The sequence below is a fragment of the Mercenaria mercenaria genome, chromosome 9, assembly GCF_021730395.1.
Source record: "Mercenaria mercenaria strain notata chromosome 9, MADL_Memer_1, whole genome shotgun sequence".
NCBI lineage: Eukaryota > Metazoa > Mollusca > Bivalvia > Venerida > Veneridae > Mercenaria > Mercenaria mercenaria.
Genome location: NC_069369.1, coordinates 62,818,550 through 63,304,558, shown reverse-complemented (window position 1 = coordinate 63,304,558; position 486,009 = coordinate 62,818,550). Strand labels below are relative to the sequence as shown.

Here is a 486,009-nt window from a genome sequence, read left to right as displayed (position 1 = left end):
ACGTCATATAACACGAAATACAAAAAAAATGCTGCGGTTCAACTAATTCGAATTTACCCTGGTAACAAGGTAACCTATCTCCTTAAGTCTATTTTATTTTGCAGACATAATTAAAATATTGTTGCTTTAAGGTCGTCAATCACGTTTAAGCTGCAGTTTATGACATTTTACATTTTTAGTGTATTCTGACTGAGGTTTTTAAAATGAACAAAAATACCCATTACATAAGAGCTTTACCCCTATCAGAAACATATATCTTTTTATCTTTTATGTAATTCTGTAATTATTTCCCATTAATATGAAAGTATTCAAAAATGGACTATTTCTTTTGATTTTGAAATAATTTCAAGTTATTTGCTTTTGGTGGATACTGGGATATTTCAACAGAATGAACCAAAAGGCAATGTTTCAAATAGTGTGTAGCTAGTTATTTCAAATCTATTCTGCCTAAGGGAGGTAATAATGACTTTCTGAATATATAAAGTTTTCAATTTTAGTGACCATTTGGCATTCATAATGCAATTGTTCTTATTTTCATATCATTCCTTGCAAGAAGTAAGTTAATTAAATTCATACATATATAAGGCTAAAATAACTGTAACTGTAAACCAATGAAACACTTGCATTTTTTACCTCATTTTGGCAGACATGTTTTAGCAAAACATCCTTAAAACTGGAATCTGTTACACTGCATAAAGTACCACTGGCATCAGTGTGCACAAAAACATTTTTACATTCTTCAGTTCTGTTTTATACACCTTTTTCACCATGTTTTGTTCAACAGACATCAGGGAAAAACATGTCTTGAATATACTTTGATGTTTTGAAACATGAAAAGAAATTTAAATTTAAAATAAAAAAGTTATATTTACAATTTGTTCATTCATTGTATCCTCTCACATGTTTTGTGCAAGTAAAACCAATGATTGTATGCAACATAAGAAAAGCTATTACAATTTTACTTTGACACCTGAACAACATCAAATGTAATTGTAACTCAAAGATCAGTTTTGAAAACCCAACTGAGACTATCTTGTATCGTTCACAGTGAATAAATGTTATCTTTTCGAAGAATGTAGTAAGCATTTAAATTCCTTGTGATCCCTTGTAGTAGGAGCATTTCATATTTTTATATTGTCTGTTGCCATAGCAACTATTTTTGTTGCAATATAAAGTAAAGAAAAAGCAGCACATATTTCCCATGCAGTAACATATTCATGTTCAAAGTTGCATAAAAAATGAATTCTCTAAGTAATATCCCAGGATTCCATCTTCCAAGATTCTTTACTATGTTTCCATAGTGACAGCTAGCTTTGTCTTAGCAACAAAATATAAGGACATTCATAGTCTTCATATATATATCCAACCATGTAGTAAGTATCTTGTACTTTTAAAGTGACTGCAGGATCCATGTGCAAACCGAGAGAGTGGGTAAACTGTAAGTACCACCGGTGAATCCCCAGTAGGAGACTAACAGCATGTGCATACCAGTAGGAACATCCCTAAAGCCTCTGATATCAGTTTGGCCAAAAATCTCATAGTACCCACAGAGCAACCAAGTTGTAAGGAGAAGGGGGTATACTGGTTTCTGTGTGTCCGTAGACACAATTTTGTGCACACCAACTCAAACAGCTGACTGAAACTTCCAACAATGTGAACAGTTACAACAGTAGTTGTGCATGGGGCATGTTAGGTTTTCAGAAAAAATATTTGCAGAGTTACGCGACTTTTTTTTTTTGTTACTATACTATACACAAAGAATCTGCATATGCAATCTTATGCATGCCTAATCTCCTGAACCCATGCACACAGTTAAATGAAACTTCCCACAACTGATCAGTAGTAACCCTAGTTTTGCATGGTGCACATACATGTGATAAGTTCAGAATCCCAAAACTGGAGGTTTGCCATTTTTAGCTGGAGTTGGGGTCTCAAAACTGGAGGTTTTTTCAAACACAGCAACCTCTTTATAAATCTCCCCAAACTTGTTCTGTTTATTTGTGTATCTATACTTTGAGAGTTATTGCTTATGAAATGTAAAATATCACTTGAGACACAGATCTAACCAATCATGTAAAATAAAGCCTAGGTTTCAAAACTTGATATTCTAGCATTAAACACAAATGTAACAGTTACACTAAAATCCCACTGTGAAGAAGTTCTAGAAGCTGAACCACAGAAATACAGCATGATCTATTGTCGAACATAGCTCTAGATGAGTTTTATTACACAGTGTGAAATGAGACATTTCTCACAAATGAGACGGACGTGTGTGGTGCCACAGGAAACAATGACAATAACTAACAGGTGCCACCTCTGAGTCTTGATTAATTGTTCAATATCCAGTAAAGCTTAAACTGTCTTGTCTGAAACTTGACAAGAGGTATCAAAGCAATACAAAACAAGAACAAATCTTGGTCTAAAAACATATTATATTTAAAACTAATCACACTAATTATATTTTAGTTCTATGTAATATATATAATAATGAAACTAAATAAAAAAAACTTCTGGTATATGCAAACTGCGTCTTTCTTAGTAAAACTCAAAATGTATCTGCAGGACACAGAATGTGCCCACTTAAAAATATTACTCCTGGCCGCTATAACACAGTAAATGACCATCAGACATTAAGCTGCTATCCAAACAGCTTTTCACATCAGAATAAATGGTGTACTGTATTCTAAGTTTACATACTTTAATGCATATTGTCTTGGGCAGTAAGTCTGGTCTTACTGACTGCAAATCTCAAACAAGAGGGCCATGATGGCCCTATATCCCTCACCTGTTATCATTGTACTTGAGGACAAGAAGGTCCTCAGAAAAAATATCTAAGTTCAAAGGATAGGAACAACAAAGGAAAGAAATCTAACCAAAAAGAAAAAAAAGTTCTTACAAGGTACAGATATGTCAAAATACACCTAAAAATTGGAGGTACCATCCATGTTGTACCATAGAAAAGTGGTCTCAATTTTTCCCTACGGCCAATAGTAAAAAAGTTACTAAAATAAGCTATTTATATTAACGTAAAAGGGAAGTAATTAAAAGAAAATTATTGAAAGTGATCAAAAATAGAAACTGCCAAATAAATCTGTTAACATAAATGAAATTTCAGATCAGTATCTTCATTAGTTACGGAGATATACCCATTTTAATTTTAAATAAAGGGAGGTAATTTGACATGAAATAAGTCCATAGTTATCTACTTTGATTGGCTCAGTCCAACTAATGACAACAATGAAATTTCAAATAAGTTCTATAAGTACTTACTGATATAAATCCATTTTGACTACAATCAGGGGAGGTAATCAGATATAAAATAACTCTGGAACCTACGATTGGATCTAATTTGTCATGAAATCCAAGATTTATTGTTGTTGCAGATATTTTAGAAGTTTGTATCAAATAAATCCATAAATGAAGACTCTATATGGCTACAAAAGCCAAAATAGCCAATTTTGGACCTTTAAGGGGCCATAACTCTGGAACCCATGATGGAATCTGGCCAGTTCAAGAACGAAACCAAGATCTTATGGTGATACAAGTTGTGTGCAAGTTTGGTTAAAATCAAATCATAAATGAAATTGCTATTGTGCAAACAAGGTCAAAATAGCTAATTTTGGCCCTTTCAGGGGCCATAACTCTGGAACCCATTATGGGATCTGGCCAGTTCAAGAAAGGAACCAAGATCATATGGAAGATCTTATGGTGATACAAGTTGTGTGCAAGTTTGGTAAAAATCAAATAATAAATAAAGCTGCTATTGTGCAGACAAGGTCAAAATAGCTGATTTTGGCCCTTTCAGGGGCCATAACTCTGGAACCCATAATGGGATCTGACCAGTTCAAGAAAGGAACCGAGATCTTATGGTGATACAAGTTGTGTGCAAGTTTGGTAAAAATCAAATCATAAATAAAGCTGCTATTGTGCAGACAAGGACATAATAGCTGATTTTGGCCCTTTCCGGGGCCATAACTCTGGAACCCATAATGGGGTCTGGCCAGTTCAAGAAAGGAACCAAGATCTTATGGTGATACAAGTTGTGTGCAATTTTGGTTAAAATATAATCATAAATGAAGCTGCTATTGTGCAGACAAGGTCAAAATAGCTAATTATGGCCCTTTCAGGGGCCATAACTCTGGAACCCATAATGGGATCTGGCCATTTCAAGAAACAAACCAAGATCTTATGGTGATACAAGATGTGTGCCAGTTTGGTAAAAATCAAATCATAAATAAAGCTACTATTGTGCAGACAAGGTCAAAATAGCTGATTTTGGACCTTTCAGGGGCCATAACTCTGGAACCCATAATGGGATCTGGCCAGTTCAAGAAAGGAACCGAGATCTTATGGTGATACAAGTTGTGTGCAAGTTTGGTTCAAATAAAATCATAAATGAAACCACTATCGTGCAGACAAGAAATTGTTGAGGGACGGACGCACGGACTGACGACGGATGACGGATGAAGGGTGATCACAAAAGCTCACCTTGTCACTATGTGACAGGTGAGCTTATAAAACCAAAGGTGCACAATTTCACATGCAAAATGTTGTTCCTTTAAAACTCTATGTTCAATACTTTTTCAATCACAAATTTTGTTATCTAGATAGACAGATGAATAAAAGCAAATTCACGTGTCCCATCGTCCCTCACAGTATGCACTAACATTTACTGGTTGCTTGTGTAAGTGCTTCTGGTAGCACTGTGTGACATCATTCCCTGAAGTAACATATACATCATATAAATGTAACTTTAAACTTTCAACCTTTTTGCTGCCAAATTCCTATAATGAACTCATCCATCTTTCAATTTGGACAGAACCATTAACTGTTAAAAGGAGTGCATGCCAAAAGAATACGGACTGAATGGCGAACAGTGCAGATCTTGATCACACTGCACGGATTATGATCTACACTCTTCGCAAAGGCTGTGTCAATCATGTCCAGCGTGATAAGGTTAAGTCACTATCTTGGTTAGAATATCTGTCAATACAGGATCCACGGACTGTCCATATGTTTCAAGGTTGAAGACTTCCATTCCATTTCCACTGACAAGCAGACAGTAGTGATCGCTGAAATGTGTAAATAAAAGTATCGTGAATGTAACAACCTATGTGTCTTATGTGTAACAAAATAAATATTTTGAAAAGAAACAAGAGATCACAGGGTGATCTTGGCCCCCACCAATGTGCCATTTTTGAGTGTTCCAAATTTCAAGACTTATTGACTAGCTCAAGGTCAAATTTTATTTCCGTACACAACACAAATCTATGCATGTGGTCCAAATTTGAAGCCTGTACATTCAAAAATGTGAAAGTAGGTCACTAGGTCAATGTCAAGGTCAAAGTTTGTTTCAGTACACAAAACTATGCATGTGGTCCTAAACTTGAAGCCTGTAGCTACAGAAATGTGAAAGTAGGTCACTAGGTCAATCTTAAGGTCAACGTTCATTTCGGTACATAAAACTATGCAAGTGGTCCAAATTTGAAGGCTGTAGTTTGAGAAATGTAAAAGTAGGTCACTAGGTCAAAATCCAGGTCAAATTTTTCTTCGGAATACAAAACTATGCATGTGGTCCAAATTTGAAGCCTGTACCTTCAAAAATGTGAAAGTAGGTCACTAGGTCAATGTAAAGGTCAAAGTTTCTTTCGGTACACAAAACTATGCATGTGGTCCAAATTTGAAGGCTGTAGCTTGAGAAATATAAAAGTAGGTCATTAGGTCAAAATCAAGGTCAAATTTTATTTCGAAATACAAAACTATGCATGTGGTCCAAATTTGAAGCCTGTACCTTAAAAATGTGAAAGTAGGTCACTAGGTCAATGTAAAGATCAAAGGTCATTTCAGTACACAAAACTATGCAAGTAGTCCAAATTTGAAGGCTGTAGCTTGAGAAATGTAAAAGTAGGTCACTAGGTCAAATTTTATTTCAGAATACAAAACTATGCATGTGGTCCAAATCTGAAGCCTGTATATTCAAAAAATGTGAAAGTAGGTCACTAGGTGAAAGTAGGTCACTAGGTCAATGTCAAGGTCAAAGTTTTTTCGGTACACAAAACTATGCATGTAGTCCAAATTTGAAGGCTGTAGCTTGAGAAATGTGAAAGTAGGTCACTAGGTCAAAATCAATGTCAAATTTCATTTTGAAACACGAAACTATGCATATTATGGTCAAAATTTGATGCCTGTACCTTCAAAAATGTTAAAGTAGGTCACTAGGTCAAAATAAAGGTGCACTGACAAGAACATTTTAAAAGCTTTTCCCTGTATAAGTCTATATGAACCATGTGACCCCCGGGGCGGGGCCATATTTAACCCTAGGAGGATAATTTGAACAAACTTGGTAGAGAACCACTAGATGATGCTACATTACAAGTATCAAAGCCCTAGGCTTTGTGGTTTGGACAAGAAGATTTTCAAAGTTTTTCCCTATATAAGCCTATGTAAACCATATGACCCCCAGGGTGGGGCCATAGTTGACCCTAGGGGTATAATTTGAATAATCTTAGTTGAAGACCACTAGATGATGTCACATACAAAATATCAAAGCCCTAGGCCCTGTGGTTTTGGACGAGAGGTTATTCAAAGTTTTTCCCTATATCAGTCTATATAAACCATGTGACCCCCAGGGCGGGGCCATATTTGACCCCAGAGAAATAATTTGAATCATCTTGGTAGAGGACCACTAGATGATGCTTCATACCAAATATCAAAGCCCTAGGCTCTGTGGTTTAAGACAAGAAGGTTTTCAAAGTTTTTCCCTATATAAATCTATATAAATTATAGAAAAAAACAAAGGGCCATAACTCACTCATAAATTGTTGAACCAGTCTGATTTTCAGGGGGACACAACTAGGGTACCAATACATCATTCTGACAGTTTGGTCAAAATCCCCCCAGTAGTTTCTGAGGAGATGCGATAACGAGAAATTGTTAACGGACGAACGGACGGAATGACTGACAGACGGACCACGGACGCAGAGTGATTTTAATAGCCCACCATCTGATGATGGTGGGCTAAAAACTGATTTCTTCAAGTCTTTTAATTAATTATGTTTCAAAAAAATTGTACATGAGCCCCAGATAAATGTATGTGAATTATTAAATATTGTCCCTACACTCTTATTGCTATTGCTCAAGCTGGCTTTAAACTCGATCTCAAAATTTAAACTTTTACAAAGTTACCAGAAAATGATGCAATATTTCAGTCACATTTTTGGATACATTTTAAAACAATATGCAACATTTTACTATTAACAAGAGCTGTCACTAATGGTGACAAATGCCCCTGCAGCGCCTTGACCTTTGGCCTGGTGACCTTGACCTTTGACCTGGTGACCCCAAAGTCAATAGGGGTCATGTACTCAATAAGTACTATTAGCATTCAAAGTTTGAAGGTCCTGGGTGCAGTGGTTCACGAGTAAGTGCCTTCATGCAAAAAGTTAACGTTGTGACGAACTAACGAACAAACCGATGGACAGTTGAAAACTAATATGCATCCATTCGGGGGCATAAAAACTATAATTTTAAATAATGCATGAAAACAGTACACAGTCTGCTTTCTGAACACTGCATTCTTTAAAATCTAAGCTACAGGTTTAAGAATATATTGGAGTGCATAGGTTAACATCTAAATGGTTACTCACATTATGTAATACTTTAAATTATCACAGATATGCGGAAAGTATAGCCAAACTAAGTTTTATATCACCATAAATATGCAAACCTTTCCTTCCATAAATCAATGTTGGCAACGTCAGAGACACTTGTAAATACACAACCAGTCATCATCAGCTGTCAAAAAATAAACAAGAGGGCCAAGATGGCCCTAGGTCGCTCACCTTAGAAACACACCATAACAGTGTAAAACATGTTTGACCTAGTGATTTCATGGAAACAAATATTCTGACCAATTTTCATTAAGATTGGACCAAAAAATTGGTCTCTTGCGATAAAACAAGCATTTTCTTAGATATGACATAGTTTTTGACCCTAGATGACCCATGTTCAAACTCGACCTAGATTTTATCAAGGCAATCATTCTGACCAAAATTCATGAAGATCAATTGAAAAACACAACCTGTATCACATACACAAGTTTTTTCTTTGATTTGACCAAGTGACCTAGTTTTTGAACTCAGATGACCCATATTCAAATTCGACCTAGATTTCATTAAAAGGCAATCATCCTGACCAAATTTCATAAAAATCAATTGAAAAAAACAGTCTCTATCGCATACACAAGATTTTTCTTTAATTTGACCTAGTGACCTAGTTTTTGACCTCAGATAACCAATATTCAAACCTGACCTAGATTTCATCAAGGCAATCACTCAGACCAAATTTCATGAAGATCAATTGAAAACTACATCCTCTATTGCATACACAATGTTTTTCTTCAATTTGACCTAGTGACCTAGTTTTTGACCCCAGATGACACATTTTCGAACTCGGCCTAGATTTTATCAAGGTAATCATTCTGGCTAAATTTCATGAAGATCAGTTGAAAAATACAGCCTCTAACGCATACACAAGGTTTTTCTTTGATTTGACCTAGTGACCTAGTTTTTGACCCGAGATGACCCATTTTCGAACTCGGCCTAGATTTCATCAAGGCAATCATTCTGACCAATATTCATGAAGATCAATTGAAAAATACAGCCTTTATCACATACACAAGGTTTTTCTTTGATTTGACCTAGTGACCTAGTTTTTGACCCAAGATGACCCATTTTCGAACTCGGCCTAGATTTCATCAAGGCAATCATTCTGACCAATATTCATGAAGATCAATTGAAAAATACAGCCTCTATCGCATACACAAGGTTTTTCTTTGATTTGACCTAGTGACCTAGTTTTTGACCCGAGATGACCCTTTTTCGAACTCGGCCTAGATTTCATCAAGGTTATCATTCTGACCAATACTCATGAAGATTGATTGAAAAATACAGCCTCTATCGCATACACAAGGTTTTTCTTTGATTTGACCTAGTGACCTAGTTTTTGACCCGAGATGACCCATTTTTGAACTCTGCCTAGATTTTATCAAGGTTATCATTCTGACCAATATTCATGAAGATTAATTGAAAAATACAGCCTCTATCGCATACACAAGCTAAATGTTGACAGACGACAGACGACAGACGACAGACGACGGACGACGGACGACGGACATCGAGCGATCAGAAAAACTCACCTGAGCATTGCTCAGGTGAGCTAAAAATACAATAAAACATCAAACTAAAACATGAAAACTCTTAGAAGCAGTGTGACTTGACAAAAGTAATATAAAACTTTTCCTCTTTCCAAAATAAAGAAGAGTCTAGGGAGACCTGAAGAACTGAAAAAAGACTTTGGCTGTTGTCAAACTGTGTCTGAGGTTATAAAGCCGAGTTTGGCTACTTGCCAAAAGAATGCCTCATTTCATCCTTGCTATTGGTCAATTTGAAGAACAGCCAATCACAAGCTGGAATTTACAGACTTGTCTCTAAACTCTCCACAAGTAGCTGACTTTCCTCTGATAAATCAGACGTGGTGGATGAATGACTACAGACACATTTTCTTGCTTACCTAGCAGAGAAAGACAAGGATAGAAGACCTCTTAGGGAGAGGACAAGCTACAAACATGCATTAGGATGTCATAAACTACATGCAGGATTTCATCATTCAAACTATCTATAAATATATTAAATGAGCAGGCAAACAAAAAATCTTATGTCTGCTTGTTTCAGGCATGCAATTTGTTGGATTTAATGTCACACCGACACATGATAGGTCATATGGCGTATGTTGGAGGAAGACCCCAGGTGCCCCTCCGTGCATTATTTCATCACGAGCGGACACCTGGGTAGAACCACTGACTTTCTGTAAGCCAGCTGGATGGCTTCCTCACATGAAGAATTCAACGCCCTGAGTGAGGCTCGAACCCACATCGATGAGGGGCAAGTGATTTGAAGTCAGTGACCTTAACCACTCTGCCACGGAGGCCCGTTTCAGGCAATGGGTTTTCCCAATCCGAAGGACAGTTTTGGAGAAATCCCATATTAAGTGCACGATTTCTCATTCCTTGCTGTCCCAAGGATTAGGAAAGCTCTGTTCAAGCAAGCAGGCATGTAAGATCCTAAATAGTCTTCTGTCACATGGAACAGTACCTCACTTTCTTCGATGAATCATACTTCAGACTTTTTCTGAACTAATGAAAACAGATTTTTCTCAGGAACACTGATCTACAAGAATTTTATAAAGGAAAAGTTCCATCCATTTTTAAAAAAATTTTTTTTTGCAATATCAGCCAACCATATGCTCTTCTGGCAGACTATCAATCATCAAGACATGTTGTTGATGTGAATATACCTGTATTTCTGTGTTTTCTACAGTCAACTTCCACACAGATATTCTCTGGTCTATTGAGGCTGTAACAACATAGTCTGGAGACACAAACCAGGCTCCTTCAAAGCAAATAGAAGTGTATTATTGACATTATACTGTATCAATTAACTTCACAATACTAACTTCATAAAATAATTATGTACTTTAATGGAACCCTTCAATGTTTAATACAAAAATGCAGTTAAAATTGTAATGAAATGTGATTAATTAAACAGTACTCTCTTATAAAAGTTGTTTTACATGCCTATAAGCAATGTAAACATGTGTATTTTAATTCATAGTACCAAAGATATTTTTTTCTCCAATCATTTAATGTTTTCTGAGATACTTTTGTTCCATACTATTTTTCTTTTTTTTTTCACTTTTAATGCAATTGGAGATCAATTCATCAATATCCCGAACGATGTGTTCACTGCAATATGCGTTCTCTCATAAGATGTCATCAAGTATCAGTGACACTACATCGTCACAAACAGATAACTGTCATTGTTAAACAGAACAAGAGCACCGCCTTGCGGGTGCTGACGCTCATCTGATTTTTTTTGTGTAATAGAAATATTGTCCTACCCATGATTTTCTAAGTCTAAAAAGGGCCATCATTCTTGCAAAAAGCAGGATAGAGTTATGTTTCTTGATGTACAGTGTCCACTTATGATGGTGAAAAACTGTTGCAAGTTTTAAAGCAATAGCTTTGATAGTTTATGAGAAAAGTTGACTTAAACATAATACTCAACCAAGAAAATGATTTTCTAAGTCCAAAAGGGGCAATTATTATTGCAAAAAGCAGGATGGAGTTATGTTGCTTGCTGTACAGGGTCAGCTTATGATGGTGAACAAGTGTTGCAAGTTTCAAAGCAATAGCTTTGATAGTTTAAGAGAAAAAGTTGACCTAAACATAAAACTTAACCAAGAAATCTGATATTTTCTAAGTCCAAAAGGGGCCATAAATCTTGCAAAAAGCAGGACGGAGTTATGTTTCTTGCTGTACAGGGTCAACTTATGATGGTGAACAAGTGTTGCAAGTTTTAAAGCAATAGCTTTGATAGTTTAGGATAAAAGCTGACCTAAACATAAAACTTAACCAAGAAAACTGATTTTCTAAGTCCAAAAGGGGCAATAAATCTTGCAAAAAGCAAGATGGAGTTATGTTTCTTGATGTACAGGGTCAGCTTATGATGGTGAACAAGTATTCCAAGTTTCTACGCAATAGCTTTGATAGTTTAGGAGAAAAGCTGACCTAAACATAAAACTTAACCAAGAAATCTGATATTTTCTAAGTACAAAAGGGGCCATAAATCTTGCAAAAAGCAGGACGGAGTTATGTTTCTTGCTGTACAGGGTCAACTTATGATGGTGAACAAGTGTTGCAAGTTTTAAAGCAATAGCTTTGATAGTTTAGGAGAAAAGTTGACCTAAACATAAAACTTAACCAAGAAATCTGATATTTTCTAAGTACAAAAGGGGCCATAAATCTTGCAAAAAGCAAGATGGAGTTATGTTTCTTGCTATACAGGGTCAGCTTATGATGGTGAACAAGTATTCCAAGTTTCAAAGCAATAGCTTTGATAGTTTAGGAGAAAAGCTGACCTAAACATAAAACTTAACCAGGCAACGCCGACGCCGACAACCGCTCAAGTGATGACAATAACTCATCAATTTTTTTTCAAAAAATCAGATGAGCTAAAAATATCCCACTAATTTGTTTCTGTATGCTGCAATAATGTTTTTTCCCTTTCACATTTCATACATTTTATCGGCGTAAAAATTGTTTACAAAGTGTCCAAATAACACCGAATGAATGGTCCTGTGAATTTTCAAATAAATAGCAACCTGTTTTGCAGTAATGTATAACCAGCCAGTTGTCTCACGTTAAAGTCTCGTACCCATTCTAGTAATAAGGAAAATGCGATACACAAGCAATACACAAGCAATTTTTTAAGAATTGGGTATTAGGAATTTTTTATTGCGGTTCAGTACGCACACTGTATGAATTCAATTGGGTTTTCTGCAATTTTAATTGCATAAATATGCAAATACGCAGCTTATCTGGAGCTCTGACTGTAACCACAAGATCACTGTACCCCTGGATTTTGGACTTATTTCATCCATATTCAGAGAAATTTTTCACATAGCATTTACTCGGTATGTATGTATTCCAATTTACTGTGGTGGCACTCAAAAATCAAAATTTCACTGTGTATCCTCTAAACTGCTTTGTAAATACCATACATGTAATCTCCTGTGTGGGAGGGTCAAAATCCCAATTTTTTCACCTTGTCTCCCGTCTCTGACATTATATAAAACTTTAACCCAAAAATATAAGTTAAAAAGTGGCATAACTCCCTCAAAATTCAAATCAAGAGTTATGACGATTGCTTCTTCTGGTGTAGACTTATGCGCTATTGTGTGGCCTAAAATGTTGGATTTTGTCTCTAAGTTTTGTGTCCGCATGCTTAATTTATGTCGATAAAAATCCTCCAGTTTTGAGACCCCACCTCCAGCTGAAAAACTGCAAACCTCCAGTTTTGGGATTCTGAACTTATCACATGTATGTAAATACCTGTTATCTGGGCAGAATGAGCACTTGTGTTTTTCCCCTTGGCAATGACCTTGACTTTCATACATGTATCATCTGATGCCATTGTGACAAGACTAACATGTACAGCATTATCATCACCTCCTGTGACCAGGATGTATGTATCACCTAAAGTAAGAACACAGAAAAGTGGTGTATGTATGGAATATATCTCCATTATCTATGATGATTTTATAGATATTTCTTTTAACAAATGCTTCAGCAAAAATTGCTTACAGTAAAATCTACAGCACTGACCTTGCCATGACCTTTATCTCAACAAATCTTTAAATATGCATTTCCAAAAGTAAATGTAAGCAATTGTTTTGTAATAAGTCAAATATTACCAAATACTTTACTACCATTATACTTGAAAAAGTTTGATAAATATCAATTATCAATTTACTCATAACATCAATATTATACCTGAATATTTCCCAAAATAAAGACTGTTTATGCCAGACTGGTGCAGTTCTAAAGCAAAAACTGGATCTATATTCCTCAACTTTTTCTCAGGTTTACTGCTTTCCTTTTCATTTACTGATGAACTTGTGGTTGTGGATGAGTTAGTAGATAAAAACTCTTTGCAAGTCTCTGTGATATCCCAGAATGCAACTTTTCCATCTGTTGCAGCAGACAAAATAACAATCCTCATTGGCCAATGGTTACTTCCTGTCACATGGTCTTTGTCACATAACTTTATCACATGATTGTTAGGTACTATCACATGACATGTCTTGAGTACACAATGATCATGATAAGAAGATGATGCTACTATGGTTATCTCCCTGGATACCTCATCAAATGCAAGTAATCTGCCAAGTAAATATGGTATTGTTAGTTTTCCACTGTACTGTGTTTTTTTTTTATTTACATGTTTACAACTAAGCCTTTTTCATAGAAGTCATATAAGACAGACTAGTTAAACAGTAACATGACACAAAGGGTATCACTATTTTATCAAAAGTCATTCTAAGAACATAACTGCAAGGACATCTTTATATTTAACCCTTATCATGCTAGCCACAACAGGTTCTGCCTTTGCGGCCAGTGTAGATCATGATCATCCTGCAAATCCGTGCAGTTATTATCTTTTTGGTAATTTTAGCACCCCTTTTAACAGGTAATGGCACTGTCCAAATTGATAGATGGACAAGTCCATTATAGAAATTTAGCAGGGTAAGGGTTAAACCATTGATGCCTTCTGTAAACATTAAATTCTTTTCATTATCTTTACATCTTTGTATGACAATAGGTTTACTTAACTCACCTTAAAAACCCATCAGAACATGCAGCAGACACAAAATACAGTGACCATGACTTTATGTGACCTAGATCTTTAGGGGTCACCACAGAAAGGTCAAGTATCCTGGTCTCAGGGTCGGAATTGTCCACAGGTTGTCTCCATGGTTTCCGACATTTTCGATTTATTTGGCTCAGTTGTAGACCAGCCAAGCACAAATAATTTAGAGTACATTTATCACATTTTGAATTTTCATATTTATCACAAGTAACTGATGGTTCATTATTTTCATTACCAGATGTTTTCTTACACTTAAAACTAGTCAATTGAGAATGTATATGACCTTGTGCAATGAGTGGTCCTGTATCTTGATGGGGAAGTTTTTCAATTATCCCTGGTACAATATTTTCAGCTGATAACTCTGAGGTGAGAGCCAAGTCATGATCACATGTTTCACTTTTAGTTTTTCCCCTTGTATCTGAAGTGTGATCTCTTACATTTTCTGTATTTGAAAATCTGGCTTCAATACCCCACACTTTTAACTGGGCTCTACCTCCACCGCTGAAGATCAACTTCCTGTGTACAATGGGGTTTTCCTTTTCAGCATCAAGGATCTGATTTGTAGACTGACTGGATGAGCAGACATATAGACATCGTACAGTGGATATATGACCTGTCAGACTGTGGCATACATCCAGTTGGGGAATACTATTTTCATCTTTGTGTGGTCAAGAAAAACTACATCAAAAACAAACTGCAACCTTAGAATGCATGTATTTTGTAGGAAAATGTGATCTTGAAGAAAAAAAAGTGACTAATTTAACTGAATCTATCATAATATGGTGAAACAGACATAATTAAACCTTAAGGAGGTAGGTTACCTTCATATTTGTATGTGCGCATGTCAAACCGGAAGCTAACGTGACGATTTACGACGACGTTTACGACAAACTAAATGTGTTTGTATATTCATTCTTCTGAAAACAAATCATGAACTTGTCTTCGATCTGATGCTTTATGGTTTAATAATGTAGAAATAATGAATAAATTGCCGCAGAAACGCTTCCAAACAATGTTGCCTTAAAATGACGTCATTGACGTCATGACGTTACGTGTCAGTTACCGCGCAAACTTAATAGCTTTTATCTTGAAAGTGCGTAATTCTGTACATTTTCTTTATTTTAACTATTTTCAAATAACCATTATTTGCTGAAATATTTTTTATGAGTCTTTTGCTCTGAATAATAATCAATATTTTGCTTCTTTTATGTAGTTATATTGAAATGTTATGCGGAATGTAAGAAAATGGATGATGGCAACCAATGTTATTTGGAATATAGTTGGGTGAAAGGTTACTTGTTACGGCCATTTTCAAATAAAAAGTCTAGCAGTTTGATTTGTAATACCTATTTTTCAGGTTCCATTGATAATTTGTTACTTACATACTAAAACTAAGATCTAAAATTGTTCAAATTTCAGTAGAAAATTGTGGTTTCTTGAATTGAATTGATGTTACCATGGAAACGAAGCCCGTGACCTATGTATCTAAATGTAAAATTCAAAAGCGTTGACACTGGTCTATTTAAGAAACACAGCTTCAGCTTTTTATTTTCATTTCAACAATATCCATGAGAATAATAGCAGCACGCTGAACGATTTTTCCATCAAAAATGGCAGACGAGGGGTACTGCTGTACGTATTCTAAGCTGTGAAATTTGTTTGAATAAATGCAAATAACACGAAAATGTAACCTACGTTAGAAATAATATGTTTTAAAGCTACATCAACTAAAAAGATAATCTTATTCAATATTTTTTTTAAGAAATCACGACAAACAGCAAGATATAAGCTATTTTAAACATCTCTGTTGCCATGGTTACTTTAAAATTTAAGGAAAATAGGGTACCATGTAAAGTGCTTGGTATTTTGCTAATAATATTACCCAAATATTTCATGTTGGTCATTAACAGAATGGCACTGAAGCCGTCGAAAACCCCTATTTTTATACATAGCTGTTTAAAAATGAGAGAAAATGCGTTACCATGGAAACACGAGCCCCGTGACATACACATTTTAAGCTTATATTAGAAAGATAACATGCATACCAGTAAAATGATCAATTATGCAGACTTCTACGGATATCAATGAAACTAAAATACACTGAAAAGTGTTAAATATCCGTATTTTCCTTCTTCTTTCAATATGAAATACCTTTGGAGGGTCATGTTCTTCAAACCTAGATAAAAATTGAACTTGAAGGGACAGAGACAAACGAAATTGAGACTGTAGCAGTTAAAACTTCATATTACACGAAATACAAAAACATGCTACGGTTCAACTAATTCGAATTTACCCTTGTAACAAGGTATCCTACCTCCTTAATAAGTAAACTTTCAAATGTTTACCTTGCTTCTATGTTTGCAACAGTCAACCCATATGACCCATATGTTTTACATATAATATGAGCTGCGCCATGAGAAAACCAACATAGTGGCTTTGCGACCAGCATGGATCCAGACCAGCCTGCGCATCTGCACAGTCTGGTCAGGATCCATGCTGTTCGCTAACAGTTTCTCTAATTGCAATAGGCTTTGAAGCGAACAGCATGGATCCTTACCAGACTATGCAGAGGCGCAGACTGGTCTGGATCCACGCTGCTCGCAAACACATTCTGTTGGTTTTCTCATGGCATGGCTCATATTATGAACTTGCAAAGCTATGATGTCTTAGAAAGGCGGAACATTCCAAAGGTCACAAAACTTGACTGACTAGGACTGTTTACATGTCATATAAGGTACATACATTTTACATGATATTACCCATGGAATATATGAACTCTGTCACAAAATAAGGACATTTGTTATATATAATTAAGAAGTCGCCTTTATTTGAAAATTTTCTCCTTTCAGAAATCTGTAACTTTTTTAAAGTACGCTACATTAAACTGATAAAAACAATGTGAAAGACTCAGAAAACAAAATTGTACATATCAGTACTAGCAATAGATAAAAATTTCCATTAAAATTTGAAATACATGGTTGAGTTTAAAGTATGCATGCAGGCCTTTGACCTCCAAATACCTTAAACATGTAATATATATATATATACTTCTAAACTTAAATGTAAACTACTAAATACTAAATTTAAAATTTATTTGTTTGTTCCGTGCTTAACGCTGTTTTTAAAGTGTAACTCCAATTATGTAATGGTGGGCAGAGAACCTAACCAATGCTCTGGATTCTGTACCAGTACTAACCTGTTCTCCACAAGTAACAGACAATTTTTCAACATGAATCAAAGGCGGAGGATGAAATGGCTTCAGACACAGTGTCTTTCATCAAGTCATCACAGGGAACATATGCCTTGCCTGGGGATTGAACGCGTGACCCCATGATCTGCAGAACTGGCTATTAATATGCAAGAATTAACATGCAAGTTTTTTTAATAGATCTAATATGATTCCCTGAAGCAATTTCGGGTACAAAGTGCTAACACACTAACTTGTACAGAGCAAGGATACAGTGGAGTACAGACAGACAAACTGAGGTATCCTCACTACAAGTTACCATCACATTCACAGGTCTGCCTGAAAAATAATGGTTCTGTTATCAATATGATAGTCTGATAAGCATTATCTATGAACTGCATTTACGAAGTAATTAATCTATGCTAATGACTTTTTAACAGTATTTCATTACGTTAAGTCATGTGAGAAAACACAACACTTTGCTCTAAGATATTAGGTTTTAGCTCATGCTTTTTAATATTTTTTGTAACATATACATTGCAGGTCAAAGCTTCATTGACATTGCAGGTCCAAGCTTCATTGACATTGCAGGTCCAAGCTTCATTGACATTGCAGGTCCAAGCTTCAACTGTAGAGGAAGACCCTAGATGCCCCTCCCAGCATTATCTAAGCTATAAACAGGCACAGAACTAATAACCTTCAGCAAGCCACCTGAATGACTTTTGGACATAACAACTGGTGCAGGGCTTGGATTGTGCCAGTGATCCAAAGTCAATGACCGTAACCATTCGACATCAATTGCCACCTTATTCCAACCCCACTTAGATATTATGAAAACAATGGTTACCACTTCAAGGTCTAGATTTGAATTTTAAACTTTATATTTTGAAACTTAACAGTGTTTTACCAAAACTGTCAAAATATGCAAATCTAACAGCCTTACCTGAACTGTCAATTCCTGAGCAGATATGTTTGGCATCACATAACTCTCTTCCATGTAAACATTTCTAAAAATAGAAATAGATGCTATACTGTTCCAAAGCCTTACTATCATACTTATTACAGTGTTTACTACTTAAAAAGTGTATAGAGAGCCTGGCTCAGTTACCTTTGTTGATATATTGAATTGAAACATTGTGCAATATTATGTGAAAGGCTTATACCCTGCTACATTTCTAAATTCAATTCGGGCAAAGGGTGTTCACTTAAAATTTACTGACTGAATAGTGCACAGACTGTCAGTGCAGAACATGATCAGACTGTATGGATGTGCAGGCTGATCGTGATCTACACTAGTCGCAAAGGCAGAATCAGTTGTGTCCAGAAAACAAATGAATTCACACTTGAAGTTCCTTAATACTAGAAAACTTTCCGCATTTTACCTTAACAACAACCTGATTTGACCTCATCTCTATATTAGTGACCTTGACCTCTCTAGTTTTGACATACACAAAGGTAGCATTGTTTCCATGGCAACAGTAGTCCCATGCTCTGTGTCCTCCACCACACTGTATTTCCAGCAACTTTTGGTTCTGTCTCATACTCCAAATCATAAACATGTTCTGAAATTTTATGAAGAAACAAAATAACTTTATACGGTCTAGTTTCAGCTATTCCTATTAAAATAATTCTGACAACAAAAATAGATTTATGCAAGAACAAGAGCTGTCACTATTGGTGACAAATGCCGGCCCTGAAACGTGCCCAAGAATGCTACAGTTGTCTGCAAAAAATATGCCAGAATAGTTTAGGAAGAAATCATTTGGGACCTTGACCTTGACCTGAGGGACCCGGGTCATACGCGCGACACACCTCAGTATGGTTAAAATTTGTGTCAAATCATTTTCAAATCTCTTGATACATGGCAGTTATAGTCCAGTCAAGAAAAAGACCATGTTAACCTTTGACTTCTGTGACCTCGACCTTGGAGCTATGGGTCTTGGACTTAGGCATGACATATCATTGCATTATAGGGAACATTTATGCCAAGTAAATTTAACATTCCTTCATCAATGACAGAGTTATAGACGGGACAAGAAACCTTTAATCTCTAAGTGTGACCTTGACCTTAGAGCTAGGGGTCTGGATCTTGCGCATGACTGTCGTCTCATTATGGGGGACATTTGTGCCAAGTAATTTCAAAATCCTTTGCTGAATGGCAATTATGAACAGGACACAAAACAGACCCTGTTAACCTTTGACTTCTAAGTGTGACCTTAACCTTTGAGCTAAGGGTCTGGTTCTTGTGCATCACATATCGTCTCATTATGGTGAACATTTTTGCAAAGGTATTTTAAAATCCCTTCATGGATGGTAGAGTTATAAACCAGACACAAAACAGACCCTGTTCGCCTTTGACCTCTAAGTGTAACCTTGACTTTGGAGACTGGGTCATGCTTACGACACATCGTCTCATTATGGTGAACATTTATGCCGAGTTATTCCAAAATCCTTTGATGGCAAAGTTCACACACACAAGGACAGACAGTGCGGTTTTAATATGCCCACCTTTGGGTGCATAAAAATCCTTCTAAGTCACCGGAGAACATTTAAATTTTTACATGAAATATACAAAAGGAAATGGGATTTAGTTCAATCACACCTTAACTAACTAACTTCAAGCCTAAAATATAAACCCACCGTGTAAAATCCATGTATCTGTATATCTTCCTCTTCTGTAAACTCCAACTTTTCCAACCACTCAAAGCTTTTACAAACCTGCAATGAGTTAGATATATAATAAGTGAATTATGTGTACCAAAGTTATTATTGGATATTACACTAAAATATGAATGATACAAAAACTATGGAAACCACAACATATTACCCTAATAATATGAAATTATTGACAATTCCAGAATAAATGTACAGTCTGTCTAAACTTTTTTTGACACAGTTTATGTTGGGATACAGTTTCTGTTTGGTGACAGTTTATGTTGCTACAAAATTAATATGTTGGGATGCAGTTTATGTTGCAACACAGTTTATGTTGGGCTCACTTTGGGACAAATATGTTGAGACACAGTTTATGTTGGGCTCATTTTGGGACAAATATGTTGAGACACAGTTTATGTTGGGCTCATTTTGGGACAAATATGTTGGGACACAACTCATCTTTTGGACACAGTTTATATTGGGATACAGTTTATGTTGTGACATTATAATCTCATTTTGGGACAAACATGTTGGGCCACAATTCAGCTTTTGAACACAGTTTATGTTGGGATACAGTTTATGTTCCGACATAGTTTATGTTGGGATATATTTTATGTTCCAACATAGTTTATGTTGGAATATAGTTTATCTTTGGACACAGTTTATCTTGGGACATAGTTTATCTTGAGACAAAGTTTATGATAGGACACAGTTGAAGTTGGGACACAATTTACATTGGAACAAAGTCTACATACATGTAGGTACAGAGTTTATGTTGGAACATTGCTTAAGTTGGGACACAATTTATGTTGGACCACAGCTTACAGAATGACTAAGTTTATGTTGGAACAAAGTATATCGTTTGATACAGTTTGTGTCGGAAACATAGTATCTGTTCATCTTTAAACACAGTTTATATTGGGGCATAATTTAAGTTTTGACACAGTGCAAGTTGGGACTTAGTATAAGTCATATGGAGACTTTCATGCATTATTTCAGGCATGGATTTTTACCTGTGGGTAGAACCATCCACTTTTCACAGGGTTTGTTCTGACTTTTGCTAGTGCATACCAGGATCAGTGAGTGACCAAATACTTTTTTATTTTTAAGGACATTTTGGCAAAACTCATGCAAGTTATTCTCTCAAAAGTTTCAGGTTTTAGTCATTTTCAAGGACATTTATAAAATTCATTGACTTTTCAAGTCTGTTTGAACCCTGTTCCACACTCAAGAAGGAGGCATATGGTTTGAAGACTGCACCCATAGGCACAAAAAAAAAATTACAAATACAGTTTTATGTAATGAACAATATGTGAATCTTGTTACTGTGTAAAGTACAATAGTCTAAAACTGACACAGCGTGAAGTACAATAGTCTAACAATGTTACTGTGTAAAGTAAAACTCACTAACTCTGTTAGTGTGTAATAAATCCAGCTGGTTGTCTTCATTCCATACAAACATCCTGTACATACCATCTCGTCCAGTAGAATATACTTGGTTGTCATGGCAACAGACATAGGTAACACCTGCTTTGCCATGAATCTTGGGAAATGTCTGGATTAATTCCCCTGTCTGAAATACAGTTAAGTTTTGTCATGCAAATTTAACATGCTATGTTTTGAACATTATAACTGAGGATTCTGATTAGAAACAATTAACAGTAAGAAGCTGGAAATGTTGTAACTGAGACCAGAACTCTGTTCATTTTACATCATAAATAAGAAACAGCTTTAAAGACTGCATCAGGGTTGAATTTGTCTCATAAGATATTAAATATAAATAGGCAGCTAAAAACAATACAAGCAAATAAAACAATTAAATTTAGTTGTAATGCTTATATAACATTGCTTTCACACAAAGGAAATGCAGATATAAATCACCTTGCTTTCATCTACCAACATGTACACGAACAAACTGCCCGTACGATCACCAACCACTATCCTAGAGCCTTCCTGAGCGAGTTTTGCCGTGGATACCCAGCGATGTTTACTCGGAGCCAACACAAAGGTGAAGGTCATTTTAATATCAATACTGTTGTCATGATGACTAATTTCCCATACATTCTGCAAACAAGTCATCAGAAAATAAAGTTCATAATATCAATATCTCACTGACTTTTTTTCTATTCTTAAAGGGTGTTGCCTATTATCTTGTGTACCAAACAAGAAGGCCATGATGGCCCTAGGTCGCTCACCAGAGTGACACACCATAACAAATATGTTTGACCTAGTGACCAAGTTTTTAACACCATATGACCCAGTTTCAAACTCGTCTTAGTTTTCAAGGAGATAAACATTCTGACCAAGTTTCATGAAGATTGGAGCATAAAAGTGGCCTCTAGACAACAAGTGTCTTTGTCTTCGAATTGGCCTAGTAACCTAGTTTTCACCCAACAAGAGCTAAATTTTAACCTGTCCGAAATTTCATGGAGACAAATATTCTGACCAATTTTTATCAAGACTGGACCAAAAAATGTGGCCTATTGAGTGTAAACAAGTATTTTTTTCCCTTTGACCTAGTGACCTAGTTTTTGACCCAACATGGCCCAGATTAAAACTTGTCCTTGATTTCATGAAATCAAACATTCTGACAATGTTTTGTGAAGAGCAAACAAGAGGGCCAAAATGGCCCTATATCGCTCACCTGTTATCACTGCACATAAGGACAAGAAGGTCAAAAAATCATAATCAAGATCAATCAAAAGAATTGTGAGAAAATATAGTTGAAATTGTCTCAAAGTTACTTCAAATAAAATTATTTTCAAATCAGGCCAGTAGTTTCATGCTTGAAGGATTACATCAGAGGAGGTTAGGAGCAAAGTTTTGACTAATGGAGCCTAAAGGACAGGAACAACAAAGGGAAGAAAGTAAAAATAAATCTAAGTCCTCAGAAAAAAAAATCTAAGTCCAAAGGACAGGACCAACAAAGGGAAGAATTTAACCAAAATTAAAAAGAATTCTTACAAGGTACAGATATGTCAAAATACACCTAAAACTTGGAGGTACCATCAATGTTGTACCACAGAAAAGTGGTCTCGGTTTTTCGCTACGGCCAATAATAAAAAAGTTTCTTCAATAAGCTATTTATAGTAACATAAAAGGGAAGTAATTAAAAAAATTATTGTAAGTGAACAAAAGGATCTGCCAATTAAAAACAAGAGCACTGCAATCGACAAAAATGCAGAGCAATATACACACAAAACAAAGTCGTGTGACCTTGACCTTGAAGTGAGCCATCCGAAACATGCGCTCTGCACATTGTTTCAATGAGTGAACATTTGTGTCAGGTTTCTTTGAAATCCTTCAAGGGGTTCAAGAGTTACAGAGCGGAAGGGAAACTGCTAACCAACAGACATACAGACAGACGGACACCGAGGCGATAACATAATATGTCCCTTCGGGCGAATAAAAATAACATAATATGTCCCTTCGGGCGAATAAAACGGAGTCGAGCTCTTATGGTGATACAAGTTGTGTGCAAGTTTGGTTAAAATCAAATCATAAATGAAGCTGCTATTGTGCAGACAAGGTCAAAATAGCTAATGTTGGCCCTTTCAGGGGCCATAACTCTGGAACCCATAATGGAATCTGATTCAAGAAAGGAACCAAGACCTTATGGTGACATAAGTTTTGTGCAAGTTTGATTAAATTCAAATCATAAATGAAGCTGCTATTGTGCACACAAGGTCAAAATAGCTAATTCTGGTCCTATCAGGGGCCATAACTCTGGAACCTATAATGGAATCTGGCCAGTTGAAGAAAGAAACCAAGATCTTGTGGTGATACAAGTTGTGTGCAAGTTTGGGTTAAAATCAAATCATAAATGAAGCTGCTATTGTGCAGACAAGGTCAAAATAGCTAATTTTGGCCCTTTCAGGGGCCATAACTCTGGAACCCATTATGGGATCTGGTTGGTTCAAAAAATGAACCAAGATCTTATGGTAACACAAGTTTTGTGCAAGACTGGTTAAATTCAAATCATAAATGAAGCTGCTATTGTGCAGACAAGGTCAAAATAGCTAATTCTGGCCTTTTCAGGGGCCATAACTCTGGAACCCGTATTGGAATCTGGCCAGTTCAAGAAAGAAACCAAGATCTTATGGTGATACAAGTTATATGCAGGTTTGGTAAAAATCAAATCATAAAAAAAACTGCTATTGTGCAGACAAGGTCAAAATAGCTCATTTTGGCTCTTCAGGGGCCATAACTCTGGGATCTGGCCAGTTCAAGAAAGAAACCAAGATCTTATGGTGATACAAGTTGTGTGCAAGTTTGGTTGAAATAAAATCATAAATGAAACCACTATCGTGCAGACAAGAAATTGTTGACGCACAAAAATAGCAAATTCTGGCCCTTTAAGGGGCAATAACTCTAGAACCCATGATGGACGAAGGGCGATCACAAAAGCTCACCCTAAAAAAAGTGGCCTCTATAGTATAAACAAGCTTTCCCTTGGATTTTACCAAGTGACCTTGTTTTTGACCCCACATGACCCAGTTTCAAAGTTGGCCTAGAGGTCATCAAGATAAACAACTGACTAATTTTCATGAGAATAGGGTCATAAGTGTGGCCTCTACAGCCTCTAGAGTGTTAACAAGAACTTCCTTTAATTTGACCGACCTAGTTTTTGACCCCACATAAACAAGATTCAACCTTGACCTAGAGACCATCAAGACAAGCATTCTGACCATTTCTCAAACTTAATTAAAGTGTTAACAAGATTTCTCTTTGATCTGGCCTAGTAAACTAGATTCTGTCATCCGACATGACCCAGATTCAACCTTGGCCTAAAGATCATCAAGATAAACATTCTGACCTAGTTTCAAGATGGTAGGATCATGAATGTGGCCTCTAGAGTGTTAACAAGCTTTTCCTTTAATTTGACTGGGTGACCTAGTTTTTGACCCCACATGACCCAGATTCAAACTTGGCATAGGAATCATCAAGATAACTATTCTGACCAAGTTTCATGATGATATGGTCATAAATGTGGCCTCTAGAGTGTTCACAAGCTTTTCCTTTAATCTGACTGTCCTTTAATTTGACTGGGTGATACTCGCTCATTTAGCTCAGTAGGAAAAGAGTTGGTCTACGGATTGCGGGTCGAGAGTTTGATCCCCAGGCGAGGCGTATGTTCTCCGTGATAATTTGATAAAAGACATTGTGTCTGAAATCATTCGTCTTCCACCTCTGATAATTCATGTGCAGAAGTTGGCAGTAATTTGTGGGGAACAGATTTCTACTGGTACAGAATCCAGGAACACTGGTTAGGTTAACTGCCCACCATTACATGACTGAAATACTGTTGAACAAGAGCTTGTAGAACATTCATTCAGTAATTGCACAAGAAACAAAAGTTATTTGCTCACTGTAAACAAAAGTTCTACCGTTCTGTTTCAATGTGACCTTGACCTTTGACCTACTGACCTAAAAATCAACAGGGGTCATCTGCTGGTCATGATCAAGTTTCGTGATCCTAGGCCCAAGCATTCTCAAGTTATTGTCCAGAAAGGGTTTAACCTTTCCGGGTCAATGTAACCTTGCCCTTTGGCCTACTGACCTTGAAATCTAAAGGGGCCATCTACTGGTCAATCACCAATCTCCATATCAAGTTTTGTGATCCTAGGCCCAAGCATTCTCAAGTAATCATTTGGAAACGGTTTAACTGTTCTGGGTCACTGTACCCTTGACCTACTGACCTCAAAATCAATAAGGGTCATCTGCCGGTCATGATTAACCTCTCTATCAGCTTTCATGATTCTTGGCCTAAGCGTTCTTGAGTTACTGTTCTGAAACCGTTCAACTGTTCCTGGCCAATGTGACCTTGAACTTTGACTTAATGATCTCAAAATCAATAGGGGTCATCTGCTTGTTATGACTAACCTCCGTATCAATTTTACTGATCCTAGGCCCAAGTGTTCTTGAAATATTGTCCTGAAACTGTTTTACTGTTCCTGGTCACTGTGACCTTGACCTTTGTCCTACTGACCTCAAAATCAATAGGGGTCATCTACTGGTGATGATCAATTTCCCTATCAACTTTCATGATCCTATGCCCAAGCATTCTTGAGTTATCATCCAGAAACCGTTTTACTGTTCCGGGTCAGTGTGACCTTGATCTTTGACCTACTGACCTCAAAATCAGTAGGGGTCATGACCAACCTCCCTAAAAACTTTCTAAATCCTAGGCCTAAGCGTTCTTGAGTTATCATCCGGAAACGGATTGGTCTACATACCCACCGACCATCCGACCAACTGAAGACAGACATCTGCAAAACAATTTACCCCTCTTTCTTCGAAGGGGGGCATAAAAATGGCGTTAAACCCAAAACAAACAAACTGACTGTGTGACCTAGATTTTGACCCAACATGACCCAGATTTGAACTTGCTCATACTAAAAGGTTAATTACTAGAGGTTATCAAGTCATTGACAAACATTCTGACTAATTCTCATGAGTTTCAAACTTAAAATGTGGTCTCTAGAGTGTTAACAAGCCTTTCCTTTAATTTGACAGAGTAAGCTAGTTTTTGACCTGGCATGACCCAGATTCAACCTTGGCCTAGGAATCATCAAGGTAAACATTCTGACCAAGTTTCATGAAGATAGGGTAAGGAGATGACATGACTTCAATATGAGATTTACTGAGTACCTTTATGTATACTTACAACAATTCCCTGAGATGCTGTAGTCAACAACTTGTCTTCTCCAAGCCACACAACACTAAACAACTTCCCCTTACACACCTTCACATCTGATATCAAATACTGTCCCGTTTCAAACTGGAAGCTTTCTAAACAAAACATAAAATATTAACTTATTTCTGGCATTTCAAACATCTATTTTATATTGCATTATAATTGAAATCCCTTAAATTCCACTGAATCAGATATGAAATTTTGCAGAAACAGACAAAACAACTACTAACAAATGACTGATGTCTTGCAATGCAACATAGCTTCCCCTACTAAAGTGACTAATTTCAACAGCAGCATAATGTAATGATCTGATATCTGTCAATGATGTATATTATACAACGTTTTGCAATATATATAATAAATATAATATCATTATGAACATGAAGTGTGGGATATTATTAAATAATTTGGCAATACTCAAATACCATGCATATGCTTTTGTTAAGCAAAAAGCAAATTTGTAAGTAGATGAAAATTAATATTTTTGCCTACACTATTTTTGTTCATGATACTTAATGATATACATATAGATCTAAGCTTCCGCTTTGACTAATAATGTAAATTGTGTGCACGAAGACCACATACTGAATTGTACAGGTTACTTTTCCTTCTGTTTTATGAATTGATAACATTTATTAAGCAGATTGGCAAAACTGCTTGTTTACTGTCACTTTTGAAAGCAGTGACAAAAGTCAGTGTATCTATGACGCTAAAGATTAAGGAATGATCACCTTTTTTCTGCAAGGCAAGATGTGGAATGGATAATAGTAAACCTTAAGAGACTAAGCAAAAACAATGATTATAATACTGAATTGTTGTATACGTGTAATATTTTTGAACAATTATTCTAACACGACCCGCATTTATTGCTATACAAAGATATAGCAAACCACCTGAGTGTATAATTATATGAATCTATGATAAAATATGATTGGCTGATATATTTTACTCCCTACGAGTGTAACATAAGAGATTCTACTTCTGTTCCATTACGTATATTTTATTCCATGGCCAAATGGTTGTAAACATGCAACATTTCTAAAACATAACTGTGATGAAAAGTCGCACTGACTTATGTGCAGGGCCGAAAAACACTATTATTTCTACGAGCGAAAAAGCTCAGTTATGATTCAGCAGTGATGTCATAAAAGTATGACATATAATATGACGTCATAATGATGTGACGTCATACAAAAATTAGGCTCATAACACTGGGTCAAATAACAAAAAAAAGATGATTCTGTTCATAAATTGTTTGCGAAAATGTTCGATTACTAGTTTATAAATACTTCTCAAATTTCTGATACGAATAAACAAATATCTAAAAGTTCCGTTAAACACCACTTTTAAACCATGGGTGTAAACTGTAAACAGCATATGACCCAAATGACATATTACGCTGAAAATGTAGTTCTGTAAAATGCTAATTATTTGCATTGTTGGAATCACACAACAGATCTATGCTTGACATGTAGGTAGCACTTTCATAATGAAATAACAACATGACAGAATTTTTCATGGAAACTTAGATCATACACCACCACTACAATTTGGGGTCTCATTTTTTAGCTGATTTTGCAGTTAGTGTGTTTGACTGTAAATATTTTTCTTGCATCAAACATGACCTCAACTTTTCTTCTGATTTTTATTCAGCACTGACAATATTCTTCAAGAAAATGTGAGTTACAGACCTTTAAAATGGGTCCTGGTATGTTCTGCGGTCATTGGAAATATGTCAGTTTTATATAGAATAAAGAGCAGCTATTTAGTGTGTTAAATTGTAACCATTGGAGGCGCACCAGTTTAATTTGTGAACTGCTTTATCATGTTTATTTTGTGGCAGCATTAAAACAAATAATTAAAAGGTCTGGGCAGCATAAAAAAACCAAGAGGGCTATGATGGCCCTATATATTGCTCACCAAAGTTGATCTGGCCTACTGACCTAGTTTCTTACCCCACATGAGCCAGTTTCAAATTTAACCTAAATATCATCAAGACAAACATTCTGACCAAGTTTCATAAAGATTGAGTAAGACACAACTGTAGCCTTTAGTGTTCACAAACTTTTCCTTTGATTTGATCATGTGACCTTGTTTTTGATCCTAAATGACCCAGATTAAAACCTGACCTAAAGATCATCAAGACAAACATTCTGACCAAATTTAATAAAGATTGGGTCACAAATGTGGCATCTAGAGCGTTCACAAGCTTTTTCTTTGATGGTCTACTGATTACACCGTTACTGCAACCACATCAGATTACAAAGAAGTAGCATTGGTTAAATCAACAATGAATATATTAAAACGAAATATATGTGTGTAAAGTGTAAAGTAAAAATATACATCATGGGTCTTTCATAACTTTTTATCTGGAAAAGAATAGCAAGTTTCAAAATAGACAGCAGTATAAGTTGGTTAGAAAATTGTGTCATCTTGCTATGATGGTTGTGGCACCTGTTTCAAATGGAAAGAAATGATACGGGTATGGGTTTCCGTAGACAGTCCGAACGTTTTCTGACCCCTGGCCCGAGCCTGTAAAGATGCGACTAAAAGGGTTTAAATGATTCACAACATTAATCTAATTTTAGAAATATATTCCAAGTATTTACAAAAACTACCAAATATTTAGAGTAATCCATATTATTGATTTCTAAGTGTCTCAAACAGTATTTTGGTGAAGTTTGACAATATTAATGTCCGTGATAAGTAACAGAAGAGGTCATTGAATACTTTCTTTTAACAAAAGAAGTTAAGATTGGACGATATTTGAGAGCGATCCAATGGAATCAAGTGTAACAAAATAACTGAATGTATACGAATCTTAAAAACCATTTTTATGAGATAGAAATAGATCAAATACACATCAATGTTTCATATCAATAAGAACAAATGCATAAAGGAAGAAGCTAGGCTTGAGTTTGACAGCTTATTTAACAAAAAAAATGTTAAGTCAGGTCGGATCTCGACAAGTGTTATCGGAATACAGTTTCCGATGCCCAACCGACTGAAATACCAGTCTGTATACACATTCTTTACACAATCTTAAAAAAATGTTTTATACCCTGAAATTCCCCCATCCGACCCTCAACACACACACACCCCTCATCGCCCACCCTAACTTAGCTATATTGAAATTCATCTTGATAGAGAACAAGGTATATTAACATTTTCGCGGATCATATACAGACACGGTATCGTGCTAGGCAACAATAACTGGAAATGTAACTTTTACTGGATATGTAGAGATGGAACATCGGGCTGACATCATATATGGGGTACTTCTACTTGGATGTATTTCGTTTTACATTCAACGGTTATCTAGATTGCTAAACGTTCTTCATATAAACTGTCCGCTAAATATATAGAACATCTATAACAGTCCGATACACTTCAAATACATACTAATACTAAAACATATTTCAAATATTTAAGCCCTGGTGGGGACTCGAACCCAGTACCTCTCACACTAAAGGCAGACACTCTGCCACTACGCCATAAAAGCAGGTTATAAAGCTAGGCCGTGTAAGTACACCATTATTCTATACCCAGCTACACTATGTGGACGTGAACAATTTTGTGCCAATATCTTGTTTAGAATACTCCGGATTAATGTTAGCTAACGGCCATTTTCGTGTTAACAAAAAGTATTATCTGTATTTTTCCAAAACTGCCCAAATTTCTCACACGTGTCTTAGAGTGTGTAAACGTAATAAATGCCAATGTCAGTGAAATATATCTTACAATATATCTTTTATATTTGCCCCTTTAGCAGCAGGACAAAGAATGATATCTAATGATTTTACAATTTTCAGTACCAACCAGAAACCTCCCTGTATCTCAATAATTCATCAGCATTCACTGTCAATTAGTATTGTAACTATGATGACTGTCATTCATTCATAATTCCTAGATATAAAAGACATTGTTTACATATTTACTAGTTTCCGGTGCAAGTGCTAAATATCACCCTATTACAAAAAGAAAAATCAAGGTACGCGAAGAGCTCCACGTACGGCCTCTAGGTGAGCGCGATGGCTTCACACTCCACAGTTCGAGAGACTGATCCCCGGCAGAGACCATTAAAACAGTTTTAGATTATTTGTATACGCACGTGAAACGGGACTCCAACGTTCACCAAATTTGGTTACAATATTGATAGGCGTACTGTATCGACCACGTTTCATAACCAACTGAACCATCAAAGTGTCCCTGGAGTTGTGGCCCTTTAGTTACTTAAAACTGTTTAAGTTGACAGTGTCCGCTCTCAAATTTAGCCATTTTAAATCTTACGTTCACCAAACCTGGAAATTAAATGTCAACAAAGTTCGATTATCATCAGACTGCCTCGGTTACTCAGGAATTATTGCCATTAGATTACCAAAAATTTCGCACATTGATAGTATTAGCTCTCTTACTTGAGGAGTTCTTTTCCAATAGTCACCAAACGTGATAACAATGTTCATAGGCATAAGATCTATAACCGGCCGGACAGCCTCTGTCACTCCTGCATTATGGCCCTTGATTTACTTAAAATCATAATAATTTGCAGCGTCCACTTCATAACTGAAGCATTTCCTATCCATGTCCACCAAACTTAGTCAGACTGTTTATTAGATAGTAATCTTAGCAAAGTTCGATGATAAACCGGATATAGTTTTTGCCACCTTTAAGTAATAGAAATCGAAACCGGATAGTTTTTGCCGCCTTTAAGTAATGTAAATCGAAATTAAATGACAACTAGTCCGGTCATTAAATAGAATATTAGTGGACATATAGTTTGACAATCTTTCTATTGTTTTTCTTTATTAATTGAATAAATCATGTAATAAAACTATAATAGAAATCATTGTAGCATATATCCAGTGTTTTGTTTTGACGTATCAAAGAGGCATCTATTGTCAGAATAATTTGTTTAGTTGATATATTCACGGAGAGGAAGTGTTACACGAAGTATGGAGTTCTTCTGATAACCTGTCATGTTTCCTTCTGATAACTGTTACGGAGTTCCTGGAAAACGTTGCAGGGTTCTTCTGATATCTGTATGACAAAACAAGGAATCGGTCGACGAAATGGTAATTATTAATCTTTAGAAAGAGAGAATAGGGTGTAAAACTAAAGTCTGATGATCTAAGTTGCCTAATGTTTTGTGCTATGCGTTAGAAAAAACTGTAAAGTCTAATAATCAGCGCCACTTCTTTGAATTCAAGGCATTTTGAGTAAAATATCGAAATCGTTTGCTTATTCATACATTATGATATTCATCCCTACAACACGCAATAGCCTAATGTTAGTGCAAAGCTGCAAACATAAACCATTATCTAACAATTTTATGCCCGATTTTTCAAATGTTACGGAGTTAATGTGATAACTCTGAAGATATCACAGAGTTCTTATGATAAATTTTGTTACTGCCAAGGTGTTTCTTGAGCTATATTAAGATACTTTTTTGCTAATTTTATTATTTAGAAAGGGTGTTAATCATGTTCTAATGTAAAATATTTATCCATTATTTTATTATTTTATTATATTTTACTCAAAATGCCTTGATTTCAAAGAAGTGGCGCTGATTGTTAGACTTTACAGTTTTTTTTCTGACGCATAGCACAAAACATTAAGCAACCTTGATCATCAAACTTTAGTTTTACACCCCATTCTCTCTTTTTAAAGATTGATAATTACCATTTTGCCGACCGATTCCTTGTTTTGTCATAAAGATATCAGAAGAACGTTTTCCAGGAACTCCGTAACAGTTATCAGAAGAAAACATGACAGGTTATCAGAAGAACTCCGTCCTTCGTGTAGCACTTCCTCCCCCGTGATATTGATAACGTAACATATGAGCACAGATAGTGCTTGACTCCCTTTTCATGCCATCATTGCTATAATTATTGTTGAATTGCTGTTAATGAAAGGATTTGGGTCATTTACGGCTAATTTGGGTTCATTATGTGGATCGCTGAATCCCAGCATCACACATTGTGTCATATACAAAAGTCAAAGGGAACCAGATATTTGATAGAGCAAGTACTCATTGTCAAACGCTATCTTTAAATTTTGACCAGAAACAAGTTCTATAAATAGCACGTCTGCTAGGGTATAAATAGGTCAGAGAGAGCATTCGGTCTCCGGCGATCGAAGAAGACACATCGAGGATCCAACTAATAATTTATCCCAGTACCTTGATAAGGAAGTTATTGCAACTACACTGTCAGGACGGATAAATTATCAAAAAGAAAAAGTTAAAGAAGAGTTGCAGAATTTCAACCAGGTTTCAAGCTATAGGACCAGCGCATAGGAGTTTTACCTTAAGGGTAATTGAATGCTATAGACGATAGCATATATAGGCTGAGCATCGAGAAGCTGAGACAGAGGCTCAGAGTTTGGTAATATATTGAGATAGTAGGAGAGTTCCAGCTTGTAGACGATTCAGCGTTATTGGCGAAGTACAGCCAAGGCATTGGGGATATACCTATACAGTAGCTGAATGCTACATGTGATAGCATAAAGGCGCTGAGCATCCAGTACTCAGGGCATTCATATACAGTTGTATCAATTAATAAGACAGAGTCCGATCATCTATGCGTTAGGATTCGTATGTTGTTGATTCAAAGGCATTGTCTGACGGGAACTTCAACAAAAAGACCAATCAAGTATAGAGTCTCTAGCTATACTATAGGAGTTTGAGCAAATTATTATTAATTGAAGATTGTTAGTTTGAAACATTTAGTGATTAACCCGATCCCTGAAATTATCGAGTTCACAATTGAAATCATTTAAGAATCAATGGTACGCGAATCATTTAGGCAAGGTAGTCAGAGGAAAATTTATGTATGAGACATTTGGTCTCACCAGCATTACGTTTTAACAAAGGACATTCAATATCGATTGTTAGCTAGTCTAAGACGTAGTCACCTTAGCGATTGGACCCATTTCATTGTTCAAGATACTAAAGGCGTAGGCACTTCCCTGGGTCATATAACTCGTATCCTGAAAGCTATATTAGCGTTGAATTATCAAGCATTATGATAAATAAATTATTGTAGTTTTTATAGATTGATATAAAGGTATGTATACTTTGTACTTTTCAGAAAGTCTGTACATCTAACTACTATTATATATAGGTACATTTGGCGTGGTTAATACTGCATTTTGGCAGCAGCTTCATTTTAATAGAATACTTTTATGCAACGAACAAACACAAAGCTCTGTCAATATAGTAGGAACCGTACGTATTTTGTAACCAATACTTAGACTTATGGAAATAGGACACTTCGAACACATTGTTATAATAGATTATAAATTAAAAGAAAAGCCGGCACAATGAACAACTCGTACCATTTTATTCAAAGAATGTACTCAATGACATAATTTTGGACTTTGAAAACACTATTCGTATGGTTTTAAAGACCATAAATTATACTACAAATAAAAATAATATTGAAATATTGATATAGAGGATAATTGTTGGTTTCGGTGTAATATCACGTTATAATTTCACCGAGTGGGCACCAAAAGTGATATTTTCACGAGTGGCGGAGCCACGAGTGAAAATAACAACTTTTGGTGTTCACGAGTGAAATTACCGTGATATTACATCGATACCAACAATTTTTCTGTTTATTTTATGTCTAAAACTCTACTTTTGTTGTGTTTATTTCAATAAAATGTCGAAATTTGCGGGAAATTTTATCAGGAAGCATCGCAAAGATGACGTCATTTTAACGACGTCATCGTCATATTGTTTCCGGCTTTCAGTACGCTCGGTAAACTTTTTGACGTTAATCCGGGTATCAGATTTGATAATTTTCACTGAGTGGCCAGTGAGTTTATCAGGATATAATTCACCGTTATATTTCGATAAACCACCGAAAAACATAAAATAAATAGAAAATATTTACAAAATGTAAAGTGATACCATGGTTAAAATAGCTTTAACATGATGTACATTAAGTGATGTCATATTCCCTGGCATAAGATTTGTATTTTGTTTATCATGGTCGCTAATGGCATTTCTCCCTTGATGCCATACGTAAAAAATTACTACACCTTATCCAGTATGCATTTTGAATTACATGCATTTAAAAGACATAAAAATAACTTTTAAATCTGGTGTCAATTTCCCTGATTGTTATAAGCTGTTGAAAATATTTTGACGACGATTTACATCGCAGGCAAGACCATATGTCAGAAACCCAGAAGGCACAAGAGCACAATTACTTTCCCTTGGTTGACCACAGTAAGAAGCTGCTTACTCGGAAAATAGCTTTAAGAGAAGAGATGCGAAACAATAGTTAGATATGAATTTTGATAGGATTAATTTGTCTGAATATGCAAAACCGGTCATTTTAACAGGAGAGAGTTTACCTTTTTGCAGCCGTTAAAAGATTATTTACCCTATGCGTATGATTTGGGCAAATTTGGTGGAATAAAGAGCCAGTCAACCTATAATTTCATGCGGCTAGAATTTTTCTCTTGGATAGTTCTATTCAGTGCAGGTATTTATTTTTGCTTGGAACGCATATTGTATAGTATATACATATTGTATAGTAGGAAGCTCCTATCAGAAATCGTAGACGAGTGCTTTTATTTCGAATTTATTAGAAAATCAGCGATTTTCAACAGAATTCGGTGAGAAATACCTTGTTATAACGTCACATATGCGACATAAAGGTACGAATAGCAAAAGTTAATTTGTTTTTGAAACCTCACACCATGATGTGTGGGTATGACGCTTTAAAATATTTATTTAAGAAATTTTGGTTTCTTTAATATCAGAAAGCTGCTTTTGGTATCATTTTCAGTAAAAGTTAATGCTATGACTTAATGCTATTAAATTTTATATATAAATAGTAAATAGTCCATAAAATAGAATGCCTGATGTAAAACAGGAAACACGTGCGCTCAATTCTTTTGGGAATAAGTAAAAGGGACCTTGTTGACAGGTAGTCTTTCAACGCAGGTAACATTACACTGTATCAATTGAAATGGGAAGGGAAAATGGTATACAGCGGTCTATGTAAGCAGGTTTTGTTGTATGGTGGTCATTAAGCACAGGATTGACGCTACTGTAGCACGATAGGGAAATTGTACTGAATCATTTGAAAATGTTAAATTTACAAATTACGTCACTCTTAATTAGAATAAGCTTAACATATCAGCTGATGTAATATTAATAAATGCATATTAAGATGAATATTTTTATTAATGATTTATGAGCTGATATTACGGTACTATTAGAATGATTTTTTTTATTCAATGTTTTATTTAAATCATGAAAGCTGGTGATATTTTCGATCAAAACAAAATATGCTTTATACCATTTCTCCTCTGAAAATTACTGCAACAAGCACAAAAGGTAACTATCGCTTTGTACTAAATCCAACAGAATGAGAATTTGCTTATAATACATGTAATTTGATTCGGAGTTGTCTATCAAAGTCCTAATTGTTTGGTTACATAATTTAGATACACACGAATGCCAGAAATGTATGAATAAACATGGCAAATATCCGCTGAATTGTTCTGCTGACTTTGTGTGGTACTAAATTTTGAAGTCCTTAGGTACGAAAATATTTAGCATTTAAAAACCATGATCTTTTACAGAGATCGTATCACATTCCCTATGTCAGAAAGTACACAAGCAATTATGGCTTTGGTATCCCGAAGCTCCTTATAAAACATTTTGTACAAATAAGATAGTTTAGTGAGTGTATGTGTAATTCTGGTACAAATTATAAGACTAAAGAAATTTGCACAGGTACATTATACAAACAAAAATGCTTACATCGCTTCTATCCGACGAATCTGGCGACATATTGCTAAAACATCATTCATCATACTGCTGTTTATAGGTACTTTTACTCGGTGAAATTTCCATCTTTTTTTACACACATGCAAGTTTAGTAAGTGGTTATTGATGTTAATCAGGGACAATAATGACACTCATTTATAGCAAGTTATTATACTAACATGTAACAAACGCTAATATCAACAACGCGTGCAAAATTAACATACAAGGAGCATGCGAATACCAATGAAATCTGAATTAAAGTACATAATTAATTTACATACAAGTTACCTACGCGAATATCAACAATTTCTACATATAATAAGTACATAATTTACTTACAAGTAACATATTCGAATGTAGGGATAATACACGTTTTTTTTATGTATTAACGTCTGCAGAAGCCCGCGGGATTGTTTGTGACCGAGACCGAAGGTCGAGGTCACAAACATATCCCAAGGGCTTCTGCAGGCGTTAATACACAAAACAAACGTGTATTGTCGCTATTCTTGCATAAAAAAACATTACACGACGACTAAATGCATTGTTTTCATATGTGATGACTTGACGATTCCGGTACATTTTTTATTTACCATTCTTGTTGTTCTTGGAAACGGTAAACATGTTTTAAATATCCATAACCGGGGCACACATAACAACAACACTACTGAAAGCGTGATTTGAAGGTTTTTGAGCATCTTATTTTTATTTTCAGTTATTACAAACGTAACATTACACATAATTTTGCATATAACTTAAAAATTTCATAAACAGGAACGCAATTATTTTAAGAATAACAACTTTACATTCGAATTATTTTGAGTACGAACAAACAGAGTACGGATGAGTACGAAGCTAGTGACTAGCTTTCGAGGTTTATCATATGAATTCTGCGAACAATCAGGTAAAAACAAACCGACTGATACTAACAAAAATCATTAATATAATACCTAAAAACGGGCAATAGCACAAATTACACGCGATACTTATTTATTCACAGTTATTTACAATAACTGAACAGACGCTTTGTAAAGGGAGTGAACTCTAAGAGAAGCTAGTGCGTACATTGATGGGGGCAGTACGTTTGGGGTTGGAAACTGATACAGCTAAACATACTATGGATTACATTGTATCTATAATGCTACAAGAAGAGGTTATTATGGAAGAAACAAGATGCAGATGCCAAATATCAGTCTGCGCAGAAATACATACATACATCCCTGGCAAAGCATTTCAAAAATAAAAATCATGTATTAACAGCACGTGAATTGCCTTGTTTGCACACGATTTTTCTCCCGTTTATACATGGGCGGATCCAGTGAAAAAAGTAGTTTTTATGCAAGAATATACATAACATCTGCATATTTACATCAGAGTATATTATTTAATTTACTTCCTAGCTACATGTGCGAATATCTACAAAATCTGCCTACAAATATGAATTAAACTGCATAATTTAATTTAAAAATACATGTAACATATATCATTACTGTTATGTATATTATAACACGTGTGCATTAAACTGATATTGACAAAAAAGTGCATTTCATTTTGCTATAAAAAGTGCATATATGACAATGAATTTATTATTATATAGAAATACCGTTTGTATATTCGAACAAAAAAACAGTTTGTTGGGACTGGAGAGTAAGTCTAGCTATCCATGTTACAGTGGTTCAAAATAAATTATATTAATTTTATGCTCTTCAGTGAAATATCGAAATTTATCAGTGAAGTATAGGTTAATAAATGGGAGAGCGGTGCCTCTGAGTGATAATGGCCCTGGCAAGGTGATAATAGCCCGAGGGCTATTATCTTCTGCCAGGGCCATTATCACTCAAAGGCACCGCGCTGCCACGTATTTACCTGTTTATTACATGTTTACCTATAATATAGTAAGAAAAGATTATTGTGTCATTTTTATGGGTACTGGCATCTTCTGACATACTAATTTACAGCTTTTCACTTTCTATATTATATGTATGAGAGACTATAGACTGTATAAAATCAAATGCCTGGATAGTTGTACTATGTAGCAATTAGCATAATTTAGGGTTGAAAATAATTCATGTCACAAAGAGTAAAGAACGTTACGCTTAAGATAATAAAACTAAAACTGAAACATTCGTTGTTTTACCTTCATGAAACGCAATGACGTCATTTCTGTTTACGGACGGCCCTAATTATGATAATGTGATAATGTTTCAGTTTCAGTTTTATTTTATTTATTCCATAAGGCTATTAGCCCATCATGGCATAACGAGCATACATACAGATATGACGAACAGTGAAAACATAATAATTACATACACTTCAATGTGGAGAAGGTCTGACAAATATTTTTTGCAACCTTTTCATTTAACATAAATGATTTAGATTACGTTAATACAATATTTCTTTTAATGTATCAACTACACTTGTATATAAAATATTAATATAGTAGACACATTCATTCTGATAAAAGGTAAGGAATTATACATCTATAAATTCTGCATTTCTTAGTGAAAATTGACAGTTATGCAGTTGCATAACATTTATATTGTCAAACGATAAACACATTAATATACATATGCACACACAAAAACCACTAACTGTGGCTAAGCGACCGATCTTACCGAAACGAAACGTAAGAAAGGCTACTTATTTTAACATCAATATACTATATCCACAAATTTATCAATCTTACAAAAACATACATGCAAGACAGATAACATGGATAAATTTCTTCAAAACACATAAAGTAAAGATAATGAAACAGCCTCAGAATGATTGACTTAAAGATAGTTATTTTCTTTTATACAAACACGTGATTGTAGTGAAATCTTATCCATGTCAAAATTTTTTATTCACGTGTACCATATAACATGTCGTTTCTTCTTTGAAATGCTTTATATACATAAATTCCTAGTTTTCTTATATATATGGTATTCTCTAGCGTTAACAACTAAATGGTATACAGCGGTCTATGTAAGCAGGTTTTGTTGTATGGTGGTCATTAAGCACAGGATTGACGCTACTGTAGCACGATAGGGAAATTGTACTGAATCATTTGAAAATGTTAAATTTACAAATTACGTCACTCTTAATTAGAATAAGCTTAACATATCAGCTGATGTAATATTAATAAATGCATATTAAGATGAATATTTTTATTAATGATTTATGAGCTGATATTACGGTACTATTAGAATGATTTTTTTTATTCAATGTTTTATTTAAATCATGAAAGCTGGTGATATTTTCGATCAAAACAAAATATGCTTTATACCATTTCTCCTCTGAAAATTACTGCAACAAGCACAAAAGGTAACTATCGCTTTGTACTAAATCCAACAGAATGAGAATTTGCTTATAATACATGTAATTTGATTCGGAGTTGTCTATCAAAGTCCTAATTGTTTGGTTACATAATTTAGATACACACGAATGCCAGAAATGTATGAATAAACATGGCAAATATCCGCTGAATTGTTCTGCTGACTTTGTGTGGTACTAAATTTTGAAGTCCTTAGGTACGAAAATATTTAGCATTTAAAAACCATGATCTTTTACAGAGATCGTATCACATTCTCTATGTCAGAAAGTACACTATATAAATATCATATGGCAGCGTGTGTGACATTGATATTGTCAACCCGAGGGCAGAATGTCACCCGAGGCGAAAGCCGAGTGGTGACATTCTGTTTCGAGGATTGACAATATCAATGTCACACACGCTGCCATATGATATTTATTTTATTATACCGAATAAAATTTAGTACATAAAATGTTTTTAATTCATTTAATTTAACAGTTTAATCTTTAGCGCGGTAATCGCCTGTGTACACATTAAATTGTGACGTCACTACTATATGTGTACAAGGGAGGCAATCATATGGCTAAAAAATTGAAGGAGTTAATTGCCCTTATATGACATTCAAAATATCAGCGCGGTCACATGACCTGACAGTTAATTTCGCTTGGTCACGTGTCAAAAAGGTTGAAAATGTTTTTGATAGTCAAAATATCTCTCTCTCGGGTAATGGAATTTTATCATTGTAGGCAAAAGAGAGGTATAATAAAAGCAATTATGGCTTTGGTATCCCGAAGCTCCTTATAAAACATTTTGTACAAATAAGATAGTTTAGTGAGTGTATGTGTAATTCTGGTACAAATTATAAGACTAAAGAAATTTGCACAGGTACATTATACAAACAAAAATGCTTACATCGCTTCTATCCGACGAATCTGGCGACATATTGCTAAAACATCATTCATCATACTGCTGTTTATAGGTACTTTTACTCGGTGACATTTCCATCTTTTTTTACACACATGCAAGTTTAGTAAGTGGTTATTGATGTTAATCAGGGACAATAATGACACTCATTTATAGCAAGTTATTATACTAACATGTAACAAACGCTAATATCAACAACGCGTGCAAAATTAACATACAAGGAGCATGCGAATACCAATGAAATCTGAATTAAAGTACATAATTAATTTACATACAAGTTACCTACGCGAATATCAACAATTTCTACATATAGTAAGTACATAATTTACTTACAAGTAACATATTCGAATATACATAACATCTGCATATTTACATCAGAGTATATTATTTAATTTACTTCCTAGCTACATGTGCGAATATCTACAAAATCTGCCTACAAATATGAATTAAACTGCATAATTTAATTTAAAAATACATGTAACATATATCATTACTGTTATATATATTATAACACGTGTGCATTAAACTGATATTGACAAAAAAGTGCATTTCATTTTGCTATAAAAAGTGCATATATGACAATGAATTTATTATTATATAGAAATACCGTTTGTATATTCGAACAAAAAAACATTCTCTAGCGTTAACAACTCAATAAATTTTAACATATTTGGATGTTTCTAATACCTTTTATGTATGTAAATTTTTCTTAAATCAGAGTACACTGAACATTCAAGTATGAAATGATATTCATCTTCTAGCTTATTACATATTACACATTTTCTATCATGCATGACGCAATGCGATAATGTGAGAATTTTTAGCACAAATTTGTTACTATTTATAAGTACTCATGTAATAAATAAAATTAATATTATTACTCTTTTAAACAGTGAAAATATCATTTTTATTTTTCACTGGTACGGAACAGCACTTGAATGCGAAAGAATATCAATTATAAATAATAGAAAATTCCATAAAAAATATACTTCAGTAAAAATACAGATGTAGAGAAAAACTAACAATATGATAAATATAAACATTCCCTCATAACAAAGTGTAACAGAAATCAGGAAAAGTAATAGAACTATTTACAGTTTTTCTATAAGGATATCCTGACGTCACGACATTATGACGTCATGATTCGATGCACGTGAAGTTGTGCGGACAAACTAGATAACATTTGGTTAAAACCATTAAAATAAAAAAAAACATAAATTATTATAGAAAATGTTTGTTTTAGTGTAAGATCAAAATATATTTCACTCGTGAACACAATAATATTAACATTTTCACTTGACAATGTGGCTGCGCCACTCGTGAAAATATTGCATTATAGTGTTCACCCGGTGAAATTTATTTGAAGCTTACACTAAAACAAATAAATATATTCTGTATATTAAAGAGTTTGCGAGTTCTAGCGAAAATATGTGTCCGAGCAATTCAAATTCCATTTGACTCTATGTCAGTAAATATTAATATATTAGGCTATTCAAACGTTTCATGAATAAACAAGACTGACAGATGTAAACGGAAACACCCACTTCGTGTGGAAAAATACCATTTAAGCAGGTAAATCAACTAGAAAAATACAATACCTCTATATTTTGGTGAATTCTGCTATTCCCAAATGATTCTGTTAGAGAAACCCCTAATTTGACCCTAAATATTGTTAAATCATTTCCAATACTCCTTCGTCTGCACTGCTTACAGTTAAAAGGTCAAGGTCGTCAATGATGCGCTTTAAGGCCAAGCGTATTTTTATTACTTGACTGTTGTTACCCATGTCCCTTAGGTTATTTCTTTGATTTTTTCTGTTCTTTTAGGCTGGGCTGGCATACGACCTTTGAAGCAGAGGAGTTGGTTAGGAAAGGGGTAGCTGAATTTGTTAAATGGGCTAAAAATGATGGGGTAGTGAATGGTAAACCTTGTAAATATTGTAGCAGTGTACGCTCTGTGAAGGGAGACGATAAGTTTTTCTTCCCACACTGTTTTCCTCCTTTAGGGGAATAACCTTTTGTCAAAAACACTGAACTGTTGAAATTGCTAGTTTACATTCACTCTTTTTTATGTCAGGAACCGGTAGTTTTATTGTGTTTAATATGCCTGGCCTTAAGTAGCAGGCGCTTTTTATGACGTCACGAAGTTTGGAATATCAAGATGGCGGACATTATGCAGCAGTTGTACATATGAAATGTGTTTATTGACTATTTGTGTCTTGTTGTGTGGAGGATTTCTCCATGAATAGGATTAAAATTAATTGGATTTTACATGTTAGTAGCAATTTTATATATTTATATCCTTGTGTATCTGTTATATTTAAATATTGCCTTAGTATCACAAAGTCTGGGGATCCGAGGATACCTATCTGAGAAAATGTAATAAGCCGGAAATGAAGAATTCCGCGCGGCGTCAAAATGAATTGAGCAGACGATGTTCTCGATCGAACGGTCGTGCCGGTAAATATCCTGTAGAAAGGTGAGTTTTTGATATATCTGAATATTATTTTCAGTTTCTTGTTGTTAAAAGTTTGTAATCTTCGCATGACAAATAATAGTAATTTTTGTGATGGGCCATTTTTTAATGTAAAACGTACCGAGTCCTTTAAAAAAGATAGGCAGATAATCTGATTTCTACCTTCCATCATTATTATTTTTGTCCTTACAACAATGGCTCAATATCATCAAAATTGTAAAGGTAGTTACTTAAAGTTCTTTCATATAAAATCTGTAACAAACGGAAAATAAATCACTTTGTGTTTCAAAATCAAGAGCAAGACCCTTGGAGATTTTGGGCGATCGTGCAAATTATCCTGGTGTCGGATTTTGGCAGCACTATACATCATCTGAAAGTCTCTTGGCGATTTCTCTCACGATCAGTTCTGTTTCCAATGTTTAATCCAGCATCGTTACTTTGGCTGTATATACACCGTTTTTCAAATTATCAACAAGAATCTGTTTGATTTCTCGTGACACAGATGTGCATCTGAACTACTCCGATTGCTATTTCATTCAAGTAGCTGGTATGCTCAGTGCTTCCATGGACATTTACTTTAAAATTTTATCTTATATGGAATTTCTTAAAATAGTGTATAATGTTTTGCCAAAGTGAAATGTAGCATTTGTTCCAAAGCAATAACCTACCTGAACTGTTATTTGAGAAAGCATATGTTTTGTTAAACTTGTTTATGTTACTGTGTAGTAGCTAAATGTTCAATGATCAAAATATCATTATGATAAAAGTTTGATTTGAGGTCCGTTTCCATTCTTAACCATTCTGCTACGCTTATAACAAAACCGCCAAGTTTTAGGTGGTGATCAGTCCAAAGATACTACTCTATGAAAGCTTAGTCCAAAAAAACCCAATGTTCGAATCAAAGTGAATGTAATTGTAAGAAAATGCAATAAAGAAGAAAACTATGCAATGCACAAATTTCAATTGGTGTAATTCTTTCGAGAACTGAGCTGGAAAAAATGGCTATTATGGAGTTCGAAACATAAAATATAGCAAGTTAGGGTAATTCAATTGCTGCATATATTCTACACACCAAATATGAGAAATTTCACACTGTATCAAACATTAAATTCTGTTTGTTATACATGAAAAATGCATGCTTAAGAATAGATATGCCTTTTTGTATGTTTACAGTTCTCAAGATAAAAGAAATTTCGAAATATTAAAAAATCATGCTTCTTGTGCTAGTAAAGCAGCCTTGCCAATTATTGTGCTTGTCTGAAATTTTCTCTGACCACTTACATTCTGTTTAAGCTTTATGTAGCTTACCTCTAATTATTAACCTGTTATTCCTTCTTATATACCCAAAGCATTAGCTCCTAATATAACGGCATTCTCTGGGGAGTTAGGACCGATAACTTGTAAATCTGGAAACTCTCTTCCCAAGCCATTCTGTAGAATAGGGGAGTTAGAAAAGCCCCCAATCATCACTAATGCGGTACAGCCCAACCCTGCTTTGTCTTGTAATATGGAGTGTATGTGAGAAGCGATGGTTGATATAGAACGCTGGAAAAACTGTATCCAGATGCTAGAATCAATTCCGAATCCTTCGCCTGACACTTTAATCTTTCCTTCTGTAGTTTGTTTGCATAATAGGTCTTTAACAGTTCCACCAGTATGTTCCTGTACAAAATCGAATAACTTGTATGCCCAGACATTCCTTATGTCAGGGTGATTCTTTTGAGTTTTAACCACTGAAACTCTTTCGTGGATGGAAGACATCATATCACGATAGTCTTCTGGGCATGTAGTCATAAATTTCTGCATAATATCATGTCCTATTTCAAAAGAAATATATGAAGATTTTAGTATATTTTCCATACTTTCAAAAAGAAATGCTAATACTAGCAGACAATAATATGAAATATTTTGTCATTTGATAACAAATATTTAATAAACCTTCAAATGATAACAAACTGTTATTATTCCACACAGCTTATCTTAACGCGGTTGAACAGAAAATCTTACGGAATGGTGGAACTAATGCTCGGCGTAAAAGCGATATAAATTGCATTCGGTTCAAATAACTAAATAATATTTTGGTCCTATTTGCTGTTACAAATATTTAATGGATCTTTCTAATAAAAAATTAATAACTCATTCTAAACCCTTTAGATGATGTACTTGTTACAAGCTGAGCACAGCGTGTTTAAGTCTTGATGTCTCTCCTGTAATGTAAAATCTGATTAGATACTTCGAAACAAAGATATCTTTTGTCATTTATAGTGCTTTTGAGTTTTAGTGAGTAGGTTATAGGAAAAAGATGTTTCCTTTTGTGAAGAAAGCATTAAACTTTGTATGTAACTATTTTGAAGTATGCTGAATAAAAAAAAAAAGGACACGCAGTTCGCTAACCTCAATAAGCTTAAAATGAGGCCCCAAAAAGGGACCTATATTTTTTATTTTAATCATATATTTTAATTTATAACCTAAATAATTAACTATTATTGACATAATGTTTATTTGGTTACATTTATACACATTTAATATATAGAACACTGACAAATGACTTAGATGAGGCCATAAAAGGGGGAAAATTGTCTGAAAATTTCATTTACACGGCTACTAAACGCTAGCGCCACCACCAAATTGTGGTGATAAGGAAAAGAGCTATTGACATTTCCGTGGTGCAGCTATCGCCCGTTTCTACTTGTAAACACGTGAGTAAAATTTATATTTTGTCTTATATTTTTATTGATAGAACTTGTTTCGAAAATCGGAGAATGTAGTTCCGTGTAACAACACTTTTACTAGAGGTTGGCTGTAATTTCATTAAAATAATATGCAAATTGTGGTGCCAGGAGCTTTTCTCCCGAATTTGACAGTGGCATATTTTCATATCGGCTAGTATTCGAACACCATTCCGATGATAAGACACACTGTAAAAACATACCTGCGTATGCGAATCGTGTAGAACTGAATAACACGTATTCCCATACACCAAAGAATTACGAAAAACACAGTAAAAAGTTAAAACACGACTATTTTTGAAAATGATGGCGCTATCACCCAAGTGGTGGCGCTATACAGTAGTGGTGGCGCTGTTGTATATGATTAGTGGCTGATATATTCAATTTTAAAATACGAAAATGTCTGACTGCAAGCCACGGAAATTTCTACAATAATTGATGTTATCAATCTATCCCACACTACACCCAAATTACGTTACTCAACAAAATACATGTAGTAACCTGTACATGGTCGCAAAATAGTCTACATGTATATGGATTCAGATTGTGCATCTAAGCTGTATTGATTAATCATATTTAATCGACTGGAATTGAAAATGTACTGTACTTTTCAGAAAGAATTGTGAAAGTAGGGTCTTTAGTTTACAATGCATGCAAACGACGTAACAATACAAAGGCAAGTAACTTTCAGAATCTTAATATAACAAATAAATTCTACACAATCTTTGTTTGAAAGAAAAGTATTGCTACTATTTTTCATGACCTGAATTCAAAGTACACTTACGTTTTTATTTAGGTAGAATATTTAAAGGTTAGAAAATAATTCTACATTAACATTTTAAACAAAGGAAATTTACTTTGACTACAAGAGTCCCAAGGGTCTGTGAGTATTTTTTTTTCTCGGATAGAGAATGTTTCATAAAGGTAAATAAACATGATCGTGTTTTTCTTTCTTTAATAACATGATTCCTTGCAGGAATATTATCAGTTAGAGAATGTTGGTGTTTGTTTTGTTTCGGATGCGTCAGCAGTACGTATTACTGAATGCCGTAACAGCGCCACCACTACTGTATAGCGCCATCACTATAGTTATAGCGCCACCACTTTTAAAAATCCTGGAATATTTATTCTAACCCGAGATTCTATTATTCATGGTGTGTGCCTATATAGTTATTTATCATTTCTACACCATTTGCATGCGCAGGTATGTTCTTACAGTGTGTCCATTAATCGGAATGGTGTTCGAATACTGGCCGATATGAAAATGTGCCACTGTCAGATTCGGGAGAAAAGCTCCTGACACCACAATTTGCATATTATTTTAATGAAATCACAGCCAACCGCTAGTAAAAGTGTTGTTACACGGAACTACATTCTTCGATTTTTGAAAAAAGTTCTATCAATAAAAATATAAGATAAAATATAAATTTCCCTCACGTGTTTACATTTTCAAACGGGCGATAGCTGCACCACGGAAATGTCGATAGCTCTTTTCCTTATCACCACAATTTGGTGGCGGCGCTAGCGTTTAGTAGCCGTGATTTACTGGATGACTTTATTGTTAAGTGTGAATATATATCACTCAGGTAAACAAAACTAATTTTAGAAAACTATTTAATTATATCAACTTATTATTTAAAATTCTTTACATTTTGAGGTTCATTAAGGGTATTTTATAAAACAAGTTCACATATACTTACATACTGTAATTCATATAATCGATTTTACAGTGCATATACCTACATGGGGTACCGATAGTTCGATTTCCCTATGACTATTATTATTAAGCATTCAACCAAAAAAAAAACACACATTCAAAAGAGCATTTAAAGAAGGGGTTATTTTGTGTTTTTCTTGCAATTCAATATCTAATTTAATATTATACAAAACATTATTTATATGTTTATCTAGACAATCGGTGACTTCAAGCTTAAAGCATACTATCATCCTAATTCTTTCTTTACAACAAAAGAAAATGGAATGTGAACTGAATGTATTATTGTATTTATCATTGCTAATTTATACTATATTCAATAATACTAATTTGTTTGAATTTGATTAAGATTTCAAGTTTTAGAATCAGTCTAAATTCCGCTATCATGAAAATAGTACCGGTATAGTATGATAGGTTAACCTTTGTGCAGTTTAAACCAACGACCTTCCTATTGATGTGACAACACCTTTACCACTAGACGGTCTTTCTCACTGAACCGCTCCACAGAGCTTATAACTATAAACAGTGATTTACTGCAGACACCCCGAGAACGCAAATAGTTACATATGAAAATTGTTTAGTATACGATGAAAATATGATACAGAAATAAAGAGAATCAAACCAAATAGAGTAGGAATGTAAATTTTTTAAGGTAAAGATTAATCGATTCGTTTACAAATGTGTCTCCTTAAAATATACTGAGGTGCAATTATTTTGCACATTAAGCCTTTTGACAAATAACTTAATATACAAAAGTTGAATGAAAAGTTATGATCAGGTTACCCTGAACAAACAACTTTTAACTTTAAGCGTAACGATACTTTCAATATCTAACAAAAATGTAACAGATTTGCCAATATTTCACTTTCTAGCACACATGTCTTCAAAAAGTCTAAGTACACAGATTGGCTTGATACATATATGTCTGCTTTCGTATGTATTCTTGAAGCATATTACATAATTAGAGCCAAGTTCTTTTGATCATTTCCAGTTAACAGGATTAGCAATGTCAATATATGCTATAAATGCCTGTCTACAACCTGCTTGATAGAATGTTGTTTGCTACAGACGTGAACATCTCTCAGGGGTTTGCTTTCAATACGTCTAAGTGCCTAAGAAAATATATTCTCTGGCTTCATTTAGATATTTCTTTGCATGATAGAATAACCCATCCTTCCAGTTGTCATGTGCGCTTCTTGAATCTTTTTAACACAGCATAACCGTAAGTAAAGATATCATATGCCTTGCAAACGTATTGAGACAGTATCACAACCAGATAATGCATTATAAAGAATGTTAGCTTTAAGTCTACGTTCTTTGATGTGTCTTCTCCTGTTGGATTTTTGTCTTTGCTTTAATGCCAAAAAAAAGGACGGCTTACTACGGAATTAGTCAGCATGTATCAGAACTGTTTGGAATGGACAAACGAAGCTACAGCTAACAACTAGCAAACCGTTTTACTATAGAAAATACCAGTGTGTATCAGTGTTGGTTGCTCGTAACATTATCCTTTTGTGATTTTGTTTTTCATCAGCGGCAAACAAATGTGTACCATGTCGCATACCAGTTTGTGCACCACATGTTGTGACTTCAAACTTTTGGAACAATACATGGTCATATTATAAACAAAGGTATCAAGCTGTAAGTCAGTAAATGGTGCCAGATAAAATTTTAGTTCCTAAAGGAAATAGACAGCATGAAAACATCTAAATTAGCTGGTGTTCACATTTCTAGTACTTATATATGAAGCCATGTTTTGGGAAAGACATTAAGGTATGAACATGGCTTTATGGCTCGGGTTCCATTCCCGCTACAGGCACTTGAGATTTTTCATCATTATCGTGTAAACAGTAGAGGTAAGACAGGTCTGGAAATTGTTATGGACCTCTTAAGTGGTCTGTAAGATGTTTATAGACCTCATCTGAATAAAGAAGCCGGTAGGTAATTTATTATTAATATGCATTTAATTCTTATAATACATAAATTTATATATTTTCCAATTACGTTCTCGGTATTTAAGTGTCATGTCCATATATATATATATATTCTGTGTGTGTATATATATATATATATATATATATATATATATATATATTCTGTATATATTAAAAAAAAGTCAGTAAAATCCTTGTGCAGGTATAAAATATATAAAAGTTCAATTTGTAAGGAATAAACAGCAGCAGACTTCTGTGTTTTACAATTATTTTAATTCTTCACTGCAAGCGCTTTCAATACACATATCTCCAGGCAGTTTACATTTTGAAATAATGTACAATGACGTTACGTCATAACAAAATTACGGGAAACGTCGTAAACAGACGTTGCGGCAAACTTCAAGAAAAATGTATTATACACTCAAGAATACCCTGTGTATGTATGCACACAAAACTTGAAACAGATATACTGTACCATTTAAAAGGGAGTTAATAACTGTACTTAAAACATATTTATGCTCAGTTAAGAAATAATATCAAGATGATTACTTAAAAAGTAATAATAGCTTAAAAATCAATTATGGAGACAATAAAGAGAAAGAATTGCTCAAATTACCCTCACGTTCTTTATGACACTAGTGGTATATAGCCAATTATAGAAATAGCATCAAAAATTAAAGGGAGGTAATAAAATTTAAAGCTTAAACTGTATTTCAGGAAAGAAAAGAGATAAAAATTTAAAAACAAAGTAATTTAGTACATTAAATGTACACAGTTGACGATATTAATTTCTAAACAATTATGACCAGTACTATTCCACGTGTAAAGATAGATGAGCAAGCATATATAAAGAGGAGATTCTAGTTATTAGTGGCATTTGGCACATATATGCCTTAAAACCCCGATGGCGTATTCTTCAAAGAACGTTTTTGATACAAACATTACTGGTTATCTAATTCCCCTTTCAGGGTTTAATAAAACAGCTGATTTTTGTCCTTTTATTCATTGCATTTTTTTTCTAATAAATAGAAAACATTAGTTTCAGTACGTTTTCTGATTATATTATGCCATACTTTGTCTTTTTTTATATTTAATCCGCCAATTTCTTAAAACAGTCAGTCCTAATAATGGGCTTAAAGTGTTTTAATTTCATTATTTTATATTCGTCCATTACAACTGTTTTCAAAGTAGAATTTAAACATAAGCAAGTTGTACTTCTTAGTATATGGTCAAACATGAGGTGCAGTATATATTAACCTAACTTGCACTTAAATATAAATATGATAAAAAATATTTAGATGATCACACATGAAAGAGATATAGATTTTGAAACTAAAATCAACACAGTTTTATTATTTAAAGTTCCATAATGTTTTAAATTTTATGTTTAAAACTGATAAAGTACCTGTCCAAATGAAAAATATGCATAATTTGATGATTAGAAAAGCACAACTTTCAATAATACACATTGAACTTATACAGTATTAACCGTAAAGGGGAGTAATAACTTTTGCAATCAATGTTAATAAAATATTCAAACTTATATGACAAAGATATGAGAAAACATTTATTCTAACACGATCTGCAGCAGTTGCTATATAAACATTATAGCGAAATCGCCTGTACATGAATCTACGATAAAATATAGCTCTTCCATTCCACCCTACGATTGTAACACGACTGAGATTCTACTCTGCTTCTGTTATATACCGACTAAATACTCGACTTTTTCAGTGCTACGTAGTAGTAATAAAAAGTACATCAAATTTTCTGAAACAAACAATTTCTAACTGATGAATTTATTTGTTTAGATTTTTACCGTAAGCAAATGTTTTAGCCCGGTAAGTTTCAACTTCAACACCAGGCCCCGTGTTCACAAAACATTTTTCGGTCTCAGCTGAGTTTGAGTTTGAAATTTTAATATCAATTTACTAAAATTTCAAGGTTATATTCAAACTGAGACTGAACATCAATACTGAATAACCACTTGAAAATAGTTAATATTAACTTAAAATTTAGTTTAAAACATGCTATTTAGATATAAATGACAAATAAAGTTTCATTATCAAACTCAGCTGAGACTAAAAATGTTTTGTGAACACGGGGCTAGTGCATCTATGTCTGGTCGTGTGTGTAGTTTACAATTTCTGCGTTGTAGGCACCACAAATATCAACTAGATTCTACTTTGACAGTAAATAAATTATAATTCATGTTCCAATCTTCCAGACTCAAGTGTTTACATGTTTATATGCCGCCGCAATGTTCTGGCGTGTATGTTTCAGTGCCATCATGTAGGTGACGTGCACTATTTTTAGAAATTGCATATATAAACTTTGAATGAAGTATTTACTTCTGATTTCTATATCCGACCTTAGATATTATTGAAAATAACATTTCTACAGCAGTAACTACTTCATACTTTAATTAAAATTTGCTGAATATCGGAAAATTCCGTTTTATGCAACGCTTTCCATTCGTGGGGAGGTTTTTATAATAGCATATGGCCAGCCAAATGACATATCGAGCTAAAATGTAGTGCTGTAAAATGCGAAGAATTTGCGTGGTTAGAATCGAAATAATAAATATGTTCCAATAATTTTTATCAGTTTCGTACATTTTGTAGTGTCATGCAGCAAAATTATATCACGCACTCGTGATTTAATTATTACGCATCCCAACTCCTGCCCATATTTTATTAACTGATAAAAAATATAAGATTCTTTCACTGGTTATATGTGCAGATGGGAATTTCCGGCCTCGAGGGTAACTGTTTAGGCGGTAACGAGGTTCCTACCGAGTTACCGCCTAAACAGTACCCGAGGGCCGGATATTCCCAGCTGCACCTATAACCAGTGACAGAATCTTTTTCTTGCATACCGATATCAAGATATAATAATAAAAATAAAATCAGTCGAACGGCTTTCTTTTTAGAACTATTTCTTATAGCAGCGTATGTAAACAAAGCGCGGGAAAGCAACGTACGTAAACAGGAAAGACGTCATGACGTTTCAAAGACAAATAACAATGTTTAGTTCCGGTTTTGTTTAATCAGTTGCAGCGTAACGTTATGAATTTTTGATAAAATAATGTGTTTTGAATCGAGAAATATACTATCAGGAACAAAGAGGAACTGTCAAGGTACTGGATTTTTATTCCGTTTTTCGAAATAAAATATAAATAACTACATAAATCTTCTACAACTATGTAGTTCGTAATACGCCATTTAAAGCCCCGGGGTGTAAGATGGATTTTTCCAGCACCGGTAAAATTACCGGAAATCCCCGTCTGGTAGGCAAGAATAGGCAAATATTTATTATTTCTTAATTAAAATATGATTTGCCAAGATCATAATCTACTTTATGTTCCAAACAAGGAATGTGGCAGCCATATTTTAAACAAAGGCATTGTGAGACTTAAAATTTTTGTAATTGGTTAAAAACGAACCTTACAAGTATTTTCTCGCGTCAAAAACATCAATATGTCTTTGAATATGGAGATCACCTAAATAGCCAATATCTTACCCTTTCAGGGGCCATAAACTCTGAAACCCATGGTGGAATATGGCTAGTTCAAGAAGGGAACCAAGATCTTATGATGATACAAGTTGTGTGCAATCCAGTTATCAATGAAACCGCCTTTTTGCAGACAAGACAAAAATACCCAATTTCTGGCCCTTTAGAGGCCCTAACGCTGGAACCCATCGTGGAACATAGTTGGTTCAAGAACGGAACAGAGGTCATATGGTGATACAACTTATGTGCAGGTTTGGTTAAAATCCAGTCATACATGGAACTGCTTTTGTGCAGACAATACCAAAATAGCCAATTTCTGGCCTTTCAGGAGTCGTAACTCTCGACCCCATAGTGGAATAAAGCTGGTTCAAAAATGGAAACGAGATCTTATGGTGATACAAGTTGTGCGCAAGTCTGGCTAAAATCAAATCACAAGTGAAACCACTATCGTGCAGACAAGACCAAAATAACCATTTTTACACTTTCATGGGGCCGAAACTCTGGAACCCATGGAGGGATATGGCCTGTCCAAGAAAGGAACGGAGGTCTTATTGTAATACAGGTTGTGTGCAAGTTTAGCTAAAATCAAGTTACAAATCGAGGGGTGAATGCGAAAGAAGTCTAAGTGACATTTTTTCAGAAAATCACTTCTTTTGTATAAAACAATTCAAAACATGTGTACACATCTTTTGTTAAAAGATCTTGCAAATATATTATTGATTTTTGAACTAATTGCAGAAATGCTCAAAAAGTCTAAGTGAATTAAGAAAACGTGTAAATGTGAAAAAGGTACAAAGCACTTGGACCTTTTTCGCATTTAGTTAAGAAAGTGGTGATAGTTTATAAAAAGTATTATTTTTTTTACTTACTAAACTAGTTTTTGAGTGTGATTATGTTAAAAATGATAACAGTCTTTACAGTAATGATGCTTATTTGCAAATAAACATGTATGTATTCACTTAGACCTTTTTCGCATTCACTACTTAAAAATTATACAAAGAAGAATGCGAAAAAAAAGGTCTATGTGCATAATAAATAATTAAATTATAATTGAAAACCGATAATTGTGTGAGCTTAATGGTTTGTCTAAAAAGTCAAAGGTTAATAATACAGTAGGTTGTATTTATTATGACAAGAACTTTTTACAGATTTACAAACATTTCCCACCTAAGGAAATTTTGCACGAAACATAATAGTATTATATTTTTCTTAAAACAATGAAAGGCATGAATCTTGAACACAACTTTCACGTTATAAGATGCTACTGATCATTTCAACTTTTCTCAAAAGTTTGCACAGGTCATTAATACCCATGTCACAACTACTTGATAATTATAGCACTCTGTTTATTCATTTTTGAAAACTATTACTTAGTAATATGAATTTTTTATATTAAGAATAAAATTAAAGTCAGTATAAGGTTATAATATTTATAATCCTTTTACACATGAACATTAATATGTGCTTGAATACACTTATTAATAATTAAGCAATACCTGTGTAACTGCTCAGTTTTTAACCCAATTGGCTCCCACCCTTCCCATACCCACTGAAAATGAAAAAAAAACAAATAAAGAAAACATGCTTCTTTGTTTTTTCCCAAATGGATCCCAGATATCCTCAGTCAGTTTCCCACTTTAACCAGCTAACATTTTGCACTCTGAAATCGGGAAAACTTACAAGAAAAGTTTCCAACCCACCCAAGCCTTTTTGTCAACATGATTTGAAGTTTAATATAATTTCTCAAATAAATTATGACCATAATATTTGTTTTATACGTGAGACAAATGACTTTACAAATATATCTTATTAGTCCAAACGGAGGAGGCTTTAGTAATGCCTTCTTCTGCCTGTCAGTTCATCTGTCTGTCTGTTGAAAAGTATTCAAATTTGGTATGTGTATAGGGGGCAATATGAAGATAATGTATGTACATGACTTATGCTTGTAGGTCAAAGGTCAGTGTCATAACTGAAGGTCAAGTAAAAATTGTTTCCCCTCCATAACTTTTATATGCATTAATGGATTATCTTAGTGGTTCATATAAACGTTCCCTACAATTAGACAATGTGTCAACACATGATCTATGCTTGTCGAATGTAGGTCAAGATCACTGTTAAAGATCAAGTGATTTTTTTTCTGCCCCGTAACTTTTAATTGCATTGTAGGCCTAACTACTCAGAAGAGTGTTCCCCATGATTAGACTATGTGCCGCACACATGATCCGTGGTTGTTGGTCAAAGGTAAAGGTCACTTTTGATTGTCAAGTAAAAATTTGTTTGCTCCATCACTTTTATGTTCAATAAGCGATTATTTCAATACTGCACTCAAATGTTCCCCAGGTTGAGATAAAGAGAAAATACATGATCTATGCTTGTAGGTCAAGGTCACTATTGAAATTTAAGAAAAAAAAAAGATTTTGTGTCTTAGCTCCTAAAAACCTTGAATCATTTTAGTTTTAACACTGTTGCCAACAACCACAAGGGACGAACACTAACAACCTTTTACTGGTAGGGGATTTCTGTATTGCCACTGTCATACTCAGTCACATCTTAATTTAAATTTTAATTCAAATAGGAATGAAATAACACTCCAGAGAATTAGAAACACAAAATCTGTTATGGCTGATATTTCAGTCTTGTTAGTTACATTGTATTCATTAATTATCATTCATTAAATCTGATTTTAATATGGTGTTGTTTTCTGTGCTACTTTAAGTCTGTGCATGTACAGCTTGTGTTGTATTCCATGTTGTACTAAATTTACAAATAAAATAATATCTATCTTATCATAAGTCAGTTACAAACTCGCACACTGACCTCCATGCCTTGAAAAGTGCCAGACTCTTCTAAACTTTAGCAAATGTTTATTAAAACGGTTACTGACTTTGATTCTTTTCAAAAGTAAGCTGATTTCGTTTTCTTGAAGCATTATTGCATCACATGATCAATGCCATCTTGTTTATTTCGGTATGGGTGAATTACTGAAAACATACCACACAGAAAGTGGTATAGGGGACACGTTGTTGACATCATCATGACAAAAGTTTTAGTTCTATGTCCCCAGCAAAAGTATTTATTTTCAGCTGATAATCTTGGTCAAGTTATTTATTCAAGGTAGTTTTGCATGTTCTTTTAACCCAGCTTCATTTAAATGGAAAGATTAGTATAATGCCTGGCGGCCATTACACAAGTAACAAAAATATGGCAAGAAATCTATTATATCCTGCGTATTAAAAGTCAGTTAATCCCAATCTGACTAAAATACATCTCCAATTAACTACGCACATTGGATCTGAAGATGTGCTATTGATAGCCTCGTTCTGACTACCCTTCCGCTAACCAATCAGAGCCTTACTTACATTTTGTATGTGAAAGTGGAAGTACAAAAGTCTGTATTTAGCCTGGGTTTTTCATATTTACAATTCTTATAACAACCACATCGCGACTTCGCCCTAGTGTTTTTACAGAAGTCATATGTCCTGGTATGGACTTGGTCACGTAAGGTGTCAGATAGCCGGTTAGCTCAGTCAGTAGGGCACTCGCCCTGTAAGTGAGGGGTTCTAGGTTCAAACCCTGGACTGACTGTACATTTCTCTCACCCTTTGACATTCGGCGCTATTTTGATGATTCAGCCAAATGCTTGTTGAAACAAGTTGTCTGGTTGCTTCAAATACTAGTATAAATAGATTTGCGAAAATAAAAATAGTAATATCGGAAATCCAAAATATACAGAAGGCTAATGTGAATGGGTCATTCTCAGACCTTTGTTTAGAAGATCAAGTACTTTAGTCAGATTGCAGTCAATCCTACAATCTTTCTTTAATAGATAGTTTTGCATTCTCAACCATAAGAGGTTCGTCAAAATCCCGAGACGAAACTCTGATTTATTTCTATCATTTATTTAGTGAGCATGCACACTCATAATAACTACCAGGAGTAGTTTCAGCCATTCAATTTTCACCACTATTCGGCACGCCGAATTGAAAGTTCAAACAATATGTAAACAAGGTACCTGCTAATGATGGATAAAGGCCATGTTTCTGTTATTCGATATTAAGAAAATTTAATGTACCTCAAGAAACAATTATATTCCTCGTTAAGTCGGCATCGACATGAAAGGACTCGGTCACACTTTTCACGGACTATTTTGATTGGTTCGCTACATTTAGTCAAGAAACGACACTGATTGGCTGAAACGTTTTACCTGTAATGTAACCAAACCACAAATATTGGTGAAATGTGCTAGAGGTTCATCCGGGGAACCACGGTAGACCTCTGGTATGCGAGAATGATCGATTTGATGTTAAATGATACAAAATCATATTACATAACATCAGTAGAAATGTAAGGACTCAAATTAATATGTGATATATTATTACTATTATTATTATTATTATTATTATACCAGATTTATATAGCGCCCTTTTCATGATCAATTTCACGTTCAAAGGCGCTTTACATAGTTCAAATGCAGCCACACAGGGCGCATAATTCATCCTCTACTAGTACAGACACAGAGCGATCTGACCAGAGGGACAGAGTGAGACAAAGTCCCTATGACAGAGAGATCAGAAATCAGATACAGGCTTGTCCGGCTAACTTAGCCTAGCTCATTTCGAATAGACAGCCTGGTTCTCTAACGTGCCCTGTGTATAGCACTGATACACGCAAGGATTGCCTGGGTTCCTGACCAGTACACCTTTAGTTGGGTGGGAAACACTGAAAAGCGTTTCTGAAAATTCCCGAGTAGCTGCCGGGGATCGAACCCCCGACCTCAGGATTGGAAGGCCAGTGTGCAAACCACTGAGCTATCCGTCCACCCTAATAATACACTGATACGGTGTGAAATATTAATCATATAAACCTTTAACATTTTATTTGGCCATGTAATTGGAAATAGGTATGTCTACATTGCTATGAAGAGTTTAATTAAAATCTACATTGTGGAGCTTTTTCTATAAATGAAATTCTTATCAAGTGTGACTTTCCTATAGAAATCCATTTAGATCATTGAATGGAGGGTCAAAATTTTCGAACTGGTCCAGTCTTACAAAGAAATCAAGCTCTCAACCCTCTCTCTGAATGTCATTTGTATACTATGAAGCTTTGAAATTACACAGTTTTCTAAAACTACATTGTAAACAATATTTGTTTAAAACATGCAGAACTACCTTATTGGTGTCAGGACTTTTAAAGATAGTCTATGTTCTTTTGTATAATCGAATATCTAAACGTGATTTTCGTGAGAATTTTTCAAGTAGCGCAAAAAGCATATAATTGATAACCTTGATTACTAGAAAAATATTTTTTCTTAGTTTATTCGTCTTCTTCACGTAAGAAACTACACTGTCAGACCAGTAGCCTCGATGAAACTTGTGGTTTGCCGCAGATCCTCAATGCCTCCTTACAATTGCTGGTGGATTGAGGTATATATCGGCCAAGTTGCAGCTTTTATCTCTGAAGTATATGCTCCGCAGTCTGATCTTCCTCGCCACATGGACAAGTTGGCGATGATGCCAGTCTGTATTTCTTGTACATGTGAGCATTGAGCTTGTTGTGCCCTGAGCGGAGCCTGACCATCATCACTTGTTAAGACCGATCAAGGAGGTGAAAAGCATCTTCCTTCATACTTGGTCTCGTTAGTGCCTTGATGATGGTGACTTTCTCCTTGTAACTCACAGGTTCTGTTGGTTGTTCTGACTGAGCTCCTAGCTTAGCCAGTTTGTCTGCCTCTTCATTGCCTGCAAGTCCACAATGGGATGGAAACCACTGAAGTGCTACTTTGCAGGTTATACACAGGCTCTGCATTCTTTTGGCTAGCTGCGGAGCTTTATTGTTGATCAGAGCTTCCATGACAGACAGTGCATCTGTGAGAAAGACGACTGAGGAGCTTTCTTTTGCCAAGTCATCAACCATTGAGACGGCCTTCATGAGTGCTTCAGTTTCTGCCTTGTAATTGCTGCAGTGTTTTCCTGTGGCTGCATGTAGTGTTTCTCTCTTGGCAGATGGGTGCTGAATGAAAACTCCTGCTCCTCCATCTTTGACGGCGCATGTGTATAGTCATAAGTCCATGATTCCGGAGGATAGTCTTCATTGATCATAGCAAGTGTGAGGCTCTTCCGAATGCCTTCATCCTCTTGCTTCCCGCAGTCAAGACGAGGAACAGCAAGTGTCACAGTCACTGAGGACAGATCATTCGCTAGTGGGTTTATAATGTCTTCACTACCTAGGGGAGTCGTTGGTATGTTCAGCTCAGTTTTGAACTCTCGGTTGAGTTTCTTTGCCTCATGAACGAAGCTGCTACGTTTTAGCCGATTTTTGGTGTAGCCGACTAAATTGGCTTACATGGGATGCTCTTGAAAAGACATGCACTTCTCTGCTTGAAGCAAGACCTTTGCATGTCTCCTGTCTTGTAACGGCTGTGTGCCTGTGTAGCCTTTGTAGCACCTGTCATGATCCGCAATGCTTGGTTCTGAACCTTTTCTAAAGCCTGTTGGTTAGTTTTGGCAGTAGTGGACTAGGCAGTTGAGCTATACTCTAAATGGGGTCTCACTGTTCCCTGATATACTGTCTTGAGTATTTGCTCATTTGCTCCCCACGTTGTTCCAGCAAGTTTGCACATCATGGCAAGCTTCCTACGGGCCTTCCCTTCTGCTTGACTAATGTAGGACTTCCAGGTTAGCCGTTTGTCAAAGGTCACTCCAAGGTATTTTGCCTCGTCGGCTTCAATCAGCGAAGTATTTCCCATCTTGATTTTACCCGCCCTCTGCTTTGACGACAGGGAGAATAGTGTGGTGGACGATTTCTCTGTATTGATCGATACACACCAATCTTCAGCCCAAGCTGAAAGCTTGTTGATGGCTTCTTGCATCCTGTATGTGGCATGTTCTTCCTTACACCATACACCAGCCCGTCAGCGTAGAGTGCAGCCTTAACTCCTTTCGGTAGTTCAGACACCAGATCACTGATGAAAAGCAAGAAGAGTGTAGGGGATAAGACTCCGCCTTGTGGGACACCATGACGCAGCAGTAACTTCCTACTGCTGGCATGTTCTAAACTGACTCTTGCTCTTCTGTTGTGGAGGTATGACTTAATCAACCTCAGCATGTGACCTCCTACTCCAGTCCTCATCAGTTTGACGAGGAGTCCATCAGTCCAGACTTTGTCGAACGCTCTCTGCAGATCACTCCATGCTGTAAGCACGACTTTCTGCTCTTGGAAGGCGTCCTCTGTCTCTTGCGATAGATAAGTGGTCTGGTCCTCCGTAGAGCGGAATTGTCTGAAGCCAGCTTGTTGCGTTGCGAATAGGTTGTTAGTATCAATGTACCACTTCAGGCATGCATTCACAATCCTCTCCATGGTCTTTCCAACACAGCTGGTTAGGCTGACTGGGCGATAGCTTTCAGCCTTCTTTGGATCCTTTCCTTTCTTGTGGATGGGAATCATGACTGCCTCTTTCCATATCTGTGGAAGCAGTCCTTGTGTCCAGTTGAAGTTGTAAATTTGCAGGAACTTGAAAACTGCTGCAGTGCCTAGATGGGTCAGCATTTCATTTGTGACTCCATCTGGTCCAGGAGACTTCTTTGTCTTCAACTGCCTAAGAGCTGTCTGTAGCTCATGCAGTTTAAGACTCTGCTTCATGCATTCTGGTGTCACTTGGCTTGTCTGTCGGGCTTCCCTTTGCCGTTCCCTGTTGATGGGGATGTTGGAAACATCTTTATAGTTAAGGGCAAAAGTGTTTGCCGCTTGTTTACCCGTCAACAGTTCACCATTCTCTTCCAAAGTTACTGAGCCTCTTCCTGTTTTTTCATCGTTCAGCTGTCTCTTTAATCTCCACAGCTTTTGACCATCTCGCTCTAGGTTAAGCGAGGCTGTTTTGTTTCTCCAGCTCTTCCTCTGTGCTTTCCGTTTGTACCTGAGGAATTTGGCCTTGGCTCGCTGTAGAGAGAGGTTACTTTCTTGTGAGGGATTGTTTTCTGCTTCCTCCCTGGCTTCTGATAACATTGCCTTTAGATTCTCCAACTCATCACTCCAGTAGGGCTTATAGTCCTTTCTTGCTTCCCTTGGAATGGCGCTGTAAGCAGCCTTAAGTATACTGGCGTTGAAGTCTTTGACAACCCGGTTGATGTCTCTACCTTCCACTCATATGTCGTTACAGAGCTCATCACTCATACTTTGGTAAAAGGTCCACCTGGCCTTCTTGTAGTTCCATCTGGGGATGTTAGGTGAAGTGGAGGGTATACGGTCCATAGCAAGTTGGATTGGGCGATGGTTGCTAACTCCTAGTTGTTCATCGACTTCCCGCTTGACATGCTCATGTATGTCATCAGTACATAAAGCAAGATCAGGGGTTGATGTTGTTCGCCAGCTTCTGGAGTAAAAAGTTGGGGGATCATCTGCCTTGATGAGGTTTAGCTTGTTATCATCTTGCCAGGTCTCCACTTCCTCTCCACGTTTATCCAGGTGGTCATATCCCCAGCTTTGTGAGTGACTGTTGAAGTCTCCTACAATGATGAACCTGGTTTCATCAGTTGTAACTTTGTCAAGGGACAGAGCTTTGTCACTTGGAGAGTGTATATTCACAAGTTTCAAGTTGAACTCGTTCTTTCTGAGGCTCAGAACTTGGAACTCGGAGTCATCCATATGCGTGTTGGTCTGGACAGCGCTGATGTTGCTCCTGACCAATGTCATGATGCCTCCTTTACGTCTGCCAATTCTGTCACAGCGAAAACACTGGTATCCTCTGACTTTGAAGGATTTCTCTGGCTGTAGATGAGTTTCCTGAATGCAACAGACATTGATGTCTTTCTCATGGAGGAAATGCTCAAGTTCAGCTTTCTTGTTGAAGACACCCTCCTGAAAGGCTGATGCGGATTGGTTCTTCTCCTTGGTATGTTCCTCCTTCTTCTCTTTGCATGTTGTGAATTGAAGGAGGGACCCCCAGTAGCTGTGGGTGGACTCTGTCGAGGCTCAGAGCCCGGCACTAAATCCCCCTGGAGGGACCTCAGAGATTTAGCACCACATTGTTGAATACCGGATGGCTGTGTAGTCATAGCGATATTGCATGGTGCTGTGGTTCGTTAAGAGAGTGCCAATGGCCCAGCACCTCTGTCTTCAACTCTCTAGGTTTCTTTCGGGGTTACTTCACCCTTAGTTGCGAGTTAAAACCTACCCTTGGAACACAGGAGCTATTTGTCCCATAGCTTGGGGTTTGTTCTAGGCATCAGGGCGTGGTCCACACACCGGTGAGCCTGGTTTTGCCACTGGTTGGGCGCAGACCTCCTCCGAGTCCCCTGCAGTTCTGCTGGGGCCCGGGTAAGGTCCCTTCAAGTTACTTGGCGCCAACTTGGGAGGCACTGGCAAAAGGGCTTTGTCTGCAGAGGAGGCTATTGTACTGGCAGGGAAGACTTACACCTGGCTCCTTGTTCATCAGAAGGCAAGCGGTGGAGGCTGAAAAGCGGAAGGTGAAAGCACCCCAACACACAGCCCCACATTTGATGCATCAGCAGCCAATTCCATTTTGTTTTATTTAGAAATATAATAAATTTAGTGGGAGATAATTTGCTTATTTGATTTCTTATTCAAACACTAATTCTTGTTTAGTTTTGTAGGTATGTGTCTATGAGGAGTTTGGTTGTTATTGTCACAAGGAGGATAAAGAACCAATAATTAGTTTCTTCCCCCTTCAAAACCTGTAATATAAGTATTTTGGTACACTGGAACAAGTAGGAAGGAATTGACCCAGTCTGTTTCTACCCCTCAATTTAATAGTATTTGTTATGTTAGACATGGTCATTTCTAACCCCCTTCACTTATCTATTATTCAGTCATGCACAGAATATGCATAATACGAAGAAAGGAAACCGCCTTAAGGGGTTTCTCTCCCCGCATCATTGTTTTATGTTCATTTATGTAGAAATGTTTATGAAATAGGGAGAAAGAACCAGCTAGTAGGTTTCTCCTCCTTCCCTGTCATACAAATAACACATGCAGTAAATCTAAGAAACAGTGAGGTCCAATATAGCAAAAACTCCTGTTTATTCCCCTAACTATACACTAGCTACCTTTTCATTTCATATAAAAGTCTTACTCTACTGCAAACTCAGTTAGAGCAAAATCTTACTTATATGGGGCACGTCTTTTAGTCCGAAAGCAGTAATTCATGCATAAAATAGCTATTTGATAACTAATAGAGGTATAACTGAATAACAGATGGCGAAAGGAGAAGAAACTGACTTGTTGGTTCATTTCCCAACTAGTATAATTATACAATTCAACATAACAGAATGCAGGGAGAAGAAACTGACTGTTTACATTCAAGTATTAAATTCTAAATGCAAATGGGTCTGGACCTCCCCATTAGAACTGGGACCCGCGGACAAGTCGCAGATTGCAGTTTATAAATGGTCTGCAGATTGTGTTTCAAACTGAAGATTTATGAATCATGAAGTCAATCAGTGTCAGAATATATTTGGGTATTGTAAGCCGCTTGGTAAGGGTTTCACTGTATATCGTGCAGTTTATGCACACTGTATTCTTATTTCTAATTCAATATGGAAGTGTTTGCTCTTCTATATTCAAATTGATGACTGCATTGGTTTGAAAATTGTAATTCGAACACGTACTACTGACCAATTTGCAGTTCATAATTTGATTCACAAAGTAAGACCTGCCAACAGTTACTGTGAACTGCATACCAGTCTGCATTTTGCAATTTAAACGTGAAAGTGCTGACCTGGTGAGACTACATTTTGAAATTCAAATAATCTAGTCTGATGTTACCATGTGGAAAATTAACCAGTTTTTTTCTAACTGGTTGATTTTTTCCATGGTGAAGAAACCAACTGGGGAAAAAACTGACAGTTACACTAGTATGAATAAGCCCAAAGTCCTGATATGTTTAGTTACCTTCTTCCAACCATGGCCAGATTTGTTTTCATGGTATCACTTACGTCTTTGGATGATTTGTTAGGGATTTACCACTCCTATCACGTTTATGACCTAATTTTTCTAGAAGTAATTTTACACCGCCCCCCTCCAACTGGCACCCTGACAACCAAACAACTAAACTTTACTTAACGAAACAGCTGTCAACATGTAACATAAGATCAGACAGGTCAGTTAACAATAAATAACACTTAAGTTCCAAATATTTTCATAAGTAAAATAAACTACACATTTTTAATCTAAACACATTCTTTTTCTTACAGACAACTGATTCGCTTTATTTTCCATTTTTGAAAATTTCCAAAAATCATAAATGATTTAAGAATAAATATTGTATTCAGACTTCATTTGAAACAATATTGACATAGGTTTTAAAAACCCTTGCTATGTTTGAGAACTTCAGTTTCAGCGATATTTTTGTCTTTTAAATCCCTCCTGCATTAAAGTTGCTTTTAATTTTATGTTAAAGCAGTGGACCAATAGAATATGCATGATTATATGGTTAGAAAAGCTCTTTTTTCAATTTTGCACAAAGTTTTATACAGTTAGAGCCTTAAAGGGAAATAATAGAAAGGAATGGACTCAATAATTTTCAAATATTCAGACCTATGACAAATATACCGGTATTAGATAAAAAATTACTAAAAATTAAACTTAAATTAGTATGTTTTATGTTCATAACTAGAAATGTGGCAGTTTTTTTCCCTTATAAATGGGGGCCATTAATAGGTCCCTTCCCCTTAGAAAATTTCTTTTAGATCATGCAGTTTTCCAAAAAAAAAAATAACTTACATCAGGTTTTTTTAGTCCCCAGTTTGCCCAAATACCGAGCTATTTTTCTCCGGCCCCTTCCCCTCCTGGTAAAAAAAAACCTGTCTGGCAATAAATAGGAAAATTTGCAAGTGTTTTACATATTAAATTTGATGACACCGATAAACATGTAACAAATCTGTTATTGTTTGGGAGACAATACAAATCAACAATAGGACAAAGTATTTTATAAGTATTGTTCTGTCATACTGTTTGCTAAAAATGTGAATATATTTAATTTTAAATCCATTACCATGAAACTAGAGATGCTTTTGAGAAAAGCGCATGTCTCCCACATCTGCCTAATCATCTAAATAGTTAGTCAGTCTTTATATACTGTTTACTTAATCCACATGTGCATGCGCTTTCTTGACACCAAAAGGACGCCTATACTACTATTTTTAATAGTAATTAATAGTAATTAGTATAGGCACCGGTTTGGGGGCAAAAATGCGCAAGAAATCTGGGTGTTTTTTGGTAATTCAAGGGCCATAATTCCGAAGTGCCTAGACCGATTTGGCTAGTTATCGAACTTGGTCAAGCACTTATTAACAGACACATTTTGTTGAAGTTTGGTGAAGATCAGATGAGAAATGTTCGACTTAGAGTGCGGACAAGCTTTGTGACAGACAGACAGACAGACAGACAGACACACAGACTGGAGTAAATCAATATGTCTCCCAAACCACTGTGTGGTGGGAGACATAATTAAGCTCAAAACTGCTGAACTTGATGCTGGATTTTTTCACTTAGCTGGTTTTCGCCTTTAAATAATTTGTAAAATTTTACAAATATTGAATGCGAAAAAAATCTAAGTGGATACATTTTACACATTATATCCATAAACCTGAAATTAAACTGCAAAATAACAAAAGGAAACCAAATGTTGCTTTCAATACTGTCAAAATATTGTACTTTATGCAGTATTTTGTCACTTGGCTGTTTTTCGCTTTCAAAATATTTGTGAATTTTTACAAATACCGAATGCGAAAAAGGTCTAAGTGCATTTTCACTAATATATTATTTTTCAATTATGTTTTTCCAAACATTTATTCTTGAGTGCAGAAAATGAGTACTTCTGAATTCCAAAACAAAAGCTCATGATTATAAATATTAACTAAATAACTAAATCAAATACGACAGTTTTTTTCTTTCTCCTGAAAAGTTTACTGAAATGCATTTAGACTTCTTTCGCATTCACCCCTCGAAATGAAACCACTATCGTGCAGACAAGACAAAAGTAGCCATTTTTGCTATTCCAGGGGCCGTAACTCTGGAACCCATGGAGGGATATGGCTTGTTCAAGAAAGGAACCAAGATCATATGGTGATAAAAGTTGTGTGCAAGTTTAGTTAAAATCAAATGACAAATAAAACCACTATCGTGCAGACAAGACCAAAATAGCCAATTTTTGCTCTTTCAGGGGCTGCAACGTTAGAACATATAGTGGGATATGCCTTGCTAAAAACTGAACCAAAATCTTATGATGATTTAAGTTGTGTGCAAGTTTAGTTAAAATCCAAAATAAATGAAACCACTATAATGCAGACACGAAATTGTTGACAGATCGCACGAGGCACGACGGACAACAAGCGGTCACAAAAGCTCAAATCAGCGATGTACTTATTTCCTCTTTTTGATACTTCAGACTGAGCACTGCTAATTTACAAGTATTGACATGCATTTTGTGTGATGTTCAGAAATTCCATTCTAAAGAAAGCTATGTTGTCTTTGAATATGAAGATCACTAAAACAACCAATTTTTTACCCTTTCAGGGTTCATTAACTCTGGAACCCATGGCGGAATATGGCTGGTTCAAGAAGGGAACCAAGATCTTATGGTGATACAAGTTGTGTGCAAGTTTGAGTAAAATCCAATTGTAAATGAAACCGCCTTTGTGCAGACAAGACAAAAATACCCGATTTCTGGCCATTTTAGAGGCCCTAACGCTGGAACTCATTGTGGAATATAGCTGGTTCAAGAAAGGAACCGAGATCATGTGGTGATACAACTTGTGTGCAGGTTTGGTTAAAATCCAGTCATACATAAGACTGCTTTTGTGCATTAAAGTTCAAAATAGTCAATTTCTGGCCCTTTCTGGAACTCTGGACCTCATGGTGGAATATAGCTGGTTCAAGAAAGGAACCGAGATCTTATGGTGATACAAGATGTGGTCAAGTTTGGTTAAAATCAAATCACTAATGAAACCACTATCGTGCAAACAAGACCAAAATAGCCATTTTTGCCCTTTTAGGGGCCGTAACTCTGGATCCCATGGAGGGATATGGCATTTCTAAGAAAGGAACCAAGATATTATGGTGATACAAGTTGTGTGCAAGTTTAGTTAAAATCAAATTATAAATGAAACCAATATCGTGCAGACAAGACAAAAATATCCATTTCTTGCCATTCAGGTGCCGTAACTCTGAAACCCACAAAGGGATATGGCTTGTCCAAGAAATGAACCAAGTTCTTATAGTGATACAAGTTGTGTGCGAATTTGGTTAAAATCCAATCATAAATGAAACTGCTTTTGTGCAGACTAGACCAAAATAGACTATTGCTGGTCCTTTCAGGGGCCGTAGCTCTAGAAACCATAAAGAAATAGAGCTGGTTCAAGAAAGGAACCAAGATCTAGTGATGATACAAGTTATGTGGCAGTTTGATTAAAATCAAATTATAAATGAAACCAGTATCGTGCAGATATAAACTAAAAACATTAAAATCTTATTAAAGTGAATATTTGCGATAAGCGTTCATTTCCTTTCAAGGTATTTTTACTGTCCATTTTGGGCAGAATTGAGATTTTAGTGTCTCATTAGGTATGTCTCTATGACCTTCGTATGATGGTGAATGTGTGTCCTTGTAGAACTAACATGAACAGGCTATTTTTCAACAAGCCTGTAATTAGTGTAAAGTTACTGAGACTCAAAACTTTAAACGTCGTTTCCCAAAACTATCCAAAACCTATTTATGGCATTGTGGAAATAAGGCGACAATTAGTTTCTCGCGTGACCATGGATCGCGCATTTTCACAAAAGTGACCTAACATCACGTGATCCTTAATTCGCTAACTCGGACTTACTTCGATATTTTAGCACGGGACGCATGGGATATTAATCATTGAAAGTTCTATTTTTGGACACGAAACTATTACAAATGTTTTCATTAAATCGTCTGTACTTTAGTCAACCGAACAAATCAAGACATCATTATCCGAAGCACGTCTGGTTTCGGTAATACAGCTTTATGGTAGTGTGTATCGTAGATGAAAGAACGACTAACTGTAAAGTATATACAATTCATTTTTTAATTGTAATTTACTTTTACCGTTACATCAAGTAATATATATAACTGCAATTGCTTTAAAGTATTGTAGTGCGACGTTATTAGAATTATTTAGAAGGAAAACTCATTTAAGGTTGATTAGATTAGAACGTAGTAAAAATTATATAACAATTTTTATACAACTGTTGGTTTAGTACAAATATAAAATAATGTTTTCGTTTTTGAATTCGGCAAAAACAATGTTTCTACGGAAAATACAAATACTATTGCCCCCTTTATCAACAGTGGATTTGTCACGTTTTGTCTCAGCTTTTGAAAATTCGACCAAAAAGTAATAGTATGTAGACAAATACTGCACAATGAAAATGATAACTGTGAACCTTGCATAAGCGCGTTTAACATTCCTTGATAAACTGCATTTACGTCGAGTATTGGTATACGCCACCACTCTTATTTAAAATGACAACAACGTTCGGCTGTTTAAACGCATTTTAACTAAAACGTTAAATGACTAAATACAATGACAAATATAAGTACAATAGGAATAACAATATTCTTTAAATCAGTATAATATGGTCGAAAATGTTCTTAAAATAAGTAGAACTTTATGCTCTTTTTATACTAAATGAGATAACAGATTTCAAACAAACATTTGACCAAACATTGTTTAGTCGAAAAAGGGCATAACTGTGTAAAAACATAATCATAGTTAAAGGACCTCAGATCAGCACAACGAATGCGTGTGTGACGTTCTAGTTCATTTCTTATAGAGGTTAATGAGATACCACCTTACATGCATACAAAAGCAAAATCCTATTATGATGGACCCTTGAATGAAAATAAAGTCTCTGAAAAGACCTTTAGGAAGCATGAAACGCAGCAAAGGAACACAATTTTAGACTCAGTTTCAGTTAGTCTGTTCAAGAGAGGTAATTAAATATGTAACTCTCCTCATGAAAGTCCTAACATTGACCTAGTGTGTTGAGTTTCAGTCCATTCCCACCAGTGATAACCGAGCTACCAGCATAAATAACTAAACTATCTCGGGACGCCGAGGCCGACGTAGACATCGGACCCGACGGACAGGTGAGCCCAATAATTTTATATATTCTAAAAGACGTTGAGCTTAAATGCTTATTTACATTGACATACTAGCGCCCCCAGCCTACAAGCATTTTTCACAAAACATATTGCCTGTAAATACAACACGGGGCAATATACTAAAATGTCTGTCAATCATACTTACATATATTATATAATTTTTGAAGAGGTATGTTATTTAAAAATGTCTGGAAATCTGTTATCGGTGAATGCTTACAAATGTTAATGTAATCTGGTGGAACAATGTGATTTATTTTAAACTGGTAAGAAGAAATTGTAGTAATTAGTAAACAAAATTAATGAGATGCATGACTTTGGGAAACAAAAGTTATACGGTGTTAATGAAACTTATTGTCTTGTAATTGTGAACATTCATCCATGCATAAAAACGTTACAGACCAGACTGAAACAAATTATCAAAAGTCGTTTATCACCAAGTGTGGCTTTAACCTTGAGCTAGAGGTTTGGGTTTAACATTGGACATTTCATTTTTATGTTGACTGTTTGATTGTGCCAAGGTACCTTAATATCCACCCATGTTTCATTGGCATATAAGTGTCACTTAGGACTCAGAGTTGTTATATATTCTGGTTCTTTATAATCAATGAGTACACACAATACCACTGTAAAAGAATACCACTTAAGCCGGTGCTAGGGGGCTAGAGGAGTTTACACATTTCATTACCTTTATGAACATACTCAATCAGTCTGCTAACATTTTGCCTGGTTACATTCTATGCTCCCAACAGATCTTACACATGTGGTCTTCCATCACCATCAAAGCTGGAAAGTCGACATTTGACCAATAATTACGTTAAACCTAACTAAAACAAAAATACAGATTTTATTGACTTTTCAGATAGGGGCCTGGGTCTTTCATGCAACACGTCGTCTCTTCATAGGAAATATTTGTACGAAGTGACTTTGAAATCCCTTGATGAATCGTAGAGTTATCTAACAGGCAGGAAAAAACTTCTTAACCTTTGACCTTCAAGTGTGACCGTGAACTCTGAGCTTTGGGTTTGGATCTTGTGTCTCATTATGGGATACATTTGTGACAAGTAATACCTTGATGAATGGCAAAGTTATGGACTGGACACTTGTGAAGAACAGACAAACGGATAGATGGACAGAATAACGCATCCCATTTCTATGTGCCCCTTTTTTCTTCGATGTAAAATAACTTCACAATGAAAATATAATAAATACCAAAATTAGTTGACATGAATTTCTCTATTTCCTCCCTAACGCTGTCGCCACCGCACGATTCAACTGCCTCATGATACAGCTGCGTTGATTTGTTCCCGCATACTTCATAAACTGTAGTTGTGAACAGTTTGGCTGAAAGACGTAAAAGGTTGACTTATATTTCTTAAGTTAATGATAAAATTTCATTAATCTTAAACACATTTCTGCCAAATTATTTTGAAAACAGGCCTGTTTTCCATACAGGGAAAATTGGACACCCTCAGCATCACAGGCTTTTTTGACAGATATGGACGACTTTAACAAATTTCGTAGTGGGTCACTTGTTTTAAAATTTAAACCAACGGTTTAGGAGGTTTTCTAGGTTTAGCTCTGACATTAATGTTTTTGTGACGAATCGATATAATTAGAACAAATGCCATGTAAACCATCGCCACCACCCGCCGAAGCAACCGATTTGTGTAAAAGGTGGCAAAAGGAGGAAATAGGAAAAAGAGTGTCATCAAGAAATGATGTGTTCAAAATGTTTGTAACGCTTACGAATTTTTAATAAATGATTTTCGAAATTTTAAAGTACATCTGTTAAAGATAACTTAAAAGACAGCAACGCAGTTATGATTTGTGTACAATGCACTCCCTCGCGAAATCTTCTGTCAGTAAGTGAAGTCTTAACAAAACCTTTTATTAAATTGTCTTGAAAGTATACTCCTGACTGTTAAGAGTAAATATATTTCAGGTATATAATTAAAAAGGTAATCAAGGCAGGGTTGTAGTTCCTTAACACAGCACTTTCACTTAATGCCCACCATCTTTGAATGTAGTTTGAATACATTCCTATTAGCATATAAATAGTTAGCGTTGAGAAGTACATTTTATAAATGTTAACAATTCTAAAATGAAGCAAGGTAAAGTTATGTTCCATATACAGTGCACATCCACTTAATATTGTCTGTAAATGTGTGAAGTTATGCAGAATCCCTTAAATAAAAGTGGTTTTCTACTCCAAACAAAAGTGTTATGACTATTTCAAGTAAGGGAAGATAATAATTAAAAAGTGAGCATATTTGAGATATATGTATTGTTTATTATACAGATCCTTCGTGTTATCCATCTTTGTGTGTTGTATGAATATTAAGGTATTGGATGAGAGATATGCCAATGACAAGTCAATTCAATAAAGGAAGATTTAAAATAGAAAGCATTGGTAAAGTTATTGTTCTTGCACATTGTTCATTTCCTTAATGCTCTCCATCTTTATATACAGTTTGAATAAATGCGCTTCTGCATTTAAAGTGTTATGTCACTGACAAAGAGATTTAGTAAAGGTAGATTATTGAAACACTTAGTAAGGCTGGGTTATCGTTCATGTACACTGTACTTTCGCCCAATATCTTCTGTCATTTTCTAAGTTTTAACACAAAATCAATTTATTAGTTTTCGAGTTATACTCCAGACCAAAGTGTTATGAGTAAATCAAAGAAGGTAGATGATTGAAAAGGTAAGCAAGGTGGAGTTATGGTTCATATACACTGAACTTTCATTCAATGTTCTCAGTCATTGTGTGAAGTTTTATCAAATTCGAATCATAGTTTTGGAGTTACAATGATAACAAAAATGTAACGAGTAAATTAAATGAAGGGAGATAATTAAAGAATAAGATAGTATTCTATTTCTTGTACTGTGTATTTTCGTTCAATTTCCTCTGCCATAATGTGAAGATGTAAATTAATCCCTTTAACAGTTTTCGTTTATATTCCGGATAAAAGTGCTATGAGTAAATTAGATATACAGAGAAAATTTTAAAAAAATAAGCAGGATAGAACTGTGGTTCTGGCATCTATCATTATGTGAAAAAACTTTTCAATTATTTTAGAGAAATGTTCCAAACAAAAGCATTAAGAGTAAATCAAAGAAGGGGAATAATTTAAAAAGTTAGCATTATTGGTCTTATACATTGTACTTTCTCTTAATGTTCCGTCATTGTATGAAATTTTACCTGAATCCGTTTAATAATTTTGGAGATGGACAAAAGTGTTACTGATGGACGCATGCTCAGATGGACATAGGCATAGACAGAAAAACATGACAACCATATCCCCTTTTCGTTTCGACGTGGGGGATAACTATCTAGGTATATGATCAACAAATGTACATTTGTGTGAAAATCTTGCTAGCAGTTATACTTAAAAATAGATTTTCTTGGTAAACGTTTTGGTTAAGTCTACATTCCATGAATATTATGAGCCATAGCTTTGAAACATTGTTCTCATTATATGAACTTAGATTAGTAAGTAGGTCAAGAACCATAACTCTTTCCTGCATTTTGTCAAATCACTGGCCCCTTTTAATCATGAAAACTGGTATGTCTTGATTATGATTTTGATATTTTTAGGTTTGCTTTTCTTGAATACTATAGCTTTGAAACTTTACACATTTTGTCATCAATATGTAAGTAAGACTGTCAAGAACCATAACGCGTTTCTTGCCTATTGCCTTCGTCAAGCACTTACAGAAGAGCGTCTGCGTGAATTATAATATCAATCTCTAAATAAAATATCAACTTGTGTACAAAATAATGATAAAATACCTCTAGCATCGAGTACGAGAAATCTGGTTCCTTTTCGAAACTGTTTAACTGGACTTACTCCAGATTTGTAATTACTATCATCTTGAATGTACATGAAAGCTGCTTCCGTTTCGAACGCAATGGTAAGCTCTCCAGAATCAATCCCAGCCTGTCAAACAAAAAGCAGTTAAACATTGTAATTTTTCTTTCCTGCAGAAATCTAATATATCCAACTTGCTTCTCCTGTTTCTTTTTCTTGAGCAAATTCTTCTTCCCACTGTTTGAAACACCTCCTTTGGATCTTTAAAACTAATAACAATAATTATAATAATTTCATTTTGCAAAGGTGACATATTAAGAGTTCATAGTATACATTAAACATACTTCCAAAATGGCCTTCTATGCAAATGTAAATGCAAAGTATCTACAAAAATAACAGTAGCACATTTAAACACATTCGACAAACACGTGAAAATACACAATTTGTAATACTCTAGACGTATTAATCAATGAAATTCATTTGACAAAAATGTAAAGTCACTAATCAATATAATAAAACTTGAAAGCTAACACCTGTAATAAAATATTTATCATAATCGGTGGCTTAAGAAATATCATCTGAACAGCGTGTATAAGTACGGTGGTATGTTTAGGACATGCAATTATTGTTTAAGGATTAAATTATCTTGAGCGATCAACATCTTATCTCGTACGCACGACATCTTATCTTGAGCGATCAACATCTTATCTCGAGCGATCAACATATTATCTTGAGCGATCAACATGTTATCTCGAGCGATCAACATCTAATCTCGATCGATCAACATATTATCTTGAGCGATTAACATCTTATCTTGAGCGATCAGCATCTTATCTCGAGCGATCAACATATTATCTTGAGCGATCAACATCTTATCTCGAGCGATCAACATCTTATTTCGTGCGCACGACATCTTATCTTGAGCGATCAACATCTTATCTCGAGTGATCAACATATTATCTTGAGCGATCAACATCTTATCTCGAGCGATCAACATATTATCTTGAGCGATCAACATCTTATCTCGAGCGATCAACATCTTATTTCGTGCGCACGACATCTTATCTTGAGCGATCAACATCTTATCTCGAGCGATCAACATATTATCTCGAGCGATCAACATATTATCTTGAGCGATCAACATCTTATCTCGAGCGATCAACATATTATCTCTAGCGATCAACATATTATCTTGAGCGATCAACATCTTATCTCGAGCGATCAACATATTATCTTGAGCGATCAACATCTTATCTCGGGCGATCAACATCTTATCTCGTGCGCACGACATCTTATCTTGAGCTAGCAACATCTTATCTTGAGCGATCAACATATTATCTTGAGCGATCAACATCTTATCTCGAGCGATCAACATCTTATCTCGTGCGCACGACATTTTATCTCGAGCGATCAACATATCATCTTGAGCGATCAACATATTATCTTGAGCGATCAACATCTTATCTCGAGCGATCAACATATTATCTTGAGCGATCAACATATTATCTTGAGCGATCAATATCTTATCTCGAGCGATCAACATCTTATTTCGTGCGCACGACATCTTATCTTGAGCGATCAACATATTATCTTGAGCGATCAACATCTTATCTCGTGCGCACGACATCTTATCTCGAGCGATCAACATATCATCTTGAGCGATCAACATATTATCTCGAGCGATCAACATCTTATCTCGAGCGATCAACACATTATCTTGAGCGATCAACATATTATCTTGAGCGATCAGCATCTTATCTCGAGCGATCAACATATTATCTTGAGCGATCAACATATTATCTTGAGCGATCAACATATTATCTTGAGCGATCAACATCTTTTCTCGAGCGATCAACATCTTATTTCGTGCGCACGACATCTTATCTTGAGCGATCAACATATTATCTTGAGCGATCAACATCTTTTCTCGGTAATCATATCAATATATATTAAGGACCTTTGTGTGAATTCAGATCATTAGTAAAAACATCGGCTGCTACCGTTTTTGTTTTTGTTTCGATTATACTTATAACCGTTTCACATGTTTGCAAGGTTGGAAATTTAAATACGCAAACTGATAAGAAAAGGCTGTAAAAAATCAGTGATGATGCAAAAAAAATTTAAGTCCTTTACAAAAAAATTAGTATGTAGGCTTCGCCCATATATTAAAGAATTTCCTTGTTTTCCCTTAATTCATGCATGCAACTTTTCTGCGCGAATTTATCAGTCGAACTGAAATTTGTTGCTTTTCTAACATGCAGTATGTATCATTGGTTATGTTCATTTGATTTTGAAGGAATGACGACCAATTATATGCATTGCTCTCTCAAATGATGTGATAAACTTGTACATGTACTTGTGGGAAGTTTAAATAACAGCGGAATAGGCGGGACCCTAATTAACAACTTGTCCGTATGTTTTACTGATGACCTAAATGCACACACAAAGGGCCTTAATATATATAAATAAGATGTCGTGCGCTCGAGATAAGATGTTGATCCCACAGGATAAGATGTTGATCGCTCAAGATAATATGTTGATCGCTCGAGATAAGATGTTGATCGCTCAAGATAAGATGTCGTGCGCACGAAATAAGATGTTGATCGCTCAAGATAATATGTTGATCGCTCAAGATAAGATGTTGATCGCTCGAGATAATATGTTGATCGCTAAAGATAATATGTTGATCGCTCGAGATAAGATGTTGATCGCTCAAGATAATATGTTGATCGCTCAAGATAATATGTTGATCGCTCAAGATAAGATGTCGTGTGCACGAAATAAGATGTTGATCGCTCGAGATAAGATGTTGATCGCTCAAGATAATATGTTGATCGCTCGAGATAAGATGTTGATCACTCAAGATAATATGTTGATCGCTCAAGATAATATGTTGATCGCTCGAAATAAGATGTTGATCGCTCAAGATAATATGTTGATCGCTCGAGATAATATGTTGATCGCTAAAGATAATATGTTGATCGCTCGAGCTAAGATGTTCATCGCTCGAGATAAGATGTTAATCGCTCAAGATAATATGTTGATCGCTCAAGATAATATGTTGATCGCTCAAGATGATATGTTGATCGCTCAAGATAAGATGTCGTGTGCACGAAATAAGATTTAGATCGCTCGAGATAAGATGTTGATCGCTCAAGATAATATGTTGATCGCTCGAGATAATATGTTGATCGCTCGAGATAATATGTTGATCGCTCGAGATAAGATGTTGATCGCTCAAGATAATATGTTGATCGCTCAAGATAATATGTTGATCGCTCGAGATAAGATGTTGAACGCTCAAGATAATATGTTGATCGCTCAAGATAATATGTTGATCGCTCGAAATAAGATGTTGATCGCTCAAGATAATATGTTGATCGCTCGAAATAAGATGTTGATCGCTCGAGATAATATGTTGATCGCTCGAAATGAGATGTTGATCGCTCAAGATAATATGTTGATCGCTCAAGATAAGATGTTGATCGCTCAAGATAATATGTTGATTGCTCGAAATAAGATGTTGATCGCTCGAGATAATATGTTGATCGCTCGAAATAAGATGTTGATCGCTCAAGATAATATGTTGATCGCTCAAGATAATATGTTGATCGCTCAAGATGATATGTTGATCTCTCGAGATAAAATGTTGATCGCTCGAGATAAGATGTTGATCGCTCGAGATAACATGTTGATCGCTCAAGATAATATGTTGTTCGCTCGAGATAAGATGTTGATCGCTCGAGATAAGATGTCGTGTGCACGAGATAAGATGTTGATCGCTCAAGATAATTTAATCCTAAAAAAATAATTGCATGTCCTGAACATACTACCGTATATAAGCATGGTCAGAATGTTTTTTTAAAATCTCAGTATCAGTAACGTTGTTCTTGAATTAATGTATCATTTTTTGCATTTTAATGAATTGAATTCCACAAATGTATGACTTTATATGTGAATGTTGGTTTCAAATAGTTTGTTGGCGACTTTAACAGAGAACGATCTTTACGTGCCCAAGATGGGAGATCCTTGTGAGCAAACGTTCATATCTTGGACATATATTTTGATACAGGGTAATGGCCACATTTAAAAGCCAGTACAGGCAAGTGATAACTGCATCTGTTTTCAAAAGTTAGAAGGCTTAGTGTTTTGAGGTTTTTAGGTTATTTTTGAGTGTCGGATTTATAAACAGTGGATTCATCAGTGGATTCATCAGCATACATGTAAATTATAACACGTCTGAAATAAGAGTCGTATCATTTATATATAGAAGACATAGCAAAGGTCCTGAACTCGAGCCTTATGGTACTCCAGAGTTTACAAGCATCATTTAGAATGTGAATTTCTGTTCTTAACTAGGTGAGTCTGTTCCCGCAGATATAATTAAAATAAATATAAAACAAATATTTCAAGGCCGACAAGGCAAAATGCTTTTAGAAGATCGATAAATACAGACCCTACATATTTACCGCTGTCAACATCTTTCTAACAACTTTGAAGATATATGTCGTTTATATATCTCAGATCTGGTAGGTAAAGTTTAATTGTTGCATCTTGCTTAATCTGCCTATTTCTAAATTGGAATAACGTAAGCATTTTTCTAATTATCGAGAAAATATCGCTATTCATGCACTTATTTCTTATAAATCTGATAGCAGGAGTTTTGTTATCTCCGCAGCCGTGTAGGATTTCGTGGCGTTGAATAATCATAAATAAATGGTCAATGACAGGTTTATCGACGAATGTTTTCATCCCTGAAAAATTACGAAACCCTAATAATATTCACAAAAAAGTCTTCTAAAAGTGTCGACCTTAACTATAGATGTACCGGTAATATAATATCTACCTAGTCATAATTTTGGGAATTTGTGACAATTCCTGGGCATGGTTTTTAAAATTACCAAACCTACTGTAATAATATCATTGTCAAAGTTCAAAAAGTAAAGCTTTTTCATCTTATTTTAGCAAAACCTGATACAAGATTAATAAACGATCACGCATTTTTGTACAGATTAATTCTGGATTTACTCACTGGCACCAGACCAGAAAGAAACTGCCACGGTACGTGTTATACCATACTCCTAGGTATACTATAAAAACATGGTTATGAACGGGAAAATGTTCTTTACCATTTCATTCGCGCATTTAAAACCTAAAAAACGCAGTTCGGGAAATTGGTTCTATGCGCATTGAACAAGTGGTATTTTGTCTTCCATCATGCACAGAGTCCATCCGCTTAGCTCAGTAGCGAGAGCGCCGATCTACGGATCGCGGGGTCGTGAGTTCGATCCCCGGGCGGGATATATGTTTTCCGTGATGATCTAAAATCGTTCGTCCTCCCCCTCTGATTCATGTGGGGAAGTTGGCAGTTACTTGCGGAGAATAGGTTAGTACTGGTATAGAGTCCAGGAACTCTGGTTAGGTTAACTGCCCGCCGTTACATAGCTGAAATAGTGTTGAGAAACGGCGTTAAATCTAAAACAAAAAGCTCCATCCTGTACCGGTCACATTGCCTTAATCTTAATATTTCTTATCGCATTTCTTATTGAAATGCGTGCCTTTTTATTTCTTTCTTTATAATAGTAAGTGTCAGTGGGAATATTGTCTCTAAATGCCATTCAACAAAGGAGGTAGGTTTGTCTGAAAAAAAGTAAGAAAACGGATTGGATAATCCTATAAAAATTTGCTTTTTCATGTATCTGAAATGCTGTCACATTTTAATGGTCATTCTCTTAAATTTTGGGTATGTGGCATGGTCATTCCTGATCATGAAAGTCTATGGAAAATACAGTAGCAGTGTCTGATCTGCAGGCTAGAATGTGTATATGCGACATAAATGTGAAATGTGAATTAAATAAACGATACAACCACTATATGATTTTAAATTCAAAGTCCTTTCTAAGGTCTCATTTATTCATCTTTCCTAGTTTTATTTATAACTGAATATTTTAAATTCTGTTTTTGTTTGTTTACATTTCGCCCAACTTGTACATACGACTGTGTCGTACAGACCGGAAATTCATTAGGGTAGTTCATCTCCACAAAATACATCATTTCTGGTGTAAATATAAGAATTAGTGCTAAAATTTCCTTTCCAAACACGCTCATATTTTGCGGTTACCTTTTTGGTGTTACTTATGCTTTAACTAAGCGATATTTTTATTTGATCTGATGGAGTATAAAAACTAATAGTGTATCTAAAACTGATTAGAATATTTTCATATATATGTTTTACAGTACTTTTTAACAGTTTAACATTTAGGGAATTTCAGGATTTTATGTAGATAAATAATGAAAAAAAAAGATATTTAATCCCAAATTTTCAGACGCTTACAATTTAGTAATATTAAAACCTATGTCGGAGACATTCACGTTTTTTCTGATACTTTTTAACTGCTTCCAGAATGTAGGTCGCTCCCCGATTTTCATTACTGGCACTTAAATCACAAAACTCACATAAAATTGCTAATGATAACTTACAGACATCATTAGTTTTTAGGTTAGGTTCTCTAAAAATGTAGTCACTGGGTAGCCTAAGATTGTGTTGTGTTGTTCAGAACGTGTTGGTTAATAATTTATGGCATGCGCCGGTTAATATCTTAGGACATGCTCCACAAGTTCACGGTACTTCCTTATACTAAGTTATATGTTATATCTTTTCTAAATACCTTTCAAGCAAATTTCAACCTATTTTGACACCAGTCCTACCAACAATAAAATATATCATTTTGCCTTTCTCACGCTAATAGATTTTATGTCATATTGTTTCTTAGTATCCATCATACACCCACTACAGTATATATCTTTTACTAATCTGCATATTTTTTGTACATGTATATGTTTATCATGTACACATTCATACAGACACTGATATGGTACTGCGCTTTTCGAACGTAGATTTGGGTATTGCTGATTTACATTTGTTTCGTTTTACCTAAATCCTTTCCCCTAAAACATTAGTAATTTTACATTTCTCATTACTAACTTCTGACTTTCATTTCGTATTATTTCTCTGTATCCCTCAAACACAAAAACACTCCCCGTCCAACGTTTAAACTCCACCCAATAAAATTCTGTCCCTTCCCGATTAATATTTACTTCAATTTCTTCTATTACCTGAAAATGATCATCCTCAAACAATTTTTTTCTTGACATTTACTTCCCTGCAGACCAGTCTGGCGTTTATAGTACTTTTACCTATACCTACATTATCAATGTGTCATCTCCATACCAGATGACTTTTGTGATGTTGATGACGACGTACATTCTTGCATTGATTAATATATATCTTTTATGTGAAATTTGGTAAATAATGATAAATATGATAAAAATCAAATATCTTGATAGCTGCTATTTTTCGTCACAGGATATTCTGAAAATAATATTTCACGGAAAGCCTTATCGTTACGCTACAAATTATAAAAATAGACCGGAACTTCACGACGTCATTTCTATTTATGGACGTTAATTCCATCGTTTAAATACGAATTTAAATTTAGGGTAAGGGATTGCGTAAGACGCGTTGTCTCATTATCGTGAACATTTGTGCCAAGTAATATTTAAAAAAATGTTTTGCATGACAAAGTCATGGAGCAGACATGGAAAAAAACCTACTGACTTTGGATTTCCATTTGTGACATTGACCTTTAAGCTAAGGTTCTGGGTGTTGCGCATGACACATTGTCTTATTATGGGGTACATTTGTGCCAAGTGATATCAAAACCTCTTTTAGCATTGTTGAGTAAGTTACAGACTGGACAAAAGCCCGGTTGGCGTTTGACCTCCAAGTGTGACCTTAATCTTTCAGCTAAGGGTCCAGAATTAGCGCATAACACGTTGTCTCGTCCAGGGGAATACCTGTACCAAGTGATATTTAAATCCTGTTTTGCATTAGTTATGGAACGAACAGGAAAAAAAGCCTAAAGTAATATCAAAAATCCCTTGATGAATGACAAGATTATGGACCAGACACGAAATTGCAGACTGACGGACGGAATGACGGACGGATTGACGGAAAAGTGGAAATTTCACAGTCCTTGAAACTGATTTTCACCCAGTAGGGGACTAATAATTACAAAACGAAAGTGGTATGCAAGAGAAATATTCTAGCCCCGTTACTGCCTAAACTGTTACCTGACATATTATTGTCCTCCGCCTTTTTCGAGGAAAAAAGGGGATATAGAAATAGGCTGCGTCCTTCCGTCCTTCCATCCGCCCGTCCTTCCTTTCCTCCGTCCGTTCGTCCTTCACATTTCGTGGCCGGTCTATAACTTTGTCATCCTTTAAGGGATTTTTAAATAACTTGGCATAAATGTTCCTCATAATGAGACGACGTGTCCTGCGCAAGACTCAGACCCCTAGCTTCAAAGTCAAGTTCACACTTAAAGGTCAAAGGTTAACGATATATTTCGTGTCCGATCCATAACTCTGTCATTCATTAAGGGATTTTGAAATTACTTGGCACAAATGTTTCCTATAATGAGACGACGTGTCATGCACAAGACTCAGACCCCTAGCTTCATGGTTAAGGTCACAATTAGAGGTCAAAGTTTAACAGGATCTGTTTGGCGTCCGGTCCATAACTCTGCCATCCATCAAGCGATTTTAAAATTACTTGGTACAAATGTTCCTCATAATGAGACGACGTGTCATGCGCAAGACCCAGACCCCTAGCTCTAAGGTCAAGGTCACAGTTAGAGGTAAAAGGTTAACATGGTCTGTTTCTTGTACGGTCAATAACTCTGTCATTCATCAAGGGGTTTTGAAATTACTTGGCAAAATATTCCCTATAATGAGTTGATTTGTCATGCGGAAGAACGAGGTCCCTAGGTCTTAGAGGTCAAATTTATGAATGACTTTGTCCGGAGCGCCTTTTCTGCATGCATGGAGGGATTTTGATGTAATTTGGCCCAAATGTTCACCACCATGAGGCACCCTTGTTTTTAGAACTAATTCCCTTTGTTGTTACTAAATATAGCTTATATTATAACCTTTTTTCTGGCTGTAGGGAAAAATAGAGACCACTTTTCTGTGGTTCAATATGCTTGTTACATCCAATTTTTAGATGTATTTTGACCTATCTCTACATGTTAAGGAGTTTCGTGTAGACTTATATTGTATAGACTTTGTTTTTCTAGGATTAACTTCCCTTTGTTGTTACTATAAATAACAAAAAATCCATATAAAAATACAGGTGCTAGTGTAGAGAAACATGTTTGCTATAACGGGCGTATTGTGGCATTCTTGTTTATTTTCCTTACAAATTCAAAAATTGAATCACATTAAATCTTTACAATACAGATATTAGCGTTTGAAAGCATTCATCAGGTATAGATTTCCAGACATTTTCAAACTCCATAATGTTTTCATGAATTATATGATATATAGTTATGACTTATGTACAATGTTAGTATGTTGCCTTATTACTTAGAATATTTTGTATTGGTCTGCAATGTTTTGTGAAAAATGTCCCTAGGTGGGGGACGTTGGTAACTCTGTTACAAATTCTTGTTATGGTATAATTAATGAAGAAATTTCTGTCTTCGTGGGCGTAATATTATATCTGAATACAGCATGATAATGGTCTTAAAGTCATCCGTAAAGTACAAAAGCAGCGTGAACCTGTTTTCTTTTTCGGTATAAGTGCCGTCCTTCAACCCAAAGCCTTAAAAGTCCAAACTGAACGTGATGGTGTTGTTCTGTTTGACAAGTATATACTATTCATATATACAGTCTCTGAAAATATGCATGAAACCGAAAAATTGTCGACATTATTTTTAACTCAAATTGAAATAGGCCATTTTGTATACGGAAGAAATATTGACCTCTCTTGATCTCTGTATATAATTCTTTACATCGACCACAGTTATCACTCATGAAACTCGTTTTCGGATTAGGTGTATTCGGATACCCCGTGAGTTGGTCATTGGAATATCAAATATCTGACAGAGTCTTTAAAAGATAAATACATAGACAAGTTTTTCCATTGATAATTAGTTTAACTGATGAGTTTCGTACGATTCAAAACTCAAAGATAGTTGATACTTATGTTATTCAAAACACATGTTGTTTTTAACATGGAACCCAAGATTGCAGCGTGTCCGATATAGGCGACTTTCCCATACCGCAATAAATGGATGATGTTTGATGTTGTCGCTTCATATCGTTTCAATAGAAGATTTTGAGAAAGATATATTTTGACAAGAATAAAAGTAAATAAGATTATTGGTTAATACATGTAAATATGTATAATATAGATTTAAAGCAATGGTTGTTCATTGGAATGTAATCGACTTAAAATTTACGAGCATTTACTTTTTGAATATGCTCGCTGTGTTAATGTTGTATGATAGAGTTTAAACACGAGCTCATTGCGCATAAGTGACAACGGTTTCATTAATGAAACCACAATATTGGATTAAATTTAATTACTAATGATAAATTAATACAAAATATTTTAAAATTAAAATTTTTTGCATACAGCTGCAAAAATACAATGACCGCCGTTTGTGGAAGAGGCGTTTTTTGAAGTTCTTTGACATATATGCCCTTTGAACACTACTCCTCTCTTTTCATTCGGCTTTATTAGTATGAAAATGTCTTTTGGGAGGGTATTTGAAGCAGAACGTCAACTACATCTCACTATTTGGTAAGTTGCTCGGCGGTGACTGTAATTGTGCTTGCTAAGCTCAGTGCTTTCACGGAAAATCCAACGTTACTATTATGCCTTGGAAAATCAAAACAGTTATACAATGAAGACATGATGTACCTGTAAGACTGCTTCTTCCATAGCATCTCTCGAAGTTTCAAATCTCTCTGGAACTGTGATTACAAAGTACACATCGTCTTCAAGAATATGAATACTTTTTCTGATCCAGCTAAATGCTTCATCTTTCAAAACCCTAATCAAGGTAGACAGTATTACTATACTCGGCAACTGTTTTCCTGACACGTCAAGGACAAATGTTCTCTTTTCGTCCTATAAAACAAGAATTGTTATAAGCATGTTTTATGACTTTTTATGATGTTGGTTTTGTTTCAGTTGAAAATTAGTCATAGGACAGACAAGTAGGTGCTGCCAAAGTGTCTTATTGCTGTTAGTTTTTACAAGAGTAAACGCAACGTTTGAACTATTGAACTAAGATAAGTTATCCTAGTTTTACATGACTTATATTTATTACTACAGAAGAACATCATCTAGCAAAAAACTGTTCCTATGTCCTAGCATTTTCAACAACAACCTGATAAATTATAAATTTGCCTTTATGCGTCAGACACCAACTCCTCCTAAACCTTGCGAATAACGCATCCTTAATCAACTGAACATAATCTGCATATAAGTCACGTTGGTATGGTAGATTTTACTGGCGACAGCACATTTAGTTGGTTGTTGTCTTAGTTTATTTTCATAAGACATCAACTCAACCTTACGTAATATGCCAGCATTTTCGTCGCATTTTTCCCACCCAGCCAGTTGTGTTCCAACTTCATTCCCTGCTCGTTATGCTATACAGCTCCTTCTATTGAATCCATGATAATATTTAATTCTGCAGCTTGACTTTCCAAGGACTTTCGGATATTCCCCAGTGTTTACGTTTTTCGTACTGTTTTTTACTCCGACCTTCAGCGTTTTGTAAACAAAGCAAGCTTCCGGTTATTCAACGAACTGACGGCATCGACCTAAAAACGTTTTAATATGCTTACTAACTACTGTCTGTTGGCCATCGATTGTGCATTTTTAAACACTTTTTTTAAAATGGAGTTTTTGTTTCTAAAAGCAAAATGGGGTCGTGAAGATTTCACGGACCTAATCACCAATATTCGATATCAATGTGCCTGATTGTCCATGGTAATTTAGCGGATGCATAATATGTAACCCGGTAGCCTAAATAAATCCGAATAATTTTTATTATCATCATAAAGTATTGGTCTTTTTTGAACATGTAAGCATGTAATAAACAGCTAATTCCTTGATCTTCACCAATTAGCATAAAATTAAAAGAAAATGTGTTTGTTTTCAGTGAGATATTGAAATATATCTTCACCGATACGGGAGACAATTCTGATATTTTCACCCAGGCTCTGCCTTCGAGAAAATATTCAATTGTCTACCTTATCGGTGAAATTATATTTCGATATCACACTGCAAACAAACAAATATCCTCTATGTCCAGTGCCATTTATGCTATTTCACTTTGTAGCATTTTCTTGAATTGAAGAACACATTTGTCAACTTACTTCTTCTGAAATATAGAGAGATGTCGAGTGTGTTCATACATTCAAAATTTGAACTTTATCTTGATTCAGACTGATCTGCTATTATTCAGTTTCTAAATCTCTCCTTAACTTGAATTTCGTCTACCAATATCTTGTTTCGTTCTATATTAAAGTCATATCACTTACGTAAACAACACAAAACTAATTTTATTGATTCAGAATTTCAAAAGTTCTCGATTTCAATTATTCAAGATTTCAATAATTCAGAACTTCACAAATTCAAGATTTCAATTATTCAATATTTCATAATTTCATGATGAATTCACGATTTCCATATTTCATGATTTCGAAAATTCAATATTTCAATTATTCAATAATTCAATATTCCAGTAATTCACAATTTCAATAAATTCTCGATTTCAATTATTCAAGATTTCAATATTTTCAGAATTTCACTAATTCAAGATTTCAATTATTCAGTATTTCACAACTTCATGAATTCACGATTTCCGTATTTCATGTCAAAAATTCAAGAATTCAATTATTCACAATTTCATGATTTCACAAATACCACTTCAAGAATTCTCGATTTTACTGTTTAAATACTTCATGATTTCTACTTCACGAATTCATACTTAGAAATCGTGAATTCTTGAAATTGAAATGTCACCACCGGTCTTTCGTATGTATGCCATCCTGTTTTGATTCAGCTTACTTCATTAAACGTCTTCTTTCTTTACTTAAACAATTTTAGCAATTACATGTAGTTGTAACGTTGAAACAAAGATACTTATATACAGGAAATATCAGCTAACTTCCTTTTTAGTACGTATTTTGAAAATTATGGTTATCGTCTGTTAAAATTTTAATATTTGTCACCACTTCTTAATATACAGTGTAGTTGTAGGTCGATGTCAATGATATGTTATCCAGATTTAGATCATATATAGGATTACTTTATTGATATACAGTAAATTTCCACCTAACGGGCACGCCAAAACAATGGGCACGCCGAAATTGCGGCCACGTTTTCAAAGTACAATTTTTTTTTCTTTATTCATTATAAATATTGACCGGTACAGCAGTTTAAAGTAAAAACAATTTTTTGTAAGAAGTCTTTACCGCCCTTTTAAAAATTGAGGTCCCAGGGCAGATAGAGCATGTCTCCTTCTCTTGTAGGTAAGTAATTTCATGTGAATTTCTAAAAAAAACGAGAATACTTTTGCCGTATTTTGTTCCATATTTTATGCACTATATTGCTTCGAGAGCTACCCTAAGCCATCTTTACACAAGGGGAACAATCTGTTAATAGCTGTATCTCCTCTGAACAAGGGAGACTAATCCTGCAGGCTTCGTTGAATGTCAAGGGAGTTAATAGGGACTCAGTGTGGAGGTTTAGAGTAATCTGTAAACATGTGAAGTTGATTGAATTATTACAGAAAAAGATAGAAAAGTGAAGCAAGATTAGTGGTAAGGGGTTTTGAGGAAAAGATCATACTATTAGACATACCAGGGGATAGTCCTACTGTAGGCAAAGGGCCATGCATATGTTGTTTTTTTTTCACTTGCGTCACACAGAAAATGGACAGTTAAGACAACAGATATTAAATCAACATTTCTTCAGGGAAAGGAACTTGAAAGGGAAATATTTGTCAGACCTCCAGCGGAGAGTATGACCCCTAAAGGAATCATTTGGAAATTGAATCATGGACTTTATGGGCTAAAAGATGGTGCTCGTCAGTTCTATTTGAGTGTCAGGGATGAATTAGTTCGCTTGGGCTTTATCCAATGTAAGTGTGATCCAGCAATGTTTTATGTTACGTTATGGACTACGTGGCATTATCTGTTGTTTTGTAGATGATTTTCTTCATGCAGATGATAAATACTTTGACCTATTTATAAAAATCTTAGAGATAGGCTTATGGCAGGAAAAATAGGAGAAAAGTAACTCAAACACATTGGGTGTGATCTTCAGCAAAATGAAAAAAAGATATCATTTTAGATCATACAAATTATGTTAAAAATATACAGCTGGAAAATATTAGTGTAGCCAGAGCCTCTGAAAAAGAATCGAACTCAGATTTGATGAACAAACTTTGTTCAGACAACTGATTGAAAAGTTGAATTGGGTTCTACAGAGCTCCAGACCAGATATGGCTTTTGAAATGATTGAACTGAGTACAAAACTGAAAAAGGGAACTGTGAAAGATTTAAGAAAGAGCTATTAGAGTAGTTAGTAGATTGAAAGAATTTGAATCGTTCATAAAACATCCTTGTCTTGATTCAGATATGTCTTTGCTAGTATTTACAGATGCTTCTTTGGGAAATCTTGACGATGGAAATGGCAGAACAAGTGCTTATATACTTTGGTTAATTGATGGTTAAGGGAAATGCTGCCCAGTATCATTGAAAGTAAATAAAATCAAACATGTTGTTAGGTCTTCAATAGCAGCAGAATCTCTCAGCCTTCAGGAAGGTCTAGAAGCAAGTATTTACTATAGAGGTAACAAATTTGTTGGGAGTTCCTGATAATTTAATCCGGATTTCAGCATATGTAGACAATAAAAGCTTCATTGAAGCAATCTTCTCAACTAGACTCGTAGATGACAAAATGCTCAGAATAGACTTTGCTGCTATTCATGAATCAGTAACAAACAATGACATTAAGTGTGTTAAATGGTGTCCAGGTCAATTTCAGTTAGCAAACAGTATGACAAGATTTGGGGCCTCCAGTTAGTTAAAGTACTACAAACAGGACAAATGTTGAAAGAATTGTTGTAATATGTATATTACTTCAAATTTTGAGAATTGACTGAATTAGAACATGAGCGAATTTCAAATGTTAAAGTTATTTTCCGTTGGTACATATTTTCTGTTGAAAGTTTGTGATCACACAGCTACATTATAATCTTTAATTATTTTTCAGTATTTGTTTACTGTAAAGTAACAGTTAGATTTCTAAATTATTTGTTCCATTTTGGGACAGCTTAATTTTACATTTTTGTCTTTAAAATTTAATAATATTTTAACTAACAAAAGAAGAAAGTATAATGAATGTTAATAGTTATACCTCCTCTGAATAAGGGAGACTAATCCTGCAGACTTAGTTAAATGTCAAGGGAGTTAATAAGGACTTTTCAGTGTGGAAGTTTAGAGTAATCAGTAAACATGTGTAGTTGATTGAATTGAATAAACTGATATTAACACAATTTGTTTATAGAGAGTGAAATTGTTGATACCTCTTTTTTCAGAAAATGAAATTTTTACTATTTTTTTTTCGGACTGTGTACTTTGATGCAGTTAACAACTAATAATATTTATTATACTTATGTATCTAAAATAGGTAGTGCCTACATGTACTTGAAGTTTGTATTTTAAGTTCGTTACCGAGAACAAATAAATCAAAAAATGTTGCAAAAACTTAAAATTTTTTCTTCGTTTATACCTGTTTAATAGTGTCATTTTTGAAGAATCTTAAATACAATCTAACTTTCAATTTCATGTGTCCTTATGATGCTGTCTTGTTTGTACAAAACTAAATACTGAAATATACTACGTTCTGTCTTTCTTTACATTTTGAAAAACTCTTTACTTCCATGTTTGTTTTTGTACTTTTTCTCAGTAATAGCCTCATTAGTGTGATATTGTATAAATCTGTTCTCAAAATGTTGTATTGCTATTTATTTTATGCTAACCAGTGAAATACTGTATTCTATCAGTTAAATATTTTCATTATTTCATCACTCACACTGTGAAAATATGAATTCTATATTTTCACACTGTGAGAGATATAGCTCCACCCTCTCATTACATTGTGTATGAATTTTAAATTATTTGCTTAAAACAGGATGAAAACTGTAATCGCACTTTGTTCTTTATAGTTTATTTCTCGATTCAAATTATTTTACTTAAAGAGAATTTCATAACGTTATGCAGCAAAAAATAAAATAAAATGGTACTTTATGTTGTGTGCGTCTTTATAACGTCACAGCACGTCTGACGTCATGTCTGTTTACGCGCGTCTGTTTCCCGCGCTGAGATTAAAAAGAGTTGCAAAATGCAAATCTCAACGTAATTGAGCATAAAATAAAAAGAAAATTTGTTTGTTCTGAGTGAATATGGAATTTATCTCACCTCGAAGTGAGAAAATTTTCACATTTTCACTCGCGCTACGCGCTCGTGAAAATATTTGAAATTTTCTCACTTCTCGGTGAGATTTATTCCATATTAACTCAAAACAAACAAATATCCTCTATGTATACAGACTGATTAAAAAACGACAAACTTTTATTGAAATTGGCCTAAATGGCTCAATATAAAATAACAACATACCATTTAAAAGTAAAATCTGTAAAATTGGCAAATAACTTTACCTCATCCATTTGGATATTTTTTGTTATTAGTAGAGTGCAATACAATTGTACTTCAAACAGAGTCTGATGAAGAGTGTTTCATGAGAATTAGTTGTTTAAAGTTATATCTATATTTTGCTCTTATGGTCCATAATAAGGGCCAAGTGTACGCATTCGAAAAATCTTGGGAGAGGGCCTTATAATGCTGCTTCATATCAAGTTTGAGGAAGATCCATCATGCTGTAAACAAGAAATCTTATTGTGACTTAAGTGTATTTCTATTTTTAGCTCTAGCAGCCCTCGAAGGGGCCAAGGGCCCTTATTTGAACAAATTTTATAGACTGAGTGAGAATATACTGATGTTACAGAAACATTCTGATGAACATCCTCCAAGCAGTTCATAAGTGGAAGTTGTTTAAAGGAATTTCTAATAATTAGCTCTAGCGGCCCCTAAAAGATAGAGGCAAAGTGCCCCAATTTGAACAAATTTGAGAAAAGACTTCACACTGATGCTACATACCAAGTGAATCCATAAAGTGGTTCATGAGAAAAAGCCGTTTAAAAGTACTTCTAATTTTTGGCTTAAGAAGCCCCTTATAGAAGTCAAGTGCCTCCATTTGGACAAAATTGAGAGATAACCTTGCATTAATGATACAGACGGAGTTTTATGAAGATCCATCAAGCTGTTCGTGAGAAGAAGTCGTTTAAGCATATTTCTTTTTCTAGCTCTAGCGGTCCCTAAAAGAAGCCAAATGCCCCAATCGGAACAAAACTCAGGGAGGATCTTACACTGATGCCACAAGCTGGCTGAAGATCCATCAAGTAGAAGCCGTTTAAAGGTATTTCTAGTTTTAGCTCTAGCGGCTTTTTAAAGGGTCTAAGTGACCCATTTGGCACAAACTTGGGTGAAGACATTTCAATGAAGCGAAAGTGAATACAAAATTTGATGAAGATTCATTTTATAGTTCACGAAAAGAAGTAGTTTAAAGGCTTTCTCTTTTTAGGTTTAGCTCAAGGTAATAAAATCGGGAAAGTAGAACCTTCGGAAGCACCGAGAAAAACGCAAACAGTGAAAATCGCAGACTCGGTTTGATTGAGTCTGTTCATGAGCAGTAATAGAAAATGCAACACTGCTAACGCCCTATTCTAACAAACCTGACAGCGGATCTTGCCAGGATGCTGCAGACAAAAGTGTGATGTACATCTGACTAGCAGTTTCACAGGAGAAGACGTTTAAGTAAAAAGGTTGCCGACGGAAACTAAAAATTTAATTCTTTATTTGTTGTATTTTAAACCTATATTTCCCTCATAGCTTAAAATGAAACAAAAAGTAATATAAGCTTACTAACCATGTCTCGGAACATACTCAAAATATAGTCCCCGCGGAAGTAGAAAAAATTTTCTTCTTCTGCATTCACAACAAGATCGTTGTATTTCTGGTCTGCCTCATACCCGAACGCACACACTGATTTTCCGTCAGGATTAATAAGCAAACTTGTAGGTACTGTAATAAATGTGTCATAGTATGTTGTGAAACGCATTAAAATGTTCTGATTCCTCAACGTGAGTAACAGATTTTAAAAGTTGTACTTATGTTGATAGTTATACTTACAAAATCTTACACCTTCTTTGCTTAGTTATTTTTCAGAGATTAACGTTTGTAACTATAAAAAGCAATTGCGATATACAAAACCTCATTACATTTTACGAAGTTATGGAAGATTTTCTACAGAATTTTAAATACTACACGTTTGTATCACACGTAGTAACTATGTTCTTTAGTAATAGCATTAGCATATACAGTGTTATTCTATGATCTGACCTAGTGACATATTTTTAACTTAGGTGAATGTACTACATTTTATCAAGATAAAAATTCTAACCAGATTTCAGATAAATAACTAGTAAACTATAAGGCCTCTAGAGTATTAACAGGGTTATTGTATGACTTGACTAAGTGATCCAGTTTTCGACCCAGTTTTAAACTTGTCCGACATACTTTCATAGACAAAAATTTTATAAGTCGCATTACGCTTTTGCTAGAGTGACTCTAAGAGAGACAAAAGTAAACTTGTTTATCACGGAGGACAACGATAAACGGCGAACAACAGATAACAGACACAGGGTGGTCACACAATCTCACCTTGCATTTTGTGACCGGTGTACAACTTCTTATGTTAAATAACATTCCAGGAACGGGTAATGGCAGTAAGGCAAATATTTTTGGAGTATGTAACACATTTTCTTCGATGGGTAGACGGACGGACAAACATACACACAATTGCAAACCCATATCACTACCAGCAAGGGAGGGAGTGGGGGGGGGGGGGGGCAACTTTGTCACCATTAAAGATTCGTTCTTCCTACCGTACATAATATAATTAAATTGTATTTAGATGGGCCCCTTGAAATAGAGGACGGCCACGCAGTTTACACTCCACTTCGTCTTTATTTGCAAATGTGTAATAGCAGCTTATCTTTCTATGCACTACAAATTCTACCTTTCTATGCACTACAAATTCTACCTTTTTTCCCTACGATATTGCCATTTAATCAAGACGTGTATAACAAGAGGGTCATGATGATTCTATATTGATCACCTGTTAAACTTCGCTTTGAAATAATCAAGATAAACATTTTGACCAAATTCATGAAGATAGGGTCATAAATAGGGCCTCTAAAGTGTTAACAAGCTTTACCTTTGATTTGAGTGGGTGACCTATTTTTTTACCCTACATGACCCAGTTTCAGAACTGGCCAAGGAATCATCAAGTTATAATTCATCAAAGAATAAACGAAACCTCTATATGGCTGAAAGGGCCAAAATAGAAAAATATAGAATCCAAGACGGAATCTAGCCGGTTTTCGAAAGGAAGCGAGATCTTATTGTGACTTAAGCTGTGTGTAAGTGTGATTGAATCAAATGTAAAATGTCACTCCTATCGTGTTCACAGGGTAAAAAGTAACTAATTTTTGCTCTTTCAGGGGTCAGTTAGGGGCCGTAACTCCGGAACATGTAGTTGGATTTGACGGATCTATCATGGGATCCAAGATCTATAATAATAGTTGTTGTTAAAGATATCTTGCGAGTTTGTATTAATTTCAAACCACAAATGAAGTCTCTATATGGCTATGACTCTGGAAACAATGATTGGATCTGGCCAGGTTTCGACAGGAACCGAGATATTATGCCAATACAAGTTGTATACAAATTTGATGAAAATCAATTACAAAATGTGGTATCTATCGCGTTCAAAAGCCAAAATAGCAAATTTTGGACCTTTAGGGGGGCATAACTCTGGAACTCATGATGGGATTTGACACGTTTTCGAAAGGAACCGAGATATTATGTCAAGACAAGTTATGTGCAAGTTTGATGAAAATCAATTGCAAAATAAGGTCTCTACTGTGTTCAAAAGAAATTGTGAACGGACGGACGGAAGACGGACTACAGACAAAGGGCGACCACAAAAGCTCACCCTGTCACTACGTCAAAAAGATAATATATTATGGTACCTACCTATAGTAGAATGATTTCAGCGGAATGTTCAACTCGGAATTTATCAACATGATAGCAGTGCACAAAGGTAAAAGGAAAACAAAATGGACCCTTTCCCTATAACTGATCAGGCAGCAAAAGTGTAACCTATTATTAGTTAGAATTCTTTATCACTTTACAGTGATTTTACCATTAGTCCTAAGGCCTTGCTAGAATGTTCAATAGTGCATGATAATATTCATTTATTTATTTTGTTGGGGTTTACGTCTCAATTATAGGTCAAATGGCGACTTTCCAGCTTTTTTTTATTCACTTAAAATAATTGTTACAGTAACTGCAAATGTTTAAGTTTTGATTTTTAGCTAAAGGTACTTGGGTTCAATGTAAATCGAAGGCTAACACAAAAGTTGATATAAAATGTAAAATATACATGTACACCAACAATGTTTCGTCAAAAGAAAGATAAAACTTGTATCACATATTTACGGGAGCGCAGAGGGGACATGTGATTTTTCATAAATTATCTCGTGGCCACTCGACATAAAAAAGAGAAAAAGATTTCTCGTGACCACGCGATAGAAAAGAAAAAGCTATCACGTGGCCACGCGACATAAAAACTCTAAACAAAAATCAAAAGGTTATCGTCACGAGATAATTTATAGAAAAAAGGAACAAAAACAGTACATTTACTACTACTACTACTTCTTTTACTACTACTAGTTTCACCAGTATCACCGTCAACACCACTACCACTACCACCACCACCACCACCACCACCACCACCACCATTACCATTACCACCACCAACACTACCACTACCACCACCACCACCACCACCACCACCACCATTACCATTACCACCACCAACACTACCACTACCACCACCAACACTACCACTACCACCACCAACACTACCACTACCACCACCACCACCACTACCTCTACTACAACTACTGGTGGTTGTGGTGGTAGTGGTGATCGTGGTGATGGTAGTTGTGGTCATGGTGGTAGCAGTGGTCCAATTCCAGATTATATTTCAATGAATAAAGTCCTAAACTATTGGGTAAAAGCCTGTACTAAATGAGCAAATTTTTGGGGAAGCAGCAGCAGTAGTGGTGGTGGTGATACTGGTAGTAGTAGTAGTAGTAGTAGTAGTACTAGATATACTGTTTTTTTTTCTTCTTTTTCTTTTTTATAAATTATCTCGTGGTCGCGCAATACTTTTTCTTTTGTTTTCTATCGCGTGGTCACGCGATAACTTTGAAGATTTTTTTTCTATCGCGTGGCCATGAGATAGCTTTTTTTTTTTTTTCCTCTTTTATATCTCATGGCCAAGTGATAGCTTCTCGTTTCTTGTTGTTATTTTTCTATCGCGTGGCCACGAGATAACATGACGTTTTTATTTATTTTTTTTTATCTCGTGGCTACGAGATAACGTTTTCGTTTATTTTTTCGGTTTTTTTTTCTATCGCGTGTCCAAAAATCAAATGTACCCTCTGTGCTTCCGTACATATACACTGCAACAAGTTTATTTCATTTTATTTTTATTACAAGTGTCCTAGATGTTTCACACGTTTTACATTTTCTAGCATTTCTCTGACTGTTCTGGGGTATTTCGTTGCAAATAATTAAGGTAACGGAAGGCTACTGTCATCAAATGCAATGTTAACAAGTTTAACCCATTAAAAGATGATTTTTGTCGCAAAATATGTAAGCAAGAAGCATTACAAATTCATACTAATTAACAACTTAAACTGTTGAATTACGACCATACAACCGTTTTTCATTTAAGGATTTTAAGACAAATATTGTCCAGTTTGCTTCAGATAGTTAAGATGGTCAGTTTTTGATGTTTTTTTTAACGGCGATGAAGAAAAACATTTACATATTTAGTAAATTAAGCTTTTAGTCGAAGTACTATACCTTTTATCGGTAATCACTTCTAAAATATCGATTTAAGACCAGCATCCTCTGGTTTACTATTTTATCATCTTCTTTCTTTAATACCATCTGCTTAATACAGGATTAGCAAGCAATTGCCCAGGTCGGGTTTACCAAAGCGGGAAAACTCCGGAATACCTGTACTGGGTAATACCTCTTGAAGTAGGAATTATACTAGGTTTTAATGGATAATAAACAATTGCGTGATACAATATCAATTTTACAATAAATCAGTTAAATGCAAACTTTTAATTAACGAGATCAAAATCATGGCCCTTACTTGATGTAAAATATGTGCAATGGTTGAAATTTTTGATGAAAAGAGGTTGTCATTACTATAATAAAATTCTAAAATGTAATTTAATGTAATTATGTGTGAGCTTATGGACAGCTGTTGTTCAGGATTGAAGAAAAAGGTTATTAGTGTTCTTTGTCTTCAATATTTGATACATTTATCATTACAGAATGTCTTCTGCATGACTTGGTGTAGTATTCTTGAAGGATTATAACTTCAACACAGAGACAGAGATTAATATTTTAGGCATGACGCAAATTCTCCAACCGTATTACCATTCCTGAGCTGGATGCCAGTCGACAGTTGTACCTGTATAATGAAATAGCGCCCCTTTGCAGCAACAACAATGTATGCTTAAAATTAGCAGTGCCAAAGCCATTAAAATTGAGAACTCAGTCATTTAAAACAAAATGAATGGAAAAAAGTGTTTAACATTTAAAGTAATACAGAGAAAGAGCTCAGCTCATTTGGTACTTTCTGAAATTTTAATTAATTTGAAAGTGTTTTTGATATATATGAACAAATGCTACATTATGGTGTCAGCAGTAGTATGCATTGGTTAAATATAGACACACTGTATGTATGTAAGGCTGAACACAGTATAAATGTGAAATTCATAAAAGACACTGGAAGATTTTTCAACAATCTACAGTCTAGTACTGCATGACATAAAATTATGAATGGAGCTCTACATACACATGATTTATACATTAAGGATGTTGGATACGTTTCAGGCCAATTTGTTCTACAATTAAGAATTTTTTCATACTTTGCATGTTTGAAGATCTTTAGTATCTATTTCATATGAAAGCAAAAAAACGGTAGGTCACCGAACTCCTTTTCATTATATCGGCCATTTTCTACACACACTGTCAAGACAAAAGTGAAATTTGAAAAACCTGGAGAAATTGGGGGTACATTTCAAAACACAAACTATATTTATCAGTTGTAAAATAATTGTATTTCTAACAATTCAGTTTGAATATGCTATGAAGTCGGTATGAAATTTTAATGATTTTCACATAATACTTTTACTCATTTTCACGAGGCAATATAATTACCCCACCCACTTTTTCCCAATGGGACCAGTACTTGTATCAGTCTAAAGATAGCATAACATTATTTCTACAATTAAGATTTTTGAAATACTTTTTGTATACATTGTGTCTCAAAATTGCTTCAAAATAAGGGTAAAAAAATTGGGGGTCACCGAACATATAAGAGAGATATTCTGTATTTTATCATAAAATTACCAAAATTTTAGAATATTGGGGTCTGCTGGCAAATAAGCTGTAACAACAAATATTTTCATGAAAAAAAAACGCCTAAACAATATGAACATGTGTGCAAAACATAATTTTAAATAACAAAATATTTCGAAACCATTTACATCGACATTTCATCATAAAAAAGCAGATAATATTACCCCACCCACTTTTTTAAAGTTAAGTATGAATTATATAGCATTGTGGCCTAACTAAACTAAAGGAACCAGCGTGGGAGCCATCTGGTCTAGTCGCGTAATGGCTGCCTGGTATTTGAACACTAATTTTTCACTTGGCATGGCAACAGAGGTCTAAATTGAGGCTAGTTTTTGTTTAAATTTCATTGTGGATGTATTGTTGACATTTTGCTAGGAAAAATGGTAGAGCTGGTTGTATTTGGTGAAGTCAAGCTCAATTTTAGTATGAGTAGTACTTCCAGGTCACAGCATTGTGATTTTGATGTCAGTTTACAGTAAGTAAATGTGATCAGAGAAATCTCTCTTAGAAGATACATGACCCCTACTTTTCTCTTCATTTTATATCAGTTTTATCATAACTCTTTAAAATGAGGTAAAGATTTGTTCTCTGAAATGGGTCTAGCTATGTTTGGTAGCTCTTTGAAAAAGGTCAGTTTTATATAGAATATATAGGGAAAACTATTTAGGCTATTGTGACCTATAAGAAAATGTGGGCAAAAATAGAGATTTGTCCAGATATTGATATAAATGAACTAGTTTGGTCAGATTTTAGTAAAAAATGAGCATTTCATTGAAATTTTGCTGCAAAAATTGATAAAAACCCAAAAAGTCACATTTTCACTGTTTTGGGGGTATTTTTTTAAAAAAAATGCAAATTTGCACTCTAAATTATGCCCATCTATACATTTCAGAGGGGACATTTGGTATATTTCAAAGTGTTAATGTGTAATTTGCTTGCAAATTATGGTGAAAATTTATGAAATAGGGCAAAAACCAGCTCTGGCTAGAAGAACTGGTTAAAAATTATGTCGCGACATCAGTTTTGAAGGAAAATTGGCGCAGGGACCCGCGTTACTGAAAATGCCATAAAAGCTGGAAAACTGGTTTAATCAAGCTGAAACTTGGTATTTTTTATGCAGATGTGTTACTGATACTATACAAATGAAATTAAGACTATTACAGAAAAACAGTTTTTCTTATAGGCCTAACTAAACTAAAGGAACCAGCGTGGGAGCCATCTGGTCTAGTCGCGTAATGGCTGCCTGGTATTTGAACACTAATTTTTCACTTGGCATGGCAACAGAGGTCTAAATTGAGGCTAGTTTTTGTTTAAATTTCATTGTGGATGTATTGTTGACATTTTGCTAGGAAAAATGGTAGAGCTGGTTGTATTTGGTGAAGTCAAGCTCAATTTTAGTATGAGTAGTACTTCCAGGTCACAAGCATTGTGATTTTGATGTCAGTTTACAGTAAGTAAATGTGATCAGAGAAATCTCTCTTAGAAGATACATGACCCCTACTTTTCTCTTCATTTTATATCAGTTTTATCATAACTCTTTAAAATGAGGTAAAGATTTGTTCTCTGAAATGGGTCTAGCTATGTTTGGTAGCTCTTTGAAAAAGGTCAGTTTTATATAGAATATATAGGGAAAACTATTTAGGCTATTGTGACCTTCTTAACACTCCAGCATGAATATTACTATAACAATCTTCACCAAAGTAAAAAAACAATATTCATGGCTACATAATCTGGAATGTGTTGCATTATGGGGATGATCAGACCAGTATATCAAGAGTAATGTGCCCCTGATATAATAAAAAATAGCAATATTTACCCATTTTTTACAACTGTATCATTTTTATTTAAAGAAATCTTGAATAAACTTAGAAAATTGTCTAAAATAGACAATTAGTACGGCCATAGGGTCTTGCAAGACCTAGATTTCAGGCATTTTCAGACTAGCAAGTCCAGAGTTATCTGTCCCTGTTATATAAAAAGTTGCAATATTTGACAATTTTAACGCTCTAGTTTGAACATTTTCATAACAATTTTGATCAGATTTAATGGCAATGTATACGAGCACAGGCTCTTGGAATAACTCGATTTTGGGTATGATCAGACCAGCTTGTCCGGAATTATGTGCTCCTGATATATCACAAAAGCTGTCTGTTAACAGCACACTTGAAGGGGTTTAGGAGATACAGAGCAGACACAAAATTGAAGGCTTTGAGTTGTGACCTTGACTTTGAACCGACATGGGTGACTCATGGGTTCTGCACATTGTCTTGATGAGGTGATCATTTGAACCAAGTTTCATGAAAATCCTTCAACATGTTCAAGGGGTTTAGGAGATACAGAGTGGACACAAAATGTTACGGAAGGACGGAAGATGGAAGGACGGAAGTAGGGAAGGATGGACAGAGACCATTCCTATAACCCCCACCACTTGTGGCGGGGGAGTTATAAACACCACGACAATACCTTCAATTCAGCACCTATAAAATTTCATGTTGTGATAATTGCCTACAAAAACAAGTCCCAGTACTGTACCGTATTATCATTTTCTAATCACCTTAAATATTTCTAACAGGTAGTGAACCACCCCAAGTAATCTAAAATATTTCTAATTGTCACTCAAAAATGTTCTGGTATGTAGGACTCTCAATGAAAATTATCTTATATCATATATGATAATAAATCACCTTAATGTCCAGAAGTTGTGTTGAGCTACCTTAAATAATTCTTCCTGTAGTAAGTTACTGAATTAAACCAACAAGCTACTTCTAATCAGGCCATAGAAATATATAAAGTGTGTAGTAGACCAAAAACCTATCAAAGTATCTTTCAAGTTCAGAACTGACTAGTACTGAAATAAATAAATTTCTTTTTAATTCACTGCACAAGATATTATATTTGAAAATTTCTATTAATTGACTATTTGAGAAAAGTACCTTGGACCTTTCATCAATGAAATTTACCAAAATTCTCTAATAGAAAGCAAAGAAAACCTGTAATTTGTTCAGGATAATATTAAACAGTAAAGTTCAAATCAAATAAAAGTACATGAATTTGTATACTGGGTATAAATACTCAAACAGATTTTCTGAAAATCTATTAATAGAACAGTTTTACTTTATGCTAAAATTAGTTAACCACTGGACCAATGAAAAATCAATACTACCTTGTAATGAGGATGTGGAAAATTGCTGGAATCCCAAAATGTGTACTGTAACTAATAAATGGGGATCCAGAAACTGAATAAAAAATATAGGACAAGTCTAAAAATAAATTCCACTGACTAAGATTAGTAACAAAGTATTGGCTTGTTGAATATACCTTTTAATTGTTAAATATATTGTTTTTAAAATAAATTTTTATTTTGATGGCAATTTCAATAGATTTCAATAGATTTAAAAGATAAAATTTAGTTTGAAAAGAGATAGATAGAAGATACATCCAAAGAACTATAAAATACATTATAGCTATTTGATACAACATGCAGAATCCTTCACCAATTATAGTTTAATTCTGTTAAAATCCCTTTTACCAAGTTAATGTGACTTGTGAATTTTCTTTCTATCTTTTACAATAGCACATCATCTTGGCTGAGCCTGATAGTGATTCTTTTTTTTTTTCGTTTGTACTTTATTGAAATCACTCAAAAATCCTAACTGATTACTGAAATACTAAACAGTTGTAAAGTTCAACATCCAATTTTTAAAAAATTTTGATTGATTTAAATACACATTAATTTTACATTCACTCTAAACCTGTATGATATAATGAACACAATTCTCTCAGATCACTAGCTGTTTACTGGAGGAATCACTGTGTAAAAGTCAAATCAAAATAAGTGTAGACCAGTCTGTAAATACTGTCTCTTCTGTCAATGATAAACCTGTTTCCAAACTTTTCCATACACTAAAAGTTTTCATTTTACTAGTATAATCTTTCTATGTATGTTGTTTCGTCAGAATCACCGAATTTTTTCTGTATCCTAAACTCACTGTTGTCGACCTCTGTAATTGACTTTGTACTTCTGTTCTGTCACCCACTAAGTAACATTATTCATAAAATTCATTCACTTGACAAATTAACCACCACATATGTATAAACATCAACATATGTTTGAAGTCTGGAGTACATCTGACATTGTACTTATAATATAAAATTAGTGAGTATCCTGCACAAAGCTCAGCAAAAATTTCTCTCAGAACTGATAATTTATAAATTAATGTTACTTCAAATACTTGTCAATCTGACTGCACATCATTTAACGACCACACATTTACAGTTGACACCTCATCACGAACTCTCACTGGGACTGCATTATTTTACTCGCCCTTACTTGGAACTTTACCAGTTATAAGAAGGAGAAATGTAGTCTTTTCTGCTCTTTATTATTTCCTTAGTATCTGTTCTACCAAGACATTTCTCAAACTGTACTCTACTCATATCTGGTTCTGAAAATAGACATAATCATATCTGGTTTCTGAAAATTGACAATCAATACAATTCGCATTTTTACAGAATACTAACTTGATTACTTATTATTAAATATTTTAAAATTATGTATACTAGGTCTTTATTAATTCATTCATAAATCATCATGATAAAACATATTTAAGCACAATGGTCCATTACTCCAGAAAAGATAAAAGAACCTTAAGGCATCAACAGACGTTAAGTTCTAGTTGTACAACACTAATTATCTCAAAGATGTACAATTTTTAAAATTGTACATCTTTCACATTTAGACAGTATTCCACTTCCATTTAAATAACAGAGCTTTACCTAGTAAACATAGTGCATTAGGTACTGAAAAGAATGTAACCATTCTTAATAAAAAATAATATCCCATGAATATGGTTATAAATGCATGACACAAATGAGTCACGCCATAAGAAAACCAACATAGTGGCTTTGCGACCAGCATGGATCAAGACCAGCCTGTGAATCCACGCAGTCTGATCAGCATCAATGATGTTTGCTTTCAAAGTCTATTGCAATTAGAGAAACCGTTTCATAGCGAACAGCATGGACAAGACTGCGCAGATGCTGGTCGGAAAGGCAATATGTTGGTTTTCTCAATACGCGGCTCAAATCATTTAACTTTTCACACAGTGACTTTGCGACCAGCATGGATCAAGACCAGCCTGTGCATCCACGCAGTCTGATCAGGATCAATGATGTTTGCTTTCAAAGTCTATTGCAATTAGAGAAACCGTTAGTGAACAGCATGGACAAGACTGCGCAGATGCTAGTCAGAAAGGTAATATGTTGGTTTTCTCATGACGCGGCTCAATCATTTAACTTTTCACATAGTGACTTTGCGACCAGCATGGATCAAGACCAGCCTGTGCATCCACGCAGTCTGATCAGGATCAAAGATGTTTGCTTTCAAAGTCTATTGCAATTAGAGAAACCATTTCATAGCGAACAGCATGGACAAGACTGTGCTGATGCTGGTCGGAAAGGCAATATGTTGGTTTTCTCATGACGCGGCTCAAATCTTACAAAATAGAACATGTCCTAATCTTTAGGTCAAGAAAGATTTACGAAATCAAGGAATAGCATCGAACACACGATAACATTTGGCTGTACATCTTAAATTTAATTGGTGTTGTACAACAAAAACCTACCGTCTGTTGAGGGCTTTAGAATGAACTAAAATAATTAATAAACAATTACAGTACAGTATGATCTACAATAAAATGACAATACAATATATTTTACATGACTCACCAGACTTTTGGAATCTGTAAACCATAAATGAACAGGAACAATGCCACACCACTCGTGACAACTTCCGCATTCATTCTGGTGCTGTGCTATTTTGTGTTGATGTCGTATGTATTTCCATGTTTTTTTTCCCAGTATTTATATTGGAAATCTTATGGAAAATGTAGACAAGCTTACTGTCGCCGAGTGGCTGCTTTTAAATTTCTGACTTTTGTAAGCTGCCTTGACAAGTGGTCCAATTCAATAAGTCCTTCCTTCCTGCCATTCTGGAAACTGGATAAAGTCCTCATGGATCGCTAGTGTAGGAATTCCGAATGCCAGACAAAGTGTCATTTTTTACGAACCATATTTAGATCTATAGAAATACTTCACAGTCTGTTCCGGTACTCTCGACAGCTAACAAGACGACACTTCCGCATTGCGCCAAAACAAACGACCGCTTTACGAAACCGGTGAATATCGTTAAAAATCCCGCGATGAACTTAGATTTAAAGCCTCAACGAATAGTTTCCTTCTACTTTTTCCATTAAGATGCCGATTATTGAAGATTCTCTTGGAAAGCAAGCAAGAAATAAGTAAAAATCAACAAACTTAAATTTTTCGACTTTACGTAAACCGAGAGCATTCGCGCATGCGCACAAAATGTATCGAACTACCTTAAGCAAAGTTAAATATATTTATTGATCATCTTGATGATTTTCTACATTTGAAGTAATTACCTAAATGTTCAGTGAAAAAATATTTTATGCAACTATATAAGTTGAAAAAAGCTACCATCCAGGAAGAATATTTTGAAATGATACTTTTACTTGAAAAGTTATGTGAAAAATGAATGAAATAGATGTTAAAATGAATTCTTTATTTTATAAAGAATGTTGTTGCCATGGAAACAGAACTGGAGTATTAAGTTTATCTGCTTTCATACCAGAGTAATATGACTTTTAATTATAATTATGTAAACAATTTAATGTTATATAATCATCACTGATACTTTTGATTTTCAATTTACAGTCATTGAGCAATGCATCTTAAGTATATTTGAAGTTAAATGACACATTACAAATATTAGATATTTATGGAATTGCTTTTAGATATTTTTGAGATGAATATAAATCAGAAAATTCACAAATTCTAGTTCTTCTAGAGAACTAATATACATTTTATAAATTTACATTTTTTGTATCAAATGTAGACTAAAATGTCTGTTAAATTGACATTTAAAGCAATTCTTGTATTTTGTTGCTATGGAAACATGAATTGTGACAATTAGCATATTTATAGCAAGAAGGCATTATCAACTGTGCTAATCATGTTAAATACTTTTGATATTGATGGCAAAATATGAAATTAAAATATATGATAAAAGTAAATGATTTTGTTATTTGTCATTATTATTAAACAAAAAATGCAAGTTTGCGATGGGGAGTTACTGTACAAAAAATGCTATAATTTTCAAATTGTTATTTTAAAAGATGCAGGTCTAAAATTTTGAATTTATGTTAAGGACACATGTACAGTTCAGAATATGTGAAAAACTCAGTTTCCATAAAAATGTCATTTGGGACCATTTTGTCATGGCTTGTCACATATACATGGAAGATATTGTATTTCAATGACCTTGACTCCTAGTGTCAACAAAGCGTATATTGTTTTGATTTAACCCTTACCCTGCTAAATTTCTATAACGAACATGTCCATCTTTCAATTTGGACAGTACCATTAACTGTTCAAAGGGGTGCTGACCAAAAAGATACTGACTGAGTGGCGAACAATGCAGATCATGATCAGACTGCACATATGTGCAGCTAATCATGATCTACACTGGTCGCAAAGGCAGCATCAGTTGTGCAGAGCATGATAAGGGTTAATGAAACATTCTGAACTGGGCGTTACAACTTTACAGACATTATTTTTTATCTTTAAATAAATGCGAATTGAGAATGAAGTGACCAATCTCAGAAATTCCTTCTTGATATTAATGAAAATTTCCAAGAAACTGATAATTCCTAAATTTTCATACTTATTACTTGAACATAAATTTAAAGAAGTAATACATCAACTATAGTTTTATTTTGATGCTGCAAGAAATTGTGTAAACGATATTCTAAGAAACTGAGGTGACAGAGATAAGAAATGATGTGTGAGTTGAAATTATTACAAGTTTCTGTAATACAATATTGCCACATTGCGAAAATTACAATGTTAATTACACATTTTTGCAAAGTTTTGGGTGAAACTGTATTATCTTATAAAGTCACTGAAATACCTATCATTGATTCATAAATATATATTACACTTATATTACACAACAAAATTTCTTGCACACCGGACTGGCGTTTCCGGTGATTTTACCCATGCCGGCAAAACCCATCTGGCACCCCCATGCCAGATGACTCTCGTGCTGTTAATGACAACTAGTGGTTCATGCACTTATAATCTATTGTTTATATAAAATACGAAAAAAGCAGGTACCTTGATAGTTTCTCTCCGTTCCTTATAGTATATTTCTCGATTCAAAATACGTTAGTTTACCTTAAGAACATAACGTTACGCTACAAACGATAAAACTAAAGTGGAACTTTTCATTCTGCGTAACGCAAAACATCATGACGTCACTTCTGCTCACGGACGTTAATTTCCCGCGCTTTGTGTTCATTCTCTACTATAAGAAAGAGTGCTACAAAGAAAGTATTTCTTCCTGTTTTTGTAAAATACGGTATGCAAGAAAAATAATCTGCCAGAATAAAATGCTAACATGTATACGATATGCAGGAAAAAATATCAGTCAAGTGTTTACGAATCGGACGGAAATATCCGTCCCTCGGCCACCTGCGCATGGGCGATAATTTGGCAAGCCTCATTACCGCCCAATGCGCAGGTGCCCTCGGGACGGATATTTCTTTCCGATTCGTAAACACATGACAGATATTATTAATACAACAATATTCACCAGTACATTTCTACTATTAGTAAGTACAAGTTTTGAAACATTATCAAGCCTAAGCTTATGAAGGTAGAAAAATGTTTTGAAAAAAAAAACAACATGCAAAACACTTCAAAGTATAATTATATGCGCATATTACAATACAAAGTGAAATGTTTTAAGCAGTTGAAGCAAAATGCATTTTGTTTCCATTTCAATGCATATGCAGATGCTAGATCTGATGATATCCTTGTTAAGGTTTGCTTCGCCATTTCTACACAGTATTGCACTGAGTGGTACATACATCTAGCAAATTATTTGTTCAAGTATTGGGACCTCTAATTAAAGACACAACGGGTTTTACCCGGGTTTTCACAGTAAGCCCTCAGTATCTCCCAGCCAGCGTCCTGTGTTTTACGTGACGTAAAACCCGGAATTTGGCTAAATCTGGAGTTAACATTAATATGTACCATATACCGTATATAAGAATATAAACATTTAAATTGTTTGTTTATTAAAAACATTATGAGTTTTAACCTGTTTCTCTAGGATCAAAATTACTAAAATATCTGTCTATAGAGTCGTAAAAGCCAACGGAATAACAAAGCATAACGGCTTTGCAAACAATTTCCAAACTGTCTTTTGGCAACTGAAATAGAAAAGATTTTGGGATATTCTATTTGTATACCTTTGTTTGACATGATTCCTCCAACACACCATGTCATCGAAAACATGCGCTGTGGATCTGACTGAACCGAAAATCCGAATGTCATATGGGATGAGCCAACATATAAAACCGTACAACACATCTTCTTATTCTAAAATAAATAAGGTTTTAAAACTGACTTTCTGTCACAGTATATTTGTTTATGCCTCAGTTATTTGTAAGAGAGAGAAAGAGAGAGAGAGAGAGAGAGAGGGTGAGGGAGAGAGGGGAAGAGAATGAGAGAGAGAGAGAGAGAGAGAGAGAGAGAGAGAGAGAGAGAGAGATATATATATATATATATATATATACACCAGAACTTCAAATGAAATATATTGTGCAGTAGCGTGCATTTAAAAATTTAAAAAATAGGAGGATATCAATTTAACTTGTAAATCAAGTCCATTACAAAACAACTCTCGTTTACTTTTATTAACATGGTTAAAAAGAGCGCATACTTTACTCCTGTTAATGATAGCATCTCTACATGTGTAACCGGTGTCTGAAATTATAAACAATGTTTAATGTAATGAATTAAGCTGGAATATTTGAATAATTGACAATCAGAATGATTTTGAACAAAATGCAAGAAATGTGCATAGTAATCAGAAGGCTATATACCAATAAAAGAAATTGATCTTTGTTTCATATAAAATTCAGCTACTTCAGACCAATTTTGTTATAGTTTTTAGATTTTCACTCCGTCGTAGACCTATTTTCCACAAGATATCCATACATTTGCTTCAAGAAAACGAAATGAAAAAGGGGTGTTGAATAGTATGCAGTGAAATGCAAGTCAACTGAAGTCAGGTACCCTCATATTGCCGCATTTCAGAAAGCGGTCCGCAGAATAAACACCCTACTTTCGTTTTCAAGTAAACAACTCGAAAACATGCGAGTATTAGCATGAAACGTGTCCTATTTTATGTAAAATTCATTCCACGAGTGAAATAATGCCCATTTGGCCCCCGATTTACGCGCAAATGCGCGAAAAATGGAAAAATTAGGATCTATTTATTAGGGACTTCTTTCGACTACATCACGGAAGCACATTTTGGACCGAATTACTGCATTATAACCAGAAGCAGATTTAACTATTATAAGCAACAAATCCAACACTAAAATCATAGAATGCATGACGACCTTTTTATTTTTATTTGGATTTTTTTTACCTTTAAGCGCTCCTAAACATAACGTCTTCTCTTGCAATGTCTCTATATCTACACTTCGTTCGAACTGAAACCGTGTTCTTGTATCGCTTAACATTTTTATAGATTCGTTTAGTTTCTCAGACTTCAAAGCATTTTTGGACCTCTTTATAGCTATATAAAGTTGTGCAAGATTACGCTCCTTTTTGCTGTCAAGCATTCCCTTCCGAAGTTGATCCATGTTGGATGACATTTTATCACACGTATCAATGACACTCTTCACTATTTGTTTATTTGTTGATCGTCTTGTTTCCACTTCGCTTTCAACTTTCTTTCGAAGTTTTACTATGTGTTCATGTAACTCTTGTTCAAACACACGGATGTCTTTTATGACAGTTTCTGTAGATGAGTCTAACTCTCCTTCTATTTTCTGTGCGGCTATTTTAATGTTATCTGATGTTTTCTGCGTTGTATCCAATTCTTGTAATGTTTCCCGAAGCTCTGCAGATTCTTCTATCGAAGAACATGTTTCAGGAATATAGTCAATCTCACAATTTCTGTGATTAAGAATCACACAGTCATTGCAGCACAGTGCTTCATGTTTTGAGCAGAAAAACTTTACAATTTCATTTATGTGTACTGAACATTTTTCTGTGCATATTTCAGAAGAAACCTGGGCTATTCTGACATTTGATAAGGCATCATTTCCTAGTAGCTTATGGTGCCTTGATGCTTTGTTTCTGCAATGTGCCCTGAAGCAAGTGACACAAAGGTACTCATGACAATCCGCACAAAATCCATGGGCTTCTACTTCATGCCCGTCTACAATGCATTGACCACAGCTGTGATCGAAATCATCCGCAGATCCTTTGTAGATTGAGGGCTGTAATGAGCTTATTCCGCGATCCGACTCTGCCATGATATTCACTGTTAAGATACAAAAATACTATGAAAAGTGCATTATTTGCTTGAAAGCATTGAAATACGGTTTATTTCATTCAGGCTGCTCTTTATAATTATGTGTTCCCCTAAGTCTGATTACTATTGCGGTAACTGATTATACTTACTAACATCGTGGCGGTTCAGAAAATAAGTACTTTTGTTAATCTTTTCTGTTGTCATTCTTTTAGATAATAGATGTACTATCATAAAAATGGAGTATTCTCTTAGCATTGCTCGACTTGAGACTCTGGAGGCATTTTTCCAAACTGTGTTTCATTGTGCATTGTTTTCAACAACAAACAATACAGTAAATTTGATAAGTAAATAAGTTAACACAAATTACTGCACATGTTTCAGTATATTTCGCTCCTTACCATTTCCTTCCCCTATCAATATTTAGCATAAATTGGTATGTACTTGATGGATGTTTGAAGCAACCCGTCTGAAATATTTTTCCATTACAGCTTCTTTTTGTTGTGGGCCTACTATGTAAATGCGTGGCTCTGGGGCTGTGCTTTTGGTGCTCTGTGCTTTCGAGAAATCTACCCTTACCTATTATCTTCAGTATGTCAAAGTATATATTAGCAGACATGTCTTTCCAAGCCTTTTATTTAAACTGCGGACTTGGTATATATTCACCGAAAATCTAGTTTAACATAGTTACCCAGCCTGAACGAGTTTAATATCAGCCTAATCGATTGATATAAGTACACATATAAACACATTTTAAATAAGTTCCGATTCTACACAAATTCTATACGAATAAATACTAATCAGTACAGCATTATAGTTTGTAACTGGTGCAGCATTTAATGTTGTACTCATTGACAATAGATACTTTTATGCATATGAAAAACAGTATAAAATTGGTATATCATTACATTTCAACTGTTAGAAAGCATCATATTGGTGCTGCATTGAAAACAGTTTTATATAGAAAGAACTTCTTTATAGGATCATGTTGAGTAGCACAGTCACAATTATTTTCGAATAATTCTGCTTTGTTGATAGCAGACACATATTACTTATTGTCTTCTGTAACCAAGGAGTTGCTAGAGTTCCGGAAATATGTACATGCATACTTTATTTCACTCTCACATAGATTGTGTAAGGAATATGATGTAATACATAAAAGTGTACAAGTAATGCTGTTGAAATGTATGAATAATTGTTTCCAAAGAACAGCAACAATATGTTAATCTGTAAATGTGCCTTGACTGGAAAAAAGTAGCCGAGTCAGTTTTACAAGGATTTCTTTTCCCTGAATATTCAGTCTAGAGTTATAGCAAACACTAGCTGAATTAACATTTTACCATGCAATTATGGTTTTCTATAAAAGGTACAGCATCACTTTTTCAATTGTTTTGATAAAGATTTAGTATTTTATTTAATAGTACAGAATTAGTACTTTATTTTCAGAAGTATAGCATTAGTATATATAAATAGAGAGAGAGAGAGAGAGAGAGAGAGGTCTCCTCTATATGAATATAGAGCTTATAGTTTGTTGTAGTATTGCATAAGCTCATTTGCATGATAATCTTTCCGCTAATCCTTTACCAAATAAAACCCTGTACAGAATTAATATCTAATTAAAGTTTTGTTTGCCTCTTTTTCATAAGGATTTGCCTTAGTTAACTGGCTAGGATAAATGGTTAATGGATAATTAGTATTAAGCATGTTACTAAACATTATTAATTAAATTTTGATTCAACACTTTGCCAAATTACAGGTACCTCACCTGACGCCATCTTGGATTTTCGTACTTCAATTTCAATGTTTTAATTTAACATGTTTATAAAAGTAGTATTTCAATCTCAACAAAAAACATAAACAATTGTAAAGGTATATTACTAATTATTTTGTAACAAAATATGACTTGCCTGTGCTGCTACAGGTAAAATGGAAATATTGACCGACTATTCCTATAAATTATAACACTACACCATAGTTACTATCGCACGTCTTAGGTAAACAAATGATCGCAATATTGGATTTATCAATATCTGTCCTTGTAGTTATAAATAGACGCTTTTGCATACCATAATAACGTGGTTAAAGGTAACAAAATTAAAGTGATTATAACATGCAAGACAGTATTACTGTGTCAAAAAATGTAATGTAAACTTTTGCAAAGTATGTTTTGATTTAAGACCTACAAGACGGACAAGTTCGACATGTCAAAATCATACAATGAACGTCTTAATCCAAACATGTCTTAACAAAATATAAGCCGTACAATGTATATTTTTCTAAGTATCATGGTATTGCCATGTCCTTCGTATTTTGAAAAGGGCTAAACCTTCGGATAATTCAAAACTTTAACATCTTATTTTTTGATGGATGTTTGAGTAGAAATCGACGTGCTACATTATGTATTGTATATGGCTGAAGAAATTATATACTTTGACTTTTTGAAAAAAAGATCTCTTACAAAATCTTCCAATTTATAATAGACACGTCAGGAAATTGATGCATTTACCGTCTAGTGATACAGTTACCGGACCATAAGCTAGACTCTGGGTCTGGAAGAAAATAAACAAATTTCTAGAAAATGTCGCATACATTCAATTCAACCTCTTCCCTAGCAGAACACCAAACTTACCATTTAAACTCAACAAATGCAGAACACTCTATTGCAAAAGAACAATTAAGTATATCATATACATATAACACTAAAAATGTGTCAGTGCGCAAGCCATAAACTAGTTATTGTAATTCGAAACTCCACAGGCCGATGAACGCGGTAAAAAATGAAAATGTTGCAGTCTCCATTAGATTGAGTCTGTTTTTAAACGTAGTGGTAATGCCTGTTACCGTCCACGCCCTCTAGCTCCGTGATGAATAGAACCGTTACAAGTATTAAAATACATTTAAGAGACATATGCATATGTATTCAAACGGCAGTATACATGGAGCATTTAATGATAATGGCGTATGGTCCTAAGGGTTTACCGTCTTGGATGGTCTGTAAGAAAACTCTAAACGGGGCTCAATTTAACGGTTACCTAACCTCACTGTTGCCATCCCACCCCCTTTCCACTACAGCTCAAGTTTAAGAACGTTTGTGTTCTAACTTGTTTTATATGTTAAGTTATCAAAAATACATAATCACAAAAATACAGTCAATATAACTTCAACCAAGTTTAACTTGGTTAGTTTTGTAATCATATTAAAACCATATCATTATTATGACATGTGACTAAGTCAGAATGGTTTAGGAAGATTGTTTATTTCGGTCAGGTTGACTGATTTCATTGTTTGATTCTTAAAGAAATATAAAAAGATGTCTAGAGGTTTTGTGTTACTGCCATAAAATTAATGTGTTATACGATATATCTATACAAGAATGAAATATTCGTTAATATGTTAATCTGATAAAACTTCAATTATGTTCAAATTTCTTAAGTTTTAAGTTGATTTAGCATCAAACTTAATAGCATTCAATAGTATATTGTAAACACTAATTACAGATGCGTTAATTTATTAATATACCCCAGTAATATTTCGAAAAAATTGCACACAATTGACATTTTCTAAGAGCAATAACTTCACATCGAGAAATACTTAATGTTAAGATATTATTTCTACAAAAGTTATACAACACATGAGTAGGCATAAAGATCAGACAAAACTATTTGGTTTTGAATACCGTAAATAAAGCGAACATGTTGACACACCTACGTTGTTTGACTGTACTGTCTATAATAAAACAAGAATAGTAAATTCAGATTAAAATTTACAGTCTGCTTATCGTAATGCTTTTATCTGAAATTTCGTTTCATACGTTCAAAGCAGTGAAGTTTTATATAAATTGATTTAAGCTCCTCGGACAAAGTTTCGTATCTTATTAAGTGCCGTTACGTCCCAAACATTCAAACTCGAAATCCATCTTATGGCTCCATCAAGCAATTTTAGTGCAAAATAGGGAAAACATGGACCTGCCATTCTTTTTGTTAAGAAAACCATGGACCCGCCTCTCTCTTTTTTAGGAATAAAATGGACATGCCTTTCTCTTTTTTATGAAAAAGTGGAACCGCCTTTCAGAGACTGCCTGTAGATAGATTTTCCATGCAGCTGAATTAAGTGATTTGAACACCATAGTATCTTATATATTTACGCATTATCTGTTTAGCCTACATTAGGCAAACGTAAGCAACTTTTTCAGTCAAAGACAGTACAAAATACCGCTTCCAGAAGCGAAATGGGTAAAGTACACGGGTTGTAAAATCAATCATCATAATAAGTAAATAGAAAATAGAACACATAATGTTAACATATCTCGTTTGTAGTTTATTTACAGAATAGCTCAACAGCACAAATGCATTAAATTGATTATTTATTTCATTCAAGGTCATAAAAACAAACATTTTTGCTCGTTATTAATACTAATTTCTATATTTACATCTTGTACTTTCATGCACACCTATAAACACATTTAGTGTTTACACCAGAATACGAGGAATCGTCAACTGAAATTAGCAGAGGTTTTTGTAAAAAGATCCTTTGGAAGCAAAGAATGCAACCAAGAAGAATAATAGCAGACTCGATTTGACTGAATCTGTTCATGGGAAGTCTGCAACACCTCTCAAGCTCCCTAGCACCGACTTACGCGGAACTCTTTTATACATATGTTGAATGAACTCCATGATCCCAAAGGACCAGTAAATATAACAACACTAAATCCAAGTACGGGGAAACTTTTACAAAGTTTAGATTCTGTTCATGTTATTATGGCAGATTTTTGCGCCGGGTTGCAGACTTATTGACATATAAACAATGTATTACGCAAGTAAAGAAGAAAGAGACACTTTTCTCACTAGTAAAATAGATGCTGTTTTGTTTACTTATTGATCACGCTGTATATATATATCAGGAAATCACAAGAAGTATAAGTAAAAAAGAGAAGGTAACACTTGCACATGGACTAAGAATACGACCATACAAAAAAAGGTTATACAGAGGTTCAAAAGATGTTAGAGGTAATCCTGGCTGGAGAACCACATGGAATATATTGAAAAACAAAGAACAAAAACATTATCTTCTCTAATAACAGCAGCCAAAGCAAAAAAAAAAAAAAATGATTAATGTGACAAATCTCGTCAAAATCAGTATGGATGAACTCAAACTAAATGCTCTCGGGCGTACATGAACGACTTGCATCATCATTCGGACGCATAATTTATCAAAAAGGAGATATGATTTCAACGACATTCACTACCTTGAATGTCATATCTAGAATATTTACAGTCACCGATTCCCGACCTGACTTCTGATATTTTAGCCCCTCAAAGACAGAGTCATATAACCAAGCAGGGAGGAAATATTGTGGTTGATACTGACGTAAATGACAAGGCACTTCTAGCCCTACGGATGGATCATTTAAAGTGGACCCATGTTTCTGTAGTAGTATTGTCCATTTTGGTGTGCGAGCTAGTTGCAATTAAGCTGTCGTTGTAAGCAACATTGATTGAAATTCGCGAGTGAAAATTAAAAACTAAAAGGAAAGCCTGTTTGATATTGGGATTTTTGAAATCAGCTGTAAAAACATATTGCCGCAATTACCGTAATTCATCAAGTATGGCAAGATCTTAACGATCGTTTAAGTTTTGACTCTAAATTTACATCCATTAATGGGAATGAGACATTTAGTAGACTTGCTCTCAAAGAAGCTTTGGAAGAAAGAAATGATACTGGATGATGAAAGGTCAACAAGTCAGACAGTTAATTATTTAGAGTGCTGCTCCCAAGTAACTGCACATAAAGTTGCGAAAAACCTGGAACATTTCAAAAAATTTTCAGCACGTTTTGATACTATACATCAAGAAATAAAATGTATAAGAAGATCGTTTTTAAGTACAAACTGCAACCAAACAAAAAAATAAAAGTCTTCACTTGATCGAGTCTATGAAAAGTGCTGAGTCCGTCACGCCCCCTAGTGCCGGCTAAAGCGAAATTCTATTGTACAGGTAATGCATATATTCCATAATTACAAAAGGAAATGACAATATAACGACTCTAAGTCTAAGCATGAGGAGACTTTTGCAGCCGCTTCCTGGCACTTAAAGACTGTACGGATAGATCATAAAGTCTATAAGAAGATATACTGAAAGCATAAAGTGTAACCAAGTATTAAAATAATAGCAGACTCGGTTTGACTTAGTCTTGTAATACACCTCACGCCCCCTTCCGTGGCCTGAATAGAAACAAAATTTGTTCTACAGTTTCAAATGGTTTGTCCTAAATGAAAAAAGGCAGGAAATATGATTCTTCAAAGATGGCACGTCCCCCCTTAAAAAGAAAATTTATAATTTTCTTAAATGAAAACAAAATGACATACTGAAAATAGCAAACACAACAAAAAAAACACACTGTCACTATCGGTACACCATATAATATAGCCACCTGTCTACCCCCCCCCCCCCCCCCCCTACCCCCCAAATTTTTCGGCGCCAACATTTTTTCCCCGGAAAATTCCCTCTAAAAATGCCCCTATTTGGTTTTAATCCCAATCCCCTTCCCAATCAGCCGGAGTTGCTAATTTCGCTTTTTAAAATTAAGTGAGCGGTGACGATCTGTTTTAAAAATTAAAGTCCTTACCGAACAAATCCGGTAAAAATTAGCTACTGCCCTTACTTCCCCTAAAACACCCCTTTTCTCTACACTGGATTTTGCCCCCTAGGGTACCCCAATTTCCAACTAGTTTCGCTACAGGAAAATTTTTTCCCATCATTTTCCTGAAGAAATTTCTGACCCCAAAACCCAAATTAAAGCATTTTCTCTCAATTAAAATTTCTGATTTTAAATTTGGCAATTTCCCAAATAGGCCCGGGCCCCTTAAGCTACCCTTTCAAAGTCTGGAAACCCTTTTTCTTGACTTTCCCCCCACCTTACAAGATTTGGCGGGCCCCTTTTTTTGGGTTAAAATCGGAGGGGAAAATGAAATGGGGGGAAAAAAATTTGGGAAATAAACTTTTGTAAAATTTCCAACACCCTAGAAAAAAGGGGTTGCCTTTTGGGTTTTTCGGTCTCCGGCACCTGTATAGCCGGTCCCTTATTTGGAATTGGGTTCAAGGGTCTGAACATTCCTATCATAGGCCCTAAACATTTAATTTCTGAAAACAAATAAACACTTAGTCGGGTTTTGGGGTTTTTAACTAGCCGGTTTTTGGTTGGTTAAAACCCCGAAAGTGCTACTTCTTTTTTCGGGCCCAAATGTGATTGTTTCCCCCCGGGAAATATAATAAAAATAAAGCTATCAGAGTCCCCTGATTTTTTAAAAACCCTTTTCCGTTTTCCAGTCTCCAAAAACGGGGCGGGGGGCGTTAAACTAATCCAAAGGGCATCTTACGGAACGGGAAATCAAACCTTTTTGGGGTTCAAAAAGGCAGTCAGGGGTTTTTAGCCTTTTCAGACAAAAGGAACCCTCCCAGAAACCTTTCCCTCATTTTTTAGTTTAGAAAGTTTTCTATATTTTAGTTAGCTTTGAAAAACATCTCCCCCAGTTTGGCAAGGGTTAGCCCCAAAAACCCCCCGCCCCCCAGTTTTGTTCCCCTGGCAAAAACCCTATACGAACCTTATTGTTATTTTTTTTCCCTTATGGGGACAATGGGGGAGGAAATGGAGCATTTGAGGGGTTTGATTACTCCCCAACCCCCAACTTTTTAAATCACTTCCTCTTTCACACGGGCTGGAATGAAAAGGAATGGATTAAACCCTTTATTTCTTTTGGATTTTTGTTGAAAACTGAAGGGCCATTTTAAAACCCCGGGAGTTTTCCGGAATACCCGGTCGTCATCGGAAAAAATTTTCAAAACAAGTTTTCCCATTTGTCCGGCTTACTTTTATTTGGGAAACTTCGGTTTTTTATTTTTACATCTTTGTACTTTTCTGTCCCCTGTTTTAAGGACAAAAAAACCTTACCCTTTTTCGCTCTATCGAAAAACTAAATCACTACTTTCAGGGGGGTTCAAATTTTTTTCAAAATTCCTCTGCCCTCCTTAAAAAATAGCTGCTCCCCCTTAAATTTAAAAATTACCTTTTTCGGGTATAGACTTACTATCATCCTTTTTTCCAGTACGTTTCGGCATGTTTGCGTGAAAATTTTTTTCAATTTTCCTTTAAATTCCCCCTGGTTTCTAGGCATTTACAAACCTTTAACTCCCGGAAGGGCCCCCTTTCCCAAATTGTAAACAAAAACTTTATTATTTTTTGGAAAGGTAAAATCCGGGTACCTTACTATCCCTTAAACTTCCTTTTCTCTAGCCTTCCTATTTTTAAATTTTCTTGTATTTTGAAATATTTTTTTGTTTAAACTGTTGTGGCTATCTTACACGTTTTCCTTTTTACTTTTCTTGCAAATCCATAACATATGGTAAGGGGTTTTTTAACTCATCATTCTCGTCTTACCCCCCAAAACTCTCTTAGCCCAGTTATGGGGGCCACGGTTTTGGATTCCCAAAAAGTAACTCAAGGGAAAAAATTTCCCAATTTTTTTGGCGGAATTTTACGGAAAGCAAACAACTTGCTTTAAAATTTACTACCCCCCTTTTTGGGTTCTCACTACACTTTACGCTTAACATTTCCCTTAAAAAACCCCCTTTAAAAACTTCCTCCCTAAAACCTTTAAAACACATAGGGGGGATACGGTTTTATTTTATTTAAAACTGTTAATGACAATAATTACTAACTTTGCCATAAGGTTGACGTAAACGGGCGTCCCAAAAATCGGTTAAGCATTTCCTCTGGAAACTCCAAATTACTAAAAATTATCTCTAAGGCCTCTGTCCCTCTCAGTTTCAAACTGGGTTTTGTGCTTTGGCTTCCGGTTTATTAGTAGCATAATTTTCCCAAAATAAAAAAATTTTCCCTTTGTTTTTACTATCAGTCATAGGTTCGATCGGCCCAACGATGTCGAAAGCAACCTCTTAAAGGGAATTTATCAAAAAAAGGCTTTTTTCCCTAAGGGAAAACTTTTTACTCTCCCCTTAGCTATAGTACTTTGGCCCAAATATTTAATGATTTGGACAGACCTTTTTAAACCTCTCCCCATTAACCGGGCCCAAATTTTAAAATTGCCTAATTTCCCCTATCACTAGTTTTCCTTACCCCTTTAAAGGGCCCCTGACGTAACAAACCCTGGGCAACTTTCATCAAAAGTTTCTAAAAGACATTTAGGTACAATAAATTTGTTACTTTTGTCTAAATTCTGGGCGGTAACTCTCATTTTCACAATCTATTCCTTATCTAAAACCCTAACTGAACCTTTCCCTTTCTACACGGCTTACCCCGTACCTTCCTCACCCCTTCTTTTTTTCAAAAATTAAAAACGTGCATCTTTCTGGGGCTTTTCTAAAAAATTCCTTCTAGTACTTTAAAAATTGAGCCGGAATTTTAGTTTTACTTGCTTTTTTAATTTTGGTGCCCCCAAATTTACTGCTGCGAAAAAACTATAAACTGGGGTTTTCCTACAGCCCCCTTTCATTACCAATTATAACTTTCATTGGTGGTTTTTCCCAAAAACCCCAAACCCCTTTAAAAACTCCCCCTTAAAATACGGCCCAAATCAATTTTCTATTTGGGAACATTTGCCATGTTCCTCCACCTTGGGGTATTTACATCTACGTGTTTTGTCAAAAAAAAACCGGATTTGCTTTACAAAAATTCCCGTTTCACTTTCCACAGGGAAAACGGGATCTGCATAGCGATTAATCCCTCCATTACAAGTCCCGGGTTTTGTGGGACTTTTTCTTACATAAGCATACAAAACCCCCCCAAACCTCACTGTTCCCTTTAATACAAATTTCCACCTCCCCCTTGGACCTATTTTGGATTATTCCTATCCCCCTTTTCTTTTTTTTCCCTCTCCCCTTTTACTCCTGATGGTCAGGGCCCTCCCCTTCTATTTTTTTTCCCAAACCCATTTTTATTCTCCCCTTTTTTTATTTCCTTTTCCCTGCTCTATTCAATCTGCTGTGCATTAGCATATTACCGCCTTTATTTCCCACCCCTAAAATTTAATAGGGCCCCTTTGCCCCTATTCGACCCACTTTTACACTTCCATACCCCAAAGGGGGGGAAAACCCTTTTACCTTATTAGAAAACATTGCCCTCCCTTTCTTTACTAGTCCCTCTTTTCGTCTTATTTTTACTGTCTAAGAGGTATTTCATATGGTTTTTGGCCCCCGGTCTTTTTGGGGTTCGATTCACGAATACTTGGGACCCCCAGAGGTCTATCCCAAAACAACCCCGATCTTTGTACATCCTAGCAAAATTTAATTTTTTACTACCCCAAATTCCCTGGTTTTTTTTCCTATTAAACATATAAAAAAGGTCCCTAAGTATAAAACTAATAACCCCGGGGGTACGTTTTCTTTACCTTCCCTTAAAATTAAGCCAAATCTTAAATATCTCCCCATATTTGGAAGAAACATCCCAAAGGTTCATTAAAACGGGCCTCCAGTTCAAAATTTTTCTTAAAAGCCTCGTCAGTGGTTGGGGAAACCTTTCGAAAGCAAAGCGGTTTTCAGTTTATCAAAATTTCCTTCCTATTTTCCCCAACGGAACTTTTCAAAACCCCTCCTTGCCCCCCTTTTCGGGAAGGCGGGATGTTTAGGGCCCTTAGCTTTTTCCCCAATCCTGCCCCCAACGGGGAGTTTCGTAAAATTTAAAAGGGGGGCACCCGGGGAATAAATTTTCCAAAAAGGGGACTTTCCCTTTCCCTTTTTCTTATTTAACTTTTTGGGGGTCTGCTTAAAACAGCATTTTTCATTTTACTTTCTGGCTTCCCCCTTGGGGGGGGCTAACCCCTAGCAAAAATTTTAAATTTTCCCTTTTTCCTTTCTAATTTTACCCCTGTTTTTTACGGCCCGGGGATTCAACTTACTTTCTAACTTGGGGCCTTCTTTTTTCTTCGGCAACTACTTCAAATTCTAATCTTTTTTTCCGGTCTTTACACGGGGGTCGTTCAATTCTATTTTTTCTTTCTGAAACCTAGCTTCTAACTTTTAATTTTTCCCTTTCCTTCAAATTTAACCTTTTTTGGGCCCCCTTTTAATCTCTCTCCCTTTTTAAAACCAAATTTTTTTTTTCTCTTCTGCTTTAATTTTAATTTTTCTGCCTTTACACCTTTTCGGCCCCCAATTTTCCTTTTTTTTTCCTCCCCTTTCCCCCCTACCCTTTGCTTTTCCCTTTAAACAAAGTTACAAAAATCCTCCCCCCTTAACCTAACCCCTTTGGCCTCCCTTCGTAACTTTTACTACACTAGTCTGTTTAATGTTTTCCCTTTTACGTTAAACACTATACAACACTACGTCCCAACGGCTACTATAAAAAACCCTGGACACTAAATAAAAAAAACGTGAGGGTTTTAAAACCCACCTGGGGTTTACATTTAAGGCCCTCTACGTTAAAATGAAGCCAAAACAAAAAAATTTATACACTACGTATATACTACAAAAAAAACGCCCTCATTTAAAAAAAATTACACTAACTTGCGCAACAGTACTAGGGGTCAATAAAGGGTTTGCATAGGCAAAAATCAACAAAGAAGGGGACGTAGGCTGAAAAAAATTTCCCCTGGGCCTTATAAAATATCAATCAACTTGTAACCTTTTTGTTAACACTTAGTGTAACAAAAAAAACAAAAATAAATCAAATTTGCTTTATCCTAAAAATAAAAGTATAGGTATAACCAACAGTGTTGCCTAAAATTTTAAACGTAGGGAAAAGTATATGCAAGTAAAAAGCTTGCTAACACACACCCAAAATTTAAAAAAAAAAATACTGTATCTGGTTGGTTTCAGTACACTAACATATTAGGATCCAAATGGGAGAAGTAGGGGGCGTCCCACAATTGAGTGAGTAGGGGGAAAAACCCTTGTCAAGGGGGTCACTTTTCAGCAAAAATTTTATGGTGGGTTAATCATAGGTGCAAAAAAAAAACCCCCAAAAAAAAAAATAAAAGGGAAAGAACTCACCCGAATCCCAAATGTCGTAAGCAAATTTTCTTTCGGGCTGTGACCACTAAACGGGTTTGGGTTTAAGGGTATGGATTTGTCTTGTCTTGTCTGAGGTAAGGGCGTAACCCCTGAAAAAAGAAAAAATATTTTTATTTTTTAACAATAGACCAAAACAAGAGGAATCCCTTTTCAAATTTTTTGGGTGCAGTTAAAGGGGTGTTAATAATGTTCGAATAGCTACTGGGGCTGGCGACCAAAAACCCCCTTCTGACAACCCTTGTGACAGAAAAGGGCCCTCCCGGGGACGTAAAACCCTCGAACCCAAAACAAAAACCCTTTACAATATTTACAAAATTTTTACAAAAGTGATTATTAACAATGAAAAATGATATGAAAAGAAAAAAAAAATGAAAATAAGAAAGAAAAAAAAAAGTTTAGTATCTTAGATACAAAAGTTTTATTGTTCCCCTTCCCAATCTGACGTGACAAAAGTTCTTTAATTTTAAATTTTGGGAACCCTTTTAAATAAACACAAAAAAATATATGACAACCCTATCTTCTAATCCCCGTCCTTTAAAACCCTGAAAACGTTTTTTCCCTATTTGGCCCCCCTATGGTTTGGGAGGGATTGATCCCGAGCTGGGCTTCGAGGGGAAAACCCAAAAAAAATCGTCCTTTAGGGTTTTTTCGGCAAACCCAAACCCTGGGGCGAAAGCCTGCGGGTGGGGGGAAAAACACAAACCCGGCGAGAGAAAACAAGTGAACCTCGGGCATGTACTTCCCGGGTTTAGACCCCCCCCCCCCCCCTCACCGGTAAAATGTTTTGGCGGAAGAAACTAAAATATATAACCAAAAAGGTAAGCCCCCATAGCAAAAAAGAAAAAGTCAGGGATAAAAATGCTCCCCTTTTGGGGGGACCTACCTCCCTGGTCCCCTAAATAATACGTGCTACTTATACAAAAAAAAAATTGCTTTCTAAGTCCTACTTACGGTTCAAATACGTCACTAATTACTTCCTTTTTACAAAAATCCCCCTTCTTAAAAGACTAAAGGTTTTAAGTATGGGGAAAAAGAAAAGAAACTTTTTTGGGTTTAAACCTTTAGAACCGGGGAAAAAATAAATGCAGCTTTTTTTTACAACAAAATTAACAAAATTTTAATTGGGAAATCAAAAAGTTATATCATAGTTGGGGATCCCTATAAAAATTTAATGATCACTAAAAAAGGACCCTTGTAGGGAAATTTCAATTGGGCTGGGCAACCTTTAAAAATTTCAATTTTAAAATTTCCTACATTTGGGACAGACTTGCCTTTTGATTTATACATAAAAAATTTCAATGCAGTAATTTGGGGGTTTTTTAAATTTAAAAAAATGTTTGACAAAAGGTTTTTTAAAAAAGTGCTTTACAATTTTTTACGTACAAATTGCGTATAAACCCAAAAATCTTATATAAAAAGAAACTTTTAGATTCCCCTTTCCGATTTAAATTTTCAAAAGTCTGAAAAAATTTTTTAAAATTTTTCTGCCTACCCAAAGAGCCAAATTACTTTCCGGAAAAATTTAAAAGTTAAGATTCTTTAGAATTTTCCCCCAAAAAATTTTCCAAAAAAAAATTTATTTAAAGGGAAAAACATTACCCAAAACCCTAAACCAATTAAATTTTTTTACCCCCGATCGAGCATAAAAAATTTGCAAGAAAAATTAATCAGAAAAGATTGTCTATAATGTCGGAAGGTGGTGTGCGCAAGGCCCTATCTGTCCGTCTATTTAAAGGGTAAGGGCCGCCAAATCCTAAATTTCCTTGGGTTTTACGGCTAAGCCGTGGAAATATTTTACTTTTGTCCTTTCCACCCGGGGTTTCCCCTTAAAAGCCGGGGAATCTAATACTTTGGGCGGATTTTAAATTTTACAATTTGGGAAAGGGCCCTTTAAGTGGGTTTTTTTTGGGTAAAAAATAAATTTCTGGAAAAGTTTTTAGAATATTAAAATTTCTTATTTCAAACCCAATTTTTAAAGAAATTTTCCTGGGAAAATTTAAATTATGAAATTTGAAAAACATGAGAGGGACTTTATGCGGGAAATCTGACTTTTCCTCAATAAATAAAAAATTTACAAAAAGATGTGCAATTCCCCGGGATTTTCACCACAGAAAATTAAGGGGCCCTATGTCCCCTTTTTTGACAATTTCAAAGGGGCCCTTTTTTCGGGATTCCTGTTTAATGGGGGAAAATTTATTTTAAAATAGGGTTTTTTCAACCCAAACCCAAAAAAACACATAGACTAACAATTTTTCAATCAATACTTAGGTATTTAAAAGGGCTAAATTTTGGCCCCGAACCCCCATCAATAAGTATAAGATTTTTCAGTTTTGTTTTGGCTAATGATTTTAACTGAATACATGAATTTAACCCCGGAATAGGAAAATTTTCCCGCCCGATTTTGGAAACTTTTTTTATTGGGGTTCAAACTTTAATTTTTTTCGGCCCTATTTTTTTTTTTCCCCGGCGGTAAACGATTTTTATCTAATGGGCCATTTTTGTGTATGGGAAATGGGGTCCGAAGATGTGGGTACCCCGAAAGGTTTTAAAAATTAAAGTCTTTTTCATCTACTCTGTCCAATTACTCGGGCTTTACAGCTGAAAATCTGGTGGAGGGGCATGGCATAACCCGTCTTTGGCCTTTTAAAACTGAAAAATAACGCGCCCATTATTTTTGTGGAATATTTTATTTTCACTTTTCCAAAAAAAATCAATCCGTTTCTGTCGGGGCACTTTTACGACAATTTCGTTTTTTTTAATACATAAAATGGTCGTATAGTAACACGGAAAAATTTTTTTGAAATATAACCCAAATTTAAAATCTATGATTTTATGTTTTCAAGAAGTTTCCCGTTAGCCCTTTTGGGATAACCCATTTTTTAAAGCACGGATTTCCGAGCCCGGGAAAAAAAAAAGGGATTGTGGGTCAATTTCCCCCCTTTTATTTTTAAATTTTCAAAAAAAAATATTCTTTTTTGGAGTTTAATTTAATTTCTTAGATAAAAAAATCAAAATAAATTTTTAAATATTTGTCATTTCTCTTATTGTTTTTTTAAATTTAAATTTTTTTAAATTTTTTTTAAGGAAAAAAATGAGTGTTTTCTACAGAAACCCGAAAAAGAAAAAGAACATGATCTTTCTTCCCCCCAAGTAAAATTTAAAAATATGGGAAATTTAAAAATAATGGCAATACATAAAAACATGTTTAAAGGGAAATTCGACAGGCAACTTTTTATTTTTTTGTTGGGGGGGAAAACTGAATGTATCCCGAAAAATTTTTTACTTCAAGTAGAAATTTGTATTTTTAAAAAAAATTTCAGAGGGGCTACAAATTTTTATTTATAGCAAGTAAAGTAGTTTTTTAAAAGAACGAATAAAAAATAAAAAATTGTTCGTCTGGTATCGTGCGGACGTTTTTTAAAATTTTTTTTTTGGGTTAAAGGGTCCCAAAGGGGGAGTCCTTACGGTCGTGATTTATTTAATAATAGCGGGGTACTCGCATATTTTTTTTCGTGCACTAATTTTTTTGTGTAGTGTGCGGTTTTAAAAATTACTCGGGCTTTTATTTATTCATAATGGAGTAAAATGGGTGGGGGGATTATTTAAAAAGGGGAAAGGTAGGTCAGTTATTTTACTTAGAACCCGAATTTTATTGCCTAAACTTTTGCAAGTTTCTGACAAAATTCATGGGAATTTGGTTAAGGGAAAAATTTCGAAAACAACCCCTTCTTTTCAGTAAAATCAAAAAATTTGCTAAGAAAAATTTTTCCAAAAGTTACATTTTTAGAAATAGTGGGCCCCTATTTTTCATTTTGGGAAAATGTTCGATCCCCGAAAAAAGTGTGCCATATACCTCCCCCGGGTTTTAACCCGGGAGTCGTGATTCATGGGCGGAATTTTTAAAAAGTAAGGTTAATCATTCTTTTAAGAATTCGGGAAATAATTTTTATACCCTAAGTTATTTTTAAAAAATTTGAATTTTCCCTTACCTTTTTTTTAGATGTTGCCTTTTATTCTTTTTGGGGAAATTTTTTTAATTTAAAAGTTTGTTTTAAAATTTTTTATGTAGAGTTTTGTGAAGAAGTAATTGGTATTAAAAAACCAAAAAATCAGGTCTTCCCAAAAGAAGTTAGAATTTTTTTTGATTTTTACTTATCCCTTTTTAAATCGAACTGGTTTCCCGAGTACCCTATATTTTTAAAAATAAAAAGACAATTTTGGGATCTTTGCCCTTTTAAACAAATTTAGCCAAAAAGTGATCATTTTTTTTTTTAATATTATAGATATTGAGTATCTACCCAATTCGCCCTAGGGTTATTCTTGGGGTACTTTTGGCCCCGCATTTGTTATCTTAGAGGGAAAATTTTTAGGAAATCTTTCAAAAAAAATAATATTTTCAAAAAAACCCAAAAATTTCCCATCCCCCCTGTCAGTATTTGGTTTAAAACTGTATGGTCAAAAAGTTTTTTTAAAAAGATCGAAGGGAGATCAGAATTTTTTGCCCTTGGAAAAATAAAAGGGTCTAGCTTTGGTTTTATTGTGGGGCTACATGTTTCCCGGCGTTCAAAAAAAAGAAACCCTTACTTGAAAAGGTTTAAAACCCCGATTTAAAGATTTTTTCGTAATTTTAACTTGTTGTGGTTTTGAGGTAAAATTAAAAAAATATTGGGTTTTTGCACCCAAGGGCAAAAAATTTTTTTATTTTTTTTTTTTTTTTTTTTTTTAAATTAAAATTTTTTTCCGTTATCACAGTATGTATTAAATTTTATCAAAGAGTTCTGGAAAATTTAGGGGCTTTGAAGAAACATAAAAGTGTCATCAGCCCTGATTTAAAAGTAAAAGTTTTAAGGGCTCATTTAGGGGGCTATATAACTCTATGCCCCCAAGCACCCCCCGAAAAAAATTGTAAATAATTAAGATACAGGGAAAAAATATTGGACTCAAAATTTTTTCCCTGTGTAAGCCCAGTTAGGGCTGGGAAAACTAACGGGTTTATTATTGTTGTGGGAAAAACAGGACCCTTTATAAATTTGATTTCTTTTTTAAATATTACTTTAAAAAAAACCCGTAATTTGATTCTATGACCGTTTAGGGCCGGGAAACCCCTAGAGGGCCGATTTTATTTAAAAACCCTGGGGAAAAAACAAGATGAACAGAAAAGTTTTTGCTTCTTTTTCTTTGGTTTCAATAAGGGCTGGTGTAAAAAAGGGAGCCCAAAAGTAGCCTTTTTTTTAAAACCCGCCCGAATTTTTTATTTAACAACTGAAAATTTGGGCATTATATTTTGTGGGGAGATTAAATTTAGAAATACGGTAAAAAGTTTGGGGCCCCGCTTTGTGTTGTGGGTTGGTTTAATTTTTAGGGGCCCCCGAGTTTCCGGGGATTTTTTTAAAAAAAGGGATAATTTGGGTTTCCCCCCCAAAAATAAGAAGGGCTTTCCCGGGAAAAAAAACACGCTATTAAATTTTAAACTGATTTATATTGCAATTTAAAAAACCCTTTGGGCCTTTAAGATACAAAAATGATTCTGTCCATTTTCCTCTTTTTTTTCCGTTGGGTTTAAATTGTTAATTCACGCCCAAATTTTTTCGATTTTCGTTAAACCCGTGAAAATTTTTAAATTTTATTCGATTTTTCCCGGGAAAAAATTTGGGTTTTTCCCAACGGAAACATTCCTTGATCGTCATGCAAATTGGTTTTTTTTATTTTAAAAATTTTTTTGAAATATTCCCTAAAAAATCTTGAATGAATGACGTTTTTGTCTTTTTTTGGTTTTTTGGGTTTTTTTCTTTTTGGAAACTCCAAATTTTTTTAGGATTTTTTGAACTAAAAGATTTTTAAATTTTTTAGCTTTTGAAATTTATAAAATTTCCAATATAAAAGTTCTATTTTTTTTTATTGCCTTACTTGCGTTTTAAAAATCTTAAATTTTTTATCTTGGGGTTGGCTTATTCTTTAAAGGGGACTGGTCATGGTAATTATTTTCTTTTCTCTTTGGGTTTTTTTGGGCCCAAACCAAAGGGTTTTTTTTTTATCATTTCTGAATATTGTTTTTCCCCTTTAATTAAAAGGGAAAAATTGGCCCGAATGTTCAAAAGTGCCTTTATTTTGTAAGTAATATTTTCTAATTTGACTTTCGGTTTGCGGTGTTTGGGGAAACCCTTTCTAGAAACGTTTTTCATGCTTTATATCAAAATTCTGTTAAATTTGTTACATTTATTTTTGTTCCACTTTGGACTGTTCTCCCGAAACACTTTGCTCTTTCATATGTATTTTTAGCGACCAAAACCAAGGGTTTTTGGGCCATCCGAAAAAATTGAATCAGTTTTAGTTATTTCAAATTCATGTTTGGGCTATTTTAAACCCCTTCCCCATTTTAATCAATAATCAATAATGGACTTATCCCTAAAAGTTTTTGACACCCCGGTTCGAATTTATTCCCAAAAATTTCCTTAACATAAATAGGCTATTTTTTGGGCCCTTTCAATCAACATAAGTCCAAAGGCATTTTTTTTATCTCGAGATTTAGTGACACTGGAAAATTCCTAACTCTTCCCAAGGCAGTATATTTTCAAAAAAAGAGTCTGCCCAAACTTGATCAATGGGGGAAAAAATTTAATTAAAGTAAAAATCGGTTAACTGTGATACTTTTGGGTTTAAAATTAAGAACACGAATTATTTTGGCTAAAAAAAAGTGGTTTTTTCATTTTAAAAGTGTTTAAATCAAAGTCATTTAAGAAACGTGGGTTTTCGGGGGGACATTTTGATGGGCGCCCAGAAAAGCATTGTCACTAGTCGTAACAATTTTTTTATCGAAAGGACAACCCAAAAACGTATTTTATTATTGGGTTTTGGGAAAATTTTTAAAAGGTTTCCCGAAATATTTTTGCGGCATATATATCATAAAACATCAAACCAACCCCAAAACAAAGTTATCAGATGGGGTTTTGAAAACACAAAAAAAAACCCTGCATTTTTATAAAGTAAAAATGTCCCGGGTAGTCTAAACGCTTTTTTAGACCTTTTTCGTTAAGGGAACATATTTTCAAAGGGATTTTTTAAAGTTGGTATAGTTCCCCCAAAATTTTTAGGTGGTTGGGCCCCTAAAAGGGTGAGCATTGCCCCGAAGTAAAAAGCTATAAAAATTTTAAATTGTCTGACTGAGCAAATTACAAATTTGTATTTTGTCCCAAATTAAAATTTAAATTTTTTGTATATTTGAAAAAAAAAAGCTTTCATTTTAATCAAAAAGGGCCCCCCGGAAAAAAAAACCAATTATTGTTAAGATCAATAAAATTATGTTCCCCTGACATGGATACATATCCGTCTACAGGGTTTTTTTGGCTTTATCAGACTGGACCAGACAAGTTCCTCTTTATTGGGCATTTACATGTCTGGCATTAAGTGGGGGGTCACTTATATAGGAGATTTTCTTTGCCTTTAATTAACTAATATGAAAGAAATACGCGCTATATTAGGAATTCTTAGTACAATCAGAATAACAAATACTTTTCAGCAAAACATTCAGCTTTGAAATAGCTTTCAAAATTAATGCAAGATTACTGACTTTTCATTGCTTATAATACATATTGATTCAGTATTTAATGGATAGCCATGGATGTCAGACGTTGTCTGTGTGGGCCACTACTTAAGGTAATATGCGCCACCTAACGAAAGTCAACGGACCGTTATGAAATTTTGCCGAATCAAAATGACAATATTTCCGATTGACTAGTATTTTTTTCATTTTTCTGTTATTCTCCATTTTGCTGCTGTAAATCTTCAAACATGGCAACTAACGTCATTTTTTCAGCAGAGCGCAAAATGACGTACTTGACTGGTTTTTTGAGTATCGTTTTTATATACAACTAAAAAACGGCAAAAATTCTTTATTCCAAGTTTATATTAAATTATCATTCCAGTGATATATAATTTGTTATGTTTATTTCAACGTCACATCAGAGGCAAACGATTTATGAACGCAAAATACGTAAAACTGACGTTGAGTTTCACCCGAAATTTCGTGTAAAAACGCTATATCTTAAAAACTGTGAGATAGATTTTTGAATAAATTTCAACAGAAGTACAAAATTTCAATTGCTATCGATTCCTTAAAAAGAAAAATAGGGTCACCGATTTAGATTTCGCTCTATTTACCGTTGCGCGTCCCCTACCCCATTAAAAATAACGACGTTTCATACTTATTTCGTAAATTTCCATTAATTCAAATTCAGTTTCTTCTTTGTTGGTGGATATAATGAAATAATATCATTTTGCTGTTTGGACATAATGAAATGATATCACAATGATGATAAAATGAAGACGTTTTTTTAGTTTATTAATTTTTTCAAACAGATGAATGTTTTCTAGAAAATGTTCTATACAATGCACAAACAGACAGGTTTATTACAGACAATTTTGCCTAAGTGCCTGTGCACTCTATACAGTATTTCGAAGAGTGCGCAGTTAATGATTCCATCTTTACATAGAAACAGTTAACAGAATTAGATTCGAATACGTACTCTAATGAGGAAGAAAGGGATTTGTCCAAAGTTATTTAGGGGTTAAGAAATTGCAATAGGCTTTGAAAGCGAACAGCATGGATTCTGACCAGACTGCGCGGATGTGCAGGCTGGTCTGGATCCATCCGCGCAGGCTGGTCTGAATCCATGCTGGTCGCAAACGCTCTATGTTGGTTTTCCCATGGCACGGCTCATATGATCTTACCTGAAGCAGAATCAAATGTAATTATAGCCTCGTCGTTGGCAATATCTAGATCAACATGTTTCACTCTCATTGCACGCTCATGGTGCTTCTTGCTTTCAAAATAAAGTTCTAAAGTATCCACGGAAACACCTCTTGGTAATTTTCTAACTACCATCTTTTTAGCATTATCTGAAAGGACAAAATATAGTATCTTTGAAGAGCGAAACTTGCTGGTCAGTGTCAAAACAAATACTATTTTAAGGTGGAAAATCACATTTAAGCAACATTTTATGACACTTGTCACTTTTCTTACATTCTATTAGAGATTTATCAACGGAACAAAAAGACCCATTATATATATAGTTAGAACCCTATTAGAAATGTATATCTTGTTTTTCTGTTATTACACCCCACCCCTTTAATATAGAAGTATTTGAAAAGTTTAGTATTTTTTACGATTTCAATATAACTTCTAGTTTTACATTAATAATAATAATTTTCCAGTTGATAGGTATCGGGATATTTCAACAATCTAAACCAGAAGTTTTCAAACTGTGTTTAGCTTTGAAATTCATTTATTTGCAATCTATTTTGGATATGCAACCAAGACAGGTAATGGGTAATCCCTTTATAGCTGCAAAAATCAAAATGGAAATGAACAAAATAGGACTTCTTGTTTAAGCTAAAAATACCACACGGATTGACCAATTAATATCTCACCATCAAGGTTAATTGAATCGTAAGGATTCTCCTCACTGCTAAATGAGGTTCTTCTATTTATTGGCACCTCGTATCCATCTGCAATGCATAAATGAGCCGCGCCATGAGAAAACCAACAAAGTGCATTTCCGACCAGCATGGATCCAGACCTGCCTGCGCATCCGCGCAGTCAGGTCAGGATCCATGCTGTTCGCTAACGGTATCTCTGATTGCAATAGGCTTTGAAAGCGAACAGCACGGATCCTGACCAGACTGCGCGGATCCATGCTGGTCGCAAATGCACTAGGTTTGTTTTCTCATGGTGCGGCTCAAATTAAGTATATATGGCTCGCAAAGAATCACAAACAGGGGCGTTAGGGAAAATTAAACAAGAGTAGTCGGAAGGACGCGCTTGACTTGAAGTATAGAAAACAGTTAAATAAGCAGAAAAAATGTAGGCAGATAGGGTAGGGTACTGTATATGTATTGAATATAAACGTGTGTGTTTCGAGGGGGTCTCAAACAAGAAACAGAAAGTGGAAAATGCATTACATCTTCTTAAGCCTTCAATATGGAAGGATAATAACAGGAAGAGAGGAGGAAGGTAAGAAGTAGAAGAAATATGTGTGTTTTGGGAGCATTAACTAATATTATGTAATAACAAGAGCTGTCCGTAAGACAGGGCGCTCCACTATCGGCGATTTGACAGTAAAATGAATTTATGTCTCAACTTAAAAACAAAATTAAGTACGAAAGGGGCATAATTTGGTCAAAAATACAAATCAGAGTTATGGGGACTGTTACCACATATGCAGATGATGATGATGATAACGATACATTTTTTAAGTTTCAAGTCATTATCTTATATTGTACTAAATATCCAGAAAGCGAAGATTGCCAAAAAACCTTAAGTATGAAAGGGGCATAATTCTGTCAAAAAATAAAATTAGAGTTATGGGGATTTTAACCACACATGCAGATGGTGATTATAAAGAAATACTTTTAATTTCAAGTCATTATCTTTTAAAGTACCAAAGATTATAAGATTCTTTCACTGGTTGTAGGTGCAGATGGGAATTTCCGGCCTTGAGGGTAACTGTTTAGGTGGTAACGAGGCTCCCTGCCGAGTTACCGCCTAAACAGTTACCCGAGAGCCGAATATTTCCATCTGCACCTATAACCAGTGACAGAATCTTTTTCTTGCATACCGATTTCAAGAAATAATAATAAAAATAAAATCAACCGAACGGCTTTCTTTTTAGAATTATTTCTTATAGCAGTGTATTTAAACAAAGCGCGGGAAACCAACGTCCGTAAACAGGAAGGACGTCATGACGTTTAAAAACAAACAATAATGTTTAGTTCCGGTTTTGTTTTATCAGTTGCAGCGTAACGTTAAGAATTTTTGATAAAATAACGTGATTTGAATCGAGAAATATACTATCAGGAACTAATAGGAATTCTCAAGGTATTGAATTTTTATTCCGTTTTTTAAATAAGATATAAATTACTACATAAATCTTCTACATATATGTAGTTCGTAATACGTCATTTACAGCACGAGAGTCATCTTACACCCCAGGGTGTAAGATGGAGTTTTCCAGCACCGGTAAAAATACCGGAAATCCCCGTCTGGTATGCAAGAAATGTCTATAAACGAAGCTTTCGAAAAAAATTAACATGAAAATAATTCCAAGTGTAACAACTTGCTGACCTTGACCTTGGGTATAATGGGCCTAGCCCCTGCACATATTTTGTTTGTATGCTGGACAATGTTTATGTGAACGGTTACAGTAAGATATAAGCAATAGTAACAAAGATATGACAGAAAAACAAAGGTTGCCGACAAACTTAAATCTTAAAAATAACCTAAGTATAACACCTAGGTGACCTTGACCTTAGATATAATGGGCCCAACCCCTGCATATACTTTGTTTGCATGCTGAACAATGTTAATGTGAAGTTACAGTAAGATATAAGCAATAGTAACAAAGAAAAACAAAGGTTGCCGGAAAACTTTAACCAAGAAAGCTCACGCCGACGCCGACGCCGGGGCGAGTAGAATAGCACCCCTACTCTCCAAATAGTGGAGCTAAAAACAGAAAGAAAAGGGTAACGAGGAGGAATAAAAGAAAGCGGTTGGGCTGAAATAGGAATGGAAGGGGCTGAAACTTGGGCAGGGATTCAAGTGGAAGTTAATGAGGGATACTAAAATAAGCAGCATACTAGTAAAAAAGTGGTAAGAGGAAACAAATACCCAAAACAATCAGGTTCAGTATGGAGAAAGGAGAAAGGGTAGAAGAAATGTGTGTATGGTGATACTTTGAAGCAATATGTAGTTATCAACAATATCATCAAGGAAACTTTCATGCGTTGGATTTGGAAATTATCCTAAGTGAACTAGAATTTCGAAGCCTCAGGCGCTATGAAAACACAAAGAAGATGAGAACATAGCAATAAAACCAACACAATGTCTCACCTCAGTGACTTTGATCCTTGGGGTACTTGACCCTTAGCTGAAGCATGCCAGTCATCCTCAAAGGAGGTGGCCTTGGTTAAATTTATATTGAAAAACACAGATTCTTGTCGTGAAATTTTAACTAGCACAACTATAGAATCTGACCCCATGACCTTGACCTTCAGGGTACATGAACGTTAAACAAATGATACCTGCCCCTTATCAAGAACAATCCTTAGGTCTATTTTGATGACAATAGGGTCAGAAATGAAAAATATGAAGTGAAATTGAGAAGCTTTCTATACGTCTTCAACCACGGCTGCGCCGACTACGGAACAAGTACTATAACTTTCACTTTTCTTCCGGTAGACGAGCTAAAGTTTGATCTTAAACAAAGGTATAACCAAAAGTATTTACTCCTTTGTAATGTTCAATCTGTTATTTTCCTGCAACCCGTCCCCGCACCCCCCCCCCCCCCCCCCCCCCACCCACGCCTTCTAATCTCCCCCATTTATACAACTCTACATTCATTTCAAATAACGTCTGTACATAACAATAACATAATTGTACTTTGGTACGCCCACACGAGACGTCAAGTGCGTATCGTACAAATTTAATTATCATTTTAGTGTTGTACCCTATTTTCCTATTTTTGAATAGTATTTTATGGCACTAAGTAGCCATTTTTTCGTGGACTGAAAAAAAAGTTAGTACAATAGATGTATCGAACAAGAAACTCATACCAGATATATAAATTATAAGCCTAAGAAAAGAACATTAATTTTTAGGAATCATTTTCAAAGAATAATTTAGTAACGTTTACGCCGGTAATTTATACTTATAGACTTTCGAAAAAGCCTCGTCTACGTATTTTGAAAATTTTATCCAAGAGACTGTCGTCGTCGGAAAAGGATATCTAATACCTGTACACGTCTTTAGAGCATTAAAAATAATAAATAAATTGATAAGTTTTGCCAGTGGTACTTTAAAGATTAAACTGATTTTCTTTTCAAGTAGAAAAACGCCAAGTAGGTGACGTTGACGTAATTTAAAACGTTCAACTGGTGGTGTCAAACGTGGAACCCAGGAGCCGCAACCTGTCCAGTATAACTTCTGTGACTGTTTCATACCGAAAATAACTGGATGGTGACTGTTTCATACCGAAAACAACTGGATGGTGACTGTTTCATACGAAAATAACTGGATGGTTTTTTAAAATTGTCGATTTAACGGGTTTCAATAAAAGATTTTGAAAAATGCCTACTTTTGGGAAGATAAAATCATTGCTGATTTTAATGAAAATGTCTTTCTTTTCATAAAAATCGGGAAATTTTGGGGAAAAACGATTACTTTTTAGTTTGTAATCAATTTTAACATGTAATATTTGCGATATATAGACAGAGACGTTTTTAACCTTTAGCCTGCTGGCAGCAAGTGATTTTGCCTTTGCGACCAGTGCAGACCAAGATCTGCAGGCTAATCATGGTCTGCACTGTTCGCTATTCAGTCAGTAAATTTATATAACCACCCCTTTGAATAATAAGCGGTACTGCCCAAATTGAAAGACGGACCGGTTCATTTTAGAAATTTAGCAGGGTAAGGGTTAAAGTCATTGAGAGTATTATCAGCCGAGTTTTAGCAAACGTTTGCTTGAGACCTATTTGAATTATTTCTAGCCATCATCCTGGAAAAGAACCAGTACTGTTGTCTACGTTTACCGCGTTCGAGATTCTTGTTGGGGATCGAACTCTCGTCCACCAGACTGGTTGGTCAGCCAACATTTCATTTACAAAATCAGCACCATCTTAAACTATCTATCTGCGGGTTCAAGCTGTTGTATCAACAGCAGTAAATCAAAGTTTTAAATTATATAAAAGCATCAAGACAAGATTTGAATATTTAGTAATAACTTGATTAATAAATACCGTTTTCGTTAGAATCTCTGGGTGTACGGGGCAATGGTCGCCCCGGTTTCTTCGACATCACGAAACTTTGTATCAGCCGTCCACGCTCCTGAATGGTGCTGTCAATATCAAATCTACAACAATAAGGAAATTAGCTCAATGATAGGAATACAAGATGAAACATAATTAGCAGTACACTGACAGGAAAATATTTTTTATTGCTCGTACTTAAATAACCACATCATTGCAGATCTGGAAAATCAGTTGTAGGAAAATAATTCTTATTCTTCCTTTATTGAATTATGTGAAACTTTTCACCGAACAAAAAAAATACGAATTTAAGTTTTCCTTCACTAAATCTTACAATGACCGCACGTATATGTGCTGCTTAAAAGGGACACACATTCGTATTTTTTGTAAGATTTTATGAATTAAGATATTTACGGTGATTACAGTAATTATTATTTGCAACATTTTATGTTTATAAAAAAGCACTTGTATTGTATATAAAATATGTAGAATTTAGAACGTTACGCTGTATAGTTTTGATGTAAAACTGAAGCGAAAACAGCTTTGTTTATTTCATACTATATATTAAAATATCAAATGAAATCTTAATATTTAAACTGCTATCTTTCACATTCAGATTCTACAGCCCCTAAAATCCTCTTCATCAAGCATAATTTGTATCGACCACAACCTTGCCACCATCGCATCCCTCCCCCAACCCTATTTCTGAATAAAAGATATAATTCTATTGGTCAACTCTGCAATAAGACATAGGGAATGAGTACAAACTGCAGAGAATTTAAAAAAAATTTGGAGGAGATTCTAAAATGAGTGATATCTAAAATTTAAAACTACTTGTACAAAGATGGGGTGAGACCTTCACACTGAAGTAACATTGGAGTAAATCACGCCTAATTTGGAAGTACTTCGTTTTTACATCGAAAGTGTAACCGTCTGTCTGGTTCGATATACAATGATGTGTATAAAATCCCTCATATACACAGTCACTTAATGTTTCTCAATGTGTATTCGAGCATAAAACTGATGTTATTACATTACGCCTTACACAAATCGCTGGTCCACTGTGCTATATGACAGGTCTATATTCAACACAAAATAATGTTTACGGGGCTAATAAGTCAAAACATATATAAAAAGAAAACTGAAAATAAATTTCTGATGTCATGTAATAGAATGACTTGCCCTTCGGACCTCAGGCAATAGTTCTGACTATTGACCTGCAAGCCATTCAGTATATAAGTGTATATAATTGTCATATTCAAGGAGTGTTTAAAGACCCACCACGAGTCCACAACCTAGTGACCTACTTTATCCTCCCATATGAGCTTCATGCAAATCATTCTGATAATACTGGTTTACTACAGCTATCCTACAAAGATGACAGTGGACAATTAAGGCCCTCCCTGAAATAATGTGTTTTCACAACTTCATATCTGCAAACTTATTCAGTCATTCGCTTTTCAGTATAGTTTTATAAACAGAATAATAACTACCTTACACTGTAGAACAAAGTGTGATCTGATCTAAACTCACCTTAATACATTAAGTATTGTGCATACTAGTACAACCTTAATTCAATACTATATTTAGACATTAAACACATTGTCTTGGCCTTGTATGTCACTGTCAATTTGTAACTACATACTTGTTGTTTCTCATTTTCTTCATGCAAAACATGTATAAATACCATCATCATGATCATGGAAATACAAAAGAATACATTTATTTTGTGGTGCTCTTTAAAGAAGAAAATGAGTTATAAACTGACAGTGACATGTGTTTATAATGTCTAAATATATCATTAAATTAATGTTACTTGGTGTATTAAGGTGATTTAAGAACACACTTTTATGTAGTTTTAGGAAGTCACGCTATAAAAATCAATACTTCTTACAACTTTACAAGCTTGTTTTCTCGGTCATGATATTATATTGAATTTTCCGACAATCTATAACATGTCAAGTTACTTAAGCAGATGTGTAGCAGGAACACATTTAAACATATTTAATATTAAAACAAAATATCAATCCTTCTTTTATTCCGTCAAAAGTTAGCCTTATTCGTTCGGCTTACCGGGATGGCTTATTTTATGATCTGATATTTGATAGTTTTAAACCATCCCTCTAAATCACACTGTCCCGAAACGTACTATTATTTAGACTAACTGATAAGTATTGATTTAGGAGCTTACATCCTAAAGTAGAATTGTATACAAAACACTTCTACAATACGCTCCATTTATGTTTCCTCACTTGCTTATAATACCAACAAGTAAAAAAAAAAACAACAATCGAGGATCTGAAATTTTAATATTTATAAAACGATACTGTTATGACAGTTTATCATTTTAAAACATTGTTTCTTCCACAGGTGTCTAGCACATATATGGTTTACTTCAATGTTTGAAAGTACAGTCAAACCTGGGATAAAGATCACTTCAGAATAAGGACCCATATACTATAAAACATGTTTACATAGGCCACTTTTTTCTGTTCTCGTTTAACCGTGATGTGATGAACTGTAACTTTACATGTGTTGAGAGACCAGTGTCATGTAAAAAAAAAGATCAACTTGTCTTGGGTGGCTTTTACGGACAGGTACCGGGAAACAGGAAGTAGCGAGGTTATAATATAGAAAACAATTAAAAAATGCTCGCATAAAATGACAAGTAAGAAGTGATATGCAAATGGGATCACAATATCAAACAGAAGATAACAAATGAAAACTTAGGTTTACAGCAATCAACTAAAACCGAAAGTAGGCCTAAACCTTTTTTTTGTTTCAGGAACTTAGTGTAGAACTCACGTTTGTAATTGTTACAATGTTGCAAGATACCAAGAAGCCTATATATAGTACACATTATATAAAGTCCATCACTTACATAATTCAAAACAAAAATCAGTGCGTAATTTTTATTCAATCCGTAATCATTACTTGTCCGAACTTCCTGCTGTAATTTAAAGACATATGCATATACGAAACCGAAAGTAGATTATGACTCAATTAACATGAAAACTAAATAACGTTTAACAGAAAAGAGATTTATCAAAATGGGTTTACACATAAGTTTAACTTCAGCAAAATGAAGTATTACATGTACTATTTGAACAAATGTTTAATTATTTTATAAATCGTACCTTTTCCCTTTGATCCGTTGGATCGGTTTAACCAGTTTCTATTAATAGATTTTCACGGAATACGTAGGCGTAGCGAGAGTGGTAGAGGGGTGGAATTTCAGTACAGGAAGGGGGAAGGATTAAAAGAACACATATCTTTTATAAAAAAAAAGTTTTGAGTAATCTTAACGGCTATATAAATATTTTAATTACTTTTAAAGGAAATATATAAGATAAATCTGCCATTCTAATCGTTTTATTTTGTGTGTAGGCTACTGAATGTTTGTTTGTTTTGGGGTTAACGCCGTTTTTCAACAGTATATCAGTTATGTAACGGCGGACAGTTAACCTAACCAGTATTCCTGGATTCTGTACCAGTACAAACCTGTTCTACGCAAATAACTGCCAACTTCCCTACATGAATCAGAGGACGAATCGTCACGGAGAACATACGCCCCGCCGGGGAATCGAACTCACGAACCCGCGATCCGTAGACCAACGCTCTCCCTATTGAGCTAAGCAGGCGGGCTTTGTGTACTGAATGTGTGTTAAAGGGCTTTATATAATGTGGTTCAAGCCATTTTTATTTGTGATGAACATATTGATTTCTTGTTAAACCTTTTTTATACCAAATTGATTGACATAGTAGAATTGTAAAAAATATTATCTCTTTGTACACATGACTCTTACTGCGTATGGGAAGTTGTCCTTATCTAAACGTGTCATTATGCATATTCTCTATTTAGATAACTGTCTCATTTGTTTTAAATGTAAAAGTAAAAGCCTTTTAGAACTTTAAGTTGTTTTTTTTTTCGAGTCGTCAATGCATCAGATGATACCCTTCCTTCCACGATAGCCGCAACTTTATAAACCCCAGTATTTCCGTCATGACAGACATGTATGGTTTCAGAGAATGTCTGTATCATTTAAAAGTAAAACGTGTTATTTGTATTATTATAAAATATAGAAAGAGGGACGGAGACCATTCTAAATATTTATTGCATAAAACTTCCTAAGTAAGACACAATCTAAATTATCGATGCAACGTAAAACAAAAGTCTAATGTGATTCAGATTGTTTTGGAATATGTGGCTATCAGCAGAGCCCCGTTACCCTCGTGTCGGATGTTTCGTTACACTCGAGTCGGATGTTTCGTTACCTTCCAGCCTAATGTTACACTCCATTCGGGTGTTTCGTTACCCTACAGACGGAGGTTTCATAACCATCCAGTCGGGTGTTTCGTTACACTCCAGTTGGATGTTTCGTTACACAGAAAAATATTCTTTGATTAACATGAAAGATAGATTGCTTTTGCGCAGTGCGTAACGCAGTCTATAGATACGTGTTTCTCGCTGCTGATATACTAAAATCTCCTTTAGAAGCATAGAACACAACTAGAACACAACTAAGCAACATAATAGCATACTCTGTTCATGTTTCCTACTCAAGAGTTATCTGACATTGTAAGTTCTATAAAAGTTATATTTTTATATTCATCATTTATAATATATTTTCTTTTTATCTGTTTAGTTATACATAATTTATATCTTAATACTGTCATTACATGTATTTGTTTTGTTTGGTTTTCTACAGTGACCTATACATTGTTTTCTCATTAAGTCTTATCACTAAGTGACATTGTTTTCGTAGTAGACATTTGTAGCCTATCGCATACCGATACACTCGTTTTTTCACTTAAGAATATAATACAAAGTTTGCCTGCAAGGAGCTGTATGATTGTAAGGAATAAATCATATGGATCTATAAATTTTACAACTAATGATTTAATAGTTCTGTTCCTCCACAACGTTACACTAATTTTGTATGTTTTAGAATACATATCGGAATTGTATGTATTAATGACTTTTATTTTTACCAGGTGTGTCTCCTTTTAAGTGTAGTAAATCGACTCATTTCTTTTAATTCCAACAAACATTTGCATTTGAATGTGATTATGCCGCTGAAATAATTCACATTCATAAACACGATCTTACTTCACAATTACGATTTATCATTTCTATTATTATAATAAAATGGACAAAAGGGAGGTTTTGAGAATTAAACCTAGCGTTTCTTTTTTGCATGTCTATTAGATATTAATTGTTATGTATAGGATAGACAACGAGTGCTGTTGTCTACGGGATATATACAACGAGCAAAGCGAGTTGTATATATCCCGTAGACAACGGCACGAGTTGTCTATCCGACTTAGACCACGTGACATAAAAACTGCAATTATTGAAAATTGCCCCACGCGTTCTATAGAAATTAGGATTAACGTGTTTTTATAAGAGTGATATTATCTTTGTACCGTTAGCGCTTTTTGTCGGTAGGGCATGTGAAAGAATGCAGGTTACTTTGTATAAATTCAGTTTTACGCAAATACCGGATTTACTAAAATTTGACGTTCATTAACACTTTGAGTCATTTGCATTCGCAAATGCTAAACAGTTAAATATGGATTTCTTAAAAATACTCAAAATTGAACTACTGAACAATTAGTTTTTGTGAGGAGTTTGCATGTTGGCGAAACACGATGACAGATACATTGATTCAAGAAGATAGCCAGGTTCCGAAACTACAAAAAAGGCTGACAGCAAATCGGAGGTAAACATGTTGGATAGAAAAAAATACTGTTGTTTGAAGTAGTCTGGTATTTTAATATTGACTAGTGCTTACTGGTAATATACTACATAATCACGTACAAATTATCAGATTCTATTAGAAATCACTTTTCAACAATCGGTATAAAGTCACAAAATAATTATGGTTATATTCATTTTTGTTCTTATAAAAACAGGAACCAGTGTCGGTGTTTATTTATTTATTTATTTATTTTGTTTATCAGGTTATAGTTAGTTCGTAGATGCTCGTAGGACTACGAACACTTTTAACAATATTATGACTTTCTTGTAAGAATGATGTAGTTGTTCTACTTTCTAACAGGGCCCAGTTGTTCGAAACTTTAACGGGTTGTAAGTTTAATTTAGTTTAGTTTATACTTATTTATTTAGCTCGATTGTGATGAAAGCTTCAAGCTAATTGTAACCACTCTCGAGTCCGTTGCCTGGGAAAACCAGTACTGGGGTCATATGAAAAGTCATGGTCGTGACCCCAATGATACTCGAACCCACGACCCCTGCATGAAGCTGATAAACTAACCGCCTGTTACATTTCTATTCAAGATACTAGTCTTGGTGGGTGGGAAACACTAGTATGATGTTTTAATTTTACTGTAAAGATGATTTAGTGTTTATAATACTTAACAAGTACATTTGTTTTTCTAAGTTTTCTAAACTGTCGAAATATAGAAATAAAGTTAATCGACCGTTAGCTCAGTCGCCTGTTAAAGTTTCGAACAACTGGCTCCGGTTGTTTGCAAATGTAAGGATCGTCCTGACATGTCTATTTTGTAACAAGTGATCATAAAAAGTTACAACTGTTGGAAACGTTTCAGTGAATGTGTAAATTACGTATTTACCAGTTGGTTCTACACTACAGACACGGAGTTTCTTGTAATTCAGTTTAATTTTTATATGTATAGTTATTCCAGTCTTGTATTTCAGTCATGTGAACCCTTTTATTGATATCCAATAACATGGGGTCATTTTTACGATATTAATATTTAGACCACGATAATCCGTAAATAGCCAATCACAAAGCAGACTTGTACCCGTCTATATTTCATATACAACAGTAGTGTTGTATATATATCGGGGGAAACTTGGGCAAAAAACGCGTGAATTTCGTGTCAGTTTACCACCTATCAATGCAGGCTAGCTAACGCCGGAGTTAAATGACCTTGCAATATTCTCACCAGTTATCAATGGGATAAAAAAAAAAGATTGACTTGGAGGTAAATTTAGTTGACAACGTCTAAATATTAATATCGTAAAAATGACCCCATGTTATTGGATATCAATAAAAGGGTTCACATGACTGAAATACAAGACTGAATAACTATACATATAAAAATCAAATTGAATTACAAGAAACTCCATATTTGTAGTGTAGAACCAACTGGGTAATTACGTGATTTACACATTCACTGAAACGTTTCCAACAGTTGTATTTTTTATGTTCCCTTGTTATAAAATAGGCATGTCAGCACGATCCTTACATTTGCAAACAACTAGATCCAGTTGTTCGAAACTTTTAACAAGCGATTGAGCTAACGGTCGATTAACTTTATTAGTATATTTCGACAGTTTAGAAAACTTAGAAAAATAAATGTACTTGTTAAGGACACTGGCACCAGATCAGAAAGAAAATGCCTCCGTACGTGTTATACCCTACCCCTAGGTATTCTATAAGAACCATGGTCATGAACGGGAAAGTGCACTAATCCGTTTCAATCGTACATTTCTCAACTTAAACGCGCAGTTCGGTGAATGGGTACCTAGTATATTGAACAAGCGATAATTTATCTTCCATCGTGCACCAGTCACATTGTCTCAATATTCCATATTGCTGAGATTATAAACATATTTTATGCTTTTGTCAACGTTACAGAAAAAACTTGCTTGAACTTCCCTAATGAACATCCGGTCTAGAGGTCACGGCAGTGCGCACATGTTTGGCGAAACGTAAACAAACACAAACAGATTTTTCAAAAATCACAATTTTACACTAAAACTCGAAATGATGAATGAAATTCATCTTGTATATGATCTTTAATTTGAAATCGTACATTGGTCTGCATCTGTTCAGTATATTTTATTCATTTTGCACATTTTGCTGCATTTTCACATTTTAGCGAACACGTGTAGTAAAATGACGATTGACATACATTTTTACAACAGCCAATCAGAATCGTTTTATAATCTAGAACGGAACTTCACCAGGGAAGTTCAAGCAGGTTTTTTGTGTAATGTTGAAATTACTATAAACTACGCGTTGTTTTTCTAAGATAAAATGTATTGAAAAAATGTGACCGGTACACAATGGAAGATAAATTACCACTTGTTTGATATCCATAGTACATATTTACCCCACTGCGTGTTTAAGGTATGAAATGCGCGATTGAAACGGGTTAGTATATTTTTCCGTTCACGACCATGGTTCTTATAGAATACCTAGGGGTAGGGTATAACACGTACGGAGGCATTTTCTTTCTGATCTGGTGCCAGTGGTTAAGGATTATAAACAATAAATCATCATTAAATACAGTAAAATTAAAACATTATACTAGTGTTTCCCACCCACCAAGACAAGTATCTTGAAAAGAATTTTAACCGGCGGTTAGTTTAACAGCTTAATGCAGGGGTCGTGGGTTCGAGCCCCATTGGGGTCACGACCATGACTTCTCACATGACCCTTGTACTGGTTTTCCCAGGAAGCGGACTCGGAAGTGGTTCCAATACGCTTGAAACTTTCATCACAATCGAGCTAAAACAAATTAATATAAACTAAACTAAGCTAAACTAACAGCCTGTTAAAGTTTCGAACAACTGGGCCATGTTAGAAAGTGGAACTACATCATTCTTACAAGAAAGGCACGATATAGTAAAACGTGTTCGTAGTCCTACGAGCTTCTACGCACTACTAATTAACACCGACACTGGTTCCTGTTTTTATAAGATGTATATTTCCAGTAAGCACTAGTCCATACTTAAAATACCAGATTTCTTAAACAACAGTATTTTTTTTATCCAACATGTTTACCTCCGATTTGCTATTAGCCTTTTTTGTAGTTTCGGAACCTGGCTATCTTCTTAAATCAACGTATCTGTCATCGTCTTTCGCCAACATGCAAACTCCTCACAAAAACGAATTGTTCAGCAGTTCAATTTTGAGTATTTTTAAGAAATCCATATTTAACTGTTTTGCATTTGCGATTGCAAATGACTCAAAATTATTAATGAACGTCAAATATTAATAAATCCGGTATTTGAGTAAAACTGAATTTATACAAAATAACCTGCATTCTTTCATATGCCCTACTGACAAATAAGCGCTAACGGTACAAAGATAATATCACTCTTATAAAAACACGTTAATCCTAATTTCTATAGAACGCGTGGGACAATTTTCAATAATTGCAGTTTTTATGTCACGTGGTCTAAGTCGGATAGACAACTCGTGCCGTTGTCTACGGGATATATACAACTCGCTTTGCTCGTTGTATATATCCCGTACACAACGGCACTCGTTGTCTATCCTATACTTAGACGTTGTCAACTGAATTTACCTCCAAGTCAATCTTATTTTTTTATCCCATTGATAACTGGTGAGAACATTGCAAGGTCAATTAACTCCGGCGTTAGCCTGTGTTAGATGGTAAATTGACACGAAATTCACGCGTTTTTTGTCCAAGTTTCCTCCGATATATATACAACGCTACTGTTGTATATGTAATATAAACGGGTACAAGTCTGCTTTGCGATTGGCTATTTATGGATTATCGTGGTCTAATCTTGGAAAGCGCGTTAGCTCAGAGCGGTATCATTTTTGAAGTCAATAACCCGAAAAATGGATAAACTTGACTTCGACTTACCTGCTCGAAAATTCGAGCAAGTACTTTGCGGAAGTTCTAGTTGTGTACATGGAAATGTAGAGACAGTAAGTCGGAAGTTCGACTTTCTAATTTGAAATTTCGACCTTCTTAATAATGTTCGAAGGATGTTAGATTAAATAACTTGAAAATTGACTCGAGTTACTCGAAATTTCGACTTACAAATTCGAAATTGCTACTTACGCAATTCGAACTTCAGCCAAGAATTTACTCGAAATATTGCCTTACTTTCTTGAAGTTATTTAGTTACCAACAATTAAACATGTAAATGATGAGAAAAGCGATGGAATCAAGGAATTAATAAATGTTTCGGTATGTGGAATCGCTTGCCTCTTCACAAATACAGGTATGTGAGAAAAGAAAATAGGTTCGAAAATTTCAAAGCGTTTAGGTGTGAAGAATACGAAAATGATGTAGACGCACCTTTTAGAGGTAGACGCGTGATTGTTTTTCACATCAAACACAAACAAATCTACAATCGAAGGAACTGCAGTATAGTTCTATATAGTATTGCTAATGTCCGTCAATCGGTCTGTAGTTTCACTTCCGAAATACAATACGGAATCTGCAAAGCTTAGGTAAAAGCCGAGTCAAGGTGCGTCATCAGAGAGTAAACAGAACATGATTCGCTCGGCAATGGAGGATTCGAACCCTGGACCTGAACAGTAAACTGATTCAGAAGGACATTCATTCATCAGTTGAACAGAAAGATGAGAGGTATACCGACCCTTCCTGGCAATATCCACGAGAATCGAATACAACAAAGCAGATCAAGGTACTGTTACAATAACCCTATTGATTTTGCATGAAGTTTAATGTAAATCCTTATCTGAAATAAATGTTGACTTGAAGACAGTGATAATTACACTGGCCATAGCTTTCGCAGATGTGGTGGTTCAAACGCCGCGGCGGTGGAGGATTCGTCGCAGAAGCGGTTGATAAATATGGCCGGGTGAATGTAATCGGTAAGTTTTTTTAACGAATTTTACCTTAATAATTTGTTCACCTTTAGCTGGAAACAACAAGTGAGACAGGAGCCGACATATGTACTTTTCAGGTCACAAACATTTGTTCAGTGCAAATCCTTGTCAAAAATGTAAACACTTCTGTACAGTTTGATGAGGGGCTGTCGTTTTCTGTAGAATTTCGATTAAAATTGAAGTATTCTGTATAAAACGACCCCTGATTACTTTTGCATTATAGCGTAAGTATGATCCTATCAAACAACAACTATTTCCTCGTAATCGCCGAATCGTCAATGCAGGAATATTAAAAAAATCTACCAAAAATAATTCCAACGCAGGGACGGTGGATACCGTTGCAACGCATTACGGTGTATCCGATTCCGTCAGTGACAATTTTGGACCTTTTACTTGCATAAATTGCACTATTTCCGGGATTTTGACTTGGGTTTTACCATTGCATCATTTTGACACTGACAGCAGTAAAAGCTCGATGTTTAGTTATAATTTTCAATTAATTTTCTTACTGTTGAAAACTATACCAAGAGTAACCTATACACCATGTTTTTATAATAAAAATGTTAAATATTGCTGAATACTGTATGTTTATATGAACGCATGTTCCAAAATATACACAAAATATCAATAGGTTGGCCTAATATCGAATGTTTAATCAATGTCTGACCCGATTCGATTTTTTCATCATATGCCTTACCATATTGACTAATGTATAATACATACGTAGACATATAACATTATTATACCTTACATAAATATCCAATGCAAATTTTCCATTAGGTTAACTTGAATAATATATCATATTCCCCAGTAATTTTATATCTCATGTGCAAAATCGTTATTTTCAGTTTCTGCGCATGTGATATATGATACATAATTTCATATCACCTGCGCAAAAGCGCTATTTTGTTTTTCTGCGCATGTGATATTATTTTTTTCATATCTCCCGTTGAGTGATTGATACTTTTGCACTGAGTAAAAGACTGAGACGTTAACTTTTCAGAAGATGTGCTTTTATAATTTAGGATTAAATTTCTTTCATTTGTGAACCCGGCCGATTTTTGGGTTTTTGGGTTTACCCGCTACCAAAGTTAAGTGTAATTCTGACAATATAGTATCTTTATTTGATTCCAAATCACATCCAAAAGGATGTTCATGTGCTACATAAAACAGTCCCATTCATGAACAATGCGGATTAGTTATCAATGATCAAGCAGCTCTGATTCAATCTGTATCCATTCATAGATTATTTAAGATTATAAAAGATCTATCAGTGATTAGGTTTTTCAGCCCATAGTTACATAAAAAGCTAGGTCAGACAGAGTTGATCACATATGTATTTGTTTTTCATTTATGTATATTTATAGATTGCTATTTAAATAGAAAATAAATCTAGCAAAACCCGCAACCACCAGACATCTCAAGGCTTTGATTCTTTTATTAATGATTTGTTCTACGTGCCAAACATTTCGAAAACAATTTTTTATCAAATATTGAATCGAAACTTTTTCCATGAGATTAGAAATGATATAACTAAGAAAATAACTGCTCACACATATATGTTTCATTTAGAAATAATATAGTTATCGCCGTTTTTCGAATGTTACTGCTAGCGATTTCAGCAGTGTGTCACAATGTTGTTGAAATAATTATGCGCATAAACATAGGATTCAGCGATATGCAAACGTCTCGACTAAATCTGTCAAAAATGTCTTATTACACAGAGGACTTGCCGCCCGAGTGCTAACAAGTAAGCACTCCTTAATTCAGTCTCCATTATTTGGTAATTCATTTTTAACGTTAGATAAATCATTTAAATAATTATGTTGATCTTACAGTAAATGTTTGACCTTTAATGTCATTTCGATATAATAAAATAAATATTGCATTCCTGAGAGGGTGATATGAAAAATGTTCACAACGAGATATATGAATATCGACCGAGGCGCCATATTTATATAATAGCATGTTATAAAAAGGTGGTATTGAGCTGCTGCGTTACATGAATTTAAGTGGGTGTTTTTATAATTTGATGAGTAACACACATTCACCTCTACAATATGTTTTTATTTTATGAACTTTATACTAGGATTTCAAACTGACGAGAAAGAAGTCAAGATTTCTTTTTTTGAATATTGCAAACTATACGAAGAAACAGATTACCAACATCTTACATATAGAAAACCATGATACGACAAGTAAAAGGCTAGAACTTCAATCTCCTCTCAAAGGGTCTCAATCAAATATAAGACACATTGATATATTTTTTTTTTTTTTTCTTCAGAACTCAAATTTACAGTAAATATGGAATATTACTCAATCAAAAAACAACCGAAAAAGTTACAATAAAATGGCATTATGTAACTCAACAGTAGTACTTAGTTCAAACGCTGTTTACTTCCTCCTCCAAATTACAGAAATATTGCGATTTGCAATGAAATATTTCACTTTGCCATTTACACAATATGCAGCTTTTGACAGCAAAATTTATTTTTGAACAGCTCTCGTATTGAGGAAAAAATTCACGAAGATTTAAAACAGAAAAGACCCGTGGTGACATTTCAACTTCATTATTTCACGATTTCTGCTTCCTGATTTCACGATTTCCACTTCATGAATTCACGATTTGACGATTTCCACTTCATGAATTCACGATTTCACGAAAAAACTTCACGATTTCTTGATTTCACGATTTCATGATTTCACGATTTCTTGATTTCACGATTTCCACTTCATGAATTCACGATTTCACGATTTCTGCTTCCTGAATTCACGATTCTCCTTTGGGGGCATAAAATTCCGACCTACCTACCCTGATTTTTTTTAATATGTTACTGCAAACAAAGAATTTTTTTTTTAGATCTAATTGACCTAGTATTAAAAAGAAAAAATAAGTTTAAAAGCTATATGCCTGAAGTAATAGCTATAATGTACCTGCATGCAAAAAAAACTTTAACAAAGATTTTCAAGTCCAAGAGGGGGCATAATTTGACCAAAATGCATGTCAGAGTTACCAGGCACTTGATTATAACCCCGAGTTTCTTTAGTTTTGAAGTAACTTGCATAACCAGGAATTGTTGTTTACATGCTTACATGGAGTTATTTTTAGCTTTCTAACTGAGGCAGCTTGCAGAGAGTTATTTTTAGCTTCTGTGGAAAACACCTAAGAATTTTCAGAAGAGCTAGCTAGGATTTATGCACTGCTGACAGAGTGGTAATTATACTGATTTGTTTCTGTGTCAACAAAGTTTATTTGAACACTTTTTTGTATCATTTACAGAAAAACCTCAATTTACCAAGAAACATGATCAACATGAAGAAATATATGCATAACTTTGAGACTGTCAAATATCTTTGTAATCTGGGTTTTTTTATCTGACCTACTTGCATAAATTTGCTGGAGGATTTTCTGAAAACAGAAATTATAGAAAAAAATGTTTTCTTTAGCGTAAAGTCCAATATATAGTCCAAATAATTGTACTCAAGAGTTGAATATTGTTATATTTTTTTAACTGGTCGATAGTATATTTGGTATAGACAACGTGTACGTAATATCAGAATATAAAATCTGTCTACCCGAGGTCTAATTATTTAGACTAAGTTAAGTCCGAGACCTGCAAATAATAATTTGCACAGGTAAAATAAAATAGTTTATAGTCATTTTAGGCTTACAAATTTAAACCACGCATGATAGATTTATCACAAATAAAAAATACATAAAGTTTCAATTTAATACTATCAATTGAGCATAAAGGTGGTTCACCTTATGTAAGGTAGTTTTCTTGACACTAGGATTTATGAAAACCTTGATTTTTATTAACTTCTGGATTATACTGTATAGTCTGTATTTAGATCATAGTCATACAAATTTCACAGGAGATAACTCCTTACTAATAAGTTACTCAAATTATGTAAAAGTGCTCTCCTTTACTTCTTGATCAGTCTTTTGTTGTTTTTTCGTTTGTTTCTTTTTCAACAGTTACACGTAAAGGTCAGCTGGATAGCTTCCTCATATGATGAATTCTATACCCCAAATAAGACTATAACCCACATCGATGAGGGGCAACTGGTTTTAAGTCACTGACCTAAACCACACTGCCACTGAGGCCCCCTTGACCAAAACATAGTAAAAGTGAAATCATTAATTAGGAACAAGGAGTTGCGTTCAGTAAACTCTTGATGCCCCCAGTGGCATCCTTGTCGAAAGATTTTGCACCTAGGTCAAGGTCAAATTGAGGTCAGGTGAAGTTTGAAGATAAGGAATGGTCACAGTTTACATCTGTATTAGTATCAATTCATTCTTGTAAGGGGTATTGATGCTAGACGAAACGGTCCCATTTGGTTAACCAAGAGATGGCCCATATAAAGCAACCCAAGTCCAGAATGAGGTCAAGGTCAAGGTCAAACTGAGGCCAGATGATGTCTGAAGATGAGGAATGGTCACGGGTTACATCTGCATAGTATCAAGTAATTCTAGTAAGGGGTATTGATGCTAGACAAAATGGTCCCATTTGGTTTACCTCGTACGGACAGACAGACAGACGGATGGACAGACAACCTGAAACCAGTATACCCTCCCCTCCTTACAACTTTGTTGTCAGGGGGGTACAATTAGCAAATTTTGGCCCTTTAAGGGGACATAACTCTTGAACCCATAATGGGATCTGGCCAGTTTTCGAAAGGAACCGAGATATTATGCCCATACAAGACTTCAGTGGTGTGCAAATTTGATAAAAATCAAATACAAAATGTGGTCTCTATTGTGTTCAAAAGGAAATTGTGAACGGACGGACGATGGAAGGACGAAGGGTGATCACAAAAGCTCACCCTGTCACTATGCGACAGGTAAGCTAACAAGAGGGCCATGATGGCCCTATATTGCTCACCTGAGTACCATTGCTCTTAATGATAAGATCAAGTTTTGAAATAGATCACATAGGCATACATATTAAATACCATCAGGATAAATATTTTCTTGCAACAGTCCCTTTTGACCTATGGGTCACGTACTAGTCAGGGCCAATCTCCATACCAAGTTTGAGGGTCCTAGGCTCAAATGCTGCATTTTTGTACTAGCATGACTATTCCTTACCCTGGCAGACTTAATAACATTTAAAACCAATCTCATTAGAAGCTGCTAACGTATATTCATTTACATAAAAAATAAAGGGAGGTAATTTGTCATAAATTCAGTCAATATGTATCTAAACTAATTGTCCAAGTCCATCTGATGGCACAAATGAAATTTCAGTTCAATATCTTCATTAGTTACGGAGATATACCCATTTTAATTTGAAATAAAGGGAGGTAATTTAACATAAAATCAGTCCATAGTTATCTACCCTGATTGTCTCAGTCCAACTAATGACAATAATGAATTTTCAAATGAATCCTATAAGTACTTACTGATATAAATCCATTTTGATTAAAATATGTAGAGGTAATCAGATATAAAATAATTCCAGAACCAGTATATATGACTGAATCTGACAGATTCATCATGGAATCCAAGATTTATTGTTGTTGAAGATATTTTGCAAGTTTGTATCAAATTAAACTATAAATGAAGTCTCTATATGGCTGCAAAAGCCAAAATAGCAAATTTTGAACCTTTAAGGGGCCATAACTCTGGATCCCATGATGGGATCTGACCAGTTTTCGAAAAGAATCGAGATATTATGCCAATACAAGTTGTGTGCAAGTTTGATTAAAGTTGATAGCCAAATGTTGTCTCTATTTTGTTCACTAGCAAAAAATGTCAAATTTTGGCCCTTTAAGGGGCCATAACTCTGAAACCCATGATGGGAACTGGCCAGTTTCGAAAGGAACTGAGATATTATGTCAATACAAGTTGTGTGCAAGTTTTATTAAAGTTGATTGCAAAATGTGGTCACAAGCCAAAAATGGAAAATTCTGGCCCTTTCTGGGGCCATAACTCTAGAACCCATGACAGGATCTGGCCAGGTTTCGAAAGGAACCAAGATATTATGCCAATACAACTCCTGTGCAAGTTTGATTAAGGCTGATTGCAAACTGTAGTCTCTATCGTGTTCACAAGAAATTGTGAACGGTCGACAGACAGACGACAGGCGAAGAGCGATCACAAAAGCTCACCTTGTAACTACATGACAGGTGAGCTAATAAAATGCAGGTTAGAATTATGGTTTTTGGCCTACTTTGTCACTTAAGAAAGATAAACAAGTATGCAAAGTTTCAAAGCTGTAGCTCATATAGATTTGAGAAAAGGTGGACCTAAACAAAAGTCTTTGCCAATGCCGACAATCAACAGACGACAATACCTCATAGATATTTTTCATAACTCAGACAAGCTAAAAATTGTTGTCAAAATTTTTGATTTTTGGAGTAAAAACATTTTATGCTGAAAAATATCATGCAGCTATCGAAGTTCTATTTCCATTTTTTTAAATTAATTTTATTTTAAGTGTTCATGATTGTGTAATCTCTTCTGAAATTATTTTATGGAAAAATTCACTAGCAGAAACAAAGGAAGCAACTCTAGTTAAACAAGAGGGCCATGACGGCCCTGTATTGCTCACCTGAGTACCATTGCTCAGAATGATATGATCAAGTTTTGACACAGAGCACATAGGCATACACATTTTAACAAGATTTGAACAAATTTTGTAGAGGTCCACTAGGCAATGCTACATGTCAACTATCTAAGATCTAGGCCTTCTGGTTTATTTTTTAGAAAATTTTGAAGATTTTTCTATCTACAATCAAGTAACCCCATGGGGCGGTGTCAATTTGAACCTGGGGATCATGATTTGAATAAATTTTGTAGAAGTCTACTAGGCAATGCTACATGTCAAATATCTAAGATCTAGGCCTTCTGGTTTATTTTTAGAAAATTTTTGAAGATTTTCCTATGTAAAATCAAGTGGCCCCTGGGGCGAGGTCAGTTTTGACCCCGGGGGTCACGATTGAACAAATTTTGTAGAAGTCCAATAGGCAATGCTAAGCTCTAGGCCTTCTGGTTTATTTTTAGAAATTTTTTGAAGATTTTCCTATGTAAAATCAAGTGACCCCTGGGGAGGGGTCAATTTTGATTCCGGGGGTCATGATTTGAACAAATGTTGTAGAGGTCTACCAGGCAATGCTACAATGTGAAATATCTAAGCTCTAGGCTTTCTGTTTTATTTTTAGAAAATTTTTGAAGATTTTCCTATGTAAAATCAAGTGACCCCTCATGATTTGAACAAATTTTGTAGATGTCCACTAGGCAATGCCACATGTGAAATATCTAAGCTCTAGGCTTTCTGGTTTATTTTTAGTAAATTTCTGAAGATTTTCCTATGTAAAATCAAGTGACCCCTGGGGCGAGGTCAGTTTTGACCCCGGGGGTCACGATTGAACAAATTTTGTAGAAGTCCAATAGGCAATGCTACATGTCAAATATCTAAGCTCTAGGCCTTCTGGTTTATTTTTAGAAATTTTTTGAAGATTTTCCTATGTAAAATCAAGTGACCCCTGGGGAGGGGTCAATTTTGATTCTGGGGGTCATGATTTGAACAAATGTTGTAGAGGTCTACCAGGCAATGCTGCAATGTGAAATATCTAAGCTCTAGGCTTTCTGGTTTATTTTTAGTAAATTTTTGAAGATTTTCCTATGTAAAATCAAGTGACCCCTGGGGCGAGGTCAATTTTGACCCCAGGGTCATGATTTGAACAACTTTAGTAGATGTCCACTAGGCAATGCTAAATGTCAAATATCTAAGCTCTAGGCTTCTGGTTTTTGAGAAGAAGATTTTTTAAGATTTTCCTATGTAAAATCAAGTGACCCCTGGGGCGGGGTCAATTTTGACCCCGGGGGTCATGATTTGAACAAATTTTGTAGATGTCCACTAGGCAATGCTACATGTGATATATCTAAGCTCTAGGCCTTCTGGTTTATTTTTAGAAAATTTTTGTAGATTTTCTTATGTAAAATCAAGTGACCCCTGGGGCGGGGTCAATCTTGACCCTGGGGGTCATGATTTAAATAAATTTTGTAGAGGTCTACTAGGCAATGCTACATGTCAAATATCTAAGATCTAGGCCTTCTGGTTTATTTTTAGAAAATTTTTGAAGATTTTCCTATGTAAAATCAATTGACCCCTGGGGCGGGGTCAATTTTGACCCCGGGGGTCATGATTTGAACAAATTTTGTAGAAGTCCAATAGGCAATGCTACAGGTCAAATATCTAAGCTCAAGGCCTTCTGGTTTATTTTTAGAATTTTTTTGAAGATTCCTATGTAAAATCAAGTGACCCCTGGGGATGGGTCAATTTTGACCCCAGGGGTCATGATTTGAATAAATTTTGTAGAGGTCACAGCAATGCTACAATGTGAAATATCTAAGCTCAGGCTTTCTGTTTATTTTTAGAATTTTTGAGTTTTCCTATGTAAAATCAAGTGACCCTGGGCGAGGTCAATTTGACCCGGGGTCATGATTTGAACAACTTTAGTAGATGTCCACTAGGCAATGCTACATGTCAAATATCTAAGCTCTAGGCCTCTGGTTTTTGAGAAGAAGATTTTTTAAGATTTTCCTATGTAAAATCAAGTGACCCCTCATGAGTTGAACAAATTTTGTAGATGTCCACTAGGCAATGCTACATGTGACATATCTAAGCTCTAGGCCTTCTGGTTTATTTTTAGAAAATTTTTGAAGATTTTCCTATGTAAAATCAAGTGACCCCTGGGGCGGGGTCAATCTTGACCCTGGGGGTCATGATTTAAATAAATTTTGTAGAGGTCCACTACGCAATGCTACACGTCAAATATCTAAGATCTAGGCCTTCTGGTTTATTTTTAGAAAATTTTTGAAGATTTTCCTATGTAAAATCAATTGACCCCTGGGGCGGGGTCATGATTTGAACAAATTTTGTAGAAGTCCAATAGGCAATGCTACATGTTAAATATCTAAGCTCTAGGCCTTCTGGTTTATTTTTAGAAATTTTTTGAAGATTCCTATGTAAAATCAAGTGACCCCTGGGGAGGGGTCAATTTTGACCCCAGGGGTCATGATTTGAATAAATGTTGTAGAGGTCTACCAGGCAATGCTACAATGTGAAATATCTAAGCTCTAGGCTTTCTGTTTTATTTTTAGAAAATTTTTGAAGATTTTCCTATGTAAAATCAAGTGACCCCTGGGGCGAGGTCAATTTTGACCCCGGGGTCATGATTTGAACAACTTTAGTAGATGTCCACTAGGCAATGCTACATGTCAAATATCTAAGCTCTAGGCTTCTGGTTTTTGAGAAGAAGATTTTTTAAGATTTTCCTATGTAAAATCAAGTGACCCCTCATGATTTGAACAAATTTTGTAGATGTCCACTAGGCAATGCTACATGTGACATATCTAAGCTCTAGGCCTTCTGGTTTATTTTTAGAAAATTTTTGAAGATTTTCCTATGTACAATCAAGTGACCCCTGGGGCGGGGTCAATTTTGACCCCAGGGTCATGATTTGAATAAACTTGGTAGAGGTCCACTAGGCAATGCTTCACACCATATATCTAAGCTCTAGGGCTTCTGGTTTTTGAGGTGAAGATTTTTAAAGTTTTTCCTTTCGGTTGCCACGGCAACCAGAGTTCTGCATGGAATTCAATTCTTTGAACAATTTTGAAAGGGGGCCACCCAAGGATCATTCCTTAGAAATTGTTGACGCACGACTGACGACTGACATCAAGCGGTCACAATAGCTCACCTTGTCATTTTGTGACAGGTGAGCTAAAAAGTCAAACAATGGATCTGGTTGGTGTGTGTGGAAAATATTAGGTTTTCAGGTGACCTAAGTTGACCAACTGCATACAGCCAGTAATTAGTATGAGGAAGTATACTGATAAAAAAGTTAAGAGCTTTTATGAAAACGCAAAGCCTTATTAAAGATAATTGCCCCAAGTGCTCTACTTACAGAAATGCAGCATTTCTCTTACATAATGATTTGCATGTATTTTAATGAAGTGATATATTAGAGCAAGCTTCTAGGATACTGCTATTATATTCTGTTCCATAATAGGATTTGTTTTTACTGCATCCTTTTCATTGGTTAATCATGCCCCCAGAAGTGGGGGAGCCTGTCTGTCTGTCCATCTGTCAGTCCATCCATCACACTTCTTGTCTGGAGCATAACTTTGAATTGAAGGTAGTCCGGAAACAAGTTGCAACTTCACAAAAAGATAGAGCTTATTGTGAGGAAGTGAAGTGATAAGGAACCATAACTCTAGGTGGTTTCATTTCTGAATTATCTCCCTTTATGTAAACAAGAGCTCGTCGAACACGAAATGCCCCCCTTGATGCATTTAGTAATTGCACAAGGAACAGAAATTATATGCTCAGTGTAAACAAAAGTTCTAAATCAAGGTCAAATTTCATTTCAGTACAAAATAATGTGTATGTGGTCCAAATTTGAAAGCTGTGGCTTGAGAAATGTGAAAGTAGGTCACTAGTAGCAGATCAATATCAAGGTCAAAGTTCATTTCGGTAGACAGAAATATGCATGTGCTTCAAATTTGGAGGTTGTAGCTTGAGAAATGTGAAAGTAGGTAGTAGGTAAAATTCAATGTCAAATTTCAATTCAGAACATAAAAGAACGCATGCGGTCCAAATCTGAAGTCTGTACAATCAGAAATGTGAAAGTAGGTCACTAGGTCAATCTCAAGATCAAAGTTCATTTCGGTACACAAAACTATGCATGTGGTCCAAATTTGAAGGCTGTAGCTACAGAAATGTGAAAGTAGGTCACTAGGTCAAGGTTAAGGTCAACTCATGTCAAGGTTCATCTTGCCACTCAAAACCATACATGTGATCAAAATTTAAATGTTGTAGGTTATTGACAAGAAGATTTTAAAAGCTTTTCCCTATATAAGTCTATATGAATCATGTGACCCCCAGGGCGGGGCCATATTTGACCCTAGGGGGATAATTTGAACAAACTTGGTAGAAAATCACTAGATGATGCTACATTACAAATATCAAATCCCTAGTCTTTGTGGTTTGAACAAGAAGATTTTCAAAGTTTTTCCCTATATAAGTCTATGTAAACCATGTGACCCCCGGGGCGGGGCCATATTTGACCCTAGGGGGATAATTTGAACAATCTTAGTAGAAGCCCACTAGATGATGTCACATACAAAATATCAAGGCCCTAGGCCCTGTGGTTTTGTACTAGAGGTTTTTCAATGTTTTTCCATATATAAGTCTATATAAACCATGTGACCCCCGGGGCGGGGCCATATTAGACCCCAGGGCAATAATTTGAATCATCTTGGTAGAGGACCACTAGATGATGCTTCATACTAAATATCAAAGCCCTAGGCTCTGTGGTTTTAGACAAGAAGATCAGAAACCGTTTTAACTGTTCCTGGCCAATATGACCTTGACCTTTGACCTACTGACCTCAAAATCAATAGGGGTCATCTGCTGATCATGACCAACCTAACTATCAATTTTCCTGACACTAGGCCCATGCGTTCTTGAGTTACTGCCCGGAAACCATTTTACTGTTCCTGGTCAATGTGACCTTGACCTTTCACATACTGACCTCAAAATCAATAGGGGTCATCTGCTGGTCATGACCAACCTCCCTATCAACTTTTGTGACCCTAGGCCTATGCGTTCTTGGGTTATCATCCGGAAACCGTTTAACTGTTCAGGGTCACTGTCACCTTGACCTTTAAAATATTGACCTCAAAATCAATAGGGGTCATCTGCTGGTCATGACCAACCTCCCTATCAACTTTTAAGATCCTAGGCCCAAGCATTCTTGAGTTATCATCCGGAAACCGTTTTACTATTCAGGGTCACTGTGACCTTGACCTTTGACATACAGACCTCAAAATCAATAGGGGTCATCTGCTGGTGATGACCAACCTCCCTATCAAATTTCATGATCCTAGGCCCAAGCATTCTTGAGTTATCATCCGGAAACGGATTGGTCTACATTCCGACCGACCGACCGACCGACATCTGCAAAACAATATACCCCACTTCTTCGAAGGGGGGCATAAAAAAGCTTGTCCTGAGCTGAAGTCCAAAACTATGAAAGGGACTGCTTGATACATATTTACATATTGATAGTAGTCAGTTATAGAAAGTGCAGTGTATAAGCTGACCCCATTTTTGAATTATCTCCTCTAATGTGAAAAAAGTTTGTCTGGAGCGTAATTTGAAAACTGTAAGAAGGCATGACTTGATACTTCAGACAGATATATAGAGGTCATTGGAAGAAAGTGCAGTAACTAGGACCTATAACTCTAGCTGACCCCATTTTTTAATTATTTCCCTCTATTTAAAAAGCTTGTCCTTAGCCTAAAGGGATTGACTTGATACTGTACAAATAGATATAAGTCAGTTAGAGGATGTGCAGAGTCAAAGAACCATAACTCAAGCTGATCTAAGCTTGACCAGAGCATAACTTGAAAGCTATACGAGGGATTAACTTAATACTTTATATATTTAAGGGAGTGTACTGTCAAAGAACAATAACTCTACCTTACCCTGTGTTTTTAATCATCTCCCTTTATGTATAAAAACTTTTCAGGTGTATTACTTGAAAAGTGTATAAATGATTGACTTAATACTTCACACATTTATAAAGGATATCAGGAATTGGTTTTTCTTTCTGTTTGTAGATTAACAATGGAAGTCTGCAAAATGAAGAAAAACCTTTTCGGTCCACGTATGATGACACAGAATAACAATGGGTCCAGTGGCAAGTAAGTTCCGCAGCCTTTACAGAAGATTGAGAGATAGGAACAAGCATTCCACAGACATAGACTGTAACGCTTTGAATATAAACAGCAGCTATGACGTAGAAATTGGCAAAATTATTTGCAAGAACTCTCTACACCCTTTAAATGGAAATAAAACAATCTTTGCAGGAAAATTTGAAAATGATAATGATGCGGCTATTACAATACTCAGAGTTGACTTTGCTGACTTGAAAAAAACGAAACGAGAATTGAAAAATATTGCAAAGAAATTAAACCATAAAACACTGCCACACAAACTGAAGCGTGTTATTTCCATCAACCAAAAATTTCTTGTCTGCAGTGAAAACATTGTAAAGTACTTCTGTTATGAAATAGACAATAATGCAAATCAGCCATGCATATATTTAGCTGCAGAACTTTGTGAAAAAAACTTAACAGACTATGTACAAATTTGCCAAAACAAAGGCAATTTCCCAAAATTATCAACGAGGGATGTCATTTCACAAATGGTCAAAGGGGTGGAGTATCTCCATGAAATGAAAGTATTACACAGAAATTTGAAGCCATCAAAGGTTTTAATCAAAGTACACCAGAACAAAACAGTAGTGAAAATTTCAGGTTTTGGAGTATCTAAATGTATCCCAGACAATATCTCAAGTATTTCTCAGAGTGGAGAGTATGGTGAGCCTGGCTATATTGCTCCAGAAATTTTCCAGGCACAGCAGACGTTAGTGAGTGGCAAAACACTGAAAGAATGCTACAAAAAAGGAAGTGATATATTTCCGCTAGGCGCTATAATCCATTATGTAGTAAGTGCTGGACACCATGTTTTCAGCTGTCAAACAGACATTCAGAACAACAAGCCTGACTTCACCAAATTTGATGGGGATTTTACCCTGCTTGTTCTGGTCAGAGACAAAATGCTTGCACCTAAATGCAAAGACAGGCCATCTGCCAAAGACGTTCTGAGACACCCTGCTTTATGGACTAGCACAGAAACTCTCGAATTTTTCCACGAATCAAGCAACCTCCTGAAGGATACAGCAAAACTTCAGCAATGCTCTATTGAAACCAATGCTGCCAATGTCCTACGGGGTAATTCTTGGAAACAACATGTGTCCTCCTATGTAGAAAAACATCTATTCCCACCCAACATTAGAAAAAACAAACCAGGAAGGTGGCACAGAAGTACCTATGATGAAACATCAGTCCTGTCTTTATTACGTGCAGTCAGAAACCTGAAAGAGCACTTTGGCGAACTCCCCGCCTCAGTAGCAAGCGAGTTTGGAAGGCATCAGGCCGGCTATTTACACTACTGGACAGACAAGTTTCCTCAGCTTCTCATACATACTCACGATGCCATGAAGGTTCATTCATCAGAAAGCAGAATGAAAAGATTTTACAAATAAAAGAGGTAAATCTCTTTTTTGTATGGCAATGTTTATAATATAATTTGACTTGAATAATGTTTGCTTCTTATTTTCAACAATATTTCAATGCGAAAGATCATGTTTTGTTTTTTTGCACTGGCATTTAACATTTAAAGCAGCATGCCTCCAGATTTGGCTAAAAAATAATCTTTCTTTCAAACTGAAGTTTGGTCATATTATGACCATTAGAATTTGAATTTTTGTTTCTAAAATATTTTAAAAGTTCCAAATCAAGAAAAAAATATGACCGCGCCAGGAATCGAACCCCGGACCACCACGGCAATAAAGACATTTTCCCGTCGTCGTAACCAATAGCGCTATAGCTGAAGTAGTGAATAATGACTTCAAAATATAGATATTTATAATCGAGACAGTTTACCTGGAGTAAAATCGTGACAAACACTTTTCGATTTTTATTGTAAAAAGTAGTAAAAACAGCAAATTCTCATGTGTTTCCGTAACATAAGTTTGTCAGTAATTAAGTTTTAAAGCCTTCTTAAGAAATATAGCATTTATTTCAAGATATCTAAAAAAATATTTTTTTGTTGTCAAACAATCTGGAGGCATGCTGCTTTAATCTTTTGGATTGCACTGGACTGAAAGAACATTAAGGTTGCATTAGTGTTGAATTGATATATTTCATGTAAATATTCAGCCCTATTTTGTATAGCTTCTGTTTACTCAAGGGGTCATTTTCCACGTAAGTTGTGAGTTATCCTCATTTATAACATTTTTGAAATATTGTTGTTTTTAAATTATTCAGAAATTGAGAAATGTCACAGGACTTATATTCAACATGACAATCATATATTTCAGTGGACTGAGAATATATCCCACCTGGCTATAAACACCTCGGGTTCAGCATACCACCTGGCAATCAATTATACAGATAAGGCAAGCTATATAATTTTGAAGAGCTGGGACTTCCATTTTGTAGCTAGCTCAGGAATCTCATATAATATCAAACTTGTACTAGTGAAAACTTCAGAATTAATACCATAACTTGCCTTGCAATGGCAATCATTTTCTCTTTTTATGCCCCCGAAGGGAGGCATATAGTTTTTGAACCGTCTGTCAGTCTGTCATTCTGTCAGTCTTTCGGTCTGTCCGCAATTTTCGTGTCCGGTCCATATCTTTGTCATCGATGGATGGATTTTCAAATAACTTGGCATGAATGTGTACCACAGTTAGACGACGTGTAGCGCGCAAGACCCAGGTCCGTAGCTCAAAGGTCAAGGTCACACTTAGACGTTAAAGGTCATTTTTCACGATAGTGCATTCGTGTCCGGTCCATATCTTTGTCATCGATGGATGGATTTTCAAATAACTTGGCATGAATGTGTACCACAGTAAGACAACGTGTTGTGCACAAGACCCAGGTCCGTAGCTCAAAGGTCAAGGTCACACTTAGACGTTTAAGGTCATTTTTCATGATAATGCATTCATGTCCGGTCCATATCTTTGTCATCCATGGATGGATTTTCAAATAACTCGGCATGAATGTGTACCACAGTAAGACGACGTGTCACGCGCAAGACCAGGTCCGTAGCTCAATGGTCAAGGTCACACTTTGACGTTAAAGGTCATATTTCATGATAGTGCATTGATGGGCGTGTCCGGTCCATATCTTTGTCATTCATGCATGGATTTTAAAATTATTGGGCATGAATGTGTACCACAGTAAGACGACGTGTCGCGCGCAAGACCCAGGTCCATAGGTCAAAGGTCCTAAACTCTAACATTGGCCATAACTATTCATTCAAAGTGCCATCGGGGACATGTGTCATCCTATGGAGACAGCTCTTGTTTATTGTAAATAACTTGCCTTGAAATGGCAATCATTTTCTCTTTTTTACTGACGTAAACAACTTGCCTTGAAATGGCAATCATTTTCTCTTTTTTACTGTAAACTACTTGCCTTGAAATGGCAATCATTTTCTCCTTTTTACTGACGTAAACAACTTGCCTTGAAATGGCGATCATTTTCTCTTTTTTACTGTAAACAACTTGCCTTGAAATGGCAATCATTTTCTCTCTTTTTTATACGCCCGTTTGAAAAACGGGACGTATTATGGGAACGCCCCTGGCGGGCGGATGGGGGGGCCGGGCGGCGTCCACAGACCTTGTCCGGAGCATATCTTCTACATGCATGAAGGGAATTTTGATGAAACTTGGCACAGTTGTTCACCATCATGAGATGTAGTGTCATGCGCAAGAACCAGGTCCCTAGGTCTAAGGTCAAGGTCACACTTAGAGGTCAAAGGTCAAATTCAAGAATGACTTTGTCCGGAGCATGTCTTCTTCATGCATGGAGGGATTTTGATGAAAGTTGGCACAATTGTTCATCATCATGAGACGGAGTGTCATGCGCAAAAACCAGGTCCCTAGGTCTAAGGTCAAGGTCACACTTAGAGGCCAAAGGATACAAGAATGAAAAATTCAAGAATGACTTTGTCCGGAGCATATCTTCTTCATGCATGGAAGGATTTTGATGTAGCTTGGCACAGTTGTTCACCATAATGAGAGGGAGTGTCATGCGCAAGAACCAGGTCCCTAGGTCTAAGGTCAAGGTCACACTTAGAGGTCAAAGGATACAAGAATGAAAACTTTGTCCGGAGTATATCTTCTTCATGCATGAAAGGACTTTGATGTAGCTTGGCACAATTGTTCACCATCATGAGATGGAGTGTCTTGCGCAAGAACCAGGTCCCTAGGGGTAAGGTCAAGGTCACACTTAGAGGTCAAGGATACAAGAATGAAAACTTTGTCCGGAGCATTTCTTCTTCATGCATTGAGGGATTTTGATACAACTTGGCACAAATGTTCACAAGCATGAGACAGAATGTCATGCGCAAGAACCAGGTCCCTAGGTCTAAGGTCAAGGTCACACTTAGAGGCCAAAGGTCAGATACAAGAATGACTTTGTCTGGAGCATTTCTACTTCATGCATGGAGGGATTTTGATGTAACTTGGCACAGTTGTACACCATCATGAGACGGAGTGTCATGCACTGGTCCCTTTTTTTGAATTACTTCCCTTTGCTGTTACTATAAATAGCTTATATTGTAACTTTTTCATTACAAGTCGTAGGGAAAAATTGAGACCACTTTTCTGTAGTACAACATGCAAGTTACATCCAATTCTGAGGTGTATTTTGAGCTATCTCTACCTGGTAAGGATTTTTGTGTGGACTCTTAATTGTTTTTTTTATTTATTTATTTTTTTTTTTTTTTTCTATTTAAAGATTAACTTCCCATAGTTGTTACTATAAATAACTTACATTGTAACTTTTTTATAACTGACCGTAGGGAAAAACCAAGACCACTTTTCTGTGGTACAACATTGATGTTACTTTCAAATTTTGGGTGTATTTTAAGGTATCTCTACCTGGTAAGGATTTTTTTTGTGGACTTAGATAAATAGAAGAATTACAATAATTTCTAAAAAAAAAAACATTGTAAACAACTAGAAAATTAAATTTCCATTTGCAAATACAGGTGCTAGTGTAAAGAAATTTGCTGTGACGGGCGCATATTGTGACATTCTGGCACCCTTGTTTTTACTGTAAATAACTTGCCTTGAAATGGCAACCATTTTCCTTTTTTTTACTGTAAATGTCACCATTCTTTTACTGTACTGTAAACTAATGGTGAAATGTCACTGTTCTAACATTACTGACAGTGAAATATCACTGTTCTGATACATTACTGTAAAAAGACAGTAAAAAGTCACTCTTGAATTAGACTGCCAAATGTTCTAGCATTACTGACAGTGAAATATCACTGTTCTGATACATTACTGTAAAAAGACAGTAAAAAGTCACTCTTGAATTAGACTGCCAAATGTCACAAATATTTATGTTACTGTTGAAAGACTGTCAAAATTTAATAATGATGTTTATTTACATGACAGTGAAATATTACTGTTTCATTACATTATCAAAAACTAACAGTGAAATGTTACTAATCCATTACATTATTGTAAACCGACAGTGAAATGTTATTAATCCATTACATTATTGTATGTTACTAATCCATTACATTATTGTAAACCAACAGTGAAATGTTACTAATCCATTACATTATTGTAAACCGACAGTGAAATGTTACTAATCCATTACATTATTGTATGTTACTAATCCATTACATTATTGTAAACCAACAGTGAAATGTTACTAATCCATTACATTATTGTAAGTTACTAATCCATTACATTATTGTAAGTTACTAATCCATTACATTATTGTAAACCAACAGTGAAATGTTACTAATCCATTACATTATTGTATGTTACTAATCCATTACATTATTGTAAGTTACTAATCCATTACATTATTGTAAAAAGACAGTGAAATGTTACTTATCCATTACATGACTGTAAAAAGACAGTGAAATGTTACTAATCCATTACATTATTGTAAAAAGACAGTGAAATGTTACTTATCCATTACATGACTGTAAAAAGACAGTGAAATGTTACTTATCCATTACATTATTGTAAAAAGACAGTGAAATGTTACTTATCCATTACATGACTGTAAAAAGACAGTGAAATGTTACTTATCCATTACATGACTGTAAAAAGACAGTGAAATGTTACTTATCCATTACATGACTGTAAACTGACAGTGAAATGTTACTAATCCATTACATTATTGTAAAAAGACAGTGAAATGTTACTTATCTATTACATGACTGTAAACTGACAGTGAAATGTTACTTATCTATTACATGACTGTAAACTGACAGTGAAATGTTACTAATCCATTACATTATTGTAAAAAGACAGTGAAATGTTACTTATCTATTACATGACTGTAAACTGACAGTGAAATGTTACTTATCTATTACATGACTGTAAACTGACAGTGAAATGTTACTTATCTATTACATGACTGTAAACTGACAGTGAACTGGCATTTACTTGTCACGACCTTTGTAAAAACATATAAAAAGACTACACCTAGAAGCCTTTTACCTTAAAGTATGGATTTTCGAAGAGAGGAAATTAGCAGCAGAGTGTGGAAAGAGTTCATTGCGATTTCCAAATAATTATATTAAGAAGATAAACCTCTCAGATATACATGAAAGATTTGCACTACCATTAGCAGGCATGATCAAGCAAGTAACAGATATGATTTTATTAACTTATAAAAGTATTTTTGAGTAAGACGTCTCATATCTTGAATACCTGAAACCAACATGAGCTCTACCTGACTACTTGAATCATGCACAGGAGGAAGTAACGTATCTGGAGGGATACAGTAGGAGTCCATGAGCCATATACACTTAATATTATTACAATGATAACGTTTTCTAAGAAAATAAAAATGCCAAAAAGTCATTTTGAAAGTTTTTGCCCCTGTATTTGCTCTTCATAGCCATCTTGACAGGTCTCTTCTGTCACTGTTGTCTAATTGTTTTATCTTGTCTCTGTATTTTCAAATACCTGTCATTTCCACACCCATACTTCTAACACTGTTGTCGGGTTGCGTGTCAGACAGGTTGGGTTCTTGGAATGTGTTTGTTCCTACTGGATTTATGTGTGTTTCAGAACAAAAAATTTAAAAGAAAACAAACACCAAGAGGCTAAGATCCTCAGTTACAGGAAGTCTGTTTTGGATAGACTACAGCTATGAATTACAGAAACTACAACTGTTACTGTTAGTTTTGCAGGAAATTGTCTTTTTACATAAAGTGCAACAAGTTTCTGACGATTAACACTATAGCTGTGATATCCTCCAAGAAAAGTCACAAATTTGCTCTAACATAGGTTATAGACCACAATTGTTCTCCCACAGATTTCCATTATAACATTATGGCCTGTATGGGCTTCCATAATGAGCTATCTTAGTTTCTCCAAAATAACAAATAAAAAATATGAATAGTGATATTTTACCTGAGTATTTTTCCCATGATTGACACAACTCCATTTATTTTGGTTTGTGTACACTACTGACCAATCAGAACAGACTCAATCTTGGCCTTATTCCAAGGTATAAGTTCCCTGTACTTTTCTGAATTGGTGGTCTGTGACCAAATATATCAAGGAGAGGTCATGTAGCAGCTATTTGAACATCATGTGATATCAAATTATGTCGCACTTTCCAGAAGTGTAGCTACTTTATATGTCCCTAAACATTAGCAAGCAAAGGGCATGACAAGTAAATGACACCCTTTTTTACAGAAAGATATACATGTAATATAGGCAGTTATTTTTTTTATTATTTTTTTTTTTAAATGCTTGACCACATTACAATTAAGAAAGACAGTCAAATTGGTTATACTGTTACATATGCCAAGTATCACTGTTTGCGTACATTACATTAAACTGACATATTATGTCTACAAGAGAAGTTGAAATTTCACACAATTTTGAGAAGATGAAATTTCATACAATTCTGTTTACAGTCATTATATTTAGTTATTGATAAAAGCAGGTTTACTACATATGTATGAAAAAGGACAGTATGTAACAGTAATCATGTACAATATGCGCTCAGATATAATAATGTGACAGTCACAATTTATATTATTTAAAAGGGCCAGCATACAATGTTGATGTCAAAATATTTCTATGTGTTCATGTAACATGCAGGGATCTCTTTTTATTTTAAGTAGTGTGAAATATCAAAATTCAGAACTGCCATATTAATTATCACTTACAGGAGCTGTCTAACGACAGTGCACTGGACTAGTTAAAACCCTTTGTCCTAATACTAGCTTAAGCAAAATTTTCTAAGCTGAAAAAGCGGCATAATTTTGCCAAAATATTAGTAGATTCTATAGTACATGTATATGGTAGTTAAAGAAATTTTAGTATATATAATACAGTAGAACAATAAAACATCAGACTCAAAATAAGAAGGTTGACAGGTTTTTAAACTTTATTATGGAATTGCTTGCAGATTTCTGTCAATATATCATAATTTACAAAACATGAAACGGTCTTCAGGGTATTAAGAATCATAAGTCAATTTTGCCTATGTTAAAATGATTTAAGATACAGCTGATTTCCCCAACATTACATCAGTTTTGTATTACACTTATTTTACATCAGTCTGCTCTTTATTGCCTTTATTTTACATCATTTTCTTAATACCCTTATTTTACATCACCTTTGTATTGACTCTATTTTACATTATATATTTAATTTAATTTTGCATTGCCCCTAGTTTACATCTGTTTTGTTTTACTCCTAAACTGCATCAGTTTGTATTGCTCATGTAATACATCAATTTGTACTGGCAAGATATAACCTCAGTTTGTTACCCCTATATTACATCAAATCTATAGTGCCCCTACATTTCTTCAATTTGTATTCCCCAAATATTACATTGATTATAATATCACCAATACTTTACCCCCCTACATTATATTGATCAATATTGCCCAAACATTGTTTCAGTTTGTGTTGCCCCTATATTACTTCAAATTGTATTCCCCCTATATTACATCAATTTGTATTGCCCATTACATCAGATCAGTTTGTATTGCCCCAACATTCATTCAATTTATACTCCCCCTATATAGGTAACACCAATTTGTATTGCTCCTACATCAGATCAGTCTGTATTGCCCCAACATTCATTCAATTTATACTCCCCCTATATAGGTAACATCAATTAGTATTGCTCCTACATCACATCAATTTGTATTGCCCCTACATTACTTCAATTTGTATTGCCCCTAAAATACTTCAGTCTGTAATCCCCTTCTCTTTTATGTGAAATACTTTAGTAGTGTTATTTCTAGAGCGACGCAGCGGGGCGCCCCGCCCTGCCCTTTTTTACTGCCGCCACGCTGCCCTTAAAATGTGCCCTCTTGCCTTTGGTCTTCTGCTAAATCCCGCCAATTTCTCTGTTGACATGCCTCGACGATTTTTTGATCAGCAAATTACGTCACGGCGAGTGCACACAGGTAATGAGAATCAATGAAGTGTAAAACTAATTGATAAAGAGTATGGATCCTGTGAAATGTCAAAAAGGCGTGCATAAGCGGCCAGCTGATTACCGAGCACGTGAAAGTGCCCTAGATTTCTTTGTGCAAAATTTAAATTAGACCGTTGTTTAGTATAATAACAAGTATAATATCAATGCAGTTTGATTCTACTGTAATTTAAACCAGAAAATGCACAAATTTTAATGAATATCGAAAGTAAAAGTAAGTTTAGAATGTCCGTTCACGAGTCTTATTACTCCCGATGTCGTATGCAATTTTTCCATATTTCCTTCAAAAAAGCTGACAGTCAGGGTATTTTTTATGATGAGAAACATCAAAATTTGAGGAACTATCTCTGGTTTACCCTAGTGGGTCATGCAAACTGAGTAAAAACTACTTTCAGACAACATTCCGAAAGTGTACCAGTATCCGGATAGTATATTTTGGATATGCGTTTTAGTAAACTTTAACCTGACTGTAATAGCACTTTTCTGTTAATGAAATATTGATGAAAGACCTGATCAATACAACATGACTTTTGATAATTATTAGTTTACAATGTGACCTGAAACAGGCCTTTAACTATGTTGTTTACAACATGATCTTGGTTTCAAGATTAAGCTTATATTAAGGCCCTCCACTATTTCATATTCATATGAATAAGTTGACATTCTTGGTGACATTTTTTAAGAGAAAGGCTTGAATAGTTTAACCTAAACTATAAAGTAAGTAAAAAGCCTTTGTAAACTTTGTTACTGGTTTTGGGAAGATTTACCACTTTATTCTGTGACATTTCTTTTTTTAAGTGTGCAATAAAGATAAATGGAATACATATTAACTATAGACATCTAGAAATGCAACTACTGCTATATATATATGGTAACTTTCACGTCTAAAAGAGCACCCTGCCCCTTTCGGACAGCACCCTGCCCCTTTTTGGCAGCACCCTGCCCTTTTTGAGCTCTAAAAATAACACTACTTTAGTCTAGACCAGTGCCTTTCATGTAAAACACTTCAGACCCACTCTTCTAAGCTATGAATGTATCTCCCTTTAACTATGAAATATTTTAGACTCATACCTCAACTATGAAATATTTCAAACTATCTCCCTTTAACTATGAAATCTGTTAGACTCACACCTCAACTATGAAATATTTCAAACTATCTCCCTTTAACTATGAAATTTGTTAGACCTGTGCCTTAACTGCGAAATATTAAAACTATCTCCCTTTAACTACGGAATATTTTATATTTTACACTCATACCTTAACTGTGAAATACTTTAAACTATTTCCTTTTAACTATGCAACCCTCTATACTCATACCTTAAATGTGAAATAATTTAAGCTATCTCCCTCTAACCATGGAACATTTTAGCCTTAACTGTGAAGTATTTCAAACTATCGGTCTTTAACTATGGAATATTTTAGACTCATATCTTATCTAGCTGTGAGATATTGTTTAACTTACTACTAGAGTTGTTCTGGTGCTAGTCTTCATCATAGTATCAATTTTATCATATCTGTAATATTATATTTGTTTGAATATCAGCATTTAGTTAGCATTAAAGACTCTATCCATAAACATTTAAGCAAATGTTTGTGGTGATACTTATAAATGTGTGTTGTTTTTTTTTAAGTTATTAGTATTTGTGAATAATATCACTTCTTCCAATTTATGTAAATATTTTTATGTATTTGAATTTATTCACCTGAATTAAGTGATTCTTATATATTTTTAAATTTGATAAACATTTAAGTTTATGTTTTGTTTCGACAAGTTTAAATTAAATAATACTCTTCTGGTGTCCCGCCTTATCGCTACCCACGGATCTACAGTTTATTTATAGGTCATTATCATTATCATTAAGTTTTGTGTGTGTTGTATTGTATATGACTGTTTAACAGTCTTTTAATATTTGTACATTTTCTTACTGTAGTCTAATTATGTACATAGCTGAGACGTACATGTATATAAATAAGTAAATACAGGTTGTTCTGCATGTATACAGGTTAGTGTAAGGTACATAGTGTGAAACACCCATAGGTTTGTGATACCTGTTAGTGGAGAGATACTCATTAATGTAGGCTATTGTTTTGTGTGGGAAACCCATATGTCTGTGATATCAGTAAGAGCAGTAAACCCACTCTGTGACACCCGTTAGTGTGGGATACCAATGGCAATAACTGTAAGATACTGTTTAGTGTGGGATGCAGGTAAGTATGAGACAGCAGTTAGTGTGGGACAGCTATAGGTGTGGAGCACAGGTTAGTGTGGGACATGGGTTAGTGTGGGATACAGATTTGTGTTGTGGGAGAGAAGTTAGTGTTTGGAAAGTTAATGTGGGAGAGTGGATAATGTGGGACAATGGTTACTGTTGGACACAGGTAAGTGTGGGACAGTAGTAAATGTGGTTAGTGTTGGACATAGATAAGAGTGGGACAATGGTTAGTGTGGGACAGCAGTTAGTGTAGGACTGTGGTGAGTATTGGACACAGATAAGTGTTGGACAGTGGTTAGTGTGGGACTGTGGTTAGTGTTGGACATAGATAAGTGTGGGACAATAGTTAGTGTGGGACAGCAGTTAGTGTAGGACTGTGGTGAGTATTGGACACAGATAAGTGTGGGACAGTGGTTAGTGTGGGACTGTGGTTAGTGTTGGACATAGATAAGTGTGGGACAATAGTTAGTGTGGGACAGCAGTTAGTGTAGGACTGTGGTGAGTATTGGACACAGATAAGTGTGGGACAGTGGTTAGTGTGGGACTGTGGTTAGTGTTGGACATAGATAAGTGTGGGACAATAGTTTGAGTGGGACAGCAGTTAGTGTAGGACTGTGGTGAGTATTGGACACAGATAAGTGTGGGACAGTGGTTAGTGTGGGACTGTGGTTAGTGTTGGACATAGATAAGTGTGGGACAATAGTTAGTGTGGGACAGCAGTTAGTGTAGGACTGTGGTGAGTATTGGACACAGATAAGTGTGTGACAGTGGTAAGTGTGGGGCTGTCTTTAGTTCTGGACATAAGCAAGTGTGGGACAGCGGTTAGTGAGGAACAGCAGTTAGTGTTGGACACATCGAGTCTGGGACAGTAGTTAGTATGGGACTGTGGTAAGTGTTGGACACAGGTAAAAGTGGGACAACGGTTATTGTGGGACTGTGGTTAGTGTCTGACACAGATAAATGTGGGATAGTGGTCAGTGTGACACTGTCGTTAGTGTTATAGACATATGTATGTGTGGGACAGTGGTTAGTGTGGGACAGCAGTTAGTGTTGGACACAGGTGAGTGTGGGACAGCAGTCAGTGTTGGACTACGGTTAATGTAGGACACAAGTGAGTGTGGGACACAGGTGAGTTCTTGATACAGATTAGTGCAAGATACAGGTAGCAGTGAGACACAGGTAAGTTTGGATAAAGATTAGTGTGGGATAATAGTTAGTGAGACAGCAGTTAGTTTTGGACAGTGCTTAGTCTGAGACACAGGTTAGTGAAGGATACAGGTTAGTGCAGAATTATCGCTTTTCTGATTTCTCCTATTGCAACTGTATCGTCCAATTTTAAAATTTTGTAGAAAATTACTTCCCAATGATTATGACTTCACAGTACCTAACCATGGGATATGTAGGTCTTGGTAAATGACAGATCTAATTTGACACTCCTTCTGGGTATAAAAAATTCAATGTTCTAAAATTAAGATTATATCATAGCCCTGTCTGTCACAAAAATGTTTGTTTTATAGCTTACATTGTATTGTTGCTACAACCCTGTAAATTAAATATAGGAGTGTTTCCCAACATTTCTGTAGCATTTTCTGAATATTTACTGTAATATAATGTAGAATTTGTTTAGTTTAATGTTGACTTAACTAAGTCCTCTTCTGCTGTTATTTTTCTTGTTTGGCAAAATGGTGCATAAATATATGAATCAGAACAAAGTAACCTATTTTGGATAAATTTGTTAAAGCAGTTACCATGGCAACAATTCCTAATGTACCAAATAAGGTTCTGGCTGATAAATGACTATATACACTGTTTAGTTATTGTGTATCAGTTTTCTGGAAGAATATTGTTGTTTGTATTTTTAATTAGATATATTTCTTAAATGTTTTTTTATGTTTTTGTAATTCAGCTATTGTAGTATTTACTTTATATTAGTTTGTAAATAATGCTGAACACTCTTTTTTATGCTTATATAGACAGGTAGCTACCTATGTTTTTATACACAAGAAATGGAAATAACAAAAACAGATATGTTGACTTTTTCTTTACAAACTTCAAATGTCCTGTAAAAAAGGCATCTTGCTGAAAATTTAATGTTTCCGGCAAACCCCATTTCAAGTAAGTCTTTGGTGTGGGGTATGAATCACCTACAGTGATAGCTACAAGGATTACAGTTTTAAGGCATTACTGCTGGCACAGATGAGACCCGGGGTAAAACCTCGGACCAGAAGACTCCTCACAAGAAAGGATCGGATCATGCTGGAACTGAAACATAAGTCTGAGGGGCAAGTGATTCAAAGTCAGTGACCTTCACCACTTTCCTAGGGAGGTATATGGCAGTTAAAGTTGAATATATGTCTTGACTCTTGCACATGTTTTTCACATCGTGATGAATAGCCATCTTCTCATTTTACAGAAACTATACTATTTAACCTTTAGCCTGCTGCCGGCAAGTAATTCTGCCTTTGTGACCAGTGCAGACAAAGATCATGGTCTGCACTGTTAACAATTCAGTCAGTAAATTTTCAGTTAACACCCCTTCGAATAATAAATGGTACTGCCCAAATTGAATGATAGACCAGTCCATAATAGAAATTTAGCAGGTAAAGGTTAAAATTTCCTATTCACAAACCTGTCGCATGCAGTATCCTCAATGTCCCATGTATGTTGCCTACAGCAATATATCTACTGTTTGGTGATACACTCATCACTGTGTATGACCCGAATAATTCATCAGACATCAGATTGGTGCAACGGTCTGTAGCCTGGTTATACAAAATCAGTTTCCTGTAATTAGAACAGAAAATGGCTCTCAGAAAGTAAAATAAGAAGGCTATGTAAAATCTGCGCCATTTCACAAGAACAGTAATAGTAGCCTTTCATACAATACAAAGTAAGCCTGCCTGCTTAGCTTGCTTAGAGATTGCAGATCTATGGATCATGGGTTCAGGCACTGGACCCATGGCTAAGCCGTGTTCCTTACATAAACTTCATATAAGACACTGTGTCTGAAATAAACTGGTCCCCACCTCTGATTAATGTGAAGAGGCTGGTAATTACAGAGGATAGGTTAGTACCACTACAGAATTCACAAACTTGTTAGGTTAACTTTCTGACAGTGTCATGACATGTCTGAATAACTACTCCCTAAAATACCAACAACTATGTCAGATGTTAAGTGAAGTGCAAAAAGCTGGTAACTACAAAATATCCGCTTCAGGATAGGACAGGTTCTATTTTTAGAAATGATTGTTTTTTTTTTCTACTTATTGTTTTTTTGTTTGTTTTTCCTTTGTCATTTTTGAAGAAATTTACTTACCCCATATTTGTTATTGTCAGTATCCTTTCTATATCTAGCAACATTGTATTCCTTGGGAAATCTTCTGGGACAAGCTGAAATCATAAACAAACAATAACATATATATTATACCACATTTATACAGTGCCCTTTCCCTGACAAAACACATTCAAAGGTTTTTTTACATAGTTTTCATGGTTAAAATTTTGAGTATTGACCAAGAAGTCATTCAATACAGAAACAACATAAGTTGGTCAATACGGGACAACAATGGTCTATAGCGGTCAAGTGAAAGTTTTGGTCAAACATGCATTTTTAGTGTACTTTGAATTACTTGCTGCTTAAAACTGTGGGCAGTTTTGACCACCAAACACTGCAGGTTTAAACATCACTGTGTACTTCACCTTTTGCATACTGATCCACAAAATATCCAAGGTAATCTATGGACTACGGGCAATCTTTGCACAAAGTCTGGCACCTGTATGTGCAAGTGTTCTCCAGCTTTTGATAAGCAACTAATCAGACTACCAATGCACACACAGATAAACATGAATTAAGCAATATACCCCTATTCCTCAAAGGGCGGCTTAATAAAAGTATATTCTTATGTCAATTTTGAAGATGGCAAAATGCTTCACCCGTAAATCTAACGATCTTGTGACAGATTCTTTATTTTCCATCGTTTGCTGCTGAAGTTTCCACATTCTTACAGAGTTGTCTCCCCCACCAGTAATCACATAATTCTCTCCCTTGTCTACACACATGCTCCATATACTCTTTCCTTTGTGACCTTTGAACTTTTTCAACACCCTACCTTCATATGACCATATACAGCAAGTGGAATCCTGGGAAAAATGTGTTGAATGTAACAGATCATTTAAAAAGTTCCAAATACTTCTAACTTTCAAACCTGTTCATCTTTTTTTCTTAAAAATTTGGACCTTCTGTGATAAAAATTGACTTATTCAACTTTTGGATTCCATCCCTTCAATAATGAATTTGAGTCATTTTCGAAAAAAATAACAAAATACTTCTTTACATTTATTTTGAAACATTTCCCAGAAAAAAAAATAATGTTTTACCTCACCAATGCTGACAAAGCTCGAAGAGAGTAATCTCACGTCCCAAACTCGTGCAGAATGTCCATATAACACGTGCAGTAAGGTGGTGTTCATTTTCTCCCAGTCTCTGAGAGAAGGTTTACCCGCCGTACCATCAAAAACTACACTGTACAGTCTGATGCTTCTATCATCAGACACAGAACAAATCAACCGAGATTTAGGATCATAATCAACAGAGAAAATAACACCCTGAAAAAAAGGAATGTATCCCACTTGAAGGCAATTATTTGGTTTAATTTTTCTTACTGTGATAACATCAAACAGGAGGAGGACAAGATTAGCCCTTACCCTGCTAAATTTCTATAAATTAAATGAACTTGTCCATCTTTCAATTTGGACAGTACCATTAGCTGTTAAAATGGATGTGCAGGCTGGTCAAGATATGCAGTGGTCGCAAAGGCAGAATCAGTCATGTCCAGCATGGTAAGGGTTAGAATACAAGATATACCCCACTAACCACTTCACAACAGGGATGCATACCTGACAAAAACATATTAACTGTTTCTGTGAAATTATTTTAGAAATAGTTGAAATTACCTAAGGTGTATAAGTTTCACTATAAGACTTATGCTCTTCCTACGAAGAAACTAAGTACAGTAATCAGGCACACTTCTCTATTAATTTGAAGCACAGCTGCAAATTTTACAGACAGACAAGCATCCATAGTTTCATTTCAAAGAATGTATGCATAAAACTGTCACGGCACTGTCTGTAAGCATGAGTTATAGTATGCTATCCCATACACACACATAAGGCTCTAGATGATCTCAAAATCTTAAAACTGCAGGATTTAAGGGCAAAAAGCCACTTGCAATAAAGCCCATAACACAACATAAGGAGTTGGCCATTTCATCAGTTCAAGCCTCACTGGGGTCATGAATACACCTTCTCATATGACAACAGTACTGTTCATGGATGCAGATTCAAAAGATGCAAACAAACTTTCATCATAATCAAGCTTAAACTAGAGCTATCACTAAAGGTGATGAATGTACCCCCCGCATGCACTGACACAGTCAGGGTTCATACAGCCAGACTGACAAAAAATTCAAGGTGTTTTCAAGGAGTTTTCAAGGACTTTTATTACGTTTTCAAGGATAAGCAAAAAATTGAACAAGCACTTATTGCACATGAAATGACTGGCTTACAATTGGTGAACACTTCGTACATCCAAAATGACTATCACGTGATATAAGTTTTTCTATAAAGTTCCAATCTGCAATTGATCAACACTTTATCACACACAAAATAACTGGCAAAAAATTGATCAACACTTCTTACATCAACAGCGACTTATCATGTCATATAAGTTCAAGTTTTAGGTGCCTCTTGCTGCTGGGGGCGAAGGTGGAATAGTAAACACATCAAGAGTGGCCGTGGGTGACTCGATCAGGTACATTTTTCTTGTGCTTCTCAGACTTGACGTGCGATTTCAGCGCCGATTCACCCATTGAACTAATGTCAATAACTTTGTTACAATATTTGCACATGGCTTTCCGTTTGTTTTCAAGCTCGAGCAGCCACGGATAGGATACAAGCCACTTTTTGTTGAAAATACACGACATTTTCTTCGATATCGGTAAGGCTGAACACCACTAAATCCAGCTGTTCTTTATTTCATATAAAATCCACTCACTTCATAACGGTTTTTCGACATTTTCTAGCATATCAGATTTTCAGAGACTTATATTCCCATAAAGAACTAGATCGCTACTTTAGAAAAACAAAAAGAAAAGGGGGGTGTTAACTTTTACATAAGAAAACTACAGTTCGTTAAATACAACCCGCTGAATTTACTACTTTTCGCTTCTTTCAATTTCTCTTTTCGTGACATTAAATTCTTACGCTGCCATTTTTATCTAGCATGCGATAGGAACATGCCGATTTCATTAGAATGCAAAGTGATACATACTGAAACGCGGTAGGGTAAAAGTAAGCACGTTGCTGCCGAGAAAATGCACTAGGAAAGGAAAAAAGATTAGTACTATTTATATTTGGACTACTTGTGACTAGACCTGCGGAGGCTTACATACTATTTGGTAGTGATCAGCCTATAAGAGAAAATTTTTGTTTGATTTTTCCATGAATTTGCATCCATTCTCAAGGTACACCTATTTCACAATGATTCTGCTTTGTTTTGGTGCAAAATATTGAGAAAATGTAGAGAAATGACAATTCATTACAGGTCACCCCCATCCCCAAAAATATGCAAAATTTAGCCCTGTGCAAGCAATATTTCAATTAATTTTACCTTATTCGTGGAATTTACATTTAACATCCATTTAATCGTTACGATGTTTGTCATTTTCATTCAGAAACATGCTAATTTCAATATTATTTAGACAACTGAAGTGCTAAAATGCGAGAAAAGACATTTACTAGGTCCTAAAACGAACCAAAATAGTGCCACCTGGTCGAAAATTCGATCTAAATTCCAAAAACACAAGAAATTTAAGCGTTTTCAGCCATTTGTTACCGTTTTACATCATAAAGAATAGATTAATGGCATTTCCATTCATTTTCGAGGGGTTTCAGAAAATAACATGTATTGCCCCTTATAGGCTGAACACCACTAAATCCAGCTGTTCTTTATTTCATATAAAATCCACTCACTTCATAACGGTTTTTCGACATTTTCTAGCATATCAGATTTTCAGAGACTTATATTTCCATAAAGAACTAGATAGCTACTTTAGAAAAAACAAAAAGAAAAGGGGGTGTTAACTTTTATATAAGAAAACTACAGTTCGTTAAATACAACCCGCTGAATTCACTACTTTTTGCTTCTTTCAATTTCTCTTTTCGTGACATTAAATTCTTACGCCGCCATTTTTATCTAGCATGCGATAGGAACATGCCAATTTCATTAGAATGCAAAGTGATACATACTGAAACGCGGTAGGGTCAAAGTAAGCACATTGCTGCCGAGAAAATGCACTAGGAAAGGAAAAAAGATTAGTACTATTTATATTTGGACTACTTGTGACTAGACCTGCGGAGGCTTACATTCTATTTGGTAGTGATCAGCCTAACGGAAATGGTGTCCGTAATTCTTACATGTCGTAATTTTCCTAGTCCCGGTCTGTTTAAAACCCGTATCGTACGGTACACATAGGTTATGCAGACATAAAACATGGCGATGCGTACATATAACAAAGCGTCTTTTACGATCCTTTTTTATTAAGCTGACCAAAATTTCTGAAGAAGGAAATTCAAGGACTTTTATCATAAAATCAAGCACTTTTCAAGGCAAGAAACGAATTCAAGGAGTTTTAAGGAGGTTTTTGCAAATTCAAGCACTTTTCATCTAGCAGCTTGAAATTCAAGGAGTTTTCAAGTCTGTGCGAACCCTGACAGTACATTGCAATTTGACGCACACAAGATTGCATAATTATGTGGACTGTATGTGTATAGACTGTATGTATACAGTATAGTAACAAAAAACAAAGTCCCATAACTATGCAGAATATTTATCTAAAAGAATGTAACATGCACCATGCACAACTAGGGTTGGTACTGATCACTTGTGTGAAGTTTCATTAAATTGTGTGTAAGGGTTTGGTAGATTAGGCACGCACAAGATTGCATATGCAGACTGTATGTACATAGTATGTTAACAAGAAACAAAGTCCCATAACTCTGCAATTTTTGTCGCTGAAAGAACCTAACATGCCCCATGCACAACTACTGTTGTTACTGATCACTTGTGTGAAGTTTCATTAAATTGTGTCAAGGGGATGAGGAGAGGTGGTGCACACAAGATTGTGTCTATGTATATAGTATAGTAACAAAAAAACAAAGTCCCATAACTCTGCAAAATTTTTTTCTGAAAGAACCTAACATGCCCCATGCACAACTACTGTCATTACTGATCACTTGTGTGAAGTTTCATTAAATTGTGTCAAGGGGATGAGGAGAGATGGTGCGCACAAGATTGTGTCTATGTATATAGTATAGTAACTAAAAAACAAAGTCCCATAACTCTGCAAATTTTTTTTCTAAAAGAACCTAACATGCCCCATGCACAACTACTGTTGTTACTGATCACTTGTGTGAAGTTTCATTAAATTGTGTCAAGGGGATGAGGAGAGATGGTGCGCACAAGATTTTGTCTATGTATATAGTATAGTAACAAAAAACAAAGTCCCATAACTCTGCAAATTTTTTTTCTAAAAAAACCTAACATGCCCCATGCACAACTACTGTTGGTACTGATCACTTGTGTGAAGTTTCATTAAATTGTGTCAAGGGGATGAGGAGAGATGGTGTGCACAAGATTGTGTCTATGTATTTATAGTATAGTAACAAAAAAACAAAGTCCCATAACTCTGCAAAATTTTTTTCTAAAAGAACCTAACATGCCCCATGCACAACTACTGTTGTTACTAATCACTTGTGTGAAGTTTCATTAAATTCTGTCAAGGGGATAAGTAGAGATGGTGCGCACAAGATTGCGTCTACGGACAGATGGCCAGACGGACAGACAGACAACCTGAAACCAGTATACCCCCCCTTACAACTTTGTTGTCGGGGGTACAATAAATCAGTAGTTTAAAAGTTATTCTACAAGATTCAAGAAGAAATACTCAGTACCTGATGACCTGTCAACCTATGGAATGGTTCCACTCTTCCTGTTGAGCTAAGTGTAGACTGTGCACTCCAGATTACCACTTGATTAAACACAGTACCAGCTGCTAAAATGACACAGTCTGGCTGGGAAGTCAGAAACTTAGCACAATATCTAACAACTGTTAAAGAAAACACACAAAAAGATACAAGTGACATTTTCAAATAACATCTCACAGAAGATTGATGTCTGCAACACCAAATGAATGTATTTAGTCGTTCAAAGAAATCTGCCACTCCAAACAAACATTTGCCAATCCAAAAATATTTTTCATTAAAATTAGGCTTTAAGTCTGGTGAATATGGAATTCTTTTAACAGCAGTATGGAGTTACAAAAGTTGCATACAGTGCAACATCTTTAACAAACACCACTGTGTAGACAGTGTTTGTTGTGTTTAGACTACTGCTCTGCAGATTTCTATCCTCTTCAGTGGGATTTATGACAGAGGTTATACTGTATTATGTTTTTTATTGTTGGGTTTAGAGTCATACTGACACAATTTAGGTCATATGGTAACATTTCCAGCTTTTGATGAAGGAGGAAGAACCCAGGTGCCCTAAAAGTGGAAGCAGTGGTCCAGTAGTAACACTGTCTACAAAACAGGGGTCGCGAGTTCAAGCCACTGCTCTTACTAACAAGAGCTGTCCGTAAGACAGCCAAGCTCGTCTATTCGAAATATTGTCCCAGAAGCAGGAAAATATTACCCAAAAAGGTTAAATATTAAAAGAGTTTTAAGTTCAAAAGGGGACATAATTTGACCAAAATGCACATCAGAGTTATAAGACTTGCTGCTATCAACTAGTTTCATAACCCCGAAGGCACATGTGAAGTTTCAATTCAATATCTGCATTAGTTTTGGACATAGTAACTTGCATGTAAAACATTAACCAGAATTTTTTCTAAGTCCAAAAGGGGGCATAATTTGCTCGAAATACATGTCAGAGTTATGGGACTTAACCCAGTGAGGTTGGTTACTGATCTAGAAAAAGAAAAAATAAGTTTCAAATGTATATGCCTTTTAGTAATTGCTGTATGTACTTGCACGCAAAACTTTAACCAGGATTTTCTAAGTCCAATTGGGTGAATAATTTGGCCAAAATGAAGGTCAGAGTTATGGGACTTGCTGCTATCAACTAGTTTATAACCCCGAAGACACATGTGAAGTTTCAACTCAATATCTGCATTAGTTTTGGAGATAGTAACTTGCATGTAAAACTTTGACCAGAATTTTCTAAGTCCAAAAGGGGGCATAATTTGCTCAAAATACATGTCAGAGTAATGGGATTTGACCTAGTGAGGTTGGTTATTGATCTAGAAAAAGAAAAAATAAGTTTCAAATCTATATGCTTTTTCGTTATAGCTGTATGTACTTGCACGCAAAACTTTAACCAGAATTTTCTAAGTCCAAAAGGGGGATAATTTGGCCAAAATGAAGGTCAGAGTTATGGGACTTGCTGCTATCAACTAGTTTTATAACCCCAAAGACACGTGAAGTTTCAATTCAATATCTGCATTAGTTTTGGAGATAGTAACTTGCATGTAAAACTTTAACCAGAAGTCCAAAAGGGGGCATAATTTTCTCAAAATACATGTCAGAGTTATGGAACTTGACCCAGTGAGGTTGGTAATTGACCTAGAAAAAGAAAAAATAAGTTTCAAAGCTATATGCCTTTAAATGAGAGCTGTATGTACTTGCATGCAAAAACTTAACCAAGGTGTGACGCCGACGCCAGGGTGAGTAGAATAGCTAGACTATTCTTCAAATAGTCGAGCTAAAAATTATTAAAACTGGAATAAGAGTCCTGTGTACAGGTGCTTTACACCCAGCATGTGAAACTAGAAATGTGTCCATGGGACACAGATGCCCCCACTACATGACAAAGGACACAAATTTTTTCCTAGGTCAGGGGCCATAACTCCTACAATACTGAATGAATCTGGACGTGAAACCCCAGGTGCACATCTGCACATGCTGACCAACATTCCTGTAAACTTTGGTGACTCTAGGTCAAATACTTTTGGAGCTAGGCGCTACACAACATTAAAATGACAAATTTTTAACTAAGTCAGGGGCCAGAACTTCTACATGACTGAATGAATCCGGACGCAAAACCCCAGGTGCACAACTGCACATAATGACCAACATTCCTGTAAACTTTGGTGACTCTAGGTCAATTACTTTTGGAGCTAGGTGCGACACAACATCAAAATGACCAATTTTTAACTAAGTCAGGGGCCATAACTCCTACATGACTGAATGAATCCGGATGCAAAACCCCAGGTGCACAACTGCACATGGTGACCAACATTCCTGTAAACTTTGGTGACTCTAGGTCAAATACTTTTAGTGCTACATGCGACACAACATTAAAATGACCAATATTTTACTCAGTCAGGGGCTATAACTCCTACACGACTGAATAAATCCGGACACGAAACCCCAGGTGCACAACTACACATGCTGACCAACATTCCTGTAAAGTTTTGTGACTCTACGTCAAATACTTTTGGAGCTAGGCACGACACAACACTAAAATGACCAATTTTTACAAAGTGAGGGGCCATAACTCCTAAATGACTGAATGAATCTGGACGCGAAACCCCAGGTGCACAACTACACATGCTGTCCAACATTCCTGTGAAGTTTTGTGACTCTAGATCAAATACTTTTGGAGCTAGGCGCAACACAACATTCTCGAAAGGACGGGCGGACAGAAGGAAGGACGGACAAATGCCCCCCCCCCCCCCCAAAAAAAGTGGGGACATAAAAAACCTGCAAAGTCTGAGTACCTTCTGTATCTTGCACTATCCTCCCACTAAAATTACTTACAGTCTTCTGGAACAGTCGCCCATAGGTTACCCCTACATGCATTATTTTTAGTACAGGTGGACACCTGGGTAGAACAATGGACCTTCCAAAAGCCCACTGGATGGCTATCTAACTGGAAGAATTTTACACCTAAAACTAGGTTCCCAACCCACCTTGGTTAGGGGCAAGTGATTTGAAGTCAGCAGCCTGAACCAACTACCTACTGACGTCCCTGATGTACTATGTATACAGCAGTTTTACAGATCTTGTAAACTTTGACATTTTTTTTTTAAATTGTATGATCTGAGTTAACTGCAACCCAGCAGATTTACTTTGAGTAAGCACTATCAAGACTTCCAATCACAAGGGCTGATAGTAAAACATTTTTTTTTTTTTTTTGGGGGGGGGGGGGGGGGGGGGGGGGGGTTGTAGCATCACACTGACACAATAATTGGTCATGTGGTGACATTCAAGCTTTTCATGGTGGAGGAAGACTCTAGGTGCCCCTACGAGTATTACATCAGGCACAGATGGGCACTTGGAAAAAAGGTAAAAATTTAAGAAAAATACTATTGAGATAAAGGATACAAAATACATTTTTCCTGGCAATGAACACTGCTTGTTATACACTGTTGGTCTATATCATATGTAATGATCACATTATGTCCAAGGGCAAGGCATAACATTCTCTTTGTTGAAGAATCCTGTAAAAAAGCAAAATTTATCATGTTATCATGGGATTTTAAGCTAATAATGATCAAAGCTATCAACTGCTTTTTCAGATTCTGGAGTACTAATCAATACTTAAGCTTTTCATTTTTCACGATTTTGTGTACTATGTATTACATTATTCACTGAAATGGCCCATTTCTTTACAATTCTGTGTGCTAAATATTACATTATTCTATGGAAGTATTTTGCTTTTTCAAAACTCTGTATGCTACGTATTATATTTTTCACTGTAAGAACCAACATTTTCACAATTTATTTGGGAATGTATGTAACCACCTTTATAAACAACAATTAAGAAATATTATCTCATTTTGTGATTTGTCGCTGAATAAAGTCATTGTTTTGAGTTCAGATGCACCCTTGTGATATAATAATATGCATCTGACTGACAGACAATGCTTTTATTTAAAAGCAAATCACTAAATGAGATAATATTATTTCAATTCTAACATGTTACCAAGGACTTTAAAGTACATCATTGACGGCATTCATTAAATATTTGACTGTTTTCTGTTGTGTTTTTTCCAGTACGCCGCTATGTTGTTTGACGCTATGACGTAATAATTCAAATTGTGACGTCAGAAAAATGAATTGTTGTATAATAACACACAATTTTCAGCCTTCTTTGTTTAATAGGAAAATGAATAGAATACCCAGTAACATTTACATTCCGAATAATGATTTAAAACTGAACTCAAAACAACAGGATCCAGTTGCTTTATATAAAGTAATATTAGTTGCATTTTCGGCAAGAAAATGATGTACACTCCTGCAACTTAAAACAGGAGGATTAAGTTTATACGGTGTGAAATACAGACTGAAGTCTAAGGTAAAATATCGCATTTTCCTTCTTTTTCCTATATCTATATCACATTAAATATTCAAACTTTTAAGGACGTATGCTAGAATGTGGTGCAAAAATTTTCCCAATAACAGAATTTCTTCAAACTTTGGATATTGAAGGACAATCATCTAAGAAACAAAAAAATGTTATAACAAGAGCACCGCCTTGCGGGTGCTGACGCTCATCTGATTTTTTTTGTGTAATAGAAATATTGTCCTACCCATGATTTTCTAAGTCTAAAAAGGGCCATCATTCTTGCAAAAAGCAGGATAGAGTTATGTTTCTTGATGTACAGCGTCCACTTATGATGGTGAAAAACTGTTGCAAGTTTTAAAGCAATAGCTTTGATAGTTTATGAGAAAAGTTGACTTAAACATATTACTCAACCAAGAAAATGATTTTCTAAGTCCAAAAGGGGCAATAATTATTGCAAAAATCAGGATGGAGTTACGCTGCTTGCTGTACAGGGTCAGCTTATGATGGTGAACAAGTGTTGCAAGTTTCAAAGCAATAGCTTTGATAGTTTAAGAGAAAAAGTTGACCTAAACATAAAACTTAACCAAGAAATCTGATATTTTCTAAGTCCAAAAGGGGCCATAAATCTTGCAAAAAGCAGGATGGAGTTATGTTTCTTGCTGTACAGGGTCAACTTATGATGGTGAACAAGTGTTGCAAGTTTTAAAGCAATAGCTTTGATAGTTTAGGATAAAAGCTGACCTAAACATAAAACTTAACCAAGAAAACTGATTTTCTAAGTCCAAAAGGGGCAATAAATCTTGCAAAAAGCAAGATGGAGTTATGTTTCTTGCTGTACAGGGTCAGCTTATGATGGTGAACAAGTATTCCAAGTTTCAAAGCAATAGCTTTGACAGTTTGGGAGAAAAGTTGACCTAAACATAAAACTTAACCAAGAAATCTGATATTTTCTAAGTACAAAAGGGGCCATAAATCTTGCAAAAAGCAAGATGGAGTTATGTTTCTTGCTATACAGGGTCAGCTTATGATGGTGAACAAGTATTCCAAGTTTCAAAGCAATAGCTTTGATAGTTTAGGAGAAAAGCTGACCTAAACATAAAACTTAACCAGGCAACGCCGACGCAGACGCCGACGCCGACGCCGACAACCGCTCAAGTGATGACAATAACTCATCATTTTTTTTCAAAAAATCAGATGAGCTAAAAATCATAGGTCACAGGTATCGAAAAAGAGTTATCTGCCCTTGAAAACGGAATTTCCCCTAAAAATAACGTTTTCAAGGGCAGATAGCTCTTTTTCGAATCCGGTGACCTATGATTTTTATTGCATTTTTTGTTTCTTAGATGATTGTCCTTCAATATTCAAAGTTTAAAGAAATTCTGTTATTGGGAAAACATTTAGCCCATCTCATATACAGGGAATTCTAGCGTACGCCTTTAACTGACAATGTTAGATCATAAGGTGACTTAATTCCCAGCCTTTACTGGCAGTGGAAAACCACAGGTGAACCTGTGAGTATTATTTCAGGCATGGCTGGATACCTGGGTAGAATCACGGTAAAACTACTGACCCTTATAATGCAAGCCATCTGGATGGCTTCCTCACATGAAAGAATTCTACCCCGTTACTAGACTTTAGTTGTTTTTATTTTTGTTGGGTTAAAAGTCACACCAACACAATGTAGATCATATGGTGACTTTTCAGTTTTAAATGGTGGCAGAAAACCCAAGATGCCTCTCCAGCATAGTTTAAGGCATGGATAGGCACCTGGATAGAACCAATGACCCTTCTGTAAGCCAGCTGGATGTTGCCCTCTCATGAAAAATTCTATACTATATGCAAGGTTTCAAACCCAAATTAGCAAGGGCCAAGTAATTCAAAGTCGACTACTCGAACCGCTCTAATGCCCTTGCAGGGTTTAGTAAACGCAGGGGTGAGAGGCAAGTGACCAGAAGTCAGCAACCATAACCACATCCACAGAACCCCCCTCCCCCATTTACAGAATCTATAAACCAATACTGATATTGCCTAATTTTACCTGAATCCATGTTACATCCCATATCCAATCAGAAAACTCTAAGACATCATCCAGAGGCTTGATCGTCATAGTGACAGAATCAAAATCTACCAGTCGTAAACATTTTTGTCCATACACACACAACTTCACTGACAGTCCATCTTCAAATACTGTAACAATGCGTTACAATAGATATGATATGCTGCTTTCTCCTTGATTCGAGCCTCTTAAATCTTTTAGAGGTGTGCAAATTTTTGTAAACCTGTTCAATTAAATAATTTTTGTTTTTTGTTGCAAAAATATTTGCATTTAACAATGGGCAATAAGAATTACAATGTTATCATCTTTTATATGTACTTTTTTGCATGAGACTGAAGGAGGTGAAACTCCACATCATTTTAAAACTTTCTCATCGATTCGAGCCCTCTGTTTGGAAGGTCATTAAATGTTTATGTTTGCATATTCTATTTCCATAAAGCAAATTTCTATCAAGTTTGACTTCTTGTTCACTCGTTACAACAGTCGAAATATGCTCGGGGTGCTTTAAATTTGAAATTTGGGCTCACAGTATTACCCACTATGTAATTTCCTTTTGAAATAAGTAATTTTAGATGCAAAAATTTAAAATAGGTATTTCATCAATTTTTCAGTGGTTTTATGACTAATATTTTCCAAGGCATTATAAAATGTAAATGACTCAAGTTTCTGATGGAAGAACATGCTACATGAGCATGAATTTTACTAAAACACAAGGGCTCGAATCGATGAGAAAGCTCGAATTGACGAGAAACAGGCATATATAATATACCAGATTTATATAGCGACCTTTTCATGACAGACACTTTACATAGCGCAATTGCAAAGAAATTTCCAGCGCCTGGACTGGGACTCGAATGCCAGACCTCTGGAATGACAGTCAAGCCTGTTATCACTAGATCAGCGGGCCACCTACAGATCACAATCTTTGTGTAATTGTTGTATTATACATGCATAATATAAGCTAGAGCTACTAAAAACATTGTTTCGTATGTCCTCAATATGGCTTGGAACAATCATATAATGTCACAAGTAAATAACACATGTAACTATGCAAATTAAGCCAAAGGGCACATTACTCTGCAAGGTCTTAATGGTCCCTGAATAAAGTAGAGATCTGCTTTTGGTACGATGGTAGTAATTTGCAAGATGTGGTCCACTCAAATGCAGTCCATATTAACATACAGTGCCATCTTCTTGCCTAGTAAAGCCATTTTCATTAAAAGCATAAGCTTTAAAAATGCTCGACTATAAACAGGAATGTCTGTAGATGTCTTTGAGCAAATTTTCATATTTCCAAATCTGTGTCTGAACTGCTGGGTAAAATGAAAACGGAAGTAGATATTTCCTGATGTCTACCTTGTATGCAATATTTGTGTTTTTAATCACAAGTCTCAGCCATATGATCTTGGTTTTCTTGCAGTATGTTCAACCCCATATTTTTTTGTATTTTTCAATTGCATATACTATATACAGACACTTTTGTTTATATATTAACTGAAAAAATGATACAAACTAACATACTCGACATGGGAAGTCTCACAAGGTAAGAAAGACTGGAAATGCTGATAGATAGATGTTAAAACTTTCAAACTGTTATTACATAAAAAGCAGTAGCAGAAACATTTAACACCTTCTAACCTTTTGAAAAATGAGCATATCTACCCGTACTGTTTTATCTAAATGCAGGATGAATGGACATAAGATATCTAGGTATAGCACAAGAACATGTGTTGGAAAAAAAACAAACATTAATGTTAAGCAGTCCAATTTGCTTTTAGTGAAAACAGAAAGGGATTTCTTTTAAGATAAATACAAAAGCAAAGAAGCAAACAAGAGGGTCACATTGCCCTTCAGGGCTTTTCATCCTTATATAACAGAGGCCGATATTCAGCCACTTCCCAACTGAAAATAAGGTTATTTTTTTCCAACTGTGGCAGAGGAACTTCCCAAAATGTAAAGAAAAATTGTAAAAAAAAGTTTTTATTGGCAATTATTCTAGGACTCAATTGATAAATACCAATAACACAACGACATGTGATAGTTCATATTTTTATTGACGATTATTGCATTGCCACATATAAATAATTCCATCAAGTTTACTTTTTAAAAGTATTTCCAAGAATATAATTGAAAATATGAATGGCGGATATGGTCATGACGGACGTGAAATAAACCTCATCAGACGACACTAATGAAGTTTGTTCGATCCATAGATTATAGCTATGGAAAGACATACGCATAGGAGCGACCAAGAGCGGACTTTACAAGAAACCCTGGGAAGCCCCCACCCCTGTTGCACCAATAACGCCGCTCGGCGTCATATAGATCTGTAATAAATCTGCACCGCATAGGCACCGCCAGATACAAAGCATTACTAATGCTACTCTCGCTGATATAACCCTGTTTATCCAACAACCAGTGCAATCATGCTGCTATACTGCTTTGCTACTCATTGACATGGCGCTAGATAGAACCGCAAAGCATTACTAATGCTACTTTCGCCGCCGCTCGGCGATTGATATAACCGCAAGGTACACCGCAGTAGGGCCAACCTATTAATCGAATCACCAGTGCAACATGAAACTATACTGCTTTGCTACAGAATGGCCTAACAAAATAGGAGCTATTAAAGACCGCTTTAGTCAAAGCTAATCTAGCAAGTACTTTACAGCTCATTTAACCCAAAGATAATTTTAGAACCCAGAAAATAATTTTTTGAACCCTATAAACTGTTATCCCCTACAGACGACACTCTAGGCAAATTAGATTTATAGGGGGTAAAACAAATGTATCTATTATGTGAAATCCTGGCCGCCCCTATGCGTAAGAATTTTCCGCCGTCATGACAGAAAATATTTTATATAATGTATATCTATGTTAATCGCACGTTGTTAAATATATAGACATCTGAATGAAACATGAATCATTAGCAATATACTCTTATAGTTAAAAGAAATAACGACATTGTATATAGTACGCGTTAAAATACAAAGTAACATTTATTTGTAAATATCCCAGCACTATTTAAACTTCTTTCATGCTTCGTTTATAGTCATCATCTCCTCATAATTGGAACTTTATGAATATAAAGTCACTCTGTTATCAAACACGTCACAAACTTAAATTATAAAATGTTTCCGCTTCAGTTCAGCAACTGTTAAACCTACTCTCCTAGAATAAGAATGGTATATTAGTGTCCCGTTGACTCGGTTCCTCCGAACGACTGTTAAGTATTTAAATATATTACAATTCCTTTTTCACTTGAACATTCGGCTATCTTAATTCCACGAGTCTTACTGCTCAACTATGGTCGGCTCGGCATGTAGGTTATGTTCTCAGTGAGGTCCAGCAAAATCAACTCATCCGTCTTTTTGTATACCAACGACAGTGCCAAGCGATGCCGGGTTTGCCATACATTGTGAAGAAACAAAACTGAAATATACAAAACTCAACGGCAGAAAAATTGAACTTCATTTCCCTTATACAGTTACAAACTAGTATGACTAATAAAATAAAAGATTTTGGGTGCGGTGGGTGGGCTTCGATTTACCGGTATTGAAAGAGGACAGAAGACGGTGTTGCTTACATTTATACCTATATGTCACGTGACTTGCATGCATCGTCAAGGTTTATGAACAGCAGACGACAAATTAGGACAAGCTTAATAATAAATAGTTGACCAGTTCAATTTAGCCATAATAAATGAGATTAATATGTAAAATTAATCCTTATTATTCTAGGACTCAATTGATAAATACCAATAACACAACGACATGTGATAGTTCATATTTTTATTGACGATTATTGCATTGCCACATATAAATAATTCCATCAAGTTTACTTTTTAAAAGTATTTCCAAGAATATAATTGAAAATATGAATGGCGGATATGGTCATGACGGACGTGAAATAAACCTCATCAGACGACACTAATGAAGTTTGTTCGATCCATAGATTATAGCTATGGAAAGACATACGCATAGGAGCGACCAAGAGCGGACTTTACAAGAAACCCTGGGAAGCCCCCACCCCTGTTGCACCAATAACGCCGCTCGGCGTCATATAGATCTGTAATAAATCTGCACCGCATAGGCACCGCCAGATACAAAGCATTACTAATGCTACTCTCGCTGATATAACCCTGTTTATCCAACAACCAGTGCAATCATGCTGCTATACTGCTTTGCTACTCATTGACATGGCGCTAGATAGAACCGCAAAGCATTACTAATGCTACTTCGCCGCCGCTCGGCGATTGATATAACCGCAAGGTACACCGCAGTAGGGCCAACCTATTAATCGAATCACCAGTGCAACATGAAACTATACTGCTTTGCTACAGAATGGCCTAACAAAATAGGAGCTATTAAAGACCGCTTTAGTCAAAGCTAATCTAGCAAGTACTTTACAGCTCATTTAACCCAAAGATAATTTTAGAACCCAGAAAATAATTTTTTGAACCCTATAAACTGTTATCCACCTACAGACGACACTCTAGGCAAATTAGATTTATAGGGGGTAAAACAAATGTATCTATTATGTGAAATCCTGGCCGCCCCTATGCGTAAGAATTTTCCGCCACAAAATATAAATTTTTAATGCACTTCTTTTCTTTAAAAATTTTTATTTCCCCAAAATTCTTATGATTTTAAGATATTCAAAAGCATATATCGCGAAGAGCATTCCAAGTTCTGCGTCAGATCTTCTCTACTTTTTCAAAATCACCGCTCTTTAATACTAAACATATGCGCCAATTTTCAATATTTATTATTATCTTCTGGTAGTTAGCAATCATACTCCATTACGCAGTTGCATAGGTAAAACAACTAGCGACATTTTAACCAAACACAGTTACTATTTGAATTACTACTGCTCAAAATGAAGCTATTAAAAGCAAATCTAAGATTATTGCTTGATAATTTTTTACGTTCTCGTCTCGCAACTTTTCAAATTTCCTTGTTCGCCATTTTCTAAAACTTCAAAGTTTAATAAAACAGCTTATTTCAATGTAATGTATTTTACGATAATATATTCAATGCCTGCCATTATTGTATGTAAATCATCTCTAAGAAGCGGAACTATTTTAGTTAATTCTATCTTTCCAATCCCTTTCCTTATGTGTGTAGTCTTGTCAGTAGTCATGCATAATGTGCATTATGAAATAAATATGTTGAAACTAAAGAGGTGTACACCATGCCATTAAAGAAACCACCGGGAATTTGAGCAACTTGTGTCTATGAAGTAAAGACTATAGATTTCAACCTGTCTATTTTCAAATAATCATGATATCCAAATCGGACCAACCATCATAGCTAACTGTCACGCAGCAAACTGTATTTTTTAAAAATGGATAAAGAAGCTGCCCACCGACGTTTTGGCGACAGCGGGGGTAACTCTGGACACATACGTGTTATTTTCACATGGCATTTTAATAATGATAGGGGTTGTTTTTATTTTATTCATTCTTATTTGATTACGTTACTATAATAATTGTGCCGTTAATCAATCGTAGTAGGTCCAGCGGAACGGGCCAGTGCATGGATATTTCCAAATCGTACAGTTCGATTACTAGGTCATACCTGTTTACACGTTTTCAAACCGAAATTTCTCTACTTGCAAAATGACCTTTCTACTTTTTTATTATGTTTTGTTTGAGTCCGAGTTCACGTTTTTCTTATACAAGACTCACTAAAATATGGAACTCTGAGTTAAGGTAACAAAACGCAATCTTTAATGTTTACGAAAACGAATTGTATGTGGTATACTATATATAAAAGAGAACCTTAAAGCCCTGCTCCGCAACTATTCGAATTCTATTGTATGCACGCAACCCAAGAGCACAACAGGTAACAGATAAAGACCAACCACGACCTGGTAACATACTTTTTTCCACCACAAAAACTTTATGAAAGTCATTCTTAGAATACAGGTAATACATGTATATAACTATACTACAAGTTTTCAGGTGGACAATTTAGGCCTTTCCTGAACAAATGTATATTGACAACTTCATCTGCAAACTTATTCGGTCAATCTCTTTTCGGCATAGTTTCAAAACTATAGATGAATTGCTATCTTACTTTGTAGAAACAAAATGTGATTGAAATTTAAATACACTGATTTCTGTACATATTGCTACAGTAATTCAATAAAATGTTAAGCCATCACACACATTGTCTTGGCCTTATATTATGTCACTGTCAATTTGTAACTAGAGACTTGTTATTTCTCATTTTGCTTCATGCAAAGCATGTATAATTACCATCATGGAAATACAAAATACAGTTATTTTGTGGTGCCTCTTTAACGGCCACGCGCCACACTTTAGCACGCAAAAACGCATGTATTTTATATAGAATTTTATATAAAACAGACTCTATTTGACAGGCTTCAATGTTCATACTTAGGATTTTTATGCTTTTTTCAGTGACAATTTAAGGTTAAAAGGTAGGACAGGAGCAGGTCTTTAATTCATTTTAATTTCAAAACCCGAAACTGGCGAAAGTTACATTTTAGAATATGTCTGGGTGGAGGCATATTATTATTTTGTTTTTGTTGCTTTCCTATCAAATTTGTCGAAAGTTCCGAAAGTTTAAATGAAGTAAATATTACAAAATGTTTGATGTAACAGTTGTTGACCGAAGTTATTTCTAACCAAAATCATCCAAAAAGTCAAGAACTGCCAGTGTACTGTACCTATCTTTGTTAATAAATTCAGTAACATATTAATAAAAATTTAGAACAAAGAATCCTTTAAAACTTACTAAAACATCGCAACAACATGTTTATTTTTAAAATCCGCATAAACCATGTACGTGCGTATGCCACGTGTAGTTTGATTTCCAATATATAGACTGGTCCACCGATTAGGGAAAACAGCATGATTTACCTTGCCCTTTTAATGTAAAAACCGCATTAAACTGAATAACACTTCTACCCAAATAACGGACCATTCCATTATCAATACACACATTCTATTTATAAACCAGACAGGTCACTAAGAATTTCCTGACAGTAATTTAACTCTATATTTTTAAATTGCTGCCGTCTTTTTATTAATATATATTTTTCTATTATGTTTTTTGTATTTTCCGGCCGAAAGTCTGAATTTTGTGCCTGTAGTGTTTTAAATGTATTTATGATAAAAACGAAATAGCTATTTATGATCGCGCTGTATAAAAATTTACAGGTAATTTATAAAACAAGCGGCTATTTTTGTATAATTTTGCTTAACATTCTTCCAGTATCTTACTAGGATTGGTATAGATATCAGGTTATATGTATTGTCTAGCGGTGCTGGAAGTTTGGGGTAATAATATTAAATAATAAATGCACTACGCCTCTTTTTTATGTGACGCCTAAACTTTGCGATGGCACGATAAACTAAAATTAGCCTTTGTTAAAGTCAATACAGACATTTTTTGGTTTTGACACGCTTGTAAATGTATTCATAACGCAAAGGCATGCAACGTAGCCACCAATCCTGATTGATTGCCGACCACGACGAGGGAATTAAGCTTGCTTTCACCTAAATTGTTGGTCATAATTTTTCCGAAATGTACCCCCGTGAATTACTGCATCCTTTCTAATAATAAAAAAGATAATTCCGTAGTTCGTGAAGTTCGACATATTATAAAAGCATTAGACCATTTTTCTGTAGAGCCTATATCATCTTTACACACTTCGACGGCACTCATTTTTACTGTTACTAAACAGGGACAAAAACACTACCGTTATCATAATCGGTCAGTTCCACCGCACCCTTTTTTCAACAAAACTGTACAAATCCGTTGCTTTAAAGAGAATGGTACATGCATGGTTATGTCATAACTTGTCTGCCTAAGCAGATTATCAATATATGGTAAAAATCAACTCGTTTTCGCTAAAATTATTGCTATTGCTAGTAGAATTAGCTACAGAAGTCGCCAGATTCAACCCGCCATCTACATTTTCGTTATTTGTGTCTATTATCCTAGACGCTATCTACACTTTCCATGTTTCCAGCACGACATATATTCGTGACCAACTACGTGAGCACTACGTGGCATTATATCGAACACCCGTAAAATTTCGTCAAAATCAATAATCGAAGCGTTCATACCTCTATCATCGGCCGAATTATATTTGTCAAATAACTATCTCTGGCCTTTGTTTCTCTCCTGCTGAGGGGTCGTCCCTTCTCCGCCTTCCTCTCCGTGATCCTCGACCATGTGCAGACATAACTAATACAATGTTTATCCACTTCGATTTACCGGTATTGAAAGAGGACAGAAGACGGTGTTGCTTACATTTATACCTATATGTCACGTGACTTGCATGCATCGTCAAGGTTTATGAACAGCAGACGACAAATTAGGACAAGCTTAATAATAAATAGTTGACCAGTTCAATTTAGCCATAATAAATGAGATTAATATGTAAAATTAATCCTTATTATATTTCAGAAATAGGAAGCAGTGAGCTCATTCATGATTAGGAAACCATCAAATTGTGTCCTCTGTTACATATCTCTTTTGCAGAAGGAAAAAAAGACCCTGTTTCAATAAAAGGCTCTTTTCCCAAAATGAGCAATTATCGCATATGAATTTCCCAATTTGAAAGGCCAGGGCCTGTTCCCAATTTCCTGATGAAAAGCTCTGCCCTTACCAAGTTTGGTATATGTAATACAAGAATTACCCTGCATTCAAAGGCTCATAATGCCTTTGTTCAAAATGTGGCTGCCACGCTTTGCGTTATGAACATAAAATACATAAACTTCTTGTTAAATCCTATTTCTGATAATTAGTTTCTTTAACATTTGTCAAAGGTCTGAATATTGCTGAATATACTAGAATGTCTTATTTAATCTATTGTGTTTTTATTACCTCCCTGTAAGGATCTAACTAACAGTTAATGTACAATATTAAAAGTAGTGCTTTTTTAACCATGTAAGTACACATAAAATCTATTTGGAAAACTGTTTTTCACCTGTTTTTAAGATAAAAATTTTAAGCATTATGGACCTTTAAATTGTTACAAGAAAATTATTACTGAACCAAGAGCACATCACTCAGCAATCAATTGCCTGATCTCACCAGTACCCTCAAGTATGCATACATTCCATGTAAATACAACAGAGAGTCACCTAAAAATGAAGGTGCTGCAGTGTAAACAGTGAAATGAGCCACACCATGAGAAAAACAACATAGTGCGTTTGTGACCAGCATGGATCCAGACCAGCCTGCGCATCCACGCAGTCTGGTCAGGATCCATGCTGTTCACTGATGGTTTCTCTAATTGCAATAGTATTAGAAAGCGAACAGCATGGATCCTGACCAGACTGCATGGATGCGCAGGCTGGTCTGGATCCATGCTGGTCGCAAATGCACTATGTTGGTTTTCTCATGGTGCAGCTCAAATAGGTCTTGAATGCAGTATATACCTTGTTTTATACCATGGATTACTCTGGCAGGAAGAATTTCTACAGACTGATGAAGCTCTGGGTGTGGAATACAATACACATGCACTTGACTACCGATACCTGAAAAGGACAAATTAAATAGATTACAAGAGGGCCGTAATTGTCCTGCATCACTCTACAGAGTTTCACAGCCCAAACAGATATAACATGAAATATTTCTGCCAAATTACCAGGCCTGCAGATTCCATGCAAAATATTTTCAAAAGTTGCATTTTTTAGCTCCGGCATCCAAGTGGAACTTTATGTACAGCTTTAGAAGAGGAACATCCAGGCCAAGCTTCATAAACTTGCACCTTATAGTTTCAAAGGTGGTGTTGCTTTAAGAAAATGTTGATTGAAGGATGAAGAATTTTCTAAGTCCAAAAGGGGGCATAATTTGGCCAAAATGAAGGTCAGAGTTATGGGACTTGGTGCTATCAACTAGTTTTATAACCCCGAAGACACATGTGAAGTTTTAATTCAATATCTGCATTAGTTTTGGAGATAGTAACTTGCATGTAAAACTTTAACCAGAATTTTCTAAGTCCAAAAGGGGGCATAATTTGCTCAAAATACATGTTAGAGTTATGGAACTTGACCCAGTGAGGTTGGTGACTGACCTAGAAAAAGAATAAATAAGTTTCAAAGCTATATGCCTTTAAAGGATAGCTGTATGTACTTGCATGCAAAAACTTAACCGAGGTGTGACGCTGACGCCGACGCCAGGGTGAGTAGAATAGCTAGACTATTCTTTGAATAGTCGAGCTAAAAATCCTTCCTTGAGAATTGTGCTAGTGCGTTTAATTATCATCAAGTATATGAATGAAGCCATATGCCAGTGAGCATGGCTTGCTAAAATTTTGTAACAGATGACTATAACTATAAACATGTTTGTTCTTATGAGAATATCATGTGTGTGTGTGTGTGTGTGTGTGTGTGTGTGTGAATGTGTGTTTGGGTTTAGTGTCTTTTTCAATAATTTTTCAGTTATATAAACAAATGTCTATCTGTAGCAGTGAGAGCACTGCCCAACTTTAACAGTGCTGCCTCAACAGAAGATCAGGCAATAGAAATGTGACAAGATACCCCACCCAGTCACATTATACTGACACCAGGCTGACCAGTCCTAGTACTATTCTTTTAAAGCTGCGCAACAAGCGAGAGAGCTACTGGTACCATTTTCACATCTATAGTACGACATGATGGCCAGGGAGCAAGCCCATGACCTCCTGCACTCAATGCAAGCACTCTACCACTAGGTTACCAAACCAGTGTAGCAACATATTACCCAGTACATATGTAATACAAACATACATAATTATTTCATTGCAACTGTTTGTATAGTCAAATATCATTCAGACGTTACTAACTTACTAGTATGCTATTATACTATATTTTAATATGTTTCTGATTGTAATAAAATTTGACTTTATGATGAAAGTATGAACCGGATATTTAGATTTTACTACTACAAGCTAATGAGCATTTTGTCCGTGGAATAGTTTGTCCTACATTCATTTACACATACCAGTAATTGCTAGCAAGAATGTAGGACACAGCATGTGAATTATCACAAAATACAGAAATTATATCAGTCAAAGTTAAACCTACCTGACAGAACACTGTTACCATGGCAATAAAGTGCAGTCACAGGTCCAGTATGGTAGACTGTTGATAAACTCATTTTCATACAGTACCTGAAACAAGATCACATCTAAACCATTAACTTGTTGAAAACATAGGTAATTTTCATATAATATATCAGCACCCAAGAATATAAATGATGCCACATGTATTAGGTGTAAAAAAAAATGTTTCCGGAATCCCGACCTACCCTAAATTTTTGGCCTGACCCTAAATGTTTTTATGGCCTTGGAGAATATTTTTTTCAACTTTTTAAGAAAAAGTTGCAAAATTGCATTTTTTATGCTTTAAACATGGCCAGTAATGTTAGAAATCAACTTACTGATGCTTTAAAGGCATAACCCTCTTATTTGTATTCATCTTTTGACACAAAAATAAAAAATTTCCGGAAAGCCTCCCTTAATAAAAAAAAATTCCGACCTAACTACCCTAACTTTTTTTAGCATGTTACCGGAAACAAAGAATTTTTTTTTTTTTTAGGCCTTAAGACCATTTTTTCTTAAAGATACATCTGACAGTTTCCTGTATGTAGGCAAAAAATTTTCTACAGACAATTTCTTTAAACTTTGTGTACTGGTTGAGAACCAAGTTTAAAACGGAAAAAAGTATTAATAATCAGAGGTTCCGGTGCTTGATCTTGAATTATCTGTCCTTGAAAATCAGAAAATACTAAAAAATCAAATTTTTAAGGGCAGATAATATAAGATTAAGGCAATTAAGGGACCTGTGCATTTTAATAATTATATATTTCTGTTTTAGTCATCAATTGCATTCAGTAAACAAAATTTAAAGAAATTCGGTATCGGTCCATGGAAAAGACCTGGCCGGGGACTTTGAGATATCATTTTGTCATGTTCATAGTCAATAAAATTTGTCAGTGTCAATATTGATTGACATGGAGCAAAATTTTCTTACGGACAGAATTTCCTCTTTAAACTATATTTATTGACAGAGTCAAATCAAAAACAGAAATATGAAATAAAGTTAATCATAGGTACCCAGCCTAGTCATGAATTGTCTGCCTTTAAAAGTCGGTAAATACTGAAATTTTCAAGGGCAGAAAATTCAAGATAAAGCACCGGTACTTATGATCTCTTATACATATTTCTGTTTTAAACTTGATTCTCAATCACTGCACAAAGTTTAGAAATTCTGCCCATAGGACTTTGAATTTTTTAACATATCAGATATTGAGCTTGTATAGGAGAGATCGTGTTTGTATACAAATCCGTTGTATTTTCTATTTTTAGAACTGATAAGACAAAGATTGGGTGGGCAGACGCTAAGTGTCCATGTTTTTTTGTAAACAGTGATGTTTTTCTAACGGCTTAAACTTTCTTAAAACACAAATGATATCAATAATTTTTTGATTAATAGAAAGGATATTAAGGTATTAGGCCCATTATAGGCATACAGACACTAAATAGAAAAATGGCGCGAAAAAAAATGGTAGTCGCATAATGGCGGACACAAATAGTCCTTAGTTTTCTTGCTCTGTAGAGCTATTTTCCTCATTTTCTTTGCATTTTTATTTGCTAAAATCACATGACAGATCCATGCTTGACATGTAGGTGGCATTTTCATAATGAAATAACATCATGACAAAATTTTTCATGGAAACTTAGATCATTCACCACCAGTGTAATTTGGGGTCTCATTTTTTAGCTGATTTTGCAGTTTGTGTGTTTGACTGAAATTATTTTTCTTGCATGTAACATGACCCCTACTTTTCTTTTGATTTTTAGTTAGCCTGACAATATTCTTAGCAAATGTAAGTTACAGAAATTTAAAATGGGTCCTGATGTGTGCTGCGGTCATTGGAAATAGGTCAGTTTTATATAGAATAAAGAACAACTATTTAGTGTGTTATAACCATAATAGAGTATCTCCTCTTTGAAGCGTATTCAATTTCTGCCATAAACCTACTTTGACTGCGATTTTCAGGGGTGGGTAGGTTCAAGCACCACTGGGACCAAAATGTTTTGCCCTTATTTTTCTTTTTTTCTAGTAAGTTTTTAATTCTTTCAAGACTTGTTATTGATTTATTGTACAAAAATGGAAAATATTCATTTGATAAGCAATTTCTTGCTGTTCAAAGTGAATTTACCTCTAAAATAGAAGGGGTAGAGTTAGCATCTTTAAAAATACTGAGTTCGTGCGGTTAAAAGTTCTCTATTTGCCTTCATTCTTAGATACATATTGGAAGAAATTTAGGTAAGTTTTACTTCTGCCCCACAGTTATTTTTGAATGAAGTGAGCAAAATTGAAAACAGACCCGCAGGATCGACTTTAATTTTCAATGTTGGAGATAGAATTCTGTCCATTAAATCGTTTACTTGAGGCACCCTAGAAAAAATGATACTGACACTTATATTTTTAGTTTTATAATGTTTACCAGTGTTTGATGATTCTTCATAAAAAATATGTATAACGAATCTCTGCAAACATTTGGATACAGGCGCCACCTGAAATATGTCTCTACTTGAGCTTGAGGAATACCAGAAATTACACAAAATTTATAAAAAACGGCATGGTAAAAGTTTTTAAAAATTTGCAACAAAGTGTGAAGCACGGTCAACTGTAAGAATATACCAAGCAAATGCCATTTTTTAAACATTACTATCAGGGGCCCAATAAATACCTTAATCATTATTTCGAAATAATATGGATTAATTATGAACGCTTAACTTATGGTGTTTTTTCGTAAAGTTTGGAGCATAGCCACGCCGCTATTAAAATCATATGTCATTTAGAATGGTTACTCATTTCAAAAAGATATTTAAATAAGAAAATGTGAAAATCGTAAGCATTTCAAAACTTTTTGAATTTTTTAAATCCATAAATGAGCAAAAAAGTTATAAAAAATTAAGAATTCCGATCCAATACACAAACAATGTAAATACATTTGTTTTGCCCACCACCAGATAAACAGGACAGTCTGGTGTTAACGCTTAACGTCACGGCAATCTCTCCTATTACGATAGCCACTATACAGTATAGTGACAAATTTAGCAGCCCATAATTATCTGAACTTATTCAGTTTGATCTATGTGGCTTTTAGTATGATCCAAAATAGCACACAAACATTCTAACTTAGGTCTTACAACAGACTATAGCTTTAAATGGAACATTGGAAGTTCTTCTGATGAATTATTTAGACCGTTAATTTAGTGGGCTAATTCGTTTCACTCAACCCGGGGCACGCTGGACACGTGAGCGGCAAGAAAAAAATTCTCGCCGGTTTAATAAATGAACGTTTCGGCATACGCCGGCCACGTGTCCTGCAAATACAAAAAAATAAACTTCCAATTTATTATGATTTTCTCTAGTCCTAAATATAAGACCTGACCACAGGAGCCTGAAATTCTATCTATAATGCTCCAAAATGACTAAATATAAAAATGACCCCTCCTATATATATAAAAGGGGTCATTTTTATATTTAGCCATTTTGGAGCATTATAGATAGAATTTCAGGCTCCTGTGACCTGACATAACTCATATCACTTTATAAGTTCATTTTAACTGATATTTTACATTTTTTATTTGCCATGTTTTGATAGTAAAAATGTAAAATGTCAGAATATTGACTGTTGAACGTCAAATGACAACTTTTTCACCTCTAATTATTTGGACTAGCCTTTCTCTTGTTGCCTGTTCCAAATAAGTTACCAAAAAGTTCTTGCAGTACGTTTCTACATTTACTTGTACTAACCCAAATTTCCAAATGTTTACCCAATTTTATATCGCGAAAATGTATGATTTGCCGCTTGGCCTATCACGCAAGAGCGGCGCACATCGGCGTATGCCGGACAGACCTGGGCAGTGCCGAGAAGCCAAACAAACGCCTAGCCGGTTGCATGGGGCAAAAAGGCATACGCCGCAAAAGTGAAACGAATTGGCCCAGTATTTAGAGTCAGACTACTAGTACTAAATTATTACTGATCATCTGATGTCAGTGATGACACATATCTTTTTAGAATGAAATACAATTTTCAAATAGTAACTTCTATCTAACCAAGCTCTGTGTCACTTATCTATTACCTGTAATCAAAAGATCAATCGACAGTCGATTCGACTGCAGGTAACCCAACCCACCACCATCACCTTTCCTTCACGTGTGATTTTCTACTTTCAGTTTGTCTAGCAGCTTAAAGCAATCAGGAAATGAATTATTATTAACTCAGCATTCCCATTTCTGATGATTTGGGCTAAAAACTAAATTCTGAAGTGTTTACTCAGGCGAGTGAAAGTTAAGAAATTTAAAATGTTGGAAATAATCATTTTGTCTTGCTTTATTTTTCACAGTGATATAAGTGATACGTTGCAACGCCACCTGTCGGATGCGACATTTCGACGAATTTTGTTTTCAACGAACGTGTGAAATCGAGCAATTTGTCGAAATTCAGTAGTAATCTTGCTGTTCAGCTATGGCCGATGCAGCAGCTAGATCACTGCAATATGAATATAAATCGGTGAGTACTTGACTATTAAGTTTTGCGTAATTAAATACTTTTATCACATATTTTCGCGACAGCCGGTATCTCATTTTTAGACGGCCAGTCAACTTTATACTGATTATCTCTAAGAACTGAAGTGAAAACAGATAGATCACTAGTAGTAAATAAGGCAAAACCTCAAAGTGAACTAGAAGAAATAAAAAAAAAATACAACTAGCTCGGCCTCGGGGGTTTTTTTTGGCAGTGGCTACGATTACGGTACCGTAATCCTAGCCTCTGGTTCTAGGATTACGGAAGTTCCTTTTTCCAAGACAACCCTATGAGAATAGGCTAGGATTACGGAAGTATTTAAGAGGTATCAAATATATGTTAGGACATGCATAATTTTATTAGTTCGTGCTATTGATCGGCCGTTTTGGGTTGGTATAATCTTAATGGCGGTGCGGGGAAATATTATAGAGTTATCTATGTTTTGTACATACCTGTATTTTTTTCATTAAGTCAACATAATGGTCTTTAATAGCTTACAATATGGTTATAAATCATAAATTCAAAAGTATAGATTTTTTTTTTAAATCGTTGATATTCATATTTCTGTGATATTTCCGCGGGTCGCCATTAATATAAATATACTAACCCAAAACGGCAGGCAGATAATACGAAATAATAGGCCTAAGACAGGCATGAAAAATCGCTATTTTAAAAGTGAAATAAGTACGTTTACAACATCATTTATGCATGTCCTAATATATATTTGATGCCTCTTAAATAGTTCCGTAATCCTAGCCTTTCCTCACAGGGTTGTCTAGGAATACGGAACTTCCGTAATCCTAGAACCGGAGGCTAGGATTACGGTACCGTAATAGTAGCCACTGCCTTTTTTTTTTTTTTTTTTTTGCCATTTAAGCAATGCAATACTGTATTACACACATTTAAGTTACGATTTTGCATTCTATTCTAGTTTGTCAAAAATATAGATAACACTGTCCCACGCCTTTTCAGGGGTAGTGAAACAATTGTAAGAAAATGATAACCAGCAGTCAAGGTGATTTCGGTCAAATGTGGTCAGCCCATGTTGTCTGATTTTGATGCTGTTCGGCAAACCTGTCAAGTCTGACGCTTGAATCATGATTCTTACGAATTCAAGTTTTGATCACGACTTAACGAATTTGGAACATTTTCTCACGCTTTCTAAAATGGTCAGACAAAAAAATTTGTGGACCACTTATTTTCTCTAATTTGCCAACCTGGCATCGTTATTTTAAGACAGGATGAGACAACAATAAACAGAAAACACAAGTGTCATTTTCAATGTACTGATTACGTAACAGACCTGCAGAAACTGGTTCTGGCCAGTTTTTGCTTTAACAGAAGCTTCCCGAGAGAGATTGTACCAATCAAATTGATGCGTTAATTATCATATGACTACGAGCCAATTACGTAAATCATCGATATTGACTGACTGGTTACTTCTATGCTATTCGTAGACGCTTCATTGTCCGAAAAATATTAGAATGCCTGCTGCACAGTAAATGGGCCAAATGTGTTAGCATCAAAGTCAAAAATTAAAGTTAAAGATTTCTTACCTGTTAAGCCTTTTTCTTGAAGTTGTATGTTTTAACTTCATGAAAAAGTAAAATAATAGATAACTTTTTGCTGATTTTTGTTTTTATACATCATTTTCTATCGGTGGTTGGGCAAGGGGACGGACGTTACATGGCAATGTAAAAAGCTTGTTGCTGAAGCTGTTTACTGTCATTTAGATGAGAAAAATTCACCAAATCAATTAACCGTACATCTTTAAAGAAACTTATAAAAAATTTGCCAAAAATTGAAAAAAAAAATTTTTTTTTTTTATTTTAACCTGTCGAAGCAGAAAAGGAAAAAAACAGCATACTCAATTTTTTCCTGTTACCATTTATAATATTACACTTAACTGGATAACAACCTTTTAAATAAAGACACAAAAACATAAGTTATTAAACAATTCAGTTTTTTGTATATTTTTTTTTATTTAGGCTTCAAAACTAGTAAACGAAACTGATGGTAAAGGGGGACGGACGTTACATTATGAGGGGACGGCGTTACACTAATTATATACATTGTTTTTCAAGCTTTAATGTTGCTTTACTGAATAAATACAGATTCTGTTAATGTTAAACCTATCTAGATGAATGAAAAATGATACAAAGTAATAAAATAAAAAGAAATCATTATGCTGAATTAGAGTTTTAAAAATATGGAGAGAAAAAGAAAACAGTATTTTTTAATCAGGAAATTGATAGTGTTCATCCTATGTATTCCCAGACTTAATGAAAGGTGTTTCTAAATTTTCATTATTTGCTATGTCATTTCAATAAAAGATATGTGTGTGGTAATGGTACATCTTACTGCTAGCCTAGAGTTAAGTAAATTAGATGGACATTACAAATTCACCATAATTCTAACATTTTTTTTTTGCAAAAACTATGCGAAGCATAACACAAAACGAAACAGAACAAATGGAGAAAACGTATTAAGTTATATTCTTTTCATGAACTGTAAATGATATGTATCATATAATATCATACACTTTTTAAGAAAGTGACAGTAATCATCATCTCAGCACAAGAAGGGGATAAGAGCCTGACATTCAAAACACTTTTTTAACTGAGGTGAGGAGGATCATTTTGTTTCATTTTGAATTTCACAGATACCGCTATAAAATCATATCATATACATAGATTAGAAAAATCCCTGAAGTATACATGTAATCTGAAAGTAATGCTGAAAATACATTTATAAACAGTGTTTTCTATTCCCCAGTTTTGGGGATTGAAGGAAAGGATCCATTAGGAGGGGGAAATACGCTGTAATGACTAAAATACTTTTTTAATACGAGTTTGAAAAAAAAAAAGTACCCTGGACCCGTACAACAGTTGGTACATTTACTTAAATATCTGTGATTCATTGCCATGACACATCAGATTTTGTTTATGAAATGATCATATTTAGAATTTTTGTATTAAATTTAAGGGTCTACACAAACCGTATGGCCATCATCACTGGGCATAGCCTGGATCATAAAATAATTCAACTTAAAAGAATTTCACACATTTAGTCCCACTCCAATCTGCTATGACAGCAAGCTCCTCCCCTTCTCAGTTTTTCAAAAGAAATCACTGTTGAATATACAAGGTTCATTAAGAGAGTCAGTGTTTACAAGACTAGGTATGGATCCAGAAATGTATATACAGGGTCCAGTTTTATGGCACCTTGTATAACGCTTAAGTTTTCCCAAAGTATGTGTTTATACAAGACTCGTTAAGAGGGTAAGTGTTGTTTTTAGAATCTTACAAGGATCCAGAGATATATACATGTATAAATTTGGCCCGGTTAAGTGGATCCATTTTATCAGTTTTGTTTATTTTTCTCATGTTGTTTTTCTAGCCAACTGTTGTTCCAGCAGGGGTCTCGTTACATGTGACATATTATTCTTTTGAATAATGTCCTCATATTTGTAAATAAATGTTTTATTGGGAATGATTTAACACACAGCATCTTTATTTATCAATATAAAAACTACAAAAAGTTGTTACTGGTGGATAACAAAATCAGAATATAAGAAATATTCAATTATCACAATTTTTGTAACATCCGTCCCTTTTCTGTAACGTCCGTCCCCCCTATTTTTCAGATGAAGATGATACAACATCATATAAATCTAAATGAATGTTTTTTATATATTTATTACTTATTGATGTATGTCCTATCAAACAGGAGTTAATTTCATTTACATTTCATCACATAGTATAAAAAACAAAGATTTTTGCTCCAATTTTCAGGTCTTTTTTCTAGTTTTCAATTTAAAATACTCAAAAGTATGGAAATTTTTTTTTTCAACATTGTTTTTGATAATTTCATACTTTTTACATACTCTTATGAAATAATAGATCAGATATTACCATCAAAACTATTAAAACACTGCAATTTTGTACAAATTAAGAAAAGCATATATAGGGGGACGGACGTTACAGGGACGGACGTTACACATACGTTTGACATTCATCATTTTTTGCCAGCAAGGCTGCAGATTCTATTTATTTTTCATTTTTTCATGATAGTTATGTCATTAAGCATATATGAAAGTAATTAATATCATATATTCATATTCAATTGCAAAATAAAGTGGGGGACGGACGTTACACTTTTTTTCACGCAAATGTTTTTTGGGTAGTAAAATGGACTTTTTAACTAAAATGTACATTGATACGCGCTGCAGGCATTTTTTTCATATTCTACAAATACATAGTAAGACAGTGAGCAGAAAATTATTTTGATATGTAAAATTAAGACATTTTGTGTTTCAATTCAAAATTTAGCATTTTGTTAAAAACGTGGTGTTACACGAGTCACTTTTTATTATCATATTCATAAAAATGTAACGACTTCAGTGATCACAATGTTATACATCATATTAAAGGTAATACAAATTATCTGTTTAAAGGTATTCAAATCAACATTATATTTTGTTATTTGAAAATACTGTACACTTTTTTGAAATGTGTAACATCCAATGCTAACGGCATACATGAAAAACGCCTATTTCTGCCATAAAATGGCTTTCAATTTTTTTGGGATTGATTATGTAAATTTTTTTTTACTGCAGCATTTGAATACTAATAAAACCATTAAAAACAGGTTTTAACAAAACTTGAAACAGATGTTCCTCTATAAATAAAATGCAGTTACATGTTTTTTGAAAAAATTGGCCCATTTACTGTGCAGCAGGCAAGAATCATTTGCGCACTTCACCTTGACCGACACTAAAAAAACATGAAGGCGCCAGAAAAAAAGAAGAATTATTCGTCAATATATAACAACGCGTGGGAACTGGAATTTCCTTGGCTTAGAAAAGCAAACAATGGACCTAGTTTTGCTTTCTGCAAGCTATGTAGGAAGTAAGTTGTATGCACAACCATTTTTCCAGTGCAGGTTCAAACCAAAAATACATTTCAAATCGAAAGTAGATTATGTAGATCAGTGAGACGTTTGTTTGTATTAAACATTTAGGTTCATAGATATCATGGCTGTAATAAAAACTGAAAACAGTTTTACTGACAAAATTAGTTATAAAATGTGCATTATTAACTTTATTTGTTTTTTAGAAAAACTAATTTTCTTGTAGATCTATCATGAAATAAAATTAAACAAAGAAATCATGTGTTTTCCATATAGACTGTGTTAAAGCAAGGCAAAAAAGAGTGGACCTGAAATTCATATTAATAGTTTCAGAAAGCATCAGAATGCATATTTACATAATTATATACTTTAAAAAAAATTCTTGGGGGGGGGATCCCCCCGCACCCACTCCTTAGTTCTATTCATTGCGTCGCAGAGCGACTTGCACAAATCTCACTCTTTCGTATTTTGGAAACTTGACAGGTATGCTGTTCGGCTGCTCTTTCATGTTTATTGACTGTGTCAAAGAGTTTAAAAAAAAAACAATGCTGTTAAGGTAAAAGCATCAGATAATTTTTAATGAATCAAAGTAAGCCCTCGAACATGTTGAAATAAAAAACTTGTGTATATTTAAAAAATCAAAACACATGAAGTAGATGTAATAACATGTTCATTTCATATTCTGAGCTTAAAAATTTCTGTTGCTCATAAGAAATTAAAATGCTGCAGTTTGGGGTTCTAAGATAATAATCAATACTGCTCCCCATAGAGCTACAGATTATCTTTGCTAGACTGCTTCAAAACAAATATTTATGTGTCGGCAAACATGTCAAGTCTCCCAGATCATCCGTGAGACTCACAGATTTTTGGTCCATATACCGGTCAGATGGAATTCTACAAAATTCCAAGCTTACAGTATCATGTATAAAACTAAATTGCTAATTACACACTGCTGTGGCTGACATAATTTATCACTCTGTTGGTAAAAGTTCACACACGGACCACCTTCTGCAAACATGTGTTTATTTGCCAGTAGCTATTTTGGATATTTGTTAATTGGCGAGCGGTAATGTTTACATAAAATAATATGATAATGACAGGAGTTTGTTAATGGATGGTTAAGGTGGGAAAAGATGTTTAGGGATGCAATTGAATAGATAAAAGAGCCAATCTTTATTAGAGTAATGGGGATCATTGCCGCTGATGGCAGACTTCAGAGATAGGTTCGAACATTCTTTCTAACAGCTATTATGTTTTTAGCTCACCTGTCACAAAGTGACAAGGTGAGCTTTTGTGATCGCGTGGCGTCCGTCGTCCGTGCATTCGTGCGTACGTAAACTTTTGCTTGTGACCACTCTAGAGGTCACATTTTTCATGGGATCTTTATGAAAGTTGGTCAGAATGTTCATCTTGATGATATCTAGGTCAAGTTCGAAACTGGGTCACGTGCGGTCAAAAACTAGGTCAGTAGGTTTAAAAATAGAAAAACCTTGTGACCTCTCTAGAGGCCATATTTTTCATTAGATCTTCATGAAAATTGGTCAGAATGTTCACCTTGATTATATCTAGGTCAAGTTCGAAACTGGGTCACGTGGGTCAAAAACTAGGTCAGTAGGTCTAAAAATAGAAAAACCTTGTGACCTCTCTAGAGGCCATATTTCTCAATGGATCTTCATGAAAATTAGTCAGAATGTTCACCTTGATGATATCTAGGTCAAGTTTGAAACTGGGTTACGTGCGGTCAAAAACTAGGTCAGTAGGTCTAAAAATAGAAAAACCTTGTGACCTCTCTAGAGGCCATATTTCTCAATGGATCTTCATGAAAATTGGTCAGAATGTTCACCTTGATGATATCTAGGTCAAGTTCGAAACTGGGTCATGTGGGGTCAAAAACTAGGTCAGTAGGTCTAAAAATAGAAAAACCTTGTGATCTCTTTAGAGGCCATATTTCTCAATGGATCTTCATGAAAATTGGTCAGAATGTTCACCTTGATGATATCTAGGTCAAGTTCGAAACTGGGTCACGTGCGGTCAAAAACTAGGTCAGTAGGTCTAAAAATAGAAAAACCTTGTGACCTCTCTAGAGGCCATATTTCTCAATGGATCTTCATGAAAATTGGTGAGAATGTTCACCTTGATGATATCTAGGTTAGGTTTGAAACTGGGTTACGTGCGGTCAAAAACTACGTCAGTAGGTTGAAAAATAGAAAAACCTTGTGACGTCTCTAGAGGCCATGTTTCTCAATGGATCTTCATGAAAATTGATCAGAATGTTCCTCTTGATGATATCTAGGCCAAGTTCGAAACTGGGTCAAGTGCGGTCAAAAACTAGGTCAGTAGGTCGAAAAATAGAAAAACCTTGTGACCTCTCTAGAGGCCATATTTTTCATGAGATCTTCATGAAAATTGGTGAGAATGTTCACCTTGATGATATCTAGGTCAGATTCAGAAGTGGGTCACATGCCTTCAAAAACTAGGTCATTAGGTCAGATAATAGAAAAACCTTGTGACCTCTCTAGAGGTCATATTTTTCAATGGATCTTCATGAAAATTGGTCAGAATTTTTTATCTTGATGATATCTAGGTCACATGTGCTCAAAAACTAGGTCACTATGTCAAATAATAGAAATAACGACGTCGTACTCAGTTCAACACTGGGTCATGTGGGGATAGGTGAGCGATTCAGGACCATCATGGTCCTCTTGTTAATTTATTTTTTTTAGCTATTTTGGATATTTGTTAATTGGCGAGCGGTAATGTTTACATAAAATAATATGATAATGAAAAGGAGTTTGTTAATGGATGGTTAAGGTGGGAAAAGATGTTTAGGGATGCAATTGAGTAGATAAAAGAGCCAATCTTTATTAGAGTAATGGGGATCATTACCGCTGATGGCAGACTTCAGTGATAGGTTCGAACATTCTTTTTAACAGCTATTATGTTTTTAATTTATTTTTTTTACGAGTATAAAGCACTTTTACTATATGAATCTAAAATGGTTTTAAAAATATGTTTATTTACAATCTATTTTTGCTACTGCTCATGTGCTAAATGTCTGAAGATTATCAATAGATAGTGATCACCAAATAAAAAGAAAAAATATGCCTGTAAATCAGAGCTCCAGATAAGCTTTTGGTGCAACTGGATATTTACCCATCACTTTTTATCTGAATTGGGTTTTGGAAATCTGAATTGGGTAAAAATAATATCATTACCCAGCCTTTTCAGAAGTAATTGGGTCTTTGCTAAAATCAGTTGGGCATTTCACCAATCTCGCACAAATAATTGAGTATCTTTTGCTTACAATGGTATATACATGGTATATATCATTAACTAGGATTGACTAACTACATAAAAGTACTTAAATGGCACTCTTCAATGTTTAATACAAAAATGTGTTTAAAATTGTAATGAAATATGATTAATTAAAACAGTACTGTCTGTATGCAGTCAGAGATCAATTCATCCACAATACCGAACGGTGTGTTCACCGCAATATGCGTTCTCCCATAAGATGTCGTCCTGTATCGGTGACACTACATCGTCACAAACAGATGACTATCATTGTTCAACAGCAAAATATCCCACTTATTTGCTTGTTAGTGCTGCAACAAAGTTTTTCAGCGACCTCTTACATTTTATCTGCCTAAAATTGTTTATAAAGCGTCTAGATAACACCGATCAGCCAATTAAATGGTCCTGTGATTTTTCCGATAAATTGCAACCTGTTCTGCGGTAACGTATACCCAGTCAGTTGTCCAGCGTTAAAGTCTCGTACCCGTTCTAGTAATAAGGAAAATGCAATACGCAAGCGATTTTTTATGAATTGGGTATTAGGAATTTTAATTGCCTTTCAGTACGCACACTGCGTGAATTCAACTGGGTTTTCTGTAATTTTAATTGTGTAAATATGCAAATACGCAGCTTATCTGGAGCTCAGGTAAATTCATTAAATCCTATGCTTATTAAATGACAATTAAATGATAATGATTAAATGAATTTATATCTGATTCAACACTTTTTCGTTTGAAATACAACTTAAAGCCCCTGAAATCATTTTCCAAGCCACTTAAACATTTAAGAATTGAATAATGTTCATTCATTTTCCACCAAGCAGTGTTCTAAAAAATGTCAATCTCCCTGATTTTTATCAAATCTCCTGGATTTTCAACAGAAATCTTTTGGAAAATTGTCCAGGGAACTTTGTATGTATGTATGTATGTATGTATGTATGTATCGGTATATTACATTTTGTTAAAGATATCATCAGGGGTCACACTATCAATTGCCACTTGAGTCATTTGCAACAAAAAATTAAATGTGGCACTGAAAATTTGTAATTTGCAGAAATGGCCCAGAGCTATGAAAGGTCACTTCCATAATATTGTCACTACGTTCATGTTTTTTCTCTTTTCAGAACTCTAATCTTGTACTTCAAGCTGACAGGTCTTTGATTGATAGAAGGGCTCGAGATGAGCCAACAAGTGAAGTACAATCCCTCACTGGGAAGCTCACTGGTATTAAAATGGGAGACAAGGCTAAGAGGACCAAACCACCACAAATGGAAGAAAGAAAAGCCAAGTAAGCAATACAGAATTATTCCATTTTCTTGTATTCTTCAGGGTTTTTCACATTTTCATCTTCTTTTTTTTTACCTTAAAGTTGTCAAATGATACAATGTTTGTTATTTTCTAGACAGGTATAGTACAAAATGACACACTGAAAATTTGAAGTAATTTGAATGTAAATGGGAAAAATTATTGGCATTTACTGGATTTTCAAATAAAAAATTCCTTGTTTTTATACGCCCGTCTCTGAAAGAGCGGGACGAATTATCTGAACACCCAGCTGTGGCACATCTCAGCCAAGTTCGATAACCACCCAAATCACCTCAGGCACTTCTGGATTATGGCCCTTGAATTAGGTCAAGTTCGATGACGGGCATATTTTGTGACTGTCTGGCACTCTTGTTTTCAGGTGGTGTAAGCGAAATTGCCAGAAATTATTCACAATGCTATTAATGGCAATTTTCACCATCATTGTCATGGTACTGGCTGAATATGTCACTTTTCCATATCATGTGTCCGATGTCATTCTTCACCTTCAGGTTTTCAGAAATTATTTTCCGAATACATTCCTTGAATTGCAATTCAAATACCAATACAGCCGCCATTTTGGATTTTTTTTTTTGATAATTCTTGTTCTGAAGCATGACGGACCTAATTTGAGATCAGTGTGGTCGTCACCTCAACACAACAAAGTTGTATCTTATTATTATAAATTTATAATAAGATACGACTTTGTTCCATTGAAGTGACGTGGTTTTAAGCGAAACACACATTATTTTCCCCCTAATTATTATTATAATACTGAAGAAAATTTGCTGGTACATTAATACATCTAAAATTAATGATACATTTCATTCAGGCGTCACAAGAGAGACGAGGCTCAGCGAGATATGTTAAAGATGAAAGGAACAACTTTGCTTACTGAAGGTATCTCAGACATGGTGGGGATAGTATACAGACCAAAGACACCAGAAACCAGACAGACTTATGAAGTGCTTCTCAGTTTTATACAGGCTGCTATCAGTGATCAGGTAACTTGGTCATTATTGACAATTTTGACCAAATATTTACTCAGATATTACAAGCCAGTTACCACTTCCATTGAAACGAAGCCGTAATGGGAGCATGCACATTTTCAAAAGTAAATTCTTATTCCCCAGTGGAAAGCATATTTAAATGTGTGAACTTGTTATTTCAGCCTCGTGATGTTTTATGTGGAGCTGCAGATGAGGTGCTTGCAGTGTTAAAGAACGACAAGATGAGAGAGAAAGAGAAGAAGAAAGAAGTGGAAGGGTTGCTTGGGTCAATGGCTGAAGAGAGATTTGCCCTACTTGTCAATCTTGGCAAGAAAATCACAGACTGGGTACAGGAAGAGAAGATGCAGCTAGGTATGTTTCTGTGTTGCTTCTAAAGTGTTGAGGAGGGGGAATGGTGTGCATCTTATACACCCATTTGAAAACAAGGACATAATTTTATGTGCATCCGTCCATCTGTCATATTTCGTGTCTAAAGAATAACTTAATACCCATTAAAGGTATTTACTTAAGGTTTAGGAGTGTATCACCAAAACACTATATATACGAATATTTTATATACGAAAAACATCGTTACCAATATTTTACCTAACAATTACATGTTCTGCCATACTGTCCCGTACTGAAAATATTCTGAAAAAGTTGTCCCTCTTTGAAAATGAATGCCATTTGTAAAGAAATAAAAATAAACAATTGCTGAAAACTATGTTCCACTTAGTTATGTGAAATTTCAACACTTGCATGCTATTGCAAATGCATCAAAACAAACATGTTTGTGTACCACCCCAAATATTTTCAAAGTCCATTGTGGCCCCTTTTCGACTTAGAATATGCTTATTGTAATGTTAGTTTTACTCATAGCTTATAGCTGACAGCTCTTGTTTAGTGATGTTCTGTTGTAAGAATTATTCCATATTTAGTTGTAATTCCCAGCTATTTATTGACTTTTTAGCTCGGCTATTCGAAGAATAGGGGAGCTATCCTACTCGCCCCGGGGTCGGCGTTAGCGTGGGCGTCACACAAATGTTAAAGTTTGCGTACCACCCCAAATATTTTCAAAGTCCATTGAGATACTGCTTTCATATTTTGCATACTTGTTAACCATCATGACCCCAGTCTGTAAAAAGGAGAAGGCAACTCTATCAAGCATTTTGACTGAATTATGGCCCCTTTTCAACTTAGAATAAATGTTAAAGTTTGCGTACCACCCCAAATATTTTCAAAGTCCATTGAGATATTGCTTTTATATTTTGCATACTTGCTTACCATCATGATCCCAGTCTGTAAAAAGGAGGAGGCAGCTCTATCAAGCATTTTGACTGAATTATGGCCCCTTTTTAGCTCGACTATTCAAAGAATAGTCTAGCTATTCTACTCACCCTGGCGTCGGCGTCACACCTTGGTTAAGTTTTTGCATGCAAGTACATACAGCTATCATTTAAAGGCATATAGCTTTGAAACTTATTTATTCTTTTTCTAGGTCAATTACCAACCTCATGTTCCATAACTCTAACATGTATTTTGAGTAAATTATGCCCCCTTTTGGACTTAGAAAATTCTGGTTAAAGTTTTACATGCAAGTTACTATCTCCAAAACTAATGCAGATATTGAATTGAAACTTCACATGTGTCTTCGGGGTTATAAAATTAGTTGACAGAATCAAGTCCCATAACTCTGACATGTATTTTGGGCAAATTATGCCCCCTTTTGGACTTAGAAAATTCTGGTTAAAGTTTTACATGCAAGTTACTATCTCCAAAACTAATGCAGATATGGAATTGAAACTTAACATGTTTCTTCGGGGTTATAAAACTAGTTGATAGCATCAAGTCCCATAACTCTGATATGCATTTTGGTCAAATTATGTCCCCTTTCGAACTTAAAACTCTTTTGATATTTAACATTTTGGGTAATAATTTCCTGCTTCTGTGACAATATTTCGAATAGTCGAGCTTGGCTGTCTTACGGACAGCTCTTGTTGACTTAGAATATGCTTATTGTAAATGTTAAAGTTTTACTCATTGCTTATATTATACTATCAATTGCTTAAATTATACTGTCAAGCACTGAGAAATTCTCAGTGGGAATAGTCGAGCACGCTGTCCACTGACAGCTCTTGTTCTATCAGTTGTCACCGTCAGATAGTCCTTGAGAAGTACTTGAAAATTTTGTCAACTTAGCTGTATGAACCCTGGGCAGTGGCAGCACTGTTTGCTATTCAGTCAGTTAATTTTCAGGGAACACCCCTATGAATAATAAATGGTATTGCCCAAGTTGAATGATGGACCAGTTGTAATTTGAAAGATGTGTTTTTGTCTTCTTACAGAGGAGAACATTGATGAGACGTATGGAGTGAATGTACAGATTGAAGAATCAGATGATGATGTAAGTATTTAACCCTTATCATGCTGGACATGATCGATTCTGCCACTGCGACCAGTGTAGATCATGACAGCCTTCACATTTATGCAGTCTGATTATGATTTGCTCTGTTTGCCATTCAGTCAGTATCTTTTTGGTATGCACCCCTGTTAACAGTTAATGGCACTGTCCAAATTGACAGATCGACAAGTGGCAGGGTAAGGGTTAATGCCATTTTGTTTGAGATAAAATAGGTAGGATACAAATGATTTTATGTTTTATGATGTTAGTTAAACAATCATATGCATATAAAACATTAGTGACAAAATGAAACTGGTATAAAATTTGTCAGTGACAGATTTTACACATTTTGAACAGTAAATTGTATGGACGCTGGATAGAAAATAAAGCAGGGACCTCTGTGGCCTAATGGTTTACATTGCTGAATTCAAATCTCTCGTCTGTCATCGATGTGGGTTCGAAACCTCACTTGGGGGTGTAGAATTCTTCATGTGAGGAAGTCATCAGGCTGACTTGCAATAGGTCTACCAAGGTGCTCCCCCATGAAACAATGCCTGGATGGGCACCAACAGCTTAAAAAGTGGCCATAAAACCTAAATGAATGTGTTGGTGTAACTCGAAACCAAAGGAAAGCAAAACAGAAAGAGTTATAAAAACATGCATTTTAACAAGATGGAGTAGATTCCAAATCATAAATTTATAGGAAGTCTGGTAAAATACCGGTAAGTGCACAATTTAGATCCAGTGTGCAAAATTTTAATCTAGAAGTTGAAAGTTTTTAGATGGATATCTGCTATTGTAGGATCTTTTAAGTTTCTGGTCATTAAATTCAAAAACAGAACACCTATCTCATTGAAATAAGATATGGTGAGACTGGATTTGTAGCTGAAAAATGTGGGAGAGAAATTTGGGATTTTTCAAATCCACTTTCATGTTCTTTTCACCGTTGCCAAAAAGGAAACTTGTGGGTTTTTTTAATCGGTATATTCTATGAATAAATTATTCGTACAGGATGACGCTGATGTGTACGGTGAGGTACGTGAAGATGAAGAAGAGGAAGAGGAGTCAGGTGGAGAGGAGGCGGATCTCAATGTTACCTTATCAGCCGGAAATGTAAGACAGTAATCATATCGATTAACAATTGAACACACAGGAAAATGATGTATACAAAATCAAACAAAGAGCTCAATAGTTAAGGGATGTTTTGCCTGCCATTCAATACAATTAAGATATTTGCATTATTAATATTGTTATATCTATTGTAAAGTATGTGATCAAAGATTGAGAACATTTACAATGATTAAAAAAGGCAAGCAAGATGCAACAATGAAGGTGATTGTTTAAAATTTTGGGAAGAATGTGTCAGTGCAATACTTGATTTTGTGAATTTTTCCCCAACAGCTTGGTGGTGGAGACCAGAGTTTGAGCGCAAAAGACAATGCCGGTCTTCACCCTCGGGATATTGATGCATTCTGGCTGCAGAGAAACCTCAGTAAATACTACCCCGATGATCCAACAATGGCTCAGTCAAAATCTAAAGAAGTTCTACAGATACTGCAGGTAAACACTCACTAGATATGGTAGATGTGGTTCTACATAATTATCAGCACTTTACCAGTGTTTCACTGGAGGAGGCTTGTAGTTTTCCTCTCTACCTCGCTTTATCAGTCTGTCCGTCAGTCAAACAATGAAGGATTCTGAGATATCTTTGAAAGTACATATCATTTTTAATGAAACTTGATAGTATTACATAGATAGAAGACAAAAAGGAGAATATGCAAGTTCTTTTCTTATTTGTACAACCATTCGTAAGTCTTTCTGCCCATCAGTCTCCAGTTGTGGATTCTGCCATATGTAAAATAATTTTTTTATGAAGTATAGGACAAAAAAAAGGCAATATGAAGAATATCCACACCATTTCATTTTTACTATCTGTATGTTAGTTTGTGAGTCACAAAAGATAGACTCTTCATTATCTTAAAATGTACGTTTTTTTTTCATGAAACCTTGTATGCCTGTTTCTTGCCGATTGGAGCTTTCTCATCAATTCAAGCCCTTGTGTTTTAGTAAAATTTATGCACATGTAGTATGTTCTTCCATCAGAAACTTGAGTCATTTACATTTTAAAATGCCTTGGAAAATATTAGTCATGAAACCACTGAAAAATTGAGTAAATACCTGTTTTAATATTTTGCATCAAAAATTGCTTATTTCAAAAGGAAATTACACAGTGGGTAATATTTTGAGCCCAGATTTCAAATTAAAAGCATCCTGAGCATATTTCGACGTTGTAACGAGTGAACAAGAATTCAATCTTGATAGAAATTTGCTTTATGGAAATAGACTGTGCAAACATTAACACTTATTGACCTATCAGACAAAGGGTTCAAATCGATGAGAAAGTTTTAAAACGATGTGGAGTTTGACCTCCTTCAGTCTTGTGCAAAAAAAGTACATATAAAAGATGATAACATTGTAATTCTTAATGTCCATTGTTAAATGCAAATATTTTTGTAACAACAAACAAAAATTATTAATTGAACAGGTTTACAAAAATATGCACACCCCTAAAACATTTAAGAGGCTCGAATCAAGGAGAAAGCAGCATATATAGATTCCGGGTTATTTTTAGAATATGGAAGTCCTTTCAGTTTTGTTTCAATATAAAAAATGTGGTTCTCTTGACAGCACATATGACAAATAATGCCCATTCTGGTGGGAGATATTTATATTTTGGTTAGGTAATATATCTTAAAAGCCAGAGTACTGGATTCTGTTCCAGTAGATCTGCTAACTTACATTCTGAAAGCAAGTGAAAACTTTAATTCAAAAATCCTTTCTGACATAATTGTTGACTCTTCTTGGGGAAGATTTGTTGACTCCTGGGATAGAAGTTTGACGTAGAATGAACTAACGTATACTTTCACACTGATTGTTTGGGACAGGGAAAGATAGTACCAGCTATTCGCATTACTCTGTTTGGATTATAGCCCAGACTTTTTGTTACTTGAATTTCATATTTCAGACATTGGTAATGACATTGAAGCAGAGAACCTGCTGCTCATGTAACTGTGCTTGGATTCTGGCTCTGACGGGTTGATATTTGAATTTTATATTACAGACATCTGGTGATGACAGAGAAGCAGAGAACCAGCTATTAATGTTACTGTATTTGGATTCTGGCTCCTATTGTTTAATGTTTGAATTTTATATTTCAGGCATCAGGTGATGACAGAGAAGCAGAGAACCAGCTAGTCATGTTGCTGGGTGTGGATGCCTTTGCTTTCATCAAAGTCCTCAGACAGTACAGACAAATGAGTAAGTAACCATGATCTAATTCTCTGGGTATTTCATTCATGACTGGGACTGCTTATTACTACATTTACAGTGCATGCAGGTCTTTGCCAGTCATGTAAGTACATGTATATTCCTGTCAAATGAATCGGCCTTTGCCAGTTGCAAGAAAAACGGGTAGATTGAAATGATGGACTGAGTTGACAAAAGAACTTGGGCATACAGGCATCCAACTTCTTAATTTTGCTATAGTAATGATAGTTAGTTCTCATTAGCATAAGTTCACATTGTCCTTTGGCTCAGAATGGTTTTCTGATTGAGATCAGGGATCATCCTACAAGGCCATTTGGGCGATACCGTCGCTGTAAGGTTGGCCACTTCGCCTAATTATCGCCTCCAGGCGAAATCCGAATCGCCGAGTTTTTCGGAGTGTTGTAATCTGTTTACTTAAAGTTGTAAAACTTGATGCATATTCTAGATTAAATTACCGATAAATCCATAGTCAACCCCGCCTACTCGGCTGTCAAACTTCAGCCAATCGTATCATTAATATCCCACAGTGTTAATCAATAATGTTGTAAGCCGCCGCCATTTTGAAAAATTTCAATCGGCGTGTAAAAAGCCGATAAACTTAGCGAGTGCATGCTCTTATGCATCAACAGTATATTATTTATTGATTTTATTAAAACTTACTTCAAAAAATATTTCAAATACGGCCAATTTCTATAAATTAATTACCCGGGCGCTGTGGATAAAAAAATACGATTCCGCGGACGTCTGAACTGCCGTACAAAATTATTGCAAAAGATCGCCAATATCTACGAGTTTGGTATTATTTTCGAAAAAATTGATAAATACATCAATTAAATGTATAAATCTGAACATTTTGATGCAAGAATCGGGCATTATTAAAGCACGAGAATCGAAACATGAATGAAAATTTCACGGCGTTTCGATCTCGCACCTGATAAACCTACGAGTTTCGGACGTGTAAATTTCGGATAAAAATTTTAAGGCGACTTTTTCATAGCTAAGTTAATACTTTATTTATACATTCATGAAAATTATAATGCAATAATCAATTTCCTTAAATAATTACTGTTTTATAAGTTATAGCAAGAACCACAGAAAGTGAAAATATATAATTATAGACTGGAAACTGAATAATATGCCGATTCTTCTCCTTAAATTCCTTGATTTCTCCCTAAATTCAGCGGATAAAGTCACTTCTCCCTAAAATTTTGACCTAGGATGATCCCTGTGAGATTAAAACCAATTCTTTTCCAGTCCTTTACTGCACATTACTGGCTCAGGCACAGAATGAGAAAGAGAAGGTAGATATAGAAGAGAAGATGGAGAGTGAACCAGAACTGTTGAAGATTCTACAAGCCCTTCAGGCTATAGATAAAGAAGATATCGTCTCCGAAGAGAGGTCGAGGAGAGATCAGGCGAGGAAAAGTCGAGTTGCGGCAGACATAGAGGCCATGGATACAGATGACACACAGGTTAGAGGTTATTGAAAGATCGATATATATATATATATGTTAGCAGAGCAGTGGCAAGAATTTAGAGCAAATATGTCTTAGTCAAATGAAATGGACAGATTCCTAGATTGATAACAGTATGTGATACAGTAAAGTGCAAGCTCTAAAGAAAACAATGCATACTGGTCATAGAAATCCAAGGTATTGTCTGATTTTGGGAAAATTGTATCTTTCTTGATACTTTGAACAATTCTATGAATTTTGAAATAGAACAGGGTTAAATGAAAGAAAACTCTATTTAAAGGATTTTATTCGAGTTCTAATGTATAGGTATGGTAGTCATTCACAATTAAGAAACAGACCATGTTTCTGACAAGATTTGTACATTGTATAAGAGTATATAGTAAATGCATACATCACCTGCTTTGATCAAAGTATATAAACTAAGATTAGAGAAATCATTTTCAAAATACATTTACATTGTATGAAGAGACCACGAAGAAGTCATCTCTTGGTAGAATGGTCTCTTAGTAGATTATAGTAAATTTTTTAATGACAAGTAAAATGTACAACTTCTGATATACCATGGGCTCAAAACTATAAATATTTTTCAGGCTGGGGCCGGTTTTATTTGGCTGCAGGTTGAGTAATGAAAAAGTCCTTTAATGGATGATTATCGTAGTAAAAACATTTAAGTGGTATTTTAAGAGGTTGTTTAATAGACAAGTTGCTTATTGCATGTAAGATGTTGACTATATATTTTACCTTTACACATGTAAATATTTTCAGGAGCTTGGGTTTGTGAGTAATCTTGACCTTGAGGACCTTTCGTTCACACATGGTAGTCACTTAATGGCAAACAAGAAGTGTCAGTTGCCAGATGGTTCATTTAGGAAACAGAGGAAAGGATACGAGGAAGTACATGTCCCTGCACTCAAACCACAACCCTTTGATTCTGATGAGGTATTGCAAAATGCTGTTATAAATTGTCTTGGTTTAGATTTATATAAATCAAATCTTAATTGTATAGACTTCTGAATCAATAAAAATAAAGAGTAAGAACATACTTTTACCTGTTCTCTTTTTGTGTGTGTTTTGTCCTCAAACTGTTTTACAGTGTCAAAGATTGTACATAAATTGTTATATTTTCCCAGTCTATTTGTAAAGGTTGTGTTTAGCAGCTGTTGTGCTATTAATAGGGTGTGCTTGTCGATTGTTCTGTTATGACATGATTCCTTGGTGTAGATTATTAAGTAACTTTTTTATTTGGATGGAAAAGTTAAAACATTTTCATTATTTCAGTCACTGGTTAATATAGACAGATTACCAAAGTATGCACAGCCAGCTTTTGAGGGTTTCAAGTCATTAAACAGAATTCAGAGTCGCTTGTTCAAAGCAGCTATGGAAACAGATCAAAACCTTCTTCTCTGTGCTCCTACGGTAAGTGCATCATAGACTTTTAGTGTAACTTTAGTAGAAATTCTTTCAAACTTGTCGGGACTGGAAAAATGTATCTGAGTTACTGGTAGTTCAAGTCATCAAACAACAAATATTAAAGAGGGATTTTACACTGACCTGATGATCAGTTTGAGTGAAGGATGGTTTTGGATAATCCGAGTTTAAGTGAACAAAGTTTAACTCAACTGAATATACATGCCGAAGAAAATGCCTCCGATGGCAGTAGTTATTTTGTATTTCATAGATCCATTAAAAAAGAATTGAAAGATATCAATAGTTCGTCTTAGCATAATTTACTGGTGTGCTTTCCAAATTGAAGTATTTTATTTTACGCTTTTCAGTGAAGTACTTGAATATATTAGTGAAATGAAATTATTAATTTCACTGTTCAAAAGCAGTGAAAATACACTTATCTTTAACTACAGCTTTTCACTGTTCAAAAGCAGTGAAAATACACTTATGTTTAACTACAGCGGAATGCAAAAGAATATGAATTATGAATAATCTATAATTCATTGCAAAATAATGAGAATGACTTTTGTATTTATATAGGGGGCGGGAAAGACTAACGTTGCCTTGTTGACGATGTTACGAGAGATTGGAAAACATGTAAACCCTGATGGAACTATAAACGGTGATGAGTTCAAGATTATTTATGTTGCACCAATGAAATCCCTGGTACAGGAAATGGTTGGAGGATTTGGAAATGTATGTATAAACTGAAATATTTGGATAACATGGCAGTACTTTTAATAAAGCATAATAAGGGAAAAATAATGGATGAAATTTTTGCTACAAACACTTTGAAATCACTTGAACTTTGTTGGAGTTTAGTGACATAAAAATTTTGCAGGAAAGATTTGAAATAAAGGTATAAAATTTCTATGAGCAAAAAAAAAAAAACTTTCATTTTTTCAATGTGAAAAATAGAAATTTCACAATAACTACATGAATTAATGCAACTCTGTCATCTACAAAAAGTAATTCCCCTTGAATGATGATGAATTTACAGTATTAGTCACTGAGTAAGGCATGCAATTCCTACTACTAGTGTCTTGTTATGTCTCCCACCACACAGTGGTGTGGGAGACATATTGATTTACTCCAGTCTGTGTGTGTGTGTCTGTCTGTCACAAAGCTTGTCCGCGCTCTAAATCGAACATTTCTTATCTGATCTACACCAAACTTCAACAAAATGTGTCTGCCAATAAGTGCTCGGCCAAGTTCGATAACTAGCCAAATCGGCCTAGGCTCTTCGGAATTATGGCCCTTGATTTACCAAAAACACTCGGATTTCTTGCGCAGTTTTACCCCCAAACCGGCGCCTATACTACTAGTAGTATAGGCATCCTTTTGGTGCCAAGAAAGCGCATGCACATGTGGATTAAGTAAACAGTATATAAAGACTGACACTATTTAGATGGTTAGGCATTTGTGGGAGAGATGCGCTTTTCTCAAAGGAATCTCTAGTTGGAATTTGATGACAGAAATACAGGAATTTTTCATCACTGAGTGAAAAGACTTTCATAGAGTTTTGAATACAATTTAGGAGATAGCTCATTCCATAACTAACATGATTAATGCCTGCATAGATAAAGTAATATTAAAATTTTCAGCTTTAAGATTTTCAGCATGATAAGAATTAATGTGCTTTTATAGAACTGTATGAAATTTCTCATTTTCAGAACCTTTTAGAGAAACTATGTTAACCCTAAGCCTGCTGGCGGCAGGTGATTCTGCCTTTGCAATCAGTGCAGACCAAGGTCAGCCTGCACGTCAGTGCAGTCTGATCATGGTCAACACTGTTCGCCATTGTGTCAGTGTCTTCCTTGTAAGCACCCCTTTTATCAGTTAATGGTTCTGTCCAAATTGAAAGACAGACAAGTTCACTATAGAAATTTAGCAGGATAAGGGTTAATATTCTCTCATAAAATTTTTTCACTCCATTACAAAGTTTGTCTAATACATGTACATATGATTTAAAATTTACATTATAGAGGCTGAAATCATATGGTATCAAGGTAGAGGAGTTGACAGGTGACTCTCAGGTGACTAAGGAACAGATAAATGCCACACAGATCATTGTGTGCACGCCGGAGAAGTGGGATATTATCACTAGGAAAGGAGGGGAGAGAACTTATACACAGCTTGTCAGGCTAATGATCTTTGTAAGTTTCCATGGTAACCAAATAATTCATATCATAAGTAAGTAAGTAATGACTTTATGTCTAGAAGCTACACTTTGGGTTTCTCCGTCTTTCATGTCGACCTCAGTTACAGTTGCCATAGCAACATAATCATTGAAGTGAATAGTTAGTTGAAATACAAGTAAGATTATTAAATCATCTCCATTACACATTTCTGTGTTGTTAAGGTGTTCAGACATGTAACCTGTTGGAATGCAAGAGGAAGCATTGTTGGAAAACAATGGCTTTCTTTGTTTTATATTGTAACACTAAAAGTCTTATGGATTTCCTGGTGTTTCCATAAATGAAATTAAATCTGATCAAAGAAAAAGTGATCAGATTGACTGTAAAATTTCAAATCTTTTTAACAATGTTTCAGAGATTATCTGTATTCGTCAGAACCAATGAAATTAATTTATTTGAACAGTACTTGATTTAATGACATTTGAATATATATATTTCAGGATGAGGTACATTTATTGCATGATGAAAGAGGACCAGTTTTAGAATCTCTCGTTGCCAGGTATTTACTCCAACTAACTGATAAAGCTGATTGTTTTATTACTGTAGGGACCAAGTAAAATAGGTGCTGCAAGTAGATATTGTTAAGTTAAACATGTCCAAGATTATGTAAATGCTTGCATGTGTTATAGATATGGTGGACTTCCAAACAGAAATCTGCATTTTGGTACAAAAGCTCAAAATATTCAGAAACGTAAAAAAGTATTCTCTTATGATAGTCATTCACACAATATTGACGCTTTGAAAGTATCTCTATGAATATGCTTAATTTAAACTTTTCAGAACCATACGAAACATTGAAACTACACAAGAAGATGTACGACTTGTTGGTCTCAGTGCCACACTACCAAACTACGAGGATGTAGCAACCTTCCTGCGCGTGGAACCGTCTGAAGGTCTGTTCTTTTTCGACAACAGTTTCCGACCAGTACCACTAGAACAACAGTTTATCGGTATAACAGAGAAGAAACCGGTGAAGAGGTTCCAGATAATGAACGAGATTGTGTACGAAAAGGTCATGGAGCATGCAGGCAAAAATCAGGTAATGATGAAGCGTTTTGGGACCATTTTAGGGGCCCAGATTTTGTCTCATTCCCTCTCCAAAAAATATGTTTTTTTCCCATTTAATCGTATTGTGATGGGAAAAAAATGATGAAGAATATTGGTTTTGGTGTGTACTGATAAGAAGTTTTGAGAATTAGTTAACTGAAAAAGTTGCTTCAGAATTTTGTTTTAGACTTGTACGTATATGCTATGTCCATTCACTTATTGTTTATGACTGTATAACATGTACTTCATGTTTTTATAACTTTTCAGGTGTTGGTATTTGTACACTCAAGGAAGGAGACAGGGAAGACAGCTAGAGCAATACGCGACATGTGTCTGGAGAAAGATACCTTAGGACTCTTCCTGAAGGAAGGCTCCGTGTCAACAGAAGTATTACGTAATGAGTCGGAACATGTGAAAAACTTGGAGCTGAAAGACCTTCTTCCTTACGGCTTTGCTATACATCATGCTGGCATGAATAAGTATGTATCTCAGTAACCATTTGTTGTCCATTGTTTATGTTTTCTTGCATCATTTCTGCAAAAGTTTTCGTACAAAAAATGTTGAAAATACATTTACTTTATAGGAGGATAGTTGAAACTATAAACTATCACAGTCTGTTTTATAGTAATTTAATTTTGTGGACATAAGATTCCTTGGTTTTGTCGAAATTGAAACTTTCCTTGGGGCATTAATTCATGAATATCAAATGCTTAGGATAGAGTTAAGTGGACTGTACTTTTTCCTTCAAGTTGGGATTTAAATTTGTGAAAAGATGCAACCACAAAAGCCACGAAAATTAGTGTGCCATGAGAAGTAATGATTTCACATTAATTACAATAAGTGATATTTTATTTGTTGATACTTGTGAAATCATCATTAAGTCCTGTGATGATATATCAGCTGAACTGGTGGTATAATTTCAGGTACTATTTGTCAAAATGGATTTATATGAACATTCAACAAAATACTCTAGATATATCTGTAAATTTCGAGGGTTCAACGCAATAAGGGCATATCTACATATGATTATTATATGTAGATACGCCCTAATTGCATTGAACCCTCGTAATGTGAAATTAACCCCATATACACTTTATGAAAAATATCAATTAACCATCAGACAAACTGGTCTTAAACAGTGGTATTGTTGTTTCAGAGTTGACCGTGCTCTTGTAGAGGACCTGTTTGCCGACAGACATATTCAGGTGTTGGTGTCAACATCAACACTCGCCTGGGGAGTCAATCTACCTGCCCACACTGTTATTATCAAAGGTACCCAGATATACAGCCCAGAGAAAGGAAGATGGGTGGAGCTTAGTGCCCTTGATGTCATGCAGGTAATATAGTATTCATTTGACGAGTTGCAATTGAAAATTGGTATTGCATATTATAGCTCTTTATAGATATCCTCATGGTATCCATGGCTGACAGATTTTATTGAATATGAAATATTGTGGCCACTTGAAATTGTTGAAAATCCTAAGCATTCCAGTCTACATACTAGTAATCTGGTTTCAACTTTGACGTTAAATTTTATGAGTCATGGTTTAAGTAAGGCAGGTTTTCTGCACCACAGTAGAGTTAATGTTACTTGTAAAAGAATGAAAGTAGTGTCTTGCAGAATAAGGCAGTGAGTAATAAAGATAACCCTTATTACACTGGATAATCCTGGATTTTAGTGAACAATCTAGAAGGTCGTCTATACAGTTCGGTTTTCTGTTGCAGAAAAGGTTGATTCCAGTTCTAAGCTTCGTATATTGGCCCTCAGCATCACATGACCTCCTTGAAAGCTATTGATTGGCTGTTGCCATTGTCTGTACTCTGAAGCCAGCGTAGTGGACCACTACAGTATCCTGTATGAATAATGTCATATAAGTTTGTTGTTTACTATGCATAGATAATTCACTACATGGTAGCCTAGACGCAGATGCAGAGAGAGGTATCAGAACAGGTAAGATAAATTGTTACCCAGTTTGAAGTGGTATATATTTGTGTTTGTAGATGTTGGGACGTGCTGGAAGACCTCAGTATGACACAAAGGGTGAGGGTATAATGTTGACCAATCACAGTGAGTTACAGTACTACCTGTCATTGATGAATCAACAGTTGCCAATTGAGAGCCAGTTTATTGGCAAGATGGCTGACAATCTGAATGCAGAAGTTGTTCTTGGAACAGTGCAGAATGTCAAGGAAGCTGTAGATTGGCTAGGTAAGTCGTGACTGCTCATACACTGTTTTACAGAGATCTGCTGATATTATTTAAGTGCCTTTGAAGTAGTAATATTGATGTAATTTCTAAGCTTTGTATCAGAGTGGTTGTGATTTCATGTATTAAGCATGATGGTATATAAGGGATTTTTTTTGCATTTTTAGCTCACCTGTCACATAGTGACAAGGTGAGCTTTTGTGATCACGCAGCGTCCGTCGTCCGTCTGTCCGTAAACTTTTGCTTGTGACCATTCTAGAGGTCACATTTTTCTCGGGATCTTTATGAAAATTGGTCAGAATGTTCATCTTGATGATATCTAGGTCAAGTTCGAAACTGGATCACGTGCCATCAAAAACTAGGTCAGTAGGTCTAAAAATAGAAAAACCTTGTGACCTCTCTAGAGGCCATATATTTCACAAGATCTTCATGAAAATTGGTCAGAATGTTCATCTTGATGATATCTAGGTCAGGTTCTAAACTGGGTCACGTGCCATCAAAAACTAGGTCAGTAGGTCTAAAAATAGAAAAACCTTTTGACCTCTCTGGAGGCCATATATTTCAAAGATCTTCATGAAAATTGGTCAGAACATTCACCTTGATGATATCTAGGTCAAGTTCGAAACTTCAAAAACTAGGTCAGTAGGTCAAATAATAGAAAAACCTTGTGACCTCTCTATAGGCCATATTTTTCATGGGATCTATATGAAAGCTGGTCTGAGTGTTCATCTTGATCATACCTAGGTCAAGTTCGAAACTGGGTCACGTGCGGTCAAAAACTAGGTCAGTAGGTCTAAAAATAGAAAAACCTTGTGACCTCTCTAGAGGCCATATATTTCATGAGATCTTCATGAAAATTGGTCAGAATGTTCACCTTGATGATATCTAGGTCAAGATCATAAGTGGGTCATGTGCCATCAGAAACTAGGTCAGTAGGTCAAAAAATAGAAAAACCTTGTGACCTCTCTAGAGGCCATATTTTTCATGGGATCTGTATGGAAGTTGGTCTGAATGTTCATCTTGATGATATCTAGATCAAGTTCGAAACAGGGTCATGTGCGGTCAAAAACTAGGTCTGTAGGTCTAAAAATAGAAAAATCTTGTGGCCTCTCTAGAGGCCATACTTGTGAATGGATCTCCATAAAAATTGGTCAGAATGTTCATCTTGATGATATCTGGGTCAAGTTCGAAAGTGGATCACATGCCATCAAAAAATAGGTCAATAGGTCAAATAATGAAAAAACGTTGTGACCTCTCTAGAGGCCATATTTTTCATTGGATCTGTATGAAAGTTGGTCTGAATGTTTATCTTGATGATATATAGGTCAGGTTTGAAACTGGGTCAACTGCGATCAAAAACTAGGTCAGTAGGTCTTGAAATAGAAAAACCTTGTGACCTCTCTAAAGGCCATACCCTTGAATGGATCTTCATGAAAATTGGTCAGAATGTTCACATTGATGATGTCTAGGTCAAGTTTGAAACTGGGTCACGTGCCATTAAAAACTCGGTCAGTAGGTCAAATAATAAAAAATCCTTGTGACCCCTCTAGAGGCCATACTTTTCATGGGATCTGTATGAAAGTTGGTCTGAATGTTCATCTTGATGATATCTAGGTCAAATTTGAAACTGGGGTCAACTGGGGTCAAAAACTAGGTCTGTATGTCTAAAATTAGAAAAATCTTTTGACCTCTCTAGAGGCCATATTTTTCAATGGATCTTCATGAAAATTAATCTGAATGTTCACCTTGATGATATCTAGGTCATTTTCGAAACTGGGTCATGTGCGGTAAAAAACTAGGCCAGTAGGTATAAAAACAGAAAAACCTTGTGACCTCTCTAGAGGCCATATTTTTCATGAGATCTTCATCAAAATTAGTGAGACTGTTCATCTTGATGATATCTAGGTAAAATTCAAAACAGGGTCACGTACCTTCGAAAACTAGGTCAACAGGTCAAATAATAGAAAAACCTTGTGACCTCTCTAGAGACCATATTTTTCAATGGATCTACATGAAAATTGGTCAGAATTTTTATCTTGATAATATCTAGGTCAAGTTCAAAACTGGGTCACATTAGCTCAAAAACTAGGTCACTATGTCAGATAATAGAAAAAACAATGTCATACTCAAAACTGGGTCATGTGGGAAGAGGTGAGCGATTCAGGACCATTATGGTCCTCTTGTTAAATTAATAAACAGGTCTGGAATATGAATTTCAAAACCGTTATATTGATACTTTAATAAGTATGGTCATGGAATTTGAAAGACATTCCAGGTATCCAGATACATACTTAAGTCTTGGCCTGTCCATTATAGTTTTCTTCTGTTCAAGGCTTAAACTATACCACAATATATTTTTGTCTTTCTATTATTTTAGGCTACACATATTTGTATATCCGTATGTTACGTCATCCGACACTGTACGGTGTAAGCCATGACCAGATCAAGGACGATCCGTTGTTACATCAGCGACGTAAAGATCTCGTTCACTCAGCAGCTTGTCTTCTAGACAAACATAACCTCGTCAAATATGACAAAAAGACTGGCAGTTTCCAGGTATAATATTATCATGCTATTCAATATTAATCTCCAAACAAAAGTTTAAAATTTGTAGAATTGTTCACTGGGTGAACGTGTGGTTGGGAATATCCTGCTCAAGGATAACTGTTAAGGAAGTATCAAGACTTCCCCAAGTTACTGTGGATGTTTCTCTCAGCATCTACAACCAGTGATAGATTCTTTTTCTTGCATACTGTATTCTACAAAAAAATAGAAGAAATAAAGCAAATGACTTTCTATAGGCACTATCTTACAATAGCTTGTTATAACATCATTTACAGTAAATAAGTCACCTGCACCAAAGGGTGTATGGTGCTTTAGGCCAGCAATGGTAAAAACACAAAAATCTCTTGTCTGCATGTAATATTAAGCAGAGATCCTTGCAATCCAAGCTTCCCCATAGTACTATGACAACAGCCACTTTTGTCCACCAGTGTCTGGTGTTAAAAGTGTAGTCGTTTTTATGTAGTTCATACTCCCAAAAGTCTTGAATATACTGCCATGTGGATTGTTGTTAATGTCAAATTTTGCGTAGCACATAATATTATGTATTATGAAAACAAAATTTTGCAGTGCATACTTTAATAGTTGATATGATGAAAATTTAACACATTATTTATGAATTTGGTGCAACAAAAATTTGGTTAAAAATGTGTTAACTAATGGCTCCTAGGGTCTACATTTGATCGTATTTATATTTTGTAGGTGACAGAATTGGGACGGATTGCTAGTCACTTCTACCTTACACATGAAACAATAGCAACATACAACCAGCTGTTGAAACCTACACTCAGTGAAATAGAACTGTTCCGAGTGTTTTCCCTCTCCTCAGAGTTTAAATACATCACTGTCAGAGAGGTTTGTAACTTTGTGTTAAATTGACATGCATTTATGTGAGGATTGTCAGTGCAAAAATGAAATTTTAACCATTGTGTCACTTTACAGAATAGGGAATCCTCTGTGGCTAAGATTTTAAGAGTGCTGTCTTAGAATCACTTGCTTCTCACCTCTGCTCAGGTCATTTTATGACGAGTCCTCTGGTCTTCATATTGAAGGCTGGTGATTCTACCCAAGTGACGGTCCATGCTAAAGGTTCACACAGGGTCTTCCTGTACAGTATAAAGCTGGAAAGTCACCATATGACCTGAATTGTGTTGATGTGAATTTAAAATCAAACAACCTATTGTAAGGTGTTGTCAAGATGTTTGGTATACAAGGTGAAGTGTTAGTGACAGAACATTAATGTCATAGATGTCGTTCATGCAAAAGGAGTTTTATATCAAAAGGAGTTTGGAGATGGGAGTTTATCCAACTTAACTGGGGTGGGTTATATACTAGATATTAATGTGCAAACACTATCAATTTTAATAATTTTGACTTCTGTTTTTGTTATACAGGAGGAGAAACTGGAGTTGCTTAAGTTGCTAGAGAGAGTTCCTATACCTATAAAGGAGAGCATAGAAGAACCAAGCGCTAAAGTTAATGTGCTCCTACAGGCATATATCTCACAGTTAAAGGTATGGTATAGATTTATAATGTACTACTACATGTATATATCTTGCAAATAAAGGTATGGTATAGATTTATATAGTGGAACTACATGCATACATCTCACTGATAGATGTATGGTATAGATTTAAAATAATTATGCTACTACATGCATATATCTCACAGATTTAGGTATGGTATAGCATTATAACCTGCTGCAACATGCTTACACACAGATATATATATGGTATAGATTTATAGTTACAAGTTAAGCAAATTTGTTCCAACCATTTTAAAACAACTGTTATGTGCTAGGTGCTCGAGTTTATATTTTTTGTGGTATTTGCTATTCAAATGACCTTTCTTTTAGACATTTCTGCTACAAATGTAGCTTTATGAAAATGTACGCCACTTCTTAATGCCTGTGACTAGCAAATCTTTAAAACATTCAAAAACTTTCAAATTATCATTTTGGACACAAACGGAGATCAACTGACTATGTATTCCATGTGAGGATACAGCAAAAATGGAACAATATTCATACAGAATAATTTAAAAACGTGCTATATATTAATTTGTCCCTTTCATTCTTTTTAGCTCACCTGTCACATAGTGACAAGGTGAGCTTTTGTGATCACCCGTCGTCAGTCCGTCCGTCCGTGCGTCCGTCAACAATTTCTTGTCTGCACAATGGCAGCTTTATTTAGGATTTTATTTTTACCAAACTTGCACACAACTTGTATCACCATAAGATCTCAGTTCCTTTCTTGAACTGGCCAGATCCCATTATGGGTTCCAGAGTTATGGCCCCTCAAAGGGCCAGAATTAGCTATTTTTTTAACTTGTCTGCACAATAGCAGATTCATTTATGATTTGATTTTAACCAAACTTGCACACAACTTGTATCACCATAAGATCTTGGTTCCTTTCTTGAACTGGCAGATTCCTTTATGGGTTCCAGAGTTATGGCCCCTGAAAGGGCCAGAATTAGCCATTTTGACCTTGTCTGCACAATAGCAGCTTCATTTATGATTTGAATTTAATCAAACTTGCACAAAACTTGTGTCACCATAAGATCTTGATTCCTTAGTTGAACCGGCCAGATCCCATATGGGTTCCAGAGTTATGGCCCCTGAAAGGGCCAAAATTAGCTATTTTGACCTTGTCTGCACAATAGCAGCTTCATTTATGATTCGATTTTAACCAAACTTGCACACAACTTGTATCACCACAAGATCTTGGTTCTTTTCTTGAACTGGCCAGATTTTGTCATGGGTTCCAGAGTTATGGCCCCTTAAAGGTCCAAAATTGGCTATTTTGGCTTTTGCAGCCATATAGAGACTTCATTTATGGTTTTATTTCAGATACAAAAGTCCAAAATAACTTCAACAACAATAATTCTTGGATTCCATGACAAATCAGATCCAAGCGTAGGTTCAGAGTTATTTTATATCTGATTACCTCCCCTGATTGTAATCAAAATGGATTTATATAAGTAAGTACTTAAAGGACTTATTTGAAATTTCATTATTGTCATTAGTTGGACTGAGCCAGTCAGGGTAGATAACTATGGACTGATTTATGTCAAATTACCTCCCTTTATTTCAAATTAAAATGGGTATATCTCCGTAACTAATGAAGATACTGATTTGAAATTTCATTTATGTCAACAGATTTATTTGGCAGATCCTTCTTTTGTTCACTTGCAATAATTTTTTTTTAAATTACTTCCCTTTTACGTTACTATAAATAGCTTATTTTTAGTAACTTTTTTATTATTGGCCGTAGGGAAAAACTGAGACCACTTTTCTGTTATACAACCTGGATGATACCTCCAATTTTTAGGTGTATTTTGACATATCTGTACCTTGTAAGAATTTTTTTTTTTTTTTTTTTTTGGTTGAATTTCTTCCCTTTGTTGTTACTGTCCTTTGGACTTAGATATTTTTTCTGAGGACCTCCTTGTCCTCAAGTGCAATGATAACAGGTGAGCGATATAGGGCCATCATGGCCCTCTTGTTTACATTAAGTGCTTGAAAATATAAGTAAATTTTTGTCTATAATTCTCTTTAAACTTACTTTTTTCATAGTTGGAAGGTTTTGCGTTGATGGCAGATATGGTATATGTGACACAGTCAGCTAGTCGACTGATGAGAGCCGTGTTTGAGATAGTGTTACATAGAGGCTGGGCACAGCTTACAGACAAGGCTCTGGCACTGTGTAAAATGGTCGATAAAAGAATGTAAGTATCTCCCTACAGATAATTGAAGATCACAAAAAAAGTCGTTTCAGTGATACGTTTCTATTAGTTTTATGTCTTGGTTTGATTCTAATATGAGTTTAAACCTGACAGATTTTAACTTGTTTTATCAGGTGAATTTTACATCCAGGTACCCTCACTCTCTGTAAAAATATGTAACAGATTCTCATAGACTTTAATTATTTTTGTTTAAAATATTTTAGACAGATCTATGTTAAAACAAATGCAGTGTATTTTTGTTAACATAGTCATTTACTGTGAAATCATTACTTTTTGTGGAGAATCAAATTTTGTCTATTTCGTGGTTGAGTCAGTCTGCAAAATTAAATCTCTGTGAACAAGCACATATCCTATTTACCTTGGTACTTTGTATTCAAAATTGGAATCTGTAAATTCATATACCCTTGAAATGATAGCAGTTTTTGCTCAAACCACACAATTTCAGGGAGCCTCTGTGGCCGAGTGGTTAAGGTTGCTGACTCTGAATCACTTGCCCCTCACCATGTATGTTCGAGCCTCACTGGGGGCGTTGAATTCTTCATGCGAGGAAGCCAACCAGCTGGCTTACAGAAGGTCAGTGGCTCTACCCAGGTGCCCGCTGTGATGAAATAATGCACAGAGGGGCACTTTGGGTCTTCCACCATGACCAGTAATTATGTTGGCGTGATGTTAAACCCAAGAAAGAAAGAAAAAATTCCATGCTCACAAAATTAAATGATTTCATAGTATTACAAAAGTTAACATCACAAATAATTTTCTTAATATAAATGTTGTCATAAGAGTTACTTGTATATCTGACAGGTGGCAGTCAATGACCCCACTACGACAGTTTAAGAAAGTACACGAACATGAGGAGGTAGTGAAGAGAATTGAGAAGAAGAATCTGCCGTTCGAGAGACTGTATGATCTCAACCATAACGAGATAGGAGAACTTATCAAGATGCCAAAGTTCGGCAAAAGCGTTCATAAATATATCCATCAGTTCCCTAAACTGGAGCTCTCAGTCCATATTCTACCTATTACAAGGTAAATTTAGAAAAGAATTGACAATGTCTAAAAATAACTTTAAACTACAAATGTAGCATCTTCTATATAATTTGAATTTTCTTGAGATATTTTGAAAACAGGGAAAAGTAGTGTACTGTTGAAACAATTTAGATAGAGGTTTTATTGGATTATAGGTGCAGGACAAATTTTCCAAACTCATTGCCTTCAGTAAAACCATCCCTGTAAACTGTTGCTTTGCCAGGTGGTTGAAATCCTGACATCTCTACTAATAATTGTGTGCTCTACCTGCTGAGTAAAACCAGTACATCAGAAATTACTTAAAACATTGATATTTGACTGGCAGTCAGACTGGAGATTATTTAAGGCAGTGGACTCGTATTGACACTTGGCAGTTTCAAAGTAATTGCGTATTCTTGTTTATATAATAGGAATATCAGCATTCTTCAGACTTAAACAGAGCTCATTTCACACATGGTTTTATATAAAAACCATAGAATGCCAAAATCACTTACAGACTTTTAGATAATATATAATTTGCTTATTGTCATCACTGGTACACTACATTAGTCAGTGTAAAGATATTGGAATTTAGCTGAATTTTCATTATGATTGCAGGTCTACATTGAGAGTAGAGTTGACTATCACCCCAGACTTTCAGTGGGATGAGAAGGTCCATGGTACGTCAGAAGCTTTCTGGATCCTGGTGGAGGACGTGGACAGTGAAGTTATACTGCATCATGAATACTTTCTTCTTAAGGAGTAAGTTGACTAAAGATATGATAAGAGGGTTTAAAATGGTGTCTTCTCAACCAAAAGTACAAAAATATACATACAATAGGCAGATATGTAATAGGGAATTGGTCCTACCGATTTTCGTGGCGAAGATTGGGATCGTATGGTAACATGCGATATACCGAATGAGATATATACTATCGAATTAAAAAATGTGTCCTTCTGGCACGTGCACAGAGCGTCTGACTTTGGATTTTTTTAGAAGAATACACTTTTTCCTTGTGCCTAATAAGCGTCCACATAACTTGTCCGAACTGCAACATCTTGCACATCAGTACAAATATGGGCAGTGTTGTTTTTGTTCCAAAACTTAAGGAAACCTTTAAAATGATACTGAATTGATGCTGTCATTAGACAGTTCTTTTCAAATCTTATGGGGTGAGTTGAAGTCGGATCGATTCCCGTTTGAGGCAGTGCCTTATTTCATATTATATTCACTGTTTTCCTGTAATTATGAATATATGTATGCATCATATTAAAAGGTATCATTGGATTTTTTCATAATTTTATATTTTTAAGAATGTTTAACCATTACTGGTACTGTTCTCTTTGATATAACTTCCAAACATGTAAAAGGCAGGTTTCACTAACTATTGGTGTCATGACAGGGCTTTACAATATCTGTAAAAAATATGGTCTACATTGATAATAAGATTTTATATGAAAAATATTTTTAATGTTTACAGTAAGTTTGCCCAGGATGAGCACTATGTGAAGTTCTTTGTACCCGTGTTTGAACCCCTGCCACCACAGTACTTTATCAGGGTGGTTTCTGACAGATGGATAGGTGAGTTAAACAGTTCTAATTTTAACAGTAATGACACACTATACAAAATAAGTCATTTGCAGTTCCTGAAATAAAAGTTAACTATGTCTCCAAATCTGAGACTGTTAGGCTTGAAAACCATTGTGAAGTAATTGAAAGGATCAGTTCCAAGAATACTGTTAATAGTTTTTGTAGATATTGAGTTATGAATACCATTATCAAGTCAGTGAAAGAACATTCTTAATCAAGGTCATTTTTGGTCAGGTGTTGTATTTTAGCAGATTATAATGAAATCTTCTGGCGTGTTAGCAGATGACATGAATTTCGATTTGAAAAAATGTCAGTTATATTTTCATTACAGGAGCGGAGACACTGTTGCCAGTTTCATTCCGTCACCTAATCCTGCCAGAGAAGTATCCGCCACCAACAGAGTTGCTAGATCTGCAACCACTGCCTGTATCAGCTTTGAGAAATCCCAACTTTGAATCCCTGTACAGTGAGAAATTTCCATTCTTCAACCCAATACAAACACAGGGTAAGTTGTAACAGTATATTTTTATGCCCCCGAAGGGAGGCATATTAGTTTTCAACTGTCTGTCCGTTAGTTCGTTCGTTCGTCACAACGTTAACTTTTTGCATGAAGGCACTTTACTCGCGAACCACTGCACCCAGGACCTTCAAACTTCACATGCTGATAGTACTTATTGAGTACACGATCCCTATTGACCTTGGGGTCACCAGGTCAAAGGCCAAGGCGCTGCGGGGGCATTTGTCATCATAAGTGACAGCTCTTGTTCTTAAGTAAGGAATGCTCATTTGATCTCAAAGCAGGGTAACATTCACCTTGTTATATACCTGGTACCTTTTAACTGGCTATTCATTGTATAAAAGATTAATGTTTAATTTACAAATTATAATGAATTTAATCTTGCACTTTGGTACATGTGCATTTATGACAGCATTACAGAAGTGTGACAAAATATGACCTGAATGTTGTCAGCATAACTCTAAACGGTGAGGAAGCCATCCAGCTGGCCTGCGGAAGGTTGGTGGTTCTAGATATATGTCCTTCCTTGCCTGAAATAGTGCTGGTATGGACATCTTGGATCTTCCCCCAACATGAAAAGCTGGAAAGTCTCCAAATGACCAATTATTATAATTGAGCCACGCAATGGGAAAACCAACATAGTGGGTTTGCGACCAGCATGGATCCAGACCAGCCTGCGCATCCGCGCAGTCTGGTCAGGATCCATGCCATTCACTAATGGTTTCTCTAATTGCAATAGGCTTTAAAAGCGAACAGCATGGATCCTGACCAGACTGCGCAGATGCGCAGGCTGGTCTGGATCCATGCTGGTCGCAAACCCACTATGTTGGTTTTATCATGGCACGGCTCATGTAGGTATAATGTTAAAAACCCAACAAAAACAAATAGTTTATTAAACAGATCTGGCATGGATGTTTTCATAAATGTGGATTGAAAAAAAAAGATAATGCATTTTGCCTGGTATAAATTTTCAGTAAAGAATTTGTAATTTTAATGAATTATTTGATATATTTCAGTTTTCAATGCTATATACAACAGTGATGACAATGTATTTGTTGGGGCTCCGACAGGAAGTGGTAAAACTATCTGTGCAGAGTTTGCTGTATTGAGAATGTTCTCACAGAACGCTGATGGCAGATGCGTGTTTGTTACTGCACTTGAACCTCTTGCACAACAGGTATTTAGAATTCAAAATTTTCCCACAGATTGTTGTTAAAAGCTTGATTTCAGTGATTGATTAGAAAATATTTGCAACTTTCAATACCAACATACTATTAGGGAAAGATTTTATACAAAATGTTTTGCCCAATGCAGTCTAATGCAGTAAATTAAGGACAGAATTTGATATTTCGAAAGTTTTTCATTGTCTAATAAGGAAGTCACTAGTTAAAATCTGAGAGAAACATTACTGTGAATCTAGCATTCAAGAGTTTAAAAGCTGCATGCTTCAAGACTTATGTCTGTTTGTTTTTTTCAACATCTGAAAATAAGTCAGTACTTACTGTAACAGTAGACTGAAACTTAAAGTGATTCCAAACATTTATAAATTCTTTTTATGCCTCCAGAGGGAGGCATATTAGTTTTCAACTGTCCGTCCGCTAGTTCGTTCGTTCGTTCATTAGTCACGTTAACTTTTTGCATGAAGGCACTTTACTCGCGAACCACTGCACCCAGGATCTTCAAACTTCACATGCTGATAGTACTTATTGAGTACACCACCCCTACTGACTTTGGGGTCACCAGGTCAAAGGTCAAGGTCACAGGGACCAACGTTAACTTTTTGCATGAAGGCACTTTACTCGCGAACCACTGCACCCAGGACCTTCAAACTTCACATGCTGATAGTACTTATTGAATACACCACCCCTACTGACTGGGGTCACCAGGTCAAAGGTCAAGGTCACAGGGGCCAACGTTAACTTTTTGCATGAAGGCACTTAACTCGCGAACCACTGCACCCAGGACCTTCAAACTTCACATGCTGATAGTACTTATTGAGTACACCACTCCTACTAAATTTTGGGTCACCAGGTCAAAGGTCAAGGTCACAGGGGCCAAAGTTAACTTTTTGCATGAAGGCATTTTACTCGCGAACCACTGCACCCAGGACCTTCAAGCTTTACATGCTGATAGTACTTTATGAATACACCACCCCTACTGACTTTGGGGTCACCAGGTAAAAGGTCAAGGTCACAGGGGCCAATGTTAACTTTTTGCATGAAGGCACTTTACATGCAAACCACTTCATTCAGGACCTTCAAACTTCACATGCTGATAGTACTTATTGAGTACACCACCCCTATTGACTTTGGGGTCACCAGGTCAAAGGTCAAGGTGCTGCGGGGGCATTTGTCACCATTAGTGACAGCTCTTGTTATCAAATTAAAATGAATAAAAACAGTCCTTTAATAAAATCTGTAGAAAACCCTGAATTGTTAGCGAGGAAAATGTAATAGAAGAAAATGTAATAATACTGGTAATGGTGACAAAAAGTTTTTTCGTTATGTTATAGACTGATTGTGTATGTTTCAGATGTACACAGATTGGTACAGTAAGTTTGGACTTCAGCTGGGTAAGAAGGTTGTGGTTCTCACTGGAGAAACTGGTACTGATCTCAAGCTGCTTGCAAAGGTTGGTACACTTTCTCAATTCTGTGTTCTTAAACTTGGGTAGGGATGGTGGGGAGAGGGGTAAGGAATTTGTGTCTCTGAATCTAGTGTTAATATAACATAATATTGTCAGCTTAGTGAAGAAAGTTGGTAATTATTCTTTTTATATCAAAGAAGTTAATTCCTTTTGCACTGAGGTAACATTTTCTAGCATAGAGTATATGGAGACAGAATAAATGTGAAGAAAAAATACAGTTAAAACCTTTGCCACGCTAATATTTGCTGTAAATTAGTATTCTTCCTCAGACTAGGACAATTCGGATATTTCAAAATGACGACAGTAAAGTATAATAATAATAATTATCATGTATCAGCATTTGATATTGAGAAATGAATTCTCAGTTCTTTTTATGTAATTGTCCTAAATTCAGGGTAACATAATTATCAGTACGCCAGAGAAATGGGATGTGTTGTCACGGCGATGGAAACAGAGAAAGAATGTACAGAATATCAACCTGTTTATTGTGGACGAGCTTCACCTGATTGGTGGAGATGTCGGGGTATGTTTTATATTTAGATTGATAAAAATCTCCTTTCTTTCATGGAAAATTCCAATATCTTCTCACTTCATCTACCCAGTATTATAGTATGAAGACTGTGAATGCCGATTTGATTTTGAATGGATAAATTAATAACACTCTCTCTATACAATGCGTCTGATTAGACAGCAAAAATGGAAAACCACAGGTCGCCTAACCCAACATAAATGTTGCAGGCTCGGTTTGATTGAGTCTGTTGAAAAACCATTTTGCTTATTGAGAAATAAAACAGTAAGGCACAGGCAGTCGGGCTTGAAAAAAATACAGTGATGAAAATAATCTGTACCATGGAAAATCTAGATCCATTAAAGTGACTAGAAAAGCCAGTCTAAGACTTTAAAAATAATATACAAATGTCAGGTTTAGAGTGAAATACTTTGAAATCTTTTTTGTTTTTTGTGAGCTGAAAATTATGTGGTTTGGACAAAAAATGACTATTTCATGCAGACGTGAATTTGCAGTTTTCAAATTTTAAAGGTAGAATTAATGAAAATTTTCTTTCCTTAGTATTATTTAATATGGTGGATTGACACCAATTCCACAAAGTTTTGTACCCAGCAAGTGTTTAAAATTATTTGAAAGTAATAACTAGATTGTAAGTTTTTAGCTCATCTGATTTTTTGAAAAAAAATGATGAGTTATTGTCATCACTTGAGCAGTTGTCGGCGTTGGCGTGCCTGGTTAAGTTTTATGTTTAGGTCAGCTTTTCTCCTAAACTATCAAAGCTATTGCTTTGAAACTTGGAATACTTGTTCACTATCATAAGCTAACCCTTTATAGCAAGAAACATAACTCCATCTTGCTTTTTGCAAGATATATGGCCCCTTTTGTACTTAGAAAATATCAGATTTCTTGGTTAAGTTTTATGTTTAGGTCAACTTTTCTCCTAAACTATCAAAGCTATTGCTTTGAAAATTGGAATACTTGTTCACCATCATAAGCAGACCCTGTACATCAAGAAACATAACTCCATCTTGCTTTTTGCAAGATTTATTGCCCCTTTTGGACTTAGAAAATCAGTTTTCTTTGTTAAGTTTTATGTTTAGGTCAGCTTTTATCCTAAACTATCAAAGCTATTGCTTTAAAACTTGCAACACTTGTTCACCATCAGAAGTTGACCTGTACAGCAAGAAACATAACTCCGTCCTGCTTTTTGCAAGATTTATGGCCCCTTTTGGACTTAGAAAATATCAGATTTCTTGGTTAAGTTTTATGTTTAGGTCAACTTTTTCTCTTAAACTATCAAAGCTATTGCTTTGAAACTTGCAACACTTGTTCTTCATCATAAGCTGTCCCTGTACAGCAAGCAACATAACTCCATCCTGCTTTTTGCAATAATTATTGCCCCTTTTGGACTTAGAAAATCATTTTCTTGGTTGAGTATTATGTTTAAGTCAACTTTTCTCATAAACTATCAAAGCTATTGATTTAAAACTTGCAACAGTTTTTCACCATCATAAGTGGACACTGTACATCAAGAAACATAACTCTATCCTGCTTTTTGCAAGAATGATGGCCCTTTTTAGACTTAGAAAATCATGGGTAGGACAATATTTCTATTACACAAAAAAAATTAGATGAGCGTCAGCACCCACAAGGCGGTGCTCTTGTTCAAATTTCTAGTTCATTTAGTTTTGAAAACAGTTTATCCATTTAGGTTATCTTGTCATTAGATTGTTGAAACAGTGTTAACACAGACACAATTGTATAGGGTCTTGTCTATATTTTCAGCCTGTATTGGAGGTGATCTGTTCACGTATGAGGTATATCTCATCCCAGCTGGAACGAAACATTCGTATTGTATCATTAAGCTCCTCCTTGTCAAATGCCAAGGATGTATCACAGTGGCTTGGTGTGTCAACTACAGGCTTCTTCAACTTTCATCCTAATGTCAGACCTGTACCCCTGGAACTTCACATACAGGTATGAGTCGTACGTTTTTAATTTGTTAAAAAAATAAACTACTTAACACAAGTATTTTAAAGGTTGTATAAATGGTAAGGGCCAGGTTTCCACATTTATGCCTATTTTTTTTTTTTTTTTTTAATTCAAATTCTTTCATTTGACATGTTAGTATTTAAAATTAAATTGTAGAACAAGGTGAGGCTCAGTTAGTGTTCATAAAAACACATTTGTAGTCAGTAAAATGTGTAGGAAATGTGTCAAAAATGTTAGTCACTGTAAAAATTTGATGTAATGTAGCAATTCAGTTTTATTTTATATCACACTTGTATAAAATATTTACATAATCAAATAATATCTAAAAAAAAAAATCATTTGCTTTGAAAGTTTTAATATTTTGATTATAACCTGGAGGCCAGATCCTTTATGACATTTTTGCACATTAATGGAATTACAGTAAGGAAATTACCTGACTGTATCTTATTATTTTGGTATGTCTACATTTTGTAGAAATACAAATTAATTCTTCAACATTACCTTTCAGGGTTTCAACATCAGTCACAACATGTCACGTATCATTGCAATGGCCAAACCCACATACCAGGCTATATTGAGACATGCCCCCAAAAAGCCTGTGATAGTGTTTGTCCCGTCACGGAAACAGACACGTCTCACAGCTATTGATATTCTCACGTTTAGTGCTGCGGAGATACAGACAGAGACAGAGACACCGAGGAGTCGATTCCTGCATGTTGCTGAAGAAGATATCTCTCCATTCCTTGATAAAATCTCAGACAAGGTTTGTTACACTTTGGAGAAATTCATTTTATAGCAATTTAAAAGCTGTTTGAGTAGATAATATCAAAAGTAGTTTTGTAAAAAAAACTTTCAACAATTACATGTTTTTTCATGCTGTAAACACTTAGCTCTGTAACTCATAATCTGATTTTTTTCTGAATCTTGTTTCCATAGAAATACCAGGAAGGAAAACCATTTTAATTTATGAAAATGTCTGTCTGGAATTTTAGCATGAAATACTTGTTCGGGAGATTAAAAGAAGTCTTACATGTTTGTAAAGGCTCTAAAAGCATAGTCATGTTGCCCTTTCTGTTTATTCAGTATTTTCATTTTCTAGTTTTGTTCACAAAAGTATAATTGATGAAAATATATTTCATTTTCAGACATTGAAAGAAACACTCAGTAATGGTGTAGCGTACCTTCATGAGGGTTTGAATGAATTAGAACGCAAGGTCGTGGAGCAGTTGTTCTCCACTGGAGCTGTGCAGGTGCTTGTTGCCTCTCGGAACCTTTCATGGGGAATGAATGTATCTGCACACCTAGTGATTATCATGGACACACAGTACTACGATGGTAAAACACACTCGTATGAAGATTATCCCGTACCTGATGTGCTTCAGATGATTGGGCGAGCTAACAGACCACTCACTGATAATGAAGGTAATTTTATAAGAATATGCTTCCTTAGTACTGTAATACAGTAATACATTTTAACAAAAGCATGTTGGGTTAGCTCTATATGTAAAACACAAGACCATCAGTGGAGAGGTCATAAATTCATTTTTGTGAGGATTTAACAGAAAACCTAGCAACTGAAACCGTGTTTGTCTTCCATGTCATGCTCATGTGGGGAGGTTGTCAGTCATTTGTAGAGTTACCTTAATATTGTTTAGAAAAATGTGTAAGATCCAAATATATTTTAACCTTGAGTATGTATTTTGAATACTGTGAAATCATTTAAATTCGCTGGCATGAAATTTCGCGCAATAGTGAAAAAGGACTGTTTCGCGCGGGCTTTAAATCGCACATTTTAATTTATAAATTAAAAAATAATAATAGTGCGGTCTTAAATTTGCGCATCGGTTCTAGCGCGAAATACGCGAAAATTTGTCCTACGCGAATAAAAATGATTTCACAGTATTTAAATCGAAAAGTGATAAACTGTAGATCTTGTAATTTTCATTTACATAGGCTTCAAGCATTCAGCAATTCTTAGTTGGCAGCCCCATTGATAGTGATAACAATTGACAGAATTTGACTGGGTTTGAGTACATGATGCAAATTAATATTCACAAATACTTTGAATGGCATTATTTGCAAATATTAGCAAAAACAAATCCATTATGAATATTTATGGTATTTGAAGGTAGACTACAATATTGTAATGTTACCGTAACTGTAATTTCAGGGAAAGCTGTGATTTTATGTCAGAGTTCAAAGAAAGAATTTTTCAAGAAGTTTTTGTATGAACCATTACCAATTGAGGTATGAAATACTTTTGTTACAGATAAATAATGTAGTGGGTTTTGTTTATGATGTTGGGCATACTGAAAATAAGTGATAGTACAGTCAGCACCTACATTGTTTATGCTACTTGTATCTCACTGTGATTGTTTTTAGCCAAGTAAGCGTCAGACTGACTGTGAGGAAGCCATACGGCTGGCTAAGGGAATTTGTTCTACCAAAGTGACTGCCCAAATATTACATTATTGCACTTAAGGGCACGCAAGAGTCTTTCCCCTATTGGTAAAGCAATGAAAAAATGATTGATTTAGAAGTTTAAGAACCATTATTTCATTATTTGCTTGTTGTGTTTTAATTGTAGAGTCACTTGGATCATTGTCTGCATGATCACTTTAGTGCGGAGATTGTTACAAAGACCATTGAAAACAAGCAGGACGCAGTGGACTACCTGACGTGGACCTTCTTGTATCGTCGTATGACACAGAACCCAAACTACTACAATTTACAGGGCATGTCTCACAGACATCTCTCAGACCACTTGTCAGAACTGGTGGAGAATACAATCTCAGATCTAGAACAGTCAAAGGCATGTCTAACTATTATCTTTTGGACTTTTTGTGTTTGAATAGAAATATAGTCTACTGTTTGATCCTCCAAATCCGTAATATGGTTTTTCATGACTTGTAGCTTTATTTTGATAGATCCAGATATGAATAATAATTGTTCTAAAAGTCTCAGTGGGTGGTAATACATGTAGGTTCTTTTTGAATTTTTAAGATACTTTTTAAAATGTTAATTTTATTGGCAAAACGATCTGTCTGTGAAACTTTCATGATTATTTATTGCAATATTAGCACTTTAGGAAGTACCAGTATTTATTTTCAGGAAAACGGACAATTGGCAAATATAGCAAAATCATATATGCCCTGCAAAACAGTATATATTGTGTATATATTTACAGTGTATTGGTGTAGAGGATGAGATGGATGTATCACCCCTCAATCTGGGAATGATTGCAGCCTACTACTACATTAACTATACCACTATAGGTAAGTGTTATACCACTATAGATAAGTTTTGTGCCACTATAGGTAAATTTTGTGCCTTTGTTTTCAACTATACTAAAAATAAATCTCCACCTGACTGGCTAAGAGGTAGGAATCTTTGGTCTGAAGCTATGAAAATAATTTTGGTGGAGACCAGTGTCAAAATGCCAGCTTCTCATTGGTTGATCTTGAGCTAAATCTTGAAATTAGTCAATGGAATGATTGCAGTCCGAGACTAGCCTCCAATCTTAGGTTTATAACCTTAGAGCCTGACAACATGATTTGGATTCAATTATTTGTTTGTCTGTCTTTGGCTCTCTAACAATATTGAACATAGCAGGTGAAACACATAACTAAAATGCAATGTGAAAAAAGACAAATCTTCAGTCCATACAAGTTATATTTATATAAAACTCCATATTGAATTTCGTACTTGAAATTATATTATTGCCTCCATGACCAAGTAGTTAAGGTCGATGACTGTGAGTCACTTGCATCTTATCGATAGTTCCAAAACTAGTTTTTGGTGTAGAATTCTTTGTGAGAGGAAGCTATCCAGCTAGCTTATGGTGCCTGCCTAAAACAATAAACAATGCACAGAGGAGCACCTGGGGTCTTCCTCTACCATCAAAAGCTGTAAAAGTTGCCGTATTACCTACATTCTGTCAGTGTGGCTTTCAACTCAACAAAGACAAAACAAAACAAAAGTCATAAATTAAATTATATCAATATTGTGTTGCTTTCTTCCAGAATTGTTCAGCATGTCATTAAATGCCAAGACGAAGGTAAAAGGTTTGATAGAAATTGTCTCTAACGCCGCAGAGTATGAGGAGATACCTATCAGACATCACGAGGACTCGGTACTGCGTCAGTTAGCCAGCCGACTGCCCAACAAATTGGCTAACCCAAAATATAATGATCCTCATGTAAAGACAAACTTGCTGCTACAAGCACATTTATCCAGAATGCAGTTGTCGGCAGAACTTCAATCCGATACTGAAGAAATTCTTAGCAAGGTAAGAAAAAAAACATTTTCAGTTGTAATGAGAGTTTAATATAAAAATGAAATATTTTCTGCGTGTGACTTTTAATGATAAATGTCATTGAATAACATTAATATATTCATTACCCTTTTAAAATGTCTTAGTAGATCAGTATTCTACCAAACTAGTATAAAGTAATCTTAAAAATTAACCTCAAAATATTATTAGAATAAAATATTGATGCACAGTTTTGCAAGGGGAAGAGCAAAGTGCTCCAGTTATTTGGGGTTTTGAGCGATCCATAGAAAATATAAGGATTTCACTGGGGACCAATGGATTGATCCAAGTAAGCCCAGGTGTTTGAGCCATTGATTTTAAGCAAGGTGTATTTCCCTGTGTAACATGTAGACCAGACATTACAAGAGAATCCATTCATTTTCTCCTCTCTAGGCTGTACGACTGATCCAAGCCTGTGTGGATGTGCTGAGCAGTAACGGTTGGTTGAGTCCAGCCTTGGCAGCCATGGAGCTGGCACAGATGGTTACACAAGCAATGTGGGGCAAAGATTCTTACTTGAAACAACTTCCTCACTTCTCAGCTGAAATCATCAAGAAATGCCAGGAAGCTGTAAGTTTTCATCAAACTGTCGTCATTGACTGTTTAAATGCCAAGCTCATTTAATGCTTTTACCGTCCATGTTTGTAAAGATTTTTTTAAACTAGATTTAGTGGTTGTCCACACATTTTTAATGATTTGGTTTAAGTTTTAGCATTTCACAAACAGTCCTTCTTCATTTTCATCAAAAGGAAGGTTTATAAAGATTAAGTTAATCATTTGTTATAAAACTGTAGTTAGTAATGCTGGGAACAAGTCAAAATTTCCAAGATGATTAATCAATGCCCACCTGCTTAGCTCAGTAGGGAGAGTGTTGGTTTAAGGATCGCGGGGTCGCGAATTTGATCCCAGGGGGGCGTATGTTCTCTGTGACGATTTGATAAAAGACATTGTGTCTGACATCATTTGTCCTCCACCTCTGATAATTCATGTGGGGAAGTTGGCAGTTACTTGCGGAGAACAGGTTTGTACTGGTACAGAATCCAGGAACACTGGTTAGGTTAACTGCCCGCCGTTACATGACTGAAATACTGTTGAAAAACGGCGTTAAACCCAAAACAAACAAGATGATTAATCAGTACAAAATGGCTTAATCATGGATTAATCGTGATTAAGATTATATTCAGCATGGATGGCAAAAACTTCTTGTTTGATTTAGCATTGCTGTATGTTTATTATAGACAATTGAAACAATATTTGACATCATGGAGATGGAGGATGAAGAGAGAAACAACCTTCTGCAGCTTACAGAGTCACAGATGGCTGATGTCGCCAAGTTCTGTAATAGATACCCCAACATTGAGATGACGTACGAGGTTGCAGAAAAAGACAGTATCACAAGGTATATAATAATTTGCTTTCTAAAACATGTCTTGAGCTCAAGGTCACAGTGACCCAGAACAGTAAAACAGTTTCCGGATGATAACTCAAGATTGCTTGGGCCTAGGGTCATAAACTTTGATAGGGAGGTTGATCATGACCAGCAGATGACCCCTATTGATTTTGAGATCAGTAGGTCAGAGGTCAAGGTCACAGTGACCCAGAACAGTTAAACAGTTTCTGGATGATAACTCAAGAATGCTTGGGCCTAGGATCATGAAAGTTGATAGGCAGGTTGATCATGACAAGCAGATGACCCCTATTGTTTTTGAGGTCAATAGGTCAAAGGCCAAGGTCACAGTGACCCAGAACAGTAAAGCGGTTTCCGGATGATAACTCAAGATCGCTTGGGCCTAGGGTCATAAAAGTTGATGGGGAGGTTGATCATGAGCAGCAGATGACCCCTATTGATTTTGTTTGGAATTGTATTGTTTTTGTCAAAATAAATAAATTTGTATGAAATTGTAAGTTGAGCTTTTTTGGTTAACAAATGATTTTAGAAAAAAGTATAAGAGAACGATTATATATGTTTTTATGTTTCAGTGGTTCCACAGTGAATGTTCATGTACAGTTAGAGAGAGAGGATGAAGTTGCTGGGCCTGTTATAGCTCCCCTATTTCCACAGGTAGGTCACTCTCACTTAGAAACATTTCTAACAAGGGGCCTCTGTGGCAGAGTGGTTAAGGTCGCTGACTTCAAGTCACTTGCCCCTCGCTGATGTTGGTTTAAGCCCTGCTTGGGGTACAGAATTCTTCATTTGAGCCGTGCCATGAGAAAACCAACATAGTGGGTGTGCGACCAGCATGGATCCAGACCAGCCTGCGCATCCGCGCAGTCTGGTCAGGATCCATGCTGTTCGCTAACAGTTTCTCCAATTCCAATAGGCTTTAAAAGCGAACAGCATGGATTCTGACCAGACTGCGCGGATGCGCAGGACCAGACTGCGCGGATGCGCAGGCTGGTCTGGATCCATGCTGGTCGCAAACCCACTATGTTGGTTTTCTCATGGCGCGGCTCATTTGAGAAAGCCATCCAGCAGTCTTACAGAAAACCGATGGTTCTTCTCAGGTACCTAATGCCCAGAGGGGCACTTGGTGTATTCCTCTACCATGAAAAGCTGGAAAGTTGCCTCCACCCTCCGACGCACACAACAAAAATTAAGAAAGAAGTCAACTTCTCACACAAAAAGATTTAACATTTTAAGGAATTGGTGTTTTATTAGTTTGACATGCAAGCCATTCAGTTAGTCTCCTCGTGTACACAATCGAAGCAACCAGACCTTTTCTTTATATTTAAGCCTAGCATTTTAAAACAGGTGATTTAACATTTATATTTTTGCATAGATAGAAAATGTTATACATTTTGTTTTTTATATGAATTAAAGTTTTCAATAAGCTAGCTCTTATTTTACGTAATAATTTTGAAACCTGCTTTAACCATCTTTAAAGTTGATTTTGTAGTACAGCTATGATACCTTTCTTTTTACAGAAACGTGAGGAAGGCTGGTGGGTAGTTATCGGCGACACAAAGAATAATTCCCTGTTATCCATCAAACGTCTGACCTTGCAACAGAAAGCCAAGGTCAAACTGGACTATGTTGCTCCTGCCCCGGGTAAATACAACTACACCCTGTTCTTCATGAGTGACGCATACATGGGCTGCGACCAGGAATACAAGTTCAGCATTGACGTCCGGGAAGGGGAGAGCAGCAGTGAAAGTGACAGTGATTAAGTTCTTGACATGTTTTCAATCATCTCCCCTGTATTAAAGGCAAAGGCTGGCGTCAGTGAACTGTGAAATCAGTGGATTTGTAAAAAAATTGCATTGAGAATGTCTTACCATAAAAAATACATGTATATTTAAATCATGAAGTCAACAATACATAAAAATTTTGTTAAAATTTATGAATATATGTATGTGAAATCACAACACATTGCATCATAGTGATTATATGGGGTAATACTTGTACATTTATGAAATAAAAAATTACATTGTATATACCGCCTTAAGATTGATTTAAGACTTCGCTAGTATAACAAACTGTACAGCTCTGACTAGCGACTGAGAAAAAATTCCTGAAACTTGCTTCTGGTGTTGCTGTATTAACACATTAAGTCTATGACATCATGCTTCAATACTTGAAATATATGAAATATCTGAAATTTATTTTTTCACAAATACAGTAAAATATTGCATATAAACATGCACATTGTCTTAAAAGGCTATATTTGTAGACTTTTGAAGAAAAAAGACGGAAAATACTGCATTATTTATTTCAATGTGTTTTTGTATATCATGTCGAAACTGTTGTTGTACAATTGCATATTTGTATGTATTTCTTAAGGAAACATTGTATTATATTCATTTTTACTGAGAATATTTTGAGAGATCTATGTTAATGGCTGTTTGAGATCAAAACCAGTAAAATGTTGCAGAGCAAAGATAGATATTTCACAGTTGCCCAACTATAAACTCAGTATACGGTAATTCACTAGATTTTGGTTTTTCAACATTCTTCCGTCATTTTTACCTTTGTAAATGTGGAATAAAAATTATTAAGAAAGAGCTGTTTTTTCTTATTGGACAGTCTATACTGTGTTGGTGCGCCGTAAAACCCAAATCAAATTAAGTTTCTGCTCCAATATGGCAGCATATGAGAGTACTCTATATTTCTTAAGACCGTCCAAATTACTTTGTTTCTGCCACAACTTATTTTATAATAACTGAAACTGAACCACGAGTGAGTAAGCCGGAGTGGTTAAATATCCAAGCATCAGAACGTTGAACTGTGATAATTTAGTTTATTAGCTCGACTTTTCGAAGAATAGGGGAGCTATCCTACTCACCCTGGCGTCGGCGTGAGCATTAGCATGAGCGTCACACACATATTAAAGTTTGCGTACCACCCCAAATATTGAGATTAAGTCCATTGAGATATTGCTTTCATATTTTGCATACTTGTTAACCATCATGACCCCAGTCTGTAAAAAGGAGGAGGCAACTCTATCAAGCACTTTGACTGAATTATGGCCCCTTTTCGACTTAGAATATGCTTATTGTAATGTTAAGGTGATGTCACGTTTTGAATTTCCGGTGAATAATAAACAACCAAAGAATATTTAGTTCTTTCCAAAAACAGTTATGTTATGATTCAACCAAATAGTTTCCTTTGTCTAACAGAAAGGAACAATTCTTATTTCTTAATATTGAGGTTTGGTACCTTTATAACAGACAATAAACTAAAACAATAAAAATTCAAACATGACTTCGGTGAGCTCAACAAAGCAATTTACAAGCACAAATATTAATGTGGAATGTGAAGTAAGTTACACACTACAATATCCAACCAAGATACGTACAAAAACAATGCATTTGCAGAATAGAGAGATAAAAATAACTTTGACAGCTCGTGAAAACTAATGACAAATTTTGACAGGAATATGATGACTCATGACCTTATTAATTTTTTTCTGTTATTTCTAACTTCCAGTTTGATTTTCTTAAAAATGGGTATTCTATATTGTAGCTTACGACTCGTGAATAAAAACAATATAAGAATATATTGTTACCTCACTGTCGTTTTGTCTATCCAAGTCACGTACGAATTCCTATTGTTTCAGTCTTTTGTCCCTAATTAGAGCAACTCACAGTGTTGCAATCATACAAACATCCCTTATTTTCACATAGATATTGAGGATTTATCTAATGAGCACATGTATTGGAAACAATTTTAATACCGATTGTGTATTGCAATAATGCTAAACTATCTCAGCTGTGACGTGTCCTTAAAGTTTTACTCGTTGCTTATATTATACTATCAAGCACTGAGAATAGTCGAGCGCGCTGTCCACTGACAGCTCTTGTACTAATCTGTTTTTGCTTGATTGTGATGAAAAGTTTAAGCTTATTTGAACCACTCTCATTCCGCTTCCTGGAGAAACCAGTAATGGTGTCGTGAAGGTGTGGTCATGATCCCAGAGACACCTTAACCACTAGAACACCTCTTCCCCCATCCATCAACCAGAAGACCTTGATTGTTTTCATTCTTAAATGCTCATTGAAATATTTTGATAAAAATTGTGCTGGAGTAGGAATGAAGCGGACATCGAGCGGCAATTTGACTTTATAATTGAAAATTTGTATTAAATGGTATCAAAATATGATGCATTGAATGTCAAATTCAGTGGACCGTGGATGGACACATGATGGAGTAAACTGTCTTTGTCCAGCCGGAGTTGAAATGCAGTGTGACAGTCCTGACTGACTATTGTATGGATGGACCACAGGGGTTCGGCTCGTGCCTAGGTCCAGTCCCTACCCTATAAATTTCGCTGTACTATATCTACTAATATACAAGAACAATAACGAGGTGTTTATTGAATGGACATCGCTATATTTCAATCTAAAAGCACTAACAATGAAGCACATTATACGCACCAGTTTTGGCATATAAATAAACAAATGATACATGTACTTTTTGCAATACTTTCAAATTGGCGGTCATAGTTATGCACAGCATAATGTATAATATACAAGTAAAGGTTAATCAATTGCTTATAATCCTTTACATGCCTACCGTTTCACCGAAACTGATAGTTATATTGTCTAGTAAATACTTCGCTTAATTGTTTTGCAATAGGTTACAGATGTTATAATTTTATATATATCTTTATCATATATCTATATAAATTCTGTAAAAAATCGGTTTGTTTTTCACAATTAAATATGAACAGGCAGAAAAAAAAATCGATTGTACCTTTTAAATTCCGTATTGTACCTATTTGTAATTATTATAAATCCCACACGATAACTCAAACAATAACATGTTTGATAATTATGATTTTTCTTCATTAAAACGTTTCAATACAGAAAAAAAATGTGTATAACATTACAGTATGCACTTGACTTCTATCATTGGCAACCTTTTCGAGTTCAACGATGCAAGAGAACCATAACAATCAAACAATAATATAAACATGCTGTCGTTTAAATTATTGTGCGGGAGTGCTTCTTAACAAAATAAATGCATGTCCTAAACATACCACCGTACAACTGCCACATTATCAAAGTATGACCGCCGTTCCATTACACGGATAGTATTCAAATGGCTACATCTTGTTCGTTTGTAATCCGATTTTCACGTTTTCGACATTCTTTATATATTACACTAAAGTCTTAATAAGAAAAAAAAATGTTTTCAGTTGTTTGATATCCCCCTTTAAGCAACTTTAAACACATGGTAACCTTGAGACAAAATACCTTCCCACGTAATAAAATTGTGAATTATCTGCCATCTTTTTACTAAATATGGTATTCCTAAATTATCTTCGTCAACAACAAACAAAAACAGTTTTCCAAATATAGTTAACTGATTGCACTTTAAGGTTTTGTATCCTGGGTTTTGTATAAACATCTTGTCAACAAGAAAAAACAACTGCATTAATTATTCAGCTATGCATGCAAAGCATTTAAAATTTAAAATTAATGAATTGCAATGAACGAAAATTATAAAGTCATACGCTCAAAAGGGTCCAAACCAATATATACGAATGTCTAATGTCTATGCAGATAGGCATTCGCCTTGATTTTTTGAATGCCTATACGAATGTCTAATGTCTATGCAGACAGGCATTCGCCTTGATCTTTAGCTCACCTGAGCACGAAGTGCTCAAGGTGAGCTTTTATGATCGCCCTGTGTCCGTCGTCAACAATTTGACTGTTAACACTCTAGAGGTCACAATTTTGGCCTAATCATAATGAGACTTGGTCAGAATGTTACCCTCATAAAAATCTTGGACGAGTTCGATATTGGGGTCAAAAACTAGGTCACCAGGTCAAATTAAAGGAAAAGCTTGTTAACACTCTAACACTTGGTCAGAATGTTACCCTCAATAAAATCTTGGACACGCCGTCGGGAACATTTGCTGAACTTTGCCATTTTGGGCTTAAAATATTAGCCGCAAAATAAGGAAAAAGTGCTTATAAAATATTTATTTCGGGTAAATAACTGCAAATAAAAACTTGTTTTGATAGAAAACGACAAAATCTGAATGTTTGTGACAAAAAAAACCCAACAACATCTGTTTGTCCGTCTGTACGTAATTTAGAAAAATACGGAAAATGTCTGTTTTTCATTAATTTCAAATAATTGTAGAATGTTCCGAACACAAGATATTTTCATGAAATAACTTTTATAAATTAAATCTAAACATTGTCTAAACAGATCTAAATTTGTATGTTTGTTACCGTCAACGGTTTCGTCGGGGGACCGTCTCAAAATGTACCATTTTTCGTGAAAATATGCATACTTCTTCATATATTAAATAGAGGGATGGGCCTTGTCAGAGGAGTCATATCTTCATAACCTGATGTCCGATTTTAATGAACGATACCTTGTTGCAAAGGACAAGCCAGTAGCTAAAGAAAACAGGCCAACTCGGATTCGAACCCGGTCGGCTAGGGGTCAAGATCGTAGATCAAAGTCCGGTGATATTCTCAAAATATAAAATTTTCAGAACAGTCAAGGCAGTCCTGCAAACTCAAGCACTCTCTATCTTCACTGAGTCCAACGACACCATTGGTGCAGTTCTCATGGCTCCCCGGGTCGGGCCAGCTTAGTCTTGGCCAGCATCCTACCGCATAAAACAAGTTTGGTCATTTTTCGATGCCTGTCCTGAGCTCTGATGGCATCATACGGATTTGTAATAGCTTAAATGTAAAGCTGAGACATCTACAAACATATTCATATATAGTGTAGGTAGGTATCTGGGGTGTAAAGACTCAAACAAGGGTCAAAATCTAACATAGTGTCATTATCAACTGATATTCAGTTTAAATTACAAAAACGTACCTTTATGTATTACCTTCCCTGACACCTATAGCTCACCCGGTTGTTCGAAAATGGTCTTAATCTGTAGCCAGGACCCGTACCTAGTCGACCATGTATAAAAGTGGAACAAGTTTAGGTCAAAAGGGCTCCAACTAGGTGAAAACCTTCCAGACATGGTCAAAAAGGCCGTTTCTAACCCTACTATATGGCTATATATCATACATGGTTGTGTAGGTGTAGGTCCTGGCTAAAACTTGAGACCCTGTTCAGGTACCTAGTATAGCCCGAGAAGTCGTAGGTCACTAGGTAGTGTTCGAACTTTGAAAATATGCTTATTTTGACCACGTCGGAAAGGTTTACGATAAAGTTCGAGCCTTTATCACCAAAACATATATCCGTATTATACTTGGATGTGTAGGTAGGGTCCTGGCTATCGATTGATGCCATGTTCGAGTACCTCGGATAGCCGTAGGGGTCGAGACGGGTTGTGTAAGGACATCTTTTGGTCTTCTAACTTTGTATTTTTACCATGTCTAAGAGGTTTTCGACCGGGTTCGAGCCCCTATGCAAAAGAAATATATCTATATTATACATGGTCATATAAGTGTGAGTCCTGGCTATTAATTGAGACCAAGTTCGAATACCTGACACACCAGTAAGGGTCAAGGCAGGTCATATAAGGTCACCACGTAGTGATCAAACTTAGGAAATATATGTATAACAATTTTGACCATGTCTGAAAGGCTCTAGACCCGGTCTGAACCCCTATGACTATGATATATACCAGTATTATACACAGTTGTGTAGGTATGGGGCCTGGCTATAGATTGAGACCCAGTTTGGGTACCTAGGATAGCCTGAGGGGTCAGGACAGGTCGTACAAGGTCACCGTGTAGTGTTCGAACTTAGATAAAATGACTATTTTGACTTTGTCTGAGAGGTTTTCGATAAAGTTCGAGCCTCTATGACCAAAATATATACCCGTATCATACATGGTCGTGTAGGTATGAGTCTTGGCTATCCAATGAGACCATGTTCGAGTACCTTGCATTGCCTTAGGGGTTGGGGCGTAAGGTCACCATTTGGTCTTCTAAGTTCCTATTTTGACCATATCTAAGAGGTTTTTGACCGGGTTCGATCCCCTATACAAAAAGTAATATACCTATATCATACGTTTTCATGTAGGCGGGTGTCTTGGCTATTGATTGAGACCATGTTAAAGTACCTGGGGTAGCCCTAGAGGTCAGGGCAGGTCATATAGGGCTACAAGGTAGGGTTCGAAAGGGCTTTTTTACCATGTCTGGAAGGTTTTTAACCTAGTTGGATCCCTTTTGACCTAAACCTGTACCACTTGTATACATGGTCGACTAGGTACGGGTCCTGACTACAGATTAAGACCATATTCGAACAACCGGGTGAGCCATAGGTGTCAGGGGAGGTAAAACATAGAGGTACGTTATTGTAATTTAAACTGAATTTCAGTTGATAATGACACTATGTTAGATTTTGACCCTTGTTTGAGTCTTTAAACTCCAGGTACCCACCTATACCATATATGAATATGTTTGTAGATGTCTTAGTTTTACATTTAAGCTATTACAACTCCATATGATGCCATCAGAGCAGAAAATGACCAAACTTGTTTTATGCGGTAGGGTGCTGGCCAAGACTAAGCTGGCCCGACCCGGGGAGCCGTGAGAATTGCACCAAGAAAGTGCTTGAGTTTGCAGGACTGCCTTGACTGCTTGAAAAGTTCATATTTTAGAATATCACCGGACTTTGACCTATGACCTTGACCCCTAGCTGACATGGTTCGAACCCGATATGACTCCTCTGACAAGGCCCACCCCTCTATTTAATATATGAAGAAGTATGCATATTTTCACGAAAAATTTTAGGGGCGTACCTGGGCATACGCTAGTATGTGCGTACAATTAAATTCGACACCGGGGAAATGAAAAAGCTTAAAAGTGTGAAAAAATGCAATAAAATGTAAAGCCTAAAGGGAGTTAGGCGGCTGTTTAACAACATCATCTGCATGAGATTTATCAAATTCGTTTTCAAAATAGATTTATTTGTTCCTGTAATTATCTTGGAAAAGGTAAGGGTAGATTCCTTGCAAGCATAAGGCACGGCAAATACAGCCAGAGCCACACATCGCCAAATAGGCCCGCCTTAAAAAGAAACACAGACGCACACATGCACACACGCACACATACAGACAGCGATGACAAAAAGAACACTGTTGGCTCCGCCCAGGAACGGGCAATGGTAACACCTGCGATATTTTTCTTCATTCTAAATTATATATTATTTACAAAGAAACAATTTTATTGATAAAAGCTGGTCCTATTGACAGTATTCCATTTAGATTTTTCCCCCATGTGCTCCTTCCATTGTTTTATCACGGGCGGGCACCCGGGTAGAACCAAGACCTTCCGTAAACCAGCTGGATGGTTTCCGAAACCATATGAAGAAATCAACGCCTCGAGTGAGGCTCGAACCCACATCGGTGAGGTGCAAGTGATTCAAAGTTAGCGACCTTAACCACTCGGCCATAGAGGCCCCAAGTAAAACATTGGTATTCAAGCATGCAAAGGGAGAACAAAAATGCTTGAGTCATCCAAGGTCTCAAGTAAAAAAAGCTTGCGCTTAATATAAAATTTATCGTCCATATCAATGTGCAATTCAATCTGTCAATCTACATCCAGATCAGGATACCGAAATACCAAAGCAATTTACGCAGTTTGAATTTTCGTTTGCAAAAAATAGATGTTGTTTACGTTTTCTAGAAAATGTTTACTTTCGTGTGGGAAAGATATGTCAATGATTATTTCATAAAACCTGACACATTCGCAATGTAAGGGTAGATGCATTTATGAAAAACCTGTCAAAATGCGGATGTAGAAGTCATGCATGATATTTAAACATTACGATGATTTCAAAAACGATAACACCACAAATAAAATATCCTTACAAAATCCAATCGAGACTCTCTCTCTCTCACCTACCCATACTCGCAGCATCGCTGTTTGGCTCATAGTTATGCTGCTCGTCTATCTGGCGTACAGTTCAAAATCATCTAGGTACGCCCCTGAATGGTACATTTTGAGACGGCCCCCAGACGAAACCGTTGGCGGTAAAAATATCTGTTTAGACAATGTTTATATTTAATTTATAAAAGTTATTTCATAAAAATATATTGTGTTTGGAACATTCTACAATTATTTGAAGTTGATGAAAAACACAGACTTTTTCCGTACGGAAATACAGCTTTTATCCTAAATTACGTACATACTATTACACACGAACAGATGGTTTTTTTTTTTTTTTGGGGGGGGGGGGGGGGGGGGGGGGGGGGGGGTTGTTGTTGTTGTTGTTTGTTTTTTTCTATCAAAACAAGTTTTTATTTGCAGTAATTTACCCAAAATGAATATTTTATAAGCCCTTTTTCCTTATTTTACGGCTAATATTTTAAGCCCAAAATGGTAAAGTTCAGCAAATGTTCCCGACGGCGTGTCCGTCGGGGACGAAAATCGTTTTTCATTTTCATTTAGACAATATTTCCAACTACTTATTAAAAGAAATTTCAGTTTGATATCTTATTCCTAACGCTTTTTATAATAAAATGAAATGGATGGATATTTCGAAAAAATGCGAAATATCGCTACGCAGTCGCGTGTCGTGTCGCATTGTCGCGCGTCGCGAGCAGCAAAAAAAGTCAGACCGAGACGCACGACAATGCGACACGACATCGCGAAAATGCGACACGACATCGCGACAATGCGACACGACACACGACAATGCGACGCAACAATGCGAAATATCGCGCTTTAGAAAGGCGACAATGTGACACGACACTGCGATAGTATTGTCGTATGTCGTGTCGCATTGTCGCGATGTCGCGTCGCATTGTCGTGGACTCTGTAGTAAGTGTGGGTACCTCAGAGTAGCATATTAGTCCCTCTTCTTATGTTTTGGTTTACGTTAATGATATGAATATCAGCATCTATCCAAAGTGTTAAGTTATTTTATATGCGGATATTAGTGTAGGTCTGCAAATGGTCTTTGACACTGTTATTTATGATACTTTTATATGTTAACATATTAGGCCCTCTTCTTATGTTTTGTTTTAAGTTAGGGCAATGAATATCAGCATCCATCCAAGTTTTATGTACTTATTTTCAACGAAGTCGTAAATTCGCGCACTTCAGAGCCCCGCAAATGTTAAAAGTACACATAAATTAAACTTAACTATATTCGTCATTCTTGCATAAAAACTAATTTTTTCACTGGTTCCGCCCATGTATAAACGGTTGAAAAATCGTGTGCAAACAAGGCAATTCACGTGCTGTTAATATATGAATTTTATTTTTGAAATGCTTTGCCAGGGACGTATGTATGTATTTCTGCGCAGATTGATATTTGGCATCTGCATCTTGTTTCTTCCATAATAACCTCTTCTTGTAGCATTATAGATACAATGTAATCCATAGTATGTTTAGCTGTATCAGTTTCCAACCCCAAAGGTATTGCCCCCATCAATGTACGCTCTAGCTTCTCTTAGAGTTTACTCCCTTTACAAAGCGTCTGTTCAGTTATTGTAAATAACTGTGAATAAATAAGTATCGCGTGTAACTTGTGCTATTGCCCGTTTTTAGGTGTTATATTAATGATTTTTGTTAGTATCAGTCGGTTTGTTTTTACCTGATTGTTCGCAGAATTCATATAATAAACCTCGAAATCTAGTCACTAGCTTCGTACTCATCCGTACTCTGTTTGTTCGTACTCAAAATAATTCGAATGTAAAGTTGTGACACTGTGGTGTTCGCAGAATCTGAGCAAGATTTTCAGATTGCTTTAGATGCTATGCACTCGTATTGTGAGTTATGGAAACTACAAGTAAACACTGCTAAAACAAAAGTTGTTATATTCTCAAGGGGTAAACGTAAACATGTTCCTGCTTTCTATTTCAACAACAGTCAATTAGAAGTTGTAGAGGACTTTAGTTATCTTGGTGTGAAATTCAATTATAATGGTTCATTTAATAAAACTACAAAGTACTTGTGTGATCAGGCAAGGAAAGCAATGTTTGCAGTGCTAAAGAAATCAAGAGTATTATTTCTTGATATAGACTTACAATTACAATTGTTTGATACAATGGTGAGCCCAATACTATTGTATGGTGTGGAAACATGGGGTGTTGGTAATGTTGAAATTATAAAACAATTTCAGTTGAAATACGTAAAAATGTTACTGAGTGTTAAAAAGTGTACACCTAATGTTATGGTTTTTGGTGAACTTGGCACTTTGCCTATAGATTTAATGATAAAAGGTAGAATTCTTAACTTTTGGTGCAAAATAATTAATGCTAAAAAAGATAAAATTTGTAGCATTATGTATAGACTTATGTATGAGTTGGATAAGAAAAATATTTACCATTCGCTTTGGATAAATTATGTTAAAAACTCTTTGCAAGAGTTGGGTTTTGCTGATTATTGGTTAAGCCAATCTGTTGTATCTCCACTGTATTTTAAACATATTGTTAAGAATAGAATTAAGGACCAATATATCCAATCTTGGAATGAGCAGTTAAATAGATCTAGTAAATGTTGTACCTATAGAATATTTAAGTCTGTTTTTGAACTGGAAAACTACCTTAAACTTTTACCAAAAAACCTGGCTCAGTCTCTTTGTCGTTTTAGATGCAGCAGTCACAAACTACCGATTGAGGAAGGTCGTTTTATTAACCTAGCTCATAACTTAAGAACTTGCCATTTGTGTAATAACCACTCCTTAGGTGATGAATTTCATTATATTTTTGAATGTTCCCATTTTAATGTTCTTCGTAGAAAATATTTATCAGTGCATTTTAGAAGACCAAACATGTATAATTTTGAACAACTGTTTGCAAATAGAGATAGGACAATTTTACTTAAATTAGCTATTCTTGTGCAAAAGATTATGTCTGCATTTGATTAATGGTATACCACCTTCCGGGTCAACAAACTTCACATACTTAAATGCTCAATTTTTATACCACCCCATATTAATTCAAAGAATTTTTGTATCTGAGTAAGAAAGTTTTTGTATGGGCTCTGTTACTTTTGGGCCGTCTCAGGGATTCGTTGTTTGGTTGGGTCTTGGCCGGTCTGTGTATCTGTGGGGTTTTGGTGGAGCTTAATCTGTCAGTTAAGACGTCTTTAAATTTCTGCAGTGAGTGCGGGTGTTTTCTGGGCTCTACTGGATCTGCGCGGATGCATGGCCTGGTTTTGATTCGCCATGTTTGTGGGGTCGTTGGGTCGGTTTTCTTGTGACAGGGCTCATGCATGCTACTTTGAGTTTATGTTGATTACATTCCTGTTGTTAGTAAATGTTACTAATGTTTAGATGGTTCATGATATTTGTTTGCTGAACTGTTTTGGCTGTTAATTTGTATATGTATATGCATTTATCTGTAATGCTGATGCCCTTAAAGGGCCAAGATTTGAAATAAAACTTGAAACTTGAAACTTGTTATTCTTAAAATGATTGTGTTCCTGTTTATCAAATTTTTTAGTTATATGCAAAATTATGTGTAATGTAACGTTTGTAATAACTAAAAATAAAAAGAAGATGCTCAAAAACCTTCAAATCACGCTTTTAGTAGTGTTGTTGTTAGGCAGTGGCTAGTGCACCGTCACCGGTGCAGCAGACCTGAGGTCTAGTGCACCGTCATTTTTGTTATGTATAAAATATAGCCTTTATGTAAAGTTTAATCAAAAGATATTTTCACCAGTAAAATGCAAGAACATAACTAAAAGAATGAAGTAAGATAAACCTCGACTTACCTGTTAATTTACCCTTTTACATTAAAGCGCTGATCTCCGTTCTTCGGTGGTATCCATCATTTACTAAGCTATTTCCGAATGACATAATGAATTTCATTGATCCTTTTTTCATTTTTTTATTTTTTTTGATTTTATGAATACCGTATATCGTTATTTTTGTCAATTAATTTCATTCAAGTTGAATAAATAAGATTAATTATTGTCTGCATTTGGATATATATGTATGTATATCAAAACTGAAATTCGATCTTTATTTCAGATTTATTATGTCAGTGACAATTGACAATTAACTCTTCATGAAACCTGAAACTCGGAAATGTTGACATCTTGCAAGCACATATTTTATAATGTACATTTACGGTGAAAACTGTTATGATTTCAATATTTGTTTTTTTTTTTTGTTTTTGTTTTGGGTTTAACGCCGTTTTTCAACAGTATTTCAGTCATGTAACGGCGGGCAGTTAACCTAACCAGTGTTCCTGGATTCTGTACCAGTACAAACCTGTTCTCCGCAAGTAACTGCCAACTTCCCCACATGAATCAGAGGTGGAGGACTAATGATTTCAGACACAATGTCGTTTATCAAATAGTCACGGAGAACATATGCCCCGCCCGAGGATCGAACTCACGACCCCGCGATCCGTAGAGCGACGCTCTACCTACTGAGCTAAGCGGGCGGGCTTCAATATTTGTTATATTCATTTCATTTCATTTATATTATTAATGAAAAAAGCTACATCTTACGAAATCTATGATAAAAACTGTGAAAAACAATAAAGATTAAATTAAAACAATAAATGGAGGTCTACAAATGTAGGCTTTGTTGGTAGCTTGTTAAAGTTATTTAATAATTAGCTTGGGCGTGTTTGTCTTTTGTATCGGCAGCTATGATCACGAGATAGTGAATCTAAAATTAAGTTCGGATTTCAATTTTGATGTATCCAGATACAGACAATAACTAATCTTAAATGGACATAAATATACTAGTATGCTATTTATGAAAATTAAAAAATAATTATTTCTTTCAATGAAACTCATTCTGTCATAACTGAATGTTTTTCTTAAGAATCATTCCGCCATAATAAACTTTCTATTAATAGACCATATCTGATAGCGGCACAATGTTTTTAATCGGTATATCGGTAAATTAAAAGGTAATGTCAAGGTTTATTTAAATTAGAATCATCTTACTTCATTCTTTTAATAATGATCATACATATAACTGGTGACAGTAAGTTATAATTCAAAGAAAAGCTATATTTTATATATAACAAAAATAGCTATATTTTATATACATGTATAACAAAAATGACGGTGCACTAGACCTCAGGTCTGCTGCACCGGTGACGGTGCACTAGACCTTGGGTCTGCTGCACCGGTGACGGTTCACTAGCCACTGCCTTGTTGTTATGTGTGCCCCGGTTATGGATATTTAAAACATGTTTACCGTTTCCAAGAACAACAAGAATGGTAAATAAAAAATGTACCGGAATCGTCAAGTCATCACATATGAAAACAATGCATTTAGTCGTCGTGTAATGTTTTTTTATGCAAGAATAGCGACAATACACGTTTGTTTTGTGTATTAACGCCTGCAGAAGCCCTTGGGATATGTTTGTGACCTCGACCTTCGGTCTCGGTCACAAACAATCCCGCGGGCTTCTGCAGACGTTAATTCACAAAAAAAAAACGTGTATTATCCCTACACTATCACACCTGACTGAAACCTGGCCGAGATAGACAGGTCAGTAACAATGCTATAAATATTGGGTCTAAATCAAACGTTCACTAGCCAATTATGTAATAATCCTGGTCGGTATTTCCATATATCTTGGGAAGAACATGAACCGAAGAACCAACACCAAGTTCAGCTGCCAACGTTGAATACAAGTTTAAAATTGTGTTTGCTTTGGCTCAGTTCTTCCATTGGACACTTATTAAATCTATAAAAATTGAAAGATATAAATATTGCTTTTGTAATAAATTTTAAAAGTACATGTATATGTGTTCGTTAATTCAGACATGAATGAAGCTAACCCATGTTGAGGACGGTTACATTTTTCTCACAGACAGCACGTGCAAGTCTGTTAAAACAATTAATATCTGCCCAGCTGTAGGATAAAGGGCGATAAAAGGCGGCGCAGTCCTGTCCGGTAGGATGCGTTAGTGCATTCTCTGGCTCAATCCCTTTCCAGTCTGTGAACGGAATTATGGTATCTGTACCGGTCATTTTCCATACACCTTCTGTCTCCGAATCTGTCATGCCAATCCAGTAAAGTAGGCCCTCTGAAATATACACATAACTACATATCAACGACCAGCTACCTTATATTTTGGCAAATGCGTGATGGAACGTGAATCTGATTTGTATATACTAGTACAACGGATATAAAATGCATTGTTTATTTTTTTTATCTGTTCTGTATCCTTAAGGTCTGTGAAAAACTTGTAAATGGTAACTTGACTACCAGAGCATACCTGAGTTTTTGAAAGAACAAGTCAAATTGTTAGTAAATACCAGACAATGATAATTTCACACTTAGCGACAGCACTTGTACAACTTTGTGCTTTAGACTAAGTATATGTAATACTAACAGCTGAAGTGTTAATATGAGCCGCGCCATGAGAAAACCAACATAGTGCGTTTGCGACCAACATGGATCCAGACCAGCCTGCGCATCCGCGCAGTCTGGTCAGGATCCATGCTGTTCACTTCCAAAGCCTAATGCAATTAGAGAAACCGTCAGCGAACACCATGAATCCTGACCAGACTGCGCGGATGGTCTGGATCCATGCTGGTCGCAAAACCACTATGTTGGTTTTCTCATGGCGCGGCTCGTGTATTTTATGTTTTGAGCATATGTAAACTTTTTAAAGACAGAAAAAAATGTTTTTGTGTTTCCTTTTTAACATGAGAATAGTTCTACACTAAATGCATATCCATAAAACAAGCAAACTTTAAAACAGAGAATGACTTACCACTAAAATGTTTCTCAAGAAGACTTTTTAGAAATGCATTTTCCTCTCGTGTTTCCAGATGAACCAAATGGGCGTGCTGTTGGCTACACATGTTCTGTAACATCAAACAAAAGGAATGTAATAGCCAAAAAATCAGTCACAAGAGAAAGGTTCATGTAACGTTGATGTTTTCGGCAACAAGTGGTTTATGGAATTTTTTAGTCAATGAACCAGACATGAGAAACAAAATTGAAGCGAAATAGCAGCACATACTGTAATATATTATGCAAAACGATTTAACAAGCTCAACAACCCTTCCTATTTTCTACAAATGTTTCCTTATCCCCTGTAGTGGCCCAAGTTTGACCATATTGACTCATTCTTTCTTACACGATTTTCTATTAAGAAAGAAGACCGAACATGTGCGCTATTTTGCAAGATAGTCACAGTTTGTACGTCAAAGCAATCACGCCATAGTGTTAAAATAGAAAAAGAAAGCCATACAAAGCAGGAAAATATTTGATGTATGGCGTCAAGGATGTACATAGGTAGAAATTCTAGACATCGTACTATACTCGAAAATGTATATCTAAAACTGATTTTCTCATGGAAAAATCATTGTTGTCGTTCATTTGCACCTCTTCGCATCTGAACTCCAAACAATGATTTTATTCAATAACAAATCACTGTTTGGGTGTATCTGTTAAGAACAAACCTTGGCCGTTTGAAAATTAACATCTTTAGAGTCAATGAAGTAACAGGAATCGTTGTACGTTGACCAGCTGTCAGGACATTTTGATACCGTTTGTGTTGTTGCTGTTGTTTTTGCTGTTGTTGCGGTTGTTATTTCTGTCGCTTTCGCTGAAATATAGTAACATACTTGTAAACATGAATCTTCCAAACAACAGGTCATACTAAATAACCAATATCCTCGGTAGAGTCAGTAGCAGAAATATTTACAAAGTGGATGCAGGTATTATCATCCAAAAGGTTTTCCATATAGCCCAGAGACCATGGTCGATCCTGGCAGTGGAATTTTTCTGAGATGCTCTTGAGTGTCTCCTGCCCAATTAAGAGACTGGTTAGAGGGCTTTGCGTGTATCGGTGGTATACACCGGGTACGTTACAAAACCAGACTGTATCTTTAAACGTTTCTCTTTAACTGCTCATGGGGTGAGGGGGGGTCAAATTACTTTGTGTCTTTATTAGTAGAGATCATGCTGGCGACCTGAGTTGCCGCCTTTGTATGTAAAGCAACTTTGGACATATTTACCATGGAAAGGCTACTGGCAAAATCTGGTATAATATATTCCGAAATGCGAGAATGTTTGTCGCCTTTGGCCGATTTGGCAGTTGTATATTTGATATATATATCGGTTATTGGTTGATAATGAAACGGAAAAGTACACATATCTTGGAGCAGGTTTTCCAGCATTCTGTCTTGTTATTTTCTTCTTTACAGTATACTCTGTTGTTTTTTTTTTTTTTTTTGTTTTGTTTTTTAAATAAAAGGTGGAAAGAACACGACAAAGTGAAAATATTGCAGGCTCTAGCCTACTAGTAGGGGGTTAAGCAGAACTCAACATTTTCAATGTTACAAGTGTACGGCAAGAAACTATTCGGACAAAATACCGTGTGTGGAAACACTATTAGCTTATAAAAAGCTAATATTAAAACACAGCGTTGACTTCTGCAGCTGAGGGTGTTACTAATCCCACGCGAGTCGACTACGGAACACGATATGGAATATATCGTGTTTCTTGTTCATTATAGATGCAAGAATGAGTATAAAATGCCTCTTCAGCAAGTGCTAAGGGGCGTTAGGATGTTGCACTACTTGTCAGGAAAAGAATAATATAAAAAACCTAATCTGTTATCACTTTCAGTTCGCTTTTTCGCGTTTTATGCTTCGAAAAATGTTCTAAAATATCTTAATACCGATCAACTCAGTTGTCTATAAGTTTAGCGGCCATAAATTGTATTCCTGTACCTTATCCCACTGTTGTTGCATTTTCTGGTCCTTCAAGATCATGGAAATCAATAAGCTAGCTGGTGTTAGGGGACCTTACGCACGTTTCATGTTTCAGCATCTCTCATAAGCAGATTTGATTAAATAAAATATGTTAAAAAAAAAGAAATACAAGCCCAATATTTGTTTTGGCTGAGCAAACAATTTTTAATTAAATATTTTACCTCCAGCAGACTCCAAACTGTTCACTCGTTCGATCAATGCATTTACTTGTGAGCTGATAATAATCAGCTGCGCCCTTACGTCCAAAATCTCACTTTCTAAGTCCTGTTTCGGCGATGCGTGTTTCCCGTCTGTATTATATATTATGATATGTCCGTCCGCAATTTCACAAGCACCAAAGAGAAACACTAAAATGAATTTCACATTCATGTCTTTTCTTTACTTTTGATTTGAAAATCTGTTGAAAGCAATTGAACTACTGCTCTAATCAGTATGCTCGCTGTATATATTATGGTTTTGTACAACTCGGCTTTATTTATCTTAAGATAAAGATCTTTTTAAAAGTTTTTATTTTGTATCTTTTGTCACATTCTACCAAATGGCGTGATAGTTTTGAAGACGCCCAACATATTTTCTTCCTCTCTCTACATATCCTTACATTTCTGTCTAGACTGAATGATAACATTGAAGTATTTCATCAATACGGCATTATCATCTATACGGCGTGTTAAACACAGGCCCGTTGTTTAATGAGATGTTGTGAATGATGGCTTGTAAGAAATATATTATGTCATTATTTTTACACAAGTTTTGTTTTAAGGAACAAAACGTCACGTTACACAGAGCTAGTGATTTATGTAAGAAAAAGTATTTTTTTATACTGTTTTATTAACATTTGCACACATTCCTTTAAGATATAATGAATTCAAATGAAATTCCTTACTACTTGATAGCATTTTAGGATAATAATTTCAACAATCTGACCTAATAGGCAATATTTAGATGTTATATGTGAATAATGGCACAGTCATTGCCCGAAGGCTGTACCCTGAGGGCCATTATGAAACTAGTTGTGCCATTAGAGTAGAAGGCACACGCCAGCCGTCTATTGTTCTTTTTGTTATATATAAGTGTTCATTTTATCTTGCCATGGTATTTTATTTTTCATATTTTCCACAAACATGTAAGTATCATTTTTATTGATGTTTTAAATCATAATTTGAGAACCGAACTGAAAACGATCAGCATCCCATTAGGCCTACTCGCTATATAATGACGTTGCTGCATGACGTCAACATCAGAACGCGCGGGCGCTCCCGTCACCCGGGCTCATTATGATAATATAAGGCAAAAGGCACACAGCGCCATAATGAGTCCGTCAACGGCTTTTTTGTTACTGTTTATGATAACCTCTAATTATGCTGAGTGTAGTTTACCTAATATGGAATATACACAGCAAGTAAAATTCATATTGGGCGAGAACGAAACTCGTGTCCCAATACGGCCTACTGACAGTATATATGCCATATAACTACATACTATATCACGAATGTTTCTTGCAAACTGGACTGGCGTTTCCTGTGATTTTATCCATGCCGACTAAAACGATCGTGCATCTCCATGCCAGATGAATTTCGCTAATTATCAAATACCCCGATAGTTTTTTTTTTTTTTGTTTCTTATGGTAGATTTCTCGATTCAAAAAGATATCTTATGGAGAAAAGAAAACATGACGTTACGCTTCAAATGATAAAACTAAACAAGAACTTTGTTGTTGTGCGTCTCTGAAACGTCATATCTGTTTTCGGATGATAATTTCCCTTTTGGGTTTAAATATGCTCCTGTAAGAAAAAAGTGCTACAGAACAGAACATTCCTTTATTAACTCGAAACTTGTACATAACAGTTGGTTGAGTATACAATGCAAGAGATTATGCAGTTCAACATGAATACAGATGACTTTTGTGAAAACCTACACTAACTGTGAAAGCCAATATTCGACCGAGCAATATATGTTAGAAGGTCTTAAATACCTCCGCTACTATTTCCTATTCAAACATAGGTATATGTAACATGTTTTTATGAACCTTTCTAACTTTCACTTCTTGTGCGACTGTCTTCGTCATGAAGATCTGCCTTAAGACAAAAAAAAATCTGGGGTTGATTGTAATGCAAAGAAACCATGAGCACGTGACTGAGATACGTGATGAAAACGCTACTATTGCGTAGGTAGACATCGGGAATTACTACACTTAATCCAGCAGTTGAAGCATATAACGAAGCTTAAAATCAGCCTTTTACAATCAAGCACCAATAAAGCTTATATCTGGCTATGAAAATGGCCATCACTGGGCGGGAAAATGCCACTATATACTGGTATGGACTACATCTGAGTAGACCATGGAAGCATATCCGGCGGATAACGATCTTCGTACCTATACGGTATTATATGACATCATATAACATAATCAATATTGTTTTAGCTTTAGAATCCGTATTAGGTGCGCAGAATATTTTTGAGCCGCATTTCACGAATATACCTAAATTAGATTACTACCATAATCTTACCGAAACGAAAAGTAAAATTGATGGAGAAAACGGAATACCATAAATAGTTCAGTCAATATAGATAAATTCACAGATGATTTGAACAATCTTTAACCGTTGGATATCAACCTTACCGAAACGCATTGTAAGATTGTAAGATTCTCTAGCGTTAATATATTTTTTAAAATAAACATTCACATTCTGCAACTAGAAAACATTATATCAAGCTTATAAGTGACATGATGATAATGTAAAATTATACAGAAATGGGAAATCATTCACTAAATACATATAGATAATTAAATGTTATTTGTACCATAAACTATTTCATTTCTTAAAACAAAAGCATAGTATGTATACCAGGATTTCTAATCTGACTTACATTTTTACATTCAAATGATTGTACCAATTTAATCATACTAGGATGTCTCCAATACTTTTATGTATGTACTTCTTTCTAATATCTCTATACAATGAACATTCAAGAATAAGATGAAACTCATCTTCTAAAACATTACATGATGAACATTTTCTATCGTTTATATGAGTACTTACTGGCCTTGTCCATCGACCAGATTCAATTTTTATTCTATGTGAAGAAACTCTTAATCTTGACAAAGCTTTTGAACATTTATCAATACTTATGACATTTAAATAGTCTTGAAACTCAAATATACATATCGTTCTATAACAAAGTGCCCTTGATGAATCTTCTAATCGACTATGTCAATTTTGAATAAAATTATCTTTTATTAATTATGTTTAATTCTTTTCTTTAGAACAAATAGAAACAATTTACATCACCGACATTTTGTTGTAACCATACGTCATAAAAACCTAGTGAACATAGTAACACTTTAACAGAATAACACCAATTTACTTTATTGGGTGCATTTTCAAAATCACTTTTCAACAGTTGATAAACTTTATAAACATATTTTCTACCATTACTATGTAACAACTTTATCCAATACTTTGATTTATTACATTTACGATTGCAATGTCAATGTCTTCCTAACTCTCCGTATATAAAATTTTTGTGTGTTGTTTTCCTTACTCCTAATAACTATTATTGAGAATCCCGTTAAGCCTGCGGTTCATTTTTGACGAGGAATAAATAAATAAATGTTTATGTTTGAAAATAACTAACAACTTACGTCATTTTTTTTATGTATATAAATACATATGTAAATGTGTATATATGTTTGTACATATTTGTGTTCACGTGTTTATAATTATCGTAACAGGCTGTTATATCTCCGTGACTTTCTTTAAATAGTTGATATTAACACGTTGTGTAAATCAAAGTCAAAATATAACTTTTGATCATTTTTCAAACCAGTTACACTAGTAGAAGTTCTTCAAGCTTTTACTCAACCATTCCTCTTCACTAGAATATGTTTTTTACGTTTTTGTTTCTAGTATTAGTTATTTTTGTTTTCTGTTTTCCTGCTTGTTTGTATTTTTGTTTTTGCCCAGCTTATACAATTGTCTTGTCTACGGTGAATACTATTATGTCTGCTTGTACTGTTACCCTTCATCTTTGGTCGCATATCTCAAGTGATCAGCTGTACATATTACCCAATGGGTAATGATTTAAACCTCTATAGAGCGGCCATAGGGTTATTTTACGGTAAAGTTCAAAAGCTTTTCAAGAAAGAAAAAATGTACATGCACTTTTTTTGCTCTGACTTGCTAATTATTTTCTTTACATCTTGCATTACTTCGCTTAAGAAATTATGTCACATTTTAACATATTGTTTTCTAAACATAGAATTTGCATTTATGTTATTTACTCTAGTACTAATGTCTAGAGATGTTGAACAAAATCCAGGCCCTCAAAATAATGAAAACAAAAATCCCAGTATATCTATTCTTCACTTAAATATAAGATCTTTAAGAAATAAAATTGAATTTATACAAGATAATCTCCTTGATTTCGACATACTCTGCTTCACAGAGACACATCTTACTGACATTGTTGAAAATGAAAAATTGTTTATTCAAGGTTAAATCAACTGTTTGTATCGTCGAGATTCTACTGCACACTCAAATGGAATTTTGATATACGTTTCTGAAAAAATAGTATCTTGCCGAAAACTAGAATTTGAAAATCCTTCAGTAGATGCTATTTGGTTAGAAGTTAAATTAGGTATTATGTCTTTTTTACTGTGCTGCGTTTACCGACGGCCAAATAAGCCTGTAGCATTTTGGAACGATTTAGCGGTAATGCTAGACAATGCTTTAGATATGAATGAAAACTTAATTGTCGTTGGAGATATAAATGAAGATCAATTTAAACATAATTGCCACTTAAAACAGATCATGCTTTTATATAATCTAGATAATGTAGTCACAAATCCGACACGGGTCACGGCGACCTCATCTACACTTATAGATCCAGTTCTAGTTTCTGATGGTTTATCGTGTCTACACAGTGACGTTTTTACAGTTCCTGGCAATATCAGTGATCATAAAGCGACTTGTGCATTTTTCAAAGCCCCGTTTTCTTGTCAAATGTCCAATAAAAGGAAAGTATGGTTATACAATAGAGCCGACTTTCAGTCCCTAAATAACTATATTGCAAATGCTGATTGGTCGTTTCTTAACTCTATTAACGTTAATGATGGTGCAGTTTTATTTACTGAAAAACTATTAGATTATATGAAAAAGTGTATACCATATAAAGAAGTCACTATCAGACCATACGACAAACCATGGTATGATTCAACCATAAGACTGTATTCTCGCAAACGTGATAGACAAAAATCCATTGCAATTTCTACTCGTAATACAAACCATTGGAATACTTATAAAAAATTAAGAAACAAAGTAAACAATTTAAAAAAACATGCCAGAGAAAAATTTTATGTTAATCTGGAGGACAGCCTTGTCGATTTGAATACAAACAATCAAAAACAATATTGGAAGCTTCTGCGTAGTTTTCTTAAAACTAAAAATTTTTCAGAAGTTATCCCCCCTTTGAAAACTTGTAATTCTGACGGCACAGAAACGTACCATTTCTCTGACTCTGAAAAAGCTAATTGTCTAAATGAATACTTTGCATCAATATCACACCTTGATGACGTTGATGAAGTGCCATCGCATATGCCCGACTATACACATGCTAGTTTATCTACTATAGAAATACAAGAATCAGAAATTCAGGACATAATTAAAATCTTAGATAATAATAAAGCGGTCGGTGAAGACCTAATTAGTCATAAAGTATTGAAAAATATTTGCAAAACAATTTCCAAACCTCTTTATACATTATTCGATAGGTCTTTGTCAGAATGTGTTTTTCCTGAAATTTGGAAATCAGCAATTGTAATGCCACTTTTTAAGAAAGGAGATAATAAATTGACTTCTAATTATCGTCCTATTTCACTTTTAAGTTGTCTAGGAAAACTTATGGAAAGAATTCTACAGAAACACATGTATAACCATTTGGTAGCTAATCAACTTATTTACTCTAAACAATCCGGCTTTTTGAAAGGACATTCTACGGTTTATCAATTATTAGATATGTACCATCAAATTGTTCAATCTCTAGATACCAAAACTTATACTTGTATTGTATTTTGTGACATCTCTAAGGCCTTTGATAGAGTTTGGCACAAAGGTCTCCTTTATAAACTACAACTAAATGGTATCAAAGGAAATTTGTTAAAATGGACCAAGAGTTATCTTGAAAACAGAAACCAGAAAGTTTTTGTTGGCTCTTCTTTATCTGAACCTCTCAGCGTCAATGCCGGGGTGCCCCAAGGCTCAGTCCTTGGGCCCCTTTTCTTTCTAGTATATGTTAATGACATCATTGAGAATTTGTTATGTATTGCACGTCTTTTTGCGGATGACACTTCTTTAGCATGTACTACATCTTCTTTGACTGATCTTGAAGGACTTGTTAACCATGATCTTGCCATGATAAATGCATGGTCTAAAAAATGGCTTGTAGATTTTATTCCGAATAAAACAGAAGCAATGTTTTTTACTTTACAACAAAATATCAACAAACCATTTTGACATTTGATAACGTACCTGTAAGATTTGTTGAACGACATAAACACTTAGGTTTAACACTAAGTTCAAATGGAAAATGGCATGACCACATTGACCAAATAACTACATCAGCTTCAAAATTGTTAGGTATGATGAGAAAATTAAAGTATACTCTTAATAGACAGACTCTTTATCAAATATATATATCTTTCTTAAGACCTGTTTTAGAATATGCTTCTGTAGTGTGGGACGGCTGTACTCAGTACGAAAAAGAAACACTAGAAAAAATTCAACATGAAGCAGCCCGTATTGTAACTGGACTTACCCGGTCTGTCTCAATTCAAAATTTATATCAGGAAATTAACTGGCTCTCACTATCTGACAGACGATTATATCAAAAACTTTTAATCACATTTAGAATTCGCAATGGTGATGCGCCCGAGTATTTGAATAATATTTTTCCAAACATTGTCAACAATTCTACACATTACAACTTAAGAAACGCTGAAAATTTTATAATCCTCAGTCGAAGAACTCAGATATTTTCTAATTCCTTTGTGCCTTCTGCTATTGATATTTGGAACAATTTGAGTCCTGAAATAAGAGCCACAAACACCTTATCAAGTTTTAAAAGATTGTTAAAAAATACCGTTTTTCCAACTACAGAAACTCCAAAATGGTATCTTGTAGGAGAAAGAAAATTTTCTATAATTCATGCAAGGCTTAGAAACGCGTGCAGTAATTTGAATTTTCATTTATTTTGCAACCATCTGTCTCAGGACTCAATCTGTTCTTGTGGAGAAGATATTGAAGACGGTAAACATTTTTCACTTGTACGATATATACAAATCAAAGGATTAAACTTTTCCACGATCTAAGGCAATTTCATCCTTTAAATACCCAACTTCTTTTAGTTGGTAATTCCGAATTGTCATATGAAGACAACTGCAAAATATTCTGCTCAGTCCAACATTACATAAAATCAACCAAACGCTTTTGAGACTCACCATATTTAGCAGGCAATATTCAATTTATTCATATATAATTATATAAGTTTATTATTGACAAGACCCCAGTTGTTTCTTTTTTATGTTCTTTTCCCCCGAATGTAGTACATGTTAATGCAATTGAATTGTATCTTTATTTTTTTGTACTCTTACATCTTTTTGTACACTGACTAGTCACAAATATGTTTGTCTATATAAGTCACATGTACTCGTTTCTCCTTTTTAAAGTTTTTTTCCCTAATGTAGTACATGTTAAGGAAAATTAATTGCATCATTTTTACTCTTACATCTATCTATACATTGCCACTAGTCACAAATGTGATTGCTTTTATAAGTACACATGTACTTGTACCTCATACTTATTTCAACTCTTTTTTTTTTCTTTCCATTTTTTTGTAGCTATTATATTGTAAATTTATTATTTACCACACATGTACCTGATTAGTTGTCATTGTTGTAAATTAAATATGTAAATATTTGCATTAGGGAAGACCCGTTACTAATGTTGTGAGAACTTGTGGGTCGACCCTTTTGCCTATTATATGTACAATTGACGTAGTTATCTGTTTATATATGTATATATTGGCAATAAAATATGTTTAAACTAACAACTTACGTACAAAAAAAGATAATCACAAGCAATCTTTCAGACATTAATGTTAAATCTCTACAAGTAATATGACCAAAGAGAGTGACGTTTTCAAGGAGAGTATAAAGTGTGTAAAAAGAGGCGATCTCACACCTTTTTATACCCCAGTCACACATACGGCGCGGATAGCTACGTCTAGCTACGGATAGAAACGTAGTAACCCGTATCGATCCGTACCTGAGCCGTACCTTAAAGTAATAATCCGTATCAATTCGTACGACTCAGGTACGGATCGATACGGATCAATACGGATTACTACGTTGATATCCGTGGTTAGACGTAGCTATCCACGCCGTATGTGTGGTATTACATATGCGCGTTCCGTGGCAAAGCGTAAACGTATTACATCATTCAAAAAGAAACGACTTCATCGTGACCAAACAACGCTGACGTTTCCGCGCGTTTGTGAACATTTAATTAAGGCGATGGACAATATTTTCATTTGTAGCATCTTACACGTGTTATGCCGGAATAGCTCGAGCGCACAAACCAATCATTTGGGATTCTGTAGATGTTATGACACGAAAAAAATGTGCGTTATCCCTACAAAATGATATGCATACTAAATTACATGAACAATTGTAACGGAATGCCGTATGTTTTTTTTTATTCACAATTGTGAAGTCTTCAGTTGAAAAATTTTTCAAGTTTCAGCAACAGAAGAATTATAGTTATTTTGGGTTACATTCATTTTATACTACAATAAAAGCCATTCAGACACAAGTCATTCTGTTTTCTATGCAGATCGAAAACTTTGAGAACTGCGCGCACGCCAACGCGAACAACTGTTTCGTTTTGTCGCGTTCAATATTTCCTCATGTCGCGCTCAATGTTTCTTTATGTCGCGTTGTTAGTTTTGTTTTGTCGTATTGGCTCGCATGCCACATAAGACTTAAAATTTCGGTATGGTTCTTCGGCGCGAGCGCCGGGATGACACAACGAAATGTGCGGATGACACAACGAAATGTGCCATGAGCACGCCAAACGCGACATAACGAAATGTCCGATATTAATCAGCCACCGTTGTTTTCTGATTTTAAACATTAAAATAAATGAAAAACTAACAACAAATTAAGCCTTTTTTATTTTTATATTCGTGGTTTTTCCCATTAATTAATATCAGACTAAATATATAAAAAAACAACACTGTACAACAATTTCGATTAAAAAAAATAGTATTGATTTTAATAATTGTTTTCCGTATTCTTTGAACAATGTATATACCTACCTTTGATAACGGTAGATAACGCTGCCTTTGTTGAATTTAGATAAAACAAAACAATGAAGTAAATGAAAAATAACAATTTTTTCGGTTCACTCCAATGATCACTTACGCTTTATGTTTTTACTACTTTATCAGTAAGCAATGTAAGACAAAGAGTTAAGTATCAAATTGCAATTTTAAATACTCAATGTCTATTGTATACCTTGATTAAAGATATTAGTTAGTGTGGTAAATGGATAGTGTGCACAAGTTTTTTTTAAACTTTTAAACACATTTTGAGATAAATTTTCTGATTCGCTAGAAATCGTAAAAAAGCTCAAACAAGCGTTAATTTTTATGTCATGAAAATGTCGCGAAATATAATGTCAGCATCGTCGTCATCGTCGGCATATTTAATGGGATCTAGATCTACCGACAATCATGCAGAGGTAAGGGTTTTTTTTTTCTACTGAAAATGTCAGTTACAAATAATTATTTTCACCATTATTTTGATTATACTTTTTAACAAATTTAAGGAAAACACCGTAAAATTAAAGTAATAATAACAATAATAATAAGAAGAAGATTCTTATGTAATAATAATAATAATGATGATCATGATACTACTACTACTACTACTACTACTAATAATAATAATAGTTATGATAACAATAATAGTAATTAAAGAAAAAGCTTAACAAAATGTAGATTGATCAACGAAAAAAAAACGAGAGAAAAAAAAAACCTGCAAGCAATATCTTGCAAGTTTTATTGTACTGTCCAAAAATCATTCTCTTCAACGAAAAATTCTATCTAATTAAATACGTATTATATGTTAAAATAATTTTATTTTGCTTCATCATTTATAATTTAGTTTAATATCTGGAATCTTATAAACCGAAAAACATTGGAGAACGCATTTTGTATGACATCCAAGTTCCGTGTACGCGCAAAGATACATCGAATCAAGACTACCAAGATCCATCGCCAACGTAGGTCAATGGAGGACGTGAAAGCCGTGCAGGAGGAAGACACGTCGTCATCGTCCTCGGATATCAGTCAAGACTGGAATGACTTTGATGATGATGAAGACGGTTTGTTTTATGTTTTTGTATATTTACTTAATAAATGATATATCCTAAAATGTGATTTGTTGTTGAATAAAATTACTATCTAGAGTTCAGATGCGAAGGAGTTATATCACAAGTGATATAATAATAAGCTCAATGATTTTATTCAGAGCAAATCACTGTTTGAGATATATTATTTTGACTTTAACACGTTATCTACATGTTTTATGTGTTTTTTTTTCCAGCGTGTTGCTATTACGTTGAACGTTATGAGGTTATAATTATTGTGATGTACACACAGCCCATATGTTGCATAATGACACTGAGTTTCAGCCGTCTTTTTAAATAGGCAAATAAATCCATAAATATACGGTGTCCCGTTATTGCCATCGTGCTATCGCTGTCGCCTCGTGTACGAGCGAAGCCACGACAATACGATGACACGATGGTGATGACACGGCAGTACGATAACACGATGGTGATGGAGGGAAAAAAACTCTAAATTATTTACTGATTAAAGTTGTATGATTCATTAGAAAGTAATACATTGTACAAAAGTGATTTCATTATTTTCTGGCTATAAGTTCGGTCTTGTGCACTCGGAACTTATATCGTAGACATGGTTCAGCGCGAAAGGGCGCTATTCTGTCATACTTTTTGATAATTAAGTTCTTTAATTGCGACTGATAATATATTTTTGTCACGGTTTGAATTACAAAGTATATGCAATATATTTGGTAAGCAGGCTTAGACTAAATATCAATGATAATACATAAAAGAGATTTTGTGTCGCCTCGGTCAATCTTTTTTGAATATTAAAATTACTGTTCTCAAATAAAAGATTCAGTTTATTGTTGTTTGTTACAGATTTGATAGATCTATACAGCATGCTGTCATCAAAACCCACTTTGTCGGCGGCGGCGGGAAGCATTGTAACCATGTCTAAATCTTACAGTATCAGCAGACCTTTCTCCGGAGGTAAGTCACGAACATTCACTGTGTGATTTATAAGCGCAAGTAAACTTTACGAAGCAAGCGTATATTTGATAAAAATGTGTAAATAAAGTGTTTTTTGTTTTGTTCGTTCACTATTAAAAACTAGTTACTGATGGAGCGCCAATTTTGTTGTAGGGACCCAGCTACGGTCTTGTTAGGATTTAATACACTAGGTGTAGTTTTAACTCTTTTGGGGTCTCAATTCTGCACACAAAAAAGAACAGTTTGTGAATGAGAAGCAGTAATCAAGCTCTGCAAAACATGAATAAAAATAATTTAGGTAATAGCTGCTACAATACTGGAGTAGTAGTAAAACAATGGCAGCTTACAATAGTCTTTTTCGTTGTTTTTAACCAAAGTTCATATCGTAATACAGACCTGTCGAGACGGGCCGGAATAAAGTTTCACAACGATTTATTGTGCTTGAAGCTTGAATATACTTATATCAAATGTTGTGTGCAACACCATGAATGCATATTCAATTATCCCACAGTCAAATCGTATTAACTCATTAATTTTCCAGTCTTTTCGGCATGTTCAGTTATTTTGTGTGATATATCAGTTTTCATATTTATTTGATATTCCAGCATAAACCTGCTGCTTTTGTCGGTTTCGGATAGTGTTGTAATAGGAAAATAAACGTGTGTTAATAGAGAGATTCTGGCGCTGATGCGCTGTTAACATACCTTTTATATATGCTTGTTCAGTGACAAAGAGTACTACTCTTACGGCCCTATAATGGGCAACGCTGACATTCCTGTGCATTTTATCAACATTTTTATGACGTTGACGGATAACATATTAATTTTCAGATTTTCTTACACGCTTGATGCTAGAATAGCGTTAACACATGTTCGTTTCGTGTTTATAACATTTGTTGGATCCCTTTGGATACGTTGGTTCCCTTGCCCTTCCGGGCCGGGCACCAACGAATTCCTCGAGATTCTGCAGATATTATAACATAAAAAACACGATTTCAAAATTAAGCATTGAAATTGAATGTAATAGGTTTAAAACTATTTTCCAAACAAACTTTTCATTTAGAATATTCCTAACAAGTCTTTGAAAACCTTTGCGTTTCCAAGGCCGTTCTCTGTAATTAATTCCGTAACAGCTGAAGCAGATGTAGTGTCAGTGATCGCAGAATCTGGTACCAGAGCGCAGAAGCTATACTTGAAACGATGTGCAGACTTCTTGATAACACCATCAAAGATTTTCTTAAAGGCACTACCGTCGGTAGTTGTTGATATTGCGCATCAGAACATTGGGCCAAAAGGCGCCGAGGCTTGTGCCATTGCTCTCTCGGTAAGTGTATAGCGCATCGGAACAATTGACTTAAAGGTGCCGAGACTTGCGCTGTTGCTCTCTCAGTAAGTGTATAGCGCATCGGAACAATTGACCTAAAGGCGCCGAGGCTTGTGCCATTGCTCTCTCGGTAAGTGTATAGTGCATCGGAACAATTGACTTAAAGGTGCCGAGGCTTGCGCTGTTGCTCTGTCGGTAAGCGTATAGCGCATCGGAACAATTGACTTAAAGGTGCCGAGGCTTGCGCTGTTGCTCTGTCGGCAAGTGTATAGCACATTAGAACGTTGGACCTAAAGGCGCCGAGGCTTGTGCCATTGCTCTCTCGGTAAGTGTATAGCGCATCGGAACAATTGACCTAAAGGCGCCGAGGCTTGTGCCATTGCTCTCTCGGTAAGTGTATAGCGCATCGGAACAATTGACTTAAAGGTGCCGAGGCTTGCGCTGTTGCTCTGTCGGTAAGCGTATAGCGCATCGGAACAATTGACTTAAAGGTATCGAGGCTTGTGCTGTTGCTCTGTCGGCAAGTGTATAGCACATTAGAACGTTGGACCTAAAGGCGCCGAGGCTTGTGCCATTGCTCTCTCGGTAAGTGTATAGCGCATCGGAACAATTGACCTAAAGGCGCCGAGGCTTGTGCCATTGCTCTCTCGATAAGTGTATAGCGCATCGGAACAATTGACTTAAAGGTGCCGAGGCTTGCGCTGTTGCTCTGTCGGTAAGCGTATAGCGCATCGGAACAATTGACTTAAAGGTATCGAGGCTTGTGCTGTTGCTCTGTCTGCAAGTGTATAGCACATTAGAACGTTGGACCTAAAGGCGCTGAGGCTTGTGCCATTGCTCTCTCGGTAAGTGTATAGCGCATCGGAACAATTGACCTAAAGGCGCCGAGGCTTGTGCCATTGCTCTCTCGGTAAGTGAATAGCGCATCGGAACAATTGACTTAAAGGTGCCGAGGCTTGCGCTGTTGCTCTGTCGGTAAGCGTAAAGCGCATCGGAATAATTGACTTAAATGTGCCGAGGCTTGTGCTGTTGCTCTCTAGGCAAGTGTATAGCGCATTAGAACGTTGGACCTAAAGGCGCCGAGGCTTGTGCCTTTGCTGTCTCGGTAGTGTATAGCACATCAGAACATTTAACCTAAAGGTGCCGAGGATGGTGCCACTGCCCTCTCGGTAAGCGTATAACGCATCAGAACATTAGACCTAGTGGCGCCGAGTCATATGCCATTGCTTTCTTGGTAAGTGTAAAGCTCATCAGAACATTTGACCTAAAGGCTCAGAGGCGTGTTCCACTGCTCTCTTTGTAAGGTTATAACGCATCAGAACATTGGATCTGAAGGCGCCAAGGCTCATTAAGTATATAGCGCATCAGAACATTTGACCTGAAAGATACCGAGGCTTGTGCCACTGCCTTTCTATTAGTTTATAGCGCATCGGAACATTGGGCCTAAAGTTGCCGAGGCTTGTCCTTTCGTAAGTTTGTAGCAAATTAAATTTGTCCCCCTTTATTTCATTGATCTTTGAATGCAAATTTCATTCTCACGGAAGCTATTCTTCAACAGAAGCTTCTAATCTGCTTCATATTTCGAAGACGTGTACGCAGGATCGGCATTGTTTTACAACGTAATAACTTTTTGTAATATATATAAACTGATGTATAAAATTCATTTATTTCATGTGATCGTTATGGCAATATGAAAAACTGTAAATAACTGTTTGTATTGCAGCAAACCAGATCAGTTCGTGTTGTTAACTTGAATGATAATGCAATCGGTCACAGAGGAGCCAAATTCATCGCCCTTTTGTTGAAGGAGAATAAACATATCACAGAACTGGTGGGTACCAAAATTTTGTCTGTCACTTTTATATAACATTTCTAACTTTTGATGTAAATTAACAAGAACAGATTCCAACAGGGAAAGCCACATGTAAAGAACGCAGCCACCAAAACAGCACATGAAGGCAGCTTTATTATAAACTAATTTCATTGTCCCTTAAACGCAAAACAGCATTTGGATTAAGTAAAATATAAAGGATATACAAACACTGACATCGTACATTTCAGAATTTGTCGGACAATAATCTTGGCTCTCGTGGAGCAAAGTATCTTGTTAACGTAATGATGGAACTAGATATCATACAGCGCCTTGACCTTTCTAGTAAGTTTCATTTCTTTGAGTCTGTTTTATTTCATTGTCTGTGAAAAACCTAGAAAATGCCTTGAATAACATTAAGAAACTGACAATTGGTAAAGCATTGTGTTTCATAACTTGGATTTGGAGAAATAAACTTGTCTACATAATTATGTACATGTACGGAGGTCGTTCACAAAATACATAGACTGGTGCCGTATCATTTTCACGTAAAACAACATTTAATTGAAGCATATAGATATTAGATCTTTTAGTCATTTATTTCTTTGGTTATTATAAAACATACATTTTTAGGTGTAATATGCCTAACCAAGTTATAAAATAGTTCTTAATTGATGACTGAGCAATATTTCAAGATAGGTCACTAAAAGTCTTGTTTTCTAAAGTAGTTTAGAAGCTCTTGAGTTCTTGCACTATTTGCTCAGATCTCTAGATGTTCTAGTGATGTTATTTTTTACACCACGTGACTACCAAAGACAACACGTTGTTTATTACCGACTCGAATGACTAATTGCAGTCAAGTTTTAAGGAGACTTCATTGAAATATGATACAATAAATTTAGGGCGTTAGAATAATTTTCTATAGTAGAACTGTGTGTTATCTTATTTGCAGTTGTTAATGATTTGACATTTAAAACGTCAAAACGTCGAATTCGTTACTATGGTTATCAAATAACCTCTTATTATGTGTAGGTAGCAGAAATGTAACTGGTTATAACAGACAGTACCAGTTATACTAAATTTCAAGTACCGGGAACAAAGTAATACCGCCTGTTTACGTATTCATTGTATACCCCTCGTACTATGGATTTCGGAACAAGTCATGTCATTAAAGGCAAAGAAAATCTCCTATATAAGTGACCCCCCCCCCCCCCCCCCCCAAATACCAGACTTTTTAATCCCCAATATACAAGATCCTGTCTGGTCCAGTCTGATAAGGGTCCATAAAACCCCTGTAGACTTGACATGTAGCCTAATTATAGTCAAAGAATCATAAATTTTATTGCCTTCAGGTAAATTAGTTATTTCCTGTGTTTTGCATTTTATTAATTGAAATGCTGTTGTTTTTTTTTAGTCTTTTTTCAGCATGTACACAAAATTATTTTAATTGATAAGATACTAATTTTGATTGCTCAGTCATGTTGAGTAATGTCCTGGCCAATTAAATTATAACTCTTATAACAAAGCATTTCTCACTATAAAATAATTATTCAAAACTTAATAAGAGAAATTACAAGTTTGTTTATTCAATGATAATGATCTTTTTATCAAAAGTAACAAAAGAAAAAAGAAAAAAAAAAGATTGCTGGATTTTATTAGAAATTAAAGAAGCGTTCAGTTGCATTTTTAATAGATAAAGAAGGTATATTGACAGAAGGATGTTATATATTAAAAATGCTTAATTCCTCTTGTGTTGTCTAAATAATGTTAACTTTCTTTTATGTATAATAAAATCCAGCAATAAAGATATATCATTGTTCAAAATAAACAATAATTTATTACTTCTAAAAGCTATGTGCCTGAATGCATTTTTTATATTTTTGATAATACAAAACAGCAATAATGAGATGTAATTGTTAAAAAACTTATACTTAATCAAAAATATGATAAAACACTGTTGTATCTTATCACTTTGTTTATTTAGCCCTAATTCAATCAAGCTTTCAAAACTCGTTATAAAGGTAAGAACTGATTTGCTATAAAGGTGAGAAATATCACCTGCAATTTATTTACTGCACAGTAGCTATACAGTAGCTTATTATGATAAACAGAAGCAAGTCTACCAATGGTCCCGACTTGTGTATTGGCACTTATCGCCAATACGCAGACCTTATCATCTCCATAGGCCACATACCAGGCATACCAGAATCAGTGTCTTTAAGAGAATAAGCTTGTTTGTTTATGTTCAGCTTTTCAAGGTAGAGGAAGACACCAGATGCCCTCCAGGCATTGTTTCAGGTCTGGACGGGTACCTATGTAAAATCACCGTCCTTCCATAAGCTAGTTCGATGGCTTCCTCACATGAAGAATTCTAAGCGAAGGTAGAATCCGCACCGGTGAGGGGCTAGTGATTCAAAGTGAGCGACCTTAACCACTCAGCCACGGTGGCTCCTAAGATAATATGGGATGCATGGAAACTCTTATTTAAAACCAGTTATTTCTATTGCAAAATTAAACTGTTAATGCTGTTCAGTTCATTTGGACCGGGTTTTGTCTTTGACTAAATTTTTATATGGGCCGGAAAAATAAAAATATCATGCAATGTATTTAGTTATCAATATCTATCGGTTATCCGACCATTTATGTAGCTGTTTATATTATTATGTAGCTGTTTTTATTTTACAGATAATGGCTTCAAAGAAAAAGATGCTATCCTGTTTAAGCAGCTACTAGAGGTATCAAGTTTTTAATATTTGAAACGTCGCGTGCAAGAATCATGTACTTCAACCCCATGTTACTACAATTTCGAGATTGAATTCAAGAAGAGATTGACCATCAATACTGAATAGTCACATGAAAATAGTTAAACATGCAATTTTAGTATGACTGACAAATACAGTTTCATGATCAAACAGGTTTGACTGAAAATGTTTTGTGAACATTGGACTTGTGCCAAGCTTCACCCTACCTTTTACTATCAATATGAACTAGTTAAATGTCTGCCCTCACATATTTAACAAGCATGATTTGATATTAACATTTCAGCATAGTGTCTCAGTTATACGCCATTTTCACATTGCAAAGTTCATGTGCTAAACGAAGAATATTACTATGATGAGTGTAGCGACAACACAACAGTTAACTAAAATCTAAATAGCAAAACAGCAAACTGTCTTATTACATTATATCATGCAATTTATCATTACATTTATGACTTTTGTTATTTCATTATTTATCCTTTCAAATTTAAAATTCGTTTTCATATTTCTAGACAACATGAAACGATGCGGGGACAAATTACGGTTTAACATTCATTTGACAGTCAGTATAATATAAAAAAATATATTCCAGTCGTTTTGTGGTGTCTTACTGAGTGTATTCTTACAGGAAACAAGAAACCTGCAGTACCTTAATCTTAGCTATAACGCATTCCGGGAAGAGGGAGGTCAGCTTCTAGGTGAAGCTCTCAGTTACAATGATGGCTTGGAGGAACTGGACTTGACCTGGAATCATCTCAGACGCCAGGGGGCTACAGGTCTGGGTGAGGGATTAATGGTGAGTGATGATAAAGAAAAGCTGTAGCAAATTGTTTGTTAAGATGGGATGCATATGTAGTTTTTTGTAACACTGGTTGACAGTCCAGATGATGGATCATACTCAATCGCCGGTAATATACAAGATAGGTTAACAAGGAGTCATCAACAAGGTTTCACCACCGGATTGTTGAAATATTGATATATATTCGTATATTGTTATTGCTAATGATACTGAAAATAAAATATTAAGAAAGTCAGTAGGTCACATTCATGGTCAATGCAAGTCAAATGGTTTATCGCGGCCAGAAATTTGTACAAACCGGACAGAAGTTGCGAAATTGTCATTTGTGCAGGAAAGCAGCGTTTACCATAATGTCCAGTACTGGACAGGTATAGTGACATACGTTTAAGATATCATGCTTTCTGTTTATGCAGGTAAACTTGTGTTTGGTTAAATTTCAACAGAGCACAATTGTCTGAACAGTGTACAAACTCATTACTGTTTTTTCAGGCAAGGGTGGAAAAAAAAGTGGTAGACAATGAAAGCAGTAACATTTGTATTATAAAAACATTTCCAACATCTTTGGACGGTTCAAAAATCCCATGTTAAACATACGATAAAGCCCGAAACGCGTGAAAATGTTCCGAATGTAAATTGGGTGAAGTAGGCGCTCTATGTATAGAGTTAGATTATGCGTCTTGATACTGTACCAGAGGGGTCGGTCAATTGTGGGTTATTGATTACACTGGGCGAGTCTACTTACTTATTACTTGAGGATGAAAAAAACGTGTTTTTTTAAATGTTGCTCTTAAACAAGGGTGGCGGTTGAACTACAAAAAGTACAACAACAGTTAATTCACAACAAATCGTACGGTATGTTTTATAATCAGTAGAAGCTAGTCGTATTTACGCTTATGAGACCTGTTTCACCCATAAGTAAAGAATTCACAGGTCCATCATGAAATATTTTCCCCAGCGCGCATATACTTCACCTATTCCATATGATCGCGATCAACAACTCAACTTTACTGGTTCTCTAGTTGTTAAGCTCCCGCTTTGTGTGCAAGATGTTGTTGATTCGCACGCGGGCTTCATCATGCCAAAGTAGCGAAAACGGGGACTAGTAGCTCCTGTACATGACGCTCAACACTAGTTTTCTTCTTTCATACACTTGTGGCGTTAGATACTGCCAGGAGGTCAGGAGCTGTCAGGAGGTATCGACAGCTATTAAGCTGTAGACCTTGCTTCGCAATCGAAATGAAATAAGTTAGTATAAACTAGTCTAAACAACAACGCCAGAAACAAAGCAAATACTTTATTATGTCTCATTTAGTCTTTTTTATCTTTAGTTTTGTATGGATAGAGTGAAAAAATGACATGTTTGCATTTCGTCCTGAAATTATTTTCTAATTGTGTGAGAGTTCAGTAGATTTGAATAAAAATGGTAATATTTGTAATATGAATGCATTTCATGAAAGAGAAATTGTTCATTAAAATATGATATGATTTCATGGACTAACGTAGCAACTAAATCCACGAAATTAGTCACAAGGTCCCGTGTTCACAAAACATTTTTCGGTCTCAGCTGAGTTTGAGTTTGAAATTTTGATATCAATTTTACTAAAATTTCACTGTTACATTTCAACTTAGACTGACAATTAAAACCGAAAATGACAAATAAAGTTTCATTATCAAACTCAGCTGAGACTGAAAATGTTTTGTGAACACGGGGTCAGTACTCATATGGCAGTATATTAGAAATATTCTGTTTTAGATTAGATATGTTTGAATACGATTACTTTGAAACTGTACTTATTTCAGGATAATACCTCACTAAAGAAGCTGACTGTGGCATGGAATGGCTTCTATTTGGAGGGATGTATAGCCTTACAGAAAACGTTGTTTTATAATACGACTCTGGAAGTCCTTGACCTCACTAGTAACAGAATTAACAGGGAATGTATAGAACAGTTGACCTACGGTCTCGCCAAGAATGCAACAGTTCATACACTCATTGTAAGCATTGATAACGGTCTTGCCAAGAATACAATATTTTATACTATAATTGTTAGCTTAGATAAAGTAACGACCTACGGTCTTGCAAAGAATTCAACATTGCATACCTTAACCCTTGCCCTGCTAAATTTCTAAAATGGACTGGTCCAATACCCAATTTGGGCAGGACCACTTATTATTCAAAGGGGTGTTCACTGAAAATTTACTGACTGAATAGCGAACAGTGCAGACCATGATCAGACAGCACGGATGTGCAGGCTGATCTTGGTCTGCACTGGTCGCAAAGGTAGAATCACTTGCCACCAGCAGGCTAAGTGTTAACCTGGGGTCTCACCAGATCATATCTTAATAGAATATTGGTTTAAGGTCTAGCAAAGAATGCAAATGCAACAAGTCACTCAATCATTGTAATCTTTGATAGAACATTGACGGCCTCGCAAAGAAATGCAACAGGTCATACAGTCATTGTAATCTAAAATAGAATAATGATAAACGGTCTCGTAAGGAATGCAACAGGTCTTTACTTCATTGTAATCTAAAATAGAATAAATTAATTATAAACGGTCTCGTAAAGAATGCAACAGGTCATTACTTCATTGTAATCGCAGATAGAATAATGATTTATGGTCTCGTTAAGAATGCAGAAAGTCAGTCCTTCATTGTAAGCGCAGTAAGAATAATGGCATACGATCTAGCCAAGAATGCAACAGGACATTCTCTCATCAAAGCTTAGCTGTAACATTGATGTATGATATTTCCAAGAATGCAAAACTTCATACATTCATCGTGAGATTAGATCGAATATTGGCCGACAAGAATGCAACAGTTCATAACCTCAGTGTATTACTAGATAGAATATTGACCTACCTAGGAATGCAACAGTTTATAACCTCAGTGTATTACTAGATAGAATATTGACCTACCTGGGAATGCAACAGTTCGTTCCCTCATTGGAAGCTTACATTTAATGTTGACAAAGAATGCAAAAAAACATAAAAAGTTCATAATCACATGTTAGTCTATGAAATATTTAGCTATGGTATTGCGGGAAAATTGGCGGGGCAATTAGTCAAACTTCTTACTGGCATTTAATGGTATTAAGAACTATCTTTAATGGATTTGTTTTAATGGTATTAATAGTAACCGGCACATTCTTTCACATATAATGCAGTGGTTTGTATTAGAATTTGACAGTGTTATTAAAGCTATTAGTAAGTTATATGTTTAAAGTTTATTTTATTATTGATCATTCATTTATTTTATAGTGTGTATAATATACGGGACAGAGTATTTTAATCTTCATCATGCAATATCAGTAATTGATTTAGGTTAGTAAACATTTGTATTTCACTATCTAATTTAAGCTGAAGTTCAATCCAGTGACAAGTGATGGTGCCAATGATATACTGCAGTTCCTTGTAGACAATCCCATATCGCGCATTAAACTTCTGGATCTAGGGGTAAGCTTCGTTCCAATATACTGATATATTTGTCAACTGCGAATATGCTTTGGATAGTTTTTATCCCTGTAGCTATATCATTTCTGATGCATTATCTTTCTTTCATAATTACGGTGTTCCAAAAAAACATAAATATAATTTTAAGGTAGTTAATGTTATACCCTGGCTATTTGTTGGACGATATGTATGACATAAATAGATTGATATGAATTGCCAGAAACGATATATTAAATTACAGAACACTTGTCTGGTTTGTTTTTATTTTAGTCTCGTTAAATTTGTAAATTCACATACATGTATACAGTACTGAAGCCATTTTCACAGATACAACAAGTAGACCAAAATTGCCTAGCCCTTATCAACGAGGTTCATCTGCAAGGTCGAGAACTAAAGGTCATTCACGGTCACGTGATTGGTCAACTGAAGTCAAAGAGCCCGGAAATAGAGAAAACACTTATAGAAGAACACCCAGCCCTGGTTCTAATAGAGTTTGGTAAAATGATGGGATTTCGTCTAGTAGATCTCTTCTCATCGCTGGACAAAGATGGCAGTCGAACACTCGACAAAGACGAAATACGTAAAGGTCTCAAGGTGCGTTCGTTTCAGGTTTTTAATTGATGAATTCAAAATGCGATGTTTTAGCTAGCACACAAGATGAAAAGGAAGAAATATATGTGCGCTTTATTCTTCTTACATATGAATGCAGCAAATAGAAGGTAGTTTGTTTCAGTTTGAAAATATATTGTGTAGGATTGTATGGGTATTCTGATTTTATACATTAATATATTGAAGCAATCAAATTCATGTGTTACTACTGAACGACTCGACATTTTGTCTTTCAGCTTGCGAACGTGCCATTCAGCGATGACTCTATAGATATTTTGATCAAGAAACTCGACATTAACGGTGACGGAGAGATCGATTTCAGGTATCTGAACATTGCCCGTACTGTTTCGTCGTTTAGAGTTTAGTTGAACCAAATTTCATACATCAATTTGATAAATTTGAGTTTTCAATTTGATAAATTTGAGTTTTGATAATCCGCAGAGAAACATCGAAACATTTTGTAGTGTACTTTGGATATCATATTAATATGATTAGGCAGAATCAATATTTAAGGAGCACAATCTTTCCAATTTGTTACGCCAGGCTTCCTTTAACATTGTTTTTGTAGTATTAGAAATGTTTATAGATCAGTGCATTCATTTGTTGTTTGTAGTTACTTTTATGCCATCAAAGTTCCATACATTCCCATGTATCGTCAAAAATCGACTCACTATCTTTCACGTTGGTTTGGAAAATAACATATCTAGTCAATTGTTTACCATTTAAAGGGCAAGTTATTACTTCCTATATGGGTATTGATTGTCTTATCGTTTTATCTAATTTTCCACCTGTGTGAGTTTGTAAAATTGATTGTTATAATTTATTTTCTACAGTGAGCTTCTCGTCGCACAGCAACAACACCGAGAGGCGGTATCAAAAATGATAGAGGCGGAGCAAAGCGAAGGGAGGATTCAATTGGAAGACACGCCTATGTGGCGGATACGGACACGCCTGATGAAACTGATGGCAGAGAAAATGGCAGATTATGCATCTTTCAAACGTAAACATTTCTTTGTATTTGACAAAGAAAATGCAACTTTTTTCTCATGTGTGACTATAAGGATACTTTTTTCCATTTTCATATGTTAAAGGCACTGACCTCTGACACAGGTAGCGAATCGAACCCGGGCCGCCGCGGCAATAAATATTTTTCCGCTGTCGTTACCAATACCGTTTTTGTGTTTGGTGCTTGTTAAAAACAGATATTTATAATTAAGGCAGTTTACCTGGTGTAAAGCGTTTCAAACGCTTTTCGATTTTCATTGTAAAAATTAGTAAAATCAACTAATTTTCATGTGTTTACATAACAAAAAGTTTTCAAAGCATTCTTAAGAAATATAGCATTAATTTCCAGATATTTATTTTCTTTACTTTTTTTTATTGTCGTACGATCTTTAAAGCCCTTTTAATTTTATGGTACCCTAGTTATAATGTAACATGCTACCTATCTATTTCGTAATCAGTCATAAGGAGTGTCAATTTTTGTAAAGATAAATTCTGAAAATGAACTTTGGTTGTGATGAAAATCTTAACTGTAAAAGCGGACCCAAGGGTTTGTTAAACACATTTTATTAATAAGCACTATATGGGGCTTTTTGTATAAACAGGTATATCAGAAAGTATTGCAAAACAAGTTCAGAGGAAGAACGATGAATTAGAAGCGAGAAGAGAAGCTATCACAAAAGAAAGAGCCCGCCGGCCACGTAAGGTTAAATCAAGACCATCGTCGTCAACACAGCCAATTCCAATTATTGATAACCCATATTTCACAAAAGATCTGAATTTAGAAGACTTTGATTCTGAAACTGAAGAAATTGTAGAAGGTAACGGACTGGATATAGAATTAGACAAAGATAATAAACTTGAAGCAGAATCTGTTGAAGGCATAAATACTGAAGATGTACCACACAAAGAAAAGCGAAATGTAAAGGGTATTACTGGACAAAGGACAGCGAAGGACGCTCAGAATCGTTTTAGAAAAAGGTCTATACAACTACCAGTAAGAAGTTCCGATTTTATTGGCATAGAAGGCGCGAAAACGTGTACAGTCGGCTCGGAAGTTAGTATACCGGAAGATTCAGAGAATCATAAAGATAATGTGTCCGAGGACTGAACGAAGAACCTAAATTGCAGCTAAAACTTTCTTGATATCTAAGCGTCCTATGTGTTTTAGTTGACCGTATGGGCGGTTGCATTCTTTAAATGTTACTTTTTCTGTCGGGCATTTGAAGTGGGTAATTGCCATTATTTGTGTTTTAAGAGACCACCTAAAGAGAGGACAAAATATGATCTCTTAACACAACTGGTAGACTTACAAAGTCTGTTGAGATAAATAATCTGTAATAATGTTAAAGCGAGAAGGACACTGATTATTTTCTAAACAAACGAAACATTGTCTTTCTAGGCTCATCTCAATAGAGTCAGAGATAAGAGAGATATTGTATTTTTTTCAAGAAAGTGGTATTAAAGAGGATTTTATGGTAGAGGTGTTTGTTTTGTAGGACTCTAACGACTGATGCCAGTCTACACATTGTCAACTGGTATCGTCTCTTAATACAACATAATTTATTTCTTTAACGGCACACACAAAAGCTGAAATGCAAATGTGCTCTTTATAGGCATTGTTTCTCGGGCAAGTTTGACTGTTTATTATATACATACTAATGAAATACTAAAAAATATTGATGAAATATAATTAATATTTTCATTGTATTCATTTTTCACTGCAGTGAAACACATTTTTCTATATTTTCATTGCAGTGAGACATATTTTCTATATTTTCATTGGTTTTCCGGAACTACTTTAAATTAGTATTCTTGGGCAGTGACTTTCAAATTGGTAGATCTACTATTTGGTCAGAGACCACCAATTCAAAAAAGTACAGGGAACTTACTGGGAATGAGGTAAGTGTATACCTGGGAATAAGGTAACGTCTGTGCGTTCTGATTGGTCAGTCATGTAAACAAACCCAGGAAGTGATTATTTTTACAAAATTGATATTTTTTCACTGCATTTACAGTATTTTGTTATACATTTTGACAAAATTTGCTACATTTTATGTGTATTGAAAAAAAGTTTTATCAAACTAATTTCTCCCGCCATGTCAATGATGTAAACAGGGGGTCATCTCATTCACACGAAAATTACTTAAATAAAGTATCACTATTCATATGTTTTTCGTCCGATATTTTGGTAGAACTAAGATAGTTATTGAAAAACTTGTCATTAGATATACATGTTTCGATGTATGGAAGGCCGTACACGCCATAATGTTACAATGTAAGTCTATGGGAAAACAATTGGTGGTCTCTAACCATTTGAAGTGAAAAGGAATGTATATGGATAATGAAGCAAGCTATTTTAAGTCAAAATATAGAATTAACCGAATGATCGCAGCCCGCCTATGGTACATTCTAACCGGTATTTGTACGAGTACACGACGTTTAACCTTCCGCGAAGGGACATAACTCGGGAGAACGTTTGAAACGCCAGAAAAGACAACCACAACAAAATGTCGAATTTATTGGGTACTGCGTATTGTACGCAGTTCGTTAACTACACTTTCATATTTAATGTCTTTGCAGATGTTGTAAAGGCAACGTTTTTTCGTTCATTTCTAAAATAAGACTAAATTTCGCCTGTACGGAAAATGCATTGTTGTTGTCGCTCGTTCTAAATGTAAAAAAACGACGTTTTAAATCATTTGTGTATACAATAAACAGAAAATTCAAGTTTTTTGCATGAATGTGAATTTTATTTTCATCTCGAGATATGAAAACTTCATATTTAATACCACTCGATGAAAATAAAAACAATATTCATGCAAAAAGCTTGACTATCCTGTTATATATATTAGACATTTTCTAGACTGTAATAAATATGTCATTAAAACAATCTCACGCTAGTTATAACGTTATTTGATAGATAACCCTGTAAAATAAAAGTCGATTGAGCCAGGAGGATTGTTTTCCCCTTAAAGTTCCATAAGGCTTTTAATTTTATGTTAAAAACAAATAATGCTGCTCTCCAAATAGAGACTATACATAATTGAATAGTTAGAAAAACGCTACTTTCAATATTACATAGGAAATTATGAAGTAAGAGCCATAAAGGGAGATACTCAAAACAGTTCATGTTATAGTACTTTCTATTCTGTTAATCATATAGTCAAACCTACGACAAATACATGATAAAACAATTATTAGGAGTGAAAACATCTCTCAAATCAATAAAAAGCTTCGTTCCTACGAAATAATCATTTGCTTTTCAAAGGACGTCACTGACGTCAAAGACAGGTATGTTGAAGTCATTTAGTAATTATACATAATCTCTTTATATCTAATGCCGTAATGCACAACACGGCAACATTCTTTGGCGTACAGTTTATCATGAATGAACAAAACAGAGTACGAGTACATATAGCTATCCAAACATATCAATTATTGTATTGATCTTATAGAATATTGATCATTCTATTTAAACAAAATTTGCCTTGCTGTAAATGTGTCCCCTTTGCCCTGACAGACTTGTTCAATGAAAGTAAGTTGTGCTAACGCTTTTAAATAGTCATAAGTTACGTACAAATTGTTACTTCCTACTGTAGATTTATGAAACCACACATTATATGAGCCGTGCCATGGGAAAACCAACATAGTGGGTGTGCGACCAGCATGGATCCAGACCAGCCTGCGCATCCGCGCAGTCTGGTCAGGCTCCATGCTGTTCGCTTTTAAAGCCTATTGAAGTTGGAGAAACTGTTAGCGAACAGCATGGAGTCTGACCAGACTGCGCGGATGCGCAGGCTGGTCTGGATCCATGCTGGTCTTACACCCACTATGTTGGTTTTCCCATGGCGCGGCTCATATTTCGTGTGTTACGGTTTAAACTCTCAAATTAAGCTACACAAAAAGAAATAATTAGATTCACAGAAAACATACACAAATACAGTGCAAGCTAAAGTACATGTATCTGCTGTAAATACACTATGCCGGTTACAGAATCGGTTTTGAGTTCTTTTTGAGATTTATTACAGCTTGGGTAGAATATCCATGTACGCCGGAAGAATTCCAGAAAATAAACATATTTAGAAATTAAAGATTTGGAATCACAGAAAACAGCTAAGCTCGGTTTCTGTTGATTAGAGAACAAATCTCAAGCCTTCATCCCTTAAATCAACAACTAAAGACAATCAGAAGCAATATTGCCTAGACATAAACACATATCTTTAGTCTTAAATTTCATTAAACCGTTACGAAAAATAACTATTATACGGATAGATTACATCAGTGTGATGCTACATAGTACTATCTGTACAGTTATTGATTTGTAAATTTGAATAACAAATGACCAGTATAAAATCCGAAGCTAGCTTATTAATCTGTTAGATTACAGAAAACCATCACGCACATATGTCGTTAAACGAACTCATTAAACTCCAACGTACTTAATTGAGTTTGCGTGTAAACGCTTCTTTGACATTTTTTGTTTTTATATATAGAGTCTAATATAAAAGGTTATTGCCAATTTAATTCAAATGCACTGAATGTCTTGTGCTTAAGACAAGATTGTACTGGATATTGAGAGTTACACTGCAATTACAAGGACGCTCACTAATGTATTGCATCCAGTACTAAACACGTGAATGGGACCTTGAGAACACTTGTAACACGTGACCGGTTTGTCCGCCTTTACGTAAGCGAATCAGACATGCATATTAAGTGGAATGTTCATAAACTTTGTTAAGATATACTGTAACAGCTATCTAGTCTGAATGTTATAAGCACAGTGGAATGCTTCAAACACTTTCGTGGTTGATCGAGTACAGGTATGAAATTCTGGTCTTTCTCCATTCCTTCTAATATCTTGAGAAATCATATAGTGTTCTTGCATTCAATACTTGACATATGACTGGTAGAGGCAGTTTTCTTGTAATATATTTCGGTCCCTGGTACATATCACTAGGTTTTATTACAATACTGAAGACTAATGGCAGAATACATTAATGGAGAATGTACAGTTTTATCTAAAAAGTAACTATTTCATTAAGTTGATCTTAATATGTTTTGCAAATGCCATGTATAAAATTTAATTCTTTAATTCGCATGATATTTTTAACAAAGTGTAATTTGCGCCATCCGTCGTGCCTAATAATAATACAACGCTAGGTTAAAGCTTTTAGGCAAAGCCGTTCAAATAAAACCTGTCAGGAAAAATGTTGGCAAGCAAGGTATCCGTACAGTCCTATCGACGTTTGTGACCACTACAAGTATGGCATCTTATTGATAGTTCATGGTTACCTAACGTGTTAACTTACATGCAAAAATCTTTCGAATATATTGATCCAAGGGTGTATGTATTTAAGGTTAAAAAGGTAGATGATGGAACGTGTCTGTATTCTGTAAGTGTACATTGCTTCGTGTAGTCACATTCAGTATGTTTTCGATCTTTTTTTTTAATTCAGAGAACCATATTTCAGAGTCGAAAGGTTTGTGAGGAAGAAAATCACCCACCGTCTGGTCCATTTGTGTTCGGTTTCAAATCAAAATTTTTATAATACATGTAGTGTGACTTTCCACATTGAAATATGGAGGAAGCCTTTACATCATTTACAGTAAGCGCAAACTGAATTGTCAAAAGACATCTTTTATGCGTGTTTTGGACGTTGTGAAATGATAAACCGCGGATGATAAGCAAGATGTTTTAGATCCGTATATTTATGTTTTGAATCATAACGATTACGTTTCATGTTCGTTCCAGTAAGGTTGTTTAACAACAATGAAAAGTGAATGCAATACCTACGTAATCTTTAATCACGTTTTATTATTTTAGCAAAGTGAATGTGATACCAGAGGTCAGTTATTATCCCGTATTTCTAAGTTTGCGAACATGAATTTAATTCAGTAACAAGGAAGTGATGGAAAAATAATCAGGGTTTGGTGTTTTGTTGACTACATACTATGAATGTTACTATGCGTAATGCAATAAAAATGAATTGCATTTTTGTGTCCTTGCCACGTTCCAAAATTCACTATATTTTTGTGAACACTTTTTTGCGGACACTTTTTATTTAAAAGTCTAAATATTTTCTTAATTGGTCATTGTACACATTTTCCTTGACTTCTTTTCGGTTTAAAACAATCACAATTAATGAAAAAACAGGAGATTTTTTTTTATCTTACGTTCTCACGCAAAATGTTTATTGTATTTAGCAAACGACAAACAACAACAAAAAAGGTTTAGTTTCAGACTGCTGTTGTAATCCCCCTTTTTAGCAATATGTATGTTACAAGAACTTTTTATTTTTATACATTTTGCAGGATGTTGCAAGATTAAGATTAAATCGATCATTATTATATTCTATTTCTCTTGCTAATATACAATAAAATCTGTCAGAAGATCCTTTAGAAGCATAGAATGCAACCTAGCATATTAATAGCAGACTTGGTTTGACTGAGTTTCATGAGAGGCAATGAAATGTCCGACATCCCTCATGCCCCCTTCCACTGGCCTAAACGGTATTCTTTTAAAGTAGATAAAATGGAATGTTCTCCACGATTCGACTCCAAAGGGTCAAATATATAACACTAAGTCCATGTACGAGGAGTACTGCTCTTGCGATAATTCATAAAAGCTGTAAAAACATAATGGCCGCACCATGAGAAAACCAACATAGTGCAACTGCGACCAGCATGGATCCAGACCAGCCTGCGCATCCGCGCAGTCTGGTCAGTATCCTTGCTGTTCGATCACGGTTTCTCAAATTGCAATAGGCTTTAAAAGCGAACAGCATGGATCCTGGCCAGGCTGCGCGGATGCGCAGGCTGGTCTGGATCCATGCTGATCACAATTGCACTATGTTGATTTTCTCAAGGCGCGTTTCAATTATTTTCGAAACATAGAATGTAACCTTGCAAAATAATAGCAGTCTCGGTTTTATTGAGTCTGTTCAGGAGAGGCTATGAAATATAATAGCTTGGGTGGAATTTCATTATAGTTAAATGGAACAGTATCGGTCGCTTTCACAATATTGAAGACAAATCAAACGCTTCAGTCTAAGATTTTGTAACATATTTTAGTGTAACATATATTTCATATATTTTTCAGTGATTTTCTTGCTGTTGTTGTCTTTGTTTTTTTTTTTTAAATTTCATTAGATTTATTGTTCTCTTTTCTTATTCTGTTCAGTGATTGCCAATGATTATTTCCCAATGGCACATCACAGGTGTTCCTGATCCTATTTAAGTCGATCCTCTATTACTAATACTCTTCTAACTACGAGAGTCCAACGGCAAGCAAGTCTGAAACTTCATCACTTGTTGAACTAACCCTTATCCTGCTAAATTTCTATAATAAACTTGTCCATCTTTCAATTTGGACAGTACCATTAACTGATAAAAAGGCGTGCTTACCAAAAAGATACTGGCTAAATAACAAACAGCGCAGATCATAATCAGACTGCACGGATGTGCAGGCTGATAATGATCTACCCTGGTCGCAAAGGCAGAATCAATCGTGCCCAGCATGGTAAAGGTTAACATACATTGCATATTACTGCCTTTTTCATCCCTACCACATACAAACTGCCTCTAACTCTACAAAACGACAATAGATAAACAACTCACGCTCATGTCTCGTTTTAAACATTTGAGCCGCGCCATGAGAAAACCAACATAGTGGCTTTGCGACCAGCAAGGATCCAGACCAGCCTGCGCATCCGCGCAGTCTGGTCAGGATCCATGCTGTTCGCTTATGGCTTCTCTAATTACAATAGTCTTTGAAAGCGAACAGCATGGATCCTGACCAGACTGCGCGGATGCGCAGGCTGGTCTGGATCCATGCTGGTCGCAAAGTCACTATGTTGATTTTCTCATGGCGTGGCTCATTTATTACTTGGAGCAGTTGCTGTTAAATACGACATGAAAAAGCAATGTTCAATTGGCTTCAATTGAAAACACTTGTTACGGAAGCAAATGTGCGTAATATATCAATCTGATTCTGCTTTATAGCATTGTTTTCCATTATTTGTCTCCCACGTACTGTTGTTTAATCAAATAACAGTCACACATTAAAATGTGTGGTGCCTTTTGGAATTAAACAGCTTTTTTTCTGTCATTACGTAGGTGCGTTAACTTGCTTTTTGGTTTTGAAATTATGTTATATCTTGTTTCAAAGTACCTAAAGCTCTCTATCTGCGGAGATAAGCTTTTGTTTCCAAAAAGAGCATTTGTCTCAATGTATTTACAATTTGTGTTATTTACTTAGAGGCAAATAAACATAACCTTTGCTTGTTTATTTTGTCATCAGATTCGTTCTGCGTCATTCACACATTTTATGTTGTTAAGATAGAAATGTTAATTACTAAGAAAAAAAGTAATTGTCATTCGTTTTAAAAGTCGGTTTCAAACTTTGCATGTAATTTCATGAAAAGAAAATGTAGAAAGGCTGGTATACGGTGCCAATGGAGCTATAAACCTTGAACCAAGCTGTCTCCAAATTGATCATGTAATGGCTGAATAATTTAACCAGTAAATTTATATATGTTGAAAATGATAGTGGAAATGCATTCATGACATGTAGAGAAAACAACAACAAATTGGTAATATCAATTAAATGGCACTAGTGAAAATGAAATTTAGCATTGAAGGTCTGTTATTAAGTTTTCCTCTGGGCCGTTTATTCAGACTCAGACGCTTTACTGCTACAAAACGTGTCAGATAGTTTTTTCCCACTAAATTCTTAAAGAGAACAAAATTGTATTTTCTCAATCTTGAGAGACTTTCACAGTGTAAGGGCCTGTCTTTATAAAATTATTTTCATTCGCAAGAACTTTGTTACCACTTTCAATCATTATTTCTACCAAGAAACTTAAAGACGTTGTTTAATATATCCTGCATAAGAAATGTATCATGTCGTTATTTATGTATATCCTAGTAGCGAATACAAGTGTTTAATGTTTTATCTATTTAGAATATAATTGTAACTAAAAAAATCTTATTGTGTTCTTATTTACAATATAGTTTGAACCATTATTTGATATAGATTGAAGTATTCGAATCTGATCCGAACTGTCAACCAGAAGGTGCACCAGACTAGGTATACTAAACCAAAATTTCAAATTTGAAAAGATGAAAAATTAATACATATAGTTTATGCAAACATAAAATTAACGTCGTATGTTTTTACAGTTCTGTGCGTTAGGTTTAGATATAGTACACATTTAATACATGTGTAGATAAACACAGTATAAATGTTTACAAAGACAAAACACTTACCAAGCTGGGAGCGACTGTTACTGAATGCCATTTAATTAGGAATATAGCTCTACATACACATTTACATTGTATATTAAGTAAAGTTAAATCCACTTGATGGCACTGGACTTCTTTATTATGTGCATGTATGATTCATGGCAAGTTTAATTATATAGTGCCGTCTCCTACGGAGTACAGTTTCATTATATATGGGAGGAGCAATAAACTGATTAAGAGGGTTCCGTGGCCGTACTTCGAATCATTCGCCCATCACCGCTGTGGGCTCGAAATTCTGCTTGGGGCGCAGAAGTCGTTCACACGAAGCAGTCATTCACCCAGCTGGCGGAAGATCGGTTGTTCTACCGAAGTGTTCGCCGTTGTCTGAAATAATGATTTGAGCGGCATCTGGTGTCTTCCTCCACAATGAAATGTTGGCAAGTTTCTTTATGATCTATAACCGTGTCGGTGTGACGTTGAACCGAACAAAAATGTATTTGTTTATACAATGTTTAAGCCTTAGATACTACCAGTGTATTACTGCAAACAGGAAATTCTTATCATTATAATTGCCAAGCACATACATCGTTTAAACGTTAAGATAAAAATGTGAATGTCCGTGAAGTTCAATATGAGCTGCTGTATCACTGTATTTATCTTAAATTAGCGATCTTCATTTTTAAGAATTAAATCCCTATCGAATTAAAAATATTCGAATATGACTAGCAATACTTAAATCATCACAACGATATTATGTTGACGTCAAATCGACGTGATATTTAGCGCCGTGTACGCAAAAATGTCGAGAAATAGTGCTTTCAAATTTGAACAAATAATTTACTTAAAAACATGTTTAAAACGAAATGTCACTTAGCAAAACTGTCTTGATTAATTCACACACACACGGAATTGGTTATTAGCTGTGCAGAATGATTCGCCATCATTTGCAACCTAATTGAACTACTCCGTAAGACGTATTACCATTTCCGGGCCTGGCGTGCATAAACAAAGGAACGTTATGACCTACCATTTTACAATAAAAGACATATTAAGAATCGAAATAATTTATAGCAAAACATTGTTTGAACACTATTTATACACTCTGGCTGTTATACGTCGTACGAAATTATTGCACTTATTACACCCGACGTATCACCGCCTATCGTGTATAAATAGCATTAAAACACGGTTTTACTATAAATCATTTCTTAAATAACGTTACACATTTCTTTAGTCATGTCATCAAGTACGATGTCCGAAATAATGTAATGATGGCGTCTTGACGTTCTACAGTTCAAAAATGTACCTTTCCTGACAATTGTTGAGCCTATTTGCAAAATAGGCCTAACAACGAAAGAAAATTAATGTTAAATAATGAAAGTGTCATAAGAGGCCTGTACTGGTTCTTCCCAGGAAAGGCGGCTTCGCGTGTACCGATTGGTGCTATACACCGGGCACGTTAAAGAACCATACTGTCTTTTCGCAAAGAGCTAGGCTAAGTTAGCCGGACAGGCATGTATCTAAACAGAATTTCTCTCTATCTGTTCTGGGGGCTTTATCTCACTCTGTCCCTCTGGTCAGATCGCTGTGTGGCTGCGTTTGCTATATGTAAAGCGCCTTTAATAGTAATGATAATAATGATAATAATAATAATAATTTACGGTACATAGATCTGCATTGATGCATCCTGCTCTCGCGGATGTTGCAAACCGAATCAGGTCCAGGCAGAATACAGCATTGCATGTTAAGGTACTGAATAAATTGATATGATAATCCTATATTCACAGGTAATGACCGTGACCTGTCTTAAAGTTATACAAATTTACAATAGTCGATCGTTAAGAGGAAGTGCCCCTGCTATTCATTATGCCCAGCCGAAGGCGGAGGGATATAGTTTTGGCGTTGTCCCTCCGTCCGTCCTTCCGTCCGTCTTTCCGTCCATCCGTCCGGAGTCATGTCTAGGAAGAGGTTGGGAAAATTTAAATAAACTTCATATACATCTTCAACACAAGATGAAAATGCGGTCTGTCAAGTTTCAGTCAGATTGCCCAAGTAACACCAGAGTTATGGCCCTTAGAAGTTTCTAGTGTTAACTATATCAGGTACTATAAATATGGCAATTTCTGCTTCATAACTTGTGACATATTTCAACTAGAACTATGAAACTTAAATTTAATTTAGATCACCATGATTTCGTCAGGATCTCTTTTTGTAACTACAGAGTTATTGCCCTTAAATTGTTTAAAAATCCACATACAAATGTATTTGTACATAACAAACTAGCAAATTGGTAGAATTTCATTAAACTTCTTTTATTTTTTCCCATGAACATTTATTATCAACATGTGAAGTTGTGTACCCACACCCGTCACCCCCACCGCCCTGGTCACACCCTCTCCCACCCACCCCATTTTTTATTCCTCTTTTAAATTTCTTTCAAACCTTCCATGAATATTTATCAACGTTGTACCTTCACCAAACCTTGCTCCTCCACCCAGTCATCCCCACCACCCCGATCATGCATCCCTCCCCCACCCCCGAACATTTATTTTTCGTTTTTTATTTTCCGTCAATATTTATTATCAAGATGTGATGTTTTGTACCCTCGCCCGGTCACCCCCACCCACCCCACTCCCATTAATTCTTTCTCAAACCTTCCATGAATATTTATCTACATATGAAGTTGTAACCACATCCACCCCCACCCTCCACCACCCATGTACCAGATTTCTTACTTGATTGAGCTCTCTTAAGGATATATGTTCTTTTAAGTTCAAATGTACATGTTAAACAGCGACACTTGGTGCCAAACTACACAATATGTCGTTAGAGTTACACTTCAAGCTCACATTTCAATTAACTCCATAATATTTTAATTATAAAAGCTAAGCTTATTACACATTAGCCAAGGTCAACATAATATACATTTTTATGTACACTTGTGACTTTAAACATTCGTTTTCTGTTAAATTGATCTTGACTTATGAAATTATTTGCTTCTTAGTAACATCCTTAAGTTTTTGCCGGAATATTTGTTTGCCATTCCTCACCACAACCCCTTTCAGCGGGGGATACCAATTCACCGAATTTGTTTGTTTATTTTGATTTATGTATAGTCGCACAAGGAAACAGAAAATTTTTCTATTTTAAGTCAATACTTATTTCTTTAAAAAGCTTGAAAATATCAGGACATCTGTCATATAAATGCAAGAATATGTAATGTCATGATGCATGAATTAAAAAAGTACAGAACGCGGGTTATAAGACAAGCAGGCTTTAAATTATTTATTACAGTGCCGTGTGGCGCTGCAAAAAATCACCCCGTGCTATCATATATTTCTGTTCCTTTGGGAGTACAGAGTGTATTGAATTTTACATTAAAAGGGTTCGGCTTTATCTGGTGCTAGCGGGCATGAAGGGTGTTGCACACTTCATAACTTCTCATGAACAGAATCAAACCGAGTCGGTTATGATGTTGCTTGGTTGATTTCAGTGCTTCCGAAGTATGTCTCCACATCTTTTATTATGTAGAGATAGTACCTAAGTTTTTCAAATCATAGGTTTGAAGTTAAAAAGCTTTGAAATGAAGACAAATGTCCATATATTTCTCAAAAACAGAAATATAGACAATATTTTAACCAGAAGTGCGGAGTTATGAGCATTTAATATTTTCATGATAACGAAAAGTTTGTGATCAAGGACATGTAACTCTTCTTGAACATGGAGAGCATAAACATCAAAGGGACATAATACAGTCAATATTTTCTAATTGGGTGCATTTGATTTAACATTCAACTTTGATCTGGATTGCTAAATACTGATCCATGATACTGTATGCTAAAAATTTAGAACATCTGGAACAGTCTATTAACAGAAAAACTATGCTTTAGCAGAATCTAAATAGTTAAGCTCTAACTGGGACTCGAACCCAGGACCTCTCACACCTAAGGCAGGCACTCTACCACTTCCTATACAGCAGTAGCTAATAGCTATGCAGTTTAATTGCTGGATTACATTGCGAGAACTGGAACAATAATCGGTGAACTCCGGATTATCGGCGTATTCGCTTTGTTACCTAACGGCATTTTTTTGTGTAAAGAAAAAATATAATCTAATGCTGCCAACGTCATAATTGGTCAAATCTGCCCAAATTTCTCTGACGTGTTGTTCAGAGTATGAACTTACTAACTGGCAGTACCAGTGAAATATTACTTACACTGAATATTTTATATTTGCCCTTTTTGCAGCTGCCGAACGGCAAAGACGATAAGATTTGTCCAAATATAAGTAATTATTTTACCAGTTTTGAGAGAATTTCAATTAATGGGAAATTACAGTTACAAACTAAATACCTTTCTGCAACACATGGAGTCATTAGCATTCATTGTCAATCAGTATTATGACTAAGATCGACTGTCATTCATTCATTTCAAAGTTTCATAGACAGAGTCCGTTGTTTATATTTTTATCGTAACCGGTGTACTTGTAAAAATCACTTTAGTTTGAAAAATCAAAGTATGCGAAGAGCTATGGTACGGTCTCTATATTATGCATGTAGTTTGTCCTGGCTGTTAACTACAATATGTCTGTCATGTTTACAAATTTTTCATGCCGTCCTCCAAGTTGTCAATACTGGCTATTTTGTTGACTGAGTAGCAACGTCCCAATCGTTTAATGCAATAAATACACAAATTGTAGGAAACGAAGCTTTAAAGCGAGCCAGTATTTCTACTTGGTGGCGGCGCTTTTTGTTTAATGCTCATGATCAATTCTACCATCCCTAATCGTGACCGATAAGTTTCTTATCTTTGATTATTTAATGTTGATATCATTATGATTTATGAGAAAATGAACATTCTTATCTTATGTACAGGTTTTGTTTAAACATATTTTATTGCTTATAATACATGTATTTATATCATTACAGCAACAGATGGATATTAACAATGTGAACTATGTACAGCGCCTTTGAACGTGAAATTGATCATGAAAAGGGCGCTATATAAATCTGGTATAATAATAATAATAATTGAATTATAGCAATAGGGTCGGGCCACAAGTTCTGCCAACATTAGTAAACGGTCCTTCCCTTGAAAATTAACTATAACATAGAATTAATTAATGTACTCTGAAGTGGAAATGATAAAATCGATGCCATTCCAGAGCCTACATTTCCAGACAAATCGCGATATCATAGGACAGTGTGGAAATAGTATTTACCGTAAGCACCAAATAGCTTAGACATACACCAGCAAGTAGGGATAAGTAGGGGGTCAGTGGCGCAGTGGTAGGCAGGTTGGACTATAAATATTTGGTTAATGTTATGTTTATGTTTAGTAAAGTCTGTTCACTTTCTGTGCCAGATATGTTTATTCAGTTTCTCTGCCCGTTATGTTTATATTTTGGTTTAGTGAAGTGTTTATATTTATTTTATAGTAAATATGGTACTCTCAACTGGAATATAAATATATTATCAATACCTGATAAATGCATGCGAGAGGCAAATGTTGCAGTGTGCTATTACAGGTACATATTTCCCCTGAAGCGTAAAACACACCGAGACTCAAATTTAGTAAATCTTTAGACACAAGATATTAATATGATATGATAAATGTATAAAAAAGGTTTATTATTTTATTTTTTCGGAGTTCATGCGACTTAAATGATTTACAAACTAACTAAGAATCGCTAACGCAATTTAATTTGCATGCAATCAAGAAAACTGAATAAACTAAAATGAAATATAATAAAAAAAAATTAAAATGAAATATGATAAAACTTTGTTATAAATTGTCATCTAGTATTTAATGAAAACAAGACATCCACCTCGGGGTTTACTGTTAATTGTAACCAGGCTCTGCCGCAGTCCCCCGCTTTTGTTATATGTTAATATAAGAAAAATCCGGCTCTCGGGTAACTGTTGACTTTGCGCCCGTAAACAGGAAGTACACCATGATGTTACACAGTCAAAAATGCTGTAATAGCTCCTGTTTTGTTATAATTTTATCATCTGCAGTGAAACATTATCTTTTCTTCTTTTTTTAAATAGAGAAATATAAAGAACAGAGAGGGACTATCAAGATATTTGAATTTGGTTTGGTTTTACTTACATAAAACCACTACCACTAGTTACGTATTCGTCATTAAAAGCTAAAGGGCCATCTTACACCCACTCCAGCACCAATGAAATAACAGGCAGTCCGTTATGCAATAATGCCTTTCCTTCGTGTATTACTGTGTTTCAGTGCACCTTGCTCCATTTAAGCAGGCATGCAAAATACAAATACCAATTTATAAAAACCTAACATGCCGGGCTAAATCACTTTAACTAATGTGTCTAAATGACAATGCAAAAAATTAGCATACTTATTATTATTATTGACTGGTACGATTTTAAATCAATCGTTGCATAAATAAGTGTGAAAAGTTTAGTGCAATGGTAATGTGCCGGTAGTTATAGCTAAGCAAATCACTTGCCATGATTAAAATCTTAAGTCAAAGAGAAAATTGAAATGACCACAGGTGAGAAACATTGTGGACCTAGGAAGGCTACATTGACGCAATTCATTATGATTCATACAAATGATCATGTTCATCAACTTATCGATAAGACTAGTGAATCCATGGATATTATTTGACAGGCAGCATCTGTTTCAAACGTGGTACAGTCGAATATCAAATTCATCTTATTTTCATTAAAAAAGTTTTCTTGTGTCATGTCATTTTCAAATTTCTTCAGACATCAGAGTTACTTTCAGCTGAAAATTATTTAGTTGTCTGAAGAAGCAATCTATGCAACATGAAATCTCTAGAGGAAATGAACGAATAGCTTTTATTAATTCCAAAAGGATAAGAAAGGTTCGCCGATTGAATTGCATTCAAACCTTCTTGAGGCTTTTTAACTAATTTGATAATGGAACGACAATTTACAAAACTTTAGATGAAAACTTATTCCGTGCTACAATGTCAATATATAATTAAATTTCACGCGATTAATTTCGATAACGAAAAACAGTGTAATTGTAATTTTCTCTTTCAGATTGTTTAATATAGCTCTGCACGTTTGATTAACCTTTAATGACGATGGCATTTGTCAGAAAAACCCAGAAATGATGCCTTTTAGCAATTATACGGGTAGTATAAATATTGCTGGAATTCTATTACAAACTGTGAATTATTTAATTGTCAGAGCTACTGTCTTTCTTACGGTACATTTTGAAAATAAATAGATTTTGATGTAGAATAATTATTCAAGATAATAATATAAATTGAACAGCAACGCAAGGAGGACTCCAACTGATGTTTAGCGCGAATTGAGAAAACATTAAGCATAGTCACGTATCTTTACATTTATTTGGCCATATGAATGAAAACAGTCAAATTAGTTTTATTATAAATATGAAACATTTCAAAACAAGAAGAAAACGAGAAAAACCAAACCAAAAGAAAACAACAACAAAATAAAATCTTTTTTAAAATAATTAAAAAAGGGGCATTTATATATTTCCATATATAATGGTTATGGCGGTCAGTCAGATTTATGTTTAGTAATAAATTTGGTCGAACTGAACATTTAAGCTTACATGACATGTATGCATTGAGGGCTTAATGTAATGTCAGATGTTCAAATAGGAATGTTTGTAAAAATCTTTTTATTTTTCCTCTCCTGTTTGCCCAGCCAATTGAAATAAGAAGCTAATAGCTCTTTTAAAGATTTCTTTTGGTTTAGATTGTTAAAATATCTCATTATCTACCAAAAGAAAAAGTAAACAATGAAATTTTTCTTTAAAACAAAATAATTGTTCCTTCTTTAAGGTATTGGACCCATAATAGAGTACCTCCTTTTTTAAGAGTATTCAATTCTACCAATTTTCAGTGGGGCGTAGGTTCAAGCCCCACTGGGACCAAAATTTTTTTCTCCATACTTTCCTTTTTTTCTAGTACGTTTTTACTTCTTTCAAGACTTATTATGGATGTATTGTACAACAGCGGAAAATTTTCATTTTATAAGCGATTTCTTGCTGCTTAAAGTGAATTTACGTCTGAATCAGGAGGGGCAGAGTTAGACATCTTTAAAAATATTGAGTTACATGCGGTAAACGTTCTCTATTTTGCCTTCATTCTTTAGATTACATATTGTGGAAGAAACGCAAGTAGGTTTTACTTCTGCCCCAAGGTTATTTTTGAATGAGGTGAGCAAAATTCAAAACAGACCCACAGGATTCGACCTTAATTTTTCAATGTTTGAGTTAGAATTCTGTCTCACTAAATCTGTTTATTTGAGGCATCCTAGAAAAAAATGATATTTACAGTTTTATTTTGTGTTTTATAATTGTTTAACAATAGTTTGATGTTTCTTTTATCAAAATTAATACTGTAATGAATTCTCTGCAAACTTTTTAGATAGTGGCCATTGAAATTTGTCTCTACTTGAGCTTGAGGAAATACCATAAATTATACAAAATTTACAAAAAATGGCACGGTAAAAGTTGTTTAAAATTTATTTGCAACACGGTGCGATACATGGTCAACCTTAAGAATATACCAAGCAAATGCCATTTTTTAAACATTACTATTAGGGGTCCAATACCTTAATACGTTCATGATAAAAAGGAATAGGAACACAATTTCGTTTTAATTACAGAAAATGCATTTCTTATAGGTAGCGACTTACCATAAACTCACTTTACTCAAGGAAAACAATCTATTTGTAGAGTAAAATAGTTCAGTGAACACCGTGTGTTAATCCTAATCATGTCCATGTTATATCAATAAAATGAACAGAAATCTATCTGTGTTACCTTCTATGCAGGATAACACAGTAATGAAATTGTTTTTTCTTTGAATTGAAACTATTTCTAGCTATTGATTTAATACTTTGACGGATATATTTAGGTAGCAGAGATTGTTCTCGTTTCAGCAGTAGATTTCTCAACATGTGAAATTCTGTGGGTTTAATATTTTTTAAATCTTCTGTTTGTTGACAAATTATAGTATAAAAATGTAACACTTTCTCCAGGAACTTTCGTGGTTTAATTTTTACATAAGTTCTTTTCAAACCACTGACGACTGTAGTCAATGCGTCACGCCTAGTGTGCATTGTTTGCAGGAGATGATTGATACTTAGTCCCTTTGCCTACTTGAAGTTTGTATTGTTAGTTCCACTGCCTATAACAGGGATTTACGGTAAATTAGTAAATTACCTATATATAATGTGTCCTTTTGTTCCTTAAATAGAACTCTAACAGAAAGTACGAATATTTAGAATTGTTTCCTAAATGCTATTGAATTCCTTTAAGCTGTTTATCAAACGTGAAAATCAAAAACGTACGTATGAAACATCTGGGTATTTTATCATGTCGCACAAACTAACTATACAGTATAAATTATCTCTGTATTGTAAGTTTGTGAACATGAACCATCCCACAACTTTAACCTCTTATTTTGTTAGAGTGACGTGATCAAACAATTCGTTTCAAGTTTTTCTGGGAAATAATCAGGTTGTGGTGTGAAAATTGATTATTGTGCTGATTGCATACTAAGAATTTTACAACGCTTTTCGCAATAAATTTAAATTGCTAGCATCGAACTTATACACTGAGCTGAGTGAGACATGTCTAGCTCTAAGAGTATTTTTATGTTTTTGCCACGTTCTCCATTTCACAATCCTCATTTTTGATAACCATAAACTCTAAAACTGTCTTTTATCTTCAGTTTAATTGAACATTTACATATATAGACTGTGACAATTTTACACTTTCAGTAGATTGATGCTTACAGTTGTAAACATCATTGTTTTTCTAGTTTTCAAGCAGAACTGTCCAATAAAGGATCTGTCCTGTCTGTTTAATATGTATTATATGGTCGGTCATATCCACTATAAAATGTTAAGTTTGATAAGTGGCTTTGTTGAATGAAATCGTTGTTTAAGTTCAGATGCGAAGGAAATATATATAAAAAATCTGTAAAAAGATCCAAGAATGTAACAAAGAAGAATAATAGCAGAGTCGGTTTGACTGAGTCTGTTCATGAGAGGTTATGAAATGTGCAACACCTTTGACCTGTCATTCAAGCCTCAGCTGGAGTAATATGATAATTAGTATCTGATGAAAATGGCATGATTTAGTTTAAAATCATCAAAGTTGAGCAATATTATTTCGATTCTTGTATGGCATCAGTTCTAACTTTTTACATTCTTAAAGGCAAACCCGGACGTATTAGAATCTACATTTGAAAATACGTGTGACATTCTGTATGGAAGTGTCTGTTGCTTGTAATATTTATATACACGACCTTCGTTACCCCAGGTATTGTAATATTCAAAAGTATATTGTGTACAGGGCAATACATATGCTTAACAGTAAATGTACTGTATTGTTATTACTAGTGCCTTTACTCTTTTTCTTGACTTGAACGATAATTTAAATTTAATTAAAGATGATTTAAAAAGTTTCTAAAGGAATTGTTCATTTTGTTACTGTCAATACATAAACATGTACATTGTGAATCTAAATGGGCTTTGTTACATATTTTGACAAGAATCGCTTCTGTTTTTAAAAGAATGAAAACAAACGTCCCGAACTTTGCAGTTCAGCTTGATGTATTGACCATTCTTTGCAAATGTACAACATTGAGTGTTTCTGTTTGATTGAAGGGAAAATACACTGCACGTGAATTTGTTATATATCTTATTAGGATAATATCTAGATAATATCTATACGAACAGGCAGAAAACAAATTTCGTATTATACTATGTTAAAATCCAATCCCGTATCAGGCGTGTGTCTTCCATTAATATTCATAACCCGGTTCTATATGGCGGGGGGAGATCCAACTTGCGTTAACAAAATTGCCATCATGACGTTTTCTAAGGTGCACTAAATGAAAGAGTTACAATTTAATTTAAAATTATGATCTGTAATATTATGATGTGTGTATATTGTTTTGTTATTCTTGCAAAATACTTTATAGTACATGTAGTTTTATAACTGAAGAGATATTACAGCTTTAGCTTGATCTAATATAATAAATTCAGCTCCTCCAAATTTTACCAGGATCACTTTCAGGTGATTCAAGTGATGCAATATCTGCAACATACCAGGTCAAATACTTGTTATAATAACACTGTTATATACAAGTATGAAATATATGCAAAGTGTCATCCAAAAAACTTGAAAATAACACATTTTAGACAAGTGGTAATCGTTTACGCACATATATCGTTGAACAATCTCATAAACAAACGTTAGATTAAAACTAACGAATGACAGTGTTCATGTTCGTGAAGTATGAAATAAAATCCACGTTTGCAAAATCAGTTTCATCTGAATTTTATTCAGTCGTACAGAATAATTTGTGAGACGTTCATTTGCTTTTAATAGCATATATTTAGCATGTTTACATCTTACAGTGAACAAATGGATTCTCTTTGAAATAAAAATTTCAACTGAACTATTTACGTATTTTGTATCTTATTCGTATTTTGATTTCACGTACCTTCACGGTGAGACATTGTTAAATCTATATTTAAAAAGTAGATTTCAATGCAATATCAATTAGGCTTTAATCTAGCCTACTCGTGATGCTACATCGACTTTAATCGCCAATGAAAAACTCATTATAGATGAAGTACCCATCCTTATATAAAACTGATAACCGGACATGAGTGCTTTGTCATTAGTTAATGATGATGTAATAAGCCGATCTGAGAAATAAACAAGAATAACGTCAACGTCAGTCCACTCCACATATCAAAATATTTCGAGAATGATTAATTGTCAGTGAGCTGAACAATTCTCTTATATTAAAGCGCAAAATTATTTTTACGCTCCAGTGTTTTTTTTCCAGATTTAATTGTGAAGATATTTACCGACACTTGTAATGAGAATGTCTTAGGAAGTTATGCCCCTTCATCAGGTCGTGTAAGCAACTTTGAATTACAGGACCGTATTTTTCATGTAATAAAAAACGACTTGAAATCTTTAAAGCGCAGAATGGACATAAAAGCTGTTATTTAGTTAAGATTTATTTTTAAAAAAGTGCATAATAAAAGTGTGGCTTCAGAACTTCAGCAACAAAGGGGTATCGAATCATGTCCGTGCCTTGTGCGATTGTTTCTCCAGAAATAATTGGTTCAAGGCAAATGGGTTTCACTGTGGTATTTATCAGATACTTAAAGTGAATTCAGTAACTTGCTTACTGTTCATGTAGATTTCAGAAAATAATGTGTGTGCGTGCGTGCGTGCGCGCGTGCGTGTGTGTTTTCGGGTTTACCGACGTCTTTTTCAACAATTTTTCAGTCAACGAATGTGTCTACTTGTAGCAGTAATCACAATGTCCAGCTTTATAGTGCTGCCTCACTGGAATATCACGTCGTAGACACGTGACATGATACCCCACCAAGTCACATTATACTGACACCGGGCTGACCAGTCCTAGCACTATCCTCTTAATACTGAGCGCCAAACGAGAAAGCTACTAGCACCATCTTTTAAGTCTTTCATACGACGCGGCCAGTATACAATATTTAGCTTGTTACGATACTGTTATTGCAGTCGTATGTACTAGCAGTTCTTGTGCTGTTATCGTATTTATATATACTACACTTGTATGAGGGCAAATCAGTTATGCATAGAACGCAAACACACAAAATAAAAGCAGACTCGGTATGAATATGTCTTTTATTGAGAGATTATGAAATGTGCAATAATTATTATCAGAACTATTCTGGAACTCATGCTATGCAATACTGCTGAATGGACGAATGGACTCGGCTTAAAAGTCATAACTCCGAGTCCAAGTAACGACTGACGGTTTAAGATCACAAAACGGCACTTAAGCATCATACGTCTTGTTTATGTTAACTTTGAGAGATGTATAATTATTTGAAATCTACAATAAATAAACTACAAGACTCAATTGAATGTTAATGTTCTCAAGAGCAGACATCATTTTCAAATTTATTAGTTCTAACTACATAAATTGAAAGCGCTTCTCTAGAACCCAAATGTGTAAAATTTATCAAACTAATTCCCGTTTGTTTTCCAGATATTTTCTCAAAATTATTTTGTTTTCTTTATCAAAATATCAAAGACAATTTCACTAATGTGCTTGACTCCTGTTGAAACGTATTTTTATTACCACAGTATGCTTTTCTGGTTTTGTTTTCCCGCATCTCTGTGTACTTTATATGTACAATAATGTATCTGTGTCAATCAATCCACTTATCTGCCTTAATGGCGTGAATTTGAAAATTAGCGTCGTTTCTCATACTTCCAAATCAGTGGGCGTTTCATTTCTTTATAAAGCTAGCCTATGTAATGTGAAATAAAACACGGAACTGAATACTTGCTTTTAAATACTCTTTATTTAGAACAGTGACCAATTAAATGTGAAAAAAATCTATAAGAAATGCCCTTAGAAGCATAGAACAAAACCAAGCAAACATTCAATTAAAATCTTTTATGTGATTAAAGGACAAGGAAAGTCTGACGTCAAGTTAATTTCATATGAAAGCCATCCTCAAGCATTTCATAACGCTGAAATAATTTTTAAAATCGGACCACTATTGAAAAAGATATGGCAGTTTGAAATTTAAGAAAATTGCTGATCATGGAGGCAGCCATTATATGTGTTTATGACGTCATTTACACACTGCTGAATTCTTTATTTAGCAATAACCTTTAAAAAGATTGATTTTATATGTTTCTTGAGTGTAAGACGTAAAACATGGTAATTTCTTTCATTAAAGAGGGAAAAAATCCATTTTATCAAGTATTCAAATGCTCATAACTTTCTCATTTTTAAGTCGATTCTGAAAATTCTTTCACTTCTTTAATTGATTAAAGAAATTCCAGCAGATGGGATTAACATCAAAACAACCTTCCTTTCCATTTAGGGCCTCCGGCCCATACACCATCAGTCAAACATGTACAATATAAAATATGTAAACAACAACAATATAAGAGATGATGAAGTAAATGTTAACTATTTGTATCATTCATGTGAATTAAAAGCATTTGTTTTCGAGAAAATAGGTTATTATATAATTTCTCACTTTTTTAATACATACTTGTCCATGTATCTTGCCGGAACGAAATAAAGACACGACATGGACAGAATATATAATTATCTGTAATTTACTAATTTTGTGACTATGCCTCGCTATGAGCCTTGTCAAGGCAGAGAGCTATAATGATAATAATGCTTCTTTTGGAACTTATGCAATAATAAATACAACAGTTATGGCATATGTAAAACTTAAAATACACAATTTAAACTGTCTTCATCTCAGGCAAACGTAACTTTAAAGCATTATATATATAAACTCCAATACTTTTAATAATATATTCGTTTCTGGAAGCCAACAAAATATTAAATTTTCATAGAATTTTTAGGTATGTATACATAACTAAATGAAATGACATTCATTCTCAGCAACATTGTTTGCAATGAAAACAAAGTCTCCAGTCTCTGTCTTTACCAAAATAACGACCCTACTCAATCATTAGTGGGCTTGAAGATATTCTCAAAGTACTGAAAGCATATCTATATTTTTTTGATATCTAAGATAACTTTCAAACATTAAATTTTTAAAATGTCCATAGGAAATAAATTTAGCATTACTACTACATTCATCTTGTAAATATTGATCTTTTAATCGCTGCACATATACAAAATTGTCAGGGTTCTGACAATTCTGATTTTCCCAAACATACCCAAATCCATTTTTGTACATATTTGATCTTACGTCCGACACCCAATATTTTGGCTACCAATACTATCATAATAAAATACTATCTGATAATATTTCTTAACATATCTTTAATCTGACATATTTAATCCGAATTCAGAAAACATGTTTCTAGCACTTCGATTCGGTTTTATCGCAATGTTACCTCGGACGACATTACGTTTTCTGAGTGCTCATTATGTTTAAACGGAAAGGTGCCCACATTATTTAAATTTCAGAACACACACATTCAAGAGGAGATTTGAAACTTGAAGCAAGCTGTATTGTTGATATCACATTGCAGAAAATTTCACTGTTTGCCTTGTTCTCGGTGCTTCCGAGGGATCTACTTTTCAGAATTTACTTACTTCACAACAGCGGGTTTTACGTGCTGTGTGGCGGCCATAAAGAGTCGCCCCGACTTCATCTCAGTGTTGTTATATTTTCTGGTCCTTCGGGATAATTGATTTCAATTCATTTAGATTTGAAGATTGAATACTGCTTAAGCTGGTGCTACATTTCTCCGGTGGGTTTTTTGTCACGGAAAACATCGTGTCTCACCTTGCGTCTTTACTTGTTTCGTTCTTTCATCATTACCTTCTTTCCTCTAGCTTTTCTTTGTTTCCATATTAATTTGTTTGTTTATTTGTGTTGGGTTTAACGCCGTTTTTCAACAGTATTTCAGTCATGTAACGGCGGGCAGTTAACCTAACCAGTGTTACTGGATTCTGTACTAGTACAAACCTGTTCTCCGCAAGTAACTGTCAACTTCCCATAATGAATCAGAGATGGAGGACAAATGATTTCAGACAAAATGTCGTTTATCAAATCGTCACGGAAAACATACGCCCCGCCCGGGGATCGATCTCACGACCCCGCGATCCGTAGAGCAACGCTCTACCTACTGAGCTAAGCGGGCGAGCTAGCTTAAATCGTTATGTTTATGGAAGTTTTTCTTAAGAGGTTTAATAAACGACTAAGTTGTGCCTTCTTGCCATTATTGCTAGAAGGCAATCACCAGCTGTATATTGACTGTTTATTATACACATGTACCTTCGTTTTTTATTGCTTTTTCATCAACAGTGCCATTATTATTTAAGAATCGATCTGAAAATGATTCAGCACCCTTTCGTCCGCAATAATGACGTTTATTCATGACGCCAACGTCAGAATGCTGGGCCATTATGATTATGGTACGTGGAGCACACTATGCCATTATGGAGCCGCTAATGGCGGTCGTAATGATCTATTGATATATTTGTCGTAGGCCAAACTGGAATTCTTATTTCGTCTTGACCGATTCCGGATCTGCCTAGACCAAACTAGAATTCCAGTTTGGCCTACGACATATTCATCAGTAACAGGCGGGCGAGATGTTGTCGGCGTTAGCATAGTTGCAATGATTATGAAACTGAAAGTAACTATGTTAACATAGTAAAACGACGTAATTTGGACTTACTTTACAAACTAAACTTGTATCTTGGGTCTACTGGGTAATATCTTCTCCTTTTTGTGTATTCTTTTCAAGAGTATTCAGTTCCAACCATAAACCTACTATGACTGAAATTTTTCAGGGGAGCGTAGGTTCAAGCCCCACTGGGACCAAAACTTTTCCCTTATTTTCCTTTTTCTAGTAAGGTTTTACTTTTGTCAAGACTTATTATTGAATTATTGTACATTAGTGGATTTTTTTTATAAAAATAAGCGATTTCTTGCTGCTCAAAGTGAATTTACCACTGAACAAGAAGGATGCAGAGTTAGACATCTTTAAAAAAACTGAGTTACATGCGGTAAAAGTTCTCTACTCCGCCTTTACTCTTTAGATTACATATTGTGAAAGAAATGTAGGTAGGATTTACTTCTGCACCAAGATTTTTTTAATACAGTGAGCAAAATTTAAAACAGTCGCACAGGACTAAATGTTAATTTTTCGATGTCGGGGTTAGAATTCTGTCTCATTAAATCCGTTTATTCGATGCACTCTAAAAAAATGATATTGACAGTTTTGTTTTGTGTTTTATAATTATTTACCAATAGATGGATGTTTCTGTTATTAAAATTACATGTAATTGTATATTAATAAATTCTCTGCTAACGTTTTAGACAGTGGCCATCACTTTGAAATTTTCTCTACTTGAGCTTGAGGAAATACCATAAATTACAACAAAATTAATAAAAAAACGGCACGGTAAAAGTCGTTAAAATTGCAACACAGTGTTAATCACGGTCAACTTTAAGAATATACCAAGCAAATGTGATTTTTAAACATTACTATTAGGGTCCAATACCTTAAGTATTAAATTATTCGATCTGCAAATGAACAAAAAATGTATCATAAAATGAAAATGTGTTTTGTTTTGCTAGTAGATTTAATTCTCATGACAAAGCGCCATTTTAAGTCACAGACTGTCCAGTAGTGAAAAAAACGTTGCTGTATAATGAACAATGGAACAGAACAACCGTATTAGTTGATGTTAATTAGTTTAAAAATCCCATTTCGTGACCAATATTATACATTTAAAACTATATTTAACTTCATATTGAATTGTTAGTCCGTCTACAGGTAATTGAATCTATAAGAAGAGTTCAGTTATACATGCATATACGTTGAGTACATTTATATTCATTAGACAGACTGTATTTTCATTACAGAACCATCCAACTCGCCAGGGCGTTGGTGCTGGCATCCGCAGCTTGGTTACAGTTTTGATGAACTTTCACGCTTTGTCGATTTAAATATAATACTAACTTTTAAAATTGCTACTTTAAAATGTAATGCACTTCCATACTATTATAATTGTAAATAAATGGATTTGATTCAAACGTAAAATAGTAATTTCACATCATCAACTCCATCATTTGACAAGAGGTCCATAACTCTAGCAGAAATGTTACATGAATGTTGTCCTTTCCGTACTTGAAAATTCAAGTACTTTCTTGAATTAGTTGATATTATGTCCCTCATGATAAAGCACAGGGTCCACAACTCTCGCAAAACTATTCCATGAAGTATATTCCTTTTATATTAATGTGTTGATACATTCATTCTCTCACTAAGTGGATATGACTATTGTCAAACGCCATCATCCACTTAGGGTAAAAGCTCAGATTTGTCCTAATTTACTATCAAGCTTCGAAAGATTCGAGAGCGCAGTCCCCTCTGGCAGCTCTTTCTTCGTTTTAATTGCAGCTGTAAATGCGTTCCTTAGAGGCATGACTTAAGTGAACTCTGTATATACAGTATGTGGTACTTACGAAATATATTCAATTATCCAGGAAGTATATTCGCAAGGCACAAGTCTCAACATTTATATTGTCACATTTCAGAGCTAAGAAAATTTGAGTTTGTATGCTTTGGTCATGGTTTGCTATGGATATGTCATGCATGTACATAATATTAATACAATGTACAATGAATCTGCCAAGTATTTTTCCACTTTTTATTTGTCCCTAATTTGATATTTCATTCGGTATGGTAAAATATAATACACTTCGTATGTTCATTACTTGTTGCTGAAAATGTGCCTCAAGGTATCTTGACCTAGGAATGCCAAATGTTAAATAATCTTTAAATAGGGTTATATTCTAAATGAATTTATTTCAGATCAGCTATAGCCTGGCTCCCTGGCTGTATGGTAACTTTAATTTATATAAATACTGGAAACATTTTATAAGAAACTTTTAAGCCTCTAAAATAGCACAATTTTATCTGATGGCTGAACCATACACCTATGTTTGGAGCCAGGGGCAATAAAATGTCAATGTAGAAACAACCTTCTGGAGTTACTTCCCTCTTAATGAAGAAAACTGAAATATGTAAATAAGAAAAAACATAGGGATGGGAGCCAGTCTAGATCGGCTATTGCTGCTCGCTAACGTTTACAAGCGAAATGAAGTGTCTTGAAACATTAACGCTATAACTCACATTTAGTAATTTTATATTACTGTCATTTTACGTATTTTTGATTTTACGCTGACAAAGATTTTCCTATTTGTTAAAAAAACTTTGGAATGTACTGATTAAATGCACCATCGGGATTTAGACAGAGTAAAAGAAGGCTTTGGTTTCAAGTACAGTTAGCTTCAACAATTGCATGTTATTATTAGTTTCAAATGCCCGTGTTGCAAAAGACATAAAATCAATGAATTTAATGTGTATTCCTATGTATAATTTTAACAAGAAAGTAGGTCACATTCATGGCCACTGAAAGTCAGTTTTAAGATCGATGTGCAAAACTGTACATGTCATCCAAATTTCAAGGCTGTATCTTAAAAAACAAGAAAGTAGGTCAGTAGGTCAAGGTCACAGTCGGGTGACCCCTTATCACTTGGGGTCATCAGGTAAATATGATTAAACAATCTAGGAAATATGGTCTGATAATATTTGAAGTATTTTTTCCTATATAACTGATATATGAAGTGACCCCTGGGGCGGGGCCTCTTTTCATCCCAGGGGCATAATTCGAACAATCTTGTTAGAGATCAACTAGGCAATGATACCAACAAAATATCAAAGGCATAGGCCTTGAATTTTCAGACAAGAAGATCATATATATGTGACCCCCGGGACGGGGCCTCTTTTCACCCCAGGAAAATAATTTGAACAATCTTAGTAGAGGACCACAAAGCAATGCTACAAACCAAATATCAAAAGCCTAGGTCTTGTGGTTTTAGACAAGAAGATTTTTAAAGTTTTTTTCCTATACAAGTCTATATAAACCACGTGACCCTCCCTGGGCGGGGCCATATTTCATCCTAGGGGGATCATTTGAACAATCTAGGTAGAGGCCCACTATATGATGCTACATACCAAATATCAAAGCCCTAGGCCCTTTTGTTTATGACAAGAAGATTTTCAAAGTTTTTCCCTATATAAGTCTATAGAAACAATGTGACACCCCAGGGCGGGGCCGTATTATATCCTAGGAGGATAATTTGAACAATCTTTGTAGAGGCCCACTAGTTGATGCTACATACTAAATATCAAAGCCCTTATGGTTTAAGACAAGAAGATTTTCAAAGTTTTTCCCTATATAAGTCTATAAAAACCATGTGACCCCCGGTGTGGGGCCATATTTGATCCTAGGGAGATAATTTGAACAATCTTGGTAGAGACCCACTAGATGATGCTACATACCAAATATCAAAGCCCTAGGTCTTGTTGTTTTGGACAGTCAAGAAGATTTTTAAAGTTTTTCCTTTCGGTTCCCATGGCAACCAGAGTGCTGTACGAAATTCAATTCTTTGAAATTTTTTTAAGGAAGACCGTCCAAGGATCATCCCTGTGAAGTTTCATCAAAATTGGCTTGGTGGTTTAGGAGATGTTGTTTAAAGGAAAGTGTGGACGGACGGACGACGGGCGGAAGAACGGACGGACGGACGGACGCCGGACAGTGAGCGATCACAATAGCTCACTTTGAGCCTTTGGCAAGAACAACAACAAAAAAAAAAAAACACGCGTAAGCATTCAAAGATATAGTAAAATAATTGACCATCGGAACTGCTGCCTTTTCTAGACTAACGTACACAAATATTCATGCAGAGACAATTAAGTTAGAAAGAATGAAAATGATACTGAAATACTGAAATATGTTCTTGTGTAAATTTTTTCCTGTAAAAGTATATATGACATTGTATGGGTTCTAGCGGGGGGGGGGGGGGTATGGGGGGTGGGGGGTGAGTAGTGGGGCGTATGTTTGGAGGGCGGCTGTGACAACACTTTAAATAGTAAGTCTATTAAGGTTACGTAAAACCTTAATGTCTCCAAAAAATACTTTTCTATGTGATATCCTAATCCTAATATCACATGCTGATATTTGGAAATACTGTTTTGAATTAGTGAACCAATATTATCATATGTCAATTTCCGTATGATTACATGATTTTAAACAAATAATTACCAATCAGACAATTATCTGAGTTAGTCTTACATGGTTGCATGTAAACAGGCACTTCAAATTGAAATACGATGTCCCTTCCGTGTTTATATCAACCATTGCATCAGATATGATCGTTACTAAAGGACCAATGAAACTCATCTTGGCAGATTGATTCCTACATACCAGAAATAATCTTACAATTTTGCCTACAATTTTCAAGCCATGAAGATAATCAAATTCCCGGTACATGCTGATAAATGATAAACATAATAACCGACGGTCTGACTTTAAATTGATCTGCTTCATTCCAAAATCAATTCAACGCTAATGAAATAACGTATATTTTTGCCTTTAAACAAACAACTGCACGTTGCTATAGCAATGTGCACTTAAATAAGTAACCAGGCACACTATGTACACAGCCGTTAAATTATGAAGATATAGCTGATTTCAATTTCATATTGCCATAAAATGTCAGTTTTGGAAAAGAGATTAACATTAAACTATGATCTAATATTACATAATCTGAAACAAAACATCTGTTGATATTTTCTCCTTCGCAGTAATGTGTATTTCTCGGGGAAATTATAATCCTGATAAAGCAGTATTGTTGTACATGTCTTCTGAGATAACAGAAAAATAGAAAGAACCCGAATGTTTGATATAGTCTGCTGAAATATGTAAGTTTGTTTGTTTGTATTGGGTTTAAAGCTGTTTTTCAACAGTATTTCAGTCATGTAACGGCGGACAGTTAATCTAACCAGTGTTCCTGGATTCTGTACCAGTAAAAGCCTGTTTTTCCTCACATGAATCAGAGGTTGAGGACTAATGATTCCAGACACAATGTCGTTTATCAAATAGTCACGGAGGACATACGCCCCGCCCGAGGATCGAACTCACGACCCCGCGATCCGTAGACCAAAGCTCTCCCTACTGAGCTAAGCGGGCGTGCCGTAATATGTAAATGTCTATCCTGATTGGTCATATATTACTTTCAAAGAAATTAAGAATTTACAGCCGGGCAGCGTAACTGGGGTAACAAAATGAAAGTTAAAATAATAAAAAGGTATATACCTATATAAATTCTGACAAAATTTGGATTGTATTTCACGAGGAAATATAACTGGGCAGAAAAATAATCCGTATTGTACCTTTAGTATCGTCTGTTGCTGGACTACTTTCATTGAATATGCATGAGCTGATACAGTTATATAAATAGCGCACTAATTTCATTTTAACATCAACAAACATTTAAGATTTCGTTCGATTTTAAAGAAACAAACAAAAAGGTTTGTACCAAGTTTTATGATAAATTTTTTTGTTTCCAGCTTATCAATTAAATTTGTCATAGCCAAGCTCATCCGCCACTCATTTATACATTAATACGAAAGGTTATTAAAGTATTAATCAATAAAAACAATGAGCTTCCTAACCTGCAAGCTTTATTTTTTTAAACCTACAGCTTAGGAATTTTATGATTAAAATACATGAATCTGTAAAATACTTTAAACAAATGCTATGACAATATTTCTAGATCCGTTAGATCCGTGCATGCCTCTCAGAAGTGTTCGATTAGTCCGAAAATGATACAACGTTTCTAAAGACAATATCTGCAACGAGTCAGATCTAATTCAAAATCATAACAAACATCAATGACAAACACGGTATTTCGAGCCTCTTTTCTCTCACCACAATGAAGATGTAACTTCACTAGGGAGTTAGTAGTTGCTCGTGTGAGAAAGATTAACAGATCGCTATGTTGTTTGTACAGGGGTTCGGCCGAAATAATCCTTTTAATCCGCCATTTAAGGTGTATGGTCGATACACGATAAATGTCCTACATTGTTTCATTATGACTGGCAAACGAAAAATTCGTAATTAATCTCGATGTAAATACGGAACAACGTCTAATTTGAGGCGATTAATTTCTGAAAATGAAGTTTTGCAATGTAGCTTTTTAAAAAAAGTATCTGCATAAAAGATGTATAAAAAGAAGTACATGTACACACATATATACTGATTCGTAAATTCGGCCACTTTTTGTGGTTTTCATAGATATTTCTTTCTTTCTACAATTGATTTGTACAAAATTTCTACCTTTTGTGCTTTAATACAAGCAACATTGATTGTTATCATTAATGGCCGTTTACAGTATGGTAAACAATAAAACCGCGCTTAAAATAACGGACAGGTTTAGCATCCACATTTTACCTTCTAGAGGTTGTAAATATTCGGCCACTTTTTAAACATAAAGTTGGTTATGTTTTCACAATTGCATTGGAAATAAATCGATGCTACAGCCAAAATCATTCTTTTTCAACAAACTACATTCAATTTTCAATAGCATACCTAGTGGGAAATATTTGCCAACAGAGATTTAAAAAGCGCCTGTCATCCTTCTCAAATAACTATTTCGTTCAAACGAAATAAAAAAAGTCTCACATTACTTAAGTGGAAAAAAGTGTGTAACATGTCACTTTAGGGGCACCGTAATTTTCCGACAGAAAGCATCAACAAAAAACAAAACGATAAATGAGTCAAAAAATCAACAAAAGAAAAGAATAAGCAACAAGGGAAAGTCACTTCTGCAGCAAACTGCACTGCATACGTATCTATGCGACATTTCTAAAATATTTAGCAAGTAACAGTGTCAAGGATGATGACTCAGATACTCCAGCATTCAGGGTAAAGAAAATTCCCCAACTTTGTTCATAAACCTTAATTGCTCCATATAATATATGGGCAAGTACATATTTCTTAGAATATGAACTTACAAACTGAAATTACCAGGGGAAAATATATAAAACAACAACAAAACAAAACAAAAAGAGAAAAGCATGTATATTTTCGGTTCCACATTTAGATATAGACTTCCTTTGTATACAAGATGAACCCGAACACAATATTGCGATTCAAAAGTTTCCGTTTACATATTATTTCTTAATTTATTTTAACACTGACATTGTTACCCTAACTAAAAGCTTTGTGCATTCATTTTGCAATATCAAATCAATTAAAAAGTAGCAAGAAGACCTGAATGCATTTCAAACTGCTGCCCTTGTCTGATCTGTCTGTATTTAAACCTGAAAATATCCCTCCATTACCTCTAGAGATTATTGTCATCTATAAGCAGACAATTAAATATTTCCGAGCTGTAAGTAACACTGAAGACTTATTCAGTGTATTCTTGAAGAAGTTCGGAGGTGAGTTAATCCACGTAAATTTTATTTTTAATGAAAACAGTATCGGAATGCGCCTATAACTCTTTTTGACGCGGAAGCTGACGAATGTTATACGTGTATTCACTGGAAGATTATTATCACGTTTTGTATGAAAAAGTTATTTAGCTTAAGTAAACAGTGAGTAAGCTAGTCGATTCAATTTTCTATTCCATTAAAGGTTTTAATGAGTGGTGTCCTTTTTATCTTGTTTTCAATTATGGATTAGTTGTTTGCTTAATTGTAAATACTGGTACTTTCCCGTATCGCTGACAAAACCATATGGAATTTAGGTCAATCATTTTATACTGATTTCAGTCATTCAAGTCAATAACGATTACAAACAAGCTAATTTAAAGCATCTTCGTTGAAGTTATTAAGCCCGGTATATGGCTTCTAGAGAATGTAATTGTAGTTTTTGTCTGTTTTTTAGTGTTAATGTAAAGGTATTCGATCAAAAAATGCAGGAAAAGCATTATCGGCTAAATGTCTTAATAAATACAATGGGGCTATTATATTTAATGACTTTAATATCATACGGAATTGAAATCCTATATATAATTGTTCCAGACTGACAAGAACTCTGCCGAATTATCACCAAAACAGATACCAGAGAGCAAGACATTCCAATTTGCGTCTTAAGGTATTAGACCCCTAATAGTAATGTTTAAAAAATGGCATTTGCTTTGTATATTTTTACGTTGACCGTGCTTCGCACTGTGTTGCAATTTTTTAAAAACTTTTACCGTGCCGTTTTTTTTATAAATTTTGTGTAATTTATGGTATTTCCTTAAGCTCAATTAGAGACAAATTTCAAAGTGATGGCCTTTATCTAAAACGTTTGCAGAGAATTCATTATACCATTATTTTTTATGAAACAAACATCAAACTATTGGTAAACAATTATAAAACTTAAAATAAAACTGTCATTATCATTGTTTTCTAGGGTGCCTCAAGTAAACGGATTTAATGAGACAGAATTCTAACTCCAACATTTAAAAATCAAGGTCGAATCTTGCAGGTCTGTTTTGAATCTTACTAGATAAAAGGAAAATAAAGAAAAAAAAATTGGCCCCAGTGGGGCTTGAACCTACACCCCCCTGAGAATTGTAGTCAAAGTAGGTTTATGGTAGGAATTGAATACTCTTCAAGAAGGAGGTACTCTAATATGGGCCTAATACCTTAAACCAGTGGTAGACTTTTCTTGCACACCGTATTAACAACTAAATTATATAATAAAGAAAACATCACGGAATACTTTCTTTGTAGCACTTTTTCTTACATTAGCGTATTTCAACAAACCGCGGGAAATTAACAATAGTAAGCAGTAGTGACTTCATCACGTTTAAATGACGCACAACAAGTAAAATCCAGTATAGTTCTAAAACTTGCAGTGTAACTTTCTGTTTTTGTCAGTAAAATAACTTAAATTGAATTGAAATGTATTCTATGAGGACCGGGCTCAGCAACGATGATGGTATGTGATTTTTATCGGATCTATGTGTTACATGAAGAATATATTATTAGTGCACGAATCTTTTATTGTCTTTAACAATAGGAGAGTCATCTTGTAAGGGTTTGTAGGGAGTCGATAGGTACCAGACTGGTTTTGCAGGCATGTCGGCAAGGGCAGAATCATTGGAAACGCCCGTCCGGTTTGGTAGAAAATATCTTCTAAAATTTGACAACTTTTGAACAATCTGATTATTTAACCGTATAGGCATCGGTGTTTGAGTTGATGGCGTCATTTACAGACTGCTGCATTATTTATTCATCAGAAACCATTCTAAATATCTTTATTCGCTATTGTTTTGTTATTTTAAGATATAAAGCGTTGTAACGTATTTCGTTCTGGTTGGAAAGAGTTATGTAATCTTTCTTTTGGACTACAGAAAATTTTAATATTTATATATTTGCTCATTTTCTTCACATTGTTTTTTATTCTAAGATGCACTTAATACTTTATCAAGGAGAAATAATAGCGTTAAAAAGTATTACAATAACAGTAAACCTTAATTTTCATTAAGCTTTCAAAAGTCATCAATTATATGTTCTATTAGCATAGAACGTGATTACACTAATGCTCTCATACTGCATACAACTGCAAGACGGATGATAAGTAATATATCCTTATTTGTGATATGCCGCATCAATAGAGTGAGTTTGTTTGCTTAATCACTAAATGTAAGCACCAAGCAGTGTGTGTACTTAAAAGTATAAAAGGTAAAGAAAAGTGTTATGTCTAGACAATGAAGTCATATGTCAAATCATCGATACGTTTGTAATTAAAGATTAAACATTAAAAATTAAATTGCCTACTTAAATTTATTGTGCGTTACAAACGACCTTTCTAATGTAAGAGAACTTGGTATATCTGTTATAGTTTTCGATTATTATGAGAAATAAAAGTAAAACGGCAGACGAACCATATTATACAAGTGGCATGCATGGTGGTCAATGATATCTTACTATCAAATCCGTATCTCTGAGGGTATTGAATGCTCCGCCATAATGATGTAACGTACCGCTTGACCTGTATAGAAATGATGAAGATGTCATTGCCAGACCACCCGAAATTGTCAAACATTTCTGGACAAGAATGTAAAGGTTATTGGTCGCACTGGTCTTGTCAAAACAATATCTAGCTGCATAAAAGCATTAAATTTTACTAAATAGCAAACAAAAACCATACGTTCTTTTTTCTGAAATATTTGCTTGATTTAAAACATTATAAACCAATATATGTGTCTTTTCTAAGGTTATTCAAAAGTGATTCCCTTATATCATATAACATTTGTATTACAAAAGATGAAAACAAAGTCAGAACCTACAGGAGCACAGAAAAAAGAAAAACGAAAAAAAAAAACAAACAAAAAAAAAAAACACAAAAACTAGATGGCCTTCTTCTACATGTTTTAGCAAGCAGTTGATATTTCAAGTGCACAATACTAGTAAATAAATTCCATATATCTTCAAATATAATTAGTGATATTACGTTTCAGAGCATTCCGCATACAAAACGGGTCACATATCATTTCCAAACAATTGCTGTCAGTTTAAATTCATTGCGTAAAGCAGTATAAATTTCTCAGAACGCGATTAATGGAATAATAAATATTCACTTCCAAACCATTTCTTTTTTGGAAAACAGTAATGAGTGTAGTTTTTTTTTCTCACACAAAGGAATGTTGGAATTACGAGATTGTTCGTGTTTAAAGGTTAATGATGACAATAATTTTATTAAGTGCTATGCTTCGCCTACGCATTTTTTAGCTGCTTTTGTTTTATTTAAGGTCAACGTCTCGAAATTTTATGAAACTGTTGTAATCTGGTAAGCAAGTAAAATACATATAAAATAAACAAATTTTTGTTTTAGTGGGATCAATGTTACGAATGAGTATATATTTTGCACTTTAATAATGGATAAAAAATGGGTGAAATCGAAAAAGTGTTCATATAAATGTGGTCAATTTTGCTTAATTAGTCACAGAACTTCGCAATTTTGATAGTTGTACGAGCTCTTTAAGTTGAAACATTTTGCGATTATAAATGAAATGTACACGGTTGACATCAGTTGATCAGTGGCCTGTTTAAGGAAACACAATTTTTAAAAGTACAACCATGTAGAATGATATAAGAAACTATTCGCTTGGATTTGAACTATACTGTGTTAATGATGTGTTTGATTTCAATGACAATTAATTGTGTAAATTATTCACGGCATATTTGATACGATGTGGAGTGAAATGACGTTGCCATCGCTCACGCAATCAGGGTGTACAGATTTAGTTGTAATACTGTTACGACCAAAAAGGTCAACTCAGAAAATAATCGGACAGACAATATGCATAGGAGGAGACTGCTACTAACTTAACTGTAACTGTGAAGGACGGAGACGGACTGACAGTTGAAATATGTGCATGCTTTTCGAGTATTCGACACTGGGGGTATTACAATTACACGGTATCAAAGTGGTTTAATCTTAAACACAGCAGTAAATGAACAAAACACAACTAAGTTTAGTTGGTCGAATTATTCATTTTTTTTCAATAAAATAAAAATAGCATTTATTTTAGCTAGGTGAAATATTGTTACTGCAGCCAAATATTTTCTACTGAGGCATTATTGCTTACTTATTCTTCAGCATTTATGAAATACTTTAACATATGCAAAATTGTGACTAGGGATATGGTTATAATCTATATTGTCTATATCGATAAATTGTATATGAATGAGAAAGAAATAAACCGACAGAACGTAATTTCAAAATGGAATAGAGGACGACATCTTTGAGAAAATTTGATTAAAACCACAGAAAGTTATGAAAAATGTTCTTGAAATGAATGAGGCTGGCGGAAATACTAAGTATTAAGTTCTGATAATAAACGTACACTACTACAAGTATGAAGGGAACTATCTAATATATTCCATATTTCTATCTACGATCAAGATCAAAGGTTTATTTAGGTATAACGTATAATCTAATGAATTTCTTACCGAGTGACCTAAGGTGTACAAGACACAATGTCCATTAAGGATTAGCTTTAACATCGAGCTGAACATACTTAAAATATCAAACGTCACGAACATTTTTATTCTATCTGATTTACTTAATGGGCGATTAATTTGTTTGTTCAACGATATACTGGTATTTGCGTGACAATTACCAGTTATCTAGAGAACAAGTGCATTATCAGACTTCACTTTTTTCTGCTGTTCTACGATATTTACAAATTTACAATACTGCGTTGAATGCTCTGTTGTCAATTTCTCAGTTTTGCAGAATAGATACTGCGATGAAATTTGCCATAAATGTAAATGATAAATATTCATTTTACTGGTTAAATACGGCATTTCAGTACCATTACTTTTGAGTTCATGTGAAAAATAAGTATTCAAGATAAGCACCATTTTCCTGGTAGTATGTTGAGTATTGCTGCTTTTATACCAAAACTTTTATTTTAACACTAATAGGTGTCTACCATGCATCTCGCTTAGACAATGTTCAAAGGTACCAAATTGTTTTGCAGGATCAACGGTTTCAAAATAAAACTGTTCACATAAAATAAAACACTTTCCTGAATCATAATGATATGACTTCACTGTTACCATGACAACCGTTAACGTTTAGATTGGACAACCATATACATTAAAATACATCATGTTTTTGTCATTGTTAGTGATAAAACAATAAAGAATGGTATCACATTGGCGTATACTAAAAGTTTACTCTTGCTAGTAAACTTATTTGCATTTTCATGAATACAAAAGTTATAAAACAACAAAGTGTTAATAAAAGTAAGATTTTCTAAGTTTTAAATCAATTTAAATGTACCAAATCGTGTTAATTTAGTCTTAAAGTCCCTCAGTATTAACTTAAAGTTTAGCTGATTTGAACAGTCAAAATGAACAGGTGGCATAACAATGTTTTTGTCATTGTTAGTGATAAAACAATAAAGAATGGTATCACATTGGCGTATACTAAAAGTTTACTCTTGCTAGTAAACTTATTTGCATTTTCATGAATACAAAAGTTATAAAACAACAAAGTGTTAATAAAAGTAAGATTTTCTAAGTTTTAAATCAATTTAAATGTACCAAATCGTGTTAATTTAGTCTTAAAGTCCCTCAGTATTAACTTAAAGTTTAGCTGATTTGAACAGTCAAAATGAACAGGTGGCATAACCACGTCTCAAACAAGAAATTATTAAAACTGAGTAAGATGATACACAGTTTGTACATAACATCATTACACCATTGTGTAGACATTTTCTGTTAGTTGGTCATATTCTGAACACTAAGACAAACGATAGCATTTAGTGTTTTGAATGCTGCGTTAGGACAAAGAAACAATTTTCAGAAGAAAACGTATTCATCATCAGTTGTATGTGAGGTTTTCAAGCGGCCACGAAAGGTATCGCATACGACATCTTTCACTAGTATACTGTGTTTATATGTGAAATTGGTAGAAAATAAAAAAAAATATCCCATTTCTCCCCTTTGCAACACAGTCACAAATTTCTTGAAATGAATTTTAACCACTACAATATTAGTTGGGAGAAAAGTTTATTATACGTTTTATATCTGGTTGCGTTGGGCTCAATCATTTCTATTTCTCTTTCTACAAATTCATAAAACTACATGCTATGTGTAAAACGAACTTTAAAAAATGAACAATAGTGAAAATTAATCCTGTTTGTCCTATCTTCATGCGAAATGTGTGGCAAAATCTAAGGTATATAAATTTATGTTTATTAGAATAGTGACTAAAAGAATTCTTTTTTTTTTTTACTTTTTTTGAATGACTCTATCCCGGCTTTGAGAACATCTCCTTAAAACTAATTTATTCAATAAATTTTATAGAAAAACATGTATTAGGCATGTGAAATTGCAACAGAGAGGTATTTAAAACTACCAAACATTATAAAAATGACTCAACAGGATCTTAAATATTTGCCATTTAATCAAGGCACGTTGCGAATATTATTGAATAAAACCGTCGAGGAAACGGGTATCTATTTTTATCATGCGGCGTGCCATTGTAACCAAAGCCTAACGTCGGTATGCAACTGAACTTCGGATCAATCTCACTTGGCCGCAGTTTATAAATATTTGATCATCATTAACAGTACGCCGAAATCAGGTACAAAACATAAGGTCAGTCTTAGGTTTTCCTTTTGAATTTATAATGTTAGGGATTTTTAAAGACCTACATTGTGTTTCAGTTCTAATTACTAAACAGATGTAAGTCTGTGTATATTGTCCACATATATTAGTGACGTAGTCATTTAAAACTATAATTGTTTAAAGCAAAATCAGAGACCTTATCTAGATCATTGGTTATTTCAATAACACATGATTATGATTGAGAGGTTAGGATAAATAGAACATTAATTTATTGTCTTTTTGAATTTAAGTAAGTTATTTTACGAAAAAATGACTTTTACATTTTCTTCGACTTATCTATCAAATTAAAAATTTTCTAAGACAGTTACCTCATATTTTCAATAAATACAGAAAACATTCAACGTCTGTATGACGCTGAATAAACCTGTTTTCAATGTCACGAGTTTTGTACATACAATAATAGTATAGCCATAGAAGCAATTGTAGAAACAAAAGCTTTTATTTCAAATTCTAGAATGAAATCCGTATTTATGTTCATAAAACAAACATCAAATACATTAAAAATGTTGCTGACAGACAGCAAGATAATGCATTTGTGAAATAACATAAAGACTTGCTAAATTCAAAGAAGCATCACGCGTTTGACGTAAGATTGTTCAAGATATTTGATTAACTTATGGTACGTGGGAGACGAAGCTAGAGAACAATGTCATAAAATGGGATCAGTTTGATATATTACACACATTTGGTTCCATAACAAGAGATTCCAATTGAAATCAATTTGGATGTTTCCACATTGGGCATTTAGATGGGCGAATGTTAAAGTTTAGTATTTTAAAGCATTTTATTGTTTCTATATTGTATCGGTAACGGAAGAAGTTGGCATGCAAAATTCAACAAAAATTTCCTTAATCTGCACGTGAATTCCATGCCCTTATGAAAATACTTTGGCTGGAAAAAACGTTACAGATTCTTATTAACAAAGAAACGAACATTGGCATTCACACATTTGAAACATAATTGGAACGCAGAACATCAAATGATAAAAGATTGAGAAGAAAGATAATAGGTAATGGTAGATTTCTCGGAAGCACTATTTTTATTATATGGCTCTTGAAATAAATCGCCGGTTCAGTTTGTGCAATATGACTGGTCTATATTAAAAACAGGTATCTTGGCTATTATGTAAGGTAAAACATTGTATTAGAATAAATCTACGAAAATCAATTTTTGATGTCGCGTAATAAAACACTTATTAAATGGCTTGCCTGTCAAACATCAACAATGTTGATTCTAGGTCCTTCGGGCACCGGGCTGTAGTTTTAACTTTTGACGGGCATGGTATTCAATATTTATAAGCTCAGCGTAATGTACTGAATGTGTTCATAATAGATGTCATTTCTAGTCAACATATAGTGACCTTTCCCTTGCTAGTATGTAAATTACATTTCGCAGACTAGCTGATCCAATATAATGAAACTATATATTTGTATTAGGCGTGAGGAAGTTCTTCGTAAATTGTAAGTGTAACAATAAAATTGTCAAAAAAACATAAAAGCTGTCCAAAATGACTGGAAAAGAAAACAACTTTTAGAGTTATTCTGACATCTAAAAATGTAATGTGATATTGAGAAAGTGGCAAAAACATAAAAACAAAACTCATGGAGCCTGACATGTCAGCTCATTGTACAAATTATTTGCCAGCAATTTAACTTTATTGCACTAAGCATTGTGAAAACAAGAATCAAGTATCACTGTCTATAGAACCATTTCAAACATATACTTCCAATGGCGAACGGAAAGTCTGATTTTTGAAATAAAAGGAGATTAGATCTGACGCTCACATTGCAAGCAATGGTGAGAAAACATCCTCGGCAGAATTCTTTAGTACATTTTAATACTATGGTTGATCAATAGGTTCTTGGACACCGGCGTTATCTCAATTATAGATATTGATAGGTACAGCTATGGACTTTCACCATTTTGTAGAACAATATAAGGCAAACAAGCGTGCAATCTTCTATCTGAACTTTACTTGGTATATGACAGTTATGAATCACCATGGCAACCCCGTGCAGCTAGACCACCGCAGCTGATAATTATATATACTTATCAATAATGTAGGCGTAGAATTTAGACGTATTATGGCGCGTTTCCGCATCTAGCGAAAAGACGACGACGTCGTCATATAGCCTCTTCGTAACAGGAAGGAACAGGCGCTTGGATTTATAATCTTCTTTTGTGACCGGTGTCAAAGGAGACAGGGAATGTGTGCCAGAATGTCGCACGATGTCTCTAGACTCTAGAGCAAAGAGCAGTGATAAAGTTTTGTGTTAACTACGGTATGAAGCTACAACAGTCAATGCCAAGTAATACTCAAAGGTATGAATAATTACTGCTACTGATATTAAAATACTACTGATGCTAATACTTAATAATGAAATAATAATGTCAGGTCGTCCGTCGAAATCTACCTACGGCGAAAAGGCGGCAGTGCTCAGACGTCTACGCTGACATGGAAAACGTAATTCTACACCATGGTAATAATCCCAGTCACTTAGAAGTTGAAACACAGACAACCATCACCATTTAGCTAGGGGCCGAGATCTTATTACACCCACCATACTCACCCGACTTCGCCGCTTGTAATTTCGCCTTGGTCCTATAGTAAAAGACCTAGACCTAAGGGGCATCAAGATATACAGAGCAGGCCGTAAGCGGTGTTGAGTTCATTTGACAAGTTATTCTGTACAAACATCTTTAGTCAGTTGGTGCGTAGATATGAAGGTTGTGTTGAATTTAATGGCTGTCACTGTGAGAAAACGTAACGTGGACGTCGTTTTGAAGTTAGACTTCGCTTTAGCTGCGGTGTCTGCTTTTGTATGGCTGTTGTGAATTCTTGTTTCTTTGTAAATCTGATGGAATTTTTATGCGAAATGTACTCACTATACACATGAACGATCACAGATATCTCCTACACATCTCCATTGTTGTTTTTCATCCGAAGCAAACCTAAGCCGAAGGTGTCTACGAATTCACTGATCAACCCTCGTACATGGACAGGCTCAGTATGGACTTTAATGTTTCTGAACAAAACATTTACTGTCACATTTCGTTTGTGTCAAGAAATGCACATTATATTGACTTATAAGACATATCACGTAATTTGACTCTTCAAATACAATCAAGTGTTTAAAATATCACCAAACTTCGTCGATATGTTTGAAACTGATATCCAGCAATATAAGATCAGTAATTGCGAATAATGACTTGACTTCCTGTGTTGTAATGGAAACATCGTTTATCAATTAAATAGAAAGAAAATCTCTGATTTGATGCGCAAATATTACAAATATTTAGTCAGCCTTGTGCTTATACAAGCTTGTCTGAGAAACATACAATATATAGAGGATATTTGTTTGTTTTAGCGTAAGATCGAAATGTATTTCACCGAGTGAATACTATAATGCATCATTTTCACGTGTGTCGTAGCCACGAGTGAAAATGTAAATTATGGTGTTCACGAGTGAAATATAGTTCGATCTGACACTGAAACAAACAAATTTTCTATTTATTTGTATTTTAATGGTTTTAACAAAATTATATCCAGTTTGTCCGCGCAACGTCACATGCATCGCATCATGACGTAATAATGTGGTGACGTCAGGATATCTGTAAATAGTTCTATTTCGTTTCCTGATTTCTTTTACATTCTATTATGATAGAACATACATATTTAGGATCTTGTTAGTATTTCTATACATCTATATCTTTACTGAAGTATATTTTGCAAGGAATTTTCTTTTATTTATAATTCATATTCTTTCACATTCAAATGCAGTTCCGTACCAGTGAAAAATAAAAATGATACTTTCACTGTTTGAAACAGTGAAAATATCAATTTTATTTCACTGATAAATTTCAATATTTCACTGAAGAGCATAAAATAAATAGCTCCACTTATTGTACATACACTTAACATGTTCAACTGTAGAACACGCCTGTAAATTTTGTCTTTATTCTTTTTTGATGTGAAAATATACATATGAAAACTATAATATAGATACCTCGATAAACAACGTATAATTGTAAGGCTACAATGGATGAATTAGTGGTTTTTAAATACCTGTTGCAATGTAAAGAGTTTTTGCATGAAAATTAATTTTGAAAGTGTCTGAAAAACTCTTAACGAATCTAATTTAATTGTAACCTAAGTAATCGGTTTCTAAACGCCGTATTTTTTAAAAGGGTATTTAGAAAGGTGTTTATTAATTTGCGAGAAATAGTGTTTAATACTGCGTCCAACTGATAGCTCGTCTAATGATTCAAAAGTCATTTTTACATATTAGATCAATCAAATATATCAATAAAGCTTGTTGAAAGTCAAGAATAAAATCTGCCTTATTAAAATAATTGCGTTCTATGCTTCAATAAAATCTTTGACAGATTACATTAACTATTACATCAGCAGTCTGTTTTTGCGCCATGTGGCCATCGTCAATATCTGCCTGTACTTGGACGCGGTATGGTTATATTTTCCGATCCTAGGATTATTCAAAGCAAATAAACAACATGTAACTCCTGATTCAAGAAAATTAATGTGTCTGTTCCATTAGTTTTTACAAAACCTCAGTTACGAGTCAGTCTCGATTAAATCAACGCAAATTGCTCATATATTTCTCAGCATTTTTAAACTTTGTGATGGCACAGTGTCAAATAAACTGTATCTTTCATACTTTAAATGCATATTATAATATTGCTTCCGAAACTTAAACGAGTTTGTTCATTACCAACGAAACTGTACAGACGATTTATTTTATGACCAGCTCATAATTCATATATATTTCTAAAATTCTTTCACAAGGTTATTGCCTCCCAAACAAAAATGGGAGACACAATTACATAAACCTTAGATTTTCGTAGTAATTGTGTATTCAAATAATTGACACCTGTTACTGCCATTTTGCGTTCACAGCAATGTAAAATGACATTAAACTGTACTTTTCTTAATCGCAGAGTACCAAGTCAATTAACTTTATCTTCTAAATGTTGAAAGCTTTTTGATATTCAATATATTTATTGGCTGAATAGACTGCTGCAACAGTCATAATTGCTAATTGCTTTTATGCCACAATAAATACCGTCATAAATGTTAACATCTTGAAGGGATAACGCCAAAGAAGTCTAGCTGCTTATATATCCATATGCATTTAAACTTCTTTCACATTTACTATATGCACTTAGACTTCATTCACATTTACTCCTCAAAGAAAAGAACAGTAACTTTTCTCCAAAAACCAGCTTTCGATGTGATATCCCAAAATCACATGCTGATATTTGGAAGTACATCCTTCTGTTTTGACGTTGTGGACCAGTAATGCCTTTCGTCAATTTCCGTATGATTACATAATTTTAAACAAATAATTACCAAGCAGACAATTATCTGAGTTAGTCATACATGTTTGCATGTTATCAGGCACTCCAAATTCGAGGTCCCTCCCGTGTTTATATCAACCATTGCATCAGATATAAACGTTACTAAAGGACCAATGAAACATATCTTGACAGATTGATTCCTACATACCAGCAATAATCTCACAATTTTTCCTACAATTTTCAAGCCATGAAAATAATCAATTCCCGGTACGTGCTGATAATTGATAAACATAATAACTGACGGTTTGACTTTAAACTGATCTGCATCATTCCAAAAGCAATTCGACGCTAATGAAATAACGTATACTTTTGCCTTTAATCAAACGACTGCATGTTGCTATAACAATGTGCACTTAAATTAGTAACCAATCACAATGTGCACACTACTGTTATATCATGAAGATATAGCTGATTTCAATTTTAAACCGCCATAAAATTTCAGTTTTTGAAACGAGATTAGTTTAACATTAAACTATGATCTAATATAATATAATCTAAAACAAATACATCTTTCGATATAATCTCCTTCGTTGTATTTTGTATTTCTCGGGGGAATTATTCCCATAATCTTGATACACTTAGCTCAATAGGGAGAGCGCAGATCTACAGATCTCGGGGTCGTGAGTTCGATTTCCGGGCGGGGCTTGTTTTCTCCGTGACGATTTGATAAAATACATTATGTCTAATTCGTCCGCCACCTTTAATTCATGTGGGAAAGTTGGTAATTACTTGCGGAGAACAGGTTTTGTACTTGTACATAATCCAGGAACACTGGTTAAGTTAACTGCCCGCCGTTACTTAACTGAAATACTGTTGATAAGCGGCGTTAACACCGCCCCCTCTCCGGCACCCCACCCCCTCCCACACAAACCTAAAAACAGTATTGTTGTACATGTCTTCTGAGATAACAGAAAAGTAGAACCCGATTTTTAGTATAGTCTGCTATAATATGTAAGTGTCTATCAAAGAATCCTGATAGGTCAAATATTACTTTCAATGAAATTAAGTGATTACCACTGGGGAGCGTAACTGAGGTAGCAAAATGAGAGTAATGATAATAAATATAATGATAGTACCCGTGTTTAAACATTTGACGGCATTGCATTTGTTTATATGTAGGTTAAAAGTCAGAATGCAATTGATCAAATATGAGAATGAGTTGAGCCTTCTTATGATATGACTTTAAATACATTTTCTGTTAACATATTTTTCAATTCAACTCTACATGTTAATGTAATGTAGTACAAAATAGCGTTTAATCGCAAATTTTGTGAACTATCTCTGTCACTAAAACGTAGGGGAAATACAGATTTTGGCTAAAATAGATCGTTCTTTAATTGATGTTTGGCCATATTATGAATATTAAAGTGAGGTTTTGATTCTAAACTACTTAAAACTTGCTAGATCAAGAAAAAACATGTCTGAGTCGGGAATTGAACCCGGGTTGCCTCGGCAATAAATTTCTACCATCTTGACCAATACACCACGGAGGAATTCGTACATAACGACTATTTATATAAAGCTATATAATTAAGGCAGTTTACCTTCGGTACCCAGTGACAAACGCTTTTCAAGTTAGAATGATAAATTAGTAACTAATTCTCATGTGTTTCCAGAACATATAATTTGATATAGTAGCAACGTTTCAATGCCTTCTCAAGAAAAATACTCCTGATATCTTAAACTTTTCTTTTTCTGTGTTGTCGTACGATCTAGAGGTCCTTTTAAGTTATATACAAAATAAATTGAAAATATTAAAATTTTGATTGCAACTTTATTGCTGAAACGTAAGGAAGTAAAACTACTATCAGTTTAAGAATAATCATGTGCATATACTTATTTTCAACATAAAAGGTACTGAAACAATTATTTTGAAATAAAATCAAAACCATCTTCGCTTGTCCGCAAATGTTACTTTCACTACATACCGTTCTGTCTTCCTAATTATTCATGTTTCTTCTCCGTTTGTGTCGCGTACAATCTGTTTCCCAACACGCGTTTTAGCCATTCAATAACGTCTTTTGCAAACATTTTGTTTTCTTATCATGAGTTGATCCAAATAGGGAGCTGGAAATATAATCATTATTAAATTGGTTCTGAATATGATTTTTTTTACATATTTGGTTGCGCAAAGCTATATTCAATGTTTGTAGTATAGGAAACTTCTATGTATTCTTCCCCCGTTTTAAGTAGGTTACAGTTTGGTACAAGTTTCAGTACATTTACAGATATACACCGAACCTTGATTGTCTATCGTTTGCTGGCAATAAAAAAGGGTTATCTTTATTGATAGATCAGTCAGACCCTATGCATACGTTAACATAAAACACAAGTTCCCAGTTTCAGAAAAAAAAGAAACGCTTGTAAAATTACCTGATAACTTTGTTTACAACATATCTGCTTGAACGGTTTGATACCAAGAAAGCTCACGATTTTACCTTATCAATAAGCAAACATTCATATCAAAATACATTTTGTTTACTTAGTAATGCGCTTAATCGTAAAAATGCAAGTGTTGATATAAAGTGAGTCGACAAAAATGTCATAAAACGCAAAGGAGCTAAAAATGGTTATAATAAGGTAATCTTATGTTGTGTATCGTTTCTAAACTGACAATAACGCAGACGTCTATTGAACAAATATTTTATTCGATATCATCATCCTAACCGTATTAAAACACCACAAATATTATACGTTATACCATGTGTAAATGATCGTCTTCGGCTTTGACTTTTGAAAAAGAAATCACAGTCTACTCTAACGGTATTTCCATTCTTGTAAGTGTCACAGGGCGAAACAAAAATGACACTCGACAGAGACCCAAACTTGGGACTCGAAATACCGACTCTGCAACCTGGCAGCTTACACATGTTCCCAGTTATTATTATTATTAATATTATTATAATACCAGATTTATATAGCGCCCCTTTTCATGATAAACACGTTCAAAGGCGCTTTACATATAGTAAACGCAGCCACACAGGGCGCGAAATTCATCCTCTACTAGCACAGACACAGAGCGATCTGACCAGAGGGACAGAGTGAGATCAAGCCCCCAGAACAGACAGAGAGAACGTTTTAGATACAGATTTGTCTGGCTAACTTAGCCTAGCTCTTTGCGAATAGACATTCTGGTTCTTTTACGTGCCCGGTGTATAGCACCGATACACGCGAAGCAGTCTTTCCTGGGAAGAACCAGTACAGGCCTCTAAGTTAGGTGGGAGACACTCAAGAGTTCTTGTAAGTCAACCAGTAAACTAAAATTCTTTAACAGTGTTTGCGTATACAAGTGTCCTACTTGTAGCCATGGGTTTCCACAGGATACCACATGTCAAAGGGTGCGAAAAACTGTGCAGAAAGATTTCGTTATACATAAAGTCAATAAAAAGACCCTTTGGAAGCATAAATATAACAAAAGACTCAGTCTTATCCGTACTATATTTATATGATGACTACAAATTTTGTTATGTACAAGAGCATTCCTGGTGCATTGCAATGTTCTAAGTAATTCAACAAAGGTGTGGCTTTTGAACGAGTCATAAATCAGTCATTCCCATTTAACTACATTTTTTGCGATGGACTTTGAACGCAGCAAAGAGTTAATTTTTCTCATCATATGTACGGTTGTTTAATTCGGTATTAGTACACATAGATTAATGTGTCTGAATCTATGAAAGGTTTCAAGTATATGCTGACATTTATATTCAAATTGATATATTGCATATATTCAAGGGAAATCTGAAAAACGAAATACTTACTGGTAAATATTACGAAAATTGAAAAAAGCCAGCTGATCATACATTTTCATTCTACGATTTAACAGTATGCTACTTTCAAAGATTCTAAGAAAGAAGATATATTGCAAGTATATATTGCATTTTTATTGACGGTAAATTATTGTTTCCTATTATATGCAGAAATTTACAGTGCATAAATGTCTGCATTACACCTGCAGACATATGAATATTCATTTACTTAGACCTAATGTTTGATAATAACAAGACGGTTAGAAAGACAATATAGTATATTAGGTGAATATAATGATTAGAGACCTTAAAACAAGAAAATTAGTCACTCACATATCTATTTGTAGCATTTAACCCCAAAAACTTAAAATGATAAACTCTGAACTCCATTATGTCGATGTCGGCAGATTTACCTTTAAAGTGTTCCGTTGTAGATCTTTTATGGAACGTTTACTGAATTCCGCCAATACTTTAATTGTATATTATATGAGAGACAAACAGTGTTTTAACTATAGTCTTTTTATATGTAACGTATGAACTCATTGGGATACAGCTGTTAACTACTCAATATATGGTTTAAAATTATTATTATAATATGCTGCTGTAGCAATTTAGCTACGCCTTAAAGGTGTGGTTTCATGCGTCTATTATACATGATATATAACATATTTCTCCCCTTTTTAAGTTGAAAGTCACAACATTCAAATTTAAATGAAAATATTACAAAACTTGTTTTGCGCACTTGTACCAAGTTTTATTATCCATTCTTTGTTTCCAGCTTATTAATTAAAAATGTTATAACCAAGCTCATTCTCCACTCTTTTTATACATTAATACAGTATTAAACGATACATGTCCTACATTGTCAGTATGACTGGCAAACAAAAACTTCGGTTTATTGTAGCTTAAAATTAATCTCGATATAAATACGAAACGAGGCCTAATTTGAAGCGATAAATTTCAGGAAATGAAGTTTTGCAATGTATCTTTTTAAAGAAGTATCTGCAAAAATTGGTATTTAGAGTACATGTACACATATATATAACAAATGCATGTTCTGGAAAGTCAAATGTATTGCTTTTGAATTATGATCATAAACAAAAAACTGTTTATAAATTAATATGTTATTGAAAACACAATCTGTAATTGCTAAATTTGTATTTTGTATTACACATACAATTGGGTATTAAAATTTGTTCTTGATAAAATATTGGCGTTAGTAATACAAAAGCAGATTTTCCGAGAGAAAGTATCAACAAAGATAAAACAAAAACAAAAACAACAAAAACGAGTCAAAAATACAAAAAAAACAGAAAAGAAAAGAATAAACAACAAAGTAAAGTCACTTCTGCAGCAAACTGCATTGCATACTTATCTATGCGACATTTCTAAAAATTGTATACATCACATCTAATACAAGCATTAAATCAAATACATACAAATGGGTTGGACCAAAAGTTATTCCAACATTATCTAAGGCCCTCCTAAAATTTTTAGCAAGGAATAGTGTCAAAGATGATGACTCAGAAACTCCAGCATTCAGGCTAAAGGAAATTTCCCAACTTTGTTCATAAACCAGAATTGCTCCAAATTATATATGAGCAAGTAACATATTTCTTAGAATATGGACTTAAAAACTGAAATTACCAGGGAAATTAAAATATATATAAATCAACAACAACATCAACAAAACTAAAAGAAAAGCATGTATATTTTCGGATCCACATTTTATTAAACGGAGCCCAAGTATGAAGACGAGAAGCATATTTACATTTATGATGTAGTTTATTAGGAAATAAAATTGCGATTCTTCTGTTTCCGTTTACATATTATCCCGTATTTTTTTAACACTGACATTGTTACACTAACCAAAAGTGTTGTGCATTGATTTTGCAATATCAAATTGATTAAAAAGTAGCAAGAAGATCTAAATGAAACTCAAACTGCCGCACTTGTCTGATCTGTCTGTATCTAAATGAAACTCAAACTGCCGCACTTGTCTGATCTGTCTGTATCTAAATGAAAATATCCCTCCATTACCTCTAGAAATTATTGTCATCTACAAGCAGACAATTAGATATTTCCGAGCTGAAAGTAACAGTGTAGGCTTATTTAATGTATTCTTGAAGAAGTTCGGAAGTAAAGTGATCCGCGTAAATTTTGTTTTAATGAAACAAATCACAGTATGTGAATGCGCCTATAACTCTTTTGAAACAAATGCTGAAGAATGTTATACGTGTATTCATTGGATGATCGTTATCATATTTTGTATGAAAAATTGATTGAATGGAGTCAATATAGCCTTCTTCAGGCCGCAATTTAGCTTCAGTAAACAGTGAGTAAGCTAGTCGATTCAATTTTCTATTTCATTTAAGGTTTTAATGAATGATGACCTTTCTTCTTGTTTTCAGTTATAGTTGTCATTGACATCTTACTATCAAATCCGTATCTCTAAGGGTATTGAATGCTACGCCATAATGATAGTCTAACATGATGTAACGTACCGCTTGACCTGTATAAAAATGATGAAGATGACATTGTCAGCCCACTCGAAACTGTCAAACATTTCTGGACAAGAATGTTAAGGTAATTGGTCGTACCGGTCTTGTCAATACAATATCTAGCTGCATAAAATAATTTAATAAGTAGCAAACAAAGACCATACGTTCTTTTGTCTGAAATATTTGCTTAATTTACAACACTATAAACCTATATATGTGTCTTTTCTAAGAACATTCTCTCCTAAAATGACAATAACGTAGAAGTATATTGAACAATATTATTCGATACTATTGTCCTAACTATATTGAAACATTTAGAACATTATATGTCGTATCATACAAGTGACCGTCTTCGGTTTTGAATTCTAAAAAAGTAACCCCTGACTACTGTAACGATTTTTTCATTCTTGCACGTGTCAAAAGGCGAGACAAATGTTTAGAAAGAATGATACTGGACCAAGACTCAGTCTAAGGACTCGATATACCAACATTACAACCTGGCAGCTTACTCGTAAGTTAGCCAGTAAACTAAAAATTCACCATCTGTGTTCGAGCGCACAAATGTTCTACTTGTAGTCATGGGTTTCCACAGGATACCATATGTCAATGGGTGAAAAAACTGTGCAGAAAATTAATAAGAAGATCCTTTGGAAGAGTAGATACAACAGACTCAGTCTTATCCATACTATATTTATACATTTATACGATAACTGCAGAGTTTGTGATGTACAAGTGCAAAGAAACAGAACAAAAAAAAAAAAGGAAAAAAAAAAAAGAAAAAAAAAAACAACACAAAAAACAACAACAGAAGTACAGCGTTTCCAGGTGCATTGCAATGTCCTTCTGACGAATCGGTTACTTTAACCAAGGTGTGTCTTTTGAACGAGTCATAAATCAGTCATTCCCATTTAACTACATTTTTGCGATGGATTTTGAACTCAGCAAAGAGTAATTTTTTCTTATCATTTGTACGTTTATTTAATTCGGTATTAGTACACATAGATTAATTTGTCTGAATCTATGAAAGCTTTCAAGTATATGCTGACATTTATATTCAAATTGATTTATTGCATATATTCAAAGGAAATCTGAAAACGAAATACTTATTGGTAAATATTATGAAAATTGAAAAAAGCTGATCATAGCGTTTTAATTCCACAATTTAATAGTATGCTACTTTCAAACTATTCTAAGAAGGAAAAATATTTTAAGTACATATTGCATTTTATTGACCGTAAATTATTGTTTGCTATTATATGCAGAAATATACAATGCATAAATGTCTGCATTACACCTGCAGACAATTGAGTATTCATTTAATACTTAAACCTAGTGTTTGATAATAACAAGATCGTTTGAAAGACAATATAGGATATGATGAGAGACCGTAGAAAAAGAAAATGAGAAACTCACATATCCATTTGTAGCATTTAACAACAAAACCTTAAAATGATAAACTCTGAACTCCATTCTGTTGATGTCGGCAGATTGACTTTTAAAGTGTTCCATTGTAGATATTTTCTGGAACGTTTACTGAATTCCGGCAATAATTTTGTTGTATATTATATGAGAAACAAACACTACATTGTTTTACTTATAAACTTTAATATATGTAACGTATGAATTCAATGGGATTGAACTACTCACTATATGGTTTAAAGTTAGTATCATAATATGCTGCTGTAGCACTTAGGCTACACCTTAAAGGTGTGGGTCCATGTGTCTATTATACATGATATAAAACATATTTCATCATTTTTTAAATTGAAAGTCACAACATTCAAATATGAATGAAAATATTACATAAATATTTTTGCTGCATTTGTTCCCAGTTTAATGATTAGTTCTTTATTTTCAGATTATTAATTTAATATGTTATAACCAAGCTCATTCGCCACTCTTTTTTTACTGGAATATGAAAGATAAGTACAGTTACTGTATTCATCAATACAAGCAATGTGCTTTCTAACCTGTCATATTGTTTTCGCACCTACAGCTTAGGAATTTTAGAATTAAAATACATGAATCTGTAAGATACTTTAAATAAAGCAAACAATGCTATGACAACATTTCTAGATTCGTGCATGCCTCTCAGAAGTTCACGTTTCAAAGTGTTCGATTATAGGCTACTGACACCAAAAGTTTTGTGCACTGATTTTGCAATATCAATTTAATAAAAAAATAGCAAGAAGATCAGACTGCAACTCAAACTGCCGCACTTGTCTGATCTGTCTGTATTTAAATGAAAATATCCCTCCATTACCTCTGGAGATTATTGTCATCTACAAGCAGACAATTAAATAATTCCGAAATGAAAGTAACACTGAAAACTTATTTAGTGTATTCTTGAAGATTTTCGAAGTAAAGTTTGTTTTAATGATAACACAGTTATGGGAATGCGCCTGTAACGCTTTTGAAACAGATGATGAATATACGTGTATTCATTGGATGATCGTTATCATTTTTCGTATGAAAAGTTAATTGAATGGAGTCAATATAACCTTCTTCAGGCCGTAGTTTAGCTTAAGTAAACAGTGAGTAATTTTCTATTCCATTAAAGGTTTTAATGAATGATGTCCTTTTTTCTTGTTTTCAATTATGGATCAGTTATTTGCTTAATTATACATACTGGCATTTTCCGGTCGCACTGACGAAACCGTATGAAATTTAGGTCAATCATTTTTATACTGATTTCAGTCATACACGTCAATAACAATTACAAACAAGCTAATTTAAAGCATCTTCATTGAAGTTATTAGGCCCGGCATATTGCTTCTAGAGAGTGTGTTTGTATTTTTTGTCTGTTTTAAATTACTGTTAATATAAGGGTATTCGATCAAAATGATGCAGGAAAAGCATAATCAGCTAAATGTCTATAAACTAAATACAGTGCTGCTGTTATACACAATGGTTCCAGACTGACAAGAACTCTGCCGAATTATCACCAAAAACAGATACCAGAGAGCAAGACATTCCAATCTGCGTCTTAAACCAGTGGTAGACTATTTTACTTGCATACCTTATCTAATACCAAATTATAGAATAAATAAAGCAAAACGTAATACTTTCTTTGTAGCACGTTTCTTACAGTAGCGTATTTAAACAAACCGCGGGAAATTAAAAACCGTAAGCAGTAGTGACTTCATCACGTTTCAATGACACACAACAAGTAAAATCCTGTATAGTTTTAGAACTTCTAGTAAAACGTCCTGTTTTTGTCCGTAGAATAACTTAGATTTAATTGAAATATATACTATGAGGAACGGGGAGTAATTATGATGGTATGTGATTTTTATCGCGTTTATGTATTACACAACCTTTAGTTGTCTTTAACAGGAGAGTCATCTTGCATGGGGTTGGGGGAATAAAATCTGGAAAGTAGATCCCTCGGAAGCACCGAGAACAATGCAAACAGTGAAAATTGCAGACTCGGTTTGATTGAGTCTGTTCATGAGCAGTAATGGAAAATGCAACACTGCCCACGCCCCCTAGCACCGGCGTAAGCAGTATACAGTCTTCAAATCTAAATGAATTGAAATCAATGATCCCGAAGGACCAGAAAATATAACAACACTGAGATGAAGTCGGGGCGACTTTTTACGGCCGCCACACAGCATTTAACACCCGTTTGAAGTCGAGGGGTGCCAGATGGGTTTTGCCGGCATAGGTAAAATCGTTAGAAACGCCCGTCCAGTTTGCAAGAAAATATCTTCTAAAATTGGACAATTTTTGAACAATATGATTATTTATGTCAGTTTCAAAGATAAGAAAATGGTTAACCGTAGAGGCAACAGTTTTAGAGTTGATGGCGTCATTTACAGACTGCTGAGCTATTTATTTATCAACAAGGCAGTCTGAAAGACAGCTATATCCCCCGCCACTGCTATAGATAGTGAAAGGGTAAACCTTTGATTTTAGCTGTGACCTTGACCTTGAACTGACATGGCTGACTCATGAATTCTGCACAACATCTTGATGAGGTGATCATTTGACCAAAGTTTCATGAAAATCCTTCAAGGGGTTTAGGAGATACAGAGCTGAAACCTTTGACCTTCAGTTGTGACCTTGACCTTGAGTTGACATGGCTGACTCATGAGTTCTTGATGAGGTGATCATTTGACCCAAGTTTGATGAAAATCCTTCAAGGGGTTAAGGAGATACAGAGTGGACACCAAATGGAAGGCTCAAACCTTCGACCCTTAGTTGTGACCTTGACCTTGAGCTGGCATGGTTGACTCATAATTTCTGCACATCGTTCTGATGAGGTAATCATTTGACCCAAGTTTTATAAAATTCCTTCAAGGGGTTTAGGAGATATAGAGCGGACACGAAATGGAAGGCTCAAACCTTTGACCTTCAGTTGTGACCTTGACCTTGAGCCGACATGGCTGACTCATAAGTTCTGCACATCGCCTTTATGAGGTTATCGTTTGACCCAAGTTTGATGAAAATCCTTCAAGGGGTTTAGGAGATATAGAGCAGACACAAAATGGAAGGCTCAAACCTTTGACCCTAAGTTGTGACCTTGACCTTGAGCCGGCATGACTGACTCATGGGTTCTGCACATCATCTTGATGAGGTGATCATTTGACCCAAGTTTTATAAAATTCCTTCAAGGAGTTTAAGAGATATAGAGCGGACACAAAATGGAAGGCTCAAACCTTTGACCTTGAGTTGTGACCTTGACCTTGAGCCGGCATGGCTGACTCATGGGTTCTGCACATCGTCTTGATGAGGTGATCATTTGACCTAAGTTTTATAAAATTCCTTCAAGGGGTTTAGGAGATATAGAGCGGACACAAAATGGCAGGCTCAAACCTTTGACCTTGAGTTGTGACCTTGACCTTGAACCGACAAGGCTGACTCATGGGTTCTGCACATCGTCTTGATGAGGTGATCATTTGACCCAAGTTTCATGAAAATCCTTCAAGGGGTTTAGGAGATATGGACCGGACACGATTTTGTTACGGACGGAAGGACGGACGGAAGGACGGACGGACGGAAGGACGGACGGAAAGACGGACGGAAGGACGGAAGGACGGACGCAGACCATTCCTATAATCCCTCCGCCACGGCGGGGGATTAAAAACCGTTTTAATAGATTTATTCGCTATTATTTCGTCATTTTAAGGTGTAAAACGTTGTAACGTATTTCGTTCTGGTTGGAAAGATTAATAGAATCTTTCTTTCAGACTAAAGAAATATTTTATATTCATTTGTTCATTTCTTACATATTTTAAAAATACTAGCGTTCTCTTTAACATTGCTGATGGAGCATGCTCTAAGATGAACTTAATAATTCATCAAGGAGATATAAAAGCGTTTAAAAGTGTTACAATAGCAGTAAACCTTATTTTTCCTAAAGTTTTCAAAAGTCTAGAACTATTTGTTCAATTAGCATAGAATTTGAATACACTAATGCTCTCATATTGCAGGGATATTTTCATAATTAAAGTCATCTTAAGTTTATTTAACTTTAAAACATTTAATTTGTATCTACAGTGGCTTGAATGACAATTTAACGTTTATTGTGCGACTATCCTTATGAACTAGGTCTATCTGTTAAAGATTTCCGATTATTATGAGAAAAAAAGTAAAACGGCAGATGAACCATATTATACAAGTGGCATATATGGTTGTCAATAACATCCTGCCGTCAAAGGTATTGAAGGCTACGCCATTATGATAGTCAAACATGATGTAACTTACCTCTTGACCTGTATCGAAATGATGAAGATGACATTGCCAGCCCACTCGAAATTGTCAAACATTTCTGGACAAGAATGTAAAGGTAATTGGTCGTAATGGTCTTATCAAAACAATATCTAGCTGCATAAAAGCATTTACTAAGTAGCAAACAAAAACCATACGTTCTTTTGTCTGAAATATTTGCTTGATTTAAAACACTATAAACCAATATATGTGTCTTTTCTAAGCACATTCAAAAGTAATTCCCTTATATCATATAACATTTGTATTACAAAAGATAAAAACAAAGTCAGTACCTACAGGAGTACAGAAAAAAAACTGGACGGCCTTCTTCTAAATGATTTAGCAAGCAGTTGATACTTCAAGTGCACAATACAACATACAATTCTATATATCTTCAAATATAACTAGTGATATTAAGTTTCAGAGGGTACCGCATACAAAGCGGGTCACATGTCATTTCTAAACAACTGCTGTCAATATAAATTCATTGCGTAAAGCGGTATAAATTTCTCAGAACGCAATTAATGGAATAATAAATATTCACTTCCAAACTATTTCTTTCTGGGAAAACAGTAATGAGCGTAGTTTTTTCTCACACAAAGGAATGTTGGAATTACGGGATAGTTCGTGTTTAAAGGTTAATGATGACAACAATGTTATTAAGTGATCTGCTTCGCCTACGCATTTTTATGGCTGCTTTTGTTTTATTCAATGTTAAAGACTCGCCGTAAATTTTTATGAAACTGTTGTAATCTGGTAAGCAAGTAAAATACATATCAAATGCACAAATTAGTGGGATCAATGTTACGAATGAGTATATATTTTGCACTTTAATACTGGTTATAACTAAAGGGTGAATTCGATAAAGATTTCATATACATGAGGTTAATTACAGAATAATGAGTGGGTCAGGGAATGTTTTAAGTTACCTCCCTCAAGTGAATACTCATTTTGGAAGTTCATACTTCGAAGACGGTTAGTGTTCAAGATATATAAAGCATTTTGTTCAAATCATAGAATATTTTATTATTATAAGATCGTGGTCTCGCAAACAATTCAAACTGTTTTTTTTTTACAAAGTTTATTACCATACATGAGGAAGTAGTTGATGTACAGGAAAATTATTAAAATATTTCCTAAGTAAAGAAGCACCTCGCAATTTTGATAGTTTTACTGGCTCTTTAAGTTGAAACATTTTGCGATTATAAATGAAATGTACACGGTAGACATCAGATGATCCGTGGCCTATTTTAGGAAACACAATTTTTAAAAGTACAGCCATGTAGAATGATATAATAAACTATTCGCTTGGATTCGAACAATATTGTGTTAATGATATGTTTGAATTCAATAACAGTTAATTATGTAAATTATTCACGGCATCTTTGATACGATGTGGAGTGCACTGACGTTGGCATTGTTCAGGCAAGCAGGCTGTACAGATTTAGTTGTAATATTGTTACGACCAAAAAGGTCAATAACTCAGAAAATAATCGGACAGACAATATACACAGGAGGAGACTACTAATAAATTACTGTGACGGACGAATGGATGGAATGCCAAACGTACTGACAGTTCAAATATTTGCATGCTTTTCGAGTATTCCACACTGGGGGCATTACAATTACAATTGGTTTAATCTTAAATATGGCAGTAAATGAATTATTCTTTTTATCAATAATAAAAAATAGCATTTATTTTAGTTGGGAAAAATGTTGTTACTGCAGTCAAATATTTTCTACTGAGGCATTATTGCTTGCTTATTCTTCGGAATTTAAGAAATATTTTTACATAGTAAAATTGTGGCTAAGGATATGGTTCGAGCCTATATTGTCTATATCGTTAAATTGTTTGGGGATGAGAAAGAAATACACTGACAAAACGTAATATTAAAATGAAATAGAGGAGAAAATTTGATTAACACCACAGAAAGTAATGTAAAATGTTCTTGAAATGAATGATGCTAGCGGAAATACTAAGCATTAAGTACTGATAATACACGTACACTACTACAAGTATGAAGGAAAATATCTAATAAATCTATTCCCTATTTTTCTGTCTTTCTAAAATATCAGGATCAAGATCAAAGGTAAAATTAAAGGGAAAAGCAATGTTGTTCTGATGTTAATTCCATCTGCTAGGAGTTTTTAAATCATTTAAACAAGTGAAAGAATGTTCAAAATCGGCTTTAAAATGAGATAGTTATGAGCATTTAAATATTTGATCAAAATGGCGGCCATTTTGTTTCCATGGCAACAAAAAACAAAATGGCGGATTTATTAAATTTCTAGATAATATTTGAACTGTATGAACTTATTTCTGTAAAAGAATTTCTGTTCTTTCATCAGCTATAATGGAAGAAAGTACCATGTTTTACATCTTACACTCGAGAAACATATGAAATTAATCTATTTAAAAGGTAATTTGCTGAATAAAGAATTCAGCAGTGTGAAAATGACGTCATAACAACACTAAAATGGCTGCCCTTTTCTTAAATTTAAAACTTCCATATCTTTTACAATAGTGTCATAATTTTAAAAATGCTTTCAGCGTTGTGAAAGGCTTGAGGATGACTTTCATAAAAAAATAACTTTTTGTCAGGCATTCCTTGCCCTTCAAGTATAACGTATATTCAAATGAATCTCACCAAGTGACCTAAGGTGTACAATACACGATGTCCATTAAGAATTAGCTTTAACTTTGAGCTGAAAATACTGAAAATATCAAACGTCACGAACATTATCCTTTTTATTCTATCTGATTTACTTAATGGGCGATTAATTTGTTTGTTCAACGATATATTTGCGTGACAATTACCAATCATCTAGAAAACAAGTGCATTATCAGACTTCACTTTTTTCTGCTGTTCTACGATATTTACAATTTACAATACTTGTTCAGAATAGATATTGCGATGAAATATGCCATAAATGTAAATGATAAATATTTATTTTACTGTTTAAATACTGCATTTCAGTAACATTACTTTTGAATTCATGAGCAAAAAAAGTATTCAAGATAAGCACCATTTTGCAGGTAGTATTTTGAGTATTGCTGCCTTTACATCCAACTTTTATTTAAACACTAATAAGTCAGGGACCAATAATGTCTACCATGCATCCCGCTTAGACAATGTTTCAAAGGTACCAAATCAACGTTCTTAAAATAAAACTATTTACATGAAAAAACTTTTATGAATCATAATTATATGATTTCACTGTTCTGTTACCATGGCAACCGTTAATGTTTAGACATGAAAACCATATACATGATAATACATCATGTTTTGGTCACTGTTGGTGATAAAACGATAAAAATGGTATCAAAATGGAACTAAGACCTTGGCGTATTACCACATATCTTGCTAGTAAACTTATTTGCATATTCATGAATATTAATACAAAAGTTAAAAAATGACAAAATATTGATGAAGGTAAGATTTCCTAAGTTTTAAATCAATTTAAATGTACCAAACCGTTTTAATTTAATCTAAAAGTCTCTCAGTATTTACTTGAAGTCGAGTAGTATTTTGTTACTCTTAAGGTAACATATTTAATCCACAATAAGTATGTTTAGCTGATTTGAATAAAATGAACAGGTGGCATAACCAACGTCTCAGAAAACAAGATATTACTAAAACTGAATAAAATGATATACATTATTTTATATTACACCATTACACATTTGGGTAGACATTTTCTGTTGGTCATATTCTAAAAAACTAACATAAACGATAGCATTTTGTGTTTTGAATGCTGTGTAAGGACAGAGGAACAACTGTCAAAAGAAAACACATTCATTATCAGTTATATGTGAGGTTTACAAGCGGCCACGAAAAGTATCGCATACGACATATTTCACTATATTGTGTTCATATGTGAAGTTGGTAGAAAATAAAAAAAAATCCATTTTTCCCCTTTGCAACACAGTATCAAATTTCTTGATATAAGTTTTAACCATTACAATATCAGTTGGGAGAACAGTTTAATATACGTTTTGTATCTGGTTGCGTTGGGCTCAATCGATTCTATTTCTCTTTCTACAAATTTATAAAACTACATGCCATGTGTAAAACGAACTTTAAAAAATTAGTTTATAGCTTTGTGAAAAATAATTCTGTTTGCCCTATCTTCATGCGAAATGTGTGGCAACATCTAGGGTATATAAATTAAGGTTTATTAGAATAGTGACAAAATAAAATTGACGGACGTTTATTACTTTTTTTTGATGAAGCTATCTCGGTTTTGAGAACAACTTCTTAAGACTAATTTATACAATATGTTTTATAGAAAAACATTTATTAGGTACGTGAAATTGCCACGAAATGTATTTACAATTACCAAACAAAGTTTTTATTATTATAATAATGACTCAGCAGGATGTTAAATTTTTGCACTTAAATCAAGGAACGTTTATCACGCGGCGTACCAATGTAACCAAAGCCTAACGTCGGGTTTGTGGGATATGGTATGCAACTGAACTTCGGATCAAACCTCACTTGGCAGCAAATCATAAATATTTAATCATCTTTAATAGTACCCCGAAATCGGGCAGAAAACATAAGGTTTTCATCTATGAATTTATAATGTTAGGGATTTTTAAAGAACTATTTCAGTTCTAATTACTAAATAGATGTAAGACTGTGTATATTGTCCACATACATAAGTGACGTAGTCATTTTAAACTATTGTTTAAAGCAAAAACTGAGACCTTATCTAGATGGTGGGTTATTTCAATAAAACATGATTATGATTGAGAAGTTAGGATAAATAACATTAAGCTACTGTCTTTTTAAATTTAAGTAAATTATTTTACGAAAGCATTGACTTTTACATTTTCGTCGACTGATCTATCAAATTTAAATTTTTTTCTAAGACTGTTACCTGATATTTTCAATAAATATAGAAAACATTCAACGTCTGTATGACGCTGAATAAACCTGTTTTTAATGTCATGAGTTTTGTACATACCATAATGGTGTAGTCATAGAAGTTATTGTAGAAACCAGAGCTTATATTTCAAAATCTATTATGAAAGCCGTATTTATGTTCATAAAACAAACATCAAATACATTCAAAAAATGTTGTTGACAGACAGCAAGATAATGCTTTTGTGAAATAACATAAAGAGTCGCTAAATTCAAAGAAGCATTACGCGTTTTACGTAAGATTGTTCAAGATATTTGATTAACTTATATTACGTGGGAGACAAAGCTAGTAAACAATGCCATACAATGGGATCAGTTTGATGTATTACACACATTTGGTTCCATAACAAGAGTTTTCCATTGAAGTCAATTTGGATGTTTCTATATTGGACAATTAGATGTTCGAATGTTTAGTATTTGAAAGCATTTTATTGTTTCTATATTGTATCGGTAACGGCAGAAATTGGCATGCAAAATTCAACAAAAATTTCCGTGCTCTTCACGTAGGTGTCATGCACCTACGAAAAGACTTTGGTTACATATTCTTATCAACAAAGAAACGAACATCGGCATTCACACATTTGAAACATAATTGGAAAGCAGACCATTAAATGATAAAAGATTGAGAACAAAACAAGTTTTATTACATGGCTCTTGAAATAAATCGCCGGTTCAGTTTGTGCAATATGACCGGTCTGTATTCAAAACAGGTATCTTGGCTATTATGTAAGGAAATACACTGAATCAATTTTTGATGTCGTGTAATAAAACACGTATTAAATGGCTTGCCCGTCAAAAGTCAACAATGCTGATTCTAGGTCCTTTAACTTTTGACGGGCATGGTATTCAATATAAGCTCAGCGTAATGTACTGAATGTATTCATAATAGATGTCATTTCTAGTCAACATATGATGATCTTTCCCTTGCTAGTATGTAAATTACATTTCGCAGACTAGCTGATCCAATATAACGGAACTATATCTTTGTGTTAGGCGTGAGGAAGTTCCTCATAAATTGTAAATGTGTAACAATAAAATTGTCAAAAACATACAAGCTGTCTAAATGACTGGAGAAGAAAAACACCTTTTAGAGTTATTCTGTCATCAAAAAATGCAATGTGATATTGAGAACGTGGCAAAGACATAAAAAAACTCATAGAGCCTGACATGTCCTCTCATTGTACAAATTCTTTGCCAGCAATTTATCTTTATTGCGCTAAGCGTTGTGAAAACAAGAATCAAGTATCGCTGTCTATAGACCCATTTCAAACCCAAGTATATACTTTCAGTGGGGAACGGAAAGCCGGATTTTTTAAATAAAAGCAGATTTAATCTGTCGCTCACATTGCAAGCAAAATGCTTGTTCTTAAAGCACTATGGAGATACAACATCCTTGAGTTCTTTAGTACATTTTAATACGTGGGTTGATCAACAGATTCGTGGACACCGGCGATATCTCTATTACAGATAATGGCACTGCAATGGAAATATCACCATTTAGTAGAACAATATAAGGCAAACATGAATGCAATTTTCTAACTGAAGTTTACTTGGTATATGACAATTATGAATCACCATGGCAACCCCGTGCAGCTAGACTACTACAGCTCATAATTATATATACTTATCGATAATGTAGACATATAATTTAGACTTACTTTGGAGCTTATCCGCATCTTGAGAAATGACGTCGATGTCATCATATAACGTCTTCGTAACAGGAAGAAACAAGTGCTTGGATTTTATCTTGCTTTGTTACCGATGTCAATGGAGATTTGGGGGATTTGCGCCAGAAGGCCTAAGACCACAGTTATTTTTACTATATGTTCTGTATAGACACTGGACACTTGCAATTGTGCATGCATTTTAGACCTCCTAAAATACCAACACTCAACAGAAATATTCAAGAGAAAAAAACCCAGCCACAATAAACATGGGGTTAACCGGCTCCTTTTCCCACCATTTTGAACTAAATCACATGCGTATAAAGAATACTCTCTAGATGGCCGCAAACAGGCAAAACTGGCCCTATCAAAAAGTCATTTTATGCATATTCTGGCATTCTCATTTTGTCACATTGTACATGTACCAACCATTTCATATCTCCTCTATTCAATTATGCTATTTATTGCAGGTCTTTCACTCAAAAATTCACCAATATTCACCATCAAACAGAGGAACTATTTTCCACGAAACCACTTCCTTAGTGTGACCAAGGGCAAATAACTGTGATCTTGTGCCTATTCAAAAAAGAATATCGTACGACGTATCTAGAGCAAATAGCAGTCATAACGTTTTGTATATATAACAGTTAATTCCAAGTACTACTCGAAGGTATGAACAATTACTGCTAACTATATAAAATACTACTGATACTAAAACTTAATAATAACAATAATAATAATAATAATAGCAATAATAATAATAATGATAATAATGCAGTATTTTAACAGTTCAGATTATGGCGATTTCAGGACATCCGTCGGAACCTACGGAGAAAATGTGGAAGCGCTCAGACGTCTACGATGACTTGGAAAATGTTATACTACACCATGATAATGCTCCAAGCCACAAAGCAGTTGAAACACAGAAAACCATCGCCATTTAGCTAGTGCCGAGATCTTGGAACAACCCTTGTGATTTCGCCTTGTTCCCCAGGCTAAAGGCGGAGTTAAAAGGGCATCTATGGAGTATCACGGTCTACAGAGCAGGCAGTTTGCGGTGTTGAGATCATTCGATATGTCATTCTATACAAACATTTTAAGTCACTTGGTGTATAGAGATGAACGCTTTGTGGAAGTTAGTGGCTGTTACTTTGATAACATGTAACGTTGACGCCGTTTTGATGTTAGTCTTTGCTTTAGCTGCGGTGTCTGCTTTTGTATGGCTGTAGTAAATTCTTGTTTCTTTGTAAAGTTGATGGAATATTTATGTGAAATATACTCACTATACTCATGAAAGATCAGAGATATCTCCTACACTCTACACTCTCCGGTATTGTTTTTTACACGAAACAAACCATTAGCCGAAGGTGTCCACGAGTTTACCTCGTACATGGACATGCTCAGTATCGATTATAATCTTCCTGATAGGAAAGAGTAAACGAAACATTTACTGTCACATTTCGTTTCTGTCTAGAAATGCACATTATATTGATAAATAAGACATCTCACGTAATCAAATATTACATATTTGATTCTTCAAATACAACCACATTTTTAAAATTTCACCAAACCCCAAATGATATCCACCTCTATAAGATCAGTAATTGCGAATAATGACTTTACTTCCTGTGGTGTAATGGAAACATCGTTTAGTAATTAAGTAGAAAGAAATTCTCTTATTTTGATGCGCAAATATTACAAATAGTTTCCGATTTTGTAAAACAACACTAATTAGTCAGCCTTCTGCTTACAGAAACTTGATCCACCCGGTATATAACTCCACTGATTGTACTAAAACTTTACATGTTCAGCCCAGGAACACGTCTGTCTGTGTTTATATAAAAAAAGGAAAACTATAATAAATATACTACGATAAACAACATATAAAAGTAAGGCTACTTAGTCGGATGAATGAATTAGTGTTTTTCTTTAAAAATATCTGTAGTAATGTAAGAAAGGGCCTTTAGTACATGAAAATTAATTTTGAAAGTGTTTGAAAAAGGATCTGATTAAATTGTAATCTAAATTTAACTGATCAATATTTGATTTCTAAACGCTTTGTGAAAGGGAATTTAGAAAGGTGCTTAATATATTCTGCGAGAAATAGTGCTTAATATTTTGTTCAAATGATAGTCTTTTTTACATATTAGAACAATTAAGTATATCATTAAAGGTTGTTGAAAAGCAAGAATAAAATCTTCCTAAATCAAATGGTTGCGTTCTATTCTTCAAAAAGTCTTTGATAGATTACATTTAACTATTACATCAGCAACATTTTTGCGCCATGTGGCAGTCATGAAATATCTTCTCGTTCTTGGACGCAAGAGACCTCCGTGGCCGAGTGGTTAAGATCGCTGACTTCAAATCACTTGCCCCTCATCGATGTGGGTTCGAGCTCCACTCGGGGCATTGAATTCTTCATGTGAGGAAGCCATCCAGCTGGCTTACGGAAGGTCGGTGGCTCTATCCAGGTGCCCGCTCGTGACGAAATAATACACGGAGGGGCACCTGGGGTCTTCCTCCACCATCAAAGCTGGAAAGTCACCATATGTCCTATAATTGTTGACTTTAAACCCAACAAACTAAATAAATATCGTTACTGGACGCGGTATGGTAGTCCTAGGATTATAGAACCCATCTGAGGCAAAGAAACCACATGTAACTCCGGAATCAAGAACATTAATGCATCTATTTTATTAGATTTTACGAATCCTCAGTTACGAGTGGTTTCTCCCATACGATTTCGTATTGACTTTCGTACGCAGTACGCATTGACTAAAGGGAACATACTTTGACCTATTATACATGTAAACTTTAATCAGCATACCTTAATTATTAAATCGAACAATATTTAAACATAATAAAACAAAGTGCTCACCGACCTTAAGGTATCTTCACTGATCCAGAAAATAAAACAATCGATCCTCTGCTAGCACAGAACGCAACCAAGCCAAATATATAATAATGATGCATGACCCTACTGTCCTTTGCAATGGCTTAAGGATGTAGGATCAAAGTTTTTAAAATTAAGATTTTCTTTCATACTCTGTGAGCTTGAAGAACATCAGTTTCTAAAACAAATAAGGGCAGAAAAAGCACAGATCACTACATTCATTTTTATTTTATAGAGCATTTTCTTCACCCATTTCTGAAATGAAGTGAAATGGAAAAACTAGCAGAAATTTATAAAACATGTAATATTCCACTTAACGCTATAGGAATTTCAGGTCTTACAGGTTAGTATGAATACAAGGTGATATCAGTATTATATAAGCATAAATTTCACTAACAAATCTCTTTCATTTTTGCATGTTGGTGTAATTAACCCATCCACTATTTTTCAATGGAGAAAACGTATTTAAATATACAAAAAATTCTGTTGTTAAGAATATAAAAATACTTTGCTGCTTTAATGACACGCAAAAATGCTTCGGAATGGCGGATATCCTGACATAAACGCTCGTATGTCCTAAAGAGAAACTGTTTTGTAAATGGACATTGAATATACTCTGAGATCTAAAAGTACTAGAAATAACCATAACGCGGAGTCCAAGTACAGTGCAACATTCTCCGTGTCTAAAGTTAAATGTATGAGTGTTTCTTTGTTCGCGATCATAGACTTTTACGAACATCAAGAACAAAATGAAATTATTTAAAGACACGTAGTGATTTAAGGCAGCTGTCTGAAATGCTTGACTATAATGTGTATCCTTTCAGAATAACGACAGAGATTTACACGTGTATAATTTTACGATTATAGTGACAGAGATTTAACCCGCTGTCCCATTTGCAAATACGCATAATAGCTGGCTTTGGAAAATATATGTGCAAGTTTCCAGTGAATGTCAGAGATTGAGATCATAAATTATTCTGAGAGTATTATGGATATCGTAGAATGCTCTTTCTAAACTTTTGACCTTAAATATTTAAAAAAATATATGCGCTGAATTTGAACATTTTTACTGATCTCTTAAAATATCTTTTCAACGAGAATTATAAAAATTTCTAAGGCAAGTGATATTAAATGATGCATTCATCTCGATTAAATCAACGAATATTGCTCAAATATTTCTCAGCATTCTGAATCTTTGTGGTGGCACAGTATTAAATAAACTGTATCTTTCATGTTTTAAATTACATTGCTTCCGATACTTTGTTTTTATTCATTACCGACGAAACTGAACAGCCGATATGCTTTATGACCACCTCACAATTTAAGTTCATACATCTTTCTAAAACTTTTTACAAGGTAATTGCCCCACAAACCAAACAAAAAAGATGGAGAGAAACCCAGTTCAATTGATTAAGGTATTAGGTCACTAATAGTAATGTTTACAAAATGGCCTTTGCTTGGTATATTCTGAAAGGTAACCGTGTTTTGCACTATTTTGCAAATTTTAAACAACTTTTACCGTGTCGTTTTTTATAAATTTTGAATAACTTATGGTATCTCCTCAAGCTCAAGTAGAGAAAATTTCAAAGTGATAGCCACTATCCAAAACGTTTGCAGAGAACTCATTTTACCATTAATTTCAATAGAAGAAACATCAAACTATTGGTAAATAATTATAAAACACAAAATAAAAATGTCAATATCATTTTTTCTATGGTGCCTCAAATAAACGGATTTAATGAGACAGAATTCATACTTCAACATTGAAAAAATAAGGTCGAATGATGTGTTTCTGTTTTGAATTTTGCTTACTCCATTTAAAAATAACCTTAGGGAAGACGTAAAACCTACCTAAATTTCTTCCACAATATATAATCTAAGAGTGAAAGCAAAATAGAGAACTTTCACCGTGCGTAACTCAATATTTTTAAAGATGTGTAACTCTACCCCTTCTGTTTAAGTAGTAAATTCTCTTTGAACACCAAAAAATCGCTTATAAGATTCATCTTTTTCCATTTTTGTACAAAACATCAATAATAAGTCTTGAAAGAAGTAAAAACTAACTAGTAAAAAAGGAAAATAAAGAAAAAAAATTTTGGTCCCAGTAGGGCTTGAACCTACGCACCCCTAAGAATTGCAGTAAAAATAGGTTTATAGTAGGAATTAAATACTCTTCAAAAAGGAGGTTCTCTATTAGTGACCTAATACCTTAAATAGACCTCAGATTTTAGTAAATATATATTCAAATAACTGACACCTTTTACTGCCATTTTGCGTTCGCAAACATGTAAAATGACATTAAACTGTACTTTTCTTTATCACAGAGTACCAAGTCAATTAACTTTATCTTCTGAATGTTGAAAGCTTTTTGATATTTAATATGTTTATTGACTGAATAGGTTGCGAAATAGTCAGTCTTAATTGCTTTAATGGCACAATTATTGCCGTCATAAATGTTAACATGTTAGAGGTTGAATGCGAAAGAAGTCTAGCTGCTTATTTATCTGTATGAACTTAGACTTCTTTCGCATTTACTCCTCGACGTAAAGAACTGTAACTTTTCTCCGCACTCTGACCCTTACGTCTATTTTAATGTAAATGTACCATTTCAAAAAAAAAAAAGAAAAAAAAAAGAGTGGCAGTCTAAAAACTTCATCTCCCGTATTACATTCTTTTACTTCTTGTCTTCATCGGCGATCATATTCTTTTATATTTCATAATACGTAGCTGCGTTTATCTAATGTACAATTCTATAAAAGGAGTTTAGTTTATACATGATAATTTATTTCAGGTCGATTGTGAAGGAAGTTCTACAACTTATATTAATCACTCTCGACACCTCATTCCTGATGGAATCCATCGCCGCGAGGGTATGAGAGAAGAGGCCAGTTTCCCTTTTAATGCTGAGCGCCAAGCAAGGGAACTACTGGTACCGTTTTTCACGTCTTTGGTATGACGCGGCCGGGGATCGAACCCACGACCTCCCGCACTCGAAGTTTGAGAAGTCCTTTCTTATTTCCCTGTTCTGGCATTTATTTAATAATTTAACAATAGTCATGAGTCAAACAACGCCTAGAATTGACAATATGAAACCGCACAATTTTACATATTGCACTTGTGTCACAACTTTCAAAGGGATGATTGTTTCAATGCACCATGCAAAAGTTGAGTAAATAGTATTTATAGCACAGATTACAATGCATATAAAGAAAATAATTTGGAAGTTGTGGACGTAACCAAGTAAGCTGTCGATATTTTGTATTTTAACAGTGTTTCACAGCAACAGTAACAATAAATTAAAATTTTAGGAACTATTTTTTTCCCTTTTTTTTTGTTTTGGTTACCCTTTTATTCACTTTCTCGATATACAAAGATTTTAAAAACTCAAATGTATGCATTAACATCTAGTGCAATTTATATTCAAGAATCTTTGAAATAATTTCAATAAGGTTTCATATAATAAGATGTCATACAATACGTTTACAATGTTACTATGTGAAAGCTAGCATATAAAAATTGTGATGTGCAATGATATTTAGCACATAAAGCAAAAAAAAAAACAAACAAAAAAAAAAAAAACAACAACAACAAAAAAAACAAATACAATTATATAAAATATCATGCAAAAGCAAATGATTTTGTGCCGTATAGAAATAGGTATAGATTATAACCCTTTTATTTGTATTGCTTACTTCTACTGAATTAACTGCATATTTTAGGAAATATTAAGTAAGTTTATGTTCTCTTATGAAATAAATTGTTTTAATTTTGATGGGTATCGTTTTGCCTAACATAACGCCTCACTGCTAATCCGCACCTGTATTGGTATTTATAGTCGTATCAGTTCAAATACTAGTCTGACAAGTTTTAATCCCACGGGATTTTCTTGGGCAAATTTAGTGCAGTGACAAGTACATTCTTTATCAGAAATCCGTAGAGGACAGATCGTTTACAAAAAATTATAGAAGAAGGCGACGGAAAACTGCAGTGCTACTGTTTTGAGAATTCACAATTGAGATGAGTATACATTATATATTTTCTTTAGGTGTCTGCGCTTATAACTTTGATTGCTGAACTTTCTGTTTATACGGCATTTGAATATGTCCTCTGGAAAGTAATGGAGACACGTGTTTATCATACAATCAGCAAGATATTGGTTATTCGGTTTTATTCAATCACTGACTGAATCAGTCTGAAGTGAATTTTAGTTATAAAAAAATATGAATAAAATAAACAGACATAGTGAGCTGGCATACACTCACAGGTAAAACATGGGTGTGGTCGAGCGTTTTTTTGTTTTATTTGCATGTACATGGGCAAAAAGCAGTACGTTAGTTCCTGTACATTATTTTCGGTCATTATTTATTTATTATTCTAAGTCGTAGAAATATTTCTTAAAGCACGAAAGCGTCATGTTTAAATCAAATAATTCACGGATTTATAGATATATTATTAATTCATTGTAATGAAATTACAAAGCTCTTTTAGAACTGTAAAACAATATAATGCGGACATGTTCGAAGTAAGGTAAGATGTGCTTGTCATACTTAAGTCGGGTTACTGTTTCTGAGAGTATTTTACATAAGAATAAAATCCAGTAAAACAACGAAACTTATGGAGAACGGTGCTATAGAAATAAAAACACAAACATTCTGAGCTAAATGGAATAAGCCACACTATACTTGGGAGTGCGACGAGTGATTTCCCATGAACCAAGTTAATCGAACCGAATCTGCTAATATTTTGCATGGTTCCGTTCTGCAAAAGATTATCATATACAAGGACTTGTATAAATTAATACAGATTATTGTTATATTTTGAACAATATTCAGCTATAAATGTATTTCTTAATGACTAATGAAATGTATACACATTAATTTTAGACGCAGTTCTAGCCTGTACGCTTTGATGCGGATAATCCATTACGTCAGCAACTGTAACACCAGCATTAACAGGGTCAATCTCTGGTATAAAGTGCAGCAGAAAACTAATGTCGTCAACCGGCTATCCTCCTAATGACTTTAAACAGTTTAGCTATAGGAGCGGCGTGGCATGGTTGGGATCGGCAGCTATTGGGACACCTTGTGTTGAAAGGTAACTGCTGTACCTGGTTAATCTTATTAGGTCCGATTTATCTAGGTCCGTAGCATGCATTATAGTCTGTGTTCAGACCTAATGTTTTGTTCATAGGAGAGAACTCTTGAGACTATTCAAATTCTGTATAATTATGTGCCTTTTCTTCTCAAAACATTAGATAATCAGAGCCAGGACTGATGAGGTCAGAATTATATACAGAATTTTTTTCTAAAAAAAAAAAAAGATTATCTAGTCGGTAGCCAGACTACATGCATTCCTTAACTGCCTCTTTGTAAAAGAATAAGTTATAAAAATGCATTGATATGGAAAACGAAATAATCAAGAAATATCGAAAATAGGTGTAAAACAGAATTAAATCAATTTTGAGAATAATGTTAATAATAATAATAATTATAATAACAATAATGATATGAATAATAATTTCGATAATATGAATGCAAAGAAGACGTCACAGGAAACTGTTCAAGCATATTCTGTTTATGACGTAACAAGTCAGTGGCAGTAAGACTCTTCTAATTGGGAGTCTTAAGGCTATTGGTTTCCTATTCGTACGTCCGTTCGTTCGTCTGATGTTCGTTCAAAATAAATAGATAATACATTTTGACTGAAACCTCAGCAAAAGGTTTCATGATGACCCTGGCTTATAATAATCGAACTATTGGATGATATGTACATGTACCTGAATGACACTGTAACTTTTAAAGATATACAATATGTAAAATATGCAGCGAGTTTCATAGTTTTTGATACATCTTAAAAATTAAGGTACATAGCAAAAAGTAATTTCTAGCTCTAGACTTTTAACTGTTTGTCAATGACCTGCTGTACCTAGTGAGTAAACGTGTATTTACCGCATACCTCGTTTTGGCGAATTTTATTTTCATAAAATGTTGAGTGGCCCTCAATACACGTAATGTGCATTTCGGTATGGCATATTGTAAATCTTATTAGTATTAAAATCTAAAATGCATTACATTCGTAAAATCTATAGTTATCATCTTACATCATAGAGATCGGTGAGAGGATCTTTGCCTCGTTTCTCATTAGTGCGATATACTAGAACCTACAATTTCCTATTAGGTCTTTGGTCTGTTCTGCGCTTATTTTCATAGTTTTCTGCACCTTCGCGCTGCTATGTTGCTTCCAGGCATTTTAGCTGGAGCTTTGTCTTTCATATTTTCTCATCATTTTCATATATACCATGCTATATATTTACAATATGCCATAATTTTCATTTGAAAATTTACAATAAAGTCACGGCCTTATCCCACATAATTTTGTTTTGTTTTTGCTATATTACTTGGTACATTCACCTTTGCCTTAGAACCGATGAACTCCTTTATGCAGTCAGACCCGTACTGTAGACAGCCTCCAAAAAATATAACCTGCTTACTATGGTCACACGTCATCTGTCTTGAAATAATATATGTTTTCACAAATACCGGCATTTTCAGTCCCCAAGGGAGGTTCTGCAGCCGGGTTTGCCTGTATATTTATATAAATACCCTAGCACCCACCAATAAATTAAAGACGAATTATTAATCGTATATTTCAGTAATAAAATGAAATTTTTAATCTTTCCAAACTAAAACAAAACAATTGTGGAAAAAATATAATTATTTTCGGGCCCGTACTTTTGAAACAATTTTATAGCATAACATAAACATGTTTTGTAGTATTCGCAAATATGTATATTAAAATGTATGTGAGTGTTTCGTGTTTTCCAGATGGAAAGCAGTTACAATTAATTGAGTGCAAGCTTTTGCAAACCTTATGGGTAGCTTATTAATAAGGAACTTTTTGAAACACACACACGACCGCACGCACGCACGCACACTCACACATAATAGTAAGTAAATGACAGTGTCAAAGCTGAAATCGTCTCTTCGTAACAAACAACAAAGAGAATACGTGCTCGAGTGTTTAACATTATCAAAACCCATGCTGTTTCCTGTTATCAACGTATGGGAAACGTTGTTTCATAAACTGACTGACGCTCTCTGTCCTATTTATATCAGCGTTACGTATTTATAATAAAATATGTGCAAATACCCTTTGGAAGCACAGAACAACCAAGCAACATAATAGTAGGCTTGGTTTGACTGAGTCAATGATACAATGTAAAAGCTATTTTAATCAGCATTTTGTTGTTTAGAGGTTCATAATAGCTGTTACATGTAAACCGCTAATAACAATAATACGAGAAATAGAATTTTCAAGATTCTAATCTGCACTGAATTTTTATCTCATTGTTTTAAAATGTCAGTCTCATGTCTAAAATGTCACGGTATCTTAATCAAAAATCAAGATTACTCTCTTCTCGTCAATCCGATGTTATGTAAATAGCAAGTTCAGCTTGGCACTAGCTTACAGAAATTTTGTATGTCAAAATAATGTGTTTACATTTATGTGGGTTTCCTAATAGCTGATCGTTTTTATATACAACGTGGTGAACAACTCTGAGGCAAGAACACATGTCTAATACAGGAAGCAATTATTCATAGATTTCATTTCCAAATGAACTGCGTGACTATCAAACAATAACTATTCATCAGTGGTCATTTTGATAGTATATATACTCGTATGTATTCAAATAATTCTTAGAAGAAAATGAAATATAACAACAAATATTTGATTACTGTTTCTTACATAGACAAAATTATTCATTTTTAACAATACGTGTAATGATCTTTCGTGTTACTGTAGATTTTCTTTTGCAATAAGATATAATGATACTTGTAGATTGAGTTTGTTTGTGCTTTATTTCATTTTTATTTCATTTCATATATGCGTGTTTCTGTTCATGCAATGCACTATTACAATTCATAATCATATCAAGTACTTTTAGTGCTGGCAAATGTTACCTTTTCGCAGTTAGCTTTTAAATATTCTTAACTTCATTACCTGTGTCTCCTTTTGACATTATCACTTTTCAGTCAGAAATATTTTTTTCTTGACTCATTTATTTACAATAAGATAAAAACCTCCAACAGGGCCATTGTTCTACTTCTTTGCCGTCAAAAGACTCAATATTTAAGAAGGCGTTTGCACACAAACATCCCTAGTACTTTTGATTTCTATAATGAAACATCGTTCTTGGAATATTTCAATAGATATGGTGCTTTTCAAACAAAATGCTTACTTCATTCCGGACAAGAAATACGAATTACAAGATGTTTTAATTAATGTTTAATTTCCTTTTGTTATTGACATTTCTAATCAAGTCAATGTTTCATATAACAAAATAATCTTATGGATAAAGATTAATATTTCACATAGACGTGCGATTTTCTAATTTCTTTATTTTATCTCTGCAATGTCTCAAATGAAAATAATGTACATAACGTCATGTTTTATTTCCTGGATTAATTATTTAACGGTTAAAATTATGTTTTAAGATACAATTGAATGGCGGCAAACACATGATTTTTGTCCACGTTTGAAAGCTAAGAAAATGGAAATCAAATGTATCGCAACATCATTTGGAAGCGAAGGGTTGAATTAAACTGCGGGTAACCAGGTCTGTTCATAAGAGGAAATGAAACGAAATGTGCAACACCCCACATGCTTCTAACACCGTACCACTATTGAACAGCGTCATTTTATGGACTCCATTGAAATGCATTTTTCTGATAACAGTCCTTCAATACAAAATATAAACAGTCTGTTATTCTTGTTAGGAAATAACGTATTATACTAAAGACAAAGAAACGTAACGAAACAAAACAAAAAACAAACTGAAGCTATATTACGTATTAAAGATGCGGTGAAGCTTGCCGAATTAAATGTTTTTCAAACTTCAACCACTGAAATAAAATAAAGTCCAAATATTTATTTTCTCATTGTCCCACTGTTTTGATTAATCCAATATGTTTAATATACACATAATTCATTCATTAATGTAGGGTGTGATATGGGTAAACATGTAAGTTGAAAACGATATGGCGGCATGGCAGAAGTTCCTAAAAATATTTGTTATAGTATTTAAAAAATAAATAAGTATGTATACATTTCATTGGATATAACCTATTTGATATTAGGTATTTTTGCACGTCTATGTAATAACAATGGCGGGCAACATTTGCGATTTTTTATTAAAAAACCTGTCTTAAATAGTGTACAAAATCAAGCTTCTTTCTACATCTCTCATACTTCAGAAAGATTTTCAACAGTACTAGATTATGTTTTCAAAATGTTTACGGTTTCCGGGAAGAATAAGCTTCTTAAAAGTAGATAATATCAACAGATGTTATTGTTTATAATTGATTACTTTTTCAGCATTATAGATTAATGCTTCAAGAGTCATTCCTAAAAAAAATGGCATTTTATAGCCGTATAACATTGCAATCAGCTATATCTTCATGTTTTAACAGAAGTATGCGTAATCTAATTACTTAGTAGATTTTATATGATATTGCACACCGCTATGCATGCATTCGTTTACGTAAAGGCAAACACACGCGTTCTCGTTCTTTTATTAGTGCCGAATTTATTTCGGAATGAAAGCAGATCAACTTAAGCTCAAACCATTAATAATTATGATAAGAATTTGTAAGTTTATCCCTCACGTACCCGGAACGGATTATTTCATGATTATGAAATTGTGTACAAATCTTTTTAATCATGTCTAGTATGAAGAAAGCTACCTGACTTAAACAATGAATTTCATGAGTGTGTCAGTACCATTTATTTCACTGTTCTTTTTTTGTCCAATGTTTATAATGCACGGAGGGGAACCTGGGGTCTTCCTCCACCATCAAAGCTGAAAGCCGCCATATGACTATAATTGTGTCGGTGCGACGTTAAACCCAACAAAATAAATTAATTAAACACACCCACACAAATCAGCGGTTTTATGATAACCGTTATACTCAAATGTATTTGGTTTTCTTTGAAAATCTTTCAATAATTTACTTTCATTTTATCTTGTAAACCATTCGATGAAAAAAGGAGCTGAAAGCACTATACCAGCAATTTATCAAAAAAAAAAACATAGGAAAATGATCCGGTATGGAAAGCCACATTAAAAAAATGCATTCTCCTGAAACGAAGCCGTATGCAAGCAAAATTACAAAAAGATAGTAAAACATACTGACGAGAATACAACTCACAAATAAAGGGATGCAGTCAAGTCATTTAACGACTATTCCGGCTAAAAATGCAACTCAAATTCCTGAACATATTTTGCTAATAAAGGAAAATGAACTATGCACGTCTGAAAACTTCTAAGCTTGATTCTTGTTTTGAAGTAACGATGTCCTTAATTTCTTTTTATTTAATGCGGAAATAAATTACGCATTAAACCATAATACCTCGATCTTCAAAACAAGCATTTATTTATGAATATGAATATTCTCTTAAATGCATTAAGACAGCGATAGTGTATTGTGTATGGGTATTCCAAACATCTTTGCTATAATGTTTGTTGTCAGAGTTTGTGAGGTAACTTATTTGTTTTAATACGCAGCCTAAAGTTGCTAAATCCCTGTAGAGCATTCAGTCAGTGTTACGCTAATGCATAAATGGACGATATGGAAGAAGGATGAATAACTTTGTCAAATACAATGTTAATTCATAGATATATAACATGGGAATAAAATATAATATAGCTAAGTAGTCGTGTCTAATTAAGAACGACTGATGACAGCTCGAACGTGTCAAATACTTCTTTTGCAAGTATTTGCAATCTATTATGCTTGTTATCCTTGTCCCATGTTTCAATTAGCGATTCATGAATGTTGTACTGTGTCAGGATACGAGTTATATGACCCAGGGAAGTGCCTACGCCTCTAGTATCTTGAACAATGGTTTGGGTCCAATCGCTAAGGTGACTATGTCTTAGACTAGCTGACAAACGATGTAGAATGTCCTTTGTTAAAACGTAGAGCTGGTGAGACCAAATATCTCATATACAGAATTTTCCTCTGGCTACCTTGCCTAAATGATTCGTGTACCAATGATTCGAAAATGATTTCTATTAGGAGCTTAATAATTTCAGGGATCAGGCAAATCACTAAATATTTCAAACCAACAATCTTCAATTAATAATAAAAAGCTCAAACTCCTATAGGCTGGAGACTCTATACTTGAGGTCTTTTTGTTGAAATTCCCGTCAGAATCTTTGAATCAACAACACACGAGTCCTATTCAATAGATGCTCGGCCTCTGTCCTCTAGCTGAAGTTTATAACTCTATATGAATGCCCTGACACCTAGAATGCTCAGCGCCTATATGCTATCATATGTAGCATTCAACTACCATATAGGTATATCCCCGATGCCTTGGCTGTACTTCGCCAGTAACGCTGAACCGTCTATAAGCTGGAACTCTCCTACTCTCAGTAGATACCAAACTCTGGGTCTCTGTCTCAGCTTTCCGATGCTCAGCCTATATTTGCTATAGTCTATAGCATTCTATGGCCCTATAGCTCGAAACCTAGTTGAAATTCTGCAATACAAACAAAAACAAATATCAAACAGGGAATGCCACGTACCAAAATCGCAGCCTCCCCAAAACGAAACCTATAGCACGCCACAAACACACACACATACACGCGCACACACACAAAGCCAACACACGAGGACAAAACGAACAAACAAAGCCTACACAAGAGGACAAAACGAACAAACAAAGGAACACAGTGGGGAACCGCCTTGGAACGGTCAGTGGCAAAAACACCACTGGGGAGCTTAAACCGGTTTATGGTGTGCACCCAACCTCACTCTTATCCCCACCATGTTCCAAAGACACGGGACAGTGTAAATAAAAGTAATCCCCTCCAGGTGAATCTCTAACACACGTAATGGAAACAAAAAGGCGTGGCATGTAAAACACAAAAATGCTCGTGTATAAAAATATAAAAAGCAAACCTTTAGAACCAAAAACGTATGTACTCAATGCCTTTTCAGAAGACAGAGCAACAAGAGAAACACCCTTAAGGGCCCGACGAAACAGGCCAGAAGACAGATATCAAAACAGTTCAGTCCTGGTAGGATTTAAAAACTGCTTATCATAGAGTCCCCCCCCCCCTCTTCCGTCAAACACAATCAAAGAGGGAAGCGTAGTGCCCAACTGTTCACGGGTTGAACACTAAACATGCGGTATGTCTCAAAACAGTTGGGTCGTAACCTCTTTTAATAAAACGTTTTATAATTTTACCAAATACATTTGGAAAATTACCATGAACCAAGATCTTTCGAAGTTTGTAAACCACATCCCCATAAAAAACGGGTTTAGAAATACCTTCTCGCAGAAGTGTCTTTAAATTACTATTGAATTTTAAAACTAAATCAGAATTACGATAGTAAAATTTAGCAAAATATTTACGCAATTTGTAATAACGGTAGCCTTGCTGAAGAAGTTTACTTGTGATACATAGATTACGTTCATTGAAATACTCGACATGACTACATGCTCTGGCAAACCGAATTAATTGAGAAATGTATACCCCATAAGATGTATCCTGAGGTACATCCCCATCCAAATGAGAAAAATGTACAATACTAAAGTTAAAATCATCCCTCTTGTCATAAATTCATAAATTTTGGTATGTATAATATTGTCATAAATATAGAGATGTAAATCTAAAAACGAAGCATCCGTATCCGAATTGTTAGTTTTAATTAACTGAAGCTCCCTAGGATAAATAGAACCCACCAATTGACCAAAAAACGGATTATCCATATTAAGAATATCATCCAGATAGCGTGATGTATTATTAAATGCAGTTACAATATCTGCCTGCGTATCTGGAGAAAGGTTCAACATAAAGTCCTTTTCATAACAATATAACTCTTCTTTAGTCTATGAACTTCAAACGTCTTCTTTTGTAATACTGTATCCGCTCTGACAGAGTAGTTGCAATAACCTCTTTCTCAATGTACTGGGATAAATGATTAGTTGAATCCTCGATGTGTCTTCTTCGATCGCTGGATACCGAATGCCCTCTCTGTCATCCATCTACCTTTTTATACCTCAGCAGGCGTGCTATTTATAGAACTTGTTTCTGATTGGTCCAAATTTATACATAGTATTTTACAACGAGTACTTGCTCTATCAAATATCTGGTTCCCTTTAACTATTGTATATGACATATTGTGTGATGTTGGGATCCAGCTATCAACATAATGAACCCAAATCAGCCATAAATGACCCAACTCCTATTATTAACAGCAATTCAACAATAATTATAGCAATGATAGCATGAAAAGGGAGTCAAGCACTATCTGTGCTTCTGAGTTAAATTATCAATACATCAAATATACAAATTATTCTGACGTACTGAAATAAATGTCTTTTGGATATGAGCCTGTATATGTCCACCATTACAAAATGGTGTCGATGTGACTCTTGCCACAACACAATCCTTTTTATAAACTATGGCCAAGGGATACAGGATAACATTTTTACGATAAATGTTTCAGTTAGCGACTCGTGAATGTTGCACTGATATAAATTTCTGTTTATATACAGCATATCTACCATTACACATTTTGACAAAATTGTGACTACAACACACTTTTTGATAAACTATGGCCAAGGGATTCAGGATGACATTTTAACGATTAATAGGGGAGATAATATGGGATCAGCAGAAGTATCACATACGCGAAAAGTAACAAAAATATATACTTAAATGTGTCTTTTTATGTCGATAATGCATTTCTTAATAATGAAAAACGGCCAACTTCCTGTTACATTCCAGTCACACTAAAATATTCTCTTCCATATGAAATAATAATGTTAGTTTTAATTTGACGTCTGAAAATAACAACTCCCTGATGAGACAACTAATTGAGCCTGGCGAATTTACTTCCTGTACAATTTTACATAATTAAAAAGACACATGCTCTGTAGTCACGAAAGTCACGTCTCTAAATGACTGCGTTTTCAGACATAACAAAATTAACTGATTGCAAATGTTGTACATCTAAAATAAATAAAAATAGATGTTCTCAATTTATATGCACAGATAATTAGACATTTACCAAATAATGTAAACTGTGGAGAAATTAAATACCAAGAAAACACATATAAAGACTTAGTACGTATTACATTCAGAATTTACTTCTTTAAAGTCGCAATTATGGCGGCAAGTTTTGGTCGTTTCGCAGCAATTCAGCTTGTGATGATTCACAATTCGTACTTTTAATATATAGGTACGTGTATAACACTACAGTGACAGCAAAAGCTTTTGTGATTGGTTGAATATAAGCAGATTGTCTAAGTTAACATTTAGAAACAACAACAACAGCAAAATGTCGGATGGTAGGAATACAATCCTGTTATCCATAAATATTTTATCAAGTACCAAGTTTAAAGTCTGACATTTTACATGTACATTAATGTATTTATTTGAAGTCCGTGAATTCTAATTTATAAGATAACAGCCCAATCACCCTTGAATATTTGCTCACAAGTGAATATCATCTATCAGCAGGTAATAGCTTTCGTTTAGATTAGAGATATCATTTTGTTCGATTTGTTTTATCTGAATCGTTCTGTCTGCGTTGGTTTCTTTCGCACCCATGCTAACCCTCCTGTAGTTTGTGACCTAGACAGGCTGCGTCTTTTGGAACGTAGATTTATCCATTGATGATTGAATATTCATCCTTGTTGTTTTTCCCCTGTCCCCAGTACCCTCACTTCTTTCTCTATCTCATCTTTATTTGGATATCTTGCAGATAATACAATGTACCTGTTGGATTTTTAAAAGCAACCCGTCTGCTATGTCTTTCCACTACAGTTTTTATTTTTGATGTGCCTGCTTAATGATGTATGACTCTATCTGTGTACGTTTTAAAATCTTACCTATAATTAAAATGAAGTTGTTAGATTTTAGAAATAACCTGTTTGCGATAATTTCCGCCTACTGCTTTTATTTGTGAAAGGCCTAAAATGCGATGTATGGCTCTAGGTGTGATTGCTGCGCTTCCTGGAAATCCATCTTCACCTTTGCATTTTAATAGGCGTTATTTAGGAATCTATATTTGGTCAAACTGTTAAGAGTGTCAAACGAAGCAGTAAAGTATATTTCATTACGAACAGTACATCAACAAGTCAACATTGAATAGTCTGTCCTGGAACTGAATATGCAAAACGAACCTCAAGAGGGAATAGATGCATTGCCTTGATTAAATCTTGACAGGTCTCTGCAGATTAAATTGTGTTCTAGTCTTCCTGAGGCTTTGATATTAATGAGATAATGGATAGGCAATGCATAACACTGTAGATAAGAAGTTGATATAATGTCTAGAATACACTATATAAAATCAATTTTGGTTTTCGTATCATTTCCTCTAAGTGTAGTCAGAAAAAATGTTTTTAGTTTTGAAGCTTGTGTTCCGGAAAAAAACAACTACCTTCGTAACAAAGTAATGTCAAGTTCATCAGATTTCATTCGACAGTTTCAGGATTGATATCATCTTGAAAAGCAAGGAATGCATTTTTGTACACAAAAACGAAAACACATCAATGTAATTTACTGGGCGCTGACAAAGTTATGACCTCACATTTTGATTTGGTTTCTTTTTCAACTAATGTGAAATTAACAGTCATTATCCTAATCATGAACATAACACATTACCCACAATATGTAATTGCACAATAAATACTTACTATTCAAAATTGCACAGTATGATCTGAAAGGGATGCTACGCCCAAATGTAATATTCACAATAATGCAAAATTATTACACAGCAACTTTGTAAACATGGAGTAAAAATGTATGTTTGTATAAAAGATATTTTGTGCTAAAAAGAGTACACACATATAGATAATTAAAATATGAATTTGTGCTACCGTTAGAGGCTAACAGGTGATTTAACAAGTGAATGTTACTACACGATATTTAGCCGTCACGGTAGTTCTGCACACATGGTTACTATTTTTATTATCGGCCAAGTTCTTTTTTACTTTTAACGAGGATCATCAACCTTTAGAGTTAATATCTAACAATAGAATGTTTTAGTGAAATATACACCTAGTATATCTATAATACATCACTTAATTTTCGACATTAAATATCAAAAACTCCAGTTTCTGTGTCTATCTACACGGGTGGTAAACGCGCATTCCAATTCCCGCTGAGAATACGCTTAACATGGGTTGCGCGGCGTCCGGTGCTGGTGTTGCGCGTAAAAAAGACGAAATTGGGGTATGTGAAGTTATGATTTTGTTCAGTATGAGACAAGAATAAATTTTCTCGAAAAAAGCAAAATACTATTCGACGTTTGACACAAATATGATAATACATCATATATGTAAAATATCTGGTTTGTAATTTATGATTCGGCTCTATTATCACAAAAACCCTGGCGACACGAAGCGAGAAAAAAGTATGAAATCAACAAAAATGGTAGTTTCTGACCTCATATGCACAATCTGAGGACATCCTACGCTTCTAAAGATAAACTTATTGTAATAAAGTAGCAAATATTACATTTATTTACTTCTAATCCAGCTTACGGGGACATAATTAACGGGAAGGGGGTTGCGCCACGGGAATAGAGTTGCTCGTATACATCATGTCAAACTTTTCTGTCACGTATTTGAGTGCACAACAAGTTTGCGCATACACAATGCATGTACTTATAATTGTATCGTTTAATAGAAATAATTGTCTGAATTATTTCAAGAAAAATTTGACCATGATTTGGAGTTCATTACAGATAAGGAAACACACGCATTGTATCATTGTACGTACCAATGGTACAGTGGACCTTAGAAATGTTAGTGTAATTATAACAGAAATATAGTCATGAGGAAAACATATAATTCCATGGTTAAGGAATACTGCTAGTGAAGTTTCTTTGCATTTCTGGACATTCTTCTGTCGGAGTATTGTTGTTGCAAAAACTAAGATGTCTTCCTGCTGAAATGTTGCTACACAGGTCTCACGTATAGAAAACAGCAATTATATATAATCACAGAGAGAGCAGATCTACGTATCGCAGGGTTATGAGTTCGATCCTCGTGTGAGACTTATGGTCTCTGCCATGATAAAAGACATTGACTCTGAAATCATTTGTCCTCCAACTCTGATTCATGTGCAGAAGTTGGCACATACGGAAAACAGGTTACTACGGATACCGATTCTCTGGCTAGGTTAACTGCCCACCAAAACTTAACTGAAACACAGTTTAAAACGCCACTAAACCCAGAAAGCCAACATCAGATTTCCTGCTCTAATGTCGATTAAGACCATTTGAAGTCAAATTCCTTGAGGCAAATGTTACATTTGTTTTAACCTCAATATTAACAGCAAATACTGTGTGTCTGCGTTGATTGTATATGTTTGCAAACATTCAAATGGATCACCTTCATGTGTAGTTGACCGTAAACTGCTATTATAAGGACACTGGTACACAGGAGTAATTTGCCAAAAAACTAAATAAAAAAAATATTATAAGAAGAAAACCAGGACATTTGGAATAACAATAGGGGTGTAAAAAATATTTTTTGATTATATTATAATGTATACAAGCAACTCCATTCCCGGGGCGCAACCCTATTCCCGATTATTTTTTGCCAATCTTTCCCCCCAAAACCAACGTTTTATTCAAGTACATGTAATATTCATGACTGTTTTACACGTGTTTCTTTTCACTAGAAGCGTCACATTTCAAGAAAAAAGGCGCAAGAGTTGGAAAATTTGCATTTTTCATGATTCCATACTTCTTTGACAGTTCGAGCCAGCAGAGTTTTCGTGATAACAGGGCAGATTCTGAAATAAATAAGCTGGTAATTCACACAAATGATATTTATTTATTTTTGTGTCGAATAGCATTCTGAGTTTTTCGAAAACACTCTTAAATGTGTCATTATTTACAAAAACAAAAAACCACCTCGATATTGCATATACTTTGATGCGCAACACCAGCACAGGACGCCGCGCAACCCATTTTAAGCGTATTCCCAGCGGGAATTGGATTGTGCGTTAACCACCCGTGATCTAATAAAATAAATAAAAAAACAATAAGAAGAAAAAAAGAAAAGAAAAGAAAACATATTTATTACCTACCAGAATTTAACATAAATACATACACAGCTGTAAGTCTTCATTTTGGGACGTTGTATTACTAGAATGCGGCTATTCTTTTGTTTTGATCATTGTTCTTGTTTTCCTATTGTAATGGACGACCTATTTCATGTAGATACATTAACTGTCATAGTGTCATTCGTTCACCACAAATGTACGTCAGGCGCGATTTCTAAAAGAGAGAAAGAAATAAAACCAATAGGAATAACATATGCAACAATAACTGGAAAAGGAAATAGTTTTCTAGTTCAGATCTTGGCACATCAAAAGTATTTCCGCAGACTGAAGTACGTTTACGCCTTTTTGTTTTTAAATATCACATTGACTTTCAGCATATCAGGTCTTTCAGCATAAAACTTTTCTTATTTAAGTTGATGTTTAAAGATGTGCCAAACACAAGTTGATTAAGAAATACAGAATTTACCATCAATTAAAACTGCTATGACTGTGCTTAGTTGCATTCTATGTTTTCAAAGAGTCTGCTAAAATGAAAAACTTATTTAATAAGGAAGTACATTTTGTTACCAGTCAGAAACCAGACATCAGTTGATGTCAAAGGCTATATCTTTGAATGTGATACCGGCAGTGGGTAATATTCCTAGTCTTCGTGATGTCAGTATTAACAGAACCGCGTAAAACTTTACGATAGAATAGCATGCATCATGTTTGCTAGAAGAAAATAATCAGAGTCTGTTTTAGTTGTTATAATTGTTGCCTAAAATGTTGGTAACGGCAAAGGAACGGCATAGGAAGACACAACATTAACTGAACGTCAGATATCTACAGCACGTAATATATCATCTGCTTTGCCTTACAACGTAAAGTTATGGTCAACATCCTTGTTACCGTTTGATAAAGCTGATGCAAGCTTATATTGCAATGTCTATAAAAACACGACTTAAAGTTGAAAATTAGACTGCTCGGGAATGTAAATTAGACGGAAAATTCAAAGGATCATATCAAGTGACATAGTATCAATATTATCCCTCATAAATGTTTACGAAAAGTTAAGAAAAGTATCCAAGACGACATTGAGCTGTTGAAAAAATGGAATATTTATGATCATCACTCGAATTGTTAAATATTGAATATGATCTCTTTAACAGGAACCAGCAAACTTTGCCAGCTGCATTTGTGTTCCGTCTAGAAATGTATTAATAACATTAGAAGCACCACGTACTAAAATGTCTTTGATTCAAAGAATTTAAATACAATAAATTTCAAAACTCTTTTATATTATATATATCCCCTGTAGCAAGGCCTTAATTACGCATCATGACCTTATACCGTGTAAATAAGGAGTATTATCAAAAGATATGTGTTTTGCAGCTTTTTCAGTCTTTGTGCGAAGATATAAGGAAAATGGAAGCTGTGTATCAAAACGAACTGTGTAAGTATCATAATTAATCTGACTTTGGCATTATTTGTATTTGATCTCTTTTGGGAAAGTAAACACTGGACATGAAAGTAGACCTTGACAATAATTCGATTATTTGTAACAACAACATATCATTGACACTTCCGTTTTCTAAAATTACTTTGATGAAAGGACATATAGGCTTTTAGAGGGGTGTTTATAAGACAGCCCGTCTAATACGAAACTAATCTCATATCATTTTACAATAATTAGATAATTTATTTAATTGTGCATAGGATACGTTACATGTTTGGTTAGTTACGTGAATGTAGTTTTTTCCAGCTAGTCTTTTGTACTTCTTATTTTAGCATTCGTTTTACTTTCATGATCGTTCCTTATAAATGCAAGATTTCGTGCAGGTGCCTTCATCGTACAATGATACCAAAAACAACAATAAAGAAACAAAAACGCAATAACAATATCCACAATAAGGTTTCAATAATGTTGAATGTACGTCTATTACAGTTCATTGTATAACTAACGCTTCCAAAAATCATATTATAATTAGGCAATGGCATCGTTTATTTGCGCATTACTCACCAATATTATTTTCACAGTTGGCTTGTTTTTCCGTTGGGTTTAACGTCTCATCGGCACATGTATACTACCAACTTTTGATGATAGACGAAACACCTTGTGTGCCTCTGATCATATCTTCAGCAATGATCGGGCACCTGGGTAGAACATCCGTAATCTAGCTGGAAAATTTCTCCACATTGAAGAGGTGTATACCCCGATTGAGGTTTCGATCCAACAGCAGTGAGATACAAGTGATTCGAAGTTAGCGGAACTAGCCACTCAACATACTATACAGTTCAGTTCAGTTCATTTGAACCATGTTCTAACCTGTTTACATCATGAACCCATAAGCACATGCTTTGATTCGTCCATATCGGTTTGAAATTCGTATAATACATGCAGAGGTTTTACAAGTGTCTCTGAAATGCAAAAAGTACTATTGAAATTATTATCGAATTATTACAATGCAGCCATAGAAATATCATTGACATAAGGTTTCTGCTTTTAACTCGTTGTTATTCATATCTTAACATTTAAAGGAGGAAACCGATCTACTTGCGTAATCCTCTTAATAAATGATGATACGAGTTTTATGAGCGGTTCCTTATCTCTAAAACCCTATTAATAACATTTTGATTCATATTCGTTTTTTATACTTACAACAAGGAAACCACCTACCTGTAATTAATGTTGAAAATGCATAAAAGAATTCACTACAAATCAGTCAATTTTGTGAGCCAAAATTAATAATTTCCTCTTATTATATCTGTGTCATTTTACAAAGTTTAACGATTACCAGTAATACCTGATAATTAATTTATTTGAATGTTTATTTTCTTTTCTTTTTTTCTTGGAACCGCGTTTAAGGCCGGTTTATTTTTGAACACATGTACATTTATACAACATTTTAATATCAAGTATATTACAGCTAATTACCTGACTAAATGTAAACGAATAAATATATGAAATGAGCCGTGCCATGGGAAAACCAACATAGTGGGTATGCGACCAGCATGGATCCAGACCAGCCTGCGCATCCGCGCAGTCTGGTCAGGCTCCATGCTGTTCGCTAACAGTTTCTCCAGTTCCAATAGGCTTTAAAAGCGAACAGCATGGAGCCTGACCAGACTGCGCGGATGCGCAGGCTGGTCTGGATCCATGCTGGTCGCAAACCCACTATGTTGGTTTTCTCATGGCACGGCTCATATATGAAATGGTTTCATTATTGTATACAATGTCCAGTTCCAATTAAGAATAGGCTTTTTATGTGGATTTAAATGGAGAAAAAAACTAGATGAAAAGAGTAGGAAGAAGTAGAGTAGGACAAAAGACAATATAAAGAGACCTTTTACGTAAAGTGTAAGGGAAAATATTCTTATTAGACGAAATAATTTAATCAATTTAATATTACTCAGTATGCTTCAAAGTTCATGCCACGAAATAAATCAAAATCAACCTAGTAACATTACTAGAGAATGTTCATTTTGAATTTAACTAAAATAAATTATATGTTTTTTGACTAAGGGCCATACGCCGCTTTGCATTGAACTGCACTTTTTGCATCTTTCAAGAGGTAATGTACACAACGGGTGTCTGGTACTAGTAACATGTGTAAATGTTGAGTTCTGCTCAACTCTGTGCTAGAGGGTGTGGACAGAAGCATGCATTTCCACTACCGTCAATGAAACCCAGCCTGCAACAGTTTCATTTATGTTGTGTTTAGAGATCTGTTGAGTTTCTACTTTTTATATTTTATTTTCTTATTACGTAATTCTAAATCGTGTCTTATTTTTTCCCTATAACATAACAGGAGTCGTGAAATTTTTTCCAGAAGAAACTCATTGACAAAGAGTATATTTTACCGTTATGTTTCTTAAAAAATAATAAATACTTGCATTTCACATGATATCGTATACTCAGCATTAAATTGTTCAATAATTCAATAGACTATAAGGAACACTTTTTCTATGTTGAGATATAAAAATAAGAAAAGTGGTGTTTTCAGTTATATGTAAGCGTATTAATGTGTGCCTAGCCGACACTACGGTTGCGTGTCTACGCTACACTTGTGAAGTTTCTAGCCATAATCACTATGCATATGTCATGTATATACAGTGTGTTATGAGATTTGGTATGTTTACGAGCGGATGAATGGTCGGGAAGACGAGTAGAGTTGACTTATTTTACGTACTATTTTATGTGATATGATTCCAATATTATAAGTTACACTTCGAAAGATACTTTGTTCTTGCTGGTAATGAAGAACTTGAACAACCAGCGATACTTATTTATACACCGACCTAAAAAAGAATCGCAAAGCCTGGAAAATTGTCATGAAATTTGTTCAGTGAAGCTTTTCATTTCTGCTCGTATTTTTGCTGACTCACTGTATCACTCAAGAACTACGGAAAAAAGATAAAAGGAATCAGGTGTCAAAATATTAATTTCAGATATGCAAAGTTTGTACCTCTCATTTCTAGGTTCAAGTTTCTATATCTGATTATTCTAACCACGTAATCAGCAGATAATTCATTTCAGAGATATATTTTACTCTCAATGTAAATATCATTTAATTACATGGACAAAATGTATTGAATAAGAATTAAAAATAATGGCGTAATTGAACATTGACTAATTACTGGTCATAAGAAAGGGTTAACACTGTATTTATTAACTCATTCTGCCCGCGCGACGCATTAATGCGTCGACCAATTTTTATCTGAATACCGCGTGCCGCTTCTATGCGGTGTTGTTATCTACATCTGAAAACCGAGCGCCGCGTACATGCGTCTTTACAGTAATAGCTCTGAATTCCGCATGACGCATTCAGTCGTCACATTTCATTGGTCTTAAATAAAATCTTTTAGTTCTTTCTAACAAGTTGGACCAATCAATTTTTTTGTTGCGTAACATTTTTAAAACATAGATAAAACCGGATGTTGTGTAAAAATAAACGCTTTGGTTGAAGAAAGCTGTAAAAGCGAGCGTCGTTCGAGTTATAATTTGTGATCTCTCGAAGTCTGAAAAATACGGATGATTCTTTATATGATCGAAACATAAAAAAATATAAATAAATAAATAAATAGATACCAACAAGTATTCATTGAGAAATGACAGTTGAAATAATGCAACCCAAAAGTATATAATTTTTCGCTCGTCGCTATGCGGCAAATAATGCCATCTGCGGGATCAAACAATTTTACGGCTAAATCAGTTTATTCTCTTTATTATAATTCTTACGTTTTATTACTATAAAATTATCATTAAACATTGTGTAAGAATTTCATTTAAATCTGTCAAAACTTAGCAGAGATAAATATAAAAACATAGCTATGGAGCTAGAAAAGGCGTTGAGTATATTCTTTACAAGTACGGTTCGGTTCTAAACATCTGAATGCGGAAAAACGTTGAATTATAAATGCTCGGGTATTGTTATAAAAAATACACTTCAGTAAAGACAGACGTTCATAATTACCGCACAAAAATAACGTGTAAGTATCATACCGAAATGCAAAACAAAAAGCACACAACACTGCCTGAACAAAACTGGTAGAATTGTGGATAATATCATTGAAAAGAAACGCACTAAAATATTTTCTTTTACATGTAAGATTAAACTTCAACTCATTTCACACCAGATCTTTAATTTTTACCTATGCGATATAACAATACTCATGTGTGTATGAAAAAGTAAAAACATCTTGGTTGGTATCTATCTATTTGTTTATTTTCTTATTTATTCATCTATTTATTTTGTTGTTAAACTTCGAGACTGTCTCTTGATCTATAGAATAAAGTGTTAATAATAACTCAATTATTTCGACAGCTTGTTTGTGATACTTTAGAAACTCCACAAAGTTGTATCAAAATTCAAATTTTCATAAACTACATGTACATGTTTTCTGAAAATTAGCCCAAAATAATCTCATTTTCAACACAATAGTTTCTGTCTAAATAGCTAAAATATTCATTTTATTACATCTTCATATTAAACACTTACGCTATTTTTATGAGAAATAACTTTATTTTGATGCGTTTTGATTGCCTGGATGCGTATAAATGATTAAAATCAGTGTTAGAAAATGACAATAATATGTATTTAAAATCATTTTTAAGAATTGTTCATATTTGTTGTTTAAATTGTGCGTGATAAAATTTAGCATTTTATAAATGTTGTTTAGCCAAAACAAAATCTGATGAGAGAATACGGTCATTTGTTTTGCGTCTTTGATTCAACAGTCTGTTGAAATGACTGTACTACAAAGCTTTATGAAATTAACTTTGTTGCGTAGCTACTTCAATTTTCTTACAAAGAGTGCAAATTCCATACCTATTAGCACATATTTGATGTCATATGTCACTAATTAACAACAATATCCCAAGCAAAAAAACTACAAAATCAATGTTATCTCTCAAAACATCTCTCGGTATTCAGGGTAGATTGGCTTCTCAGCCTCCTAGGTGGCTGAAAGATAAATATCAGCAGAGTAGAAGTGGAGATACCGCTTTAGGGCAGAATGAGTTAATGCAGGAAACACTGAAAGCGTTATAAGCATATTCAAGTATTAGAAGTACCAATATACGGTGTCAAAAAGCCTGCACATATTGACTCCTATCCTTTTCTCCTGTAAATAAGGACATATGACGTCTTTGCATTTTTGGCAGCCATCCTGGCGGCCATCTTGAATATGCTCATTGATGACAAAGTTGCATCATTCAGTTTCTATTAAGGTAAATGTTGTAGAACTTACTATAATTTGAGGCTCGGTAGCATTTGGCATACTGATTAGAATGCAAGACCCCCGCAGCTCAACAATATTTAAGTTATATGTTGGGCGACTCTCTACCTCGATTTGGCTCTTATAGAGAACGGTGTGGCCGACCTAAAGGACGATTAACAAAGGCGTAACTACCCCAGTAACGTCAAACAGCTCTGGGTTACATTGCAGCAGGAGGGCTTGTACGTACATTCTCCAAGCTAAGATTAGTAGTACCATTACATTAATGAAGCGGAGATATCTCGTGAAGTACCGAGCGGTTTATTTGTTGTGACTTATAACTTTATTACGAAATGACCACTTAAGATTATCCCATTTTCGGTAAATCTTCAACGATTATGTGATATATACATGTATTTTAAATCAAATCAACAGTAACGTTTACTTATATTTTAAATACGTTGCGTGACGGGATAAAATGTTATGACCGGTTTTCTAACCTATTTCTGCGTTTATTTTGTCTTTCAGTTTTATTAAAATGTCATTTTCCAACTTTCAAAGACCTAAAACTGTGACTCATAGCAAGTGCGTGATCAAAGCGTATGATTTGATCTCAATAATGAGATATTTTAATGGAGATATTACCAAACGATTCCTTTGATTTCGATTGAATCAATCTACTATTATCCAGCATTTTACCATTTTATCTCGGCATAATATTGCAATAATTCTTATTCAAGTGCAACTGGAATTGTATCAATATCGATATTATAGTTACGAGGGTCCTGCTCCCGTAGTGTTATCCAGGTATTTTTTAAAACCTTTCAATGCACTTGAATGCTGTGTCCAATAGCTAACTATACCCGTTTACTTCGTGCAGATTGCTTTTCAAACGATCGAGTTATTTCAAATTGAAATACATGCAGTCATATACACTGACAAATTTACTTGTCATGTTGTAAAATGAACGAAAAGACTGAAATTCGTAGCTATATTAAATGCTGCATTAGGCTTGATATAGATTCAAAGCAGATATTTGATGAATCGTGTGGTATATATATATTCCTCAGGCCATTTCAATGCGCACAGTTACTATGTAGGTCAAAGCTTTTAAAGCTGGGAAATTATCTGTCGAAGATGATACCCGTTCTGGAAGGCCTAAAACCTTTGTTACCAAGGCAAACACCGCTGCTGTGAAAGCTGTGGTCGAACAGGATGCGCGATTGTCGGTGAAAGATAAAGCCAGTTGTACTGGCATATCGGAAGGCTGTGTGCAAACAATTCTGAAAAAGCGTTTGGACCTGAAAAAGGTGTGGGCTAGGTGGGTACCTCATTTTGTTCACTGAGGAGGAAAAGAAACAACGCCTTAAATGTGCTCTGGAACTTTTGAAAACATCCAAAGACTGTGATAGTCGGGCTATTTCTAACTTGCTAACACTTGACGAAACCTGGGTGCACATGTGTGAGCCACAGAGAAGGGCTGATAATAAGCATTGGAAGCGAAAAGATAAAAAAGCGATCCTGTATTACCAAAAGAACCATATGTTCGAAAAAGATTTTGTACGCAATTTTCTTCAATGCTTTTGGGGCCAGTCGTTCAAGTGCCTTGTCCATCTGATCATACAGTAACTGGACGATTCTACAAGAACTCTGTACTGAAGAAAGTGAAAAAGTTTTACAATATGAAACGTCCAAGCAAAGGATGGCCAGGAGTCCATCTTATACCCGACATCGCCTACTTTCACAAGTGCAAGTTTGTTAAGTCTTTTTTTGGCTTCTGAAAAGGTTGAAGTTGTCAACCATCCGCCTTATTCACCTGACCTGAGTCCCTGTGACTTTTCTTTATTTCCAAGGCTTAAGAAAATGCTATCTGGAAAGAAATACAAGTCCAGAAGTTCTCTTGGCAGTGCCATTTATCAGTGTCTCAAACAAATACCAGAAGAAGACTATTTATTGGGTACAAAGGTTACAAAATGTGTTTCGGTAAAGGGGAATACTCTGGTCCTCGTTCGGGCAGGAAAATTTGTACAACGGGCATCAGACGTAGTTGTGTAAACTTTTCGAATACCCCTTTTTTTGCCAGAAATTTACTTATAAAAGTACATCTTAATTTTGAGAGGCAGATATATAATACTTTTATGGAGAGCATGAATATTCCTTCTTACACTAAACAGGTTTTCCTTGCATTGCAGCGATCGTGTGTGTTGATTGTAACTGCATTAGTAGTCGCTGTAAAACATTTGTCTGCAAAGAAAACTAAAGAAAGGCCATAAAGTATATTATACTGTAAATGTTTTATTTGAAGAGTGTGATATTATTATGTCGTATAGCCTTCAGAAGGGAATTCATTGTGCTTCAATATATATAGAAGTGTTCGCAAAACTTTTGTCGATCATTTTATTATTTTAATTGTCACAAATATTTATTGCTATTAGTTGTGTGCAAAAGCAGCATAGTCGAGGCCTTGTAAGGCATTTGGATTTTATAAAATGAAGAAATGACACTTGTCGAAAGCTATCGATACGAATACGGAGAGTTATAAAGTCTGCCAAAAGCTTTATTTTTCATGTTGTGAAAATATACCTCTAGCTCAGTAAGAATTAATTACACATTAAGATCACTTCAAAATGTTGATTTCCTTATAATATGTCAGATGTCATTTTTGAAAGAAAAAAACTATGGCCAGTGATCATAACAACTGAGTTGAATGATATTTTTAAAATCAAATATGAAGTGTCTTTGAGATCATTAGTTAAGCACTATAACAAAGATATAAATATTCATTTTGTATGTCTAAAACCAAAAACGTAGTATGAGACTGAAGTGATCGATTATCCAATCAATAAATGTTTTGTCTGTTTCCATTAATAAGGGCAATTTTCAAATAATCAACAAATCGTTTGGCATGTCTGACCAATTTTGACCAGCACTACTTGTCATTGACCGCCCCCTTGCGTTCCTTTGTTCTCTTGTTTTGTCCTCGTTGCCAATTTGAGTTTTATATACCGGCCCATACATACACTGTAACGTTTATCGGTCTGTGTTCTGTCAACGTTGATGATCCTGTTGGATGATCCTGGTGAATATTTGGTCTTGCTTTTGTCCAATAGCTGAAATTAATTACCTCTTAAAGACAGACTATGGGAACAAATATAAAACTTATGTGTCTAGGAGTTACGTTATCTTCTGTCACAAAAGTAAAATAACTTTAGTGCATAGTCACTGCATATAACGTTATGTGACTAACTTTAAGAAACAAGGACAGATATCCAATAGGAAAAGTTTTGTGATAAAGGTTTCTTTCAAAGCATAATTTTTTGTCGACACAAATATATGTTCAAGATATTTGTAACATTTTTATGTAATGGTTTAAGAATCAAACCGACATAGATATATGGCAGATACTTGTCCCCCTTAAAAGAGACATATATTGTAAAAGAACATTAACCATTTTGTTAACTAAAATACGAACACTAATTGCGCCTAATCAATGTACATGTACATCCTGCGACTACAAATAGACACATCATCAAGCGGTATATGTGTGGTTATCACAAAAGTCTTGTCATTACTAGACAACATTTGTTAATGATCAAACAAAGTTTAAATAACTGAAATCATGTAAAACAAAAAGGCAAAAACAGAATCAGGCCTCTGTCAGTACATATAGAAATGTGATGTTACAAAAGCCAGTTGCACTCCGTATCTGACAAATAAAGAAAACTCCGAAATGAATTGGAAATTTGCAAAAGTACTTCTTTGCAAACTCAGTAATTAACTATTGTATCTTATCCTAATGTTTTTGTTTTGTTTTATATTGGTATAATTATGTCTTCTCCGTTTAGGTATGTATGTATCTGTATTTTGACATTCATGTTTGGTTATCTTAAAAAACTTTTTTGTGTTCCAGGAATGTGTTTTGTAAAGGACTTTCGAACGATATATGTGCACGAGAAATGTTGTTTATTTATGTTGTATATTACCATTAATTCAGATCTTGCGATTTTTGAAATCCCCGTCATTTACGCCAGAAATATTGCTTTAAACGTTACAAATATGAGTTCTGTCAGGTGTTTATAGTTTATTCCAGTTACTTAGGATAAAGAACAACATTTTGACTTATTCCTGCTCCTAACGTATTTTATCATTCTTTTACCATGAGAGAAATGATCAGTGTTAATGATGCAACAATATGTCTAATAAATTAGAGAAAACTTTTCTTTTTTTATACAGGATCATATTCCTTGTAAATGTTTAGACATTTAATATGGTAACTATATGTAGCATGCATGTGTAACTCGAATAAACATGCGTTTGCAAGAACATTCGTCTGCTAACAGTTAATGAATCGAAACTAATAAAATCTGTGATGTTACGTATTGGTTTTATACAAAATTAATATGACACATACATATGTACAAAAATGTATTTGAAACTGTATATGTCATTCTTCAAAAATGTACCGGATGAATATATAGGTCACGAAGGTAACAATGTCATTTATCAGCAGACAGCATTTCTTGCTCTGAATTAAAATAACATCTGCTTTATGGAGTAGTTACTTCATCAGACAGTTAGGACGTCAAATGGAACAGTGAAGTATATTCCATTAAGAACGGAACACCAAAGTGATTTCACCAAGACATCGCTGAAACGTCTGTCAGGAGCTGACTGTGTAAAATGATTGTCGAGAGGAAATGAGCGGACTTTCGTGATTAAATCTTTACAAGTCAATAATATATCCACAGACTGAAGATTGAAGAGAGTTCAAGCCTTTCTGAAGTTGGGAAGATTATTTGGTTTTGGAAAAATAATGCACAGAACTTTAGACAATAAGTTTGATTTGATTTCTATTTAAAAACTAAGCAATAACAATTTTCAATGCTGGTTGTTTCGAGTTAGGAAGTATATAGTAATTCAGTTATAAAATCTAGGAAATCTTCCATGATAGCAAACTCATGTCAAGTTCGTTTGAATAAAGCTTTTTATAATTTAATATAAAAGGAATTTGTACAAGGGGCATATTGATATTTAAATCCAATTTATAAACTTCCGTTGGGGTACCGGGAGCATTTTATTTGTGTATAATATTCTCAAACTGTGGTGTATCAATGGCTGAGACAAGGAAATAAACTAATTCCAGCATAAAGTTTTATTGATGATTCGTAATCTTTAGTAACTTATGCGATACAGTAAAAAGTCTTAAAATGAAATCCAAACCAAACTTTGAAAATAAGGCATTATTTAAGTAAAGCTACCTTTTGCAAATTTATCTAAACTAAAATCATTTAAACGAAATATTTGTATCATTTCTTTATTCACATGCATGCAATACGCAATAAAGCAGTCCAAGAAGCATTTTATAAACAATCGCCGTAACTGTAATGAATTTCGAGCAAATGTTGAGGTTAGCACGTACCCCACCCATCTGCAGTGACATTGTCAAAATTCAATAAAGTTTTATTTCACGCAATTCCTTTACCTTTTTCTTGTTTCTGACTTTGAGATACATATATGCTTCATGTCCAGCCGCTTTTAACTCCAATGCCGACGAATTCGTTTTAGAAATATATATGTATACATTTGGTTAGAAATTCTCTGTTCTGAATTTTGACATTTATGTTTCTGAATTTAAACACACTCTAAGACTTTTTGACGAATATGGTAAAATGCTTAAGCCTAGCCTACCAGTACTTGCTAGAAACCTCAAAATATCTTTATGTCTGATATTCAAAATAAGCCTAATATTACAATGTCATCATCAGTGAATAAAAACGCGACATTATAGTCTGTACGCTCATTGCTTTGTATGTAAATGATGAGGAAGTATAAAGTCATGTACATACGATACATTTTGGATAAATGTGAATATTAAAGGTTCATAATGCTTTAAATGCTTATCTTAAAAACGGACGAAACAGTTTTCTAAATTATTATTATGTTGTGCGTACTTACATTGTTAGAAAAGCGCTACTTTTAATATATTGTACATGAATTGTTATAGTACAGCATTAAAGGGAGGTAATAAATAATAGATTCAATAAAACATTCTAGTATATATTCGGCAATATTCGAACCTTTGACAAATGTTAAAGAAAGTAATTATCAGAAATAGGGTTTACAAGAAATTAACGTATTTTATGATCCAGACGGAAAATGAGGCACCCACATTTTAAACAAAGGCATTATGAGCCTTTAAAAGTCAATAGTATCACCGTATATAATTTGACTAATTGCGCATATTGACTACATTCTGCACAAAAACAGACTCATCACTTTAAGCCGAGTCTCTTCGAAACCTCGGCTGTGGCGCAGATATTCTGTCTTGTGAGAAAACTATGCAGTTGAATAACAGAGTCAGTGGTCCTTTTTTCATTATTATGTGCACATATAAAGAAAATGGAAAGTGTGTACCTGGTTCACAAACGTGTTGAAGTAGACTAAATTATCGAACTGGCGCTGAATGTTATATCAAAATCTTTGGTAATGTAAACCGATAAGATAATAGACCTTGTAAATGTGTCTGAAAGTCTCCTATCTTAGTGAAATAACTGGATTTTGGGTAACAAAATCAATGAAACATCATATTTCATTGAAAATTCACTCAGACTTGCAATAAAATATTGAAATATGTTTTCACACTATAGCTCATCTAATACAAAAAAAGATTTGCCAATAACTGTTTCAAGCAGGTAGAACTGGAATCAAATGTATTGGTTATAAAACAAAATATAAACCTAACTTAAACTGAGGACGTAGAATGAAACAACTGACCGTTAATGAACAGCATTTGCAAATTCCGTCCTTCGTATGCCATTATCAATACTACTGGGTACATGTAAATAATAAAATCGAAATAAAATTAATAAAATTTCGTACCGTTGGAAAGAAAGTAAAATAGGTTGATGAAACCTAATAAAATTTGTAAAAATATCCTGCGGAAGCATGGAACGCAACCCAGTAACATAGCAGACTCGGTGTCTATTCAAAACGGGTTATGAATAAAGCAACACCCCTCACGCCCACTAGCAACGACTTAAGCGGAGTTATTTTATAATACAATTGACTGTTCTTCATGATCCAAAAGGATTGTATGGTCGTTACTGACTAATTGAAACGACAGTTTGTAACTTACGGGCGGCTCACCATTATTTTCAAACTATATAGCATTGTTATCTAAGCTAGAGGATTTTAGCATTTCAGGCATTTATTAAGATCTCCAAGGAAGAATATTATAGAGTATTATATCAATATTTATATTAATATTTTGACATTTATTACGAATAAAAATTGAGATAATTAAGTGCTACGCGGCTCTTCAATCAAGTCGTATAACTGAGTCTTTATTAAAACTATAACTCCGCGAAAAAACGGAATTAACTTATCTAATGTTAATCGCCGTCCTAGGATGGCACATTAACGTCATTCCATTAAATGTTCGCGTAAATGATTAAATTGATCTATTTGAGGAAATGTCAACTGAATATATGCTGGTCATCTATATGTCTTAGTGTCTGCCTCAGAGGATTGGGTGGAAAAGGGGAGCGGTTGTCTAGTTGTGAAGGTGCCAGCCGCTCAACCCTGGGGTCATGGCTTCAAGTCCCACGGGGTCACGACTAGATCTTTTCATATGACTATGTCACCAGTATTGGCTTTTCTTGAAAGTGGACGCAAAAGTGGTTCAAATAAGCTTGAGACTTTCATCACACTGTCAGTCAAGATAAAATATTGGCACAGAACATGTGCGCAGATCTATATAATGTTTTCAGTACACGGAAGTGCTTGTGTGTCAGTATTCTTACGGTTTTCTTCTGGAAGATCATCAGATTTAATTTCGGCAGGATAGAATCCTCTTGTCTGTTCTGTAAAGCAAACGTCTTTTGAAACCCATTGTCCATCCATGAGGGAGTGGTCGAGCTTTGTTCACACCAATCACACCAATTTAGCGTCTTAATAAAACAAGTACATTACACACTTCTTTGACAATACTTCATCTACAATATTGTACTAGTTAAAATTTGTTTTCACACGTCTTAGTGGCAAAGATGGCTTGCAGTAAGGAAGTGACTGAAGCAATGGACAGCAACGCTTACGATCAAAGTTGGATTCTCTGTAATAGATTATGCCAAGTGTTCAGTGCTGGACTGTATACTTATACTGATACTATTCCAAGCAGCATAGACAGGATTCTTTATTGACTGTAGTTGTATTATCTGTTTCAGATTGGGATTTTCGCTGACTATCTACGTTAATTTAGACACATCTACCTTTTACATTTTTGGATAAATTTGCGATTTAATCGTTTTCAATCTCTTTTGTACTACTTGACGTTCACATATACAATGTATAACTGAACTGAAAATAAACTCTTAATAACGAAGTCAGTCAATGTTATCGACGCGTCCAACCAATTGAAATATTAGTAGGTAAACGTCATTCCATCAGTTGACCTGGATGAAAGAAAAATGTTTGAGCACGGTTACCTTTGCTATATTACGTTTATTTAATTGCTTTTAATTTACATTTTCTTACTTTAATTTCGCTCCACGGCAGAAATCGCTTAAAATTCTAAGGTAGTGGACTTGTACCTATTAGACCTCTTTCAAATTAGTAGAACTGGATGATGATATATAATAGAAGAATTTTGACAAATTTCAGGTTTCTGTCTATATTTCTGATATCTCATAAAATGTAAGCAACACTGGTGCATATAGATTATGTTTCTGATATTAACTTTTAAAAGCCCCAGGAAATAAAATGAAATACTATGAAGACGATAATATCAAAAGATTTATTTGTTTGTGATTCTTTTATAATAATAAATAATTCAATATTATACAAATCTCTTCTAAAAAATTGATATTGAATGTCAGTATCCCATTGCGATCAGCTGTATCTTCACGTCTTAACAGCAGTGTACATATCATTGCTATGCATGCATTCGTTTGCTTAAAGTGATTACTATCAGATTTTGTCTTTGAAAGTCTCGATTTTTTTTTTCAGATGATAGCAGATCAATTTAAACTCAAACTGTCAATTATAATGATAATCATTTATGAGTTTTTTCTTCACGTAACGGAGACTGATTAATTTCTTGGCTTTGAAACTGAACGTAAAGAATTTTAGCCGGTGGAAAACAGTCTGGTCTACATTTTCATAAGTCCAGCAATAACACTCATTTCTTGTTTATATTTAAGCCAACGATTAGTCACAAATGTTGAAAAGGGTAAATTTGAAACATGGGCATATTGTTTTAAACGCCAGTTTCAAGGGTTTGTGTACATATAGCCTTATAATAACTCCGCGTGGCATTTTAGGTAGATACCCATTACTACATATTGAAATTTCTGTACAAACCCATACGGATTCAAAACCTACACACTTTCTTCTGACGTACATCTTGTCAGAGAAATATGTTGCTTTCTGCAGCAAGAAGTTTTCGGTTGGCAGACCTGTGGAACTTTTTCCTTTTTTTGTGTTTGTTGGGTTTAACGTCACAAATAGAGGTCATATGGCGACTTTCAATTTTTTCATGGTGCAGGAAGACACCAGATGCCCAAATAGTCAATATGCCATCACGGGCGAGCACTTTTGTGGAACCATCGATCTTTCTTGAGCAGCTGGATCGTTTCCTCACATGGAGAATTCTTCTCAGGGGCATGCGATTTGAAGTCAGCACGAATGTCCATTAAAAGAAGTTGCAGTGGTTTAGTGTTTGTACCAAGATCTCAGTAATGTCAGACATCTGAAGATATCTGAAGATAATGCTTACCATTGTCACATTTCTTTTTTCATGAAATACTAGTAACCGAAACGTTTTTTATCCATACGATATCGACAGGTACTTACTATGTTCGTGATTGTCAAATGGCTGTTGACAATTTGTAAGTTCTAGACTGATTCGTTCAACGGGAATGTAAAGTGTTTGCTATAAACACTTGCTTAGATAAGCAAAAGTTTAAACACTACATAATATTTTAGAGAAACTGTTGATGTAGAAAAATCCATCCACTCTGAGAACAAATCTGGAATGTTTTAAAGAGTAAACGAAATATGTATGGTTTTAGTTTTAGTTTGCAGATATTACGAAAAGCCGAATACAATACAATTATATTGAACACTCTCGATAAAAGGGCTTCTTAAAAACTGAAACGCAGTAGTGATTATTTACCGAGACATTATCCGTTATTATAGAAGAAATTGTTCTGAAATAATTCCTTAACACAGCTCGTATCCATTCGTACTGTAATATCTGACGTGGAAAGAAATAAACAAAATATTCATAAATATTCATAAGTTACTTCATTGGCGAAACCATTAATAAACCGTCGAATTATAATCATATCTATAAAACCGAATTCCACGTTTACACCTCATAAGGCCATATTACAATACTCTTGTAGGTTTCAGCTCGATTACCCCTTTTCCCTAGATAGTGCCACTGATACCTACAAATTGTATATGTAACGCTTGATTGAAGACACACTGTGAGATTATGCAGCTGTCATAACACTTCTTGTGTTATGTACACTCAAACTAAAATAATTTTTTTAAGTTCTCATAGAGTCAGTTTTGTTGGAGAAACGCAGACCGCTTTGAACGAAAGCCTACAAGGCAAGAAACACCATGAAATGCCTAAAGAAACAGGACAGCATTATTACACTGTCTGTACCCATCTCGTATAAAAAGTAAATACCTTTATGTGTTTGGCTTTAGCAACATACGTAGGCCCCAACAGGTCAAAACGTTATAGGACATAGTAAATAAACTATCTCGCCATGTGATTCCCTCAGGAACGAAAGTGTATGCTAGCCATAAATATGAAAATTTACATGATAATCATGTACAAACTTTGCAAAATGCAGGACAATACAAAATACACCACAGAGGACTCAACGAATCGAAACACAATTATTACACAATTTCGAGCCATCTTGTATAAAATATATATACCTAATGATTTGGGCCTTAACAACATTAAAAATTCTAGAATTTATAGTTTCATAGTATAACAAATATTCATATTCAGAAATATTGCAGAAAGATTTCAAAATACAAACTTAAAATACAAAATCAAATTTAAAGCATAGTAAAATTCATATCAGGGTTTATTGCATTCACAGTAAATAACAATAAATAAGTTCTATCAAACACTACTTATTGGAAATAAATTTGATTTTCAACCTCTTATATCACGTGATATAAGGGTCTGCAACCTAATGCAATTTTAGACATTAAATGACAGTTCAAAAAGACAATCAATGAAATAAGACAGGGCTCTGTCTAGGTGTGCTTGATATATGTCCAATTTGAACAGCTTATATCCATTATGTAATTCATGTATTGGATGTAAAGACTTAAGAATTTCTAAAGTGTGTACTTACTTCATCGTAGCACTGCAGAGCATTGACTGAATCACTAAGACAAAAATTAGATGTAAAACATGAACTATTGAATAATTGAATTAAGTGAAATTTTCCAAATTTGCCCACGACATAAATATTTTCAATGACAGTGAAATATAAGGAAAAGATATATATGTAAGGAAATATATTAAGACAAGAAATATGCGATTCTTTAATAAATTATTTTGCTATATTTTCATTTTATTACTTACGAGCCTCTTAATATCAGAAAATATCAGTCAGGGGAACAACAAACAATGACATTTTACATTCATGGTAATAACTGATATTTACGAGCAATCACATTAATATTTCATAATTACCTCCAATATGTTACCACATTCCAAGGATAACTGCTTACCCCGTAATATTACTTCAGACATTTAAGTTATTATTGTCTTTCTATTCAATTGTTTACTCGAAAAAAGTTTTATAAATGGGATTTCTTTGATCTTCTAAACAAATCAGTTTGCAAATACATTTTGTATACGAATTAAGCTTAAAATAAAGCTTAAACTCTTAATTGATTAAGCTGATCATAAATGATCATAAAAGACAAACAAAGTCTTTGCAAAATAAGATAATACAAACCTTCACAGCGTATTGTAATACCTTTTCATAAATATTTTGTTTTTCATAATCCAAGAAAGGAACAGTTAATAATACCAAACAGACTTGGTTCTTGCTTTGAAGTAAAGACAGGCTTCATTTTTTTAAATATTAATTATGAACATACATTACGCATTTAGCTATATAACCTTTGTCTTTGAAACAATATGAGTAAATATATTGTGCAAATATCAATTCAAACTCTTTGAGCTACATTGAATTGATATTTCATTTCAACATTTGTATTCCAAATTTTTGCTGATATAACAGTTCTTAATATATTAAATTTGTACTTATAAGATTATCATTCATACGTTCCCTGTCACAAAATCCCAAGAAAAGTGAGTTTTATCTTATATACACTTTTTGGCTGTTCTGCTCCACTATTTAGTTTTAACCGTATCTTTGCAAATATGTACCCATGTAATGTTAACACAGTCAATTATGACTTCTGTCTTGGGTATAAAGTTTACTTTTTATACAGAAAGGAAGCTTGATAGACTGTATGTTGAATGTATAACGACGAGTACAAAAACTGCAGCTAATTTATGTTGAGTTTTATTGATTTGCCGAATTGAAGCAGATTGAATAAAAGACATTAACGGATGAACATAAACGAAATGTCGTTTTCCTGGAAAACAGTCCTTTTATACATTAGTATTTTATCAAGTTCAAAAATTAAAGTCAATTTCGAAACATTTTCTATGTGAATAAAATGTTACTTGAGATGATGGTATTCTTTTGAAATCTCTGAAATTAATTTGCAGTTTTTACAACTTCCCTGTTTTACAATGTAATCGTGTTTATTAACTATAAGAATTTATGATCTGATGAAAGAACAATGGTAACATGAAGCCATGTACTCGCAAAATACTTGTATCATTTTTAAAGCAGATATAAAAATATTTTTATTTGGTATATTGCATTAAAGGTAATAGCATCAAACATTTGACAACTGACAAAAATTACTTTCACTGTAAACTATGTTAACGCAGACAAAGTTTGCTTGTCAGTTGGAAGTAAATAAATTAAGACTAAATAAAAGACATTTCACATATCCAAGCAATACAAAACATATATGACAAACAATTTTGTACAGGCTAAAATGATTGTGCAAGGTCCTTTAAAAATGTATGTGAAAGTTATATATTTAGTAAAAACTTTAGACTTTAGGATACAACTGCATATTGTCTATACCCAGACGAAATTCGGGCATCAAAATTTATTTTAAATAAACAAACGCTCCGACGTGCCCCAGCCAAGCTTCACATAAAATAAATATATCATTATTTGCTGATATAGCCAGTTCAAAATTAGTAAGCGTAAACTTTACGTTGTATGTTTCTATTTTTACTAGTATTGTACCAAAGTTTCCAAGTGTTTTCCGACTTTATATCGCGAAAACGTATGATTTGCTGCTTAACGAATTTCTTAAGAACATATCGCCGTTCGGTGGTAGACCTTGGCAGTGTGGGAAGCCAAACAAATACCTAGCCGTATGCCGACCGCGAAACAGCTCTATGATGAGAAGAGAGAAAGAGAGTATGTGCGCGTGTGCGTGTGCGTGCATGCATGCGTGCCTCTGTGTGTGTGTGTACAGAGAGAGAGAGAGAGAGAGAGAGAGAGAGAGAGGGAGGGAAAATTGGCCAGATATATTTAGGTTACGAATGATTACCATTTAGATATTAAAAGAATTCCTTGTGATTAAGTGTGAGACTACAACGTCTATATGCAATGGCGGTGAACCTGACATCACATTGTACCGATGGTAGTTTTTTATTACGAGAAATAAATCCAGGCTTACATAAGATTTTTGCTACATTTCACTCTGGGGAGATGGTAGTAAAAACGTTTCCTTATCAAATTTGAGTCAGCATCGTTTATTACGTAGCTTGATATTTAATGAACAACTTGTCGAAAGGGTTGTGCATTGTCCTTCCATTAGCTAATTAATATCTCTGCCTCAGGATGTCTTGAACATAATACAGTCTTCGGGAAGTTCTTTGATCTGTCAAGATTTAATCAAGAAATTACGTTCATTCCCTCTTGAGATTAAATGTGCATATTGAGCTATAAGACAGACGATGTATTGTTTAAATGACTCCGGTGTACTGTCTTTTATGAAGCATACTTCAATGCATCATTTGACACCCTAACTGAGAATGGATATGTAGATTAACGCCTTTAACGAATTCTACTTTCAGTCGTCACTCTGCCGTTCTTTATCTTTGACAAAGCGTCTCTGCTTGATTTACGCATGCGTTTCCGGTTATTCTTTGTATTAACACACGTCAGTCGTAAGGTAATTCGTCTTTTTAAAATTCGGTGCTAGCATGAAATAGTGCAAGGCTAGGCCCGAGTGTATAAATTACAATTAAGTTTTAAGGAATCGTCTTAATGTAAATTATTTTATATTTGATGATGCTGTAATTTCAAATTTCTCTTGTCATTGAAAACAACTGGCAACAACAAAATTAATATTTAATGTCTGTTCCTACTTGAATTTGAGAAACAGCCTCCTGATTACAAATTTAATCAAGAATTATACATTCTTTACACACTTTTTTTTTTTCAATTCAATTTTGTCACTGTTTTCGACAGACACGCTTATTTTCCAAAGTTGAGGATTTGTTTAAAACAGAGTTAAGGTATTAAAGTGTATTTTTTTCTCGAGACAAATCAAATTTTAAGGAACACTTCAATTTCTATTTCCGCATAACTACTTTCTGCAAGCGAAAATAATCATATGAAAGCAGATAGGTCTGCAAGTATTTCATCTAACTGAATTTCAGTAAGAAATACATCAGTTGCAAATAGTAATATAAAGAAGGTCATTTCTAGAACAAAAAAACAGAGGTAATCAACTAGGAAAATCATTTCACTTCATTCGCTTTTAGAACATTTTTTTTTGGTTCTCAGTTTACATCCACAAGAAAGTACTAAAGTACTAACATGTATTAAATAAAATATTTTCCCTTAAATCATTGACGCTTAATATATGTGAACATAGCCGAGCTTATATGTTTTCATGCATGGGAAGGGTTAAGTGCCGTGTTTCGGCCATGAGGGGTCTCGTCGTACTTGCACTAATTATTATGCTTGGTCCCTTGGAATGGAGTCAAACGTTCGTGCAAGGTTCTTAGATGCGTGGGACGTTTTGCACTTTTCATGGACTCAATCAAACCAAATCTGCTATTTTTCACGTTTTCGTTTCGTGCAATAAGAGAAACCAAAACCGAACAGCATGAATCCTGACCAGACACCGCGGATGCACAGGCTGGTCTTGATCCATCCTGGTCGCAAACGCACTATGTTGGTTTTCTCATCGCGCAGCTCAATTTATGATTGTTTCAAATGTTAACTGGGATGTCATACGATATATTCAGAGCAGTAACTCGTGAGTGGTTTATTCTGTTAAAAGATATAATATTGTAAGAAATTTATTTTCTAAAATATATTTGACGTAAAATAGCTACAAATTATTTAATCATTTTAAAAGTAATATTTTAGTGTGACCTTTCTGTAGACGGATGCCGTTCTAAGACTATAAATAAATAAACATCTATCCCCGAACTGAAATAGAATTTCAAGCTAATTGCAGTCGTGTTTATGCATTTCTTTATGAGCGAACAGAAGCAACTATTTTGAGCTGTTATTGTTCCAATTTTATGCCAAAAGCGTCTCTTGTCTGCTGTAAACATTTTGATACTTACCTTTACGAGTGACTTACAAAAAATGTTCCAACAAACATCAATCATCGAACTAGAATAGATGTTGAAGCATTTTGCAACTGTGTGTATGCACTGTTAGGCAGTATGTTTGCGGATAATCCACCTACACATCCAGTGAATACATGTTAGAACTGACAAGCAGAGAAGAATTTTTCGTTTACTCTTATATCATATCATATCATATATTATATTATGTCAACAGCCACCAGGATATCTTTGCAAAACCAGGATTTTGGCAAAGTTCACTACCATTTCTAAGCGACTTAGAAACTTCTGTTATAGCTTTGATGGTAGATTAGGGGCCAAAGAGCAATAAATGATACAGTTTTGTATTTTTTAAATTTCCTTATATACAAAAAAGATGATTTAAAAAATTTGTCTGATTTGAATTTTCCAAAATCCAATCGGATATGAGGCGTCAGATTGGAATTTTTGAAATTCCAATCGGACATTCTTCCCATATTTTGGCGTGCTGGATTTTTTTCCGGGTGGAAAACATTTATTTTTTCAAAGTGTGTAAAAACAATTAGTTATTGTATATTTTGTATAGAACGTATTTTATATCAAACAGCAGTCTCCTGAGAAATTTTGAAAAATCCAATAGGATTATTTTTCCAATTTTTTTAAAAAAAAAATATCCGCCTGGAAGAATTTCCTATTGGAAAAATATCCAATTGGGTTTATTTCCAATCTAAAAAACTGGAAAAAAGTTCCAATTTGAGTTTTTATTAAACACTTTCATTTTAAATTATTTTTTATGTTCATATAAAAAAAGTCGTTGTGTTTAGCGAATATTATCCTCATATATTTGTTATGTCTTTTTATTGTCATATGCCTATAAAAAGATAACAAATCTTGTGGTATCATGCGATCGAGTTAAATGTGAAGTATGTAATAATAACTTAGTTATTGTATATTTCTATATAGGAACGTAATTTGTATCAAATAGCAGTCTCCTGAGAAATTTTTAAACATCCTCTGGGATTTTTTTCCAACATTTCTAATGGAAAAATATCCGCCCGGAAGAATTTCCGATTGGAAAAAATATCCGATGGGGATTTTTTTTTTCCAGTCTATAAAACTGGAAAAGATCCAATTTGAGTTTTTATCAAAAACTTTATGTTAATTATATTTTTGTTCGTATAAAAAGGTCGTCGTGTTTGGCGAATATTATATATTTGTTATGTCTTTCTATTATCTTGTTTGAATATAATCATGAACGTTATTTTTATGTCATCTTAGACATGTATTTTGCAAGTTACTTGCTTAGATATTCAAGCATTTTTCATATATAACAAAGGATTCTTGCACTTCTGTCTAACTGACATTTGATTCATTTTTATTAAATTTTGTTGCCGTTTTACTATTGCTTGTCTCTATTCAAATGCCAAATGCAATATACTGGTTGAAAGGTCGTCACTTTAGGGTTACAATGACACCCTGATCATAAAACTGGTTTGTTTGTAGAAGTCGTAGGGGCTAGTTGTCATGACATTGTTCAGGAGCCCATTTAACGGATGTTTTCGACTTACCTAGCATACATTGATATTTACTATAGAACAGAACATTCCACGTGCGCTCGTACTGTTAGTAAACATTTTTGGTAATGAACATATTTTTAAATCTTGCATCTAACGATATTATGACTTGATTATACGAGAAATAAACCACTGAAATATGCTGCTTTTTATGTATAGGTGTAGCATTTTAACACAGTTTTTTTTTGTTTACTTTCCAGAATTTCAGTCATTTATAGAACTATATTGCGCAAGATCTATATACCCGTTTCAGAAAAATGAAACTCACGGTGAATTAACTTACCATGCAGAGAAACGCAAGACAAACTTTACCCAGAGAGGCATATAATATATTCATATCATTTTATGCAGTTGAATCGGCGATCTGCATAGTGTTTGTCGCTCTACTTCGTGTGTTTTAAGCGTGTGAATTACTTTAAGAGATGTATCGCTTTGGAATCGGTGCAGTGGTAAGGACAGGATGATGTTCTCAATTTAGCCAGAAATTAAAATTTGACATTACAATAGTTAATACGCATAAATTATTAAATGCATTTGGTGCTGGTTGTTTCTTTGCGTCACAAAACTCATCGTTATACGGCTCATCGCATGAGAGAATTGAACTAGTTACGGTATTACAAGCCTTAGTTATTTTAATATAATTTTGTTCCTACATTGCAATGAAAATATAAGTGTGCATTAATATTATTGTTTGCACTAGGAAAAAACACAATTTCCACAGGGGTCCGTAACGGGTATACAATATATGGAGACTTTTGGAACTTCGGCAAATCGTTCATAGGGGTCCTTTTTGACGTTTTCTAAAAATGTCAGTTTATGCCTCGGATGTCAGATATTTTCGTATTTGAAGGCTTCAGACCTATGCATTTCAGAAATATTTTCAAAATTAATTCCGTATTATAAATGTTAATTCTACTGAATGGGCCACCAGAGGCTATTACGTTTTAGTACGTTACGGCTATGGAAAGCATGAAAATGTGAATGTAAAACATGTTGTAAATGAAAATAGTGGAGGTTATGTTCAGTCACAATGTTCAGCGTAGACATGTATTTTGCAAGTAACTTGCTTAGATATTCAAACATCTGTCAATATGACAAAAGATTCTTGCACATCTGTCTAACTGACATTTGATTCGTTCTTATTAAATTTTGTTACCGTTTTACTATTGCTTATCTCTATTCAAATGCCAAATGTAATATACTGGTGGTAAGGTCCTCACTTTAGGTTTACAATGACACCCAGATCATAAAACTGGTTATTTGTAGAAGTCGTAGAGGCTTGTTGTCATGACACTGTTCAGGAGCCCAGTTAACATATCATTTCGACTTACCTTGCATATATTGATATTTACTATAGAACAGAACATTCCACGTGCGCTCATACTGTTAATGAACATTATTGGTGATGAACAAATTACTAAATCTTGCATCTAACGATACTATGACTTGATTATACGGGTAATATACCACCAAGATATACTGCTCTTTATGTATAAGCGCAGTATTTTAACACAGGGTTTTTTTGTTTACTTTCCAGAATTTCACTTATTTGTAGAATTTTATTGCTCAAGATCTATATGTCCGTTTCAGAAAAATGAAACTTACGGTGAATTAATTTACCATGCAGAGAAACGCAAGACAAACTTTATTCAGTGAGACTGAGGCACATAATTATTTTTTCGGTTGAAACCCCGATCTGCATAGTGTTTGACATTGCAGAAGTTAATACACTTTGACCTATTAAATACATTTGGTGCTGGCTGTTTCTTTGCGTCACAAAACTTATTCTTATACGGCTCATCGCAAGAGAGAACTGATTACGGTATTACAAGCCTTAGTTATTTTAGTATAATGAAAGCTCACCCAAATGTGTCAAGGATCAAAACTCGTGTTACAAACCAGACGCCTCATTTGAATATATAGTTTGGTCATTCAACTTAAAATATAAGTTAGAGCGAGGGATGTAACGCAAAATGATATACTGTGAAGCATTATGAAATTTTATTGCGGCAAAATTATTCACATTTTTTCAGTATAAATTTGTATATCAATACTGATATACATTACAAAACAACACCAAGATCATGTTCATATTATTCACCTACTACTTCGAACCATATATTGCTTTACTTTAATTCCCTTGAACTATGTCCAGAATATGTAAATATGTATTAAATTCTAAAGATAGACAAGTGTTTAGTAACCTATTTGTTGACATTGAAATCGATTAACTAAACATTGCTCACCAACCACAAAGTAACGCAATTGGAAACCCCGATTTGGGTCTTCGTGACCGAGAGATTAAAGACGCTGACGTTAAATCACTTGGCATTCAGCAGTGCGTTTTCAAAGTCTTCCCGGTAGTGTACGACATTGCTGTATACCGGATGGCTGTGTAGTCATAGCGATAATGCATGATGCTGTGGTCTGTTAAGAGAGTGGCAATTGCCCAGATACTCTGCCTTCAACTCTCTAGGTTTCTGTCGAGGTTACTTCGCCCTTAGTTCCGAGTTCGTACCCTACCCTGGGAACACAGGGGCTATTTGTCCCATACCTAGAGGTTCATATGCATAAGAGCGTACCCACTCACATTTTCGAGGGCATAACTCCTCCGAGTCCCCTGCCTGAAGAGCAGTTACCGTGTGGCGCCATCTGGGGTGTGTCTCTGCATAGGGTTTGTCTGCAGAGAGGCTATGTACTTGCAGGGAAGGCTTACGCACTCGGCTTCTTTTTCACCAGAAGACTAGCCAGCGGCGGAGGCTGAAAGCGGACGATGATAAGCACACAACACACTGCTCAACACACTTGACGCATAAGCAGAACAGTACCACACTGCATGTACTGTAGAATTCTTCATGTGAGTAAGCAATCCAAAGTGGTTTTCAAAGGTCTATAGTTTAACCCGGTGCCCGACCATGCCAGGATATGTTCTTGGAGGTGCATTTGTATTCTTCCTTTGGCATCAAAAGCTGCAAAAGTCGCTAAATGACCTATATAGTCTCTGTGTGACTCTTAACCCAACAAAAATAAAAACAAACACTGTATAAGACCATTGAGATAATCAAAATAAGATATAATGGCTGATACATTTATTCACATAAAAGGTAGGCATTTTTGTCCACACTTCGGCCTGTTGCCTTTTGTCCTGCTGCGAACGTAAATGTCGATTTCTGTTTTCACGGCGATCGACAAAATCTAATGGCAATACAAATCGACGAAAATGCGAAAAAATAGTGTACATGTATAAATGCTTATCTCAAAGTATGGGAAATCTTAGGATTGAAGCTGATTGAAACCTTAAAGTAAATCAGTATGCGTAATGATATTACTAGTATGAATATAAGTCGTTGGATATTATTTCCATTCCAGGTCCTTCTCAATAATAGCAGAAACAATAGTTTCACTTTCAGTACAGGTATCGATATCTGTCAATTAAATATTGGTCTTCTAGAGAAATGCAAATGTTGTGTGAACGTTTGGGTCAGCATGAAAAGTGTTTAAACTAAATTTATCGAAACGAAACGTGTTCGAATTGTAGTAACATTTAAGTGATCTATAAACACAATAATTTGGACTATGATTATAAATACAAGATATGAGCTATTCGTGATAAATAGAAGTCAATATGAATACAAAAAGAGTCAACTATTAAAGACATAACATAAAACAATAGATTAGCTGTTGAAGAAAGCTACCAATTTGCAGTTATTCATTTTCATGAATGAAGTTTTCTTTTTCTTTACGTATGTTTTTACCTTTACCGATATTAACCGCAAGTTACAAGATGTTTATCCGAATAAATAGTGTAAAAATACAGTTGAAACTCAGTATCTTGAAATCGCTTTTCTCAAATATACAGCTTTCTCATAGACATGAACAAGTCCTTTCCCAAATAACAGGTGCACAAACTATCATTTTAAGTCGTATTATCGTTATCTCGAAGTAAAACGCTCGATCCCTTGGAATTTGCTGCTCAACCTTCAAAGCAAGACCGGCGCGTATCTGCGTTCGCCGGATATTATCCGGGTACGGTACCGAAGCCAAACGAATGCCGCGATAAAACGGGGTAAACCGTAAATATAAAACGAATTGGCCCTATGATTATTTATAAACATCAGGCCGTCATTAGTTTTTCCTCTGATGTTACCTATAGAAACCCTGCATTATTATGTGACTTTAGATAGTTCGATTCCGATTTTTTGTCTTTCCAGACTTTATATGATTTCATTACTTTAAAAAGTTTGAAACATCGATGAAATAAACTGATGTACAAAAAAAATTAATAAAAATGTAAATATAAGTAAACAATTGTGGTAATAATGGTGTATTATAATTTCAAGGCAATAGAATTAACTATCGCTATTACTTGATTGAAAAAATATGTAAAATCAAGCAATGTGATCTTCATCTTCGTGTACCACGTCTATTGGCCTTAATGTTCCGAAGGTTAAAAGCTTTTAAATGTTCACTGCATTAATGGACTGAATAACAGCATCGGGTCTCTAAAACCTTTAGCCATAATGGTTTTAATGACACAAGTATTGTCCTCACATAAAGGATAACACATAATGAAAAGTATCTGACGACTTTTGCTTTTCGCATTTAGTCTGAAACATTTCTGTTCAGTTAAGCTGTCCGATTCTGTCACTGAAGTGTCTACAAAGTATGATATTATGCACGACAAACACTATTATAGTCTAAGTAGGCTAGTATACTTATTTCTAGTTACCACACTATGAACTAACTTCTTTTCTCACTTGTTGTAATTCCAGTATCCGTTTTGATTTTTATTCAATACAGCCTCGTCAAGCATCACGTTGTATATGTAAATCCTTCGCCAAATCACGAGATTTAACTGCTGGTGAATTCAGACAGTAAATAATGCGGTGTATGTTTCTAAATGTCTTCAAATGTTAAATGTATATATATATATATATATATATATATATATATATATATATATATATATATATATATATATATACAGAACATAAAAGCTAATCCGCCGTGAGCAACTGTGTTAATATTTTAAAAACTACTAAATATTCTTGTATTGAAATGTAGCATATACTTAGACGGACCTCATCATTTAAAAACATTGAAGAATTAATTTTACTAGCTCTACCACATCCTACTTTTAAAAGTCACAAAAAGTTGTGTTTTAGAAAAAGAGTGAACACATTCATTAGAATACAGAGGTATAGATTTTGAATTTAAGCTACAAAGTGGTTCGCGAAGTAAACATTGTTATTTCAGTATAGCTTGCTGAAAACAAAAATAAAACTTATTAAGACTGTCCCAGTTAATAATAAACAGTATACAATATCCCCGTATTAAGGGATCTGTAATTGATAAGTACAGCACAGCTGCTCTAGACTGAACAGACCGCTATTAAATAAGTTGAGTTTATTGTACAGTGGCTGTTGTTTCCTAGGGTCTTTTCAACTAAGAGATTCGTATAATGGTCCATTATAGAGAGATGTGTGCTATTTATAGACATATTTAACACAGGTAATGCCACATACGTTCCTTAACTGCAACATCAAAAAATATTTTAAAACAGAAAAATGGAAACAACCCAATGCGTATCTGTGAGGACAACGTTTTCAATTATGTGAAAAAGACGCTAAATAAAAGAGAATTAAAACATTTTACCAACCTGCGGCGGGACTCGAACCAGCAATACACGGTTTAGGAGGCCGATGCCTTATCCATTAGGCCACGGAGGCTCTTTTTGCAATTTAAGCATTTCCGCAATGTCAACATTTCAAGCGTTACATTTATTTTACATTAAAGACTGTATATTTCCTATTATTAACCGTTTAATATCTCCTCATATATATACAGATATAATAACTACGACAACATCTTATCGTATACACTGACGACATTTTATTTAGGAAATAATCTATTCAGTTACATGACAAACACATAGTCGCCGTTACAAAAATTTGTTCACATTACAGAAACAAATGTTAATAAAAAAAATCCATGAGGAAGAATTGACCTCATGACCGATATTGCAGAAAATCGATATCAGGGGAGACAACAGCTATTTGGTATTGGTAACATATATTGGTAACAGGTGACCGGTGTCGATATCTACTGCCTCCGGGTATTGTCACCTGGATGTTTATTTCAATATCAAGTGTAATAAAAGAGAAGGTTTTTCATAAGATAATTAAACAAGCTTGAATTATCACTGGAGATCCAAATTATGGAAAAGGGATTTTTCATTAGAAATAAAAGAAGTCATTTTTATCAAAAGAATGTTTAATATGTAATTTTCTGAACCATAGCATTTTTAACATGTTATTTTATAATAATTAAATTAATTTTTATATCAATAGACCATATCTATCAGCAATAAAAACCATATTTTCATATAAAATTATGTTCATACATTTTCTTATATAAGAAGAATGTATATTTTAACATGTTTTCGAAAAACAATGTAACAAATCGGCTGAACATTGCTATCTGTAAACCATTTAGATTCAAGTTAAAGGCAAATATCGATGAAGTCTTTTTTTTTTTTTTTTTTTTCATTTTCAACCAAATCTGAAATGTAAATGACACTTAATGTCTAGAAAAAAGGAGGTTCGTACCCATAGACACATCCTTTTATATTTATATAGCACTAGCATTGATATTTTTACAGCGTCTCCCATCTATAAAATACGCTGTCGTTGAAAAATAAAATCTGAAATATATATTTAAGAAATATGATCTGATTTTACACTGTTTTAAATAACGCTGTCTTTAAGTATAATATGTGTCTTTTACACATTAGGTACCACCGCCCCCTTTCCACCCCCCACCCCCCAACAACAAAAAAGAAGATCGAACCATGTTTTATCCGATTTTATAACTTTTACGGCCATAACACATTCTTGTCCAAAAAAAGGAAAACAAAACAAAGACAAATATCAAACAGGGAAGTCACAAAATACTAATAAACTTGACGAATATATTTTAAAATTGTCTGATTGATATGTATTATACCTGCTGCCACTACCACGTCCATTTTTATGTCACAAAAATACATACGTAAGTTATTTTGTTGTTTGTTTTTTTTTTTAAACAACTGTTTACAATTTATAATTACACAGGTGTAGGTTTTGAATTATTTTATTCTGAAATGGTTGAACATCACACGTATATCAATCCAGTAATTCTTAACATATAGACAAAATAGGAAGTTTAATGAATCGAAAATTATGGTATGTTTGTAAAATTTTTTAAAAAAAAAAAAGATAGTGGCAATCAGCGTGGTACAGGTATTTTGCCGTATTCAAGCAGACATTATTCCACCAATATATGAAAACTGTTTGTAAAATAAAAAATATGCAAAAGATTAAAATCGCATGATAATTTTACCTTGTGATTACAAAAAAAATACCCGTATTAAATTCAAAACGCAATTATAGCCTTATCAGTGTTATAAACGTCTGTGTTGTTTTAACGTTCCTTATTTAGTGGTAATTGGCAAGTTTTATTACAGGTCCAATAAAAAGGATTTATGCGTGATGCATACAACATTTTATTACTTCTATAAATTATCATTCAATAGGATTACAGTATAGAAATTTGATTCATGTAAAATTATCTTGAATTGAACATGTACAATAATTTATGAAAATAAGTTAATCACGACGACATTTATGATAACTGAAAAGATCATGAAACCAGGTAAAATTTTCACGAAAACAAAACTATATCATTAAGTTACTGAAGTAAAATTCAATTCTGTTTTAAATGCAGATATTATTTACATTGCAAAAACATTCTTGTACACAAAAAATGCTCCGGACATATTTTCCATTTTTAATTTGATCAAGGCGGACCTTGAATTTATTTACTAAAAATTATTAAGTAAAATATATACAAAAAATACTGTATTTTACCTTTTTACGACAGTTTGCATTTGTGATCCAAGGGTCGATAGTCGATAGGAAAGCTATCTCTTTAAATGTTTAATTGACATAATTGGCATAATTGACACTTGATATTTAAATGTATATGAAATAAGGTGAGAACAACAACATAAGAAGAAATGCGCATCTCTTTCTTTTTAGAACCGAAATATTAAAATGCAATATTTATCTTATATTGTTAATTTGTGATATTAACACAAAATGAATTACTCGCGAAGTAAAATTACATTAAATGATTAAATCATTACTTTAACCTTTTGATCACACTACCGCATGTTCACACGGCATACTATAATATCGTCTGCTTATGACGCTACAACAACAACTGCGCGCTGAAGTTAATTTTTCTTCGAAATTAGTGGAAATAAACCGTCTGAGAACGAATCAAATTTTTATTTCACAAAAATGAAATAAATATCATTCAAAAGATAAATTCAATGAGAGTAGGAAAGTTCTTGCACCTAAGCTTTCATATCAATGGTTTTATACAAAAAATGCTTTGAAGAAACGCATGTATGAGATTTTTTCACATTTTATATGGAAACAAAGAAGGGATAAAATGACGAGATGATGGCATCAAACTTCATGCGAAGAACGAATCAAAAATTAAGATAAAATTTAATTTAAAAAAACCTTGTGACGAATCAAACGTTGAACTTTGGTAATATGTTTGCACCTAAGGTTTCTTATTTTTAGTAATTTTGTTATTAAGTAAAATGTGTACATGCCCTTCTTATTTCTATATAGAAAATCTGACCGCTATCGATTATTGGCCGGAGGAATATTCTTCAGTATGTAACATTTATAAACCTAACCATCCCTCTGTGTTTATTTTGTGGTTTTCTCTCCCGACATCAATGATTTATCAAAGATAAAATAAGCAAAAATATGTTTCCGCTGAGGATTGAACTCAGGACCTTCCGCGTGTTAAGCGGATGTGATAACCACTACACCACGGAAACTGTTGATCATTATGTATCGAACTATGTCATAATTTCATATCTCTGTGTATAGTTTACCTCTGTCACAAATTAAACCTTGTTATTTCCGTATAGCCTGCTAAAAACAAAACAAGAGATATTACGTCTCCATCGGTCTCGGTTGGTAATAGACAATTTACAATATATCCGTTTTTAATTGATAAGTACAGCACAACTGCTCTAGATTGAACACAGCCGTTATAATTTACTGTACGGATGCTTTGTTTCAAAGGGCCTTACATGTACTAAGAAATTAACTTAATGGAAAAGCAAATATCTGCCTTTATAGAAAGATGTTTTGCTATTAATAGACGAAATCACTATTTAACAAACGTTATGTCATATAATCACGTTATTTAACTGTAACATCATGAATGTTTTAAAACAGAAAAAATGGACAAAACCCAATACATATCTGTGAGAACGATGTTTTCAATTTTGTGAAAAAGGTACTAAATAAAAGAGAGTTTAAATATTCTACCAACCTCCGGCGGGATTCGAACCCGCAATCCCCGGCTTAGGAGGCAGATGTCTTATCCATTGGGCCACGGAGGCTCTTTTTGCAATTTGAGCATTTCAGCAATGTCTTCATTTTTATATTAAAGATTGTATATTCCCTATAAACTACCGTTTAATATCTCCTCATATATATACAGATATAATAACTACGACAACATCTTACAAAAGTTTATTTGGGAAACAATCTATTCAGTTACATGACAAACACATAGTCGCCTTTTCAAAAAATATGTTCACATTACAGAAACCAATGTTAATGAAAAAATCTAACATTTATAAACTTAACTATCCCTCTGTTTATTTTGTGGTTTTCTTTCGTCATCAATGATTTTTCAAAGATAAAATAAGCAAAAATTTGTTTCCGTTGAGGACTGAACTCAGGACCTTCCGCGTGTTAAGCGGGTGTGATAACCACTACACCACGGAAACTGTTGATGATTATGTATCGAACTATGTCATAACTTCATAGTGCATGTTCGATATCTCTGTGTATACTTTACCTCTGTCACAAATTAAACCTTGTTATTTCCGTATAGCCTGCAAAAACAAAACAAGAGACATTACGTCTCCATCGGTCTCGGTTGGTAATAGACAATTTACAATATACCCGTTTTTAATTGATAAGTACAGCACAACTGCTCTAGATTGAATACAGCCGTTATAATTTACTGTACGGATGCTTTTGTTCCAAAGGGCCTTACTAAGAAATTAACTTAATTGAAAAGCAAATATCTGCCTTTATAGAAAGATGTTTTGCTATTAACAGACGAAATAACTATTTAACAAACGTTATGTCATATAATTACGTTATTTAACTGTAACATCATGAATGTTTTAAAACAGAAAAATGGACAAAAACCCAATACCACACCCTATAAACGACTGTAGCCCCCCTCTTCCTCTTGCGAGTGATCAAAACAATAAACAGACACGCGAAAGGTAAGAATCGTCTTCAAATTCATTTTTTTGCTTTACACTGTATGTGTATTAAAGTTTAACGATAAGTCTAACATAAATATGTGTATATGGTGATATAATAGATGAAACTGACAGGTAATGTTTACAAAATGTTGACTGATCACACTCATTGCATGAAAATTCACTCGACCAAGTCACGAAACTGATGAATATCGCGCCGAATTGATTTGTAATCCAATTATCCATGATGCTTTCTGTAATATGTATGCATACTCCATAAATATATGTAAATAAAATGTTTCGTATTTATTGCGTTTTTGAATGAAATTGATTATTATCTAGTCTGTGTAAAAACATTAACTGTATGCCGACTATCTTGCGAGTACAGTAGGCGATTTATGTCTAAAGGCGTAAATGAAATTTAAAAACATGCATACAAAATTGTCTCTTTTAATCAGTCGTCATGTTTATAATGTCATTTAATGTCGAACCCCTCCTGCGATGCTTGTACTAATCCATTGGAGGCGGGGATGGAGTGTCTGTGACTCGCTATCCTACTTAATTAAATAATTAATTGAATGCTTCAGCGTCGTTTACATGCAAGTACTCAGTGTTGGTTTTACACACATATGTCACAAACTGACATACGGGCCTTAATGTATCTGTAGTGTAAATACAGGTATTGCATCATCTTTTCGCGATTTTTTGAGTTATTGAGGTAAATGTCAGATTTTACGCATAAAATACCTCTCATGTTTTTCTGTATTTCATAAGTTAAAATTCGGTTCAGTAACAAGAAAGTTGGTATTTTATAAACTTTAATAATTCATGTTTTTATCCCCAAAACCACTATAACGGGCCTTAAATTGTAAATTTCAATCCGCGCCAAAGTAGTCAGATTTCCCGGCTGTTAGTTCATTCATGTTAAACAAGCAGGAGAGTTTGAGATCTAATTTGTCAAACGCTAGCTCGCCTGACTCGCCCCTATCGCCGGCGGATGATTCCCGTGAAAATGCAAATAGTCAGAGTACACGCATAAGCCGTAAGTCCCATGAAATTTAGTATTAGGCGGGACATTACCCTACAAATAGACTGGACTAGATATACCTAGTGCACACCACTTTCGACATTAGACGAATTTACGTCAAATTGATATTATATTCATGCTAACTTTTGTATTACGTTTATTTCGCATTGCATCGTATTAATTTGTGATTGTAAATAATAGCTGCAGTTTATCATTTCCTTATCTATAATTTTTCATCATAAACTTTTCATATCTTTTCCATACTTTAACTTTAGACTTGTTAGTAATTTTAGAAATAATGGAAGTAATAAGTGACGTATTTTAATCACGTGACGTATGAACTTAGTAGCACATATATTTTGTATAAGTAGCACGTATTATTTATGGGAGCCAATGGAGGTATGGTGTACCCAAAGGAGCGGTTTTATGCCCTTACTTATTTGTTTTGCTATGGCGCTTACCATATGTTATATACATGTATTTTAGCTTCTGCCACCAGACGACTTTTACCTGGTGATGCTGTCACGACCCGGAAGTACAATACCCGAGGTTCATTTGTCTTCACTCGTCTGGATGTGATTTTCCCAGCGCAGAGCTTTTGCCCCATGGTTGTGCCAAAAACCGTGAAGTCAGATCAGGGATGCAATCACCTACCATCATAGGGAGCCAAAACGGAGTCAACGTATTCACGGTTTAAAGGGACTTTGCTTGAAGATATGTTGTATTTTTGTGCTACTTAAAGTTCAAAGTTAACGGAAACATCTGTGTCAATGAACAGTCTGTGTTAGAACTTTATACTTCTTAAAAGAGTTACTGAGCTCAGATTTTTTTCTTTCTTTCTTATAATAAGACTTTCTTTTTCACTTTTCATTTATTCATTGTAAATAATCATTTTCTGTAATTATAAAATAAAATTTTAAATATTGTAATGGGTGTTGATTTGTTCTGATAGTTATTGTCCCCGGTACGTCCATCCTGTCACAACATATACTATCATAAAATACGAATTAGAAACTGAAAGTATAAACAGGGTTCCTACTATTTCATGCAAGAAATTAACCGTCGATTCCCTACGGAAATCATGGTTACCTGACGATTTTAAAATAAATATGAGATGAGACAGAAGGGGACTATAGGTTGACCCCCGTCTGTCAATCCGTCTGCAACAAAATGATCCTCTGATTTAAAAAAAAACAAACTATTTCACCCACAAGTATCCTGCGAATAAACGTATAAATAGCAAAGGATAACGAAAACATTACCGGAAAAGTCGATTAAGTCCTTATTAGTAATTCAGAGTTTACTTCATGGTAAACCAGTCAACATGATTCAAAAGTAGTACAACTATTTTGTCACGAATGACCTAATGGTTGAACTACCTGATTTCCCCCTTCCTCAATAATAACATAAACATGTTATCGTTACAAATACCGTGCACGAGTAGTACAGCCGTCATGATTACTACCTGCACTGCGGAAAATGGTTCCGTATACGGGAGTGTACGCATTCCGTAAACTCCTAATATACGGGCGTATACGGAAACATTTTTCCCGTATATGGAACATTCCATATACGGGAATCCCGTATTCTTTAATTGGACATTACTGTTTTTCTCACATGGAACCGTTCATTCATATTTAGCATAAAGACGTTTCAACAGTTTATGTCAGTATTCAAAGTTAGGGATTGTCAAGGTCCAAAAGTATGTTTAAGGCGTAGGTTTTGATCATATTTCAGGAAAGATACCTTTTATATGATATTCGTATATTAGACATATACGGGACCGTATACTCCCGTATATGCACATATTTTTCGCAGTGCTGTCAAGATTTACTGCTATTTCTCAAGTTAGAAATAATTTACATTTGATAGTGATAACACGTCAGGAATCTGTCCTTGCGGATTTGACCTGGTGACCTAGTTTTTGAGCCCAGATGACCCAATATCAAACTCGTCCAAGGTTCTATTGATGGTAACATTATGACCAAGTTTCATTAAGATTGGACCAAAATGTGACCTTTGAGTGTTAACAGTCAAATTGTTGACGACGGACAAGGACGACGTACGACGGACACAGGGTGATCACAAAAGCTCACATTGAGCACTTCTTGCTCGGGTGAGGTAATAAACCCTCATTTTTTTCCTCTAATGGCACTTCTGCTTGTTAAATGGGAACTTTTTTCATTCGCAGAATGTATTTTCAGTAAAATAAGACAAGTTTCATGTTAAAGTTCGTGTGTTTATGGCAAATACAAAGACAAAACTAAAATAATGTAGTTTACTGTGCGACGCTGTCAAGAAAGCGATCCACAAAGGATTAATGGATTCACTCTGGCGCCGTTTCACTCCAAATCACCCCATTCACTGTTCATATTTTCACACCTTATTAATTGTAGTTGCAATTATATACTGGTTTCAATGGTTTGAAATTCTAGAAAGTATAGAATTGTATGCGACACATCGTCTAATTATGGTCTCGTGATGGTGAAGTTAATGCCAAGTTATTTCAAAATCCCTTAATGCATAAAGAAGTTACGGCACTGACACAAAAAAGCGGACCATGTTTCACCTTTAAGTGTTACTTTAAAAAGAAAAAGGAAAATAATAAGATGGACATTAAGTATATATTGCCGATGTTTGTACGTAATCTTTGAGAGAGGTAGGTGTAATAGCATTGAAGTAATTGCACAATCAAATATATGAGGACACATATATAAACAGACCGAACAGACAAACCGCATGTTGCCTGCTACATTCCACCCTCCTTCAAACTTTGTTTGCGGGTTATAATTATGAAGAAGTACTACAGGAGCATAGGAAACGACGATATTTTATAAAGAAGTCACTCACAAACAGGCATACAGTCATTTTACGAAACTCGCAAGGACTTGTACAGTATTTAAGCAAGCATGCATACAGTCAGAAAATAACACCAAATCTTCTTTCATTGACGGTTATAAACAAATTGGAGAATTTATCAATGATTTGATTTTATTTTACCAAACTAGTATTGTTTCTTTATCCAAGAAACAGTGAAATTTACATGTAGGTCATTCTTCGAGCAAGAAAATAAGTACTTTTGACGCCGACAATGTACAATTCTGGACAAAATCAGTGATCAATCGAGTTTTTTTGCTATAATTCTACCTGTCATCAGACTAACACATTATATACAGAAACAAATCATGTTCAGCTTCCAATAAAATGTAAATATACATACCTTCAAAGCAAATCAGTCACTTTAAACTGTAATTTTTTAACTTTTAGCTGTCAGTTTATTGTTTTGACCACTCGCAAGAGGAAGAGGGGGCTACAGTCGTTTATAGGGTGTGAATTCATATATGTGAGGACAAAGTATTCAATTTTGTGAAAAGGTACTAAATAAAAGAGAGTTTAAACATTCTACCAACCTCCGGCGGGACTCGAACCCGCAATCCCCGGCTTAGGAGGCCGATGCCTTATCCATTAGGCCACGGAGGCTCTTTTTGCAATTTGAGCATTTCAGCAATGTCAACATTTCAAGTCAGAGTTACATTCATTTTTACATTAAAGGCTGTATATTCCCTATTATAAACCGTTTAATATCTCCTCATATATATACAGATATAATAACTACAACAACATCTTACAAAATCTTATTTGGGAAACAATCTATTCAGTTACACGACAAACACATAGTCGCCATTTCAAAAAATATGTTCACATTACAGAAACCAATGTAATGAAAAAATCTAACATTTATAAACCTGAACATTCCTCTGTGTTTATTTTGTGGTTTTCTTTCCCGTCATCAATGATTTATCAAATATAAAATTAGGAAAAAATTGTTTCCTCTGAGGATTGAACTCAGGACTTTCCGCGTGTTAAGCGGATGTGATAACCACTACACCACGGAAACTGTTGATGATTATGTATGAAAGTATGTCATAATTTCATAATGGATTCTCGATATCTCTGTGTATAGTTTTCCTCTGTCATAAATTAAACCTCGTTATTTCCGTATAGCCTGCTGAAAAACAACAAGAGACTCATTACGTCTCCATAGGTCTCGATATATAGTATACCCGTTTTTAATTGATAAGTACAACATAACTGCTCTAGATTGAACACAGCCGTTATAATTTACTGTACTGAGGCTTTTGTTTCAAAGGGCCTTACTAAGAAATTAACTTAATGGAAAAGCAAACATCTGCCTTTATAGAAAGATGTATTGCTATTGATAGACGTATGTAACACAAGTAATGTCCTATACGTCCTTTGACTGCAACAACAAATCTTTTTAAAACAGAAAAGAGGAGGACAAAACCTAGTACACATGAGTGGAGGCGAAGTCGTTTTCAATTTTGAAAAGAAGATACTAAACATGAAATAATTCAAACATTCTACCAACCTCCGGCTGGACTCGAACATGTCATTTAGAAACAATCTATTTTGTTGTACAACAAACACATAATCGTGTTTACGAATATGTTGAAATTACCGGAAGCAATGTTAATGAAAAACGAAAACGACACCTGAACATTTACTTTGGGTTCCTCTTCTCCGTCACCAGTGAGTTATCAAAGATTGAACTCAAGACCTTCCGCGTGTTAAGCGGATGTGATAACCACTACACCATGGACACTGTTGATGATTATGTATCAAAGAATGTCAAAATATCATATTGTATGTCCGATTGCTCTGTGTATAGTTTACAACGGTCACAAATTAATCACTGTTATTTCACTGAAAACAAACATAAATATTTATTTATTTATTTGTTGGGTTTAACATCGCACCGACACAATTGTAGGTCATATGGCGACTTTCCAGCTTTGATGGTGGAGGTTGACTCCTGATGCCCATCCTTGCATTTATTTATCACGAGCGGGCACCTGGGTAGAACCACCGACCTTCCGTAAGCCAGATGGATGGCTTCCTCACATTCAACGCCCCGAGTGAGGCTCGAACCCACATCAATGAGGGGCAAGTGATATGAAGTCAGCGACCTTAACCACTCGGCCACGGAGACCCCTCAAACATAAAAAAGACATTAAGTCTCCACTGGTCCCGGGTACAGTACACCAGTATTAAGAACAACAATAAAAACGTTTAAAATCAGAAAAGACAAAATCGAGTACATATCAGTAAAGACGAGGTCGTATTAAATTTAGTAAATATGATACTAAATAAAAGAGAATTCAAACATTTTACCAACCTCCGGCGGGACTCGAACCCGCAATCCCCGGCTTAGGAGGCCGATGCCTTATCCATAAGGCCTTGGAGGCATTTATTGCAATGCAAGCGCTTCCGCAATATCAGCATTTCAAGAATTACTTTCATTTAATATTAAAGACCGTATATTCCCTTCCGTCAACCGTTTAATATCTCTTCATATAATTATATACAGATATAATAACTACGACAACATCTTAACGTATGCACTGACTACATTTAATTTGGGAAATAATCTATTCAATTACACGACAAACACATAGTCGCATTTACAAATATGTTGACATCACAGAAACGAATGTTAATAAACACTGCAACAATTACATACCTACACATTCACCTGTGTTTATTCTGTGATTTTCTTCACAGTCATCAATGATATATCAGAGATAAAATTAGTAAAAGTATGTTTCCGCCGAGGATTGAACTCAGGACCTTACGCGCGTTATGTTGATGTAATAAACAGGAGGACAAAACCTAGTACACATGAGTGGAGGCGAAGTCGTTTTCAATTTTGAAAAGAAGATACTAAACATGAAATAATTCAAACATTCTACCAACCTCCGGCTGGACTCGAACATGTCATTTAGAAACAATCTATTTTGTTGTACAACAAACACATAATCGTGTTTACGAATATGTTGAAATTACCGGAAGCAATGTTAATGAAAAACGATCTATTCAGTTACACGACAAACACATAGTCGCCATTTCAAAAAATATGTTCATATTACAGAAACCAATGTAATGAAAAAATCTAACATTTATAAACCTGAACATTCCTCTGTGTTTATTTTGTGGTTTTCTTTCCCGTCATCAATGATTTATCAAATATAAAATTAGGAAAAAGTTGTTTCCTCTGAGGATTGAACTCAGGACTTTCCGCGTGTTAAGCGGATGTGATAACCACTACACCACGGAAACTGTTGATGATTATGTATCAAAGTATGTCATAATTTCATAATGCATGTCCGATAACTCTGTGTATAGTTTACCACAGTCACAAATCAAACATAGTTATTTTAGTATAGCCTGCTGAAAACAAAAAAAAAAAGAAATTTTTTTTACGTCTCCATCGGTCCTGGTTGATAATCAACAATTTACATTCTGCCCGTTTTTAATTGATAAGTACAGCACAACTGCTCTAGATTGAACAAACTGTTATAAAGAGTAAACAGAATTTCTTGTACAGTGGCTTTTGTTTAACAGGGCATTATTTAGAAATTCTCTTAATGGAAAAGCAGATAATTTGCTATTCATAAACGTATTTGACACAGGTTATGCCATATAAGTTCTTTACCTGCAACAACAAATCGTTCTTAAACAGAAAAGGAAAGGACAAAACCCAGTACACATAAGTGAATACGAAGACGTTTTCAGTTTTGAAAGAAAAGATACTAAACTGGTACTGATTGCTAATAAATACTTTACATTTTACCCGTTTTTAATTGTTAAGTACAGTATACTGCTTAGATTGAACAAACCGTTGTAAAAAGTAAACAGAATTTCTTGTACAGAGGCTTTTATATATGTATCTTGTTGATTAAATCTTGCGTAATTAAAGAAATCAACATGTCATAAATAGAGAATAATAGGTTAGTGCCGTAGATGAGAAAGTTTATCTGGCGAGGTGGAGGAGGTTATCGGGTGAGCCGAAGGCGAACCTGATAACGTCCGGAGCCGAGCCAGATAAACTTTCTCCATCTTAGGCACTAACCTATTATTCTATTTATCTTGTCATTACTTCATTTTCCGATATTTGGCAATTTATTTTACAAAAATAAGTGTGCGACAACCGCTTTAATGACGTCATATTCGTAATGACGTCACTTATGTAATGACGTGATTACCGGCAAAATCGCAATAACTTCTTCGTTTTTGAATAAAAAATCATTATTTGACCACTCATTTTCTTAGTTCGGACATTTCCAACACAATGATGATGGTTTCGTTGCAAAATTTCTTATGACAACAATATCGATCATAAGGTCACATGATCAACTGACCGTATATCACTGGTCACATGATCAACTGACGGTATATCAAGAAAGATATACGGCACCCTGATATCGGGTCGAAAATACTGCAAGTGACAGGATAAAAAATAATTTAAAGCCATACGTTTACTTATATACCTCACTCGTACAACAAAGAAAATGTCATGGTCTAAACAAAGTAGGTTACACATTCATAGTATTCTCTGCTTGATGGAAATGCGTCACAACTTTTTGAAAAGTTTGATTCCAATTTAGAACCTTTCGTTTGGTCAGGGGTGCAAAACACCTGTTGGAAGAATCCACATATTAGGACATAAAATCAATTTTAAAACTGTGACACTGTTCCATCCAGCAGGAAATATTGCATGAAATGTAGAAAAACTCTGGGTATTGTGGTCAGTCCTAGCTGTCAACCTTGTTAAAATTGTTAATGGATGAACCACGTAAGTGTAGACAAAATCTCTGTTCAGAGATTGAAACAAAAATCTTTTGAAATTAATCTAGATACAAAAAAAGTTCAAGATCACTTTATAGATTGTAGGAAATGCAATTCCATAAGACGTCACGGTTATCACTTCATCTCTGTCGAGACTAATATCGTGACCCAGATCTTATAAAACTAAAACTTAGATAAGCTATGCAAACAAGAAGGAGTTGTTCACTCTCAAAACACATAACAAAAAGGTAATGTTTAAGTAATATAGAAGATCAAGTTTGACGTTGCTTTCTTAAGTTAATAGGAAGAAGAAGAAGAGGTAGAATAATAAGAAGAACGTTTTATTGACTTAAACTATGCACAGCATATAATCGTACATATAATATACAAACTATAAATAACATTTTAAACATGGAAAGGTCAAAGCATATCTAGATTTACATAACAATAATAATATAGGTCATCATATAGCTAGATTATTTCCAACTTTACCTGCAATCATTCATTTATCAAATTCTGCTGCTGCTGGAGAAGTAATTAATCATTCTTTGAGAAATGGAAATATAAGAAAGTGTGTAATATTTATATCAGTTGAGAAGAATATACATAAATTCCTAACTTCCGTTCTGACCACTACTGAATCAAACATTACAATACTATACTAAACGACAATAAACAGACAATAAACATTTGGCCGTCCTTTAAAAATATCATTTTGACTATTATGCACTATAATTACTCCTGCCTCGTTTAAAGCCAGCATGAAGTTTTGTCTGTTTGTTTTGGGTTTAACGCCGTTTTTCAAAAGTATTTCAGTTATGTAACGGCGGACAGTTAACCTAGTCAGTGTTACAGGATTCAGTACAAACCTGTTCTCCGTAAGTAACTTCCGCACCTGAATCAAAGGTGGAGGACGAATGATTTCAGAAACAATGTCTTTTATCAAACTTCCAATGTATCAAACAATTTCAGAGATACCGAAGCAACTTCATATTTAACTTTATTGCAATAACTTGTCTACAGATTTTGTTCTCATATACAAAATTTGAAAAGAAACAATTTATATTCATTTCGTCTGCTCCCAGCTGAAATGTTAGAATTACGAATCATCCTCTTTATTCAAAATTATAAATAAAATTTACGACCAATGACTTCTTTTCAAATTAATTCTGTCACTGTTGCCGACAGACACACTAAATTCCTTTCAGTCGGGAACGAAATAAACGTGTTTAAAATAGAGTTAAAGTATAAAGATGTAATTGATTCTTCAGACAAATCAAATTATCAATTCACTTCAATTTATAACCTGATCTTAACATTTCTCAAATTTTTATTGGGATAGGGACACGTATTACACGTCTAGAAACTTTATCGCATTGGCAGAAATCATCAGACTTTTCATTCGTTATTTCCTTCAAGTTAAATAATTAAATGAGATCAGACGAATCATCAATTATCTCGTCTAACTGAATTTCCGTAGAGATCATATTCTCAATAAAAACATAAATATTGATGTAATTAAAGAATATATCAAGTATCAAGTTTATTACATAAAACTACTGAAATCATTAACTGTAAGCACATGAAAATGATCCTGTTTCACCCGATAGTTTTAGTTACAGAGAGGCAAATGGAGTAATCAGGTATTGCTATGTTTTTAATTCGTTTGCTATCAGGTTTCTGTCTTTGTCCAGGGAAATTGTTTAGGTATTTTGGGCAAAGTTCCGGGTCATTTTTTGGCGTTTGGTTTTGAAATAAAATCACTATTTTGGCAGAGTTTGATTTTCTCAGAGTGCACTGTACAATAATCCAAAAACAATGACTGTGAAGATCCCTAAGAATCACTGGATGCAACAAATGAATTGTTTAGTCAGTTGAGGAGATCTTTATTTTCGTGTTTTTTTTTTAATACGTTATAGCCAGTAACGTATAAGTTGGTACCCACTATGAACAGTATTTCAGAAATTCCAGTACCGAGGCAATGAATTGAACTCTGGTCACTCAGATTGATGGGGAGTGTTACCAATGGACTAACGTCCAATTTTAACACATCTATTCCTAGTTAAATTTGAGCAGATGAAACAGCCTCTTTATTCAAAACCATAAATAAAAATTGCTACCAGAACTTTTCTTAAACATTATTTCAGCAGGTTAAGATAATAATATGTTAAGTCTGCATGGCGTTTCTTCTTACTGAATTACATTATAGAAAAATATATATAGCCAAATTCACCGGGTGGAATGTCATTATATTCGAACTCAAAACAGAAAATAATGGAGAAAATATTTCCATCGATGCATCGCCTTTTTACCCCTCTCCTCTAAACGTTTTAAACAGTTACATTTTTATGTATTTACCATTTCTCTTTATAGGCTTTATAGGCTTTACTTTATTCATAACTCAACACTATAGAATATAAACAACTAATTGACATGTTGTCTTAAAACTAGGTCAGTAAATATTGAGCTATCAATAAAGTAAAGCCTAAAGGGAATGATATAATTATATACATAATACATTAAAAATAAATCGTATGTTGACATTCAGAAATATGAATTGAATAAATAAAATATTAATTGCCACTGAAAATATTAACGGTTTGACATATAGACAATACACAATTTTTCCATAATATTTCACTGTTGTTTCCTTTCTGAGGAAGGCTGAATTTTTTTCCTTGACTGCAGTGTTAATTTATGTCTAGACGTTGGGTACATGGTGTTGAATTATTATAACAGATTATCTCTCAAACATGAGGGATTATGCACTTTTCAATACATTTCCTGAACAGACTCAAACAAACCGAGTCTGCAATGATTTTCTTATGCTGTGTTGTACAGTTTCAAAGGATCAGTGTTATACATGTAAATGTTTTTGATCTATTGTCGTCAGAAGGTGTTACCCATTCAATTTGCTTTTCTGCCATTGTATAATTATTTAAGTTATTATTTAACGTTTATAAGCAAATGTTTAATTATAATAAAACATTACATATATCGATTATATAATATATTGTAGTATTAATTATCCATTGTTTTATACATGTGTTGACTAAGAGGATGTAAGTTTTCTCGAAACTTCACCAAACATAGATCACACTTAGATACAGAAAATGGAATATCTATGAACTTTACACGTTTTTATTTTAAATATCTAAGATGATCTCCCTGACGGTAAACAGATATAGACACTTGCATTGTTAATTTTCGTTTTTATGACTTCTAGAAATGTACTGTATTGATGAATGATAAATGCCACATCATCTAATGTCTTTGATTCGTCAGAAACGATATATTTTGTCTGCAAAATATCACGAAATGGTCTGAGAATTATGACTGAATGTAAATTCCTCTTTATAAGATCACTAATTGCGCAAGATGACTACATCCTGTGTAATAATGGCCGCATCATTCAACTGTCACGACAGTCTCAAACTTTTTGATGCACGCATATAAAGAAGATGGATATTTAATGTTCGGCAAAAGAAGACTAATTAATAGTAGGACTGGCTGGTAATGCCCAAATTGGAAGAAAGTCCATTTCAGAAATACAGCAGGGTTAAGGTTAAAGTTGAAACTGTTCAGTGCGCACAAACCCTCATCCTTGATCCTCGCAACGTTTCAAAGTTACAGACCAGTGTAAATGAAAATAATGCTTAGCAGGTGAATCCAAAAACACACGATTATAAATGTTTTCGCATGAAAGTAATGTACGCTCAAAAACAAGACCAATAAAAAAATATGAATTTACCGACGAAACTGGCCAAAGGCTTAATTCAACGTAATTCTGTCTCTTTTGGCTTATCACTGAGTTTTCCATCTGTTACAGAATTTGTTGTACAATTGACAAAAACATCAATAGAGATTATTATGTTCAATTACCAGCGCAACAGTATAATGTTGCAAATAATAAAAAAATATTTTTCCTTTAAAATAATTCAATTTATTTTTCGGAGAAATTGTCATCTGTCTAGATATGACGAACATTATCGGTTGCTATGCATTTGGTTATTCTCGGGCTTTATCGTTGCATTCGATGTCTCACGTTGGTTTCCGCTTTGCTGCTTACGAACGGGCTAAAGTCGCTACAGTATATAAGCACATTAATCCCGTGCAATTTTCTCAGTCAGATATCGACGTGTCGCTCTCAACACAAGAAAACTTTAGACAACTATACTTATTTGGTCTTAGATCTATTCTGTACAGAATTTGATTTTGAAATTCTGTCTTGATAGTGCCACATGGTCGAGGTCGTCGAAGGCATCAGCATGCAGCCGGGAGAGGCCAGCAAAGAAATGTTGCGGGCCAGGACAGGCAACTACGAGAAAGGAATCCCCAGGGGCGTAGAAATAGGGGCGCAGATGTGCAGCTGGACGAGAATCAGTGAAATCCGCCACTTCCGAGGCAGGAGCGGGACCAACAACCAGTCGCCGTGCAGGACGCACCGGCACAGCGTGACGCCGGAAATGAGCAGGAAGGCAGGCAAACCATGGGGCGAAAGCGCATGGCCGACGACCTTGAGGAATTGGTAGACGAGAGCCTGCTGCGGCCTGACGCCGGTAAGTCAAATTTTATCGACTTTGAACAAATTATGAATGCTTCGGGTATAATTCCGCAAACAGGCAGTTTACAATGTAATAATAGTAATTTAGCGACGGATTTTAATAATAGAAGATGTACTTGGCCCAGTTGTAGGTTCCCACATATATGCACGAAATGCAATGGGCCTCATCCAGAGATTTCTTGTCCGACTCCTGTATCTGCTGGTAATATACAAACAGGTCAAACATCGACCTTTCAGAGATCATCTCGAGGCAGAAATTTTCTCGAGGCCCCTATAGAGGACGTGGTTTCAATAGAGGCCAACTCGGTAAATAAATTAAGGGCGCAAAATAACACGCAGGAGTCTTGGAACCTCGACACTCTTAGTCTCGCTTATTCCCCAATAAAACTGGCAATGTTGGAATACTATCTACAATTTTATAATAAAACTGAGGCGGCATTCCTATTAAATGGTATTAAGTATTGTTTTCCGATCCAGTATTCGGGCCCACGTTCCCCACGTGATTCTTATAATCTCCGTTCCACTTTACTTAATCCAGAGATAATTCAGAGTCAAATAAAAAACGAAATAGAGGCAGGTAGGGTAGCTGGTCCTTTCACTGAACGCCCACTTCCAAATTTAATTGTCTCCCTTGTTGGCTTGGTCGAAAAGAAAACCCCTGGAGAGTACAGAATGATCCATCATCTTTCATATCCGCCAGGCGAATCCGTCAATGATTATATAGTCCCAGCTTTGTGTACAGTACAATATACCAGTTTTGATGAGGCCGTAAAAATGATTCAAGATTTGGGGCGTCACTGTAAACTTTTTAAGTCTGATATAAAAAGTGCATATCGTTTGATACCCATAACACCTTCGGATTTTGAGCTACTTGGATTTTGCTTCAATGATAAATTCTATTTTGATAAAGCACTCCCATTTGGGGCTTCTATTAGCTGTATTACGTTTGAATGGTTTGCCAGATTTCTAGAATTTTGTGTTAAGTTAAATCTGAATTCTGGCAAATTATTACACTACTTAGATGATCTTCTGGGCGTGGACAAAACGACGGAATTGTGTAGCAGGTCATTAAAAGTTTTTCGAGATACGATGTCCGAAATTGGTGTTCCTCTAGCCGAAGATAAAACAGAAGGTCCAACAGAATGCCTGATATTCCTTGGCATTGAGTTTGATTCAAACCATATGTTAGTCAGGATTCCTAATTCAAAAAATGCAAGAGGTAATTCAAAAAATAAAGGACATGTTGGCATGTCCAAAAACTACTTTAAAAAATGCAGTCTTTGACTGGTTCGCTGAACTTCTGTTGTCGTGCAGTTGTGGTAGGCAGGCCGTTTTTGAGTCGTTTGATAAACTCCGTTTGTGGACTGACTAAACCCTTCCATCATATCAGGCTAAAGAAAGAAATTCAGTTGGATCTGTCCATGTGGTTGGTATTTCTAAAAAAATCAATGGTATTTCGGTTTTTCATGACCGTTTTTGGGTCTCGAACGGGGACGTCCAACTGTTCACCGATAGCGCCGGAGGTGAAAATTTAGGCTTTGGCATCTATTTTCAAGGTCACTTGTGCTATGCTAAGTGGCCAGCGTCGTGGCACAATTCGAATATCACTTCAGATATCACTGTGTTAGAACTTTTCCCAATCTTAGTTGCATTGTTTATTTGGGGCAAAGATTTAGTGAATAAGAAGATGAGGTTCAATTGCGATAATATGGCAGTAGTTCACATTTTGAACAAGTCAACATCAAAATCGGAAGCAGTAATGTGTCTAGTAAGATTGCTAACCCTACGCTGTCTTAAACTTAACATCTTAATTAAAGCAAATCACGTACCGGGCCGAAAAAACGATATTTGTGATGCTATATCTCGTTTTCAGTTGGACAGGTTCAGAAAATTGGCTCCAGGGGCGGACTCCGACCCATGTCAGGTCCCAGAATTCCTTTGGAACGTCTTCAGTCTAGAGCTGAGCAACTGTTACGATCAGGAATAGCAGCAAACTCCCATTCAACATACATAACTAGTGTTAATGTGTTTGAAAAATTCAGACTGTCGCATAATCTCCCAAATCAATGGCCGATACCAAATCAACATGTTATCTTATTCATGGCGTTTTGCTTTGAAAAGGGTCGTTCACCTAAGACTATTACAACTTATGTAGCTGGAATAAACTATTATCATAAACTCAGGGGATTTCATGAGATATCTAAGGTTTTCATTATAAGTAAACTGTTAGAAGGCTGCCGTAGAAGCCGTGCTAGCCAGGATAATCGGGCTCCACTGACTAAACAGGTTTTAGAGGCGGTATGCGACTGTCTTCCACAGTTTTGTTATGACATTTACGAGAGTAAATTATTCACGTCATTATTCACATTGGCTTACTTCGGTTTGTTCCGGGTCAGTGAACTTGCAGCGCCGTCCAAATTTCAAGTAGAAAGCGCGATCCACGTGTCTGATTTATCATTTACTTATTGCAATAGGTACGCACAAATTCAGCTTCGTCGTTTCAAAACGAATCAAAGAGGACCGCCATTCATGTTAAAAATACCAAGAGAAGAGGGCAGATTTTGTCCTGTCCGCACATTAACGGAATTCTTATCCTGCAGGCCATGTATTCAAAGTCCTCTGTTTTGTCATAAAGATGGCGCACCCGTCACAAGAACGCAATTTTCTGCTAACGAAATTTATCAGTGGGTCCCGATTTTCCAATGCTCAATACAAGTCACATAGTTTTAGAATTGGCAGGGCTACAGATTTAGCCATTCATGGTTATCCTTCATCGGTAATAATGAAACTTGGAAGTTGGAATTCTGAATCTTTTAGACTATATATTCGTCAATAATTAGTCTCGAAAGGCTTAAAGGCTAGGTTAGAAATAAAATTTTGTGTAAAGTATCGGAAGTAGAATTTTTAACAAGAAACTGATATATTTAAGCTCATAACAATGAATGGGACAGCCATTTATAAACAAACTCTTAAACGTTTCATTAATGCTAGGGAAGGTAAATGCAATTTGGTGTGTAAAGTAATTCGAATTTGTATTTGTTTAGATGTTTGGGTCCTGGGCGACTCTGTTCCGTATTGGGCAGGCAAGCGTGCGAAGGACACTGGCAAACCAAATCTTCGCCTGAGGGACATAACAATAACATGGTGGGGTATACGTGGTCTACGATGGACGTCCTTTCACCACTCCATTCAACAGCAGGTGCTGTTTTCTTCACGTCCTAAGATAACTATTTTAAATTTAGGTGGCAATGATTTGGTTGATTTGTCAATATCAGAGCTGAAAGATAGCATTCGAACGGAATTGACGTATCTTCGTGACGCATTCCCAGACACTGTTATCATATGGGTGGATATTTTGCAACGGCAGGTCTGCGCTAGAGCATCAGGCACATGGCTATCAGTAGACAATAAACGTAAATGGGTGAACAGAATAGGTTCTCAGCTGGTCGCTTCGTCAGACAGAAGTGATGCCGTCAGACCAGATATCGATGCGAAAACGGCATTTTTTTCGTTCTGACGGTGTTCACCTGAACGATGTTGGACTTGAGTTTTATGTAGCTAATATCAGGGATTCGATTATTAAAAACAGCCCCGCTGCTCGATAAGAATTTGGGGTATAAATTTGGCAATTTATTGTGGCCATGAAATTTTATCGACCGAGAGGTGATCAGGTGTGTCTGTATTTTCTAAATTTTAAATCTGATTAGGGTCTTACTTCTCGTGACAGGGCAGCCGTCAGCGTAGGCTGACCTTTGATCAGAACACTAATTGAGAAATGTAGCATACACTATTTGCACAGGAGTATTGCGTCATTGGTTTTGCCCTTAGTACTTGGTAATTCCAATATTGCGTTGCAGTGCTGGCTTTGCCGTACAGTGGTGCGGGTTGAGGTTTTTATCCATGCGCTGAGGTTAGCCAGCGATGGATGGTATCTTTAATTCGGCAGTCATCTGCGGTAATCTGGACCGTTTAACACTGCGTTATTGCGTTTGCGTTGGCGTTGCGTTGGCGTTGCGTTAGTATGATACTTTTGCGGGTTTAGTACCAGGGACTGATACAAATTTATTCATCGTTGGCGTCTACAACACGTCTGTTCTCCTTTCGGTCAATTACATGCGCTGTGGCTAGCCAGCGATGTTTCTCTGTAAATTTTTTGAGCGGCCAATTCATTCCATCATTAGTTTAATTACTGTTCGTTGATAGTGTACGTTAAAGTATGCAGTGCATTATATACATCTCGTTGTATTATGATTATGATACAGAACTATATATTGCCCGCCCGCTTAGCTCAATAGGTAAGAGCGTTGGTCTACGGATCTCGGGGTCGCGAGTTCGATCCTTGGGCGGGGCGTATGTTCTCCGTGACTATTTGATAAACGACATTGTGTCTGATATCATTAGTCCTCCACCTCTGATTCATGTGGGGAAGTTGGCAGTTACTTGCGGAGAACAGGTTTGTACTGGTACAGAATCCAGGAACGCTGGTTAGGTTAACTGCCCGCCGTTACATGACTGAAATACTGTTGAAAAACGGCGTTAAACCCAAAACAAACAAACAAACAAACAAACAGAACTATATATTATAGAAATAAATATGTGTAAATTGCATGGGATTTATTTGTCTTTTATTTCGAGTAATAAAATAAAATATTAATATCATTTTGATGATTCTTGGGGTATACCGGTACATGTATCTGTTTTATTTTACTAGTCATTATCTACATCCAAATTTTTTTTTTCATTTTTTGTTCTTTCATAATGTATACCTAAACATCACTCACTGGACTTAAATATAATTCGAAGCTTAGTTTAACCACGTTTATGCACTTTTTATATGCATATTGATGCACCTTTATTGCTTCCGGATTAACCACGTACGCATTCAGTGAATATAGGTTAGAAACCGACAAGCTGAAAACATGTATATTTCGGTTAAGCAAATGCATTGCTTACAATTTCCCAGATGATATCATAACTATACACTTATTAAGATGCATCTAGTACATTGTACCTGTCGATTCCAGAATGAAATGTTGAAATATTTGATTAATCTTTTACATAATTCTTATCTCAACGTACCTTTGTCAGTGTTTTCATGCAGCTTTATAATTTTACATTTCTATTGGTAAAGGTTAAAGAACTATTAAACTAGAGTGTTTATTTTAATGATTCGGTTTTGCAAACATTCCATTATTGAAAACGATTTAGGTTGGTTTTTCCGTTATTAGCTGTGTTTTTATACTTACTGAATACAGACTTGAATTTAATGCCGGTTGTCAAATAGTCAAATCTATTGCCCGATGTCCGATGTCTGAAGGACTGAAGGAGGACTGAGGGCAAATACTTTTGACAATTGGCAATCCATTCTACTTGAGACTTTTCCAAAATAATTGTTTAAATATTTGATGTAGACTTGTCATATAACACAAACAAAGGACTTACGATTTATAGAAGGATTCATGTAATAGTGTATAAAAATCGTGTCAACATCAATTATCAATTGTGTAAGTATACATCGGAAAATTTAAAAGAAATGTGTAAATTCCCAGTGAATGCATGGATCCGGCTTCTCCGACAGGAAACACTTCCTTTGAATAATGGTGTTATGTGTCACAAGTTTCTCCAATATGTCGATATAATTGATAAAAATCTGGCAGGCCATATGCTTAAGAAATTATTAAATAATTGTACTAAAGGTTACATTTATGTTTTTTTAGTGATATGTGGAAATGGAAAATATCCAGTAATAAATTAAATCGATATCTGAAATACACTTTCTAGGTAGCATCTTGAATCGAAATAATCTCCAAATTGAAATATTGTGTATGTTCGTTTTTGTGACTGATACACTAATGCTAATATCTCTGAAAGAGTGTGCGTTATTATTTTTCATGAGTAGCATTGTACAGCTTTTCTTCTTCAAAATATTGAGGTGTTTCATGGACTCCATTGCTATACGGTCAACAAATTTGTCCTACATGTGATACAGAGAAGAGCTACAACAGCATCCTACATCAATGCACTATGTCTCCCCAGATTAAAAAAGCAAACAAATAAGATCATTATTAGGGATCAAGAAAAGGAAACAGATAAACTATCGTATACATTCTCATGATATGTTAAGGAAAATAAACACTCAGAAATCAGCAGGTGTTAAAGTGTTTTGATATTTGACACATTTTTCATGATCTTTGATGACGTAATTATAGTTGTGTATTCATTGAAGGCAGCTGTACAAAATGACATACTGGCACTCTAAGAGGTTTTTGAAATATATTTATATAATGCTACTGAAAACTATGCGATGATAAACGGCGAGACTGGGAATGAAATAAACATTTTGAAAACAAAATAAAAATAATGAGGAAATAGTTTTCTGAAAATGCCAAGTGTTAATATGGCTACCTGATATCTATGAATTTAAAAAATAACAGAATATATTGATTTGGAGAAAATGTGCAATAACGCCTTCTTTCGATTATGAAGTATGTATCACTATAAGTTTTAAAAGAAGTAGGTCAGGTGTCAAAACTATAATAATAATAACAATAATACCATTGTTAATTAGGCATGACAGGCCCACAGGATGTACCAGATTGACCGTTGTCATGCATGCAATTAACCTAACGTCATGATATATAATTATAAATATATATTATAAACATTGGTTATTTGATTCATTTCAAAACACCATTCCTTAATTTTTAGCACCTACATTACTACTAGATATGTTGTTTTAATTTTAGATGTAATATCATTCCAAACATAAATGCATATATTGAATGCCTTTACAAAAAGAGAAACAACATCAAGGGCTAGGCAACGCCTTTTAACTTTGCATCCTTTATTATTCTAGACATATCACACAAATGATTTATGTGCTTATTATGAAAACAATGTTACTCCAATATAACACATAATCAACTACTTACGAATAATGAAGAAACTGTTATGATTTTATGGGGAAAATATTTCGGTCCCTGCTTATAGAAGTATGAATTTTTAAAATTGATTTTGAAATAAACGATGCAGCCTAAAATAATAAACTGTACACATTTTACATCCTGGTTATGTTCAAAAATAAATTTGCCTTTCTCTCCTTATGTAAATGAAAACTTTATAGTTACTTAGTTCACAAAACTAGTTATTGATTTATCAGGCGGGCACAATTTTTGTGCTACGTAAATATTAATAATTGAGATGACGAAAGCCGGCAAAATGTACCTATAGGCAAAATAACTCATTACAAAAGTAGGAGCATTGCACCAATTATCACACTGAATGAAATACCGCCTCTATTTCCTAAAATATGCCTATTTAAGTAAGCGAGTACCCTATTGCTGTAAAACTTAAGTTTGAAAATCTCTGCTAAAGATTAGACTGACGATGAACACACATGTTCAAATTTCTCGTTTTCGGCGAATAATGTATTTAGTTATAGGTACTCTGGGATCCAATTTGTATATTCCATCGACAACAATGATCACTGTGCAATTTCCATTTATGTCGCAACTCCTCACAGTGGTAGTTTAATAACATTGATAACCAGGAATTAAATTTGTTCTGGTGTACATGCATGCATAACCCTGTGAGCAACGCATATATTGAGAAAAGACTTTTGGGGCTTTATGTGAAATTATACATTAAAAGGCAGGGTTTGTGACTTGAAGCCGCAGCGAAAAAGTAACAATGATCCTTTTACAGTAAGTTTACCACAATTTATTCACAAAAATGATTTTGAATAAATGAAATGTTGTTTGAAAGTAAACAAAACAATGATTGGATAGAAAATAAAAATAAACGCTTCAGTATCTTTCATCAGAAATAAGTTGTTGTCCTTTTTGAATGACAGTCTATTTGATTGGTGAACTTAGATCAGCTATTAAAAATATCATACACATTGTTTAACCATACCTTTTAACGTGAATAACTTGGATTCTCATTGCTCCCTATGGTTGTACTAGGTTTTGTATTTCCCTGAAGCTGATCTTCGAGTAAATGTTATCAGCTGACTTTGCGGTTTAGGCACATACCATGCGACAAACTATACGCTTAATAATCGAACGTTATAGCGATTTGAAAGCACAAATTTCTCAGGTTTGTACTATCGGTTAAAAGAAAAACCAGAAAATGCTATCTGTGGGAAGCGTTAAAATGAAATATAATAGTAAGACAATTAGAAAAAAATAAGTAAGGATAACTCCTTTGGGGACACTCTCTCACCAATAAATAATACGTGACTAATTATTTACAGACAAATCATATGTGATACAAGTTCATAGTCCCTTATTACCGTAGCGCGTCACTAAAGTATTCCATTAATTACTAACTCACTTATTAAAGACAAAGATTTAAAAGGAGTTAAAAGTGATAACTTTTGATGTAAACACTTAAACTGGTGGATTGAAATGATAAACTGCAGCCATAATTACACACAAACAATCAAATATACAATCAAAGTTTTTTGATTTTGGGTTCCATAAGAATAATAAATTGCATACACCACACGGCTAATAGATGCAAGATTGTACCATTAAAATTAAATGATCATATAATACATGATGAGATTGCCAAATTTAAAACGAGTTCAATGATAATCGTTTCTAACTTAAAATATGTTGTAACATAAATATGGAAACAAGACATTTTACTAATTATATACAATTCATTAAATACTCAAACATACCTTTACAACAAACGTTTAACCCTGTTTCTAAATTTAATACAAATCTGAAAAATTTTAATAAATAGTGTGATATTACCGTAAATTAGAACCAATGACTTGCCCAGCAAATATATGTAACCATATTCTGTTTATTTCACCCAAAATTTACCAATAATATCTGTAATGCAAAAATCATACAACAAGTTAACAACTAATTGTTTTCCTCAGTGCGTCATAATTTGACTAGCAGAATGAATAAATTTTTCAGAGATAGATTTCAAATTGATTTTTCAAGGATATTATCCGAATAATAATTTAAAGGTGATTCCAGCCTAATTCGTAATTTCAGTGGGATTCTCGGCTACATCAGTGAACCAGCTATTTGGTTCACATTTTGATATACCGAAATAAACTGATAATGGAGGAACATTTATGACATGTTCAGTGCTGATAATTTCATTGGAATTAAAACATCTAGAAATTACGAAGTATAAACTAAGCAACATTTTATATTACTTAACAATCTGTAAGAAATGACCCGAATTTGAATTATGAATACTGAAAAACATGAGGGTATTTTATGCTAGTGAATCTGACATTTACCTCAATAATCAAAAATTACAAAAAATTATGATGCAATACTGATTACATCGGATAAAAATAGGCCCGTATGTCAATATGTGACAAGGGTTTACGTGCTTGAGCGCAGGAAAAAGTAACATGATCCTTTTTATTCAAAGTAAACGTGTTTACTCACCGATTTTTCATCATCAAATGATTTTGCTCCAATAAATGTCAAAACAATTGTTGTTGTTTCTTAAGTTTTAAATCAAAACTATGATCGTCGGATAGGAAATGATCTAGGGAAATGAATGCCGGCGTTCATATGTTTCATTCAGAAATAAGTTGCTGTCGTTTTTCGAATAGTACTGCTATTTGATTTGGCAATGACGCACTACGGAAATACAAGCATGATTAACAAAATGATCAATAAGGGCTCATCAATGTGTTAACGTATATGATTCTACGATAATAATGCTTGGATGTTTACATTGCACCCCCTACGGTTGTAACATAAGAGTTTTTGCCTCAACTTCCATTTCACATTGAAGTACTGTCTTAAACTAAATGTTTTGCAGCTGAAAAATTATGTCATTTAGGCACTACTAAATCTGCCATCACAAATAAAACCTTAATAATTTGTGAACGTTTATACGATTTCGGTTATAAAGGCATCAAACTTTCTACAGTTTTACGACATATCGAAGACAATAAAAAGAAAGAAACAAGAAAATGCATATCTGTTGGGAAGCCGTTTCAAGACACGAAATGAGTAATAGTAAAAGAAGATATTCTGATGTAAAAATAAAATGTATAAGGATATCCTTTGGAAGGACATCTCTCAACCAATGGAAATAATATGTGACTTAAATTCATTTACAGACTAATAGTCCACTAATGGGAGGAAATGAAATGTTCAATAGTGACCCCTTATGACCCGTAGCGCCGGCTAAAGAGGTATAATACACATATAATAACTAGACTCCATTATTAGAATGGACCAGGAAAGATAACAACACGGAGTCTAAGAACGGTGATACCTTTTTTGATTGCCTCACAACACTTAAACTCTGGTGGTTTGACAATTGTTGAAAACTATAAGACAAAGAACACAAACAAACAAAATAACAACATAAGTTTTTTGATTGAATCTGTTCATAAGGAATAATGAAAATGTGCAAAACCCGCACCGGCGTAAGCGGCAAGTTATTTTACCTTTATAATTAATCGACTCCTTGATCTATGATAAGAAGAAATGCAATAAAACGGAGTTTAATTGTAAATCAGTTATTATTAAACTGCTAAAATATCTGACTTGTAAAGCAGCTGGAAACATGGAAACAAACACCTACTTCGTTTAAAGCTAATTTATAATATAATTAAACACATCAAACATGACCGCTGACCGACCGCTGATCACGTGCTAACCACCTGTCTGTCAAGATTAACAAGTATTCAACTACTTTGAATTGAAAGATTTCTTAGATGGATTCAATCAGTGTTATTATGTAACAAGTATATATTGTGAGAAACCAATGCTTTGCGACCAGCAATGATCCGGATCAGTAGATATCCATATTATTCGTTTATTTCCACGTCCAAACTGTTTTATTTTGGATCTCAAGTATGTATGTAACTGATAAAGGATCCATACTAGTCGCAAACCACTAGCGTTGGTTTTCGCACAGTGCGCTCATAATTCATGACAAGTAGAAATTTACAATAAAATTCTTTCGAGAGAGATTTATCAAACATTATTTTTCAATAGATATTAATTCGAAAATAATAGCTTCGTAAATTTGATTAACATCAGCCTAATCGGTCGTTTAATGTTCCAGTGGTATGCATTTTCTCTGCTACATCAGAAGAACAGCTGATCTAGGTCACATTAGATATTCAAAAAAAAAAAAAAAATTGATGAAGTAGAAAGGAACATTCCTGATCATGTTCATGCTGATCAATCTTCCATTGAAATTCAAACATCTAAGAAAATACAAAGTGATAAACGTCACGAGCAATGCGCATTTTTATAATTTTACTTTTAATAAAATCTGTAAAAAGACCAGAAGTTTTGAATAATGTTATGAACAAAATGTTTAGCTTTAGTTGCTCATGCCTACATTTATTTATATAAAATTAAGTAAAAATTCATCAGACGTGTCTTTAAAACTATGAGAAATCGTAAAAAATTCTTTTCCAACGATAGATAATTGAAGAAATCATTTAATTAAAAAATATATATTTAGATTAAATCCCGTGACAACATACTTTTATTCTCTCCAATAAAAATTTCAAAATCTTAAGAGACAAAAACCTAACAATGTTAACATAATCGTCTTTAACAAGTGAAATCAAGAATAATTGTTATTAAATGTGTTTATTTAGCAGAACGTTTCTGTCACTGCATATTGACTAAGACATACTTAGACCTTGACAGTGTTCTTCCTAACAATAACAAAAGAAATTACATAATAATAGTTAGTGCCTTATTTGAGCCGTGCCATGAGAAAACCAACATAGTGGCTTTGCGACCAGCATGGACCCAGACCAGCCTGCGCATCCGCCCAGTCTGGTCAGGATCCACGCTGTTCGCTAACAGTTTCTCTAATTGCAACATGCTTTGAAAGCGAACAGCATGGATCCTGACCAGGCTGCGCGGATGCGCAGGCTGGTCTGGATCCATGCTGGTCGCAAACCCACTATGTTGATTTTCCCACGGCACGGCTCATTTATTTAATCATGTAAGTTACTAATGATACATTACTATGCAATGTGAGCAAAATGTGTAAGAATGAGAACTAAAGTCTTGATGGGTTTGATATTGTCTGTAACGTACGGGCATAATTACACAGATAGTATATCAGACGTGAAAGCACTGTGCATGTATGCTTCAGATTATCATATATAGCCATCAGGCCACAATGAAAGAAAAATAATCTAACGTTTTAAACTTTTTTTGCTGCTAGGAAAGAAATTTCGAAATCCAGTTTTTAGTAAACGGTTAAACTGTCCCTGTAGGATATTTATAATTGTTTAGAAATAAACAATAACATAAATAAGTGTGCCTAAATGTCTCTTTCATCTCTTTCATCTCTTTCATTAATGGTTTTCATTTTATAACGACACAATTGTATACACAAGTTAATATCGTCATTCGGGCCTGAATGTATGAGCAAAACATCCACTGTTCCATATATTCAGAAGAAAGAAATATAAATGAAAGATAAGAATCACTTCAAAGTCCTTACCAAGTAGTCACTGATGTTTTGTTGAGTACTGACTAAAACTAGGGATTCATTTTATTTGATCAGTTTAAAGCCGAAAGAGAAAGATTACAGAATACAATCAAGGACAAAAGTCCAAGTCTTGCGAATTAAATTAGACAGTTTCTGTATTATGCGGAATATGAAATGCAGACTGTATTTATATTACACTGTATATTTGGTATCTTTAATTGCAGCATAAGAATTGTAATAAGCTTTATCTTTAAGCTTAAACGGTACAACGGTATTTTGTGAAACCGCCTCGTTAGCCTAGTGACAGAGCATCCGCTTTGATAGAGGGAGTTCGATTCCCGTCCGCGTCATCTCAAAAACGTGTCAAATGGTACCAGTAGCTCCCTTGTTTAGCGCCCATCATTAAAAGGGAAACTAGCTTCTCTTTTCTCATGCCATTAGGAAAGAGGTGTCAAGAGTGATTAATATTACGTGGTAAGCCTTAATGTCCTGCTTACATAAAGGTATTATAAACAGTATGTTTGCTTTTGGTTAACTTTTAATACAAAACATATAAAATGACACTAGAAGTGTAAGCTTTTAGTCAGTTATCGCTTTAACTTGGTTCTTGTTTTGAAGAGATATTAACTGACTGCTTATAAATTTACGACGTTTCTATAAGATACGTAAATGTGTTGTTAGAAAGTTATAAACTGTTACACCTAAATCCTTATAGGTATTTTATAACTTGATAATAATAAAACATTTTTCTTATAGTTCTTGATTTGACAACATTAGGCACCACTCTTACTCAATTTATATATTTATCAGAATCATATCAGTGTGTCTTACCTTTGATAAAATACTATAGTGAAACAAAGGAAATTGTTTTTAATATTTTAAGAATTTTATTGCCATTATGCTGACGAAACCAACCAAGTAGTTACATTGTCAGGTTAAAATAACTGTAGGTTGTTTTTAACAGTGAAGTTATTAATTTAGATGCATTTAGGATAGCGCTGAAATTCTCATTGTTAAGACATTTATTCATTCCCAACCGTTTAAACCAGATATTAATTAATTTCAATGTGTGCGAAAACCTTTAGAGGTAAATTGTTACTGCCTTTAAATCCAACTGATATCGAGCGAAAATTCCTCAATAAACCCAAACAATTGATATTTCTTGCTGAGTCGGGAAGGTAATGGATATATCAGATAAAATAAAACAGCAGGATCAAGATGGCCCTAGTTCGCTCACCTGAGTTACACACCATAACAGTGTAAACATGTTTTACCTAGTGATTTCATGGAGACAAATATTCTGACCAATTTTCAAAAAAAAAACAACAAAAAAGATGGCCTCTTGAGTGTAAACAAGCATTTCCTTTGATTTGACCTAATGACCTATTTTTTTGTCCTACATGACCCGGATTCGAACTTGTCCAAAATTTCATAACAACAAACATTCTGACAAAGATACGGGTAAGATTGGAGCAAAAAAGTGGCCTCTAGAGTGTATACACGCTTTTTCATTGATTTGACCTATTGACCTTGTTTTTGACCCCACGTAACCCTGATTTATAATCTTCTAATTCTTTATGATAGCAAGCAATCTGGCCAAGTTTTATGAAAATAGAATCAAAACTGTGCCCCCTAGGGTGTTAACAAGCTTATACTTTGATTTGATCTGGTGACCTAGTTTATGACCACATATGACCCGTATAAAAAGTATTTCGAGATTAAAATGCAACCCCTATTGTATACACAAGGTTTTTATTTGATTTTAACAGGTGACCTAGTTTTTGAGCCTAGATGATACAGATTCAACTTGGGCTAAAGATCATCAAGGTCAACATTTTGGCCAAGTTTCATGAAAATAGGGTCGTAAACATGGCCTCTGGAGTGTTATCTAGCTTTCCCTTTGATTTGACCGGATGACCTTGTTTTTGACCCCACATGACCCAGATTCGAACTTGACCTAGACGTCATAAAAAACCATTCTGACCAATTCTCGTGAGTTTCAAATTAAAACTGTGGACTCTAGAGTGTTAACAAGATTTTCCTTTTATCTGGCCTAGTGATATAGTTCTTGACCCTAATGACCCACTGTCAAAAATATCAATTTATTTGTATAAAACAAACACAATTTGCCGCCATTTTGTGTATGCTATTTTTGTTCGCGTGACGTCACAATGGCGTCTCTCAATCCGGTTCGCGCGTTTTGTATTTATACTTGAAATGGAATAGAAATAAAAAAAAGAGAGAAAAAAATAAGGTTTAGAAAGAAACCTCCAGTATTGTCACTAACGAAACTTAAGAGTTTCAGTTAGAGGAGTACGTCTCCAAAGCGCAGCAAGTCCCGGTTGCGCAGCAAGTCCAATTCGTGAGAGTAAGTCTTCCAAGTGCAGCAAGTCCAGGTTGCGCAGCAAGTCCAGTAAGAGGAGCAAGTCCAATTCGGAAGAGTAAGTCTTCCAAGTGCAGCAAGTCCAGGTTGCGCAGCAAGTCCAGTAAGAGGAGCAAGTCCAATTCGGAAGAGTAAGTCTTCCAAGTGCAGCAAGTTCAGGTTGCGCAGCAAGTCCAATTTGGAAAAAGTAAGTCTTCCAAGTGCAGCAAGTCCAGGTTGCGCAGCAAGTCCAGTAAAAGGAGCAAGTCTAATTTGGAAAGAGTAAGTCTTCCAAGTGCAGCAAGTCCAGGTTGCGCAGCAAGTCCAGTAAAAGGAGCAAGTCCAATTTTCAGAAGAGTAAGTCTTCCAAGTGCAGCAAGTCCAGGTTGCGCAGCAAGTCCAGTAAAAGGAGCAAGTCCAATTTGGAAGAGTAAGTCTTCCAAGTGCAGCAAGTCCAGGTTGCGCAGCAAGTCCAGTAACAGGAGCAAGTCCAATTCGGAGGAGTAAGTCTTCCAAGTGCAGCAAGTCCAGGTTGTGCAGCAAGTTAAGTGAGAGGAGCAATTTAAATTAGAGGAGCAAGTCTAAGAAGCGAAGCAAGTCTAAGAAGCGAAGCAAATCTAAGACGTGAAGCAAGTCCAGGAAGTGAAGCACGTCTAAGAAGTGAAGCAAGTCTAAGACGTGAAGCAAGTCTAGGGGTACAGCAAGTCAAGTATATCTAGGAAACCTTCATCGTGTATACTGCTTCGAAGATACCTCAGATATTGTCACCGTTATAGTTAACCCAAAACTTGACAAATTGGGGGCTCGTCCGGGATTAACTATAATAATATTGCAGCTATCATAACAAGCATGATGTATTACGATGAATGGTTGAGACTTGGCGAGAGACTTGGATTGTCCGGTGGAGACTTGATCCTTTTCATCAAAGATAAGAAAGAGGAATGTATAGCAAGGGAAGAGAGAGCTCAACGACGTGACGAAGAAAGAAGACAGATGGAGATGAACTTTGAACTGCAAATGAAGGAGAGAGACTTAGAGATTGAGCGTTTGAGGGCCAACAGAGTAGACAGTACTGATACTTGTAAGGCGTACAGACCTAAGATTGATGAAGAGCACGATAACATTGACGCATATCTGGAAAGGTTTGAGAGATATGCTCAAAGTCAAAAGTGGGAAGAGGAGAGCTGGGCCATAAGTCTTAGCTCACTTTTAACAGGAATGGGACTGGAGGTGTACACAAGCATGCCACAAGAAGAGGCCTGTAATTACGATTCTCTCAAGAAAGCGATCCTAAGGAGGTATCAGTTGACTGAAGAGGGATTCAGATCTAAATTTCGACAAAGTAAACCAGACCAAGGAGAGTAGGTCTTCCAATTTGTGTCAAGAATAAAGAGATACTTCAGTCGTTGGACTGAACTGGCTGGAATAGAAAAGACGTATGAATCCTTATGTGATTTAATGATAAGAGAGCAGTTTATTGAAGGTTGTTCGGCCGAATTAGCGGTGTTTCTGAAAGAGAGAACACCAAAGTCGATGGACGAGATAACACGTCTTGCAGAGCAGTACATCGAAGCACATAAGGGGACACCTTCAATATTGTCGAAGAGTGTTGCGCCACAAAGGAAGCACAACTCCACCAGTCATGAGCAGTCCAGTCGAAAGACAGAAGAGAAGAATGGGTTGCGGAAAACCTGCTTTATATGTAATAAAGCAGGTCATTTAGCGCGTGACTGTAGACAGAACAGCAGGAGTAACACTTCTTGGCATCTTTTCGAGAGTAGGTCTCCCAAGTGAAGTTTTAAGTGACAGAGGCAGCCCATTTACATCTGACCTGATGAAAGAAGTAAGTCGTCCTATATCAGTGAAGCAACTCTTCACCACACCATACAACCCGAAGTGCAATGGATTTTGTGAGCGTATGAATGGAGTCCTGAAGAGCATGTTAAAGAAGATGTGCCAAGAAAGACCCAAAGATTGGGATAGATACCTTTCGGCAGTATTATTTGCCTATAGAGAAGTACCACAATCAAGTACAGGATTCTAACCCTTTGAACTTTTATATGGAAGAACAGTGCGGGGACCAATGCAAGTGTTGAAAGAAATATGGACAGCGAAAGAAAATCCTGAGACACAGAACACATATCAATATGTATTTGATTTAAAGCAGCGGTTGGAAGAAACGTGCAAGATAGCAAGAGAAAGTCTAAATAGAGCTCAGAAGACATACAAACATCATTACGATAAGAAAGCTCGCAAACGAGTATTAAAACTTGGCGACAAAGTACTACTCCTGCTTCCGACAGATAAGAATAAGATGATGCTACAATGGAAAGGACCATATGAAGTTGTTGAGGTTATCAACGGAGTTGACTATAGAATAAATGTTGGTGATAGAACGAGAACATATCACATCAATTTGCTAAAGAAGTATGAAGAACGCAAAGACACGATTGCAGCAAGTGTGGCAATTATAGAAGATGACAACCATATTCAAGGTGGAGCGGTAGATGATGAAAGTCTTCTAGAGTTTCCAGGATACACAAGTGGTGAAACATTTTGTGATGTCAAGATCTGTGAAAGACTTACTCAGGAACAGAGAAAGCAAGTCTTAGATCTTCTTCAAGAATTTAGTGAGGTGTTCTCCAAACAACCAAGAACAACTTCTCTTATACAGCACCACGTCGAACTGATTGACCAGAAACCTATCCGAGTGAAGCATTACCCAATACCATACGCTAAGCGTCAAGATGTGGAAGATGAAATTAAGCGGATGCTGGAAGCTGATGTTATAGAACAATCTGTATCCGAGTACAATGCACCTATCGTAATTGTAAAGAAGAAAGACGGAAGCAATAGATTCTGCATTGACTTTCGACGCCTTAATTCTGTGACCAAGTTTGATACCGAACCTATGGCTAGTGTGGATGATATTCTGGCAAGACTGAAAGATGATAAGTTTTTTACAAAGATCGACTTATGTAAAGGTTACTGGCAGATTCCAGTTGCTGAAAGTTGCCGAAGAATGACAGCATATTATACAGACAGAGGGAGTTACCAGTTTAAGAAAATGCCATTTGGAATGGTCAACTCTGGGGCGACTTTCAACCGTATGATGAGGAAGCTGCTAGCAGGATGTAACAACGTTGATAATTATATCGACGATATGATAGGACATACTCCAACTTGGAATGATCATCTTGTTATGCTACAAGACCTCCTCCAAAGACTTAAAGAAGCATGTCTTACAGTTAAACCATCAAAATGTTTTATTGGGTTTGGCAATATTGGATTTACAGGACATATGGTTGGAAATGGAATAGTTCAGATGGAAGAGGAGAAACTTAATCGCATAAGGCAAGCAGCAGTTCCAAAAACCAAAAGACAAGTTAGGGCATTTTTAGGATTAGCGGGCTATTACAGAAAATTCATACCTTCATTTGCCGAAATAGCAGCACCTCTAACAGACTTGACGAAAAAGGGACAGCCGAATTATGTCAAATGGGAAGCAAGTCAAGATAGTGCTTTTAATACCTTGAAGGATCAACTCACCAGATCCCCTTTTCTTCGACTACCAGACTTTTCTAAAGAATTCATTTTACAGTGTGATGGTTCAAGTACCGGGATCGGAGCGGCGTTACTGCAGCAGTATGAAGAGGGTTTATTTCCAGTTGCCTTTGCCAGCAAGAAGCTGCTCGATCGTGAGAAGAACTACTCAGTTGGAGAAAGAGAGTGCCTTGCCATAGTATTCGGAATAAAAAAATTCCAGAAGTATCTTTATGGGAAGGAATTCGTCATACAAACAGACCACAATTCTTTAGCATATATCCAGAAATCCACACCAGATAATGGAAGATTAGTGAGATGGGCATTATTTTTGCAGTCATATAAATTCCGGATTGAGGCAATAAAAGGATCAGACAACATCTTTGCAGATTATCTGAGCAGACAAGATGAAGATGATGAAGACAGTCCCCACATTACAATATCAACAGAGGATATGCAGACAGAATAAATCAGATATTTTTGCCATGATTTTGAAATATGGAATATTTCTTTAGAAGGGGGCTGTTGTCAAAAATATCAATTTATTTGTATAAAACAAACACAATTTGCCGCTATTTTGTGTATGCTATTTTTGTTCGCGTGACGTCACAATGGCGTCTCTCTATCCGGTTCGCGCGTTTTGTATTTATAGTTGAAATGGAAAAGAAATAAAAAAAAGAGTGAAAAAAATAAGGTTTAGAAAGAAACCTCCAGTACTGTCACTAACGAAACTTAAGAGTTTCAGTTAGAGGAGTACGTCTCCAAAGCGCAGCAAGTCCCGGTTGCGCAGCAAGTCCAATTCGGAAGAGTAAGTCTTCCAAGTGCAGCAAGTCCAGGTTGCGCAGCAAGTCCAGTAAGAGGAGCAAGTCCAATTCGGAAGAGTAAGTCTTCCAAGTGCAACAAGTTCAGGTTGCGCAGCAAGTCCAGTAAAAGGAGCAAGTCCAATTTGGAAAGAGTAAGTCTTCCAAGTGCAGCAAGTCCAGGTTGCGCAGCAAGTCATGTAAAAGGAGCAAGTCCAATTTGGAAAGAGTAAGTCTTCCAAGTGCAGCAAGTCCAGGTTGCGCAGCAAGTCCAGTAAATGAGCAAGTCCAATTTTCAGAAGAGTAAGTCTTCCAAGTGCAGCAAGTCCAGGTTGCGCAGCAAGTCCAGTAAAAGGAGCAAGTCCAATTTGGAAGAGTAAGTCTTCCAAGTGCAGCAAGTCCAGGTTGCGCAGCAAGTCCAGTAACAGGAGCAAGTCCAATTCGGAGGAGTAAGTCTTCCAAGTGCAGCAAGTCCAGGTTGCGCAGCAAGTTCAGTGAGAGGAGCAATTTAAATTAGAGGAGCAATTTAAGAAGCGAAGCAAGTCTAAGAAGCGAAGCAAGTCTAAGAAGCGAAGCAAATCTAAGACGTGAAGCAAGTCCTGGAAGTGAAGCACGTCTAAGAAGTGAAGCAAGTCTAAGACGTTAAGCAAGTCTAGGGGTACAGCAAGTCAAGTATATCTAGGAAAACTTCATCGTGTATACTGCTTCGAAGATACCTCAGATATTGTCACCATTATAGTTAACCCAAAACTTGACACCCACTTTCCAATTTGACCTAGAGATAATTAAGACACACATTCTGACCAAGATTCACAAAGATTGAGTCACAACTGTGGCCTCTAGGATGTTCACAAACTTTCCCTTTGACCTGACCGGGTGACCTAGTTTTTGAGCCTACATGACCAAAATTTGAACGTTTCTTAGAAGTCATCAAGACAAACATTCTGACTAAATTTCATGAGTTTAAAGCTTAAATTGTGGTCTCTAGAATGTTAAAAAGATTTTCTTTTGATCTAGCCTACTGACCTAGTTTTTGCCCAACATGATCCAGTTTCGAATTTGACATAGAAATCATCAAGATAAACATTCTGATCAAGTATCATAAAGACTGAGTCTAAACTGTGGCTTCTAGAGTGTTAACAAGATTTTCCTTTGATCTGGCCTAGTGACCTAGTTTTTGACCCCACATGACCCACTTTCCAAATTGATCTAGAGATCATTAAGACAAACATTCTGACCAAGTTTCACAAAGATTGAGTCACAACTGTAGCCTCTAGCGTGTTCACAAGCTTTTCCTTTGATTTGACCGGGTGACCTAGTTTTTAAGCCTACATGACCAAAATCTGAACTTTTCTTAGAAGTCATCAAGACAAACATTCTGACCAAATTTCATGAGTTTAAAGCTTAAATGTGGTTTCTAGAATGTTAACAAGATTTCCCTTTGATCTAGCCTACTGACCTAGTGTCTGCCCAACATGATCCATTTTCGAATCTGACCTAGAAATTATCAAGATAAACATTCTGATCAAGTTTCATAAAGACTGAGCCTAAACTGTGGCCTCTAGAGTGTTCAGAAGCTTTTCCTTTGTTTTAACCGGGTGACCTAGACCCCATATGACCCAGATTAGAACTTAAACTAGAGATTATCAAGATAAACATTCTAACTAAGTTTCATACAGATTGAATCACAACTGTAGCCTCTATAGTGTTCACAAGGTTTTCCTTTGATGGCCTTGTGACCTAGTTTTTGATCCACATGACCCAGTTTCGATCTTGACCTAGAGATAATCAAGACAAACATTCTGACCAAGTTTCATAAAGACTCAATTACAACTGTGACATCTAGAGTATTTGACCGGGTGCCCTAGTTTTTGACCCTATATAACCCAGATTTTAACTTAACCTAGAGATCAACAAGACAAACATTCTGACCAATGCTTATGTGTTACAAACACAAACTGTGGTCTCTAGTGTGTTAACAAGATTTTCCTTTGATCTGGCCTAGTGACCTAGTATTTGATCTCACATAACCTAGTTTCAATCCTTACCTAGAGATCATCAAAACAAATGTTTTGACCAAGTTTCATGAAGATTGAGTGACAACTTTGGCCTCTAGGATGTTCACAAGCTTTTCCTATGATCTGGCCCAATGATCTAGTTTTTGACCGCATATAATTCAGTTTCGAACTTGACCTAAAGATCATCAAGACAAACATTCTGACCAAGGTTCATAAAGATTGGGTCACAACTGTGGCCTCTGGAGTGTTCACAAGGCAAATGTTGACGGACGACGGAGAATGACCGGTACCAATACCTCACCTTAAGCACTTTGTGCTCAGGTGAACTAAAAACTGCATGTATCCCTGACGGTTTCCATGATTACTAAAGAAGAAACAATATGCTTTCACACATTAGCGAAGAAACAATTTCGAAACAATTCCACAATGAGGTCAACATACACTTGTGAAACTGCGATATTAGTAAGAAACACACGATTGGTTGCAATATAGTTTCATACATCACAATTGCACAATGAGGTCCACATCCGTTGTAAAACTGCGATATGATTCAAAAACTTCATTAGTTATCAAACATATAGTATTATTATATTCCACATTTATCTCTTATTGAGCCGAAGTCAATTGACACATGTAGCCATCAGCTCAATCACTGTATTTGAAGTGTATATGTCACGCTATATCTTAACGATACATTGTGCAATTGTTACTACGTTAAGAATTCTCCATAATTTGTGTAGGCTTAGACCGTAATTATCTCATCTGTTCTGTCAAGACATCGCTTCAATTAACATTTAAACATATCGTCTTAGGGTGAAAATGTTAACATTGATTACAGCTTCATCGGTAATCACTGCCAAGCGTGTGTCTGCTGAGAAATCCGAAAGCACCATGAATGTTATAGTAAAAAATTAATGCTGTATTGATAGAGCAAGAGAAAACATATTTCTATGTCAAACGCAAACCCATCCGTCAATGGTGATAAAGATACACCAAGTATAATGAAAGTTTAGAATCATTCTATCAATTGGATCAACGTATACTCTACTTAACCCTTAACCTGCTAAATTACTTAAATGGATTGGTCCATCATTCAGTTTGGGCAGTACCTCTTGTTTATCAAAGGGGTGCTCACTGAAAATTTACTGACTGAATAGCGAACAGGATGTGCAGGCTGACCTTGGTCTGCACTGGTTGCAAAGGCAGAGCAGGCTAATGGTTACATATATATCGATATAGGTATCGATCAAATTTTGTGACCAAACCAAGAATAGAATTTCATACGTATGGTATAAATTTTCAAGGTGAGTTTTGCCGACAAATGTAAATGTGTTATCAGAGTATTATTGTTCATTGCAGAATAAATCGAAACACAAATATGATTTATGTTATGATTTTTTTTTATAATTAAACATAACGTTTTCTTCAACAACATACATATTTGTAATTATAATGCAACAATTATCAGCGTTACTGTCAAAAACCGCGTCCAATCGACTTATATTCGTTCAGCTAAACAGTAATTGTTTGACACTATAACATCTATCAAACACCTTTTTGATCTTGAAACAAAGGCATGAGGTATCAAAACAATGCAAACATACAATATATTCAAATGAAACAATTACAATAAGATTGTCAGTTTGTAACTTTGGTTGCATAGCCTGGACAAAATAAAACGATTATTACCTTATGTGGACGAAGAAAAGGAATGAAATTCGCATTGTGATCTGTTTATAAATTGTTATTGGAGTACGACACAAAACTTAAATTAACACTGTGCAGATTTAACAAACCACTGTCCTTACATATACCTATCGTAGTATCATCCTTTATTTTCTTTAAAGTTAAAGCCTTGTTAATTTCTCTTGTTGTGAAAATACAATCAGAAATTCAGCAGGTAGCATGTTATCGGATTAAAATTAATTGAATTTGAGAAATGAATACAAAATAAAATACGACTACTTGGACTCAATATATGCAATAATGCATGATTATAAGAAACATACACATACATGCAAGAACAAGAAACTTAGCCGGACACGGTCTTGAAATGATTAATGGCATAATCGACACTAGGGTGCCTAAACTACTTCATTTGCGCCAGAACACTCTTGTTAACTCCACTCGTTCATCTCTTGAAATATTGTAATTTTTCTGCTGGGGTCAGAGTTGTGCTAAATTTGTGTAGGCTTGGATGGTAATCTTTTCATTTGTTCTTTCAGGAAACCTGTTTAATTGACATTTAAAACCGTCTCAGAATGAAATGTTAACATTGAAAAGCACAGTTTCATCAACAGTCAAAGTCAATTGCCTGTTAAGAAATTGAGCACTTAGTCTATTTGAATAACAATCTACTTGTATAAATGAATGTAGTATTACAAGAGTAAGAGAAAACGAACGGTTGTTTTAAATGCCTAACCAACCTTAGTTTGCCTCACTTGACATTTCACAACATGTATGTTGTCTCATACAGGGTTCATGTCTTGAAACGTAGTGTGGTTTAAATCAATCAGTTAAGCAGCATGGGGATTCAATCTGCAGACATTCTCTGAGAGGCAGGTGCATTATTACACTATTTGGTACTAAAATTGCTTCACTGTGCCGGTAGATGGATTTCAGTTTCCGGTCTATTTTATTATAGGTCGTCCCAACATTTCATACTGTAGAGCGTTATTCAAGGAGCTAATACTTAACAAATAAATTCAATTTATATTTACTTGAACGTATGAAGCACTAAATTTTAAATATAGTCATCAATTAAGATAGAATGTTAAGTCCATGATTCTTGTATCATTGACAATACACCAAAAATATTTGGCGTTTCAACAGCGTCGACATTATACAATATAAATTATCAATCTTTTGCTTCGCTAATACTACTAGACGTGTAAAGTGAAATATTTGTTAAGTACTCAGAACTAAACATTTTGACTAGCCTTATTATCAAACGAGAATTAAGTATATTATTATATAACGATAATAAATATTTTCATATGCAAATTATTCAGTTAAATCTTAGAAAATGCACTGTTTCGCTATTCAGTCAGTAAAATTTCAGTGAACACACCTTTGAATAATAAGTGGTACTGCCCAAAATGAATGATAGACAAGTCCATTTTAAAAGTTTAGCATGGTAAAGGTTAATAAGTTAACGCAAGCTGCATATATTTTTAAAATTAGCAAACTCCCCAAGAAAGCTTATAATTATTGAGATTTATTGTAAAACGTATTAAATTTTTTGTATATTTTAATACTAGTAGGTTGCGATGTCTCACAATTTCATTGAAATTCATATTTCATCTCCTGTTCAGCAAACAGTTTCCTGACACTGCTTCCATTATCATGAGGGTTGTGCTGATTATTGTAAGAACATAATAAAAATTGCACTTTCTAAAACATGTACATAATCATATGTCGGTTTGTTTAATCCAAATTCTCCCGTTACTGATATTAATGACTTTTTTACTATTTACAGTGTTAAAATGTGATATTAATATTCACATTACATTTATAATGTTTCATGTATAGTATTGTTTCCCGGAGCAATAAAATCTAAAATCGCTATAAGAAAAAGTATAGGAAGCAGTTGTTCATTTATTGTGTATAATATTTAGACTTAAGATTGCAGTCAAATGTTTGCAGATGTACTGAAGACATATAAACGTCGTAAATGTCTATCATGTATCTGCAAGGCATTTTTAAATCAATATAAATGCCAAAAGTAATTCTTATTCCAGTGAAGTACGGTGTCATAAATGAGCAAACCTCTTAAAATTTGAATATTTTCGATATCTAAACGATTTTAATTACATACGATGCCCGCCTACGATTCTAACGATTTCTTCAAAATAATTCCCCAAATAGAGACACTACATCCTATTACAAACAGAAAATGCCAGTTCTGGGCCCTGTGTTAGCTTGGTCTAGTTTTTATTAAAAATGCAAAGATAATTTTCAAGTATACAGATGTGTACACATTAAAATAGTACTGACATAAAACCAGATACATATATATATCGTTTTTTTTCACGCATCTCCTGCATCATACAATTATATAATCCTACATTTAACTTTGAATTTTCTATGGTAAAAATAGTAAAAATAATATACATGTACTTTTTTTAACATGAAAGATAATGTTAAATTATCGAAGGGTGTGGGGGCGTTATATATAATGAAAAATAAACAAACATTTAAAAACATGCAAGACGACAGAACACAGCAGGGCAGGGAGGCTAGTGGCCAAATGCACCATGGCGAGGTTAAACTAATTTACACTTTGTAACTCCATCTAAAGTACAAGTCAATGTGTGAATATGATTTCTCCTCGCCTGGTTAATCTCTTACATGCCAAGCACCCACCAGAGGAACACATTGTAAATCAAAGATATGCTCGAATATCCAAATCCTTTGAACCACAACCATATGTACTGAATAACTTTGCAGACCCCAGAGCCTGATAAGGACAGGGGATAGTACCAAACCAGTCACACTGACGATTCAAGAGCTTTTTATCGTATATTATCATATGTCCGTCTAGATATCGTAAAATCAAAACAAAAAGGTAATGACCAACTGTTAAACGGATGAATACTAAACATATCAGTATGTCTAAGAACATTGCAGATGCCTCAAGTATAGATTTTGTGTATGGCTTTTTCATATTTAACACTAACATATGCTATGGTAACGGAAGACACAACATGTAAAAAATCAAGGATAAAGATCCAGTCGAAATTGCACAATTTGCAAGAACGCAGTCTACCCGAAAAAACACCTTAAAGTATTTTTGTAAGGATATAGAAATAAATGACGTTTACACAAAATACATAGAAAAAGTAAAATCACATTTAGACAAAAGATTAAAACTAACTTAGTTGGGGCACCACCTTGCACGTTCAGTGATCAAGGCATCACCGAGAAGATTGAAACTGTTTATGATGCATACCAAAACCTTAATCTTATAATCTTAACCCAATCATGTTCCAGAATCGCAAATCATCCTTAATACAAGTTACCACCGCCAGGTGAATCCCTAAAATTGCAGTCAAAAAAGGGACACAAAATGCTGGTCCTGAAAGGAGTAAAAATAAATAAAAATATCTTTAAGAAAACCTAGTGAATCATATACGTAAACACTCAACGACACCGCCAAAAGCTGAGTAACAGAAGAAACTTTGCTAAAGGCTGCCTAAACAGGACAAAAGAGACACATTAAAATAGACTTCACACCTATAAGAACTGCTAAAAGTTGCTCCATGACATGCTTACCTTGTCAGTCTCTCGACGCATGCAATAGTTTGTGCCTTAAAATTCGAGGTCAGTTTTCAAACGCGTACAGGTATATGACGTGGTACGAACTTGTAGACATCAGAGAAGTGCAAAGCAGCTTGGAAGTTCAGTTATTACTTGGTCATTTGATAATTTTCTCATAAATATAATAAGACCAAAAGAATGCATATAGTTAGACATGCTCGTGGAAATAGTATCTGTTGGAATCGTTTTAATAGCATGCAAACAGAAAGAGATGAAGTATAACGTCCCATATACGCAACTGCAACTTTGATTTAGTATATGTTCTTTCTTTCAGGGTTTTCTTTAATCCTTAAAGGCAATGAAATGTTTGGGTTTTGTAACCATGTTACTCATGACACAGCTACGAACATTTCAAGATCTGATACAATGACAGCCGTTTTGATTTCGTGACGAAGTAAAATGTGTATCGTCTTCATTTTTAAAAGAAGTTTCTCTATTAATTCAATCATTATGCTTTGCATCTAAAACAGATATTATTCATCTATCCATAGGTAGGAGTATTTGCTAAATGAATAATTAAACATTGTGTAAATGGCGTCATAAATACTTAATTGTCTGTCACGACGAGACATTTTCTTAATTTCAACACTGCATTACCCTTTACAAATTTGAGCAACCTTTCAACGTAAATTGCTTTTCTGCATTTACGTATAACAAAGCTCTTTAAGACAAGCTAGTAAATAAACAGATTAATAAACTTAATGTTACAACCCTTTAAATGCTGAGTGCCACGAATGAAAACTATTTTAATGTCTACAGTATGACCTGACCTTGAATCTTACAAGACACTCAAAGCTGACACAGTGTGGTAATCGAACGCATGCAAGTTATGTGACGTTCTGTATTTCACTATCGATGCATGTCCTCCAGCAAAAAATGAAAGAAATCAGCAAATATCTGCTTTAGTGTAGAAACAAATGTTTTAATTACTAGAAGGGAATGAATGCAATCTGACTAAAGTACATATCCTATTACGCTACGCATAGGATCTGAGAACGACCTATTCATTGCCTCGTTCTGACGACCCTTTCGCTAGCCAATCAGAGCCTAACTTACAACATCTTGCCAATCTACCTGTAGCCTTGACTTTTGATATTTACAATTCTTATGTCATAATGTATCAGATAGCCGGTTAGCTAAGTCGGTAGGCCACTTGCTTTGTAAGCGAGGGGTTCTGGGTTCGAGCCCTGGAATAACTGCACATTTTTCTTACTCTTTGACATTCGAACATGTCGTCTGATTGGATAAGATAGAAATAGCAATACTGGAAATCCAAAATATACAGAAGACGAATGTGAATGGGTCGTTCTCAGATCTTCGTTTAGAAGATCAAGTACTTTAGTCAGATTGGGAATGAATGGTACTTCTGGATTACATCTTGACAAACTTAATCAAAACTGAATCGCTTTTATATTTGCTTGTGGGTTTATAAATTAATTTCATCAAGAAAAGATTATACACAATCATTCATATCAAATCAATGGAATGTTAGATTTATTCAATAAATCATAACATATAGATTTGATAAATAAACATGTGTTTACTTTCCATGCACGAGTATGATATATATTAAGAATAATGATATATTTACAATTTACCTACCGGCTTCTTTGTTCCGATGAGGTCTATAAACACATTATAGACAACTTAAGAGGTTTAAAACAATTTCCAGACCTGTCCTACCTCTACTGTTTACACGAAAATGACAAAAAATCTCAAGTGCCTGTAGCGGGAATCGAGCCCGTGTCGCTCGGATGATAGTCCAATGCTCTAACCACTAAGCCAAATTGTCGACACACTTACGCACTTGTCAGAGATTAAATTTAAGGTTATGCGTAAGCGACCGAAACAATGCAGTAGAATCATGAGAAATCCGTGCCTGTCATTTAAGGTGAACGCGTGACTGACTCCGTAAATATAGTATCACTTGTTTCAAACAAAGTACGTTTTAAGTGAGAAATTTTCGACTAGTTTCCATATCTTGAAAATTGATCTAAACATGACTTTACTGTAAAGTTTTAACATTCAATTCTAAAAAGGTCTTGATATTTGTCTGAAAGTCAATACGGACAAACTCGTCCGTCCAGGAGGAGAATGCTTCATGAAACAGGACATTTTATTTTACAAGGAAAAATAATGACCATGATATAATTGCAAAAAATACAAACATTAAACAACACAAACTTCCTCCAGGTTAATCATTAATCTACTATTGTAAATTGTGACGATTTTCTGTACAATCAACATGGAACATAGATTTAGAAAATAGCCCAGTTTAACGATCGTGATACATTCCAAACGTGTCTCAAATAAGATTGACAGTTTAAAGATATTTAAAGGCAATTTTAGGTAGTGGTAATTGGTGGGTAATAGGTCAAAGTACATTTCTTGTTTTCTGAAAAAGAATATTCTTATTTTGCTGAATGTCGTTCAGTCATATCAAATTACAGTTGATATTTTATGCCTTTAAATATCATAAGATATTTTGTACTGTACAAAGTTTTGTCGACCTGACAGTCTTTCATTTGTGAAAAACTGTCAGTTTCCTGGATTATATACTTGTATTTACATCCACAAGTATCTGACAACTTCTTCACGTGAATCAGATGTGGAGGACCAGAACGACTTTAAACTATATAATATTTATTCAAATCGTTGCCATGTCAATTAAAACAGAGGCCTCGAACTACAAGCCTCTTAATTAGTTGTACTCATTACTTTCATTGTCAAGAAGACTGAAGGTTTTAGTATCTTCTCGATGGTGTGCGCGCAGTATTTTTAGCAGTATATTATGATAGCATTTCTTGTGATAATGTAATGATAAATGTATACGGCAATGTATATTTAGGTAGTAAATTAAAGAATTAAATAAACTCAAAGTTCCTTATAATAATTATGAAAAACAAGAGCTGTCACTATTGGTGACAAATGCCCCTGAAGTAGGCCCCAGAATGCCACAGTTGTATGCACAAGAAATCACATATCATTTTGTGACCTTGACCTTGTCCTAAGAGGCCTCGGTCATAAACGTGACACATCTCCTCAATATGGTTAACATTTGTGTCAAATTATTTTCAAATCCCTTTATAAATGGCAGAGTTATGGACCAGACAAGAAGCACTTTTGACTTCTAAGTGTGACCTTGACCTTGGAGCTAGGGGAATGGGTCCCACGCATGACACCTTATCTCATTATATGGAACATTTATGCCAAGAAATTTCAAAATCCCTTCATCAATGGCAGAGTTATGGACCGGTCAAGAACCAAACTATGTTAACCTATCATTGTGACCTTGACCTTGGAGCTAGGGGTCTGGGTCTTACTCATGACACGTCGTCTTAATAATTATGAGGAACATTTATGCCAAGTAATTCAAAATCCCTTAACGAATGGAAGAGTTATGAACCGGACCCGAAACATACCATGTTAACTTTTGCCTTATAAGTGTGACCTTCACCTTGGGAGCAAGGGATCTGGGTCTTGAGCATGACACATCGTCTCGTTAGTGTTAACATTTATGCCAAGTTATTTCAAAATCGCTTTATGGATGGAAGACATACATCCCAGACAAGATTTAACCGGACGCACGCACGCACGGACGGACAGTGCGATATTTATATGGCCATCTTGCGGGCATAAAAAACTTATAAAATACCATTCGCGTCAAATTCTGACTAACTGACTAGACACACACTGATGGTCTCAGAAAGGGTCTATAATCTTCCGAATATTTCCCAAATGTGCACGGGATGTGTCCTAGCAGCTGACAAATATATTTACATGTGCGTATCAAGTTTGTCATATAAATAGTATTCGATAAATTGTAGCACATATTGCCTTATTCCTTCTTCTAACTATTTGTTTTTAATCATACATACACGTTACAAACGTTCTTCAAATCTGGAACCAATCTGGACTATGTAAAACAAAGAAGCATGTAGGTAAGTCAGTTATCATTCTCGGAATAGGTCTGCATGGAGTTTAGACTTGTGAGGTGATTTATAAACCTCGCTCGCTACGCTCGCTCGGTTAACAAATCCCTCACAGGTTTATAAACACAATGCAGACCTATTCCTCGAACAATAACTATTACTTATGTTTAGTAATGCATATCTCTACCCATTCAGCAAATTTATTTACTGAACTGTGACAGGAAAACATGCTATAAGACTTACACTAGAATGGAAAACTAATTCATCTAAGTGCAGTTAGTGGTGTTGGCCAAATTATTCCTTGTTTTTCGTTTTTTATTTTGTGAATGTAGTTATATTGTTTTGGGGTAGAACATGTATTAATACATGTTATGATATAAGACCAACTATACTCAAGACTCAAGCAATAAAGATGCGGGGTATGGCTATTTCATTTTAATGAATGTATTTTATTCCTGAATTAATAGAAACGTTAAGGCAACTAATCTATATAATAAATCTAATATCTTGCAGAGAGAATCTCGGAATTAAATATATTTGATTATTGCAGTATTCTTTTAGACAATGTCCTATGGTCACTATGTATGGAGTTGTCATGTTCCAGAATTAATGGAGTCGTTGATTATGTTAATAATTCGAAAAATTGGTGACACTCGTAATATTTGTACCTGTCTATAATGTGAAAAAAATCCTTATATGAGCCGTGCCATGAGAAAACCAACATAGTGGCTTTGCGACCAGCATGGATCCAGACCAGCCTGCGCATCCGCGCAGTCTGGTCAGGATCCATGCTGTTCGCTAACAGTTTCTCTAGTTCAAATAGGCTTGGAAAGCGGTCAGCATGGATCCTGACCAGACTGCGCGGATGCGCAGGCTGGTCTGGATCCATGCTGGTCGCAAAGCCACTATGTTGGTTTTCTCATAGCGCGGCTCATATAATATAATCAGTGGGCATATATTCTCGAGTCTCGCCGTTTTTATAGATTTTACTGCAAAATTTGGCTCATAAATCATATAGATATTATCTATAATAAAAAATCGTATATATACATGTATGGCTTGATTCCATAATCAATGTTATTTTGATAATGATTTCAGATTTTTGTTATGTTCTTTCTCAACACAGATGTTAATATTGTCTATAATTCATGTAGTTGTTGACTCTGTTTATATTTTTTTACAGATATTGATTATATGCATCATTCAAAAGCGTTTGAACTACTTCCTTTAGATATATTTTATATAGTTTTGACTGGCGTAGATAAGTAAAATATAATAAACAGATAGAATTAAAGTGAACAAAACGATTTTCCATAGCCATGCATGAGATTTTCAGATTTTACCGCAATTTTGTATGAAACGTTTAGTACAATAATATACAAGTGTATGTCTGGGTAGTACAACATTTGGAACAGTCAGTTTTTAATTGAAGTCAACAAATCTTTTTTTTATCCCATTTAGAGTATATTTCCTACTTACAATAGTTCGTTAACGTTTTTACGATCTAGGTAGAATTCGCAAAATGATGAAAGTCTTTTTTAATATTTTTCTCAAACAGTAATAGTTTTTCTATATCAATGTTTCCTAAAGCAAAATATAAGAAATATAGATTATGCGCCAGCACTAAACGTTATTTCTTTGAAATATGATGCCGGTAAGACATGGTTATAATCAGCAAGCTACCAAGATGACTTGTTTGAATATTTGTTAGACAGTAAACTGCAATTTTCACTACCAAAGATGGTAACTTACGAGGTTTAGCCTTTTCTCGGAGCCAGTTACTCCGTGGTGCAGCATAAAAATCATATTCTTATTTATATATCTTTTTTTTTTCGTCCACATTTATCATTTACAAATAAGCGTAACATCATTAAAACGAATTATTTTGTCATTCCAGTTTTTTTCTATAAATGAACAATGCTATCTGATTTAACAAATATCGATGTTGTTGGTAGGGATTTTACAATTATATTCATCTTATAAGTAACCGTTAAATATAGTAACAGTTCAAAGCATTCGTCATGTTGCTTTCCAAATAATAATAAAGTACTGGTAGATATTAATAAGCTGCAAAGGCGCTGTCTTCGCTATAACATGAAATTGGTTCTTAAAGTTTACTTTGGTCATTTAAATAATAAATCTTATAAATGTATGTTATTTAAACTGGCATGACATTTCACCGAATTTAAGATGAAGCACTTCACAGTTTACGTAGCCGTACTATGTGAACGGCGCGATTTCTGCAACTGGCGTGCAAATCTGCATACATTTGTCCGTTCTATCTGAGTCAATTTTATTCATAACAAGCACATTTTCCTGAATAGAATGAAACAAAATGTATGTGATATCTTTTAATGAAATTCGAATTTTTCTTTTTCATTTGACAGAGAATGTTAGACGCAGTAAACACGATAAGCTTTCTGTGCCATGAGTAGTCTGGTTCTTTTCCAGCTGGTGCAGAAAAAATATTGTATTAGCTACCTATATTCATAAATCAATGATAAGTCAATTGAGCCGTGCCATGAGAAAACCAACATAGTGGTTTTGCGACCAGCATGGATCCAGACCAGCCTGCGCATCTGCGCAGTCTGGTCAGGATCCATGCTGTTCGCTTTCAAAGCCTATTGCAATTATAGAAGCTGTAAGCGAACATCATGGATCCTGACCAGACTGCGCGGATGCGCAGGCTGGTCTGGATCCATGCTGGTCGCAAAGCCACTATGTTGGTTTTTCCATGGCACGGCTCAATTTATAACTCTTAATAAATGTTAATTCTCATTTATCTGATGAAATATCTATAGTAAAAGCTAATATATGTTACAGACAGTTAATGGCGTCAATCTGCTGATGTTTCATTAGATGAACTCCACGATTATGAATTTATAAACATCTTATTTGCATTTAGATTGTTTTTTATATATTAAATAAATAATATAATCGGTATTGAAGTTAACATTGATGCCTATGGGAAATATATAATTTCTTTGATTATGAGAATCTGAGCTTGAGTTTCGAGAAAATTTTGCGGTAGAAAGCTGCATTATATGATTTTGATACAAATATCAAAAAGAAATCTAAAATTCCCCATAGGGAAAAGGAGAAAATTATTTTTTTCTAGTTTTCAGGGGAGATAACTCATGAAAAAACCGCAAAATTATCAAGGGAGGTAATCTAAAGGAAATTTTGAGAGCTTCTGTCACTATATAACTTGTCAATATGCACCTTATTTCTATCGTTTGACATTTTCAAAGCTTACAGCATCAAGCTGTATGTACGCTTTTGGTGAAATTGAGGCCTATTACGGGTAATCATCCTTAATATATTAAATGTTTCTATACTAAATATCAGTTTCTAACAAATACAACTGTAATAGAAGACTCAAACATTTAGGTTTATATTAACCTTGCATTGGAAGAATATATGCAATTACTTATATTTCTGTCATCTAATAGTGTTGTTATTACGCCCAAGTTGTGCTGTAGCATTTATCTGAATACCGGTCACTCTGAATTCCCTCGATTAATTTCCTTCTTTAAATCTTACCATGCTGGACACGATTGATTCAGCCTTTGCGACAAGTGTAGATCATGATCAGCCTGCACATCCGTGCAGACTGATCATTACCGGCACTGTACACGTTCGCCATTCAGTCAGTATATTTTTGGCATACACACCTATAAATTGTTAATGGTACTGTCCAAATTGAAAGATGGGCAACTTCATTATAATAGAAATTTAGCAGGGTAAGGGATAAATTATTACATTAAAGGAACATCTGCATCAAGTGGTCATTTCATTTCTATATTTGCTCAAAACTTGTAGTCGAACAACAGTCAAATAAGGTCAGACCAATTTAACAAATTTCATTAATCTCATAGCAACCTGGGTTATCTTTTTCTTTTAATATCCGTTTGTATTTTGGAATATTAAGCCACATTTTATAGTAGTATATTCACCAAAGCATACCTCACCTCTTTATTACAATGTATATTAATAGAAGAAATCAGTTTTACCGGACATTTAATTTTAAAACCAATCATTTTTGCTGCTGCCTAATTAGAGTTCAAATTAACACACGTAAATGACGAAAAGCAAGCAGTAAATGCTACTTCAGCCCCCGAACAGAGCTGAAAAAAAACGACCCGCGAAAAAAATTGATGTGTTGTTTAACTATAATCGGTATGTTTCAGAAGTAATATCCTAAACAAGGATTTGATTTTTGAATGATACTATTGTTTTGAGTTCAGACGGGAAAGAATTATATCACGAAGGCAAACACACGAGGGCGCAGTCCGAGTGATATGATAATGCATATCTTAACTAAAAAAAAAAAAAACAAACAAATAAACTTTATTAGCAAAATCAGCATACACTATGCCTTTGGCTAATAATTAACCAAAATATACATACACAAATAACACATACGCACATGCATAACATGACAAATTACAATAATTGATACATGTATATATGTCTTAAATGTGGAGAAACAGCTAAAAATCGGACATACAAATAAATCACATAACATTATCATTTCTTACTTTGAAAGCTTCACGTAGATATTTTGAAATTTTTACTAGAGTCTTGACATTAGATTGTTAAATTTTGCTAAGAAAGGCCATGAAGTGTTTGGAAATTATGTTATACTTATATTGGAGTACTTTGGGCAAATTATCAGAAAATGATGCATGTATATTACAATATTCAAATATTCTATTTTGTCTCTCAATTTCATGGTAACGACCTGTTTCAATTGCTTAATTGTGGTTACTTAACCTAAAGGACACAGATTGTTTTACCTTCTTGTCACTTTTAATTTTGTTTTGTTTTTGATTCAAAGACTGTTTTATAATTCATATAATATGACAGCTTACACATATCTTTAATCGTGGTATGCCAATGTTGAATAAAATGATCTCTTATTCTTTAACTTTTGTGTTATGTTTAAGAGCTCTTTCTTGACAAATGAGTGAAAGGGGGAACCCCCTAGCTCCCTAGTTTGTGTGGTTTTCTTTTCCAGCGCGCCGTTATGAAGTTTAAGGGTGACGTAATAATTGTGACGTGCAATCTCTGATTGTATTGCATGATAACACACAGTTTCAGTCTTCTTTGTCTGATAGAAATACTAATCGGGTCGTGTTAGAATACAGTTTGAAACAAATGATAATAGTGGAAGTGTACTTTGTCTATGGAGCCTTAAAGAGCTCTTTTTAAATTCCAAATTCACAAGACCATGTGAGTAATGTTACACCGTAACACAGACGAGTATTAAACGCAAGATACAGTTATAGAAGGCATGACAGGTGAACTACAGAAATGCTTACATACAATATGTATAAGGTGTTAAATACATTTGTTCCTGATATGTAGAAATTTGTAAATTGAGTTTAATAGTATTAATAAATACTAGTACATGTCCAGATTAGAGATAAGACAATCTTAAACCTTATAAACATATGAGCCATGCCATGGGAAAACCAACATAGTGGGTATGCGACCAGCATGGATCCAGACCAGCCTGCGCATCCGCGCAGTCTGGTCAGGCTCCATGCTGTTCGCTAACAGTTTCTCCAATTCCAATAGGCTTTAAAAGCGAACAGCATGGAGCCTGACCAGACTGCGCGGATGCGCAGGCTGGTCTGGATCCATGCTGGTCGCAAAGCCACTATGTTGGTTTTCTCATGGCACGGCTCAATTATAGTAAATATCATTACAACATGAATTCGACTGGTGATTTGACATTTGACACATTTTTTCCTTACTGTTAATTTATAAAGTATTATTCACAGAACTTTCAATTTTCATAGACATATGTTTGACAGTGAGTGCTGATGAAGCTATGATCAGTGTTAACATTTCACCTTGAGACGGTATGTTTAAATGTTAATTGAAGCGATGTTTTGACAGAACAGATGAGATGATTACCGTCTAGGCCTACACAAATTGAGAAGATTCCCGATTCACCATTGCACAATATTTCGTAAAATACGTAGCGTGATATATACGTGCACATTTAAAAAGCGTAGACCATTTGAAGTATAAATGAGCTGACGCTGACTTCGGCGTAATGGGGTGTAAATGTAAAATATGATTTTGTGATTCAATATTAATTACTTCCATAGCTATCAATTTCAGAGTAGATCAATCGTGAATTTCAAACTCATTTAGCAGCATCATGAAAAGGTAAGCTCTGTCTATGATAAGAAGGAAATATATTTAATTTAGCGGACCTCCATTGATTGAAAGTTAGTCTTTAGAAATTTTCATTTGATGTTATAAAATGTTTCAAACCGTCTATAAAAAGTTTTTTTGTTATGATGTATAACCATACACTCCCAGTAATTTTATAAGATATTTGTGGGTTCATTAGTGAAATTATATTGCCTTTAAGACTTTTCTCCGCACCTTGCAGATGCAATTCATCAAACAAAGTTCCGTCGCCCAGATCTAATTAATGTCCAATCAGAGATTACTCGCTGTAAGAAGAACAAAATAGTGTGAAGGCAAGCCTAGGCGTTTTAAATAAATTCAATTTTATTTCTAACAACAACTTGGCAATCTATGTGACGTCGGATTTCTGAAACATGCCAATAAAAGACTGCTTTTGTTATCATTTATATTTTAATGAAATCACAAATAAAGTTGCTTCATATATTTAGAATTTATTTTAAATAGTGTTAACTATCATTCTGTTTTCATAAGTCAATCAAAACGACTTTCATAGCTAACGACGGCACTAGTTTCATATTCACAACCAGCCGTGCTAAGCTAATATAAAAGACATTTGACACGTGATTTAATTACTACCTTTTTATCACAGTCTCAGTAGGATTTGTTTGTATTGTTTTTACGACAACTCTATGCCAAATTCAACAATACTGAGAAAGTAGCTGGAAAAATTTACAAATTAAATAAATACGGCCTTCATCATCTATAATCAAGATGTATTAGATAATAGACAGATTATTTTTAATTTTTATTATATTGTAGTCAACAAATATTTTTACAGTTAACGTGCGTTTTGTTTCATGTTATATAACTTCAGTCTAGCCTGTCTTAAGCAGTCTGCCAGGGAAAACAGACAATTTGGCTAGTGGGTTTTGGGATCAAGCTGTGTGGCTTTTAAATTGGACAGTATATATATTTGTTTCAGACTTCTGACCAGTGTTCAATCATGTATTTAGGCAGACGGTCCTTTAATGGATATTTAACATAGACATTTTAAATATTTGTCCTATATTTCCACGTCCTACAGGACGTACAGGTGCAAAAACCAATCTACATTTGTATTTTCCAACATGTAAAAGAAAAACACGAAAATGAATATCAGTTCACACACAAGTAATGTGCATGTAAATAAAAGGTAAATGACCATCTTAGATGTAACCGACAGCCACGTTTTACCCTGATTTGATTTATGGGGAAAAAACAGTAAACGTTAAGGATAATGACTTGTTGATATTAATGCAAAAGAAATATTTATGTATATACTCAATACCTTTCAATGTAATCTGAACTAAACATACATGAAATATGCAGAAATTGCGTGTTAATATGAACAATGACACAGTTCACACGTCGAACGTTATCGGATATGTCCCGTTGATAATGTTGGAATGCAGATGATCAAGTACGGTATTTCACAAAGGTATTACAATTAAAGCAGTTCACTTTTACTCTGGGTATATTTACAACTACAGTACATGTATTATACTTTGACAAAGGTATTACAACCATGGAAGCTCACTTTCACAATGGGTATTTCAAGTATTTCACAAAGGTATTACAAGTATGGCAGATTACTTTCAAAAAAGATATTATATACGTATGGCAGTTCACTTTCACAACGCGTATTACTAGAATGGTAGTTCACTTTCAATTGGGTATTACAAGTATAGATATGGATAATCATTTTAGAATTAGGTATTATAAGTAGGTTATAAGTGCATATCCTTCTGGACCATTAGCAAACAGATTCTGTTGAAATGGAACTAATTTCATACCGATTAAAGGCATTTGGGTCATTTTAAAGCTTTTATATCATAGATTTTCAATTAAGCCGCCTGCTAGTGTGCGAGAAGGCTGAAGCGCAATTCTTCACCTCATATATATGTATGCAGCCTCAATCAAACCTAACTGTTGTAAGTTTACTTTGTTTGACTCAATGTTCCAAACAGAGATTATGCAATCTGTCACTGTATTTATAGCCAACTGTCGTTGACTACATTCTGTCAAGTAATCTTCAGTATTCTGTAAGCATAGCAAATCAAATTACAACTATTACTGAACACAGTTTAGTGCTAAAAGAGCCTCCAGTAACATTTATTGTCTGATTACACAAAATAATGTCCGTAGACTTATTAGGTTAAGTTATGGAACATACAAAATGGCATTAGGTTTAGATTGCTATTTAATATTTAACATAATTTGTTCAATGAGAGTCACCTTTTCTACTAAAATAACTCTATATTATCAAAATTGAATTAAATATTGAACTGACATATCAATTCTGTGAAATACGAACCTACTTTAGTTTTCGATAACGGTACAAAATACAGAAATCATCCTGATACACGTGACCCTTCCCTCAGAAATCCGTTACCAAAGCTCGTCCGAAACCATTTCGCCATTTGATCGGCATCCCTAAGCATTCCACAGCACTTTTCGACAATTTTGTTCGGGTTTATAAATACAAATGAAATCTCACACTTTCTAATTTTCAAGCAATATCTTAAACAGTATCCAAACCTGATTTTTTTACTATTTTTAATAAATTATTGCCTTAAAATTATCTGTGCCGGCTATATTGCAAAAACGGCGTTCCATAAATGCGATACACGTGAAAACACACAGGTGCTATACTATTTGTTGCATACATGCGGCCTCCAGGCCGCAGGTAATTACTAAATTTTAAATCTAAACAGGGAAGTTACGAGACGCCTTGATAGCATGTAGCACGAATTTATGATTAGATTGAAACCTTTTTAAACTTTTAGATTAACTTGATAAGTGAAAGAAAATGCACATTTCATCAGATTAGATTAATTTAATGTTACAATATGTAATCAAATTGTGGGGATAAACATAAAATGCGTTGAAGTTTCCCTCCGGCGTAGTCTATATTTTTCCTAAAGGTCTTTTAAGTAATTATAGATTAACTGATATATGTTCCTGTCGGCAAAAATATCAAATAAAACCTCTATAAGAATAATGTTTACCCGGACAAAATATCCATCATTTCTCAAATGGTCGACAGCCTGTAATTTCTTAGTGATAAAAACACCATCCGTCGTTTCATTGTGCTGCTTTCGTTGAAGTAACTTACCCTTTATCATACTGGACACGATTGATCCTGCCTTTGCGGCGTGCAGTCTGATCAAGATCTGCACTGTTCGCCATTCAGTCAGTATCTTTTAGGTAAGCACCCATATTAACAATTAATGGTACTGCCTAAATTGAAATATAGACAAGAGTTACAATGGTATAATGCCCACAGTGAGAAAAATGTAACATTCTTATCTACCCCTAACGGTATTATTACCAACTTGTGTTTCTCGAAAGGATGATAGCTAAAGTTGTAAGAGTTTCTGAATTGAACCCATTCCTATCTCCATAAATGAGCTTTTGTGTTTCTTGATTCAGTCAAAGTATAACTGCGCATTTAACGGCTTGTGTTAATCAGCTATGAACAACGCATGATGTCATAAACCAAACAAATTATGGTTGCAAGATTCATGTATGCATTTACTGTAAGTAGCTTTGTTAGTTTACAAAATGTCTTGATAATACCATTACCTACCAATTCATTAGTATTTAGCCTGCGTCATTTTGTGTCCAGTTACAATTTATTTAGCAAAGACTGAAGTATAAAGTAGTCGGAAAAATATGGATTCTGTAAACTGTTTTGTAATGTAATGTAATGTTCAAATTCAGAAAATATTGAAGTAAAGAGTAGTCAGCAAGATAAAATCGTTACACAAATTGTTGGATAACGGATGGCTCAAATTTAATATCAGGCGAATGGCACTGCGAAGTGCTGATTTCCTCGGGAGCATATACAAACGTATCCGGTTCACCAAAATCATTTTAATTACTAATACATACATACGCATATGCTTACAAACATATACGTTATCACCTTTTATGTACATTCCCATTGTATTACTTTCGTTTTCGATAGAATTACCAACACTATACTGTACACGTTAAACTTGTTTTTGATTCACTAAGCTATGTTTCCCGAAGTAAAACTATGTAATATATACTTCATCAGTAGCCAATAATGTTAGGGACAACTACTAACAGTGTTTTAATAACGGAATTAACAACAGATACGAGTTTACGATAAATTTATTAGTATCACAAAAACGACTCGATGGAACTGATTGACAACATAGTTGAACTACAGTATGCATGCAAAGATTACTATTGGGTTGTACGTATTTACTGAAAATCCGTTAGAAGATATAAGTAAATGTTCTTGAGAATAAAATAATGCTTATGTAGAGATTATTTATGGTTTTAGTGGATTTCTGGGTCCCGTGTCTTTAGTTTTGTACTTCATCTATCTTCCGTGTTGAACGGAAAGGAAACTGTAACTAAATAGTTCAAGCCTGAATTCATAGATTCCCGAACAGAAATCTTTAAATGAAGGTGTGTTGCCGTCAATCAATGATTCCCGTAATCCAATCGCTAGATACCTCAGAACAGTTACCAAGCAATTCCTACGCCGTACAAGACAAAGAACCGTAAAATGAAAATATAGTACCGAGAAACGTCTCTGCGGTTCCTTTGACTCCACAAAGCGCCTCATTTTGGCTAAGTTAAGATAGCAAAATGTTTTAGAAACGCTATAGCAACATCGCTGTGTGTCTCTTTAGTTTATGACCAGTTCGGGTGATTGGGACGGTTTGGTATAATAGAGGTAAGTAATTATCAAACCCGATTGGTAGGTTTCTGTTGAATGTAAATCTATCAGCAATCTCTTGATTTTGGACCAATGGAGTTACTTGTGATGTAATGCACGAAAATAGATTGTTACGACACAGCTGTTACAGTATTATTTTTAAATAATATAAGTTCCGATACAGGCATAAGAATTATGAATGTCTTCTGTTTTTACGACCAGGAAGAAAAAAATATGGTTTAAGGTTTTCTATAGTTATCGCTTCTAGTGTATGTTTGTACGCGTAATGATTGTTACTATAAGCGTACATTCAAGCCAATGAATGGTTATGTTGACAAATAATATAAGAATCCATTGCTAATATCTTAGACACATAAATAAGCAGGGTTTATCTGGGGACCAAACGCCGCTCTTCATGGAATTACACGCCTCAACACGTGTATCATTGAAGGTTCCATGTTCACCGCCGTTTGAATACATCTGTGGATGTCTATAAAGTGCTTTTTGTACTTTTAGCATGACTGTGTAAATGTTCTCAACCCGGGGCTAGAGGGCGTGGACGGTAGCATGCATTTCCACTACCGTCCATGAACAGGCTCAATCAAACCGAGCCTGCAACATTTTCGTTTTTGTCGTGTTGAGCGACCTGTGAGGTTTCCACTTTTCTCTGTTTTGATATCTCATACTGCAATAAGAATATATCCGCCGTAAATGTCTATTTTGTGTCTGCAGGACTATCTTGCATGAATAAATAATAATGTTTATGAAACGATTGCAGAAAAGTCGCATCATAATGTACTCAAATATGATGTTATTTAGACAACATGGCCCTGGAATATTTGAATAATTATTAACTTTCGAAACGACCTTTATTACTATTGATTTTAGAAAGCAAATGACCGTTACAAGAAGTACGTCACGTATTACAAGTGCCTGTCTTGGGACCAGAATGAGAAATGATGAGACAAATTTGTTCTAATTTATCTAGTAAAACAAATATTGTAGGTATGTGTAGGATTCATGCGGTTTTATGTTGTATCATGATTTTGTTCTGTTGCAACTAATAAATTGCTATTACATATAGTCATAATTTAAACCTATTTGAGGCTTTCCATTAATTGTAACTTCTGATGGTCCAGTACTGTATAAGAAATGATGTTGTTTTCTAAAACAAGAGCGAAAGAAGTTCATTAAGCTCTAACACGTAAACGCAGGTTGAGTGCAAAAAGTCAGTTGATACAAATTGTTCGTTCTGAACATTTGTTCTGTGCATCTTAGGCCCTGTGTCGTAGTATTAAAGCGTTATAACTGCTCGACCCAGTACACATTTGTATGCTCTTTACTTTTGCGGAATGAATATATCAGAATATATCCGTAACTAGCGTTTTATTCGGAAATGAGTTTCAGCTGATAATTCTTTTAAAAGTTACAAGTGTTTTCATGAGTGGTATAGTTCTTTTCCATTCTCTTCGGGAAATTCTGAGTTATTTCTACAACCATATATAAATCAACGATGGGCCAACTTTATAACAATCTGAATGAATACTGATATATGATATATCAAGAAAGATATCTGTATGATGTTAAAAGCAAATTTATGTGGTAGCCAGCTGAAGCACGATTGATTGAGTTTTATCTTAAAAAATAAAATACAAACATTATTCCAGGTATTCTGCAAAAGCAAGATTAGATAATGGAATGCTGGTCTAATCATTGAATCCATAATTTTGCATGCATCTGCATTATTAACCCAGCCACAAAGCTGACTTATGAATATAAATTTAATGTGAATGTCAGGATACTGGTTATATGACCCAGGGAAGTGCCTGCGCCTTTAGTATCTTGAACAATGGTTTGGGTCCAATCACTAAGGTGACTATGTCTTAGACTAGCTGACAAACGATGTAGAATGTCCTTTGTTAAAACGTAAAGCTGGTGAGACCAAATATCTCAGAAATAGAATTTTCCTCTGGCTACCTTGCCTAAATGATTCGTGTACTAATGATTCGTAAATTATTTTAATTATCAGCTAGACAATTTCAGGGATCAGGCAAATCAATAAATATTTCAAACTAACAATTTCCATTTAGCTCAAACTCCTATAGGCTGGAGACTCTATACTTGACTGGTCTTTTTGTTGAAGATCCCGTCAGACAATGTCTTTGAATCAACAACACACGAGTCCTATCGCATAGATGCTCGGCCTCTGTCCTCTCAAACTCTATAAGATTGCCCTGACTCCTGGATGCTCAGCGCCTATATGCTATCATATGTAGCATTCAACTACCATATAGGTATTATCCCCGATGCCTTGGCTGTACTTCGCCAATAATGCTGAACCGTCTATAAGCTGGAACTCTCCTACTATCTCAGTAGATTACCAAACTCTGGGTCTCTGTCTCAGCTACCCGATGCTCAGCCGATATATGCTATCGTCTATAGCATTCAATTACCTTTAAGGTAAAACTCCTATGCGCTGGCCCTATAGCTCGAAACCTTATCGAAATTCTGCTACTCTTCTTTAGTCTTAGAACTTCCAAAGTTTTCTTTTTAATAATTTATCCGCCCTGACAGGGTAACTGCAATAGTCTCCTTCTCAAGGTACTGGGATAAATTATTAGTTGAATCCTCGATGTGTCTTCTTCCACCGCTGGATACCGAATGAGCTCTCTGTCATCAATTTACCTATTTATACCCCAGCAGACGTGCTATTTTTAGAACTTGTTTCTGACTGGTCCAAATTTAAACATAACGTTTTACAACGAGTACCTGCTCTATCAAATATCTGGTTCCCTTTAACTTTTTTATATGAAATAATGTGCGATGCTGGGACTCAGCCATCCACATAATGAACCCAAATCAGCCACAAATGACCCAAATTCAGTTATATACAGCAATTCAACAATAATTTTAGCAATGACAACATGAAAAGGGAGTCAAGCACTATCTGTGCTTATGTGTTACGTTATCAATATATCAGATATACAAATTATTCTGACAGTCAATACTAGAAAAGGACGAGTGTTTTCTGAGTTAGGTAATTCTTGTATTCTTTCGTGCAATATACCACTCACATTTTAAATACACTGATGCATAATATTGTTTCCGTTATGTATTTAACAGGGGACAAATCATATATCTCCGAAACGAGATAACAAAATAACCTTTAAAGACAATTTCATACATCATAAAAAAACCGAAATGCTTATTAAAAATTTCATTAATGTTACCGAGTACAGTTGATCCAGGCATTTAATTTTTGTTTTAATGGTGTCTTGTTTCAAGTCTTTGAAAATGTCAGTTCTTAGTTTGCTAGCCTGTAGAAATCAGTTAAATGTTATTAAAGAATTGGCACAAATAAACTATATTAGAGTTTGAAAAAAGGTAAACACAAAGAAAATATAAGAGAACTTTCAAACTATTTTCTGTTCTTTTTATTTCACAATTAATTTGTAATGCCGTATTTCATAATTTCCACGCAGATGAAGGTCAATATAATTCATGATTTAAACCAAACGTTGTACATATAAATATTGTAAGCTTTGACCTGTACTTTTTCTACTCTTGAATGTCTTAGAAAGTAATCTTGTCCGAGAGTATGAAAAAAAATCTTAACTGTAGAAAAAACAAGATCCTACTTCCTTAAGTACCAACAGAACCTAAAACTTTTGTTGTTTTTTTCCATATTGACGTTCAAGTTTCATATCGGACGTATTCGGATTCTTCTTAAGAACCGAAGATAATATTTACATATATATATTTAAAAAAAAAAACAACAACAAAAAACAATTGTACTTGTTTAGTTTTATCGTAAACAGTTTAACTCGATATCTTGAACACGCTTATCTAAGAATCTCTGAGGCATTCGAAAACATGTGCACAAAATGTCTTAAGTCGAATTTCGGTTATCTCGAAGTAAAACACGCGATCCCTTAGAGTTCGAGATATCGAAATTCAACTGTAACAGGTAATTAGGCGATATATTTGTAGAGAGGCATTTTATTCTAATTAACAAAGGTATTTTTTCCAGAAACAGTTTTCGAAATTAGTTAATCTGAACATTTAATATAATCTTTATACGAATTTAATGTAAATGTCAAATTTAAATTGTCTCTTATAATTCTAAAGTGAATGACCGAGTACATTCTTATCTTGTTTTATACTGTTTATTGAACATATCTTGTTGTTGTTTTTTTTTCGCTGTATATTATTTTATATGCATATGGATGTACAAAATAAGGTAATTCAGGCAAGTTCAATGTTTCTCATAAAATGATTATATCTGACAGCAGGAACTTATATTACATTAAAGCATAATTTCTGTCTGAACCGCTATATGGCCGATGGCTATAAACCAAGTCTTACGACGTCTGTCCACAAAAGCAATTATGACTTTATTACTATTTTACAAATTCGTACGAACTTACACTAGACTCTCCATTTGTACAAATCCTGATACAGACACATGAAGTTTATATGATAAAACAACTAGCCTAGTCTTCAGATTAATTTTGTACTATTTTGTATAAATTTTGTATTACTTTTATTCATAACAAGAATAAATCCATGTTGTTACATGTATAAATATAAATTATATATATTTTGTATGAGCTATTAAATAGCTTGATATTGACAGGTCATATCATTGCAATTGTTAACTGATTAATGTTTTATTTTCATATGAAATGTTGTATGAGTGGCTGCGTTCATTGAATATGACTTATTTTTCTTATTAAACGTATGTCCTTAATTATCAAAAATGAATAAAATAAAATATTATCAAAACAGATGTAATAAAGAGACACAACATATAGGAAGATGGAGGGGAGTACTACACACCTTAGAACGGACAATAGCAAAACCAAGCCCGGATTTCCCACTCATATCTTAAACTTAAATCCTTGCCATGTTCCTTATTTACAACACTGTGTAAAACTATTGCTTGCCAGGTAAATTGCTTACAAACGTTATAGACATTTCAACATAAAACTCAATATCAACTGATTTCATTTCTAATATAATCGTTTATATTTTACATGCTATTATCCCTAAGGGAAGGACTTGTATATGCTCATTTTGTATCAGCTTTCGTCTTTATATAAATAAAACAAATTACGTATTAGATTGAAGCCCTTTACATTTCCATGCAATTTGATGGCTGAATGTATAATACGAACTCCGATAGCTTAATTATGCATTGTATGTCGAAAGAAGAATTTGGGATTCACTTCACACTAAAGGAAATGTCTGATTTATTACTACAATTAGGACGTATGGCCGGGTTTCCATTAATCAGTGTAAAAAGAGAGATATTCCTTATTTATTTTTTCCTATATTGCTCCTCTGCGATCGGTACATAATGCATCATAATGGCAATTAAATATAACAAATCAATGTTACCATTGTAAATAACTTTACGTTTTATTGTGGTAAAGTTAATAAGGTATCCTGATGCCGTTAAAAATTACTCTGGAGAACTATGAATGTATAATGGGGTTGCTCAGAACTGAACTGTAAGAGAAATTCTTCATTATTAACTAGAAGTGACAATCACGAGCAGTTATATATCATTAAAAAATTATTGATACTTAATATTGTTTCTGTAATTCCCTACATTGAAGGCAGATGTAATATTTACAAACATATGTAAGTCATTGTGCAGACAGGGCAACCTACAGGTCTTATGTGATTCAAAGTCTCTGCCCGCTTAGCTCAGTAGGGAGAGCGCATTTCTACGGATCGCGGGGTCGTGAGTTCGATCCCCGGGAGAGGCGTATGTTCTCCGTGACGATTTGATAGAAGAAATTGTGTCTGAAATCATTCGTTCTCCACCTCTGATTCATGCGGGGAAGTTGGCAGTTAATCGCGGAGATGGTACAGAATCCAGGAACACCGGTAAGGTTGACTTCCCGCCGTTACATAACTGAAATACTGTTAAAAAGAACGGCGTTTAACTCTAAACAATCAAACAAAATCTCTGCAGCTCACAACCCAATCAATGATTTCAAAGTTGTGATCAAAACATTGTGTACGAATTTACACTGAAACAAGCTGGGTGTCTAATCAGCTGTTGTATAAGGTGGACGTCTAGTAATCTGTCGTACAAACGTATTGCCTATAAAGCTGCCTAAACTTACTAGATGACTAGTGAACTGTCTGAAAAAAAGATGTTTGGTAAACTGTCCTCCAAACTTGATGTTAAGTGCGCTGTCTCACATTCCGCTGTTCACAGCAGCTGTCTGAAGAAATAAGGTTAGCTGGTTCCCTGTAACAGTAGGAAATTAAAAATATGCGTGTAGTACAATCTGAATTCTAATTTTTAGCACTGTATATTAAGAAAATACAAAAAGAACACCATTAGGCGAATCTAAATTGAAAATTTCCGAAAACTGATACCGAATGAAATATAGTATGATGCAAATTCGTCTGAAACAGAGTTTAATTTTCTGAAAGAAATCGTATATGCATGTTATAACAATCGCTGCATGTTCCTTATGAATAAGTGTCATTGTCATTATATTAAATACTCACTTTAATGCAGTATGAATCGTTCCTGAATAGGATTTGTGCAAGCTCTCAATAAAAAACTTCATACTAGAAGAAGGTTGTACAATTTTTAATTTCATATCAAATGATGTATTAAATTTTGTTTCTTATAAGATTACTGATGAAAACAAAAAGTATAAAATTCCAATTCTAACACAACTTGATTCCCATTCCTATTAAACAAAGAAGGCTGAAAGTTGTGTGTTATTGTAAAACAATTCATTTTTCTGACGACACAATTATTACGTCATAGCGTCAAACGGCATAGCGGCGCTCTGGAAAAGAAACCAACAGAAAACAGGCAAATATTTGATTGATGTCGTCAAGGATGTAGAGCGCTCCACTCAAAAATCCTTGGTAACGTGTTAGAATCGAAATAATATATCTCATTTAGTGATGTGCTTTTGAATAAAATCATTGCGTATTATATACAGTTGTTTAAGAAATAATATATCTCATTTTGTGATTTATCGTTGAATAAAATCATTGTAAATACAGTTTGGATTTCAGATGCGAAGGAATTATATATATAATACGCATCTGAACGACAAACAATGATTTTATTTGCAGTGAGCATTAAAATGTTTTTATCGGAGAATGCATATCAATGAAACAAGTCAAAGGCAAAATATATAATCGGATTTCCACTTAGTGCAATACGGATTTTTTTCTTTCAATACGAATGAGGCTCTGAAATACAACCCATACTGTATTGTGAACAAAATATCTATAAGCATAAAATAAAGACATATATTTTAATTTTGACAATGGGTCTTAGCATATCAATAAAAAGAGTAAGAAAAGGCCCGCTTTGACATGGTTTCGAGTGCAGTATTTCTTGCTTAGCCATTTTATCTTAACATGTGATAAAATAATATACAATGTGCACATCCTAATGTTTATGTCAGCCTTAACACTTGCGTTTATATTAATATTTTCATCCTATATCAAAGCTATAAAATAATTAACACCACAATATTGCTGTTTAAATGTTTGTGCTTCTTTTGGCCGTTACTGGAACATCGCAAGTTTTTGTAAGTTTGAATAATACACCAACTGCAATAAGTTATAATGTTAATAATTTCTGTTGCGTGCATTTGTCAACAGAGAGAGAAATATTTAGTATGTAAAACAAACATGATTTATTCACGAATGCATGTTAATTGATAACTGAAACTCAATAAGAGCATAAGTAAATTACTTCATTTTGTATGAATGAAATGATAAATGTTTAACGTATATATCTGCTTCACATTTAAAATTGTAGATGATTTACAATGATATGATTTGACTTGGTCTCCTTAATAAACGCAAGAAATGAAATGTTCCTCATGTGTTTTTTCCTTAATTGTGCGTCCAGGACCCCGATATGTTAAGAATGCGAAATGCTACTTAAATACAAACACTCCGTGTAACTGTAGGGAATAAATTTAATTTCAATTGAGCTGAAGTAACTGAAACGTCCTTCTGTCTACAAATGTTACTCTAGAGAATGATATTTATAATTGGTTTGCTACAGTTGCGTCGTTCCCTAATTCCGATAGCATGCCCTACATTTTAAAACTAGGTAAAATACAGTGTCGCAATGGCTTTCCTCCACCGAGTGTTGAGGGACAAAGTTTTGACGTTTTCCATCCGTCTGCATTTCTTCCGTCCATCCGAAGCCATATCTATGACATACTTTTGAATATTTGAATAAAACATGGTAGAAATGTTAACTGCTGTAGGGAAATGCCACCTTGCAACTTTCAGCCTAACTGCCTGGGTAAGACAAGACTTATTGCCCCTTGTACATGTATAGTTATTGCATATATGGGATTTCCATTTTTCGTCCGTCCTGAATTATATCTCAGGCATGGTTTGAAGGATTGTGATAAAACGTGTAGCAGGCCTCCGTAGCCGAGTGGTTAATGTCACTTGCCCTTCACCGATGTGGGTTCGAGCTCACTCGGTGCTTTGAATTCTTCATCTGAGGAAGCCATCCAGCTAGCTTACAGAAGGTCGGTGGTTCTACCCAAGTGCCCGCTCCTGATGAATTAATGCACTGAGGGGCACATGGGGTCTTCCTCAATTATCAAAACTAGAAAGGCACCATATGACCTATGTCTATGTCGGTGCGACGTTAAACCGAACAAAATAATGAGACATGTATCTGCTTTAGAGCAATAAGGCCCTGTACTTTCATTTAGACTGGTTGAGTATGACAAAATCTATGGCCCTTCATATCTAGGAAAAGGCTAGAATATGGTTATAATAATAATTGTTTTTGGGAAATGTAGCCCTGTGTGTCACAGTGAAAGTGCTTTCGTTCCATGTTTACTATATAGGGTATTTCCTTGCAAACGGCTTTCTAAGTGACAGTTTTTGCTATGGGATAGTCTAAGTATGGAGATTTCTGTATGATTTGGGCACCATATGCGTTCCAGTCACTGGGGTTAAGGTCAAGGTCGATGACGCTAAAAACGAAAATTGTTTCTGCTCAATAACTTCAGTAAGGAATAAAGCATTGTCACCAAACTTGGAATTTAGGAAACTTGCATAGAGGCCTTATTTTGTTTGTATTTTAGGTTGCTTTAGTCAAAATCAAGATCATTGTAACTAAAAATACATTAATTCTTTCTCACAATACATTTAGGTAGGAATGCGTAGGGCAGACCAAACCTGGTAAATAGATAGCTTTAATACAGACCACTGTATTTTGGGTGGATTGGGCCAAGATAATATAGAAAGATGATTTTCGATCATAAATTTAATAAGGAAGGAGACCAAAATTCAATTGCATTCGTTTATTTTTTTATTGTTTGTGTGTGGGCATTGCTTTTTCAATAACGAAACCGTTATCGCTTTTGGCGGGGGATACCAATTCACTGCATTTGCTTGTAATTTACCTGGCGTTTTTTTTTTTTGTTGTTGTCATTTTTGCTTACGCTTAGTCTTGTTATTGTATAAGTTTTACCATAAATACAATCACACCTAGCTCTTGTTTTCCCTATGTTTTTCTCCGAAACTGGTATAATTATATTTATTCCTTTCAATGACGCCAACATTATGTTTTCTTTTACAGATTTGAAACCGCTACACTTCTTAGTTTCAATTTTTGTTCAAAAACTTAATTTTCGTCATTTTCATCAGCTGAAAATAAATAAATTTCTTTCAATTAAGTTAAGGTACATTGGAAAAAACGATTAAAAGGTTTTGTATGGTGTCATTTTACATCCGCTGGAGTCTTTTTTTTATTGTAGTTTTATTCAACTCATAATCATATCAATTAAATATGCAAATAATATACCAAATGGCTCAGAAAAAGTCGTGACAAGACAAGCTTTCTAGAGAGTTTTCTGTGTTCAGAAATATAAAATTGCTTTTCATAAATATACTTTTATTGCCAGTAATACAGTTCAAAAAAAAATAATTTAATAACATATTAACACATGCCTCTGAGAAGATTACTTCCTTTTTGTTCTAAATGCTATACATATTTATAAACTAATTGTCTAGTATAAAGTATAACTTTCAGAAATTAAAGTTTATTTGAAGATAAAGCTCAGTTATGCTATTAATGTTCATTCTGTTAAATTCGTTTATTTGTTTGTAAAGGCATTTTCTGCGTCAAGTGTTCCCAAAGCGTTAGTGGAAGTGTAGTTGTAATATGTGCAAATGGTAAGTTCTGCTCAAATCAAATCCCTAGGGCGTAGACGGTAGCATGCATTTCCATCACTGTCCATGAAAAGAAGTGCGCCTTGGTTAAGTTGAGCAGGGGTGTTTGTCGATGGCGAAGGAGGTAAATCTATGTAATTTCAAAACAGCTTAACAAAAATGACGCTGTCTTTCAAAGTATAAATGGATACTATTTATGATTACATTGCTATTGCAGACCCTTAAACGTCAATAGATGTACATGTCATATAATAAATTTCAAAAAGGGTGTGTGACGTTACTCGTATTTATGAAGTCATTTAACGGAAGTCAACGCGTTAAATGTTTAATAAACAATTATATCAGTCTTCAGAACAGAAACTAATGCGCAGCACATTATGTATAAGTGCACAACAGTATGTATTAAAATAGAAAATAGTTTTGCATTAAGAGACATGCAGGCGTTCTTCACATTTTCATGTGTACTATTGAATAATTTGACAAAACTTGCACTTATTTTTCCTAATTATATAATAATATACAAAAATTGTGTCTTGCAGATATCCATTTAACCTATTTAGAACGTAACCTAATTAACTATAAGAGTGGAAGCGCTGTATTACAGTTTGATCACCATTATACCGAATTCCATATTTATTACTAGTACTGATTTCTAAACGAGTAATTAACTTTTTTAAAATATGTCTGGTCGTGCCGTTTGTAAACCGCCGTTAAAAGGGTTGATCGAAATTTTAAAATGCGGAATCAAGGTTCATAATTCATTTTGCACATTCGACAAAGAATTGCTGACGTTAAGATAAACTGCCATTGTAAACTGTGTAATTCCCGCATTATATAAGAATGTTGTATCGTAACACTTTTTTTTTCTAATGGAGGTTTAATTGGTTTAATTTAGCTCTCCGCTTCTCAAAGGAGATTTCTATAGCTAGGCTTTATTTCACTCGGGAAAAGGCAGACTAATACATGCATTTTAGGTCTAATAATACATTTCGTTTTTAGAAACAAAATAGGAAACAAAAACATTGTTGATACCAAACCACAGTGGTAATAATGTCTTTATAACAGAGTAAATAAAACTTTATGCTTAAGGGGTTCTTGAATCTCTCTTGTATTTCTTATACCTTTACAGAATTGTTTTCTCTAGCAATAAATCGTTAAGTACTGAAATTAAACGTAGAAGATATATTGGTTTGATAATTGCTCAATATTCAGGTTACGACTCCAGTCAACTGTTTGAAGGTGAACACGTATCATATATACATCGTAAAAATGTATATTATATCTACAAAATTTAACTTGCTGTCAGGCATCTGCATTGTAAGCAAATCCACCGACGTTTTAATACATGATGAAAGCAGCTTTGAATATCTGGCAGGTATTTGACCAGCTGTCGTTTTCGAATGCCTAGTTATGAGTATTTGTTAATAGATAAATTTCATTATAAAACATGCTAGAAATCAGCTATGAATTAATAATAAAAAGTTAAGTTCTTAATATTAACATTAGTTGTGACAAGCAGATCGTATTCACATATAACGCATATCTTTACTACGGGCAAGGCGTTATACTATTGTTCACCACGCTAAGATGAAGTATGTTGTATCAAATAAGCATTAGTTTTAATTGACTTTTAAGAATTAATCCATACCTAGATGAAAACATCGACCTTAGTATTTCTTTTTTCAAAAATTACTGTCATTGACAAATCCTCTCTTTTATGGTGCTATTATTCCGAATTGGATTTCAAAACTCTTTAATATGCTGTAGTGTTTCGACGATATTGCTGCTCCAATAATTGACGAAATCTGAAAAAAAATATGTTTATTCATTCAATAATCCGATATAATGGTATTATTGTCGGCAGACTGAAATATTCTTTCCCAAATATTCTACATAAAATGTTCACAGAGCTACGCACATACAGCAAAGCACACTGCAGAGTAACAATTCAGCAACAATGCCACAAACACGCCCATACTGAAATTTAAACACAAACCAGCCTCAATCTAGACATTTATGACCAAGACAAGTGAAAACGTATGTTCAATATTACCTTGTCATGGGTCATTTTACATAGTAATTACTACATATTGCTTAGATAACTTTAAGCAGTGATAGCACAAACATTAACCTTAATTAAAAGTTTAGTGTAATGGGTAATGGCAAACTTCTAATGAAGTTATGTTCTACCAAGGTTAAACCTATGGCGGTGGTTGTGCTACATAAGAATAGATGGTTTTGGACTTTTGCTAGTGTCTCGTATAGAGGCAAAACTTTGATACATGTTATCAAGGTAGGACTTAAAGTGAACACATATTCTAAATAAAAAGAGCTTTAAAACTTTTTGACAAAGATGTTCAAATAATATTTCTATCAATTTAATGTTCATTTTAGACAACACGTCTAGCCGTTTACATAAACTGACATTGACCAATCTTAAAGTCAACGATAAGAACATTGAAGGTCATTTTCAACCCACCCCCAGCCCCGAAGAATGGATGCTGATGTCACCAAACGCAGCCCTAATGGCATGTAGCAAATGGGGACAGTGGCAAGTATAAAGTACCGAACAGTCGCACCATAAAGACCCTAAAAGACTTAATATTATCTACGGAAGGCGGGAAAGAAACTGGATTGATTAACTGTTGATGTAACTCTAGCATTTCGGTTTAAGAAATGCAGAATGTATTACCATCACCGATCTCAAATCAAACATTTGGTACAATGACATGATATACATGACACTGAACATGCTGTTCTCTTAAACATTGTAATTTCAACTGAATGAAAGTTCATATCATAAAAAGTATTTGTTTTGCATTTATAGATCATTGATTTAATGCAACACTAACCTTAATTGAGGTATAAAACCAATCAGCTGTATCTATATACTTAATCTGCAGTGCGCATTTCAATGACACTTGATTACTATCTTTTACACATTACCAGATAAACGAGGGGTATGTTGCTTGCATAAATTAAAGTGTTTGTAAAACTTCTATATTGATATGAAAGCAAATCAGTTGAAATATGATTTAAAAAGGTATTGAACCATTTGCCGCTTTTATTCAATTTCTAGACTGATCCAACGTTTAATCGATAGCAGTGAAAATGTATTTTTTATTTTCGCTGATTGAGTGTGAAAAAGTATGAATTGCACATTATCGGAAGTTATTTCCTAAATAAATTCCTGTGTAATATGAAATAAGGCACTGCCTCAATCGGGAATCGATCACACTTCAACTCATCCCTTTAACATTTAAAAAAAAACTGTCTACTAGGGTGTTTAATAACAGGCAAATTGTTGAGAAGCACAATGACAGACTTAAGGTGATCACAACAGCTCACACTGTGCTCAGGTGAGCTAAAAATCATACAAACTTAAAAGTTACTAGATTGCAACTCACTGTTAACAAGACTTAACAGACACACATTAACAATCTATTTGCACCACAGCAGGTTAAGAGCTCAGTCTAGGGAGACATATTAGCCTTCTTGTGCAGGCTTGGTTTTTTCTATTTGTGTTAATTGTAATTCTGAAATTACTCGTAAAACAAATCCTAATTTTGCTTTTATATACACATCACAAAGACTTGCATTACACTTTATTTATTGAATAAACTGTTCACATGTTTAAGTTTTATCTGTATACACATTTATAATGATCACAGATCACAAAATTTGTTTTATCCATACATGAAATATAGCTGAACTGTGAATAACAACTTTTAATAACAGTACTGGATGCTTTTGTCAGGCTTTGAAATAAATATTTTCAAAATAAAGAAAATGTGACTTGCTGTAATCTCTATTCTAAAATGTACAATTTCTCTTACAAGAACAAATAAACAAGAGGGCCATGATGGCCCTATATCGCTCACCTGGCATATTGACATAAAGATCATCAAGATCAACATTCTGACCAAGTTACATTAAGATACGATCATAAATGTAGCCTCTAAAGAGTTAACTAGCTTTTCCTTTGATTTGACTTGGTGACCTAGTTTTTGACCCCACATGACCCAGATTCAAACTTGACTGAAAGATCATCAAGATTAACATTCTGATTAAGTTTCAGGAAGATGCAGTCATAAATGTGGCCTCTGGAGTGTTAACAAGCTGTTCCTTTGATTTGACCTAGCGACCTAGTCTTTAATCCCACCTGACCTAGATTTAACTTGGCCTATAGATCATCAAGATTAAAATTCTGACAAAATTTCATTAAGATATGGTCATAAATGTGGCCACTACAGTGTTAACAAGCTTCTCTTTTGATTTGACCTGGTTACCTAGTTTTTGACCCTAGACGACCCAATATCAAACTTGTCCAATACTTTATTGAGGGTAACATTTTGACCAAGTTTCATTAAGATTGGGCCAAAATTGTGACCTCTAGAGTGTTAACAAGCTTTTCCCTTGATTTGACCTGGTGACGTAGTTTTTGACCCCACTTGACCCAGATTTGAACCTGATCTATGGATCATTTATATTAACATTTTGACCAAGTTTCATTAAGATATGGTCATAAATTTGGCTTCTAGAGGGTAAACTAGCTTTTCCTTTGATTTGACCTAGTGACCTAGTTTTTGACCCTACATAACCCAGATTCAGACTGGACTTTGAAATCATCAAGATTAACATTCTGACCAAGTTTCATGAAGATAGTATATTACAGTCTTAAATGTGACCTCTACAGTGTTAACAAGCTTTTCCTTTGATTTGACTTGGTGACCTAGTTTTTGATTCAAGATGACCCAACATCGAGTGTGTCCAAGATTTTATTGAGGGTAACATTCTGACCAAGTTTCATAAAGATTAAGTCAAAATTGTGACCTCTAGAGTGTTAACAGTCAAATTGTTGACGACGGACGGACACAGGGCGATCACAAAAGCTCACCTTGAGCACTTTGTGCTCAGGTGAGCTAAATGCTAGAGTTGTCACAGGAGTGACGAATTATACCCCCACAATATGGCCTTATCAAAGAACTTAGCCAATAACAAAGCAGCATTTTCTTGAGCTATGACCTCAAATTCAATCTCCATAGTTTCATGATCCTCGGCCCAAGTGTTCTCAAGTTGTTGTATGGAAAAGGTTTAAATGTTCCGGGTCATCCTGACCTTTGGAACTCTAAATCAATACAGGTAATCTGCTGGTCAAGACCAACCTTGTACTAAATTTTGTGTTTCTCATCCCAAGCATCCTGAAGTTATTGTCCAAAAAACGTTTTAAAGAACCTTTATTTATTTTGTTGAATTTAACATCACACCGACACAGGATAGGTCATATGGCGACTTTCCAGTTTTAATGGTGGAGGAAGACCCCAGGTGCCCCTCCGTGCATCATTTTAAAGAACCGGGTCAGTGTGACCTTGACCTGTGACCTACTGACCTCAACATCATTAGGGGTCACCTGCTGGTCATAATCAACCTCCCTAACAATTTTCATGATCCTAGGCTCAAGCATTCTCAAGTTATAATCTGAAAAACATTTCACCGTTTTGCCTTATTGTGACCTTGACCTACTGACCTCAAAGTAAAACTTGACCTGTATTTCATGATGTGACACCTGTGTACCAAACTTTATCATCCTAGGCTCAAGGTCTTAAGTTACCATTCGGAAATGGTTCAACTGTTCAAAATCACTGTGACCTTGACCTTTGATCTATTGACCTCAAATTCAAACAACCTGTATTTTATCATGTTACACCTGCGTTACAAAAGCTATGATCCCAGGCCAAAGCGTTTGCAAGTTATCTTGACCTTTGACCCCAAAGTCAAACTTGACCTGTAACTATGTACCAAAAATATTTAAATCGGTCAAGCTTTTCAGGAGTTATCATCTGGAAGCCATGAAAACCTACTGACTGAAAGACAGACAAGCTTACTACATGCGGGTATAACAGAACATTCTCTTTAAAATCTCATGAAAAATATGAGAACTAGATGCCCACGGGCAATATGTCAAGCCCGCCAGCTGTCAAAAGGACTGGGAGTTGTGCATGACACTCCTTGTCTCATTGAGGCAAACATTTATGCCAAATAAAAGAGATTGCAAAAAGTTACAATATAAGTTATTTACAGTAACAACTAGGGGTGGGCGATATACAGCGGTAGACCGGTTATTGCGATGTTTTTTCCGACGATACGATATTGCGATATGATTTTCGAATACCGGTTATTTTATAACATTAAGTAACACTAACGTTAACCAAGACGATCCACACACAAAAAATCCTTTTCTTGTCAGCACGATTCAACTTTGTTTTCATTTTTCTCCTTTCATTTCCGGTGCAGGTAGCAGACTGGTTTTCAGCTATTTTACGGACCCAATTCCACATAATAAAACCAATAAGAAAATTTGGATAAATATAATTTCGTATTTGTCAGCGACTCATTAGTAATTTTTCTATCAACTAGAATTTATTATTCATACAACAGCTATGCCACTTTCCTCGTTTATAATCGGTGAATTGAGCAACCTGTGTTATATGATTGTATCCGTAAACCGAATGTAGTGCAGCACAATAAACTAAATAATATTTTGACGCAGTCTACTTTCGCTTTTGAATATCCGGTAATCGGCGTCATAGCATTATAGCAACATGTCGGACTTCGAGATTGTTGAAAATAAAGGCAAAATCATCAACAGTTAATAGTATTTGTGTATGACAAATTGACAATACTCCCCATAATATAGTCAAAACTTTTTTTTTTGTTTACTATTATTTTTATTTATTGAGAAGGTGGAGCAAACACTCGTGTTGTTGATACTAATCATTTTACTCATTTTTAATTGAAAAAAAAAACAGCATGATTCATCATGTTTTTGTTCATTAAATAACTGGTACAATATATCCCAGTATATTGCAATATCCACATACAATATTGCAATATATCGCAATACCAATTTTCGTGGCAATACCCACCCCTAGTAACAACAAAGGAACGTAAAATAAAAAAAAAATTCTAAGTCCACACAAAAATCCACACCAGCAGAGATAGGTCAAAATACACCTGAAAATTGGATGTAACATGCATGTTGTACTACAGAAAAGTGGTCTTGATTTTTCCCTATGACCAGTAATAAACAAATTACAAATGTAAGCTATTTATAGTAACAACAAAGGGAAGTAATTCTAGGATCATATGCATAACACTCCGTTGCATGATGATGAACAATTGTGCCAAGTTACATCAAAATCCCTCTGTGCATCAAAAAGAAATGCTCCAGACAAAGTCATTCTTGTATCTGACTTTTGACCTCTAAGTGTGACCTTGACCTTAGACCTGGTTCTTCCGCATGACACTCCGTCTCATGGTGGTGAACATTTGTGCCAAGTTACATCAAAGTCCCTCCATGCCTGAAGAAGAAATGCTCCAGACAAAGTTGTCATTCTTGTATTATTTGACCTCTAAGTGTGACCTAGACCTTAGACCTAGGGACCTGGTTCTTGCGCATGACACGCCATCTCATGATGGGGAACAATTGTGCCAAGTTACATCAAAATCCCTCCATGCATGAAGAAGAAATGTTCCAGACAGTCATTCTTGAATTTGACCTTTGACCTGTAAGTGTGATCTTGACCTTTGAGATAGGAACCTGGGGCTTGCGCATACACTCCGTCTGACTGAGGTTAACATTCATACCATATATAAACAAGATTGCTCCATGCATGTCCAAATTATGGTCCGGACAAACAAATCCGGACGGACGCACGCACGCACATACACCGAATAGACATCTGGACAACTATATCTTCGCTTCAGCAAGCGGGCTCGACAATAACAAAACCAATGTGATAATACATTATCTCTTAAAGTAACAGAGCTTAGTCTTAGTTTCTAAATAAATCCTGAATTCCTCTCCTTAAAAGTTTTTTTTTATTAAAGTTCCCTTGTTCTTCTGTCTTTTTATATTTTCTGGTGTTTCTTTCTTGCTTTTCAAGTATACTGGATTTGTTGACCTTCCATTCTGTAGCTGCCTGCTCTCAAGAAGTGAACCTGTAAAACAGAAATCAAATATTGTAAATTGATAAAAAGAGACCCCAACCAACTTTCATAAAGATCCCATGAAAAATGTGACCGATAGAGTGGTCACAAGCAGAAGTTTATCGACGCACGGACGGACGACGGACGCCGCGCTACCACAAAAGCTCACCTTGTCACTTTGTGACAGGTGAGCTAAAAAATCAATATCTGAGAACCGCTTCCTCCGGTAACACTAAAATGTAAATAAAATTAAACCATTTGTTGATGTGATTTTTGGGAAATGTTACCTTGCATTTTGGGATGTTGGGGAAAAAATGCAATATTTTTGGATTGGGAAGTGGCCGAATATAGGCCTCTGTCATATAAGGATGAAAAGCCCTGCCGGCTAACAATTTCTGACAAGAAATCATTTTCAAAGTTTTTCTTTTCGGTGAGTTCTATATGGAATTAAATTCTTTGGGTAATTTTGAAAGAGGACCACCCCATGATCATTCTGTGAAGTTTGGTGTAAATCTGCCCAGTGGTTCTGAAAAAGATTTTTACAAATTGTTGGCACATGACGGACATCAACTCATGTTGTCACCCTGTGACAGGTGATCGAGCTAATAATTGTTTAAATTTGCATACATGTATTAAATTTTATGGTTTTGTTCAGAAATGCTTTATCATCAAGAAAATGAAATGGAGTCTTTACTAAGGTCTAAAAAAAATTTTGTTTCCGGTAACATGCTAAAATAAATTAGGGTAAGTAGGTCGGAAAAACTTTTTCTTTGGATTTTTTAAAATTATTTTTAGGGAGACTTTTTGGAAATTATTTTTGTGTCAAAAAATGAATACAAATTGGGGGGTTATGCCTCTAGAGCATCAGTAAGTTGATTTATAACATCACTGTCCAAGCATAAAAAGTGAAGTTTTGCAACTTTTTGTCAAAAAGTTGAAAAAAATGTTCTCAAAGACAAAGGCGGACGGACCGTCCATTTAGGGTCGGGCCAAAAATTTATGGTAGGTCAGGATACAGGAAACAGACAATTTTTTTTACGCCTAATGTTCCTTGGTATTTGATTCTATGCACTGACTCAATCGCAAAAATCTGTTCACACAAATACTAATTTGTATACAGTATATCATGCCTTTTGAATGATTGAAACTGCTTCCCATGGTGCACAGCTGCAACTATATAATAAAGAAACAGAAAGATAGAAATACCTTATGAGCCGCAAGCAAGTGGTTTCAGTCTGTCAACAAGCACTTTGGAGCAGTACAACAATACTCTGTATAATAGACCAAGATGCCTGAAAATAGTGAAAGGTGAGCAAATTAAGAAAACATGGACAACCAGCTGTTTTGAAATTTCAAAGGTCTAAGAGCTAACATCCTTTTTGCAGTTTATCAATTTTCATGCCAATAAGATGACCCCAATTATATCATTGGCATGGCGGGAGAAATTTGTTAAATAAAACTTTTTTTAATGAAAATAAAACTGTAGCAAATTTTGTCAAAATGTATAATGAAACGAAGTAAATGCGGTTAAAAATTTCAGTTTTGAAAAAAGAAAAGCCACTGTATGAGTAGATTTGTTTACACGACTGACTAGCCAGAACAGCTAAACATTCATAGCTGTCAAGGCTCCACAAAGGCCACGAGTGTGATCGGAGTTCGAAGGGAAGGTTTCCCTCATGAGGGTCTGGAGGGCGATGATCCTTAAAAGCCGGAAACGCCCTCACATAGAAAATTTAGACTTTTAACACACAATAGATCTGGTTTTGAATAGTTTCCCTCCATGTTTACCTTTTGTGATGTTTATTCATGCGGTAGAAATAACATGTTGCACCGGTGAATGTAAAAGCTGTATTATACGGTATAAAAACACTGTGTCAACGTCACCTTGCATGTTTGATTCAATAATTTTCTACGAAAAAAACAATTGATTGCTTTATTTCTTTAACATGCGTGTGACCTTGAATAGTAGGCGTGTGAGCGTGATCTAAGGCCAAAATGCGTGTGGCACACGCGCAATGCGTGTATCTTGACAGGTATGAACATTACTTTAACCCAGTGAATTCCAGGTACCTTTTTGACTTGGTGGTCTATGACCTTCACTTTGCTCGGTATCATGAAAAGGCAAAAACAGACTGGTAAAGCAGCTAGAAGAATCTGTTCTGCCTTCCTCAGTTTAGTATGAACACAGGAGCTGACAAAATGCTACAATTGTTTATTGGTATCTGACGGTCATGATTCACAAACGTATAACTTTAAACGTATTTGAGTATGTGTGCAGTGTACAAAATTCAGATTTCAACTAACCATGCTGGCAACCAGATAGAAAATTTTCCAAGCCTGACAACCAATTTCACATGCCCGAACTTAAAGCTGAAGTTTGAACCATAAAACAACTGGTCTAGCTCATACCCTCAAAATACTTCATCATATTGTTTCGGACATGCTCGACTGGGGATTCCTAGGAGAACAGGAACTGAATGCATCGGACCAAAAAGTAATGTGAGCGGCTTCAGTTTGCATTTGCAGAGCTCAAATTTATCTTTTTTGACCAACATACTGCAAATTTTAGCATGTAGCTTTTTTTTCTTGTTGCTTTATCTGAAATCTACTTATAAATTTAGACTTTCAATTAAGAATGTTAGAATATCCTAAAAAATCATGCTAGAACATCAATATTGTTTGCATGGTTTTCCTTGGTGTACAATTTTGTGCGTTATAACTCAAAATGACCTTCAAAGTAATTCGGAACGCATCATTGATGGCGTAACTTAACTACTGGCTGAAACTACGGCAAGGCAAATTTTCGTACCTAATACCGTATTTTCCCGTATTAACGCCCCCAGGGGCGTTACATTTTCCAAAGAGGGGGCGTTTATTTGAGGTAAAAAAATAAAAAATGAAAATTTTTACAAAACTTAAAAACATCGTTCAAACTAGCTGTAAAGTGTTTTTGTGTTGTTTAATCCCCCCAAAACGTAATTATTTGGCATCCAATTTAATGCAGTGTGTCTTTTATGTATTTAAATACGGTATCGATACCTCGTGTATTTTGACACGCTTGCGACACTACACATTACGTCATGACCCAAACAGCTGTGTACTCCGATAACATTTTTGTTAGTACATGCGGGTAGCTAATAGCGCAATACACCATGTCAATGGTTTGACATGCTGCTTGTATTTACCGTTTAATTTTCTGTTTGATGATTGGATATGTACTGTACTTAGTACAAATGTTTTGGACTTACCGTACATAGACTGTTTAAAAGTGTATTTAATTTTTAATACATTGGACTTTAGTACTGTAAATTACTTATTACATGGACTTATAAAAATGAGGCAGGTGATTTTTTTCCCGTTCTTGTTGACATTTTTTCCCCTCCAAAATGGGTGGGCAGCGTTAATTAGAAGGGGGGCCTTAATTCAGGAAAATACGGTATTATAAATAGCGATTCAACTGTATACATGTACGAATTAGTAAGATAGCCTGCGTTCTAGATTTAATTATAAGACAGACCTCTACATTTCTTTATAATCAGTAATCCATTCAACAAAAAATGGCTAACCAAAAAAGATGTTGTGTTTTCTGTTATCCTCAAATGAAAGCGAATCTACAAACATTAACAAAAACTGCAACAATTTTGACTATTATTTGTATTTACAAAATAAATTGTGTGAAATTTTTATCTTAACTTGCATTCCATGAAATTGACTTGCATTTAGCGAGTCCAAAATTTGAGCCCTGTGATTTGTGAAAGTAATTACATCTTCTGCATGATTATGGTTCTGACTAACTCTTAAACTCTTGCATTTATGGAACAGTTTGAATTCAATTCCTTCATAATTCTGACCAACTAATCGAGCATGCTTCAGAACTCCAGACAAGGGCTGTATTTTTGAAATTACGAACTTGTTAGGGATCAGATATGTCTTTATTTTAAAATGTGGATGTATCAACAGGGCTAAAGCAAGGCTAAGATTTTAGGGAGAAGTCACTTCTCCCTCAGGTAAGATTAGGGAGAAGTGGAGAGATTTTAGGGAGAAGTGGCGAGATTTTAGGGAAAACGTGGAAAGATTTTAGCACCATGACATGCAAGCTGAAAAAGGAACTAAATATGCTTTATATTACGTTACTATTTTTATTATTCCCTGTCTTTGTTTACAAAGTCTGTTAATTTAAAGTAAATAACAAATTCACTGAAAATGTCAATGATTCTGTTTTCTTATCATTTTTAACCTTGTGAATCTAATGAGATTGAACTGCAAATTCAAGATTTTTTTCACTCTTGCAATGATTGTCCAAACCAAAAAAAACCCTTTAAATATGAATACAATTAAAAAAGTTAATTCCATATCAGCAAAAAAAAATATAAATCAAGCTCCCAGTGCTAATGCACTCAAAGTCAGTCACTTTAAATAACAAGTACTTGAATTAAATACATGTCAATAGCAGTGACATCACTATGACATCACGCGGAATACACATCTTCTTTGATCTGCTGGTGTCTCTTTGATACCTGGTGTCGGCACACATTAAAGAAACAGTTGTCAAACAGGTTTAACCCAGTTTCTGATGGCAAGTGTCAAAAATTTGCGTAAATTTCAGTTAGGTTATTTTAGTCACAGAAAGTGTCAGTGATAATATTATGTTTCTAAAGTTTGGGTTTTGAAAAATACGAGTAAAATTAAGTGGATTTCAGGAAATTACTGGAGCCAAACATGGTAAGATACTTTCTAATGGTCAAAAAAGAATGTGTAAGCTTATGTAATATAAATCCCTACTGCTTTGTTTATCAATAGTCAGTTTACAAAACAAGTGTCACCTTCGCACTTCTCGGTAATCTGAAGTAGGCGGAGCTTAAATTATGCTATCGTGTATTCAGTCGTGTCAACAGGCTGATAGCGGATAACTGGAGGAGTGTGGATAAAAAAATCGGGCGACTTGAATTTCGCTTTGATGTTAGATTAGAGCGAAGTGGGGAGCTACAAAGCGACTATTTCGCTCAAGTCGCTCCCTAGTTCAAGCCCTGATCAATACGAATTTATTTTAAAATGTGGTTGTATCAGTACGACATGTAAACAGTATTACATATATTCCAAAGAAAGATCGACCCTAATTGCATGTCTGCGCCAAGTTGCGCTTATCAACGTTATCTCGACTGTTGACAATTTGCACGGTGTCAAATGAGTGTGGAATATACGAAACAAACACCAATAGCATAATGTAATGCATTAACACATAATTTTTTGGACTTCAAAAATTATGCGTCATAAAAATCTGAAAAGGGGAAATAATTCTACCAAAACTGAAGGCAACCAAGTTATTTTTATTTTAATTTGTGTCATATGAACAGATGAACCAAGTTTGAAAGAAATATCTTTACTATTTTTCAAAAAATGTTAGTTTTTATGTCGAAAGCCCAATCGGGCAATGTTACCAGCCTGTTTAAAATCTATATTTTTTTCTATAAGCTGATCCGATTCCCTATAACGCTATATTTAGGCCTAGCACAGCTTATCAGCAGAATCATAAGCTCAACTTAATTACTGTGTATACATGCAGTGAGCCTTAAGAAATAATAATCTAAAAGGCCCATTTCAAATTGATGAATAAATAAAAATGTAAAAAATAAGGAATTTCTATGCTTTTTATGGGTGGGGTGATTGTTTACATTGCCTATGATAATACAATGGAAAGTTAGTTACTCACGTTTCTAAAAATGTCAACAGGTCCAACCATGCACATGCTGTAATGGAGTGCCGTCCATATTCTATATAAAAGTAAAATAATTCCATTAATCAGTCATGCCTGCAAGTAAAATCACGGATTTCTTAATTTTAAATATTCAATATAGGCTTAGTAACAAAGAAGTTCAAAGAAACTAAAGTACCGGAAAGGAATTAAATACGATCTGAAAAGCGACACAAAGGTGTATCTATTCTTTCATTCCCCGAGCTGAAGAACTCGTTGGAGAATGTTTTTGTTTCCTCAAATTTTCAAAATGTCGGCGCCAGTGTAACGTGACCCTATCCGCTCTCACTCTAAATATAAAAATGTTCAAAATGTCGCCGTTTAAAAATGCTATTCAGTATTGAATAAAGCATGTTTGTATCACAAATTATATCAATGTAGTCACGTTACCGGCTGATTAGCTTCTGACGCAACAAAATTAACAGCTTACTTTGAATATTCTTTCGAGTCGCAGACATCTTATTGTGCGGATATTGCGTTTCGCCTACTGATCTGACGGACGCTTATTAACATTAACGAAGACCGTGTTATCCCGAATTTCATCAGGGTCGTCGCACGCCCATGGTCTAAACCGGAACTCCATATTTTTTTATTTGGATAGTATGTGTTGTTTGGATACCCTCGTATGTTACCGTAGTGGGATTCGATCCCGATTTTCGTCGCTTCGCGACGAAAATCGGTAAGATCGATTCCCTATAAATATAGTTGTTCGGGAACTTGGATACCACAGTAAAAAACGAGTATGCGCTGATTCACTTTACAATTTTATTCTCTATCGTAGCGTAGCGTAGCGATTCTCTGAAATTACAAACAATTATACATATAATAAAAAGTATATTTAAATCACAAGTAAAAACATATATTCAACAATATGTTCAAAGCGACAGTTACATTTCTTACGCAAATATCTCTAATTAAATTTCTTAAACACGCTAAATAGTATTCAAGTGCAAATATTTAATAAGCAACCTTTTAAAACAAAACACTCAATTTCAATTCGATAAATCTTACCGATTTTTGATCTTTACCAAGTTTTACATCAAGTTCCTGAATTTAAATATATGTTTGCGCTAACGGAAGCGACGTTCAAAACAATAACAACAGAAAATGATGACGTCGACGTCAATGTTTGGACGTCGCGTAAAAGCACGTTAGAAAAGGCGGTAAAGACGTAAATTCAAATTAGAAATGTAATACGTTTCTAACAATAGTTGTGTATAAATATCTACTAGAACAAGTAAATATCCGCTCCGTGTATGAAATAAAAAAATCCCATAGAAATATTTAACGCTTTTTCAACATATATATTGTGACGTCATGACGCAATGTACGTGACGTTGCGGTGATACACTGAGTATAATTTGGCTGAAACCACTGAACAACAGGCAATAAAATTAAAATCTCATTGTCTTACATGTAAGATCTAAATATTTTTCTTCCTTTTGAGCACAACATTTTATATTTTGCATTCGTTACCGAGTCACTCTTCATCATATAGCCGTCGGGTGCACACTGAAATTTCAATTTAAACGTACTTATATTGCTATTTAGAGTCTTGTAAAAAAGGCTGTTTGTTTGTCACGGATACCAAATGCTCACTGTAAACCGATACATTATTTTCTAAGGAATTGCTTTGGGTTGTAAGAAATGAAGTATAAAACATGTATTATGATAGTAGCTAATTCTAGGATGTTGTTTTCGCCTCGAGTCGATTTTGCCAGAATTTGATCACATTACTATTATCATGAGCCTTTGATTACATACTTCCATTTGTTTTTGTAAACTATGGCTTGTTTTTTTATTTATTCGGCTATTTATTCACCGGGTCATTCTTATATTAATGACAGAAACGTCTCGGCCACAGACAAAATACGGATTCGGG

At 34.8% G+C, this 486,009-nt stretch overlaps 6 protein-coding genes, 2 long non-coding RNA genes and 5 other non-coding genes across 13 annotated transcripts; 3 read left to right on the top strand and 10 right to left on the bottom strand.

Annotated features, from left to right (window-relative positions):
* Positions 1-2,412: 2,412 nt before the first annotated feature.
* On the bottom strand, positions 2,413-199,534 carry LOC123547274 (WD repeat-containing protein 6-like). The gene is made up of 23 exons (XM_053551547.1): positions 199,441-199,534; positions 195,365-195,450; positions 193,736-193,834; positions 184,297-184,445; positions 181,295-181,410; positions 177,863-178,010; positions 173,231-173,458; positions 172,787-172,993; positions 172,170-172,243; positions 171,483-171,637; positions 26,777-26,901; positions 21,991-22,173; positions 21,521-21,682; positions 20,095-20,172; positions 18,837-19,016; positions 18,398-18,461; positions 17,728-17,793; positions 14,235-14,925; positions 13,391-13,779; positions 12,950-13,093; positions 10,354-10,448; positions 7,727-7,794; positions 2,413-5,072 (listed from the first exon to the last, which is right to left on the bottom strand). The coding sequence occupies exons 2-23, from the start codon at positions 195,441-195,443 to the stop codon at positions 4,958-4,960; spliced, it is 3,615 nt and encodes a 1,204-aa protein (XP_053407522.1). The 5' UTR covers positions 195,444-195,450; positions 199,441-199,534; the 3' UTR covers positions 2,413-4,957.
* LOC123547288 (uncharacterized) lies at positions 40,394-110,143 on the bottom strand. Its single transcript, XM_053551548.1, has 9 exons — positions 110,022-110,143; positions 107,224-108,126; positions 106,510-106,553; positions 106,037-106,166; positions 91,054-91,208; positions 83,905-84,114; positions 73,118-73,265; positions 70,534-70,665; positions 40,394-45,104 (listed from the first exon to the last, which is right to left on the bottom strand). Exons 2-9 carry the CDS (start codon positions 108,116-108,118, stop codon positions 44,623-44,625), a joined length of 2,196 nt encoding a protein of 731 aa, XP_053407523.1. The 5' UTR covers positions 108,119-108,126; positions 110,022-110,143; the 3' UTR covers positions 40,394-44,622.
* On the bottom strand, positions 128,861-136,906 carry LOC128559550 (uncharacterized). The gene is made up of 3 exons (XR_008372458.1): positions 136,816-136,906; positions 133,926-134,038; positions 128,861-129,032 (listed from the first exon to the last, which is right to left on the bottom strand). It is a non-coding gene; the product is annotated as an uncharacterized LOC128559550 (long non-coding RNA).
* On the top strand, positions 147,612-161,870 carry LOC123547277 (serine/threonine-protein kinase/endoribonuclease IRE2-like). Its single transcript, XM_053551550.1, has 3 exons — positions 147,612-147,758; positions 157,182-158,676; positions 159,509-161,870. Exon 2 carries the CDS (start codon positions 157,250-157,252, stop codon positions 158,669-158,671), a length of 1,422 nt encoding a protein of 473 aa, XP_053407525.1. The 5' UTR covers positions 147,612-147,758; positions 157,182-157,249; the 3' UTR covers positions 158,672-158,676; positions 159,509-161,870.
* A 179-nt stretch (positions 199,535-199,713) lies between the features above and the next one.
* On the top strand, positions 199,714-247,361 carry LOC123547273 (U5 small nuclear ribonucleoprotein 200 kDa helicase-like). Its single transcript, XM_053551545.1, has 40 exons — positions 199,714-199,871; positions 209,215-209,378; positions 210,225-210,396; positions 210,564-210,753; positions 212,727-212,785; positions 213,794-213,895; positions 214,184-214,342; positions 216,001-216,100; positions 217,364-217,581; positions 218,350-218,523; positions 218,863-219,000; positions 219,571-219,726; positions 221,016-221,186; positions 221,669-221,727; positions 222,009-222,267; positions 222,543-222,754; positions 223,432-223,612; positions 224,277-224,484; positions 226,859-227,037; positions 227,746-227,898; positions 228,438-228,557; positions 230,619-230,770; positions 231,590-231,814; positions 232,412-232,555; positions 233,275-233,375; positions 233,716-233,889; positions 234,918-235,078; positions 236,434-236,532; positions 236,942-237,070; positions 238,841-239,032; positions 239,556-239,810; positions 240,193-240,469; positions 241,218-241,294; positions 241,635-241,859; positions 242,235-242,322; positions 243,070-243,335; positions 243,753-243,929; positions 244,598-244,758; positions 245,340-245,421; positions 246,285-247,361. Exons 1-40 carry the CDS (start codon positions 199,827-199,829, stop codon positions 246,525-246,527), a joined length of 6,447 nt encoding a protein of 2,148 aa, XP_053407520.1. The 5' UTR covers positions 199,714-199,826; the 3' UTR covers positions 246,528-247,361.
* A 13,051-nt stretch (positions 247,362-260,412) lies between these two features.
* Positions 260,413-264,139, bottom strand: LOC123548051 (perlucin-like protein). Its single transcript, XM_045335282.2, has 4 exons — positions 263,607-264,139; positions 262,129-262,274; positions 261,435-261,528; positions 260,413-260,741 (listed from the first exon to the last, which is right to left on the bottom strand). Exons 1-4 carry the CDS (start codon positions 263,812-263,814, stop codon positions 260,488-260,490), a joined length of 702 nt encoding a protein of 233 aa, XP_045191217.2. The 5' UTR covers positions 263,815-264,139; the 3' UTR covers positions 260,413-260,487.
* Positions 264,140-273,010: 8,871 nt separating this feature from the next.
* On the top strand, positions 273,011-288,076 carry LOC123547272 (leucine-rich repeat-containing protein 74A-like). Its single transcript, XM_045334239.2, has 14 exons — positions 273,011-273,242; positions 273,668-273,887; positions 274,731-274,841; positions 275,974-276,164; positions 277,888-277,995; positions 278,226-278,319; positions 280,660-280,709; positions 281,362-281,529; positions 283,333-283,527; positions 284,892-284,987; positions 285,312-285,578; positions 285,830-285,915; positions 286,427-286,593; positions 287,201-288,076. Exons 1-14 carry the CDS (start codon positions 273,156-273,158, stop codon positions 287,704-287,706), a joined length of 2,346 nt encoding a protein of 781 aa, XP_045190174.2. The 5' UTR covers positions 273,011-273,155; the 3' UTR covers positions 287,707-288,076.
* Positions 288,077-404,075: 115,999 nt separating this feature from the next.
* Trnav-aac (transfer RNA valine (anticodon AAC)) lies at positions 404,076-404,148 on the bottom strand. The gene has a single exon. It is a non-coding gene; the product is annotated as a tRNA-Val (tRNA).
* Positions 404,149-405,041: 893 nt separating this feature from the next.
* On the bottom strand, positions 405,042-405,114 carry Trnav-aac (transfer RNA valine (anticodon AAC)). Its single transcript has one exon. It is a non-coding gene; the product is annotated as a tRNA-Val (tRNA).
* A 4,923-nt stretch (positions 405,115-410,037) lies between these two features.
* Positions 410,038-410,110, bottom strand: Trnar-ccu (transfer RNA arginine (anticodon CCU)). The gene has a single exon. It is a non-coding gene; the product is annotated as a tRNA-Arg (tRNA).
* Positions 410,111-410,455: 345 nt separating this feature from the next.
* On the bottom strand, positions 410,456-410,528 carry Trnav-aac (transfer RNA valine (anticodon AAC)). The gene has a single exon. It is a non-coding gene; the product is annotated as a tRNA-Val (tRNA).
* Positions 410,529-412,695: 2,167 nt separating this feature from the next.
* Trnav-aac (transfer RNA valine (anticodon AAC)) lies at positions 412,696-412,768 on the bottom strand. Its single transcript has one exon. It is a non-coding gene; the product is annotated as a tRNA-Val (tRNA).
* A 61,208-nt stretch (positions 412,769-473,976) lies between these two features.
* LOC128559548 (uncharacterized) lies at positions 473,977-484,244 on the bottom strand. The gene is made up of 3 exons (XR_008372456.1): positions 484,086-484,244; positions 479,582-479,667; positions 473,977-478,387 (listed from the first exon to the last, which is right to left on the bottom strand). It is a non-coding gene; the product is annotated as an uncharacterized LOC128559548 (long non-coding RNA).
* Positions 484,245-486,009: the final 1,765 nt, after the last annotated feature.

Excerpts from the sequence above, each read along its gene's own strand:
- LOC123547288 (XM_053551548.1), bottom strand. The coding sequence starts at position 108,118 with ATGGCAGAGTCGGATCGCGGAATAAGCTCATTACAGCCCTCAATCTAC. Across the intron at positions 106,554-107,223 it reads ATGTTTAGGAGCGCTTAAAG|ACACCGGTTACACATGTAGA; the intron begins GTAAAAAAAATC and ends TTATAATTTCAG. Across the intron at positions 91,209-106,036 it reads AGGAATCATGTCAAACAAAG|TACCTACAAGTTTGCTTATT; the intron begins GTATACAAATAG and ends CATTTATTACAG.
- LOC123547272 (XM_045334239.2), top strand. The coding sequence starts at position 273,156 with ATGAAAATGTCGCGAAATATAATGTCAGCATCGTCGTCATCGTCGGCA. Across the intron at positions 276,165-277,887 it reads CTTGTGCCATTGCTCTCTCG|CAAACCAGATCAGTTCGTGT; the intron begins GTAAGTGTATAG and ends TTTGTATTGCAG. Across the intron at positions 286,594-287,200 it reads AGATTATGCATCTTTCAAAC|GTATATCAGAAAGTATTGCA; the intron begins GTAAACATTTCT and ends TTGTATAAACAG.
- LOC123548051 (XM_045335282.2), bottom strand. The coding sequence starts at position 263,814 with ATGAATGTGAAATTCATTTTAGTGTTTCTCTTTGGTGCTTGTGAAATT. Across the intron at positions 261,529-262,128 it reads TTAATTTTCAAACGGCCAAG|AACATGTGTAGCCAACAGCA; the intron begins GTTTGTTCTTAA and ends TTGATGTTACAG. Across the intron at positions 260,742-261,434 it reads TCTTGAGAAACATTTTAGTG|AGGGCCTACTTTACTGGATT; the intron begins GTAAGTCATTCT and ends TGTATATTTCAG.
- LOC123547277 (XM_053551550.1), top strand. The coding sequence starts at position 157,250 with ATGGGTCCAGTGGCAAGTAAGTTCCGCAGCCTTTACAGAAGATTGAGA.
- LOC123547274 (XM_053551547.1), bottom strand. The coding sequence starts at position 195,443 with ATGAAAATGAGTTTATCAACAGTCTACCATACTGGACCTGTGACTGCA. Across the intron at positions 193,835-195,364 it reads TGGTAACAGTGTTCTGTCAG|GTATCGGTAGTCAAGTGCAT; the intron begins GTAGGTTTAACT and ends TGTCCTTTTCAG. Across the intron at positions 184,446-193,735 it reads AATCCATGGTATAAAACAAG|TATTTGAAGATGGACTGTCA; the intron begins GTATATACTGCA and ends GCATTGTTACAG.
- LOC123547273 (XM_053551545.1), top strand. The coding sequence starts at position 199,827 with ATGGCCGATGCAGCAGCTAGATCACTGCAATATGAATATAAATCG. Across the intron at positions 236,533-236,941 it reads ATCTCAAGCTGCTTGCAAAG|GGTAACATAATTATCAGTAC; the intron begins GTTGGTACACTT and ends TCCTAAATTCAG. Across the intron at positions 239,811-240,192 it reads TTGATAAAATCTCAGACAAG|ACATTGAAAGAAACACTCAG; the intron begins GTTTGTTACACT and ends TTTCATTTTCAG.